This window comes from Canis lupus, chromosome 5 (assembly GCF_048164855.1).
Source record: "Canis lupus baileyi chromosome 5, mCanLup2.hap1, whole genome shotgun sequence".
NCBI classification, from domain to species: Eukaryota; Metazoa; Chordata; class Mammalia; order Carnivora; family Canidae; genus Canis; species Canis lupus.
In genome coordinates, this window is record NC_132842.1 from 6,238,815 (window position 1) to 6,808,178 (window position 569,364).

Consider the following 569,364-nt stretch of genomic DNA (forward strand, 5'->3'; position numbering starts at 1 on the left):
TTTCTTTTTTTAAAAAAGATTTTTATTTATTTATTTGACAGAAAGAGAGAGAGTACCCACACACAAGCAGGGGGAGCGGCAGGCAGAGTGAGAGGCCGAAGCAGGCTCCCTGCTGAACAGGGAGCTGAGAGGGGATTCAATCCCAGAACCCTGAGATCATGACCTGAAGGTAGGTGTTTAACCACCCGAGCCACCCAGGTGCCTGGAAAAGTTTGTTTGTTTATTTATTTATTTATTTATTTATTTATTTTTAAGCAGGCAACAAATTACAGTAACCAAGTCCCAGGTTGAACCCCATCCTGACTTGCAAATCTTTATTTTAAACCTTTTTTTAAAGAATTGATTTTTTAAAGATTTTATTTATTTATTCATGACAGAGAGAGAGAGGCAGAGACACACGCAGAGGGAGAAGCAGGTTCCCTGAGGGGAGCCCGATGTGGGACTCGATCCCAGGATCCCGGGATCACGCCCTGGGCCAAAGGTAGATGCTCAACCACTGAGCCACCCATGTGCCCCATGACTTGTAAATCTTGGTTAAGGAGCATTTTCATCATCTGGTCCATGAGAGGCCCTTGTGGGTCACTGCCATCTCCCAGAGGCACTCTGGATAACTTCAGAGAAAGCTCTAACGTCTTCTCTGGTCACTTCTCTTGGGCCCAAGGCCATCAGCAATAAGATGCACAAGTAGGGAAGCCCGCCCTTTGCGCAAGCCCGGAGTGGAGTGCCAGCCGCAGAGCATTCGCAGCCCCTCCCCGCCAAGGAAGAGCACAGCACACATCTGGCTACAGCTCAGCAGGGCTGCGTACTGAAATGCTGTCCCCTCTGGCCCTGTTTTCATCCACCTTCTTGCTGCTTCTCTGCTCTCTTTATTTCATCTTCCATTGGAATCGAAGCAGCGTCGGAGCTTTACCAGAACCAGCTTGGAGCTGCTGTGCTGTGCTTGGTGTCCTGCCAGGTGGATGGAAACCCACCTGGGGCTGATTTACATAACCTTCCACTGAAGCCCCTCACTGAAAGGTGTTAGAAATATCTGGACCAAGGAGGAATTTTGTCCTTTTATCATACAGCACAGCCTCTTTAACTTTGTGAAGAAAACTCCCCCCTGGAACGAAAATACTCGAATTCTACACCAAACCAAGAAGGGCAAGGAGGGAAGCAGGGATGGAGCTGGGGTGTGTGTGTGTGTGTGGGGGGGGTGGTGGCAGAGGGTGGAGGAATGTGTGCGTGGGGGAAGGAAAAGAGTTGGATAAAATATTATGTCTAAAGTTAGGCTCCCTTCCTAAGTCTGAGGGAAGAAAGAATTTTTGCCAAGCCTGAGTCTGTGTGTCGGGTGCCAAGCTCTGGGATGCACAGGAAAGGGTCTTTGTGGGGTGTTTTCCACCTCATTAACCCTGTTCGTGCATGGCCTCCTGGGGATGATTCCCCCTGCAGTCCATCAAAGTCAAAGACCAACTATTTAGAGTCTGTAGAGAAACACTGGACACCCTAATATTTTAAGTTCTTCATTTAAATGACTTTCACCCCCTCGTCCCAGAGTTCCGGTGCCGCAGGGCACTTGCCCAACCACACCTGTGTGGTTCCTAATCCTTCCTAAACCCCTGTCTGTCATATCCGTATGCATGTGGATGAAAATACGAGTTTTCTCTGACAGCAAGATAAGGATGCTGCAGACATGCAAAACTCGAGCTCACCTGCATGTAAACAAAGTCACTCTAAGTTCTTTTTGAGTAAAAGAGTGGATACAGGTGATGAACACCCAAGGTTAGAGACCAGGATGTAGCTAGGGAAAGTTCTGCCTCTACTTGGTGCTCAAAACTGAGCGGTGGTGGAGGGTAAGCCTGTGACACAGCACAGAACGTTCCAGGGAGGGTGCGGTGCTCTTGCCTCTGACCATGCCAGGGCCCCACGAGCAGCCACATGGACCCCTCTCCCTTTTCGTGCTCTGGGTTGTTGGTTTTACTTCCAACAGCTGGCGCCAGCCCCTCTTGGTCCTAAGTGCTGATTTGAGGCCCTCGCTGACCTGTGTTTGGGTTGTCAGAGCCTGCCTCCCCCGCACATGGGGGCAGCCCTGACCTGACCACTGCAGGTGCAGGAGTGTAAGTAGTAGGATAGTTTGATGTGGGAACTACACTGAGTCCAGAACTCTCCTGGGGCATTGAACCCAACTCACCTGCCTGGGGTTTTGCTCGATAACTCCTGTTTGCCTAGCTTATTCCACTTGCATTCTTTAATTTTTTTTTTTAATTTTTAAGTAATCTCTCCATCCAGCATGAGTCTCAAACTCACAACCCCGAGATCAAGAGTCACCTACACTGCCAACTGAGCCAACCAGGCTCCCCTCACTGGCATTCTTGTCCCACTTCCCCACTCACCTACTAGTTTTTCCTGGAAGCACATTCTAAACATCACTCTCACATACATTTTTGTCTCAGTGTCTGTCTGCTTCTGGGGAGCCCAGCCCAAGGCGCCAGGCATCGCAGAGCATTTGGCAGGCTGCGCCCAGTCGGGATGGGGAGCCAGGTTATGACGGCACAGTTTATTAGCCATTCAGATGATTCCCTTTCCTCTCCTGTCTCCACACTTTGATTCCATGATCACCAAACCATCTTCCAACTAGAACTCGCCTTCCTATGTGCCTTTTCTATAAGGACAGAAGGTGTTTATTAGCAAGAAAGAACATTTCAGATTCATTTGACAATCTCATTTCTCACTGTTTATTTGGAATTTTGGATTATAGATCAGAGTCCCCAGTGTCACTAATATAAGTCTGTCCCTGAGAGTGAGACCAGTCCCGGAAAACTGACAAATTGGATTTCAAAACTGGTGAGGCTGGGACATTTGGAACCAAGCACATCGGGTGTCAGCTTGAGAGGCCTTGTTTTGAAAGCCAGTTGGCTGGTCTTGGCACCTTCTCTATCAGGCTCCCTTTTAACCTCCAAAAGCTTCAACACTTTGATCTTCTGACTGGGCAAAGTGGAGGGCAAAGATTTTAAATGTTTCCTTCACTTCCTTGAGAGGAACCCTTTCCCCTTATTCCTCTGAGAGGCAGATAAATTCTTTGGTTAGAATCTTTAGAGATAGATCCAGATTTGGACTTAAATGACTTTACGACTCATAAAATCCCTTGCTTACATTATGTGGCAATATCACTTTATTTCTCCTCTTAATATACAAATGATAAGAGGAGAAATAAAGTGATATTCTTGTGGATGCATCAAAGCTATGGAGTGAAAGTATGAACACAGATCATCTTTCTAAAGATTTTATTTATATATTCATGAGAGACATACAGAGAGGGAATGAGAAGCAGAGACTAGGCAGAGGGAGAGGCAGGCTCCCCGGGGAGCCTGATGTGGGACTCGATCCCAGGATCAGGCCCCAAGCCAAAGGCAGATGCTCAACCGCTGAGCCACCCAGGCGCCCGGACACAGATCATCTTGAGCACTTTTATCTCTCTGTGCCACAACAGGCAGACTCACAATCTACTCTTTTGCTTCTGTGAGGTCAGATTTGTAAATAGGAGGGTTTTGGTGGGAAGGGCAGCTGGGTGGTTCAGACAGTCAAGCTCTGACTCTTGATTTCAGCTCAGGTCATTTTCTCATGGTCGTGAGATCAAGTGCCATGTCGAGCTGTGTGTTGAGCTTGGAGTCTTCTTGGGATCCTCTCTGTCCCTCGCTCTCTGGCCACTCTCCCCCGACTCACACACTCTCTCTCTCAAAAAAAGGAGGGTCCCCCCCCCCCCAGAAGACAAGAAGGCTTGAATTTTGATTAATGAGCTTACTCTAAGACCTTGAGTGATTGATTACAATGATTAGTGTTTGTAGGTAGAATCACACACTGTGAGCACAAATAATCACGCTAATATATTTTCCTAAACCGATTCCGCTTCACAAAGAATCTTACTTGAGCGGAGGGTAATACCATTGTCATTCTGTTTCTCTGTTTCTGGACAGAAGTTCCAAAGTCAGGTGCAGCATTTAATTCTCTCACCTTCCTCCTATACGCCTGTTACAAACCTGCCCCTGGATCGTAGGCCGTAAACATCTGGGCTTAGAGAGAAGCACAGAAGGAGAAGCTAGTGCCAGCTCGCCCAACGAGAGAGAAGTCTTAGCTTTTTTGATTCGGGTCCCTTGTTTGGCCTCCCTGACCTCTGCTTCCTGGACCTGGTCGCCGGCTCCCGGGCGGGCCGCCCGCTCCCCTGCAGTTCTGGGCTGCGGCCACCGGGGGGCGCTGGTGCATTGGGTTCCGCCGCGGGGGACGCAAAAACCGAAAGTTGCCAAAATCCCTGACGATGAGATCACTTCCTCTGTGTGTCTTTCCATTTCGGAGAATGTTTTTCAATTAAAACTCCAGATACAGACAATCATCATTCATGGCCTGCCTCCTTCAGAGCTCGGTTGGAGGCCAGGGCAGGCAGGAGCAAGGCTCTTTATTTTGAGGAGCTGCTGGTGCTGTAGAAAGAGAAGCCAGGAATAGACCTGGAAAAAAGAAAGAGAATGGGGACTTAGCAGATGCTCGGAGCTGGTTTTCCTCTATAAATCTCTCTGTCCACTTCCCACTCTCTTCCGTGCCACTCAAGGCCATGGCCATTAGCACTCTATTTTTGTCTGTGCGCAGGCTCTGGGCCTGGCCCACCCCTTTCTCCCCCCTGCAGATTATCTCATGAGGGCAGGACTCCTGGGCTTAGGGTTTGACATCATGAGTTATTTTTATCCTAGTAGATTGCAATATCATAACAGCATATATCTTGTGCCAAAGAACGGCCCCAAAGCTGACAAAGAGGGGAAGTTATCTCCAAGGTAAACTCCTTGATGTCAAAATGCCTGTTAAGGTACACTATTTAAAGCCATTGCAAATGAGGAACAAAAATAGACACCTCTTGAGTGTGGCCTGGAAAACAATGTGCTGTTTTCTCCGGCTTCAGTGTCACCCAAAGAAATCTTTATGAAAAGGCTGTCCTACATCTAGATGAGGTTGACGGCCACCTGGCTGTGATTAGAATTGGGGTCTCAGAAAGATGCCCCTGTCACCCCAGATCTACCCAAACGTCTCCCCTTTGCTCTAATAAAAAATTCTACTCCAGTTAAAATTCTTTTATTGTGAATCCCATTGGGTTAAATTATGGTCAGGGGGTGGGAGCTGCGTAATGCCTGAAGACGGAGCCATACCTAAGGATGATCCCTAACTGGAGAACCCTGGGGTTCCAACCAGGGAAAGGAAATAGATCTCAAGATAATGCAAAATTGAGGCTCCAGCAAGAGGCCACACAACTGCTTGGCCTGTGGAGAGGTTTGGGTGTCAGAGTGGAATTATCTGGGATACTGAGGGGAACCAAAGACAAACCACAGACAGCAGAGCTTAGTCTTAAGTCGGACCATGTGAAATGGGCAGGATTTTTGGCCAGAAATCCTCGAAAATCAGCTCTGGGGCCAAGAAATGTTGCATACAATGGGGCCTGCCAGCACTGGGGAGCAGCCCCACTCCAATGCAGGCTGCCTTCCCCTGAGCCTGCATCAATTGCCCCTCCCCAGACTTCATGTCACTGCCCTTCTCCTAAACTCAGTGGGTTTTGGTGTCAATTATCCTTAAATCACTCTTCTATTTTAACATGCTCAACAGATAACATCTCTATGGAAGACACTCCATTAAGAAGTGCGGCCACAGTGCTGGTTGTTTTACAATAAATGAGGCGATGGTCTAGGCATATTGCCTGGCCCGCTCTCTCTTATTCCCGCCTTTCTTGTTTCCAATGATCAGATGACCCTGTAGTGTGGAGACAGGCCATTTAAGAACTGCTGGTCTATCAGATGAGGAATGCAAGAGAATCTACAGGAGCACTATTTTATCAGGAACATTAATCAGCCCCTCCACTCCAGATCAGAAAAACCCCACCTGTCATATAAAGTCTAATTGAATTAGGCTTAATTTGAGAGTACCTAGAAGATGGAATCACGACATTTACCCGACATTCCCATGGAGATTGGCTAAAATAGGTGGTTGTGGATAAGGAACACCCCGAAAAAGAGCCAACTCCTGTGAATGACACTGTATCCCTGAGTCAAATGCTAATTTCGCAGGAAGCATCCAAGACTCCATGTCAAGTGCAACTGTTGTTGGGAGGCTGTGAACTGTACTTTTGGCAACTCATTGAGAGTAGAACTTTAACACATGGGCTGAACTAGGTGCTATAACTTCCTGAAAGGATAGGAAATAAAGAAGGGTCCATCTTCTCTCTCTCTCTCAACATTATCTCCTATTAGCAAGAAAGCAGATTAGAGCAAACAGATATGCTACTGTGTGGGTCCCTCTGGAAGAGCACGACGTGAACACCCCCAGGCATGTAAAGTCCACACACAGAAGCTCATATAGGACTTATCTGACAGATCAAAGATACTTTCTTTCACTCTCACATGTTCAAGTTTTAGAGAATTTCCGTAAAATCATAAAGCAGAATTTGAGAATTTCTGAGAAAATAGAGTGGAATAGACACCGACTGCCCAAATCCAATCCATTCACAATGATTTTTTTTTCATGCTTATTCCATTCTGCTTTCCATTTACTGGCGAATATTTGCAACCATAATTGTCCTGCTAAACTAGTCTGTAAACATTCCTGGGATTCATCCCAGAGTTGTTTAACTCTGCAAAGCTTTCCTTTAAACTGTGACCATGTCGTTGTACCTCTTGGGTTTTTTTTTTTTTCACTATTATTAAAACATAACGAGCATGTGATGTATTCAGTTCTGGCCTCTCATTCACCTACCTCAAGGTAAACAGATCTGTGAGGTGTGAATATAGCAAGGATGCTATTTATAAACCCTTTCTCAGGGTGATACCAACAGTGGTACCAACTACATTTTAAAACAATAACTTCATCTTGGAAATAAGCATATAGGTTCCCACAGAGACTATTTTTTTCTCAGAAACTATTTTGAAGGAAAAAAAAAAAACACCTATTTGGCTTAGCTGTGTATGTGGTCTGTGCGTTCATATACGGGTTTTGTTTTTCTAAATTTTTTCTAAATTCACCAGCTCTGGACCTTGATAGGCATAGATCGCTTCTGGAAAATGAGATTTTCCATTTGAAAGACCTTAAAAGTTAGCATTCAACTTCTCTTTGCAGAAGTTTCTCAAGTAACTAGTTTAGCACATGTGATTTTTTTAGCCCAGGGTTTTAGAGATACTACATTTACGAGGGTGGTAAATGCAAGTATAACATTCAAAGAGTTTAGGAGCTGGCTTTGGAGCCAGATAATGCTGGATTGGAGTAGAGCCACTCACCAGCACTGGCAGGGCCAACCTGCATTCAGGATTACTTGGCTCCAGAGCTGAATTTCGACCATTTCTGGTTTCCAAAAATGGCAATTTCATATGATTCTATTCAATTTTAAGTTCTACTGCCTTAGGCTTGTGCCTGTAATTATAGTCACAAACCAATATTTAATTTTCTAGGCAGGTTACTGTAGTTAGTATAGGACCATAGAGCAGAAGATACATAGCCATTTATAAGGTCAGGAGTGCAGCACATGCTTTTGCCTTCTTAGCAAATGTCAGAAAATACAAATACCAAAGCTCAGATCCAAAGATATGAGATGCTCCCTAGAGGTCCGAGCATTATGTGTCTCTGATACTTTCTCTATCATAAGACCCTAAAAGAATTATTGTCTCTGACTCCTTCCCTAACACAATGTGATAGAGAAGGCTGATGTTTATTTGACAATGAGCATCTATTAGGGACGGAGTCAGTAGGAGGACTCTGATATAATTACAGAGAGTTATACACAGCACAGTAAATGCCCTTCTGTGCACACTTGGTCTGCAGAAATTCTATTCAGCCTGCAATAGGCACCAATCACACCAATGTTTATCTGTTGTCTGTTTAACTCTTCTGTACCCCACACATTTTCTTTTGTTGAGTCATCTCCCAAAGCTAAGAGGAAACCAACTTCAGCCCACAGAAAATACATTCAGATCTCTCATTAAGCAGCTTAATTATAAAAGCATCTTAAGGACAAACCAAAAGGGAAAGCCAGTTGCATTTGGGCCCAGGTTGAGTAACTGGCTTTCATTTTATTTTATGCTCCAAGGAAGCAATGGAGTCTAAAAAAAACATGGGATCTTTTTTTCTTTTTAAGATTATTTATTTATTTATTCAGAGAGAGAGAGGCAGAGACACAGGCAGAGGGAGAAGCAGGCTCCATGCAAGTAGCCCGAGGCAGGACTCAATCCCAGGTCCCCAGGATCATACCCTGGGCTGCAGGCGGCGCTAATCCGCTGCGCCACCTGGGGCTGCCCCAAAATATGGGATCTTTTTGATTGCACACTACACGGCCATATTCTACTTTTAGTAAGATGACCTTTTTCCCCAACTTAAAAAGATGATTGCTTACTTTTGTTGTTGATCCTTACGCATGTCAATTTAGTACCTTGACAGAAGGAATCTCAAATCTTAAAACTTATTCTCATGATCTCCAAACTTTTAAACTGAGCCAGCAACATCCTTTAATATATCAAGGCGTAATACATACTTGGGGTGAAATAATCAGTAATGAGAGCAGAAGTAATTAATATTTCAAGCAGCTTCTTGATAAATGTACTTTTGGGGGCCTCTTTTTTTTGTTAGATTGTATGAAGACTGCTTTTACTGGAGATGTGATTGGCATAGAAATTGTACAAAAACTAAGGCAAATGGTGACTGCCATTTTTCTTATTCTTCACTTTTGCTGAAATTGTTAGCATTATCATTGATAGATAACTTCTTAGCACAAATCTTTTTGTCAGTTGCTCATTTTATAAGGTTGCATTTATTTTAAAGCTAAGAAACGTAAACTACAAAGTCATTTCATCCAGTGTGAAAATCAATTGCAGTGCAGCACATTGCACTGCAAGCAAGCCATCAGGGAGGGCCTGCCATTAGCTCTTACCTTGTGGAACTCCAATCCCCTCAAGGGATTCCTTGAGCCCCATATATGGCATCTGAACCATATAAGACCAATGAAATCCTCAATATCAACTAGTATGTTATTTTTCTTTTATTTTTTCCTTTTAAAAATGTTTATAATTTCTTTCTTTCTTTCTTTCTTTCTTTCTTTCTTTCTTTCTTTCTTTCTTTCTTTCTTTCTCTTTTTTCTGTATATTTTTTATTGGAGCTCAATTTGCCAACATATAGTATAATACCCGGTGCTCATCCCATCAAGTGCCCCCCTCAGTGCCAGTCACCCAGTCACCCAGGCCCCCCTCCCACCTCCCTTTCCACCATCCCTTGTTCGTTTCCCAGAGTTAGGTGTCTCTCATGTGCTGTCACCCTCACTGATATTTCCCACTCATTTTCTCTCCTTTCCCCTTTAATCTTTTTCACTATTTTTTATATCATCTGTATAAGTTAAACTATATAATGTTTTTTCCTTTTCCAATTGACTTATTTCACTCAGCATAATACCCTCCGGTTCCATCCACGTTGAAGCAAATGGTGGGTATTTGTCATTTCTAATGGCTGAGGAATATTCCATTGTATACATAGACCACATCTTCTTTATCCATTCATCTTTTGATGGACACCGAGGCTCCTTCCACAGTTTGGCTATTGTGTACATTGCTGCTATAAACGTCGGGGTGCAGGTGTCCCGGTGTTTCACTGCATCTGTATCTTTGGGGTAAGTCCCCAGCAGTAAAATTGCTAGGTCATAAGGTAGCACTATTTTTAACTCTTTGAGGAACATCAAAAACAGTTTTCCAGAGTGGCAGTAGCAGTTCACATTCCCACCAATGCAAGAAGGTCCCCTTTTCTCCACATCCTCTCCAACATTTGTAGTTTCCTGTCTTGTTAATTTTCCCCATTCCCACTGGTGTGAGGTGGTATCTCATTGTGGTTCTTTTTTATATATAAAATTATTATAGTTTTTAGAAACTTGTGTTGGAGGGCTGACTTTCATTGGCTCACGGTGAGGGAGGTGCTATGATATGAATGGAACCATATCCAGAAACAAAAATAGTTTAGCACCAGGTTCCCCACAAATGCTTGTTACCATTGTTGAGAAGTGGGTGGTCCCCCTTCTGGCCAGCCCCATTTCCAGGAGGAGGGGCTCTCCATTCTGGACCCTGGTCTTGGGGCACAGTGGCTGGTGGGGGTGGGGATTGGCTAACCCAAGCCAACTGAATCTCCATGGCACTGCCTGGGTGGATTCAATTTGGAGGCCTTCCATTAAAATCCCACAGGTGGTAGATTAACTAGTATTTTAAACAGTGTTAAAGGAATGTCTTATTTTTAGATAAAGAAGGCAATGGAAATAGAATACCAACATTTCCTCCTAAAGCCCAAGGAATCTCTTTTTTTATCTACTTGTCCACCCCTCTTACGAGCACTGGTGTAGATCGCTGCCTCTTAAACTGGTCCATGAGACACTGGCATCAGAGTTACTAGAAATAATTATTTAAAATGCAGATTTCCAAATTCTGCTTTAGATGAAATTTTCCAAGTGTTTGAAAATATGGTCCAGTATACTGTATTGAATAATAATACATATCGAGTGTATGTTGTTTGACAGATACTTTCTTAAAACTTTATATCTATCTACCTATCATCTATCATCTATCTACCTATCATCTGTCTATCTAATTCTTAGATTGACATTATGACATACATACTATTATTCTGCCCACTTTACAAATGGACAAATTGAGACACAGAAAGATTAAATAACTTGCCCAAGGCTATGTACTAACAACTGACACAATTAGGATTCAAAACAAGAACTGGAATTCCACATATTCCTAGACACTGATATACTTGTTCTCTAGATGATTTTTACATATACATTAGATTTGGAATCATTGATTTACATGATTTTTCTGAACATCCTGACATTGAATATATATGAAGATCATACTTGGCGTGTTGTTTCTAGGTCTGATTATTTATAAGATCAACAAGAAATTCATTTCTATTCATGATTAAAATCTGAATATAGTTTAGTAAACTATATATCCCAGGAAAAAGAGAAAACCAAACATGCCAAAATATACACAGTAATTGGTAATTTCCTTAATTAATTTACAGGTAACATCAATGGGTGTGATTAAAATTGCAGTTCTGTTTTTTTCCCTCGCTGAGTCATTTAACAAACAAGAGGCCACACACATTCCCATGTGTCATTTCCTAGCAAGAATAATTGAGAACACATGTTTCTAGAGCAATGCCCCTGGATCACAGCATCACAAAAAAGGAAGTAGCTCCATTTGGGATGTTTTGTGCAGGTAGGATCTATTTTTAGTCTTTCCTGCTATACCTGTGAGGTGGGAGTACACAGGACAATAGAATCTCCTAGTGGTGCACAAAGACAAAATGCCCTATTAAAAAGTAAAAACTCTGAAAGTACAGAGTCCTTGTCATTGGGTTCCCAGTGTAGCCAGGCTTTCTGGTTGGGTCTCATCCGAAGGCAATTGGAGGTGGGGTATGAGTGATACATAGTGATGTTGGAGCTTTGATGTAAAAAGTCTAGGTCAGTGGCCCAAAGATGCCACAGCATAACCAAAGGAGTGTGTTAAAAATACAAACCCTTTGGACTTCCTTTCAGAGATTTTGTTCATTGGGACCCAGGATTCAGCATTTCATGGATCCCGTGATTCCAGCGCAGGTGGTCTGATCACCATCTTTTGAGAAACAAAGTTAGAGAAAATGGTTTTTATCACTAGGATGGATTTAATGGAGCAGAAATTAATAGCTTTAATGATGAGAAAAACCAATCACATACAGCAGCACAGAGATGGGACTCAAAACTGGAGGGAGAGAAGAACGAAGGCTGAGGAGATTGATGAGTGTGGAAGGCAAGCTGAGAGATGAGGTTAATTCATAAAGATCCTTCCTCTGCTGCCTCTTTCTTCAGTTGAGAAGACCAAAGAGAACAAGGACAGAAGGGCCATTGGCTATCACCCTGGTCAGGATGACTTCCATGGCGAACGAGGTGACCAGGCTGTTTCAATGTACTTGAGGGTATAACTTTAAGGCCATGTTTTGATGGCCACGCAGGGCCACTGGAAGATTGCTCTTGGGAATCAGAGTGAATAGTGGGGGTGGGGGGGTGGTGGCTGGGAGGATGGTTTGTAGCACCGAAGGGTGTGTGCCTTCTGGTTTCTATGGGAGGAAGTGATTGGGTAGCTTGAATAATTATCATGGGATGGCAGGGATTAGCAGGGATGTTTTTAGGCCTCTTGGTAAGGAGAATTGTCTGGCTAATGAGCCTTATTCACAGGAGCAGAGTATGGAGTAGATCTTGCAGTTAGGCCATTTAAGGCTCTCCCAATTTCTGATGTCAAGGTAGCATGTAATATTTGCGATAATGTGATTTATATGAAGAAATATATATTTGGTCTTCATCCTGTTCCTGGCATAGATGGCCTAAAGCCCTCGGAATTTTCTAAGTGTTGAGAGCAATGAAATGGTGTCTTTTGTTATGTTGATAAGGTGACTCTAGGAAAGTTCCTAAATCACAGAAGGATGGGGGCTGGTTGTTGGGGGAACCAACCAGGTAATTAGAAGGCTGGAACTTTTAGTTCCCCCTCTCAGACCTTTGGGGAGGATGGAGGAGCTGAAGATAGGGTTTAATGGCCAATGGCCGATGATTTAATCAATTGTGCCTCTGTAATGGTGCCTCCCTAAAAATGCTAAAGGACTGGATACAGAGAGCTTCCAGGGTGGTGAACACATGGAGATTTGGGGAGATTGGGTTCTTTAGAAAGACCACGAAAGCTCCATGCGCTTTCCCCATACCTTGCCCTATGCATCTCTTCCATCTGGCTGTCCCTGAGTTGTATCTTTTTATAATAAACTAATCATCTAGTAAGTAGAATGTTTCCCTAAGTTCTGTGAGCTGCTCTAGCAAATGAAGGAAACCCAAGAAAGGTGGGGGGTGTTGTGGGAACCTCTAGTCTCTAGCCACTGAGTCACACGCACAGGTGACAACATGAGCTTTTGGTTGGCATCTGAAGGGGAGGAGCAGCTTTAGGGGACTGAGCCCTTCATTTGTGGAACTTGATGCTATCTGTAGGAAGATGTTGTCAGAATTGAACTGGATCCAACAGCAGCTGGTGTTGGGAGAATTTCCTTGGTGGTGGTCGGGGGGCACACACATGGGAATTGGTGTCAGAATCATAATATTAATCTTAGGCTTCAGCACAGGCTCGTGGTGTTTATGTTCTAAGCACAAAATGTAGTGGAGAGATGGGATGAATGCCTGTCCCTTCAGCTGAGAGTCCCGATTAAGTGCCTTCGTTTTTATAAACTGTCCTTTTATCAGACAAACTATGCTCTCTCACACACACCTGCACTCCAGAGGAAAGTAACCTTGGCCTGTCAGCAGCTCAACTCTTCATCAAAAGTCTCCAGAGAGGGGGATACCTTGGTGGTGCAGTCAGTTAAGCATCAACTCTAGGTTTCAGTTCAGGTGCTGATCTCAGGGTCATGAGATCACGCCCCGGGGTGTGGAGTCTGCTTGAAAATCTCTCTCCCCCTCCTTCTGTTCCTCCCCACCTCTCTCTCTCATAAATAGATTTTTTTTAAAGTCTCCAAAGAGGGATCTAATACGTATTTAAAATTGAAAAATAGGATAGAACGACTAGAATTTCCCCCTAGATAAAGCTGTGATTAAGAGTGCAGACTGAAACTATATCGTTTTAACATCCTGCAAACTTTATGTTGGCAGTGAGCCTCCTAGCTGACTTTCAGGGATGGCAGAAGAAAGAGCCCCACACAGGATTCTGCTGCATTTATGAAAGGAAGTGATTAAGAATGTCATCCACTTCTCCACTCAGTGTTCTTTATTTTCAGTTTCATGTAAGAAATTTATTTCAAGCTTAAGTGTAAGGGCAAGATTTCCTTTTGCTGATAAGCTGGCATAACTTTTCCACATGCTCTAAATATCTGGGTATCTGTTCCAATCTTTATCTGACTTTCTCTTTTATCCAGAGTTCCTCTAACTCAATTGGCTTATATTTTTCTATTGAATCTAATTCTATTTCAATTTAATTTCTAGAAATATTTCTATTCTATTTAAACTGTTATTTATATTATTTTATGTTGCTTCAAATCTCTCTCTTTTTTAAAGATTTTATTTATTCATCTGAGAGAGAGTGACAGAGCACAAACAGGTGGAGGGGCAGAGGAAGAGGGGGAAGTAGAATCTCTGCTGAGCAGGGAGCCCGACTCAGACATGGGGCTTGATCCCAGGACCCTGAGATCATGACCTGAGCCAAAGGCAGACATTTAAGTGACTGAGTCACCCAGGTGCCCTGTTGCTTCAAACCTTTTGTGAAATTAGGTAGGTAGGTACATAGATAGATAGATGACAGATAAAATAGCAGATCATTTTTTAAAACAAGGAAGATTGGTTTCTTTGCCTTATCATTTGCTTCATTCCTGAAACTATCCTGGTGAAGGAAACTCCAGGCTGTGCACATTTAGTTACCCATGGTGCTACACTGTTCTTTTTTCTTTTTTAAATTTTTTATTTAAATTCAAGTAATTAACATATAATGTCTTACTGGTTTCAGAGGTAAAGCTCAATGATTCATCAGTCTTATATAATACCCAGTGCTCACTATATCACATGCCCATTTTAAATGTCCATTACCCAGTTACGCCATCCCCCTCCGGTGACCCTTAGTTTGTTTCCTATGATTGAGTCTCTTATGGTTTGTCTCCCTCTCTGATTTTGTCTTGTTTTATTTTTTCCTCTCTTCCCCAATTATCCTCTGTTTTATTTCTCAAATTCTACACTTGAGTGAGATCATATGATCATTGTCTTTCTCTGATTGACTTAAGTCTGATTGACTTAGCATAATATCCTCTAGTTCTATCCACATCATTGCAAATAGCAAGATTTCATTTTTTCATGACTGAATAGTATTCCGTGTGTGTGTGTGTGTGTGTGTGTGTGTATACATGGTATATATATATATATATATATATCATGTCTTCTTTATCCATTCATCGTTATGGACATCTGGGCTCTTTCCATAGGGCTATTGTGGATATTGCTGCTATAAACACTGGGGTGCAGGTGCCCCTTTGGATCACTACATTTATCTCCTTGGGGAAAATACCCAGTTAGTGCAATTGCTAAGTCATAGGATAGCTCTATTTTTAACTTTTTGAGGAACCTCCATATTGTTTTCCAGAGTGGTTACACAAGCTTGCATTCTCACCAACAATGTAAGTGTTCTCCTTTCTCCACATCATCACCAACATCTGTCATTTCATGACTTATTAAATTTAGCCATTCTGACTGTTGTGAGGGGGTATCTCATTGTGGTTTTGATTTGTATTTTCCTAATGCCAAGTGTTATTGAACATTTTTTCATGTTGTCTGTTGGCCATCTTTGGAAAAATGTCTGTTTATGTCTTTTGCCAATTTCTTGATTGGATTATTTGGTCTTTGGATGTTAGGTTTGATAAGTTCTTTATAGATTGATTACTAGTCCTTTATCTGATGAGACATTTTCAAATACCTTCTCCCATTCTGTTGGTTGTTTTTTGGTTTTGCTGAATGTTTACTTTGCTGTGCAAAAGCTTTTTTATCTTGATGCCACACTGTTCTTATTTTCTGTATTTCTCTGTCTCTTGACTTCATTTACATGCATACCATCTATTTTTACTGCTCAGTGTTTAAATGACTGCTCCATTATTTTATTTTGTTTTATTTTTTATTTTATTTTTTTGCTCCATTATTTTAATCTTTGGTTCAGTGGTGACCATGAGCAAGAGCTTCCATCCTTAGGTTATGGAAGTGAAAAGATTTCGTAAGCACGAAAACACTTCACAAATTTCTTCACCATGGAAATTTGCAGTAGTGCTCAACAGTTGTACCTAAACTCAAATTACAAACCTTGGTATTACAATGGAAAATAGCAGATTGTTCCCCTGTCGATGGATGATGTCCTATGACCGTAGCATGTACCCTTCCAAGATTCCATTTTGAGTTGAGGATTTTCTGAGCAGGAGCCCCTCCAAACGGCAGCTTTAATTAGTTCAAACTTGGTGCAATAGCTCTCCTTTCTCCTTGGGGATTAATTTATTGGTAATAGCACACATACACTTTGGGATGTGTGAGGGGAGATAGGAATTAATTTTGAAATTTTAAGAATCTTCCTTACTGACTCCTGCATGATAATTCTCAAGTAGTACATATTTACTCAGGCATTTATTCAATCATACGGTTCATCTGTCATCATGTCTCTGGGGCTGGATTGGAAATATCGATGATTAAATAAATGAATGAATTACTTTAGAGCTAGAGCCTGTCTTCATTTTAATTTTTACTTTTTTGGATTCTAACTGAATGAACAACTTTAGTTTGTTGTCTGTTTTATGTTGTTTTCTTTAATGCTGCTGCTCAGGGGTATAAACCAATGTGAGTTTATACCAATTGGGTTTATACCAACTTAATAAATAAAATGTTTTACAAGCCAATTGAACACCAAAACCTTGGTAGCTTAGAAATAGGTATTTAAAGATAGCAAGTAGATCCTTTAATGGAGACAAAGGATGCAAAATTTGTCAAAGATCAGATAATTGATGTCTACAGTTCAAGAATGTTAAAGCACACAGTACGCTTTCCAGTATGTGTGAGAGTAAAATAAATGATAGTGTGGCAGGCTGTCTTAGCTGAGCACAAACTGAGTCAGTTTGCTATTTGGGAAACAAGTGGATTTTGAGCACAGGTACCACTGTCGGGTCCTACTGCAGATTTCTATGGTGGAATTTGTACTAACTTCCATATTAAAAGAAAACCAAGGGCTGTAAGTTGGAAACCAGTGACAATGCGTAGATAGTCAGTGGACTGCAAAGATTCCTGAAGTGGACCACAGTGTGAAAAAAAAAATGCTTAAAAATACAAACATGCAAAGGAAGTGATAACCTTGGGTTTGTAGAAAACATGAGCCTTTCTCCAGGGAGAAAGCAGTCTAATTAAGGAAACAAATGATGGACAAGTAAATCATTGGATACATTAAAGAATAAATATAAGAAGTTCCAGGCTAGAAAGTTGTGGGAGCCACTAATGCATGAGCTCTCTTAGGGGAAATTTCAAACTTCAGGGCCCTCCATAGAACTCTTCCTTGGCTTCAAGTGTCCTGACTCATGAGTGTAAGAGAAAAGAAACAGCTTTCTGCATATGTTACTTTAGACCTTATATATCTTCACATGTGCTAAATGGCACAGTTGAGCTGCAAATTCAAAGAAATGAATTTTGCCTTATTCAAAGAAATAGCTTTCATTGTGGTGCCTTCTGGACAACTATCTTTTGTTTTGATCTTTCCTTGACCTGAATTAATAAATTCATTGAATTTTAGAGCTTTAGCTAACCTGAAAGATAAGCTAGTCCAATCTCCCCATTTGGTTAAGAGCAATGATTTTAACCAAATAAAGCAGATTTGGATTAAAAACACTGCAGCAGTGCTCAGAAACTTTGGACAATTTACTTAAGTTCTTTTAGCCTTGACTGTAAAACGAAATACGAAAATGAATGCATCGTGCTTGGTACAGGAATTTCTTACAAGTGCTAGTTGTGAGTGGTATTTTTAGGCCCAGGCAGACTATGTGACTAGTTTAAGTCCCCACAGCTCATGTGGAAGCATCCAGGTTAGCAAGGAGGTATCCAGGCAGCTGTTCTTACCATTATGTAATATGAGTTTGTATATCCCCCCAAATAATTTTCCATTCCTCAAAAAAATGTACTCCTTCTTCTGATTGCATTGCTGTCTGAAATGTTCTTTCAGAGTTGAGTTGATGATTGTTATTTATGGAACGCTGGACATGAACTTCAAGGAATGAGCTGCTTCTCCAGAAAGGGAATGTATACTTTTTATTGGTTCCACAATGTAAGTAGACAACAAACACGCTGGGTTGCTATGTGGGGAAACAGAATAAAATGTAGATCAGTATGTCTTAAATATGCATTTGCTATTGTTGAGCATTCCACAGAAAGGGGAACAGTGAGGGACGCCTGAGTGGCTCAGTGTTTGAGCATCTGCCGTCAGCTCAAGGTGTGATCAGAGGGTCCTGGGATCGAGTCCTGCATCGGGCTCTCTGTGGGGAGTCTGTTTCTCCCTCTGCCTATGTCTCTGCCTGTCTCTCTATGCCTCTCGCAAATAAATAAAATCATAAAAAAAAAAAAGGAGAACAGTGAGAGAGGGAGCAAGAGAGAACAAAATGAACACACACACACACACACACACACACACACACAGAAATACATATGTTATATCCCTAATTTATTTGGCTCCAACTATGTACTCAGTTACTCTATTAGATGTTTATAAATGTTACCTTACTTAGTCTTTATCATAAATCCGAAAGCTGGATATTGTTACACTTCATAGCAAACCGAGGCCCAGAGAATTTAAGTGACTCACCCAAAGTTACAAAGCTTGGAAATGACAAAACCAAGATTTGAACTAGTCTGTCTGTCCCACAGACCTATAGGAATGATGAATGAGTAAGTCCCGAGAGCTTGGCCTTCCGCCTGGGGGCATTTTCTGGGCAGGAGAAACATGAACAGATTATGGTCACACCGAGTGGAGAAATAGAGGAGACAGAGACCAGAGTCTGTGCGAGTTGAGGTGACTCAGATTTGAGAGTGGAGTACCCAAGAGATGGGTATGCCAGCGAAGAGATCCAAATCCACGCATGGAGGTCACCTTGGTGCTGTAGAATACCAAATTGCACATGGAAAGGGTAAAATTCTATGAGGCCAAGAGAAAGAATGGCGTAGGATTTGTGTGCTAGCAATTCCCACGGTTCACTGGAGGATGTTCAACTTTCTGTGAGGCTTGGAGGAGTTAACACCTAGAGTTCCCTGAAAGGTCGCGGGTTAGATTGAAACCATCCCTAAAGTAAAGGCAACACTAGCCTCACCCTAGCATGTCCCTAAAAACAAGCTTTAATGAAATTAAATTGATCCTCAAGTAGTTGTAGTACATTTGAGAACAAAGTTCAATACTCTTTAAAGACAACAAAATCTAGTACTCAGCATCACACTAATCAGAAAGCCTAGCTTCCAATAAACAAATAAATAGGCATATGAAAAAATAATAAAAAGTCATTCATACTCTGGATAAAAATGTATTAAAGATTGAGAAAAAACAGAGATGATAAAATTAGCAGAGACTTAAATATTTACTACATATGCATTTACTTGTATTTACTTATATAGTCTTGGGAGGGTACATGCAAATATTTACTATACATACATAAGAGAAAAATATAATCATGAGGTACAATGTGGAAAATATATTTTAAAGGATCCTAATGGAACTTACAGAGTTGAAAATGCAATATATAAATGACATTTTTGCTGAATGCAATAAACAGTAGATATTAAGAGCTATGAAAGAAAACAATGAACTTGAGTGCACACTATCCAAATGGAGAAGACAGAAAGAAAAAAATTAAGGCTTTCAGTGACCTGTGAGAGGATATCAAGCAGTCAAACATGTGCCATTTCATTCTCATAAAAATGAAGGTTAGAAAAAATATTTTTAAAAACCTATAGCTCATTGGAGCCTGCATGGTTTAGTCAATTAGGCAACCAATTTGGCTCAGGTCATGATCTCAGGGTCCTGGGATGGTGGCCTGTGGCAGGCTCTGCACTCTGTAGGGAGTCTGCTTGAGGACTATCTCTCTCTCTCTCTCTCAAATAAATAAATAAATCTTTAAAACAACAACAAAAAACTCTAGCTCAAAAATATGCAAATTAGGATATTTTGGCAAAGTCATAGGGTTCAAGATCAATATAAAAATTCAATTATACTTCCATATACTAAAATAACAATTGGAAAATAAAATTTTATAAAATTACACCATTTAATGTCATCTAAAAACATGAGCTACTTAGGAACAAATTTAACAAAATATGTGAAAGAGCTGGACTCTAAAACATAAAAAAATGAGAGACATTAAAGATGATATAAATACAGAGATATAGCATGTAAAGGATTGAACTGAAATCAACGTGTGAAGGTATCAATTCTTGTGCTAATTAATCAATTTATCAATTATTGTGTCTAGAGTTAACAGTACTGAATAGTATATTTAAAATTTTGTGAAGAGAGTAGATTTCATGTTAAGAATTCATACCACAGGGATCCCTGGGTGGCGCAGCGGTTTAGCGCCTGTCTTTGGCCCAGGGCGCGATCCTGGAGATCCGGGATCGAATCCCGCGTCGGGCTCCCGGTGCATGGAGCCTGCTTCTCCCTCTGCCTGTGTCTCTGCCTCTCTCTCTCTCTCTGTGACTATCATAAATAAATTTTAAAAAATTAAAAAAAAAAAGAATTCTTACCACAATAAAATAAAATACAGTAAAATGAAAGAAAATACAATGTTGTCAATTGTACCCAAATTGTTCTATAAACTGAATGCTATGATAATCAAAATCTCAACAGAATTTCTTTGTAGAAATTGGCAAGTTGATTCTAAAATTTATATGGAATCCAATGCTAAAGACATAGAACAGTCAGAATAATTTTAAGGGGAAGAAAAGAACCAAGTTGCAGGACTTAGAACTACCTGATTTCAAGACTTTCTAATAGATAACTAATCAAGATATGTAGTATTTGCTTACAAATAGACATATGGATCGATGGATAGAATAGAATCCAGATATAGACCAAACGTATATGGTCAGTTGATTGTTTATACAGATGGTAAGTAGTTCCATTAGGATAGTTTTTTCAACAAACAGGACTTGACCATCTGAATAGATATAAAGATAAAAAAGAACCTCAAATTTTGTTTGTCATGTCATCTGCAAAAATTTACTCAAGATGGAGGATAGATCAGAAGAAGAGGTGAGAGCACCTCCTGGACTGGCTGCTTACCCGTGCCCAGCACCCATGTCCCAGCACTGTGGCCAACATGCCCAAGAGAAAGGCTGAAGGGGAAGCTAAGAAGATAAAGCCAAGGTGAAGGATGAGCCACAGAAATCTGCAAAGGTATCTGCTAAACCTGCTTCTTTGAAGCCAGAGCCCAAGCCTAAAGAGGACCCTGCAAAAAAGTGAGAAATGCCATGATTGTTTAGGAAAAGTATCTTTAATAAAGCTGGATACAGTTTGGCTTGGGAAGAAGAGAAGATGGCAGATAGATCTAAGTTTAAAATCTGAAGCTATAAAATGTCTAGTGACAAACAGTAGAAAAACCTGGCAAATATGGAGAAACATAGAACACAAACTATGAAAACTGGAGAAACTGAATTTCATCAAAATTTAAAATTCAGTTGCTTGAAAGATACCTTGAAGAAAATGAGGGATCCCCGGGTGGCTCAGAAGTTTAGCACCTGCCTTTGGCCCAGGGCGCGATCCTGGAGTCCCGGGATTGAGTCATGCATTGGGATCCCGGCATGGAGCCTGCTTCTCCCTCCTCCTGTGTCTCTGCCTCTCTCTCTGTGTGTGTCTATTATAAATGAATAGATAAATAAATAAATAAATAAATAAATAAATAAATAAATAAATAATCTTTTAAAAGGAAATGAAAAGACAAGTCATAGACTGAAGGACAATATTCACAATACATATATCTGACAAGGAACTTGTGTTAAAATACTTAAAGAATTCTTACAAGTCAATAAGATAATATTTTTAAAAAATGGGTGAAGGATTTTAAACATGTCTCAAGAGAACTTAATCAATAATATTCAACATTACTAGTCATCAGGAAAGTGTAATTAAAACCATTATGAGATATAACTTGATACCCATTTCACTGGCTCTGGTTTGGAGCAACTGGAAATCTTATGCATTATTGATGGCAATATGAAGAGTGGTACAGCTAGCTTGTAAAACAGTTGGCAGTTTCTTTTAAGTTAAAAAATACATTTACTATATGAGATGGCAGTTTCATTCCTAAGTACTTACCCAAGAAAAATGAGAACATATGTCCACAAAAATTTTTGGATGCTAATATTCATGTTAGCTTTTATTCATAATAGTCTAAAACAGAAAAGAATCTAAATGTCCACAGGTAAACACACTGAGGTATATTCGTATAATAGAACACAATGAAGTAATGAAAAGGAACAGACTGTTGGACACCTGGGTGGCTGAGTGGTTGGACATCCTCAGGTCATGATTCTGAGGTCCTGGGATTGAGTCCTGCATTGGGCTCCCCACAGGGAGCCTGCTTCTCCTTTGGCCTATGTCTCTGCCTCTCTCGGTCTCTCATGAATAAATGGATAAAATCTTAAAAAAAGAATAAAAGTAAAAATGCTTATATATAAAAAAGGAATAGACTATTGATGTCCATGCAGTGTGCATTGAATTTCAAAAACATTAAGCTGAGGGGCACCTGGTTGGCTCAGTTGGTTAAGCATCCAACTATTGGTTTCAACTCAAGTGGTTATCTCAGGGTCCTGGGATCAGGCCCTGCATCAGTCTCCATGCTCAGTGGGGAGTCTGCTTGAGGATTCTCTCTCTCTCTGCCTCTCTTTCTCTCTCTCTCTCATCTGTCTCTCTCTCATGAGTGCATTCTCTCTCTAAAATAAATAAATAAATCTTTAAAAAAACACCATTAAGCTGAGCTTTTAAAAAGTCATAATATTACTTCATTTATATAGAATTCTAGAAAAGGCAACTCTAATCTACAGTGACAGAAGACAAGTCGGTGGTTGTCTAACACCAGGAATTTTTGGAGTGATGTAGATGTTCCATATCTCCATGTGGTTGTGGTTATTTGGGAATATATATGTGTCACATTCATTAAACTGTAAAATAGATGAAGTTGATAATTTCTTAAAAGGAGGGATGGTTCTCCCCTCTGTTTTATCCACGCTTCCTTGCTTTTCAGAATAAGATGCACCTGACAGAGTTGCCTGGTTACTTTCAATCAGAAACTCCTTGAAAAGTCTGTTGATGAAGGGAGGATCACAATTAGGCCATTAGAACAACTTGATTTGACATCTAAACGTAGAAATTCTTAGAGAAAAAAAATTACATTTGAATTGTTGTCATGTAAAGAATGGCCTGGAGAGAGGATGTCATGCTAGCTTTACGGTGGGGCTTCCTTTTCTAGGAAAGTGAAGGGGCACAGGATATTATGAGCTCATCATTGACAAGGATTCTGAAGCTTCATTTCATTTTTATTAATACACTGTTGTTTGTGTGGCAGATGAGTTGCTAGTCTGGAAACTCTTTCCTGCACTGAAGAAACTGCACCAATTAACAATATTCATCTGCCAATTCAACTCTGCAGGTTAAGGCTCATTTAACTTGACAAAAATAGCTCTTTTTTCATGAGTAGGGAAAGTTTTCCTCTGTCTCCAGCCCTAGTTATGGGCAGAGATGGTGGAGGAGTCCTATTACAGCTTGGTCACCTTCCTGTTGCGTGCTCCTAACCCAGCCACGGTGTCACACGGGGCTGGCTTTCAAGGGTACCCATCTCAGGACCTTCCCTGGTTTCTTTCTTTTTTTTTTTTTTTTCTGGTTTCTTTATCAGTAAAGTCACACTATGTATGTTAGCCGAAGGCCCCACTGCCATTTTACTGCTTCTTTTTTTCCCCTTGCTCTTAATGTCTTATTACTCTCCTCCCTTCCAGTCTCTCTTCCTTTTTGTCCTCTGTTCTTCCTTTCTTTTCTTTTATTGAGGACTTCACTAGTTTCTGGCATGTTTTAAACAATATGCTCCTTTTATGGAACGATGGTGGACTGGCCCCGCCACAGCAGATCAGATCGGGCTGTTTCTTCCTTATGCCACTTCCTCATACTGAAGTGATGCCAGTCTCCCCCAACCCCCGCACCACCTCCTCTTCATTTTGGGTGTTCTATTCCTGTCCAGAGACAGTGACTGGCCAGTTCTTCCTGGTATCTTACCCTACTTAAATACATAGAAGCTAATTCACTTATAGAGCTTAAGTTTTCTGTGTAAGACGAAATGCTTTTCGTGATACCTGGAAAAGTGACAATCATCGATTGTGTTTAAAAGAGCAGATGACAAGTATCCATTGCTTCACGATGAAATGGTTAGAACCTAAAGAAAGTAAATTCTTTGCCATATAGTGGAAACAGGCAGATACAAAACAATGATAACAAAAGTGTGAAAGTCATGAACAAAACTTTCAAGGGTGATTGACAGGTTCATTACCTTGACTGTAGTGATAGTTTCTTGGGAGTTGATTATGTCAAAACTCATCAGACAGTACAGTTTCAGTATGGACAGTTTATTTACATCAGTTATACCTCATCATGGTTGTAGAGCAAGCAAATGGTCAAAAAACATCTACGACTTAAAAATAACCAGCTAGGCTATCGTTACTTGCAGACAAGTGTACATGGAACTATAGCTGTGTTATTAACCAGTTGCAACCCTATTATATTAAAGGCTCACTTTACCTTACAAATTATGGTGTGAAGATATGTCTAATGAATGTTGAGGGCTTCTTGGGTACTCTCATGCAAGCTTATCTCACTGTGAGCCGATGAATCAGCATAAAAACTGCACCATACCTCCCAATCATACTTCTACAAATAAGATTGTTTTAGCTCATTGTTCCTGTATTTTGAAGGTCACTATGGAAATACACGAATCAGAGATGTTATCCACCCTGAACCCAGTAACTTCATTTCCAGTCCTACATTGTCATACTTACTACTGGCGCTAATGTCCTGAGGTCATCTAAGGAGGGCTTATCAGTGTGTGCACATTGACCAATGCTATTGACCACATTGATTTGCAAAGAAAATTTTCCTTTACCCACCTTCTAGCAGAAAAAGATATGAATAATCAAATATGAATGAGAGAAAGATAATCTTATTCCCTAAAGTCTTTTTATTTGTCTTTTCTTTTAAAAGAAAAGTATTATGCTTAAAAGTAGAATGTTTTGGCAGAAATGAACATAGATTACATGGGTCATCGATATTCTATGTGTTAGACTCATTATCCTTAACCATCCACGATTATGTTTTGTTCTGAGTATGGACTTCTGTTCAGCAAACCTATTGTTTGATAATATTAGAAAAAATGGTCAAGTGTGGTTATGTTTGTTTTCAATAGCTTTATTAAGGTATAATCCATATACAAGAACTGCACGTATCTAATATATACAATTTGATGAGTTTGGATGTATGTAAACACCTGCGATTTCTTCACCATAATCAAGATAATAGACATATCCAACATCTCCCAAAGTTTCCTGTGTCCCCCTTTTTTTGGTGGTAAGAATACAACCTGAGATCTACTCTCAAATTTTGAAGTGCACTGCTAACTATGGGCAGTACGTTGACAGCAGATCTCTAGAACTCATTCATCTGGTGTAACTGGAACCCTAACCCCATTAAACAACAACTGTGTGTTTTTCCGTCCCCCAACCCCTGGCAACCACTGTTGTATTTTCTGCTTCTGTGAATCTATTTTAGATACCTCATATAAATGGAATCACGCAGTATTTGGTCCTTCTGGGACTGGCTTATTTCACTCAGCAGAGTATCTTCCAGGTTCATCCATGTTGTTGCAAATAAAGAATTTCCTTTCTTTTTAAGGCTGAGTAATATTCTATTATGTGTATATATATCTTATTTTCCTTACCCGTTCATCCACTCATGGACACTTTTTAAACACTTCCACAGAGTAACTGTAAAGAATATATGTTAGTGATCATAATTACTTCTCTATGCTTGCTATGGAGGTTGGGGAAGCTATAAATCAAATGTACAGCTCAGTTTTTTAAGGATGTTAAAAATGCATTATGGGTGTTATCCTTACCCTAGCAGCAACTTATTTTCTATTGTTTTCTCTTCATCCTCATTTCTTTCTTCAAATCTGTTGTATTATCCCAAGCTTCCACTGCTCCTTTTTCAAACAAGGTGGGTGGAAGAAAAGAAATCACAAACTTCCCTTAGATATGAGACATGTGAGTCTTTTTTAAGTATTATTTTCAAGAGCCTCAAGGCAACACTAGGATAACAAGGTAACATGAAAACTGTAGAGATAAATTGTGAATCTATGTGAGCCTCAGGGTGCCTTTTACTTACAAATCATACTTCTCAGAGGGCCGGACAGACACAAGCCAGGGATTCAGAATCAGAGCTCGGAGGCCAGAAGTTCTCTCTGTCTAACAATGGCATGTTTGCAGCAGAACAAAGATACACCGGGGAGGGCAATGGAATGGAAGGAAGTCTATTTCAGAGGGAGATCATTACAACATCATTTCCAAGGTACAACAAGAGGTCCTTATTATTATTGGTGAGCTTAGAGAAAAAAAACATCAGTCATAAGAAATCATGTATGCTAACCACAAAGGACTGATTATTGACATTTTCCAATTGGGTATTAATGCATCATTGACATGCAGTCTTAAGAGTTTTTTGGTTTCTATTTCCAGGGATTTTTGTATCGTTGTAAAGGAAAGGCATGGACACTGCTGTAGGTGCCAGCCTTGCACTTAGCCTTGATTGTCTTTGCAACGTGTCGCTCCACTTTATTAGAGGACCCACAGCTCAGATGATTTGGAGGAATAAGCAGTGTAGCCTCAGCTGGGGCCAAGCTTCTGTGCTCCTTTATAACCCACACAAAATGCACAGAAGTGGAAGACTGGAGCATAGCCTCTCTCTCTCTCTCTCTCTCTCTCTGTTACGCTCAACAAGAAGACTGTTGGGAGGATGTGGCTCTACTGCCATGGTGACCAAGGTAAGGAAACCCAAAATCTGAGCCTGCAAATGTCTCAGGAGGTTACAAAATGGAAACACTAAGGACACCCAAGCGTAGCAACCAACGAGACTAAGCCATCGCCAATCAAATCATTTCCTTTCTTGGATTCTGTCCTTTCTCGAAGTCTGGCTCCATTTCCTATTTGGCTTTGCTGGATTCAAATTGATAAATGCTCACACAAACTCTTAAACATTTTTTTTAAAGATTTTATTTATTTATTCATGAGAGACACACACACACAAAGAGAGAGAGAGAGGCAAGGACACAGGCAGAGGGAGAAGCAGGCTCCATGCACTGGGAGCCCAACGTGGGACTCGATCCCGGGTCTCTAGGATCACGCCCTGCCGAAGGCAGGTGCCAAACTGCTGAGCCATCCAGGGATCCCCCCCTACTCTTAAAAATTTTAATGTGACTCAGTTTATCTGTTAATAATTCTATCTAAGTCCAGTTTTGATAGTTGGCCTTACCAATATGGACATTTCCTTTTTATGTTACTGACATCAAATAATCATAAAGCTTAACTCATTTTCTATCAGAAGCACTATTCATACTGTTATGTCATCTTTATAACTCTAAATTTTAAAAGGTTTTCTATTAGATTAAGTGGATGGACCATAAATGAGTTAATCATTTCCCTGTTGTGAGATATATGGGTTTTTTTTCCTATTTTTTCCTATTAAATAGTTTTTCCCCAATTTTTTTTTTACTATTAATGATCTGAAACGCTTCTTTGTGCCTATGTTATTTCCCCATACTTTGGAATGTTTTATTAAGCTACAATTTCATAAGTTGTAATATGTGTAAGAGGTGAACATCTTTTTATTGTTTTTGATTCAGATTGCTTAATTACTCTCAGAAAGAAGTAGAACAATTGCAAGTGCTGTTAGCAACTGATAACATCCTTACTAGCTTTGAGTGATATCATTTAAAACAGTCTTGTTTTATTTAACAAAGAAAAAGGTAGCCATGTCATTTCAAAAGGACTCCATGTTGGCCACTGTATACTGATGTCTGTTTTCTGCTTTGCAATACCTAGAAAACAAATACTGATCCCAAGGGGACTGGAAATACTTCCTAAAGACATTGCCTAGGCCACAGTTGTGAATTTCTGACTTGTGAATGCAAGCTGCTCAAAATATTGGGATGGGACCATATACTTTCTAATTCAACTCAAATCTTTATTTGGATCATTTTGTGTTTGGAGAGGTTAAGAGAAATCATCAGTGGAGACAGTGTGGAGGCAATAGAAACACTGTGCAATTAATGTTCTTATCTTTTTTATTTTAGGCAATAGCACTTCTATTTTTCAGAATAACATCTTCAGGGAAAGCATATTGAATTCAATCTGTTGTGTGAATATTTTCAGTTAGAGAAGGTACAGTATGTATGTATAAATGAATGTACAGACTGCTGATGATTTATTTTGGATCTATAGCAGCCTTGGAAATAGAACAGGTTTTGTTTTGTTTTTTTTTTTATATAGCATCTTCCAGAATCAGGGTAGCCCTAAGCTCTTTATGGAGCGGTGATTTGGGCTATGTCTAAATACGGCTCATCCTTTTAGTCAAAGATAAAAAGTTCAGATAATAAACCACTTCATTTTTCTATATAACATCATGTAAATGGTTTTATTTGGAGCTTCCAAAATTGCATGGCTATTTTTGCCCTTGCGGGTGCATCTTTTACAAATCCCAATGTCCTGTAAAATTAGTAGGTTGTCAAGGCTGTCCTAGGTGACTCCATGAGTAGGGGTTGGGAATGCCCCTCTTGGAAAACAGTCATGGAACCAGTCCTGGGATCCACATGGAACTAGTGACTTAAAGATGTTGCCCAGGTATGCAAGGATAGACCTATCCTGAAAGGAGCAGCTCTAACTTGTCCATCATGGGGGAATTATAGTGGGAAATAATTAGAATAGTAATTATGGTTGATAATTTTTTTGCCCTGCCTACTGAAAGAACCCATCAGAGCTCTTCAGTTGCCTGGTGGGTAAATGTATATATGCAACTCTTTCCTCCTTATGCTCAGAAATAAATTTAGCAACCATGTTTACCAAGAGTAGCCTTTTATAGCCTGAACCACACATTTTGGTCTGTGTTGTCATATTAATAGCAATGCTTTGCATTTGTACATTCAGACTTTTAAAAACCTACTTATGCTTCATTGGATTATCCATACAATAACATCTCAGTTATCAGCTGCAAGTCTTGTCAGTTCTACCTCTTAACTGTATCTTAATTTCCACTTCTCCTCCTACACTTCTTTTTAAAACTTTTATTATTCTTGCTTTCACAACTTTAGTTGCTGCCAAGCTGGTCTTCCTACTTATTACACTCTTGATGCTGTTGCAACCTATTCTCCACAGAAGAGCTTGAGCAAGCTTTGAGCATTGTAATTCAAGACCTGTCTTTGCCCTGCTTAAAATCCTTTATTGTTTTCCACAATGCGTACAAAAAACAAAACAAAACAAACAAACAAACAAACAAAACAACCAAAAAAACCTTACACGCAAAAAGGCCCTACATGATCTGGCTTCTCTGAACACCTCCAACCCATACAACTCTACACCACCCATACCCCCCACCCTTGCCCGCCTCACAGCCACACCAACCCCTGTAAGTTCCTCAAATACAACCCCAAATTGCCTCTCCTGAGGACCCTTACACCTGATGCATCTGCCTGAAACTCTCTTCATGTGGCTGTATTCTTCTCATCCTTTGGAATTTAGCTAGACTATCTCATCTCCAAGAATCCTTCCCTCTAAATGAGGATTTATGGAGAATGTGAGACCCCGATGAGGGTCCATAGCGATGGAAGCATGGAGCCTGGAATGAGCCTAGTTTTTCCACTCTTTGTCTACCACCCCTGCCATAACTTCTGCCAACCTGTGATTTATATACATTTCTCTGTCACTAACTAGGGAGATCTTAAACTATAGGGACATTTCATCTATTTGTGTTTGCTTGCATTATTTTGACTCCAATGTTTAAGAAAATGGGGAGGATGTTGCTGATGTTAAGTAATTTCCTAATGGTTGATACTGATTCTGGCAGGATGGGTTTTGACTATTTGAGAACTGACAAGGATGCATGCTTATCAGCCTCCATGGAACCATGCACCCTTGGGTTCCTTTTCAAAAGCGAGAGTTCCCTTCTATGAATGAGAGCTCCTCTTGCTACATATTTGTCTGAAAGCACCATGGATACTGTCATTTAAAAATGATTATAAAACACATCATGATGAGTTCTCTGATTTGATATAGAAACATATGTTAGGCTCAGTTTCTGCCCTTGAGTAATATTTCATCCACATTAGGGTATTATAGAGGTAAACAGATAATTTTTACTCTGGGAAATCTTTTCCATTCAAACATTGTGTTGCAATTATGATTTTTTACATCCATTTATGACTCAGTCTCACTCTCTTAACCTAGAGACTCCCCATTGTCAGTTGGTCTCCTCTGAGTTATTCATCCAGGTCTTGAGCATATTGAGTACATATGGCATGTGTCACCTTGGACCGGCAAAAACCAAAAGAGGGTAATAAAAAAGAAACAAACACTACTTTCCCTAACCATTAATAAGTGGTACACATTTGCATTTCAGATATTTTCATGGACCTTTATTTTAGAATAACTGAACCACAAAATGGAAAGAAATCTTAAAGATATTTAGGCCCACAGCCTCATAGGTGCATTACATCCTCTCGGGTGTGTCCCCACTAAGGCTTCATCCAGCCTCTATTTTACCACCTCTGGTAACTTACTCTCTCCCAGGGCTGCACCATTTTTGCATAGAATTGTTAGAAAGTAAAGTTAAGCCTAAATTTTTAGCTATTAACTTAATAAGTAACATATGCTTTCATCCAGGTCATCAATTATACCCTAAAGAGTCAAGAACAGAGGTAAGAGAGCTCTAGAATCATCGATCAACATGGACGGTGGCCTAAAATCTGGTTGAAATGTTTGATGAGGAGACCATGGAAGTCTCTGGCAGTTAAAGTACACTATATACCTATTAACATTCCTGGGTGAGCCTCTCTAGTCTAGGAGACTTTGGTAACCTCATGTTGCCCTCTGACATTCTGGTAGTGAGCACTGTTGTTAAGTAAATTAAGTCCAAGGTAGGGATTTGACAAAGATTTATGCAGATTAACCTCTTCTCTCATTGCAAATTTTTCAAAATCCCCTCAAAATTCCCCTACCTCTTTTCTCCATAATAACCCATGCCACAGTGATCTGTGGGAGAGCCTGATAATCTGATATCACCACAAACTGAAAGATGTTCATCTCAACATGTATCTCCCAGAAATGGTATCTTCCTTCCTTCCTGGGGCTCTTGGCATTTGGGGATGCATAGTACATGCCCAGTCCAGAAAAATCACCAGGTGAATCTCAAACTCCCAATGTCTTCCTGCACTAAGGATGTTATGTTTATGTGTCTTCTCCCTAATATTTACCATTCACACACACAAAAAACTAATTCTACAATGATATGAATCCTTTATCTCTAATTTGGACAAGATAAAGGATCCCAGCTGTACAAAGGTTACTAAAGAAGGCATGTAGATTCTCACCGGTTGGCTCCAGTCTTAGGCAGAGAAATGGAGGATTACTGAGTTCTGAAAAAAAAAAAAAAAAAAAACAACAACAACAAAAAACAAAAAACAAACAAACAAAAAAAACAGAGGTCAGAGAAACAAGAAGAGGAAAAATATAGACCAAGACCAAGATAGGCTGGCTATAGCCTTAAGCTGGGTAAATAGAGCTCACCTCAATTCTGCTGGAGTGTCCCCCCATTTTAGCTTACCACAATAATGTGTACATTTGTTTGTAACTGCATCAAAAAGGAAATGAGGTTAGCCTGGCATGACTTACTGTTCTAACTGAACCCATGCTGGCTGCTAATGACTGCTTTCTTTTTTAAATGCTCCCAAGCCATCTGTTTAATAATCAATTCTAGAATTTTGCCTGAGAAGAATCTCAATGCTAGTGAAGCAGAAAGATCCCCAAGCAAAGACCAAGGGTCCCAGGTTCTAGCCCAGCCTCTGCCACTAACTAGTTGAGTGTTGCTAGGCAAACACCTTATTCTGTCCTGTCCTGTTTCATCTCTAAGGTGAGCAGGTCGGAAGAGATGATTTCTGTGGTTCCTTTTGGCTACGAATTTATGATTCCTCCATCACATTAGGTTCTTGGGACCTGCTCTTTCCCCTGTTGAAAACCAAGACTTTATTTACAGTATTTGTGCATTTCTGCTCTGTGTGCTCTAGATCCTGCTCTTCCACTAACTTGTTAACTTGCCCAGGCAAGTTGTTTACATTCTATAGGCATCAGGTACCTCACTTTAAAAATGGAGGTGCTTAAACCAGATCACATCTAAATTTCTGAGTATGGGTCCACAATGGCGAGACAATATGGAAGACTATTTTTGTGTTCACATCTTGCACATTCTTTTTTTTTTTTTTTTTTTACATCTTGCACATTCTTAAAGTAACCAAATATTATGTGTTTGACCCTGGAAAAGGGAAACAGACTCCAGGTTGGGCAGCAAGCTTAAACATTATCAGTCAAACAATTTATTGAATAATATTTAGAGTGATGTCCAGTTGCTTTCTTCCTTGCCTTAGATTTAAATAATCTTGCCTTTGTAAATCACACTGAACTTTTAATTTAATTTTTCTCTTTCCCATTGAATTTAATAATTCTGCTGCTTGGTCCATTTGCACTGAGGGTAACCATGTTTATCTCAGAGAATGGCACAGAAGCTCTAAGGTTACAGGGGGAGGGATCTGTAAAACTGCTTCTGTTTCTTTATTTCATAGGTAATGAATGCTTTGGGTTATTGAGCTATTTTATTCTGGCCTGATGGTGTTGCATGACTCAGTGTAGATGATTCCCACAGGAAGGTCTGATTTTTATCCTTTGACTAAAAACTAAAAATAGAGCTTTCAACGCATCCTGGACTCTCAGCTGTCATATGCCGTAGAAACCTGGATACTTGGCACAGTTGCTTGCAGCTTTAAAAAAAATCACTGCTTTCTTTAGGTTAAAATAAAGAACAAACAAATACAAGTGTGTGAATCTGGGATGTTTCATTTCCTATTGTCTGTATTCTGGGTGAATTGAATTATGCAGCTGAAGGTGATTTTCCTTTCAAATTTATTTAAATGCATTTTTTTTCAAAGGTGACTGTAAGCAGGTATGGCCAGGAAAAGAGCTATTCTGATTAACCATGGAATCTTGTTAAGTACGCCTTCTCAAGAATAATAAATGCTGATGGAACTTTACTGTTTACATAGTCTCATTGTGGGTGGGCAAATCAACTGTTAACATTTTCCCTTCAGGAATAAGCCGATTGAGGTTTAGTGAGTACTTTGCCTCAAGTCACAGAACTAGTGAGTAGATGAGCTAGAACTGGGACCCAGGATTTATATCATTAACCATTTAAATTTTTCCACTATTAGTACCCCAGGTGCCTCTCCACCACAACAAAGTGTCAGGTGAAGCTGGTGCTGTCTTCAAGAGCCCTGCCTGGGGAATTCCTGCACACGCAACTTGTCTCCATCTCCGAGTATCTCTTGTAGTTAATGTTTGTGCCACACGGTTGAGGTCCTTTCTTGTTCCTTTGTCAAAAGAACTAAGGCTTCTCATAGTTATATACCCTGGCTAGACTATCTATTTCGTCTCCAGAAATCTCCCTGAACACTGAGCGCAGAGCCAAGTCCACAATTGGCTAAATAGCTCAGTTCAGGAAAAGTGAGCTTTGAGGCCAGAAAAGAAAACTAACCCAGACCTGGAAGTAACGAATGGCAACTCTCCAGTGCTTAGCCTAGTTCAAGGCTTGTTCTGGTCATGTGGGTGGATTGCCGTGTGGAGCTTCAATTAGTCACAGACTTGCCATATTTTAGCAGTAGAAAGAGAAAAAAAGAGCAATTATACCTAAATTAAGTCCTCTGAGACCCTGGCTGATAAAATTCTATTCTTAAAAGTTTCCCTGGAAAAGACTTTCCAGTGTCTCTCAATGAATCCATTACATCCTTAGGAAGCTAAATTGAATTGCAGGAGCAACCAGCTTGACTCTTTTGACTAAATTAGTTGGTGAATTCATTTTATTCATAGTAATTCATAGTAACAATTAAATTTTAAGATATTCAAATTGGATTTATATGCTTCCGTAGCAAATGTTTACTCCAATCTCCTTTTGTTCAGTTCCAGCTTACACTGTGGGAAGTTACTAGCAATGGGCACGCAGCCCTAACACTGAGCATGCTGCAGACATCCATCTCATTAGGTCTTAGACCAAGCTGCTGAGAGGAAAAGGGAACTGGTGTGTATACATTTCTTTCAAGAACTGGGTTGGGGAGGGCAGACTTGCGGACTTGTGATAAAATAGTTAGGAGTATATTAATTGTGAGAGCCATTATGTCTACCATGTTCTACTAGTTCGTCCCAGTTCATCCCAGTATCCTCTTGTCAGAGATAATGAACATGACATTGAAAATCACTTTCATGGACTGAGGACATTCTCTAAACCTGTACTTCCATTTTGCCTACTTTGAAACCATGCCAGTTATTAATGTTTCAGTTCCAAATCTGCTCTTCTTTGCTCTGCTTTGTGCTACTGGAGATGGACCCTAGAACATTTCTCCTTTGTCAGCCGGTACAATATTAGGACTTGACATTAGCACAGGAGAGACACTGCAAGAGGAAGGAGCTTTTCTTTCTCTTTCTGGTGCTGTATTTTTCTTGTTTTAGTACATGGCAGTGGCTCTCCTGCCAGTGGGGTATTGAAGACCCAGTGGTGCACAGTGATTTCCATCACTACCCCAGTAGGAGATTTTCCAATAAATTCTACCAGCATAGGCCCTACCCCCATGGGAGTTTTCCTCCCACCATTTGCTGTGCAGCATCCTTGTGTCTTCAGGGCTTGCTTGAGCCTGATGTCATCTAAACCATTTCTATTTGATAAGGAATGCCGCTAATTCCCCCTTGCTCTGGCTTGCTGGGTCAGATAATGCCCAGTTCATGATGGGCAACTCAGGTCACATGGCAACTTGGTGGCCCATTGTTAAGCATTTAGTCTCTACCAAGACCCAACAGCAAGCCAGAAGTTGTTTCTCAAATGGAGAGTAATTGTCTGCAGAGGATGGTACGTTTTTGTTCTAAAGTCCTAAAGTTCTGAGTTGTGTTTGGCCTATTGAGCCTGCCAGAGGCTCCAAGCAGTATCTTTATCTGCCACTGACAATCCAAGCACCACTGGATCTGCTAGATCCATTCTCCCAAGTGGCAGAGCAGCTTGCAAACAGTGTAGGCTTGTTGAAGAACCTTCTCTTGTTCTAGGCTCCACTCAAAACTGGCAGCTTTTCTAGTTACTCGGTAAAGGAGCACACCCAAATTAGGAATATGTTGCCTCCAGGGACCCCTGGATGGCTCAGCGGTTAAGCTCTGCTTTTGGCTCACACCGATCCTGGAGTTCAGGGATGGAATCCCACATCGGGCTCCCTAAGGGGAGCCTGCTTCTCTCTCTGCCTATGACTCTGCCTCTCTCTTTCTCTGTATCTCTCATGAATAAATAAATAAAATCTTAAAAAAAAAAAAAAGGAATACGTTGCCTCCAAACTACAGAAAGCCATTAGGCATTGTGCCTCTTTTCTGGTTATGGAAGGGGTTAGATGTAACGATTTATCCTACATCTTAAAAGTGGTATCTGGAAATGCCCCTCATCACTGGACTCCCAGAAATGTCACTGAAGTGGAAGACCTTTGAATTTTGGTCAGATTTCTCTCCCACCCTGTGGCATGTCAATGCCTTACCAGTAAGTCTAGAGTTTTTGCTTAGTAGTTCCAATCAGCATAATATCATCATTGTAATGTATCATTGTGATGTCTTGTGGAAAAGAGAAGCAATCAAGGTCCTTGCTGAGTAAATTATGACATAGGGCTGGGGAATTGCTAAACCCCTGAAGTAAGTCAGTGAAGGTGTATTTCTGGTTTTGCAGCAAAAAGCAAACTGCTTCCAATGGTCTTTACTAATAGGTCTGGAGAAAAAAAGCTTTTTCCAGATCAATGACTACACACCAGTTACCAGGGGATGTGTTAATTTGCTCAAGCGAGGAAACCACAGTTGGAATAGCAGCTGCAGTTGGAGTCACCACCTGGTAAAGTTTATGATAATCCACTGTTATTCTCTAAGAACTATCTGTTTTCTTCACAGGCTGAATAAGTGAGTTGAATGGGGATGTGGTGGAAATCATTGTTCCTGCATTCTTCAAGTCTTTGACGATGCTGCTCATCTCTGCAATACCTCTGGAAATGCAGTTTTGATTTTCTATATTTCTATGTAGATCCAATTCTAGTGGCTTCCACTTGGCCTTTCTTACTATGCTTTACAGGTCATAAAAACACTGTGGTGACTCTGTCAGTTGCTGAATATTTATATCCTAATCATGCATTTTGGAAAAGCAGAAATATCCACAGGATGAGCTCAGAGACTCACCACAAGACAGCCCTGAGCTAAGACTTCGTTGATCACTTGACTTCCATAGGCCCCTATTCTTTTAGACCACAGTGACATTTAATATTTCCTGGAATTTATGTCAGTTCAGAACTAGTGTCCAGTCATCCCCTGAAAAGCTTATTTCTTTTTTCTCAGTGCATAGTCAACCTTGTGAAAGGCTGCAGATTTTGGGGGGGAAAGCTGGGAGAACGATTAACAGTATAAATTTTTGGCAGTATAGTAGAGTCCTTCTCCAGTGACCTGATCTCATCTTCATTCAAAGGGTTCTGGGTATGTGAACTGGTTCAAGTCTGGGAACTGGCTCAGGGGCCATGACTCCCTGTTTTGGTGATTTGTGTTAGATTTCTATCACTTGACCTAAAACTTTCCAACATATGCAAATCAAGGAAGAATTTAGTAGACTGCTCGCCTATTTTTCTCCTGGGGAAACTATGATCAAGTAGCTAATAACATAGGTCTCTGTGAGTCAGGCTGTTCTGATTGCTGCTTTGCCTTTTACATTTACTATTGTAACTGCTGCTAAGTTGTTTTGGTGATTAAGTGCCACCAGTGGCTCTTGCCATCTTGGATCCAATTATCTCTATGACATTTAAGGGTCCTAGGTCAGAGGCAGTAGTTCACCTTAGAGTTTTGACCTATAGGAAAAGTGACTACAGAGTTCTTCTAGGATGCTGAGGCTCCCCTCACACCCATAGTCATTGTGAAAGTTAAGTCCTCTGGCTCCTTGGGCAGGGGGGTGAGTAGATAAATCAATCCAAACATTCGAATCTCCCTAAGCTTTTGGATATAATTCTTTTAAAAAAATTATTTATTTGTTTGAGAGAGAAAGAGACAGAGCATGAGCAGAGGAAGGGGCAGAAGGAGAAGCAGGCTTGAGCAGGGAGCCTGACATGGGGCTTGATCCCAGGATCCTGGGATTGTGACCCGAGCCGAAGGCAGACACTTAACCGATTGAGCTACGCAGGTGCCCCTAGGTTAGGTTTTTATAATTCTCAGGGGATAAGGATTTCTTTCAAGCTTTTGGGTGACTGTGTGGTGCTAGAGGTGGAAACTGGAATCCCAGAACTCATCTTTTTCTTTCCCCATAGTGTCAAGAGCAGTTAGGAACAAACAGCCAATCTTATTATACTTGTCATTTTGGCAACATGTTCTAACATATCAAATATATGGTTATCTAGAAACTTGCTTTTGTGAGTATTTGATTAGGAATGTCCAATGGTGAAATTTTATACCTATTTTATGGAAAAATAAGAAAAGTATTAAGTGGGTTAGAAAGAAATAATCATCTGGATACTCAAAGAAATAGTCGAGGGAATCTCTAGCAGGGAGAGAAGAGGAAACTAGACACCCAGAGAGCATGGCATGGGAAGAGCCTGAAATTAAGTGCAGTGGGCCGATCATCCAGAGCATTTTCAAACTCCCCTGCTCAAGAACACCTTTCCCCTTTGGTATTACCCAAACACTATTGCTAATTCCTAGCTCTGAAACTGAACTCAAAAGTTCTTTAATTCTTTTTAACTTTCATTTTTGCAGTATACTTTCAATGTTTAGGTATCTTTTCTCCCAAATTAATGTATTTTTCTGTTTTGTATTTCTGTGAAAATTACCATCTCCCCTACAAGTCTGATAGAGATTTGTGCCTAAACTGGGGATCTGGATGAGGATTATACAGCAGGAACCCAAAAAGAAATAGTTAATATTAAACTTCTGCTATTCTAAGTAGGACTTTGCAACAAAACGATAGGCTTGCATGCCTGAGTTGATATAGGGAGAGAGGATTTTTTAAACTACTTTAATCCTGGATGGCTTTGGTCATGGAATTTATTCCTTAAAGATAGAGAAGATAACCATCCTACTCATGAGGGAGTGGGAAGAAAATATGATGAAGGAAAAACCTGAAGCCTACCCCTTCTAGTCTGGTGGGATTGTGGGGTAGAGAAAGGGGAAAGAGGAGAGCAGGAAGGTCAAATACTAGGTTCTCTTCCCTCCACCAAATACAACTTCTGGGCTGAAGTGTCTGGGGTGGAGGAGTGGCTTCAGGAAACACAGAGAGGCATGGGTATCTAGGTTATGGCATACTCCCCCGTCCTAGGGGCCAAGGGGAAGCTGCAAAGCCTCAGGAGAAACTAGTCTATACAGGCAGTTCCGACAGGGTGATGGTGTGAAGGTGGTAGCAGATGACAGATGGTTGAGAACAGCAGCGATTCTGAGCCCCATGGCCTATACTTGGTGTGTGAAAAATCTAGATGGCTTTGTGCCCCAGTTATGAGATGTGGAGGTGCTAAGAGTCCCTATCAGTGGACTGCAGTGCCCTGGGGTAAAACATTGCCAACGGCTGAAGAGAGGGATTTCTAGACCTGGGCCAAGTCTCTGGGAGTACAGGCCCCAGCGTGGCAGCAGTGCAGATTATAAAAGACCAGATGGAGGTGGCTCCTCCATCACCTGCCCAGTGAATATTAACTGTTCAGAACCAGGGACCATGTTTCCCTTTCACTATGAGGACCCAGCAAGACCCTTCTCACACCCGGATGCACTGGAGAGAAGAAGGGGAGGGGCAAAATATATCATTATTTACACGGAAGTTCATCATACCAGAGCTGGACATTATGCTAAGTGAAATAAGCCAGTCACAGGAGGACAAATAGTGTGTGCTTCCACTGCATGAGGCATGTAAAACAGTAAAAGCCACAGATACAAGGAATAAAATGGTGGGTGCAGGGGGCTGAGGGAGGGGGAAATGGGGGGTTGCTAAACAACGTGTATAAAATTTCAGTCGGTGGACACACAAGATGGCAGAAGAGTAGGGTCCCCAAGTCACCTGTCCCCACCAAATTACCTAGATAACCTTCAAGTCATCCTGAAAATCTACGAATTCGGCCTGAGATTTAAAGAGAGACCAGCTGGAACGCTACAGTGAGAAGAGTTCGCGCTTCTATCAAGGTAGGAAGACGGGGAAAAAGAAATAAAGAAACAAAGGCCTCCGAGGGGGAGGGGCCCGCGAGGAGCCGGGCTGAGGCCGGGGCGAGTGTCCCCAGGACAGGAGAGCCCCGTCCCGGAGGAGCAGGAGCTGCACCGACCTTCCCGGGCGGAAAGGGGCTCCAGGGAGGTGGAGCAGGACCCAGGAGGGCGGGGATGCCCTCGGGCTCCCTGGGACACTAACAGGCACCTACGCCCCGGGAGAGTGCGCCGAGCTCCCTAAGGGCTGCAGCGCGCAGGCGGGACCCGGAGCAGCTCGGAGGGGCTCGGGCAGAGGAAGAGGCTCCGCTGGGAGGGCTGCGCGGCCGGGAGCGGGAACCCAACAGCGCAGGTCGGGGAGCACAGGGCGCCGGGACACAGCCCAGGATCCGGCCTCCCCCGGGACAGGCAGAGGCCGGGAGGGCCCAGGACAGCGAGGACGCTCCTGCCGGGAGCTGAGCAGATCAGCGGCCCCGCCCCGGAGCCTCCAGGCCCCTGCAGACCCAGAGCTCCGGAGTTACTGCGGGAGCTGACTCCAGGGCTCCAGAGCTGCCCCGCCACTGGGGCTGTTCCTCCTGGGGCCTCACGGGGTAAACAACCCCCACTGAGCCCTGCACCAGGCAGGGGTCAGAGCAGCTCCCCAAGTGCTAACACCTGAAAATCAGCACAGCAGGCCCCTCCCCCAGAAGACCAGCTAGACGGACAAGTTCCAGGGGAAGCCAAGGGACTTAAAGTACACAGAATCAGAAGATACTCCCCCGTGTTTTTTTTTTTTTTTGCTTTTGATTTCTGTTTGTTTCCCCCACCCCTTTTTTCTTTCCCCCTTTTTTTTCTTTTTTTCTTCCTTTTTTCTTTTTCTCTTTTCTTTCCCTCCTCTCTTTTTCTACTTTTCCCAATACAACTTGTTTTTGGGCACTCTGCACTGAGCAAAATGACTAGAAGGAAAACCTCACCTCAAAAGAAAGAATCAGAAACAGTCCTCTCTCCCACAGAGTTACAAAATCTGGATTACAATTCAATGTCAGAAAGCCAATTCAGAAGCACTATTATACAGCTACTGGTGGCTCTAGAAAAAAGCATAAAGGACTCAAGAGACTTCATGACTGCAGAATTTAGAGCTAATCAGGCAGAAATTAAAAATCAATTGAATGAGATGCAATCCAAACTAGAAGTCCTAATGACGCGGGTTAACGAGGTGGAAGAACGAGTGAGTGACATAGAAGACAAGTTGATGGCAAAGAGGGAAACTGAGGAAAAAAGAGACAAACAATTAAAAGACCATGAAGATAGATTAAGGGAAATAAACAACACCCTGAGGAAGAAAAACCTACGTTTAATTGGGGTTCCCGAGGGCGCGGAAAGGGCCAGAGGGCCAGAATATGTACTGGAACAAATCCTAGCTGAAAACTTTCCTAATCTGGGAAGGGAAATAGGCATTCAGATCCAGGAAATAGAGAGATTCCCCCCTAAAATCAATAAAAACCGTTCAATACCTCAACATTTAATAGTGAAACTTGCAAATTCCAAAGATAAAGAGAAGATCCTTAAAGCAGCAAGAGACAAGAAATCCCTGACTTTTATGGGGAGGAGTATTAGGGTAACAGCAGACCTCTCCACAGAGACCTGGCAGGCCAGAAAGGGCTGGCAGGATATATTCAGGGTCCTAAATGAGAAAAACATGCAGCCAAGAATACTTTATCCAGCAAGGCTCTCATTCAGAATGGAAGGAGAGATAAAGAGCTTCCAAGACAGGCAGGAACTGAAAGAATATGTGACCTCCAAACCAGCTCTGCAAGAAATTTTAAGGGGGACTCTTAAAATTCCCCTTTAAGAAGTCCAGTGGAACAATCCACAAAAACAAGGACCGAATAGATATCATGATGACACTAAACTCATACCTTTCAATAGTAACTCTAAATGTGAATGGGCTTAATGACCCCATCAAAAGGCACAGGGTTTCAGACTGGATAAAAAAGCAGGACCCATCTATTTGCTGTCTACAAGAGACTCATTTTAGACAGAAGGACACCTACAACCTGAAAATAAAAGGTTGGAGAACCATTTACCATTCAAATGGTCCTCAAAAGAAAGCAGGAGCAGCCATCCTTATATCAGATAAACTAAAATTTACCCCGAAGACTGTAGTGAGAGATGAAGAGGGACACTATATCATACTTAAGGATCTATCCAACAAGAGGACTTAACAATCCTCAGTATATGTGCCCCGAATATGGGAGCTGCCAAATATATCAATCAATTAATAACCAAAGTTAAGACATACTTAGATAATAATACACTTATACTTGGTGACTTCAATCTAGCGCTTTCTACACTCGATAGGTCTCCTAAACACAACATCTCCAAAGAAATGAGAGCTTTAAATGATACACTGGACCAGATGGATTTCACAGATATCTACAGATCTTTACATCCAAACGCAACTGAATACACATTCTTCTCAAGTGCACATGGACCTTTTTCCAGAATAGACCACATATTGGGTCACAAATCGGGTCTGAACCAATACCAAAAGATTGGGATCGTCCCCTGCATATTCTCAGACCATAATGCCTTGAAATTAGAACTAAATCACAACAAGAAGTTTGGAAGGACCTCAAACACGTGGAGGTTAAGGACCATCCTGCTAAAAGATGAAAGGGTCAACCAGGAAATTAAAGAAAAATTAAAAAGATTCATGGAAACTAATGAGAATGAAGATACTACCATTTAAAACCTTTGGGATACAGCAAAAGCAGTCCTGAGGGGGAAATACATCGCAATACTAGCAGCCATCCAGAAACTGGAAAGAACTCAAATACAAAAGCTAACCTTACACCTAAAGGAGCTAGAGAAAAAAGAAAAAAAAAAAAACATGAAATAGATCCTACACCCAGCAGAAGAAGAGAGTTAATAAAGATTCAAGCAGAACTCAACGAAATCGAGACCAGAAGAACTGTGGAACAGATCAACAAAACCAGGAGTTGGTTCTTTGAAAGAATTAATAAGATAGATAAACCATTAGCCAGCCTTATTCAAAAGAAGAGAGAGAAGACTCAAATTAATAAAATCATGAATGAGAAAGGAGAGATCAACCAACACCAAGGAAATACAAACAATTTTAAAAACATATTATGAACAGCTATATGCCAATAAATTAGGCAATCTGGAAGAAATGGATGTATTTCTGGAAAGCCACAAACTACCAAAACTGGAACAGGAAGAAATAGCAAACCTGAACAGGCCAATAACCAGGGAGGAAATTGAAGCAGTCATCAAAACCCTCCCAAGACACAAAAGTCCAGGGCCAGATGGCTTCCCAGGGGAATTCTATCAAACGTTTAAAGAAGAAACCATACCTATTCTCCTAAAGCTGTTTGGAAAGATAGAAAGAGATGGAGTACTTCCAAATTCGTTCTACAAGGCCAGCATCACCTTAATTCCAAAACCAGACAAAGACCCCACCAAAAAGGAGAATTACAGACCAATATCCCTGATGAACATGGATGCAAAAATTCTCAAAAAGATACTAGCCAATAGGATCCAACAGTACATTAAGAAAATCATTCACCATGACCAAGTAGGATTTATTCCCGGGACACAAGGCTGGTTCAACACTCGTAAAACAATCAATGTGATTCATCATATCAGCAAGAGAAAAAACAAGAACTATATGATCCTCTCATTGGATGCAGAGAAAGCATTTGACAAAATACAGCATCCATTCCTGATCAAAACTCTTCAGAGTGTAGGGATAGAGGGAACATTCCTCAATGTCTTAAAAGCCATCTATGAAAAGCCCACAGCAAATATCATTCTCAATGGGGAAGCACTGGGAGCCTTTCCCCTAAGATCAGGAACAAGACAGGGATGTCCACTCTCACCACTGCTATTCAACATAGTACTGGAAGTCCTAGCCTCAGCAATCAGACAACAAAAAGACATTAAAGGCATTCAAATTGGCAAAGAAGAAGTCAAACTCTCCCTTTTCACTGATGAAATGATACTCTACGTAGAAAACCCAAAAGCCTCCACCCCAAGATTGCTAGAACTCATACAGCAATTTGGTAGCGTGGCAGGATACAAAAGCAATGCCCAAAATCAGTGGCATTTCTATACACTAACAATGAGACTGAAGAAAGAGAAATTAAGGAGTCAATCCCATTTACAATTGCACCCAAAAGCCTAAGATACCTAGGAATAAACCTAACCAAAGAGGTAAAGGATCTATACCTTAAAAACTATAGAACACTTCTGAAAGAAATTGAGGAAGACACAAAGAGATGGAAAAATATTCCATGCTCATGGATTGGCAGAAATAATACTGTGAAAATGTCAATGTTACCCAGGGCAATTTACACGTTTAATGCAATCCCTATCAAAATACCATGGACTTTCTTCAGAGAGTTAGAACAAATTTTTTTAAGATTTGTGTGGAATCAGAAAAGACCCCGAATAGCCAGGGGAACTTTAAAAAAGAAAACCATAGCTGGGGGCATCACAATGCCAGATTTCAGGTTGTACTACAAAGCTGTGGTCATCAAGATAGTGTGGTACTGGCACAAAAACAGACACATAGATCAATGGAACAGAATAGAGAACCCAGAAGTGGACCCTCAACTTTATGGTCAACTAATATTCGATAAAGGAGGAAAGACTACCCCCTGGAAGAAAGTCTCTTCAGTAAATGGTGCTGGGAAAATTGGACATCCACATGCAGAAGAATGAAACTAGACCACTCTCTTGCACCATACACAAAGATAAACTCAAAATGGATGAAAGATCTAAATGTGAGACAAGATTCCATCAAAATCCTAGAGGAGAACACAGGCAACACCCTTTTTGAACTCGGCCACAGTAACTTCTTGCAAGATACATCCACGAAGGCAAAAGAAACAAAAGCAAAAATGAACTATTGGGACTTCATCAAGATAAGAAGCTTTTGCACAGCAAAGGATGCACAGCAAATATACAGTCAATAAAACTAAAAGACAACCTACAGAATGGGAGAAGATATTTGCAAATGACATATCGGATAAAGGGCTAGTTTCCAAGATTTATAAAGAACTTATTAAACTCAAAACCAAAGAAACAAAAAATCCAATCATGAAATGGGCAAAAGACATGAAGAGAAATCTCACAGAGGAAGACATAGACATGGCCAACACGCACATGAGAAAATGCTCTGCATCACTTGCCATCAGGGAAATACAAATCAAAACCACAATGAGATACCACCTCACACCAGTGAGAATGGGGAAAATTAACAAGGCAGGAAACCACAAATGTTGGAGAGGATTGGGAGGAAAGGGAACCCTCTTACACTGTTGGTGGGAATGTGAACTGGTGCAGCCACTCTGGAAAACTGTGTGGAGGTTCCTCAAAGAGTTAAAAATAGACCTGCCCTACGACCCAGCAATTGCACTGTTGGGGATTTACCCCAAAGATACAGATGCAATGAAACGCCGGGACACCTGCACCCCGATGTTTCTAGCAGCAATGTCCACAATAGCCAAACTGTGGAAGGAGCCTCGGTGTCCCACGAAAGATGAATGGATAAAGAAGATGTGGTTTATGTATACAATGGAATATTACTCAGCTATTAGAAATGACAAATACCCACCATTTGCTTCAACGTGGATGGAACTGGAGGGTATTATGCTGAGTGAAGTAAGTCAATCGGAGAAGGACAAACAATATATGTTCTCATTCATTTGGGGAATATAAATAATAGTGAAAGGGAATAGAGGGGAAGGGAGAAGAAATGGGTAGGAAATATCAGAAAGGGAGACAGAACATGAAGACTCCTAACTGTGGGAAACGAACTAGGGGTGGTGGAAGGGGAGGTGGGCGGGGGTGGGGGTGACTGGGTGACAGGCACTGAGGGGGGCACTTGACGGGATGAGTACTGGGTGTTATTCTGTATGTTGGCAAATTGAACACCAATAAAAAATAGATTTATTATTAAAAAAAATAAAATAAGATTTCAGTCATGCAACATGAATAAATTCCAGACATCTGTTGTAGAAAGTTGTGCCTACAGATAACAATACTGTGTTATATGCATTTAAAAGCTTAAGAGGGTAGACCTCCTGTTAAGTGTTTTTACTGCAGTAAAAAAGAAAAGAGAGAAAAGAATGCTTACAAAGAAAAAGGAAAGTGTTTTGTTTAGAAGGAACTGAAATACTAATAATTTTCCAACCAAAGTTGTCCCTGTCCCCCAGAAGGGTGAAGCTGGGAAGAAGAGCAGAATAGGGGAAACTGCATTTTCTCTATGTACTTAAGTGTAGGGCAATTCTGCTTCAGATTGTACAGTAGTTTATTCTTGATTATATGGTGATCTGAGATCCCTTTAAGCAAATCGAATATTCTAAATGAAAATTAAAAAGCTAAGTTGATATTAGGGATAGTTGCTGGATATTTTTTTCTTTTAAAAGTAATTTTCTAGAAAACTGCTTTAATTATTTCAGAATTACTTGTCATGGATTTGATTCACAAAAAATTAAAACTTTTTTAATACAGCTTTTTACCAACCATAAATTTCTGTTAGATTCCTTTCATAGTTGCTGGACTGTAAACTCCTAAGGAAAGAGGGTACATTTTCTTCCAGTGAGCGTGACACATTTTACGCTGATCGCAATGTAAATTTGGTGATTGGAGGCCTCTTTGATTCTGTGGGGATGCTAGTGGTATATGTTTTGTATAAAGGTGTGAAGGAGAGCAAAGCAACTGTGCTGAGTATTTGGTTATATGTATAATTATTGTGCAATAGCATCTTAATTTTCAGAGTTTGTTCAAGTTTCCGTTTTGTTTGTTTTTTGTCTCTACATTTCAGGACCCCAGGTGGCCCTGGTTGTTGAGGGCACTTGGGGCGAAAAGTCTGTCTGCGTTTTGTTGAGCCTGTCACTATTCACCCCTGCTATTATTCCTTGCTGCCTATTTCTCCTCCCTCCCTCCTCCTTTTCTGATACTTGTCAGTTTGATACTCCTGGCACTAGGTTTTAACAACCTCATCTATTGACATCAGGCTCTTCTTTCCCACTGGACCTTCTGTACTTTACCTGTTTTCTCTACATGCAGCATTTCTTGGCTATTTCGGCTGCCAGTCATTGTCAACCACTAGCTCACATCCAAGTTTGGGGCTGCTCCTGAACCCTGAGGCTGTTAGACTTCCCACACATAGAAAACACAGGTATTATAATGCAAATAAAACAAAAACTGAAATAAAAAGTCAAGATGATGGAATCAAAATATCTGTCAGATGAAGCTTAAAAGGAGAATTTTAAAAACCAAGGAAGTATGGCTACTAAGCAGTGAGTAGATACTGAACAATTTACTTCTGTTTATGTTTGAGATGCAAATGAAGCAAACAGATTACTAGAATTGCATTATTTTATTTATTTTATAATTTTTTTAAAAGATTTTATTTATTTGAGAGAAAGCACAGCATGGGTGCTGTGGTAAGGAAGAGGGTAAGGAAGAAGCAGAGGGTAATGAAGAAGCAGATTCCCTGCTGAGCAGGGAGCCTGACTGGGGACTCCAGTCAGGAGTCTCCCTGAGACCATGACCTGAGCTGAAGGCAGATGCTGAACTGACTCAGCCACCCAGGCACCCCTAGAATTGTGTTATTTTATTTTATTTTTTATTTTTTATTTTTTTTGAATTGTGTTAATTTAAATGAAGGTGGAAAGAAGCACATAAATACTTCCTTGATAAACTGAAAGATGAGAGTGAGTATGATTGGTCATAGAATGGGATGTGCCTTTTGGAGGACACACAGATGAGTATACAGCTATGGGAATTCCTAGAGCAATGAGCTTCTTGAGCTGAGGAAAGAGGTGCTACGTGAATGCCAGGTTATTTTTTATATCCTTGTTACTTAAGATGCTCCAAAAAGGTCAAGCGTTAGCCAAAGAGAATAGAATCTTGAGGACACAAATGTTTTCAGCTTTTAATGGACTAGACCCCACTCATTTGGAGGAAGCTTACCAGGGGTCTCACAGATAAGGTAGATAAACAAGGTTATAGATTTTTATCAAATATTAATATCTTAACTATAAATTGATCTCAAAAGGATTTGTGTGTGTGTGTTTTTAAAAAGATTTTATTTATTTATGAGATATGGAAAGAGAGAGTATCAAAGGCAGAGGGATAAGCAGGCTCTCTACAGGGAGCCTGATGCAGGACTTGATTCCTGGACCCAGGAATCACACCCTGAGCCAAAGGCAGATGCTCAATCACTGAGAACCACCCAGGTGCCCCAAACTCAAAAGGATTTGAATCCTAATCCATAAACAACTTTCTGTTTATTTTGGTATTTGTTATTAGGATTTGAATCCTAATCCATAAACAACTGTTTATTTGAATACTAATCCATAAACAACTTTCTGTTTATTTGGGGGGACTGAATGGACTCAGAAAGAATATCAAATATCTTAAAGATAGGGACCGTGATCTTCAAGGCTCAGCTCTCAATTCATATAAAGTGTTCAATAAAAACTCACTGAATTGATTTGGTTGGAAAGGAATGTTAGCCCATTGTGGAGAGCTGGGCTCAGTGAACCAACAACCAGTGAAATAGACTATCATTTCATGATCTTCTGGCTTGAATTTAATATTGGAAAGAGTCTCTCTCAGACAAACTGGAATTGTCTAATTCAAATATTACTTTTAAATGATCATTTCTAGGGGTGCCTGGGTGGCTCAATCATTTAAGTGTCCACCTTTGGCTTAGGTGATGATCCTAGGTCCTGGGATTGAGTTTCATGTTGGGTTCCCTACTCAGTGGGGTGTCTGCTTCTCCCTCTCCATGTACCCTCCTCCTTAGCTTGTGCTTTCTCTCTCTCTCTTGCTCTCAAATAAATAAAAATTTAAAAATTGTCATTTCTAGGAAAAAGTAGGATTATATCCTCATGATGGTATTATTCTCAGTTTCCTTTGGATTTTGTCTTAGACTCTTGATTGCAAAATGTATAAAAGGAATAGTCTTGAGAAAATTTTGGGCTTTCACAAATTGCTTTGTTAAAACTACCACTTAGAACCACTCATTATGCTTTATCATCTCTCTCTAGCTGTTCAGGGTCAAATGTATATTCTCAACATCAAACAAGCAAATTATATTAATGTTATATCATAGGAAAGCCTAAAAAATGCAGTGACAATCTCAGACCAAGGGGATAAAATATACAGAAACAGAAATCCAGACTACAAAATCCAGGCTACTTGCTGTTATGTCTCAGAGCATCACCTTCTGCAATGTCAGTTTTAAGAAGGGTGACCACACAGGTAAATTGGTTGAAAGTAACCAGAAAATTGAACTCTGTCCCTCAATGTGCACTCCCCAAGGTGGATATCATAGTATCATATACTTCATCATGAGAGGCAGATTACTTCACTTTGTAATTTCTCTTTTCCTGCAGTGCCATTATAAATTTAAAAATTTCTGTGTACCCAAAGCCCACTATGAAGAGGTTTATACCAAAACAAGTTCAGACCTGTAGTATCACTGGCTCTATAGTATTTATAAAGCTTGTCCATTCCAAGAGTAGACTTAGAATCTGTATTTAAAATGGACCTTCTACTCATTCGTCACCTCAAGCAATAGGTAGAGTGGAATTATGATACAGACCCTTCAAAGAATGGATTCCTTATTAATAGGATGGTTTCCTACTCTATCAAAGGCCATTTTTCTCCTCAATAATTATTCTATTTGTGGCATTGCCTCCTCCTCACATACCTCCATGGTTGACAGGTCCAAAGCAAGGACTATAATGATAGAGTTTAGCTACAGTTTGGTCAATCAATTGAAAAGACTTTCAGTATCAGTCAGCTTTGACTGGGTTAAACTGTGGTAACAACTCTAAATTCTGAGTAGCTCACAAAAACAAAGTTTCATATTTTGCTTATATTATGTGTTGGCTATGGAACTACTGTGATTTTGCTGGGCTCTGTGTGGCTCTGCTCCACATGCCTTTTTTATTCTGAGATCTAGGCCAGAGGAGAAGTATCAATTTAGGGCATGCTGTTCTTGAGGCAGAGAGAAAACAGCTGAGCCAGAACCACATGAAAATTCTGAAAGTTCTGCTTGAATGTGTCCAAGCCTGAAGTCAGTGGGGGAAAGGGAGTACCTTCCTCCCCAGGAAGGCCTGGCAAGTCACATGCCAGTGGGCAAGGATGTACGTAGAATAACTCTCATAGGGAAAGCTGTATAGGCGTGGGAACAATCACACATTCTAAAACAGTCCATATTCTTGTTCTCTTCCTTCATCAAGAAAAATACTCATGTACCCCTTTTTTTTTCCAAGGAAAACACAGTAAATTTCTATTTAGTCACTCTGTGGATCTCAGTGTTCATCTCATGACAGTCCCTCTGTCAGATAAAGCTTTCCTTGATTTAGAGTCCTGGGAACTAAAAAAACAAGTTACTGCTCCACCCCCACCTCATCTCATACATCCAAGAAATTACAGTTTGCTATTGATTCTTTTGAAAGAACTAGTACAGAAACCTATGACTTTTACATGCACTATCAAAATTAAAATGAAAGATTTCTTTAGTCATATAGAAGATATTGAGAGCCAACATAGCTTACATTATATTTGATGACATCTATATCATTGAGATAAACCAAATACTGGCCTCCTACACCATATCACAGAGTATTAAGCTGGGTCTGTTCATATTTTTGTCAATATCAAAGTTTTGCCTAGTGTTAGCCCTGCCCTCCTTTTGTTCTTGCTATTAGCTATACTTCTACTGTCTGTTCTACTATCTTTAGATATTCATTTCTTTCTCTCTGTTTTTTTAGAGAGGGAGAGAGATGGGAGCAAGTTGGGACAGAGGGAGAGGGAGAGGGAGAATCTTAGGGAAGCTCCATATTCCGCACAGATGCTGAGATTATGACCTGAGCCAAAATCAAGAGTCAGACGCTTAACTGACTGACCTACCCAGGCGCCCCATAGATATACATCTCTTTAAAAAAATGCTGAGCCACCTGGACATAATCCTGTTCCTTCCAATTGTATACTGGAAGGCTTCATCAGGACCAACCCGAGATATCTTAGAATCTCTACCATTCATGCTGATGCTATGGCTACTGTGTTCTGTGTTCTGGTCCCAGGCCAAATGGGAAGCTTGAGTTTCATTAATTTCAATTGGAACTAGGAAGGGATTTCAGAAAAAAAAATTATTCTAAATTTAACTTTCTTATATCAGCTGCCTGCTACAAATATTTTCTTATCCCTTATAGGGAACCAAACTCCTTTGCTTATACAACACAGGCTTTCAATGGAGCTCTCTTTGCTCCATTCCCAGTATTTCACCTACCCCTTGAGATCAAAGCTAATAAAAATTTCTTAAGTTAAACACAGCTTTATGAAACAACAGGGGATAATTACCAGAGAAATAAAATGCAAAGAAACCATGATGCATTTGTGCAATATTTGGACTTGGGAGAAGATCCGCTCTTTCAATGTATAGTGAAGTAATAGGATATAATGCCTGTTTGAAAAATGAGCCAGATCTCAGGAAAACTGAATCAATTTTAAATTGATGCTATCCAAAAATAAATAAATAAATTGATGCTATCCTTTTTATGTTTAAATAAAGTGAGAAAGTTGTAAACATTAAAGTGGAGAAAGCAATAGTATATAATTTGTGTTACTCATGCTATTTCTTTTCTGAATAGTAGTAATTGTCTACTCTCCAAACTGACATTCACTGCAACATCAAGGGAGAATATGGTTTGTCATACTCCGTGGATCATTCTGGAAGGGTAGGCATTTGTCATTCAAAATTGACTCTGGATTAATTGTCCCCTGATCTTACTACATAATTGGACTTTACATTTATTATGTTTGATCCCATTAGTCTTTAGGATTATAAAGTTCATTTAAAACTTGGTCTCCCCAAGATATTTTGACTAGTCTTTAATGCTATATGGACATTAAGAGCTACTTCTTCTTAAAGAAGCAGAGCCACTCATTCCCAGCAAGGAGTGATAATGAGATATTGAGCAAGGAACAAGATCCAGAAAGCAAACTGCTTTCCAACTTCTGATTCAGGACATGACTCTAGCTTCATTTTGCTTTTTGAAGTACATTTTCTGTGACTTTTTTTTTTCTGCCAGAACTTGAGAACTCCATAATTTTATCTTAGGACAAAACATACAAAAAATCAAGGGAATGGGGCTTAGTCATCACACTGTTATTCCCTTTCATTTGTGTGTCTTCTTCCTCTAGATAATTTTAAATTTGCCAATAGTTTGCTTAGTTGTATACATTCTAGCAAAAATAGTTTAACACATTCAAACTCAGGGTGAAATTTTACACACACACACACACACATACACACACACCCCTTAGTCCTAGAACTGGAGCGGTCCTGGGATACTATCTCCCCTAAACCTCTCATTGTTCAGGTTGAGAAATGTAAACACAGGAAGTTGAAGAGACTTTCCCAAACCAAACATACTTGTGACAGAACCAGGTTTCAGAAACAGTCTTGAACTCCCGAGTTTTTTTCATTCTACTTTAACGTATCAGCAATATTTACCGCTATCTGTACATATTTCCCAACTTACAGAAAAATTTTTAATGGGTTTTTAAAAATGTTTGTTTTTGTATGTTTTTAAATTACATTTTGAATGTTTTTAAGCTTGAAGATACAGAAATATAATTAAAGCAAATTGGTTTAGGGTAACTGGGTGATAGGCTTTAAGGAGGGCACATGATGAGATGAGCACTGGGTGTTATACTATATGTTGGCAAATTGAATTTAAATAAAATAAAAAAAATAGAGCAAACAGGTACAGAGAGCGAGGGGAGGGGTGTTTTGCTTTTAGCTTTTTCATGGGTTCTGAGTCTTTAACCACTGAGGAAGGTTTACAGCTCTGTATGGTGACTCTCTGCACAGGGAGATACTGTCAGAATTGGGCAGAGAGATGATTCTTATGCATCTTTGCTGGAGGATGTAAAAAAAGAACAGTTCTTATGTATATTTGGATAACAGCCTTTCCAGCTTTCCAGCAGGTGATTCCAGGATAGTCAATCTGCTGTCTCTTTTATTCAAGTGGTTATGAAACTGAGTTTGTACCTGAGTATTCTTAAACAACCCTCCTTACAGTTTTCTCATGCCAGAAAGTAATTTGCCTACAAGCCATCCCTTTACTCTGGTTCAGTACTGATTTGCATGATTCTGACACTGAATTTGGCCTGAGAACTGCAGCAATAAATTCAAGTTTCTCAGTTACTTTACATATGGAGTATTGTAAGAAGCAGAGGGACACATTCCTAAGCTACATTAGTCACCATTTGTGTTCATAGTTATTGGTCTTTAAGATGCAAGAGAAGGAGGGTGCCTGGGTGGCTCAGTAGTTAAGCATCTGTCTGCCTTTGGCTTGGGTCCTGGGATCAGAGCTCCACATAGGGCTCTCTGCTCAGTGGGGAATCTGCTTCTCTTCCTCTGCAGCTCCCCCCCACCCCCACTGCTTGTGCTCTCTCTAATAAATAAATATTTTAAAAAAGATGTAAGAGAAGAAATATCTTTCATGATCTTTAGTATCTTCATTCTTTGGCAACTTTAGATAACTTTTTAATATTCTGATTTACAAGCAAGTTGTTTATGTGTATCTACATTTTTCTTTCACATATAGCACCTTTATAGTTATTGTATGTATATTAGGACTACTTCTACATAACATGAAATATATGGATAAGAAATCCTACAGTCATTCAAATATCCAAACAGTGTGTTCAAACTATCTCATTTCTCAGAAACATCTGAAAGTTTAATGTCAGGATCTATTTATATGTGGGTGTCTTATGTAGATCCTGACATGCTTTATTTTTCGGAAAGAGTTCAAATAACTAATAGCATGTTTCTACAGCCAAATATTTACTTTTTGTGAAATATGGAAATATGTTTTATAACTCTAGCAAACTAGGCCATGTCCCAAACTTTAGGTTTCTCCCTCTTTATGGTGACAGATGAATACTTACCTTATAATGCTAGAGACTTAGAGTTAATGCGATTCAGTATTAATCTGTGACTTTCCCAGGAACTGTCAGGGTGTAGAGGGAAGACTGGTTAGTATTCAATATTTGAGAAATTTTGCAGCATGTTGTCATCCAACTCCTGAAATTTTCTTGCTTTCCAAGTGTATTTTGGACAACGATTAGTAATCAAAATTTCAATTTTGCAAATATTTATTGAGTTCAGAGAAAAATACACTGCTTGAATTGGGGACATATAAATGAATAAAAAAATTCCTTGCTCTCAAAGAGCTCTTAATTTAGCAGACAATTCAGAGCAATGTATAACTAGCTAAATTATGAGTCAATGCAATCACAGACTTAAGCAAATTCCTAAGGTGAGCATAGAGGAAGGAGGAATTCATTCTGATTTGGGGCATTAGGAAAGGCTCTGCACACAGGGAGTGGGGTGTTTGTGCTGCTTCTTGAACAGGGTAAACACTGGAACACACCCTGGGTTTCCTGGGTCAGTTCTAGTTTATATCATTATCCACACACAATTATATCACCCTTTCATGCTTAAAGGTTTTCTTTGGACAATAAATTATATGATTGCACTAGTATTGAAGCATACATAAGGTTGACAGGAAAAAGAAGGAGGGAAAAAATTTCAGATGGACCAAATAGCAAGTCAAAAGGCACAGAAGAATAAAATCCCATGGTATGTTTGAGGAAAAACTATGCATATTTCTCTTATGTGCTCAAAAGAGGGCATTTTCCTGCTTTTCTTACTGCTGTTTGAATTGAAATGGGAGTATGTTCTAGAAGACCTGTCACGAACTTTTCTGTTTGCATATTTAATTTATTTTTCTTTCCAGGAATGTGACCTCTTATGCAAAGAACTTTTTCTATATTTATCCCTCATTTTCCATTTTCATTTGATCAGTTTTATTTCTGACAAAGTACTATTTTCACATCACAGAGGAAGAGAAGGAAGTTAAAAACCAATTCATACATTTCATCATCTGCCTTCTAACCAGTTAATATTGAAGTAATACAATGTGCTTGGACTTTGTGTCCTTTCCAAGAAATAAGTACTTAAATAGAAAGTAACCAATACTAGAAATATATTATTTCTGTATTTGTAACTATTCAGGGGAAAAAGAATGGAATCTGTTGAAATAATAAAGGAAATCTTAACCAACTTGCATTGTTTTAGAACATCAGTCTTACGTTATTACTTGTGTGATAAAAGCCATTTCTGATGGAAATATTTCCCTTAGGTATTTTTTAACCAAAAGTTCTAAATTTAGAACAAAGAAACGTTGCCTAGCACTATGCATATGTATGAAAATAATATAGCCATTGGCTAAACAATTTCCACACTGAGCCTTATCACAGGACAAAGAACGTAGACTTGACCTTCATGGCCTATTAATCGTCAGCTGCTTTTGTCTTAGCCCTTTGGGGTCAAAGGACTCAGACCACTGATTTTATGTGTAAGTACCAAGAGAATGGAGGATATAGGACACACATGGTGTGAAGAGACGGGGAAGGGCATTCCCAGCGACTTGGTTCCAGGCAAGGTGAACGCAGGGAGAAGGTGCAGCCAGCTCCCTCTTCTGCCCCCTTGTGTCATCTGCTGCTCTGCTTCAGAGAGCTGCCCACACACTCCCACAGGGGAAGTTAAGACCATACTATAGCAGGTCCTTTGCTCTTTTCCCAGCCTGGTTTAATATCAAGGTTTCTCATAGCATGGCTTTGGTATTCTTTTCCATAGCTTTTTTCATGAACGGGTGACCTCCTGATCTACAGATTTTCAGAAGGGGCTTTTAAAATTTTTGAAACTATTCAAAATGTCCATAAACTCAGAAGGAACATTTATAGTTGATATAGTTATCTGTGACTGATTTTCTGACCTTGTATAATAGGAACACCAAACCAATCTGAAGATGCTAGTTTGATAAAATAACCAATAATCGGGGTCCCTGTGTGACTCAGTGGTTGAGTGTCTACCTTTGGCTCAGGTCATGATCCTGGGTTCCTGGGATGGAGTCCTGCAATTGGGGTTTTTGCAGGGAGCCTGCTTTTCCCTCTGCCTATGTCTCTGCCTCTCTCCCTGTGTCTCTTATGAATACATAAAATCTTAAAAAAAAAACCAAAAAAACAAAAAATCCCTACAATAGGGCAGCCCGGGTGGCTCAGCGGTTTAGCACTGCCTTCAGCCCAGGGCGTGATCCTGGAGACTCGGGATCAAGTCCCATGTCAGGCTCCCTGCATGGAGCCTGCTTCTCCCTCTGCCTGTGTCTCTGCCTCTCTCTCTATATATCTCTCTCTCTCTCTCATGGATAAATGAATAAAAAAAAAATCTAAAAAAAACAAAAACAAAAACAATAATCTCTCCCTCTCCTTTTTAGGCCCTCACCCTTCCCTTGAGTCTTGTGCTGGCTAGCTAATCCAGCTGCCTGCAGTCTCCTCCCACCTCAGTCCATTCCTGGGCTACTCCTCAAATGATCCTTCTATTCCATGACTTGATTATGATCCAGTTTACTGCTTTTTGATAGTTCCCAGTACTGCAGGAGAAGGCTGTAGCTAATCTGAAGCATGGCATGCAAGGCTGGGCACAATTACCTTTCCAGCCTTACACCTTTTCCTGTTCATAACTGATGCCTTGCAGAATTTCAGCCTTGGGAGCTTGCCTTCACTCTTAAGCCTCTCCTGACTCCATGAATTAGTGGGGCTCCCCTCTGTATTACTATAGCAGTGACTAGATAGTGCATATTGGATATTGGAGCTCTTGTTTATCTAAAGATCAGCATCATTGCTTAGCAAATTGCCTATGTATGTTCAGTAAATTAAAAAAGGTAACTGAATTACTTCCTATTTTGACAGAGCTTTCTTTTTTTTTTTTTAAGATTTTATTTATTTATTCATGAGAGGCACAGAGAGAGAAAGAAAGAGAGACAGAGACATAGTCAGAGGGAGAAGCAGGCTCCATTCAGGAAGCCCAATGTGGGACTTGATCCCAGGTCTCCAGGATCACACTACAGGCTGAAGGTGGCGCTAAACCGCTGAGCCAGCGGAGCTGCCCTGGACAGAGCTTTCTTAAATCAAAATCACTAGTCCTAACAGGTTTTACTGGCTCCAAATGATGACCTGTATGTTTGAGGCCACATTCGGCTAATCACATATTTCTGTAGACAGGCATATGAGGTCAAAGATACATGGGATTCCCTCTGAAGTTGGCTTAGGTGAAATAAATTTATACACAAAACACCATAATAGATACACAAAACACCATAGATAGATACACAAAACACCATAAATCACTTTCATATAAATATGTTTTATTGCAGATAAGTTATAATTATTTACATGCTGTAACACATCACAACATAAATTTACCAAATATTTTTCATGGTGGGATGCTGTAGGTTTCAGATAATAGTTTCAGAAGAACCACAGATTAAGTGAAGAGACTTACAGCTTTATTGACTCTACAACTCTCGGTTGCTAAATGCTAGAAGTCAAAAGGCAGTGTTTCTCAGTCCTACCTGTCACCACTTGCATGCAGAAACCTAGGAAGCAAATACAAGAGAACTGTCGTGTTTCAAATCCATATTGCCACCAAAGTTTACAATGGGCTGAGTTATAATTCATGTTGTAAAGCATTTAATTCTTGCATAAAATATACAGTTCTATTAAGATTGGTATAAATCTACTTATTTATAAACCCTGGCTTAAAAACAAGGACAGGATGCAGCCTGCACATGCATTGAGAAGGACAACCTAGCAAATGTTTGTGACCTTAACAGTGTTTATTCACTTTCTTATTGTTATTGATCTAGGAAAAAAAAAAACCTCAAAAATTGTAGATTTAAACTTCTCTTGGTGATAACTAATGGCAATGAAACTCTAGGAAAGACCCGAGGCACTCTCACTGATTTATGCTGGTGGAGAAAAATCTATGGACTGTAGAATGTCACTAAGGTATAATTTGGCAAGTCTTCTTTAAGCCACATCTCTAGCAGGATCATCCTGAAGTGCAATAAAAAGTCACCGAGGCTTGACTGCTTATTTCTCAAAAAGTGAATAAAGTGCTAACAGACCTTGAACAAAAATGAAACAAGTAGGTGGGCCTGGAAATTCCAAACCAAGTTCACAAATATACCTTAAAGTTATGTTCCAAGGTACCAAATAGAGAGGCCTTGACTAAAAAGGAAGAGAAGAAGGAAATAAATTAAGGAAAGACAGAAAAATAGAATTTTTCCATCTCTTCACACCTACCCCACCAACCTGAGTAATATGCACAAAGCAAACGAATGGGTGAGGAAGATGAATGCACAGCTTTGCAAAATGGTGATGTGCTCACTTATTCCTGAATAAAAATTGTCGAGAAAATTTTGATGATGAATAAGGAGAAGTCCTAGTTTATACCTTCCACTGAGAATGATACTCTCTTAGAACAGGCCTGTATCTACCTTCTGATTATCTTTTTTCATCTTTTATCTTTCTGGCATGTTCTCCTTGCTGCACATGAAATGAAGAGCAGTTAGGCTGGAAATGTCCTGGCCAAATAAGCCATTGATACTTCAGCATTTAGCATGAGAGAAAGGGAAGTCTGCATTCTATTTTTAAGTGATTCATCTTTAAATAAAATGAGACTGAGCTTTGGAATGGAATCTCTTTGCATGATCACTTCAGTAGGGCTAAGTCAGCAGCTTTGGATTCTCATGCCAAGTGATCAGTGTGGAAGGCAGTACATTTTACAAATTTTGCTTTGGGGGCTGTTTTGGTTTGCAAAGAAACCCTGCATTTCTGAATTTTGAGCCAGGTGGCTCAAAATGGCAATTTGCAGGACCTGTAAATTTTCCAGTGCTTGGGAGAATGGAGAGCCCATACCACCTTATAGGCTTTGAAAAAATCAGGTTATAAAGCTCTTTGGGATTTAGGCCCAGCAAGTGTTACCACTAGCTGAAGCAATGAATAAGAGTTTATGAGAATAAGTAGTTTAAGGTAATTTAAAATATATATTCAGTATGCATAATAAAAATATATCCATACAATGATCTTGATGCTATCATAATTTTTCTCTAAAAAAATACTCCCTTGAAAGTGCTATCAGTAGCTCCCTTTCTGTCTGTTTTGAAAGGCAAATTCCCTGGCTCTGCAGTACTGTAGTTAATTCTCATGTCATTCCTAGAGTCTTCCCTTTTCAGTGGTAATAATAATGTGCAGTATATTTTTCTCACTCTTAGCTTCTTCCTTGCGAAATGCTAAGTATGAAATACTGAGAGTTAAAAGGGACAATAAATTGGAATGAAGGTGTTACCTGTCTCTGACTCTGAACAAACAATAGGTAAGTTGTCCTTTATTGAGACATGACTAAGTAGGACCACTTGCTCTCGGAGTCCTAACAAGAAGTGCAAAACAAGTAACTCAACTTGTATAAAAAACCCTGATTAAGACAGTATAACAAACCATGATGTGAAACAATAGAATCAAATCCAAATTCACAATATATAAACCACAGCCAAAACTAAAAGATTTTATCATAACGGTTATGGCTTCCCAAGCCAGAGAAAGCTTACTGTACTTCAAGAATCAACTAAAGTTGATAGATAGCAGGTAATCTGTAACTTGCAATAACAATTGAGTAGCTGCGGGATTGCATAAATGTGTTGTGTCATATAATATCAAAGTTATTTGCAAAAATTATACAATCTGGAATGCTTGAATACGAGACACAACAATGTACTGAAACATACATTTATAAGAAAATGAGAGCAATCATTAATATAAAAGGTATTTTTGGGATGCATTAAATTAGCGGTGCTATCAAGGTTAAATAGGTAAAGTAAGTTCAGTTAGCTACTTAGAATTTCGGTCATCTATGTCCATACCTTCTTTGCAAAATGTTGTACCTCTTCCATGTCTTCTGGTCTGCCTTGTTTAGGGTCTTCAAAATGCCATGGGTCAATACTGATCAGGGGCAGACAGTGAGGGCTACTCCCCCTAAACATACATAAATGTAAGGACTCCCCTGGTGTCCCCAGGGGAAAGATTTCTCTTGGCCAGTCTGTCTTCCATTGTGGTGTCCCTCTGCCCTCCCGGTCTTCTTCAACCTGGGCCTTTCACGTTTCCTGACAAACACTCCTTGGGAATCTTTGATCCTCTTATTTTTGTCGAATTCAGGGTTTCTTCCTTCTCCTTTTCTTTCTGGGGATGGTACACTTTAAATGGACCCCAGACTTCTCATTTCCGAGGCCCCGCTATTTTATTTGCACTTAAAGTGGAAGAGGCAGGTAAAGCTACACTTCTTTCAGCATTTGGTTGATTTGGGGTCTCAAACTCCCAAGGACACACCTCAGCTCGTGATGTCAAAGGCTGCCGAAAGTTATTACTTGAGTTATAGGAGCCAGGCACATTTTCCTCAGGGGAGGATGTCTTTTTCTCCTGGTCTCCTGTTTGGTTGAGACTTTCATTCTCGACTTTTGATGCTATAGCTTTGGGGGGCAGTTCTTCATACTGCCCGGCACACACATTGGCTGCATAATGCTGATTGCCATTCTCCTCTCTGGCTCTCCCTGCGGGAACTTGAGTCTTGGGAATCAGATGCTTCTCATCTTCAAAACCAGGCTGGCCTTGGCTCTTCCAAGAGCACACCTCAGCCTTGTCTATGCTCTTCTGATTGGTTTGCTGACACAGTTCAGCTGCCTTGGGCTTCTGATGAGACTTCTCCTTTAAGGAAAAAGTTGGGTTTTTCTCCATTTCAGAAGCTGCAATAGATACGTGTTTTTGAACTTTTGATTCTGAAGGCACAGGACCGGGGGCCAGGTCATAAATCTCCCAAGGGCACACTTCCCCAATGTCAAAGTTGTTCTTCGTCTGGGGGGTGCCTGGGCTCATGTCAGAATTGGCAGTGGCCGGGTTGACCCGTTGTTGCTTCATAATCCCAGATTTCTGAGGTTTTCTTGGCTCCTCCAAATGATTGGAGTTTTGGGGGGCAGAATCATTAGTCTCTGCATTATCTGAATTTGAGTATTTTCTATTTGTTTCTTTATCTTTTGGTTTCTGGGCTTTAGCACGTTCTTCCATGCCTGATGTTTGAGTTTTCCCAGCTAATCCAAGAGTCTTCTCCTTGGCGCTTGCGATGACACTGAGAGACTTTTGCAACATCGATGTTCGGGGGTGGCCTGGCTTCTTCTCTGAGCTGAGATTGTGTGCACTTGCTGACTTACACACCAAAGGCACGGACTCTGTGGACTCGGCCTCACTGTTTTCTTTCAGTTTTTGTGTTAGTTTTTTACTTGACAGAGACTCTAGTGTGGAATGTTCTGTAGCCTCCTCATCTTGGCTTTCCACTGGTAAACTGTTGGACTCTTCCGTGTGCTCCCTCACATGATCATAAGTGCTGTGTGATTTCTTTAGCGAGAAGACTCGGTTTTTCAGGGACTCTTCTTTGGGCTTCCCGGTGTTACCTGAAGATTCTTGTGGGTTCTTCCTGGCCAGGGCAGTGCTTTTGGCTGTGCTGTGGTCTGTGACTTCCTTGTCCTCTTTGGAACACTGCCTGCTAACCGTCTCTGGGATCTCGGTTATACGCCTCATGATGGAACGGCCTAAGCCCTTCTTGGAGCACCGCTTTTTCTGGAGGTGAGGGTTATTTGTAATCATCTTCTTCCTTTTATATATTTCCAACTGGGCATAGAGTTTCTTTAGCTCATCCTGCCAGAACAAGAGCAAATTCACAGAGATGTGGAACTTAGCGGTTCAGCCAGATAGTATTACTAAATGTAGTTTGAAGTTACTGAGCTTGAGCTCTTTAGGGAAACTGCTCTACAGCTTTTCATACTATGTGTACTCACTCACTTTCTCCTCATTCTTACTTTCTGATTAATTTGTGTTCTGTTTCACATAGAGTCTGAAATTTAAGACATGAACACATGCATTCTACCCTTGTTTTATGGAACAAGCCCTTTGGACTTAACAAACTGTGTGCACCAGACTTGACCAAGACCATGACAAAACACAGCATATCGTCTACTGACAAATCATATCCCTAAACAATACTGGAAGCATCATGTAGCCATTGACAAAATTACCTCTAATGTTGGATTAGGTTTGGGGGACAATAGACTGTCAATTACTAAAAGCAGCTTCTTACTCCAAATGCTGATATACTGTCTCAGATTTCTTTCAGTACTCTGGGCTCTCTACTCACAGATCTATCCTACCTTCTCATCAGCAAAATGTCATAAACTGTAGTAGGGAACATGTATCACCACTCTGTCATTATGACTACTAATAAGTCAGTTGAGACTATCAAGATCAGCTTGTGTAATTTCTACCATGCCGTATGTTTTAGAACTGGGTTAACTCTAAATTAGATGTCTTCAGTTCTTATACACACACACACACACACACACATATACACACCCCCTCTCTTTTTCTCTCTGGCTCATGTGTGCACAAAGGTGAGCATATGTTTGCATCAGACCACACGTGCTTGCCCATGTATATGGAGTGAGCCTGAAGTAGGAAAGCTGAAATACTGGTGTTACCCGAATGTCCTCTGGGTCCAAGCTGTGCTCACTCCATGCAGAGTTGATGCTGCTGTTCAGGTAGGACCCAGACCTACCCAGGTCTAGCTCATCTTCATATGCTTCTGTAGCAATGTCATCTCGGGGGTTATTGCTTGAATGTGAAAACTGCAACAGAGACAAAATATGAGCTGCGGACATTAACCCACTAGCAGACACAGCTGAATCATTTTCTAAAGGTTCTCATGTTAATATCATTTCTTCAGCTTCAATGAACTCATTTACTGAACTCTTTATAAAAGATCTGATGCTATATTTGGTTTTGCTTTTCATGTTACATCTAGAGCTCTGGGGCAATATTAATACGTGGTTGCTTCTCTGACTTCTATTTTCATCCTTGTCTTTTCTCTAGGCTTCCAGTGTTCACTGACATTACTTTTCTTCAGTGATACTTGCATTTTGAAAGTGAAATAAGTAGAAAAATCCAAACAAATGTTGTCCAAGACCCACTGACAGCTGGATGGAAATATATTTTTGAGCAGTGGGGTCTACCTTGTGTTGATCATTTTGCTTCACATGGATGAGGCTATATTTCATCCAGGGGTACGACTAGCCCTGATCACAGACAGTGCTTTTCAGTCTTCTACACACAGCTCAAAAAAAGTTGCTTCTAAGACTCAGGGGACAGATCTGAATTCCAGCATCAACTGCGTTGACAGTCAGATATGAAACAAATCCCTGAAGCTCTCTGGAGCACAGTGCTCTCTCAGTCTAAAGTGATGATATCGAAGTTTAAAATTCAAAGGTTCACCAAAATTACAGTATTTTTTCTCAAACTCAGTATTCTCAAGTTCCTCCTTCATCATATTTTGAGATATTTTTATGATTTTCACATGGTCTTTTGATATCTTTCAGTTTCATGTACTCTTGCTATCTCTATTCTTCATCAAATGGAGACATGAAGAATGAATTAGATAAATGATGGAAAGCAGGGAGAATAAAAACAATTCAGCCCCTTCACACAATATATAAACCGAGTGACTATCCTATGAAAATTGAGAGAATGGCTTAGGGAACATGGGTTCTCTTCTCTCAGCTTGTCATCAGGTCAAATATTCCTTTAAAAAACTAACAGATCACTTTCATGATACAAAGCTATTTTAATGTCAGTGTTTGTTAAAATACTTAGGTGGGCAGGTGAACATTAATACAGCATGTGAAACAGCAATTCCCTATGTAAGGAATCACGAATGTTTTGTAATTGGGACTGACTGAGAAACGACAGAAACGGATGAATCTGTCCTTCATTCTTCCACATACATATGTGGATCTGACATGCATCAGGAATTTAAGGCTATAAATATGAATAAACAGTGTCCCTGCCCTCCAAATTCTCACATGCTACTAGGAAACCACCCAGAAGTTATTTGTAAGAGTGGAATTGGAATTGGTTTTCTTGAGCACAGTCTTAGAGATGATCATGAGTTTAAGAAACACTGCTTTGTCAGATATTGTCCATTTTCTGCTTTACTATTTGTCCTCAGTAGTTATATCTAAAATAGCATTTTAAATATTTATCTTATTTATTTATTTATTTATTTTGTCCTGTTTCCCCCTTCTCCACAATAGAAGCACCATGAAAGCACATTACCTGTTTACTATTCTTATTCCAGGATATAGAACAGTGCTTAGCAAAGCCCCTCAGTGGTTTTGTTAAATTATCTGAAGTTGAGATATAATTCACATACCATAAAATTCTCAAATTTCAATTGTACAATTGAGTGCTTTTTTTCTATATTCACAGTGCTGTGTAAGCATCACTACTATCTAATTCCAGCATATTTTCATCACCCCCAAAAGAACCTTAAATCCATGAAGCAGTCACTTCTGTTTCTCCTCTTGGCTAGTGGCAACCATTAATCTACCTTCTGTCTCAACAGAGTTGCCTGTTCTGGACGTTTCATATCAATAGAATCACAAAAGATGTAGCCTTTTGTGTCTACCTTCTCTCACTTGGCATAATGATTCTGAGGTCTGTACAAGTTTGTAGTGTGTATCAGTGCTTTATTCCTTCTTATTACTGGATAGAGTTACAATGTCGAGATACACCACATTGTGTTTCTACAGTAATCAGTTGATGGACATTTAGGTTGCTTCCACTTTTTAGCTATTATGAGTAGTGTTGCTAGGAACATTCATGTACAAACCCTTTTTGTATAAATGTGTTTTCAGTTCTTAGAATTGAATGAACAGTGTGAGTGAGTACACAGTACAGCCATCTAATAAAAATGTAACCATGTAATGCAAAGTATGAAAATGGATAAGATAAACTGCAGTAACAGACTAATCCATGAAGACTGTGGCTATCTGGTGTAATTCAAGTAAGGAAGAAAGCAGGCATTTTGCTCTGATTACATTTGTTTGCCCTTTCAATCAGGCTGAATTTCTATGTTTTGCTTGTGAGAGAAGGTAAAGCCAGAAGTGAATTAAAAGCAATTACAATTATTGCCTCAGCTGTGCTAATATTATATCGTGTGGTACTAATACAGATACATGATGTCCTAACACTTTTTTTCTATATGTAAAAGAGAAAAATAATAATAATGCTATAACTTGTATGCTTTTCCCCCCATACTCTGATATATATTATTTCATTGGAAGCAGCTCTATTGCTATCATGTAATAGGTGAAGAAACTGAAACTTAGAGAGATGAAAAGTCTTAGCTAACATCATACCGCATAGCTATTGTAGGCGGGGCACATACTCATAATCCCTGTATTCTGAGTGCCGGCCCATTCCCCCCCGCACTGGTATGCTGTCTAGATAAGTCTTTGTCAGAATCCATCATTATAAAGCAAGATTCTTCTGTACACAATATAATTATTATTTATATAAAAATTCTCTGAATGTTTACAACACAATGCTTCCTGAATGTAAATCTAAACAAGAAGATTCTTAGAATAGGATAATTCTCTTTAATAATAATTTTGATGTTACAGCTACAATAAAAGTTACCTTGAACCTATAATTAAAATATAACTGGATATAAAAATATTTGAGAAAGAACTGAATCAGATGATGAGTTTTGCACAAACAGAAGTATTTAAAAATTATATGGGATGTTCAATAAATCCCAAAAGAGACATCTAGTTCCCTGAAGAGCGAGCTTTAAAAACATTTTAGAGTGTCAAGCAAATCTCCACAGCCTCCTTTCCCTATATTGACAGGTATTTTTTAAAGGAGAAACAACTCCATGATTATATAAAAAAGCTGTCTTGCAAGAGAAAAGTAATTTTAAAGGAATACCTTTGGAATCAAAAGCAACCCAATGGTGACTGTCACAGTCAAATGAGTATGTGCAAAATACAGCATTAGCATCCAGTCAGACTGAAGTCTTGAGGCAAGAACGAATCTGAAATGAGAATTCACCACATTAGTAATCCAACAAGACTTCTATTTAAACCACTAGGATAATCGGGACCTTTTTTCCTCAGTGTATTAAAAAAACAAGCAAGCATGGAAAATGTTGTAATGCTGTTTCTGTGGCATACATTTTCATCACAGAAGAATAAAGCTTTAAGTAACCCTATTTGGATACATAAGATATGAACTCTTTGTTATTTATTACTCTAAGTTATAAGTAGTGAGAAAGACAGCATATAGATATATAATGTGCTAACCATTTCCTGGAATAGTTATTTTGTATATAAAGTGAATGTCTAAAGTAAAAGCAGTGAAAACATGTGAATTCAAAAGAACAGATTCACAAACTGGTGGTTTCAGGCAAATTTGGGTTATAAGACACAGCCACATAACTCTTGATTCCAATCTTTTTCATTTGAAAACATTAATGAAGAAAAAAATCTAAGAAAAAAAGGAGTGGGTAATTATTTGCTTTGTGAACGACCTCAGAGGCTTAAATGATAATGCAATGGGTAAAATGAATATACTAATGGTTTGTAAAACACATCTTTTAAAATAAAAATTTTAGCTGTTGTGAAGTATCAAATTGTTTTAAAATAATTTAAAGTCTTATCCTGCTGAGGAATTTATAAAGTTGTGTTCTAGGACAGTCCTGCAGGAAATATGTATAGGAAAAATTCAGTACTGGTATCTACCTTGGTGATTTTGGAATATTTTCATAAATCAATAGGTATATGTAAAAACTAAAACTCAGGTTTTAAGGACTCATTATTTTCCAGAAACTATCCAGTGATGCTTTTATTAAGGTCATTTTGCAACCATATTCTTTTAATTTTTTCCCATTCACTGTTTATCCACAAAAGCTAAATATGAGATTTTATTGTGTTTGGAATTAGAGAATTAGCATTTTTTAAAAAGATTTAATTATTTATTTGAGAAAAAGAGAGAATGGGAGCAGTAGGAGGGGCAGATGGAGAGGGAAAGAGAGAGAAGTAGATTCCCCACTGAGTGCAGAGCTGGGCTCATCCCACCACCCTGAGATCATGACCTGAGGTGAAATCAAAAGTCAGATGCTCAACCAACTGAGCCACTCAGGTGTGCCTAGAGAATTAGCATTTTGATTCAGTGATATACATCATCATATTTGAAAAGCTAACATCTTAAGAAAATGCTGATGATATAATCATAAAACAAACATATGAGTCTAAAAGTAGGAGAAACTGGGCAGCCCGGGGGGCTGAGCTGTTTAGCACCACCTTCAGCCCAGGGCACAATCCTGGAGACCTGGGATGGAGTCCCACGTCAGGCTCCCTGCATGGAGCCTGTCTCTCCCTCTGCCTGTGTCTCTGCCTCTCTCCCTCTCTCTCTCTGTGTCTCTCATGAATAATAAATAAAATCTTTAAAAAAAATAAAAGTAGGAGAAACTAATTTTATACCTGCATTATGCCATATTCATGACAAATTTACTAAGTAAATTAGTATTATTAATACTTAAAATTTTCATCAAGGGGCTTTCTTCCTCATTTTCCCGTCCTGTCTTCTTATCCCTAACCCCAAAACAAGCTAAAATGGAAGCTCAAGATTGTTCAAAATAGAGAGATAGTTTCCCCTGTGTTTGGAGACATAAAAAGGATAAAATATATACATAGAAATACAGAAAGCTCATGATAGTTCACCTATGACTAAATAGAATTTTATGAATTAACAACTTCTCTCACTTCTTGGTGAGAAAAAGTGGCTTTATACTGCCTTGAATATGACTAAATGAATATTCACTCTGTTCAGGGATGACACACTTTTGACAGAGTCTGTGCTATGTCAGTTGAGATTTTTTTTTTTTAAGTACTGAAATAGGATCATCATACTCAGTAACAAGTAACAGTACCTCAGACATAGTACTGAGGCATAGAAGCAATATAAAATGTGACCTGGAAAATTATACAATCCCAATCTGCTGAGGCCATTTCCAGTACTGGAGCAGACAGTTATATCAAAGGAGATGGATTTACATTCTTTTTTTTTTTTTTTTTTTGGATTTACATTCTAAAAGTGTTCTCATGCACTGGGAATTTCTATCTCAAATGCCAACACAAGTGAACTTTAAACCAGCCTGACAATATCTGGAAGGAACAATGGTTACATATATTTTAAATTAAAATGATGAGTCTTCCAAAAAGTAATTTTGAACTACTATATACCAACACCAATTGCCCTGAAATTAATCAGCTTTTAAATACTGCTAGAGTTTGTTAGGTTGCAGTTCTGAGTGGAAATATCTTAAGAAAAAAATTGGGTTTTGCAGTCATTTTAAAGATTTTTCTTTAGAAGATTGTTTCAACTTCTAAAAAATAGATCTAACAAGAACACAGAAATACTTAAAAATTGGGTTTAAGAATAAAAGCAAACTTTTTAAAAGTCTTGCACTTTCCCAAAGCTTTGCTCTGTGCTTAGTAAAGGATTATAGAACAGATTAGGTAAAATGCCTTCTGCATTATTAGACTTTTAGACTTAATCCTTTTAGTTTATTTTTGTTCAATCTGGCAATTTGGTGAGAATAAAAGTAAATCTGTATATAAACATGTAGTCATAGCTTCAAGTTTATATATTTATGTATGTATATGTGTATACACAATATGTATATAATTTTATATTTTATGCAAACAAGAATAAATATATATACTTATTGATAGAGAATACTTTTCCTGATGTTGGATGTCTTATTTAATATTATTTCATCCTACTAAAAAATGACAAAGATGGACCCAGTTGGTTTATATTATTATGTTATTGCTTCTTATTCCTGGACTTTATCAACATTGAAACCATAGCACATATTAATTCAGTCCATATGTAAATAAAAATTATATATACTTGATTTCTTTAATTATTACTGCCTATTACTCCCTGCTCATCTCCCTAAAATAAGTGCTCTGGAGATTACTGTGTTTAATTGTAATTCCATCCCTGGTCCTTTATGGCCATACAATTGTATTTCTAAGACAGAGTAGCTTATATATACTATAATTCTTTGAAGCCAACATGGCACAATCAAATTGGGTCTGGTCTATGTAGGGAGGTAGGTCAAATTTAGAACCTAAAATATAGGGCTTCCCCTTTCTTAGGGCAAGCCTAAGAAAACACCAAAGCCTACCAAGGCTGGTCACCCTGCTACCATTGGAAGTCCTGCCTGCTTAAAACTTATAGGAATGTACATAGTTGTCTTGAGGAAAACTGATCTTGTGAGTAGTGCATGTCTACTAACACAAAGTCTTCTAGGTTCAACATGAACAATTCAGTCAGAGCTTGTGTCTATGTGAATCCAGCTAGGCTCTGATGGGTTATCTAGGGCTCTGTAGCAAAGACCTACACAAGTTAAGAAAGCTATTTTTTTTTAAAGCAACCTCTGTGCCCAGTGTGGGGCCTGAACTCATGACCTTGAGATCAAGAGTCACACACTGCCTGACTGAGCCAGCCAGGTGCCTCAAGAAAGCTATTCTGAATGAATATTTAGCATATGTTTCTTCACCTTGCCCCAGTATTAAAAGAGAATTTTCCGAAGAGTGGCTGCTATTATCAGATGTCAACTGACGGCTGGGAGGATACTATGGTGAATAGTTTGGAAAGTGATGGTTAAACAAAGTTGACTAGGTTTCCTTAAAGCAGGACTTCTTAGTATGTCACTCTGTGCTGTGACATTCCTAAAAAGGAGCTATCAACACAGTGTGTCATAAATATAAAAAGCATATAAAAACATCTAAAAGTGATATCCTAATATGTTAAGAGTATTTATCATCTTTGGGTAGTTGGATTAGGGAGTTTATTTTTTATCATTTTATGATTTATCTATAATAACCACCTATTGCCTTATTGGGAATTTTTAAAAGTTTATTTAAAAATACTTTACCTTGCCTATTTGGGCAAGTTGAGAGTTTAAGGTTCATTGAAAAAACATACTTTTTTTTTAAAAAAAAGATTATTTTTCATGAGACATAGAGAAAGAGAGGCAGAGACACAGGCAGACGGAGAAGCAGGCTCTTCGCAGGAGCCTGATGCAAGGACTCAATCCCAAGTCCTGGGATCACAACCTGAGGCAAAGGCAGCTGCCCAACTGCCCAACCACCCACGGACACCTGAACAAACATACTTAATGATAAAAATGGAACAGAGTAAATCTTAAAGTAGAAGAGGATAAAGATCAATTTAGATAAATACTTTGAATGATTTAATTTCTTGGGCAATTAATTTGGTTCTAAGAAATATAGCAGCTGATTGTAGGGCAAAAGTAGGAAACCCTCTCCATGACATGGTCACATTCTGACAACAGAAGACATTTAAACTTATCTGTAATAAGTCTTCTGGCAAGCTTGTAACTTTTTAATTGGTTTGTTAATACAGCATTTCACTTATAAGTGGTTCTAGAGAAGCATGTTTGTTATATTTTGAAACATATGTGTTTGATATTCGGGAAACAACAAAAATGCAACTCTCCTTGGGAGGTGATTTGGGAGAATTGTAAAGTCTGTGGAGCTCCGTCTGTGACAGAGTATTCTCTGTTGCTTACTACCTTGAGGACCGAGGGCATCCCCTCTCACATTCTTTGGCTCTAGTCTGAGTAGAATTGAGAGTCTTCTTTTTGCGTATTTATAACATATTTTACTTCTCATCTTTCCTTCCTCTTTTTTTTCTTTTCTCTCTCTATTGAGAGGGGGCAAGACAAAGCAATGAGGCAATTTCTTTTGATTCCTGGCCCTTTGATGGAATTTCCAGAGTTGTCAAATCATAAATACTTCTTTCCTTACTTAAAAGTTAAAAAAAGTGTAGGTATGCCTAAGGTTCAACTGCTCTCTGGCATCATCTATTCCTACAAGGGCAAGATATAATTGTAATTATTGACTAAAGTGAGAAATATAAATATCTTCTAAAACTTCCATAGATCCACACCTTTGCACTCTGACTCCCACTATTATTAATCTCTGTTTTTCTACTGAGGGAAAAGACAAATATTGAAAATGTCTGATTACATTCTTAAGTATGTCCTAACTTTTCATATATGTCAAGTAACAGAATAACATCTTTTTGTTGCTTTTCAAATTATAGGATTCCTTTTTTTGTTCTTACAGGTTTTCACTTCATTTTCAGATTTCAATAGATGTAAATTCTCAGAAGGTAAGTCATACACATTTCATTTTGTTCACTTATCATAAGCTACTTTCTTCTTCCTTTGTACTTACTAACTACAGGAATATATGGGCTATCAAAAAATGGAGGGCCAGGCTGTACATCCTTACAATAGAAAGTCAGTGTTAAAATGTGACAGTGATAAAACTTTACTGCACACAAAAATCTAGTCATCTGGTTGGAGTGGATTTTTAGTTTTGAATTTAGCAGAATTAATACACATAAGTTGACTATGAAGATTTTAAAAGTATAAACTAGCATATTAACATGAATGAAAACATAGATAATTTATCTACATCTACTTTATAATGTAAGAATGTGTTGCTTTATATCTTCAGAACAGATTATATGTCATAATAGTATTCAATGCCATTCCCATAAATGGTTTAATGTAATACATTGAGTTAATTTTCAAATAAATAAAGGTGATTAACGAAACATCAGAAGAAGCTAAGAATAGCACTTTAAAACAAAACAAAACAAAACAAAACAAAACAAAAAACTATAGGAATGCCTGAGTAGCACAGTCACTTAGGTGTCTGACTCCTGGTTTCAGCTCAGGCCATGATCTTAGGGTTGTGAGATCAAGCCGCATGTTGGGCTCCATGCTCAGCGCTGAGTCTGCTTGGGTTTCTCTTTCCTTCTCCTTTTGCTCCTTACCTCCCCATCCTGTGCACACACTCTCTTTCTAAGTAAATCAATCTTTGAAAAAAAAAAAAACTATATTCATTTGTCATTTCTGTGACAAAGAAATCAACTTAAAAACACAAAAACACTATCCTTCCTAAATCTTTCCATTATGTATTTTATCCAATTTTGCTATTTAAATTAAACTGCAACACATCAGAAAAATAAAACAGTTATTTTCTAGCTCTACAGAGCACTTGCCTAATTGTATGGAATATAGCAGAGATAATGAGCTCATTGTGAACTGCAACAGCCATATATCGTGGCTCATGAAATGCTGATGGGACGGTCCGCACTGCATAGCAGAGATAAACACCCCACAAGAGGAATAAAAATTCAGCTGTGAGAAGGACAAAAGAAAAAGAAAAACAATTTTCCATTAGTTTTATAGGTGAATAAAAATGTTAATTTTAAGTTCTTTAGCATGCATTTTGTGTCTATTATAGAAACATTAGTTTAGTTAGAAATAGGTGCATACAAAATGTCATTCACATATGAAAACATATGATATATTTATTTTAAGAGATTTTATTCAGTGTAATAGAATATATATATATATATATATATATATATATATATATATATATATATATAAGAGTGGTTGCTGTCTCAGATTTTTCTTTTGCTAATACCTGGCTTTTTCCTAAAACAACTGTAAAATAATTTTCCACATCCCCAACCTAAGTTTCAGATATTCACAGAGCATCTGGGTCATAATGAAGTCAGCAAAGCAACAAAAGCAATGTGTTTATATGCAGCTTCTAGAAATTTAAGCTCTTACTACACTGAATCTGGTTCTACAATATAAAGATATCCATCACCAGAAATGTGAGAAAATAGGTTGTTAAACATTCAGTGGCATATTTTATAAATGAACCATTATTTCTTCACACATGACAGAAATCATATCTTTTGTGGGTGGAGTGCTGAAGGCTTAGTAAAATTCATAATCACCTTGTTTGCAGGCTCAAGCCAGAAGAGACAAGCATAGGATAGCACTTAAGGATAAAGGGCTTCAGAATCACACTAGACCTGACTAGAAATCCTGGCTCTATCTCTAATTAATTTTGCATAATCTGAGGTAACTTAACCTCTCTGGACAGTTTTCTTATCTGGAAAATGAAAATAGCAAAAGTATGTATTTCATGAGATTATTTGCTACTGAAATCAAATAATGGATATAAAGCACTTAACAAAGTTTCTGACAGTAGATATTAGATAAATAAAGTAATAAATAAAAACACACATTAAAGGGCTCTTATTGTTAAACATCTCATTTGATCCCCCCATTTTTGTCAGACTGAACATTGCTATTTTAACTCATTCTGATCAATAATTGCTACAACTCATTTATCTTAGTGACAGTGTGTTCATTGGATGACAGCATCTAAAGAAGATAATATCTAAATAATAAAAAAGAAGAAAGCTTTAATTTGGAGAAAACCTTTTATCAAATGCATCACTTCAAGGTAACCTACTTACTTATCTACTGAAACACTGACTTCCATTCCCATATACCAAGATGTTTACCTGCCAATATTTCAATATATTTCTGTCAGTATTTAAACAACAGGTAGTGCCCTAATTATTGAAAATCCCATAAGTAAACACATTTTTCAAGAGTTACTCTAAAACCCTGATGTGGTTAGAAGCCAAATAAAAAATAAGCCACACTCATAAGACCTCCATGAGATTTATTCGGTCCCAATTATTCAGTATGTTGGCCACTGGCCATGTGCTATAAATGTTCTTTCCAGTTGAGTTCTACTGGATCAGGAAATGCTGAGGTCTTCCTGTAGAACTTTCCTTCCTAATTCTTGTATTTCTGTTCATGGTACAACTATTGCCTGTTTACCCAGGTTTGAAATCTCAGAGCCACCTTTCATTGGTACCTTTCTACTTAAAGCTGTTTTTCATATGGATCATTCCTCTCCACACCCACAATGACTATCCTTTAAGCACCTTTAAGGTCACTCCTTATTTGTTACAATTATTTTTCAACTGTCCCATCTAAATCTGGCTTTACTCTGGGTTCATTCATTCTTCATTTACTGAATCTCCACTTTGCTCACATCAGGATTTGTCCAAATCCCTGGTATTCCATTTGGGTTAGCTGATTCACATTTCCATTATAAGATTCACTTATATTCACCTAGGACCCTGGAAATAATTCCTGCCCCAAAAGGAAGACTATAAGAGATTCATGCCTTAGTAGACGAGTCCTCATTTTTAGGACTTTCTTGTCACCCAGGCTTCATGTTAGCTGCCCACTTTTTTTGGCCGTATTCTTTTGTGCTTGTGTATGTTTCTTAGCCCCTGACTTCTTACTTGAGTTGCTGACCCTCGGGTCAGGCTTTTGTGAAGTACTGCATGCATCTTCATTCAGAAATCTTCAGTAATTTCTTCAGAAATTACTTTACAAATGCTTGGTCCTGGCACTCCTTGACCCCTATGACTTCATGTTGTATATCCAACATGATCTTCCAATGCTTCCCAGCACAAACTCTGAGCTGACCCAGCCAGGCTCATCCTCTGAACACTTTAAAGATTCTTCTTACTCTTGAGTCTTTGTTTATGCTGTTGCTCACACAAGAAATCTCTCACTCACATTTTTAAATCTTTCGCAGTTTTTCCATGTCTAATTCAAGTCCCACCTCCATTGCAGGGACACCTAAATCGATTTAACTTTGCAATGCATTTTACTTCCTCTAATCTCTTATGGTTTTTAATTATTGATATTACACAATGCAGAGAGTAATGCCACACAACATATAATTGAGAGAAAATCATTTGTGGAGTCTTGTCAATCACTCCATTCCTTAGCCCCAAGTAGTTAAGACCTTCATGGCAAGAAGTCAGTATTATTTATTTACTTATTTTTTAATTCAAGTATATAATTAACAGTCAAGTGTTATATTCATTTCAGGTAGACAATACAATGATTCAACAAGGAATTGAGTCTTTCAATTATTTTTTCTGCCTTTGCCCACTTAGATAGCAACAGTACTGAGCATACATAGATAAGATTCCATAAATATTTGTTAGTTTGAAAGAATGTAAGTGATACCAGTTTCAGGTTATTAGAGATGTAGACTTTCTGTTAACCTTGCCACTCCATCGAATACTGCAGGGTCTAGACATGATCTAACGGTCATATTGGCATTATTATTAGCAGTCACAACCACTGTTTACTAATGGGCCACTATGTGTTTGGTAATGTGCTTGGCTCTTAAGAATAGAGAATGCAAAAATATTATTAAACAACACCAGCACAAAAATATGTTGAAACTGAAGGATTCACATGTAATTAACACTATATCCTTTTAAATACATTATTTCCTGCCACTTTTTGTAGTGTTTTTATATAATGTTATCCTGAAGATTGAAAAAAAAAAAGGAAAATAGCTAGGTTAATTGGGATGCTACAATGTAGAAGCATATTTAAAAATACGCGATGAGAGAAGATTCCTCCTAATAGCTAAGCTTAACATTAAAATCATTTCATTAGCAATATCAAACAATATGCTCTAGCTGAAAAACAATTTATTATTCAAAGTACCAATTAAACTAAATGTGATATATGAAAGTTGTGCTTGGAAAAAAAATCAATTTCATATAATTAACTTCAAACTAACATCGCAATTAGGAAAGAAAATATGCAGATGTTACCAAATTTTGCAGTGTTATTACGTGGGAGTTGAAATATGTGTTGTGCTTCTGCTTTAGAAAATTTCTGCTGTTAAATGGTTTTGATGGGAGGCATGAGTATAGTAAAAAAGGGAATTGCATTTATAGTTAAAGATCCAAATAGGGCTTTCAGAAAACAGGTATTTTACTTTTAATCTATAAGGGATAACACTTTGAAAGTTAACTACCATAGCCTTTTAAAGATTAATAGGCCATAATGAAAGTGATTTCACATTATCTTTCCAAAGGGCTGGGTCAAGCAAAGAAGTAAGAATTAGTACCAGCTTTTGGACACTGAAGATGTCTCAGCTTTGTGATCTTAAAACAGCCACAAGGGCTGAGAGAAAAACAAAGTACAAATGTCTCTCAAGCTGTGGTACCCTGGTTTGCCATGTTGCAAAGGCATTTTTTTCTTAATAAATAACATTTTGTGCTTCTTAGCCCTTTTAAAAATATGTGGCACAAATAAATATACAGATGAAGAATTTAGGGTTAATTTCTTTTAATGTCCAAGTATTTATTTAATGTCCTCCTCTATCTTTCTCTAAGTCTCCCACTTCAATGTTTCCTGTTTTCATGCTAATAACATGGTAGGTGGTACAGAAGTTATCATGAAGTATTAAATCAAACAGCTTTTTTAAAAGATTATTTATTTATTTATTTATTCATGAGAGACACAGAAAGAGAGGCAGAGACTTAGGCAGAGGGAGAAGCAGGCTTCCTGTGGGAGCCTGATGTGGGACTCGATCCCAGGACCCTGGGATCACGACCTGAGCCAAAGGCAGAGATGCTCAACCACTGAGCCACCCAGACGCCCCTAAATCAAACAACTTCAATGATGCTTGAGAGTAGCTCAAGTTCCAGTGCTATCTGGTTCAACTGGCATATGGGAGCCTTGATATTCTGGAGGCTTGACTGCCTTTTCTTTGGTTAAAATAAGGACAGTTATGAGAGTAACAATACTTACAACAATGAGAATGATACTTTTTTTTTTTTTTTAATCTTTATTTATTTATGATAGTCACACAGAGAGAGAGAGAGGCAGAGACACAGGCAGAGGGAGAAGCAGGCTCCATGCACCGGGAGCCCGACGTGGGATTCGATCCCGGGTCTCCAGGATCGCGCCCTGGGCCAAAGGCAGGCGCCAAACCGCTGCGCCACCCAGGGATCCCGAGAATGATACTTTTGATAAAATTTAAAACTAGAAATGACTTTATTAGACCACGTGGTCTGGGGGCGTACTTTTTTGAGTGTGTATGTGGCTGCCAACAGTGGGTGGTTGGTGAATTGCAGTGATTGTGCTTGCCTAAAGTCAATTTGTTCAGCTTTGGGATAGAGAATGATGGAGTAGAGGGTGGATGTTGTAGTATGTTTCACAAGTAGGACAGTGGAGGCAAGAATGACTGTTCCTTCCTCAGCTCTCTGGAAGCATAGGAGCCAAGGGATGGGCAGTGTTGGGGTACAGAATATGCCTGTGGAGGATCTTGTTGTACCTCTGTTGCCCTCTCTGTTCACAGCAGAGCAGAGCCTGGAGCATAGGCTCCTTAGTTCCTGACCAGTGTTTTCTGAATTACATCTTCTGCCTGAGGGTTTCTTTTGCTCTATTACTAACAGGCATAGAGAAAACCCAAGGAAATATTTTTTAAATTCTATTGAAGAAAACAAGTATTTTTCCAAGCAGTAATTGTTTGTATTCTAAGTAATTCATATGCTAATTATTATTCCATTTGGAATGACTTTTTGTCCTCTCAATCTGACTTTGTAGCTAACATCTGTTGAATGTGCCAGGCACTGTGCTTAATGCAGTTTGTACATTATCTACATGTATGAAGGCTTTATCGTAGGCTGTGGCAAAATTCTGAATGCCCTAATTTTAAGCCTGTGTCTGAGATACTGTGTAGGTCATATAGTGACTTGATGATTCTATTCTCTTTCCTACTGCTGTGAATGGTCACACACTTGCATGTTGGCTTTTCTTAATTGCTTCCTTTCACACATTTCTAGAACTTGGGTCAAGTTTTTCACAATCTCCATTGCATCTTGAGAGGGAAAGTTAGGGAAGGTATATTTTTTTCCCTCTGTTTCTGGTATGGACACTTAAGATTTTTAAAGTTTGATATGGGGCAACATTAATTTAGTGAAATTCAGATACTTCATAGGTTATGGACACACATTAAAGATCATGAATATAAGAAGAGTCACAAAGACAGAATAAGATTGGGGACCTCTCAGGGCACAAGGTCAATGTCAGGGCAGCAAGTTCTAAATTCTGTCTTCTAGAATATCATTTTGTTTTCCTCTTCCTGTCTTTTGCCTGTGTGTCCTTTAAAGAGGGATGTGGAATTGGGATTATTTGTTACCATTTAAAAATATATTTTAAATTGTATCTTTTTTAAAGACTCACAGCATTGACAATTTTTTTGCCTTTGCTTGGGCTATCTCACTAGATTTACACATACTTTTTGAAGGGCTAGCTTGAGTGGTTTTATGACGATTATAGGGGTTTATATTTGCTTGTTTATATTCTACCCTTGTGGAAAATTATTTTACTTCTTTGAGATGTAGTTACTCGTGTTAAAGGGCAAGAAGAGAATAAAATGACATTTTATTATTAATTGTATACTTACAGTGTCATTTTCTCTTTTGGAAGCTAAAAAAATTTTACTTCCTTGTTCAATTTCTACTTTGTAGAATCCTTGAGACAATTTTGCTGAATTAGGCTTGGCTCAGGAGGACATTGTTTGACTACTGAGTGGGAGATTCACATGGTCTTTACAAATTTTCTACCATTTTCTTGGCCAAATGGTCTCTTTCTTATTTAATTTATCCCAGAGTGTTGACTACCTTGGGGAGTGGGTCTCAGTGAGTTGAAACTGAAAATCCACACACTTTCCTACTCCTATGTAATGTAATCTAATCTCAGAGGAAATGGTAGCACCAGGCTCTCTGTGATTACTGCAGGAATTGGAATGGGTGGAGCTGTGAGAACATACTGAAACTTGCAGTCCATATGGATCAGCAGCTTGTTATTTAAGCTATGATAGTCCTTTTCATTCAAGGAAAAGATCTGCCAAAATTTTCTTGACAACTGAGTTAATCTATAGGCCATTTCTCTTCAAGCAACAAAACATAGGCTTTTTTGTTTTCCTTCTTAATGTTGCTGCCTCCCTTTAAAATGCCAGGGTTCCACTGTGGAGCTGAAACTCCTTAGAAGAAACCATGACCACCATGGATACCCTAGTTATTCTTGCTCTATGTCCTTTGGGAGCTGTTGCAAGATAATTACCAGCCCTATCACAAAATCTTTAACTTCTGAAAAGAAAAGTGGCACTGTAAGGATAAAAATTAAGATACAAAATAATTTGTCCTTTCAGCCCTGTAGCATCATAAATACTCCTCAAAGACACAAAATATTTTTCTGAAGAGGTGGTATATAAGTACACAAGAAAATAAGCCCACTTCACTCTTTCTAAAAACACTCAAGCAAGACCTTCCAAAAGTATGTGTGAGTTTCTAGAAATGTAAGCCCAAACAAACCAAGGCAAATAAACCATCTACATGGTTAGGCTTTTATCCTTTGACTGACATTAAAAGTACTTTTTAAAAGTAGTAATAAGTGATACAGTGTGGATTAAGACATACAGTAGTACAGGGCAGCCCTGGTGGCTCAGCAGTTTAGCTCCGCCTTCAGCCCAGGGTGTGATCCTGGAGTCCTGAGATCCAGTCCCAGGTCAGGTTCCCTGCATGGAGCCTGCTTCTCCCTCTGCCTGTGTCTCTGCCTCTCTCTCTCTCTCTGTGTCTCTCGTGAATAAATAAATAAAATCTTAGAAAAAAAGACATATAGTACCTTGGAATAAAAGAAGATGTATGTAAATGAAGCTACATCATGAGCATTAATCTAAGTCAGATGAAGAGGAAGTCTAATCTACTTTCCCCTACGCTCATTAAATGGTGCTTATATCACATTTCACCTGTCATACGATAGCCTAATCTTCTACAGTAATTAAGCATTTAAATCCTTAGAAACAACTGCTATTTTAGAATTTTCCTATCTAACTCAGGAAGACAGTTACTGTGGTCTTGGTCTCTTCTAAACATCGGCATATGACTAATTAAATTACTGAACATATTGTCTTGTGTGTTTAAAGTACTATACCAGGAAGGAAGAGAGCAAAGAAGAGCATGCCAATGAAGAAGAGGATAGCAAAGATTACATATATTTTTTTTTTTTTTAGACTATTGCCCATGGGCCAAATTTTCATCTATTGCAAACCTCTGGATAGTTTGTTTATCCCTTATCTTTTTTTTTTTCTGCTTTATTTATTTTTTATGATAGTCACATCAGAGAGAGAGAGGCAGAGACATAGGCAGAGGGAGAAGCAGGCTCCATGCACCGGGAGCCCGACATGGGACTCGATCCCGGGTCTCCAGGATCGCGCCCTGGGCCAAAGGCAGGCACCAAACCGCTGCGCCACCCAGGGATCCCACATTTTATTTTTTTAAAGATTTTATTTATTTATTCATGAGAGACACAGAGAGAGAGGCAGAGACATAGGCAGGGGGAGAAGCAGGCTCCCTGCAGGGAGCCCAATGTGGGACTTGATCCTGGAACTCTGGGATCACACTCTGAGGCCAAGGCAAATGCTCAACCACTGAGCTACCCAGGCATCCCAAAGATTACATTTTCTACAGCGAAAACATCCCATGTGAAATTCATGGAAATGAATTAGAACTTTAGAACAGTGGGGGAATCCATATTGGTATTATCTTAAACAACCAAATATTAAAAAATTCCCAAATGGAATGTGAACCCAAGCTTATAATACCTGTTTGCTAGATTTTTCTCTATGTCTTTCTTTCAAAGTTGGTGAATAAAATATATAGCAAGGGATGTCAAGCTCTAAGAAGTTTCCAAAACCATAAGATACTTCATATACTGGTGGACTTTTCACAACTATGAAGACATGGGCAAAGATCTTGATTTATAAGAGTCCTTGTCAAGGAATAGTCATTAAATCACGTCAGTGTGATTGAGAATTAGGCCACAACAGCGATATAGAAAGATATGTAGAATAAGAGAAGGTAAATAGAAAGATGGATAGAACTTTTTGTGTATATTCTTGTGCTCAGTTAAGGAAGGCAGCAAACTAGCCTTAGTCTCAATTATGTCCCCGACCCCCTAATTTTAAAGATTTTATTTATCTATTCATGGGAGACACACACACACACACACACACACACACACACACACACAGAGGCAGAGACACAGGCAGAGGGAGAGACAGGCTCCATGCAGGGAGCCCGACATGGGACTCGATCCTAGGACTCCAGGATCATGCCCTGGGCCAAAGGCAGGCACTTAAACCTCTGAGCCACCCAGGCTACCCAATTATGTCCCTTTTAAATCACATTAGATTATCATTATCTAGAAGTAACCAAACAGAAATGTGCTTGCCTAAGTCTGAACTAAAGTCTGATTTAGCCGTGGAATAGAAGTTCCACATATCCTTGACATTATGATCTATCTATTAGTCATCCTTTTGCTACCTTATTGTTTCTTATAGATAAGGTAAGAATCTGCTCACTTATTCCAACTTATCTTAGTCATCCTACTGTTTCCCCATCTTCAGTTTATGCTGTGAATGTGTAGTTAGAAACTGACTGCTAACCAACTAACTAAGCATTGTATCACCACCTTTATTAAATTTATGTATTCCAAACCTGGAAGCCCCATACTGGAGGACTCTACCCACAAGCACTAAATCCAGGTGTAAAAGATGTAGTCTTCCTTATCCTAGCGATGACATTATGAAGGTAATTCAGGTATAAGAAGTTAATTCTACTCAATTGTCAGTTTTTACCAATAAATTAGGAAACCCCTAGGGTAAGAGTCTTAACTTTTAGCCATGAAAAATTTTATTGCTATTGTGCAAAATCCTGAACATGCACAACTGATTACCAACTTACTAAATAGGGTAAATAGATTTAGAAAAAAATTGGAGATTCCTACTCCCAAGCATGTTTATTTGCTTTCTCCCTTTATTCAGAAGAATGTTTCTAGTCTCAACCCCCTTATCCTTTACATAGCTCCAAAAGGATGGTCAAATAATACAATAATCAAGAGCGTATCAGTTTCATTCCAGTTCAATATTTATAAATGCATCATGTGATATTTTGAAAATTATAATTCTGATTTGCTAGCCAGCTTTATGCCATTCACTTATTTTGACTATTGGACAAGTCAGGGATAGAATTCATAAAAAGGCTAAGGATTGCCAATTTAGTTTCTGTAACTTGCTCAAAAATACCTCTCAAAATCTGAACATACACTTTACCATTAAAATGAATGTGGGGACAATTGTGTAACCCCTAGAATTTTAGCTTTAAATGTTTCGTCAACTGGTGTAATTCTGACCATAGAAAATATTATAAGATAAAGGGAGCTGAGCTCATCCTTTATTCTTTCAGCAAATATTTATCAAGAGCTGACAGATACTTTGTTAGGTGTCAGGGATATACTGAGAACAAGCTAAGTAATGGTGTTGAGGAGTGTTAGAACTACCAGGTTGGGAGAGAAAGGAGGGATGAGGAGATAGAAGAATATGAATGGCAGATAATATATTTAAACATACTCAGAAAAATTCAAAGTGCTGAGCCACGTGATAAATGAATAGTATAAGTACTACAGTATTATCTTTCTAATAGATGATTTTCAAAGCAGTATAGCACTTTAAGTCTTTATAGGAATTTAGTCTGATCCAGAAATATTCTGAAACGTCCACAATTTGAAGTTCATTTCTCACCAGATTTTAAAAAATCATTAAAAAACTCCCAAACTATTGGGCCTATAAAACACTTTTCACATTGCCTGTTCATCTGTCTTTTATAGTTGCAATGTTTACACCTTTATTTGTTTTCCATTTAAAGGTGACCTCACAATTTTTTATACAGGGCAAACATGATAATTGAAAATTATAAACATATTTAAATAACAATGGGATTCTGAAAGTCATCTTTTCTCCCTTTCTATGTTTTCACATATTTCCTCAAAGTAGAAACTGAGTCTCATAGAGGTTTGGAGATTTTTCCAAGCAGTTTCTAAACCTGGTCTGAAACATTTGTGGCAGGCAAATCACCTGTCTGAGCAGTTTTGGAGGTGCCCTGCACAGTGAGCAAAAACAGAATAGACCCATTCTTTACACTTATGACCCACATTTCTAAATAGAGTTCTACTTCAGTGGGAAGACAAGTATTGCACTCTTTCAAGTGACTCTTTAATTTGTATTTTTAAAAAATAGATCCTTTTTTGATAGGTAAAGCTAATCCAGAATGCATGTTTATAAATGTATTAACCACCACTTTCTCTTTTTTTTTCTAAATTGACTCCTGACCTAATCTAAGTGTACAGAGCTTCCTGACAATGATTTTCACAGCCTCAAGGTAAAACCTATCTATTGCTTCTCTGCAGCCTGTCCCCTATATAGAAACATTTCCACTTAGGAAATGGAATAATTTAGCTTTTAGTACAGGTTTCTTCTTGGCTGACTGAAGATACAAGAATTTATTCTTGAATAACAGTCTGAGTATAAAAAAATCTAAGGGCAAACATGCTACTTATAGAAATATATAAAGAGAACTGAAAAGAAGCATCTGCCGCACATTAGAAAACATTAAATTAAGAGAGGTTAAATACAGAATATCTAGTGCTACACGCACTAGAAAGAAAAATGTAAGATATGTGAAAGATAAATAAATGGAATTGCTGTAGGGTAGTGTGAAAAAAAATCATAGCAACCACATGTCTCTGATTCTTTTAAGAGAGTCCTAATTTCAAATATTTGTTCCTATTTGTTAAACCATGTGTCTCGACTTTTCTTTAGAGAAATGTGTCACTGCAGGAAAAGTGTTGAAACGAAGGTGTTCTAGTAGTTTATAGGATGGAAACAGAGCCTGGAGCTAACAAAACCACCGCCACCATCACCACCTTTCAACTTTTTCTCGCCTCTTGAGTCTCTGCACCCTGTCACTTGTCTTTTATTTTCTGAGACCCTAATATTATCATTTAACACCTGTGGGAGTATTATTTTAATGCCTGCCTCTCAAGTTTTACTACTTTTAACTCAGTCCTAGAGCCATGACCTAGATCTTCCCACCATAACAATCTCTTCTCTTAGCTTCTCTCTCTCTTCTTACTGTAACTGAGACCTGCTTAGTGTCCAAGGAACTGCATTCTGTAGCCCTCCCAAGCTCTGGATCTCAAGCTATTCTCTCTTATACCACCTACCTCAGGCTCTCCAGGAAGGTGAGCTCATAGTCCTCCCTGCTCTCTGTGCATCCCCTTCTCTGGTATTATCCAGAATTACTATATTTAAAGAATGCCTACTTTTTTCATGTGTTTTCATCTTTGCTAGTAGAAAAATTTGCTACCTGGTAAGCTGTATCTTTGGAGGAAAGCAGAATTTAATGGCAGTAAAACACAATAAAAATAGCCCATGAATATAAAGAGCTATTGCAGCCAAAGTAGTTAAACAAATAACATAAGACAGAAAGTTGTGGTCAGAATGGAATTCTTTAATGAGAGATTTGGGAGGTAGGGGAGTTTCAGATGACAGGAAAGTCATAGAAAGTGAGACAGGTCACTGGAGATAAGGGGGTTAATGTTGAATGAGCATGGCACAAGAGTTAGTTTAGGTCATGGGGGGTGGATAAGAATGGGAAGGAATATAGGAAGATTTACAGATATGTTGACAAGAATTGGAAGACAACTGATGTCTGATTGCTATCTTACTTTTTTAAGAGAAAAAAAGAATATTAGTTAGTTTGGAGGTGTAAAAGGGGAGGCAATACAAGACTTGAAATAATCATTGTGAAGAATATTCTAGTGATTGATCAGGGAAACAGAGTATCATGGAATGCCCAGAGCAAAGTTAGGATAAGTGATATATATTCTAGTAAGTTCATCTGATTATTTCCTTCAAGTCAGTAGTTCTACCTTTAGAGTAGCATCAGAATTACCTAGAGGGCTTGTTAAACACAAACTGTGGGGCCCCACGATTCCAGTGTCTGACCTATAAAGTCTGTAGGTGGGCCGCTGAATGCACATTTCTAACAAGTTGCCAGGTGTGCTGCTGCCATCGATTCTGGGACCACTTTTGAGAACCACTGCTCTTTCTCCCTTCTAATGATTCTCCCTCCTAAACCCATGAATTTAATTGGTCGGTCTATTCTCTCTTTCTCTCTCCCTCCTTCCCTCTCTCTCTCCTAAAGGCAATCTATATTGACTTTACTGATTTATCATATCACATTTCTGGTTCTCCAAATTCCTTAACAGGTTTTCAAGACCCACAATAAACCTAACTATCCAGAATTAATCACAATGTATTCCAACATAATCTTTCTTAGATGGACATTTCCTTCTAAGGAAATATAATTTCCATCCACCTCTACCACTATTCCTATCAAAGGGAATGTTTTCTGTACCACTTTACAATAACCTGTGTTATCCATGGCTCAAAGAACTTCCCTTTAAAGATTCCTGGGTTCTGGTCCAAACTGTTGTCTTCCTTTATTGAACTATTGTACCAAGAGTCTTTACCACATAATTTTGTTTTTTTAAAATAACTTTTAACAATTCCCATTTATTTATATAAACCAATGGTAAGCTACTTGATAAGAGGAACAGAAATTTCATACATTTTATGTCTCCTGCAAAGTGTTCAACATAGCATTAAAGAAATTTACTCAGTGGGTCTTGTTTACTGTATGAAACTTTTACTTATATATAAAGTTTTTAATGAATAAATTGCAGGTTACTGTCAGCTATATTTTCCTATTTATTTCTACATAGAGACAGGAGACCATAAATGTCATTTTCTTCAGAATGTAAAAGAACATTTTAAAAGGCCTTCAATATATCTCAAAACCAAGGTATACAAAATACAGATAATGCTAGGTAAATAGGCCATGGTTTCTGCTTGTTTATTCCCTACCCATGATGAAGCATGTATTTTGAGTATTATAAAACAGAAAAGAAATATAGCGGGCTTTTCTTCACAGTAATGTGGGAAAATGATTTTTCCTAGTTTGGTTAACTTGGATTGAAGAATGTAAAACAACTTTAGAGGTTTCTATTGAGTAGAAATTTTATACCTATACAATTTATTTATATCTATACTTAAGTCAGAATCAGATAACTTCTAAGTTTTATCTTCAATATTGATATCTACTGATACATATCTATTGATAATTTCTGGTATGTTTTTGATATTGATCAAAATAATGAAGGTTGGCTTTACAAATTATCATTATAACCATTCTTTTTATATACTCACAATTGCTTCATTATTATGGATATCAGGCCTATAAAATTCCTGAAATATCTTGCCCAGGAAAAATATCATTACATTTAAATTGTAAACTAAATATATCTGTTATTAACTTCTAGCAAAACACTAAATGTGAATATTCAACCAACAAATTGCCAAATATGGGGGGGGGGCAGAAAATAGGAATTAGACTCACTGCCAAATAAAAATAAGATTTGTCCTGTGGTTTGCTGAGGGGAATGACAACAAAATAATAAAAATTTGTTTTCATTATTTTTTGTATCTTTAGAGGCTTGGCTTAAGCTAGCCTAATGTTAACAACAGAAAAATTTCTATTGATTTCTCCTCCTCATTTTTCAAAAAATCAAGGTGCCAGAAAAACCTATGCTTCTGGCCTAAGATGTCATGTGGTTCTTCCAAGTTCTCCAGTTTCTCAGGCATGGAACAGTCTCTCACCAACCCCAAGGAGCATGGCTTCATTTTTGTGGAATACTGGACCTCCAGAGAAGTCCTAATAAATTATCTTTAGAAGAGCCATAGATTAAGTAAAATTTTTGCAGGGAAGATCTCTACTCAAAATGTGCCCTGCATCCCTAGTCTGAAATATCACAGGACCTAAACTATATAAAAAATACTAGTATGTTTCCCTTTTTTCCCCTCCCAATTAAAGAAATAAATCAAGAAAACAGCTATTGTTAATACAATGGGAATACACTGATAAGGTGGAAAACAGAAATTTTCTTTGTAAGAAGTAGTTGTTTTTATTTGCTGCATTTCTCCTTCCTAATTTACTTGACCACATTTTCTCAACAAAGCTACATACCTTTGAAAAAGAATGGAAACTCAGAAAAAGTCTGCATTTCACATGTCATTGTCCTTTTCATGATATTGTTTTACCCAAACCATATTAGGTGAAATCCCTTTCAGTTTTGTAAAAGGGTATGGTAAGGCTTCTAAAGAAGTCTATTTTAGGAAATAGGACCAGACAACGCACAAAATAAGTGACCACATACCAACTGCTGTCATGTAATCCCAGCGCTCAATGAGGCACATATTGAAGATGAGGTGATCAGATGTTTGCCCTTGGCCAATAAGTGAAATCTGCCTCTCCAAATTCTGGCAAACAGACGAAGTCCAGCCAACAAGAAACCAAAATACTACCAGGAGCATTACTGCCAGCATCCTCATGACCCGTCCACCAGTCATATATGGAATCCGCTGGGCTGTTCGTGAAAGAAACACCTTCAAAACCCTGGAAAAGCAAAACATCAAAATGTGAAGGCAAACTTAGCACTCAGAAAAACTCCATATTATTTGATTCTTCTAGGTGAAGTTTAAGCCCACCAAAAACCTACTTATGCAGAGTTTTAACATGAAAAAAAAAAAAACCTAGAAACAGTATTGCTTTTATTTTCACTTAATTTCATTCTAGTTTTTATCTTCCAATAGCAAAACAGATATTCTACTTTAGATGGCAGTGAGTCAACAGATTTGTACAGGATGAAATTATTTTGAGTGTGTCTTAATATTTTAGGGAACATACTCAAGATCTTAAAAAAAAAGGATCCAGAGGCAAACTGGCTCAAACAAGATTTCCAAGGGATCAAAACTAGTCTTGAAAATAAGTAGCTAGATTTCACACTATTATACTAAGCCAAAAACTTCCCTGAACCAGTTAATTTTTTACAATAGAATAACATGAAAGGCATTTTCTGAAAATTATTTTTTTTAAAGATTTTATTTATTTATTCATGAGATACACAGAGAGAAGAGAGACAAAGGCAGAGACATAGGCAGAGGGAGAAGCAGGCTCCATGCAGGGAGCCTGATGTGGGACTCGATCCCCAGACTCCAGGATCACAGTCTGGGTCGAAGGCTGAGCCACCCAGGCATCCCGTGAAAATTATACAAATTGATTTCCCTTTGTAATTATTTTATCACATTACCAAAAAAAATAATGAAATAAACATGAAAACAATGAGAGAGGTATTTAAATACTAGGGTAACTGAATTAAGATCACTATATTAAGGAAGAAGATCGGGATGAAATTGGAAATGAAACATGCATACTTGAAATAGCCTAGATGTATTATACTTTTTTTTTCTCTCTATAGACCTTTGGTAGCTCTTCCTGAATCAACACAATACATCCAACAAAGAAAGTTATTTTACAGCAGACTTTTATTTATCCTTCTTCCCTATACCTTTAACTCCATTGTCCTTCAGCTAACACAAAGGGTGAAGTTATTTAATTCTGAATAAAATACCTACACTTAACTTTTCTGTGGAACAATGTCAGAAAGATATTAGTATAAAATAAGAGGATAGTAGCTCTTTTTACTCTAGTACCATTTTACTAGTTCACCAGATTAACGGCTATTCTCCATTCCCTAGGTAAAACATATTGAGTACTGCCCATGCCATGTAAATGCTAGTACTGGCAGCTAACTTGCTAGCTCTGTCTAGTGTGCCTCAAACGCTTTTGCTCCAACCAGGGGAATTGCTACTTGTTAAGAAATCAGTTGTATTTGTCCCCAAATCGTGCCCATTGTTATCACCTTATATAATTTAACTAAATTACGAATAAAATAATTACTCATGATGTAAAAAAAAGACTTATTTGTATAAAATAAGGAGAGAAAATGAGTGGAAATATCAGTGAGGGAGAAAGAACAAGAGAGACTCCTAACTCTGGGAAACAAACAAGTGGTAGTGGAAAGGGAGGTGGGCGAGGGTTTGGGGTGACTGGGTGATGGGCACTGAAGGGGGCACTTGACAGGATGAGCACTGGGTGATATGCTATATGTTGGCAAATTGAACTCCAATAAAAATAAAACAAAACAAAATAAAATAAAATAAAATAAAATAATCTATCTCGAATGCTTTGGAAAGACTCCATGTCGGCAAGTCATTAAATAGGCTTTTAACTGAGGGGAAAATGAGGAAATTTTAGTTTATTGGAGTGGTCAATAAACAAGAATCTAGAAAGTCTATACTCAGATTACTTTAAAAATATTTAGATTTACACTTTTATCTAAAGAACCAACACTGAACAGTAAATAATGATTATAGTAATTTATGTTAGAAAGAGAATAATGCACTCCAAATACCTGACCCATAGTCAAAGAAGTTTTTCCTCAAAAGTATTGGTAAGTGAGGAGCACGTGGGTGACTCAGTCAGTTAAGCATCTGACTCCTGATTTTGATTCACGTCATGATGTCAGAGTTCTGGGATTGAACCTCGTGTGGGTCTCTGTGCTCAGTTCAGAGTCAGTGTGAGAATTTCTCTTCCTTTCCTTTGGCCCCTGACCTTACTCATGTTCTCTCTCCCTCCCCCTCTCCCTGAAATAAATAAATCTTTTAAAAAGTTGGTAAATGATTATTTGTGTGTTTTAAGTCACAGCCTCTTATACACTTCTTTAATGCTTTTTTGCTTTAAACAAGTTAATCAACTTATTGGTCAATGATTAACCCTATAAGAAGCCTTCTATTATAATTAGCAGATCAAAAAATTCAGAGAACTCTTAGAAATAAGAGACATTTAAAAAATTGTCGTTATTATCATTATTATTATTTTTTGCCAGTGTCAATTTTATTTTCTGCAGGAGAAACTTGCAGCCACTATGTACACATAATTGTCTCTGGGTATACCTGAATGAATTCTAAATTTTGAATGACTAGGAACTCAAAAGAGGAAATCTGGCCCATTTTTATGGTCTTCTATATTTTGGCTAGGCAGAAAAAGGAGAATTCTTTAGTACTAGACACTGAATACATAAGCATAATGAATGACTTTTTATATAGTGACAATCATATATAAATAACTGAAATATAAGTATAACGAGCAAATATTTATATAGTGATAATCATATGCTGGGCATTATGCGGGGCAACATGGAAGAATAAGATATAGTCCTAGAAGTTTACAGTCTAACTAGAAATAAATATGCAAATAACTGCTTGATGCCACCTGGGACAAGGGATCATGGTTAAGACAAACAACAGACTAAATAAAAAAGGAATAGCATATGTTCTATGTTTTATGTACATAGTCAGTGTAGTAATCTAATAAAATAGGTGGTATTTGACCTGGACTTTGATGGATACCAATAGAAATTGAGGAAAGTGGAAAAGATATAAGGAGATATTCCAGCTGAAGGAAATCACATAACAAAATACAGAGCAGGAAATACACATTGCATTTTCAGAAGAAATCTGTATGATCCCAGTTGGATAATCTTTTAGTCAATAAATCCCAATTCTAAATTATCATAAATTTTCATGTTTTCCAGGTGACCCTTTGGGTATTTACTGCATGGTCTGAGAATTCAAGATCATCACAGGTCCCATAATCTCATTTCCAGGGATGAAAAACCAAAGCAAAAGCTGTCATGAGTCTTGTGTTAGTGATTTTACTGGTTTTTGAATTCTGGGAAATATACTAAAGCGATTCTGTACCTTTGCCTAAGCATTTCAGGATATTGGTTTTGGTAAAATGGAATAAGTTGAATTTTTCTAGCATTGCCTTAAAATAAAATGAGAAAATTCTACCATATATTTAAAAAACAAGCTCTTGTTAGTTTATATGGGTTCATTCCCTGGAAACCAACTTCTGAAAACAAAATCCTTAGATATGCATTTATATGAAATACAACTGTAGGAAAAAAATACAATCATTAAAATTCTTAATTACTTTTTCTACTGTTATTTCAAAGATAAATCTTCAGTCTACCTATCTGTTCAGAAAATTTCACTATTTCTGAAGGAAAGCAGTAATATATACAAGAAGACAGCAAGAAATTCCCAGAATTTAACATAAAAAAGTATATTTAAAAATACATTCTGTTCTCATTATTAATAGCAGATAAAGTCATACAAATCATGTTGAAACAATGAAAAGGGCAACACACGAACTGGCTGTCACTATATTATCTGCTTCTACTTTTTCACTTCCTATATATTTCTGGTTTGAATTCATGAAACTTTACTGTCAGGAGTTATACTTAGGTTATTAATTACCTTCTTCAAATATCTAATTGATATTGTTACTCCTTATTTTACTTGATCTCTTTCCAGCTTTCAGCATGGCTAAAGCACTGGCTTCCATTCTGTCATGTTCTCCTGATTTTCTTCCCGTTTCTCTGTTAGCAACTTTGTAGTCTCTAACACAGACTCCTCTTCCCCAGGTTTGCCCTTAAGTGGCGGTGTTTCTCCACAATCTCCTAAATGTAGCCATCTAGATCTATTTCTTGCTGTACCTGTTGTACCCAGGGAATTCCGTCTATTTCTCTGTTTCAGTTATCTATGTATTGGCAAGTCCCAAATCTGTGCCTTAGTTTAGATGTCTCTCCTGAGCTCAAAATCCCTCTACTCAGTGACTCACTAGACCTCAACAGGTCCCCAGATTAAATCATCCCTCTCTCCATTCCTCGTTCCTCTAGCCTTCCTTGCTCCCGTGACTATTACACTTAATGGATCAAAGCAGAAACCTACCAATAAACTTTATTTTTTTCCCTCGCCTACATTCCAGACATGAAATGAGTGTTCAAGAATTTAATTTCTACCTCTTAAATATCTTTCAAATCTTTTTTTTTTTCTCCATCTTCATTGCTACTCTATAGCTCCTGGTCATCAACCTGCTCCTACAGTAGCTAATTACAGTCTACTTATTGGTCTTGCCCACCTTCAGTCCACACCCTACACTGAAGCCACAATGATCACTTCTGATCATGTTGCTCCCTTTTTATAGTCCTTCAGTGGCTCTCCACCCAAAACCTAGCTCTTTAGTATGGTCAAAGGCCTCTGAATGCCTTTGAATATCGCTTCTTCCTGCCTTGGCAGCCTCATCTCTCATCACTCTCCTTTTCCTACAGACTTGCAGGTCCCTGTGCACTACATCCAAGTCTCCTCTGTCTGAACCTTTGCCTTCAGCTTTCCTCACTGCTCTTCCCCCCACAATACTACCCCTAATTTAGCTAATTCCTACTTATTCTTTCATGGCTCAGTTTATAGATATTGCTTGCTTTAGGCCAGTGGTTCCAAACCATCATCATCTACATCATCTGTAAACTTATTAGAAATGCAAACGCGGTATCTACCTGGTCTCAGCCTCATCATAATTTAGTAAACATAAATGAAAAGGCAATTAAAATATAATGGTTTTGGGAAATGGTATTAGCAAAAGTAGAGGCATAAAGAACCCTGCAACTCCATCCATCCATAAAAACAATGAATAAGGTGGCAAAAACTATTAGAATCAACTTTTTTGGAATCCTGGAAGAGAATCAAAAGCTTATAGCAACCAGGGGGATGCTTAACCAAAAGAAGAGCTGAATCTGAGTAAAAGAGTTTTCTAACATTTTAAAACACTGTTCTATCCAGTGTCCGATCTCCCATTACCCAGTTCAGTAGTGAACTTAGAGATAACAGACTGCATTCCCAGGACAGGGGAATACGCGAACACAATGGGCTTTATTCTTAAAAAAATTGTGGTTGTTCATTTTGACCTTTCTGGAGGCTCCCTGGAAGACTAGTTCAAAGGGCCTGCCTTTATTTTTAATTCCAGTACAGTTAACGTGCAGTGTTATATTAGTTTCAGGTGTACAATATAGTGATTCAACAAGTCTATACATTACTCAGTGCTCATCATGTTAAGTGTATTCTTTAATCCCATCTCCCCTCTGGTGACCATTTTGTTCTCTAGAGTCGAGTCTTTTTCTTGATTTCTCTCTCTCTCTTTTTTCCTTTAGTCATTTATTTTGTTTCTTAAATTCCACATATGAGTGAAATCATGTTATTTTTGTCTCTGATTCATTTATTTTGCTTAGCATTATGCTCTCTAGCTCCATCTATATAATTGCAAATGATAAGATTTTATTCTTTTTATGGCCAAATAATATTCCATTACATATAATACCACATCTTCTGTATCTAGTCATTTATTGATGAACATTGGATTGCTTTCATAATTTGTCTATTGTAAGTAATGCTGCAATAAATATAGGGGTGTGTGTATCCCTTTGAATTTGTGTTTTTGTATTTTTTTGGGTAAGTACCCAATAGTGTGATTACTAGATCATAGGGTAGTTCTATTTTCAACTTTTTGAGGAGCCTCCATTCTATTTACTATGGTGGCTGTACCAGTTTGCAAGATTGTTCCTTTTACCTCACATCCTTGCCAACAATTGTTTCCTGTGTTTTTAATTTTAGCCATTCTGAAGATGTGTTGTGATATCTCATTGTACCTTTCATTTGCATTTCAAAGGGCCTGCTTTATTTCTCCTGTGGGAACCCTCCCATGGCTGAGGTAGTAACCTGAGGGTCATTTGACTAAGATATTTAAAGGAAAATGGATTGCTTGATGCCACCTGGGACAAGGGATCATGGTTAAGACAAACAACAGACTAAATAAAAAAGGAAGAAAGGCTGGGGAATGAGATCTGCTGGGCAAAATAGGCTTTGAAAAGCTTCTCTTTATTCCCAGGCATCTAGAAAGCTGAAAAATGCTCAGAATATATATAAGGCCTTAAATTTTCATATCTTGCTGACCTAAGGCTCTGCACAAGAGGAAATAAAGTCTAAGGCAAAGTTGTAAAGTGCCTGAGTGTTGAAAGCATGTGCCAACATATACATATACACACAAAGTCATGTGCAAAAAATAAGAAATTTTAAAAAGTTTTATTTGTTCAAGGCTGTAAGGAAATCTCTGTTAAATCATTAGCTCATTATTAAATCAACAGAACAGACTTCAATTGGTATATATAACAAAAGATACAGATATTACAAAATTAGTTCAGAAAAGCCAGTAAACAAACAACAGCAACCACAACAAGGAACAAAAATAAATGCTAGGGGGGGATGAAGAGTTTGATTCCAGATTATATTATAATATTCAAAAAGTCCAGTTTTCAAAAAAAAAATGCAAAGAAATGAGTGTGTGGTCCATATGAAAAAAAAGAATATGGAAACTGTTTCTGAGGAAACCCAGGCATTGTACTTTATTTTTTTTTTTAAGATTTTATTTATTTATTCACGAGAGACACAGAGAGAGAGAGGCAGAGACACAGGCAGAGGGAGAAGCAGGCTCCATGCAGGGAGCCTGATGTGGTACTCCATCCTGGGACTCCAGGATCACACCCCGGGGCCAAAGGCAAGTGCTAAATCGCTGAGCCACCCAGGGATCCCCCAGGCATTGTACTTACTAGACAATGACTTCAACTGTATTACATATGGTCAAAAAGCTAAAGAAAATCATGCACAAAGAACTAAAGAAAGAATGATATTTCACTAAATAAAAAATATCAATAAGTGGATAGAAATTATAAAAAGGAAACAAATAGAAATTCTGGAGTTAAAAAGTACAATAACTGAAATGAAAAATTCACTAAAAGGATTTAACTGAAGATTTGACCATGTAGAATAAAGAGTTAGTATATTCGAATATAGGTCAATTGAGATTATACAGTGTGAGGAGCAGAAATGAAAATAAAATGAAGAGTAATGAACATAGCCTAAGAGACCTGTGACACACTATTAAGAATATCAATATTTATAAACTGGGAGTTCCAGAAAGACAAGAGAAAAAAGCCAAAAGGAACATTTGAAGAGATAATGACTGAAATCTCTCAAATTTAATTACGGACTTAAATCTACATATTCAAGAAGCTCAAGTAATCAAAGTAGGATGAACTCAAAGAGACTCACCCTTCAGATACATTATAATCAAACTGTTGAAAGCTAACATGAAGAGAAAATATTGAAAGCAATCTGAGAAAAGACCCATTACATACAAGGGATTCTTAGTAAGATTAAAATCTACTCTCTTATCAGAAACCATGGAGGCCAGAGGGCTGTGGGCTAACATATTCAAAATACTAAAATGAAAAAAAAAAAAAAAATCTTGTCAACAAAGTATTCTATGTCTGACAAAACTGTCTTTCAAAAATGAAGGAAAAATTAAGATATTCCCAGATAAAATTGAGAGAGTTCATCACTAGGAGATAGGCTCTAAAGAAATACTAAAGGAAGTCCTTTAGCTGAAATAGAAGACACTAGACTGAAATTCACGTGAAATAATGAAGAACATTGGTAAAGGTAACCAAAGAAATAAATATAAAAGTCCGTATTAATGTAGTTTCAGTTTGTAATGTTCTTTTTAATTTTTTAAAAGATTTTATTTATTTATGAGAGACACACAGAGAGAGGCATAGACATAGGCAGAGGGAGAAGCAGGTCCCCCATGGGGGACCAGGACCCTGAGCCAAAGGCAGATACTCAACCTTTGAGCCACCCAGGCATTCCTGGTTTATTATGCTCTTATTTTCTTACATAACTTAAAAGACAATAATAAGTATAAATCTATGTTGATGGGTACACAATGTTGCAAGATTATATTTTTGACACTAACAGTGTAAAAGAAGAGGGAGGGCAGAGTGATATATAGCCAGGTTTTTGTACTATTAAAAGCAAGTTGGTATTAATTTAAACCAGGTTATTATATTTTTCGAATGTTAATTGTAATCACTAGGGCAATCATTAAGAAAATAAATATATAGGGGCACCTGAGTGGCTCAGTGGTTGAGCGTCTGCCTTAAGCTCAGGTGTGATCCTTCGGTCCTGGAATGGAGTCCTGCATGAGGCTCCCCACAAAGAGCCTGCTTTTCCCTCTGCCTGTGTCTCTGCCTCTCTCTATGTATCTCTCATGAATAAATAAATAAAATCTTTTAAAAAAGAGAAAATAACCAATACAGGAAAAAATGAAAGAATAAAAATGGGGGATTAGAAAACACTGATTTATCATAAGAGCAGACAGTAATGGAGGAATTGAGGAATAAAAATGATAAAAGATATATAAAAACAAATGTCAAAATCATAGAAGTATGTCCTTCCTTACAATTACATTAAATGTAAATTGGTTAAGTTCTCCAACCAAAAGACAGATGGCAGGATAGATTTTTAACGAGATCCAACTGTATGTTGTCTGCAAGAGATTCATTTTAGACCCAAAGAAACAAATAGGTTAAACTAAAATAATGGAAAAAGATATCTCATTCAAATAGTGACCAAAAGAGAGCTGGAATGGATATGTTAATATCAGATAAAAAATACTTTAAGACAAAATTTGTTAAAAGAGACAAAGAAAGACATTATGGAATTATAAAACTGTCAATTCATCAAAATACTGATATTTGTAAATACATATGCACCAAAAAACAGAGCCTCAAAATGTATGAAGCAAATATTAACAAAATTGAGAAGAGAAACAGAGTTAGTTCTACAATAATGGTTGGAGACTTCAACACCCTGATTTTAAAAATGGATCAACTATCTAGACAGGCAATAATACAATTAAGGGCTTTAAGAACATCATGAGTCACCTAGATCTAACAGACATATAGAGAACACTCCACCAACAATAGCAGATTATACATTCTTCTCAAGTGCACAGAGAACATTCTTCAGGATAGACACAAATCAGGCCAAAAAGTCATAATAAATTAAAAAAGATTAAAATCATACAAAGTATCTTCTCTGACCACAGTAGGTTGGCATTAGAAATTAATAACAAGGAAATCTGAAAAATTAACAAATATGTGGAAATTAAATGGCACATTCTTAAACAACCAATGAGTTAAGGAGGAAATCACATAAGAAATTAGAAAATAATCCGAGATAAATTTAAATGAAAATACAACATACCAAAGCTTACGAGTTTTAGCAAATGTGATGTTTTGAGAGAAATTTATAACTGCTAATGCCTTTATTCAAAAGAGAATAAATATATCAAATCAATAACTTCCCAATGTAAGAAACTAGAAAATTAAAAAAAAAAAAGAAACTAGAAAATAAAAAGCAAACTAAATCCAAAGAAAGCTGAAGGAAGGAAATAATAAATTTTAGAGAGGAATAAGATGAAATGAATAATAGAGAAACAATAGAGACAATAGGCAAACCACAGTTGGTTCTTTGAAAGGATAAACAAAATTGACAAACTTTTATTTACTCTGATAAAGAAATAGGAAGAAAACTCATATTAATTACTGAATCAGGAATGCAAAGACATTACTAGCAACTTTACAAAATAAAAAAGATTATAAGAGAATTCTATGAACAACTCTATGACAAAACAATTAGATAACCTAAATGGAATGGACTAATTCCTAGAAATACACAAATTACCTACATTGACTCAAGAAGTAGACAGTAGACATCTCCAAAGACTTATAATAAACAAAAAGATTGAATCAGTAATTGAAAGCTTTCCGGTGGAAAAAAAAAAGTCAGGATCAGATGGTTTCACCAGTGTATTTTACCAAACACTTAAAGAAGAATTAACACCAATTCTTCTGAAACTCTTCTAAAAGTAGAAGAGGAAAAAGCACATTCTAAATTATTTCATGAGGCCAGCATTACTTAGACTCCAAAGCCAGATAAATACCTCACACAAGAGGGGCACCTGGGTGGTTCAGTCGGTTAAGTGTCTGACTCTGGATTTTGGCTCAGGTCATGATTTCAGGGTTGTGAGATCAGGCTCCACATGGGGGGGGGGGGGGGAGTGCTCTCTCCTTCTCCCTCTGCTCCCCCTGCCCCCCACCACTTGCATGCTTTCTCTTTCTAATAAATAAAATCTTAAAAGACATCACAAGAAAAAAATTACAAACCAATATCCCTTATAAATATACATGCAAAATTCCTAAGGAAAATACTAGCAAACCAAATTCAAAAGCATATTAAAAGGTTGATATACAATGACCAAGTGGGATTTATCCTTGGAGTGCAAGGTGGTTCAACATAAAAAAATCAATCAATATATTATACCAAGTAATAAAGAAAAATCATACCATAGTAATAGAATGAAGAAAATATGATCATCTTAATTTATACAGAAAAGAGCATTTGACAAAAATCCAACACTCTTTCATGATAAAAACATCAATAGCTATAGAAGGTAACTTCTTCAACTTGATTCTTATTGAGTTTCAGTGAAAAACTTACAGCTAATATCATACTCTATGGTGAAAAACTGAAATATTTCCCTCTAATATCATAAACAAAAATGTCATTCTCACCACTTCTACATATCACTGTACCAAAAATTCTAGCCATGACAATTAGTTGAGGAAAAAAAAGGCATTCATATTGGAACAGGAGAAGTAGAACTATCCCTATTAGTACATGACATTATCTTAAATATAACAATCCCTAAAGAATACACACACATAGATAATGTGAGCTAAAAAATAATTTAGTAAAATCACAAGATATAAATTCAACATACAAAAAATCACTTTTATTTCTGTATACTAGAGATCCAAAAATGAAATTGAGTAAACAATTCCATTTACTATAGCACTGAAATGAGTAAAATACCTAGTGGTGAATTTAACCAAGGAGGTAAAAGATGTGTATGTTGAAATCTGTAAGACATCACTGAAAGAAATTAAAGAAGACCTGAGAAAATGGAAAGACCTTCTGTGTTCATGGATCAGAAGACATAATATTGCTGAGATGGCAATACTTCCTAAATTGATCTGTAGATTCAAGTCAATCCAGAGATTGCAATGCATTCCCTATTAAAATTTCAACTGACTTATTTTCAGGAGTGGACAAACTGATACTAAAATTCATATGAAATTGCAAAACATTTCAAATGGCCAAATAATGTAGGAAAAAAACTAAGTAGGAAGGAAGACTCACACTTTCTGATTTCAAATGTTGCTATAAAGCTACACTTATTCCATAATATAGATCAATAGAATAAAATCGATCATCCAGAAGTAAAACCTTTATTACATCCATGTTCAACTGAGTTTTGATAATGATGTCAAGACCATTCAATAAGGAATAGTTTTGGGGTGCCTGGGTGGCTCAGTTGATTAAGTGTTCCACTCTTGTTTCTGGCTCAGGTCATGATCTGAGGTGGTAGGATCAGGCTCTATGCTGAGTGTGGAGCCTGCTGTGATTCTCTCTCTCTTTCTCTCTCCCTCTGCCTCCCCCTTATAATTCTCACATGTGTGCACACACATTCTCTCTCTCTTTCAAAAAAAAAAAAAAAAAAGGAATAGTCTTTTTAATAGATGGTCCTGGGACAAATGGATATCAGATGCAAAAGAAATTTAGACCTCTACCTTACATGATATACAAAAATTAATTTCAAAGGAATCAAAGACCCAAATATAAGAGCTAATGCTATGAAATGCTTGCAAGAAGTAAAAACGTTGATCTGGGATTAGGCAATGGTTTCTTAAATATGATACCAAAAGTGCATGTAACAAAAGAAAAAATTAATTGAACTTCATCAAGATAAATTTTTTTTGTATATAAAGGCATACTATCAAGAAAGGGAAAAAGAAAATCCACAGAATTGGAAGAAAATATTTTCAAATAATTTATCTAATAAGGGTCCATATTCAGAATAAATAAAGAACTCATAAAATGCAACAACAAAAAGGCAAACAGTCTAATTAAAAAAATAAAGGACTTGAATAGACATTTCTTCACAGAGATAAAAACACATGAAATTAACCTCAACATCATTAGTCACTGGAGTAATGTATATCAAAAGCACACAGACTGGGATAGTTATAATAAAAATAGGTAGAAAATAACTGTTGATGAAGATGTGGAGAGGCTGGAAGGCTCATACATTGCTGGTGGGAAGAGGAAATGATACAGCCTCCATGGAGAGCAATTTTGTGGTTCCTCAAAATGTTAAACATAGATTTAACATGTGACCAAACAATTCCACTCCTGCTATTACATACCTATGAGAACCCAAACACAGATTCATACAAAAAAACCTGTATATGAGTGTTTATAGTAACATTATCTATAATAGTGAAGACTGGAAACAACTCATCCATCAAATGATGAATGGATAAACCAAGTGCAGCATATACATGCAATGGGATATTATTTATTAATAAAAAGCCATGAAGTACTGATACATATTATGACTTGGACAAACCTTGAAAATATTATGTGATGGGAAAGAAGCCAGACACAAAGAGCCACATATTGTATGATTCCATTTCTATGAATCTGGAATAGCTAAATCTGTAGGGACAGGAAGCAGATTTGTGGTTGTCAGGATCTGGGGGCACGGGGCTAGGGTGGTCTGCTCAATGGGCATCAAGTTTATTTTTGGGGTGATGAAAAGTATTCTGGAATTAGATAATGGTAACGGTCATAGAACATCATGCATGTACTAAAAGCCAGAACTGTACATTTTAAAATGGTTAAAACGATGGATTTGATGTTGTATGAATTTTACCTCAATAAAAAAATATACAATTGTTCTTATTCCAGCAGAAAAGGAAAAAATTCTTCTGTGCCTTCCTGAACATTGCAGCCCCTGTCTATTGCAGTCCCAGGGTGTCCTTAGTCATTTGGTTGTACTTTCTCTCCACCCCCCTTCCCAGGGAACTGAGGTAAGATGCACTAGCATTAAAACTTGGGCTTTGCACTAGTGTATCTGCAGTGTGACCATTCCTTTCTCACAGGAGTTCATTCTGTCATCTTAGGCCTATAAAAAAATGGAAGAAATCTGATACTCAAAAGCATGCTTGATTCCCTAAAATAGAGGTCAATAATACTAATTGGTCTAAATTCAGACCTTCTTTGTTTTAACTTGGCAAAAACACCTGTTTCCTAAACCACATTCCTTTGGAATTGTTTGAAGCGAAACAATATTGCAAGTAAAGAACTTTTCATAGCAATTGAGTGCTTGTGCTCCAAAGATGCTTAATTTTGAAAAGTTTTGGATAAAATCTTGCAGAGAAAGATTTAAATATAGACACTATTGCTCCTTCTCCACTGTTCTCCCACCCTCAACTTACTACACAAAGATATTTCACACAATAAGCAGATAATTAATTAATCATTCTGAAGATGAAGGAGAAGAAATTAGATTATTAAAAGTTAAGAATTACATGTGCCTGTTCCTTTCCTTACATCCAGGGTAAATATAAAATCTATGGCCAAGTATAAAAATAGGTTTTGTCCTTATATTTCAATTATTTAGCACTGATAAAATAATTTTTTAAAGATTTATTCATTTTAGAGAGAGAGAGTGCACATGAGCAGAGGGAAGGGGAGAGGGAGAGAGAATCTTCATGCTGACTCCCCTTTGAGTGCACAGCTTGAATGGGGGCTCCATCCCAGGACGCTGAGATCATGACCTGAGCTGAAATCAAGAGTTGGCTGCTTAACCAAAAGAGCAATCCAGGTACCCCAGCAGAAATAATTTTAAATTAAAATTTCATTCCAGGTTTTGGTGTTTTAAGAATTTAACGTTTTACTATTTAATATGACATTTTGGTATTCAAAAATATGATTTAAGACAAAATATAAAAACAAATTTATTACAGATGGTTGCCTAATAGCATTATTAGTTAAATGAGCAATTATATTGCAATCTCAAAAGGGAAACATATCACTATTTGTATGGTTTTGTAGTTAGAAAATTTCTAAAATGACACCATTTAATGTTACTATTTAAATTTTGATCTGTTCTTCTTTTTTTTTTTTTTTGTTCTTACTTCTAAACCATGATTTAGTTTTGCTATATGAATAAAGCAAAGCAAAACCCGTTTCCTCTGAAATAGGTTAATCACAGAGAAGTATTTCTCCAGGGATATCCTAAGGCAAAGTTTTTTGAGGCTGTTTTCTCTTCAATCATGATTGTTCAAATTGGAATGTGGTTGAAATAGAAAACTTGTTTTGCTTTCTACGGAGAATTTAAAAATTTTTATAAAGTCCTTTTTTAAAAAGATTTTATTTTTTTATTCATGAGAGACACACAGATGGAGAGAGGCAGAGACACAGGCAGAGGGAGAAGCAGGGTTCCATGCAGGAAGCCCGGTGTGGGACTTGATTCCTGGATTGGGATCATGTCCTGAGCCAAAGGCAGATGCTCAACCACTGTGCCACCCAGGCATCCCAAGTTTTATAAGATCTAATACTGTAGGTCTTTCAGTCTCTTCAGCATGCATTTATAGATAAAGAATAGTGCCAGACTATAAGGAACCACAAAAAAGATGACGAAATTCTTTGCAAATATACAGTTACTCTTTTGTATGTGTTATTACTTATAAAAATAAGAAAAAATTCTTAATGAATAGCTGCACATTAATATATTTAGCCCAATTTTAGGTGTTGGTCTCATATAAGAGAAATACTAAACAATATAAATAATAAAATAATGAAATATATTAAAAACTCTATAAATAATAAAATAATGAAATATATTAAAAACTCTAAAATTACTGTTGCATTCACCTTTACCTTAACACACAGTAAAATACACAAACAAAATATATTAGGTAGCAAGTAGAAGATGCCACCACAAAAGAAATTCAGGAGATTTGCTGTATGAGGATGTAAATACCGGTCAGTTTGACTGGTAATATTATTAACTCTTCAGATGATATTAATAAATCTTGAAATAGAAGAACTTTTGGTCATGTCCATGTCAATGAAACTTTGGAAATTAATTATGAAGTATTATTGTGATTGCTCTTTGGTTCTCATGCTTTTTAACTATTTATACTTTGTCTAATCGCTAGATTTAAAACTCTTTGACTTAAATTTTGTAGGTCCCGAAGTGCCTACGACATCACTTTGCCTATTACAGACCATAAGTGTTATACAGTATCACAAAGACTCAGCTATTTTTACATGCAATTTGATTCTCTCATTAAAACTATAATATTTGACAAAGTAAAAAGAAATAGAAAACTATAAACAAAAAGAAAAAAATGAACACTAAAATAGAACTTAGCTGTATATAAATACTGTTAGCATTTAGATGAATTTTATTCTCTAGTATTTTCTAATGTATATAAAATATAATATTGGGATTATAATATATAGTTTATATGATTTTTAAAATATAACATGGAATTCTGAGCATTGTCATACAACATTTTATATTTGTAAATAGCATGATATATATGATAGCATGTAATCTTTTATGCAAATCATTAATTTTTTTATTATAACCTACACACCAGTGAACATTTTTTTTCTCATTCCTCCAAAGCCACCAAAAGTCTAAGAATGGAAAATGGAAACTTACTGGATTAATTCATAAACATATCAGCTATTACTAACCATATTGGGAAACACTGTCTCATCTCTTTTGTCAAATTTAGAATGGATTGAAAATTAATTGAACAAGTAATTGAGAAGAAAGATGGTTAGTACAAGCTTAACAGATTTTAAAGATATAAAGTTTCATATTTTTATATTGGAACAGATGCCAACTTAGGAAAAATTTTCTAGTGACTAAACAATATAGGAAAAGTCTTATCTATGTAAAACCTGGGTATAATTAATAGAAAAAATTAAGGAATCTGCATAGGTACTATTCTTTCAAGGCTCCTTTTATATGAGTTTGATCTGTTTTTTTTTTTTTTTTTTTTTAAGTGCCTTTCATAACATTCTTTGCTTACAGACTAGGGCCTATTGTAATGTGTTTTTCTACCACATTCTAAAATCCTCCACAACCACTGACAAACCTCTCTTCTGCATGTCATCTTCCCAGACTGCCTGACTGGACATTCTATTTTCTTCTTTCTTTCTTTCTTTCTTTCTTTCTTTCTTTCTTTCTTTCTTTCTTTCTTTCTTTCTTTCTTTCTTCTTTCTTTCTTTCTTTCTTTCTTTCTTTCTTTCTTTCTTTTCTTCCTTTCTTCCTTTCTTTCTTTTTCTTTCTTTCTTTCTTTCTTTCTTTCTTTCTTTCTTTCTTTCTTTCTTTCTTTTCTTTCTTTCTTTCTTTCTTCTTTCTTTCTTCTTTCTTTCTTTCTTTCATCTTTCTTCTTTCTTTCTTCTTTCTTTCTTTCTTTCTTTCTTTCTTTCTTTCTTTCTTTCTTTCTTTCTTTCTTTCTTTCTTCTTTCTTTCTTTCTTTTCTTTCTCTCTTCATGAGAGACAGAGAGAGAGAGAGAGAGAGAGAGGCAGAGACACAGGCAGAGGGAGAAGCAGGCTCCATGCAAGGAGCCCAATGTGGGACTCGATCCTGTGATCTCCAGGATCACACCCAGGTCCGAAGGCAGGCACTAGACCATTGAGCCATCCAGGGATCCCACATTCTATTTTCTTGCTGTGACCTAGAGCATAATCTGTGTTTCTGCCTATGTGCGCTCCAGTCGTTCACCATATTTTCAGAATATGAACAGTCTTGCAGATAGATTTTTGTGCACACCCTTAATTTTTTCTTTAGATTTCAAAAAATAACTCACTTTTAAAAAACTCTGGATACATTTTACCAAATATTTCTAGTAGATTATACCATTTCATTTATACTCTGTTCTGCAAAGTATGAGGCTATCTTACCCCTCGGATATTTAATATTATTGACTACAACTGTCAAGTTATAATGAAAAATGATGTTCTCTTTTGAAACAAATGAAATATTAATCCATAATTTCTCATTGTTTTATTCAATTTTTTTGCATTGAGTTTTATAATTTGTTGAAATTCTTGTAAGTTGCGATGAGACTGTGAGCTAAATTTTCTAGACAAAGCTAATTTTCAAATACTTGTTTGTTGAATTGGCCTTTCTCATTCTATTGTTTTGGGGGGTTTTCTCTCTAAAAGTTTTGTGGTGCTTTCATCTTGGTAACATATATCAATCAACTCTTAGGATTATTCCTATGTATTTCAGGTTTACATTTCAGATTGTAAATAGGAAATTGCCATCATTGTCATCTCCAATTTAAAGGTAAATAGAAAGTTATTGTTTTTCATACAAACCGACATACCTTGTTTACCTTTTCTTGATTGAACCTTTATAATTATTTGAGTAATTCTTTTTCAAAGACGGCATTCACATATCATAAAATTCACCATCTTATGGTATATTTTTAAAATTCAGTGGTTTTAGTATATTCCTAAAACTCTATCATAATCCTGATCTAATTCCAGAACATTTTCATCATCCCAAAAAGAAACTTCATACCCACTATTACTCCCCATTCCTCCTTTTCCCCCAGACCCTGGTAACCACTAATCTACTTTCTGTCTCCATAAATTTGTCTATTATGAATATCTCATAAATGAAATCATAGACTATATAGCATCACTTCATTACTTTTCCTGATGAATAATACTCCATTGTATGGATATACCACAGATTGTTTATCCATTCATCAGTTGGTATATGGGTATATATCTAGGAGTGGAACTGTTGGGTGATAAGGTACTTTATGTTTAATATTTTAAGGAACCAAACTATTTCAGAAAATGTACCATTTTACAATCCTACCAGCAATGTATGAGGTTTTTATTTTTTCCACATCCTGTTATTTTATGACTTTTTGACTACAACCAAACTTGTAGGTTTGAAGTGCTATCTCACTGTGGTTTGATTTTCATATCTCTAGTGACTAATGAAAAGTTACGCATCTTTTCATGTACATATAGGCCATTTGGGTATCTTCTTTGGAAAACTGTCTATTCAATTCAATTCTCATGTTTAAAGTTGGATTGTTTGTCCTTTACTTGTTGAGTTGTAATACTTCTTTACATATTCTGGATACCAGACCCTTATCGGATAAATAATTTGCAAATATTTTCTCCTGTATTGTGGGTTTTCACTTTCTTTTTTTTGCCATATAGTTCTTTTATTAAAGTTAAATTTATTTATGGAGAAAGACAAATACCATATGATTTTGCTCATATGTGCAATTTAAGAAACAAAACAGATAAACATAGGTGAAGGCAAGAAAAATAAAATAAGATTGTAACAGAGAGGAAGCAAATCATAAGAGACCCTTAACTATAGGAAACAAACTGAGGATTGCTGGAAAGGAGAGGAAGGTGGGGATGGGGTACCTGGGGGATGGGCATTAAGAGGGCACCTGAAGTAATGAGCACTGGCTCATTATATGCAGCTGATGAATCACTAAATTCTACCTCTGATACTAACCCACACTTTTGTCAGTTCAGGAAATTCCGTGCACTTGTTTCAGCCAGTCTCCACTGGCATTTGGCAAGATACAACTACCTTTCTAATTTCTTTCCATATAGATTAGTTTTAGCTGATTTACAGATAAATAGAATTACATAGAACTTTTCTTGTTTTGCTTAACACATCTTTGAGATTTTTCCATATTATTGTGGATAATTAGAGTCTTTTTTATTACTCAGTAATAATATGCCTTTGTATGAATTATTATAACTTGTTTATCCATTTTTCTGTTGAACACTGGGTCGGTTCAATTTTGGGGCTATTATAAAGAAAGCCACTGTGATCATTCTTGTACAAGGGTATGGGTATGTTATTATTTATCTTGGGTAAATGTCCAGGAATAGAATTTCTTGGTCATATAGAATTGCATATTTAACTTTGTATGAAAATATCAAAGAGTTTTCTAAAGTAGCTATGCCATTTTTCAATTTCACTAACAATGTATGAGTGTCTCATCTGTTCCACATTCTCACTAACATTGGTGGTGTTAATCTTTTTAATTGTAGCCACTCTAGTGGTTATAAAATGATATCTCACCATGATTTTAATTTTAATCTCTCCAATCAGTAATAACAATTGCACATTTTTATGTGCTATTGGCTATTTGTATGTCTTCTTTTATGAAGTATCTCTTCAATTTCCCATTTTTTATTGTATTGTTTGATTTTTCATAATTTGTAGAACTTTATATGTTATGAATAAAGTATTTTGAATATTTATATATATATAATGAATATTTCCTCCCAGTCTGTAATTTGCCTTCTTTTTCCTTTTTAAAAAATAATTGAGGTATAATTGACAAATAACATATTACTTTCAGGTATACAACATAATGATTGATCCAATATTTGTATATTATGAAATGATCAACACAATAAGTCTAGTTAACATCTGTCACCATACATAGATACCAAGTTTTTTCTTATAATAAAGATTTTTAAGATCTACTTTCTTAGTAACTTTCAAATATGCAATATAATACTATTAACCATATTCACATGCTCTACTTATTTTATACTATTTGACTCCTTTCACCCAATTTGCTCATCCCCATACCTACCCTCTAGCAACCACCAGTCCGTTCTCTGTATCTGTGAGCTTGGTTTTTTTGTTTGTTTTTCAGATTCTACATATAAAAGTAAGATCATATAGTATTGGTATTTCTCTAATTTGACTTAACATAATATCCTCCAGGTCCATTCATTTTATCTCAATGGCAATATTTCATTCTTTTTTATGGCTGAGTAGTATTCCATTGTATATATCTACCACATCTTTTCATCCATTCATCCATTAGTGGACACTTAGGTTGTTTCCATATTTTGGCTATTGTAAATAATGATGCAATGAACATGGGGTACATATATCTTTTCAAGTTTGTGTTTTGTTTTCTTCAGATAAATACCCAGAAGTGGAATTGCTGGACAATATGGTAGTTCTATTTTTAATGTTTTGAGGAACCGCTACACTGTTTTCCATAATGATTGCACCAATTTACATTCCCAACAACAGTGTAAGAGGGTTCCCTTTTCTCTATATCCTTGCCAACACTTGTTATTTCTTGTTCTTTTGATAATAGCCATTCTGACAGGTGGGAGATGATATCTCATTGTGGTTTTGATTTGAATTTCACTGATAAATAGTGATGTTGAGCATCTTTTCATGTGCCTGTTGACTATTTGCATGTCTTCTTTAGAAATTGTCTATTCTACCCATCTTAAAATCAGAATTTTTTTTTTTGTTATTTAAAGTTTTATGAGATCTTTATATATTTTGGATATTAACTCCTTATCAGATATATGAATTGCAAATATTTTCTCCCATTTGGTAGGTTGCCTTTTCATTTTTTTGGTGGTTTCCTTTTTGAGCACAAGCTTTTTATTTTGATGTAGTCTCACTTCTTTATTTTTGCTTCTGTTGCCTTTGCTTTTGGGATCAGATTCAAAACCAAGACTGATATTAAGGAACTGCCTATATTTTCTTCTAGGAATTTCATGGTTTCAGGTCTTATATTCAAATCCTTAATCCATTTTGAGCTAATTTTTGTATATAGTGTAAGACAGTGCTCCAGTTTCATTCTTATGCATGCGGCTGTCCAATTTTCCCAGCACCATTTGTTGAAGAGACTATCCTTTTCCCATTGTATATTCTTGCTTCCTTTGTTGTAAATTAATTCACCATATATGAATGTGTTTACTTCTCGATAGCCTTCTGTTCCACTGATCTGTGTGTGTGTGTGTGTGTGTGTGTGTGTGTGTGTGTGCATGGAGCCCAATGCAGGGACTGAATTATAACCCTAAGATTAAGACCTGAGCTGAGACCAAGAGTCAACCTACCGAGCCACCTAGGCATTCCTTTGTGTCTGTTTTATATATGGATGCCATACTGTTTTGATTGCTATAACTCTGTACTATCATTTGAAATCAGGGAGCATGAATCCTCCAGCTTTGTTCTTTCCATTTGTGTTTTCTTCAATTTTTCTCATCAATGTATTATAGCTTTCAGTATACAGGTCTCTTGGTTACATTTATTCCTAGGTATTTTATTCTTTCTGATGCAAGTTTGTCTTTTAAAAAAGATTTATTTATTTATTTATTCATGAGAGATACAGAGAGAGAGAGAGAGAGAGGCAGAGACACAGGCAGAGGGAGAAGCAGGCTTCTCACAGGGAGCCCGATATGGGACTCAATCCCGGATCCTGAGCCAAAGGCAGATGCTCAACTGCTGAGCCACCCAGGCATCCCCATTTTGAAGCAACTTTAAATAGAAGTGTTTTCTTAATTTTTCTTTATGATAGTTTGTTATTAGTGTATAGGAACACAATAGATTTTTGTATATTGATTTTATATCCTACAACTTTACTGAATTCATTTATTAGTTCTAATAGATTTTTGGTAGTGTCTTTAGGATTTTCTGTATATATTATATCATCTGCAAGTTGTGACAGTTTTACTTCTTCCTTTCCAATTTGGATACCTTTTATTTTTCTTGCCTAATTGTTGTAGCTAGGACTTGTAACACCATGTTAAATAAAAGTGGGCACCCTTGTCTTGTTCCTGATGCTAGAGAAAAAGCTTTCAGCTTTTTACCAGTAAGTACAATGTTAGCTGTGGCCTTGAGACCACGTGTGGCCTTTATTATGCTGAGGTACATTCCCTCTGTATCTACTTAATGTCGAGAGTTATTAGCATAAATGGGTGTTGAATTTGTCAAATGCTGCTTCTGCACCAGTTGAGAGGATAGGATTTTTACCTTCATTCTGTCATTTTATTTTTTATTGAAGAATAGTTGACACACAGTGTTATATTACTTTCAGGTGTACAACATAGTAATTTGAGAAGTTCACACATTATGCTATGATTCCTGCAAGTGTAGCTACCATCTGTCAGTATAGAATGCCATTATGGTATCATTGATACATTCCCTATGCTGTAACTTTTATTCCTGTAACTTATTCATTGAATAACTGGAAGCCTGTATTTCCCATTACCCTGTGCTCACTTGGCCCATCCTCCTATCCACATTATTTTATTACTTTCTTGATCATATCCTTTGGTGTACAAAAGTTTTTCATTTTGATAAAGTCCAGTGTATCTATTTTTTTCTTTTTCTTTTTGCTTGTGCTTTGGGTTTTTTCTCCAAGACTATGGATATTTATGTATCCTTCTAAGAGTTTTACAGTTTTAGCTCTTACATTTAGGTCTTTGACATATTCGGAATTAATTTTTGTATATGGTGTAGAATTAGAGGTCCAACCTCATTCTTTTGCCTAAAGAAACCTGCATTGATCTGTATGTCTCTTCCTATGCTAGTCTCACACTGTTTTGTTTGCTGTAGCTTTGAAGTAAGTTTTAAAATCAGAAAGTGTGAGTCTTCCAACTATCTTCTTTTTTAAGATTGTTTTGACTATCCTGGCCTTTGCATTGCCAAAGGAATTTTAGAACCAGTTTGTCAATTTCTACAAAAAAATCAGCTAGGATTTTAATAGGAATTAGGCTGATTCAATTTAGGAAATATATCAATCTGAAATCACTAAGTTTTCCAAAGCACAAACAAGGGATCTTTCTTTTTTCTTTCTTTCTCTATCTTTCTTTCTCTTTCTTTCTTTCTTTCTTTCTTTCTTTCTTTCTTTCTTTCTTCTTTCTTTTTTTTTTTTCTTCTTTAATTTCATTCCACCGTGTTTTGCAGTCTTCAGGGCACCTTTCTAGTAGTTCTGTTGTTAAATTTATTCCTACGTATTTTTATTTCCATGTTATTGTAAGTGAAAATATCCTCTTTATTTCAGCTTTAGCTTGTTGCCAGTGTATAAACTACAACTGAGTTTTGCATATTGATTTTGTATACTGTAATATTATTGCTAAACCTGTTTATTACTTAGAGTGGTTTGGTGGCTTCCTTAGAATGTTCTCTACAGAAGAGCATGATGTCATCAGCAAATAGTTTTACTTCTTTCTTCCATCGGGATATCTTTTATTTCTTTTTAGAGCTTAATTGTTCAGGTGAGAACTTCTAGGACAATGTATAGTAGCAAGAGCAAACATTCTTATCTTGTTCCTAATTTTAGGGGGAAAGACTTCAGTCCTTCGTTATTAAGTATGATGTCAGCTGTGGATTTTTCATAGATAACTTTTATCAAATGAGCAAGTTTTATTCCATTCCTTCCATTCCATGCTGGTTTTTTTTTTTTTAATCATGAGAGCATATTAGATTTTTGTCAATGGTTTTTCTGCATTTGTTGAGATGATCATGTGATTTTGTCCTTTATTATGTTAAAATACTCTACTACATTGATTGTTTTTTGTATTTATAGGCTAAATCCCACCTGGTCATGATGTATAAGCCTTTTTGGAGGTTACTGGATTCTGTCTGGATTAAGATTTTTATGTCTATATTCATAAGAGATATTAGTCTGCAGTTTTCTTTTCTTGTGATATATTATCTATTTTTGGTATCAGGGTAATACTAGTCTCTTAGAATGAATAGGAAGTGTTGTCTTTTCTATTTTTCACAATGGTGTGCAAATAATTAATTTAATTCTTTAAATCAGTGGTATAATTCATCAGTGAAACCATTGCATGTGAAGGGGAGAGGGAGTTTTTTTGATTACTAATGTCTTTATTTGTTTCACAGTAAATAACACTTCTAAATAATCTGCAGGTCAAAGAATAACTCAAATTAGAAATCATTTTAAACTCAATGAAAATGTAAATCCAACTCCGGTATTTTGGACTGGATACATGCAAATGCTAGGTGACTGGTAGCAGGGTAACCAGAGGCCAGGGGAACTGGTGCAACAAAAGGACACAGGTGTGTCCATACAACACTGGAAGCCAAGTGCCTCCCTCTAGGCCCTGATAACAGAAGGTGATAGCAGTCAAGGGCTTGCAGGAGCAAACTGCCTCACCATGGCATTTATATCTTTCTTTATTTTTTATGTTTAAGTTAAAATATTTATTACAGCAGGTCTTTAGTAAAAAGTATGGAATGCTTCAGGAATCTGTGTCATTCTTGTGCAGGGGCCATGCTCATCTTTTCTCTGTTCTAATTTTAGTATATGCACTGCTGAAGTGAGCACTTACTGGGGCATTTATTTATTTATTTTTCACCGGGGCCTTTAAAATCTGGCTGCCTTTCTTTCTGCTACAGAATGAATTAATCTCATTTCCCACTTCTTTTCTTTTTTTAAAAGATTTTATTTACTTATTCATGAGAGACAGAGAGGAGAGAGAGAAAGAGAGAGAGAGAGAGAGGCAAAGACACAGGTAGAGAGAGAAGCAGGCTCCATGCAGGGAACCCGACGTGGGACTCAATCCCAGGTCCCCAGGATCATGCCCTGGGCTGAAGGCGGCACTAAATCGCTGAGTCACTCAGGCTGCCCTCCCACTTATTTTCTTATGTCTACTTGAGGAAAAGAAACATTTCCACTATAAGATTTGTTAGTTTCTAACAAAGAACAGTAGGATAAAATATTTATTAACTATAGTTTGAAAAGTACTAATTCTGAATTACTAGATGGGTTTTTATTCATAATTTTAAAGTTGATTAACACACACACAATTGCATACATACATATATAAGTTGAAACCATATAAGCCAGGCAATTAAAAAAAAATCCCATGTTTCTGATGGGCCACACAGCCCCTAAACTATATATTCTAATTCATACCTATTTCTAGAAATCTTGACATAAAATGTTGATGCTGTGATTAGAAACTAGAGCATGTATATATATGTACACCAAAAAACTAAAAGAGAAGTTTAATATTGAAAAACTTTGATGTAGATGTTATAAAATAAAGTATATTTCAAAAGTATGTGTCACAAAACAGTCAAGTAGGACATCCAACGTCAGACAAAATAAGCTTTAAGTCTCTTTAGTTTTCTGAGTGAGATATATTCCCATTTTATTCATGTCTAACATTTAATACATTCTGAAAAGTCGAACAATTAAAAAATGAGTTTTGATTTTATTTTTAATTGTATTAAAAAGCTAGTCATTGATGTTTTAAAGGTCCTGCATGAGTACAGATCTCTAGTTAATAAAAGACATCTTTTATCAATATGCTTATATTTCCCAAAATCTTTTACTTCCTATAAGTAGATTAAACTGAACATATTAATTCATAAATGAAGTTATTCAAGCCAGCAACACTTAATTAGCTTCTGAAAGTGATAAGTATGCCAACATAATTAACAATATTTAGGGTCATTGAGCTGACATCCTATAGGAAGCTAGACAAGGCAGTGTGAAGTCATGAAAAGGGGCAGGGTGGGGATGAATGAGCAGAGGGAATTGTTTTATGCTCTAGTTAGAGATTTTATAATCAAAGAATAATTCATTGGAACTTAGGAGATTCTGTTTTCATGATTTCTGGGGAGCCATTAATAAGGACTAGTCCTTATGCAAAGTCCCATGGACTTAGGGATTTAGGCATGTTGGGATGGATTATGAGAATGCCAACAAAGGGGAGATGCACACAGGAAGGAGAAGTGGCAGGGCACAATTTGTTTATTTCTCAGGTTTTCAAGGGCCTCTCTTCCTTTAGGCCCTTCCAAGCATATGAGTGATCAGAATGACAGAAATGTGTGCCTGCAAAACTAAGGTGTGTAACTACACACTTTCTGAAAGTTAATTAGAGTCAGGATAGCACATAAATAGTTTTGTATTAGCACGAGTCACTATGGTGCATTCCATGCCAATGCTTCTTGAATTGATGAAATTATGAAGTAAATTTCTATTGTTACAAGCCAAATGGCTTTTGATTTTCCTGTTTCATTGCAAATAATTTAAAATCGTAAAAATATCTTCAGGGAAATTATTTAAATCTTGATAACCCAAATGAGCTAAGAAACTGGAAAACAAAGTCAAATTATGTACAAATCTAAGTTTTTCCCCAAATCTCTTAAAATGCCAGCATCATAGTTCCAAAACACGAATTTGAAACCTTTATTTTATAAATTGTCCCAGTATGTCATTTTTCTATAGGGCATCTAGGTATTTTCTAGTATATGCAAAGTGTGGGTGTGTGAGGTAAGACTGATATTTTGTAATTTGCCTCTGAAGCTAAGTAACTTTCTTTGGCTTTGGAACTTATTTAGCTTCCTATTGACAAAGATTCTCTCCTTAATCACATGCTAGCCAGGCTCCTCTGAGCCTCCTGCTCCACTGGGCCCAACCTTTGGACTTCCCTTGTGTTCACATTGCCCAATTGTAGCAAGAATCTTACTTAGTCAGCTTAGTGAGAATCTCCCACCCTTGATATCTGAGACCACCTTGGCCTGTCTTTTGTAAGATTCCTGTCAAGTGGGTTTAGCCAGAAATTCTCCTTTGCCTCTGGTGCTTTCTCTTAGCAGTTTTTCATCCATGAACCACACCCTGCTCCTTCACTGTAAATCCCGTTTCCTTGTATTCTGAATTGAACCCAATCTCTCTCCCCAGCTGAAAAATCTCATGTTGTTGTGCCCCTGAATAAAGTCTGTCTTACCATTCTTTAACAAGTGTCAGAATAATTTTTTTTTTTTGTTAACAATGTCCAAATAGTACCCTGACAGGGAAAGAGAGCTTCCTTAGAAACGTATGAATGCGTCCCATTTCTCTGGGACAATATGGTTCTTAAGAAATGTCACTGCGAGTAATTTTCCACTTGACGGTATTCTACATCCAGAGGCGGCAACCAGAAAAGATGATAAATCACAGTGAGCTTAGCAGAAAGAAGAACCTGAAGTCTCCATCATTACCAGGATCCATATGGCAAACTCTTCCCATTTCCTAGTCAAAATGTAATGTCCAAGGCTACATGTTCAAAGGACATGTTATTGATATGTTCTTTTGGCTGTGGTGGGCAGCTGGCTAAAACCATTTTGAAACTATTCCATGTTCAGACCCTTTGGGTCATGATTTGGGACATTAAGTATCATTCAATTGTGAGTTAGGGTAAATTCAAGATTTTTGGAAGAATTTCATGTACACCCATAGGCATTTTGCTCAGCCACCTAAGAACAAAGGTTGTTGTTTTTCTGGCTTTCATAAATTAAGACTAACCAACACTTTGCTCAATGGTCTGTTAAGGCAGATGGTTCTGTAGCTAATAGTCTAATTTGCCTCAGTCTCTATCTCAAATTACCTGCCAGCCAGTGGTTGTCATAAGTTAAGCTAAAGAAGGCAACCTTCATTTTTAGGAGCTCTTAGCTTCTCTACACAGTCCTAACTTGCTTATCTTTCAGTCTTTCAAAAATTTAAGATATCTTACTGTATTTTATGTATCCCTATAAAGAATATATAAGTAAACAAATATAGGTAACTTCCAGTCACTTTTGAAATTTACTAGGAACAACAACAAAAAATTAAGTTAAAAAAATACAAAACCTTCTCACAAAGTGTAAATATTTGGTGCTAAGGAGAACAGTAGAGAAAACTGCTACGTATTGTGTTGTATCTAGAGCAAGGAGTACTGAATAATGTATGAAATGAAAATCCCTAGTCCAGAGACAGAAGAAGGCTTTTTCACAGCTTGCTTTAATATTCATTTTAAATATAGTACAAAAGTCTTTTGTTTATTTTTCTTGATTAGCCTCAGAAAAAGGAGAAAGGCAATTTGTTTTCAGAAACCATATTACAAGGAATAGGAAAATGTTCTTTCAGCATTGTTTCTTTTTTTTTTCAGCATTAAGTTTCTTAATCTCTCTTTACCTCCTTGCATTTAAAACATTTCTTTATTTTGCCTCCTAAAAACATAGCTTTTCTGAACCTAGAGATATTGCCTTTCCAATTTCCTTAAAACAAACAAACCTAGCTTAGCAAGTATTCTGTGAACCCACACAACCATGGAGGTACTAGATGTTCTTTTAGATCTGTCCTGTATCATTCATGTCCCAAGTCAAACATATGTACAGTTACTGAAGGAAATTCCTCTTTATAAATGAATCTTCATTTTTTCCTACTTCAGCTTTATTTTCCCTTTGGTCCATATTAAGAAGCTAAAGCCTATACCATTCTTCTTTCTTTCTCCAAAAAGGAACAAAACAGTTTCAGGTTCAAATAAATTGCACTGCACGAATGGCTGTCAGTGAGGTGGGGCAATGGGACTGGCTTGATCTAGGTATCAAAGGGACCCATTTGCCTGTAGAGATCTTAGGGTAATAATAAAGACAACTGAAAGTTGGTCTGCTTTTTATCACCATCACACGATAGTGATTCTAAATGTCGGTGGTAAAAGACTCCTCCATGAAGAGGCAAACCACTCTCTCCTTGACTCCAACTTGTTACACCCCTATATTGCACTGTTAATCATTAATTGATTAGACTCTTTTGCAATTTCCCTTGGGATTGGCATGGCAGTCTCTGACTGTATGATTCTCAAATGTAGGGCAAGACTGCTAAATTGAAAAGTGGAAAATTTGATAAAAGTGAATGAAACCTTTAAGTTCCCTCCCAGGCTAATAGTATCATTTCTGTGACAGTGTGAGATTCTATTCCTTTTTCATACTTGCTCCAAGTTTTCAAGGCTCCTGGAATTCTGTAAATACTACAATCAATCAGTGAGAAACCAGGGGATGGAGAAAGAAATGTTCCATAATTTTACTAAACCTTGAGGAAAGTGACTGAAATAAAGCAAAAACTCAGGTCTTTCTCGCCTATCCTAGTCTCAAGGGACTTTAATAGTCACTTTATGTATCTGTACCGATAATTTCCTTAGAATTTTCTGCCTGGAGAGGTAGGATTTAAATTTTGAAAAAAATATTGAAATAAAAAAAATGAAGTATCTATGGAAATGATATATGGCATTCACCATGCTATCTTGATCCCTCAGGTTCTCTAGAGCCTAGTTCTGTGCCTTTCTCCATATCCTCCCAATGAATTTCCTTATTGCTTAATTCAGCCATAGTAGCCATATCCCCTTGATATATTTACATATATTCCAGTCCTGTTTAGCTTTATAACAGCTTTATAGGTCTGGTGAGAAAATTGATTTTCAGGTGTTAAAATGATTTATTCTTGGTTGTATAAATAGTTAATAGCAGAACTAAAATTTTGAATTTGGATTTGTTGGATTTATGTCTTTCCTCTTTAAAATAGAGGTATTTTAATTTTTAAAATATTATTTATTTGTTTATTTATTTGAGATAGAGAGGGAGTGAGTGAGAGTGCATGAGCTCAGGGGAAGAGGCAGCAGAGGAAGAGGGAGAGGGAGCAACAGACTTTCCATGGAGCAGAGAGCACCACGTCGGGCTTGATCCTATGACCCTGAGATCATGACCTGAGCCAAAGGCAGATACTTAACCAACTGAGCCACCCAGGCACCCCTTTCTGTCTTTCCGCTTTATTATGTTATGATAAAATCTTGAAAGTCTTTTCGTCAGGGCCACATGTTGCTTGAATCTAAAAATATCAACCAAGACACCCTTGGCAGCTTACATTCACTATAACCATCCATCCATTCATTCACTTATCTAAATGTATAAATATGGGCAAGATGCACAACGAAGAATGAGGAATATAAAACTGGTTCAGCCAGTCACTTCCACTGAGTTATTCACATTTCTCTGGGATGCTAATTGTTCAGTTTTATAGACTTAAGCAATATTGGAATTGTTTAAATTTGAGCAATTTGAAAAAAAAACAGAATATAGTATAAAGCTATATGGTTCAGAAGAGTAATTCAGCTCATTACGTTAGCAACAGTTTCTACTTGATTTAAGCCTTCAGTGTTTAACTCTTCACTACAATGACTTCTAAAGACACATAAACAGAAGTAGCTTTAAGTCCAGTCTTTACAATAAAGAGAAGAATGATGGACTAATCTAATTTCTCAAATTCCAATCGTTTGCATACCATAGTCAAGATTTCTTCCTAGGTCTGTGTAGTAGCTATATATTCTTAAATCAATTTCTATTTATTGCTAAATAATTTATTGCTAAACATATTTTAAAGGAAACTTTACATTGCTACTTTAAATGAAAAACTGATAATCCAGAAATAGAAAGTAACTATAGAAATACAGTGAGATGGTCAATAAGTTATATCTAAGTAGCATTGCAGTGGAAAGCCTGCAGCTTGATCTGCTCTTTGTTGCAAAGGAAGATTAACAAGTGTTTGGCGAGTGTTAGAGACCTACTAGTTCCACATTGATTTTTCTCTTGGAAATAATCAGAAGGATGTAAAGAGCATCTGAATGGAAGTAATTTTCTCATTACATGATTCAGTGCTATTTAATACTGTGTTTGCATTCCCCACCAAACAGTCTCTTGCAGACCACAGAGTTATATGTTCTAGACATGTGGGGACATGTAGTAAGTCAGGGGACTGTAAATGCATTATGTGTGGAGAGAACTGTTGGAAGCAGCTTCCAAGTCTGCATCTGACATTTTTATTCATTAAATCATTGACTAATATGTACTAAACACCTCCTGTGTATCAGCCATTGTGCTAAGAGCTGGGGATTCAATGGTAAGATCCTCACTTCAAAGAGAAAGTAAATTAGGTAAAAATGAAGAAGGTAATTAAATAAACAAACAATATTATATAATAGAGGCCCTAAGAGATGTTAAGTGCTAGACTCATAGGAAAAGAGATCATTTTTAAATCTCAAGAGGTCACCCATTCTCTCAGGATTTCTAGAAGGCTTATTGTCTCTTATAGGTTGCCAAAGATTATTCATTTCCTTTTGGTGAGCATCAGTTGAAAATAGCTATCATATAAGGAATGGAAACCGGAAGATACTCGAAGACTACAAGGACAGAATAGCAAAGTGTGCTGTGATATGGAATAAAAAGAATGTCAGAAAGAATATTAGAGATTAGCCTAATCCTTTCCTTTTGTAGGAAGTAGAAGCCTAGGATTTCCTAGAGTCAGAGGCTAAAATGAGATTTAAGCTGGATCTCCTGAAATCCAGTCCAATGTTCTTTGTACTATAGGACATATTTAAGAAAGGAATCTTGAGAGTTAAGGTTATTTACATTTATTTAAGAACATACTCTGGAGCATTTCCAGTAAATAAGTACCAATGAAACAAAAAAACAAAACAAGAACTTGAAAATAAATGGAGATTCTTATGTAGTAGATAGCACAATGATCACATTTTAAGGAAGATTGAAAGGGGAATATTTAAAGACAAATATAACACATATTATGGCTCTAAGATAAACTGTGTCTGAGCCATATTAAAATACTTTTATTGAGAAGCACTTATGATCACATTAGCATGGAAATATGAATGGCTTACTATGGTTAGGAAAACAGCTTTAAAGCTAATCAGCATAAAGGGTTTCCTTTACAGAGATGCAGTTTTATCGTCAGGGAGAAATTATGCTCTCTTTCCAGTGGTCTTTGGCACCACTGTATTGAGAGAGCTTGGAAAGAGGAGACAAGGGAAAGCCCTTTATGGATAAGTAATGTACTATATGACTCTTTCTTCTTTATATTTATCATATACATTAAGAAAAGTAGGGAGTTTTGAAAGTATAAGGGGACTTACTCATCCTCTAATTTATAAGGTTGATAATCATTAAAGCACATTGGTTAAAGCAAGAGGACAGTCAAAAACACTGTTTTTTGAACTTCACCCATTGAACATCAGCAGGATTATCCTGGGGCATGTAATTTATGAATGAAGAACAGTAGCTTCTGTCAAGTCAACATATGGCTAAATTCTACTATATAAGGATTCTTTGGGAGCTCTGGACTTGGATTATTATTTCAACGGTGTTCCTGTTCTTAGCTAGTCAGTATTGTCTTGCATTTATTCTAGACTATTTTTTATTCAGAATTAAATTTTCCATACCCAATGGCACATTTTATTAAAGCATAGTGTTCAAATTCAGGTGTATTAAAGATTTTTCTAGATAATCCTAATGATATTGCCTTGAAAATGAAAAAGAATACGTATTGTCTTGCTGTCTAAATTCGTGAAATTAAACCATTTAAGTGGCTGACCCAGCTTGTAATTATATGCTAAGCCAAACACTTTGATGTTCCCCTGGGAATGAAAACTAATGAAATACAATATACCTGTGAAGCTTGAGAGTGACAGTTCCGTAAACAGTAGCAAAACCGAGAAGACGGACCCATCTTAGGAGAATACAGCGAAATGTGCTTGGCTCAAAATACAAAATAACAACCTGTAGGATGAGAACAGAAAGAAAGAGACCTTCAGGATCAGCTGATGACCCACAGACTAAAATCAAAATTTCACATAGGAATTTTGACATAGCACACATCCTTTTGAATAAAACTTTAAAATATATTTTTGATCATTCATTGTCTAAATCAAAAGACTAGAGTCTATTGCTTTCAAATCAAACCTAAGTTCTTTACTTCTAACTTTCAGGAGTTTCTATGAATTGTCTCTTAGCCTTTGGCACTCTCTTTATCTTCCCAGATGGGCCGGCCAGGCAGCCCTCCATTGTCATACTCACTGGTGCCTTGCTGATTCCTACCTCCACATTTCTAGTAGTATCTTTCCCCTGTCTGAACCAGTCCTCGGAATATTATCCTGCATTGTACTCCCCAGTCAATCTACTTAGTACCTGCTCAACTGCTTCACTAATTCTTCTCACTCCAGAGTTATCACGAAGCAAATATTAATGAAGCATTTACCATGAGCCAGATACTATACTACATGCTGTAGATACAAAGGCCAATAAGAAAGAGAAGAGAGACCTGTAAACAAGGAACTGCATTAAAATAGCACAAGTGCTGTGATAACTTCTGTGCAAGTTCAGTGGGCACAAAGGAACAAGTGATCAATTCTGGAGTGGGTTATGTGTGTGGGGGGCAGGTGGAGGGCAGTCAAAAGGCATGTGGAATGAACTGTATGTATTACCTTTCACATGCTACTGGTGGTTTTGAACAAGCCCTCATAGAATAGGAATTGGTTTGGCCCTGCTTAAGAAATCTAAATAAATGCTGTTCAAGAATGTAGACTTATATACTCTTATGCTAGAGCAGCAGGCCTGAACTGATTTTGCTGAAAACAAGGTCTTCATAACAAAAAATATACTCACTCCTAAAATCCTGAGTGTTATTTTAGTTTTTTTAAAATCTCAAAGATATAAATATTAGTAAACATAAAGCACAGCTGGGGGAAATGGGATGGGTGCTGACGTTTTCTTGCTGGTAACTTACAAATGGAGCCCCACCCTCCAAAAGTGCCAAGAACAACATTACCTATAGCTCTCTGATGGTATTTCTCAAATAGTTCTACTTAAGCTAAGTACTTCCAATACCATTAGAATTAAATTCTCAAGGAGTGGGAAAAAGGCTGGTATTAAGAAGAAACCAAAGGAAGGTTTTTACCTTATATGTGTGGCCAAGAGATAATGTTGCTTTGTGTATATGTGGTATTTGTCCTTAGTTTTCTAATTCTCTAGATCTATGCTGAAGATGCAGATAAAGATGTGATTTTAAAGTTCAATCTATCAGGAAAGTGCTTGGAGTCATCCAAAAATTGATATAAAAACCATTTCCTTTATTTGCTATTTTCACAAAACAAGCTGAAATTCTGTAAATGTGTGTTTTAAGTTTTAGCTCATATATTTTGGAAATAGTTCCTTTACATGAGGGTCTGGCGGTAATTAAAAGCTCTAAAAAATAAGCTGTATTGTTTAGTAAGGAATCTGAGCTGAGGGAAGAAGGGTAAGTTTAGAGGGGAAAAAGAACAAATGAAGAAAACTTGGTAGAAGATTAAAGGATCAGGGGATATGTGTTTCTTCTCATGGCAGAGAGAAATGACAGATTAGAAACTAGTACAAGAGGGACCTAAAGTGTAGAATATACAAAATCTCATGTATTTCCACTAGAAATGGATTTAGAGATTATTCTAGCACAGTGGATTCCTGGAAGCTACAAAATCCTGTGACTTATTGCAAAGTTTTCCATTGCACACTGAGCAATGATTAAGGGCATGAATAAGCAAAGGTGAACAATGTAAGATAGAAGTCTGCATATTTTTTTTATTTTGGAGGAAATAATTGCTCTTGAAGGAACTACTGTTATAGCTTCAAGCTTATATTTCACAGATGAAGAATTTGAAGACTTGTTACTGTAAATGAAAGATTGAGGCAGTCAGAAATAAATGAAAGAATAATAGTCAATTTCTTTTAACATCCATGGACGAGGTATAGCTTAAAAAATAATTGAAAATGAAATTCCAGTGAACTTAATAAAATATATTATTAGAAAGAGTTCAGCAAATAGTGAAGTAGAACTCCTAATTTTGGAGTGTGGTGATGGGAGAATCCAGGTTCTGCATCCAGTCTCTCTGGGTTCCAATCTTAGGTCTGTTCTTTACTAACATTGACGAATTACTTAACATTGCCTGCTCTTCCTCAGTTTTCCCATCTTTACAATGAACACAATCCTAACACTTCCAGATGAGACTGTTTTGAAGTTTGAATTGGTAAATATAGTGCCTGGTACATTGGGCATCCAATAAATTTTGTCTAACATATTAGGAGAGTTGATTTATATATACTTTGTTCTAAAAGTTACCATTCTCACTATTAGTATAATTATATCTTATCTCAGTGAATTCTTTTCTGATTGTTCCAGCTCCTACCTTTGAATTCCCATAATCACTTTTTGACTATGCACTTTTTAACTTTATCTTATACCATACTTAACTGTATGGGTATCCCCCCTGAATCAATGTAAAACCAAAGAAGGCATGCTTCTCCATATATTCCGTGTGCTCCACACACAAAAAATGTAAATATATTAAATCTTTGATCAATGATCTATTTTAGCTAATTTAACAAAGAAAATGTTACCTTCAAAATAAACTGTGAAAAGTCTAATTACTGATTCACTCATTCACTATTTAGTTAGTCTGCAATTTAGAAGTCATTAAAATAAATCAGCTGTGGACTAGGTCCTCAAGTTATAGTTTAGAAGAGTGGATGCTCCACGTACATGATAAAAATAATGGCATGATCATACCAAATATTTATATTATACTATTGCTAAATACAAAATTAAGCATTTTTACAGTATTTACTTGCTTAATCCCCACAGTGCCTTACACAGTAGGAATGTTTATTTTGCAAAGGAGGAATGACACACAGAAAATTTAAGAAATGCGCTTAACATCACACAGCCAGGAAATGTCAGGGCTAGGATCTGAATCCAGACAGTTGAATTCCAGAGTTCATGTCTTGCTTCTCTAAACAGGTCTACCACATGGAGGAGGTGACAAATACTATTATAATGTGAACTGAATCATATTGAAGATTCAGAGAAAAGAGGAATTGCTCTCAGTGGAAACAAGTAAAGCTATCGTAGGAGGGTTCACATTTGAGTAGGAACCTGAAGGAGGACAAGGTTTTAGTATGTAAGCAAACAGGAAAGGAGGAGGGAACCTAAGATAAAGGCATGCTTGTGGGAAAGCTTCAAGAGTGTGGAGTGTATGGTTATGGACAGGAAGACATAAAGGGGAGTGCTAAAAATTAAGCTTTAAAACAGAGATGGGACCAGTTCATTGTAAGCTTTGAAAAAGGGTGAGGAATTCCGATTTTATTTCATGATCAGACATGTCATTAAACTTCTTTAAATTGTGATCAGAAGTGTATTCCAGGGAGTTAGTCTGGCAGCATCATGCAAGAGCACTGGATGCTAATGGAAGGGGAAGATATTGAAAGTGAGAAGGCCAGTTGGGGGAAATCAAGTCAAAATAAAACAAAACAAAACGAATTCATCTTCTTTTTTTTTTTTTAATTTTTTTATTTTTATTTATGATAGGCACACAGTGAGAGAGAGAGGCAGAGACACAGGCAGAGGGAGAAGCAGGCTCCATGCACCGGGAGCCCGACGTGGGATTCGATCCAGGGTCTCCCGGATCGCGCCCTGGGCCAAAGGCAGGCGCCAAACCGCTGCGCCACCCAGGGATCCCCGAATTCATCTTCTTTATCAAACTTTTCCCTTTTCTTAGGTCTTATTTCAGCATCCCTCCTTTACTCTAGGCCCCAAATGCTTCTGCTATATTAACTCTCCTTGTAGAACCTTTCAGTGGCCCCCAGGGCTCTTATGCAAAAATCTAAATTATTATTTTTTAAAAAATATTTTATTTTGAGAGAGAGTGTGCAAGCATGCACATGTGCACAAACGTGCTCAAACAAGCAGGGGGAGGAGTAGAGGGAAGGGAGAGGGAGAAGAGAGAATCCCCAGCAGACTCCACACTGAGTGCAGAGCCCAACTTTGGGCTTGATCTTCAGGGCCCAGAGATCAGGGCCAAAATCAAGAGTTGGACACTTAACCAACTGAGCCATCCAGCTGCCCCAAAAGTCTAAATTATTTACGATGCTAGATACCAGCTTAGTTCTATCATCTCATTACTTTCCACCTACCCAAATCTTCCAATCCTTGCATATGCTGTCCCTTCTAACTGCATGTTCCTTATACAATCCAACTGTCTCATCTGTAGTTGGTGTACTTCTATTCGCTTTTCAGGCTTCAGTCTAAATCTCTCTTCCTCTAGGAGGAGGAAGCCTTCACTGTGGCTTAGCACACTGTCCCTACTTGATTACAGCATTGAATCTACAGCATTGTATTAGATTTGTAGGCTTTGTGACAGCCATGTTTATTGTGTTCAATTCTGTAATACTGGCACTAACAATCCAGGTACACAGGAAGTGCTTCTAAATATGTGTTGAGTGAAAGAAAAAAATGCAGCTGTAGGAAAATGGTAAAAAAGGATATAACTACTGTCGTGAGAATAGGAATTTAGGCATTCATGTGAACAGAGGAAAGAACATGCTGAATCAAGACAGTTGGGCAGCTGATTATTTGTTGAAGCAAAAGTGAATAAAATGTCAAAAATAATGTGAAGATTTTAAGCTTGGGTGACTAGGAGGATGATTGTGTTTGGAAAGAAACAGATTTTTTAAAAAAAGATGCATTAGTCTGGGCATAACTATGCTAGCTCTACTCAGAAAACTCCTCACCCCACTTCACCCTTCCCAGACTGTGAGTTGGCACTCCTCAGACTGAGTCAGGTTTCCATCTTATCTGCACATTATTTATTTATAATGAATTCTGAGCTTTCTTTCATCACACTTATCAGCTCTATTTTGATAAAATTATTTCTGTAATTCATTTGTTAAATTATAAACTATCTAATAGCTAGTTTGTAAGTTGCACGAGGCTAAGTATTATAACTATCTTACTCATGATTGCATACCAATTCCCTAGTATTGTACCTGGCAATAGTAGGTAACCACAGAAAGAGAGTAATAAAAGGAAGGGAAGAAGGGAAGGAGAGGGGAAAGAAGGAAGGAGAAAAGAGGGTAAGTTTATTTTTTGATATCTTGATATTTTTGATATCTTATAATCTGTCTGTACAACATCTAACCCAGATCTAACTTTTTAGTAGTTAATACATGCCATAATGACAAAGGGGGCGGGGGGAAGACAAGGAAGTTTCAATGTTTTTCAAATCCCAGTATTTTACCTTTTCTTGTTAAATATAATGTATATAAATGTATCGATTAACAATTTTTATAAAGATTTTATTTATTTATTCATGAGAGAAAGAGAAAAAGAGAGAGAGAGAGAGAGACACGGAGACACAGGCAGAGGGAGAAGCAGGTGCCATGCAGGGAGCCTGACGTGGGACTTGATCTCGGGACTCCAGGATCACACCCTGAGCTGAAGGCAGACGCTTAACTGCTCAGCCACCCAGGTGTCCTGATTAACAAATTATTGTAAAGCTCTTCCCAAATTCCAAATTAATGATATATTTTATAACAAACCCTCATAAAGGAAGAAATGGAGAAAACTTAAACCACTGAACTGTAGAATTTATGAATGATGATGATAATATGAATAGCTGCCATTTTAGGTAGCATTCATAATAGCTGCCTGTGCCTCCACACACTGATCACTGTGATAGACATCTTCCTTACATTTAGGGTCCAGGTATACTTTATTATTCCCATCCTAAAGATAAAGAGACTGAACTTTAATGGGGTTACCTAATTTTCCCCTAGTTATAAAAGAGTATGTTTTTCAACCAGAACTCATAAAAACTTCCTTTTCCAGAAGAACTACCTGACGTATATTTTCATAGTACATATTTCAAGAGAAAACTTTCGCTGTTCTCTTTCCAGTACTAGAGACTAATGATAAGCATAAAGATATTTAGTGTGTGAGAAATAGGACATGGGGTACCACTTAGGTCACTGAGTACCCTAAGGACGCAAGAGCATGCATAATCACTGGATGCATGAGCACAGAGTACAAATTGTAACCAGGTTTAGGAGGGTACAGTGAGAGAAGAAGAGACCCTCTGTATTTTTAAGGACTTTGTTCTTCAACACTGGAGGTTTTTTCAGATGCTTACAAAATTCAATCAGCTAATCTTAGTGGTGGGATACTCTTAGGCATTGTGTTTTTAAAAAGCACTGCTGTTTTTTAAATGGCCTTCCAAGTCTTCCCCTCATTATAAACAAATCTGCACAGATTTTCCAACCATTTCATCAAATACGGATTTTTTTTTTAGCTAGTTTTGAAGTCAGCTTGATTGCCTATACTCTTTGGATACTGAACACAGCTAATGGGGAAGAAAAGAGAACTACAAGAGAAAAGAATATTAGGCTTTCCAGATATGCAGAAAATAGAAGAACATTTTTAAATAGAATAAATTTCTTTTGCAAATATAGACACAACACCAGAGATAGAAAATTAACCTCTGCTGTGTTGGTTCAGTAGATGAAAGGCCCGGTGCTTTCAGAAGAGGAATGCTGGAAAGGTAAAATGGTCAGAAGCTAGCACTGGCTAGAGCAGGCCAATGCTCTTCCCAGAACTCAGAGTATAAAAGGTGTGAAGCTCTGGCTTTAGGCTTGATATTTTAAGGATCTGAGCAACAAGCAACAGTTTCCTAATAGTGTGGGACACAGCAGTTCTACTCTCTTAACTGACTTGTCAAGTGTTATTTGCTTCAGTTCAGTGAAATTGGCTGGGAATTAAACCACTTGTATAGGTGAGTGAGGTGCAACATGCTTTAGTGTTTGTGTTAGTGGGCATGTGTGTACAGTTTTATTTACAAAAAAGAAGATTACTGGGTAATGGGAGCACAGTGAGAGATGCCCATGACAAGACTTTTGTTGATGAAGTTGTCCTTTGATAAGGACGTGAAGGACTTCTAAAGCTTTAAGGACTCTCTCTGCCACATCTACAATTTCCTTCTGCTTCGCACAGAGAAGAGTCTTGCTAGTCAAATATTTTCCGGGGCCACTTAACTTTCTCCAGTTTACCATGCTCCCAATAATCCTTCCTGAACAAGTGAAGAATGAAGCTGATATCGTGATTGGAGGACAGTCCACACTTGGAAATCTCTGATATTAAAACCTACTACTTAACCCAACCAGGTCTGCTATTTTTTTGCAGTAGGAGGCTGGAAATGAATCACGTAGGTGGAACTATGTATATTAAGAGACTTATAAAGGATTTGCTTGATAGAATAAGTAGATTCAAAGTTCCTTAAGTGTGTTGGGAAATTATTTTTATATATTTGGCAAGAAATATGATTTTGTACAAAGGAAACATTCAGGATGAAAATATGTCCTATAAATGTTTAATTATATAAAGTTATATCCAAATGACAAAAAATAAAAACTATCTAATACAACCTTAAACCTATGCAATTATCACACAAATGAAAGGGGTTATGATTGGGATTATGCCTTTATGCAACTATGGTCTAAAATATATTACTTTGCACTTGGCTCCTATTATGCAAAGCACCAAAAGAAGGATAAATTAATAGACTAAAATACAAAATATATACATAACTTCTATACATTTATAATATATAAGTAACATTTTGGGGTCACTGTGACAGCAGATGAGATATGCCTGACATAGCCCCTCTAACTATAATATCCCTGAAAAGATAAAAAAGAATTTAAAAGGGTCACAGCTCTAAAAACTAAAAGCAAACATGACAAGATCCCAAAGTCTCCCTGGTGATTCTACTCACTGCTTGGTAGATGGTATTGAATTAACAAGCAACTTCTAAATAAAACATCACATGCCTCGTTCTCTAAGCCAGAATAAGATCTGAAAGCCCAAAGATAACAGAGAAAGATTTTCATTCCTATTCCTTGTCAGGGTCTAATTCTGAGACCCACAGGCTTTTTACTGAAATGAAACAAACAAACTGAAAAATCTTTGGTCATGCCCTGACTGTACAGGGACTATTTCTGCCTCAGCCAGTCCTGGAGACTTCTAGTCCATGGCCTTCTCTCCTGATCAGTTCCCCTCTTCTTCATCCATTCAGGGATTAGAATTTCCAGGATGTAGCATTCAGAAATGTGATACTTAGCAGCCTAAGGGAAAGCACAGCAAGGTGGAGGGAAGAGCAGTATGCTGTTAAAGAGTACAGAGAACCTCTCTAGTCTGTTTTCCTATCTCTCCACAAGAAAAGACACTTTGCAGAAATAACCCATCCCAACAAACATAATAAACATAGAAACAAATGACTATTTTTGTCTCAAACTTTTATAACCTCAGTTTATGTGTTCAAAAGGGATAATTTTTTGGTCAAGAGTAAATTATGGTGCATGACTTAGGATAGAAGATTATACCATCCTTAGCAGTTATGTTCTCAAAAATATTAATGAATATGGTAAAGTTCTTGGGATTTATGTTAGGTGAAAAAACAAGCAGCACATAAAATATATAGAAAGAGGGCATATAGTCTAATATTGAGTATGCTTAAAATTTATTTGTATGTATGAATATATATATGTACATACACATTTATATACATAAGTGAGAGCATATCTATTCTCTGCTTATTAGCCTTAATTTAACACCCATAATTTGTTCCAGAAAGAAGATCATGAAGGGACCACCCAAAAAAGCCAATGGGGAAAATGTATTATATTGTTTATTCCTATTAAGAAGTTCATCCCAAAATTATGTTTTCTATAATTACCAAAAAAGCAAAAACAAAGAAACAAAAAATCTAAAGCTATGGTTCTGCTTCCTATTTTCTCTCTTGGTGCTCTTAGAATGAACCACACATTCCTCTGAGAAAAACACAACAGTGGAGAAGAGTGGTGAGATTATGACCAAAGTATTACAGTTAAGATATTTTTGGCTTTGTTTTGTTACTATGAAAAAATTTATATTCTCCGAAATGGTCATAAACTCTTTAGGGTTCAAGTCTTGCAAATCTTATCACAAATTTTTATTAGGTAAGGATTGGTTTTGAGAATATATATATATATATATATATATATATATATATACACATATATATGTCAATATATCTCTCTCACAAACTTAACAGTATTGCCAGTGATTCTCTGGTTTTACTATTAAGTATGCACATCTTAGTATTTAAAAATTTTTCTATAATCACAAAAAAGTTAATTTAAGTAAAAAATGGTTCCAGTATCTCTTCCAGGAGTGTAGTAAATGGTAAGACAACATAGGATAACTGAGTCTTTTAGTTTAATCCAATGCAGATAATGAGAGCATAAAGTTAAGCCTTCCGGGTCCTCTCCTAAAATTCGAGAATAATAAAGGTATAGTTTATCTGTGAGCTAATAAATTGGCAGAGAGGTAAAAATATATCTCTTGAGAATGAACAGGTTCAGGAACAAATGAGCTCTAAATACGATCTAAATATGATCAATGACTTACAGATTCAATTTCTTAAAAAATAAGGGACAAAAAGTTGTACAAGAGTTGGTAAAAAAATGTGGTAATGTAAGGCCGTTAGACACTGGAGGGCTCTACTTGATTCAGAACATAAAATATCTGTAACATGTATCTTAGAAATATTTGTTGTGATTGTTGGTAGAATGATATACTTGGTTTAGAGTTAAATGAAAATACACACCTGTATGCATGCACACACACATACACACAGAATGAATTAATTAGCTTATGGAAAATATATATGAAGCGGGAGAAGAGATCTGGTAAGACAAAAAAATTTTAAAAGATGAAAATTTTCATTTGTAAAATAGTCCAAATATATGAGTTGCCTACCAATCAGCTAGAAGAGGTTCTGCAGCCTAGTATAATGGATAAAAAAAGGCATTTGAGTTAGTTGTCACAAATGCCAGTCTGAGCTCTACCACTAATTAAATATGCAACCTACAAATCCCTTATGTTCTGTGAGATTCATTTTCCTCAACAGTTTAATGAAGATAATGCAAAATCTTATAGTATAGAATCATTTAATAAACCACAGATAAATAGCAAATGCCAGTTTTATTAACATGAAAATTACTTTTGATATTTGTCATATTTGAATCAAAAATCTGTTCAGTTCTCTTGAACATGTATTTTTGAAAATTGACAGAAAGAAGCTTCTGAATACTGTGGAGTTGAGAATGGAATATAGAGGGAATGGGAAAGAAACAGACAAGGCAAACTAGGTCCTTAAAGCAGTAGGAGAGCTGTCATTATGATGGATAAAGGTAGGAAAAGCCAGATGTATTCATTATATATTGATATATAACAAATTATACAAACTTAGCAGCTTAAAACAACACATATTTATTATCTCATAGTATCTGTGGGTTAGCAATCTAAACATTGCTAGTCTTAGGGTCTCTCATAAGACTACAATGAAAGCATTAATCAGGGCCATCAGTTGGGAAAAGATACATTTGTAAGCTCAGGTGGTTGTTGACAGGATTTGGTTCCTTGAGAGCTAAGGGAAGTGGAGCCCTGAGCTGGCTGTTAGTAGGAGGCCTCTCTGAGTTCCTTGCCATATGGACCTCACCACCATAGTAACTTGCTTCACTGAAGCCATCAAGAGAGAGTCCGTTGGAGATGGAAGTAATAATCTCTTGTAACCTCATCATGAAAGTGACATTCTTTCATTTTACATTGATGTGTTTTATTGATTATAAACAGGTTTGTCAAGGGGAGGGAACTGTGCAGGTCACGAATACCAGGAAGCAGGAATCATTGGGGCCATCTTAGAAGCTATCTATCACAAAAGGCAACTCTACTTTTAAATAATCAGAAATGCTGTTATGTTCAAAATGAATGATGTAATAAGAGTATAGAATTAAAAGATTCTAAATATCTAGGTCATGCATTTAGAGAAAGGATAATGTAAAAAATAATCTTTTTCTTTATTCATTTGAGATATATATCTATATCTATATCTATATCTATATCTATATCTATGTAGAGAGAGAGAGAGAGAGAGACCATGAACAATGGAGAGAGGCAGAGGGAGAGGGAGAAGCAGATCTCCACTGAGCAGAGTGCCCAATGCAGGGCTTGGTCATAGGACCTGAAGATCATGATCTGAGCCAAAGATAAATACTTAACCATCTGAGCCACCCAGGCACCCCTACAAGAGAAATCATTAAAAGATGAAAAGGAATCTACCAAGGCTGCCTCTCCATGGAGTCCAATTCATCATGAAGTTCATAATTCTGGGATTGTTGCACATAGCTCATGACTAGGAACTGCTGAGAAATGACTTTTTTGGTTTTAATGTTTTTAAACAATGAGATAAATATGTTATGGTCATGGTGGGTTGGGAGAAATAATTTGGATCTTTTCAAGTATTTATGTCTATGTTTAAATTGTGACTACGAAAGAATGAAGACTTCAAGTTAAACCTGGCAAATTGTACATGTGTATGTCTGCTACTTCTGGAAACTCTAGTTAATGATGGTTAAACACTCAAGACCAGAGACAGGGGATCCCTGGGTGGCGCAGCGGTTTGGCACCTGCCTTTGGCCCAGGCGCGATCCTGGAGACCCAGGATCGAATCCCACGTCCGGCTCCCGGTGCATGGAGCCTGCTTCTCCTTCTGCCTGTGTCTCTGCCTCTCTGTCTCTCTCTGTGTGACTATCATGAATAAATAAATAAAATCTTAAAAAAAAAAAGACCAGAGACAGTATGAGTAGAAATGCCAACCGATGATAGATATCAACAAAATTCTGCAAGACATAAAACAGATGGCAATGTACAACCAGATGAAGTCAAAGAAAGTGGAATCTTATACCTGGAGAGAGAGAGAAGCCCCTCAGGGGTCTGTCTCACAATCTTTTTGGGAAGAGTTGGGTAATAAAAATAATTACATCTAATGAGTATTTGCTATATTCCAATTACTTTTAAGGGACCCTACATGAAACAATGTACTTGTTGCTTACAAAAATCCTTTAAGGTAGGCATTACTAATATTCTTCATTTTACGTATGGGGAACCCAAGGCACTGAAAAGTTGAGGAATTTGTCCAAGGTCATGCAGCTAGTAAGTGGCAGGGCTGGGGTTTAAACCTGAGTCTAGAGCACAAGCCACTATCATGATGATTCACTGCTAGGCATTATGTAGGAAAAACAGAGTAATAACGTAAAGATAGGGGGTTCTGATGGAGACTGGATGTTGTAGAATGCTTGGTCACTGAGAACTGTACCAATCTGTTCAGTGTCATAAATATGGAGGGTTTAAACTGAATAATGTTTATAGGGTAAAAATAATTTTCAAGTAAAAAGAAATGAAAAATATAATTAAAAATGCAGCTAACAAATTGGAAAATGAATGCTAAAAAAACAAAACTCTAATAATTCGTGAAGAAAATTATGAAAGAGAAGAGTGACATCCCAAAGTCAGAGAAAAGAGGCAGCTATAATCGTGGGAAAATTTGGAGGTTAGGAACCAAGTCCATGGTCTTCAAGTGTGACTCAATACTAGAAGCACCCTTTGTGTTAAAATATGTGAAAGCCCTCATTTCCCTTGTAGAAACTTTGAGTCAGTAGTTTCAGGGCACAGTCTGATTAATCTGCCTTTTAAAAAATGCTCTACAGATAGTTTTAACCTAACAAGGGTTAAGAGCTGCTGCTACTACTTTACAGTCCAGAAGCAAGTCAACGTGGAGCTAGTGTATCCAAAACTCAGACTGAGACTAGGGAAGGTTGAAGAAAGTGTCTAAAAACTAATAAAATGGACTAAGAATTCTATTTCCAGAAAAATGCCCTACAGATAAATGCATACAAAATATGCAAATATTTATGTCCAATATTCACTCAAGCATTATTTGTAACAGCAAAACATTGAAAACATTGTCAAAAAAAAAAAAAAAAAAGAAAAACATTGTCTACCCAGAGGGGACAGCTTCAATCTATAATTCATGTTACATCCATACAAAATGGAAAACCAGGAAATTTAAAATAATTAAGTGGGTCTGACTTTGTTTATTTAAAAACATCCATAAGCAAAATTGTTTAAATGAAAACAAAGTTGAAGAACAGTAATAAAAATATGATTTTGTTTGTATATATGTAAAAAGGAATGTATAATGACACACAATAAACTATCAAGACTATCTCTGGGGTAGGTGGACTGGAAGTGGAGGAGGCACAGAGGGATAGGGTAAATTTTACTATTTAATTTATTATCTTTTGGTACTAGTTGACTTTTTTTAAGTGAAAATATAATAATAACATATAGTATATAATAAAAGAATGAAAATACACACAAAAAAATTCGGACTGATCTTGTTGTAGTCTTTATTTACATAATAAGTTATTTATTATTTATTATTTATTATTTACATAATAAGTCTTTATTTACATAGTCATCCTGACAACTTTACCAGTCTTGGCCACCCAGCAAACTACACACACCACTGGGTACTTAGAAGGACACTGTGCAGCTCTTTCACTGATGGAGTACCAGTAAAGTGGCCACTCTCACCACAGTCAGACTCTGAGTTTGTCTTCCACAAGGATGCCTTACTTGAAACAGGCTTTGGGGAGCCGGCAGATGAACCTTGCCTCCGGGCCATGGGAGGCTATTCCTATCAGGATGAGACAGCCCATATGTAGTATCTATACATTGTGACATTAAATGATGGTGGGGAGATATAGTAAAGAGAAACTGGAGGAACTTTAAAAACCCAGACCTCAATAAAAAAAAAAAAAAAACCAAAGTGCAAAATAGTTCATGCACACACGTGCGCATGCGCACACACACAAACTACAGTATTTGGAGAAGAAAAGAAAAAAAAATGATAAGGAGATACAATATAGAGTAAGATGTTTAATGACCAAAAGGCTTTCTAGAGCTAAGAAAAGAATACATGAAACACCTGATCAGTATGCCATTTGCTGGTCCTTAGGTGCCTCGGCCATGGCCCATCTATTTACCTCAGCTTTGTGGGTCAAACCTTTCATTGACGGTCATAGACCATTCATTGGAAAAACTGTCTTTCTGCTCATGGTCCAAAGATCCCTCTGAATTGGTTGAAGAAATTGTGCAGAATATACACAACATTAGGTTCTATGAACCACAACTTACACTAAAAGTCTGGAAAAGTAATTATTCAAGCTGCAGTCACAACCCAGGCTCAGAACTGGCCTGTCAGGAATATGTGCACCTTTATGGAGAAATCACCACTGCCAGTACCAACTCTCAATGCTCTCGGCAGAAATAAGCATGTATTTCTTGAGAAGTAGAGGCATGAGGTGGAAAGATTATAATATTTGAAGATACAAGGGACTGCTCTGCCTCTTACTCACTGCATAACCTTGAGCACATCGTTCTGGTCACCTCCTTCCTCATCTAGAAAGTTGAGTTAATAATTTCCTTTTTCTCTCCACCACAGGATGGGAAAATTGTCTGGGAAAGCCTTGGGTCAACTAGAGTAGTGTAATTGTTTCTCCTATATATTTTCTTTAAATATTGATGCAAAATTCTTTTTATTTCTGTTTAAAGTGAGCATTAAGTGATTCTATCTGATTCTTATAAAGTTGCATAAATAATATGAGATCCTTACAGTGAGGGAACTGCTTAGCCAGCCTGGTTCAGTCTGAGTCATTCACTGCCTCACTCCTTTTGGAGAGGACACATTCTTATAACTCAGCTCCAAATAAAGGTGCTGAAAATAAAAATCTAAGTTTAACTGTAGAATACCATAAAAGCTCTTCAGAATTTCTCAGTAAGCAATAACAAATGGGTTTTCTCAATATATTTTCAGTCCTCCTTCGATTCACTTCCCTGTCTTGGAGTACTGTTTAACATATAGTCATTACCAATAATAAAAACCAATCTGCACATGGGATTTTTACTGTTTATTACATACTTGCTTATTTCTTTCCCCGAACTGAGATACTTAGGAGGTTGAATGATTCGCCCAAGAGGACAGTAATTTAGACATGTCAAAGGTGGAATTACTCTAAATTGTCAACATTTCAAAGAATGTTCCCTCTCCTTTTTAATGAAAGGTTGTTTGGTCTTCAAAAGTTTCATTTCCTTGTCAGTAAAAAGTCAAACGACTAACTTCCCCACAACCTAAGTATTTCAAAGTCAGTGTTCTTCAGATGAGAGTTCTGTATTTAGAAATAGACCTTCTCCTTTCGAAGTTCTTACAGTAACTGCCCTCCTCTTCTACTCTTGTCTCTACAAGAACTGAACTCCAAGCTATTTTATCCACACAGAACTTTCTCCCACAACTCCTGTCCTATCCTCTGTACTTCTGCACACCCAAACTTCACAGTTCCTCTACTTCTCTACTCCATTGTCCTTCACCTCTAATTGTTCTCAGACCAGAGGAAGTATACATGGCCATGTCCTGGATTACCTGGAAAGATGGCACTTGGAAGAGTTGTCTTTGGTACCAAATGCCACAGGCTCAAGGCCACAGAAATAAAGATGTTTTTAAGAATACCACTTGCTTGCTGTCTTGAAAACGTCTTTATATCCGTGAATGGCACTTATACTCCATATCCTGTTAGAGGTTTTCTAGCCATATGCAACTTTGCAGACCTAAATGAGCACAGACTTTCATAACTCTGTGCCTATATTTGTGTCATGGATCCTAAAACATTATTTTCCCCTTTTTGCCCAGCCACTTCTGTATTCTTTATCTTCATTTACTTCTCTTTGTAGCCTTGCCTGTATTTCATAGGTAGTAGCCCCTTTCTCATGCTCACAGAGTCTTTTGCTCATATCTTTATTATGGAACATATTACATTGCTTAAAAATACCACCTTTATCTCTCCTCCACTGAGCAGTATGTTCAATTTTACTTATTAAGTAAATGAATGAATGAGAGTGTTTTTCATTTAGGACAGCTCTAAATTAATGTGCCTTCTTGGGTTTAACAAACTAAGTACACTAAGACTCAGAGGCATGACAATATGTCCAAGTCACAAAGAAAAGGTAGAGCTCTTGGAATAACCTTTGGTAAGATTTCCTACTATGTTTTCATAGGGATATGTTATAAATCACATAATTTTAAAGCCTTCAATGAAAAGATAAATTCAAAAAAATATATTTTTTTCTTGCAGGTGGTCACAATGCTTAAAATACCTACCATTGGAATCATTTTTGAGATCTTCAAAAGATTTCTATTAGAATTTATCTGAAAGGATTAGAGTGATGACAACTCACTGAAAGCCACTTTGGACAGAATCAGTTCTTAAAGGAAGAGGTGCAGGATGGGGAGTTTTGATGGAAAGTAGGAGGGAAGAAACTATTCAGGACACAGTCTACTGCTCAGATTGGAAGAGCCCAGGGAGGCAGGCCTTGGGGTGCCATGGAGAGCTGGCATGGAGACTGAAGAGACACTAAAAGGAGAGACAGAGAAAGAATGAGAAGGAGAGCAGATCCCTGGCCTGTTGCCTACTGCTTCATGTGAAGATGTCTTATCTCTCCACATCAAGATGCTTAATTTAAGCATGACCTTAAACAGAATTTCAGTACGTATTTTTTTCTCTGCTACGTGTTTAGTTATCTGAATATCTGAGGAGTACTGTTTATGTATTTTTAACCTTTCCTGCTTGTTGCTGACTCACTAGCAATAGAGCACTCTGGCAGCAAGCTGTCTGCAGGGGGTGGGGGTGGGGAGGTGAGGGGGCAAGGACATTTAGCCATAAAAGCTTCAAAGGACTGTCAGATGGGCCTCCTACCTTTCCACAGTGTCTCTTCAGGTGCTAAATTCTGTGGATTCTGCATCTGTAATAATATTTCATGACTATGGGTCAGTTTGGGCTGTTCTTTTTTTTTTTTTTTAAGATTTATTTATTTATTTATTTATTTATTTGAGAGAGACAACATATGCCAGTGACTGGGGGTGGGGGCAGGGCAGGCAAAGGGAGAGAAAGAATCCTCAAGGAGACTCCTTGCTAAGCATGCCAGCCTTATGGGGCCTGATCCTGAGATGATGACCTGAGCCAAACAAAATTAAGAGCCGACTGCTTAACTGACCCACCACCCAGGCACCCCAGGGCTGTTCTAAAACTTCAAATCAAAACTCTGATTATTAAGTTTAATCTCTGATTATTAAGTGTGGATTCTTTTGTGAGACTGAACGACTACCACATTTTTGGTGCAATAACTACCTTCACACTGGCATTTTAAACTCCTATGTATTGGGAAAGCCTTTAGAGTTTAAAGAAATTTTTTCGTATGTATTATCTTATTTTAGAAACTACAGTTTCCCTCTGGCTCATCACAGAGGTATGAGGAGATAATGTGTACACAGATCTCTGGTTGTCTCCTAATCTCCTGACTCCCACTACAACCTAAAAGGACAAAGACTGAGGAGGCAAAAGGCACAAGACAAAAGTCTTGTCTGAGTGAATGAAACTAGAACTTTTTCTGGTACATACTAAAGCAGTTAGATAAAAAGGATCAGTAGGGTTTGTTTGTTTTTCTTCTTCTTCTTCTTCTTCTTCTTCTTCTTCTTCTTCTTCTTCTTCTTCTTCTTCTTCTTCTTCTTCTTCTTCTTCTTCTTCTTCCTCTGATTTGTTTTTGTTTACTTGGTTTAACTCAAAGTGATGGGAAAGTAAGACAAAAATGTATGAAAACTACTTTTGGTCACTTGCAAATTATTAGGAAGAGAAGATCCAGAAAAACAAACAAACAAAGAAGGGGAAAACAGGGCAGATCTGGGAGGTAGAACACAAAACAGAGAGGGAAACCAATGAAAGTGAAAGATCAGACCCGGCCTCCACTGGCCAGGAATAAAGGATGTTTCAACCATGGTTATTCCCCATTAGAGCAATCACTAGGCCAATGGATGATAATCTTCCTGTGCTCTGTTAAATCCTATCACAACCTCCACAACATAGCTAGGATAGTGTTAATGTGTTCCAGCACACATTTTTGGCATTTTTTTTTATCAGTCATCCTTCCATTAGCTTTCACTTTCTACTTGGGTGAGCTAGTATAACAAGTTACCAGTGAAGGCAATGAATGCCTCAGTAGCCATGGCAACTTCCAGTGCAGCTAGACACCATCCCCTCCCAGCAACTGAAGGCTTACTAAAGATGCCTTCTGGGGAGCAGAAGTTTTAAACTTTCATAAGTTCCTAATTATGCTTTCTTGTTATGTTCAGTGATTTGTGTGTTCCTCCCAAAGAAATTGTTAATCTACCCTAACACTCATTATTTCCCCCTGCATATTTATCCAGTTCAGCCACGTTAACCATGTGTTGAAGAGACTTTACTTTCACATGGAATTACCTTGACAACTTTGTAAAGAAATCAATAGACTTTATATGGGATCTATTTCTGGCTACTTTGTCTGCTGATCTATTTTTCACCCTTAGTCCAATTAACACTGTCTTGAGTCCTATAGCTTTAGACTAACTCTTGAAATTTGATAGTTGAAGCTTTATTCTTTCTACATACTGATTTGGCTAGTCTACACTCTACTTTTCCATATAAGTTTTAGAATCAACTTGTTAGTTTCTATAAGAAAAGCCTATTGGAATTCTGATTACAATTGCAATGGTTCAACAAAGCAATTGGAAGAAAATTGATACTATTTAATGTATGAACATCATACATTCCTCCACTTACTAGGTATTCTTTATTTTCTTTTGTTAAAATTTTGTGGTTTCCAGTGTAGATGTCTTGCACATTTTGGACATACTACTTTCTAAGTACTGGGTGCTTTTAGATGCTATAGTAAATGGAATTTAAAATTCTTCATTTTCTAGTTGTTTGCTATTATGTATAGAAACAACTGAGTTTTGTGTATTAACTTTGTATCCTATAGCCTTGCCAAATTCACTTAGTAATTCTAGTGCTGTAGATATCTTCATATTTCTTGTACAAATAAGTATGTTACCTATGAATAAAAACCATTATTTCTTCTTTTCTGATTTATAGGCTTTAATTTCTTTTTCTTGACTTGTTTCAAGTAGCCAGGACTTCCAGTATGATGTTGAATGGTAGTAGTTTGAAAAAATATCCATGCCTGGTCCCTAATTTTAAAGAAAAGGTGTATATGTCACTATTAGATAGATGGCCTTTACTGTAATTGAGGAAGAACTGTTTTTTTTTTTTTCTGAGAGTTATAATTATAGATGGGTATTGATTTTTGTCAAATGCTTTTTTTCTGCATCAGTTGGGGTAATCAAATCATAAAGTTTTATCCTTTATCTTATTAATGGTGAATTATAATTTTTAAAAGCATCTTAACCTGACCTTGAATTGTTAAGATAAACACCACCTGGCATGAGGTATTATCACTTTTATCTATTTCTCGATCTAATTAGTTAATATTTTGTTACAGAATTTTGAATCTGCATTCTTGGAGGCTATTGTTGGTTTGCTTTTCTTACAATATCTTGGTTAGGTTTTGGTATCAGGAGTGATAGTCTCATAATATGAATTCAGAATTATTCTCTCTTCCATTTTCCGGAAGAGTTGTATAAGACTGACAGTATTTCTTTCTTTAACTTGTGATAGAAATGGCTAATAGAGACAACTTGGCCTATTGTTTTCTTTTTGAGAAGTTTTTTTTTTTAAAAGATTTTATTTATTTATTCATGAGAGACACAGAGAGAGAGAGAGAGGCAGAGACACAGGCAGAGGGAGAAGCAGGCTCCATGTAGGGAGCAGGATGTGGGACTCAACCCTGGGTCTCCAGGATAACACCCTGGACTGAAGGCAGTGCTAAACCGCTGAGCCACCTGGGCTACCTTGAGAAGTTTTTTATTGCAAATTTATTTACTATAAAAATGCCTATTCAGATTTTCAATTTCATCTTTTGTCAGTTTTTTTTTGTGTGTTTTTCAAAGAAATTATCCATTTCACCTGTCTTGAAATTTGTTAGCATACAGTTTTATTGTAATATTGTCTTGTTACCCTTTTAATGTCTGTAGAATCTTCAGTGATATTTCCTTTTTCATTTCTAATACTGGTAGTTTGTGCATTTTTTTTTTCTTGATCAGTCTTGCTAGGGGTTTGTCAACTTATTACTTTTTATTTTTTAAAGATTTTATTTATTTAATCATGAAAGACAGAGAGAGAGAGAGAAAGAGAAGGAGAGAGGCACAGGCACAGGCACAGGCAGAGGGAGAAGCAGGCTCCATGCAGGGCGCCCGACGTGGGACTCGATTTTGGGACCCCAGGATCACGCCCCAGGCTGAGGGCGGTGCTAAACTGCTGAGCCACTGGGGTTGCCCAACTTATTACTTTTTAAATAAAATATCAGCTTTATATGTTTGTTGGGTTTAATTTGTTCCTTCTCTAGATTTGTAAAATGAAAGCATGATTCATATTTTGTTTCTAATATTAATATACTCCTATAATTTCCTTATAAGCATGTTTTGGTTATGTGTGATTTTGATATCTTATATTTTCCTTATCATTCAGTTTGAAATATTTTCTCATTTCCATTGTAATTTTCTTATCTTACAAACTGTTTTTTTTAGATAATGTTTAAGCTTCAACTATTTGAGGCCTTCTAATAGGTTACTCTATTATTGATTACTAATTTCACTCAATTTAAGTCCTAGAATGTATATCACGTGATCCCCATTCTTAAAAAAAAATATTGAGACTTACTGTTTGGCATAGCATTTGACTATCTTGATGAATATTTCACATACTTTAAAAGGATTTGTATTCTTCCATTGTTTAGAGTAGTGATCTATAAACAGCAATTATGCCAAGTGTCTTAAAATCTTACAATCTTAACTGGTTTTTGTGTAGTTGAATTGTATCTCATCAAGACAGGAGTGAAAAATCTGACTTGATTGTGAATTTATTTAGCTTTTACCTTTTTTTAACTTTATATATCTTAAAGTTTTGTTATTTATGTGCATACATGTTTAGGACTGCCACATCTTCCTAAGGTATTGACAGTTTTATCATTACGATAAAATGTACTTCTTTATTTCTGTAAATATCACTTTATTTGAAATCTATTTTGTCTGTTATTAACAAAGCCATCCTAATTTTCTTTGTGGATTATAATTTTCTTATCTGATTATATAAAAATCCAGAGTTTCCATCAAGACAGTGTGGTACTGGCACAAAAACAGACACATAGATCAATGGAACAGAATAGAGAATCCAGAAGCGGACCCTCAACTTTATGGTCAACTAATGTCCGATAAAGGAGGAAAGATTACCCACTGGAAGAAAGACAGTCTCTTCAATAAATGGTGCTGGGAAAATTGGACATCCACATGCAGAAGAATGAAACTAGACCACTCTCTTTCACCTTACACAAAGATAAACTCAAAATGGATGAAAGATCTAAATGTGAGACAAGATTCCATCAAAATCCTAGAGGAGAACACAGGCAACACCCTTTTTGAACTCGGCCACAGTAACTTCTTGCAAGATACATCCACGAAGGCAAAAGAAACAAAAGCAAAAATGAACTATTGGGACTTCATCAAGATAAGAAGCTTTTGCACAGCAAAGGATACAGTCAACAAAACTAAAAGACAACCTACAGAATGGGAGAAGATATTTGCAAATGACATATCAGATAAAGGGCTAGTTTCCAAGATCTATAAAGAACTTATTAAACTCAGCACCAAAGAAACAAACAATCCAATCATGAAATGGGCAAAAGACATGAAGAGAAATCTCACAGAGGAAGACATAGACATGGCCAACACGCACATGAGAAAATGCTCGGCATCACTTGCCATCAGGGAAATACAAATCAAAACTACAATGAGATACCACCTCACACCAGTGAGAATGGGGAAAATTAACAAGGCAGGAAACCACAAATGTTGGAGAGGATGCGGAGAAAAGGGAACCTTCTTACACTGTTGGTGGGAATGTGAACTGGTGCAGCCACTCTGGAAAACTGTGTGGAGGTTCCTCAAAGAGTTAGTTAAAAATAGACCTGCCCTACGACCCAGCAATTGCACTGTTGGGGATTTACCCCAAAGATACAGATGCAATGAAACGCCGGGACACCTGCACCCCGATGTTTCTAGCAGCAATGTCCACAATAGCCAAACTGTGGAAGGAGCCTCAGTGTCCATTGAAAGATGAATGGATAAAGAAGATGTGGTTTGTGTATACAATGGAAAATTACTCAGCCATTAGAAATGACAAATACCCACCATTTGCTTCGACGTGGATAGAACTGGAGGGTATTATGCTGAGTGAAACAAGGCAATCGGAGAAGGACAAACATTATATGTTCTCATTTATTTGGGGAATATAAATAATAGTGAAAGAGAATAGAAGGGAAGGGAGAAGAAATGGGTAGGAAATATCAGAAAGGGAGACAAAACATAAAGACTCCTAACTCTGGGAAGCGAACTAGGGGTGGTGGAAGGGGAGGAGAGCGGGGGGTGGGGGTGAATGGTTGAATTGCACTGAAGGAGGCACTTGATGGGATGAGCACTGGGTGTTATTCTGTATGTTGACAAATTGAACACCAATAAAAAATAAATTTATTATTAAAAAAAAAGAAAAAGAAAAAAAATCCAGAGTTTCTAATATATATATATATGTGTGTGTGTGTGTGTGTGTGTGCATACACACACACATATACCTTAAATAGTATATATATATATATATATATATATATACACACACACACATATATATATATAGTCTAGGGTTTCTTTTTGTTTGTTTTTTAATTTTTTATTTATTTATGATAGTCACAGAGAGAGAGAGAGAGAGAGAGGCAGAGACATAGGCAGAGGGAGAAGCAGGCTCCATGCACCGGAAGCCCGACGTGGGATTCGATCCCTGGTCTCCAGGATCGCGCCCTGGGCCAAAGGCAGGCGCTAAACCGCTGTGCCACCCAGGGATCCCTAGTCTAGGGTTTCTAATTATTATGTGTGGTAAGGTAAGTTCAACCTAAGCCACACTATTATTCAAACAAGAACTACTGTGAGTTTTGTAAACAACTTTAATGCAATATGATTTACATATCAAAACATTCATTTAAATAAGTGTCCAATTTAATGTTTTTTTACTCTATTCACAGAGTTGTACAACCATTATCAGAATCAATTTTTTTAAGGTTTATTTATATTTAGAGAGAGAAAGAGACAGAGACAAGAGAAGAGAGAGAGATAACACAAGCAGGAAGGGCAGAGGGAGAGGGGGAATCCAAAGTAGACTCCCTGCTGAGTGCATAGCCTGATGCAGGCTAGAGCATACAGCCCTGAGATCTCTACCTCAGCCAAAACCAACCAATTGGCCAGCAAGGTGCCACTATCACAGCTGATTTTTGAACATTTTTACCACCCCCAAAAGAAACCCTGTGTCAATTAGCCATCACTGTCCATTTGTCCTCTGTTTCGGCCAATCTACTTTCTTTCTTTATAAATTTGCCCATTCTGAAAAATTCCTAGAGTGGATTCATGCAATATGTGGTCTTTTTAAACTGCCTTATTTGATATGGCATAATCTTCCCAAGGTTGATTCATGCTGTAGCATCTATCAGTACTTCATTCCTTTTTATTCATGAATAATATTCCATTGTATGGATATAGTACACTTTGTTTATCCATTTATCAGATGATAAACTTTTGAGTTGTTCCCACTTTTTGGCTATTGTGAAAAATGCTGTGAACATTTACAAACAAGTTTTAGTGCGAACATGTTTTCATTTCTCTTAGTTATATACATAGGAGTGAAATTGTTGTCATATGGTAGTTCTGTGTTTAACATTTTGAGGAAATTCCAAACTGTTTTTAGAACATGGCTTGCATTATTTTAGATATGTGAGGTTTCCAATTTCTTCACATCTTTGCCAACACTTGTTATTGCCTGTCTTTTTTATTACATCCATCTTAGTGTGTATGAAGTGGTATCCTACAGTTTTTGATTTGCATTTCCCTATGATTAATGATGTTGGGCTTCTTTTTATGTTCTTATTGCCCACTTGTATATACTTTCTGGAAAAAATCTACTCAGATACTCTGCTCATTTTTAAATTGAGTCATCTGTCTTTATTATTGAGTTACAGGAGTTCTTTATATATTCTGGATACAAGTCCCTTATTAGATGCATGATTTGTTTTTTTTTTTGATTTTTTAATTTTTTAATTTTTTAATTTTTATTTATTTATTTTGAGAAGATATGCTACCTTTATTTTTCAAAGATTTTGTTTATTTATTCATGAGAGACACTAGAGAGAGAGAGAGAGAGAGGCAGAGACACAGGCAGAGGGAGAAGCAGGCTCCATGCAGGAAGCCCGATGTGGGATTGATCCAGGGTCTCCAGGATCATGCCCTGGACTGAAGGCGGTGCTAAACCGCTGAGTCACTGGGGCTGCCCTTTAAAAAATTTTTTAATTTATTTATTCATGATAGACATATATATATATATAGAGAGAGAGAGAGAGAGAGAGACAGAGACAGAGACAGAGAGAGACAGAGAGAGAGACACAGGAGGAGGGAGAAGCAGGCTCCATGCCCGGAGTCTGAGGTGGGACTCGATCCCGGGACTCCAGGATCGTGCCCTGGGCCAAAGGCAGGCGCTAAACAGCTGAGCCACCCAGGGATCCTCTAGATGCATGATTTGTAAACATTTTTCCCATTCTATTTTTTTTCATCATTTTTTTCTTTTTTAAAAAAGATTTTACTTATTTATTCATGAGAGACACAGAGAGAATGCAGAGACATAGGCAGAGGGAGAAGCAGGCTCCCCTCAGGGTGCCTGATGTGGGACTGGATCCCAGAACTCCAGGATCACACCCTGAGCAGAAGGGAGACACTTAACTGCTGAGCCACCCAGGCGTCCCTCTTTCACTTTCTTGATGGTCTCATTTGCAATACAAAGTTTTTTATTTTGATGAAATCTAACATCTATTTTATTTTATGGTTTTGGTATCATCTCTGAGAACCTACTGTCTAACCTAAAGTCATGAAAATTTATATGTGTTTCCTTCCAAGAGTTTTATAGTTTTAATTATTCCATTGAGGTCTTTGATTCATTTTAAGTTAATTTTTGTATATAGTATGAGATAGGGATCCAACTTCATTATTCTGCATGTGGATATCTATGTCTTCCAGCATCATTTGTTGAAAAGACTTTCTTTTCCCCACTGAATTGTCTTCACACCCTTATAAAAAATCAGCTGGATATAAATGTAAGGATTTATATTTAGACTTTCAATTTATTCCACTGATTTATATTCCATTGATCTATCCTTATGCCAGTAACTTATGTAGTAACTCTTGATTATTGCAGCTTTCTAGTAAGTGTGGAAATTAGAAAGTATGATTCCTCAAACTTTGTTCTTTTTGAATTTGTTTTGAATATTCTAGCCTCTTGTACTGCCATATGAATTACAGGATCAGTATGGGAAAGTCAGCAACAAGATAACTGGGGTTTTTATAGGGATTGCATTGAATCGGTTGATCAATGTGGAGAGTACTGACATCTTAAAAACTGTGGAAGGAGCCTCGGTCCATCGAAAGATGAATGGATAAAGAAGATGTGGTCTATGTATACAATGGAATATTCCTCAGCCATTAGAAACGACAAATACCCACCATTTGCTTCAACGTGGATGGAACTGGAGGGTATTATGCTGAGTGGGGTGAGTCAATTGGAGAAGGACATACATTGTGTGTCTCATTCATTTGGGGAATGGAGATGGTGGTGAGGGGGAGTGGAGGGGAGGGGAGAAGAGGTGGGTGAGAAGTATCAGAAAGGGAGACAGAACATAAGGACTCCTAACTCTTGGAAACGAACTGGGGGTGGTGGAGGGGGAGGGGGGCGGGGGGTAGGGGTGAATGGGTGGCTGGCACTGAGGGGGGCACTTGGCGGGATGAGCACTGGGTGTTATTCTGTATGTTGGCAAATTGAACACCAATAAAAATAAATTTATTATTAAAATAAAAAATAAGCTCTCTAATTACTGAAGTCCATATATGTAGGTCTTTTTTTAATTGTTAAATGATGTTTTATAGTTTTCACTTTACAAGTCTTGCACTTTTTAAAGTTCATTCATTAATATTTTACTCTTTTTGATAGTATTTTAAATGAAATTATCTTATTAATTTCATTTTAGGATTGTCCGTTGTAAATAAGGGAATAAAGTTGATTTATTATTGATCTTTTACCTTGTAACCCTGCTGAACTTATTTATTAATAGTGTTGTTGTGTATTCCTTAAAATTTTCTCTATATAGGATCATGCCATCTGCAAAGAGAAACAGTTTTACTTCTTCTTTTCCAAATCACATCCCTTTTATTTCATTTTCTCCCCTAGTTGCTCTGGTTAGAGCCTCTGGTACAATGTTGACTAGAATTGCTAATGTAGACATTACTATTTTCTTCCTGATCTTAGGGGAATATCCTATCGTTGTCTCTGGGCCCAGCTCATTTATATTATTTTCTTGCTGACCTTTTGTTTAGATGTGCTTTTGTTTATTGAAAGCAGGGTACTACAGTCTCAAATTATCGTTATTAAATTTCCTATTTAATAGAAATTTCCATTTCTCACCTACATGACTTTTTCAAAGTGGGGAGACTCATTCATTTTGAGTCAACTCAAAAACTCATTAATTTTGAGTCTTGAGTCCAACTTCTTGCCAAAAACGTCTGTATCATTTTTCAGGACAGCTATGGACAATTACAAGGGCTTTACCTGACAGGCCTCATGAGGAAAAGCTGCCTTCTCCACACCAGGCCTGACACACAATCTTGATGCACTACCATCTCTGTAGGGATTGACAGGCTAGGACTCTGGCCCTCTGGCCAGCCACGGTCTACTCATATATGCGTTCTCAGTATATGTGCCTTCATCCTGCGATCTCCTAACTGAAGGACCCAGAAGACATTTTTCTCCACTATAACTCAGTACTGTTCGATTCTCAGCCCTTCCCCAGCCAGCTCCCAGATCCACAAAACTTCAGGAGCCTTTTACTCAGGGCTCCCTCAGCAGTGAGAAGATTCCCCATGCCTATGCCGATTCATTTGACCTCCACCTGATGCTGTTACATGGGGAAAAAAAGAAAAAATGGGGAAGCCAGCACTTTCTCTTGCTTTTAGCCTCTTGCTTATACTATTCCCTTAAGTGATTAAAGGCTTGTCTGTTACTTTCATTTTGACTTGTTGCCTTAATCAGCTATTCTGACACCTGACAGCTCAGCTCTTTTTTTGTTTGTTTTTTAATATTTTATTTATTTATTCATGAGAGACACACAGAGAGGGGCAGAGACATAGGTAGAGGGAGAAGCAGGCTCACTACGGGAAGCCTGATGTGGGATTCGATCCCAGGACCCCAGGATCACAACCTAAGCCAAAGGCAGACGCTCAACCACTGAGCCACCCAGGCACCTCTCCAGCTCAGCTCCTGACATGACTCTTAATACAATTTTATCTTTTTGTTTTGTGAAGCTTTTTTTTTTAAATGTGGAAACTGAGAATAATATAACCTTGTCATTTGCACACCACATAAATGAATAAATGTGTATAGTTTTGTTATTAATTGCTTTGGGTTTTTATTTTTTATTTTTATTTTTTTATTTTTTAAAATACTTTATTTATTTATTATGAGAGACACACAGAGAGAGAGAGAGGCAGGCAGAGACATAGACAGAGGGAGAAGCAGGCTCCATGCAGGAAGCCAGATATGGGACCTGATCCTGGGACTCCAGGATCACACCCCGGGCCAGAAGGCAGACACTTAACCGCTGAGCCAACCAGGCATCCCTGCTTTGGGTTTTTAAATAAAATTTAAAACTTTATCATTTCTAGTAGATGCTTCCTAATTCCCTTCCAATCTCGTTGTCTCCTGCCTTTTCCAGAGAAAAGCACTGAAGTGAATTTGATGTAAAAAGCATCCAGAATATGTTTTTCTGCTTCTGTTCCACTTATATGTATTCATAAATAATATATAACCTTATTTTGTGAGTTTTAAAATTCATATGTAAGTAGCAAATTGTGGATCAGCCTTTTGCAATTCACAGGTCTGCCTTCATTCGGTTACTCTTCCAGCTTCCCACAACTACAGTTTGTGTAGGACACAATGACTCCTTAAATGCATGGTGACACAGTTCTCATATGCGCCATTATTTGTGTGATGTTTTCTGCTGTTGCTTTCATATCATCAGCAAACTGCCATTACTTTTGCTAAATTCATTTGATGGAATCTCAAAAATTCATCTATACACTTAGATTTTACTGAGCCAGGTTATCAAGTTATATTATTATCACCTTTGTATTTATTTACATATTGTGCTAAAATAAGTAAAATGGAGGGATTTACAATGTCGCTGTTTTAGTTTAGACAAAATGTAAAGTTCTACATAATATCATCTTTAGAATTTATTAACTATTTGGGATATTTTTTCTTCTTTGGACTATTTTATCATATAATGATACATTAGTAAACACTGTTGGTTGTCTATCCAAATAGAATTCCCTTCTTCATTACTAACAGAACTCAGATATCATCAAAGGGCTATCCATCTCTGTGGCATATTATTTTTTCCAAAGATGAGTAAGTACATCGATCTCTGTCCTAACCCATATGCTCTTCTTGAGCCTTGTAACTGCCTTGTCCAACAGAGTATGCTAGAAATGATGTTATGGGACTTCGGAGTTACATCATAAGAAGCAATACAATTGGCTCTCTTTTCCTTAGGATGTTTGTCCTTGGAACACTGACACCATTTTGTAAGGAAACCAGGAATCCACATGGAAAGGCCAGGTGTAAATGTTCCAGCCACACCTCCAGTTACTATAGTCTTCCAGCCAACAGTGAGCATCATGTTAAATGTATGAGTGAGAAGCCTTCAGAAGATTTCACCCTAACCCTCTATGTTTTCCAGCTAAGGCTTTAGACATTGTAGAATAAAGACCATTCCTGCTGTACCCTGTCAAAGTTCTTGACCCACAGATTCCATGAGCATAGTAAGTGACTGTTTTATGCCACTAAGTTTTGAGGTAAATTGTTATGCAGTCATAGTAACTAGAACAACAATGCACAGTCAAGTCCATGATACTCAGGGGATGCTGACTTTATATCCACCCTCCAGTGATGGGCTCTAATTCAATTAAGCCAGTGGTTCTCATTTAGGGGAAATCATCTGCCATGTGACATTCAGAAATGTCTGGAGACATTATTAGATGTCATGATGGAGAAAATGGTGCTTTTGGCATCTAGGAGTAGAGGTCAAAAATACTGTTAACCATCCTACAATATACAATATACAATATACAATATACTCCTTCTCACCCCTCAAAAAGAATTATCTAGCCCAAACTGTCCATATTGCTAAAGTAGAGAATCTCTGGGCTAAGCCAACAATACCCTTATTCATATAGATCTTAGCAATTAGCAGCTATTTGTGAAAGAGATTCTTGATAAGTGGAAGAAAAAAAAGATGCTAAGACATTTTATCAAAAGGAGATAATATTCCAAGTATCTAATTCTAAACATTAAGAAGTTGGTAAAAAAAAAAAGTTTGCAAAAATACCAACTATACTTTATCTGATATGGGGATTCATGTAAAAATTTGTAATTGTAATCATCCTTTCTGTTTCTGCTTTCTGTTCCCTAAAAATACGTCCTTATAAAGTTTCTGTAATGAAGAAGACTAGTTTAAAGAAACATGCAGGGATCCCTGGGTGGCGCAGCGGTTTGGCGCCTGCCTTTGGCCCAGGGCGCGATCCTGGAGACCCGGGATTGAATCCCACGTCGGGCTCCTGGTGCATGGAGCGTGCTTCTCCCTCTGCCTGTGTCTCTGCCTCTCTCTCTCTCTCTCTCTCTCTCTGTGTGTGTGACTATCATAAAAAAAAATAAATAAAAAAAAATAAAGAAACATGCACATCAGAAATTATGGCCACATTCTATGGACATAACTTTAGTATATCCATATACTAAAGGGGATCTTCTTTTCTGAGTATTTAAATCAAGTGCCCTGGTAATAATATTCAGATTGGAATCCCAGATTTCTGAAGAGTGTAAATATTTGAATATTTTTGTTAGTCAAAGAAACTTTGAAATTTCCTTCTTCCTCCTCTGGCATAAGGAGAAATGAATGGATAACTCTGGCAGTTTTGTTTTAAATAAATGAATTCAACTGGTTACTGTCATGTTGGATAATTGTTGCAGTGTCATTAGAGTTTGAAAGATTTTCCCATATAGAGTGTATCTTTTCCTTATTTGTGATATATAACTTACCTTGAAGAATGCTATAAACATATTCTATAGCCAGATTGATTACTTTTTTGTAGTAGAATCTGTAAAGTATGACATGAATTTCTTTAATTGTATAAACTACAACATGAAAATTACTGTTTTGTAGCATAAATAGTAGAATCTCACTCATATTCTTTTTAAAATTTTAAAAAGTTTAATTTTTCATTTTAATTCCATCATAATTAACATTCAGTGTTAGTTTTAGGTGTATGATATAGTGATTCTTTTTTTTTTTAAAAGATTTTATTTATTTACTCATGAGAGAGAGAGAGAGAGAGAGAGAGAGAGGCAGAAGCAGGTTCCGTGCAGGGAGCCCGACACAGGACTCCAGGATCACGCCCTGGGCCGAAGGCAGATGCTAAACCACTGAGCCACCCAGGGATCCTCACCCAATATAGTGATTCTACAGAGTATTTGGTGCTCATCATAAGTGTTCTCTTAATCCCCATCACCTATTTCACCCATCCACCAACCCACTTCCTCTCTGGTACCCATAAATTTATTTTTTATATTTAAAAATCCTATTTTTTTTTGTCTGTCTCTTTTGTTTGTTTGCTTTGCTTCTTAAATTCTACTAATGAGTGAAATCATATGGTATTTGTCTTTCTATGACTGGCTTACTTCATTTAGCATTACACCCTCTAGATCCATCCATGTTGTTGCAAATGGCAAGATTTCATTCTTTTTTATGGCCAAATAATATTCCATTAGATATACACCACATCTTCTGTATCCATTCAACTATTAATGGACACTTGAGTTGCTTCCATAATTTGGCTATTATAAATAATGCTGCAAGAAACATAGGGATATATCTTCTCAAATTCATGTTTTCATTTTCCTTGGGTAAATACCCAGTGGTGGAATTACTGGATCATATGATAATTCTATTTTTTATTTTTTAAGGATCCTTGATGCTGTTTTCCACAGTGGCTTTATTAGTGTGCATTTCTACCAATAGTGCACAGATGTTCCTTTTTCTTCACATTCTTGCCAACACTTGTTTTTTGTGTGTGTGTTTTTGATTTCAGCCATTCTGACAGGTGCGAGGTGATATCTCATTGTGGTTTTGATTTGCATTTTGCTGATGATAAATGATGTTGAGCATCTTTTCATGTGTCTGTTTGCCATCTGTATGTCTTCTTTGGAGAAATACCTGTTCATGTCTTCTGCCCATTCATAATTGGATTATTTGTTTTTTGGGTGTTAAGTTGTATAAGTTCTTTATATATTTTGGATACTAGCACTTTATCAGATATGTAGTTTTCAAATATCTTTTCCTATTCGGTAGGTTTTCCTTTTGTTTTGTTGATTGTTTCCTTTGCTGTGAAGCAATTTTTTTATTTTGATGTAGTCCCAATAGTTTATTTTTGCTTTTATTTCCTTTGCCTCAGGAGACATATGAATGTTGCTATGTCTGATGTCAAAGAAGTTACTGTCCATGTTCTCTTCAAAGAATTTTCTGGTTTCACATTTTACATTTAGGTCTTTAAATCTATTTTGAGTTTATTTTGCTGTAAGAAAGTGGTCCAGTTTCATTCTTTGCATGTAGCTGTGTAGCTTTCCCAACACCAGTTATTGAAGGAAGTACCTTTTTCCCATTGTAGCTTTATGCCTCCTTTGTCAAAGATTAATTGACCATACAGTTGTGGGTTTATTTCTGGGCTCTCTATTCTGTTTCATTGATCTGTGTCTGGTGTTGTCCCAGTACCATGCTGTTCTGATTAGTATGGCTTTGTAGCATATCTTGAAATCTAGGATTGTGATACCTCCAGTTTTGCTCTTTTTTTTTTTTTTTTAAGACTGCTTTAGCTATTTGGGAATTTTTGGTGCTTCCATACAGATTTTAGGATTATCTGTTCTAGTTCTGTGAAAAACGCTGTTGGTATGACAGAGATTGCATTGATACTGTAGATTGTTTTGGATAGTATGGACATTTTAACAATATTGTTTCTCTCAGTCCACAAGTATGGGATATCTTTTCATTTGTTTTTGTCATCTTCAATTTCTTTCATCAGCGTTTAATAGTTTTTAGAGTATAGATCTTCACCTCCTTGGTTAAGTTTATTTCAAAGTATTTTATTATTTTGGGTGCAATTGTAAATGGGATTGTTTTCTTTTTTTAAGATTTTATTTATTTATTTATTCATGAGAGACACAGAGAGAGAAGGCAGAGACACAGGCAGAGAGAGAAGCAAGCTCGATGCAGGGAGCCTGATGTGGGACTCGAGCCCGAGACTCCAAGATCACACCCCAGGCCAAAGGCAGGTGCTAAACCACTAAGCCACCCAGGGATCCCCTGGGACTGTTTTCTCTTTTGCTACTTCATTATTATTGTATAGAAATGCAATGGATTTCTGTATACTGATTTTTATACTGCAACCTTACTGAATTCATTTTCAGTTCTAGTAGGTTTTTGGTTTAAGTGCCCATATTCTTTTTTTTTTTTTTTTAGATTTTATTTATTTATTTGATAGCACCAGAGAGCACAAGTGAGAATGGAAGAGGGAGAAGAAGAAGCAGGTTCCCCACTGATCAGGGAACCCCATTTGGGGCTTGATTCCAGGACCCTTGGGACCATAATCTGAGCTGAAGGTAGATCCTTAACCAATTGAGCCACTCAGGTGCCCCTAAGTGCCCAATTCTATAGAAAATATTAATTTTTTTTTATTTTTATTTATGATAGGCACACAGTGAGAGAGAGAGAGAGAGAGGCAGAGACACAGGCAGAGGGAGAAGCAGGCTCCATGCACTGGGAGCCCGACGTGGGAATCGATCCCGGGTCTCCAGGATCGCGCCCTGGGCCAAAGGCAGGCGCCAAACCGCTGCGCCACCCAGGGATCCCCCAATTCTATAGAAAATATTAGATCTAATACCGTTTCAAAGAGGAATATTAGCTCTGGGTGTGTTACCTTCTGATTCCATATTTTCTGAAGAGAAACTTTTCAACCTGGCTCCTCAGCATTGTTTAGTAATTAATGCTGATCACAAATTTCCCCCTCTCTCCTTCCACACAGTGGTAAGATTACATTTCCACTCTTTCTTAAAATTAGGAATGGATATGACTTTTGGTCAGGAGCTGTAATGCGACAGCAATGCTACATATCATTGCCTGAGTCCCAGAATGAGAATAGCAAAAAGGCATGTGGACTAGAGAGCCTCTGGCTGATCCATGACAGATGCACAGCATGAACCAAAAATAGATATTTTTGTTTTAAACTACTGACAGTTTGGGATTGTTCATTACCACAGCATAGCCTAATTTATTTTGTATGATAGGCTTTGGTAAAATGGATATTGGTCAATCATCCTTTGTGATAATAAGACTCTCAAATAATAAAATATAACACTGCACACTGAGTGTCAGAGTACAAACTTTTAAATTCTGTGCTAACCAATGTGGCAAAAGCTAAGTTGCCAAGAAAGGATAATAATAAGAATAAGAATAATTACTCTTCCAAATACCTTTAAGTATATGAATTATAACATACTGTCCCAGTACTGCATTCTGATGCCATGTTGGTTGGTCCTTTACAGATTTTGCTGAACTGCACTTTAGAGTCATGCGAGCAGTCTCACTGAAGACTGTCTCAGCAAATACTTCTAATTCTTTATTGCTTTTTGTCAGAGAAACATGAAAGTACAACAGAGCTGTCTATGAGAATCTTTGTTACTCAATGTACTAAAAGTAGTTTGCTTTTTTATTTCAGAGAGGCTCAAATCATGTAACTATGTTTCCCCTTTTGTGCTAGCTGTTAGCAAGTTCCACATCAAATTGGTGGTCCATTTCTCATTATGAAACTGCAAAGCATATGGAATTTATCTAGAGGATCACAAATAATAATCATTTTTCCTACCAAACTTCCTTTTCCTTTTGATTTCTGCATTAAGCTGCTGTTTTCTTTTTTTGCTTTGTTTTAATTTCTGAGCTCTCTTTATTATTTTGTTGTTCTGTAGGTATCTCTATAAAGTTTTCAAAAATCCTTTGTTCGTTTCGGAATTTCTGAATTATTTTGTTACTTTTTTTTGGAGACATTTCTGTCAACTTTTCCAAATATTTGTTTTCCATCTATCACAAAATAAAAGTTGGGGCAGCCCGGGTGGTTTGGCGGTTTAATGCCGCCTTCAGCCCAGGGCGTGATCCTGGAGACTTGGGATCGAGTCCCACGTCAGGCTCCCCGCATGGAGCCTGCTTCTCCCTCTACCTGTGTCTCTACCTCTCTCTGTCTCTGTCTCTGTCTCTCTGTGTCTTGTGAATAAATAAATAAAATCTTAAAAAATAATAAAAATAATAAAAGTTAAGTCAATCAGTTATCAATGTAGCTCTTCAGTCTACAGCCATATCATCCTGAATGGACCCAATCTCCTTTGATCTCAGAAGCTAAGCAAGGTTGGGATGGTTAGGATTTGGATGAGAATGACACACTTACATTTTGAATGACATAATTCTGTCTCTATTGTAAGACTGCACAGCAATAAATAGTATTTTTAAAGGGTCCTACAATATATAGAGAGACTAATATAACTTCTTGCTTCACCAAAATTGGATGCTTCAAAAATTGTCTTCTTCTTTTATATTTTTATATGTTAATTTTGCTGTCCTGCTGTTGGGTTAAATTAGGAATATTCCAATGTATATCCACTCCTTCAGCATGAGTTGAGGTCTACTTTTAGAGTGTTTGGTTTTTTTCTTTTTTAAAGATTTTACTTATTTATTCATGAGACACACACACACACACACACACAGAGGCAGAGACATAGGCAAAGGGAGAAGCAGGCTCCTTTCAGAGAGCTTGATGTGGGATTTGACCCCAGAACTCTGGGATCACAACCTGAGCCAAAGGCAGATGCTCAACCACTGAGCCATCCAGGTGCCCAGGAGTAGAGTTTTTAAATGACTGCTGTAGGGCTATAACTTAATTAGGCTTAATAGAATATACCTTTCAAAGTAAAATTTAGGGAAGAAATAGCCTATTCTCTTAATGCTATTATTGTCTTAAATATTTTCTGCAATTCCTCCATGATGGTTACTCTTAGAAGCATATAAACCACATAAAAGAAGTTGTCCTGCGACTGGTTGGCTATGGTAGGCCTACAGCATTTCAAGACAAATCACACAATTTTGTGATAGATACCAAAAATGACATACAAAGGCATGAAGGCATGGGGTAGTATTATGATTGTAGGGAAGTACAAGCACTCTCTTTATTTGCTGATGCACAAAGTGTGGAGCGGTGTTAAGAGGGAGGTTGGATCTGTAGACAAGGCCAAGTCACTGAGGGTCTGTATGCCATATCAAGCAACGGAAATTTCATCCTAAAGTTAATCAGAAATCACTGAGGAGTTTTACATAGTGACATAGTTGAATTTGTTTTTTAAAAATCCTGGCATTCTTTGGAAGATGTATGGAACTGGGGTAAGAGTTGCAAAAGAAACCCAGAGATACAAGAAAGCAAAGTGATTTGGAGGGTCAGAAGATGAATTCACAAGGTGTATCTTGAAGCTTAGAACCTTTGTAGGAGAGCAGAGAACCTCTATTCAGGGCAGTTTTATTTAAAGCCTGGGGCAAGTATAAAAATGGCTTGTTTTTCCAGAAAGAAACTGTCTTGAATTTGCATTCAGTTCATGTTAAGGAGATATTATACCTTTGAGAATTCGGTGCTTAGAAATAGTGCATAAACTCTTGGATCTGGATGGATCTGGAAAAGACCTTAGAGCTTATCTCACATAGCAACTTTGTTTTAATAATGAGAAACAGGACAGAAAATATAGAGACAGGCTTTAGTAGATAACATTATCATCAAAATAAGAGCTAATATTTATATAATGTTTCATGTATTAGACCCTATTCTAAGCTTTACATGTATTATCTCATTTAACTTGCAAAAACAGCCCTATGAGGCAGGTACTATTTTTTAAAAGAATTTATTTACTTATTATTTATTCATTTATTTAATGCAAATGAGGGGAGTGTGTGAAGGAGAGACAAGATCCCAAGCAGACTCCTCACTGAGTGTGGAGCCTGACATGGGGCTCAATCTCATGACCCTGAGATCATGACCTGAACTGAAATCAAGAGTCAGATGCTTAACTGACTGAGTCACCCAGGCACCCCAAGGCAGGTACTATTATTATTTACATTTTACAGATGAGGAAACTGAGGCATATAAAAATTAAATCATTTCCCTAAGATTGTACAGCTAGTCAATGGTAGAAATGGGATTGATTCCAGGTAGTATTACTTTAGAGCTCATGAGCTCAATTCTACATTTAATTGCATGGAAGCCACATAGGAAATGATTTATCCAGAATTAATGTTCATGTTTCTAATCCAGTGCACATTACAACATGCAACAGAATAAGAGATAAAACATTATTATATGAATTTAGAATTAGAATATTCAGCCACGATAAAAAGGTTGAATCAGTAGAGAAAAGCCACATTCTTGCATATAGGAGATGATATGTCATGTAAAAAGCTAGGTCCTCAATAACGTCAGTCATTCTGGAAAGAAGACCTGTCCCACAGAGAGCAGAACTCAGTAAAAATAGGAATGCTGAGGACTGCAACAGAGTTGAAATCTGCCTTTGTAGGTCTTGACTCTGAACGTGATAAGGATTTAAAAGTATTTTCTGTATAATGGACTGTACAGTGATGTTTACCATGTAGAAGCTGGCCAGGGTTCAGGAAGTAAGGAACCAGGCAAGGTTGAGCATGGAGGTCTGTTCCTGGGCCACAGGACTAAAGCAACAAATTTCTCAGAGCTAATGAAAATAAAAGCAAGTTAAATTGAGGACTCAACATGTTTAGAAAAAGGCAGAAGTACTCAGTTGGCCATCCTGTCACTCTGGTTTCTTTATTCTGTCATTCATTTAGTCATTTATTCAACAAATATTTTAGTTTATGTGACAGGCACTGTGCTAGGCAAGGACAATATATTTGTAAACAAAAAATGTAGTCCCTGAACTATTGGAGTTGAAACCAAATGAAGGAACTACCCATTAATAAATAAACAAAACAGTATTAATTATAAATTATTATAAATGTTGCTGAAGAGGGCAGCCCCGGTGGCGCAGCGGTTTAGCGCCGCCTGCAGCCCGGGGTGTGATCCTGGAGACCCCGGATCGAGTCCCACGTAGGGCTCCCTGGGTAAAGCCTGCTTCTCCCTCTGACTGTGTCTCTGCCTCTCTCTGTGTGTCTCTCATAAATAAATAAATAAAATCTTAAAAAAAAAATGTTGCTGAAGAGACCAACAGCATGCAAAGATAGAAAACAACAGTGAGGGAGGTTACCATGGATAAAGGAGACCAGAAGGCCTCTCTGGAGAGGTGACATTTAAGGCATGACAGGAAATCAATCTTTAGTCATGTGAGAAGGAGTAGACAATAATTCCAGGCAGAGATCATAGCCTGTCTATTTGTATAGAGTTTGGTGTGCTCTGAGGAACTGGGAAGGAATGGAATTAGCTACATAGTTTCCTCCTAATGCTATATATTGGAGATTTTGCTTTAGTAAGGGAGCTAAATTCCTTTGCCTGCATTAATTGCCAGGGCACTGACCCTACTTCCAGTTTTCTTCACTCTCCATGATGTTGTAAAATCAGTTACAAGGAAAAAGAACCACATGTCCATAGATACCTTAGCTTTCTATGGTAAAGGTTGGGTTTTTAAATGAATGTTAAAATAGGACTGAATTAAATTTTTTTTATCATATATAATCCTAGATTTTTCCAAAACTGTGAAGTTACACTCATGATTTCAGATCAAGTATTTTAAAATTCCTGTCCCTGAAACTTTTTAATCAAGGAAGAGAAGCTTTGCTCTTTGAATAGCACTATGTACAGCTAAAAAAGCAGAAAGGTGGCTTCAGAATTTTCTCTAGAAGTTTTGGATAATTCTATAGATTAGGTAAATAATAATAATATAATAAATATATAATAATGAACAATATAAAGGTATCAACAACCTTACTACCTATGTTTACTATTTATGCCGTACCAGCGTCTATAGGAAGGAATGTTTTAAATATAAGGATTTTATAGGAAGGAACGTTAATAAATACCATAGCACCTTTAACATGTGAAGGGGCACACGGAGGCAAAAGTGTCTATTAAAAGATATAAATTTAACTCCAAATCTTTCCTTGCTTGAGATTTACTCACAGTCCATTTCCTTGGCAACAGAGGTAGCACAGCCTGTAGACAGAGTACTTGGGTGTTCCCTTCCCTTACTCTCCTAATCTGCACTTCGCACTTTTTGCAGGATAGTCCCCCAATACTGGAATAGGGCATCACTGCCCAGCAGAGGCAGGGAAAGCAAGCCAGCTGATTTTCAGTGTTTGGCAGAGTACCAGACTACCAAGTAGTTCCATCTTGACTCGTAGCCACTGGGCAATCCTATAAATGTGGTTCTAAATTAGAGCATCACTCAGAGCTTTGGTTAGATAATGTCACACTTAACCTTCGGTCATTTGTATACAATAATCTCTGTTAAGTGCCTGACACACAGCAGGTGATCAGAAAGTGGTAGCATTTTCTTCTGCCGAAGGCCCTGGGAGGACAGTTTATTGTGGAAATACCCTGGCTATATCTAACTTTAATCTGCTCTGCAGTTAGCTTTGAACATCATGACTGCTCTGAGATTATATAAGCCTATCTCTGTTTTAGGGGAAGCCTAAAATAGTCTTAGATTCAGGCATTTCTTCTTTGGGACCAGCCCTAGGCTCAACTGTTTCATTGCAAGAAGCAGTAATCAGAGCTGGTAATCTTCCCAGGCAAAAGGTGCTTGCTGGATGCAGCAGCACTCGGAGGGGGAGACTTAGCAGACTGGTTTAGGAGGCTGAAGCTTTACAGAACTGAGGGACGAGTCCCTGGTGTTGGCTGGGGGAAAGACCATAATTTGCAACTTCTGGGACTGCTAAGCATACAGAGTGGCAGAAGAGGAAATTGAAGGGAACGCAGGGTCTGATCTTAGAGTTCAAATCCTGGCTCTGCTATTTATAAGCTATGCAAGTCGGGCAGTTTCTTTATCCATACTAACATGGAAACTGTGATTTTCCCCAGCCTATTTCACAGGATGTTAGGAGTATTTATGAGGCAGTGTCAGGCACCCCCACCAACCTGATTTGCATGTTGAAGTGTCATCTCCTCAGGCTTACCTGAGTATGGAATTTCCAATCTGTGTGAGTATACCCTAACCACAGCTGCATTCCCTATGCTCTTGTACCAGGGATACAGCCTAATTCCAATCCATAGCAGTTTGCAGATTGATTCCTCTGGGTCCTATGTGTTCCTTCAACAAATATTTCCTACCTGCCTACCATCTGTCACGGAGAGTTAAGTGCTGAATTAATGGCTGGGGATACACTGACAATTTGTATCTAGTACAAATTGTGAATAATTTAGAAAGGAAGAGAGACAATAAATACATAAACACATAAATGAATATACAATTTGAAATGATCATGGAGGAGGAAAAAGCTAGGTTCAGTGATAGGAAATAACAGAAAGAGAAGTTTTGGTAAGATGGTTAGGAAAGACCCCTCTGAAGAAGTGGCATTAAGGGTGAGATCCAGGAGATGAGAGAGGAGAAGGGTGCTGCGCCCCTCTAGTGGGGATATGCAGCTCAGCTTTCCAATGAGTAATCCCTACGTTGGTGCTAATTATCCTTCTCTTCTCCTCAAGTAGCCCTGTCTCTGTTCTGAGCCATGGCCTGTGGGATTTCTCCTGCCCTGTTTGTCCAAAGCAGGTCTGTGTCCCACTCTTTTCTCTGTCCTTTCTAGCTTTCACCTCCTACCAGGAATTATTTCCATAAAGCATCTATCTATTTATGAGCATAACAGACGAAACCACTGTGTGCTGTATAACTTCAAGTCTTAAAGCACGTTTTCCTTCAGTATGAATATGGCCTGATGCCAAACACAGCTGGAGACCTCTAAGCAAACTATTTTCAGAGGAATAAAATGTCCAAATGATTCCTGAATTAATTTGATCTCACACAGCAACCTAATTTTTTTCCTCCATTCTTCTACCTTGCAGCAGTTTAATTTATATGCCAATAAGCTGCCATGTGTAATAACTTTGCAATTGTAAGCCCTGTTCATCTACGAGTCACTTCATCCCGTGTACATCTCTCTAAGATTTAAATGCATGCATCCACCCAACCAGTTCTATGTGTCAGCAAAGGAAACATCCAAAGAAAATCCATCAGCATTTATTTATGCTTTAATTCCAAAAAAATAAATAAAAACTTGATCACTTTAGTTAAGGTTGGTCATTTAAATAAATCACTGTGTGAAGGTTATATATGTCGCATTCTAGACTAACTTAATAAGGGTCCTGTCTGACTTTCTTTCAGGATTTAAAAGTGATAGGAATTCAATCTATGCTTTCATTTCTTCCTTTTTTCTGCCAAAAGGCATGGAGTGATCCCCAGGTGTTTTGAAAAAAAAATAGGCCATCAAATTAAAAGCAAATATCATTCTAAAATCTGATGAAGGTCTCACACTGGTGTTTCCTTCCATATTTACCTTCACTACATAGAAAATGTAATTTTATAAAATACAGGTTTTTAAAGAAATCTGTAGCTCTCAGCAAGCCAAATTCAATTAACAATGACCACAGACCACAGTTGAATCATTAATAGGGTAAAGGGCAAGAATCTAAACATACATCTCCCTCATATCTTCCTTTGAGATTATGGTACTAATCCTCCAGATTTTAACATGAAGCTGGAAGAAAATTCATACATGTTTCATATTCTGAGAAAGAAAATGGATTCATTCTGCTTTTTAAAAATCTGGTTAATTGTATGCTAAAATAAAAATAAATTGAAGGCAATCAACCTGTTGGACACAAACGACTTCCCACTGAACTCAGAATAAAATCCAAACTCCTTCTAGTACCAACGCCCTCTATAACACCCTTGCCTACCTCGTTGAGCTTTCCCTCTTGCTCACTGTGCTCCAGGCACTCTGGGCTTCTTGATTTTGATTCTCAAGCCTGTCAAAGCCTATGTCAGCCTCAAGCCTTTTCTACTTGCCGTTCTTGCCTGGAATGCTATTGCTCCAGGGGTTCACTAAAATGCTCCTTCTCTTCATCTGCATCTCACCTCACAAGCCACCTACTCAGAGTGGTCTTCAAATGCTGCCTCTTCTGTTTTGTATTTTCCATACCATTCATCATTATCTGAAATTCTTATTTATTAGCTAATTTTATCTTTATCTTCTACTAGATTATATGCTCCCTGAGAGCAAGGGTCTTATCTCTTACTAACTGCTATATCTTTAAAACACAAACATAATTCAGACCATAGGAAATACAAAAAGGCAAGAAACAAACACATGTTCTTCAGAGAACAGGAAGGAACATCTCAGGCTCTTGAATGGCTGAGATTCAACATATCACCATAGATAGTATGAAGGCATCCCAGAGTGGCACAGCGCAAGCTCTTCTGAACAGTGGGGAGAAGCATTCTTTAGGAGACTTTGCCAAATGGAGCCTCTGAGTATGGAACCACAGACTCCATTGTATTTCAGGGAAGGTAAATTGTCCTTCAGCTAATCCTAATGAACCTCTTCCAGACTCTTGAAATTACAATTTATCACATGCAAAATAAAAGTCTTTCAAAAATTTACTAACAGGAGAAAACTTCTGAGAAAAGATGAAAAATAAATGAAATGTATCTACTTTTATTAGCTTGCTACTAAATCAATCCTCAAGCTAAATCATTTAGAAAATCATTTCATAGAATTCAGATGCTTCTATATTTTCCACTTTTCTAGATTCCTGAGAGCTCAACTCTGTATCCTTCTAAGTCTGAACTACCTTAGTTACCCTGAAGGCTTCCTTGGGCCCTGAGAAGAAAACTATACCCAGTCCCCAGGGCCATCCCTAACCCCTGCAGGCTTAAGGGGTTCCTAAAGCTCTCAAGCAAATGATTCACTGCTCTTCCGTCCCAGGTTCTGGCAGGTAATGCCTTTTGACACAAATTTGACAGTTCTGCAATCCAGTAGGTGATAACATTCCAATGTCTTATAAGCAGAGGCTGCTCTAAAACAAGGCAACTGTATTTACCTCCCACAGAATACTGAATTTAAAAAAATGGTTTGCTGCCCAGGTGACAGATCGTGGGAGGGTTATTAGTCATGTATAATATCTATTTTTTCTGCCAACCTAAAATCTAGATACAGAAAGACTAGGTTTATAAATATTAGTCAGACAGTTGGGCATAAAGCTGACTCCAATATTATGTAAACATCTACAGATTTACTTTCAACACATTACAGTAGTGTGTTTCAACCTGAGAATTATCTGGAGAGCTTTTAAAATGCAGTTGCCCAGGTCTCACCGTTTATCAACTATATTAAGTATCTATTTGGGTAGAATTTGGATGTGAGCAACTTTTAAAAGCTTCTAATATGTGACCAATTTGGAGAACCACTGAATTATAGAATATTTAGAACTAAATATGCCTTCTTGTCTTCCTTTAAAACTCTATGTAATGGATGACCATATTTCTGCATTTATATACACACACACACAAAAAAAATACAATCTGTGATGAAACAATTAGAGATAGGGGTTACTCTGATGGGCAGAGAAGGTCATAATTGGAAGGAAAATGAGGGGTGTTTCCAGGGGCTGATAACATTATGTTTTGTTTTAGTTACATAGGTATGTTCAGTTTGTGAAATTAATTAAGTTGTACATTCATTATATGAGCACTTTTCTGCATATATGTCAAACAAAAGTAAAAATATTACAAATAAAAACTCCTCTCTCTCTTCTTATATTTCCTTCTGTTCTCCAAATTGATATTTTAAAATGTTATTTTCAAAATGTTAAGCTGGTTCAAGATTAAATAAAGCTACACTTAAACCCTGAAACCATCGATGTTAAATTATTTTAACAAGATTTAGTGACATATTTAGGGGAAGTGAAATGGTCTCTTTCAGCATTATTGTTCAACAAGAAAGTTAGAAGGGTCATCTCTCTGTTCTTTCTTCATTTTTTTTTAAAAAAGATTTTATTTATTTATTCATGAGAGACAGAGAGACAGAGAGAGAGAGAGAAAGAGAAAGAGAGAGGCAGAGACATAGGCAGAGGGAGAAGCAGGCTCCATGTTGGAAGCCTGATATGGGACTTGATCCCAGGACTCCAGGATCACACCCTGAGCCAAATGCAGATACTTAACTGCTGAGCCACCCAGGTGTCCCTCTTTCTTCATTTTTAACAGTATCTATAAAAATTTAAATCAACATTTATCTTCTTTCTATAGATTCTAAACTCCATGATGGGAAAGACCATTTCTCCTTTCTTCACCATTTTATTTACCTTGCTTAGCACCCAACATATAGTATTTGCTTAATAAACATCTCTGGAGGCATAAAAGAATGAAAAACCAAATCAATGAAAACCTGGAACAGAACCTTTCTCCATAAGGGTCCTTTCAAATATTTTATGTATATTTTTTTCTAATCTGTCTACAAGCTGATGCTTGATATCTCTTTGATAATATCAAATATCTCTTTGATAATACCACCTCCTGTTTCAAAAACATGGTCAAAGCCTCCCTACTATCCAATTGCAAATTCTAGGTTGTTTCACTGTTGATAGGTACTTTATGTTCTTATTCCTCATAACCCTCCCCCATATGTACCTTGTGATCAAATGCGCTTGTAAATGCTGGCTTAAATGAAGCTAATCATAGCCTTTAAATACCAATATGCATCTTAAGTCACCAGGAGGGCATACACACTTAGCATGCAACACTTTCCAAGTTTACTTAGCCATAGAACACTTTATTCAAAAGGCATCTGCTGGCATTACTGTTTCATAGAACCAGTGTGGGAAACATTAACTTCCATTATTTAATCAAAATTCCTCAGCCTGAAAATCAAGCCCTCAAGGATCTGGCTTCAGCCTCTCCTTCTGGCTTTTTTCTCTCTCTCCTTTTTTTTCTTCCCAGTTCTACACACCAAATATGCTTTGAGCTCTCTTATATCAGTCTCTTAACACATGCCAACCTCCTTTACTGAGATTCTCTTTACCTCCTCTGCCTATTTCCTTTCCAAACTCAGATACTAGCTTTTCCAATCCATTTCTGACCTCTCCAGTCTGCAGAATTCTGTCGTCTAAACTCCTGCTGTTACTGTCTGCACAGCCCATTTGGCAACTGATGAAACACTGCCAATCGATGAAGTAACTGTTTTTCACTGATAGTAAAGTTATCCAACTGTAAAAATGGTTATGTACAACTTTCCCCAATACTGTAAGCTCCATGAGGACAACTCTGTTCTCTTATGGCTTCTCCCCCAGATCATTACTTTAGGACAGTAACTGTTGAACATGGGTTAATAATTGTTCTAAGGTATACACCAGCTTCCCTTTTGGAAGATAATCTTTATCTTTATCCACTGTTAAAATTCTCTTCTTCCTTCTCAAATGCCTCTGATTTTTCCAAGCACTCTTTCTCACTAATTGGAAAAGCACAAATGATTTCCACTAACTTGAAGATTCCCCAGAGTCCTTTACTTTTAACCTTGTTAAACTTACCTGCTTATAAGTAGAAGAAAATCAAGTCTGCTTAATTTGTTTTGAATAAAATCTAGCCGCCATGTGTAGTTAAACACCAACTGCAAAGTTGTAAGGAGAACTGTGGTCATATCTGTAAAGCATGTCTCCATTTTTCATAGTCCAAGACAGTGGCATTCCAAAGGGTGCCTTTATTTGGTTGATGTTCAGGAGTAACTGGGGTATATATGGACATAGGACAGCCAAGGCCTCTCAAAGTTTTACCTCATTATTCTAAAATCATAGCAGAACACAAAAGCTGAAGCCTAATGATCAGAAGAATATTAAGTGACCATGAGGGAGATAATATGTAATTAAGGAATATTAATAATACCATAAAGTGCTGCATTATCTTTAAGTCAGGGCTCTCAACTAGGAGTGAATTTGCCTCCTGAAGGACACTTGGCAACGTCTGGAGACATTTTGGTTTGTCACAACTCAGGCTGAGATGTTACTGGCATCAAGGAGGTTGTGGGGGGATATGGCTAACCATCCCACAATGCACAGGAGTACTCCCTCTCCCCCAACAACATGGTGGTGGTGTGGTATCAATGTTGAGGAGCCTTAAGAACACTACATTAGTTTTAAGATATTTACATTTTTAAACATAAATGAGTTCATACTCTTTTTTTCTTAATTATTTATTTATTCACGAGAGACAGAAAGAGAGAGGCAGAGACATAGGCAGAGGGAGAAGCAGGCTCCCTGTGGGAAGCCTGATGCAGCACTCTATCCCAGAGGCTCAACCACTGTGTCACCCAGGTGCCCCGAGTTCACATTCATTAACCCACTCAGAGTGATGCACTTTACAGAAACACCTGAAGATTTATATAAGTAGTCACAAAGAAATTTACTGTGGACTGGTTTAAAATAGCATCAAACACTAGAAAAAGAAAAAGAAAAGAAAAAGAAAGAGGTCTTTTTTAGAGGTTTCCTAAAGGTTCAGGAAGAACTAAATACATTTTGGTACTATATTACATCCACATACTGAACTATTATGTGACTATTATAAATGATAATATTGGTGAAAACTTAATGATATAGGTAAATAAAATTAAAAAGAGATAAAACAGTATCTAAAGTAGAATTTCAATTTTTCCACTTAGATAAAAGTAGTATTGACTAAAATGCATGATTATACTATAAGTTATCTCTGAGTAATTGGATGCGGGTGATCTTTACTTTTTTTCATACAGCTTTTACATTTAATAAATTTCTAAATGAAGCATAATAATATATTATTAGAAAAAATACAAAAAGTTAAAATCTATTGATATATTAATGAACAAGTATTTGAATTAAAACTAATTTGTAAAAGAGATAAGTGAGTTCTATGTATTGGTGTATGCTGTACAAAATAGGTATTATTGAGCAATATCACTACACATACCAAAGATTCCTCTTCCTACTCTACAAGATTTTATTCTTGGTTTCTTTCTCCCTTCCCTTTCCTTCAAATTAGTATCCAGGTAACTGAGGACCCACGATATAGAAGTCAACCTTCCTTTCTAGTGTGCAAAATTTTTGTGACTTTATTATGGATAAATCTGTTTTAACTCTAAACCATTCTAGATGTTAAATAACATTTGTTTTTGTGTAACATTTTAAAAATGATTTAAAAATTAAAGGCAGTCATTTAGAATGATTTAAACTACCATAGGCACCCCTTTATGAACTTCCAAGGTAAACCTTTAACACAATACACAAATAAGTACAAAATCATCTCATATACTTTTTCATAAATAAAGAAGCTCTCAGAGATCATCTGTATTATAAATTCTGACTAAATAGTCTAAATCTGGCCAAACTATTACAAAATATACATCTTTACGGCTTTGATATTTCAATTATAAGTTATATTATAGATGTTTAATTCTCTAGTCTAAATGAATAATTTAGAATAATTTTCCAATACAGACATTAAAATCTGTGACAGATGAGGTCACTAAGAAATCTATATGCAGGAGCATCTAATTCAAACCTATTCTTTCACTCTGTGTTTATCCACCTAACAAGTCCAGAGTTTTCTGAGTCAATAATGGGCTGCCTGCTCTGTCTTCATATGCTCTCCTGGAAGGTTAAAAAAAAAAAAAAAGCCCCCACCCCAAACTATCCTTCAGAGTGAATTCAGTCCACAAACACTTTAAAAAATAATTCTTTCAGAAAAAACCCTAAGACTATCCTCTTCTAAGAGTGACATTTACAAAGAGCAGCATGGGGCTTATCTGAGTGGTGCAGAGATAAACTTGGCTAGAATAGAATGGTGCTGGGTTATATAAAAGGGAGAGGAATTGAGTGAGTAATGCTGAAGTCAGACCAGGGAAGACAAAAGCAAAGCACAGGACTTTTACCGTAATTTATTAGGCCCCATACGAGGAGATCTCTCAAGTGTAGCTCTTCAGTGCTCCTTGAACAAAGGTATCCATGATTCAACAATAAACACATCCCAAACTTCTCTTTCTGTGAAACGGCTAAATGTCAATAAAATTTTTAAAATCTACTAAGAAGTATGTTCTTTTAAGTTGCATTTCTGTACATAAAGATTTTTGTAGTCATAGTGATTTCACTCTTTGTGAATGCTAATTTTTACTCAAATCCAATAAGTAAATTTCAAATATTAAAAAAATAAAACAGAAAGGATTATTTAAGGAAATAAATCTTTTAAACACAAATTTACTATACTGGATAATAAATACCATTACTATCAAAGTAGAAAGAGCTCATTTCTCATTGATTGGATAAGAGGACTGCCTATCATAAAGCTCAGTATGATGAATATTTTCATTTTTACTCTTTCATATGAGATGTCTTGGCTTTTGCTATAGTATCTTTCCGTGTATGGATAGTCTTCCCACTGCATGTTTGAAGAGAGTTGGCCATTGGAAGATAAAGCATAGTCAAAAAGACTGTAATGTTTTGGATTAAAGCATAAGAAAAGAGCTTAAGTTCAATATTTTTCTTTTCCAGGCAGTGTTTTATCTAATACTAAAGGATGAAAACAAGTAGACTAAGAATATTAACTCTTTCACTACAACACATTCACAGTAGACCATGAGCAGTGTACTTTGACAGTTGTATCTCCTAAGCAGTATGTGACAGAATCAAAAAAAAAAAAAAAAAAAAGTGTCACTGAACAAGCTAGAGGTGGTGGAGGGAAGTCTGTAAGCAACAGATAGTGTTTTATAGAGGAAATTCATCATCTTCTTTTCTGTTTAAGTAGTGTTTTTAGTTCAAGAATGTTCTTCATAGCACTAGTTGCAATGACAAGTATAGGAAACCACAGTGACCACATGAATGTCCACGCGGGGGGTATCAACAAGTTGCCTTTGTTTTAAGATTTTATTTTTAAGTAATCTCTATACTCAACATGGTGCTCAAACTCACAACCATAAGATGAAGAGTTGCATGCTCTTTCAACTAAGCCAGTGCAGTGACTCTCAATAAGTTATCTCTGTAGTAGAATTATGGGTAATTTTTGTTAGCTTTATACCTCAATCCCTAACTTTTCTAAAAATAAACATTTTTATAATAAAAAATTAAAATTATGTTTAAAAATTTGAGAATAAATTTGAGTTATTTAGGGACATAGGGAGAAACCAGGTTTCTGAGCCATACATGATAATTTATCTCAACAATTTTGAGAAATGTATATTTTTTTTGGAGACAGTTATTAGTCAATGTTCAACAAGGCTAAGCTTTAGGAACAAATGGCTTGGATATCCCAGTTATTTAAACAAAGAATATATTTCACTCATACAAAATCCAATGTGTTTTAGGCAATCCTCCTTCATCTTGCAGCTCCCCCATGTAGAAAACATGTCCTCCAAAATTGCCACAGCAAGGGGAAGGTCCAAGATGGTGGCATGGGAAGATCCTGAACTCACCTCCTTCCAGGGACACACCAAAACTACAAAAACTTATGGAATGATTCCTGATGAAAAAGAACTGGGGACCTGCACCAGAGAGAGAGGGGACGTTTCCAAAAATGTCTGGCTTTGGAAACCAATGGGGCTTACATCCAGGGTATCTAGGGAGTTGTGGAGAGCTGAGATTTTACTTTTGAGGGACTCATGTGCATACTCACTTGTCCCAGGAAGCAGTGTAAAGATGGCAATTTGATAGATGACTAGATTATAGGGGATGGTCATTTAGCTGCTAATCTTAAAGCAAATGCCAGAGGGACAGAGATTTACTGGGATATTCCTTAGGGACAGAGGCAACTAGAAAGTCTCATTTTTTTGTACTCTGTCTCTGCCTTGCTAGCGCAGGTGGGCATACTCAGATACAATCTTGCTAGGGTATGCCCTGCCCCAGAGCTCACATGAGGGCTTACTAAGGCTATAGGTGTGCCCTGTCCCCAATACTCTCCTACAGCCTTGCTAAAGCATAGTCCGTAAAGGCGATGCCTCTTGATTGTCTGGTTTTGGTGACCAGAGGGGCTTGTGCCCCTAGGCCCCACAAGACAGTAACAAATCAGAAAAGACAGTCTGGGCAGGGTATTATACCCAGGGCACTACACAGAGAGCGGACTAAAACACACGTGAAAGAAGCCAATTTAATTGCCCTGGAGCTTCAACCGAGGGACAGGTTTCAGGTTTAGTACACATCCAAAGTTTACAGAGGTGTTCACAGGGAACACAGGCAGGGAAACATCATGTGTGCATCCTCCCTTGGCCTTGCCAAAGCTTGCTGTTACCTTCCAGAAAAGTTTATACATTGCCTAAAGCCCCAATTCTTGCAACTGTTGCCTAGGGGACACCTTCAGATATCCTGGTCTAGAAGTCAACAGCGTCCAGGATTGTGGTCCCATGGGACTATGTATATATATTTGTATACTTTAAAAGCTGCTATATGTGGATCTGGCTTCCATGTAGCATGAATCTAGTTGCTGATGAGATCACTCCCTTTGGAACATGAACAGATCCTGCCATTCCTGAAACAACTGGGATCTATTAAGAATAAATCAGGCCACTTAGACAATCACAGAGGTCTAAGAGACAACTGAGAGCTAGGATACGGTGGAACAATAAGGTTACCTTCTACATGAGAATACACCTTCAAGAATGGGAGAGGTAGCTATTTTACCTAATACATAGAAAGAAATAGAGACACAAGCAAAATAAGGAAACAGGAATATGTTCCAAAGGAAACAATAAGGCAAAAGACTTAATGAAATGGACTAATCTGCCTGATGGAGTTAAAAGTAATGGTCCTAACGATGTTCATCAAATTTAGGACAAACACAGTAAGAACTTCAACAATGAGATGGAAAATATAGGAAAGTAATAAAGAGAACTCACAGAGCTGAAGAATGCAACTACTGCACCAAAAAATACACTAAAAGGGTTCAATGGTGGGCTGGTTGAAGTAGTAGAACAAATCAGAGGCCTCTAAGATAGGACAGTGGAACTCACCCAAAGACAGCAACAAAAAGAATGAAAAAAAAAAAGTAAAGACAGTGTAAGAGACCTAATGTACAACATCAAGCAGAATAATATTTGCATTATTATAGGAGTCTGAGAATGAGAAAAGAGAGAAAAGAGGGGCAGGAACCTTACTTGAAAGACTGAACTAACTTCGAAAGGAAACAGACATGCAGGTCCAGGAAGCAGAGATTTCTAAATAAGATGAACCCAAAGAGATCCACACCAAGACACATTATAATTAAAATGTCACATGCTAAAGAGAATCTCAAAAGCCATAGAAGAGAAAAAACATATAATATACAAGGAAAACCCCATAAGACTATGAGATTTCTCACCAGAAATTTGGTAGGCCTGAAGAAAGTGGCATGATATATTCAAAGTGTTGAAAGGAAAGACCTGCCAACCAAGAATACCCTACCTGTCCAGGCTTATGATTCAGAAATGAAAGATAAATTAAAAATTTTCTAGGCAACTAAGATAAAAAAGTTAATCACTACTATACTAGCCTTATATGAGATGTTAAAGGGTTTCTTTAAGCTGAAAAGAAAAGGCACTAACAACAAGAAAACATATGAAGTCAGAAACTCACTGGTAAAGGTGAATATATGTATATACGGGTAGTGGATGAACCACTTTTAAAGCTAGTGTGAAGGTTAAAAGACAAAAGTAGTAAAATTAACTACAATAATTAGTTAAGGGATACACAAATTTTTAAAAGATAAAACATGACATAAAAAACAAAAGTGTGGGAGGATAAAAATGTAGAGACTTTAGAATGTCTTAAAATTTCAGTTGCTATAAAGTTAAAATATGCTTGTATGTATATAAACTGTTATATGTAAAGATCATGGTAACCACAAAGCAAAAACCTATAGTAGATACACAAAAGATAATGGGAAAAGAATCTAAACATAATACTAAAGAAATTTACCAAACCACAAGAGAGCAAGAGAAGAAAAAAAGGAACAAAGAAACTACAAAACATAAGCCAAAAACAACAGAATGGCAATAATTACTTATATATCAATTATTACTTTAAGTGGACTAAATTCAACCAAAAGACATACAGTAACTTAATGGATTAAAAAAATAAGACTCATCTATATGTTGCTTATAAGAGACTCACCTCAAATTTAAGGACACTCATAGACTGTATAAAGAGATGGGAAAAGATTTTCCAAGCAAATGGAAATAAAAGAAACCTGGTATAGCTATATTTTTATCAGATAAAATAGACTTTAAAACAAAGACACTGTGGGGCACCTGGGTGCTCAGTGGTTGAGTGTCTCCCTTTGGTTCAGGTTGTGATTCTGGGGTCCTGGGATCAAGTCTCTTATCAGGCTCCCTGCAGGGAGCCTGCTTCTCCCTCTGCCTATGTCTCTGCCTCTCTCTCATGAATAAATGTGTCTCTCATGTGTCTCTCATGAATAAATAAATAAAATCTTTTAAAATAAATAAATAAAACAAAGACACTATAATGAAAAAGAAAGAAGAGCATGGCATAGTGATAAAGGAGGGGGGGTGGGTCAATACAATAAGAGGATATAACATTTTTAAATATATACACCTAACATAGGCACACCTAAACATATAAAGGAAATATTAACATACCTAAAAAAAGAAATTGACAGTAATATAATAGTAGTAGGAGATTTTCATATTCCATTTACACTGGTGGACAGACCATCCAGATAGAAAATCAATAAGGAAACATTAGCCTTAAATGACACATTATACCACATGGACTTAATATATATATAAAATATTCTATCCACAGGGCAGCAGAAAAGACATTCTTCTCAAATACACATGAAATGTACTCCAGGATAGATCATATTTTAAGCCCCAAAACAAGTTTCAATAAATTTAATAAGATTGAAATCATATCAAGCATCTTTTCTGACCACATGGTATCAAACTAGCAATCAATTACAAGAAAAAGAAAACCAGAAAAATCACAAGATTGACACATTACTAACTAACCAATGGTCAATGAAGATATCAAAAGGGAAGTAAAAAATACCCTGAGACAAATAAAAATGGAAATACAACAACCCAGAATCTATGAGATGCTGCAAAAGCAGTTCTAAGAGGAATATACATAGCAATACAGGTCTACTTCAAGGAACACACACACACAAAAATCTCAAATAAATAATTTAACTTTATACTTAAAGGAAATGGAAAAAGAAGAGCAAACACAGCCTGAAGTTAGTAGAAGAAAGGACATAATAACGATCAAATTGGAAATAAATGAAATAGAAACTAAAATTTAAAAAAAGAAAAAGAAAAAAAAGAGAACGATCAATGAAACTGAGAGCTAGTTCTTTGTAAAGATAAACAAAATTGACAAAAGTTTATTTAGCATTTAGCTAGACTCATCAAGCAAAAAGAGAGGAGACACAAATGAATAGAATTAATAATGAGAAATTATAACTGGTATGACAAAAATCAAAAGCTCATGAGACTACTAGGAATAGTTATACACCAAAAGCTGGAAAACCTACAAGAAATAAATAAAGTCCTAGAAAAATATCACTTTCTAAGACTGAATCTTGAAGAAACAGAAAATCTGAATTGCCTGATTAGTAGGAGACTGGATCAGTAATCAAAAACCTCTCCTCAAAAAAAAGTTTAGGCCCAGATGGCATCACTGGTAAATTCTACTAAACATTCAAAGAATAACTGATCTCAAACTTTCCATAAAATTGAAGAGGAGGAGGGCATCATTGTGGCTGAGTCAGTTAAGTGGCTGCCTTTGGCTTGGGTCATGATCTTGGGGTCTGGGATTGAGCCCTGCATTGGGCTTCCTGCGCAGCAGGAAGAGGGAGTCTGCTTCTCCCTCTGCCTCTCACCCCACTCATTCTCTCTCTTTCTCTCTCTCTCTCTCCCACTCTCTCAAAAAAATAAAATAATAAAAAAATCTAAAAAAAAAAAAAATTGAAGAGGAGGTAATGCTCTTAAACTCATTTTATGAGGCCAGCATTACCCTGATACCAAAACTAGACAAGGACATCACCAAAAAAGAAAATTATAAGCCAACATCCTTGATGAACATAGATGCAAAAATCCTCAACAAAATATTAGCAAATGTAATTTAAAAGTACATTAAAAGGATCACACACCGTGATCAAGGGGGATTTATTCCACAGATGAAGTCAGGATGGTTCAACATCAGCATTTCAATGTGATATACTACATTAACAAAATGAAGAATAAAAATCATAAGATCATCTCAATGGATGCATAAAAAACATCTGACAAAATCCAACATCCATTCATGATAAAAAATCTCAACAAAGTGAGGATAGAAGAAACATACCTCAACATAATAAAGGCCATATATGACAAACCCATAGCTAATATTAAACTCAATGATGAAAAGTTGAAACTCTAAGGTTAGGAACAAGGCAAGGATGCTCACTCTCACCACTTTTATTCAACACAATATTGGAAACCCTAGCCAGAGCAATTAGGTAAGAAAAAGAAATAAAAGTTATCTAAGGAAAGGAAAAAATAAAACTGTCATAATTCACAGATGACATGATTTACATAGAGAAAGCCCTAAAGACTCCACTGAAATCTATCAGAAACAATAAATGAGTAAAGTAAAGTTGCAGGATACAAAATCAAAATACAGAAATTGATTGTGTTTCTATATGCTAATAATGAACTATCATAAAGAGAACTAAGAAAACAATATCATTTACAGTAGCATCGAAAAGAATAAAATACCTAAAAATAAATTTAACCAAGGAGGTGAGAGACTTGTACACAGAAAACTATGACACTGATAAAATAAATTGAAGTCACAAATAAATTCTGTGCTCATGGACTAGAGAATTACTACTGTGAAAATGTTCATACTACACAAAGCAATCTACAGATTCAATGCAATCTCTATAAAAATCCCAATGGCATTTTAATACAACTAGAATAAATAATTCTAAAATTTGTTGGATTCAAAAAATACACTGAATAGCAATCTGAGAAAGAAGAACAAAGCTAGAGGTATCATGCTGTCTAATTTCAAACTATACTATACGGTGATAATAACCAAAACAGTATGATACTGGAACAAAAATAGACACACAGATCAATGGGAAAGAATAAAGAGCCCAGAAGTAAATCTATGCATATGTGGTCAATTAATTATGACAAAGGAGGCAAGAATATACAATGGGGAAAGGATAGTTTCTTCAATAAGTGGTGCTGGGCAGCTCCATGCAAACTAGTGAAACTGAACCTCTATCTCATACTATGTACAAAAATTAACTCAAAATGGGTTAAAAAGTTAAATATCAGACCAAAAATCATAAAACTCCTAGAAGAAAACATAGGTAGTAATAAGCCCCTTGACATCACTGTTGGCTATATTTTTTTGGATCTGACTCTAAAGCCAACTGCAACAAAACCAAAACTAAAAGACTGGGATTACAGCAAACTAAAATACCTTTTCACAGTGAAGGAAACCATTAACAAAATAAAAAGGCAATGTTTTGAATGGGAAAGGATATTTGCTTATCATGTATCCTATAAGCGGCTAATTACCAAAGTATATAAAGAACTCATACAACTTAATAATAAAAAATAATCTTGCCAAAAAATGGGCAGAGGATCTGAATAGACATATTTCCAGAGAAGACGGGCAACAGGCATATGAAAAGACTCTCAACATCACCAATCATCAGAGAAATGCAAATGAAAAGCACAATGAGATATCAAATCACATCTGTCAAATGGCTATTATCAAAAAGACAAGAAATAACACGTATTGGAGAAGTTGTGGAGACAATGGAACATACACTGTTGGTGGAAAAACAAATGTAAAATTGGCATAGCCATTATGGAAAATAATACTGAGGTTCCTGAAAAAATTAATAATAGAATTACCATATGATTTAGCAATTCCACTTCTGCGTATTCATCAAAGAGATGAAAGCACTGATTAAAAATATACGTGCACCCCCCCCCCCATTTTTATTGCACCATTACTTACAATAGCCAAGATATGGAAACAATCTATGTGCCCATGGATGGATGAATGGCTATGATGAAGTATACATACACAACGTAATATTACTCCAACTATAAAAAAAAAAGAAATCTTGCCATTTGAGACAGCATGGGTAGACATGGATAGAGAGCATTATACTAGGTGAAATAGGGCAGAGAAAGACAAATAAGATTTCACTTACATGTAGAACCTAAAGCACAAATGAAATAAACTAACAAACCAAAAAACAGGCTCAAATATAGAGGACAAATGGTGGTTGCCAGAGGGAAGGTGGTTTGAGGGATGGATAGAATAGATAAAGGGAATTAAGAGGTACAAACTTCTGTTTGTAGGGAGATGAAAAATATAGCATTGGGAATACAGTCAATAATATTATAATAACATTATTATGGCAACTATATTTATCATGATGAATAGTGACTAATGCACAGAACTGTTGAATCAGTATTTTGTATACCTGAAACTAATATAACATTGTATGCTAATTATACTTCAATAAAAAGAAGAGAAAGGATCATTAAAAAACTTTGTACCTTATTCAGTGCCCTACAATATCTAGGAATTCAGTTTGTAAACAGCTTCCTAGAAGATGTCTTCCCAGTACTTAAAAATTCCCATCACTCCATACAGCATGAGACCTTATCACTGCCATCTACCTAGTGATTGAGGAAAACTTAGAAAAATAGAATATAAACAGAAATAGAGGCAAAGGCTAAACATATATGATGACAACCAACAGTTGCCAAAAATTGGTCCTAGCCCTAGTCCAGATAAAATTTTTGGGCTCTTAAATGTGAAGCTTCCTTAAACAAACTAGCAACTGTTCCTATTTGAGACATCTCTGACTTCAAATAAATGTGAAGCATTTTGTAAAATATCAAAATTAGTAATCTGTAGCAATATATGCTCTTAAAAAAACCCTCATAACAAAAGGAATGAAGCTTAGAGTAAAAACCTTAGCTTTCCCCCCAGTTTTAGCACCCTATACTTAGTGTGCCTACACTATAGCTTAAAATAACTTTCAAAAGGTCTTTAAGCCTTGAAATTAGTGCACCCTAAAATGAGTTGAACTGTCACCAGAAAACCCCTTTTAAGAAAATCCATCTTAGGTGAGTCCCTCTTTTAGTAGTTATCTAATAGCCCCATAGATTAAATAAGGACTTTCTTTCCTGTCTGAATCACGTCTGTTATATAATTACTTTTTTTTTTCCAAGCAAGTGAAAGAAATAAGAGGAGCTATATAAGATTACAATTAATAATGATCGGCAGTTTTCCACAAATGAAGTCTGCATCGTGAGTTGCATAATCAGTATCTCAGTAATCTTAGTTCTTTCTTCAAAAGTCATGGCTAGGCAGAGTCAGGGACAGGACCCTTTTTTAAATTTCTTTTTTAAAAAATATTTATTTATTTATTCATGAGAGACAGAGAGAAAGAGGCAGAGACATAGGCAGAGAGAGAAGCAGGCTCCCTACAGGGACCCTGATGAGGGACGTCATCCTGGAACCCCGGGATCAGGCTCTGAGCTGAAGGCAGACACTCAATCACTGGGCCACCCAGACATCCCTTAAATTTCCTTTTTTTTTTTTTTTTTTTAAATTTCCTTTTTATATTGATAATATATACTCACTAAAGAAATACAGAAATTGCAAAGCAGCGACTAGAAGAAAATAACAATTACATGCATGGTAGAGATGAGATCTCACAATATGCAGAAATTCCCTTCTCCCAGTTTTTTTCAGTTGCACACTTAGTCCCCTAGATAAAAAACAAAACAAAACAGAACTATTTCCCAGCCTCTTTTGCAGCTAAGAATGACCATGTAATGAAATTCTGACAAATGAGACTAAATGCAAGTGAAGTATAGTATTCCCTCCCCCTTCACAGTTGCTTCCCACCGGCTTCCTTGGATGAAGATAAAATGGTTAGAAGGCATAGAGGGAATGGGTCACGCAGGATCCTTGTAATTGTGAAATACAATTAGCTTTGGACTATTCACTTCCATACTCCTTTTTATGGGAGAAAGAGAAGTCAACATTTTAAAAGCTTCTGTTCTTATGTTCCTTGGTACTTGTAGCTAATCCTGACCCTGACACCTGTATCTGATCCTAATACGACCATATTTTTTGTTATCTACCTTCTGAATTTTTAAATAATCATGATTTTATACTACCTCTTTAAAATTTTATTTTTAGTTACTTAGTTTACTTGTTTATTTTACATGGGAACTCATAGAGCATATAGGAGCCTTCCTTAATTTAAATACAGTGTTTTTCTTTGGAATTGGAGTTTTAAGTAGGTGTCAAAAGAAAGATGCTTTTCTTTTTCTTGTCTTTCCATTTTAAGGGCAGCAACATCAGCATCTCTTTGGAACTTATTTGAAATGCAAATTCCCTGACCCTACCCTACATTTAGTCAATCAGAAATTTAGTGTTGGCATCAAGATAAGCTTTTTCACAGCAAAAGAAACAGTCAACAAAACTAAAAGACAACCTACAGAATGGGAGAAGATATTTGCAAATAACCTATCAGATAAAGGGCTAGTATCCAAGACATATAAAGAACTTATTAAACTCAACAGCAAAGAAACAATCCAATCATGAAATGGGCAAAAGACATGAACAGAAATCTCACAGAGGAAGACATAGACATGGCCAACAAGCACATGAGAAAATGCTCTGCATCACTTGCCATCAGGGAAATACAAATCAAAACCACAATGAGATACCATCTCACACCAGTGAGAATGGGGAAAATTAATAAGACCGGAAACAACAAATGTTGGAGAGGATGCGGAGAAAGCACTGCACTGTTGGTGGGAATGTGAACTGGTGCAGCCACTCTGGAAAACTGTGTGGAGGTTCCTCAAAGAGTTAAAAATAGAACTGCCCTATGACCAGCAATCGCACTGTTGGGGATTTACCCCAAAGATACAGATGCAGTGAAACACCGGGACACCTGCACCCCAATGTTTATAGCAGCAATGTCCAAAATAGCCAAACTGTGGAAGGAGCCTCAGTGTCCATTGAAAGATGAATGGATAAAGAAGATGTGGTTTATGTATACAATGGAATATTACTCAGCCATTAGAAACGACAAATATCCACCATTTGATTCGATGTGGATGGAACTGGAGGGTATTATGCTGAGTGAAATAAGTCAATTGGAGAAGGACAAACATTATATGGTCTCATTCATTTGGGGAATATAAAAAATAGTGAAAGGGAATAAAGGGGAAAGGAGAGAAAATGAGTGGGAAATATCAGAGAGGGAGACAGAACATTGAGAGACTCATAGCTCTGGGAAACGAACAAGGGGTGGTGGAAAGGGAGGGGGGCTGGGGGTGGGGTAACTGGGTGACCGGCACTACTGAGGGGGGCACTTAATGGGATGAGCACTGGGTGTTATGCTATATGTTGGCAAATTGAACTCCACAAAAAAAAAAAAAAAAAAAAAAAAAAAAAAAAGAAAAGAAAGAAATTTAGTGATTTAGTGTTGGGGCTCAGCAAAGTGGAATTTAACAAGTCCTAGATAATTCTGATACTGGTAAAGTCAGAGAACCCCACTACTTTAGGATATGCTCCTTTGTAAACTAATACTTACACACCTCATAATATGTTCCAGGCACTATTCTAAGCATTTGCATGCATAAAATCATCCAATGGTACATATATAATCCCGATTTTACAGATAAGGCAAAGGATGGCCAGAGAGGTTAAATGGCTACCCCAGGGTCACACAACTACTGTCAGTTACAGTGGCTTCACGTGAAGTCTATGCTCTTAATCACTATACTATAAAGCTTAAGATTGATCAGATAAGTAAATAAGAGATAGGGTGTTTACCAGCTAGTACATTAACTTTTTCAGGAAACAACTGCTTTAACCTAATTTGATCATGAGTTTCTAGAAAGTTAACAATTCTAATTTTGTTAGTATGTCAACCATGAAGACAGGGTCTGTAATAGGGTTTTGTCAGAGCCTTTTTAGATCATATTATCAGGTAGCAACCTTTTATCATGCAAAAGCTCTGCATTGTTTCTGGCACATCTAATTCCTTGTTTACTGGTAACTGGAAAAATATTTATTGGATTCTTACTATATGCCAGGCATTAGCTACATATTGTGGAATGTAAGGATGTACAAGACATAAGATAACTTATATAAAGCACTTAAGCTATATGATATGGAAAATCACACAATAAATGTCAGCTCTAATTGTTAAGGAGATCCTTTTGTTGCTGTTTACAATGGAGAGAGAAACACAGGAACTTAACTATAAAACCAAACATAATACAGAAATACTGCCGTAGAGAAATGACAGTTGTAATACTTTTTAGGAGACTGCCGAATTTCTCATTTGCTTTATGATGGCAGTTGTTCTGTAATACTATTAGTTTTCCCCTAAATTCATTAACAATGTTAATAAGAGATAATCTCCTTCTTCCCTCCCTTTTTCTTCTTGTTCCTTCTTCCTGAAGTCCAGGACTCTGAAGGCAGGACTTTATTTCTCAATGTTTTTAGAACGTTACTATAAGACTTTTTTTTTCCCCCCCAGAACAGAATCATGGATTCATTTCTCTCAAAAACAAAGGGGCAGAAACAGAATATATTTTTCTAAAGAAGAACTGAGAAGACACTGAAGGACAAATGTGAGACTTCCTTAAAGCCAAGATTTCCAAGGTGAAAATAATGCTGCTTAGACATTACTTAAAAACTGTACGATTTGCTAACATTCAGCATTCAGCTTTTACTTTCTATATTCTACACTCTACATTACTTTTTACATTCTATTTAAAAGGAATGGGACAAGAAGGTGAAATAAAATGGCAAAACACTAACCAAGTGAAAGAAAATTCATTCTATACTACTCAATGTCAATAGCTGCCAAAAAGTCTGGGTTTTAAGTGTTTAATACGTTTTTGTAGCTTAAAAATTTTTAAGAGATTTTATTTATTTGAGAGAAAGAAAAAGAGAGCACAAATGGGGGGAGGAACAGAGGGAGAGGAAGAAGCAGGCTCTTCCCTGAGGAGGCAGCCCAATGTGATGTGGGGTTTGACCCCAGGACCCTGAGATCATGACCTGATCTGAAAGCAGATGCTTAACTGACTGAACTACCCAGGTGCCCTGTAGCTTATATTCTTTAATTAAAATTCTATCTGAGCTTATATCACAGATGAGTTTAGAGTTAGTCCTAAAGATCTGTACTGTCTGTCCAGAGCAGGTAACTGCTGAATTTTTCATTTGTTTTATGATGGCAGAAATAGCCTAAGTATAGTGACAGCCTCTGAAGAGTGCACAGATACAGACATGAGTGAATCTGGACTGAATAGTACCATCATCTTGTCACTATTCTATCAGAGACAGTCATTTTGCCATAGAATGTACAATTGTTTGGAGGAGATAACATGAAGCCAGATCACCACAGACTGTGGAACAATTATCCCCAAATCTCAAAAGTCACCATCAATTATTAGAAAGTTGCAGTTTCTTCATAAGGGCTCCCAATCAACTGCACCAAGATACTGCCTGAATCTAGTGTGAAGCCCTGAACAGAAAAATGAGAGAAACAGACAAAATTTACACCTTCTCAGAGATAACCCCAGTTTGAATTTTTGCCCTGATCCCAGGTTTTCATTTGCTATTTATGAAAGAGAAGGCCTAGTACCTCCTTTTTTTTTAGTGAACTGGATGTGTTGTGATCTTAGATCAACCCTCCACTTATTGGATCCCATCCACTGACGGGCTTCCCTTATGACAATATTCACTCTGTCTTGCACCATCATTTTCCATCCCTATGGGATCATTTCACAGCCATACGAACATGTAATTTCCTTTATGTCCCACTTCCTCTTTGATCCCATGCCCCTGCCCTCTGTCCCAGGCAAGTATCATTCTCAATTTTGCGTTTGCCATTTTCCTGCTTTCTTAACGTTTACCTCATATGCTCATATTATACACAAAGACACACACACACACACACACACACACACACAATTTCAATCTATATAAATGGAATCATATAACATTATGGGATTTTGGCATATATTCTTTAAGGCAAACATCATAGGATTTATATCATTAGTTATAAATACTTTAATTGGTATTATGTGGAAGAGGGTATAATAAAATCAAGCAAAATAGAGAAATGCTCTGTTTTAAATGCATTCCTTTCCTGCAGATCTCAAAACCTTTAACAAGAAGTATTTGCTGTGGCTCCCTGAGTAGGAGCATTTGCCAAATACACTTGACCTCTTCTTTTTTTAGAACATCTTTTATTTTAGAGCATCTGATGAACTGCTGTGCTTTATATCAGAAGAAAAAATGTGAAACTGTTCTGAGAGAAACCCATATAATCAGCAAAGCTTCTCATATTATCCTCACAATGAACAAAAGCACTTATATGTGGGCTGCATTAGGTCACATCCAGACTCCAACGGCATGACTGATGTGTGAAGTGGACAAGACCACAAAGCAGGAAAAGTACTTTTTCCCACATTTCAATAAGCATGATGAAAAGTAGATACTTTCTGGATGCCTGAGTGGCTCAGTGGTTGAGCATCTGCCTTTAGCTCAGGGCATGATCCTGGGGTCCTGGGATTCAGGCCTGCATCAGGCTCCCCATAGGGAGCCTGCTTCTCCCTCTGCCTATGTCTCGGCCTCACTCTCTGTGTGTCTCATGAATAAATGAATGAAATCTTAAAAAAAAAAAAAAAGAAGGAAAGTATCTACTTTTCTTGCATGAAGAGTATGAGTATCTACTCTCATACAGAAATGGAAGCCTGAAGAATGGAGAAAGTCAAAGTTAAATTAAAAGTAAGTTTTGGATTAAAATGTTATCTGAACATGTCTATATTTCAATTAATCATATATATATTATTGCTAAAGCCTAGAAATGGCATTCACAATAAACCTCATTTTGAATACCCAAGAACAGATGAATCATGGAGATTCATACACATCTAATTATAAACTACATTTCCTTTACATTTCTTTTACATAATTTATATTATTTCTAAAGGTCCATAAATAATGATATTTTCACAAAGTATAACTATTTTCTTCATGCTACAGAAATTAAAACATTAAGAGATCTTTGTACACAATAATCACAGCTTTTAGGTAAATGTATAACTAAAATAAACATATAAATTAACATACTTTTCTGATATATTTTAGGAAAGCAATCTGTTTTTTAACCCAGAAGCTTACACTGACCTTTCTAATTTAAGCAATAGGTCCAAATGCTTTCTTCAATCACACTTATACCAGGCTCAGGATACTCTAAGGATGGGTTTTTGTTAATATGATTCTGTGTAAGTACTATGTCTTTATACCTTTCCTCTTTTGTTATTTTCTTGAAGTAACAAATCTGCTTTATTGAATTGCGACTTTTTAGTTACATTGTATTGTCCCTGACATTTGCTATGATTTGCCTTGTCAAAAGGTCATCTTCTTGTCCTTTTTAAAAGAATACTTCCTATCCTTTTACATAGTGTTACCAAGTCTTCTCAATTTTTTCCTCTAATAGCTTTGAAGAGGGAACTATTTTTAAAGATACATTGCTAATTTCAACTCTTCAATTATTTTTCTGTTTGTAACTATTTTCTGAATTATCTCTTAAACATCTTTAAATGTATTTTTTACTTTCTTATGTCAAATTCTTCATGTATAATACCATAGAGATAAACCTGGACATCATGGCATTGGTAGTTTGTTAATATAAATGTCTAACAATTCTGAGGATGTTTTCCAAAGACCATTTAAGGTATCTAAAATCACATGTTCGCATATACCTAAAACCTAAAGTATAAATTTGTTGGTCTTTTTATTAATTGAAAATAAACCACCAAACTTCAGAAATAGTTAATGACTTACCTGTCTTGGGTATGCACAGGAAAATTTAAGATGCATTTTGTAAACATTTTGTAAATAGAGGAGAAATAGAAATAGCATCTATTGAAAAAGAGACAGAATGAGTGCCTGATGTGTTTTCTTTTTCCCCATGGGCAAAGACATTATCCCACCAGCTCTAGCAAGGGAGTTAGGATGAAATGAGACTTTACCCTTTTTATAATCTTTTTTTTTTTTTTTTTTTTTTTACTAGAAAGCTGTAATATGCTAGCTAGGACATTGCTGCAAAGGTACACTTTCTTATCTTTTGACTGAAACCATCTGACTGTCAAATTCCCTCTCATTGCCAAAGCCAGCATCTCCTTATTTGCTGCTATAAAGGCATTCTCAGGAAAATTTATTATGTTCTTAGTCTACTGCCAAACTGTGACATTTCTGCCTCCACATCATCACCGAATCTGTCTCCATTTGGTCCCATTAGAAATTCTCTGTAATTGTGGTGGTTTATTCTCACTTTAATGTTCTAATTTTTAAATTAACCTCTACCTGTTTATTATAAAATAATGAGCTCCTTAACTTCTTTTCACTGAAGAGTTGACATTGGCAAAGATTGAAAGAATATGGGAAGCTGGTCATGGAGATATGTGGGTTAAGACTGCTCCAGAAAATAGCCAAGGTCAAGGCTGTGGGGTGGGTGCATGCCAAGCCTGCTCAAAGAAGAATATCAATACCAGTATTGTTGCAACGAAGTGAGAGAGGCAGAGAGCAGGGGAGTACTAGGTCAAAGAGGTAAAAGCGAGCCAAGTCAAGTATGACTGTGTAGACTAGAATTAGTCTTTATTTATTGGTCAAGATTCTCTTCTACCTCTCCATAGGGAACTGAGAAATAAAGAAAGAGATATCCAGCTATGCAATTACATAGATGTACATACATCTACAGATTAGAAACTTGACAAATTTTTAAGGTGCTATACTGGAAGTAGATGCAGCAGACATGGTCCTGCTCTTCATAGGCTTATTATAATTAAAAAGTATGACTCTAACACATCTATTTATTGGAGAGTGAATATTTGGCATAGGAGAACTGAAAGGGAACTATAGAAACACAGTATCATAACAGATTGGAGAGAGAGATCTGGAGATAACTCATGTTTGTTGGTGTACCTAAGTACTAAGCAGCACACTAGCCCAGGAAGGTCGCCAGAGTGAAAGTGTGGTAAAAAAGGAAGGAGAAACCTCATATTATAATATAACTTAAATTTGTAGCTTCACATGACCTCAAAATACAGAAGCAGACTGCGTCATCTATTCTTCTTACTGCTCTCCACTTAATTCTTCATAAAATAGCTGCCTGTAAAAATTGCTTTCTTCAAAAATGAAAAGTAGCAAGTCAAAACCACAATGAGATATCACTCACACCCATTAGGATGGCTATTAATTTTTTAAAAAAAATACCTAAAATAGGGCAGCCCCTATTTTAGACCTGGGATCAAGTTTCACATCAGGCTCCCTGCATGGAGCCTGCTTCTCCCTCTGCCTGTGTCTCTGCCTCTCTCTCTCTCTCTCTCTGTGTGTGTATGTGTGTGTCTCATGAATAAATAAATAAAATCTTAAAAAAAAACCTAGAACAAGTGTTGGTAAGGATGTGGAGAAATTGGAATCCTCGTGCATTGCTAGTGGGAATGTAAATTGCTACAACTATCTTAGAAAACTGTTAGCTTCTTTAGAGTTAAATTACCATATGATCTAGCATTTCACTCCAAAGTATATATATATATATATATATATATATATATATATATATATACACCTGAAAAGCTGAAAGATGGGACTTAGACACTTATATACCAATGTTCATAGCAGCATTATTTACAATAGCCAAAAGGTGTTAACAACCCAAATGTCTATCACAGATAAACAGTAAAGAGAATGTGGTATTATACATACAATAAAATATTATTCAGCTATGAAAAGAAATGAAATTTTGACATATGCTACAATATGGATGAACCCTGAGAACAAACAGTAAGTTAGTGAAATAAGCCAGGAATAAAAGGAAAAATACTGTATGGTTCCACTCATATGAACTATCTGACAATAGGCAAATTAAAGACAGAAAGTAGAATAGAGGTTACCAACAACTGGGGGTAAAGGAAGAATGGGAAGTTATTATTCAATGAACAGAGTTTTAATTTGGGATGATGGAAAAGTTCTAGAAATAGACAGTGGTGATGACTGCACAACATTAGGAATGTACTTAATGCCCCTAAATTATATGTTAAAAATTATTAAAATGTAAGTTTATATTTTTGTATATTTTACTGCAATGAAAAGGAATAATCACAAAAAAGAAATTGGAAAGGAATCAGTACAGACTCTTTGTTTAAATACCAGAGGAAAAAGGCACACAAAGAATGGACAACATAAGAGAGTTACCCAAGAAAATGGCACAGTTTCAAATAAATAATTCTCACAGCCTCAAAGAAATTACAAATAAATGTGTCCTCTGATAAAGAAGCTCAAAGAAAAAGATATTAGAATCAAAGAAGAGATAAGAAAAACAGAGAGAGTTAAAATTGTCCCAAGAAAGCTGGAGAAGATGGGAGAAAGTGAAAATAAAACTAAAAACAGTAGAGAAGCTAAAGGAATTTTAGAATCAATTCAGGCAGAATAAACACACTTGAGAATAGTGTAATGGTCACAGAATAAAGGCTTGATGGAAATACACAAAACAAAATAGAAAAGAACAAAGATATAAAAATGACATTATAGATATAGAAGGAAAAGAAAATCCTGTGTATACAAAATTTGTGTTCCTAAAGAAGAAACAAAAAATTAAACCAATATATTTTTTTAAATTCCAGGAATAGAAGAGGTCTTATATCTACATGTTGAAAAGAAATACCATGATCTAAGAAAAAAATAATACAGAATAATAAATTTCAAGGTAATTCCCAATTTATTTAGTCACAAGACTGAAGAATGAAGTCAGGCTATCTCAAGAGCTGAACATATTCAGATAATGTATATAAAGTTCTGAGTAATAGAAAGTGTGTCTTGAAATTTTTATACTCAACTAAATTATTCTTCACATATAAAGACAATGGATAGAGATTCTCGAGCATATAGGAACTCAAGAACTATGAAACTCATTCTCTCCTTCATGAAAAATCTATTAATGAAAACCAAAGGACAAATCAAAATATAGAACTGAGGAATGGAGAAGCTAAGTTACAACAATTAGTGGAAAATAATAAATCTATTTAGTATATACCGTAAGTTAAATAACTATGTAAATACTAGTTTTGTGATTTCATATTATATGCATGTTATAAACATTAACAATTCAAAAATTATTAACAAAAATCAAAAAGTAGAGGGAAGGCACAACACAGATGTCTCATTTGAGACATCTCAAAAGACTACTTTTTAGCTGACGTAGGTTCTGAGCCACTGAAACCAATTTGACATGGCCTATGGGATTATTTATTAGGTTAAAATATAAAACAGCCATTTTTGTAAGTAAATGGTTCAGTATCAGAAACTTCATAGGGGGCGGGGCAAGATGGCAGAGGAGTAGGGTCCTCACCTCACCCAGCCCCACCAACTTACCTAGATAACTTTCAAATCATCCTGAAAACCTATGAATTCGACCTGAGATTTAAAGAAAGAATAGTCGGACACTACAGAGTGAAGAATTTGCACTTCTAACAAGGTAGGAAGACGGAAAAAATAAATAAATAAATAGATAGATAGATAGATAGATAGATAGATAAATAAATAAGAATCAAGTCGGGGAGAGGCCCCCACGAGTAGCAGGGCTAAGGGGGGCTGCGAAAGCCTCCAGGACGGGAAAGCCCAGCCCCGGAGAAGCGGGAGCTTTACAATCCGCCCTGGATTCCTCCGGGATGGAAAGGCGCTCAGCAGGGAACTCGGGTGGGATCCCGGGGGGGCGGGGAACCTCCAGTCTCTGGGGTCACTGACAGAGGAAGTGCGCAGGGTCGAGCGCCCCCCACATGGGCCGAGCTGCGTAAAGGGCTGGAGCGCGCTGCGCGGGGCCTCGGGGAGAAGCCGGTGTGTCGGGAGGGGCTCCGGGAGCCAGACTCCAGCAGCACAGGCCCCGGACCTCAGGGGACACAGCCGGGATCCTGCTCCCCCCGGGACAGGCCGAGGCGGGGAGGGCCCAGGACAGCGAGGACGCTCCTGCCCCTCCTGCCCCTCCTGCCCCGGGAGCATCCAGGCCCCTGTGGACTGGGAGATGGCGGGAGTCACTGCGGGGGGCGCCCTCCAGGGCCAGGGAGACCTGGCCGCCGCCGGTGTGGTTGTCCCTCCTGGTGTCACCCTGTGCCTGGGAGAGGCGGGGCCGCCAGGGGACACGGGCCTCACGGGATGGTCGGCTCCCCCGAACCCGCCCCCTTCTGGGTGCACACACCTGAGAATCGGCACAGTCCGCCCCTCCCCCAGAAGACCAGCTGGAAGGACAGGGGAAGAGCAAGTTCCCGACCCTGCAGTGCTGGAAAGCTCCAGGGGAAGTCGAGGGATTTACAGTATATAGAACCAGAGGATACCCATCCTTGTTTTTTTGTTTGTTTTTTCTTCCTTTTTCCAGTACAACTTGTTTTTAGCCACTCTGCACTGAGCAAAATGACTAGAACTCACTACAAAAGAAAGAATCAGAAACAGTACTCTCTGCCACAGAGTTACAGAATTTGGATTACAATTTGATTTCAGAAAACCTATTCAGAAGCACAATTATAAAGCTACTGGTGGCTCTGGCAAAAAACATAAAGGATTTAAGAGACTTCATGACTGCAGAATTTAGATCTCATCAGGCCGAAATTAAAAATGAATTAAATGGGATGCAAGCCAAACTAGAGGTCCTAACGAGGGTTAATGAGGTAGAAGAAAGACTAAGTGACATAGAAGACAAGTTGATGGCAAGGAAGGAAGCTGAGAACAAAAGAGGCAAACAATTAAAAGACCATGAGGATAGGTTAAGGGAAATAAATGACAGCCTCAGAAGGAAAAATCTGTTTAATTGGGGTTCCAGAGGGCACTGAAAGGGACAGAGGACCAGAGGACCAGAAAGCCTATTTGAACAAATCATAGCTGAGAACTTCCCTAGCTTGGGGAGGGAAACAGGCATTCAGATCCAGGGGATAGAGAGGTCCCCCCCTAAAATCAATAAAAATCATTCAACACCTTGACATATTTAATAGTGAAACTTGCAAATTCCAAAGATAAAGAGAAAATCTTTAAAGCAGCAAGAGACAAGAGATCCCTAACTTATACGGGGATAAATATTAGATTAACAGCAGACCTCTCCACAGAGACCTGGCAGGCCAGAAAGGGCTGGCAGGATATATTATGGGTCCTAAATGAGAAGAACATGCAGCCAAGAATACTCTGTCCAGCAAGGCTCTCATTCAGAATAGGAGAGATAAAGAGCTTCCAAGATAGGCAGAAACTGAAAGAATATGTGACCACCAAGCCAACTCTGCAAGAAATATTAAAGAGGACTCTGTAAAAGAAAGAGGATGCCCAAAGAAATAAGCCACAAAAACAGGGGCTGAATAGGTACTATGATGACACTAAATTCATATCTTCCTATAGTAACTCTGAACGTGAATGGGCTTAATGATCCTATCAAAAGGCGCAGGGTTTCAGACTGGATAAAAAAGCAAGACCCATCTATTTGCTGTCTACAAGAGACTCATGTTAGACCTAAGGACACCTACAGCCTGAAAATGAAAAGTTGGAGAACCATTTACCATTCAAAATGGTCCTCAAAAGAAATCAGGGGTAGCCATCCTCATATCAGATAATTTAAAGTTTATCCTGAAGACTGTAGTAAGAGATGAAGAGGGACACTGTATCAAACTTAAAGGATCTATCCAACAAGAGGACTTAACAATCCTCAATATATATGCCCCGAATGTGGGAGCTACCAAGTATATCACTCAGTGAAATAGAGACCAGAAGAACTGTAGAACAGATCAACAAAACCAGGAGTTGGTTCTTTGAAAGAATTAATAAGATAGATAAACCATTAGCCAGCCTTATTAAAAACAAAAGAGAAAAGACTAGTAAAATCACAAATGAAGGAGAGATCACAACCAATACCATGGAAATACAAATGATTTTAAAAACATATTATGAGCAGCTATACGGCAACAAATTAGGCAATCTAGAAGAAATGAATGTATTTCTGGAAAACCACAAACTACCAAAACTGGAACAGGAAGAAGTAGAAAACCTGAACAGGCCAATAACCAGGGAGGAAATTGAAGCAGTCATCAAAACCCTCCCAAGACACAAAAGTCCAGGGCCAGATGGCTTCCCAAGGGAATTCTATCAAATGTTTAAAGAAGAAACCATACTTATTCTACTAAAGCTGTTCTGATAGAAAGGGATGGAATACTTCCAAACTCAGTCTATGAGGCCAGCATCACCTTAATTCCAAAACCAGACAAAGACCCCATCAAAAAGGAGAATTATAGACCAATATCCCTGATGAACACAGATGCAAAAATTCTCAACAAGATACTAGCCAATAGGATCCAACAGTACAGTAAGAAGATTATTCACCATGACCAAGTGGGATTTATTCCCAGGATGCAAGGCTGGTTCAACACTCGTAAAGCAATGAATGTGATAGATCATATCAACAAGAGAAAAACCAAGAACCATATGATCCTCTCCATATATGCAGAGAAAGCATTTGACAAAATACAGCATCCATTCCTGATCAAAACTCTTCAGAGTGTAGGGATAGAGGGAACCTTCCTCAACATCTTAAAAGCCATCTATGAAAAGCCCACAGGGGGATCCCTGGGTGGCACAGCAGTTTAGCTCCTGCCTTTGGCCCAGGGTGCGGTCCTGGAGACCCGGGATCAAGTCCCACGTTGGGCTCCCGGTGCATGGAGCCTGCTTCTCCCTCTGCCTGTGTCTCTGCCTCTCTCTCTCTCTCTCTCTCTCTGAGACTATCATAAATTAAAAAAAACAAACAAACAAACAAACAAACAAAAAAAGCCCACAGGAAATATCATTCTCAATGGGGCAAAACTGGGAGCTTCCCCCTAAGATCGGGAACACGTCAGGGATGTCCACTCTCACCATTTCTATTCAACATAGTACTAGAAGTCCTAGCCTCAGCAATCAGGCAACAAAAAGAAATAAAAGGCATTCAAATTGGCAAAGAAGTCAAACTCTCCCTCTTCCCAGATGACATGATACTGTACATAGAAAACCCAAAACACTCCACCCCAAGATTGCTAGAACTCATATAGCAATTCGGCAGTATGGCAGGATATAAAATCAATGCCCAGAAATCAGTGGCATTTCTATACACCAACAATCAGACTGAAGAAAGAGAAATTAAGGAGTCAATCTCATTTACAGTTGCACCCAAAAGCATAAGATACCTAGGAATAAACCTAACCAAAGAGGTAAAGGTTCTATACCCTAAAAACTACAGAACACTTCTGAAAGAAATTGAGGAAGACACAAAGAGATGGAAAAATATCCATGCTCATGGATTGGAAGAATATTGTGAAAATGTTTTCAATGCTACCCAGGGCAATTTACACATTTAATACAATCCCTATCAAAATACCATGGACTTTATTCAAAGAGTTGGAACAAATCATCTTAAGATTTGTGTGGAATCAGAAAAGACCTTTCATAGCCAGGGGAATATTGAAAAAGAAAACCAGAGCCAGGGACATCGCAATGCCAGATTTCAGGTTGTACTACAAAGCTGTGACCATCAAGACAGTGTGGTACTGGCACAAAAACAGACACATAGATCAATGGAACAGAATAGAGAACCCAGAAGTGGGCTTCAACTCTATGGTCAACTAATATTCGACAAAACAGGAAAGACTATCCACTGGGAAAAGTACAGTCTCTTCAATAAATGGTGTGGACAAAATTGGACAGCCATGTGCAGAAGAATGAAACTAGATCATTCTCTTACACCATACACAAAGATAAACTCAAAACGGATGAAAGATCTAAATGTGAGACAAGAATCTATCAAAGTCCTAGAGAAGAACACAGGTAACACCCTTTTTGAACTTGGCCACAACAACTTCTTGCAAGATACATCCATAAAGGCAAGGGAAACAAAAGCAAAAATGAATTATTGGGGCTAAATCAAGATAAAAAGCTTCTGCACAGCAAAGGATACAGTCAACAAAACTAAAAGACAACCTACAGAATGGGAGAAGGTATTTGCAAATGACCTATCAGATAAAGGGCTAGTATCCAAGACATATAAAGAACTTATTAAACTCAACAGCAAAGAAACAAACAATCCAATCATGAAATGGGCAAAAGACATGAACAGAAATCTCACCGAGGAAGACATAGACATGGCCAACACGCACATGAGAAAATGCTCGGCATCACTTGCCATCAGGGAAATACAAATCAAAACCACAATGAGATACCATCTCACACCAGTGAGAATGGAGAAAATTAATAAGACAGGAAACCACAAATGTTGGAGAGGATGTGGAGAAAGGGGAACCCTCTTACACTGTTGGTGGGAATGTGAACTGGTGCAGCCACTCTGGAAAACTGTGTGGAGGTTCCTCAAAGAGTTAAAAACACACCTGCCCTATGACCAGCAATTGTACTGCTGGGGATTTACCCCAAAGATACAGATGCAGTGAAATTCCAGGATACCTGCACCCCAATGTTTATAGCAGCAATGTCCACAATAGCCAAACTGTGGAAGGAGCCTCGGTGTCCATTGAAAGATGAATGGATAAAGAAGATGTGGTTTATGCATACAATGGAATATTCCTCAGCCATTAGAAATGACAAATACCCACCATTTGCTTCAACGTGGATGGAACTGGAGTATTGTGCTGAGTGAAGTAAGTCAATCGGAGAAGGACAAACATTATATGGTCTCATTCATTTGGGGAATATAAAAAAATAGTGAAAGGGAATAAAGGGGAAAGGAGAGAAAATGAGTGGGAAATATCATAGAGGGAGACAGAACATGAGAGACACCTAACTCTGGGAAATGAACAAGGGGTGATGGAAGGGGAGGTGGGTGGGTGGGGTTGGGGTGACTGGGTGACGGACACTGAGGGGGGCACTTGACGGGATGAGCACTGGGTGTTATGCTCTATGTTGGCTAATTGAACTCCAATAAAAAAATATACCAAAAAAAATTTCATATGGTTTAATAACATGGGCCATCCAAGCCTGAGGAGTTTTACATTAGGTCTTAGAGCCAAACCTTAAGCTATTTTAAATTGATTCCCTGTTTTATCCTCTTGTCTTTTATTTCCTTGGAGACCTAATGAGGAAAGGTGCTTGATCAAGGGGGTAGAACTTAGGCATCCCTGATTACCCTATCTAATGCTATCTCAATCACACATTCATCCCTCTATCACAAGTCCCTATCATCTAGACACTACTCTGTCATAGAATGAAAGCAGTGTGAGACCAGGAGTCAAGAGACTAGATTCTAGTCTTGGCTTTCTCACTACTTAGCTGAGAAAAGTTGGATAAATTAGAGTTTCTCTCGACTTTCGTTTCATTTGTAAAATAGAGGTTAAATAAAGACTAAGTTGTGTCTGACGTTCCTTCCAGTTCTAATATTTTCCAGTTCTGTATTATAGGGCCTGGGATGGAGTAGGGAAAGAACATGAAAATTAGTATTTATTTATACATGTGTGGTATCCTTTACAGAAAGGCACTGCAGTCAACCAAATAGCTAATCAAGGTTAGAGGGGAAAAATTCACCTTATTAGCTGAAACTGGTAATTTAGTCAAGTCAAAAACAAACTTCTGGACTCCATATCACTTGAAATGCTTTACTAACCCATAAAATATCATTTTTATGAAATTTATTAGGTAAAGTATACTCAGTTGATTTTTTAAAGTTCTTTTTTTCTTCTATAAATTGTATTAAGGTTTTTAGATGATTATGAAGATTAATCATTTGTTCATAAATGTATGGACTTTAAATTGTGAGTCTCTTTTGAGAATCTGTAAGAAAATGTTTTAAATGCTTTCACTCTCTGCTATCCAATTATAACAAAGCTAAATTTAGTCAGATTTTGGTTTGTCCTCATCTGCACAATGATGATAATCTCTAATTTGGACTTTCCAATATAAGCATTGTTATGAAATCGTCTGTAGTCTAAGATTGCTTAGAAAAGGCAAAAATAACCTTAATTCTTGCAAATCTGAACAACAATATGCAGCATAGAAAGAAGAAAAGGCTCATTGCATAACAACTCAGCAGAACAGTGAATACCCAAAGGCTCCTTCCATGGAGTTACCCAGCCCTAAAAACAATTCTCCTTTATTCAAGCACACTTAAAAAACAAAATCCAGAAAACTGTAACCCATATTAAAACTTTCATAAGCGATTCTGGTATAGACCACACCAGGAACAGAGAAAGTTGGTATCTGTATTTAACAAATAAGAAAAGTATAGGTCACACTTATATCATCAAATGATTAGACTTTTTGACTATATTAGGTTTACTGAATCACCTTTATCACTTAATACAGAGATCTTCCTTGCAACATAAAGTCTTGCTAAAAGTTATAAAGTTCATTTCTGTAAAACCCAAGGAAGTCAATGAGCCCTGGTCCAATAACCAAGTTACCTCTCTTGTCAAGAATGCTTTATGCACATGTACTCATGTACATATACCCACCCTATGTAGGTAGTTTTACTATCAATTTCTGATACATCATCTTCCATTCTCTCACCTAAAATAAAATTACTTTCCTTACCTGACTCAATCAATAGTGTATTTTAATCTCCTTTCTTCCCTTGTGTCTTTTTTTTTTTAAATGTAATCAAGGTTTTTATTTTATTTTTTTTAATTGTTATTTATTTATGACAGTCACACACACACACAGAGAGAGAGAGAGAGAAAGAGAGAGAGAGAGAGAGGCAGAGACTGAAGCAGGCTCCATGCACCGGGAGCCCGATGTGGGATTCGATCCAGGGTCTCCAGGATCGCGCCCTGGGCCAAAGGTAGGCGCCAAACCGCTGCGCCACCCAGGGATCCCCTTCCCTTGTGTCTTATGCTCCATCTAAACCTTCATTAAGTAACCTGACCCTTTCTGTCTTCAGAGTATTGAACACTAACTTATTTGAAACCACAGTACACAGTATAAATTTGGGAACTATACTTTAATACCTCAAGCAGTTACAGAAAAATATATATTATAAAAGATGAAATAGCTAATTTAGCATGAAGTCAATATAATGAGGTATTGTAATGTTTCTATTGGACAGAATTTGTTTGGTAAGTCTTCTTTTCTGTTTTCTTTTTTCCCCTCTCAAGCAGAATTATTAAGCAGAAATAGTCTTTATATTCCTCTTAAATTTCCATTTCTTGGGATCCCTGGGTGGCGCAGCGGTTTAGCGCCTGCCTTTGGCCCAGGGCGCGATCCTGGAGACCCAGGATCAAATTCCACGTCAGGCTCCCGGTGCATGGAGCCTGCTTCTCCCTCTGCCTGTGTCTCTGCCTCTCTCTCTCTCACTGTGTGCCTATCATAAATAAATAAAAATTAAAAAAAAAATGCTTCATCAACTTTTAAAAAAAAAATTTCCATTTCTTGCCCCCTTTTTTCTCTGTTTGATATCATCATAGGTATATCTATCAGATATTCATCAGATATCTTCCAAAATTGTATCCCAGTCAATGAAAGATTCTTGCAAAGAAAGGGTTTTTAACAACTGCTCTGCTGCACTTAGCAGCATAACATTTATTATTCTTTCAAATATTCTTGTTTTCTAGAGAACTTCATCCATTTAAGAGGCTTTAAAATTTTCTTATAGACTTTAAGCCCATGCTCACTATGTAACCACTTGATTTGAATAAATATGAACCTTAAAATTAAAAATAAAATGAAGTTTTGCTAACATCTCAAAATAACATTAATAAGTTTTTTTATTGCCTGTTAGCTCTAAGTAAAGTAGTATTATTAATAAGGATCATCATTCTTAGTCTTCCATAGCCAAGCGGATTCTTTGGAAGATACTTCAATAGGACAACAGCCATGAGTTTAGGATACAGGTCTGAATTTACCCAAGTATAACCTCATCTGTTCACTCATTGCATATTTACTGTACCTCAACTATGGTGACAGGTATGGGGCTGTGAGCAAAATAGAATGTATCATCTCCCTATTCACAAAGAACCAGAGTTAGTGCAGGAAATGACATTAAGCAAATAATTGCTCTTATGAACGTACACTTATAAACTGAGATGGGAGTGTCAAGAAAGACAGTGGAATTCTGTGAGAAACTATTATAATGAATTTGACTCCAATTGGGGGTCAAGGAAAGCTCAAAAGTGATATTTAAGTAGAAATCTGAAGGATGACTAGGGCTAGCTGTTAATTAGGCAAAAGAAGTGGTGAGATGGTGTGGTGGGGAGGGCAGGAGGACTCTTCCAAATTGAAGGAAAAGCATGTGAAAATGTCCTGTGACAAGAGGTGTATTAGTTTCTTATTGCTGCTATAATATATTACCAAAAACTTAGTGGCTTAATACAGATTTACTATCTTATAGTTTTGGAAGTCAGAAGTTCAAAATGGATCTTATAGAGCTGAAATTAAGGTGTTTTTTGGAGGCTTTCATGAGGAATCTGTTTCTTTGCCTTTTCCTGCTTCTAGAGACTGCCTGCATCCCTTGGCTTCTGGCCTCTTTCATCCACATTCAAAGCCAGTGATAGCCAGTCCAGTCTTTCTCATGATACCTTTTCTTTGGTTCTCTCTTTTCTGCTTCTCATTTTCACTTAGGACCCTTGAGCCATCTATATAATCCAGGATAATCTCATCTCAAAGTTCTTTATTTAATCACATCGGCAAAGTCCCATTTTCCATGTAAGGTAACATATTTATAGGTTCCATGGATTAGGACAGTGAACATTTGGGGAGAGCCATTATTATAGCTACCATGAGAGAGATTATGTATCATTTATGAACTGAAAGAAGGTCAGAGTAGCTGGGTGCAGAAAGGGAGAAGAAAAGTGGTACTGAATGACGCTGGGGAGGTGGGCAAGGACCACACTATATGTAACATCACATACCATATCAAGGGTTTTGATCTTTATTCTAAGAACACTGGGAAGCTATCTATAGAAGTAGTCACAGATTAGATCTTCTATTTTAAAATATTCTCTGGCTACTGAATAGAAAATGTATTTTAAAACAGCAGAGGTTCAGGAAAAAGATGATGGTGACTGCAACAATAGATATTCATATGATTATTTTTTGGATTAATGAAGTCATTTGGGTCTTTTACTTCCTAACTGGGTGATTCTATAACTTTGGCTAAACATCTTTCTGGTAGTTCTATGGGAAAGATGAAATGTTATGATGCACTTGCCATTTATACAGAAACAGTCTCAGGCATGATAAGACTCTTTGTATTTTATTGCTTATATTATTAATTATTGGGTATAACTCCATGCTAGGAAATTAGACAACTTCAGTAATTTTATGATTTACTGATGATTTTATGGAAACATTAAAATGATTACAGCCAAAAAATTTTCTGTCTTAAGAAGAAATAAAATTCAAGAAGTAGAAAACCTGAATAGATATTAAGAACTCTTATAAACACTGCAAGGGGGAAGAGGATTAGAAAATGAGGCAATAGAATGGGCAGGATTTAAATCATGTTAGATCTTGGAGCTTATGCTAAGAATTCTACTATAAATAAAATTGTGAACCTTTGGAGAGTTTTGCAGGGCTCTGTAGTCTAACTTGGGCATTACAACTAGCCGATATTTTGAAAATAGACAGATCATAGGGGGGTTAATGTGGAGGGATAGAGGCCCAGGAAAGACTATGACAATAACCCAGAAAAGGCTGATTCTAGTTTAGACCAGGATGGTAGCCTGAATGAGGCGGGGGAAGTGGTTGGGTTTTTGTTATGTTTTGAGGGATTTCTGATGGATGTGAGAGAAATAAAGTTGTCAAGAATGACTCCCAAGTTTTAGCCTGAGTAACTAGAAAGACGGAGTTGTCATCAGTGGAGATAAGGAAACTGATTGGGGATGCAGGAGATCAAGTATCTCAGTTAAGAACATAGAGAATTCTGGTAGACCCTCAAATTGGAGTTGTTCAGTAAGCAATTGAATATGAGTTTAGAGTTTAGGGAAAAGGTCTGAGCTGGAGATACAAATTTGGGAGTTATTGTATATAAATAGATTTAAAGCTTTGAGCCTAGATGAGATCACCAATGGAGAATGGAGAATATGAAAAGCTCCACAAGGACTGACGCCTGAGACACTTAAGCATTAAGAAGTAGGAAAGAAGATTAAGAATCAGCAAAGATGGCTGAAATGGAGCAGCTAGTTAGGTTAGGAGGCAAACCAAAAAAAACCATGGTGCCATGGAAGACCTACCTTTTTCTTCTCTAACATCTACTGATCTTTCAGATCTCAGTCGAGTGATATTTTATACCCTTGACTTGGTTATACACTTGTCTCCTAAGTGTCTCCATAGCATCCTGCCTCCACAACATCTTAGTTTTTTTCAATTATATTATAATTGCCTGTAATTACTCATCTCATTCTGTAAATTGTAAGCGACTTGAAGAAATCAGTGTCTTTCACTCACAAAAAAGTTTAGCACAGTACTTGACAAACAATGACTACTAAATATAAGTTGGTTGAATTGAATTACTAAGGTTAGTACATACCTTCTGGTTACAGACAGATTGCTAGTGTGATAAGAACAGTCTCTACTAGGATTATCTATGCCACTAATACCACACATATATGTATTTTGTTTACTTTTCTATGTAACCACCTGGAATTTTTCAGCACAAACTTGTTGGTGTGTCTCATGGTCTTGATTTAAGTAGAGAGGGAAGAAGGAAACCAATATTTATATGTATATGTATATGGCAAGCATACATATCAAGCATGCCTTTTTTATGTGAGCTCATTTAAGCCGTTAGTCCTCCTCACAAATTTGGGAAGAAAGTATGGTTACCTCCACTTTACTTTTTTACTTTATATGTCTATTACATGTAGATACAGGTATACAAACTTGTATATAGATATATAAAGTAATATACATATACAATTATATATATTATAATTATACACACATATATATACACACGTATATATAAAAATTACTGCCTGAGCAAAATAAAACAAAAGGCTATTTTTAAAAGACAATTATGTTACTTACAGGAAAGTATAGAAGCAGAGACCCAAAAAGAATTGTTTCCAACAGGATAAGGCCTGATGCCCTGATGCTCTAAAAAAAAAAAAAAAAAAAAAAAAGAGAGAGAGAGAGAGAGAGAGAAAGAAGTCATTGTTTATTTACATTTCTAGAAATGGAAGAACTTATGCTATCATGACAACACCTCCACTAGTAAATGAACATTGGCTAGTATTTCAAAAGTGAACTTAAAAGTGAACTTAAACATGCAAAAAGATCTACTATAAAAGTGGTAGTGTACTTCATGATACTGACAGTGGCTTCATGGAAAACTTCTTCAAAATTTGAATCTGTGAATAATCTTAGCAGCTGGCAACACTTTTTAGAAGATCCTTTCAATCTAAGAAGTTCACAGATACAAAATATCTTGCTTGTATTTCTGAAACATCAGCCACAAGTACATATTGAATGCTAACCCTCAACCATTTCACAAACACCTGCAAAATGGCTTCAGTGGATAAAACAGACATACACATAAGGTCTTGGCATTTCAGTAATATATATCCCACTATGTCAAAATATATCACCCACGCTCACCTAACAGAGCTCCACTATGTGGATAATATAAATCACATTAAATAACAAAGACATTTCACCTTGTGAACATGTTTAAATTATTCTTAACTGAAAATTCAAAAGAATAAGTTGATTTTTGAATAATTTCCTAATTACTTACAGTTTACTACATTTAAATATGCTTGATAATCTTAAGATATTTTGTTAGACTCAAATAGCCTTATCTTTCCTAAGCAAAATGCCTGAAATTGTGAACAAAAATTAAAAGACCAAATAATTTTGTATTCTAATAAAAATTTTGCTTCAGTGAGTTCAAGTGTCAATATCAAGTAAGTATATTAAGAATACAAACATAAAAATAGATTATTCTAGAGTACCCATGTTTTCACTAAATGCAACGTGTAATATACACAAAAATTACACATGATGCAAATATATTATCCTCACAGGAAAATAATTTGAAGTAGTACCAACTGATTTTGCAACAACAGAAAGATGCTTAAGCTGAAAACCCAAGCCACAAGAGTCCACTGCATTAAAACAAGTCAGATAAAAACAAAACAAAAAAACCTGCACACAATGTCAGATAAATGACAGAGAAAGAAAATTATAATCTCTTCAAAACACTGCTAGGACATTGTTAGAGGAATACTTTATGTAATCCCTCAAAAGAACTCGTGGCTTTTATTAATCTAAGAATTTGCAATGGAGAAATAAATTTAGTCAGTGAACAGACTTGATTATTCAAGTGGCATCTCACTATTGGTCTTTATTTTAGCTAGCAGATGCTTTTAGTGAAAAGAAAATTTCTATCAGCAAGCCTTTAGATGGGTTTTGGCTGGTAAAATTTCTAAAATGGCAAATTATATTCATACCTAATTATGAATATCAATTTTTCTAAACTTTATGAAAATATGACACTAAGAGTGAGAGTTCAAAATGTTAATACAAGACTTCTTATAAAACAATCTATGCAATATTGTTTAAAGAATCTATGCAATATTGTTTAAAGATTTATTTATTTATTTGAGAGAGAGAGAGAGAGAGAAAGAGAGAGAGAGAGCAAGCACACAAATGCATGAGCAAGAGGAGGGGCTAGAAGGAGAGGGATGAAGAAAATATTTAGCAAATCTCCACTGAGTGCAGAACCCCACACTGGGCTTGATCCCTGACCCTGAGTTCATGATCTGAGCAGAAATAAGAGTTGGACACTTAACTGACTGAGCCACCAGGTGCCTCTCTAGGCAAAATTATGAAAAAACAAACAAACAAACAAACAAACAAACAAACAAAAAACGGGATATGAAAAGAAGCTGTGAGGCTTAGTGGAACAGACAGACTTTGGAGTTCTCTTCATCTCAGTTTGAATTATGAAATAATCACTGAGTAGGCCACCTTGAACTTCAATGTCTTCATCCATAAAATGGGTATTTTAATGTTTACCTGATTAAATCTGAGAGGTTTAATAAAATATGAAGTATACAAAATGGCTAATATTATGCTTGATTCTTGGCAAGTAGGTATGCATTCTTCAAAGTAAAAAACATTAAGGAGGGCACATGATGAGATGAGTATTGGGTATTATACTACATGTTGGCAAATTGAATTTAAATAAAAATAAAATCTTCAAAACAAAAACAAACTAAAAAACAGCACCAGCATAATGAATTTGAAATCCACAGACGTATATATCAGTAGCAGTCAAATTTATTTTTAATTCTTGGGATCCAAATGACCTCAGAAGAGTCAAAAGTAGGGGTAGAGAACCCAAGAGGCTTTTTGTTGTTCCTTTTTTTTAGGACCAGTAGTTTCTTAGCTGCTTTACAACTATCGCTATCACATACCAGTGGTAGTGTTGCATATATTCTCAGAATAAATCACTTATTTTCTTTCATTTGGTAATGTTGAACAATCTTCTCCATTATGTTGTTCCTGACTAAGCAGAGAGGCCCATAATTTCAAATTATTAATTGGAATTCCAACAAGTGGCTCCATAATCAAATGGAAGGCCTATTTAAAATGTGCACTTTTCCAAATATCCTTGGGCTGAGTTGGCTTCATGGCCTCACAGAGTGAGTATGTATCTGGTAGGTGGGACTTCAGGGACAAAAAAGAAACCTCATGCTCCCTAAAACATTTCCCCATCATCTTATTGGTACTGGAAGTTCTCTGAACTAGAAAGAAGCTTTTTATTTTGTACTTGGTGCCAAGGATTCATACACAAGTGCTGTAAGTAAGAGGCTGACTTAGTTTCAACGTGTAGAACAGAAATCTATTCCTTGTAGTCTAAGTGATAGGATGAGGAAGGAAAGAGGAAGGATTGATAAATGAAGATGATGCAGCTACTATGGAAAACAGTATGGTGGTTCCTCAAAAAGTTAAAAATAGAACTACCCTATGATCTAGCAATTGCACTACTAGGTATTTACCAAAAAAAATACAAAATTACAAATTCAAAGGGATAAACACACCTTTATGTTTACATGCATTATCTACAATAGCCAAACTTTGGAAACAGCCCAAGTGTCCATCAACTGATGAAAGGATAAAGATGTGGTATATATAACAGAATATTATTTAGCCATAAGAAAGAATGAAATCTTGCCATTTGTAATCATGTGGATGGGGCTAGAGAGTATTGCTAAGTGAAATAAGTCAGCTGGATAAAGACAAATACTATATGATTACACTCATACATAGAATATAAGAAATGAAACAAGAAAAGGGTGGGGGGAAGAGAAAGAGGCAAACCACAAAACAGACTGATAGTTACCAGAGGGGAGAGGGTGAGTGAGATGAGTAAAACAGGTAATGGGGATTAATAAGTACTCTTGTGATGAGTACACGATGATGTATGGAAGTGTTAAGTCACTATATTGTATACCTGAAACTAATATTACACTGTATGTTAACTAACTGGAATTAATATAAAAGCTTTAAAAAAAGAAAAATGAAGATGAGCAAGGGATATAATGAGCAAAATAACAGAGCCCAAGGAAGAATGAATCTCCTTCACAGTTGTACTTAAGATAGAAATCGTGGTATAGAACCCTTTTAACTAGAATTGCTGAGAAACTCTGAGAAAACCTTATTGAAAAGATATATAATATAGCATTTAGTTAAAACACATACATACAAATCAACACCATATATTTTCTAGATATATATAAATATACCAAATACATACATGGAAAATATATACCAAGCTGATAACAATGATTTTGTTTTTCTGGAGAAGTGCATAGATTTAGGGATAGATCAAAAATATTAAAAAATATTTTAACTTCTCTAGAGATGCAGTCATGCATCATGTAATATGCATTTTAATAATTAAATCAAGTAAAATTAAAGAAAAGTAACTTAAAATGTGCCAATTCAACTATTAGAAAATTCCACCACTAGGCATCATCATAATATGTCAAGAAGTCTAAATGAAGACTTTCTCAACTAATATATACTTAATAAGTTTTTATTCATTACTAACTTCATGCATAAAATTAACAAACCGTAGTTTTATGATCCTTACAGGTAATAGGGCTGGGGGAGTTATTATTGAGCCTAACTCTCTTGTTTAGAATTTATAAAGCCTAGTAAATATAATTTCAGATTTTACAATAGAGGTCTGCAGATTTTACCTCACTCCACTCCATCCCTCCTGTCCCATTTGTTAAACTTTCTGAACTGACTTATGAAGGTTTGTAACAAGTACCAAGCCTGCATGCTAAAGAAAAGAGCTAAGCCTATTATACCAATTTTATTAAATTATATCAGTCAACTTCTAAATTCCATAATCCTTGGATGCAAAATAGAGAGGCATAGGATGAAGCATACTTGCAGTTGTCACAAGATTTGCTCATGATACAGGCATGGAAGCTAAGTCACTGGAAATAATAAGGTGATGAGAATAATGCTGAAGTCTGATTTTTTGAAAAAAACAAAATGGTTTGTCATTTTTTCCTTGATTCTATAAGGACTAACTACTTCATTTATATTTTAAAAACATTTTTAGCCACTGGGGAAATCAATGTATATCTTGCTAAAACAGTGCAGCTATTCTGAATTATAGCTGATTTCTTTAGTCTCATAGCAATTAAAATTTCTATTACAAAAGGAATCTCTGAACATGAAGGTATTTTTACACAGCTGTATCTCAGAATGAATGATGAAAATATAATAAAGCAATAGAATTAGAATCTGAAAAGAATGAACTGGCATAAGTTTGGATCACAAACCAAGACTATAAATCTGTATCATTTACAAAAAGAATTAGCCATGCAAGCAGATTGACTTCTTCCATTTCTTCAGATAAATCCATGGACAGGGAGATTACAAATAAACAACTGATGTAGCAGTTATACAATAACAAATTGGAAGCAAGATGTAAAAGTGGCCTTAAAGAGAATCCTAACATTGAGAATAGGAGGACTCTATTTTTCAATAATTTTATTTACAGTTATACAAATAAATGAGAACAGATCACATTTGGTTTGATAGACTACATGCAATTACTTTGTCTTAAGAAGATCTGTGATGAAATATTGAAAAGCCATTCAGATTTAGAAAAATTTGTCAGGGGAACAATTGCCCAAAATGTGGGCAGTTAAAATTAGTACTGTTTTTTTCCAAAAAAGTATCAGCAATAAAAAAGGTACAAAGAAAGCAGAAGAATATGTTTAGGATAGAGATTGCTAAAGTGAAATAAAAACAATTCAGAGAGTTATATATTTTGTTTTTAATTTTTATCTAAGTATAATTAGCATGCAGCATTATACTAGTTTCATGTATATGATATAATGATTCAACACTTCTATACATTACTAAGTGTTCTCATCATGATAAATGTATTCTTAATCCCCCTCACCTATATCACTAACCACCCCCCACCTCCTTTTTGGGTCCAATAGTTCTCTATATTTAAGAGTCTGGTTTATTGTCTTTCTCCTTTTTCTTTTTTGTTTCTTAAATTCCACATATCAATGAAATCATAGAGTATGTGTCTTTCACTGTTTTTACTTTGCATTTAACCCTCTAGATCCATCCATGTTGCTGGAAATGGAAAGAATTCATTCTTTTTGTCTGAGTAATATTCCATTGTGTTTATGTATAACTTCTTATCCCTTCATCTTTCAAGGGACATTTGGGTTGCTTCTGTATCTTGGCTATTTTATATAGTACTGCAAGAAACACAGGGGTGATATACATTTTCAAATACATGTTTTCATTTTCTTTGGGTAAATACTCAGTAGTGGAATTACTGGATCATATGATAATCCTGTTTTTAATTGAGGAACTCCCATACTGTTTTCCACAGTGGCTGCACCAATTTACATTCTACCAACAGTGCACAAGGGTTCCTTTTTCTCTACATCTTCACCAACATCTGTCATTTCTTGCGTTTTTTTTTTTTTTTAGTTTAGCCATCCTGAAAGGTGTAAGGTAATATCTCATTGTGCTTTTCATTTGCATTTCCCAGATATTGAGTGATGTTGAGCATCTTTTCATGTGTCTGTTTGGGACAACTGTATGTCTTCTTTGGAAAAATTCTGTTCAGGTCCCTGTTCATTTTTTATTGGATTATTTAATTTTTGGTGTTGAGTTGTATAAATTCTTTATATATTTAGGATATTAACCCATTATCAGATTATTATTTTTTTTTTATGATAGTCACACACACAGAGAGAGAGAGGCAGAGACACAGGCAGAGGGAGAAGCAGGCTCCATGCACCGGGAGCCCGACGTGGGAATCGATCTCGAGTCTCCAGGATCGCGCCCTGGGCCAAAGGCAGGCACTAAACTGCTGCGCCACCCAGGGATCCCCCCATTATCAGATTATTATTTGCAAGTATCTTCTCCCATTTGGTAGGTTGTCTTTTTGTTTTGTTGATGGTTTCCTTCAGTGTATAAAATCTTTTTATTTTGGTATCCCAGTAGCTTAATTTTGCTTTTGTTTCCCTTGCCAAAGAAGACATTTAGAGGAAAATGTTAAAGAGATTAGTGCCTATGCTTTCTTCTACCAATTTTATGCTTTCAGGTCTCAGATTTAGATCTATCATCCATTTCGAGTTTATTTTTGGATATGGTGTAAGAAAGTCGTTCAGTTTCATTCTTAGTTTCCCAACATTTGTTGAGGAGACTGCATTTTTCTCATTGTATATACTTGCCCACTTTGTTATAGTGTCACAAAAATGTGGGTTTATTTCTGGTCTCTATTCTGTTCCATTGATCTGTGTGTCTTTTTTTTTTTTTTTGCCTGTATCATACTGTTTTGATAACTATAGCTGTGTAGTGTGTCTTGAAATTTGGGACTGTGGTACCGGTTTTGTTCTTTCTCAAGTTTGCTTTGGATATTTGGGGTGTTCTGTGGTTCCACACAAATTTAGGATTATTTGTTCCAGTTCTGTGCAAAATACTGTTGGTATTTTGGCAGAGATTGCATTGAATTTGAAGATTGCTTTGGACAGTATGGACATTATAACAATATTGATTCTCCTAAACCATGAGCTTGGGATATCTTTCCATTTGTATATGTCATTTTCAATTTCTTTCATCAGTGTTTTATAGTTTTTAAAGTACAGGTCTTTCATCTCCTTAGTTAATTCCTAATTATTTTATTATTTTTGGAGTAATTGTAATGGGATTGTCTTAATTTCTCCTTCTGCTACTTCATTATTAGTGTATAGAAATGCAACAGATTTCTGTATATTCATCATGCATCTTGTGATTTTACTGAATTCACTTATCAGTTCTAGTATTTTTTGGTGGAACTTTTGAAGTTTTCTCTATATAGTATCATGTCACCTGCAAATAGTGAAAGTTTTACTTCTTCCTTACAAATTGGGATGTCTGATGTCTTTTATTTCTTTTTGTTGTGTGAATGCTGTGGCTAGGACTTCTAGTACTATGTTGAATAAAAGTGGTAAGAATAGACAGCCTTGTCTTTCTCTGTTATCACTACTTTTGCCATTTTAATTGTTATGTGTCTTGGTGTGGACCTCCTTGGATTGGTACTGTTGGGGGCTCTCTGTGCCTCCTATATAAGAATGTCTGTTTCCCTCCCCAGATGATACAAGTTTTCAGGTATTATTTCTTCAAATAAAATTTTGCCCCCTCTTCTCTCTCTTCGCCTTCTATGATCCCTATAATGTGAATATTATTTTGTTAGATGTGTCACTGAGTTCTTTTACCTTTTCTAATTTTTTATTATTCTTTTCTGTTTTTGCTGTTTAGCTTGGTTGCTTTCCATTACTCTTTCAGCTTGCTGATCCATTCTTCTGCTTCCTCTAGTTTACTACATATTCCCTCTAGTGCATTTTTAATTTCAGTTAATGAGTTCTTCATCTCTGATTGGTTCTTTCTATATTTTCTTCTTTTTGTTGAATGTCTCACTGAGATCTTCACTCTTTTCTCAAACCCAGTAAGTATCTTTATCACTGGTACTTTGAATTTTCTATCAGTTATATTGCTTATCCCCATTTTTAAAGTTCTTTTGCTGTGATTTTGTCCTGTTCTTTCATATGGGATATATTCCTCTGACTCCTCACTTTGTCTAACCCTCTGTGCTTGTTTCTGTGTATTAGCAAAGTCAGCTACTTCTCCTGATCTTATGAAGAAGATATTCCATGGTGCTTTGTAGCATATTGTCCCCTGTTCACCAGAACCTGGCATTTCAGGAGTGTATCCTAAGTGTGTTACATGAACCCTACTGTTGTGGTTGAGCCATGTTTGCCTTCAGTCTTGTCATTTACAATGGCACTCTGACTACTTTGGGAAGAGTTTGGTCCCTGTGCTGTTAAGTGGACAGTTTGTGGCCATCTTGGGCTTATAGTTGAGTCAGACCAGATGCCCGCCCTCAATCCAGTATTGGGGTCACAGGGAACTGTAGGATGTTCTTTCTGCATGTCTTCTGAGACACTTTTACTGGTAGGCAGGGCCAGCAATCAGATCATTTGTCTGCCCCCAGCCCATTGCTGGTATGTGGTTATCTCCCACAGGGCAAAAGTCCCTTGGGAGTAATGCTGGTCACTGTCAGGGCTGCTTGGAGGGACCCCTACACAGTGGCATGGGTTGGATGTGGGAAGTCCACATTAGGATACGGGAGCAAGGCATACTGTGTTAACAAGCTAAGTGGTGAGTGTTCTTACTGGTTTCTGCAGGTATCCTGTATCTAGACTGGGCAGGGGGAAGAGAAATGGCCCCTACTAGTTTTTTTTTTTTTCTTCTTGGAGAAGTCTCCTAAAGATCCCTGCCCTTCCCATGCATGGTCTAAAACTAATAAATAAATCTTCTTCCTATATACCTCAGGTACTTTCAAAATGTTCCTTCTATGCTGTATTTTATTTATTTATTCATGACACACACACACACACACACACACACACACACACACAGAGGGAGAGAGAGAGAGAGAGGCAGAGACACAAGGCAGAGGGAGAAGCAGGCCCCATGCAGGGAGCCTGATGTGGGACTGGATCCCGGGTCCCCAGGATCACGCTCTGAGCTGAAGGTGGAGCTAAGCCGCTGAGCCACCCAGGCTGCCCTGTTATGCTGGCTCTAATGGTGTGGTCTTGATTTCCTATTGCCCTCCAGCTCTCTCAGCTGATTTTTAAAGTTCCTGGTGTTAAATCCCACTGACTGTAAAAACTTGTGAAGTTAAGCCATTCTGGTTCTTAAGGCCAGATGTTTTAGGGACCTATTTTCCCAGTGTAGGCCCCCCATATCTGGGGTGTCTGGTGTAGGGTATGTTCCTCTCCCTTTTCCATTCTTCTGGTGTCCCCCATTGTGGGGACACAGTCTCTTGAGTCAGTTTGGTTTTTGACTGATACCTTCCTACCATTTTCAATATGGCCTCCTCCCTACAATTAACTGTGGATAGTCTATTTTGCAAGTGTTCAGTTAATTTTCTGGGTTAGTTCCACTAATGTGTTATCCACTAATGTCCATGGGATGAAGTGAGCTTAGGATCCTCTTATACTGCCATCTTCTCAAATGGTGCCACAGAGTTTTAAATTCATGTAATAAAATACATGAGCTTTATATCCAGATTGTTTGGAATCTCATCATTGCCAGCTTCTTAGCTGTGTCCTCTTGGGCAAATTCCTGAACCTTCTGAGTTTCTTCATTTATAAAATGGGTGCAATGATGCTCTTCCTTGCAATTCTGTTGTAAAAACTGGCAATAATGCTGCCCAGGATGGAGCAGGCACTCTGTCAATGGCAGTTCATCATCAGTCTTTCATGGAGAGATAAAATGAAGTCAAAAGTGTACCTACACTCACTCGGCTGATGAGTGACAGAATAAGGCCCCATCATCTACCACTGTTGATTCCCAAAGTGAGTGTGATTTCTTCTGTACATCCAGTCTGACCCTCAGCCATTTTCTTATCCAAAGGAACGGAATTACATGTAATATAAAAATAAAAACATGTAGCACTACTAGAGCACTTTAAAATAAATTACAAGTAAGGATTTTGATTTAAATGTTATTTAAAAAGTTACTATTCAATTTAAAATCCTTGATATTTAATGCAAAACATCAAAGGAAATACATTGCCTTAACTAGGAATTCTGTCTAATTTCTAAAAGTTCATTTTTCACATGATTTGATAATTTGTAATTGAACTGTTTAAGACTTTTTGGAAAAATTAATTTATCCAAAGATAAAGTCCAGAGTAATATATACATAGTTTCATATTCCTTAAAACAGCATAGCACACTAAATTTAAAAATCAATGATATTTTTATACTTGTGATTTTAGAAATAACAAGTCATTCATTATTAATTATGATTCACCATTTACTGTGGCACAGAAACATCAAATAGTTGCTTTTGCAGGATTTACATGAAATATTTGCCCATTTGCTTAACTTTGTTTCAGACAATGTGAACACAGACAGGTGTATTCCCCCTCTTACCCCTGAAATAGCTCATCTTTCAGAAGTCAGCACCTGATATCATGTCTCAAAGTTGCTGACTATGACAGCAAGTACAGAAATGCAGAAAAACAGATACAGGAAAGGGAACATTTTGGATAAACTTTACTCAGCTAAGCTCATCCCTCATGCTTATGTCCTAAACAACTTAATACCCAAACTCTTCCTATCAGACATCTTTCCACTCTCAGCACCTCTCCTCTGCTGAGATGCCACTAGATTGCATTCCTAAAATGTAGATAATCATGTCCTTATTTGTCCTCATTATTCCCATAGTTCCTTACAAAAAATAGCTTTTACTTCTCTGTAATCTATTTGCAAATTTCAGTTCTCTTTTTCTTTCAATACTAATAAGCAAAGCAAAACATATTTCATATAATGGAGATAAATTCTCTAAGTGTCAAAAAAGCATACACAAATGAAGTACACAAACTAAGGAATCTTACCTTCAGAAGTGTTATTGTACATCCTCAAATAAAATTATCAAAATTATCGAAACAAAGTATGCCATTTGCTTAGATTTCTATTCTTGATTAAAAGCTATTGAGATTGATATATTTTCAATTAATATTTCAATAAATATTTCAGTTGATTTGATTTTCAATAAAAACTTATTAATTGAAAGAACAACAAATTCCTCCTCATGAAGAATCCTAATGGAATGATAATAAAATATAAAATATTAAGTATTTTTAAAGATATTAATAAGATGAAGCACTTTGCTTCCTTGAATAATCAATCCCTGTTACGGAGATGAACTCAAATATCATTTAGTTTGACATCAATCATTTTTTTAAACACAAATGTACTTTATACTTGTAGAAATTCAAGAAACGTCACAAATCATTGCTCAGTTTCACCTAATTGCTAAGTAGCAACAGATCTCAGCAACCCTTCCTCATCATTTGAACACTGTCTAATATCAGATTTTTTTTCTTTTTCAATGATTAATATGTTGAAAACTGTGATCTGCAAGGTAACTAAAATACTACTGTTCACCCATGGGGGCGCTTGGATGGCTCAGTCAGTAGAGTGGGCAACTCTTGATTTTGGCTCAGGTCACGATCTTGGGGTCCTGGGATGGAGCCCTGCATCAAGCTCTGTGCTGAGTAGGGAGTCTGCTTGAGGATTAATTCTCTCTCTCTCTCTCTCTCTTTTTCCCTCTATCCCTCCTCCAACTCATGTTCTCTCTCTCTCTCTCTTAAATAGATGGCTAAATCTTTAAACAAAAAAAACAAAATACTATTATTGTTCACATATAGGAACAGAACCCATCAAATGATAGCCAGACATCAGCATCTCTTTGTCTCCTTGTTCAAGAAAAAAAACGTGGGAACAGGAACAGAATTTCTCAGAACTGTTAAATTTGTCTTTGACACACTGTCTCTATAGCATGTTAGACAAAGTGTAAAACAAGAAGACATTTCATACTTTGATATTTGAAAATAGTCTAAACATGCTAAGACTTGTTTATGTTCCTTATACTCACATTAACACAAAAGTTTCAATTCTGAGAAGATACTTACAAATATACAGAGAAATATGAGTATTTCAGTGAATAAATCAATAGATGATTTAATGAGCTATATGATATGCTCCTTATTTTGCTAGGTTTAGCAGTTCAAAAATTTAAGATAGCAGCATTATATCTGACAGGCAAAAAGCAAAGACAGATTACAAAGTATAGTGGGAAAACAACTGCTACTTAGATGTAAGGATAATGGAGACAGGAATTCAAAACTCAACCTCTACAATATATTATATGGAGTAAATTGGATTTTTTATTTTCTCCAAATTTGTGAGCATTAAGAAGAATAAAAAATGTGCATTATGGAATTTAGTCCACATGTAGTGCATCATTCCTAAACTTGTTTGCCTGATGACAAAGTGATAAAAAAAAGAAGGATATATTGATTAACTAATCCTGCTTACATTTATACTGTCCACTCTAACCATTTGTTTCACTAATTCTGCTGTCTCAGTTAGTCTTAATGTTTATTAACAAATCATAACATGTTTCCCATTAGACAATTTTCTTGGTATTTTGGAATTTTACATCTTATATTATAAACATGGTTCTGAGAAGATTTTCAAGTGATAAATTCATAAGTTTTAATTAGATAATAAATGCTAACCCTTCCAAACAGAATTCAAAAAGGTCACAATAACTGTGGGATGTTTTAATTAGTCTTTCTCTCTGTTTGGATCCTGCTTAGTTGCTCTTTGCTCTAAAATATATTTAAAAGTGCATTAGGATTAGGCTATCAACTCTAAAAGACACAAGAGAGATAATTAAGTATATTTAGAAATTTGACAGTAGAGAATTATTGAAAAGGTAAAATAATGTTATAAGAAAAGGAGAAAAAAGTTTTACAATGTCATAAATTCTTAAAAAACAGTTGTGTTTAATCTCTTCAAAAACTGAACTATTATTAAGGCAGTTTCCTAGAAATAATCAAATTTTGGAGTTTTTAAAACTAATGATCCCAAGTCTTTATCTTCAGCCTATACCTCTTTCTGGAACTCTACACCCATATTTTTACTTTCCTATAAGAACGTTCTACCTGAATGACCAAGAGGCACCTAAAACTCAAGAATTCAAAAATTAAAATTTTCCAGTGATTAATGGTAATCGATACTATTTTGTAATCAAACAATCTCTGAAATATACATCTATACATCTATACATCCATAGGCTAGAAATAAATGAAGTGGGTTTTATGACATACTTATGGCTTTACTTTGGTATTTTCCAGAACTCCCCAAATTTCGTTGACTGTCTTGCTAAATAACAAATAAGTAACCAAATAAATGAATAAACTGAGAAGCACCATGCATGCTGATCCATCCATATTCAAGTGGAGAGGAAATTCTTCACTTTTAACTTACAGGTGCTTCTATGATTTAGAGAATAAATTAAACAATCAAAATCTTAATAAAAGGAGGGAAAAGAAAAGGAAGAGAAGGAAGAGAGGAAGGAAGTAGAAGAAACCATCTGTTTATGTTAGGTTTAGCAAATTCGGGGTTCTTGGTTTCACAGGGATTAAATGGGGAGGCAGATGGGTGGGTGGAGGCAGAACTAGATTGAAGCATATATGAAGTCACTGTATCTGAGTTTTCTCACAGATGCCTTCTGCTGTCTTTATTGTACTCTCTTGCCCTTAGGCCTCCCACCTCAGGCAGCCAGTACTTGCAGGGTATCCTCTCATCCAGGCCTGCCCTCTTCAAGTAAGGCACATATTTCAAAGTAATTCCCTTATCTCTCTTGATCTCCAACTTCTAATTTCTTCCATGCTTAAACTTACTTGCTAGTTGTAAACAAAAGGGATATGATAAATGGCAATAAGAATGTTGGTGACTAATAATTTAATGTTTCCTCCTCCCGGTAGGACTTGGAAGATCAAATAGATAGTGAATACTTAAAACCTAAAAGCAGAGATCATGAATTTTCAAAGTTAAGAGAGCAAAGTTATTAACACAGTGGGCTTTCTGGTGTCCCCAAAGAGTCTACGACTTTTTCCACTAAGATTCCTCTTTTCCTCTAATTTTGTTTCTTTTATGGAAGCAAACCACTCAGAGGATGGAGAGATTCCTTTTAGAAATGAAGATTTCTTTTGTTGAAGACTTTTCTTTTAAGAAGCAATTCATATTTCAAAAAAGCCTTTATTTCCAGTTATGAATTTAAATCCATCACGAATAAGTCTATCTAACTACAATTACCACAAATCTGTGCCTGAGTTAACCCCAAGGCCTCTGTTAAGTGCAGGCTAAAGGAGTAGGTTTATTTCCCTTTATTCATTCTTTCTTTGAAGAAGAATTTTGTATAATATGGAAGGTGCCTTTAAAATACAGCTTTTGTTATGTGGTAGGATCTGGACATGCTGCGTAGGTATTGACTCCAAGGTCTAGGACAGCAGCTTTCTTCCACCCCCATGAACACATTCCATTTACTATAGTTTTCTCTTTGTTTCTTTTTTTAGCTACACTTTTAAGCCCATGAAAGAGATATAAATGCATAAATTCTGAGGAAAAGGAGAATAAATCCAGAACCACTGTATCTGGAAAACAGGGATCTAAAAGTATATTTAGCATTGCTAGTTTGCTCATTTGATGACATTTTTCCCAGTGGAAGACATCCTTTGATTTTAATAAAATGCTGATAATAAAAGTGGTCATAATGACCACAATAACAATAATGACAACAGAATTTTTGTACCAGCTGTTATCCTAGGCACTTTATGTTAATTAACCCACACAAAAACAGTTAACCCTCACCACAAACAGTAGGTTCTGTTACGATCCCCATTTTGTAAATTAGGACCCTGAGATTTAGAGAGGTTAAAAAACTTCCCCCAGGAAATTGACAGAACTGATATTACATGGTCTTAGCACTCAACTTTGCCCCTATCACTTTCAGAATCCAACTCTGTAAAGCTGTCATTAAAATAACATCTGGATGGAGGCTCCTGAAGCAACCTTCCCTCACCTCACACTAAAATATAAAGACACATGTGAAATAGCAAATCACAACCCTGCTGTGAACAGAGAATTCAAAGCAGAAATACAAGGAGAAATAAAAATGTGAAAAAGTACTCATCCTCACAAGTAATCAGGAAATGTAAATAAAAATTATATTATTTCATTTTGAACCCACTGGGTTGGAAAAGTCAAAAAGACTGATAATATAAATCACTGATTAGAAAGCTAGAAAATGGGCACTTCCATAATGATAGAAATACAAACTGATGAAGCCTTTGAGTAAGCAGTGTTGAAGAGTCTATCAAAAATTTTAAGTGTCTGTACTTGATTTTTCCAGCAACTTCACCTCCAGGGAATTTATTCCTGATAACTATTTGGATGTTTTCACAAAAATATATGCACAAGAATGTTTACCAAAGCACTATTGGTAAAATACTTGGTGAAAAAGTTGGAACATGGAACGGTTGGAATATCCTTCAATAGAAGAGAATGTAAACCATGATTCATCCATATGAAAGTTGCCATTATGCAACTATTTAAAAAATGAAAAAGGTATGTACAAGCAGGGCAAGGGCTCTGATAGAAATAATATTGAAATTTAAAAAAAAACTTTATTAGCAAAAGCATGGTATGCATGTACACGCATGTATCAAATCCTTGATGGTCAAAAAAACAAAAACAAAAACCCTTAATGGTCTGTCTGTATCTTCTGGAAGAAAATAGAAGTGGGAGGGAACAGGGGGCTTTTCACTTACTGCTTTATATTATTCACTATGTGTTAATTTTTTATAACAGCAACAATGTCACTTATTATCCAGGTAATAGTCAACTAAAAATCCTAAGTGCTAACCAAGGAAGGGGAAAAGACGAAAGGGAGAGATGTGGAAGGAGATAGGCAGATATTCAGAGTACTTAAACAAAACAATGAAATAAAGTTAAATTAGAGTTTATTTACAAGAGACTTAACTACAATCCTCAAGAGGAGGGGTATTCAAACATCCTCTCCAGGATCTAGCACATAATAAGCATTTATATATATGGAGAAAGGAAGTAAGATAAATGAAGGTTTGGGATGATGGAAAAAGTAAAGTTCAAAGAAAAAAGGGATAAATAAAAATTTACCATGTAAAAGCAAAAAAAATAAATAATTATAATGCCAGTATCTGTTGTAATGAAATGTATGGTAGCATGTAAAAGGAAAAAAGGATATTTAATATCAGTCAATGTTATCATTTTGTGGAAGCTACAGTAGTCAAGAACCTGAACACACTGAGGGTGCTGTACCACCCAGCGTCCTCCTCAGCCTCATCTGCAGTCAGCTCCCCATTTGCTGACTATGCTTCAGCCAACCTGGCTACTTTTCAGTTCTACAAATGCAGCTGCTCCCCCACCTTACGTTTGATAGAGCTCATTCTGTTCCTTCACCTTCGCCTATTTCCACTTTCCTCTCTAAGTCACTTGAATTCATTCCTTAGGTCTTAATTTCACTTAATTTCACCAACTTTTCATACAATAAAATTTTTTGTTTGTTTGTTTAGTGCTTTCTCTGTATCAGATAAGGAGTTTCAAAGACTTTTCTGAACTACCCAAACTGGGTAAAGTTTCCTGTGTTTTATGACCATTACACACAGTACGTCCATGAGTGGCACTCTTAACACAACTGAAATTAATGTTGAAAGCAACATTAATAAGGATTACTTCCCAACAAAAAATATCTACCATAAATAAACTGCCAAGTCTTAGTGGTGAGGCAGGCACTGTTCCTGAAACTAGGCACAAAATAAGGATACCTGATATTAACATTGGGATTTCACATTTTTTCTAGAATTCCTATTAAATACAATGAGATGAGAAAAAGAAGTAAGGGCTACAAAGACTAGAAATGATACATTACGATCTTGTAGGAAGTTGTCCTAAAGAAATAATACACATGATGTAGTTATAAGAATGTTTAATTCACAGTATTCATATTGAGAGAAAATTAGGAATAATCCATATCCCAAGAGACAAACAGTAAAATAAATTATGATATACTCTATGTAATAAAATGTCATAAAATTCAAGGTTTTAGGATACATATAACAAAAGACTATATGATTATAATTTTATATATAGAAATATTTTCTATTAAATATTAAATGTTTTAAAATCAAATTGTGGACTTATAGGTGATTTTTAACTTAAAATTTTCAGCATTTTTCAAATTGTAAAATACACTTGTATTGCTTTTACAATATGGAACATTTTTAGCATTCTAATTTTACAAAAGGATTGAAAGGATTAAAGTCATAAAGATATACCTTCTAAAACTGTTAAAATTAAAGAGACTGACAATACCAAATGTAGAGAAGATTTAGAGCAAGTGGAATTTCTGTATGTTGATAATGGGAATATAAAGTGGGAATTTAAAACTGTACAACTACTTTGGAAAGTGGTTTGGCAGCCTCTTATAAAGTTAAAAATACATCTGCTCTGTGATCAAGCAGTTCTGCTCATAGACATTTATCTAAAAGAAAGAAAAACATTTGATCACAAAAAGACTTGACAAGAATATTCACAGCAACTTTATTTATAATAATCAAAAAGCAGAACAACCCAAATATCCACCCAATAGGAAAATGGATAAAAAATTATATAAAACTCGACCATGAAATACCACTTAGTAAGGAGAAGGGCCAATCCACATGATAAAGATAAATCTCAAAAATTACATATGCTAAAGAAGCCAGACCCAATAGAGAACATATTGCATAATCTTATTCATATAAAGTTCTAGAACAGGTACAGCTGATCTATGATAATAGAAATCTGAACAGTGGTCATCTCTGGTTGGCTGGGGGAGAAAGGCATGGGGATTGACTGAGAAAGGGCACGAGAGAACTTTCTGGAGTGAATGGAAATTTCTACATCTTTACAGAGGTGTGAATTACATGGGTGCAAGCATTTGTTAAACTCACTGCACTATACAACTGAGATCAATCCATTTCACTCCATGAAATACACTTTCACAAAAAATAAAAACAAAGGAACTAAAACTTGCATGAAGATGGTTAAAGATAAAAATCAAGAGTTTTTATTATTCCTCAAATCTCATGAAGACTTCCCATAGGAATTGTAAGACTTCCCTTAGAGAGGGTTTGCAAGACTTCTCATAGGAGGGGTAAAGTAGCAAACAAACTTAGACTCAATAATTTTCTGGTATTTTTACCATTTGTACCTTCAATATGTATATTCTATTAGCTTACATTTAAGCACATAACATTTCCAAACTTCTTACTTTACTTCTATCTGATCATCTTTCAAAGATGGAAGAAAGCCCTACAAAAAAGGGTGCAAGAAATTGACAAAAAGAAGCTCATAGTTTACCCACACTCTATCAAACACTAGGAACATTCGCATAGAGTAGTAATTAAATATACAAGCTCTGCAGATTTTATGACCTGAGTTTTGCATAATGGTTCTGCCATTTACTGGCTCTGTGTCTTTGAGCAAATTTTATTATATAATTATTAATTTTAGTTTATTTTAAAAACCATCAAAATTCAAATTAAATACAATTTTTTGAGAATAAACTACTTATAGTCAAATGTACCCTAACTATATAAAACATATATATGCCTGCTTCTTTCTCGGTGCACATAAAAATTGTTTTGAAAAATAGTCTCTAGAAATCTATTGTCAGATTCTGATTCTGTTCTCCTTAGGTATAAACAATTTTACCTTTCAATGAGTTCTTAAATTTAGTTCTGGTATGAGTAAATTTTTGCTAATATGTTACAATTGTGTTTAATTTGCAATAACATTTTTATGACCTTTCGGCTGGTTAGTCACTCTTTTATCTGGCCTCAGATGATACCTTTTTCCAAAGGGCATCATAAAAATAATAAAGCAACAAAATACTCATTTACTCTTCTTAAAACTGACAGAAAATTTTGTTGGATTATCTTCCCTATCTTATCTACAAATTAAAAATATCACTACAAATATAAAAAAGTTGCTGATTTTGTCCTATGGCTAACATAGAAAAGACATTCTATCCATTTGCTGGTAACATTCAGATCAATTCATATCAGAATCTCTTTACAGTACCTAGTTGTTTACAACTAGTTTTGGCAGACATAATTTTTTGGTAATCCAATGTAACAAGAAAATAGGCTAGAATACACACAATATTGTATTACAATGATCAAACCTGCTAAAGAACTGGAACTTAATTATTCTAACCACTAAAAAGAAATGATAATGTAATGTGAATAGAGGTGCTAATTACCTCTACAATGGCAATCATTTTACAATATATAAATACATCAAATTAATATGCTGTACATCTTAAATTTACATAATATTGTATGTCAAATATAGTTCAATAAAAATCAGCTGGAACTTGATTTGGGCATGTCAATTATAAAATAATTAAAGACAATGTTTGGGTTGACATAATTAAAATGGCCATAATCACATGTCTGGTCATTAACATGAATGCCAGATAAAATACAAAAAGTTCTGAAACTGTAGATACATATGGAAATCCATGGATAAAGTATGCTCCGAAGTGAATACAATTAAGGTAGTATTAAGGTAGTCATTAAAAAGGAATGGGTCCATTAGTGCTAAATCAGTTAAAAAACTATCTACACCATACCCAAACTCCCTTATTTTTTAATCACTACTTTTGGAAGGCAAGAACTCTCTTACCATATGCCTATGGTCGGAAAGCACATATCTGGAAGGCTGTTCTTGAAGACTTGCAAAATTTACAAAGATTTTGTGACTTCCTGACTCACAGAGAGCTGTAAATAGAACTTATTTTAAGGCATTTCAACACTAGTTCTCCTGATACCAGCAGAATAAATAAATCAGTGTAAATGGACATGAAAGTAATTTGATTACTTTCTGTTCCCGAATCTTAAAATGCAAATCCTTCAGGTGATTCAAGTTTTGGATACAAACTTAGAACAAGCATTTTCTTTTCTAAGCCCTTCCTAGGTAATACACAATAGCAACCTGCCTCTCTTCATACCCTTTTTCTGGGGTACAACCTTCATTCCCATAGCATCAGTTATCACCTCATCATGGTATCTCAAAACTATCCCTAGTTCTACTCTCTCTTCTAAGCATCAGTCCTCGCTATTCCACTAGAGGTTCATGGATGAATTACTCTCAGCATATCCCAAACCAAACACCCTTTGTCCACTCAAATCTGTTCCTTTGAAATCCCCTTTGTTAAGGGCTTCACAGTGCATGCCAAAATCAAATTAGAAACCAGAGAGTCACCCTAGACCCCTCTCTGTCTCATCATCACTGCCAATACTAAGTTGTTTCTACTTGCTAATTATCTGAAAAATCACTCCCTTTTTCTCACCCCTAGTGTCACTGCCTTGAATCACATTTTTCTTCATTTCTCAGGAAACTATTATAATGGATCCCTAATTGGTCTCTACACTTCCCTGTTCTCAGATTCTAGGTTACCTTCCACATTCAGCCAGGGAGATTTCTGTAAAATATAAATGTACTATGTCATTTCTCTCTTAAATCCTTGTGATGGTTTGCTATATATAAATCCAAATTCCTTATCTCAGCATTTAAATCCCTTCATGTTCTAGTCCCTTCCAACCTTTCCAGCTTGATCTCAACTACTCCATAGACCACATGCTGTGTTCCACTGTGCTCTTTTTAATCCCAAGAACTTTGCAGATTTTGTTCTTTTACCCAGAAAATCCCTACTCATCTTTCAAAGCAGTTCAAGTATTGCCTTTTCTGGAAAGAAGTTCCTGATATTTCTATTTAGAGTCAAGTGTTACTTACATCCTCTGTATACCCCCTTTCATATACCTTTCCACTTATTATTAATGTGTTTGTCTTTTTCACCAGTTACTTAGAGCTTCTAGAAAACATCTCACAGAAGACACAGAATTCATTCCTGTAACATCTAAAAGAGGCTTTGTACTCCATCTCCAATTCAAGCTTAAACATTAGCTATACTGCAGGAACAGTTTTCCCCCAAATAGCTAATAATACCAAATTGCCACATAACTACACGAGGGATGTGTGTGATTTTTAGGATGCTTATTTAGATATAGAGGAGTTGAGCCTCCTCCTCGGGGAACATAATCCGGAACCTCAGGGAGCATAATCTAGAGATTTCAACTAGCATACCAGAAGCATATATGTCATGACTAATGTTCTCCATGACACTACCTCAAGATTGTGCTAATTTTAAATTCAGTAGTATCATAGAATTCTCAAATTTCCTTCTGAAGAAGAAAGAAAGAATAAACTTTAGAGTTGAGAACTAGTGACATTATTTCTTGCTGGTGTTTTAGTTTTTACCCCCAATTTTTTTAAAGATTTTATTTATTTATTTATTCATGAGAGAGACAAAGAGAAAGGCAGAGATATAGGCAGAGGGAGAAGCAGGCTCCCCACAGGATCATGACCTGAGCCAAAGGTAGATGCTTAACCAGGGTGCCACCCAGGCGTCCCATTTTTCCCCATTCTTTCATTCGAAACGTATACACACAGTTCCTGCTCTCATGGAATATTCAGTTTTTTTTTTTAGAAAAAACATACATCACAGACTGAGGTAGAGGTAGTTGCTTTAAAGCTATAGTTCTCAGTGGGGCAGTAAATATTTGACAATGTCTGGAGACCGTTTTAAGTATCATGAATTACATCTAGTGGGTAGAGATCTGGGATGTTACTTACTGTGAACAGGACAGCTCCCACAACAAAGAATTATCTAATCCAGAATGTGATTAGTGTTTGATTTTGAAGTGTGATTAGATGTGATTTTGATTCTGTCCTACCTCAACACAGAAAAGAAATCAGAACAGGAATGAGAGCCTAGAAGAGACTATTGAGAGTGATGGATGAGTTGAGATCTGAAAGACTAGAAGGAGAAAAAGGAGCTAATCAGGTAGAACCGTGATAGTGTTCCAAATGGAGGAGCCACAGGTGTTATGAAGTCCCTGGTGTGCATGGTTTATCAAGTGGGTAGGGTATGGCTTAAGTGCCAAAAGGAAGGGGAGAAAAGTCAGGATTGAAGTTGTAAAGACAGCCAGTGCCAGTCATGCTCAGAGTTATAAGTATGGGTTAGGATTTTGATCTCTAGCCTATAGCACTAGAAAGCCATCAAAGGATTTCTGGGGAAAGGTATAGGCTTTAAAATGAAAAAACTGAATTTAGAAAAGATCTCTCTGGCTGCAAGGTAGAGAAGATACTGAAGGAGAACTCAGATAGATGCAGGAGGACACTGTAACAGAGGGGGAGGCAGTGAAGATGGAGAAAAGTGAATCCATTTGAGGGTGCCAACTTGATAGGGATTCGTGACAGATTGGCTATGGAAGATGAGGGAAAGAGAAGTGTCAAAGATGATGCTGTGGTTCTTACTCTCTGATGCATGGTGGTGGCATTCCCTGAGACAGGAAAGAGTGGAAGATAAGATCTGGCAGAGGAAGATCCAGGTGTTGGTTTTAAACATACTGCTGTATTGAGATACAAGCAAAAATATCAATTAGGCAGTTGGGACCATGGCTCTGGAGAGCGGAGGAAATGTCTGTCATTGTTTAGGCAGAGATAATAGGAGGAGAGGTCTAGGGTTCAGCTGAATTCCAGCTGCCTCTATTATTTATATGTGATTCTTATCTGCTGTCTGTGTTTGTTACATCTGTCTTATGCAGTCATGTCTTTTAGCTTATTTCCTATATTTATCTCATGGGTGTTTGCCTTCTGCATTGCTGGTTCATTTGCCTAACTGCTCATTTACTTTCATACAAGGATTTCTGTTTGCTTATTTGTGTCAAAGGCAAAAACAAAAACAAAAAACAAACCTCAACTTCCTCTCTTGTTTGTGTAGCCTCTATTGTCTCTGTTATCATTTCATGCTTGCCCAAAGTAGACTAATCAGGGGCTTTCCTCCATATTTGATTTCTTTTAGAATCAGATTTCATGTTTGTGTCGTCTTTACAGTCATAGTTATTTTAAAATAAATTTTCCTTTTTAATTGTTTGACGGTCTGGAGTAAAGACCTCGTGAATTTAATTTCACTGAGTGAATCTTGATCAGTTTGAAATGGCCCCCTTTCTCTCCTGCACTCTCCATTGTTTCTGAAATTCACTGCCCTGAGGGGATACACATTCCTTTTTTAAAAATTTCTCCCTGACCAAGGAAAGCCAAAGAGGTAGGTTAACTATGATTTCTAAGAGATTTAGTGTTCATGTGATTGTGAAAAGCACAAATTAGTAAGGAAAACTCTCATTTCTGCTTCCCCAGATGAGAAGTGTTTTTAGGTTTTACCCACAGCCATTGAAGAGGATACAAAGAATAATTTTCAAGGTTCTCAACTTTGAAGGTATATTAGAAACACCTACAACAATTTTAAAAACTATATGTGCTTGGAGACCTCTTTCCAAGAAACTTATTCACAAGATCTGAGGAGTCTGGCCATACAAATTTTACAGAGGAACTGGAATTGACTGCCTAATAGATTTAAGTGACAATGATCTCACTCAAGCATGTAAGACTTTACTGGAAATGGTAGTCATCCACCAGCACTGAGTGACTAATAACAGAGTCTAAATAGGCCAGCCAGGGTCCTGCAGTCAGGAGGGTCAGAATTGTGGAATATATTTCAAAGTAAAAAGGGTAAACCCCAAGTCACAAAAGCCAGAAGTAGGTAAACTGGTTACCTTGGCATTGACAGCAAACGCTATTCTACTTGCTAACTGAATCAGGGATAGTCAGAGCAAAGTAGCAGAACCATGGCACTAGAGAAGGATTTGTGTATGTGAGTTAAGGAGGCAGAGTTGAATAGAAAGAAAAAATTCTAGACATAAAAGTGCTGAAGCTCAGAGTCAAGTTGAGCAAACAGTAAATATGGATGACGGTAGCTCCCATAATAATTATGTATTAAATTTCTACTGCCATAAGCCAACAAAGGTTATGGCCTTTTTTATTTGTTTTAAGTTTCTCTGCTATTATTATTCACCTTGCTTCCCTAATGTTTTCTATTTTTCATAGTGAAAATGAGGCCACATGTTTTAGAAATGAGACTATGAGTCCTACCTCTAATCTGTTTTAAATTTGGATCCTAGAGCTAAAAATTGATTGTATTACTGAAATGTCAAAGATGATCCTATCTGAGTATTATATTCTGAAATAGAAAATAACATATACCCTTCAGAGCCCTCAGCAGTATTATAAAACAGTATTACCCTTAAATTTAGTAATATTTTATAAAGAAGTGATAAACTGGGAATTCACAAGAATGGGTAAATAAGCTTTAAAGAATTTAATTTCTCAAAATTTCTACACATTTCTAGGATATGTGATAAGTAGAAATCATCATTTTGCTAATTAGCATTATAAAGATAATTTAAGTCTCACAGACTTTGCAAAGCAAAAGAAGGAAGAGAAAAAAGGTCAGTGAGAATCCTACTTCTCTTGAACTTAAACTTTTCTCTCAACTGGGCTTTTTCCAAATGAAATAAATGTCTCCCTATCAGATGTATTTCTTAGGTCCTATTAGCGGGCTGCTACTATAAATAATTAAAAGGGAAAACAGAAATCTATGTTTTGCTTCTATAAACACCAACTAGTGAACAGTCAATTAAAGGAGGTGTTTCAAGAGGCCTTTTTTCTCTTACTGGCTACTGTAAAGGAACCCAGCTACAGGCATACCTAATAAAGTCTTTTCTTAAAATAGCCTGACCCTTCCTCCTCTCAGGTTAAGCACCAGTCTGAAGAGGGTGGCTAAGGCTCACGTCCTCAGCGAGCACTCAAGTTCATTTCTCTCCTTTGATGTGTGGTACAGAGAGACAATGTGGGTAATCTGAAGGAAGATTCACTATTGAAGTGAAACCCCAGAGAAACTTAGCACTTTGAAATATTGCAGAGAAGAAAACATACCAAGAACAGGTTCACCTTTTGCCCTCAGGAAGCCAGATTATATATTTATAGGTATGTGGAGGAGAGTACGATTTTTATAGCTGTGGAAGACAGAGATAAAACAGAACCTTGGTTCCATGACAGCTCATCTCTAAAAATCCCCACTGGAAAGAAAAAACATATAACTCCTTGTCAGGGTTACCCTTCCTGTTGCTTTGTAGCCCTGTGATTCTAACTAGGTGAACAAAGAGTACCAAAGGACAGAAAGAACTATAGATACAAATACAAGGAAGGAAGAGTGTAAATGAGCTCTGACATCTCATCAAGGGATAGCTTTTGGCCTCTAGCTTGAGAAATACTGATAGAGACAAATTATGAGTCTCAAAATGTACAAAAGACACACACTGCACTCTAGCTGAGAAAGATCAACTTTTTTAGTGTTGATAAGGCTAATATGAATTAGCAGTGATCCAAGAGCTCAGAGCTCAAATGAAATTTTGTTTAGTAAAGTAAAAATGTTAACAAAATGTAAAATTATGACCAAGGCAGCTAAGCTATGCCTTTTGAGGCCAGCAGAACTTAGAACCAGGCAATGGACTTGGCCCTTGTAGCTATGTGTGAAATACAGTTTGCAGCCTAGCTGGCCTGCCTCCTTGCTCTAGTATTTTGCCTATAGAAATTGTTTTGAAATTTTATGTTCAGGAATTGAAGGGCCTGATATGTCAAAAGAGAGCAGCAGTTTAAGAAACTAGTGAATGCTCCAAATTACAGTCACCTTTGTAGCTGATAGAAGCATGGTGGAATTACAGGATGCCAAGATGATCTTTTAACCCAAATGTATCCAGGCATCCTGACCTGAACCTGAAATTCCAGCACTGAGCATTTATTCATTTGGGTCTAGGATTCCTATATAAAGAATTCCTATATAAAGAGCCAAATACCTCTGGAATGTGTAGCACCAATAAGGAAGGCACTGAGAGATGGGGAGATGGGGATGGACACTGGATCTGGCAGGTGCTGTATTTTAAGTGACAGCCAACTTTTTTAGCAAAAAAGCAAATATTTTAGAATTTCTAAACCATACTATCTCCATCATAGCTAACTCACTTTTACCACTGTAGTGTGAAGTCAGCCAGCGACAACACGTAGATACATGAGTGTGGTTGTATTCCAATAAAACTATGGACACTGAAGTTTGAATTCCATATAATTTCCACATGTCATGAAATATTCTTCTTCTTTTGATTTTTCTTCAAAATAAGCAACAGGTCACAGTTTGCTGATCCCTGCTGTATCAGTGAAAGAAAGTTTTTAAAACCTAAAAAAACAGTCTCCCTGTTTCAGTTTTAACTTTAACAGGCCTCAACTATATACTGAGCTCCTATGACAGGCTAAGGATGACATGTAACCATAATACTCCCACTAAAGTCTTATAACATTGCTCTTTTCTTGAATTTGGAGGATGTTGTTCATTTAATTATGAGTACACAGTGGTTTGCATCATGACCTCAGGAGTATCCTTAAAGGCATCATTTTCTCCATTTGTAACTGAAGATGCTAATTACTGTTATTCCTCTCCCTCCTGGGCATTTCTCTAAAATTAATTAATGGTCACACATGTTAGTGCTGCAAATGCACTAAGAAATTTGAAGAATGAATATTTTGTAAATCTATTTAAGATAGAACAAATGGACACAAAGTAAAATGCTTCTTGGAAAATAACTGTGCTGTGGAGAATGATAACCATTCAGTTAGCATAACTTCCAATGCTGATACTTTCTATCTTTTCAACTCTCTGTCTTTTCTTCCTTTCAATAGAACTTAAGAAAAACATCTGTGCTTTCCAATTTGATCTCAGCTCTCAGCAATCCTTTTATGTGCACCTGGAACCCACTTCCTTTCCCTACAGTGGCTATACCAAATATTTGACAGTCTTCTCAAGTCTCCAACTCACTCCACTCAAGAATGCTCTGTAAATGATCTTATTCCAAAGTTCAGACAGAAAGTTCAAGAATTTCTTAAACTTTCTGGCTTCAACCCCAAATTATTGATATCTGCTTCACTGGCATCACTGTTTCTCTATTTTATTTTATTTTATTTTTTTTGTTTATTTTAGATATAATTCAGATCTTCTCTTGTTCAAAGTGAGTATCTCCACCTCTACTTAGGATCCTATTGCCTTCTGTTGCTCATGGGGCCATGTTCCAACAATTATTCCATGTTTTGCTGTATTTTTCAACCTGTTCTCTCTCTTTTCTAATGGTTTATAAATGTGTTCTGATATTTCAAGATGAAACTCCCTCAACCCAGAGGCTCCTCTTTGGTCATTTGTCATAGTGTGTTTCTGTTTACCTTACAGCCAAGCTCCTTGAAAGAATGCTATGTATTTATTCTCTATTTTTCTAATTCCAAATCACCTTTGATTCCACTACAATTTGACTTCTGTGCCTAGCACTGCTCACAAACTACTCAGGCAAAATTTTCAGTACCTTCATAATCATCAAACACATAGATTTATTTTCATCTGGGATTTATTGTAAAAGGTGTTAGGGAATGATATAACACTTTATTTTTCTATATAATTAGACAACTTCTATTAAGTGCAATCCCAATCAAGTTCTCAGTAGGATTTTGCATTCGGTTTGATGAGCTTTTCCTTAATATTAAATATGGAAGAGTAAAGACTAACAATATCCAAAATGTTTTAAAGACTGGGACTACTAGAATGCCTGGGTGGCTCAGCAGTTGAGTACCTGCCTTTGGCTCAGGGCATGATCACGGAGTACCGGGATCGAGCCCCGCATCGGGCTCCCTGCATGGAGCCTGCTTCTCCCTCTGCCTCTCTCTGTGTGTCTCTCATGAATAAATAAATAAAATATTTTTTTAAAATAAAGATTGGGACTACCAGCTACCAAACACTTAAGTCCCAGTAAAATAAAACTAAACAGTGTGAAATGGGGACAACAATAAATTGTTTTAAGACTCATTTTTCTTCATTGCTCTGTGTTATTTGTGACTGCTAATTACTCCTCTTTTGAGCCTATCTTTGTTTCTGTAAAATTCCTTTGTTGGCTCATACCTCCCACTCCTCTGTTCCCCTTCCTCCTTCTTTTTCTTTCTTTCTTTCTTTCTTTCTTTCTTTCTTTCTTTCTTTCTTTCTTTCTTTCTTTCTTTCTTTTTTTTTTTTTATGATAGGCACACAGTGAGAGAGAGAGAGAGAGGCAGAGACACAGGCAGAGGGAGAAGCAGGCTCCATGCACTGGGAGCCCGATGTGGGATTCGATCCCGGGTCTCCAGGATCGTGCCCTGGGCCAAAGGCAGGCGCCAAACCGCTGCGCCACCCAGGGATCCCTCTTTCTTTCTTTCTTTCTTTCTTTCTTTCTTTCTTTCTTTCTTTCTTTCTTTCTTTCTTTCTTTCTTTTTCTTTCTTTCTTTCTTTCTTTCTTTCTTTCTTTCTTTCTTTCTTCTCTTTTCTTTCTTTCTTTCTTTCTTTCTTTCTTTCTTTCTTCTTTCTTGTTTTTTTCTTTCTTTTTTCTTTTTTCTTTCTTCTTTCTTTCTCTTTCTCTCTCTCTTTTTTTCTTTCTTCTTTCTTTCTTTTCTTTTTTCTTTCTTTCTTTCTTCTTTCTTTTCTTTCTTTTTTCTTTCTTTTTTCTTTTTTCTTTCTTCTTTCTTTCTCTTTCTTTCTCTCTCTTTTTTCTTTCTTCTTTCTTTTTCTTTCTTTCTTTCTTTCTTTCTTTCTTTCTTTCTTTCTTTCTTTCTTTCTTTCTTTTCTTTCTTTCTTCCTTCCTTCCTTCCTTCCTTCCTTCCTTCCTTCCTTCCTTCCTTCCTTCCTTCTTTCTTTCTTTCTTTCTTTCTTTCTTTCTTTCTTTCTTTCTTTCTTTCTTTCCCTAAGATTTTGTTTCAAATTCTTTTCTTACTCTGAACACTCCCTAGGGAAAGCTCAGAATTTTTCATGGTTTTAACTATCACCATCCAGTCCACTCTATTTCTCTACTCTCTTCCCAAATAAAATTCTTAGAAGTTTTGGATGCACATGCTTTCTCTAATTCCTCAAACATTCCATAAAAGTACACTAAGGTTGCCAGTGACCTCTGTATTGCCAAATCCACTGCATACTTTTCTCCCCTTATTTTATTTTCTCACTCTGTAGTATTCCCCATGGTTGGCCACTCTCTCCTTCTTTTATGTATTTTTTTCCTTCTTTTAAATACTACCATCTTTTGGATTCTGTAATATGACACTAATCTGGCTTCCCTCTACTCTCTTTGGCCCCTCATCAATTATTCAAAAAGGGTTCTTGGCATTTTACTTTACTTCAAATTGTTAAAGAGCTCAGTGCTGAGCATTCACTTCTTTTTTTTCTTTGTACATTTCCTATGTGGGTAATCTCATTTATTCTCACAGCTTTAAATTCCTGTCTTAATGTTCATGACTCCTAATTCATGGCTGTAGCATAAACTCTGGCACTCAGCTTTCAGCTCATATATCTAACTGCCCACCTGACAACTCAGCTTGGGTTTTCATAGGTGGGTTGCCAGGTAATATAAAGTGCAGATATAATGCATTTAAACAACATATAATGTTTTCGTATTAGTACACAATATTTGTCATAGACTTATACTAAAACATTATTAATTGCTTATCTAAAATACAAAGTTAATTGGGCATCCTGTTTTTTTTTTTTTATGTGCTAAATTTGGCAACCTTAGGCAAACTTATGTTCAAAATGGAACTCTTGATTTTTCCTTCCCCCACCCTTAAATCATTCTTTTCCCAGCATTTCACATTTTCTTAATTTTAGTAGATGGTGCACTCTTAGCTCACTTCCTCAAGCTATAAAACTGAGGAAATCAAACGATTTGTCTTTTTTCTCCACCTCTCACATCAAATTCATCAAGTCCTGTCAGTTCTATCTTTAAATGTATCTCAAATTTAGCCACTCTTCTCCAATTCCCACTGCCACCATTATCTCTTATGTAAACCAATTCAATAGACTTCTTATCAAATGCTTAGGAAATATCAGAAAGGGAGACAGAATATAAAGACTCCTAACTCTGGGAAACGAACTAGGGGTGGTGGAAGGGGAGGACGGGGGGGGGGGTGGGGGTGAATGGGTGACGGGCACTGAGGGGGGCACTTGACGGGATGAGTACTGGGTGTTATTCTGTATGTTGGCAAATTGAACACCAATAAAAAATACATTTATTATAAAAAATAAAAAAATAGACTTCTTATCATGTCCCTCCACTTTCACATTTGTCTGTTACTAACCTATTCTCCACAGAAAAACTAGAGAAATTAGTTTAATACCTAAATGGAATCATTTATTCCCTTGCTTTGAATCTTTCAGTGGCTTCTAATTGCACTTCAAATAAAATAAAACTCTCTACTCGGGCCTAAAGAACTCTGAATGGGTGGCACATGACTATCTCTCTGACTACATCTCTCTCCACTCTCCCACTCTGCTACTACTCATTATCCTTGCTGGCTTCCTTCAGTTTCTAAAACACTGCAAGCTTCTTCACATGTTGGCACCTTCATAGATGTGACTTTCTCTTCCTGGAACACTCTCTTGTCTCTATTCTTCCCCCTCTATCTGCCCCTCCCGCTTATCCTTAGGACCTCAGATTCAATGACACTACCTCGAGAAGTCCTGCAAAATAACCCATCTAAATAGATTTTCCCCAGCCCCATTCTTCTTTCCAGTCCTATTATACTCTTTCACTTTACCCTGCTACTTTTCTTCATAGCACCTATTGTTACTGGTATTTATTAATTTATAAATAAACAAATATTATAAATATTTATAAGTAAACAATAATTTATTTACTAATAAATTAACATTTACCTCCACAAGTTTATGAACTCCATTCATATATCACAGACCATGCCTGCTTCTTTACTATCCATGAAGAAGGCCCAGAAACTCAGTACACCCTCACAAAACACTGAATGACAAACCTACTTCTGTGATGCCACACCCATATGTCTAACATCTTTAGCCAGATCAACAATTCATCTCAATAGCCTATAATATAAAATCCAAAACATTTAGCCATATTTTTCTGATCCATACTGAAATATTTGAATTTCTATAAATGTGTCATGTGCTTTCCAGTATCTTTGCATATATCTCTCTGCCTAGCCTGCCCCTCTTATTTCCTATTAGTCTGACCAGTGAATTTCATTTTTAAGATTCTTCTCAAGTGTCACTTATTCTTTGAAGTCTTCTCAGACCAGCCCTTAACTACTCTTGTTTTTAAGCCACTGTAATATTCTATACATACTCCTATTAATAGCTAACATTTATTGAACACTTTCCATAAGTCATTAATTTAAAAAGAACTTTATAAACATCCGACACATTTTGATCTTCACCACAACCTTATGAGATTACACTTATTTTTACTCCCCTATTATAGAGGAGGAAACTGAGATAAAGAGAGGCTCGTAACCTAAGGTTTAAGAGCTCTTATGTGACAGAGAGGTCAAGAGAAGGACGTACACAGATTTTAGAGCCTGTGACCTTAATCACTATTCCTTATTGCTTGCCAAATACTCAACACACTATAATACCTGTTTTCATATATCTCATACTTTCTTATATTCGTTCCCTCACTAGATTGTGAGCCTTCATAGCCAATCAGTATCAAAATCACCTTTGTAAACCTAGCTAAATATTCATGAATAGGTAAGGGAAGCATTAATTTATAATTTTGTAAAATCATTCCCTGACATAATATATGAATGACTTTAAAAATGAAGATCCAAAGAATTCAGAAAAAAGATAATGGTCTTCACAATATTTTTCAAATAGCAAGCAATTCAGTTTATTTATATCATCAATTTTTAATGAGTTATTTTTAGCATATTTAACATGTAACTGACTTTATCATTCAAATAGGCATAAGTAAATGTAAGTGCCTCAAAAGAGGAATGGAACTTCAGCAATCATTAGGCATTTTGCGTCTCCTAAGGCACATACAAATATGTTATAATCACTCTAGTTCTTCATAACTTATAATTAGTATTGCTGCCACCAGATGGAGTAGGAGATTATTTAAATGGTATTTCTTAAGAAGCACAGAAAGAAAAGAGATTCCCTTCGGGTTAACTATTTTTCTCCACTCTTATTTCTCCTCACACTTACACTTACAACTAGCCACCCTGATATTTTACATACATACATTCACACACACACATGCACGCACGCACGCACACACACACACACGAACACATGCATGCACATCCCTAAACCCTTTCATATGAGTTGTTCCTTGGATTAAAGTACTAAGTGACGGGCACTGGGGGTTATTCTGTATGTTAGTAAATTGAACACCAATAAAAAAAAATAAATTAAAAAAAAAAAGTACTAAGTGATGCCATTATGATGTAAGACTATGTAGTAACTGAAATGAGCACAACCAAGGAACACAGAAAACCATTAAAATGGTGTCCTGCAAGAACTTTATTCAGTTAACTAGTAGGCAGTTGGCAAGAAGGAAGCATGGGACATGTAACCTTTGATGGGGCATAAGGGAATGAGGAAAAATGAATGTGTGCAGCCCTAGAATTTGGATTACTACAATGGGGCCAGGCTTGGCTGGGTCTACTTTTTAGATTTTAAGAAAAAATTGTATTGTAAACATATGACAGATAGTGTAGCACTTAACAGTAGTTAAGCACTGTAATGAGTTATAAAATTAAACAGACCTGAATATTAATCTTACCTTCCCCATGTGGCATTAGACTGGTCTCTTAAATTCTTTATGATTTGCTTCACTCAAATATAAAATGAGGATATCAACTTACATGATGGCTGGGAGAATCCTGTAACTGCAAATACATATACCCAATGATGTTACACTATTTTGTTTTGATCATAGCACTTACTACCTACGACCTAATACATTCTTCTTTATTTTTTGTATTGCCTATCTCCACCAGCCCCACATCTGAATATCAACTCCTTAAAGGTAGATCTTATTTGTCCTGTTCATCATTATATTCCCAGGATAGATAATGGTTCCAAGCATTCAGTAGATGCTTGGCAGATGGATGATGAATGGAAAATGGGACTGAGGGAAGGAGGCTAAAGGGATGGCATAAGAAGAAAATATGAGAGGGAAAAATAAAAAATGGAAAATGCTACAATAAAATTTCAATAAATGGTGGAAATGTGGTGTTGAGGGTTATGACTAACCATATTAAAATTTATTCTCAAAAAAAATTTAAAAAAAATAAAAAAATAAAAATTATTCTCTCACATCAGTGTTCTAAAAGATCACTTTTATGGGACATATATTTAAATGTACGGATGTCCTAGTCCAATACACGTAATTTTTGAACACATAATTATTTCCCATTTGTGTGTATTATAGTGCTATGATAAACATATATACACATATTAATATATTTGTAAATTCTTGTGTGCACATATATGATTTTTTTAGTACAGACTTCTGAAAGTAAAATCACTTTGAATTTTTAAGTTTATTCCACATAACTCCAAATTTTATCTCAGAGTCTCTACCAATTTATACAACCCATCCACCAGCAATGGATGGGAATACCTAGATCCTAACATCTTCACCAATACAGAGAAATATTATTGTTATAAAAGTACATATCATTGTTTTAATTTGCATTTGTAATTATTCATGAATATAGAGTGCATTTTCATATTATTGTTGTTTTTACAAATTGCTGATGTGTATTCTTTGCTATTTTTCTATAGGATATTCTTCTATTTCTTATTGATTGCTAAATGTTTTGTTTGTTTGTTTTTTAATTTTCATTTATTTATGGTAGTCACAGAGAGAGAGAGAGAGGCAGAGACACAGGCAGAGGGAGAAGCAGGCTCCATGCACCGGGAGCCCGACGTGGGATTCGATCCCAGGTCTCCAAATCGCGCCCTGGGCCAAAGGCAGGCGCCAAACCGCTGCGCCACCCAGGGATCCCGTTTTGTTTGTTTTTATGTTAAAAATGTTAATCCTTTGCTATCATAGTATATCAAAAACAACCTTTTTTGAATTTGCCTTTTAATTTTTTAAATGTTATACTTAGCTCTAAAGTTCACTCTTAAAAAAAAAAAAAAAAAAAAAAAAAAAAAAAAATAAAGTTCACTCTTTACAAGGTGAAAGCAGAAAAAGTAGATATTCTTGATCACTAATAAAAGTGGCTTTAAGGAAAAATAACGTACAAGTGAGCTAAATAATTTCCATAGTAACAGAGGAAGAAAAGTAATGAAATTCTACATTTGAGCTGGAGGACTAAGCTCTACTCAGAGCTCATAAAATATTTTTGTGTTGACAAAATACATTAGGGGATACATATTGTGTGCTGGGATGGAGACTGTAATTTTTTAAGATCAAATTTCTCCTGGCACTTTTATTAAAATATACCATGGATATTTGTCAGAAGAAAAGTAAAAATGGATAAGAATGGAAAGCATTCCATTTTATTTGAAATACACTTAACTTTAAATATTTAGGGAAAAGCACTGTCAAAATACATTTCAGACTGCATCAAGTTCAAAATACCTGAGACTAGGCTAGTAAATTATGAAATGGGATAACTGCTGGCAAATCTATTATACCTTGGATAAATGTAGTTCGTCAAGCATTCCATTTTATTTGAAATACACTTAACTTTAAATATTTAGGGAAAAGCATCTGTCAAAATACATTTCAGACTGCATCAAGTTCAAAATACCTGAGACTAGGCTAGTAAATTATGAAATGGGATAACTGTTGGCAAATCTATTATACCTTGGATAAATGTAGTTCGTCATCTGTAGAAATCCTGAATTTTGATAAAATTATTCAAGAAGTGGGCTATCTCTAGACAAAATGGTTTCAGGGCCATTGTTTTCACAAAGGCCCTTTTACATCCTAAATCGATAGTATTTCTTCTGTCATTATTTCCTCTGAGCCTGACACTCCCAGAGAGGGAGGGGCAAATCTGTGGTCACACATTAGTTTCCCTGTTAACACCTGTGGCTCCTAAAGTTAACCAGCAACAATAACCTTGCAGAAGAGATCCATTTACTGCCTCTGAATCCTTCTTAACACAATGCTCCAATAAACGATAAATGGAAGGGAGGTGGCAACCATGTTTTTAGCTCAAGTTCCACTCCTCATTAGCATAACAACTAATCTGATTTAGATAGTATCTGTATTTTAAATAGGATGGAAAGACTCAAAGACTGGAAATTTTCTTTAAAAAAATATATTTTTATTTTATTTTTTCATGAGAGACACACAGAGAGAGGCAGAGAGACATAGGCAGAGGAGAAGCAGGCTCCATTCAGGGCGCCCAATGCGAGACTTGATCCCAGAACTCCAAGATCATGCCCTGGGCCAAAGGCAGGCGCTAAACCTCTGAGCCACCCAGGTGTCCCTGGAAATCTTTCAAAGCAAAATACTTAGAGCTCTAACACTCTGGGGACAGTGACACTGATCTTTGGAACAGGGATGCTGAGTCCACACTTCCTTGATGATACTCTGCCCCGCGCCTAACTGTAATGTTGAGGCTGGCCTCACTTGGACTTCTTATAACTTAAAGAAGACCATTTGAAAGTTAATTCAGAAAACATGCTTATATTTCTCTAGTTTTCAAGCCTAGCACTTCAGGTTTCTTCATGTAGATTTTTAAATATATTTCATGGAAGGAAAATATTATACAAATGATATCACACATCATGTTACAAAATCAAATATTTTATTTTAAATGATATAACTTTGCTTGGTTCTTGTTTTTTTCACCCCCATAAGAACAAAAGTATGGAATTAAAAGTTGTAATACTTTTAATTAAAAAAAAAGAATTAAAAGTTTTAATATTTTCTCCTTTGGTAACTCTTGGAATGTTCCAGAAATTCCTTCAATGAATGAATCTGCATAAATTCCTTCAATGAATGAATCATTAAAAAATTAATCTTACATTAGCTGGTATGAAATGATTCCTAGATTTGTAGATTCAATACTCCCCCGAACTGCTTACTACATTAGTCAGGTTTGATTTTAGAGTTCATATATTGTTGTTGTTGTTGTCCAAACTCTTGGACTCATTAAAAGACTCTTCTGGATCCAGTGACAATGACACTTATGTTCAATCTGTTAGCTAGAGAAATGATGGCCTTAGCAGTGCTAACTAACTATTCCACACAATTAGTATATCAGATTAAGAATATGAATCTCTCAGGTTCAAAGAATCATAGAATCTTAGTGCTTGGAAGTTACCTCAACAAATCCACCATTTTACAAAGAAAGGATAAAATAAGGCTAACTAGTTAGCAGCAGAATAGTGTCTTTAACTCCCAGGTAACAAATACATATATATATATATATATATATATTATATGACTTGATTTTGAATATAATCAGAGTGCTTTTCAATTGGAAAGTAAGTAAATATTTTATAAAGACTGTTTTGATTACTATAGTTTGTACTAACTTTGTAGTAACTTTTAAAATTACAAAATCTTTATGAAGCCTCCAACTTTTTTTTCTTTTCAAGATTGTTTTGGCTATTTGGAACCAAGTTCTCCACCATCCCCTCAGCAGTGAGAGGGCTCAGGGTGAGTTGTAGTATAAAAATGAGTGCACAGAGAACAAAATAAACTTGAAAATAGTGTAGGGAGAGGTGGGAAAGGCAGCAGTAGATATGTGAGTTTCCCTCCACAGTGATTGTTCCTCAGCAGCAGCCCAAAAAGTAAATGCTCCAAATTTCACTAATGGAATGTTTCAGCCTTCTTCTGGCACCTCAACTCCCATTGCTGTATCTCTAACTAATAACTGTCTATTTTCTTTTAACTTAAATCTGGGCTTTTAAGTTACTTTGCTCTTCTTCCTTTTAAAGACTATAGTCTAATACCAGAGAAGATGAAAATAAATAATCCAAATTAGTGCAACTGAAAAGAATGAATCCATCACTTTTGAGGAAATGCCTCTGAAATAGATTGATAGCAAAAAAGAAACAGAAAAAAGTATAGAAATATCTTATTTAAATTTTTGGTGATCTTCAAGAGAACTTTGCACTGTTTCAAACTATAGCAAGCAAGACTAGTAATAGTAGCAGCAATAATACTGAGCATGTATCAGGCACTACATTAAGTAATTCATATATATTATCGCATTAATTTTTCACAAAAACCCTTAGATACATATCACAACTGTCCCCATTTTACATATGATAAAGGTAACTTAGAGAGCTTAAGTGGTCTACTTATTAATTAAGTACCTAACTAGATAACCTTAGGGTCACACATCTCAAATTAAGTACCTAACTAGGTAACCTTAAGGTCACACATCTAAAAAAAAATGGAAGAAATAGGATTTTAACTTTTAACTTTGGGGCTGCTTGACCCCAAAGCCTTTGCAAGGAAAGAAAAAAAAACACATAAGGATCAATAGTACAGAGATCAAAAACAGTTGCTGAATTTTAAAATATACTGCAGATAGGGGACCTCAGCTTCAATGCTGATGAAAATGGAAAAGAATGACATAGGAGACAAATAGCTTCTCACAACAGAGAAAACTCTTCAAACATTATACAGTGAGAATATTAAAAAAAGAAAGCCTTGAGACTCAATATATACTTAATAGGAGATCTTAAAGCAGAAGCCTAGACCTAGAGAAGAGATAATGTAAGAACTAACACACTGGAGACTTCTCAGTATCAAAAAAAGTTCTGTCTGAAGTTTGAGAGCATAGATTGTATCTTCTGCAGCTTCAATGAAACAAGAACCATATCACGAAAGTAAAAGTAAATAAAGAAGTTAATAAGTGTTCAGATGAGAAATTTTGCTCCATAAAGGACAAAAACTGGGCCATCCTGGAAACTGTCCACATTGCTCATTTTTGAAATATGAATGAAGTAGCAATAATAGAACTTTGAAAGAAAAATAAAGTAACCTCCCATTTCTGCCCTAGCCAACGTGCTGTCACATGAAAGCCACAGTTGGTGGGAGGTCAGATATGACATAAATATAAAATTACCCCTTTCAAAGCAAACTACTTGAAGATATGTATGTTTCATAATAAAAAAAAATATTGGCCAAAATTCAGAACTCAAAGGCAAGAAATCAGAGATGTATTAAAGAATTGTTTCTCCTTTGAAATTCATGATGGTTCTTATTGAAAGCCGATGGAAACAAACCATAGATTACATGTTAATAAAATGGGAAGGAGGAGATGAGGAAAAATAAAAGTGCCAAATTTCTTATATATATTTAATAATGAGGAGTGAAAATATGTTGTGATTTTGTGTGATACTTTATTAGCTCAATAGAATTAAAATATTTAATGATTTTAGATCAATACTGTCATCCTTAGGGAAACAGAAATTAAGGGAAATATCATATATCATTAATGTACAGAAATAAATAACATCATCCTGTATTAAGTGTAGTAGTTGGCTAGTTCTTGAAAGAGGTTTAAGAAAAAATTTTGGAGGCACCTGGGTGGTGCAGTCAGTTAAGCTAGTCTGACTCTTGGTTTTGGCTCAGGTGGTGATCTCAGGGTCATGATCTCAGAATTGTGCGATCATGCCCCATGTCGGGCTCCTTGCTCAGTGTGGAGTTGTTAAGACTGTCTCTCTCTCTTTCCCTTTGCCCTCCCCCAAAATAAATAAATAAATCCTTATAAAGAAAAATCTTTTGTAAATCAGTATGCAACTTCTACAGTACCTCTACAGCTGCATTGAAGGTACTAGTTCTTGGTTTTTAACCATTTTACTCCTTTTCATGTATTATACTGCACCTCTCTTCCATAAATGGCAAAGAAAACAAAAAGCATGAAAAAGGAATATCAATTACTAATTATAAAAGGAAAGCTATAGGCATGATTGATTGGCTTATGAAAGATAATACTGAAAGTGTCCACTTAATTGAAGGACAAGACAAATCACAAAGTTTATCTGTAAAAAGTGATATAACACAATAATCAGAGATAAATTTAGCCAAGTAGACAAAAGACTTGTATACTCAACACTACAAAACACTGCTGAAAGAAATGCAAAAAAGACATAAATAGGTAGAAAGGTAGTCTGTGTTCACAGATCAGAAGACTTAATATTGTTAAGATTAAGGGATCTACAGATTCAACACAGTTCCTATTCAAATTTTGATGGTGTTTTGGGAAAAATAGAAATTCATATGAAATTTCAAAGGGCTCCAAATAGCCAAAACAATCTTGAAAAGAAGAATAAGTTGGAGGCCTCCCACTTTGTAATTTTAAAAGTTACTGCAAAGTTACTACAAAGCTGCGGCAATCCAAACAGTGTTGTATTGGCATAAATAATAGGATAGAGAGCCCAGAAATAGAACCTCATGTCTACTGTCAAATGATCTTTGATAAAGGTGCTAAGATCATGCAATGGGAAAATGACAGTCTCCTCAATAGATGGTGCTGGGAAAAACTAGATATTCTCAGGCAAAATAATGGAGCTGAATCCTTACTCTACAGTACACACAAAAATTAACTCAAAATGGATTGAAGATCTAAACATAAGGCCTAAAATTATAAGACTCCTAGAGGAAATCATAGAAGAAAAGCTTCATGACATTGGCTTTGGGAATGATTTCTCACATAAGAGATGAAAAGCACAGGAAACAAAAGAAAGCATAGATAAACTGAGCTTTAACAAAATTAAAAACTTTTGGGTATCAAAGAATACTTCCAAGAGAGTGAAAAGACAAGCCACGGAATGGGATAAAATGTTTATAAATCATACATCTGTTAAATGATTAATATTTGGAACATATAAAGAACTCTTACAACAATGAAAGAAACAAACAACTTAATTCAAAAGTGAGCAAAAGATTTGAACAAACATTTCTGCAAAGAAGATATATAGTCAATAAGCACATGAAAAGATGCTCAGCTGTCACTAATCTCTAGGAAAATGCAAATCAAACCACAATAAGATATCACTTTCATTCATAAGATGGCCATTATTAAAAACAAACAAGCAGAAAATAACAAATGATGGTGAAGATGTGAAGGAACTGGAACCCTCATGAATTAATGGTAAAAATAACAAATGGTCCACCTCTGTGGAAAAGTTCGTTTGGTGATTCCTCTAAAAGGTAAACACAGAATGATCATATGATTCAGCAATTCTATTGCTAGGTTATATCCAAAAACTGAAATCAGACTCAAACAGATACTTGTACACAAATGTTCATGGTAATACTATTTATAATAGTCAAAAGATGAAAAAAAATAATGTCCTCCAACAAACAAACCAATTAAACAAAATGAAGTAAATACATACAATGGAATATTATTTGCAATTAGAAGGGATAAAACTCTGATAAATGCTACATGGATGGGCCTTTAAAACATTATGCTAAGTGAAACAAGCCAGATAGGAAAGCACAAATAGTGTATGATTTATATGACACATTCTTTTTTTTTTTCTCTCATATAATTTTTTATTGGTGTTCAATTTGCCAACATATAGAATAACACCCAGTGCTCATCCCATCAAGTGCCCACCTCAGTATATGACACATTCTAAAGATAAATTTATAGAGACAGAAAGTTAGAAGAGAGTTTCCTAGGAGGTATAGAGTTCAGTTTGGAATGATGAAAAAGTTCTGCAACTTTTAAGGGAAGTGATGATGGCTGCCCAATGGTGTGAATGTACTTAGTATCACTGGATTGTAAGCTTAAAAATGGTAAATTACACATTATGTATATTTACTACAGTAAGAAAGTTATATATCTCCCTTTGTTTTACCAAATAGTTATTAGAACATCATAATCAGCCTAGTAGAATTTTATTAACAAATCAGTCACACCTTATATTAAAAGCATCTAATTTTGCAAACCAAAAATGTGCAGCTATAAAATCCCTTGTCAATTAATTTCTAATTTTAAAAAAAGAACTACTACAAGAATGTAAGGGAAAACACAAATCATAGTATGTTCATGTTTAAAAAATGACTCTCACTTTTATTTTCCAAACTACTAAGCTCAAACAAAACATGCTAACATCTACTAAGAATAAATCAAGCAAATGATTATTTTCAGGACTAGAATTTGCTGTTGTTCCTTCTGGTGTATCTTTTCTCTTTCAAGTTTTTCATTTGGAAATAAATTATTAAGCTATAACAAACCATACTCTCTCTTCAGAATAGCTAATAGAAAAAAAATATGCATTTGTCATATTATTTGTTTAAAAATGTAGAAATAATTTCAAAATATATAATATCAGCATTTTAAAATACTGCTTTAAAATTGCTATTTTAGAAGATGTCACTGGGATCAAAATCATTCGTTTGTTGACAGATTTAATCTTTAACCAAGGGCACAAGAACAAATGTATATAATTAATTTCTAAATGTTTGTGCAGAGTAAAATTTAATTTGCTCTTTGCAGTATCACACTACAAACCTCACCTAAAAATATAATGGAATCTAGTTTGTGTTGTTTAAAATGATAAAATGTCAAACTAACCTCCGACCAATGATTTAACTGCAGAGCTGATATTTTTGGCATGGGTAAACCTCATTTAACTAAATGTACTTATAATTAGGCTTCCCTGGAGAAATAGTGCAACTGAAAGACAAATTTCTATAACATCTTTATGTCTCTTAATATTTCATGTTAGAACAGAGAGCTTTTTCTCTCTTACCATTATGGCATATTTGCATGCTGTCTCCATGTACAGGATCAGCTGTTAGGTTTGACATTGTCATCACTTTTCCTATTTTTGATCTGTGAATGTGGTTATTTCTGGCAATTCAGAGAAAAGTCTAATAAATAAAAAATGCCTAAGTTTCCAAGTGCTCTATTTCTAATAGGCACTAAATGAAATATAACTTATATACTAAAGCATTTAAGATGTTACATACTGTAAATTCTGGCATAAGTGGATGAAAGAATATGGCCACATGCTGGAGAAAGGAAAGTGGATGTAAGAATCAGATTCTAACTTCTTTTTAGATGCATGCCTGACTAGATGCCTCAGCCATCATTAGTGCCTATGAGTTCTGTCACCAGTCTGACCAGCCCCAGCACACAACTTCACATTCAATAGAAATGTGGAGAAGGGACACCTTAGGGGCTCAGTGGTTGAATGTCTGCCTTTAGCTCAGGTCATGATCCTGGGGTCCTGGGATTGAGCCCTGAATCAGGCTCCCTGTGGGGAGCCTGCTTCTCCCTTTGTCTGTCTTTGCCTCTCTGTGTCTCTCATGAATAAATAAATAAAATCTTTTTTTTTTTTTAATTTATTTATGATAGTCACAGAGAGAGAGAGAGAGAGGCAGAGACACAGGCAGAGGGAGAAGCAGGCTCCATGCACTGGGAGCCCGACGTGGGATTCGATCCAGGGTCTCCCGGATCGCGCCCTGGGCCAAAGGCAGGCGCCAAACCGCTGCGCCACCCAGGGATCCCAATAAATAAAATCTTTTAAAAAAAGGAATATGGAAAAGCTGCCATCCAATCTTGACAGGGATTAGAACCTCAAATTTGTTGCCAGATGGTGAAGATGGTGAATACTTTTTGAAAACTCAGGAAAGAACAACAATATTTAAGATAGTTTATATGATGAATTTACAGTCCTCCCATTTTTCTAGATCCAGGATGGTAACCAGACTTCATGCATAGAACCTGCAGGAGTTCAGCTTGATGAGAGGGGTTCTTCCATTGATTCTGAATCAAATGGTAAAGAGGACCAAATGTGTTTATCACTGTGCTGTACTGGTGGCATGTGTGATGCACACTGGCCAACTCAAATCTAGGTATTCTAGAAGTATCCTTGCATTAACATTAAATAGCAAAGAAAACTGTATCAGAACCACATTTGTGATGCTTCTACAGAATTGATTTGCCTAAGCTATATTTAAGTATTAAAACTTTAGCACACATTCAGGAAAATTAACAAATAAAGCTATGAAAACTATTCTTTTTCCTGTAAGAATGTTTATCATTCAGTACACTTAACAATAGTCTCAAAAAAAAAAAATAGTCTCCATGTAAGAATCCACAGGAAAAATTTCTCTCAAGATTTAATGATAGATGGGGTGCCTGGGTGGCTCAGTTGGTTAAGCATCTGCTTTTGGCTCAGGTTTTAATCCGGGGACAATGGGGGATCCTACTTGGGTGGGAGTCTGCTTCTCCATCTTGGTTTGCCCCTCCCCCTACTCGTGCTCTCTCTTGCTGTCAAATAAATACATAAAAATCTTAAAAAGAAAATCTTAAGGATAGGCATATTCAAGTTTTACCTGAGTGACTGGTCAGTTTTTATCTTATGAACACAGACTCACTTTTTTTCCCTCCTCTTCGCACTGCTACTAGAAAACAACAGAATTTCTTTCTAGCAACTAGCTAAAGCAATATACCCGCACTCATGGAATCCATTCCATATCTTAACCTCACCCTTGATTTCAACTTTTTTTTCCTACTTTTTTTTCACTGAGCCCTAATTTATTCAGTTAATACCTTTAATCTTCTAGAAATGTTTATTCTGTGTGCTGGAGTAAGACAAAATATAAATATATAAATATTCCAGTTACTTTGGGCAACTGACGATCTCTCAGGGGCTGGATTTTCTTTTCTATGAAAAGGGTTGCTTCAGGTCTCTAGTTCTCATATTTTGGTCCCTTGTTTTGATAAATAAAAACTAGGAAATTAGTAACAAATGTATTTACATTATCAACTTTTAGACTGTTACCATTGGGGGCAGCCTGGGTGGCTCAGTGGTTTAGCGCCGCCTTCAGCCCAGGGCGTGATCCTGGAGTCACGGGATCGAGTCCCATGTCAGGCTCCCTGCATGGAGCTTGCTTCTCCCTCTGCCTGTGTCTCTGTCTCTCTGTCTCTCTGTCTCTCTCTCTCTCTGTGTCTCTCGTGAATAAATAAAATCTTAAAAAAAACCTTTAAAAAAATAAACTGTTACCATTGTAATAACACAAGAAGCATGTGTTCCATGACTTCATAATTGATAATCACTCAAGATTTCTTTAACTCCCTCATTTTGAAGGTAGAGGGTAAAACCTTCCTAGAAAGGCCAATGATATAGGTAAATATAAATAGTGAATAACTATAGTTGTACACTTAATCATTCTTATAGGAACAAGAAGCTACATATAAATAAATGCTTTTAAAAGATGGTTATCAGTATAGAAATGTTTGTGTAATAGCACATGAGTAAGTGAATAAGTACTGTGGAGCTTGGGTATTTAAAATGTTTGTTTTTCTTTTAACTGAGACCAATTAAATGAAACTATCCTGGTTATATTTTAGCATTCTTTCCATTCTTTCATGATGAAGATATAGCCAAAATAGAAGACTCTGTACCACAGGTGTTTTGTTCATTTTAGCTATCTGGACAGTCTATTAGGATTAGTATAGGACAACTGTTTTCAATTATAAAGACAATTTAAATGAATTTATTGCCTAGAATTCCACTGCTGGGAATCCCACTGGCTATATTTTTTCAACACCTTATCTTTTACACTATTTTAAATTTCATACTTAGCCTGTAACATGGGAAGCAAACAGATTATCAATTTCACAATTTGGTCTAAAATAATATAGTAACAATAGGCAAATGTCTAGTAAGGTACTTTATATGCACTATCTCACTATATCTTCAAAAGGATCCTGTGAGGTAAGTAATAAACTTTTTAAAAAATCTTATAATACCTTTATTGAGATATAATTAATATACCTTAAATGCTTTTAAAGTGTATAAACCAGTGGTTTTAGTATATTGACACATTTGTGAAACATATTGGCCTAATCCAATTTTAGAAAATTTTCTTCCCCCAACAAAAAAAAACCCTGAACCCACTGGCAGTCACACCCCATTCTTCCCTTCTTGTATCTCCTAACAACCACTAATCTACTTGTCTTTGCTGATTTCCCTATTCTGGACATTTCATATAAATGTAATCTTCATATACATGATCTTTCATGGCTGTTTTCTTTCACTTAGCATGTTTTCAAGATTCATCCATGCTGTCGCATGCATCAGCATTTATTCCTTTTTATTAACAAAAAGATATTCCATTTAAGGGACATACCACATTTTACTTATCCATTCATCAGCTGATGAACAGTTAGATGGTCTCCATATTTTGGCTATTATAATTATGCTGCAATGAACATTTGTGTGAACAATTTTTGCATAGACAAATATTTCCTCCTTTTTATTAATTTCAGGTGTACACTATAATGATTCAATAGTTTTATACATTTCTCAATGCACGTGAAGGTAAATATACTCTTAATCTGCTTTATCTATTCTACTCACCCACCTCCCCTCTGGCAACCATGAGCTTATTCTTTGTATTTAAGAGTCTGTTTTCTGTTTGTCTTTTTTTTCTCTCTTTGTTCATTTGTTCTGTTTCTTAAATTCAACATGAGTAAAATATGATACTTGTCTTTCTCTGACTTATTTTACTTAGCAATATATCCTGTAGATCCACCCACAATGGCAAGAGCTCATCCTTTTTTTATGGGTGATAATCCATTAAATACACACACATGCACGAACCCCGTATCTTCTTTATCGGTTCATCTATGGATGGACACCTGGGTTCTTTCCACATATTTTTTCAAATTAGTGTTTTTGGTTTTTGGGGAGTAAATACCCGGAGTAAATACCCAGTAGTGAAATGACTAGGTCGTATGATAATTCTATTTTTAACTTTTTGAGGAACTTCCATACTGTTTTCCACCATGGCTATACACAGGTTTGTATTTTTTTCTCCACGTCTTTTTAAAGATTTATTTATTATTTATTCAGAGAGAGAGAGAAAGAGGCAGAGACACAGGCAGAGGGAGAAGCAGGCTCCATGCAGGGACTCGATTCCGGATCTCCAGGACCACACCCTGGGCTGCAGGCGGCGTTAAACCGCTGCGCCACCAGGGCTGCCCTAGACCTATGTTTTCAATTCTCCTAGGTATACACTTAGAAGTGGAATTATTGGGTCATATCATAATTCTACGTTTAATTTTTTAAGGTATTGCTAAACTATTTTCCAAAGTGGCTGCACCATTTTACATTCCCAGTAGCAATGAATGAGCATTTCAATTTTTTCACATCCTCAACAACACCTGTAATTGTATTTTTGGCTCTGCTAGTGTGTGCTGTGGGCATGTGCTTGATTTGAATTTTCCTAGTAACGAATATTACTGAGCATTTTTTCATATGCATATTGGCCATTTGTGTATCTTCCAGGAGAAACGTCTATTCAGCTATCTTGTCCATTTCTGAGTTGGGTTATCTTTTTATTCTTTATATTTTCTGGATTCTAGTATAATTTGCAAATAATTCCTACTATTATATAGGTTGTCTTTTTACATTTTTGATGATGTCCTTTGAGGCACAAAAGTTTTGAAGTTTGATAAAGTCCAATTTATTTATTTATTTTTCTTGTCAGTTAGGCTTTTCATGCTGTATCTAGCATTGCCTAACCCAAAATTTATGCCTATGTTTTCTTCTAAAAATATCTCTTAGTTTTGGGCCTTATATTTAGATATATAACCCATTTTAAATTAATTTCTGTATAGGGTATGTTAAATCTCACTTTATAGAGGAAAAAACTTGGCAAAGTGTGGCTGAACAATATTCCCAAAGTATAATAGCGTTCAAGGGCTGAGACAGGATTCAAACAAGCTAATTCTAGAGTCTGCACACTTACCCACAATATTATGCTACTTCTATATTGCAACTAAGGTCTTTCTCTTTTGTCAAAATAGATGTAAATTGATAGATTATAGGTTTTTGTTCCTTTAATTATTGGTGGGTAGGCAATGCAATGGAAAACTCGTAAGAAAGACCTCAATATTACTTCAAAAGGGATCATTAGTTTTCTGTTTTATGCAAAGGACTGCTGCAAGAATATGTAAAAAGCAGAGCCCATGTCTATATGCTATAAACATGCAATCTCTACAATGAAAATGGTTTACTGCTTTTACAATTAATCATTCTTTTTGGTAACTGAAATCAGAAAAGTTTACCAAATGTTTCCTTTAATATACTAGATCCACATTCACTGACTTTCTTAACCTGTATTATTTTCTAAAAATAATCCCCCCTATATTATATCACATTCTGTGAAAACTGATTCTTCAAAAGGTGATCATCTTAAAACCAGATAATGTCTAATTTATCTATTCCAACTAGTTTGTTTCTATAGAAATGTCAGTAAATGATATGTAAAGATACCAATTCTCATGCTAACCCTATAAAATAGCATTTCATATGAAGGTCCAGAGAAATTTGAAAAGTTAATAACTTTGGAAAGGTAAATAACATTAACATAGATTAAGACATTGGTCTAGCAAGAGCTATTTCAGTTTTTTCTTATCATCCAATGTAATAGTCTACCCATCATATATCATAACTATATTTAGCACAGCAATCATTAATGTTTATCATCAATTAAAATTCATACAGAACTATCTCTTATCCCCTTTGTGAATGAATGACATTATATAGAGATTTCAGACCAATTTATTAAATAGACCTTTCAATTCTACCTGCTGTGCCAGTGACAGGTTATTAAAAAGACTAATTTTATCTTGGTAACAGAAGTTAGATATTTCTCAACTCTACTTTCCTACTACTTTATTATATATACAACTTAACACATATTTTGTTTCAAAGAAAGACATGTATTGGTTAAATGAAGAGCAATTTGCCTGTTTGCAGTTTCTTGCTGACTTAAAGCTTGATTTTAATTTGTGTTGTATGCTTCTGTTAATGAAATCTGTCTATTCAAAATAACTATTAAGGTCTATAACATAATGGATACATTCTCCTAGAATTGCAATAGAGGGTTTTTTTTTTTAATGTTAACTTCAGGCATTGTACTAGATGCCATTCAGAGAGTTGTTTTATTTTTTTGATTTCTAATGGGAACACTTTATGCTTCCAATGAGCTCTGTTACCAAAATCAATCTACAACTTTGCTAACATAAAGGGGCCATTTGAATTCAGAAAAGGTGGAAACTTAAGGCTTTGTGTTTTTTCCCCCAATGGCACAAATACATTTCTGAAAGCAACAGAACCAAAAATTCTGACAACACTGGCTACATATAATTAATTGAATGACCAACTGAAGACAACTCCTCCAGAAAGCTTTGCCCTGAAAATTTTAGTATTTCATCCACTCCTGACTGAGAAGCATACAAATGTTTATATTACTCTTTGACTTCTCAGAACGGAACCAAAGGACAGGCTTTCCCAAAAGCCATATAAGCTCTGTGTAGGATCGCTATTATCCTGGGATACTAATGCAAGACCAAATATAAGTTTATGAATAAATTTATTCTTCAAAGTATAATGTGTTCAAAAATAGTCAAGTCCATTTGTCAACTTCAAATATGGCTAAGAGAAATAAAAATTAAATATAACCAATATAAAAAAGCTTTCTAGATATGAAAAAAAAACCTAACAATGCATTGGGTACCAGCAGAATAAGTTCTTCTAGAAGAAGCCAAAGAGATGTAAAAGAGAGTCCTTTAAGGCAATAAAGTACTCAAACTCCATGCTAAATGGGGGAAACATTTTATAGAAGAAAATGTTATAAGATTCCATATTTCTAATCCCTATTTCTCCTGGGAAGCTAAAGAATATAATGTTCATACTCTAGGCTGATTATATTATAGGAAGACTTCTGCTAAACAGAGAGGCAACTGGGACTTGGAAAAACTCTATTTGCTTGAAAAAAAGAGGTCACTTCATAATAAAAAGGAAGGTCATAACCAGGGTACCTGGGTTTACCTTTGCTTTGCGAAAGTGGTAGACCACCAGCATGCTAACGAAGTCAAGCAGCATACACAGGGCTTGGAAGGAGATGATAGCAAGTCGCAAATACTTATCCTCCTGGACAAAGCAGGGGCTGTCATCAGCACAGTAGGGGCAGCCCTCCCTGCAGGGTAGGCAGACATGGACTTCTTCTGACACATCTTTTGCACTTCCTGAAATTTCCAAATAAAACCAGTGTCATTGCACCTCTGAGATAGGTGAGATCAAGTACACAAAACACATCCTCACCTCTTCATTACTTATCCCTTTTATTAAAGACCTTTTATCAACCTTCTTGCTAGGGTAGAGAGCTACTTTGCTTTTAGACTCAAACAAAATTCCTTTTGCCTTTTTGATTAAAAAAATGTCATTCAGAGTAATAAAAAATAGCAAAAAAAGAAATAAAACTCCTTAAAGATATAGAATACTTTTCCAATTCTGTCACCTCATTATCTACCAATTACCAAATGATACTTTCTTTGCCATAAATCATATTCCATAAATATGTGTTAAAGAATTAGCCAGAAAGAAGGTAAGAAAGTTATCTCTTTTCTGTACCAAGTAATACTCAACACTTTTGGAATGTCTTGACCTAGATGGCACAGAATCCAAAATGAGGCTTTGATTGCTCCTTAATTCAGCAGGGATCTCATCTACTAAGTTCATTAGGTCTAAATTGGATAAAATGGTACTTAGCCGACAGTTGTTCAGTGTGCAATTGCCTAATGATGGTGCATCCTTTGCCCAGAGTATAATCCATACTTACAGGCTATCATGTAATTTCCCACTTTGCCTACTCAGAGGACATTTCCTCACCATTAACTACCCACTGCTATTGATCCTCCCTTTACTTTTAGATTCTTCTCTCTCAGCTATCAAACTTAACTTAAATCTGAAGCCCAATAGACAAATATTTTCATTTATTGCTGAGTCGAGTCTAACACTGGCAAATATCCAATTAATGACATATACTTTAAAAAAACTATTTCCAACTCTGAACTCAATATGAAAGACATTAGTGAATGTATATCCAATTTTGTATATAATAAAACCACCCAGTTTAGTATATAACTCAAACCACCCTGTTCAATATGTAACATAACCTTGATTGACTGACAAATCTGGGAAAGAGGTTGTTCTGGTTAATAGCATTTTAATAATACAAAGTTTAACAGAAAGTTTTTATTACTTTTAACTCTTGTTGGAGGTTCAAAATCTTTCTAAAATGTATTTCTCTGCTTTCTCTCCTTAATAAATACAATAGCAAAAACATAATGGAGTATTTCTTTGATGATTCAGGATACAATGTTGTTTAAGAGTACTTATTCTCTTATACAGTGAAAAGTATATGAATTTTAGTATCCAGCAGATATTGTTTCCATTCCTAGATAGCTCAGTGATATGAGGCAGCTCATTTGATCACCTTGGGTCTTAGTTTACTTACATATGAAATTTAAATTGTAGATATTAACCAAGTTAACATGTATAAGTCAAAGCGCCTGGTTTTCCCTCCTTCAAATATTGAGGATGCAAAGAGAAAGCTGAAATCCATTGGTGCCTTAAAGAAAGGTATTACTGTTCAAAATCAATAAGTTGGGAGAAATAGGTGAGGTAAGGAGGAAGTGAGTGAGAATGATAAGCTTCATTTTAGAGAAGCTAACTTTGAAGTCCAACTCCTTGTCCAGCAGTAATATACATTAAAAAATGGGCAATAATACAAGACTGGGGCATGGGAGAAGGATCAGAGAAAGAACCTACAGAAAGCTCGGGGAGTAGATAAGGCAATGATTAGGGAATGCAAAGAGTAAGAAGTACATAAGGCAATGATTAGGGAATGCAAAGAGTAAGAAGCTAGACAGGTAGAAATTTTTGCAATGTCATAAAAGAAAACAGATTTATTGGACATGCAGAAATGTGATCAAAGGTGATGACTGAGGAAAAGCTAGGAGGTATAATTATTGTTTTATCTTTCACTGACCTTTTAGATAGTAGTTTTCAAGGAGTGATAGAGATTGAAACTTGTTTGTCAGGGCTTAAGGAATAAATAGGTGACAAAGTAGAGTATTATCTCAAAAAACATTCCATTGAATGAAAAAAGCCAGACAATCTCATGGTTAATAGGAATAATGATGAAGTAAAAAAATTACTTTGTGTTTTGTATTCTACTACAGGTAAGATATAAGCATTGCTGCAGTCAGCAAAAGGAAGTATTAGAAATTAAGGAAGGATATGGGAAGACTGGTAAGTAAAGGATGGCAGAAGTAAGGATTGGAAATAATTAAAAGCTCAGTTGGAGAAATTAACTCTAAGAATAATTGATGCCTCTTCTCACACTGGAAAGAAGTAGAGCTAGATTAAAGATTTTTTTACATGGATGGAACTAGAGGATATTATGCTAAGTGAAATAAATCAATCAGATAAGGATAATTAACATGTGATTTCACTCATATGTGAAATTTATATTTGTGAAGCAAAAGTATCTATGGAAAGTCTTTTTTGTGTGAAATAGTCCTTTTTTAACCCAATCTTTGCTTTTTTGCTTCAGCTAAATACACAGATATTTTCTCATAAGAAGCTCTTTAAGAAGCTCCTAGCTGCCTATGAGCCAGGCAGTACATACTATTTACTTTCAATTCAATTAAACTTAAAACTTCATTCATATCTAATGGTATAATTCTCCCAGATGGTATGAGCTATTTAGTACTCTGAATCACTCAAGCCTGAAAAATACAATTGACCCTGAACAACATCGGTTTGAACCACATGGTCCACTTATACATAGATTTTTTTCCAATAAATATATTGGGAAATTTTTGGAGAATTTTGACAATTTGAGACAACTCAGATAAACTATGTAGCCTAGAAATATTGAAAAAATAAAGAAAAAGTTGCATATGTAATAAAAGCATAAAATATATGTACATATCAGTCTATTTTAACATTTATAATAATAAAACATATACAAATATATTATAAGAACTTAACATTTATCAAAATGTGTGCACACTTACAGATTACATATGGCACCATTCCACAGCTGAGAGAAATGTAAGCAAATGTAAAGATACAGTATTAAATCATAACTGCATAAAGTTAAATGCAGTAATACTGAACTATTGTAATAATTTTGTAGTCACCTTCTGTTGCTATTGTGGGAGCTTGAGCATTACCAGTATCTGCCTAAAATCCTATCTGATACTAATCATCTCTGCCTGAGCATTTTGTCTCTCCAGTAAATTTTGTATTGCATAAAAAGCAATCTTTCAGGATTCTCATGTATTTTTTATTGTGTTTACTGCAATACTGTAAACCTTGAACAACACCATGAGACCCACACAAAGTACCGCTTCTAGTGATGCTAGAAGTACTTCCAAGAGTGAAATCATGACATTACAAGATAATGGTGAACTGCTTCATAGTTACCATAGATTGAGATCTGCAGCTAGGTGCCTGCCATTTTAAGATAAAAGAAACCAGTATAAGGACTAGTGTTTAGGAAAAAAAAAAAAGGAAATTTGTGAAGATGTTACTGTAACTATGCCAACAGGCACAAAAACCTTGCACTTTTTATGAAATACCTTTTTATCTCATATTGAAAATGCAGCTGTGGGATCTGGATGCTATAAGAAAAGCATACTTCTGGACTCTAATACGATTTTGAAAAAAATGAAGTCACTATAAGAAAAACTTAAAGCAAAAGGAAGGTAAAGGTCTAACGCTGGAGAATTTAATGCCAGCAAAGGATGGTTTGATAATTTTAGAAACAGGTTTGGCTTTAAAAAAATGTCAAGATAATAGGAGAAGCAGCGCTTGCCAATAAGAATCAGCAGATGAGTTCTCAGACACCTTTAAGAAAATCATTGAGGAGAAAGGATATCTCCCTTTTAATGCAGAAGAAAATGTGCTCTTCTGGGGGGTGGGGGTATTGCCACAAAGAACATTTATTAATAAGGAAGAGAAGTGAGTCCAGGATTTAAGGCAGAAAAGGATAGGCTAATTCTGCTGTTTTGTGTGAATGCAGTCAAGTTTATGATCAGGACTTATCTATACAGCTGCTTGTAGGGAAGAGATAAACACCAGCTGACAGTCTTTTGGTTGTACAACAAGAAGATGTGGACCACAAGAACCCTTTTTCTAGATTGGTTCCACTGATGCTGTGTTTCTGAAGTCAAGAAGTACTTTTACAGTGAGGCACTGCCTTTTAAATTTCTTTTGTTATTGGACAATGCCCCTGGCCACCCAGAACTCCATGAGTTCAACCCTGAAGGCATGAAGAGGATCTACCTGCCCCCAAACACAACTTCTCTAATTCAGCCTCTAGATCAGGATGTCATAATGACCTTTAAGGCTCATTATATGTTACTCTATGGAAGTGACTGTCAAGGCTATGAAAGAGAATAGAGAGAACATCATAAAAGCCTAGAAGGATTACACCATTGAGGATGCCATCATTGTTACAGAAAAGGCCATAAAAGTCATTAAGGCCAAAACTAAATTCTTGCTGGAAAAACTGACAAATATGCATAACTTCATAGGATTTACAACAGAGCCATGGCAAAAAAAGGTCGGGGGTAAAAGGTGATATGGATCTTGGAGAAATTTAAGAGTTAATAGATACCATAGCAGAGGAATTAATAGAAGACCACTTGTTGGAGATGAGTGCTTCCAAACCAGTGCCAGACGATGAGGAAGAAGAGGTAGAAGTAGTAGTATCAGAAAACAAATTTACATTAGACAATCTGGCGGAAGGGTTCTGATTATTCAAGACTGCTTTTAACTTCTTTTACAGCATGGGCCATTTCAAGATACAGGCACTATAACTAAAGAAAAATTGGTATAAGGATTGGTACCATAAAGAAACATTTTCAGAGAAATGAAAACAAAAATATATTTCCATAAAGTTACAGCAAGTGTGCCTGCTTCTCCTGCCTGCTCTTCTACCTCTAACACCCCTAAGACACAAGACCTCTTCCTCCACCTCCTCCTTCATAGCCTATTCAACACAGCCTATTTAACATCCAGTGTGAAGACTTTTATGATGATCTATCTACTTTCACTTAATGAATAATAATAATCACGCCATACAGTTAATAAGCTTATTTGTTGTGCATATATGAGTCTTCATGTGAAAATCTAACAGCTTTTAAGCAATAACTGTATGAGACATTTGTATAATCATCATCATCCTCACTTAAATATTCATTGTGTAGAACATCGTGTGCAAGACTTGTATGCTAATAGATAATCTATCCTTCCAAAGATATGTGTTAGTTTTCTCACTGTTTTATAACTTCGCTTTCAAAGAATTATATTACCATATACTATGTCTCTCTCTTTCTCTCATAATTGGGGAGAAACTATGTATTGGCCAATCATCACAGGCTAAGTGTTTTTCTAAAAATGTAACAGTGTTTCCAATATTATTTTAAGAATATGACTATAATACTGTATGCTGCTTTTTACTTAACAATTTATTTATTTATTTTAGAAAGAGAGCACAAGTGGGAGGAGCAGAGAGAGAGAGAGAGAGAGAAAGAATCTCCATCATACTCTGCCCTGAACATGGAGCCTGACACCAGGCTTGATCCCACATCCCTGAGATTACAACCAGAGTCAGATGTCTAACTGACTGCACCACTCAGGCACCTCTCTATGCCACAAGAATTTTATAATGGTTCGTTCATTAGCATATTGAATAGGCTAGCATGAAGCAACTATTGATTACACCAGGTTACTATAAAGCAATCTTATTGCTGCTTCTTTATCAATGCATGAATTAGAATACTTGTAAATAAGTATGAATTTCTTTTCCACATTCTTTACATCTTTTATGTCTACTGTTAGTGAAACATATAACATCTACAGTATTTTGTAGCATAAAAGACAATATTGATGTAGGTAATGACAAGTGATTCATCTTGAAAACAGAGGATATAAACTTAATGGCACTGATAATTATAACAATACTGTAAATTTATTTTCTCTTCCCTATGGTTTTCTTAATAACATTTTTTTCTTCAGCTTGCTTTATTATAATAATAACTTACAGTATATAATACACATACAAAACATGTGATAATCAACTCTATACTACTGGTAGGACTTACATTCAACAGTAGGCTATTAGTAGTTAAGTTCTGGGGGAGTTGGGAGTCATATGTGGATTTTTCACTGTGCAGGGGTTTGGCACTCCAAACCCCCATGTTGTTCAAGGGTCAACTGCATTGCAGAATGCTAAGTACTTTGTATATATGAGCTTGTCAGTTTTTGTAAGATGACCATGGTAAGCAGTTGTAGTCACATTTTAACTATATTTGACAAGTCTTCCAGCTTTGTTAAATTTTCCATCATTTTTAACCAAACTTAATTTGAAAGTCTCTTTTGGGTTAGAGCCAAATCTATGGTCCACTTCTTGTAAATGTTCAAAACTTAACCTTACCCTTGATTTCTTTCATGACCAATATTTTACTTTTGTCCAATTTCCTCATCACTAATTGTTATTCTATTGCATAGTATACATTTCTGTAAGGTATTCTAAATAAGTTTTGTAATGAGGTAGGAGATAGAAAGCACTGATAAAATAATACCTCAAGCTTTACAGAATTTGACAGAAACAAACTATTATTCAATTCAGCAACTATTTTCTGAGTGTCAAATTATGTGTCAAGAACTATTTTACTGGAATAAATCAGTGAACAAAACAAAGATCTCTGTGCCTGTGGAATTTATGCTCTACTGAATAAAACAGACAACCAACCAACATAGTAGGTAAATAACCTGGATAAGGAAGAGCAACCTTAGAGGGCTTCAAAGAAAGCCCTGAGGCAAAAAAACAATAATAATAAGGGAAGAAATTCTATGGGCATTTGAAGTAAGATACTGGCAGCATGTCCCATAACTATCATAACTACTACAATATGATGTGGGTCAAGAATATGTAATACAGGGCATCAAACACCCCTCCCCAAAACTATGATAGCCTCTAGGTTCAAGTCAGTTGTTTCTGGTGCTACTCATATAGAGTACAATTTGAATGGTGTCCTCTAGATCTAAACAACATGTTTAGCCATAAGCTGGACATAAAGAGGTGAATAAGTTTGGGACCTGACAGGTTACACAAATAATTTTAATTATGCTATTAAATACTTCCCTACATATTCACAAAATAATTTACTTTGTAGAAATAGTTTATCTTTGTGTTCTTTTCCTTTGCTTTGTACTATACTATGTCTCTATCAATTTGTTAAAGATTATAGAGAATATAATTAATTACTCCCACTTGAAATTATTTTATTTAAAGAGCAGAACCCTCTCCAGTTCACTTTTTGTTAAGTAGATTGTAGCTGAATTGCAGTACAGTACACTCTAATAAAGTGTGTTGGTCAAACTACCCAAATCAGATTTTCAAGACCTGGAGGCCCAATAAACTTAAATCATCACCAAAGGAACAACCTGACTTTTACATTAGCAAAAATAAAAAATAAAAAATAAAGGAAAAACAGATCTCTTCTCAGATTTTGTGAAATTCAACAACTTAGATCAGTAGAATATTGTCATAGGCTCAATATGATATTTTGCAACATTCTAAACATTTGGTTAGGATCAGTTATTTCCTCTCTGTAAGATATATCCAATGATTAAGGGAAAAGAATAAATTCTCTTCTGCAATTAAAAATGGAGTACGTTTGTTTTGGAAGCTGGGGAAGATGGCAAAGCAGGAGGATCCTGAACTCTCCCTTTCCTACATTTACTAGATATTATCTACATCCAAGTCAATAAATTGGAGAGTGACTTGAAGACTGGCAGAACAAATTCACAAATAAATACAGAGAGAAGCTGCATCTGAAAGGTTAAGAAAGTCAGAAAGGCAGAGGGAGGCTGCCAGCAGGAGGAAAAGAGCTGCATGCATAGAGAGGGCAGAGAGACAGGCCCTTGTACCAAGGAGTTTCTGGGGAAGGTTAATCCCTGTAAACCAGCAGGACTTGCAGCCTAGAGCTTTAAAAGTCAGAGGACTCAGCAGTGAGCAAACAAGGAGGGTAAGTGATAGCTAGGTCTCTGCCCTGAAAGAGAAAACATCCTGAGCAGAAAGACAGCACAGAAACAGTAGTTTACACAACAGGGTGGGGGAGAGGGGTGTTGGTGAATGGGAGACAGATTTGTCTAGAATGACTTCAGAGCACGTTGGGGGACTTCTCCAAAAATGAGGGACCTGGCAGTTGTCATTTTCCTTCCCTGCTTCCCAGCATAAACACAGAGCCACCTGTAAGAAGTGGAGTTCAAGATACTTGCTATCTCTCCTGTTAGCAGTGCACCTGAAGATTCATATACTCCAAGCCTGCTAGCTTCAACCCTGGGATCAGGGCAAATTTTGTTAGCATACACACCCCACCCAGCTGCTGGGTGCACAGCTGCCACCACATGACAAGCCTAGTCAAACCTAGTCAATGCAATGCACACTAGCCACCCTGGCCCACATCCTCCAACAGGTGTATTGTTTTAGGGGATCTAACATAAGACTAGTGGCCCAGTGCAAATTCTGCTAACACTGCTGCCCCACTCCCAAGTTCCCTGGCAGTCATGGGACAGTCATGGGGCAGTCCCACCAACCCCCCAGAGCTGGCCTGCCTGGGTCCCACTAACACCACAAAGATAAGTACAGCCCATAACAGGAAGAGTCAGTGTACATAACTGCACTGAAAGAAAAAGTGACTCAGATACAATAGCAGGTTGTAAGCAACACACATAGGATTCTCTCCTGAAGTGCCAAGTTCTGGTGAACAGCAGACACTGCACTCCAGGGCACTCCAGGACCTCTTCCTCATAAATTCACTACTTTCAAGAGCAGAAGACATAGCTGACCTTCTTAACATACAGAAACAGACACAAGAGGCAGACAAAATAAGGATACAGAAAAATTTATCCCCAGTGAAAGAAAACAAGTTCATGGCCACTGATCTAAGTGAAACAGATATAAGAAGTATATCTGATAGAGAAATTAAAGCAATGACTATAAGGATACTTACTGGACTTGAGAAAAGACTGGAATATATGAGTGAGACCCTTAAAAGAGATAAGGAATAACATAGCAGAGATAAAGGACTCAATAAATGAAATGAGAAACACACTTGATGGAATGAATATCACAATGGAAGAAGCAGGGGAATGAATTAGTGACCTAGAAATAGAGTAATGGAAAGTAATCAAGCTGAAATAGAAAAAAAAGGGATTATATAAATGGAAAATATATTCCATTAAACATAATAACATTTGTGTGATAAGAGTCACAGAATAACAGAAAGAAAAGGAGGCAGAAAATTTATTTGAAGAAATAATCGCTGAAAACTTCCCTAATCTGGGGAAGGAAACAGACATCCAGATCGAAGAGAACTGCCATAAAAATCAACAAAAGCAGACCCACACTAGGACACATTGCAATTAATTTGCAAAACATAATAAAGAAAAAAAATGTAAAAGCAGTAAGACAAAAGAGGTGGATAATTTATCAGAGAAAACCCATAAGGATAGCTGGGAATTTCTCAACAGAAAGTTGGCAAGCCAGAAGAGAGGGGCATGATCTATTCAAAGTACTCAATGAGAAAAATCTGCAGCCAAGAATATTCTATCCAGCAAGGATATCATTCAGAATAGAAAGAGAGATAAAGAGTTTCGCAAACAAAAACTAAAGGAGTTAATGACCACTAAATCAGCCATGCAAGAAATATTAAAGGGGACTCTGAGTGGAAAGGAAAAACCAAAAGTGACATAATGAAGTTAGGAAACACAAAGCAGTAAAAATGAATATTTCTGTAAAGAAACCAGTCAAAGTACTCACCAAAAAAAGGATACAAAAATATAATAACACCTAAAATGTGGAAAGGAGAGAAGATAAGAATAGGCTCAAACTTAAAAGGCCATCAACTTAACATAAACTGCTATATGTAGAATATACATATAAAACTAATGGCAACCATTTATCAAAACCACTAATAAACATGCAAAGAATAAAGAGAAAGAAATAGATTTAAAACAAAGACTATAACAAGAGACAAAGGAGGACACTATATAATAATAAAGGGAACAATCTATTAAGAAGATATAACAATTGTAATTATTTATGCATCTAACATAAGAGCACCCAAATATAAAAAAACAGTTAACAAACCTAAAGAAACTAACCAATAACATTACAATGACAGTGGGGGAGTTTAACATCCCACTTACATCAATGGACAGATCACCTTAACAGAAGATAACAAGGAAACCATGGCTTTGAATGACACACTGAACCAGATGGATTTAACAGATATATTCAGAACATTCCATTCTAATAAAGCAGAATACCACATTCTTTTCAAGTGCACATGTAACATTCTCCAGGATAGATCATATTATTAGTTCACAAAACAATCCTCAACAGGGACACCTGGGTGGCTCAGCAGTTGAGTGCCTGCCTTCAGCTCAGGGCATGATCAAGTCCCACACTGGGGTCCCTGCATGGAGCCTGCTTCTCCCTCTGCCTATGTCTTTGCATCTCTCTGTGTCTCTCAGGAATAAATAAATAAAATCTTTAAAAAAAAAATCCTCAACAAATTCAAGAAAATAGAAGTGATACCACACATCTTTTCTGGCCATAATGCTGTGAAACTAGAAATCAACCACAAGAAAAATTTGGAAAGACCACAAAAACCTGGAGATTAAATAACATGCTACTAAGCAATGAATGAGTCAACTAGAAAATAAAAGGAGAAATTTAAAAGTACATGGAAAAAAATGAAAATGAAAACACAAGTTCCAAACATATGGGATGCAACAAAAGTAGTTTTAAGAGGGTTGTTTACAGCAATACAGACCTGCCTCAAAAAGCCAGAAAAATCTCAAATAAACAACCTCATCTTACACCTAAAGGAACTAAACAAAAATCACAAACAAAAGCTAAAATCAGAAGTATGAAAGAAAGAATAAAAACTAGAGAAGAAATAAAAACTAAAAAACCATTAGAACCAATTAATGAAGCCAGGAGCTGGTTCCTTGAAAAGACCAATAAAACTGATAAACCTCTAGCCAGACTTGCCAAGATAAAAAGAGAAAGGACTCAAAGAAATAAAATCACAAATGAGAAAGAAGAAATAATCAACACAGTAGAAATACAATTATGAGATAATATCATGAAAAATTATGTCAAAAAGTTAAACAACCTAAAAGAAATGGATAAAGTCCTAGAAACATATAAACACCAAACTTGAAACAGGAAGAAATAGAAAATTTGAACAGACCAGTAACCAGTAAAGAGATTGAATGAATTAAAAAAAAAAAAAAAACTCTCAACAAACAAAAGTCCAGGACCAGATGGCCTCCCAGGCAAATTCTACCAAATATTTAAAGAAGCATTAATACCTATTCTTCTCAAAATATTCCAAGAACAGAAAAGAAAGAAAACTTCCAAATTCATTCTATGAAACCAGCATTATCCTGATACCAAAATCAGACACTACTAATAAAGAAAACTACAGGCTGATATCTCTGATGAGCACAGATACAAAAGTCCTCATTAATATTAGCAAACCAAATTCAAAAATACATTAAAAACTTCATTTACCATGATCATGTGGGATTTATTCCTGGGTTGTAAGGGTGGTTCAATATTCACAGATCAATCAATGTGATATATTACATCAAGAAGAGAAAGGAGAAGAACCATAGAATCATTTCAGTAGATGTAGAAAAAGCATCTGACAAACAACATCCATTCATAATAAAAATCCTCAACAAAGTAGGTATAGAAGGAACATACCTCAAATTAATAAAGGCCTCAAATGAAAAACCCACAGCTAACATCATCCTTAATGCAGAAAAACTGAGAGCTTTTCCCCTAAGACAAGGAACAAGAGAGGGATGGCTACTTTCACCACTTTTATTCAACATAGTACAGGAAGTTCTAGCCACAGTAATCACACAACAAAAAGATATAAAAAGCATCCAGGGCATTTGGGTGGCTCAGTTGGTTAAGGGTCCAACTCTTTGTTTCGGCTCAGGTCATGATCTCACAGCCATGGGATCAAGCCCCACATCAGGCTCTACACTCAGCATGGAGTCTACTTGAGATTCTCATTCCCTTCCCCTCTGCTCCTCTCCCAACCTCTGTAAAATAAATAAATAAATAAAATTATTTTAAAAAAAGAAATAAAAGTCATCCAAATCAGCAAGGAAGAAATAAAATTTTCACTATTTGCAGATGACATGATGCTCTACATAGAAAACCCAAAGACTCCACCAAAAAACTGCTAAAACTGATGCACAAATTCAGCAAAGCCACAGGATACAAAATCGATGTATAGAAATCTGCTGCATTTCTATACACTAATAAAGAAGTAGGAGAAAGAAATTAAGAAAAAAAATCCCATTTACAATTGCACCAAAAATACCTAGGAATAAACCTAACTAAAGAGATGAAAGACTTGTACTCCGCAAACTATAAAACACTGATGAAAGGGCACAAAGAAATGGAAAGACATTCCATGCTCATGAATTGGAAGAACAAATATTTTTTTAAATGTCCATGCTACCCAAAGCAATTTATACAGTTGATCTAATTCCCATTTTTCACAGAGCTAGAATAAACAACCCTAAAATTTGTATGGAACCATAAAAGACCCTGAACAGCCAAAGCAATCTTGAAAAAGAAAACCAAAGCTGGAGGCATCACAATTCCAAACTTCAAGTTATATTACAAAGTTGTAGTAATCAAAACCATATAGTATCACACAAAAATAGACTCAGAGATCAATGAAACAGAATACAAAACTCAGAAATAAATCCTCAACTACATGGTCAATCTTTGACAAAGCAGAAAAATAATGCCCAATAAGAATAGATAGTCTCTTCTACAATGGTGTTAGGGAAAAAAACTGGACAGTCACATGTGAAACAGGAAACCATAAAAATCCTAGACGAGAACACAGATAGTAACCTCTTTGACATCGGCCACAGCAACTTCTTTCTAGATATGCCTCCTGTGGTAAAGGAAACAAAAGCAAAAAAAAAGCTTTTGCACAGTGTAAAAAAAAAAAATCAACAAAACTAAAAGGCAACCTATAGAAAGGGAGAAGATATTTGTAAATGACGTATCCAATAAATATATGAAGAACTTAAAAAACTCAACACCCAAAAAACAAATAATCCAATTTAAAAATGGGCAGAAGAGATAATCAGACATTTTTCCAAAGAAGACATACAGATGGTCAACAGACATGAAATGATGCTCAACATCAGTAATCATCAGGGAATAGCAAATCAAAATTATAATGAGATTCACCTCACACCCGTGAGAATGGTTAACATCAAAAACACAAGAAACCACAAGTGTGGAGGATGTGGAAAAAAAGGAACACTCCTGCATTGTTGGTGGGAATGTAAACTGGCAATAGCTACTCTGGGAAACAGTATGGAGGTTCCTCAAAAAGTTAAAAATAGGGGCACCTGGGTGGCCCAGTTGATTAAACATTGGACTCTTGATTTGGGTTCAGGTCGTGATCTCAGTCTTGTGAGATTGAGTCCCATGTTGGGCTCTGCACTGGGCATGGAGTCTCCTTTTCCTCTCCCTATCACTCACCCTCCCCCTCTTAAAAAAAGGTTAAAGACAGAACTACCATATTGCAATCCAGCAATTGCACTACCAGGTATTTACCCAAAGAATATAAAAACATGAATTCAAAGGGATACGTGCACCAGCATTATTTACAATAGCTAAATTATGGAAACAGCCCAAGTGTCCATGGACTGATGAATGGATAAGGAAGACGTGAGATAATATGTATCACTCAGCCATGAAAAAGGATAAAATCTTATCATTTGCATTGACATGGATGGATCTAGAGAGTATAAGGCTAAGCGAAATAAGTCCGAGACAAATGCCGTCTGACTTCACTCATATGTGGAATTTAAGCAAAACAAAGGAAACAAAGGAAAAACAGAGAGAGAGAGACAGACAGACAGACATAGACAAACCAAGAAACACTCTTAATTACAGAGAACAAACTGATGTTTACTGGAGGGGAGATGGGTGAGTGATGGGTTAAATAGGGGATTAAGTAGGGCACTTGCTGTGATGAGCACCAGGTGATGTATGGAAGTGTTGAATCACTATAGTGTATACCTGAAAGTAATATAATGCTGCATATTAACTAACCAGAATTAAAGAACTTAAAAAAGGGAATACATTCTTTTTGAAATTTATTGTATATATTAAATTTATATAATTAACAAAAATTAGCTTTTCTTCCTTCCTTCTTTCTCTAACCAGACAAGCTTATTCCTAAATGAGACTTAGATATCATTTCTGCCTAATGGTAGAAATACATTTCTTTTATTACTCCAATTTTGTTGCTCATCTATATTTCCTAATTATGGTCCCCTCTACATTGATATATTGTTGTTATTCACATAAATCAAGGTTCTTTCACAGGGCTCACAATGTCCCCCAATTCTGATTTACTGGTTTACTGAAGAGACTGAGTTATTTGTCTATATTCAAACTATTAAAACAGAAAATGCAGGTAGCATTGAGGAACACAATAATCTCAGTCCTGTTGAATAGTGGATTCCTGCTGTCCAAAGCTGAACTTAAACATAGCTACCCTCTCTTATTATTCTCTTCACCAACTATTATCCAGATCTACACCAACACAGAGGACTTTACATGCCTAATGCGTTCTCTCTGTTCACTTCTCTTCCTGGTGCTCCAAGTCCTTATGACTATCTCTATCTGCCTGCATTCTTCCACTCTGCCTATAGCTAACATTCCACAGATGTATGTGCTGTACCCAAATAAGATGTGAACTCTCTAAGAATAAGACAATGGCTTTTGTATTTTCCAACACAGATTAATATTACAAAAGATCCAGTATACTGGGTCACAAAAATACAATCATGAGTGTAGGACATACAACAGAAAAAGCTTGTATACTGCATTATCTTCCTTAGGTAAGGCTGAAATAACAATGGACAGGTATTATGTCTACTAAAATAGTAGCAGCCAAATGTAAGTTTGGAAATTGACAAGTCCAAACCATTCTATAGTTCTTCATACAGGTAATATGTAATTATGTTGGTTAGACAAATGCTTCAATATTTGTGGGTAAAAACAATGTGCTAGAAAATAAACTATGATCACATTTTATTCTTTGTGTTCTAAAGTATCACAAGATCAACTCACAAATGTTGAGTAGTGAAGTGCTCTCATGAGAAACTTCCTCTTTATTAATTGCCTGAACTTTATTTGAGTATGAAAAATCATAAGGTTCCATAGGGGACACAAAGTGGTAAAATGGAGAGAAAGAAAAACCACAAGTCAGAGACCTGATTTCTAAAGTTCAGAAAACTAAAATTACAGATAGAGCTTTCTACATTATTTTCAGGTAGGACTCAAAGCATCATTAAATGATCTTCTGGTTCCAAAAACATTTTATCAATTTGTACTTAAGTTCTTTATCTAGGACAAGGGTATATATGCAGCTAGTAGAAAACATAATACTACTAAATAATAATAATAGGCTTTTTGTTAATCTACTAAATGGTACCTAATTTATTAAGTTCCTAGAGGGCAGGGGCCATGATTTATATATCTTTTTATGTATGCAGCATTGAATACAGTATTTTATACATACTCAGCAAATACTCAGCAAATAATTGTTGATGATGAAAGTGCTCTTCCAAAAGAATAAATGTAATATAAATGTACAGTTGAAAATATTCAACCTAACTAATCTTCAGGCTCTCAAATCATTTGTGCTTAAGAATTCATTCAAAATGCTATTTTTCAAGATGCTAGACACAAATTAGAAAAATATGTTAGGAATAGGAGTTACTACAGTTGTCTTTGGCACCTATGGGAAAGCGTGTTTAGAAAACATCTTGAAGGGTGTACATGGGTGGCTCAGTTGGTTAAGGGTCTGCCTTCAGCTCAGGTCATGAACCCAGGGTCTTGGGATCAAGCCTCACATCAGGCTCCCTACTCAGGGGAGCCTGCTTCTCCTTCTCCCTCTGCCCGCTGTTCCTCCTTGCTTGTGCTCTCTCTCTCTATCATATAAATACAATCTTTAAAGAAGACAGAAATCATCTTGGAGGATAATTTGATTTGTGAGTCTCCATTCTGAGCAACTTGAAAACATCTTCTGTGAATAGAATTCCAATCTGCTTTGCTAAAGTTTAAAAATGAAGATAATACTTGGAACTTTCAGATTAAAAAAAAAAAAAAAAAAAAAACGCTCCCTGAAGACAAATTACAAATATGAAGAGCTATGAGTTTTGGCAATCGATAGCAGCTTTCAGCTCATTATATGGATGATCAAGTATGCTGCCTTGAGCAGAAATATAAAAAAGGACATTGGGAGGTTATACTAGTACCATAGGATATGTGAAGAATCAAATATTCACCTGTAAACATGAGCCTGCTGAGATAAATTGTGAAATTTGTGAACAGTATGTTAAATCTTTTTGCTTACTTTAATTTTTCTATACTAACATCAGAAAAACTCAAAACTTAGAGGCATTTTTATTTAAGTATAGTTTTACATAAACTAGTAAAAATAGAAACTTTATTTTATTTTATTTAAAATAGAAAATTTAGAATGGGTAAATAAACCATTGTACATTTACTCAATGGAATTATATGGAGCTGTTAAAATTATGTTCAGGAAAATTATGTATTAAAATGAATATACCAAGTTTTCAGAAAGATCCTATGTATAGACATTTGTATAAAAATTATAAACTTAAAGAATTAAATTATCAACAGATTTCAAATAGCTTTTGGGATTCTATTTTTCTATACACTCCAAATGTTCTTTAATGAGATGTAATCTTTTTATAATAAAAACATTAATATTTTAAAACTATGACCCTCTAGATAGCAGTGAATAACAAAGTGAATTTTTGCTCCACATCCCTAATTAACCTACAGGTATTGAAAAACTTCAGACTTCTGAATTAAAACATAATGTTCTAAAAATCAGATTTTCTTAGCTTTTAATTTTGATATAATTTGAAACGTACAGGAAAGATGCAAAAATGGTATAAATAAATTCCATATTTGTGCAAAAAATGTGGTATATATACACAATGGAATTATTCAGCCCTGAGAAAGGAGAATATCCTGACATTTCAGACACCACTGATAGATCTTGAGTATATTATTCTATGAGAGATAAATCAGAGAAAGACAAGTACTGTATATCAATTATATGTGGAATCTAAAAAAGTCAAAACTGTAAAAAACAGAGATCAAAGTGGCAGTTACCAGGAGATATGGGTGAGGAGGAGAAGACTGATGGTGTTCAAGGTTATAAACTTGGAAGAAGTAGCATATAAGCTATAGAGATCTAGTATACAATATAATGATACAGACAATGATATTGTTCTGTAATGATGAATGTGATGAATACTGCCTCAATGGCAATCATATTAAAATATATAAATGTATTGGAGTAATATACTATACATCTTAAATTTATAAAATATAACAAAACTGGGGGAAATTCCATATATTCTTTACCCAGATCCACTATCTACATTCTATATCATTTATCTTATCTTATAGTCCCTGAAAAGATTGACAGAGGTTTATAAACTTATACGCATACTATTTTTTTCTGAACCATGTGAGAGTAAATTAGAAATTTTGTGTTCCTTTACCTATAAATATTTCAGTTTGCACATCCTAAGAAAAGAGCATTCTCATGCAAAACCACATTATGATTATGAAAGTTGGGAAATTTAATACTGATACAATATACAACATTTTTTCATGAATAGTCCATATTAAAATTCCATCAATTTTCAGTTATATCTATTGTAGTTATTTTCATCCAACCAGGATAAAATCTACATGATGCATTACACTTAGGTGCCATGTCTCTAGTCTCTGATTTGGAACATTATTAATAAAGTAATTTTTCTAGTCTTCCAAAATAGTTTGCGGATCAGTTTGTAAGTTTTGATGTTTCATAACACTTTTGTTTTACAAAGTATGAATCAGTAAAATTTTAAGACTGTATCATACAGCAAACATACAACTAAAGTCCGTTTTGCCATGTGAGGTAATACACTCACCGATTGTAAAAATGAGAATATGCACATCTTTGAGGGGTAGGAAGGGACATCATTCTGCCTATTAAAATGAGCTAGTATGTGAATGGCTGACAGTCCAATTTCCCTGCCAGGGTTTTTTTTGTTGTTGTTATAATTAATATTTTGAGGAAGATGATTATTTACAAAAGCAAATCTCAAATTAGTAGTCCAATAAAGTAAAATAATGTAACTAAATAAAAGTAGTAATAAAAATATTTTTTTAATCTAATGAAGTAAGTTTGGGGGTAGTAGAAAGAAGGAAGATTTTTTGGTTTTGGTTTTGGTGTTTGTTTGTTTTAAGGTGTTTTTTTTTTAAATTTATTCATGAAAGACACACAGAGAGAGACAGAGAGAGAGAGAGAGGCAGAGACACAGGCAGAGGGAGAAGCAGGCTCCATATAGGGAACCTGATGTGGGACTCGATCCTGGGACTCCAGGATCACGCCCTGGGCCAAAGACAGGCACTAAACTGCTGAACCACCCAGGGATGCCCAAGAAGGAAGATTTTTGGATGACTGAATATTATATATGAGAGAAGGATCCATTTTAGACAAACTGAACAGAAAAAATCTGGGACATGGGAATATGATCCTCTGCTGGGTAGTGGAACAGATACTAGATGAAGGGAATAAAATTGGGGAGATTCTTGGGGAAAGAGGAAAGAAGAATAGATGCAAACTTCCAAATAATAATCATAAAACAACAATATTTTTGAGCATTTAAAATGTGCCAACTGCTATGATTAGAACTTTGAATTTATTATTTAATCCTTATAATAATTTTCTAAAGCATATAATATTATTCCAATTTTACATATGTCATAAGTGAAGGTTCAGAAAGTTAAAACATACAGCAGAGTCCAAGTAAGTAGTAGAGCCAGGATTCAAAACCAAGTTAGTCTTATTCCAAAAACTATACTCTTAATTACTGTGCTAAACTATGATAGAAATTCAGCTCTGGTAGAAATTTAAGAGCCAGGGTATCCAACATGGTATGGAGTATGTCCCAACAGTTGGAAAGAACATAGTCAAAGATTAACAGATAAATGCAACAGTTGAGAGTCCAAGAACACGGACACTGGCATTGGCAACTCACCCCATCTTCCAGACACACTGAGGTACTGGACTCCATTTACTAAGAGCAGGACTAACGAAGGAAGACATGAACACTGTAAACTAGGCAAATGGATGAGGCAAAAACAAAAGTACAAATACATTGGAAACTGTGCTACCGAAACTGGAATAACACTGATCAGGACTAACTGTAATACAGCAAAAGTAAATCAGACCACAAGGCTGGAGTCAGACCAATAGTGAAAGTGAGAATGCCGATAATGAGACTGTGATGCTCAAGCTCTATTAATCTGTCCTAAAATTGGAGGTGGTATTAGAGACTGATACAGGACCTCATCTGCAGAAAGCCAAGTATCTCCAGCTCTCCAGCCATAAAAAGAGGAGGGATAAACTTATTCCAGAAAGGTTAGCCTTGCTTAACAGTTTGCTTTGAGCTCAGTATCCCTATATTGTACCTGTGTTCAAAGGGCCTCTTTCTTTTCTCCCAAGATTGAGAAAATCTCTACATTCTTGCCTCTGCCCCGTCCACCACCATCATCATTGGCATCAGAGTTGCCAAAATAGGGACTGTGATTTTTAGGTAAAGGTCATTTGTAAGTTGGGTTTTTCTGGAAAGACACATGAGCTGAAGTTGATCCAAAAGAAGAAAAGTAAGACTGGAAGGCTGGTAATGTATCTATAGAAAACAGGAAAGAGGTTTCACTGAAGACAGAATTCTTACTAAGACAGATGGATTTGAGAGAGATGAGCATGTCATAAGCTTCTTTTTCATCAACCTGCAAGTGAACAGCCTGGATTTGGAGAGACAGTTATACATCAGTACTTGGTTACTCTGAAATCCTGCTACTATCCAGATGTCAGATCCTATTAGTTCACATATGACCATCAATTTCAAGAGAGATGCCAGGAACACAGTCTCTGGGCTGTCAGCACAATTTTAAATCATGTCATTTAAGCATATCCTTGTTGGTCTTTACAAGCCCTTTGTTTACTGTGGGTCTTAGTCTGAATAAAGATTTTAAATCACTTCATATTTTAACAGGATTTTTAAGTCACCTGTGCATTTTGTCTAAGACGTCAGCATTACATCTCAGCTCTTCTCTCCAAATACGATAACATGACAATAATAGATGTGGGGATTACAGATCTTATTTTAGATTTACAACTGTAAATTAAGTGACTTTAATCTTTGAGGTAAATTCTGTTTTCTGTATCCTATTCTCCTAATCAGGCAACTAACTTCGTCCCGCTGTCTCTAACTCCCAAGCCTTCTCCCTACTGCCCTATTGAATGCAGCACCGGTTGTTATACTGTCCCATCCATGTCAAATTCATTCTCCAAAAGTTCCAGTTTTAAAAAGTTGGTTATTATAATATGATAAAATGTGAGGCTAATGACCAATGATGTTTAAGGATTCTCTCTTTACATACATCACTGATGTTTATCACTTATTTAACTATACCTACAAACATTTATCATATGCCATTGTATTATGCTAGCAGGTTTACATATGTTATCTCATTTTGGGGGTTTCTAATGCCTTCTTTACCCTTGACAAAGGGTACAGAGCTATATGCAGTCATTCCTTAAGTCATGGGTAGCTCTTTAAGAACATAAGGAGATGAGCAGAATAGATACCAACTTCCAAATAACAATCAATATACAACAATATTTTTGAGCATTTAATATGTGCCATGAACACCTGAATACTATGATTAAAATACTGACTATATTAAAATATAGTATATGTTTAATATTTTAATACAGTACATGTTTTTATAATAACCAGGAATACAAAAGAAAGTTTGGATAGTCCTTAGTCATTGACTAATCCTGACAATGAAAAGGATTCCTGTTCAGATCCCTGTTCATCTCTTTAGGACAAGGAAGGAATAATAATGGATTTTCCTGCAATCTGACAGGCCATCAGGAAAGACAGCTTTGGTCAAAGAACACTTTACTGACTTCAAATTATAACATATAGCTAGCCTTCTGCTCTGTCATTGGGGAAGGTCAAGTCTGATTAAGTAAGTGCTAAGGTCAAACCTGAATCACAGCTAAATGTCTAAATATAGATCGTCTTTCTAAAAACTGTGGCCTCTTTTCCATGACTGCAGTGTGTACAACACAGGAGTTAGATTTACGCAGAGAAGCCGCCTTTTCTTAGAAAAAGTAGGTCCAGTGAAAAACATTGGCTTTTAAAATAAGGAAGAAAGTAGGAGTGTGCAAATTAAATAAAGATAAGTTGTTAAAGGTTAACTAGTTTCTCCTGGTGGTGTTATAAGCAAATGGCATAGTCATTCTCTGGTTCTAAAATATTTAGATGTTTTATTTCAGTCACATAGTGGGAGCTGAGAACAAATGTGGGTAAACCAGATACAAAATACCTTCACAGAACATAAGCTAAAACCTATTCCCTTAATTCTTCAGTGTTGAATCATCTGTTATGTCTGGACCGTAAATGTGAAGAATGCCAAAGTAGCTCTGGTATTGCCATGGTTTGGTACACACAGATACAAGGAAAAGCATGTCTACTCTGAAAATATGTTATCGTCACTACTATTGTATTAGTTTTCTACTGCTACATAACAAATTACTGGAAATTTGGGAGCTTAACATACCTATTCATTATTTCCCAGTTTCTGTTGATCAGAAGTGTGGGCACAGTGTAGCGAGCTCTCCGCTCGGGGTCTTACTAGACTGAAATCAAGGTTTTGGCCTGCTGTCTTCTCATGTGGAGCTCAGGATCTCCTTCCATGTGTATTCAGGCTTTTAGAAAAATTTAGTTGCTTGAGTTATAGAACTGAGGTCCATGTTTTCTTGGTTGCTGCCTGTGAGATCTGCTCTCAGCTCTCAGAGGGCTCACTCAGTTTTTAGCCACAGCCCTCACACAACAAGGTAGTTTATTTCTTCAAGGCCAGCACTAGAATTTCCCTTCGGTCAGCTACGATGGGAAGGAATTTTCTTTAATGCAACATAATCACATAGGTGACTAAACTATCACCTTTGCTATATAATACAGCCTAAACAGGGGGTGACCACCTCCCTGCATTCACGGGTCCCACCCTCAAGTAAGAGGAAAGTGTTGGGCAGGGCCTGTGCGAACAGAAGCCTGAAGGCCATTTGAGAATTATACCTGTAATTATTCATAGAACAAGGGCTGACCTCTGAACTATATGACTGAGGACAGAGCGAAATGTTACTCATCTCCAGAGCTTATAACTTAAATGTAAACAGATTCAGTTCCAAGAATGTTTTCCAGGAGAAAACAAAACAAAACAAAAATCTACAAATTTTACCAAAATTCCTAGAGGAAGAAACTCAGATTTCAATCTCAATGTACCCTTTGAACTGTGCCTAGTAAAAATGCAAATTCCTATAAAGACCAGTAAGGCTTGCAAAGATTTGTGAATGACTATCTAAAAGATACCCGTACCTCAGTTTCAGTAAACCTCAAGCCCTAACTTCCTATGAAACCAACTTTTTTACCACTATACTCCTTCTTAGCTATTATATCCATTGGCTGACTACAAGCTAGTGTGGCAACATTGCATTCTCTAGAGATAAAGTAAAAAAGTCAATATTCAAATTGTAACACTGACATTTTCTGAAGTAGGAATATAATAGCAGATGACCAAGTTTTGATTCTAGAGTATATACCTTGTATAATCACTTCCCCTGGAATGTGAGTGGATCTGTAAATATGATGAGATGGTCTCTATTTTGATTAGGTTACATTATCAGGTAAAGTGGTGGGATACTTACTCTCATTATACTATGTTATATATGGTTCAATCTGACCAGATTGAGGAAATTGTTTTGCTAGCTTTGAAGAGGTGAGCTGCAATGCAGTAAGAGGGTCACATGAATAGGCCTTAAGGCAACTCAGAGGAGCTCAGAGTAAGCCTCAGCTGACTAACATCTAGAAAAAAAAAAAAAAAAAAACCCAGGAGCCTGTGAGATACTGACATGAATGAGCTTGGAAGAAGACCCCAGGCCTAGGATCACACTGCATCACAGATGTCACCTGGTGAGACAGAGGGCCAACCTCACCTCTGACTGGAAAGGTAACAAACGAAAACTGTGATAATAAATGTATGGTCTTTAAAATGTTAAATTTATGATAGTTCTTTATGCAGTGTAGAAAATTAATATATAAATTAATAAATAGGGCAGCTCCAGTGGCTCAGCGGTTTAGCGCCGCCTTCAGCTCAGACTGTGATCCTGGGGACCCTGGATGGAGTCTCACATCAGGCTCCCTGCATGGAGCCTGCTTCTCCCTCTGCCTGTGTCTCTGCCTCTGTGTGTGTGTGTGTCTCTCATGAATAAATAAATAAAATCATTTTTTTGTAAATTAATTAATTAATTAATTAATAAACAAACTAGCAAAATTAGGTTTAGTAAATTTCTGTAGCAACAGCTCTCAATAACTGAATCCCAATTGATTTTACTACACAGCTAACATTATTTTAGGAAAAGTATTGAAAACTAAAACATACTTAAAATAAACACATTATTTTGTGGTACTCCAGGGCACGAAAGATGACAAACCAAAGCAAAAACTCTAAGGGATGAAATACTACCAAACCAGTGGAGATTGAAACAAATAACTCCAACAATGTAAAATGAAAATCTGAATAATTAATAATCATATATATTATGTGTATTCATATGTATGTAGAGAAGCGAAGGACACTTACTCTGAAAGCTGTTCACTGAGAAGTCTTGAGGATGATAGAATCCTGCTTTGCAAATGCACTGGTAGGCTCCAAGCACGAATCCTAGGCCTTTAATTGGCATACACTATGAAAAAGAAAAGATAGCAGTAGAGTTGATCACAGTTTATTTCACAGTATAAAGACCCACAGATATCCATCACTGCAAATGGTAACAGAACTATCACATTTTCCAGAAATAAAGTATCTCTTTTTTGAACTCTTATTTTATATTTGTTTGTCAACAGATACTTTTTTAGAAGCTACAGTTTCCTTTCTAAATATACGCCATCATGGATGTAGGCGCCACACAACTTTATTCATTTATTCATTCAGTTGCCATAGGGACTAAATTTCTAAGCATGGCTTTTGGGTTTGATGCTTCAAATATCATCTTATTGCTTTAAGAAGTATTTCCAAAGCCTATAAGAATGTCTTTAAAAAGATTCCATGCTAAATATTTCTATCACAGCAAAAGTAGGTAGAAAAGTATATAGATGGACAGAATTTGGGATGTGAAACTTGCTTCTCTGAATTAAATATTCATCAAATTTTCATCCTTGGAACAAAATAACACAAATTGGTGAAATAAAACAAGTAAACTTTAAGGTGAAAATTTAGAAGAGAAAAAAAAAAGATAAAAATAATGATCCTGGGATCCCTGGGTGGCGCAGCGGTTTAGTGCCTGCCTTTGGCCCAGGGCGCGATCCTGGAGATCCGGGATTGAATCCCACGTTGGGCTCCCAGTGCATGGAGCCTGCTTCTCCCTCTGCCTGTGTCTCTGCCTCTCTCTCTCACTGTGTGCCTATCATAAGTAAATAAAAATTTAAAAAAATAATAATGATCCTGAGGGTTCTTCATCTAAAATCTGTTGCATAGATAAGTGTTCTACCTGTACATAAATTTTAAAAATTATCAGCTTTCTAAATATGTCACATAAATAGATATAACAGATATCTCTCAAAAGTTTAATCTTGGCTTCTTTCAAAGATACCACTTGAGTCTCATAAAATTTGGCTTAACATACTTCATTTCTGCTACATTAAATGATATAAGCATGGAATAAATTCTATTAAAATACAAACAGTACATCAATGAAACAGGAGTATGTCAAGACAATAGACAGCACTGAAACTTTTCTGCTATTTCTCTACCAAGATGCTAATCCTTTGACTTTTTCCATTATAATCAACTAGAAAATCTTACAATCTAATGGATTTTAGTTATAAAATGTCTCCTTAAAACAGAAGCCCTTAAGAGAAGACTCTAAATAATTTAAATAATAATTCCACAATCTAAACTTTAATGATTGGTATCAAGATCAATATTACATACCATGAAAACTCTAAGAAATAGAAAAGCATTTATATATAAGGTAGCAAGAGCTAATATATGTCCTAAATTCATACAGATATAATAAGAACATGTCTAACCTCTTTCGAAGAGACCTCCTTGAATATTTTATTTCATTAATTCCACCCTTACCCCCCAGCCTTTTTTTTTTTTTACCTAATACACAATTTATATCTAATTATACCTTGAAATTGAAAACACAGTTCCTGATCTAGAGCAATATACAAGAAGAGAGAAGTACCAATCAATTTAACTGAGTTGGCAAGTATTTATGAAATAACTGCTCTGGGCTTAGAAAATTCCTAGAAAACCGAACTGAAATAACACATACTATTTATAAAGATCCATTTACACAATAGGTCAGATCGTATTTCTAAGCTATATAAATTATAAACAATTATAACATTTGCTTTGCAGAAGCACTAGTATTATGAATAGAGCATATTATTTGTGGTCAGTCAGAAAATAAGGATTTGAATTATCACTTTATCACTAACTAGCTATGTGAACTTGGGATGTTCTCTTAACTTCTCTGAGCCTTAGTTTTTTAATTTGTATGAACAATCATTCAGTCAAATTCATGTACAGTTTGAAGACAACTGAAACACCAAGATATCCTAATAGGTTAAATATGGGATATAAGAGGAAGTGAAGGATGATATTATTCTGTTTTTTTTTTTGGCCTGAGCAACCTTAAGACTAGAGCTGCCATCATTGACCTAGGAAAAGTTCCTGGTAGAGAAGACTTGGACGAAAGAGCAGTTCAGTTTTGCAAGTGTTAAGTGTGAAGTGCTATTTAACACTTAATTGTAGATATCAAATAGGCAGGCTGATAAAACAGTACAGAGTTTAGAAGAGATGTCTGGGCTATGTAATTTGGGACTGATTTGCACAAAGATGATAGGTAAAGCCATGAAATCCGGTAAGACCAGATTGCTAAGGGAATGCCTACAGGCTGTAAAGGACAGAGGTCCAAAGTGGTGAGACTCAGGACACTCTAGAGCTAAAAGGTCAGGCAGAAAGGAAGAAACAAAGGATACTCAGAAGAGTAATAAAGTGTGGTATCATTAACCCATTAACTAGATTGTAATACTATGGACATTGCATGTGAAATTTCTTGTGAGTTATATTTAGTAAACATTCACACAGCATAGGTTTATCCAGGTAAACTAAGTCTCTCTTAGATACTAAGAATAAATAGTGTGCTCTAAATATTCTGCCTCACTGGAATTTGGAGGTTAATGCTATTTCTTAAAACAGCATTAAATTACCTGATAATACGACAGTACTACAACAGTAATTCAGTTGAAAATTCTAAATGTTTAAGAGAGATCTGAAAGTTTACTGGAATAAGAATACCTCTTTACAAGCTAACTCTAAATTTGAAATAAAAATGAAAGTTAAGAAAAACCTATCAGATAAATGTGACCAAATATAAAGTCCCTTGAGAATAAAAAAAAGTTTCCTAATTTTATTTTGGAAAAAGTAATATAACTTATTAGTCACCTCAAATTCTTTTTTTTATCCTTAAATTATATTTTCAAAGAAAAGAAAAAAACATTGTCAGTTAATATCAATGAAAGAATAGCATCTTGCTATACTTCGAAACGGTAGGATCTACATAGAACTCAATGTGCTATTGCTTATATGTTTGCCTTAGAGTATAAAAGTGATCCTGGCTTATTTTTCTATTAATTATCATAAATTTGCAATGAACTTGCCATGCTTTCTTGCTCCATCTGCCATCACCATTCTGTAGCTACTCTAACTCTGCCACCTCAGAATCAAACTTATACATTTTCAAGATTAGGCAACTAGTTTAGTATCCAAACTAGTTTTTAAAAATCTATATAAATATGATTACTACTCAACTAAGGTGGATCATATTTGGATTGAGGAGCTGCTTTCTATAGTTTTTCTCTTTAGAGATTTAGAATTTTGAAAAGATCCTCATGTAATACAAGAAAAAATCTTCAGAATCTTACCCTAATTTAACATTCATTTAAAATATTCACTTAAAATACTCATTTGGGGTATTCAAAACATTCATTCATTTTAGATATTCAAGCCTACATCTTTCTACTTTATCTTTATAGAAGTCCCAAAAGGTAGAAATGGAAAGAGCAACCTCCATGGAGGTATCTGTTCCATGATGGCCTTTGATAAACATTAAGCTTCTTATGTCAAGATTTAGTATTCCTCTGAATGAGGTAGCTACTCACAAGACTGGATACCCTCTTTAATGAAACTACAATGCCCATACTTACTAAGCCATCAGCAGAGATATACTAAGGATAGTCTTGACAACCTACAATCAAAGTCGTGTTCCTGGGAGTAATCCAGGTCCACATGGAAAGAGATGGTGGTCAAGAGTTTAAAGCAAAATAGATTCCTAAAGGGATGCTTGAATGGCTCAGTTATTTGGGTGTCTGCCTTCAGCTCAGGTCATGATCCCAGGGTCCAGGGACTGAGGTCCACATTAGGCTCCCTGCTAAGTGAGGAGTCTGCTTCTCCCTCTGCTGCTCCTCTGCTGCTCTCCTTGCTTGTGCTCTTTTCCTGTCAAATAAATGAATAAAATCTTTAAAAAAATTCCTAAAAATCTACAGCCTATCAAGTCTGAGTCATACAGAAATAAAAATTCTGAATAGATTTATAACTAGTAAGAAGACTGAATCAAAAACCTCCCAATGGAGAAAAAAGCACAGGACCAGAAAGCCTCAATGGGCAATTCTACCAAAGAGCCAAAGGAAAATTAACACCAAACTTTTCCTCAAACTCTTATAAAAATTGAAATGAAAATACTTCCTAACTCATTTTATGAAGCCAACATTTTCCTGATACCAAATCAGACAAAGATACTATAAGAAAAGAAAACTATGTATCAATATTCCTGATTAATATTGACGTGAAAATCTTCAACAAAATCTTCAACAAAATTGCAAGCCAAATTCAGTTAAAAGGACTACACGCCATAACCAAGTGGAACTTATTCTTGGAATGCAATGATAATTCAACTTATAAATCATTCAATACAATACAACATATTGACAAAATGAAGGACAAAAACTACATGACCATTTCAAGTAATTTAGAAAAAGCACTTGACAAAATTCAACACCCTTTCATAATAAAAACACTCAACAAACTAGGAACAGAAAGAAACTATCTCAACATAATAAAGGCCATATATAAAAAGCCTATGGCTAACATCATGCCCAATGGTGAAATGTGGAATGATTTTCCTCTAAGATAAGAAACAAGGCAAAGCCTCTGTCACTTCCATTCAGGATTACTGGAAGTCCTTGGCAGAGTAATTAGAAAATAAATAAAAGGCATTCAAAAAGAAAGGAAGAAGTATAATTATCTGTTTGCAGAAGACATGATCTTACATGTAGAAAACCCTAAAGATTTTGCCAAAAATAAAAGAATAAAGAAACCCTGTTAGAATTAATAACCATATTAATCTAAGTTCTAGGATATAGAAGCAACATAAAAAAATTGATTGAGTTTCTATACACAATCACAATCCAGAAATGACATTTAAAAAACAATTCCACTTATAATAGCTTCAGAAAGAATAAAATACTTAGGAGTAACCTAACCAAACTGAAAACTACAAAACTTGCTGAAAAAATTAAATATACCAATACATGAACTGACAGCCATGTACATGGATTAGAAGACAACACTGTTAGAATTCTCATGCTACCCAACGCTATCTCTATTAAAATCCTGATGGTATTTTTATCAGAAACAGAAAAACCATCCTAAAAATCATATGGAATCTCTAGAACCCTAAATAGTCAAAGCAATCTTGCAAATGAAGATAAATTTGCAGGTCTCACACTTTGTAATTTCAAAAACATTTACAAAACTACAGTAATCAAAACAATGTGGTATTGGCATAACAGCAAAGCGAAGTGGTACACAGACACAGAGTAGAGGGCCCAGAAATAAGCCCTCAAATATAATGATCAAATAACATTTGCAAGGATTCCAGTACCATGCAATGGGGGTAAAAAAAAAAAAAAAAAAAAAAAAAAAAAGCAATCTCTTCAACAAATGATGCTGGGAAAATTGAATATCCACATGCAAAAGAATTAAGTTGAACACTGACCTTAGAGTACACACAAGAATTAACTCAAAATAGATTAAAGACCTAAATTCAGGCCTAAACCCATAAACTTCCAGAAGGAAATGGGAAAAACTTCATGACATTGGATTCGGGAATGATTTCTTGGATATGTCATCAAAAGCACAGGCAACAAAAGCAAAAAATAGGCAAATGGGATTACATCAAATTTAAAAACATCTATGCATTAAAGGAAACAATCAAGTTTGAAGAGCAACCTATAAAATGAGAGGAAATATTTGTAAACAACATACCTGATAGGGGGTTAATACCTAGAATATATAAAAACTGCAATTCAACAATAACAACAATAAATTACCTGGTTTAAAAATCAGCAAAAAATTTGAACAGACACTTCTCCAAAGAAGATAGACAAATGACCAAGACACATATGAAAAAATGCTTGACTTCACTAACCATTAGAGAAAGCAAATCAAAACTACAATGAGGTATTAGCCTATAACCATTATTATGGACACATTATGGACACTATCAAATATTGGCAAGGATGTAGAGAAATTAGAGTCCTTATGCACTGTTGGTGGGAATATAAAATAGTGCAGCCACTATGGAAACAATATGGAGGTTTCTCAAAAAATTAAAAACAGAACTTCCGTATAATCCAGGAACCCACTTGCAGCTATATATCCAAAATAACTGAAAGCAAGTCTTAAAGAAATATTTGATACCCAGTTCACTGCAGCATTATTCACCATAGCCAAGAGGTAAAAGCAATTCAAATGTTCATTAATGGATAAAGGAAATGTACTATATACACACAATGGAATTTTTTTTTTTTACACAATGGAATTATTATTAAGTATTTAAAAAGAAGGAAATCCTGTCACATGCTAAAACATAGATGAACCTTGAGGACAGGATCCTACGTGAAATAAGCCAGTCACAAAAAGACAAATACCATATAAAGTCACTTGTATGTGATTCTAAAGTAATTAAATTCATAGCAAAAAAGAAAGTAGAATGGTAATTGCCAGAGACTGAAAGGGGAACTGAGGACTTATTTAGTGAGCATATAGCATTTCAGTTTTGCAAGATGACAGAGTTCTATATCTGTTATGCGACAATGTGAATAGAGCTAATCTACTGAACTTAAAATTAAAAAATGGTTAAGATGGTAAATTTAATGTCACATGTTTTATATCAAAATCAAACATTTTTAAAAAGACTTTAGAGCAAAATGGTCTTTCCTTCCTCAACAATGTATATGTAAACACTACAGAAGACACTGCAACACATAATTGGTAAGACATATAATTCATCTCAATTCCTGGTGAACATAATTGCAAAACAAAACCTGGCCAGCTTGACAGTCATGAAGATTTTGTATGAAGGTACTACTGAGCAATGCAATGGCTAAAACAAAGGCTAAACTTGAGTATGTTTGGTCTTTAATGGAAACAATGCTTGTGTCTAAGGATCATATTTACATATAATTCTGAAAACTAGTCACATTTACATATAATTCATAAAAACTAATTTTGCTCCACCTGAAGGAAGAGGCAAAAAGAAAATGCAAATATGATAAAACTGATATAATTCAAAATCCTCCAGAAATGGGTCTTTAAATACTTTTCTAAAAACTTTGTTTTAAAATCTTCTTATAAGGCAGAACACTTTCAGGCTTCTCTGAACTGAACACCATGGACAGAATTTAACATTTTCTCCCTGAGTCAGAGTTGTTACTTTGAACACTAAGTACGAGATGATTCTGAAAAACACTGATGCCCTTTGGAGCTATTGAAGGTTTATGGCTATTTTCTCTTATACTAAACACCAAGACTGCTAAACCTTTTGAGTTCTTAGGCTTTTTTAATGTGTTTTTCTTTTTGCTTCTTTGTTTTGAACTAACAGTTGTCATATTTTAAGTATAAAACATAAACATACTGTTAAAATTGTCTATTTCCTTTTCATTTATAGTTATAATTACCTATATACATGTAAACTAGATCACCAAGCATGAGAAGAGTATATGTAATAATAAATAACAAGGTAAGAGTAAATAAGATAATAGTTAATATTTTCTGACTATTTACTGATGTAGTTTATGAACACATGTGAGGTTCTGTGAGGTCTGGAGCCGACTGCCAAGAAAGAATTCTTGAGACATCTTCAGCGTAAAATGATGGTTTTATTAAAGTATGGAGACAGGCCCATAGGCAGAAAGAGCTGCTACTCCCTGGTGCCTTCTGCTGCCTCCTGCCTCAGGATTTTGAGGAGCAATTATGTATGTTGGAAGAAGTAAAGATAAAGGAAGCTTCAAAAGGATCTACACATACTAAAGAAGATGCAGGTTACCAGACTCCTTACTATTGTTAAACCAAGGTTGTTTTTACCTCTAGCAAGGCATTAACATGAAATAGGAGTTTCCTGGAAGAACATTATATTCTGCTTTCCTCAAGTATTTGTCAATGGGCTGCAGGTTATAAGGACATTTAATTTTATCTATATTTTCCTCTGCCTTTGTTTCCCACATCATTTCCCTTATGCCAGGCACTGTTCTAATGCCTGCACTAGTATTAACACATATAATCCTATATCAATTCTATTATCATCTCTATATGAAAGATGAAAAATACTGAGACACAGACTACTAAAGTAGCATGCCCAAAGCCACCCAGCTAGTAAGTGACAGAGCCTGGATTCAACCCCAGGAGTGTGGCTTCAGAGTAATGACTACTCTCCACAAAATATGGGCACATAATAGCATTCTATAAACAAGAATAGATGTTACCACCTGGTCACTTTGGAATCTATCTTGATTGTTCTAAGACATTTATTTTTCCATTTCTCTTGGTTTGGGACAATATTGAAATGGATCAGTTTGCTGGATCATTTAGCTTCAAGTTAAGTGAAAATTATTAATTTTAAAATATATGTGTATAAAATATATTTAAGACATGCAGTTAATTCTTATACCTGTTACAAATTTTAAAAATAAGCCTCTGTCTTACCAATGTAGAGCTCCTTTGAATGAATCTTCAATTCAGGGTAGGTAAGTGAAGTATCTCTTCTCAACCTGAATTCCTGAAACAGAAGCCCTTCTAGGTCTCAAGAGAATCATGAGACCAGTTCACAGATGCTTAATCCCAAACTAAACTCAGCAAGCATAGCAATGAAAACCAAGGACATTCATGGCCATCTAGACTGTCACTTCTTTATAGGCAAAAACATGACTCTGCTCTGCTTGGACAGAAGACTTACCTAACTCCAGTAAGGATTTCCTGTTGTATTAACTTTCCTGAACCTTATTCAAAAAGCAGATGACAACACAGAGGCACAAGAAAAGAGGCCTGATGCCGGCAAGATGCAGGAGTAACTGAGGCTTCTAGACTATGTTTAAAAGACAGCAGCTCCCCCCCCACCCCGCTTTTACTCGTTCTATGTATTTTGTGAGGATATACTGTAAAATGTTGATTGTTAATTTGGGAGTGGGTCTGGGGAGACATGGTACTAAAACAGCTTAGTTATACTATCATCCAGTGGCTCTTCTCTACAATTATTTGAAAGTTTATTAAAAACAAAAGGAAAATACCCTAACTGAGGAAATCTAAAAGGCCTCCAGGCAATGAGAGGGTACACATCACCCACATATTTCATCAAACAATATTCCAAGAAAACAAGAACTCATGAATAACAAATAATGCAGTATTTCACCAGGGTGAAAAAAAAACTACATTTTGTCTCTATTACTCATTAGCTACCAGAATCTAGTTTAAAAAGTATAATGGACTGGGGCAGGGGAGGGGTGAGGAATGAGGGGATATTTCACATTATGATACAGTTAAAATTTAAAAAGAAATTGTTTTCTATTATTAATTTTTGACATACCTATTGTATTTGGTAGAGCCAGCTCTCACAAAAGAAGGCTAAAAGATGACAGTGAAGCATCTGGCACAGACACATTACAAATTTACAAAACTTCACACTGACACACGGTGAGACGCTTTGTGGGGGTTGAAACTGACTCAGGGAAATGTCAGGATTACATCTCATTGAGTGAGCAAGCCCAGTTTTCCAGACCCTCCTAACAGAAATTGCCCCAAAGGCTCGAGCAAGCCAAGTTCTTAATATGCTCAAGACTAAAAAGATTAAACATTGCCCTCCCCTAAATCCCAAACTTACTATGAAGCACCTATGTTCTACCTTTGACATCCTGTGTCTCCTGTGGCCACTGCTCATAACCACTGGGGATTTTCTTTTCATTCTTGACTTATTTTAGCTCTTGCTTACTGAACTTCATTGTATGCTATTTGCTTCAGTAACAAAGAGGAACAAAGTCATGGTCTAGTTCTCAGAGCACAAACCATAAGCACAAAAGCAAAATCAAAGTTTCTATATGGTGCTGTGTCCTATTTATGGCTAAAGGGCTTTATCTATGTTTGTTTGTGGTAGTCCATCTTTAGATATTTTTTTAGTATCGTTTGTTAAAATATTAATTGCTGTACTAAGAATAAAAATTAATGAAAGAATATATGTTATATGATTTCGGTTTTATAAAATTCAAAAACATCTAAAACTTTTATAAAGTACTGTTTAAGGATACATGCATATGTGAAACTAAAGAATAGAGTGGTAACATAAAATTCAGGACAATGGTTACCTTTTGGTGGGACAGGATGAGGGACAGTATAGAGGGAGTTCTGTGGTACAGTAACAATCTATTTTTTTAACCTGGATACTGGGTACAATCTTTATGCAATTTCCCCAGCTCTTAACATAGTGCTTGACAAATAGTAGGTACCAATAAATATTACTAAAATGAGGGAAGGAGGGAACTGACTTTAATTTCTAGCTATGACATATTATCTTGAAATAGGCTGAAGTTCCTGCCAAAAAATAAATAAATAAATAAAACATCTGGATAAAATGAAAGAAAAAAGAGGAAAGGAGGGAGAAAAGAATGGAGGGAGGGAGGAAGAGAGGAGAGAAAGAAACCAACTAACCTATCTACCTATGTGGAGACATCCGAAAACAGCCAATGGAGCTAAAATTGAGGGGCCACATCACAGAAAGAAGGGAAATGTATAACTGTTCTATATTCTGCATTTCTGAATCAAACCTAATATTTGATAATATGTGGCATTGGGGAAAGACTAAGAATCTGACAGATGGAAGCTAGTAAGATGTAGAAAGCCAGGAAAATTAGGTAATCTCACCAGCCCAAAGAGAAAAAAATTATCAATCTGGGGGCTGCAAAAAAAAACTCAAGCCTCAACACAAAAATCCCAGAGAGAATGAAAGTCAAGGAAAGAAGACCGAGCCTCAAAAATTTTTAATGAATTTTTAAGTCACCCAAGGTGAAAGTCAAAGAAGCAAAGTAGAAACACTAAAGAGAAACAGAGTTGAATTTTAGGCAGCATTAAAATGTTAAACTTTTTATTTATTTATTTATTTATTTATTTATTTATTTATTTATTTATTTACTTAAATGTTAAACTTTTAAACTGGAGTTTAGGAACTTCCAAGGACAAAAGTCTCTAATAACCATCCATGGTTCTCAGATAGCCCTCTGGAGTGTTTTACCCTGGAAGTAAGAGTGAATAAATAAACTGAGCTTTTCATAGACTTCTGTTCATTTTGGTACTGATCAAGCAGTACTTAGTCTATCTAGTAAAAGATCACAGATAAGATAGAACCTCTCTGGAAGAAGGCAATGCATATAGAACCACTGTAACAACACACTGTCCAGAGTTAACTCTCAAATTACCAAACATATGCCCCCCAAAATATAAACAGATCGACAAGTGCTCCAGTACTCAAGTTACTGACAGATTTTTAAATACCTATAGTCAATATTTCCAACAGAGAAGACAATAATACAAAATTTCACCAGAGGATTATCTTGATGAGCACTCAGTAATATATGGAATTGTTCAATTACTATACTGTACACCTGAAACTAATATCACATTATACATTAACTTCTCTAGAATTAAAATAAAATAAAATATAAAATTTCTCCAGAGAACTGGAATCTATTTTTTTCAGGAAAAGAGTAAAATATATATTTTAGAACTAAAACTAAGTTCTAAGCCAAGGATAAGTTTATCATTTCCTTATCCAGAAAAATAGATTAGCAGAAATTATCTAGTCTGAAGTTTGAAAAACAAATTAAATAACAGAAAACACAAAGAATATACAGTGCATAGTAAACAGATCTGACATTACATGCATTTGGAGTCACAGAAATAGAGAACAAAAGTGGAATTTTTGCTAGCAATCTATTTTTATATCTAAGTGCTTGTTTAAAAGGTGTGGTCATTTTGTATACTAGTCTGTATAAATTTGGTACATCAATAAAAGTTTTTAAAAATAACCAAGTACCACTATGAGGAACCCCTTCACACATACTAGGATGGTTAACATAAAAAAGGCAAACAATAACAAGTACTGGTGAGGATGCCGCCATCACAGTGGGCCTAAAGGGCGGAGCATCAAACCATTCTTCACCTTCAAATCTAATGAAATTTGTCTTGTGAAGTTTGAACTTGCCTGAGATTTGTCATTCCTTTCCTCCTGATTTTTCCCTTTTGAAAGGAATGAATGTCTATCCTGTCTCTTTTCATAGTAGGAAGTCTTCAGAAAAGAAGACTGAAGAATATTTTGATTAACACAAAAGAGGACACATAAATAAGAAACAAATGCTAAAACAGGTAGTAGCTTTAAATCCTAACTATAACAATAATTCTTATATACACATACTTGAAAATATACTTCATTTTTTCAAGTTTTTATTTAAATTACAGCTAGTTAACATACAATGTAATATTAGTTTCAGGTGTACAATATAGTGATTCAACACTTCCATAAAACACCTGGTGCTCATCACAAGTATACTTCTTAATCCCCATCACCTATTTCACTCATCCTCCCCAATTCACCTCCCCTCTGGTAACCATCAATTTGTTCTCTATAGTTAAGAACCTGTTTCTTGGTTTGCCTATCTCTCTCTCTCACTTTCTTTCTTTTGTTTTTATTTTGTTGTTGTTGTTATGGAGAAAGCAAAACCCTCTAGCACTGCTGGTGGGAATGCAAACTGGTGCAACCACTCCAGAAAACAGTATGGAGGTTCCTTAAATAGTTAAAAATAGAACTACCCTATGATCTAGCAATTACTCTACTAAGTATTTACCAAAAAAAATATAAAAATACTAATCGAAAGGGATACATCCACCCTGATGTTTATAGGAGCATTTTTACAATAGCCAAACCATGGAAAGAGCCCAAGTGGACACTAACAGGTGAATGGATAATGATGTGGTGTCTATATATAAATCAATGGAATGTAATATTCCATTACACAATATACACAATGTGTATATGGAATATACACAATGGAATATTACTCAGCCATAAAAAAACAATGAAATCTTGCCATTTGCAACAACATAGATGAAGCTAGAGGGTATCATGCTAAGTAAAATAAGTCAGTCAGAAAAAGACAAATACCAATGACCTCACATACATGTGTAATTTAAGAAAAAAAAATGAGCAAAGGGAAAAAAGAAATACATACTTCAAATAAAACATTAAAATTGTCAAATTAATTAAGCAAACTCAAAAGCTGCTGAGATACATTTTAAATAAAGTCAGAAATAAAGAGATGGAAAATATCTTGTTTGAACATCCACAAATCCTGAAACAAAGATTTGAATAAAATACTTTATTTCATAAGTAATTGCATGAAATTGAAGAAAGGGAGTAATGGAGTCAGGAAAAGGAAAAGGAAGACAAAAAAAAAATCATTCCAGAAAACTGCTATTCTGATAACTGGGACTTAATTCCTCTAGAAAATTCTGGAAACCACCTTAGAATAAGAGCTAAGCTACCTAAACTGAGCTAAAAGCTACCCTACCTGCATTTGGTTTAAGGATATCAAGGATATTAATTCTCTAGTACTTTAATTTTTCATAGTCCAGCCAATACAGTCCCCAGGCAATTGGAAATCCAGCCTGTGACTAGAATCAGTGGTGAGACCTCAAAGAATATGGGTGGGACACTGGCACATATGCAAAGAATATACCATGAAAATATATAGCAAAGAAAAAAAAATATATATATAGCAAAGAAAACTGTCAGACAAAGTAAGATTTTTAAGTCAAGAAGTATTACCAGAGATAAATGGTATCAAGTTCCCAGGAATCTATCACAATCCCAATTTATCTGCATCTAAAAATGTAGCTTCAAAATATATATAATAATAAACGAAAGATGTCAGAGTAGCTTCTTCATACAAAAAGACCTACCTTATTGCAAGAAATTAAAGACAATATAAATAAATGAAAGGATATACCAATGTTCATGGATTAAAGGGCTAATTATTGTCTTGACTTCCAATCTCCACATTTAATCTATGGATATAACACACTTCCAACAATCTGATTCTAAATTTCATATGGAAACTTACAAGAAAATGCAAAGGGGGGATCCCTGGGTGGCGCAGCGGTTTGGCGCCTGCCTTTGGCCCAGGGCGCGATCCTGGAGACCCGGGATCGAATCCCACATCAGGCTCCCGGTGCATGGAGCCTGCTTCTCCCTCTGCCTATGTCTCTGCGCCTCTCTCTGTGACTATCATAAATAAATAAAAATTAAAAAAAAAAAAAAGAAAATGCAAAGGGCCAAGAATACCAATGAGAACTTAACAACAAGAGAAAACCTTCAAAGAATGGCCCATAGATTATCAAGACTTTTTACAAGTAACAGTAATTGTAATAATGTGGTACTGCACAAGTCAAGAAAAATTATACAAAGCTCCAAATTAGAAAGTCTAGGGGTCTCCAAACTCATTAATCTTTAGAGAAAACAAATGTAAAATAATCAGTACATACCAAACAGGCTAAAACTTAAAAAACTAACAATCTAAGTATTAGTAGGGATATGAAATAAGTAGAACCTCTATATAGTGCCAGCAGACATAAACATTGATACAGCTTTTTTGGAAATTGAATTTGGCATTATCTACTAAATTTGAAAATAATATATCTCATTATCCAGCTATTTCAATCTTAAGTATATACTCAACTGAAAGGTATGCAAACACTCTCCAACAGATATGCAAAAAAAAAGCTGCACTGTTTCCAAGTGTCTGAAACTGATAAAAAGCTAAATGTTCATTTAAAGTAGAGTGGAGGAATAAATTGTGTTCTATTTACATAACAGAATACTTTTCAACATTGATAATAAACAAATGCTATATGTAACAGCATGGATGAATCTCTCAAACTCTCAAACAATGTTAAGTAAAATAAGCCCTATATGCTACATTATTCTATTTACATAATGCTTAAAAACAGGGAAACCAATGTATAGTGATTTAAAATACAGGACGCTTGCTAATTTGGGGAATAGTGAGGAGGAGATGATGGGTAGGGGCACAAGAAGCCCTTCTGGGACTGGTAATGCTTTTTTCTCTTGAAATGAGTGGTACTTATAAAAATGTGTTCCCTTTGTGACAATTCATTGTGCTGTATGCTTATGATTCTGTACTTTTATGCAATGCTTTTTATTTAAATAAAAATTATTAAATTAATATTATGCCACACTTCTGCCTCCTCCCAGAAATATTTTAATTCTCCTTCACCTTTCATAGAAATTCTATTTTTTATTATTTTGATTTATTTGAAAGACTCAGATCATTCTGTTCATTCCATTTTTTGCTAAAAGAAAAGGGATCTATACACTGATATTGAAGAAGGAAGCCTCTGGACATTAAAAGTAATTATATAAAAAATTATGTAAAATTCAGAATGTTTGCATGCACTCAGTACTTGGCTGCCTCTCAAGTATTTAGAATCTGAATGTACTTTTGCATTTCCCCAGCGAAATTTTAGAGGCCTTTTCAATAGTAATTAGCAAATCAGCTAAAGAATAAAGGGCATAGGGCTAAACCAAAAGCCAGGAACCATACTGCCTATTAAATGCTAAATCAAAACTAAATGCTATATTCTCAAGTGGCAGTGAGCTTTTCTTTTATGAGGAGGAAAAAATAAAATATTATTTATCATTTACAAAGAAAATCATTTTAATTGGTATAATTGCTATTATTCTCAGATGAAAAACATGCAAGATTCTTTAAACAATTTATCTTATTCTAGAAAAAAATTCAAGATGCATGAATGTCCTTAGTTCATCATTGGACCACGAAAAAATAAGTTGGGTTTTTTTCCTAAATAGAACAACTTTTAAGTAAATATTTAACATATACAAATGCTTTTATGTACTTTAGGAATATATATATTTTTAAAGATTTTATTTATTCATGAGAGACACAGAAAGAGAGGCAGAGACACAGGCAGAGAGAGGAGAAGCAGGCTCCATGCAAGTAGCCCGATATGGGACTTGATCCCAGGAATCTGGGATCACACCCTGAGCCAAAGGCAGATGTTCAACTGCTGAGCCACCCAGGCATCCCAGGAATATAAATTTTTACACAGACAATTAAAATATTAATTATAACCCTTCTTTACTTTATAATTTTTAAAAAAGCCTCTCTAAATAATCTCTATGTTATAATATTCAAAACCCTGAACACACTCTAAAATCATAGAACATTAGTATGTTTTTGCCTGACCTGCTGCTCTAAGCCTAATTCTAACCAATAAGAAATATTTGGATGGAAATATAAAGTAGCTACATCATCACAGTGTTCCTAGCAACTGTGAGTGGAAATGTCAACTATAATTGACATGTACCCTAGCCTTTAAGAAGACAGACTTTTTAAAATAGAAGGCCTTGTAAAAGAAAAAGCAAAGCTGAAGGCATCAGAATTCTGAACTTCAAGTTATATTTCTAAGCTGTAGTGATCAAAACAGTATGATACTGGCACAAAATTAGACACCATAGATCAACAGAATAGAAACCCCAGGAAGGAACCCACAACCAAATGGTCATTTAATCTTCCACAAAGCAGGAAAGAATATCCAATGGGAAAAAGATAGTCTCTTCAACAAATGGTGTCTGGAAAACTGGACAGCAAAAGGGTGAAACTGGACCACTTTCTTGTACCACACACACAAAAATAAATTAAAAATGAATTAAAGACCTACATGTGAGACATGAAACCATAAAAATCCAGGCAGTAATCTCTTTAACATCAACCCTAGAAACTTCTTTCTAAATACGTTTCCCAGGGTAAGGAAAACAAAAGCAAAACTAAACTGTCAGAACTTCATCAAGCATCAAAAGCTACACAGTGAAGTAAATAATCAACAAAACTAAAAGGCAAATCACAGGATGGGAGAAGATATTCTACAAATGACATATGTGAAAAAGAGTTAATATCCAAAATATATAAAGAAATTCTAAAACCCAACATCCAAAAAATGTATCATCCAGTTAAAAATGTACCAAAGACTTTCATAGACATTTTTCCAAAGAAGACATACAGATGGCCAACACTGATGAAAAGATGCCAACTACTGATGAATGGATAAAGACGATGTGGGACACACACACACACACACACACACACACACACACACTGGAATATTCTTAGCCATAAAGAATGAAATCTTGTGATTTGCAATAACATGGATGGAGCTAGAGAGTATTATGCTAAGTGAAATAAGTCAGTCAGAGAAAGACAAATAATTTCACTCATGTAGAATTAAGAAACAAAACAAATGAAAATGGGGAGAAAAAGAGAGGAACACCATGAAACAGACTCTTAACTATAGAGCACTGACACCAGAGGGGAAGTGGGGGGGGGGTGTGAAATAGGTGATGGAGATGAAAGAGTGCATTGGCTGTGCTGAGCACCAAGGTGTTGTGCGGAAGTGTTGAATCACTCTAATGTATATCTGAAACTAATATTACATTGTTTGTTAACTAGAATTTAATAAAGATTCTAAAAAATGGAAAAACATAATCAAGAAGGAAAAATTATTCAATAAAACATACATAAAATTCAGAAAAGGAAGATATTCAAGACACTGAGAAATTCTAAAAAGTACCAATTTGACAAAAGAATCAGAAAAAAAGAGAAAAAATCCCTTTAAGGAATACAATGATTAATAAGCATTAGCACTAAGAGTTCAAAATTTTACAGTACTCTCATTTCCTTTTTGAGAATGTCAGTAATGGCCAATCAGGCAATACAGAGTAGGCATATGTATCATTTTCACCAAAGCATTTTTTCACTATTTTTATTTAGTTTTTTCAATTCATGGAGAAATATGAAAAGGTTTGAAGACACTATAGAATGATCATTAAAAGGGGCTCTGATTAATGAAAGGAAATTTATGGCAATTCATTTTATGGCCTCTTGGCACTATTTTCTTTAATGTGCTTAACAATTGTTTGGATGAAACATTAAGAGGATAATATTGGAGAATTGGTGGTCAAGAACATGGACTTTGGAGTGAGGTACTTTAGTTCAAGTCCCAGAGTCACTATTTAATAGCAATGGAACCTTGGGTAAATTACTTAATCTCTTTAAATCCTATTTTCCTTACCCATAAAATAGGAATAATAATGTCTTCTCTATTTCATAGAAGACATTTACAAATACTTCCATGGTGTTCAATATGTTAGGCATTCTAAATACCTTATAAATATTATTTTATTTAATCCTCATATCAACCCAGTAAGCTTAGATATGATTGATTACTATCATGCTCATTTTATTTTTTTATTTTTCTTTTTTTTTAAGATTTTATGTATTTATTCATGACAGACACAGAGAAAGAGAGAGGCAGAGACACAGCAGAGGGAGAAGCAGACTCCATGCAGGGAGCCCGACGTGGGGCTTGATCCCAGGTGTCCAGGATCACATCCCAGGCCAAAGGCAGCGCTAAACCTCTGGGCCACCGGTGTTGCCCTATCATGCTCATTTTAGATGAGGAGAGTGTGGTAGAGGATTTAAGTAACTTGCCTCAGGTGACCTATCTACCACATGGCAGTTTAGATAAGATATAGAGAATGTCCATTCATATTCATTAAATGTTAGAACTCATCATAATCAACATTGGAGTGATACTGACTTTACTAGATGAAGTTGTAAGATTAAATTTACTAAAAGCAGAGATTGAAAAGACAGTAAGTTAAATAAAATAAAACAAAATTTAACAAAGAAATATAGGGTCCTTTGATTAGATTTATAAAAACCAGCCATGTAAGTTGCCAAACTGTGATGTAGCTACAAAAAAAAAAAAAGAAAGAAAGAAAAAAAAAAAGAAAAAAGAAAACCTGTGATTGCATTAATAATAATAAAATAATCTAGAATCAATAATCATTCATGTATGGATTACTGATATCAATATTTAAAATGTCAATTTATGGGATCTTTGGGTGGCTCAGTGGTTTAGCACCTGCCCTCAGCCCAGGGCATGATCCCAGAGTCCCGGGATCAAGTCCCACAACAGGCCAACTGTGAGGAGTCTGCTTCTCCCTCTGCCTGTATCTCTGCCTCTCTCTCTCTGCATGTCTCATGAATAAATAAATAAAATCTTAAAAAAAAATAAAATAAATAAAATGTCAGTTTAAAGAAAGGTTGTATAGTCAAACTGAAGAGGTATAAAAAGGAATTATTTCCTTCCTCTACAAAAAAAAATCCATGCTTCAACTATATGGTGTACATAATAGGCACACAAGAGGTACTCCTATGTTTACTGCAGCATTATTTATAATAGTCAAGATATAGAAGCAACCTAAGTATCCATCAACAGATGAATGGATAAGGAAAATGTGGCATATAGATGTGATGGAATATTCTGCAGCCATAAAAAAGATGAGATCATGCCATTTGAAACAACATGGATGGACCCGGAGGCCATTATGCTAGGTGAGATAAGTCAGACTGAGAAAGACAAATATCATATGATTCTACTCATAAGTGGAATTTTTAAAATGAATAAACAAATAGCAGAATCAGATCTATAAATACAGAGAACAAATTGACAGTTGCCAGAGGGGAGGGTGATGGGGGTGGGAAAAATGGATGACAGGGAGGGAGGATTTCAGGCTTCCAGTTACATAATGAATAAATCATAAGATTAAAAAATACAGCATAAAGAATATGGTGAAAGGTTTTTATAATAGTGATATAGCTGGACAGATGAAACAATAACATTGTAAAATACAGTCAAATAATTTTTTTAAAGAGGCACACTTTAGATTCAGACATAAACATGGTGAAAAGAAAATGACAGAAAAAATATACCATTAAATCAGTAAGAAGAGAACTTCTGTAACTATATTAATATCGAATACTATACAATTTAAAATAAAAGCAGGTATTGGAAAAAAGGACAGTTTATAAGGCTAAAAAATCAATACCTTAAGAAAATGTACATTGTTGACAGGTATGCACCTAAAAATACAATCCCAAAATACATGAAGCAACAACTGACAAAATTGAAAGAAGAAACAGAAAATTCAATAATAGTAACAGACTTCAATGATCCACTTTCAATAGTAAATAGAACAACTAGATAGAAGACCAATAGGAAAATAAATGACTTGAACAACACTATAAATCAACCATACCTAACAGTCTTCTGGAAAACAGTCCATCCAACAACTGTAGAATACACTCTTTTCAAGTGCACATGGGACATTCTCCATGATAAACCATATTAGGCCATGAAACAAATCTCAATAAACGTAAAATAATTTAAATTATACAAAATATGTTCTCTGACCAAAACAAAATAAACAATCAGTAACAAAAAATTTGGAAATTCACAAGTAAGTGGAAGTTTAAAAACACTCTTAATTAGCCAAATAAAATATCATAAAGTAGATACATTGAGATAAATAAAAATGAAAATATAGAATACTAAATTATAGAGGATATACCTAGGATGGTGCATTAAGGAAAATTTATAGCTATAAATGCTTATATTAAAAATAAAGATAGGAAAGTAATAACATAAATGTCTAACTTAAACTATAAGAAGTGAAGAAATTAAGACACAAAATAGAAGACAGAAAACAACAGATATTAGAGTAGAAATGAAACAAAATTTTTTTAAAAAATAGAAAAAAGTCAATAAAACCTAAAGTTGTTTTTTTTAAAAGATCAACAAAATCAGCAAATCATTAGTGAGATAGACAAAAAAAAAAAAAGAAGAAAAAGAAAAAGAGAGAGACAGAAGATTGAAACTAGTAAAATCAAGAATAAAGAGGAAACATTACTACCAACCTTACAGAAATAAAAAAGGATTATAAATATTCTGAACAAGTGTATGCCAGCAAATTAGAAAGCCTAGATGAAATAGAATAATTCCTAGAAAAGTAATAACTACAAAATTGACTTAAAAAGAAACAAAAAATTGGGCAGCCCAGGTGGCTCAGCGGTTTAGCACCGTCTTCAGCCCAGGGTGTGATCCTGGAGACCAGGGATCAAGTACCATATCAGGCTCCCTGCATGGAGCCTGCTTCTCCCTCTGCCTGTGTCTGTGCCTCTGTCTCTCTCTGTCTGTGTCTCTCATAAATAACTAAATAAAATCTTAAAAAAAAAAAACAAAAAAATCTAAATACAAGAGATTTAATCCATGATTCAAAATATTACCCACAATAAAAATCACAAGCCAACACGTATGTACTGGCAAATTTTACCAAACCTTTAGAGAATAATTACCAGTAATCCTTCCCAAACTTCTCTAACCACAGAAGAGGACAAAATACATCCAAATTCATTTTGGGAGGCCAATATTATCATGATAGCTAAAATCAAAGGTAACACAAGAAAAGAAAAACACAGATCAGTATCTCTCAGTACACAGACACAATAATCCTCAAGAAAATGCTACCAAATTAGATCCAGTGAATATTAAAAGGATTTCTAAATTTCCCTAAGAATTTTAAGATCAATTTGTCAGTTTTGAAAAAAAAAGGTACCTGGTAGGCATTGCCTTGACTCTGTAGATCAATTTGAGTAGTATTGTAGTTTTAACAATACTAGGTATTCCAAACATGAATATGGATGCCTTTCCATTTATTTGGGTCTTCTTTAATTTTTTTTTCAACAATGGTTTCTGCTTTCCAGAATATAAGTTTTATGCTTATTTTGTTAAATTTATTCCTAAGTATTTTATTCTTTTTCATCTCATTACAAATCCATTCTTCTTATAATTTTGTGTCATTGCTGAATTTATTAGTTTGTTAGTCCTAATATTTTGTTGTTGCGTGCTTTGCATATCTGCTCAACTGCATTCAACACCCACTAGTCACAGTTTAGACAAACACTGATGTTATTTCAAAGATCCCAAGCCTCTACTGCCCTTTGGAACTCTCTCACCCAGAGACTTCCCATCTTGGAACTGAGCAACACCACCTACACACATTAAGTCCCCTTTCTCCCGGGGTTCTCTTGACTTCTCCTTTTGAGTGATGACCCTGCCCTGCTGACTCTGGAAAGTCTACTGTGAGGGATTTCTCTCATGCGACTGTCTAAGAGACACCCAAATATAGCACATTCTGTGCTCCTTTCACCTCATGCTTATGTTTTTTCTTTGATCTGTCTCCAAATCCTTCAACTCACCACAAAGTGGTTACTTCTACTGACTGAACCTGTATTTTGGCTTGATATAAAAGAACATCTATTAGTAAAAGGTGGTCAAATACAAATATGTGGTGAGTCCTCTGTCCTTACAAGTTAGTGGTAAGCACTTATTAAAGATATTCTGAAAAAGAAACAAAAACTAGATAAATGGTTTGAACTAGAAGAATGTTGGTATGGCCCCCAACCTAATCCATGACCAAAATATTTTACCAGGCTGGTAAAGACTGGTTATTTTACCAGTTATTTCCCTAGTACAACTAAGTAATTCAACTGTTTTCCCACCTGAAGATGAAGATCAGATATCTAAAAAATTGCAATGATCTCTTGATTTTTATCACAGAAATGAAGTTATGATTCACCAATTACTGAAGTTGTTGTAAATAATGCTAAACTTTTTTTTTTTTTAATAATGCTAAACTTCATGAAGAAAATATAATGACTTCTAACAATTTGTTAACACAACACTTGTACTAAAGTTCCAATGATAACAGGTAAGAAGTGCATTTGGTAAGTGTAAATAAAAATGTGACCATATTAAATGAACCTATGATCAGTCACAAATGGTAATTAAATCAATTTTTTCTTATATAAGAAAATTTAAAAAAATTTATACTTGGGAATTAGGAAAATGAAGCAAATATGATGATGATCACTTTTTAACAAAATGACTGTGTTTCTACTCATATTTTAACATGAGAATAACTAGATTAAGATAACACTCCGTTATTCCATAAAAATACATACTTAGTTTCCTATCTAGAGCCTAAATCATTGTGGCAATTGAAGGGATATTTAGGGAAAATATTTAGGGATTTTCACAAATGAAAGCACTTTACTGTTGAATTAAAACTTGTTACTTTGTAGACTTGAAAGGATTAATTGGACATTAGTAGGTCACCATTTTAACATTTTAAGCCTTCCATCAGAGGAAAATTCTGTTATTTCATAGTCATCTTCTTTCAATCCCACAATAAGATACAGCAAGTATAAAGGTAAGGAGGCAGTTGCTGAAAACTATAAATTTTATATTCCATTTTAAGACTATGATGCCAATTTTTATTATAAAAAATCAGTAACAGAACTTCTAGTGATTTAAGAGAAAACTTGGCCTCCGTTTTGTGCTATATTCAACGGTTCTAATCAGGCTAATTCTACCTTACAAAGTAAGGTATAGGAAGTAATTAAACATTGTACTAAGTAGTTTTTAAATACCAACTGTACATAAATGTACTGTACATAAATGTCAAATAATAAGCTTAAATACTACAAAAATTAGCTATTTAATAAAAAATTGGATTTTCTTGAAGAACAAAGTACTCAACAGAAGAAATCTATTTCCCTTAAATTGTACATAGTTGTAATCATCATTGATCTTGCAGGATTTTAACAAGGTAGTTTAACTGAAGAAGTATTATAGCAACTCTGTAATACTAAAGACATGAAAATATACAAGAAAGCCACAAAAAATTAGTTTACAATCACTTCAGATTACCTCTTATTATCTCCTTTCTAGCACTGTACATGTCATATGTTTTATATTTTTATCTATTTATTTGAGCATATATCCTCTTAGAAATAGGAGAAATCTCCAGAACCTGTGCTTTTAGGACAGGAACAAGCATCTCTAATGGCAGGATAGGTTTTTAAGAATGGCTAATTTGAGTCTTCAATTTTGTGGTAGGCTCAGATAGTTGAAAAGCCAGAAAAAACCAAACAGCAAAGCCATATTTGCCTTTTATGCTTAATACTATACACTTATTAAAACTATGTTAATATAAACATATAAACTTATACTCTAAAAAGGTTCTGGAAACTGAAATACCATTTTAAAGTAAGGGTGAATGCCAAGAAAGATATAAGAACTTTCCCATACATTTTTTTTTTTTGGTTTTTAATTGCTATCTCAAAGATTCACATTTTTCTCTAACACAATTCAAAGACTGCCCTATTCAGTTGTAGACATTGCTTAGCTTGCTGTAAAGCTGGCAATGTAATTTATTAAGTAAATTGAAGGTCTTAACTTTAAGTTTCACTGGATTCAAATTAAAAATATTTAATGCTCAGTATGGCATGAATACCGAATCATCAGAACAAATGCCAGCCACAGTACTAGAGCATAGGGCTAGAGGTGCCCTGCAGATCCAGAGGTCTTCTTTTAGTTAAAGAGCTCCAGAGGTTTCTGAGGGAAGTCTGATGACTTAGTATCTGAGTGGTTTTGGGCAGTGACTATCCTCCCAATATTAAAAAAGAAATGTATTGGTGGCTTTAATGCACCAGGCCAGGGTATCACCCTTCACAGAAACAAGTCCTCATCTGATTCAAATAAAAAATGGGAATTCAAGGGGTGCATGGGTGGCTCGATCCATTGAGCCTCCAACTCTGATTTCGGCTCAGGTCATGATCTGGGGTTCTGGGATCAAGCCCAGCATCTGGCTCTGTGCTCAGCAGGGAGTCTGCATCTCTCTCTCTCTCTCTCTCTCTCTCCCCCCCCTCGTTCTTCCCCCTTCTCTCTCTCTCTCTCTCAAATAAATAAATCTTTTTTAAAAAATTAATTTTTTCTTTAAAAATGGGAATTAAAATTCCAGGAGACAGTAGCTAACTTTTTCCTTTTTCCCTTGACCTTTTTTTATAATGACATTGTTTGGTCCAATTCAGGAAACCCGAAATCCCATCAGACCTTCATTATATCCTGTATTGGATACATTTGGTGTTTTACTATTTGCCCCAGCTCAGGCATTGCTACTCTCCACCTCAGCTCCCCAGGACAATATAACATGAAAATAAAGTTATTTACTTGCTACCACTGCCACCCACTTGCCTTCTGCTGAAGCTATCACACAGACTGGCTTAACTCTCCCTCCCTAGGTCCCTCTTAGTTGGAGACTTCTTAAAGAGGTCACATTTTTATTTCAAATGTTAGAAAGCTTATTTGAAACAAAGAAAAAGTTTTTAACAGAATCCTGAGAACAGCTTCTCTTCACAGGCATACCTTGTGCCTAGGAGAGATTTAGAGTGAGCACACATTTAGAATGTCAGCCTTTCTCTGTAAGCAAAGACTTGTTCAGTCTCCAGACTGTGCACAGATGTTGCCTCTTCTGTAAAATATTCTCTACCTCACCTGGGGAAAGTGGACTATTTTCTCTTGTATTTTGGTCACATTTTTCTATTATACATCTTGTAATACTCTGGCAACCAAATATTTGTTGAGTGAATTAGTGAATGAATCAATTAATGAATGAAAGACACCGAAGTCCAGGGGGAAAAAAGACTAGGATGAGTACAGGTATATAAAAACATGTAGTCTTGTCTTTTTTTTTTAAGATTTTATTTATTTATTCATGAGAAACAAAGAGAGAAACAGACAGAGACATAGGCAGAGCCCTGGACCAGGATCACACACTGGGCTGAAGGCAGCCCCTGAGCTGCTGAGCCACCCAGGCATCCTTTTAGTCAGTCTTGTTTTATACAGGAAGACAAGAAGAGAAAGATGGTTGAATCCTAGCAAAGGTAGAGGAAATGTAATCAACAGGCACTCAGATTCAGATCTAATCCTAAAACTACTGCCCTGTCTCCAAGGCAACCAATTCTTAGAAAACCTTTAGGAAATAAGGAAGTTTGACTTCCCTATCAATATACCCTGCAGTATGAACATGAAAAAGCTTCCATTCCCTCACCTTCTCTATCATGCCCACTTCTGATCCTGGCCCTAATCCTTTTAAAAATAGTATACATAACTGGCCAGTGGGGTACGTCAAGAAAATGGTGTTGTTGCTGTGGAGGCCGAGAAAATTAAGGCCATTCCACCTTAAGTTCAGCGTTAGCACAAGTACAGCCATCCCAGGCCCCTGTGAATAAGAGCTGAAATTTACATTACTTCAGTTACAGGAAAAAACAAAAAAACAAACAAACAAACAAAAAAAACAGCTTACAGCTTAACGCCCTAGAAAGCCCCATATTAGAATGAGAACAGAGCTCAATGCCCTTGAAAGCCCCATATCAGAATGTAAACATAACTTGAGAAATTCCTCCACCCCTTCTGTTGGTCCCAGACCAGCCCATAAAACTAAGCTGGAACCCTCCTCGGGGTCCAAGTCCCTGTTCCGCTTTGTCAGGTATACTTAGTCCCAAGCTCCAGCTTGTAAATAAACCCCTCGTGTGTTTGCATCGGTGTGGGCTCCTTGGTGGTTTCTCCGATACATAATCTTGGGCACAACAGTTGCTCTACAAATAGCACCTTCAATACTACACTCACATGTAAAAGGGCAGGTTAAAGAGAAATGAAAAAGAGATAGCAATTCAGAGGAATTTTGACAGATTCAGATAAGGAATATTGTCAATGTACTGTTAGCTAGAGAGGAGGGATCCAAGGGTGCTTTTAATTCATTTCTCCAGTTGTCTTCTACTGAGTAACCCTGCCAACAAAATTTTATGGCCACTACTACTCCATCTTATTAAAAAATACTGAATTTTGCTAAAAGTTATTAATTTCTGGATATTCACAATACATAGTTATTAATGAAAGAGATCATCCTCCATGTCCCACTGCTTTTTCCAACTCAGGGTCAACCCAGTTAAGATAAAGCCTATTATAATTCATCTTCCTGTCAGCTAGGCCTGGATGGAGTTCATTAGCTACACATGAAAATTCAGCTCCTATCGCCTTATAGTTCAAATTTATTCAGCTTTTATTGTCACCAGGATCATTTCTGCAAGAAGTCAAACTGCTTTCACAAAGCAGGCAAGACAGATTTCCATGGTATTATTCCACTGGCAAAATTTCCAGATGAAGTTGGCAAGCACAGCTTTCCTTTAGTCTTGCCAGAAAACGTCACCAGTTTGATTTCACTGGACCCTGGGGTAGCTGTAACTTCTGTGGACTGATAATGCTCCTTCCCAAGGATGTCTCTATCCTAACCACCAAACCTGTGTCTATGTTACTTTATATAGCACGGCAATTTTACAGATGTGGTTAAGGATATTGAAATGGGGAGTTTAGCCTAGATTATCCAGGTGGGCCCAATATAATCCATGGTCCTTATAAGAGAGAGGCAGAAGGGTTAAAATTGAAGTAAATGTGACGATAGAAGTGGGGGTTGGTGTAATGACAAACATGGTCAACGAGAAAGGAGTGTAGGAAGCCTACAGAAGCTGGAAAATGCAAGTGAAAAGATTCTTTCCTAGCATCTCCAGAAGGAACCAGTCCTGCTAATATCTTGACTTTAGACCAGTGAGACTGATTTCAGAATTTTGACCGCCAGAATGGTAAAACAATAAATTTGTGTTAAGTTACTTAGCAATAGGAATTAATTAATCTTTTCACAGATGTTTAGACTTCGGATGTCAATGGTGAAATAATGAGAAACATCAGGATTCGGCTTGATTGGTTTTCTTTAGGCTCCAACCTAGAATTTAACATTGTATAAGGTAAATAGCTGCCTTCACTAGAGTGAATCTGCCTGAAGAACCCTCTAACTAAAGCTTCTTTTACATAACACATCCTAGTCCCCCAGATCTGTAACTTGAAGTATAGGGTTTTCTGGTCAATGATTGTGAGGAGATCACGTATACTGAATTAAAGAAGAGAGCTTTTGGAGGATATTATGGATTCATTATTTGTGCACTCCAATAACAATCTGCTTTTGGCTTCACCAGGAAAGATAAGACTACACTTCTCACAATGGCACCCTCTAACAAACTGTATGACTATAGTCAGGTGATTAAGCTTGCTTATTCTTCTGCTTTCCCATCCATAAAATTATAACTGGTCCATATAATCACCAACATCATTTTTTTAAGATTTTATTATTCATTCATAAGAGATGCACAGAGAGATGCAGAGACACAGGCAGAGGGAGAAGCAGGCTCCCCATGGGGAACCCGAAGCAGGACTCGATCCTGGAACTCCAGGATCACACCCTGAGCTGAAGGGAGATGCTCAACCCCTGAGCCACCCAGACATCCCACCAACATTACTTTCAATTTCAAAATGCTGTAATTGTTCTGAAAAGTTCAAAATACTATGTAAAAATACATTGAAATATTGGGAAAATATAACACATGAATGAATTATTAACATACGTCACCTATGCCATTATCTGTACTCCATAAAGAATGTCTTCCAACGTTCTAAACAGTCCTTTATTTAAAAAAATAAAAGATACAAGTATTTTTAAACTCTTAACAGATACCAAATGCAAAATGATCAAGACAGAAATGATGGCTTTCACAATGATGATGATAGGATTTACTATTACCAATAATGCATTAGGTACTGTGGTAGGAACCCCCAAACACACTCACAGCTTAATTCCTGCAACCTATCAATGTTATATGGTAAAAGGAACTCAGCACATATTATTAAATTAAGGGCTTTGAAATGGGGAGATTATCCTGGATTACCAGAATGGGTCTAATCTAACCATACAGATTCTTAAAAGTGGAGAACCTTTTCTGGTTCCAGTCAGAGGGAAATGTGATAATGAAAGAAGGGTCAAAGAGAAGCTACACTCTTGCTCTGAAGATGAAGGAAGGGGACCATGAACCAAGAAATGTGAAAGGTCTCTAGGAGCTAGAAGAGACAAGGAAACAGTCTCTCCTAGAGCCTTCAAAAAAGAATGCACCTAGACCGTGAGACCTGTAGTAGCCTTCTAACCTACAGAATCAGAAGATTATAATTGGTGTTGTTTTAAGCCACTAACTTTATCATAATTTATTATAACACCAATAGAAAACTAATATAGGGACCAGAAATGTTAAATACTTTACAAGGATCTCAGTTAATCCTCAACATAACTCTATGACATAGGAATTATAATCATTATTAATTTAATGATGAGACGGCTGGGTCTTATTTAGGTTATGTAACTTTTCTAAGTTTTCTAAGGTTCCACAAGTTATGAAAATCAAGCCACGACACAATTCTTTCAGACATACAAAAGAAGAAAGTTTGCTCATAATGAACACATAATTTTAAAGTGTTAGGAATGATTTCTAAATCTATGTTAAAGTGGTTTGCCTTTTTCAAGGAGTGTAGGTTGGTGGCTTTTACTTTGTCAGGTGATTTTATGAGCATTAAAGCTAAAATTGAATAAAATCATATCCAGTTGTTTGTCTTCCCAGAACAGTATTTCTTTGTTCATACTAAAATAATTATGAGAGCACCCAGAAACATGAGAGCTTTGTAAGAACTTAAAATATGGCTATTGAAACTCTTAGGGGTAATTTGGTAAAAATGCAACTCTCATCATACATTGCATATATAAACACAGCCTTGCTAAATCCATTTAGGAGTGATCTGGGTCAGCAGCTCTGCTCCAGGATTGAGACTTTAGATATGCTACATTTAAACTCCACTTTCCTCATTATCTCATTATGCCTTCTGCTCAGTATGCTCTAGAAGCAGCACAAATTGCTCATAGGGTTTTAATCCAGCACTTTTCTAGACACCATATCATTGTCCCTCTACCCTCCACCAGCCCTACACACATACTCCATCCTGCAAATGCCTTGCTGCCCAATGTTAAAATGGATTGTGATACCCTCTGGGGGTTTTCTGGAATAGAATCAGTTATTTTGGGCTATATCTGCTTTGGTTTCCCTATCTCTAAAACAAAGAAAGCTCTTCTTAAGACATCTTATATAGCTGAAGTACAAACTATGGTGAAAACCAATAGAATCCTGCAAATTTGATTTTTCCAAGATAAATATAGCTAATACTAATGACTTCCCAAAAAAGAAACAAAAGAAAAACAAGCAGATTTATAACACTATTTAGTATATTTGAATTATTAATGATCATAAATTATAACAATTATGAAACTGGAGATAATATTGCTTCATGTTTAAATAGCAGATCTTTTCTTTCCTTTGCAATTTTAAAATCTGGCTTATGTTTAAATTTATGATTCATAAAAATACAAATGGCTACATTATAGGATTATGAGAAATATGAATTTTTTCCAGACTTAAGGCTTTGGAGTCACAAAGGGTACTCTTTCTGCCTGCACAAGAGATCAAAGTCCTAAAAGACATCTTTAACTTTTGTTCTATGACCAAAGTCAGAAAGCTTGTCAAGAGACTTGCCACACAGTAAGATGGGCAAGAAAAAGGCTTCCATCAGAGAGAGGCTTAGTAGAGTTCCTACTGGTCAGCCAGCAGGAGGGTCCTTTTTGTCTCTGTTTGCAAAATGTTCCCTGACAGGACCTCTGAAGGATAGGTTAGATGGTCTGCTGTGGCAATACAGGACAGATGGAGTCTGTCCTTATTTACCTGGCAAAAACGAACACTGGCTTCCATCTCAAGACAGGGTTAAATACAGCAAATGGCATTCATTTCGAAGAATGCAGCTGCATTACTTGAATATAGTAACAATGAAAAGAATTAGCATTTATAGTCATGATGGTGTAAATGCTTCATGTTTAGACATTTATTTTCTAATATAAGGCATTTGTAATGTTTTAATCTTGAATGGATCAAACCATAAAACAGGTGGAGAATGAGATTCTGCAACCTTTTTAAAAAATCAAGATAATTAGTTCTTAATTTGATCTCCCACCTCAACAAAATAACATGAGAAATACTACCAGTGAATTCTCTGTGTTTTCAAATTTTGTGATCTATTTTAAATTTAATACTGCACAATATGATGGCTGTTTCCAACTGCTTGAACCTTCAAAGCAATGAGTTCTGATGAATGTTTCTTTTGAGAAGAATGCCAAGCGCAGAGCAATAATGGAAATTCAGATACCAATGAAGGCAAATGTGACCCAGTAGCTTCAGATTAGTGTAGGAGGTTATATTCCAGCTTCTGTTACTAGATATGTATAATGATCTTAAGTAAAACACATAATTTAATAGCACTTCCCTCTTCTGTGAAATGAGAATAATATATTTTTTCTATTTCTTAGGAACTTGCTGACAATTTTCAATGATCCTAAGTCCACAGAGCTTATGCAAGATAATTATGTGCTATGAGTAAAAGTTAATTTTTTTAAGATTTTATTTTATTTATTCATGAAAGACACAGAGAGAGAGGCAGAGACATAGGCAGAGGGAGAAGCAGGCTTCCTGCAGGGAGCCCTATCCAGAATTCGGTCCCAGGACCCTCAGGATCATGACCTGAGCTGAAGGCAGATGCTCAACCACTGAGCCACCCAGGTGCCCTTAAAAAATGTTTTTTTAAAAACAGTCCATAAAACACCTGCCTAAGAATTGCCATGGGTGCTTGTCAAGCTTTCTGGGACACATTTAGATCTACTTAATTCAAAATATCTTGGGAATTAAGTCCAGGGATATGAACTATTCAAAATCCCCTTAGATGATCTTCATGCATTCTTTTTTTTTTTTCATTTTATTTATTCATTCATTCATGAGAGACACACAGAGGCAGAGACACAGGCAGAGGGAGAAGCAGGCTCCCTATGGGGAGCCTAATGTGGGGCTCAATTCCAGGTCCTGGGATCATGACCTGAGCCAAAGGGAGAAGCTTAACCACTGAGCCATCCAGGTGCCTCAATCATTATGCATTCTAAGTTTCAGAAACTGCTAAAGAAGATTTTGATAAATCAGGGATGACTTGTAAGATCACCAACTCTAAGATTCTATGATCAAACCCTAACGATAAAATAAGTAAGTTATATGTATAAAATTTGTAGTATCATCTCCGTAAGCAGAATAACTGAATTATGCTAACAGATTTAGGCAATTTAGTATCTTCATAAGAACATATAGATAGTAACAGATGTAGTCAAAACAGGTCTCATATTCAATTTTAAGTGAGTTGAACAAAATTAAATGAATCAGGAATCTTCTCAGGTTTTAGTCATCTGCTTACTCTCCTCCTCCAATGAAGCCAAAATTATATGCAAGAGTCAAAATTTCCTTTATGTCTTAAAATGTCTGAACATTAAATGTTAGAAGTTCTGGATAGGTTGCTTAAAGACACAATGTTCATTTCTAATACCTGAGCAGATTAAAAGGGGGCTAACAAGGCAAAATAAACTCATCCCATGTGACCAAGATCTAAATCTTACTCTCCTATGAAACAGAAATTTGCTAGTTACCTAAACAGTCTCATTTTGCTCAAATCAGAGACTTCCATGGCTGCTTTCCCTGACTTGATGAATAGTCTATGAGAAGCCCATGAAAATGCAATCTGGTCTGTAGATGAAGAAAGCTCAAGACCTACTTACTCTTAGCACTGAGTTTCTGTGAGTGCATTAAAACCAAGTAGGAGCACCTGGGTGGCTCAGTGGTTGAGTGTCTGCCTTTGGCTCAGGTTGTGATCCTGGGGTCTTGGGATTGAGTCCCACATCAGGCTCCGCATGGGGAGCGTGCTTCTTCCTCTGCCTATGATTCTGTCTCTCTCTCTCTCTCTGTCTCTCATGAATAAATAAATAAAATCTTTAAAATAAAAAAAAAGCAAGAAGTGTGAAAAATCATGAGCCCCACAACACATAATATGAATTATTTGGAAAAATTAAAGAACTTAGTCCTCATTCTTTTTTAAAAATATTTAATTTATTTATTCATGAGAGAGAGAGAGAGGCAGAGGGAGACACAGACTCCATGCAGGGAGCCCAACGTGGGACCTGATCCTGGGTCTCCAGGATCAGGCCTTGGGCTGAAGGCACCGCTAAACCACTGAGCCACCCAGGATGCCCAGTCCTCATTCTTACACTACAACTTATATAAAACAAAGCTGTGGGAAACAAGTAACTAATCTCTATCACTATAAAACCATCAGCCAAGAAAGGATAGATTCCAAAGACAGAATAATTGTATGAAACAACAGGAAAATTACATCTTATTCCCTAAGAACATACACTAAAATTTTAATAGTGATTCTCTTAGGATGGTAACATTCAAGTGCTTTTATTTTTTTTTTTTTAAGATTTATTTATTTATTCGGGATAGACAGAGAGAGAGAGAGAGAGAGAGAGAGAGGCAGAGACACAGGAGGAGGGAAAAGCAGGCTCCATGCCGGGAGCCCAACGTGGGACTCGATCCAGGACTCCAGGATCACGCCCTAGGCCAAAGGCAGGAGCTAAACCTCTGAGCCACCCAGGGATCCCCTCAAGTGCTTTTTATTCATTTTTGTTGCGGCAATTTTCTGTGCCTTCCAAAATTTTACAAAAAAACTAAATGACTTTTCTTATTAAAAATAGAGTTGTAAAAAGTGAGAGTTGCAAAGATGGTCAGTTATTTAGAAAAACACATCTCTGGGAGTTATTAAAGAAAGAGTATCAGATCCAAAGAAGGCAAGATACTACACAGGTGAAGAAACAATAAGGAACAGGAGAGAGAAAGATGTAAGGAAGTGGAGGATAATAGCAAGCATGCTGGCCTTTAGGCTTTTAAGTGCTCCCTTTCAGTATTTAAATGGCTAGAGACAAGGTACACACTTCAGATCTTAATAACAAAAGTGAAGAAATAAGAACCTATAAGTAATTTAAAATGCTATTACAGAGAACTAATACCCAAAGAATAAAATAAATTATGGTCAGACGGAAGTGTATCTAGATTTTTGCATGTTTCGGGAAGATATGGAGGTACAGTATATTTGTATCATTAAAGATGATGCTAGAGAAGAAAATCATTCAAAAGCACTAGGTAGCAGGAGCTCTATCAATTAAATCACAGCTGATTATGAAACGAAAAGTAGAGACATTTAAAGGAAGGGGGGGTCAGAAAACAGATCCTACATATGCTTAGATTTTCATTTTTTTGTGTTTACTTTTTTTCAGAAGACATATTAAGGATGGACTGAATTATGGATAAATGCTACAAAAGATTAGCGCAAATCTATAAGGTGTCAGGCCAAAATCTAGAGCAAATGTTACTTGTTAGAAAAATACTAAAAATACTGGTTTTTGAGGGCTTCCTGGGTGGCTCAGTCAGTTAAGCATCTACTTTCAGCTCAGGTCATGATCCCAGGGTCCTAGGATTAAGCCGCAAATCAGGCTCCCCTACTCCCTCCCCAGTAAGCTTGCTTCTCTCTCTTCCTCTGCCTCTTGCCCCACCTGTGTGTACATGCTCTCACTCCCTCACTGAAGTAAATAAATAGATAACTAACTAAATAATCTTTTTTAAAAATACTGATTTATGAAAGGGGGAAAATTACTGGTTTGCTTATATCAAAAAGAACAAAGGAGTTTCCATTGTTAGTAATACGTTGGCTGAGATATTCCAATGGGCACTCCCACCTCAAGTGAATCCTCTAAAGATATACTGATGTTCTTTCATCTTTTTTTGATTCCTTTCTTTTGGATTCATTTTTATGATTTCAGTGTTTCTATATGTTATCTTCATAGTTATTTATCCTCTTACTATTACTTTAGATGTTTCCCTAGAGATTACAATACCCATTCTTGACTTATCAAAATCTAATATAAAATTTCTTCCCAGATAATGCATGAACATTAAAATAGGCAAGTAACTTCTCTTTCAATTTATATTCTAGCATATTTCTACAGAACATTATTACTGTTGGTTAGTACAGTCAATATTCATTTATATCTCCATGCTCAATCTTTCTCTGCTTCAATCTTTCCTATTATGTTCAGACTTCCATTTGGGATCATTTTCCTTCTGCCTGAAGATTACTTGTTAATATTTTCTTTGGTGCTGTTCTGATGATTAATTTAGTGATTGCTGGTCTGAGAATGTGTTTATTTCACTTCACTTATGAAAGATGTAACATTCTAAATCAGCACTTACTTTCTTCCAGCATTCTGAAGATGTCATTACATTGACTCTTGGCTTCCACCTTATATGATAAGAAGCCTATTGTTAGTCTTCCAGTAGCTACTTTGATAATTTATCTGGTTACTTATCTGGATGTTTTTAAGACTTTGTCTTTGCATTTGGTCTCCCCCATTACACTAGTTATAGTTCTATCTTACTTAAGGTTGACTTCCACAATCTATGGCTTGATGTTTCTCATCAGTATTCTCACAGTCACTATTCTTCAAAGATTGTTTTGGTTCATTGTTTCTTTCTTCTTCCTTTAGGACTTCAATTTTACCTGTGTTGTACATTTTAATTATACTCTCTGTTTCTTAACTTCTTTTCTACATAGTTCATCTTCTGTCTCTCTACTTTATAAATGGATCTATATAAATCCACCTGATTTGCAAAACACAGGGATCAACTGAATATACATATAGATACAAGGTACTTTTATCCCAACTTACACCTACATAATAATCAATTCCAGATGGATGAAAGAATAAATAAATCTTCTAAGGACAACAGAGAAGAATGTCTTCATAACCTTAGATCTTAGGCAAAGATTTCTTCGTCACAACACAAAAACAGTAACTACAAAGAAAAAGTGATACACTGTACTTTATTAAAACTAAAACCTTATTCTCTCCACAAAGATATCATTAACAGAGTGAAAGGACAAGGTATACAGGCAAAAAAAATATTTTAATACTTGAATTTGACAAAGAACATGTATCCAGAATATAAAACTAATTTCTGTAAGTCAATAATAATAAAAAAAACACATTTTGGAAAAAATATTAAAAGACTTAAAGATGAACTTCAAAAAAGAGGATATCCAAATGTTCAGTGAACATATAAAAAGGCACTCAACTTCATTAGTTATCAGAGAACTGATAATTAAAATGAAAATTAAGTGGCACCCAGGTGGCTCAGTTGATTAAGTATTTGACTCTTGATTTTTGGCTCAGGTCATGATCTCAGGGTTGTGAGATAGAGTCCCAGGTCAGGCTCCATACAGGAGGTGGAGCCTGCTTAAGATTCTGTCCCTCTCTCTCTCTGCCCCTCCCCACTTCTCTAAAAAATAAAAATGAATATGAAAAAATAATTAAAAACATGAAAATTAATACTACAAGAGACACACTACATAATATCAGGTAGCCTAAAATTAAAATTGATATCATACGTTGGCAAGCATGTAAGGCAAATTTTATATTCATATATGGCTGGTAGAAGGGTACACTGATCAAATCACTTTAGAAAACTCTTTGACAATATCTACTACAGAGGGATATTTACTTAACCTTAGGACCCAGCAATTCCACATCTAATTATATACTCAATAGAAATGTATGAATATATATACACTGAGAGATGTATATGAGAACGTTCATAGCTACATTATTCATAGTAGCCAAAAATCCAATGTCCTTCATATTAGAATGGATAGATTATGGTATATTCATCCAATAGAGCACTAAATAAAATTAAAATAAACATATGCTATTGCTATGTTTGCAATAGCAATGCTATGCATAACATGGATCCATGTAACATTCTAAACTGTTACACAAAAGAAGTCAGACACAAAAGCATGCAAAGTACATGACTCAAATATATAACATTCAAAAACAGGAAAATGTACCTATGGTGTTATAAAAGTGGTTACTCTTGCAATGAGGGCATGGTGTTGACTGGAAGATTCTGGGAAGCTAGTAATGTTCTCTATATCTTGATCTAGGTGGTAATTTACATGAGTATTCATTTTATAAAAACTGCTAAAAACTTTTAAAAACATTTTTAGTGTCAAATATGATTTGTGCAGTTTATTGTATATATGGTATATTTATAGTAAAAGAATTTTGAAAGTTAATAAATTTTAAAAGTTAAAAATTTTAATACATTTTAATTTAACAAATATTGTCAAGTATTGCCAATATATAATTTTGGGAAATTGTCCTACTTCTATTTGAGAAAGACATCAAAGCCTGCTATATTTTCAGAAAATATTCTATATAAGAATTTATGCAGCCATGGAATCCTCATAGTTATAAATTACTTATATTTTCCATGTACACAAGTTTTAACATGCTATTATATGAAAAAAGATACAATAAGTAACATTTTTAGGATGCTTTTAGCTAATATTTAGAATGCTTTTATTATTCAGGATGTTTTTAGCTATATCAGAAAATTCTAACTCAAATAAATGACCCCACTAAGGAATTTATTACAAAAGAAGCCAAGAGGTTGGCAATTCCAATGTTGGTTAATTCAATGCCTTAACATGTCTTCAAAGACCCAAGTTTGCTGCATCTTATTGCTTTGCCATCTTCATGTATCGATTTTGTCTTGAAGCTTAGGACTTCATAATTACAAGATGGCTACAACAGTTCCAAACATCATAGTGTTCAGAAGCAAAAAGAAGACCTTTTCTGTTTTAGAACAAGTAAAACATTTTTCAGAATCCCATCAGCAGACTTTCCTTTGTGTCTCATTAGCTACTGCTTTAGTATGTGCCTTTACTTAAACCAATTACTGGCAAGAGGAATAGATCAGTGCACCAAATTTAGTAAGATTTACCCTTGGTCTCTAAGGGTAAGCAGATACCTGAATAGAATCAGAATTCTGTTAAAAAGGAAGAGAAAGAGAGGTAGGGGGTGGTGGTTGCTGAGGCAACAAGAAGTATCTACTGTAACAGCTGACTGAATCACAATAAAGGACACAACATAAATGGATTTTTTATGCACAACAGGTATCATTCAAAATATCTGCAATGCTGTTAGATTTTAAATACTTTCTAGTTCTATTCTCTATGTACTTTTTATCTTGAAAAATCATAATGAATTCAAATGTCAAAGTTCAAGTAAATAGATTAGCTATCCACTTTTTTGTCTTGTATAGAATAAACAAGCTAAATACAAGGATTATTTTTTTTATTTTTGCCTGTTCAATTACTTGAGTAAACATATATATAGCTACATGACCCAAATCCTTTGCAATAACAGTTATGACAATTACCCATGTTCACATTTAATAATAATAGTCCCGACAGCTAATTTTTATCAGATGTTTACTGTGTGCAGGTACTAAGTTCACCACTTAAAATGTAAGGAACTCTTATTGAATCGTTATAGCAAATATTTAAGGTACCACTGTTATCCCCCCTTTTTGTCAACAATGGAACAGAATCACAGAAAATTCTTTTTTTTTTTAGAAAATTCTTTAAATTTCCCAACATCACACAACTACTAAATGGTGGAATCATTTAGCCATACTGATGACTGGCAATTTTAAAAGATTATTAAGAATTATAAAAAATTATAAAAAATTAATTCCTGATACATACCAAGTTTCATTTTAACAGTATAATGACTTTGTCTCAGAGAAGCTAAACATTACACAACCAAGGTACTAGGTTGTCAATAAACTAAACAAAATGGTAACAATTGTTCTAGAAGCTTCAAGAAAATAACAGTAGACCTTATTAGAATAGCCTTCATTCAGACTCTGCAACTCCCTGGACAGTGTGGGGAAGTAATTATCTAGAGAGAAGGGCTTAGTTACTGGACAAAACACCAACAATGTTAAACTCCCGTGTTTAAAAAAATTCCATAGGACCTTAACAGGTGGAAGTTTTTACATTGGAAGATTTTTTTCTATAACAGTGGAAGATTTTATTGTAATAGATAATCTAGGAAATATTCCAGTTACCGTGTTAAGATATTTTAGGTCAGATTCATGAGTAACATTAAAAAGTCAACAGTTATTTATAAAAACAATATTCCATCATTTATAACATCCACAAGAGGGACTGTTATTATATTGCCTTGTAACCCCAGCAATTTCTATTCCTATGCAAAAAGCTATTAGTGAGTAATGAAATATTAATAGCAAAATGTAGTTGTATCTTTGGCATTGAACCAAATTTTAGCCATTAGTAAATCATATATTTATGCCAAAGATATCCAAGTAGAGCACTAATTTGCTTTCTCTCTGTTCAATACTAACTTAAAAGTTTGTGTTGGATTATTCTAGAAACATAACATTGCAAAAAATCCGTAGACTGCACTTATAGTCTGAATAAGTGAATTATTTGTAACAGTTGAGGTCTTCCAGTATCCTAGAGGTTTGTGCAATATTCTAAAAATAATGTGGAGAAAAATGATTTAAAAATAAAAGATTTCATATAACTTTTCTAACTAGCCAGCTGTTCACCATCAGATAGATCCTTTTTGTTCTGACTTCTCCTAAACCTCACATTGATTCTTGCCCATTCCCTGACTTGCACATCAGTAATGAAGGTACATTTGATTTTGGCTTTTTAAAAAATTTGAAAAAAAAAACTTAGGATGGAAAAATCAGATATATAAAAACAGTTGATCAAGAATCTCATTTTACATATATTTGTCTTGTACTGCCCTTCTCACATCTAGTATCCATTTTATTCTCACAAGAACTTTATGTAGTAGTAAAGGAGGTGATATTTATGCCACTTTATTAGGAGAACTGGGTCACACAGAAGTTGAATATCTAAGATGATCCAGCTATTCAGAAACAAATATGCCTGATACCTAGGTCTAACCTAAGGTTCAAGTCCTTCCTATTCAGACCTCGTTTCCTTCAGATACATTTTTTGCATAGTATGAAAGAAATTGAACTGCTTATTTAAAACTGAAATGGACCTGGCACCACAGCTCTGGACTTCTCACAACTTTTGACGTCAATTCTGTTGTCATACGCATCAAAGCTTCACAATGACAGAAGACTGAGCAAAGTAGGGAAGAATATGTTTCCAGTAAGAAAAAATTGATAATTATAGATTTTGAGTAAATGGCAATAATAGAATAAGCTGACAATGAGTTCTATTTCAGACTCTTATTTTAATATTTCTTTCAAATTCTTCTCATAATACACTTTCTAATTAAATTCACAAATATATTTTGCTAGCCACAAAATGATTAGTTTAATACCTAAACATTTATCATTATGATGATTAGCCAAAACTTGAAATAAATCTACTTCTAGCTGTCATTTTATACAAGTAGCCTATTTTGGCTTTCAATAATTCCATTTTAACTTTTTATAGATAAAACACTCCCTTTTGATTTCTAGTAGGAAACCACTCTCCTTAAAATGTTTTTATAAATGGAGCTAATGCATTTCCTCCACAGGAACCATATTATGTTTGAACTACAATGTATAGGTTTAAAAAAAAAAAAAAAAAGCAACACTTGAGAAACCCTGCCAAGAGTAGAGGGAGAAGGCTGTGTCTGGGCTGTCTGTACTTGGCCCAGGACACTTGAAATTAAACCCAAATGACATCAAATAAGAAGCATTCCCAATCATTTTCTTTCTGTTAAAGCTCCAGGAAATCACCCCACAATTAGAGAGTGGTACTATCTTCTCTTACTAAAAACGAACAGCCATTATGTACTTTGAGAGTACAATGTTTTGATGTATAACTTCTGCTTATATGCTTAGTTAACATGTCTCTGGCCAATTCTCATTTTGGAGGGAATTTAGAAAGTGATAAATAATTATTCCTTTTTATTAAGTAAAAATCAATTTACAGTCATTTATTCTCCTTCTTTGTTATATCATTCCCAATCACCTAGTTATAGAGGGACAGGTACCTCACTACAGCACTCACATCCTACACATCGGGGATTAAGCTCTAAAATGACCTGCAGTCAGTCAAATGTTACATAATAAAATTAAGAAACTATGCCTTAAAACACAGTATATCAATATGTATATACACCTATATACAGTAATTCTTTTACATATGAAACTTGAGAACCACTGGGATACCTAAAAAAGAACCAAGAGAAAGGTTCTTTGCAGAAGTGTGTCCATTCAAACCACTCTGCATTTAAGACAATTACTGACTCCCTAGCTAATATGCAATGGGTAGAAAATTCTAATGTGTTCCTGCTTACCCACAGTTTCTACTCCATTTTCTTTAGACATTGAATATCTCTTTTGTTGTTACAAGGATCAGAGAAAATGGAAAAGTCACATGGGGAAGAGTTATGTTCTAACTGTGGGACCCAGGAAATTGAACAAAATCCCCTACCCCTGGACAAGCAGAGCAGGACTGACTCTATTTTGGGCTGCACCCTCCTTGTGCTGACCTGCTTATTGCTTAGGGCACTGCCCGCCCTAGTCAATGACCAGGGCACACCCTAACCGGAAATCCCGCTCAGTGGACCAGCTTGTCTGTGCAACTTTCTGCGATCCCATTGGCCACGGGCCCCTATAAAGTTGCTAAGCCTCTTAGTCTCGGGGTCCAAGTCCCTGCTCCCCCGCGGCGGGTATACTTGGTCCCAGGCTCGAGCTTGTAAATAAGCCCTCGTGTGATTGCATCGGTGTCGGCTCCTTGGCGGTTTCTCGGATTCGCGATCTTGGGCACAACAGTAACACTAACTTTAAATTAAAAAATACAACCAACTGAACATCAATACTCCTTGAATGCCATTCATCAAGAAGGTCCTAGGACCCTACAGACCCTAAGAAAGTGAAGTTACCTTCTGCCAGGTTTCTCTAAACTTGCTCTTAAATGCCCAGTTCATTCTCAAGAGCCCAGTTAATGTCAGGCAAGGATTAATAACTCAGGCATACCGGGGATCCCTGGGTGGCGCAGTGGTTTGGCGCCTGCCTTTGGCCCAGGGCGCGATCCTGGAGACCCGGGATCGAATCCCACGTTGGGCTCCTGGTGCATGGAGCCTGCTTCTCCCTCTGCCTGTGTCTCTGCCTCTCTCTCTCTCTCTCTCTCTGTGACTATCATAAAAAAAAAAAAAAAGAAAGAAAAGAAAAATAACTCAGGCATACCATCTTTCCCCTGTGGTTCCAAGCCATCTTTAGAAGCTGATGCTGTGGGAACCCTAAAATGTATGAGAACAATTCTTAACATGGAGAGTAGCTACCGTTCCTTAGTGGTAAACAGATGTTATTTCTATGATTAGCAGTGGTTTGTTTTTTTTTTTAAATATATAAGGAGAAATACTAACTAATGAAAATTAACTTTATTTACTTAAAGATTTTTACTAATTGATTATTTGAGAGAGAGAGAGAGAGAGCAAAGGGGGAGGGATAGAGAGAGAATCCCAAGCAGACTGTGCACTGAGCACAGAGCCTGACATAGGGCTCAATCTCATGACCCTGAGATCATGACCTGAGCTAAAATGCAGAGTCTGACACTTAACTGACTGACCCAGGTGCCCCTAGAATTAATTTTAAATTTAAATGTTCTCTTTGAAGCTAAATAGACTTACATAGTTAGAAGAAAGATGTGAAGAGAGGCAACATGGTATGATAGAATAATGAAATGAAAGTAAAAAAATAGAGCCTAGTTTTTCCAGGTCAGAAGCTATAACTTTTAGTAATTTCTGTGTTCCAAGTACCTACCCAAACATAATGCCTAGTTCCTTACAGGTCTTAAATAAATATTTGCTAAACTTAACAGTTGAGTTTTAGGTCTATAAAACAGACCCTGGACAAGGGATGTCTAAGTAAATTCCAGCTATAACATTCCTGCCAGGTCTCATACCAAGGAAACCAACATCATAGAGTACAAATTACAATAAAGTGTTATAGTTCTACTTTAAGAAACACTGTCAATGAATTTCATCAATTTTATCATTTTCTTTTATCTTTACTGAAGTGTGTTTTTGCCAAAATGAATTTCATGACATAATCCAGCCAGTTAACAGTGGCAATGGTTCACAAACCTGTGAGCACATGAGAATCACTGGCAATCTGATTCCCTCTACAGATCTACTAAATTGGAATCTCCAATGATAGGACCCCAGAAATACATTTGCCAAAAGGTTGCCTATGTGATTTCGATAAATACATTCTACACATCTCTTAAGTTTAAAACAACAGAACTATATGTATATACACTTTCTTCTTGGATGCCATATGTTAACAAAGGACTTTTTCCTTTTTTATCTATCCTTTGACTCCATTTTTTGTTTTTATATTGTTTTTTAACCTTTTATTAAAAATACTTCAAACGTACAAAAGCAGGGCAAAAAGAAAATTGCCATGAACTTCTCAACAATTATAGATTCATTGCTAGTCTTCATCTATACTGCCACTCTCACATGTGATTTTGAATCAAATCCTGCAGAGAACAAAGGATCTTTTTTGAACCATGATAAAATGGGTTCTTCTCAAAGTAATGTCACACCTCAACTGTAGAACTTGCATGACCAAAGTCTCTACCTTGGAGTGCAGAGTCTAGGATGAAATAGGCCAGATACACTGATGAAAGCTACAGGCAGTGATGGCAATTACTCTTCAAAGCCATTGCTTTCAGCCTTTCTTACAGCTTATTTTATTCCCTACACATTTTAATGTGCTACCACATCTCATGAAGTCATGTTCAAGTCAGTCTGTTTTTCTGCTATGGGTTCATCAATAGAATTCTCTTGTTCATCTTTACTTCTAATAATAATAAAGCTTAGATAGATCTGAATCAGTAGATCACACCAAAACAAACCTAATTGGTAGAAAAGTGTGACATTTGTCTAACTTGAGTGCTACAATTAAGTCAACAAAGAAAAAAATACTGGAAGTATGACTAAGTGTGTCATACCACATTCTAAGAAAAGATGGGCCTGTCTTTTCTTCTCCTTTCTTTTCTTTTCTTTTCTTTTCCTTCCTTCCTTCCTCCCTCCCTCCCTCCCTCATTCTTCTCTTTTTTCATTTTTTCTTTTCTTTTCTTCCCTTCCCTTTCCTTTCATAGATCTGAAAGCAGTATTAACCCAGTAGAAAGAAGGTACCATTAAAAAAATAAACATAGACATTTACTGTTACAGTACTATTTATTGTAATTTGAGTATTCAGTACGGGGCCAAATGTGGTATGTTACAGTATATTGTCCTTTCAATAGGGAGTATTCCAGTCTATTGTACTTGATTCTCTTTGGTAGTTAAAAGAATGGTATCTTTCCAAAAGCTAAGGTCTTAACCATTCATATGTTAATTAGTCAAAGTGCAACAACTTATCCTTGAGTCAACCTAGTTTCATCTATGTAGGAAAGGTTTTCTTAATGAAGTATATCAGAAAATAAAATTCAACCCCAACAAAGACCATAAATGGTTCCTAAATATTCCCAGGTTCTAATTTCTAAATATCATTCATATCAAAGATACAATAGGATGAATCTCAGGAGACTAAAAATCCTATATGGTATCCCTAGGGTAGCCTGGTATTCCTCAATTTTGGTCTATCTGTATTGTACAGCTACTCATTAAACGATCCAAGGATCGGAAAGGAACACTGAAATACCTCACTAAACTGGAGTTCCCTCCTGCTAAATTTCAGTGTATGTGACTTTGCTTCTGTGCTTTTTTCAGCAATATAAAAATTCTGTTTCAATAAATGTGAGCCATTACTGTAGGGAACAATTATAAAAAGTAGGGGAAGTATGTGGAATAGAAAAGTAAAAGGTACCTTAGCTAGAAGAAAAATGTTTTAAAAAGCTAAAAGGAATAAACACAGATGTTATATAATCTTATATCTGTTTGAAAATGGGGCTGAGTAATATATGTAAAAGGTAACAGACTATCCTCTGAGGCTGCATTTTGGGAGAGACACAGTGGGGATCCAAGAGCTAGATTAACAAACCAAAACATAAAATCTGAAAACTAATGAATATTTTGGACAGCAGGCTAGGTAATGGAAATAAAACACATCTTAGTATGCACTAAGTTTTGCAACAAAGCAAAACAAATTTATAAGCTTTCAACAAAACCTCCAGGTACATTGATCCTAGAACATTTCCAGTGAGCTAGAAAAGGTAAATAGAAAGCAATCACACGTGGAATTATTATTAAAGTAAGATGTAGAAAATGTCATTCACATTTTTTCCTTAATATGCTATACTAATTATTTCATTTCTGTGGACAAAAAGAAAAATTTATAATAACTTTTATTGGTTTATTGGACACATTGGCTTCTAACTTGACACTATTTTATGAATGTGTTCTTCAAGGTTTCCAAGGACTAAAGAAATGTTCCAACAAAATAAACTCATAAGGAACCAAATATTTACATTGTGGAATATATATTTAATAAGGTACTATTCTTGACATTTATAAACAATTTCCAACTGACATAAATAAAGTCATCAACAGGCTTCAGTCTTCCTGAATCTGACACATCCTCTTCAATCATAGTTCCAAACATGGGTTCCAGGAACAAAAATTGTGAGAATTCCTCAGTATCTAACACCACGTACTGCCTGCATATATTTTTATTTCTTTTATATCAAGACAGAAATCAGTGCTTTCTTATTCTGGAACATTTCAAGTGAATTAACTCTCAGACCAGTGGACTAGCCAAATCGTAGGAACAAATTGTATATATATTTTGGTATTATGTATGGGACACACTGTTGACAACTTCCACTTTTTAGATCTTTGTCTTCAGTTTCAGAAAATGGCTTATCTAGCAACCAAACTATGTTACAGTAGAGCAGCACATTCAACATGAAAGCCCACTAATAGAGTTACTGTAATAATATATACAAACTTCCCAAAAATGGAAATTTTAAAAAGGTTCTAAAAAATAAATAAATAAAATAAAAAAAATAAAAAGGTTCTGATCATTCTACCAAATAAAGTAATGATAAAAAGACTTGGTATTTCTTGCCAAACCATTCTGAATTCCAATCTCTTTTCTTCATTGTTTTCTTCTGTTCTCCTCTAACCTTTTTGTAATTTTGTCAACTTTTCAGTTTTGAGTTAAGCTCAATAGTTAAAAATGAAGTACACAGGCAATTAACTCCTCCATCAATAGTAACAGTTACAAAAGCCATTGTGGCAATTTACATTTTGTTAGTGCTTCATTGCTCCTGCCTTCCATCTCTAAGAATCATAAATCCCCAAACTCCTTCAGAATACAAGTCTAGCACAGATGGAAGAAGTTTTATTTCACTTGGGAACTGAGAAGGTGAAGTCATTCCAAAGTGGAAGAGAACATAACCAGTCCACTGTGCACCATTTAATTCAATGATTCCCTTGTGAGGTGCTTCATTTTCTGGTGCACCGCTGACAGCAGAAATGCTGCTTAGCACAGCAATATATTAGCCATTTGTGAGGCATTAGGTTAGCAAATACCTAAGGCCATGGAAAAACGGAAGAAGTCGATGGAATCAGGTTGTCTGAATGACCGAATCAAGGCTTCAGAATACTCCTTTTTAAAATGTGCCCAGGTGTATAAGGTAGAAAGGCATTTCAGGTACTGAGGGAGGTATTGCTTCATTCCACTCTTTTGACTGAATAAAACAAAAGTTAAATGCCAATCACAGTTTTTATACTTTCATTCTTTCCCTTTCTCTCCATCTCTTCCCTTTTTGCCTTTTTCTATGCTGTGTAGACTTATCTCCAGAAATTGTAAACAAGTGTGAAAGCAAGTGTATAAAACTTAACCTCACCCTCAGCCCTATACTTTTTATCTCCTGCTTTACTTTCTTTATTGTGTTATTGTGCTTATGATCATCTGACATATTTTATTTATATTATTACCTATGCATAGTAGGCATTTAATAGAAAACAGATCTGTGGATAAACAAACATGTTTGCTCAAAGTGATGCCGTAGTGTAGGAGGAAATTTAAGATTTTAAGTGTGTAAAAATAATAAAGAGTGGGAAGCTATGGCCACAATTAGCCACAGGGAAGACTGCGAAAACTATTTAAAATTTACCTACAGTGCTCTTCCAGTCTCCTTTTTATAGCTTACCACACCCTCTTCAGCTCCACCTCTTCCCTACCTACGCATCCCTGGCAGCCAGGATCTTCATGATGTGGATGATAACGGTGATGATAACGGTGATGTACTAAGTGCTCAATCTGTCTCAGGCACTGTACAAAAATTTTGTACATTTTATCTAATTACCACAACAATCCTGTATGGTCAGAATTTTATATAGAAATAAGAAAAGATTAAGTGATATTTTGGTGAGGATCAAATCATTTAATATATATTAAGTGATTAGAATAGTACCTAGCTGTGTTACCCACGTATCTGCTTCGAAAACTACTGTTATTATCATTCTTGATTCATCTCCATTTTGGCAATGAAGAAATTGAGACTCAGAGTGGTAACTGAGCTGACCAACAATACAGAATATGGAATTGAAAGAATCTGGATGTAACCCAAATCAATGTGGTTCCCAGTCTGTGTTTTTTCCACCATGTGACACTGATACCCTTTGGCTGATCAAACTTTGGACTCAGTGTTACTGTAGAGTCTGTCCTCCCACTAAAATAAGCCATGGCCTGAGATTTTGAGAGTAGAGCTACTGCCAACTTTTAGGGTAGTACTCCAGGACTATTTTCTGATACAAAATAATATTCTGAGCTAATATTTTACATATAAAATTGATTCATTTATATTCTCTAATGATGCACTTTGTGTTCACCTAGCCCTTCCCAAAATATTTTCCATAAAACAATACTTCCATTAGGTGCTCTTCAAAGAGTTTCCTGGAAAACGAAGTATGACAATAAATGAATTGTATATTTCTCTTATAGAATCAGAAAGCATTTTGGCATTTTAAAGTTTTGAAAAGTTGGGTAAAGCAATCAGTTTTACCCAGAGTTTTCTTATGTATTTCACAAGATCCTTAAAAAAAACCACTACTTTATAAAGGACACTTTAAGAAATCTTAACCTGATGTAATAGATATAATATAAGTAATTTCTTTTTTTTTTTTTTTTTAATTTTTATTTATTTATGATAGTCACAGAGAGAGAGAGAGGCAGAGACACAGGCAGAGGGAGAAGCAGGCTCCATGCACTGGGAGCCCGATGTGGGATTCGATCCCGGGTCTCCAGGATCGCGCCCTAGGCCGAAGGCAGGCGCCAAACCGCTGCGCCACCTAGGGATCCCTAATATAAGTAATTTCAAACCACAAGGAAGACATTTTATTGTTAAGGAGTTTTCCTTAGAGTGACAATCATACCAGACTCCAGTAGTTCTATACATGAACCCTTAAGAGATAGTACAATCTATTGTCATGGAGCTGGAGAATACTTTAACCCTCTCATTTATAAACAAGAAATACAGGACCAGAACTGTTAAGGTATTTGGGCATAATTTTAACTACTTTAAGTTATAAAATACTTTTAGGAATTGGATTGGAAATAAGGAAGCCAATATTTTACTGTAACAATTATTTAAAGCAGAGAAAATCAATTAAACTCCCTATCCTTCCATTTTCTTTCACCATAAAAAAGTTTTCACTCTCTTTTCATACCAGAGAGGCTATTATCATAAATAGCCCAGATAGTTCAAGGCTACTTAAAGCTTTTAAGAAAAAATTCATTACATTCCTTAGAATAATGTTAAAATTAGCCAATAACACAACTCAGAGTAGATTACAACTCTGACACATTTTGAAACTTATTTTTATTTGAAAACTGGAAATTTTGAGTTAGCCATTCCATAAACTTAAAGAAAAACTGCAAGTACAATATAAGACAGTTTTTTATCATGAGCCATTAAGAAAAGATTGCCAATGGGATACTCTCATGATACCTGAATATTTTAGTGTGTATCGCCTACAAAGATGAACATTCTCCCACATAATTTCAACACAACCATCAAAATCAGAAACTTAATATTGTTACCATCTAATGCAGAGACCCTGTTAGTTTCATTTGTCCTGATAATATTCACTATAAGCAAAAAGAAAAAAAAAAAGACTTTAGAATCATATATTATCATGTCTTATAATTCCACTTCATTCTGTAAGTTTCTCAGTATTTCTTCAACTCTTATAAGACTTGATCATTTCTGAAGAGGACAGGTTATTTTATGGAATGTTAATTCAGTTTGCAATTTATTTGATGTTTTCCCATTAAGAGATTAAGTTTATGCATATTTGACAGGAATATCACAGAAGCGATACTGTGTTCTTTTTGTATCCCAACTGGTGGCACACAGGTTCAAACTGTCCCATTATTATGAATATTTAATTATGGTGGCATTCTCCAGACTTTTCCACTATAAAATAGCTTTTCCTCCTTTGCAATTAATAAACATTTTATGGAAAAGTATTGTAGAATTTTATTAGTATACCATTCCTCATCAAACCTTTATGTATTATGTATGTATGTATGTATTACTCATTTAACTCCTGGTTTACTGTATTATTCAATTGGTTAAAATCCATAATTATCATTATATAATCCAACAGAAATGTGAACCAGATTTGGAGAGTGACAGGCTGAATTCTATAAATTTTGGACACACCTCCTCATTCTCTGAGAACCTCCTTACTGATACAAGATATTCCAGGCTCATCTTTATACTCGAGTTTCTCCATCCCAGAATCAGCCATTTCACTAAGAAGTCCCAGTTCCTTTTAGTAGAAAATGATGTATGTTATGTATCGGTTGCTACTGGTATGTTGTTATTCCCAGACTCTCTTGGTGAATAGAACTAGGGGATATAAGTATTCATGACACACATAAACACAAACACTCAAAAACACAGACATATGGACATTTATATTTATCTCTAAAACCATGAATTCATTAATAGATTCATGAATTTCTGATATTTGTAATTCTAATCCAACATCACCCATATATTCTGGTTGTCTTTCTTTCCAAATTTGTGTGTCTTTCTCAGACAGTGAGAAACCTAGTACTGTTATCCTTAACTAACTTGCTTGATCAATCCTCCTCTATATAAACTATCTCCTGTCTTTGCTGCCACTTTTTCCCATGCAAATGTCCTCCTCTCCCCCATATGAGTTAGACTAATATCAGATAGAGTAGTTTTGTTTAAAAAAAGTCATTTCATAATGATAAAGGAGTCAATTCATCAGGAGGATATCAATTTCCTAAATATCCTAACCTAATAATACTTTTTTAAAAGATAGATTTATTTATTTATTTATTTACTTATTTACTTATTTATTTATTTATTTATGATAGACATAGAGAGAGAAAGAGAGAGAGAGGCAGAGACGCAGGAGGAGGGAGAAGCAGGCTCCATGCCGGGAGCCCGAAGCGGGACTCCATCCCGCGACTCCAGGATCGCGCCCTGGGCCAAAGGCCGGCGCCAAACCGCTGATCCACCCAGAGTTCCCCCCTAATAATACTTTAAAGTAAATGAAGCATATATGTCAATTATATTTCAATTAAAAGAATAAATGAAGCAGAAGTTGATAAAACTGCAAAGAAAAGAGATAAATCCACAATCACAGTTGCTTATTTCTGTACCTCTCGCAACAACTGATAGAACAAATAGACAGGAGATCATCAAGAATGTAAAAGATTTGAATACTATCAACTAAACTGACCCAACTGACACTTAAGTACACTCTACCCAGTAATAATACACATTCTCTATGAGGGAATACAGAACATTTCCTAAGATAAACTATATTGTGGGCCACAAAGTATCTCATTAAATTCAAAAGGATTAAATACAAATACAAAGTGGACAACAATGAACAACAATGGAATTTAGAAATCAATAAAAGAAAGATCTCTGAAAAATCTGCAAATACTTAAAAACTTAACAAAGACAATTCTAAATAACAATCTGTAGGTCAAAAAAAGATGATTAAGAATATTAGAGAACATTATTATCAAACAGAAATGAAAGCCAATGTATCAAAATGTGTGGAGTGTCAATAAAGCAAAACTTTGGAGGAATATATAGCACCTAACATCTATATCAGAAAATAAAGGATGTCTGAAACCAGAGAATTCTGCTTCTACCTAAGGAAACTGGAAATAAAGATCAAGTGAAACCCAAAGAAAGCAAGAAAAGAAGATAATAAATATGAGTGGAAAAGTGAAACACAAAATAAAATAGAATAAAATCAATAATACCAAAAGACAGATATTTGAGAAAAATCTATAAAGTCTAAACCTCTAGTCTGAGTGATCAGAAAAAAAAAACACTGATAATGCAAATTACCAATATAAGGAAGGAAATAGAGGATGTCAATACAGATTCTACAGATTTTTGCTTGTATGTTAAGTTTTTATTTTAATTCCAATTTGTTACCATAAAGCGTAATATTAGTTTCAGGTGTATACTGTGGTGATTTAACACTTCCATTCATCACCTGGTGCTCATTACAAGTGCCCTCTTTAATACCCATCACCTATTTAACCCATCCCCTGCCCACTTCCCCTGTAGTAGCCATCCGTTTGTTCTCTATAGTTAAGAGTCTATTTCTTGGTTTGCCTCTTTCTGTCTTACTTTTTCCCTTTGTTCATTTGTTTTGTTTCTTATAAGTAAAATCATAAGGTATTTATTTGTCTTTACCTGACTTATTTCACTTAGCACTATGCTCTCCAGCTCCATACATGTCATTGCAAATGACAAGATTTCATTCTTTTTAGGGCTGAATAATATACCACATTTTCTTTATCCATTCATCAGTCAATGCACACTTGAGCTGCTTCCATATTTTGGCTATCACAAATAGTACTACTATAAATATAGGAGTACATATATCTCTTTGAATTTTTGTATTCTTTGGGTAAACACCCAGGAGTGTGATTGGTAGATCATGAGGTAATTCTATTTTCAACTTTTTGAGGAACCACCACACTGTTTTCCATAGCAGCTGCACCACTTTACATTCTCACCAACAGTGCACGAGTGTTCCTTTTTTTTCCATATCCTTGCCAACACTTATTGTTTCTCATGTTGTTGATTTTAGCCATTCTGGCAGTTGTGACATGATGTCTCATTGTAGTTTTATTTGCATTTCCTATTTTGATTGCACTCCCCTTGCAATAAGACAAGTAAAATAAATAAAAGGCACCCAGATTGAAAGAACAAAATCATGCTTATTCACAAAATGACATGATCATCTATTTAGAAAACCCCATAAATTTAAAATAAGGTAGTAAGAGTAAATCTAGCAAAGTTTTAGGATATAAGATCATTATGCAGAAAATTACAATAAATAACCAAAAATTGAAAGTAAAAATCAGTGTCTTTTAAAATAACATTAAAATGTGAAATACTTAGGAATGAGCTTGATGCAGATATGTAAGGCTTATACACTGAAAACCACAAAGCTTTTCCAAAAGAAATTAAGAAATACCTAAATTAAAGAAAGATATGTATTATGTGCATGAGTCAAGTGACTCAATATTGTTAAGTTGCCAATTCTCCCTAAACTGAGCTAGAGATGTGATGCAATCCTAATCAATATCCAAAGAAATTTTTTTAAAGAAATTGACAAGCTTATTCTGCAATTCATATAAAAATGCAAAGGACCTAGAGTAATAAAAACAAGTTTGAAAAAAATGACTAACATCACCTAATTTCAAAACTTATTACCAAAAATGCTGCAGTCAATAATACAGTATGGTACTGGCCGAAAGATAAATAGATCCAAAAATAGAGCTGAAGAGATAATCCACCCAAGAAGATAAACAGACAGTAAATAAGCACAATGAAAGATTCTCAACATCACTATTAAGAAAGGCAAATTAAAACCACAATAAGACACCACTAAACATCTTTTAGAATGCTTAAAATTTAAAAGATTGACCATACCAAGTGTTACTAAGGATTTGAAGGCACCGTACCTCTCTTATACTATTAAAATACTAAACAGTACAACTGCTTCAGAAAAGTTTCACAATTTCTTAAAAAGTGAAGCATAGCTACCATAAGATCTAACTGTTTCTTTCATACTTTTATAAGAGAAATAAAAGAGTATTTCCATACAAAGACTTTTACACAAGTATTTAAAGTAGCTTTATTTATAATAATAACAAGAAGAAACAACCCAAATGTTCATCAACAGCTGAATGGATAATATACTGTGTTACTCATACAATGGAATACTACTCAACTAGATTTATTCATAATTAACATAAATACAGAGGATAAGAATAATTTTTCATGGGGAAAAAATTAAAATTTGTTTGATGTGATTCTACAAGGCACTAACAAAAAAATACTCAAGTAACATCATGCTTCTAAACCCAAAGATGATTGGCAAGTTTCTTACCAACATAGTAGAAAAAGCTTTTACCCCTCTCATTTCTTCTCCAAATTATTTTACTAAAGAAAATTAGACCATTCATAAGCCATTTTCATTTCTCCTCCAGCTCTCTTAGGACATTTTGTATAATTACTGATAAACAATCATTCTTAACTTTTTAGATAATAAGACATACAAACAGAATATTTCAGGCAAATAAAAAAGAATAGTCTTTTCTATCTAAAGAAAGATCTTTTGATGTAGACCAATCTCCCCTAAAGGATAGGTCCACAAAGGTCTCTGTTTTTCTAAGAAATTTCCAATAATTATATAGCTACTAAATGTGTCAGAATATAACTGAATTTTAACAATGCATTAAAAGATCATTTCAGTCATTTTTAGTCTCAGTCTTCAAGAAGAAAGAATAATATTATCTAAACTTTATCACTTCCTCACTTTCTGATGGAGGTCTTAGCAGCTGAAGCAAGACAATGGCAAACACAAAGCAGGAACAAAGAAGAAAGATAATGCTGTCTTAGCAATAACTTGTCACTGGGAATAGGACCTGCAGAAAGTCAGCCCAGTCTGAATGCTCTATTCATCACATTTTTAAGTATTCACAAGATTGTGATGTGCCACATTTAAAACCACGAAGATCTAAAATAGTTTGAAAAGGCTATGTTTCTCTAAAACCTGATCTATGATTTATAAATACAAAGCCTTTATAAATATCTCTCATTATAAGTAAAATCAAAATATGAAATATTACAACTAAAGACATGTAAGATAAAGAACAAATTCAATAAATATAAGCCAAATTCTCATTATTTTAACATTTCAAGGATCTACAAAGCAGCCTGGTTTTTGAAACACCTATCTACAACTCAGTTCTAGGCAGCATTAGTGGGGAAAAAATGATAGCCAAAGGGTATTTAAAGATTCTCTATTAAAAAGCTTCTTTGTAAAAAGTCTAAGGGGGTACCAATCATCCCCATACCCTCTCCAAACTACCCAAAATAATACAAAAGAACATATATAAGTAAAAACAGTGTAATTTCTATAAAAACATAACTGCAAGACAAATTCCTAGTATCATTCCAAAAGGCATCCCTTCCTTAATTTCTTCCTATGTAGACAGATTGAATCTAAAACTATCCCAGGTGTGTATATAAAAAAGACATGACTTATTAATTGAAATACTCATTTATTTTTTTAAGATTTTATTAATTTATTCATGAGAAACAGAGACAGAGAGGAAGAGACACAGGCAGAGGGAGAAGCAAGCTCCAGGCAGGGAGCCCGATGTGGGACTCGATCCAGGTCTCCAGGATCATTCCCTGGGCCAAAGGGGGCACTAAACCGCTGAGCTACCCAGGCTGCCTGAAATACTCAAGTTTAAATGTTTCTAAGGTATTACAATTCCCTGGAAGTATAAATCTCAATATATCTGGAGATGTTTTCCTATTATAATGTTCAGTTTCCTATCAAAAACATTTAATTCGGTACACTCCAGTTTCACATCAATAGAAATACATGTTTTAGCTTTAAATTGTGTATCTGACTCACAGGGCAGGAGAATATTGTCTATAAATTGTCTTCTGAAACTTTCTCATTTTACAGTTGAGGTAATCTTTCTGATACCTAGAGATTAAGTGTTCTGAACAGGCTTAAACAGTTAATCAATGACAAGCAAAGATTAAAAATAAATCTACATATACTGTCCAAATGCCTATTACTCTATTACTCTGTGCTATGTAAATTTCTAAGTAATCCACTTATGTATGAGTTACAAATAGATGCCAGTGTGTTAATTATTCATATATATTCAGAATTTTTTTCCAAATTAGATATAGTAAGGGAAGGCTGGATAAAATTCACTTACTTCCACCTGAGATCTTGAAAATAGTATATACTTATATTTCTTACACATCATGTTACTTTATCAGAATGAAAAATCCTGCTGGTGTGACTTTTTTTTCAGAACTGTCATTTTAGTTTGGGTCCAAAATGCCTATGTATCCTAGGAATGATATCTAAATGATGATTTCAATATTAAAAATTAGTGTGTATGCAAGCAGCAAGGATTCTATGATTTACAATTTTTGGAACAGTTAAGGCCATATTCACACACTAAGTATCCCATAGCAGGTTGCCAATTTATAAACAAGGAGCTATCTCTGTACTGGGCATAGCAATTGTCAAAACTATTATTACCACTAGAAAGATAATCTCAATGTGGTTTCACATGCTATTTCTAACAAGTGAACAGCTCAGCTGGCTAGAATACCATGGTAGTGTGAGGACCGGACTCACAGATGGTCCAAGTAGCTCCTCTCTCTTTTATGTTCACAGTCTGTAAGTACCTGGACTCTGTAATGAATAAGATTTAACACTTAAGTAAGGGTTCTCAATGTTTTACATACAAGATGGTATCATCACTGTAATAAACCTAGCTAGAAAAAAAGTCAATCAGCAACTGTTTATTATCATTATAACACTTTTTTATTTTAAATAAAATTGATCCATTTGGCAGAAAATAGGATTCATTAACCAAAAAGTATAATCTGGCATTTTACTTATTCTAAAATTTTATTTACTCACATTAGGTTTCATTCTAGAGACCACAGTGTACCAAGTATGAAACATTGTCTTTGCACTTCTGAGCCTTTATTTTTGGTATTCTGTTTGACAAATTCTTATTGAAAATCAATTATGTCCCAGGTGTCATACTTGATAGGAATAAAAAAAGTGAATAAAGCAAGACTCCTCCCCTTAAAATATTCAATCAAGTGGGTCAGGCTATTATGTACATAGTAACTTCAGTATACTGTGAAAAGTGTGATGATGGAGGCGCTGACAGGATCACATTCCAAGGATGCACATTCCAAGTTACCTACTCTGAAGGTCACTCAGGAAAGAATCCTGATGGATGTAGCACCCAAGAAGAGTCTTGAAAAATGACTCTACATTAACCAAGAAAATACGGAAGGCAAAGGCTATTTGAGCCAAGAAATGCAGGCATTCCTTATTTCATTGTGGTTGACCTTTCTTGTATTTCACAAATATTGAATTTTTTTTACAAATTGAAGGTCTGTACAACCTTGTGTCAAAAAAGTCTATCCACCATTTTTCTAATAGCATTTGCTCACTTCAAGACTCTGTGTCACATTTTGGTAATTGTCATAATATTTTAAACTTTTTCATTATTATTGTATTTGTTATGATGATGTATGATCAGTAATTATGACTTGCTGAAAGCTTAGATGATGGTTAGCATATTTTAGCCATAAAGTATTTTTAATAAAGTATGTACACTATTTTTAGACATGATGCTATTTTATTTCATACTTGGTAAGCTATAGTATAAACATAATATTTATACATACTAGGAAACCAAAAAAACCATCTAACTTACTTTATTACAATATTTGTTTTATTGTGATAGTCTAGAACCAAACTGACTGCATCTCTGAGGTATGTCAATAGGCTAACAGACCCTAGTACATGTAGAGAATTATGTACAGTTCAGTTCCATTGGAGCTATAAATCTGGCAGGATCAATTTAAAAAAAATATTCCAAACCATATTAAAAGAATTTAGAGCTTAACTTTTAGTGCAAGACTGTAAATTGTGTAGAAAACCTAAAATCTGACGGCCCAGAATTGTTTTGTTTCATCATGACATCGCTTAAAACTTTTACATTTGAGTACTTCAAGGCATGGAATATAATTTCCAGTGTTCCATAAAAACAACATTGTTTATTTGAGCCATTTTTATAGATTATAGTAAATGATTAGAGCTTAAAGGCAATGTGAAGTACAAATGAAACGTGTTAAATTTTCATTTTTTAATAAAGTACAGTGAATATAGCTAAATAGTGATCATATGAATAAAATATTACAAAATAATCTTCCAAAAATGACACAGATCAACAGTAAGAATAATATAAAAAAATGAGACCAATAAGAATAAACATATACATTAAAAATAAGAATAAATAAAATAAGAATAAATAAACATATATTTACATTATAACCAGAATACAAGGAACACTACAGAAATCAAATTAGCTTTATGTAGAAAAATCAGACACCACTTTTCAGTGGAGGTATTTCTTAATATTCTAACCCAAATCTTTAAGACAGTAAGTCGGAATCCAGGGAACACACTGTACAGAAGAGAGAAGAATGAAATGGAAAGTCTATGATTATACTCAATTATCCTTGAAAAGGGAAAGTCTACTCTAGATGTGAAAATACTGGGAACAGAAGTCCAAATAAATCAAAGTGTTAATTATAGGTAAGGGACATCAAAATGAATAGGATTACAACAGACAGTCTTGAAAAGGCAATGCTGAGAAAGAGAGGGAGAGAAAGGCACCCACTGGAAATTACACCATAAAGGGAGAAAAAAGCCAGAAAGGCAAATTCAGGATACTGTAGGACACACTGAAGAAAAAAAAAAAAAAAGAATGGCACACATACCCTCCACACACAGACCCCTCACTACTTTCCAAAGAAGCCATCTATAAATAAACTATGTATAACTGTGAGTGGCAAAAATGAGAGGTTTTTGAACTAGAAACCTCACAACACACATCAATATTACCAGCCCTATTCAAGATAGTTGAGTCACAGAACTACTAGAAGTAGAAAATACCAGCTGAGAATCAAAATAATTCAACTGATGAAAACCCAAATATAAAGCAAAAGAAGACTATACTACAATATTTTCAATGGTATTGAATATTCTCCAGTAAGTATTTGGGGAATATGAAACATTGAGACAGAAATTCAAAAACTAAGAAGCAAAATGACCAAAAAGAAGAGAGAAATGATGGAACTCAGATTTTTTTAATTCAGAAAAAAAAAATAGAAGACAGAAATCAAATCAGAAATAATGATGAAATTACAAATGCTCTCCAAATAAATTGAATAAAAACAAGTATTGAAAAAAAAAAGAAAAATGAAAGTGAGTTTTAAAAGACAACCACTAAGACAACCACTAGATCAAAGAAGAAATTAAATGGGAACCAAAATTTCTTGAAGCAAACAAAAATGTAAATATAACACCCCAGAACTTGTAGGATGCAGCAAGAGCAGTTCTAAAAGGAAAGTTTATAACAATAAACCCATATATTAAGAAGCAAGAAAGATCCCAAACACAACCTAACTCTATACCTAAGGACTGGAAAAAGGAGAACAAACTAAGCCCAAAGTCAGCAGAAAAAAAAAACAAAAGGAAATAAAAGAGTAAAGCAAAAATAAATGAAATACAGAACAGAAAAAAATAGCACAGAAAATAACCAAATCAAGAGTTCATTCTTTGACAAGATAAACAGAAATTAAAACCCTTATCTAAACAAGTGAAGGGGAAAAAAAGAATCTAAATCAACATAATTATGAACAAAAAAAAGGAGACATAATAATGAATACCACAGAAATTGAAAGAATCATGAGATTAGTATGAACTAAACACCAAAAAATCAACCTAGAAGAAATGAAAAACTTCTAAAAACATACAACTTAAAAAAAAAGACTAAATAAAGAAGAAATACAAAATCTGAATAAACTTTTTGCTAACAAGAAGATTGAATCAGTAATAAAAAAAATCCAACTAGGGGGCCCCTGTTGGCTCAGTCTGTTAAGCATCTGATTCTTGGTTTCACCTCAGGTCGTGATTTCCGGGTTGTGAGATCAAGCCTTGTGTCAGCCTCCTTGCCCAGTGTAGGGTCTCCCTCTCCCTCTACCCCTTCACTCTCTCTCCCTCTCTCTCAAGTAGATAAATAAATTAAAAAAAAAAATCTTCCAACTAAGAAAACCCCAGGACTAAACAAGTTCACTGGTGAATTTTGCCAAACATTTAAGGAAGAATTAAAACAATTCTTATTAAACATTTCCAAAAACTTCAAAAGAAGAGACCACTTCCAAACTCACTTTATAAGGCCAGCGTTATCCTGATATCAACACCTGAAAAGGATGTTACTAAAATGGGAAACTACAGGTTAACTATAGGCTGTATCTCTGATGAATATAGATACAAAAATTCTCAATAAAATACTAGCAAACCAAATTCAGCAGCACATTAAAAAGATCATTCACCATAATCAAGTGGGATTCACCCAAGAGGCAAGGATGGCCCCCCATATGTAAACCAATCAATGTGACACATCACAGTAACAGAATAAAAGAAAAGATCATATTATTATCTCAATAGATGCAGAAAAAGCATTTAACAAAATTCAACATTTATTTATGGTAAAAACTCTTGATAAATTAGGCATAGAAAAAACACATCCCAACATAATAAAGGCCATATATGACAGGCTAACATCATACCCAATGATAAAAAAGTTGAAACTTTCCTCTGATATCAGCAACAAGAGTGCCCACTCTCACCACTCCTAATCAACATAACATTAGAAACGCTAACTAAAGCAATCAGGCAAAAAAGCCAGAAAACAGAAAAGAAAGGATAAGGAAAATGAAAGGAAAGGAGAAAGGACAAGCAAAAGGAAAGAAAAGGAAAGGAATCAACTTGGAAAGGAAGAAGTAAATTTGTCGCTATTTATAGATGGCATGATTTTTACATGTAGAAAAATCCTAGAGACTCAACCAAAAAATACATGAATTCAGGAAAGGTGCAGGCTACAAAACTAACACACAAGAATCAGTAGCATTTCTATACATAAAAACAAATTTTCTGAAAAAGAAATAAAAATATCAATATCATTTATAATAGCATGAAAAACAATAAATACTAAGGAATAAATTTAAGGATGTTAAAGACCTCTACTCTGAACACAAGACACTGAGGACAGAAATTGAAGATGGCACAGATAAATGAAAAGGTATCCTATGTTTATGGACTGAACAATAATGTTAAAATCAAAAGTTATCTATAAATTCAATGCAACCCCTATCAAGAGACCAATGATATTTTTTACAGATGTAGGAAAAAAAAGACCACTCCTAAAAATTATATGGAACCACAAAAGACCTCAAAAATAGCCTAGACAATTCCGAGAAAGAAAAACAAAATAGAAGGCACTATACTGCTTGACTTCTAACTATACTAATTAAGCTAGTCATCAAAACAGTATAGTGCTTGCATTAAAATAGACAAACTGACTAAAAGAACAGAATTAAGACCTCAGAAATAAACCCAAGCAGATATAGTCAATTAATATTTAACAAGGGAGCCAAGAATGGAGAACAGACACCATTTTCAACAAATAACTCTAGGATAATTGAATATTCACAAGTGAAAGAATTAAACTGGACCTTTATCTTATACCACTCACAAAAATTAACTCAAAATAGATTAAAGACTTAAATTTAAGTCCCGAATCATTAAACTCCCAGAAAAAACAGGAATAAAGGACATGGGTCTTGGTCATGATTTTGTGGATATGATACTAAAGCACAGCAACAAAATAAAGAAAAAACAAGTAGGCTCATATCAAACCACAAATCTGTCCAGCAAAAGAAACTCATCAAAATGAAAAGAAAACCTACTTAATAGAAAAAAAATATTTGCAAACCATATATCTGATATAGGATTAATATCCAAAATATATAAAGAACTCATACAGATTAATAGTGAAAACCAAATAACATAGTTTAAAAATGAGCAAAGAGGGTCCCCCCTGGCTGGCTCAGTCAACAAAAGGTCAACAAGTATATGAAAAAAGATGGTCAATGTAACTAGTCATTAGAAAAATACAAATTAAATCCACAATGAGTTATCGTCTCATGACTTAAAATGGCCATCATAAAAAAATAAGAGATAATAAAAGCTGTGTGGATGTAGAAAAAAGGGAACCCTAGTATACTGCTGATTTGATTGTAAATTGATAACAGTCACTATGGAAAATAGCATGGAGAATATTTTTAATTAAAAACAGAACTACCATATGACCCAGTAATTCTACTTCTAGAAATATATCCAAAGGAAGTGAAAATACTTACCTGAAAAAGATAACTGCAAACCCATGCTATACTCCAAATCTGCAGCATTATTTACAATAGTGAAAATATGGTGAGAAGGAAAAAACCCTAAGTGTCTATCAATGGATGAATGATAAATGGCATATTATTTAGCCATAAAATAACAAAAATTTTTTTCTTTCATTTCTTTTTATTGTACCCACATAAGAAGATACCCATCTTAAATAAACCTATTGTAATATTTCACAACCTATGTAAATCAAACCATTATGCCGTATGCATTAAGTTTATACAATAATGTATGTTAATTATTTCTTGATCAAACTAGGGGGGAAGACATGAAAAAGTAAAAAAGAAGGTAGTTAAGATAGTGAAAGAATGCATAACAAATATAAGTTGGAGTTCCTGAAATAGGAAAATACTACAAAGAAAAAGAACTAATATTTAAAATTTTGCAACAAATGGGATGAGCACTGGGTGTTATACTATATGCTAGCAAATTTAATTTAAGTAAAATATTAAAAAATAAATGTTAAAACATAAACTCCAAAAAATAAAAAATAAAAATAAATTAATACAACAAAAGAACTTTCTAAAAGTAAAAGAAGAGTTCTAATCAATGTTTCCCAAATGGTATGCTGAGGCATACCAGTATGCAGAGTGGACTCATAGACATAACACAGAATATTTTTAACTTGTAAGGAAAATACAGTAATATCTGACATCTGCTGAAATTCACACAAACTAGTTCAAAATAGCTCACAGATTCAAAGGACTTCACAGATTCAACATTAGATAGTACTACATTTCTTTTCATGGCATGAAATCTTTGCAAAGTTGAATTGTCAATAGTTGTTACAATAAAAGCAAATATAATATAAGAACCAATGTGGAACAGGCAGTATCCAATTTGATTCTAAGGTCTGAGAAACTGTACAGTGTTCAATAGCCTCATCCCCTAAAGGAGGTGACTTGAGTCAGGAGAAAAATTTTTTTCTCTCAAGTACTTTTAAATGGCCACCAAGTTCTTAGGACATAAATACTTAAGTTGTTTAGATCAGAGTACTTAGTAAACTATGATACATTTTGTGTGTGTGTGTGGGGGGGGGGTGATAGGGGCTCCATGAAAATATTTCTGAGACTCTATGGGTACTATATAACTTTCTTAGTTAAAAACTTCTGCTATAGTCCACATATGGAAAGAGCTTACCAGATATCCTAGAAAACCGATCCTCAATGATCAGGTCTGAGACATAGCCTATTAAAAAAATTTTAGATTATAAAAATAAAGAAAAAACAGAGTCTAAGGGGAAAAAATCAAATTCATAAGAGCAAGAAAATTGTATGGATATCAGACTTCTCAAAAGTAAATTACACTAGGCAACAACAGAACAGTATTTTCAAAAACTAAAGGAAATATGAAACATGATTTTTATATGCAGCCAAGCTGTCCTTCAAATAGCAAGGCTATAAGAAAACTGGTTTTTTGTTTTTGTTTTTGTTTGTTTAAGAAAACAGTTTTAAACATGGAATAACTCATGGAATACAGTACACGTAAGCCCTTCTTATGCATTCTACAAGCAAATGAGTATCATCTAACCATTTCTGGAGAAATGTCAATGTGGATATAAGCCAAAAAATAAATATGAAGACAAAAACAAAGTATGCTCTGAAAATGTATAAATAGTCCAAGTAAAACATAACACAGAAAAGAGAAAAATAAAGTAGAATAAGCTCATACATTTTTTGTTTTTTTTTTAATTTATGAGAGTCACACACAGAGAGAGAGGCAGAGGGAGAAGCAGGCTCCATGCACCGGGAGCCTGGGGATTCGATCCCGGGTCTCCAGGATAGCACCCTGGGCCAAAGGGCAGGCGCTAAACCACTGCGCCACACAGGGATCCCAAATAAGCTCATAGTTTTATAGGCAATAGGTCAAAGGTACAATTTAAAAGCTGACAAATTAGAAAACAAAACATGAAATAAATGACTCTAAAAATACATTACAAAATGTATTTTAAGTGTAAAAGAAGCCACTAGAAAAAAAATACAAATCTTCCTAAATATCAAAGAAAATTTTAGAAATTAAAGAACAGGGGATCCCTGGGTGGCGCAGCGGTTTGGCGCCTGCCTTTGGCCCAGGGCGCGATCCTGGAGACCCGGGATCGAATCCCACATCGGGCTCCCAGTGCATGAAGCCTGCTTCTCCCTCTGCCTGTGTCTCCGCCTCTCTCTCTCTCTCTGTGTGACTATCATAAATAAATAAAATAAAATAAAAAAAGAAATTAAAGAACAAAGCAAACAAATCACAGAGGGAAAATCCAGCAAATAAAGCATTGCAATATTACGAAGTTGAAATACAACAGCCATATGAATACATGTGGATTGGCTTAACAAACCAATTACAAGACACAACTTCAATGTGGTTCGCAAATAAAATCCAACTACATGCTACATAATTAAAGACACACCTAAAACAAAGTGATTCAGAAAAGGTGAGGCATCTAAAGCAAACTGAACCAATAATGAAGAAGGAGTTGTGAGTTTTATATCAAATGAAGTACAATCTAATCAAAAGAATGTTTAGCGCTGCCTTCTGCCGGGGGTGTGATCCTGGAGACCCAGGATCGAGTCCTGAGTTGGGCTCCCTGCATGGAACCTGCTTCTCCCTCTGCCTGTGTCTTTCCTCTCTCTCTCTGTCTGTCTGTCATGAATAAATAAATAAAATCTTTAAAAAAAAGAATTAAACATAACAAAAACTATTTTTAATGCTCAATGCCAAAATTTATAATAAATATATTCATGAATATTCATGCACCACTTAGTACAGCAACCACCTTTATAAAGCAGAAATGAAGAGACATGAAGAAGAGATAGAAACATAACTTAAAAATACTTTAACACACCATTGTCAGTACAAGGATTAAACTGACAAAAGCCAGGTAAAGATATAGCAGACCGAAACTGTATAAACCGTAAGTTGCATATTATAGATACATATCAAACTTTTATCCTCATGAGTTAGTAATATACCTTCACCTTAAGAACATATGAAATATTAACAAAAGTTTACCATATATTAGTCATACTGAAAGCATAAGTTTCTTTTTCTTTTTTTTTACTTAATTTTCACTAACCTCTTTTTTTATTATTGTATTTATTTATGAGAGACACACACAGAGAGAGAGACAGAGACAGAGACATAGGCAGAAGGAGAAGCAGGTTCCATGCAGGAAGCCCTATGTGGGACTTGATCCTGGGACTCCGGGATCATACCCTGAGCCTAAGGCAGACGCTCAACCAGTGAGCCACCCAGGTGTCCCAAAAGTGTAAGCTTCATAAAAATATAAGTATGAAAGACATAGTAATCTGACAAAAATTCAGTAAGCCTAGAAATTTTTTAATAAAATAAAATACAAAAAGGCCTTTCCTATGGAATATTAAGTGGAGAAGCCCCTTTCTACTAAACAGCTCTTAGTTGAAAGGGAAAAAACAAATAGCAATTTGAGAATTTCTAAAAACAATGATAATGAAAGACTGCAAATTATTATGGCACACATTTAAAATAAGAGAAAAATTTATAGTCTTGAACACTTTTGTTAATAAAAACAAAAGGATAAAAATAAATGTGCTAGAGAAGCTAGCTATAAGCTAAAGAGAAAAACAACAAAGTAGACCATAAGAAATAAAGCGAGGGGAATAATAAAGATAAGGACAAAATCAATGAAGTAGTAAAAAGAAAGACATTGATCTAATTAAAAATCAAATTCTTGGGTTTCTCAAAAAAGTGAAAAAATACTTTAAAAGGGGGAGGAAAAGGAAGCAAAAATGTAACACAAGAAATAGTGAGAAACCAACCATTGAAAATTTAAAAATAAAAATGATGCAAATCTTTATGTTAATAACTTTGAAGACCCTATATAGAATGAAAAACTTCCAAAGAAAATACAGTTTACAAAGTTTACTTGATGAGAGATAGAATGCTTAAAAAGACAGATTTTTTACTCATAAGCAGAGAAAATGTAGAAAAAATTCTCAACTAAAAAGCTCCATGCTTTGATGGGCTCACTGGAGAATTCTACCAAATCTTTAGTGATCAGACTATTCTAATGCTACATACATTATTCTAGAACACAGAAAAGAAAAGTAAGTCTTCCAAATTATTTTTTTTAAGATTTTACTTATTTATTCATGAAGGACACAGAGAAAGGCAGAGACAGAGGCAGAGGGACGAGCAGGCTCCCACAGGGAACCCGATGTGGGACTTGATCCCAGGACCCTGGGATCACTACCTGAGCAAAAAGCAGATACTCAACCACTGAGCCACCCAGGTGCCCTTCCAAATTCTTTATATAAAGCAAGTGTAAAATTAAAATCCAAATCTGTAAAGGCAATAGAAAATAAAATTACAAATCAATCTCACTTATCATTCCAAAAATAAAAATATTAACAAACTAATTCTAAAAATCCATTCTATATTAAGATATATACATATATATGTGTGTGTATGTGTGTGTATATACATGAATTATTATATACTGTTTTTTAAAGATATATTCATCTGAGAGACTGAGACAGAGCACAAGTGAGGCGTGGGTGCAAAGGGAGAAGCAGACTCCCCACTGAGCAGAGTACCCCACGTGGGACCAGGACCCTGATATCATGACCTGAGCCAAAGGCAGATACTTAACTAAGCCACCCAGTGCCCCTATACTTTTTAAACATAATAAAATATATACAACTTGGTCTTAAAACCAGTATCTTAATGGAGAATCACAAGAGATTAAATATCCTTAAGATTAGGAGTAAGATAAAGATATCCACTTTTTCCACTACTGTATAACATTGCATTGGAGGCATTTAGTAAATGCAATTAGAAAAGAAAAACCTATTAGATTCATCGTTCTTAAAATGTAGTCTCTAAACCCCAGGTAATTCCAAGATTCTTTTAAGGAGTTCAAAATGTCAAGAGTTTTCCCCAAATTATACTAAGATATTACTTACTTTTTTCTATTGTATCAATACTAGTATGCAGGTTAAAAGTACTGGCATCTTTGCATGAATCATGATAATGACATCAAATTTTACTAGTAACTATTATATTCTTTACTATCAGGAACTAAAAAAAATCAAATACCACTTACAAAATGTTGTTAGTAGTAAAAATTATTAATATTATTAAATCTCAAGCCTTGAGTACATTTCTTTTTAATATTCAATGTGATAAAGGGGAAAGTATGCAAAAAAGACTTATGTTGCATACCAAATTATACTGTTTGTCTCAAGGAAAATCACTTGTCCAATCCTTTCGGTTTTGAGCTGAATTAGCACTTATTTCATGGAACACTACTTTCATGACAAAAATTGACAGATAAATTATAGTTATTTACACTGGCTATCTGGCAGACATTTTCTAGAAAATGCACAAAGTGAACTTCAAGAAAAACAACTGGCAAGATTTGCTGCCAATGACAAAATTCAAGTTTTAGAAATCTTGTATCTACCACTATAAGCTTGACAGCTTCCCAATAAAGTCTTTTCTGATGAGATCAGTAGAAATCTTAACAAATGAGGGATTTTTTCTATTTTCTAATGAAATGTGTTAATATTTGGAATATTTGCATAACTCAGTGAAATAATGATCTCCAATACATATGTAACAAAGTCATATATGAGTAAAAGACCCATTCAAACTGCAAGATAAACTAATGAGTTGTAATGTAACATCATACAAAAATACATTAAATTTGTTTCAGGCTTCCAGATGGGGAATGAGTAAATCACTCAGATGATATGTACAGCATAAGGAATATAGGCAATGGTATTGTAATATAGGATTGCATGCTGACAGCTACACTTGTAGTGAGGATAGCATAATGTATAGACTTGTTTGATCACTATGTTGTATACCTGAAACTAACAGAATATTGTGTGTCAACTATGCTTCAATTAAAAAAATTCAGATTCCATATTACATAGAATATTTAAAAAGTCAAAGTTTGGAGTATTAATCAGAATGTTTGGATTCTCTGAAAATGTTATTAAAATATCCCTTTACTTTTTAGCTACATACTTGTATGAGGCCAGATAATCTTCAAATAGTTCAGCCGGAAAAAATAATGTAAAAGATTCAATGCATTAACATATATATTCACCTATCTTCTAACCCAGAAGTCAAGAGATTTTAAAAAGTGCACAATAATGTCAATCTTGTCATTAACTTAACAAAATACCTCATTAAAAAAATAATCTGCTAGCCTAAACTGGATTTACCATTGTTATTTTTTTATAACACATAATTTTCAGAATCTTAATTCTAATGAGGTAAATATTAATAGATAACTTACATAACCAAAATGTCTTGGGAGTAACTCCAAAAAATTTAAGAGTGTAAAGGGGTCTTGAGACCAAAAAGCTTGAAAATTGCTAACTTACAGCATTAGAATGGAAAAGTAAAACTACCTCTTTTTGCAGAGATTTTGAAAAACCATAGAGCATCAATGATAAAACTACAATAAGCAATGCAAGAATCCAATAAACTATTACACAGAATTAACATACAAAAATCAGTATCCTTTGAGGTGTCTGGGTGGTTGAGTCAGTTGAGTGCTCGGAATCTTGATATCGGCTGATGTCATGGTCTTCAGGTCATGAGATCAAACCCCAAGTCAGGTTCTCGCCCTTTCTCTGTCCCTCCCCTCATTGCCTCTCTCTCTCTTTCAAATAAATAGATAGATAGATAGATAGATAGATAGATAGATAGATAGATGATAGATAGATGATAGATAGATAGATAGATAGATAGATAGATAGATAGATAGATAGATGATAAATAGATAGATAGGATCAATCTTTAAAAAACCAATACCCTTTCAATATACAAGCAATAACCCAACAGAATGGCTATAAGGGAAAAACAGGAGAATTTATCATAACAAAGCAGCAAATAAAGTAACTTTGAATAAACCTAACAAAAAAGGCAAAGCCTACATGAGAAAAACTTTAAAACACTTCTAAAAGACACAAAAATAGTTCTGAACAAATAAGAAGATGTTCCTTTGTCTTGGGTAGGATGGCTCACAATCATAAAGATATCGTGTCTCTTCAAGTTAATTTATGTATTTAAACCTTTATTCCAGTATAGATACTAAAAAGTTTTTTTATGAAGCTACTAAGATTTATGTGGTAAATAAGCATGTAAGCAAAATTATGAAAAACTAAAAAGGAAATAGTACTAATGGGAAGCTAGCCTAACAAAATATTAAAACTTTAAATTCTCTATAATTCAAACAGTGATATATGAATAGGCAGACTAAGAACTATAATAGAAGTAAACTCAACATAGATTTTTAGTAAATTAAGGTGTCACCTTAGATTACTAGAGCCAAAAGAAGGTATGTATTATTAAATGATGCTAGGACAACTGGATATATGTTTGGAGGAAAGACCAAATAAAATCTATACCTCATAACATATACAATCTATGTATATCAGTGATCCCAAGCAAATGAAATCATACAAGTTCTGTAAAAATATATTAGTAAATTCTAGCATAAACTGGTTATAGCAGAGGCCTTAAAATCCAGAAGAATGAAAAGAAGATAAAATTGATTACAAAAAATAAAAATTTTCCATGGCAAAAAAAAATTACAATAAGCAAAGTTAAACCCTGAGAGAAAAGATTTTTAACATCTCTCACAGATGAAGTACTAATATCTCTGATAAAGAAATAATTCTTAAAAACTTAAGGAAGGAACAATAAAAACTACAAAATACTGCTTCAAAAATTAAATAAGGCATACATCATGGAAAGACATTTCATGTCCATAGATTGGAAGGCTTTTAGTATCATTAAAATGCTGATACTACCCAAAATAATCCATAAATTCAATATAATCCCTATCAAATCCCAACAATACTTTCTGCAAAAAGAGAAAACCCCATCCTAAAATTCCTATGGAATTCAAAGGACCTCAAATAGCCATAAAATCTTTAATGAAGAAGAATAAAACTAGAGGGCTTACACCTCTTGACTTCAAAACCCATTGCACAGCTACAATAATCTGTACTGTGTGGCAATGGCATAAAAGCAGACCTATAGGTTAATGGAATAGAATAGAAAGTCTAGAAATAAACCCTATCATATACTCTTAAATGATTTTAAAAAGGGTATTAAGACCATTCAATGAGAAAAGGACAGTTTTTCAACAAATAGTGCTAGAAAAACTGGATATCCACATGTAAAAGAATAAGTTGGACCTTTACATAACATCATACACAAAAATTAACTCAAAATGGCTCAAAAACCTAAACATAAGAACTAAAACCAAAAAAGTCTTAAACGAAAACATAAGTCAAGCCTTCACAACATTAGATTTGGGAATGATTTCTTGCATTGGACACCAAAGGCACAGGTGACAAAAGAAAAAATAAATTAGGCTTCATAAAAATTCAAAATTTGGGGCTCAAAGGAAACAATCAACCACATGAAAGGCAATCTATGGAATGACAGAAAAGATGTGCAAACTTTATTTGATAAGGGATTCATATTCACAGAAATTCATATTTATAATAATATGAATGTATTTAACACTGCTGAACAGTATGCTTAAAAATGGTTAGAACAGTAAATTTTATGTGTACTTTATAATAAAAATATTTAAAAGAAATTAAAAGGATGAATACCAAAAAACAAAACAAAAAAAACCTGGAAAACAAACAGGTAATTCAAATGTAGCTCATAACCACATGAATATATTTTCACCTTCACTAAAAATAAAAGAAATATACATAATACTAGACTGAGATATTCTTCACCTATCATACTGGCCAAATTAAGAACTTGACAACACGTGATGTTAGTGAGGTTGTAAAAAAATATGCAAATAAACCTTGCTAGTATGAATGCACAATGGCACAATCCATGTGGAAGGGAATTTAACAATATTTAACTAAATATGTATTTATTTTTGGATTCAGTAATTCCATTTTGGGAAATGTTTCCTAAAGATACATCTCCAACAATATGAATATATATACACATATGTACAGTTGACAATGCAGTGGGGCATTAGGAGCATCAAAGCCCTATACAGTCTAAAATCCACATATAACTTTCAACACCCCCCCAAAACTTAACTATTAATAGCCAACTGTTGACTGCAAGCCTTACCAATACCACAAATAGCTGATAAACACACATTTTGTATATTATATATTGTATTCCTACAACAAAATAAGCTAGAGAAAAGAAAATATTAGTAAGAAAGTATAAGAGAAAATAAATTTACAGTACTATAATTTACTGAAAAAGATCCATGGTATAAGTGGACCTACACAGTTGAAGCTTGTGTCGTTCAAGAGTCAATATATATATATATGTACAAAGTTATTTATGAGAGCACTGTAAAAAAATGCAAAATATTGTAAAAAATATAAAAGCTAAAACACTGAAGTCAGTTAAATAAACTATAGAACATCCATGCAATGGAGCACTATACAGCTGTGGGAAAGTATGAAGAAGAATTCTAAGAATTAATATGGAATTATTGTCAGAATATACTAAGTGAAAAATCAAAATGCAGAAGAACCTTCAGAGTATAGTATCTTTTGGGTAAGAAAAAAGGTGGACTAAAAGCGTGTGCATGTGTGTGTTTGTGTGTGTATTAACTTATTTGTGGGAAAAAATACATGACAAATCAACCAAATGAAGTCAAACCATATCAATCGAACTAATGAAATTACCTATAGATGTAAGAGGAAACAGGGTAGGAAAGGGTTGTAAGAGATGGAATTTCCTCAGAATTTCTTCTTGAAATTTTTTCTTTTGAATTTTATTAACATTTTAACCTTTAAAAACAAAAATGTCAACAAGAATGGTGATTTAAAAATCAGTGAAATGGAATAGCAACAAGCAAACTTTCAAATGAACAACATAACCTCACAATATTTGGACTATTTATCTTTAGATTAAAGACAAAAAGAATGATAAGCAAATACTGAACTTCAATTAGTAGGTTTGTTTATCACAGTGATGGTTTAGTGATTATGAAACTACTTTCAGTATATTCTAGGATTGAGGATGAGGAGAGTTAGGTGTCTTATTGTCAGAGAAGAGAGTCAGAAACTGTGCATTGTGGTGTTAATTTGAAAGTAGAGTTAAAAATACGTACTCATAATATGCATGTAGACACAGAGACAAAGAGAGGGGGTGGGAAGATAAGTATACACAGATTCCCGAGATCCCAGAATCTATACTAACCTTACACAATGAGCATACCAGCATCCAAACTGTGTTTTCTACATACTATTCTCCACTAAAAGGAATTAGGGCTCCATGGATGAATGCCTGATCTAGGAGCACAGTTAAAGTACAATATGAGACTGCAACATCTTGTGCCAAGAAGTAAGAAGATGCTTATGAAATAATGGGGATAGGTCAAAAGGACAAAAGAAGCCGGTGGAAGGACCTCCTACTGGCCAAACATGGGACAATTTGAGTATCAAAATATATAATTATAATAATAGATTATGTATTAATTTTCAAGAGCTGCCATACAAAGACCACAAACTGGTGGCTTAAACAACAGAAACTGATTTCCTCACAACTCTGGCCTAAAAGTCTGAGATCAAGATGTCAGCAGTATTCATTTCTTCTGAGGCCACTCTCCTTGGCTTTTAGATGGCCATTTTTTCCCTGTTTTCATCATAGAGTCTTCCCTTTGTGCATGTCTGTGTCCTAATGTCGTCTTGTTTTTTGTTTTTTTAAAGATTTTATTTATTTATTCATGAGAGACACACAGAGAAAGGCAGAGACATAGGCAGAGGGAGAAGCAAGCTCCCCCTTGGGAAGCCCGATGTGGGACTTAATCTTGGGACTCCGGGATCATGCCCTGAGCCAAAAGCAGATGCTCAAACCCTGAGCCACCCAGGTGTCCCTAATCTCATCTTGTTATAAAGATAGCAGTCATACTGGATGAAGGCCCACTCTATTAACCTCATTTTACCTAATTACCAATTTAAAGACTATCTCCAAATAAAAAATTCTGAAGTACTAAGATAGCACTTCTACATATGAATAATGGGAGGGACAAAATTCAGTCCATAATAGATTAAAACCAATTGGATAAAATAAAAACCATGAGTCTGAACTTACATAAATAAATGAATTATTTGATTAATGGGGCAAAAACAGAAGTTCTCATTACAGAATTCCAAGAGGATATCTATAAAATCTCAAATAATTAAAAATAACAGAGAAAAATAGTAACTCTACACTAGAGAAAACCAGCTAGGTCTCTAACCAAGGCCACAAAATTAACATAAAAGTAATGGGACAAATAGATTGTATGTATGTATGCATGTATGCGTGTATGCATGTATGCATGTATGTAGACTCCACACCCAGCATGGAGCCAAACACAGAGCTTGAATTCACAACCCTGAGATCAAGACTTGAGCTAAAATCAAGAGTCCATGCTTAGACTGAGTCAGTCACCCTTTATGTATTTTATACCTATTATCATGCACTACACACAGATTCTGTGATATTCTTGACAAAAATGTATCACTTAATCTAATCATAAGGAAACATCAGATAAACCCAAATTGAGTATCATTCCGCAAATCAACTGGCCAAATGCTTTAAAAAAGTCAAAATCATGAAAGACAAAACAGATTGAAAAATTGTTTCCAATGAGGAAACTAAAGAGATATAAAACTTAAATGATAGGTGTGATCTTGTTTTGGCTTCTGGCCCAGAAATTTTGTTAAGCTATGGAAAATATTATTAGGACAAATTGTGAAATATAAGGTGTTAAGATTAGATAATAGTATTGGATTAGTTTTAATTTCCTAATTCTGATGATTGCAATATAACAGATGGTCCTTATTCTTAGGAAATACATACAGAAGTATTTAGTGGTAAAGGTGGCAAGATAACTACAATTTACTCTTCAGAAAAAATATATATTTATTCCTTACCATTCATATATTCCATATTTGTGAATTTACCTACTCACTAAAATTTACTTGCAACCCCAAATCAACTGCAGCAATTTCACAGTGATTTGTGGGTATGCACAGAGTAGCAAAATATTTGAGTCATTCACCACACACATTCCAAGTTGAAGTCAAACAAGGTGACTCTATCTTCTTGTTTCAGCTGTCATATCATAAACTGTCCTTTTTGTGGTCTATTTAGTGTCACATTTTTCACAGTTGAGCTTTTTGTTGGTAATTTTGCTGTTTAAAATGGTCTCTAAGTGTAGTGCTGAAGCGTTGCCTAGTATGCCTAAGTGCAAGATGATTGTGATGGGCCTAATGTAAGAAATATATGTGTCACATAAGCATCATCCAGGCAGAGTTGTACTGTTGTTGGCCATGAGTTCAACATTACTAAATCAATTATATATACAGAATAATAAAATACGGTGTCTTTAAACATAAAAACACATAGAACAGGATTATGTATTGATTGGTTAATAAAATGCTACACCAGAGGCTCGTAAGAAGCTAAACCTGTTATTTTCTCTAGGACCAATGGTCCTACAGTCACTAAATTCAGTATTTTCAGTGACTTTTCAGATAATTATCATAGACGAGAATAAACATTGTTTATGTGTGTGTATCACTATTTCTTGAAAAACCATGAGATGAAGTAGCTTAGCTGCATTTTAGGATCTTACCATTAAAAAACACACTTTAAACACTAAAATTACTTATATTGCCTAGATGATAATGTTGTAAGACTATCTGAAAGAATGAGATCAAACATTCATCATCTTAAATTAACTTCAGGGCAGACATTATTGAATAAATGGCGAGTAAAATCATCAGTAATCTTTAAACTGTTCTCCCTCTCTCTCCTTTCCCTCAAAAACAATGTTTTTGGATTTATAAATTTAACATATTTAACTTAACATTTAAGTTCTGAACCATACCCACTGGAATTGGCGATGATTTTTCAGCTTTGGGGCAATTTTTGACTAAATAAGAAAGGGCAATGGGGGAAAAGACTGAAAACACTTTCACAAGTCACCTGGATGGGGAAAATAAAAGACAGGAACATAGAAAAGAACTTATAGGTAGGCAATGATGTTTAGTTGGTTTTGGGGTTGGATAGTACTCTCTTAAAGAAGTAGAAGTACCAGTGGGAAAAAAAAATTTAAAAAGAAAGGACATGTAATGGAGCAAGGACCAGTTGGAGATAAGAGGATTTATCCTTTAGTGGGTAAAATATCTGATCCTTTGCAATCCCCAAGGAAAGATAACATGCATTCATATCTATGAAAATGGCTTCAATCTGAGAGGACATGAAAGAAAATAAAATGAACCTGTGAGAGTGAAAAAAGTTAGGTTGGGTTAATGGTCAGAAAAGAAAAAGTTTGACATGAATGTTGAGACATCAAGTAAGTTAATGCATATTTACTTAAGATAATGAAAATACTACTAAGATTAGAATTAGAAATACTACTAGATTAGAATTCATAAATTTACATTCCCATTATTACATTATTTTCTCCAGCATCATGAAACCTTCCAAATATGTAGGCTGAGAAGTCTACTTACATGATTGATATGTGAGAGCATAGAGGGTCAGTTCAAAGGTCAGCAAGACAAGAAAACTGAGGGTATCATGAAAATACAGTTCATATAATCAGTTCTGCAGATCAGTATGGGTAGGGAAGAAAGAAGTTTCACTAGGGGGATAATAATACTGGGAGAGAATGAAAATCTTCAGGAAACAGATGGCCAAGACAGGAAGTGGTAGAGTGGGAAACTGGGAGAGAGGGAAGGGTGAGGGAGGGACAAGGAGAAACAGAGGTGGGGGGGGCAGAGAGAGAGAGAGAAAGAGAGAGAGGGAGAGAGAAAGAAAGGTTGTAGGAGGGATAGAAGTGGTTTACACAAGAGTTTTACTGTATATTCAGACTCAGGTTTAAATGCTAGTTAAAGCACGGTTGCTGGTTTCCTTTAAGAGAAGAACAATGGTTAGCCTGCATCTCAAATGCCTTTAGGTATCAACTAAAGGTCACCCTAAAGAAACCATTGTTGTAACTCTCCACAGCAGCCTCTCTGACATCAACAACCCTGGACTGTACATAAATTCATATTTTTTTTCAAATATTGCCATCTTCAAATTATAAAAAGCTTTCCTGCAGTTTCAAAGTGAAATTGTCAAAAAGAATGTAAGTGCCTTTTATTTAACTTCAACTGGTATCATTCCAAAATACATATTTGAAACCTCTCCCAAGTAAGCAGTGATAAAAAATTTTATATCATATGCCCACATATTTTATTTTCATAAATAAAGGATGGTACAAAATACTTCTAACTTGTCCATCATTATCAAAACTGGTTATATTAGTTGAGCATTGCTATTTGTGATTCAATTTACATTTAAATTTTAGCCTTTTGGAAAGTACATCTGAATCCTTATTGAACAGGTTTTCCAAAATCTTGTTTTACATACAGACCAATGAAGTATTTAGGCTCAGCCTGAGTTTAACTAAGGATGCACAATCAAATATAGTTCTAAAACACTTGCAGAATATTTACAGATGTAGAAAAGAAATAATTCTAAGTAATAGGTACATCATAAATACATGAAGATATAAAAACAAAAGAATATGTGTGTGCATGCGCACACACTGAAAAACTAGAAAAAAGACTAATTTGTGTCCTTGTATTTTTCTTAATTATTCTATTGATATTTACAGTCTTCATTCTATGCATCATAATAACAGAGGCCATGTCTCTTTTGTTCTCAGTTGGATCCACAATGCTTCAACAAGTAATTATGGTACAATAACTAATAATATGAAGGGCAGTTTGACTATAGCTGAAACTCACTGAGAGATATGTAGCACTATGTGAAAGTAAGGTTGGAGTGACCCAGTATGGCCAAATTATGGAGGGTCTTAAAAGCCAACTAAAACACCAAATTAAAGTGATATATAAAGTGGACAATAGAGATTCATTGTACGTGAGGGAAATAACATCACAAAAATAGCATTTAAGGGAAATGATAGAGATGTATTAACAAGAGGGTAGAAAATCAGAGAATAAGAAAACAAGTTGGGAGGCAATTATTATAGTCAAAGTGTCAAGTGTTAAGTCTAAGTGTCATAATAATGGGAATAGAGAAGAAAGAGAAACCCAAAAATGTATTAATAACAAATGAAAATAACATTCACCATTAATGCCATTTTTTAAAAAATCACTTTTTTAGGAGACTTCTACCCCATTGATTAATTTGCCTCCCCTTCTCCTCTGATGTATTTACATGTAAAGAGGCTTGTGCCACCCAAAATCATATTTCTAATTTAATTCCATGACGTGTCAAGGCACCTTATAAATTGTTGCCAGTTTGTCTGCTCCTTAATCCTGCTCTGTACACAATCAATCAGCTAAAGTAAAGACCATGGCCAAGAAAGACTCCAGATAGGCATATACTTTCCCACTGTCCAGAGTACCCTTCTCATCTTTATTACTTCCAATCTATTCTTAGCACACAAAGGCATCTCCTTCACTACGACACATTTTCTGATACAACCAAACTAATATAAAACCCTTGTTTCTGTTACCATAGATCATGGACTCATTTGTACCAATGCAATGCTTGATATCTGGGAAGGCATTCTTTAGGAAAAGAGATTACATAACCCACCAAACTGGGACAGATTTGCCATCACACTACTTCTGAAGTACAACAGACTAATTTCTATTAACCAGTTCTCTCCATCTTAGCTGACCTAACCAAATTCTATATGGAGATAAAATCTAGGAAGCAACAAAGAATAAGACAATTATTTTCTTTTTTTGTTTTTTAAAATTTTTTTAAAGATGTTATTTATTTATTCATGAGAGACACAGAGATAGGCAGAGCACAGGCAGAGGGAGAAGCAGGTTCCGTGCAGGGAGCCCGATGTGGACCTTGATCCCAGATCACGCCCTGAGCCAAAGGTAGACGTTCACTTACAAAGCCACCCAGGCATCCTGACAATTATTTTCAAATGGAGCTTCAAGAACTGTTTTTAGAAGTCTCCACCAAGGATGTAAGATGTTCTGAACAGTAAAGACCTTAAAAGTCCTTAGAATAACTTTCTAAAATAGAATGTGTCATTCTGAAAGGGTGAGTTCTTTAGACACAGATTAACTGCTTGCTAAATTGCTACAAAGTATATGCAGAAATCAGAGGGCATCTGGATTATATTAAGCAGTGGTGTGCTTTATGTGCTTGAGGTTTATCAGATTATTCATAGTCCTTTGATTTTCTCATATTCTCTATTCTAGGCAATGTCAGAGAAGAGTAACTCTAAAATCCACTTTATAATTTATTACCAATTAGCCAGTGTGACTTTTGGCAAACTCAAGTTCCTTGATCTTCATTTGCAGAGTTGTTCTGAAGATTTATAAAAATATATGGAGGAAAAACCACTGAGCTGCAGATACACACACATGCAGACAATAAATAAATTCTAGCAAGTATCATCAAGTGTTATTTATTCTTTCTCTCATTTGTATGTGCACTTAACTTCTCCATAAAAGCAAAAGTATTGAGTCTTAAGACAAACGTAAACCGACAGGGATAAACAATAAATGGCATAGCGTCCATACACACGCATACATACACACACACACATACACATGATTATTCTGAAACAGAAATAACATGATATAGTAAAAATCACACTGAAAACTTCTAATCCCTCCCCGCCCCCAATCGACAGTCATTTGGAAAATTTCAAAAAGTTCTATGGTTTCAACCAATTTTGTCTTATTTACAGCCTTGGGTAAATGATGTTTTTCTGGGCACCTGGGTGGCTCAGTGGTTGGGCATCTGCCTTTGGCTCAGGTCGCGATCCCGGGCTCCTGGGATCAAGCCCCACATCGGGCTCAAGGAGCCTGCTTCTCCCTCTGCCTGTGTCTCTGCTTCTCTCTGTGTGTCTCATGAATAAATAAGTAAAATCTTTTAAAAAATGTTTTTCTGACATCAAGAATATGGTTTCATTCACCCTTGTTATTGCTTATTTATTATGTATTCATTCTAGATATTACCACAAACTTTCCAATTAAAGACTAGACACATTTTTTCTCTAAATAACTAAGATAATAGTATTATCAGCAATATGGTTAATATAGAGGAAAATTATTTTAAGTCAATAAATTTTGTTAAGTCTATCTCTAGCTTAGAGGAAAGATACATATTTTTGGTTGAAAGAAATTGGAATAACAGAGTATTAATAATTGGAGGACATAAAGATGAACATGGGGCAAGACTATGCTTCAGTAATTGAAATAACAGAATATCAATAACTGGAAGCCATAAAGATGAACATGAGGCAAGGCTATGCCTCAGTTACATTGAAATAACAGCAGCTATAAAGGCTCCTGAGCACTAGCCCTGCACCAAGCCCTATGCAATGTCACATGCCAGTTAAGTCAGCTTAGCTCTCAAAACTACTATGTGAAACAAGTTCTACTATGATCCCTCTCTCACAAATGTAAAACCCAGGGCACAGAGAGGGAAAGGTCCTAGAGATGGTAAGAGTGGGATATGAACATGGCCCTCTTCTACTGGAGCCAGCCGTCTAAAATACCGGGTTAGGCAAAGGGTGCAAGACCTCACCTCACCCCACCTGGCTACCTCAGTTGTGTAGGGGAAGAAATATTCATGTGTCAGAGAACCCCTTCAGCAATCCTGAATGTAGGTATCCATGAGGATGCTTATGTATGACAGTATCTAGTATTATTATCTAACCTTATCATAGTTTAAAAAAACGGAGACTTACATAGCCAGGACACTTGCCAAGGTAGATAATTCTAGTAAACTATGAATTTGAGATTTTAAGCCAGATATTTCCAAACCCAAGTTCTGTCTGCTATACCCCTTTTTTAAATGCAAACTCCCAAAAAATGTCCACCACAAGGAATAAACATGAACCTCTTAGACAAACACAGAATTCACAACTGAATTAAATAACAATCATTTCTTTATGTATAGCATTACAGGTGCATGAGTATAGCCTAAATCACAATAACTTCTTACCAGAAAAGCACAGACGAGTGAGTTATATGACTGACTCTACTAAGCCTGTAACTGGCTAAAATCCTGAAGCCCTTTACACACACACTGCTTTTAGGCCAGGTCTCACTCATTCCTGTATTTGTGCAAGCAATATGGAGACCAAAAAGGCAGGGTTTCTCTTTTATCTTTATTAAAACCTATCTTGTTTGATCTAACCCAACCGTCTAGGTTAATAAACAAAATAAAACATACTGACTTAATCTAGGATTTCTCAGAGCCTTCAATAAGCTGAGATGCATTTTTGACTCACAAAGAAAGGACAATTTACTAAATTTTTTCAGCCAAGAAAGAGATTTTTCATATGACATGCATTAACTAATTAACAGGTTAGGGTACCATTATTTCAAAGATGCTGTCAAAACCTTTTAGGAAGCTATGTCAGTCATTTAACACACTATTTATATTCCTTCCCATATTTATCTATAAATTTATAAACTGATTATCACGTTTTCTTTATTTGTGCAATCTTTATCTAAATTATGATAAAAATGTGGGCCAACATAATGAAAGAAGAGTTCTTTTTCATGTCCTGAGAAACCTCTACCTGGCAGAGTTTCCAATGAAACTTTGTTATAATAGAAATGTTCTAAGACTTTGTTATCCAAGACAGCAGCCACAAACTACATACAGTTATTGAGCATTTAAAATGGGGCTAGTGCAGCTGAGGAGCATAATTTTTAAAATTAATTTTAATTAATCTACATGTATATTTATATTGCTGCATGTGGCTAATGCTCACTAATTGGACAGCATAACAACTAACAATATACCATGAATTGGCATTCACGATACAAAAGCTTTGATGTAATTGCTACAACCAATTACCAGTTAAGATCCTTAACTGCCCTCACATCTAATTTTCTCATTTTATCATGAGGTTATTATAAGTGGCTTTGTCAAATGTAATGTATTGTGATTACTACATTTTATTCACCTACCAAACTCATAACTGAGCCAAAGAAATAATTTATAGTAGCCTATATATTGTTTTCAAAACTTACTTTGACATCTGATTGTTGCTTCCTCTTCAGGTTGTATACAAGTTTTTAAAGTCTATTCTAAATTTCTGTGCTCAATATGTGGCCAGTGGCTACCATAATGCACAGCTCACTTATAAGTATCACATAAAGTTGTATTGGTCAGCACTGACCTGGAGCAGGAACTGGCCAACTACAGTCTGCAGGCCATATCCTACCTGCAGCTCATTTCTGCATGGCTAATGAACTAGGACGTGCTTTTACATATTTGAAGGATTGTATTTAAAAAAATCTGACACAGATTGTGTGTGGCTAACAAAGTCTAAAATATTTACTACCTGGACATTTCAGGAGAAAGCTTGCTGACCCCTGTCCAAGAGTAAAATGTATTCTAACCCCATCTAGAAAAGCCTAAAAAGCAAGCTCCCAAGATCCATAGGAAAGAGTTTTGTGGTTAAATCCTGCCAAATTAGAGTAGCTAAGGAAATATTCTTGACTGTCCAATGGAATACTGCTCAGGAATAAACAGTAACAAGTGACTGACAAGCAGATCAATCTCAAAGATGTTACACTTAACAAAAAGCCTGGACACAAAAGAACACATATTGTATGATTCAGTTTATATAAAATCCTATAGTAATAAAATTAGAAGAGTAGTTGCCTGGCACAGGAGATGGGGAGAGACTTATTGCAAAGAAATACTAGAAAACTCTCAAGAGAGATGAAAACCCTATACATCTTGACTTAGGTAGTGGTTACACAGGTTACATAGCTTTGTCAAAAGTAGATGACCTTGTATGTCAACTACATGTCAAAAAAAGTAGATGACTGTAAAATGTATTTTAATGTACATAAATTATATGTCAATAAAGCTGATTTTAAAAAATCTATTCTAGATTCTCATTTTAAAAATCAATGTCAAAGGTATGGATTTGTAATACACAATACTGGATTACTCACCCTTTCTAAAAATCAGGAATTGTATCCTCCAGTCTTTCAACATCTTCCAATTCATCAAAAAAAATCTCTTAATGTAAGATATGATGTATGTAGGGCAGGAAATAATTTAAAGCAAGTAAATGTTCACTTATAAACTCTTCACTCATTCTGGATAGGTTTTCCTTACTAATATTCATTTTTACTTTTAGCCTAAAGGTTTTTACTTTGGGAAGGAATACTGAATCAAGACATAATTTGAGGAATTTGACTAATTAAGTCAATATTTCTTTTTTTAAGATTTTTTTTATTTGAGAGAAAGAACACGAGCAGAGGGAGGGCAGCAGGAGAGGGATAAGCAGTCCCCTCACTGAGCAGGGAGCCTGACTTGGGCTCCATCCCAGGACCCTGAGATCATGACCTGAGCCAAAGGTAGATGCTTAACCAACTGAGCCACCACCCCTAACTTAATATTTCTAATGGTTGGACCCAAATATCAACATTTTCTATTTCATTTCCAATGAATAGTGAGGGTAACTTGGAGGATCTGACTTTAAAAACTACAAGCTAGCAGGTAATGATCTCTGGGTCCTGAGATGAGCCCCTCAGCAAGGAGTCTGCTTCTGTCCCTCTTCTCCCTCTGCTCTTCCCCCTGCTTGTGCATGCTCTTTCACTCTCTCTAAAATAAATAAGTAAATCTAAATGAAACAAAACTAGAAGCTAGGATCTTAAAAGGTCATCTAGTAAGACCATCACATTTGCATTTAATTTTTTACATTTTTTATTCAAGTACAATTAACATATAGTATTATATTAGTTTCTGGTATACAATATATAATGATTCAACAATTCTATACATTTCTAAGGGCTTGTCACAATAAGTGTACTCTTAATTCTCTTCATCTATTTCACCCATCCTCCTATTGACTTTTTCTTTGGCAACTACCAGTTTTCTGTATTTTTATTTGTCTCTTTTTGTTTGTTTGTTTCTTAAATTCCATATAAGTGAAACTGTATGGCATGTGTGTCTCTCTGTTTTCATTTAGCATTGTAACTTCTAGATCTATCCATATCGCAAATAACAAGATTTCATGTGGTTTTTTTATGGCTCAATAATATTCCATTGTGTGTGTGTGTATACATATATATAGACATATATATCAAGAGAGATGAAAACTCTCTATATATATCACACCTTCTTTATCCTTATCCTTTCATCTATCAATGGGCACTTGGGTAGCTTTCATATTTTGGATATAATAAATAATGCTGCAATAAACACAGGGGTACATATATTTTCAAATTCATGTTTTCATTCTCTACCAGATCATATGGTAATACTATTTAAAATTTTTTAAGGAACCTCCATACTGTTTTCTACAATGGCTGCACCAAATTGCATTCCCACCAACAGTGCATAAGGGTTCTTTCTTTTTTTTTTTTTTAATTTTTTTATTTATTTATGATAGTCACAGAGAGAGAGAGAGAGAGGCAGAGACATAGGCAGAGGGAGAAGCAGGCTCCATGCACCAGGAGCCCGACATGGGATTCGATCCCAGGTCTCCAGGATCGCGCCCTGGGCCAAAGGCAGGCGCCAAACCGCTGCGCCACCCAGGGATCCCATAAGGGTTCTTTCTTTCTCCACATCTTCACCAACACTTGCTATTTCTGATGCTTTTCATTATAGCCATTCTGTCTGGTATGAGATGATACCTCACTGTGGCTTTGATTTGCATTTACATGATGATTAGTAATGTTGAGCATCTTTTCATGTCCCTGTTGGCCACCTGAATATCTTTTTTAAAATGTCTATTCAGGTCCTTTGCCCATTTTTAATTGGATTACTTGTGTGTGTTGTATAAGTACTTTACATATCTGAATATTAACCTCTTGTCAAGTATATCATTTGCAAATATCTTCTCCCAATCAGTAGTTGGTCTTTTTTGTTTTGTTAATGGTTTCCTCTGTTGTATAAAAGCTATTTATTTTGGTCTAGTCTCAATAGTTTAATTTTGCTTTTATTTTCCTTGCCAGAAGAGACTATCTAGAAAAATGTTGTTATGATTGATGTCAAGAGATTACTGCCTACATTTTCTTCTAGGAGTTTTATGGTTTCAGGGCTCACATTTAGGTCTTTCATTCACTTTTTTAGTTCATTTTTTGTGAATGCTATAAGAAAGTAGTCCCATTTCATTTTTTTGCATATAATTGTGTAATTTTCTCAATACCATTTGTTGAAGAGATGGTCTTCTTCCCATTGTATATTCTTGCTTCCTTTGTTATAGATTAATTGGGTTTATTTCTGGACTTTCTATCCTGTACCACTGATCTATGTGTCTATTTTTATGCCAGTACCACACTGTTTTTGATTAGTACAGCTTTGTAGCATAACTATTCCTTCCTGATTCAGAGTTGGGAGGTTATATGTTTCTAAAAATTTATCCATGTCTTTTTAGGTTGTTCAAATTTTGGCATATAATTTTTCATAAGGCTCTCATAATTCTTTGTATTTCTATGATACCAGTTGTTATTGCTCCTTTATTTCTGATTTTGTTTGAGTTTTCCCTTTCTTTCTTTCTTTCTTTCTTTTTTTTTTTCTTTTTGGATAGGTCTGGCTAAAGGCTTACTAATTACATTGACCCTTTCAAAGGACCAGTTCCTAGTTTCCTTGAACTTTTCTATCATTTTTTTTTAGTCTATTTCATCTATTTCTACTCTAATCTTTATTATTTCTATCCTTCTACTAGCTTTGGGCTTTGTTCTTTTTTTCTAGCACTGTTAGTTCTGAGGTTAGGTTGTTTGATATCTTTCTTGCTTCTTGAGGTAGGCCTGTATTGCTATGATAGCCTTTGTGGCATTCCAAAGGTTTTGGATTTTTGTGTTCATTTTCATTCATCTCCTTGTATTTTTTTTTTTATCTTTTCTTTGATTTCTTGGTTGTTCCATTCATTGCTTAGTAACATGTTATTTATCCCATGTATTTATGTTCTTTCCAGATTTTTTTCTTATGATTGATTTCTAGTTTCATGCCATTGAGGTCAGAAAAGATGCATGATATGATTTCAATCCTTTTGGATTTGTTGAGACTTGTTTTGTGGCCTAACATGCGATCTCTTCTGGAGAATGTTCCATGTACACTTGAAAAAAAAGTGTATTCCTCTGTTCAGGGATGTAATGCTCTGAATCTGTTAGATCCATCTGATCTAATGTGTCATTCAAAGCTACTGTTTGTTTCCTTGTTGATTTTCTATCTAGATTATCCATCCATTGGTGTAAGTGGGATGTTAAAGCCTCCTACTATTATTGCATTACTCTAGATTTCTTCCTTTATGTCTATTAATACTTGCTTTATGTATTTGGGTGTTCCCATGTTGGGTACATAAACATTTACAATTGTATCTTCTTGTTGGATTGTTTACTTTATGGTCCTGTAAGTGTCCTTCTTTGTGTCTTGTTATAGTCTTTGTTTTTAAAGTCTATTCTATTTAAGTAGGGCTACCCTAGCTTTCTTTTTGCTTCCATTTGTATGATAAATGTTTTTCTATTTATTCACTTTGAATCTGCATGTATCTTGAGGTCTGAAATGAGTCTCTTGTAAGAAGCATATAGATGGGTTTTGCTTTTTTGTCTCCTATATCACCCTATTTTTTAAATTGTTTTGTGATTGTTTCTATAGTTTTCCTGTTTCTTTCTTCTATTGCTCTCTTTCCATATGGCTTGATGGCCTTCTTAATGATATACTCGGATTCTTTTCTCTTTATCTTTTGCATTATACAACAGATTTTTGATTTGTTGTTACCATTAGATTTATATACATCATTCTATGCACTTCAGTCTATGTTAAGTTGAATGTCACTTAAGTTTGAAGCTATTCTAAGAGCACTAAATTTATATCCCCCCTCCTCGCCATGTTTTAAGTATATGGTGTCATACTTTACATCCTTTTTTTGTGAATCCCTTGACTGATTTTTATGGATATAATTTATTTTATTGCATATGTGGTTTAACCTCCATACTTGCTTTGTGATCTACTACATTTGTTTGCATGTACTTCTGAAATTTTTTCCTTTCCTAATTTTTTTCCTTTCTTTTACCTGTGATTATGGCCTTTTCTTTCCATACACAGTGTTCTCTTTAATATTCTTGTAAGGCTAGTTTAGTGGTTATAGACTCTTTTAACCTTTGTTATCTGCGAAATTCTTTATCTCTTCTTCTAAGACTTTGAATGATAGCCTTGCTGGATAGCATGCTCTTCACTGCAGGGTTTTGGTTTTTTTTTTAGGATTTTGAGTATATCATGACACTCCCATGGCCTGCAAAGTTTCAGCTGAAAAACCACCTGACAGCCTTATGGGTTTTCCCTTGTATGTAACTGTTTTCTTTTCTCTTGCTGCTCTTTTCTCTTGCAGTTTTTAAAATTCTCTGTTTATCACTACACGTTGTGCCTTTTTAATTATTATGTGTCTTGATGTAGATCCTTTGTTTGATTTTGTTGGTGTCTCCTACATCTGGATATCTATTTCCTTCCTCATGTTAGGGAAGTTTTTGGTTATTCTTTAAATAAATTTTTACCCCCTTTTCTCTCTTCACCTTGGGAATCCCATAATGCAAAAGTTATTACACTGGATGATGTCACCAAATTCCCTTAATCTATTCTCATTTTTTATTATTCTTTTTTCTTTGTGCTGTTCAGCTTGGTTGCTTTCTATTACTCTGTATTCCAGCTTGCCAATCTATTCTTCTGCCTCTTCTCATCTACTATTCATTCTGTCTAGTGTAATTTTTATTTCAGTTACTGAGACTTCATCTCAGATTGGTTCTTTTCTATATTATCTCTATGCTGAATGTCTCACTGAGATCATTTATTTCTCAAGTTCATTAAGTATCTTTATGACCATTACTTTGAATTTTCTATCAGGCATATTGCTTATCTCCATTTCATTTAACTCTTTTGCTGTGATTTTGTCCTGTTCTTTCATTTGAAACATATGTGTCACCTCATTCTAACTCCCTGTGTCCATTTCTATGTATTAGGAAAGTCAGCTATGTCTCATGATCTTGAAAATGGTCTTTTTATAACTAAGAGGACTTATAGTACTCTAGTGCAATGTTCCCTGTTCACCAAAACCAGGCACTTACAAGTGTTTCCTATGTCTGTTGCATACACCCTACTATTGTGGTTTAGCAAGTTTACCTTGCAACCAGTTGGCTGCACTGGCCCTCTTTGTCTGTTGTGGGCAAGGTTTGGTCTCTGTACTGTTAAGGAACCAGTCTGAGGCTGCCTTGGGCCTGTAGTTGGGTCAGACCAGGGGCTTACCACTCCACATGTTTGTTGGCATTCTGGCTGCACCAAATTACAGGACAGTTTCCCTGTGTTGTCCCTTGAGAGCCTTTTGTCCCTGCAGTCAAACTAGATATCTGCCCCCTGACTGTCTGTTAAGGTTCAGACACCCGGATCTATAGAGCTCTCTTCTTGTGTTGCCCCTTGGGAGGTTTCTGTCTAGGGTGGCACTGGCAGTCAGGTTAGATGTCTACACCCAGCTCATTGCTTGGGCTGCAGTTGAACTAGTATGTATAGTTATCTTCCCCTTTCCCTGGTGCAAGGGTCACTTTGGAGTGGTGCTGGTCACTGTTGGGGCTGCTTGCAAAATGAAATAGATAAGTCATTTGCCACTTTGGAAAGCTCCTGCCAAGTGGGATGGGTTGGATGGGGTAAATCTCCAGGTGAACATGTGATGGGGCATGCAGCGTTAGCAAGCTATGTAGAGAGCGTTCATGCTAGTTCCTCCAGGTGTCCAGGTATTTACACTGGTGAGGAGAGAAATGGCACCCACCAGCTCTTTTGCTGTTGAAGAAATCTCCTAAAGATCCTGCCCCTCCAACTCCAGTATACATTCTGAGATTAGTAAATAAATCTCCTTCCTGTATACTCCAGATTCTTTTCAAACTGCTGCTTCTATGCTGTATCTTGGTAGGCTTGTTTGTTATGCTACAGGCCATCTTATTTTAAAGATGGAGAAACTAAGGTATGTGACAGTTTTTATTAATTGAAAATTTTTCTTGAGGAATACTATTTTCAGAACAATTCCTCCCCTTGCCAATTCTCCCATTAATAGATACATATATTCACATTATATTTTGAGGGGATTAAACAATTCCAAGTATAACCATAAGTATATATCATAGAAAGCTTATGTTGATAGCACACAAATAGCTGGAATCAGAAAAGAACAGCTGAAAAAGTTAAGTTCAGCAGCCACTAACTCACCACATGAGTCTTAGCCTCTATCCAAGAAGTGCCAATCAATGAAGCAGTGATGTTTCCACTCTGATCAAACAGTGTTTCATTTAGAAAAAGTCAAATGAATTAAACTGGTTTTATTTCTGTTATTTGATCCATCCTTATGTAATACTTTCTCCTTCTCTCTCTCTCTCTCTCTCTCTCTCTCTCTCTCTTGTATCTGTTTCTCTCCCTTGGAGTTTCTTTTATTTCCATGTTTCTCTTTCTTTAGATCAGAAGAGGTAACCTGGGAATTAAAACAATTTAAGAAAAACAAACTGGTTTCTTTTATCCTCAATCAAGCCAAAGGATACACTGGCACATAAACATTCATTAGTATCATTCATTAGATAGTAACATCGTTACTATCTATGAAGTAAAGCAAGTTTTGTAAAAACTTTTACCAGGAAAAATTTCCTTATAGTTATTTATACTCAAATAAAACAAAGAAAATTTTATTTTAAGATGTGTGGTAGGCAGAATAATCCCTCCCCCAAATGCCCACATCTTAATTCACAGAACCTATGAATGCTACTTTACATTGCAAAGGAGTAGGATGGAATTGTAGATGGAATTGAGGTTGCTCCTCAGCTAAGGCTGTTTACCTTAAAATAGATTAATTTGGATAACCCAGATGCTTACCTGGCAAGCTAGACATCCCAAGATTTTGACATTATATGAATAATAGATAGGTCCAACATTTTGCCCTGTAAACTTATGTTTTAAGAAGGCAAAGAGAATGCCACTGCCTATAGAAAAATTTTGCTTCCATGTTCTTAGGAGGCAAAGAAGAAAGTTCTTGGCAATATTAGAACATCTGCTAGAGTAGCATCTCCTTTACTATTCAGTTACACCCAAATCACAGACAATAGATTTTCTTTCCATATTTACCTAGTTATCTACCCTGTCACCTGCCATGGTACACTTTCTCAACTGATTGCCAAAGATAAAGTGATGATAGTCAGGTAGCTTTATTCCCAGAAAATATGAAATGACTCACCGTCATCAAAGCCAGCCCCAAGAATCACAAGCATGACTCAGAGAATTCAGCAAGAGGATACCTTATGAACTGAAATTATCTTGCTGAGCAAACTACATTGATTTAGAGAAGGATTTCCACACCTATTTTTAATTACAAGAAAGTATTAAGACATGATTTTAATATTGATCAAAATTTTTGTTAAATGATGATGACTCATGAAAAGTTTCTTCCACTGTCTTCCCACTAAAGATGCTGTGCTTGCTTACTTTAGTCGGCAGTCTTTCCCTTGTTTCAAATAACTGGAATCTTATTCATCTTTTATTAGTTGATTGATTATACAACAGCAGTATAATGTACCTGGTGCAATAATGACAGGACAAAAGAAGATTTGTTTGTAAGCAAACCTATATTGTTTAAAATATGAGAGGTTATAAATTTAAAGAGCTTTAATTAAAATCTCCAAATCAGGGTTAGGGAGACAAGATGATGCAAAGAAGCAAAAATACACTCTTAGCCTTAGCTCCATCTTCTTGGATACCTCTGCACCATGAGAGCTAAGTAGAGGAAGAAGCAAACGTGCAGGCTGAGGTGTAAAAGAAGAAAGATGAGGCAGAGGTCTAAGTAAACTGTGCTACCCATGGCACCACAGGAGCATAAATAGGAAAGGCAGAGGCCAGGGATGCTGGTACCAATTGCTGGACTATATGCCTACTTTCTAGAGCTTGATTCAATGGATCTAGAATGCCCATTGCCATTTGATCACAACAAATACCTACGAGAGATCCACCTTGCTCATACCAAAACAGTCCCTTTTGGCCCTCTGCCCTGCTCCTGTGACTTTCAGGATTAATTCTGTTTCATTTGTGACTGAATATAATATGTGTACAATAAATCATCTCTTCTGCTCTCTTCGCTGAAGGAAAAAAGAATATAACTTGCTATGAAGAAGTATGTCTAAATTCTCTCTCTCAAATCATAAACACTTGTCCAGAAAAAGTATGGTATCTATAAGAACCTTGCAAGAAATCTGGACACTATTCTTGCCAATTTGCTTCAGAAAAAAATAACACGATCAGCAATAATAATATGGCTCCCATTTCTGAGAGACTAATATTAGTCACTGTATTAGATACATAATATAACATTTTATCTTTTAAACAAGGATTAACCTCATTGTGAAGAATATTCCCCATTTATTTAAAACCTACAGAGCCCAGGCAGACTGAATCTACTACATAAGTAAGAGAGTCTGGAGCCAGGCTCAGTTTCATGGTCAGATAGCTCTCTTGACTCCACATAGCGGTCATGTAATAATGTAGGTTTCTCTTCATAAAACAAAAAAGATAAAAGTAGAGAGTAAATTACTTTGTAAAAATTCCCGTGTGCTCTAGTAGAAAAGAAATACTCATGAAGCAGCAGTGTATGAAGGATTGCATCTTTTACAGTTAATCCACAAAGGAAAAACTACAAAATTTCAAAGGGTCATTTAGAAATCAATGAGCTTATATCACTGGTCAGGAACAGTAGAAGAGAGATAATCTTTTACAAATAGAAAAAAAAAAAAAACCTTTTGCATACTGTCTTTGTAATTAATCAAACTTCTCATCCACTTCCTGATGGGAAAAATCCATATCTAACTTAATGTAACTGATTTCTCCTTCTGTCATCTTATAACCCTTGTATTTTATCATCATCTAGGATTGTTTACTTCCTTAATAAATCACGTGGACAAATATGTGTCTTTTGCAGCAAATAATTTTTGGAGAAAATAAATCAATTTAACTAAGAAAATGTTGCATTTTGTCCAACAAACAAATTTCTTCCCTTTCGCATACATATGTGTACGTGTGTATGTGTGTATATGTATGTGTATGAAATCTGGCTCACATTTATAGAATTTAGATTAATACCTTAAAAATTCATTCATTCATTTATTGGCCTCAAATTTTGTGTTTTTTCCACAAGTCATAGTAAACTTAGCTCTATTTCTGGTTGTCAAATCCTTTATTCCCTCATTCAATGATTCTGTTATATAAAGCTAATAAACTAACAATGATAAGGATATTCAGGAAGCTTCCACTGAAAAGCATAACTATAAGCCCAATGAAATGCTTTAAACTGTCTTCTCATCATGGGGAAATTTATCTAAAAGGCAAAAAAGTGTCCATTCAAATTTACCTTGAAAAAAAAATTTAGGGATCCCTGGGTGGCGCAGCGGTTTAGCGTCTGCCTTTGGCCCAGGGCGTGATCCTGGAGATCCGGGATCGAGTCCCACGTCAGGCTCCCGGTGCATGGAGCCTGCTTCTCCCTCTGCCTGTGTCTCTGCCTCTCTCTCTCTCACTGTGTGCCTATCATAAATAAATAAAAAATTTAAAAAAAAAATAAATCCTTAAAAAAAAAAATTAAAAAAAAAAGAAAAAAAAATTTAATACAAAGGAATAATCAGCTTATCCAAAATAGACTTTCTAAATGTTAAACAAAATTATTAAAGGTTTCCTGAAAATGCATTATGGTATGTTAGCTTTGGTTCTATAGTATTTACCAACACCAAATACATAAAAAAATGTATGTTATAAAAAGCAGCTCTATGAAACTCATGAGTATATTTGATAAGAATGATGCTGGAAACCACTATATCCTCTTTATGATGACAAAAGAAATTTCTCTATGGTCTCAGGATTAAGAATACTTGTTGCTTCTCTCACTAAACAATTGGTCTTTTAACCTACTATACACTATAAATCAGGAATTGATCCCATTTCTCCCTTTGTGTGGATGCTCAAAGATAAATCTGTGGCCTATACTTAGAATCTAATGGATATGTTTTATATATTACCTCATACATTTCTTTTCCTACCCTCCCATCTCTTTATCCTGAATTCTTTCTTTTCCTATTGATTTTTATTCATTGCTACCTTGCTCTATTCAATGTTAATGTGCATATCTTGGAACACCAACTTAAATCGTTTTTTCAGCAAGATAGATTCACAACACAAAATACAATACACAGTACAAAACTTACAATATGAAATACATATTACGGCTGTAATTATGTTAAAAGTATGGCTGCATGCAGAGGATGGTGTGAAAATATTAAGATAATTGTATGTAAGTGCTGGTACTATAAACATTTTACTTTTTCTAATTATGCCATATTTTTCCATTATTTTTTAATATTTTGGTTAAATTTTTATTATAGTAGAATTTTATTTTTAATGTGCAGTACTTTGGTGCTCCTGTACAACTAAAGAAATATAGTACATTTGGTTCAGTTAAGATTGGGCTTTTTTTTTTTTTAAGATTGGGTTTTAATGAAACATTTCAAAGCACAATTTTATTCACATAACATATTTTTTTAGAAGAACTGAAATAAACAAAAATTATCCTACTTACGTTCAAAGTGAGAGAATAACAGAAAGACGAATGAAAAAAAAGAAAATACTGCATGAAATACGTTGCTTTATACATATGAACACTTCTCTGTTACAAAGTCATTTACCCCCTGATTATCTAGTATATTTCTATTGCTATGACAAAAAAGCCATTTTTATTATTTTTCTGAGTTTTGATCTATATCTTCCTTGGATGTTTTCTATTGCCTTTCCCTTTCCTTTTGAAATCACAAATTCTTTTCTTTTTTTTTAATAATTTATTTATTCATGAGAGACACAGAGAAATAGAGAGAGACATAGGCAGAGGGAGAAGCAGGCTCCCTGCAGGGAGCCCAATTCAGAACTCAATCCCAGGATCCTGGGACCACGACCTGAGCCAAAGGCAGATGCTCAACCACTGAGCCATCCAGGTGTTCCACAATTTCTTTTTCTTGCGCTTATAAATTACCTTAAGATTTTACCATCTTATAAATTGTACTCTTTTGCTTTTATGCTTTATCAATGGATTCTGTAGATTGTTAGTACATCTTTAAACATTGGATTTCAAATGTCAGTAACCATCTTGCCTTATACTTTTCTTCTTTAATTCTAACTTCTAAAGACAAAATTTCCAAATGACATTACACAAGAGGAGAGTAGAAATAGGAATTGTCATGCTTGAAAATTCGGAAGAAAAAAAAAAAAAAGAAAATTCGGAAGAAAGTATAATCCTTTTCTAAACGTCAGTGTTATGAAATGTCTTTGATATATTGGATAAAAAGAGCTATTCTGAATCTAAGTAAGTTTTCCTACCTCTTGGTCTTTCTTTGTTGTATGAGTTTTGAGTAAAATGACAGCCAATCCTACTTTCAATTATTTAACCGTGACATTCTAAGCAGTGATACTTTGTGTTTATTATGCTTTTGTGACCTCACAGGGTCACCAATTGTGTGATTATTTTACTGTCAAGGTAATTAATGATAATGTTAATTAACATGGCTCATGATAATGAAGACTTAAAGAATCCAATTTCTTATAATTAATTAGCCTTGATTTGTCATCCTATCTCCATATCTTATTTGCAAATTTAAAACTAGCATTCCTCTAAGGTTATTATCAACAACCATAACAAGATAGTCTTCATAATTTAAATTACATTTTTCATAATCATTTAAAATATAGTTTTTTTAAAAAAAATAACAATAATCCCTCACATTTGTGGGTCTATGCCAGTTCTTGATGTACACATAGAAAATATTTTAAATGTTCTTTCCTTTGCCTAAAACACTTTGTCCTTACCTGCTTAGTGGACCTTTGTTCATATTTTAAATCTACCTCCTATGACTCTTTTGACACTCTCAGATCTGCTTCTCCTACATTAAACTCATACATTTATTTGCATGACATAATTATTGACACATCAATCACTGTACTAGCTTGAACTCACTGGGAAGCAGCAACTATCTCCTGTCTACTTTTTGTCCTCAGAGCCCATCATTGTATCTTGCACATAACAGAAGGTCAATAAATACTTGGGGCTGAATAAATGATCTAATTTAGTCCTCATATATCATAAGGTTAAGGTGAGAAAACAGAGGCTCAAAAAAGTTAAAATATTTGCCAGAGGTCAAATTGCTAGCAAGTCACAGAACACAATGAGTAAGTTTCTCACTTCTGTCCCATTTGCACTCTTCAGTGTATATATAACCAACATAGAAAGTTAAAGGAGTGAGAGAAAGAAGAATATAAGGTGGAAACTCTGCCCTTAAATGGTATATGAAATGGTATATGGAAATATGCACTACGTTAAGTAGAAGGGAAGAATTAGAAGTAGGGCTACACTAATGAATGAACTGTACATTTAAGATTTATCCATTCAGCGGACTAACAAGAGTTAGTCAGTTATTATGGAAAAAGTCTAAGTGGAACAAATGGCTTCTATAATAAAATTTAATAGTTTACAAACACCTATAGAGATAGAGCCTTTTGATAGAAAATTTAATCAGTGAGCATTTTTTCCCTGTCTGAATAACGATGGATATTTTAACTTTGGATGTGTTCTGTTCTCAGGTATATATATATATAAGTACATTTGATATAATGAATGTGTTCTGTTTTCAGGTATATATATAAGTACATGTGATATAATGAAATGGCAATCTGAAAATTACTCTCACCTCCACCATTTGGGATGAACCTATAAATAAATTCTGGTCCAAACAAAGAACAGTTTAAAAAAATGAATCTCTAGGTCTTGAAAATCTACAAAAGTTGAGTTTTTATATTTGAGTAAATTTCCTCCTGGTAACACAATTAAAGGAAAATCAAGTGATCACATTTCTTCCCCATAAAATAAATTGAAAGAAAATTCAAATGCATGACTTAAATGCATGCCAGGAACACTGGAACTATACTCGTATTTGTAATTAAACATTATTATAAAGTAAAATTGGATGGGAAACTGACGATCTATATTCTATACTGAATCAGCCACAAATGATGTGTCTAGCCCTGGAAAAGTCCTTTAATTCAACTATTAAGATTTCTTGTTCATAAAATTAAAAATTAGGACTAAATGCTCTTCAAAATTCTAAATTATCTAGATCTGTCATCCTTTTGTACTTTTTTTTTCCTTGAAAAGCAATAAAGCTTAGTGATTGAAAGCACAAATTCAAAACCCAAACCTACTATTTAGAAAGCATGTTATCTTGAGCAAGTGACTTAACCTCACTGTGCCTCAATTTCTTTATCTGTAAAATATAAGTTGTGGTGAGGATTCAATGAGTTAATATGTGGAACATGCTTAAAACAGTGTTTGGCACATAATATACACTACAAAGATGTTAGCTATTATTATCTTAACACTCCAACTTTGAACAATAGTGAAAAGGTGGATATAGGAATATTAAAAATTATATTATAGTAGGATTTCTGCTTGAGCTAATTCAAACCAATTTGTTAAATATATTTCACTAATATAAATTCCACATTTTCATATTTTCCTATTAAATATAATGGATGGGGACTGTCAGCTTCTATAGGAGATGTAAAAAGTTGGAAAGAACATTGCTCCTACCCTTAATAAAATAAAAAATAATCAATAAAGTTCTGGACAATCTGAAAATTCCCAACTTTTCTTGAACTCCTTAAAAAGCTGAGATAGTAGGACAATAAACTCTAACCTAAAATCTAAAAAACACCTGCAAAAAAAGAAAGAAAAAAAAAGAGCAGAATGTGAGCACTTGCTTACCTGGCACAGACACTATTAGACACAGTAGGAATTCAGCTAAAAGTTTTAGTAGATTGGCAAAAGTTAAATGTGGGCTAGCAAGAGGGTAAAAATCTTGGGGAGCCACATACATAAGAATAATTCACAGAATTTTAAGGCTCTTCACAATCCTGACCTGCTGCTCTTTAAAAAAAAAAAAAATGGTGAGAGTCTTGAGAACACATTCTTCATGGTACAGGCATGGAGGAAGGTAACAGTAGACACTTCAGAAAAGGCATGAAAGCCCACCCATATCTATTTTCTCTTTTTTCCAGCTAAAGCAATGCTTAGGGGGAAATTAATAACATTAAATGCTTCAGTCTTAACTTGGTAATCTAGTCTCTGAAAAAAGAAATGAAAAAATAAGATCAAATTAAATCCCAAACAAGAAAGAATAAAAATATAAGCAGAAATCAATGATATTGAAAAGACAAAAATAATGCAGTAAATCAATTAAATCAAAAGTAGGTTCATTAAAAAATTCATAAAATTGATGAATTTCTAGTCAAATAAAAATAGACATGAATTATCAACATCAGGAATAAAAAGGAGACATTACTAAACACCTCACAGATACGAAAAGTGTAATAAAAGAATACTAGCAACAATTTTATGACCCTAAATTTGAAAACTTAGATAAAATTATCAATTCCTTGAAAGACACAAACTATTCAAGTAGAAATAGATAATCTTAAGAGTTCTATATCTAGTAAGGAATTTGAATTTTAGTTTAAAATCTTTCAACAAAGAAACTCCACTCTTCAATGAATGGTGTTGGAGAAACTGGATAAACATATGCAAAACAATGAAATTAGTGCTGTAAGGTATTACACCATAAAAATTAGCTCAAAATGGATCAAAGACTTAAACACAAGATCCAATACCATAAAACTCCTAGAAGAAAATGTAAGGCAGAAGTTTCTTAACATTGATTTTAGCCATGGTTTCCTGGATATGACACCAAAAGTACACACAACAAAAGCAAAAATCAACAAATGGGGCTAGACCAAATTTAAAAGCTTCTGCACAGGAAAAAAATATTTAAGAAAATGAAAAACAGCCTATTGAATGGGAGAAAATTTTTGCTAATTATATGTTGTATAAAAGGGATATATAAAGAACACATACAACTAAATAACAACAACAAAACAATCTCATTTAAAAACAAAGAAACTAGACATTTTTCCAAAGAACCCACTCAAATGTTCAGTTAGTACATGAAAAGATGCTCAATACCACCAATCACCAGGGAAATGCAAATCAAAACCATAAATGACATACCACCTTACATATGTTAAAACAGATATCCTCATGAACACAAGAATGTTGGTGAGAATGTGGAAAAAAAGGGAGAATGTTGCTGAGAAATGGGGAAAAGGGTAATCCTTGTACAGTAATGTAGGAATTAAATTGGTTCAAGCACTGTGAAAAACAATACACAAGTTCCTCAAAAAATTAAAAGCAGATCTACCATATGATCCAACAATTCTACTTTGGGGTATATACCCAAAGAAAATGAAAACAGGATCCTTAAAATATAAATGCACTCTCATGTTTTTGCAGCATTGTTCACAAGTCAATATGTAGAAACAACCTAAGTGCTCACTAACAGATTAATGGATAAAGCAGATGTGACATGCATACACACACACACACACACACACACACACACACACACTGGATGGATATTTACCTATAGACACACACACAGTGTGATACACACACATACACACACACACTAGAATGCTACTCAGCTATAAGAAAGTAGGATATTCTGCCATTTCCAAGAACATGGATGGACCTTGAGCATATTATGTTACGTGAGATAAGCCATACAAAGTACTATATATGATATAACTTATATGTAGAATCTAAAAAAGGGAAACTCATTAAAACAGAAAGTAAAATAGTGGTTACTAGGAAATGGGAATTTGGGGGATAGGACACATATTTTTTAAGTGTACACACTTGCAGGAGGCAGTATATAAGCCCTAGAGACCTAATGTACAGTATAGTAAATATAGACAATATTGTATAATAATCATCAAACTTACTAAGAGACTAAAAGTGCTTATAATCACTAAAAAAGGATAATTATGTAATGTTGATAAAAGTGCTAATTATCACTATATGGCAATCATATTATAATATGTAAATGTAACACACATTGTATACCTTAAATACACATATTATATGTCAAATATATTTTAATAAAAATTTTTTTAAAGAACATGGAGGGAAAAAAAGAAAACTCCAATCTCTGATAGTTTTACTAGTGAATTCTATGGAACATTTAAGGAAGAAATAATACCAACTCTATACAAACTGCTCCAGAATATAGAAGAGAATGAAACACTTCCCAAATTATTGTTATGACAGCATTCCTCTGATGCCCAAATCAGACAATCACAAGGAAACTAGAGACTGATACTCTCATTATCATAAGCACAAAAATTATCAACAGAATATCAGAAAACAAATTTGAGTGTTATACCATAAGGATGATCCATCAAAAATAAGAATATCTAAAATATATAAAGGACTCAGAAAATTAAAAATAAGAAAATAACAACCCAGTTAGAAAATGAGACCAAAAAACTCTGTATAGGAACTTACCTATGAAGATATATGAATGGTAAAAAAGCACATAAAGATATGTTTAATATCATTAGTCCTTAGGGAAATGCAAATAAAAAACCAAAGTACATACCACCACACACCTATCAGACTAGCAAACATTTTTTAAAACTACAAACTGCAACTGCTAGTGAAGATCAAAACAAACAGAATTATCAGCTATTTCTAATAGGAATGCAAAATGATAGAGATATACTGGAAAGCATATCATTTTTTTTAAATGGGTGAAATTAGTTTATCATATGCCAATGCCATTCCTAGTACTTGGCAAGAGAAATAACTATGTTCATACAAAAACTTGTATATGAATATTTACAGCAGCTTTATGTATAATTGTTAAAAACTGGAAACAACCCAAATATCCTTCAACTAGTGAATTGATACACAAACTGGTATAATCATTCAGTTACTTAGCAATAAAAAGAAACAAACTATTAACATATACAATATGAATGAATATCAAATGCATTAAGTCAAATAAAAAAGGCCAGCCACAAAGGGCTAAATACTGTATACTTTCATTTACATGACTTTCCAGAAAAGAAATTTTAGAGAGAGCAGAATCACTGGTTGCCAGTAGTTTTGGGGAGTGGGGAGTAGTTGATTAAAAAGGGCCAACACAAAAAAAATAAAATAAAATAAAGGGCCAACACAATAAAATTTGGGGGAGTGATTGGGCTTTTTTACAACATGATTATGATAGTGGATACTCCATGAATTTATAAAAACTCATAGATATGTATACAAAAAGTTAATTTTGAATGTGTAGAAGAAAAAAATCAGGTACAATTACTCTTACTTGGGCTATATTTCTATATCTACACTAGTATTCTGTGATGAGTATCTTCACAGTTTATACTAAGACTAAAAATGTCACTGGGTATATTGATTAACCTAACTTTAGGTTTTATTTTTCATACTGTCTTCTATTTGATTAATTTTTGCTCATAACTATTTTCTTCCTTCCACCTTCTTTGAGTTTATTCTACTCTTTTCCTAACTTATGCTGGACACTTACCTCATTAATTCTTAGCTTTTTTTTTTTTCTATTATAAGCATTTAAGGCTATCAAGTCATTTCCAAGTGCCACTTTCACTATATCTCAAAATGATGATATGTATTATTTTCACTATTATTTAGTCCTAAGTATATTTTATTTCCATTTTGATTTCTTCTTTTACCCATGAGTTATTTAGAAGTGATTCAACCTATAAAAATACAGAGAGGGGACTGGTTTTGTTTCACTTTGTTTACAGATGACTAACTTAACTGTATGGTCAGTGTATGTGGTATGGACAGTGTAACAGGAATTTTTCAAAATTGGTTAATATGTGATTTATGAATTCATAGCTAACTTTTTAAATGTTTTGTCTGTGACTGAGAAAAATAGTTGCTAGTTTGGAGGTGCAGCATTTGGCATATGTATGTACATTGAGTCAAAGTTCTCAGCTATGTGGTGAATCTTCTATTTTCTTATTAACTATCTGCTTGAACTATTTCCCACCTCTATAGTGGGTTTGTCCATTTCTCCAAGCAGTTCTATTTTTACTTTATATAGTTTAAAACTATTTTATTAGGTACATACAAGTTTAAACTTTTATCTCTTCCTTGATGTAGTGAACCTTTTCTTCTTATATAGTGACTTTCTTTGTAACCAATAGTTTTGGGGGATTGTTTGTTTGGTTGGGTTTTTTTTGCCTTCAAATCTATTTTATCCTACATTAGCTCAGCTTTCTTCTAGTTAGTGTTTGCCTGGAATATCTTTTTCATCCTTATTCTGTCAAACTATCTATGTCCTTGTGTTTTGACTGTGTTTTATCTAAAAAAGAATATAGCTAGACTTTCTATTTTTAATTCAATCTGTCAATCTCTTCTAACATGCAAGTTTGATTTACATTTATATGACTGAAATCTTTTGTCTACGATCTTACTTGCTTTTTTTTTTTACCTAGTTTTTCTATGCTACTGTGGAATTCCTAATGATTTTTCTCCCTTATTCCATTTTTCTCCTGTAATGTATTGGTAGTTGCTTATCAATTTTCTTTTAGTAATTTACATTTTACCATGCATAAAAGACTGAAATTAATCAGTAGTATGACCATCTTGTGGTTAAAATCATGAACCCAGATCAGATCACACGGATTCACATCCTTTCTTACTTCTGTGGCTTCAGGTTGTCAGATCTATCATCTAAAATGGAGATAATATCACTGATTTCATAGGGTTATTAAGGGCCCTAATGTAGGTTAATATGCATATAGCAATCAGAACATGCCTAGTGTATCACAAGCACTAAATTCATGTAAACTAATAGTAGTAGTGGTAGTAAGAGTGGGGGTGTTTTTACCCCTCTCCAAAATCATACAAGCTCAGACCTGACCAATTCTTTTCTAGCGTACATATTTTCATCCAGTATTTGAATTATATAATTTTTTCTAATATCATGAACTATATATTAATATTTTGTACATAAAGCTTAATAATTTCCTAAATATGTACTATTTTCTTTGCTCACCATTTTCCCTTTTCTTTTTTTTCTTCTTTTCTTATCTTTTTCCCTTAAGCATATGCTTCAGAAGTTCCTTTAGTGAAGGTCTACTAATGGCAAATGTTCTCAGCTTGTTATGTGGTTAGCTCTCATTCTTGAAATACAGATTTGCTGGGCACTCAATTACACTTCTTCTCTTTCATTTTGAAGATACTAATTTTCTAGTTATTATTCCTTAGTGTTAGTCATTTTTCACTCAAGGCTACTTATAATATTTTTTTCTTTTTTATTTGATAGTTTTACCATGATATGTCTCAGAGTTTCTTTTTATTTATTTTAAGTGAGATGCTCTCTGTTTTCCTTGATAAAAGAATTTATCTTTTTTCAGTTCTGGAAATTTCTAAGGCATTATTTCTTCAAATATTACCTCCTATTCCGATTTTTTTCAATCTACTAATCTGTAAAACTGTATGTTAATACTTCTAATGTAATTCTCTGTATGTGTGGTTGTCATTTTTACTGTATACTATTTCTCTAAACATAGCCTTTAGGAATTCTGAGGCCTTGGGTGGCAGGTGGTTCTTTAGGAAAGATTTTTACTTGATTCTGCTAAGCACCATATGGGGGCCTCCAAACAAGAATTACTTTAAAACAATGTCTTGGCTTGGATTTTTCCTACTAAGCGGATTACTTAATTAAAGCTCCAGATCCAAATGAGGGAAAACCCAAGGCACGAAGTTGCAAATTCTCAGGAAAGCTTACCTCCCACACCAAATCAAAATTACTAAGGTGTTAGACAGGTTACTTTTACAATGTGCCAGCCAAGTGGAATTTTTTCTAGGCCACTTTCTCTTAAGGGTGCTATCCCTTGGAAGGTCCAATAAATTTAGCCACTTTTTGATGGCCTCAGGTCTAGTTTCCACAGAATTTTCCAGCAGAAAGCTATTAATCCCCAAGACAAATTTCCTGAACCCGGCATTTATTTCCACAGTGATCCGTTTCCAAAATTGCTTACCTTACTGGATTCATTGATTTGGTTTTGTTTATTGTTTATTTTTTACACTTAGAGATTTCCCTTACTTTTTTAGAAAGTCAGCTATTCAATTCAAATTGTTTTTTTAATTTTTTCAGAATATCATATCTATCATTCTTCCAAAGGCAAAAAAGCTTTTTATTTCCTGCAGGAGCTGATAGTGCTATCCTACTCATTACAACTCTGTTCAAAAACTCCCCGTTATTTTTTTTTGAAAAGCTTCAATTAAAATTAATAGGTGGGTGGTGCTTGTTAATACACTGGAGTGGAGTAAAAACTCTCTAGAATATGTGCTTCACCGTTCTTAGCGATTCTATGACAAATATGTTCAAAAATCATTCTACATATCTTCGCTTTTCTTGATTCAAGATCTGGAATTTATTCAGATGAGTTTCTTATTTAAGTTTGTTATAGAGAAAGCATCTCTCTTGATTCAAAATGGTTTCTGTGGTTGGCAGATTCTGTTCTTTGAGACTATCATTTTTCATGCACAGAATGTGACACTTGTCTCATTCATATATTCCTCTTGCTTTATCTCTTTACAGACAAGGTCTAATTATAAGGATTTCTAATTATCTGTTTAGATTAGTGCTCTGAATTTCTTAGCCTCTGTCTAGGTTTTTAGAGTAGTATGATTTTATCACCTTTGCATTTTATACAAAACGGCCTATATCCAAATTTAAACAACTACTCAGGGATCCCTGGGTGGCGCAGTGGTTTGGCGCCTGCCTTTGGCCCAGGGCGCGATCCTGGAGACCCGGGATCGAATCCCACGTCGGGCTCCCTGCATGGAGCCTGCTTCTCCCTCTGCCTGTGTCTCTGCCTCTCTCTCTCTCTCTCACTATCATAAATAAATAAAAATTAAAAAAAAAAAAAGCTTTTAAAAAAAAATAAATAAATAAACAACTACTCAATTGAATTGTCACACAGGAAGGGAAAAGACCTCATTATTGTACCCATTCCACTAGGTACTTTGAATATATCCAACAACTATCAGACAAATATTCTGGAGGAAGAAACAGAAACCAGTTTTACCTTTTTTGTTTGGCTTTTATGTTTGTGTGTGAGCTTTTGCTAAACAAAAACTGAGCAAGACAGAGAAGCATCCAGTATTAATAGCATGTGAGTAGATTCTGCTCAAAGTACAGTAATACTACCATCCACATTTTAATCAACAGTATTCACAATGATCAGTGTTATTATAGTGAATGCTAATTACATGCACCATGCCTTGACACCTATAATAAAGTGTTACCAAATTCAACCTCAAGCAACAGAGATCCAATTCCTCTGAAAGCTACAATTTGCACAAAAGCTCACTCAGTAACAAATGCATTTCTTTAGCTGTTTTCCCAAAAATATACAGTAAATTGAAACAGACTCAGAAAAGCAGTTAGACTATTTAGAACAACAAATGTCCAAGCTACAAAACAATCTGCTGTTCAAAAAAAATTGCAATATACATTTTTATAATAATATGCCCTAAAACGATCAATGGTCTGGAAGTCAGGGTATCTGGATCCCTATTCTAGCTCTACCAACAATTAGGCAGGCGATCTTGAACAAATCACATAGCTTCTCTAAGGCATCCTTTTCTTCACTCATAAAATGACAGAATTGAGCAAAATGATCTAGTTTTCCTTCTAGGTACAAGTTATATGAATTTTTAAAAAAATGTTTGTTTTTTTAAATGCCATTAGCCCTCTAATCATGGTCATTCTTTGAGGACATGTGTGAGCTGAGGCAATGAAAGATGGATAAAAAAAAAAAGCCTGGCAGCATTTAAGTATCAACCATCCACTTCTCAATTTCCCAGTGAAAACCTCTCCAATCTCTCTTTTCCTGGCAGCTTGTGAAAAAAGGGTGTTGAAAAAACTGTTCTTGTTTATCTCTTCCGCTATTGTTGTAGTTGTTAATGAGAGGCTAAAGTGGAAGACGGATGTTTCAAAAGTTCAGTGGGAAAAGGTGTATAAAAGGATAACCATTTAATAAGGTAATGGTTTTCAATGTTTAGTGTTTATTTGAATCACCTGGGATTCTTATTAAATCAGGAATTTAGTAGGTTTGGGAGGGGCCTCAAAATTTGTTTTTGGCACTCCAAATAATTCTCATGAAGGCAGTACTGAACTTTATTTTAGAAACACAAAGCTCAAAATGATGAGAGCTTAACAAAGTTCAAATTATGAAATTTGTCATGAAACTGTGGAACGGTGCCTATAAAACTAGACATTATGAAAATTTTTTAAGATGATTTAAACAAAATCCCAGCACACAATCCTTTAAATACCAAGAAACCATAAGCAAGATTCTAGAACTGAAAATGTTTTTGAATTAGCATAATTTAGTATAATTTTTCCTAAACAAATGGCCCCTAACCACTTTCTCAAACAAGGATAACTTTATATAATTCTTGTAGTATTATTTTCCAGACAATGAAGTTCCTTCTTCTTTGTCACCATAATTCAGCTTTTCTAAAGTTTCACTTCTCAGCACAAGCAAAAGTCAGGGTTTAGAATATAGAATATGAAGAAACTATATTTGCAATTTGGGATTTACTTAATTGACTATAATACATCAAAGAACACAATAAAGGTAGTTTAGTTCATTTCTGTGACACCTGGTAGAACTGAAATACTTCATATCTCTTCAGTGCCTATCTAACCAGTTATATGGTTTTGCTGGCTTGCTAACATCCAAACAAAATTAATTTTTAAAATATGTGCATTAATGGGTTTTTAGATGAATCAAAAAGGTGGGTCATATTCTGACTTCAGAAACGTATTCATCTACTATGGAATTTGATATTTTGCTTTCAGCTGTCACCAACTTCCTTATGATAGTCTTTACCTAGTGAAGACTGAGAAGCTGTTTTACATATCAGACACAATCACCTATGTTGCTAACTAATACAAATTGATTGGAGTATGCATATAAGTTAATCTTTACATAAAATTATCTCTTCAATAAAGTTTTTATGCCCTCTTTATTTCACTACTATTTGGAGACACAGTGAATAATTTACTTTAGAAGAAAGCTATTTTATTATTCACATGTTACAAAGGACTTGGTTGATCATGTGTATGTTTTCTGGATATATGGGGAAATGAGTATCTCCTAAAGAAAAAAGGTTTAGAAAGAGTTGAACAATGAAATCAAAATGATCTTAGGTGTTATGTAAATAACTTTTTTTTTAAGATTTATTTATTTATTTATTCATGATAGACAGAGAGAGAGAGAGAGGCAGAGATACAGGAGGAGGGAGAAGCAGGCTCCATGCCGGGAGCCCGACGTGGGACTCGATCCAGGGACTCCGGGATCGCGCCCTGGGCCAAAGGCAGGCGCTAAACCGCTGAGCCACCCAGGGATCCCCTGTAAATAACTTTAATACAAATGTTGACTTCAATAGCAGAATAATGGCTAGTAGGAGAAAAAAAACATCTCAAGTTTAAATGAACAATCACAAAGGAAGTGGAGCACTACCAACTTGATTCTCTTTCTAAACCACATAAAACAGAAAAATCACATTGCCCAAAAATCATTTTCTTCAATGCACAAAGAAGGTACAGAGGAGGTATAGTGGACTGGAAAGCAAATAAATGCTTTCTCCCTAGTAAGTTCAAGTCCATAGTAGACCTACTTACCCAGACTTCTTGAAGTACTTAAATTGTAGTAGTTAAGTATGAATTATCTCATTTTTCTTATCCCCAAACTATGTTTAAAGTAAGGGAAATGTTATTTTCTACATATAATGGGAAAATAAAACCCAAAAATCATTACTTCATGTTATATATGTAAAAATAGCTAAGATATCAATTTCCTTAAGAAAGTCCTTGAATGTTTTTAGGATAGATTTTTCAACTGTAGCCCATTTATCAAACACACTACTTCTCTCTGTTTAAGAATGAGGATACTGTAGGTACACTGCATAGTCCACTTTCATTCTCCTTTAAGTTAAGAAACATTGCCACTGACAATGAGGTTGCCAGGGCTGGAGGTGTGACTAAAATGGTCTGATGATCACATCCCATGAAGCAAACTAGAAAGCAAAGAGAAGTATATAGGTGACACAGGAGGTGCGCCTCCAAGGAACCAGAAAACAACTACAGTGCTTATAAATAGTGACATAAAAAAATAACTCGGGAATCAGGATATCTGAATTCTAGTCCCAGTTAAGACATATTGTGTGACCTTGGGTAATATACAGCCTTTCCATCTTAAGGAGTTTGCCAGCTCCTATGTCCTCAAACCCCATGAAATTATAATGCTGACATAGGCACGGATCTTATATATAATTCTAGGAGCTCAGTCCTTATTCAAAGCAGTTCTGGATAAAATTTTTAAAGTCTACTACATCCCTGGATAACTCTACTCTCATGCTGCAATTTGAAGGAACATTTGCTGCTCTATTTCTTTGCCTCACAAAGCAGCCAACATTTTTCCTCCAAATTAGGCTTCCCCTCCCCATTCAATCTCTGATTGCTGTGTTTATCCTACTATATTTTGACTGTTTCTATTTCCATTCCATTTTGTACAGGAGGACCAACTTCTGTCTTGATGAATGAATCTCCTGAGAGAAGTAATCCATTTTTATAAACATTCTGGGAAGGTAATTTCCACTCAAAATAGAAAGCTGACATTTGTACATCTTTTTGTCTATATTTATGGATTGACTTAACCATAAAAGCATATAAATGGGAGATGGGGTCTTAAGACAGGATGAAGGCTCAAGAGAAATGGGCAAAGAAAATAAAAACAAAGAAGAGGAAATACGAAATAAATCTTTTGCTAAAGCAGTGAGACACTATACCATCTCTATTATTCAAATATGCACCAAATCAAAAATCTCCTCAGTTAAGAAAATGTGATAGAGAATCAAAACGGCAAATAAGCAAACATTACTAAAAACGATACTTCAGGGCGCCCCAGTGGCTTAGAGGTTTAGCACCGCCTTCAGCCCAGGGCGTGATCCTGGAGACCCAGGATCGAGTCCCACGTCAGCACCCTGCGTGGAGCCTGCTTCTCCCTCTGCCTGTGTTGCCTATCTCTCTCTCTCTCTCTCTCTCTCTCTCTAATAAATAAATAAAATCTTTAAAAAAATACTTCAGAAGTTTAACACGAATTTAGAAAACTCAACCTTAAGTGATTTTAGCTGATTGGAACAGTGCTAAATTACATTAATACAATTGGACTAAGTTATTATATTATCCTGTAGTTCAGAAATGATTCTTTGCCCTCTAATCTATAGGTGCCTTCACTAGCTGGTTCAGACAGCTGCCCTGTGAGCTTTCTTATGGCAAGAAGTATGCAAGCTGGTTTGCTTAAGGTGACTTAAAAGGTATTTGTTATCACCACAGAACAAACTGAGGTAGTGCACTACTGGGTATTTTTGCCCAGGAGAAATGTATCATGATAATGTGATATCCTGATTCTAACTTAAATATTCTGGAGTAGAACCTTGTATAGGCAGCATTCAAAAGTCCTTAGTTTCTATAGCCACATAATAAACCCTTAACTTTACCTGCCATATGACAAATGTGTGGTCAGGGTGAATGGAACATCACACTCCAAGGAACACCACTTAAAACAGACAACTCTCTGAAAATTGGACTGTATGTAAATAAGATACCTTCCTATGATATTTCTTTCATTCAATATTTGAGTGGCTATTATGCTAAGCATTGTGCTAAAAACTGAAGATAAAATTAGGGGCAGAACAGACACATATGGCTGGGAGTTTAATGGAAAAAACAGACACAAGTAAAATCATCACATAAATATGTAGTTTAAAATTATCATAATACTATGAAGAAACATTTGCCATGAGAGCAAATAACAGGAAAATCAAACCTAATATGAAGTCAGAAACTTCTGGAAAGAAATGTTGGCTTGAACAGATTACTGAAGGAGAAAGTGTACTAACTAGATAAGAAACAGGAGAAAGACATCCAAGAAGAGTTAACTGGGCATATAAGTCTCCTGTGGTGTGAATGAGTGTGGAACACTGGAGGAGCTAAAAGAAAACCGAGTCACTCTCGGTAGGGCAAGAGTAAGAGCAATGAGATTAACACACAGCAGTGGACAGGGCCAGATCATGGAGGAACTTCATACATCATGATGAGGATTTTGAACTTCATCCTAACAGTAGTGATGGCATCAAAAACTAAGCAGAGGAATGGTATATCAACCTCCTAACTCTCTTAAGTGCTGGGAAAAGAACAGAGCAGAGGGAACAGCAATGCATATAAAGAAATCCATTAGAAAATTTGAGCTTGGGGTAATTTGAATAGAGGTGCTGCTGAGTAGATATTAAGAAAAGTAGATAAAAATATTTATTAGATAAAATCAACAGGACGGACAAGCTGATGAGGAAGAGGGAGAGATTTGTAGCTTTCCGGCTTGTCCAAGCTGACAGATAGTGGAATCATTCCTTTGCACAGAAAGCATGCAAGAGGACTAGACTAGAACAGAGTGACATTTTGAAGTCAATTTGGGATGTGTTGGGTCTGAGGTGGCTATGGTACATCCAAAAGTAAATGGTTTGTCCACACAAACTTCTGGCTTATTGCCTAGCCTTTCTTGTCTTTCCCCCACCCCTATGTACTAAGTATGCCTTCCACTTTCTATTTTATAGAAAAATTCAACTGTACCAATTCTACTTCCAAACTTAGCTCCAAGTCTCCTCCTACAAATAGGAAAAAAATCAAGGTGTGTAGACACAACAGAAGACCATTTATTCTTCAGAAACACAAAGAACCAATAGAGTTCTTCTGGCAAAACCACTTTCTTTGGAAGGCTCATAGGATTTTGAGGGTTTTTTCCAGTTTTATTAAGATATCATTAACATACATCCCTGTTTAAGGTGTATAGCATAATGATCTGACTTACATATTATCATGAAATGATGACTGCAATAAATTTAGTTAACATCTATTATCTCATATACACACACACAAAAGAAAAAAATAATTTCTCCTTGTGATAAGAAATCTCCTTGTGATCTCCTTATGATATCTTTGTGGTATACTCTCTTAACAGTTTCCCTATATATTATATGGAAGTGTTATTTATAGTCATTATTTTGTACATTACATGTCTAGTGCTTATTTATCTTATACCTGGAAATTTGTACCTTTTACCATCTTACTCCAAGTCCTCCCCCCCACCCCCACGATAACATAAATCTGATCTCTTCTCCTATGAGTCTGGGGATTTTTTTGTTTGTTTAAATTATACATATAAATAAAAATCATCTGGTATTTGTCTTTCTCTAACTTATTTCACTTAGCACAATGTCCTGTAGGTCCAACCATGTTGCAAAGAATTTCCTCATTTTTTATGACTGAAAAATATTCCATTGTGTATCTATACTGTATTTTCTTTATCCATTCATCTGTTGATGGAGATTAGGTTGTTTCCATTTCTTGGCTATTATAAATAATGTTATGAACTTGGGGGTACAGATATCTCTTTGACAGTGTTTCATTTCCTTCAGATATATTCCCAGAAGCAGAATTGCTAGATCATACAGTAATTATATTTTTAATTTTCTGGAGACCTTCCATACAGTTTTTCATACTGGCTGTACTAATTTACAATCCTACTAACAGGGCACAATGGCTCCCTTTTCTTCACATCTTTGCTAACACCTGTTATCTCTTGTCCTTTGATGATGGCCATTCTAATAAGTATGAAGGGATATCTCACTATGGTTTCAACTGTATTACCCAGATGATTAAGGCTTAATGTTATTAATCATCTTCTCATGTACCTGTTGGCCATTCATAATGTCTTCTTTTGAAAAGTGCCTATTCAAGTCCTTTGCCCATTTTCAATTTTGATTATTTTTTTGCTATTGAGTTGTATGAGTTCTTTATATATTTTGGATATTAACCCCTTATGAGATATATGATTTGCAAATATTTTTCCCATTCCATAGGTTGTCTTTTCACTTTGTTCATATAGTCTTTTCATATAGTTTTAAATAGCAATCTTATCTTTTTACTCTGTGTAACAATGTGCAAATTAATTAGCTTTTCCGAGGCTACAATGGAGTGTACCTATCTTTTTACACCTTGATGAACATATGTTTAAAATCTAAAATGTCTAGAATCCACTTCAAATTCCTCTATTTTCCTACATGAGCCATCTGTTCTATTCAGAATAAAATGAATCTTCTAATTAATTAACTAATGTTAAATATCATAAGACATTCATTGATTTGTTTAAAAAAAATGAAATGTCAATGATGTGCCAGATCCTATGTCCAAATATTGAGATCTTAAGGTATACAGTGAAAGTTACATAATCTCCATTTTATAGGTGAAGAAAATGAGACAAGAAAAAATTTTAATGTGCTTAAAATCACAAGTAATTTTTTAAGCAAATTATTGGCAAAAGACCAAAGTCCAGGTTTCTTGGCTCTCACCTTACAGATCATCAGAAACTAAGTAACAAAAGGACATATCAACTTAAATTACTCAGGAATTTCCTACCACAGCTCACAGATTTTTATAAAGTTTCAGTTTACTTGAAAATAATTTACTGAATACCAATGACATTTTATTGACCTTATTTGATCTTCATTGTCAAGGCAAAGGTTGGCAACATGGTTACCTCATGACTAACTTTATTCTTCTATATCCTACTCTAGGTTCTGCCTCCATTTCCAATGTGAACTATAGAAGTATGCATGTAAAAATAGAAATTATGTTGGTGGCCTTCTAGAAGAAAGGGCAGAACTGAAGGAAAAGGTTCTACCTAGAACATACTTCCAGGTGTCATGCTGTCTGCTACTAGCAGATTTTTAATGTCTTTCATTGGGAATACTGATTCATAGCTTTTGGGTGGTTAGCTTAACTGAGGTACAATTTATACACAAAAAAATCACCAACTTTAAGTATATAATTCAATGAATCTTAACAAATATAAATTTGTAAGCTCTTAGGATTACAGATCTCATTTATGAATCTGATTTAATCCACGAAGACTCTCCTTTGAAAAATGCACACATATCTAATATGTTATATAAAATTGCAAACAATTTCACATATATTCTAAAGCTTATCCATGCAACCTCATATATAGATCCTGAGTTAAGAACCTTTGGTCATAGATTAAGTATTCCCTTCTGAGAATTACATTCAAGTAAACATTCTTTTCAGGTTGAACAATTTTTTCTTTATCCTATTCATAAGATAAAGAGTATTCTTTTATCTCACTTGATTAAGTATTCACTTAATCTCATATATAAAGTATTCAGAAAGTTCTGATGTGTAATACAGAAATGTATATTCAGGTTACATTTTTTTTATAAAGGACACTTTCTGCATTTAGTCCATTTGAAAATACGTTTACAAAAACATACTTATGCTTCGGTAGCATAAGGATGGGTCAGTACTCCCCACAATTCTAGTTTGTACAATTTTAAATTATTCTAGTAAATATTTCTAATTGTAGTGGATGACATGATAATAAATGAGGCTAAGTTAAGAAAAACTAACTTTTGTAAAACCTCTCCCTATTTGGGTATTCTGCAATTCAGTTAATTCAAATAATATTTAGATAGCACTTTCTATGTGCAAAGCTAGATTTAGGGGAGGACACACACAAAAGGAATAATTCCCTACTTACCTATTTTCATAAACTATAACCACAAATTTGGGCTCTATCATTAAATATGTAAAAATAACATTACTCTTATTTAGAACAACATGAGGTTCAACCACAAATCTCAAATGAAGAATAGTTTCATCAAGAAAAGCTTGTCAAATTAAAAGACATTTGTAGCAGTGAAATTATGGTGAAGTTATGAACTTCTTTCTTACATACTATTCCAAAACAATCCCATGACAGTGATAACATACAAATCTTCATAAACATTATAAATATCTTTTATATATGATGCTTTTTAAACACCGATTATTTCATTTTAATCACCTTTGCTTTCATACTACAATGCTATAGAAAAGAGGCTTAATTCACATTTGACTGAGATTTAAGGAGGACTAGAGGTTAGAAAGATGAAACAGAAGGGAAGCACTATCTCCCTTAAGCATATTTTCTTAAATGGCCAAATGAAAGGTACTGCTAATTACAGTTTAATCCAAATAAATTAATTAGTCTAGTGTCACAATTAAGATAAGATCATCACTGAATGCAAATTAAACACTTTGAAGTAGATGCCAGATTAAAATCTTTACTTCCATTATCAGGGACAAAAAGGAATTCTCTATGTGATTCTTTCTAGAATCATTCTCACACTCATCATGAAAAAAGTATTTATTAGGGGATCCCTGGGTAGTTCAGCAGTTTAGTGCCTGCCTTTGGTCCAGGATGCGATCCTGGAGTCCCAGGATCGAGTCCCGCGTCGGTTCCCGGCATGAAGCCTGCTTCTCCCTCTGCCTGTGTCTCTGCCTCTCTCTCTCTCTCTGTCTCTCTCTCTCTCTGTGTGTGTGTGTGTGTCTATCACGAATAAATAAATAAATAAATCTTTTTTAAAAAGTATTTATTAGGTTATGAATTGCTCATAGCATTTTAGAAAACATTCTCATTCTGTCATTCAACACATATTTATTGAAGGCAGCTTCTATTTATAGAGTTTATTTGCCAGTCTATGTGCTAAGCTTGTGTTTTATCTCCATAACAAGAAAAAGAAACAAGTTTTTCAGGACGCTTTACACATAAATAGACAATTGAAATTACATTGTATTTGTGTGTAATAGTGGATCCTACTTTGTTTAATTGCATTAAAATCCAGTGATCCAAAGGTTGCCTGGGTGACACAGTTGGTTAAATGGCTGCCTTTGGCTCAGGTCATGATCCAGGATCCTGCTCAACAGGGAATCTGCTTGTCCACCTCCCTCTCCCTCTGCCCCACCCTCACTCTTATTCATGCTCTCTCAAATAAATAAATAAAATCTTTAAAAAAAATCCAGTGATCTATGATATGGCCAATAATATACTACAAATCAATTCTTCTCTCCTGCTCTTCAGATCCATTTGGACTTTTTGTTCCTTCATAGCAAAGGCCTACAAAGGCATTCATTTTACCTTCTATGACACATTGATTATTTCCTGGACACTGGGCATAAAATGCTGAGGAAACATAAACAAGCTTCTACCATCATGCAGTGATCTATAAATGTCCTTAACAAAAGTCCTTAATGATCAGAGCAAAGTTCCTGAATGTGAAGACTGAGCTGAGATCTGAAGGCTGAGTAGGATTACCTAGGAAAAGAGTAGGAGGCTGGAAGGATGGGAAGTGAAGAAAAGATATCAGATATCAGAAAGAATGTGCCCTTAAAAACCCAGTATGGCTGCAACAGAAAAAAAAAAAAAATGAAGAGTGTGGTAAATCACACCAATCTAAGAATATTAATTTTTATTCAAATAATAACGTAGAGCCAATATATGTTTTAAGCAGATTATCATTTTGAAAATATCACTCTGGTAGCAACATAAGGACTGGATTGTTGTGGGGGCAGGAATCAGGAATAGTTCTAAACAAAACCAAAATGAAAATTTTGTTTTCAGAGGCCCCCACTATTCTAGTTCTTCTTTCAAAAAATTCTATCTAGGATCAGCCTGTCTGTAGAATCTGTTTTCCTACCTGTTGTCTTCTCCTTTATAATCAGTTGAAAGGTCTTTCATTCTTTCACTCCTTACTATGAGCTTTCCACAATTAACTAATCAGAGCTCAGTGCTTATAGATCATGAAGCACATCATCTCTCCCAATTCTTGCTGTAAGTCATTATTTTAAGAGAGAATAATATTCTAACTTATTGTATTAAGATAGGTTAGCTTATAATAACCCATTTAAAAAATTAATTTACATTTTAAATTTAATCCTGAAATTCCAGTGGATTTACACAACAAATTTATTTCTCATCCATATTACATGCCCAATTCAAGTCTGTTAAAGACTGCCCTACATGGCCACTTAGGGATCCAAGATATTAGACATTTCTCTACTTTGAAAATGCACTGTTTGGAACACATGTTCTTGTTGACTATAGCAGGAGAAGAGAGAGCATGATATATTTTATGCCAGCAATAAATGCTTCAGCTCAGAAATAGCACACATCATTTCTGTTCACAGCCCATTTTCTATTGACCAGCCCAATACACAGCTCAACTGTAGAGGGGTTGGAAGATACAGTCTTCTATAGGCTTAGAAGAAACGAACTAGATATTAGGAAACATTAACAAAGCTTAATATGTATCAAAACAAAACAAAACCTTTTTAGTCTCCTCAAAAGAATCCCATATTTTAAGACATTCTATCTAGAAGAACAAACACCACCACCACAAACACTGCATTTAAGTATAATTCATTTAAATGAGATACACTGAAAGATTGATAAACACAGACAAAAACAATGTATTGTTTTAAAGCTCTTATCTTGGGTAAATATACTATCTTGGGTAGGCTTCTTGGAATATTAAAAATAGGTCACAGGGTCAATTCTACTTTCAAGCAAGCATAAACCCCATAGATAGCACTACAGATTAGAAAAGGTAGTCTTTTAGATATAACTGTGACAAATTTCAAGAACATTATCTTGGCATATGAAGGATCTGCCTAATACTATTGGCAAAAGTAATCAAAATGAAAAAAACAAGAAAAAAACCCCACTGTGATACTAGTGTAGCAACCCATGTCAAACTCTTCATAGTCCCTTAGTCCCTTCATAGTCCTGGTTTTCTCTGCTAGTAACAAACACCCCAAAGCTTAGGGGCTTCAAACAAGAATATTTTGTTCCCACTCATAGTTCTGCGTGTGGATTGGGATCCCTTAGGTGGCTCTTAGGTAGGTTCTTTTATATAGTTGGCAACCAGATTAACAGTTGGGCCTGGAGTCATGTGAGGGCTTCACTGGTCTAAACACCCTAGATGCTTCCATACTCACATATCTGGTATTTCATCTGGGATAGCTCCAACAGCTGTGAACTGGCCAAATATATATATACATACACACACATATCTATCTTCCCAAATGATTCCTTCAAATGCCTCCCTTGAGCGGCCCTGCAGAATGCAAGTCTCAGGATGAGCTGGACTTCTCACATGGTGCTGGTTTCCCCCAGAGTAAGCGTCCCAAGAAATTAGAAGCTGCAAGGCTTCTTACAACCTGGATTTAAAATATGTACATTATCAGTCTGGTTACAAAGAGCCAGCCCAGATTGAATGTGTAAAAAACTATACAGGGTATAAATACTGGACAGTATGATTCATTGGAAGGGAAGGACTTTTGAAAACTAATTACCACATAACTGGTTTGGGAAATAACAAGTATAGTCAAAAACACCTGATATGTGACAATTAGGGATGGCTTTCTTGAAAATAAACCAGAAATATGTTCAATAAGGTGAAAATTCAGGTCTCCAAATACCCAAAGATAATATTAACCAACAGACAACATTTAAAGATTTTATTTATTTATTTTATTTGAGAGAATGAGTGTGTGTATGTTGTGCACACATGCAGGAGGAGGGGCAGAGGGAGAGAGAGAATTCCAAGCAGACTCTGTGCTGGGCACAGAGCCAGACATGGGGCTCTGTCTCAAAACCCTAAGATCATGACCTGAGCCAAAACCAAGAGTCAGAGGCTTAACTGACTGAGTCAACCAGGTGGTCTTTTCTTTTTATAAGGATTTTATTTGTTTTCTTTTAGAAAGCCAACAGATAATATTTATATAAAATGTATCACGCCATGTATTGGAACTTACAGCGATTTATAGGCACACAGGATCATTGCACAGCAGCAGAACTTTTGAAAAACAGTAAAAAAGGTTCTTTAAACATGAAACAAAATTATAACAGCATCTTTGAAAAGGAGCTATATCTATTAACAACATGTCAGGAAAATAATTTCACAAGATCTGGAAATAAGAGCTTTCTCCTGGTTTCTTTTATCCATACTCCCTTTCTCCTGAAACTCGAACGTAAAATACTGAATAGTGACTCAGAAAGCCTTCCAAAGTGCACTGCAATCATTAATTAGTTATTCCACACAATGTTCCCCTAAGGAGAATAATGATAATTGTCCATTATTATGGAAAGCAATAGCAGGCTTCTAAAGACCAACTTGCTCAAAGAATGTGATTTTTCTCTAAAGCTTTCTAGACCACAACTCTCACCATTAAATCATGAGGAATCTGCCATTCCTAGTTAAGCCATCTGTTCACTCGGGGAGATATCTTCTATCTTGTAGACACTAAAATTAATGTGTTAAACTAATCATTTGCTAATATTGTAGTTAGATTTCTGTTTACTCTACTTGGTTCCAAGCCCTAAAAGATACATAAGAAAGCTCCAGAAAGTGAAACAACTTGTTTTACTTACAGGAAATGTCATGATTACTTCCCCTGAAGAAATAATTATAAATTTATAATTCTGTCACATTTTCAGATCCTCTAAACATTACATTAAAGCTATAAAACATAGTGTTTTAATAACATGCTATGGTTAATTAACATACTCTGACCTAAAATAAAATCTGGTGACAATCCTACCTTTCTGTTTCGCTACATCTGGCCTAGCTGTTCTTGTTATTTATTTTCTCCTTTTTTATTACCTCCAAAGGGAAAAGAGTGGTGGCAGTCATAGTGGTTAAAAGCATGGATCACTTTACAAATAAAACAGAGTGCTTTTCTGAACAAATCTGCATTATTCAAAAAGATAACTGACTCTGCCATGTTAATTGACTCTAATTTATTCCATTGAAATTGCATCATTTTCTGTGCTAAACTATTCATAATCTAAGCATATCACACACTGATTTGCTGAGATTCTGAAACTAGTCTATCAGAATTAATTAGCAAATTAAGAGACTTTGCACTAAAAATTTCTCAGCAGAGGCAAACAAAATTGCATCAGCATACTGTGAAAGATATAAAAGAGAAAACCAGAATGTTAAAGAAAAATAAAACAAGCTGAACATTTTCTTATTCAGTTGACCACAGGTAGAGTAGATTTAGTTACACAAAAAGCATATTAGTTTGAAGAGGACCAAGAGCACTGGAAAACTGTTTTCTGTGAATGTGGTCACCTGGCCTCAGAAATAAAATGTCTGGCTGAGAAAAGTGAAAGGCAGGTGAATAGGAATAGACATGAATCAAAATGGGCAGCCAGGTTTTAAGGAGTTGTTCTTAACCTTGACTTTACAGTGGAATCCTGTGGGAGCTTTAACCATTACTAATGTCTCAGATACTCTAATGTAATTTATCTGGAGTGTGGCCTGAGCATCAGGATTTTTAAAAAGCTTCCCAGGTGGTTTCAATATGCAGCAAAGTTTGAGAGCTACTGATTCAAAGGTTAGCCATGGTCAGGTAGGATACAGCTCAGGACAGGAGGCTATTATCATAAGTAAAATCAAAGGGGAAATACTGGTTTTTGTACAGCAGAATTGATGTTCACAGAATATCCTCTTGGTATAGCCCACCTAAAAATGTTAAATAAAAGATATTAAAATTTTTTCTAATGCATTGCCCATCTGACAAGAAATTAAGAGAATTCCTCAAAGGCCAGAATAAGAATTCACAAATCCTCAGAAATAAATAGCATGGGAACTGGCAGTTGCTTTGAAGTATATGGCAATTCTGGCTAACCCAGACCCTGAGTTCTAATCAGCTACATATAAAAAACAGAAGACAAAGCCAAAGGCCCTTTTAGAGTGATAGGTCAGACTAGAGAAGTCTCGTAAACCTGATGCTTTCAAAGGATGACAGTCTCAGAACATGAGAGTGGGGGGAGAAGAGAAACCCAAAAACTATCCCACCAAAAGAATAATACAAGTCATTGTTAGCCTTAATTCTGGATTCTCTGGGAAAAAAGGGAAAAAAATCTACCCTGCATAGGAATTCATAATAACTGAGTGGCCTAAAAAGTCTTAGGCCAAAAGTTAGTTTGAAGAGCTCCTGAGATGATGGTGACCACACTAGCAAAAGCAAACACAATTCTCTTGAAAGAACACACTTTGATCAAGGCTTAAAAGATATCTACAGATAATATTCTGAGAGAGATGGCCCCACAAGATAAGAAAAAATAAGCTTCTGTGTGAGAGAGTCATAAGGAAAAAAGATAAAGAATCAAACCTAAAACTCTATCAGAAAGCAAATTCCTTGACCTAATAAAGTATATCTTCAAAACAAAAAAATCCCACAAATATCATGCAAAGTAGTGAAAAAGTTGAATCATTCTTTAAAAAGCAAGGAAAATAAAAGGATTCCTATTCTCATTACTCTATTCAATATTGTACTAAAGGCTAGAATAAAATAAAAAATATGAGGAGTGGAAAGAAAACTATAATTGTACAAAGACAATAAACCCCAAAGAAAAGTGTAAGAATTATTGAGAGGGTTGAGTTGGTAAATCAGCATGTAAAATCTGACTGAAATTCTATACATCAACAGTTGTTAGAAAATGCAACTTCTAGATATCATTTACCATAGTAACACCAAAGATAGGTAACGGTAACTAGGAATAAATCTAAAAAGTGATATGCAAGATCTAAGAGAGTATCATAAACCTTAGTGTAAGACTTTAAAGATGACCCTAATAAAAGGAGAGATGAATAGGAATAGGAATACAGTATTCTAATCTTAGTTCTCCCCAAATGGATGTAATACAATTGAATCAAATTCTAAATGGAGTTTTTATAGAACTCAAGTTGATTTTTAAAATTCATGTAGAAAAGAGATAGCCAAAAAAAGCCAAGACACATCTAAAGAAGATCAGGAAGGAGTTTTTGCCCTGCCAGATATCAAACTTTATAATAAAGCTATAATAATTAGGAAGTGGGATTACAGAACAGTAATGAACAACTAAAACAATAAAAAAATATAGAGCCCAGAAGCAGACTCACACATATATGGAAATATTATACAACAGAGCAGACACTGAACATCAGTGGGAAAAAAAAATTTATCTGAGACAATTAGTTACCCATTATCGGGGACTAACACATTACAGTCCATAGACCAAATCCAATAAAGCCTCCTGCTTTTGTAAAAAATTTCATTAAAACACATCCATGCCCATTCATTCAAGTTTTGTCCTTGGCTGCTTTGGGGCTACAACAGGGACTGTATGACCTGAAAAGCCTTAAATATTTACTATTTTGTCCTGTACAGAAAGTTTGCTGACTCCTGATTGATATTAAAAAAAAAAGTTAGAGTGACTATCATAAAAAAAAAAAAAAAAAAGGGATCCCTGGGTGGCGCAGCGGTTTGGCGCCTGCCTTTGGCCCAGGGCGCGATCCTGGAGACCCAGGATCGAATCCCACGTCGGGCTCCCAGTGCGTGGAGCCTGCTTCTCCCTCTGCCTATGTCTCTGCCTCTCTCTCTCTCTCTGTGACTATCATAAAAAAAAAAAAGTTAGAATGAATTCCTACCTCCTGCCATAACAAAAATCACATCCAAGTAGACAACTTAAATAGGAAAGGCAAAATTTTAAAACTCATAGAAGAAACTACAGAAAAATATTTCTATGATTTTGGGGTAAGAAAGGATTTGTTTTAAAAAATGCAAAAAGCACAAATCATAAAAACTTAAAGTTTTTAAATAGTTAATAAAATTAACTTTGATTCCTCAAAGACACTATCAAGACAATTTTTAAAATACAACCCACAATCAGACATAAGATAATCACATTAAGCCACCAAAGGATTTATATATATGATATATAATTAAATCCTACAAATCAATAATATGAGTAACATGAAAGGCAAGTAGAAAAAACAAAATAGTCATTTTACCATGTGGTAGAAACATAAATGATCAATTAACATAAGAATAAAAAGTTTATCTCATTAGTAGGCAGGGAAATGAAAGTTGAAACCACAATGAGATGCCATTTCACATCCTCCATATAAATCAAAATTAAAGAATTAGACAATACCAAAGGCTGTGGATGAGGCAGAGAGCTAGAACTCTCACAACACTGGTGAGAATACAAATTGGTAGAGCCACTTCAGGAAACACTCTGGCACTACAGATAAAAAGGAGAATCTGTCTAGTGTGTGACCCAGCAATTCCTTTACTTAGAGGAATTCTTGCACACATGCACTAGGATATATGTCTAAGAATGTGCTGAAGCACTGTTCTTGATAGACCAAAAAAAAAAAAAAGTAGGAGGAAGGACTGAAAGCAATATAAATGTTCGATGACTACAAAATTGATAAAATATGGTATATATGTACAGTAGAATAGTATGCAACATCAAAATTGAATGAATGAATATATCTATATACATCCATAAGGATAAATATAAAAAACTTTAAAAAATAAATTGAAAAAAATATAAGTATAAATTACAAAAATCAAAACTAAAAATGTTATTGTTCAAAGATATACATATATAATAAACTGTGGAGAACAGCAAAGAAACATTCAAAGGTTTTCTTAAAAATCTCTCTTAGAAAAGAGAATAGGAAGCAGCAAGAAGATGCATTTGGGGAGAAACCAGTATCGAACATTTATTTTAGAAGCTGAATGGTATTTACATGGATCTTTGTATTATTATTGTTGTTGATATTATTGCTAACTCTGTTAAGATACATTCATTTATATGCATACCAGGTTTCATAATAAAAAAGGAAGAGAGGGAGGAAGGGAGAAAGGGAGGGAGAAAGGGAGGAGGTCAGTCAGTCTAGCAGCCATGTTAAAGGCTAAAAGAGGCCTCAGGTCCAATAGACATCTTGTACTGAAGCATTTTTATTTTTTAAACTAGAAAATTAAGATATAGGGATTATTACAGTGCTTATAGTTCAACTAAGTTTTATATTAAGTATATTTTGAATGCAGAAATAAATGAATAGGGATGCCTGAGTGGCTGGCTCAGTGGTTGAGCATCTGCCTTTAGCTCAGGTTGTTGATCCTAGGATCCTGGGATCAAGTCCCACATCAGGCTCCCCACACGGAGCCTGCTTCTCCCTCTGTCTATGTCACTGCCTGTCTCTGTGTGTCTCTTATGAAAAAATAAATAAAATCTTAAAAAAAGAGAAATGAATAAATGAATGAGCAAATTCATGCCTGCACGCTTTATGTAGAGATGATCTAGTAGCCTAAAAGAGAAGTTTCTTATGCCTAGTTTAAGAATCGGCTTAAAGTTTTTTGTCTTAAATGTTTTAGATTTCTCCATTTGGCTCTGGGTACCAAGTGAAATTCTCCGGTAGCTAAAATTTGCTGGAATTAGCTCACTAGACACTAGATTATTTTTATTTCTCAAGTATATAGCCTTGGAATCAACTGGTAAAACCACGTTTTATTTCTATTTTGTAGAATAAGGCATTTACACAACCCTAAAATCCAGAGGCACTAGGAGAGCAAGAGGGGAGAATTTTTCATACTGTTCATTTTCCCTAATCCTGTTGCACAGAAGACAAGGCTTGGTTGAAAGACAAAAAACTTGGGAAACAGTACTAATTGTATGATACACCCATATGAAAATGGACCTACATCATTTGCAAACTGTAGCTAAAAATTAAGGGCCTTCAAAATAAACATTGGTAAAAACTGATGACATAATATGAATACAAAGTGATTTATATTTAATAAGCAGAACAGAAAAATGTTAATACATAAGTATAAAAGATGCTTTCAAAACTTGAGAAATTATTTTGGATAAGTCAGAAAAGGAAAGGAGATAGCAGAGGCAGTTTACTCACTCTATTGATTAAAAAGATAGGATCTCCTATACTTTTAAATGCCCCATCAGCTTTTTCTGGCAACCATGGAATTCTGTTAACCACTGTTAACCACAATTCCTAAGTCTTTTTTTCACACTTATTAAGACATATGCTAAGCCATCTCTATTCACCAATCTGCACCTGAGACAGTGTTTTTCCCTTAGGAAAAACAGCAATGTAGAGCTTTGTATTTATCCCTATCAAACATTATCTCATTAACTTCAGCCAATTGCTTTTATTCTGCTAGAATATTTTTTGGATCTCATTTCTGTAACTATAATACATTTACCAATGCTATTATCTTTGCTTCATCTGTAGATTTGCTGAGCATACGTATATGTTTAACTAAGGCATGGAATAGGATGACCAAGGATGACAACTAAAGCACTCTACTTTTATTTTATTTTATTTTATTTTTATTTTTTTTTAAAGCACTCTACTTTTAAAGATCAGATTCTCCATATGGAATACATGATAAGGTATGCTAAATTCAAACAGATTCCTGGACATTATCTCTAAATAAACACAGATCTTTTTCTAAATATCTTCATATTATTTTCAGGTCATAATAGCAATTTTCTTTTAAAGATTTATTTATTTTATGGGGTGATGGGTGGCTCAGTTGGTCAAGTGTCTGCCTTCAGCTCAGGTCATGATCCCAGGTCAAGCCCCATGTCAGGCTCATTGCTCGATGAAGAGTCGGCTTTTCCCTCTCCCATTCCCCCTCCTTGTGCCTGCTCTCTCTCCGTCAAATAAATAAATAAATATTTTTTTTAAATTATTTATTTTAGAGAGAGCATAGGGGAGGGGCAGAGGGAGAAGGAGACGGGAATTTCAGAAAACTCCATGCTGAACATGGAACCAGATGCAGGGCTCACTCTCACGACCTTGAGTTCATGACTTGGGCCAAGGCTAAGACTTTGAGATACACTGAAGCTATAAGAGGACCTAGGAATAAAACAAAATTCAGCTATCACTTAAAAATTATCTACTGGAAGTAGTACTGCATTAGAGTTGCTCTCAAAGAGCTATTTGCACAGAGAGAGAGATAAAGAGACAGTGACACAGAGAGACAGAGGGGAAGAAAGAATGAATATGAATCATTCAAACAACTGGAGAGGTTGATGAATATAGCATCCAGGAATAGCAGGAGTCCAGACCCATAGAACACTTGATGTCATTACAAAATCTGCAGCAAGAATTTTCAGGAAGTAACAGACTCAGCAGGACTACACCTCAGACTTTCTATGTTGATTTCAAGAACAGCATTAAAGTAGTTGTGCCTCCAAATTTGCTAACTCTCTCGAAAAAGTAGGTTTATAATTTATCTAGTAGTTAGATATTTTTAAAAGAGGAGAAAGTCAGTTTGCTAACACCTTTAGAAATAATCTGTAATCAAACACATTATGCCAATACACTTTCAAAAGCATTTTTAGTCTCTAGACAATCACATACTCAATTGCTTTCTAACAAAAATAACAAGGTATTCTGAATCTAGATCTTTAAAATATGTTGCCTTTCCCACTGCCCTTCTTGAAATTCCTTGTTTTATTGTATGTAATGTAATAATATCAATGCAATAATAGTATTAGAAGTAGAATTTATTTTTTCACATCTAAATTATTTGTTATTTTATAATTTATTGAACTCCTATAGCCTTGTTCTTTTATGAGGCTTTCAGAATTTTCTGATTCAGTGCCTGGCAAAATATCTAAAGAAACTTATACCAACTATTTAAAAAAAAATAAGCAAACCAAAATTCTTTAGTAACAATACTATTTTAAACTAAAACAGTTATGTTTTTGTCGTGCAATAAGAAGCTTTGCTCTTCAGGATCTGCTACATTTTACGTATTTTTAAAAACCTATTTTTAGAGTCAATATTGGCTCATATGGTTTTGCAAATCAATTCATTGTGTTTCATCATAAAAAAATGCTTTTGTCAAGGAATCTTTGTGGGTGTTTCAACAGAATAAAATAACTAACTTACATAAGCAGCCTTGGTTTTCTTAGATAGTATTTTACAAATATAATAAAGAGCCAAAGCCCAAAGTACAGGTGGCAGCATAAATCTTTAAAAACACCATGTTCTTTAGTACTTAGCCACAGAAGTTTTTCATAATCCATAAGTGAATGGCATACAGTAGTCAAAGCTCTTGGATTCATACATTCTTTAACCTTCTGTTGGAAAAAGCAAGCTACATGCTAGTTAGATGAGAGACAATCATTTGGAAATATCAAGAACAGAACTTTGTTTATGGTTTCTACAATTTTACCATTCTGATGTACTAGGTGTGTTGTTGTTGCTGTTGCTGTTGTTTTGAGATCAGAAAGCATTTTACTGACCTGATGGAAAGAGGATATTCACCTAGCAGACCTGGGCAGAGGACCTGCCCTTCCTCCTCACAGATACATTCCTGCAGGCAGTATTTTCAGGGGCCAAATGGGGCCGGGGGAGAAAGCTGCTTTTTCTCCTGCTCCTCTTCCTAGAGGATTGCCTCATTCTTCTGCAATTTTTTACATAATTACTAAATTGGCAAAAAGTAATGGGCAATATTCAGTTTGCTCATTTTGTCCCAAGGCAAATTTCATAATTTCCTATCAAAAGGAAAACTTCTCTTTCTCAGATAGTTATCCTATCAACAAATCAGAGCCACTCTATACATCATTAATGGCAGCACAGCCCAAAAACTATAAACTATAACTGTATATATACAGTTTCATCATGGCTTCATCATGGCTCATATGCTTAGAGCTTCATTCATTGGAAAAATTTATCACATTTTACCAATATCTTCTTCACAGCAGGCTTGTGAAAATTAACATACTTTCTATAATTACCGCTGCTGTTATCAAATAAGATTCTGAGTGACATTACTCATAATAATCAACCTCTTTCCAATCTCCTTAAAGTTGAAAGTAGAACTGTAGATTTAGGATTCCTCTTATTTAAGCTTTCAATGAATGTGAGGATGATTTTTCATAGATCTTTCAAGCATGCAAGCAATATCTCTCAGTATTAGCTTCAATAAGTAATCTTCCCAAGGAGGAACCCCCTGTCCAATTATTCTAATGAAGAAATTAAATTTTAAATTTAGTATAGATTGTTGAAGAAATTATTTTGTGCAAGACTAAGTTTAGGGTTCAAAGGTATTTTAAGGTAATAGTTTGGTGATATATTTGATGAAATAATTTAAAAATCACTAAATAACATGTTGTCATCTTAAGGAAAAGTCACTGTATAGATGACCTTTCCAGGAAGAAGAGAATGGTTCCAGTTAGTACTAGAATGGCGGAAAAAGCAAATCAGATCTTCTAGTACCATTTTTGTTATACATTCTCCAAAATTTCCAAGTTGCCTAAAAGACATCATTGACCCACGCTGAAATATCTCAGGCTTCTGAAGGAATGTTTTCAAAGTTATCAGTTAATGTGGAGACCATTCTTCAATATCTATTAATGGACACATGAATTTCCTCATTAATTGAGCAGAAGACACTGCAGAAAGTATCCTATGTTTGCTAAAGTGCCATATCTAAAAATCCTTAATTATAAGGCAGTTGCATAAAACAGTAACTTTAAATGTATAAAAAGAATTTTATTTCTCTGAAGAAGTCACTAGAAATTAAATGCCAGGTCTCCTAGTATGCAAAAGTTTCTTTACTGAACATTAATTGCTTATGCACTATTTGTTTCACGTATGCTCCTTATCCCCAGTCACAGAGAAACCTCAAGCTCCTAAAAACCAGGTGCTATGTCTTTATCCTTCTATCTCCCATAATGCTTAGTTCACAGCCTTTGAACATGAATATTAAGTTTTAATTTTAAATACTTTTAAATGTTTAGCTTTTTATTGATAGTGTCTCAATCAGAAGTTCAGAAAAATCATTTCTGAAATTAAACTTGAGTCAAATTTTTAGAAAAAGTCCTTGTAGTCATTTAAGAAATCACTATAAATGAGTTTTTCACAAGGAGAGTAGGCCACAGGCTTTACATGAGGTTTAGGGGGCTCATTCACCATCTTTATTAAAGAATTGATCCTCAAAAAATCGATCACTTTAGATTACATTTGTCATCAGGAGAGACATGGCTGTGTACCAAGGGTAGCCCTGCCTGCTAATTTTACTTATTTATTTATTTTTAAGATTTTATTTATTTATTCATGAGAGAGAAAGAGGGGAGAGAGAGAGAGAGAGAGAGAGAGGAAGAAGCAGGCTCTGTGCAGGGAGCACGACGCAGGACTCGATCCTAGATCTCCAGGATCAGGCCCTGGCCGAAGGCAGCGCTAAAACCCCTGGGCCACCAGGGCTGCCCCTGCTTGCTAATTTTAATGGGAAAAACTAAATAAAATTTTTTAAAAACCTGTATTTTACAACAAAAGTTCAAAATAATTTAGTGTATCTTTCAATAGTAACAAATAATGCATAACTTAATGTCAAAATAGCTACTGTAAACACTTCATAACTTTCATAGATATCTGATATAGTTCTTCAATGTTTTTAAGATTTAGAATTGATTTCACAATCAGCATCATTTCCCACTCTTCCAATAGTCCTTAAAAATTATAAAAGTTACACCTGCTATTTACATTTCAAATATAATTTCCAAAATCTCAGAAGAGAGGACAGTCAAAGTTGGAACTGATAAAACTGCACTTTTGTCTACTCTTTAAAAAGTTTCATGACAGGAGTTTAGTAAGCAATTTTTTTAAACATACAAGATTTTTCTTTTTCTAAAGAACTTTACCACAACCTTGGAGATTGTCAATGCTGTCACAAACCAAGATTGAGTATTACACCCACCCACCCCACAGGAGCATTCATACACACAATGGAACTAGAATTCAATTTCAGTTGAAGAATAGGTCATATTCCAGAAATAGATCAATAGTTTCTAGGTTTTCTTTTGTTGTTGTTGTTTTTAATCTTTTCTGCCTCCTCTCTGAATACTCTACCTTAAGTGTAGAGTGAGTGAGCACTCACTCAACTTATAAGGCAGTTGCATAAAACAGTCACTGAATCCCATAGGTGATTATAGCCTATGATTCACTCAGAGGACTCACTCACAGGAGTCATAACCTGAGCCAGGGGCCACCCATAAAGACCTGACCTAGGACAAGCCTTTTCAGTGTGTCAACTGTACCAATTGCTCTCTTGGATTCCTCTTCTACTTCCCCTTCCATTCAACTGGCATTCCTTTTAGATATCTTGATGAACAAAGATGCTTTTAAAGACATTTCCATGTCATTCTCCAACAATAATTGGAACTAGTAGTTGAGAGAAAGTCTAGTTTAGAAATAAAAATTCTAAAGCAATGACTAAGAGGTAATGCCCAAGGAGCCAGTAAGTATGAAATGTCATTTCAAAGTTTGCTGAGAATGATAGCACTAATGAATCAAAGTGACCACAGCAGGCCCAAACTCATTTGTGGTGCCAAAATAAACACGCATCTCTGGATAAGCAAACCAAAAACCCATGAGAAAGAAGGTTAAATATAGAAGTTATTGGTTTCAAGAATCAAAAACATCGGGGGGCGGGGCAAGATGGCAGAAAAGTAGGTTCCCCAAGTCACCTGTCCCCACCAAATTACCTAGATAACCTTCAAATCATCCTGAAAATCTACGAATTTGGCCTGATATTTAAAGAGAGAACAGCTGGAATGCTACAGTGAGAAGAGTTCACGCTTCTATCAAGGTAGGAAGACGGGGAAAAGAGAAATAAAGAAACAAAAGGCATCCAAGGGGGAGGGGCCCCGCGAGGACCCAGGCTGAGGCCGGGCCGAGTGTCCCCAGGGCAGGAAAGCTCCGTCTGGAGAAGCAGGAGCTGCACCAATCTTCCTGGCTCGCAGGGAGTTAGAGCAGGACCCCAGGAGGGCGGGGGTGCCCTCAGGCTCCCTGGGACACTAACAGAGCACCTGCGCCCCGGGGAGAGTGCGCCAAGCTCCCTAAAGGACTGCAGCACACGCCCCACGGCCTGGGAGCAGCTCGGGGGCGGCTCTGACAGAGGCTCTGCGGGGAGGGGGCTGCCCGACCGGGAGCGCAAATCCAACAGCGCAGACCTGGGAGCACAGGGCGCCGGGGACACAGCCCAGGATCCGGCCTCCCACGGAGACAGGCAGAGGCCAGGAGGGCCCAGGACAGCAAGGACGCTCCTGCCCCAAGCTGAGCAGATCAGCGGTCCCGCCCCCGGAGCATCCAGGCCCCTGCAGGCTGAGAGCTCCATAGTTACTGCGGGAGCTGACTCCAGGGCTCCAGAGCTGGCCGCTACCACTGGGGTTGTTCCTCCTGGGGCCTCACGGGGTAAACAGCCCCCACTGAGCCTCACAGTGGCCTTAAACATCTAAACACAGCTTAAACATCTTTCCCTGAGCCCTGGACCAGGCAGGGGGCCGAGCAGCCCCCCAAGTGCTAACACCTGAAAATCAGCACAGCAGGACCCTCCCCCAGAAGACCAGCTAGACGGATAGGGGAAAAACAAATTATTATCTAGACCAAGTTATTGATCATTATTATCTAGACCAAGCAGCACTGGAAAGTTCCAGGGGAAGTCGAGGGATTTACAATATACAGAATCAGAGGATACTCCCCCTTATTTTTTTGTTTTTTGATTTCTGTTTTCATCCCTCCCCCTTTTTTTTCTTTTCTTCTCTTTATTTTTTTTTTCTCTTTCTTTTCTTTTTCTTTCCTTCTTTCTCTCCTCTCTTTTTCTCCTTTTCCCAATACGACTTGTTTTTGGCCACTCTGCACTGAGCAAAATGACTAGAAGGAAAACCTCACCTCAAAAGAAAGAATCAGAAACAGTCCTCTCTCCCACAGAGTTACAAAATCTGGATTACAATTCAATGTCAGAAAGCCAATTCAGAAGCACTATTATACAGCTACTGGTGGCTCTAGAAAAAAGCATAAAGGACTCAAGAGACTTCATGACTGCAGAATTTAGATCTAATCAGGCAGAAATTAAAAATCAATTGAATGAGATGCAATCCAAACTAGAGGACCTAACAACGAGGGTTAACGAAGTGGAAGAATGAGTGAGTGACAGAGAAGACAAGTTGATGGCAAAGAGGGAAACTGAGGAAAAAAGAGACAAACAATTAAAGGATCATGAGGATGGATTAAGGGAAATAAGTGACAGCCTGAGGAAGAAAAATCTATGTTTAATTGGGGTTCCCAAGGGCGCCGAAAGGGCCAGAGGGCCAGAATATGTATTTGAACAAATCATAGCTGAAAACTTTCCTAATCTGGGAAGGGAAACAGGCATTCAGATCCAGAAAATAGAGAGATCCCCAGCTAAAATCAATAAAAACTGTTCAATACCTCGACATTTAATAGTTAAACTTGCAAATTCCAAAGATAAAGAGAAGATCCTTAAAGCAGCAAGAGACAAGAAATCCCTAACTTATATGGGGAGGAATATTAGGGTAACAGCAGACCTCTCCACAGAGACCTGGCAGGCCAGAAAGGGCTGGCAGGATATATTCAGGGTCCTAAATGATAAAAACATACAGCCAAGAATACTTTATCCAGCAAGGCTCTCATTCAGAATAGAAGGAGAGATAAAGAGCTTCCAAGACAGGCAGGAACTGAGAGAATATGTGACCACCAAATCAGCTCTGCAAGAAATTTTAAGGGGGACTCTTAAAATTCCCCTTTAGGAAGAAGTCCAATGGAACAATCCACAAAAACAGGGACTGAATAGGTATCATGATGACACTAAACTCATATCTTTTAATAGTAACTCTGAACGTGAATGAGCTTAATGACCCCATCAAAAGGCGAAGGGTTTCAGACTGGATAAGAAAACAGGACCCATCTATTTGCTATCTACAAGAGATGCATTTTAGACATAAGGACACCTACAGCCTGAAAATAAAAGGTTGGAGAACCATTTACCATTCAAATGGTCCTCAAAAGAAAGCTGGGGTAGCCATCCTTATATCAGATAAACTAAAATTTATCCCAAAGACTGTAGTGATTGATGAAGAGGGACACTATATTATACTTAAAGGATCTATCCAACAAGAGGACTTAACAATCATCAATATATATGCCCCGAATGTAGGAGCTGCCAAATATATCACTTAATAACCAAAGTTAAGACATACTTAGATAATAATACACTTATACTTGGTGACTTCAATCTAGCGCTTTCTATACTCGATAGGTCTTCTAAGCACAACATCTCCAAAGAAACAAGAGCTTTAAACGATACACTGAACCAGATGGATTTCACAGATACCTACAGAACTTTACATCCAAACGCAACTGAATACACATTCTTCTCAAGTGTACATGGAACTTTCTCCAGAATAGACCACATACTGGGTCACAAATCAGGTCTGAACCGATACCAAAAGACTGGGATCGTCCCCTGCGTATTCTCAGACCATAATGCCTTGAAATTAGAACTAAATCACAACAAGAAGTTTGGAAGGACCTCAAACACATGGAGGTTAAGGACCATCCTGCTAAAAGATGAAAGGGTCAACCAGGAAATTAAGGAAGAATTAAAAAGATTCATGGAAACTAATGAGAATGAAGATACAACTGTTCAAAATCTTTGGGATGCAGCAAAAGCAGTCCTGAGAGGGAAATACATTGCAATACAAGCATCCATCCAAAAACTGGAAAGAACTCAAATACAAAAGCTAACCTTACACCTAAAGGAGCTAGAGAAAAAACAGCAAATAGATCCTACACCCAGCAGAAGAAGAGAGTTAATAAAGATTCGAGCAGAACTCAATGAAATCGAGACCAGAAGAACTGTGGAACAGATCAACAAAACCAGGAGTTGGTTCTCTGAAAGAATTAACAAGATAGATAAACCATTAGCCAGCCTTATTAAAAAGAAGAGAGAGAAGACTCAAATTAATAAAATCATGAATGAGAAAGGAGAGATCACTACCAACACCAAGGAAATACAAACGATTTTAAAAAACATATTATGAACAGCTATACGCCAATAAATTAGGCAATCTAGAAGAAATGGACGCATTTCTGGAAAACCACAAACTACCAAAACTGGAACTGGAAGAAATAGAAAACCTGAACAGGCCAATAACCAGGGAGGAAATTGAAGCAGTCATCAAAAACCTCCCAAGACACAAAAGTCCAGGGCCAGATGGCTTCCCAGGGGAATTCTATCAAACGTTTAAACAAGAAACCATACCTATTCTCCTAAAGCTGTTTGGAAAGATAGAAAGAGATGGAGTACTTCCAAATTCGTTCTCTGAGGCCAGCATCACTTTAGTTCCAAAACCAGACAAAGACCCCACCAAAAAGGAGAATTATAGACCAATATCCCTCATGAACATGGATGCAAAAATTCTCAACAAGATACTAGCCAATAGGATCCAATCTTAAGAAGATTATTCACCATGACCAAGTAGGATTTATCCCCGGGATGCAAGGCTGGTTCAACACTCATAAAACAATCAATGTGTTTCATCATATCAGAAAAAAAAAAAAAAACCAAGAACCATATGATCCTTTCAACAGATGCAGAGAAAGCATTTGACAAAATACAGCATCCATTCCTGATCAAAACTCTTCAGAGTTTAAGGATAGAGGGAACATTCCTCAACATCTTAAAAGCCATCTATGAAAAGCCCACAGCAAATATCATTCTCAATGGGGAAGCACAGGGAGCTCTGGTCAACTAAATATTAAGTAATATTAATTTGTTGGAACAAATTATTTTAAGATTTGTGTGGAATCAGAAAAGACCCCGAATAGTCAGGGGAATTTTAAAAAGGAAAACCATAGCTGGGGGCATCACAATGCCAGATTTCAGGTTGTACTACAAAGCTGTGGTCATCAAGACAGTGTGGTACTGGCACAAAAACAGACACATAGATCAATGGAACAGAATAGAGAATCCAGAAGTGGACCCTCAACTTTATGGTCCTAGAGGAGAACACAGGCAACACCTTTTTTGAACTCGGCTACAGTAACTTCTTGCAAGATACAGCCACTAAGGCAAAAGAAACAAAAGCTAAAATGAACTATTGGGACTTCATCAAGATAAGAAGCTTTTGCACAGCAAAAGATACCGTCAACAAAACTCAAAGACAACCTACAGAATGGGAGAAGATACTTGCAAATGACGTATCAGATAAAGGGCTAGTTTAAGATTTTTTTTTCCATTCCTGTAAAATGTGCCATTGGAATTTTAATAGAGATTGCACTGAATCTGTACATCACTTTGGGTAGTATGGACATTTTCACAAAACTAATTCTTCCAAACCAAGAACAAGGATATTTTTCTAACTATTTGTGTTTCCTTCAATTTCATTCACTGTCTTATAGTTTTCCATTTACAGGCCTTTCACCTATTGGATAAATGTATTCATAGGCATTTTATTATTTTTGATGCTATTGTTAATGAGTAAGTTTCTTAATTTCTCTTCAGATGGTTCATTGTTAGTGTATAGACATGCAACTACTTTTTTATGTTGATTATGTTTCCTGAAATTCTACTGAATTCATTTATTAGTTCTAACAGTTTTTTTATGGAATATTTAAGATTTCCTCTACATAAGATCATGTCATATGCAAACAAACAATTTTACTTCTCCCTTTCCAATTTAGATGTCTTTTATTTTCTTGGCTAATCACATAGCTAGGCCTTCTAGCACTATGTTGAATAAAAGTGGCAAGAGTGGGCATCCCTGTCTTATTCCTGATCTTAAAGAAAAGGCTTTTAACTCTGTAACACTGAGTATGGTTTTAGTTTTGGGGTTGCCTTTATTATATTGAGGTGCATTTATTATATTGAGGTGCATTCCTTCCACACCTAATTTTTTAAAAAAAATTTTATCATGAGAGGATGTTAAATTTTAACAAATGCCTTTTCTGCATTATTGGATGATAATACGATTGTTATCCTTCATTCTGTTAATGTAGCATATCACATTTATTAATTTTTATATGTTGAATCATCTTTGCATCACAGAGATGAATCCCACTTGACTATGGAGTATGATCCTTGAATTTGGCTATTATACCATTGAGGATCTTAGACCTATGTTCATCAGAGATATTAGCTTATCACTTTCATTGCTTTTAGTGTCCTTATCCAGCTTCAGTATCAGGATAACTCTGACGTCATAAAGTAAGTTTGGATATGTTCCCTCCTCTTAAATTTCTTGGAAGAGTTGGAGAAGGAGTGGTGTTAATTCTTTTAATTGTTTGGTAGAATTCATCTGGAAAGCGATCTGGTCCTGAAGTTTTATTTGTTAGAAGGTTTTTGATTATTGATTAAATCTCCTTACTAGTGATCAATGAGTTCAGATTTTCTATTTCTTCATGTTTCAGTCATGATAGGTCATATGTTTCCTTTAGGTTGCCCAATTTGTTGGCATATAACTGCTCATAATGGTCTCTTATAATCCTTTGTATTTCTTTTTTATCAGTTGTAATGTCCCCTCTTTCATATTTTATTTTATTTATTTGAATCCTGTCTCCTAAATCCTGTTTTCCTTGGTGAGTTTGGCTAAAGATTTGTCAATTTTGTTTGTCTTTTCAAAGAAACATTTCTAGTTTCATCTAGGTTTTTTTTTATTGAAGCATAATTAATATACAATGTTACATCACTTCCAGGTGTGATTCAACAAGTTTATCATTGATTTTTTCTAGTACCTTTATAATCTCTACTTCTCTACTTCATTTACTTCTGCTCTAATCTTTATTTTTTCCTTCTGCCAACTTTAGGTTTAGTTTGTTCTTCCTTTTAGAGTTCCTCAAGGTATAAAATTAGATTGTTTATTTAAGATCTTTCTTTTTTCTTAATACAGGTGTTTATTACTATAAACTTTCCTCTTCAAACTGCTTTTCTTGCATCCCCTAAGTATTGGTATGTTATGCTTCCATCTTCATTTATCTTGAGATTTTTCTACTTTCCTTTTGATTTCTTTTGATTCCTTATTTGACCTATTGTTCAGAAATGTGTCCTTTAATTTCCACATATTTGTGAATTTTCCAGGTTTCCTCTTGTTGTCAGAAAAGATACTTGATATAATTTTGATCTTCTTAAATTTATCTGTTTGTGACCTAATATGTAATCTATCCTACAAAACATTCCATGCATGCTTGAGAGGAATGTGTGTACTACTACTGGACAAAATGTTCTATAAACATCTGTTAGGTTCACTTGGTCTAAAGTATAATCCAACTCCAGTGTTTCCTTACTGATTTTCTGTCTGGAATATCTATCCATTGTTTAAAGTGGTGTATCAAAGTTCCCTACTATTATTGCATTGCTGTCTATTTTTGCCTTAAATATATTAATAATTGTTTAATATATTTAGGTACTCCAATACTGGATGTGTATATATTTATAGTTATAGCCTCTTGGTAAACTAACTCCTTTATCGTTGTATAAGGGCTTTCTTTGTCTCTTGTTATAGCTTTTGAGTTAAAGTCTATTTTATCTGATATAATATAGCTAACCCTGCACTTTTGGTTTTCATTTGAATGGAGTATCTTCTTCCTATCTATTTTCAGCCTATAAGTATCCTTAAAGCTTAACTGAGTCTCTTGTAGGCAGCATATAGTTAGGGGGTTTTGTTTTGTTTTGTTTTAATCCATTCAGCTACTCTATGTCTTCTAATTAGAGAATTTAAAGCACTTATATTAAGAGTAATTAATGATAGATAAGGTACAATCACCGTTTTGTTAATTGCTCTCTGGTTGTTTTACAATTCTTTTGTTCCTTTTTTCTCCTCTCTCATTGACTTTCTTACGAATTGATGTTTTGTAGTGGTATACTTTTATTCTATTCTTTTCATCATTTATGTGTCTATAGGATTTAGCTTTGTGATTTGAGACTTTCATAATACATCATGTAGTTACAATAGTCTATTTTAAGCTTATACTAACGTCAATCACATAATAGAAGTTCTACACTTTTACTCGCCCCCTTTTCACATTTTGTTGTTGATGTCCCAATTTACATCTCCTTATATTGTGTATGAATTAATAAAATATTGTAGCACTGATTATTTTTAACAGTTTTATCTTTTAACCTATAAGCTAGGATATGTGATTTATATACCACCACTGCAATATTATTTTGAATTTGACTATATATTTACCTTTACTAGTGAATTTTCTACTTTCATATGTTTTCATGTTTACCAATTAGTGTCCCTTCATTTCAGCTTGAAAACTTCCTTTACCATTTCTTGTAAGACAGTCTAGTGGTAATAAATTTCATTAGCTTTTGTGTGGAAAAGTCTATGTCTCCCTCATTTCTGAAGGACAACTTTGCTAGTGATGTATTCTTGGTTTGCAGCTTTTTCTTTGACCATTTTGAATATCTTATCCCATCCTCTCCTGGCCCGGAAAGGTTGGGCTGAGAAATCTGCAGATAGCATTACCGGGATTCCCTTTTATGTGCCAAGCTATTCTTGCTGCTTTAAAAATTCTGTAATTGATTTTTCAGACTTTTATTATAATGCATCTCAATGAAAATCTCTTTGGGTTGAATCTAATTTGGACATCTTTGAGCTTGTCCTTGGATGGCCTTATCTCTCCCCAGATTTGGGACATTTTCAGCCATTATTTCTTTAAGTAAATTTTCTGTCCCTTTCTCTCTCTCTTCTCTTTCTGGGACTACCATAACATGAATGTTGTTTTGCTATATTATGAAGATGATAAAAGAATGATGATAAAATACAAATAAATGATGATAAAACAAAAATATTTAAATATAAGAATAGAGTTCACTACCAAGTTCACTACCAAGAGACATCAGTAAGCGAACCTCCAAAGATTGTACTCCAGGAAAAATAAAAAGGATTCTAGAAGGACGACCTAATATGCAGCAAACACAATGATAAGTCTGCATTTTTTAATGTAAGCAATTTTTAAAATATTAATTATCATAATACTTTCTAATTTGTAGAATTTATTTTTTTTAATTTGTAGAATTTAAAAGAAGTAGACTTCCTCTCCAAACATAATGGAGGAACAAGGACCAGATTTACCTTGCTGTCTCAACCAAATAAAAAACTGGAAAAAAAATAAATAAAACGTCATTTCACAACAACCAAAGCAGAATATTCCCTGGGAGGGAGAGAAAAATGAGGTAATCCCTATGACTGTCCTACTTTACTGCAGAGACTTTTCAGGCTGCAACACAGAAAGAGGCAAATTAAGCAGTATCCCTAAATTGAAAAGACAGGGATGGTAGTCCAGGAAGGCCAAAGTGGCTAGAATTCCAAGAAATCATAGAGTTGATAGAATTTGTAGAAGGTGTTATTAAACAGCTATTACAAATAAAACATCATATGTTCAAGAAGATAGAAGATGCTGCAAAGAGTATAAGAATGCCTCCTGAAAGGGGCATGTGGGTGGGTGTTGAGAGGGTGTTAACGCAACTCACTGGAACACTGGAAGATGTGTCCTACTGGCTGTCCCCAGCTGACTGTGAGTACCATCAAAACTCAAGGGAGAGAAAGTGTGGGACACTGGGTATCTGGCATGCCACTGGCTTCAGCTCACTATTGGAGCAGGAATAAAAAGGCATTTTGGAACCAGGAAGAAAAGCCTCTTCTTCATTCAGTGTCTCTCCAACGCCATCTACTGAAAAGCTTAGCATTGTCCAACCTGGCAAAACAGAAATGCTCATAGGGCTCAGCTCCAATATCACAAAGCAGGGCAAAGAAGGGTGGATATGGAGCAAAGAGATAAATTGACAACCGGTACAAAAAGTATACAAAACATTTAAATATCTAGATTTCCGCCTCTGTCAGGGAAGATTCAACTTGAAGTTTCACTAATAAAAAAAAAAGAATTCTCTTTTAGCTTCAGATAAAAGGATAATGAAAATATAACTAATGAATAGAAGCTTAACTTGAGATTTTACTAATAAAATGTCACATCTCCATTTCTCTGTTTTTAGACTTAATTTGTAGGCTTAGAGATAGCATAATTGAGAAATCATAGTAAAATATATATTATCTAGTCAAAACTATCCAGATATATATATAATTATATTCATAAAATTGCTTATTTACAAGTATGCATATGCACACACACATGCACACACACTTATTAGTTATCAAAGAAACACAAATTGAAGGAAAAATTAAGCACAAATTTTTTACCCATCAAATTGACAAAAAATAATTAATGTCCAATACTGGAGAGAGTACAGGAAAAGAGAAGGCTAAAAATTGTTGAAGATAAGCTTCTCCAATTATACATTTATATACACTGCAAAACTTGCTGTCAAGAAAATTATCTAATTTTTAATTTGGTGGATTGGTTGTGGAGGAAAATTCAGCTGAATAGTATTTGCAAAGCTCTCTATTTTTATGTCAAAAGAAAGAGTAATTCAGTTTTTAAAAGCATCATGTGTTTGTTCATTCTTTCAAATCTAGATAAGTGACAAAAACACTTGACAATAGCAAATTGAGAATAATCACTAGTCAATTTGTGGAGCCACCTACTCTGAATTCTTTACACCCATTTTACAAAATGCATCTATCACAAATGGAAAACAATAGAAACTAAAGCACATAACTAAGTCATTATGGCATTCACAGTTTTTATTTGATTTTAAAAATAATAGTTGATTATCACATTTGTAATAATAGAAGTTCCCTAATAAGAATTAAAACCATCAATTTTAATTGAACCTCTATTCATTTTCAATTAGAACTGCTTACAATGAGTAAATGAAATCAATGAAGTAAATTTAAGCGAAGTGAAATATAAAACAAATTAAAGTTATACCTATAATATATGTATCCAGGAAGGTTTTCAGATACAAGGAAGAGTACCATGAATAACTACTCTCTGCCTTAAATTTTCCATTCCTGAAGTAAGATGGAACACCTGGCAAGCAATGGTAGAATTCATCTAACTCTTTCTTATAGGTGTGATATAGTGTTGACACCAGGGACCATAACAGCTACTCTACTGAATATGGTACTACACATGAATTCAAACTACAAGAACAGCCTTACCATTAGATGTATGAATAGGTCACAGCCTTTGCCTCAAGATACTCTTGCATCAGCTACTGATTGGCCCAAATTCTTAGTTGAGATGTAATCTAAATTAATTTTTAAGAATATATGAGCTTCAGTTTCCTCATCTATAAAATTAAAATAAAGAAGTATCTTCTGGGACTGTTTTGAGGATTAACTATACCTTTATACATATTTATACATGAACATATGTATACACACATACACACATGATACAGTGAAAGGGCATGCATCCAATAAATGTAGTTACTGCAATTGACAGTAATCAACTAATTTTAATACAGCATTAAAGGTGACACATAGGAGAGAACCTGCTCTGCCATGTGGCTTCTTGCCTTCATGGTACTTATAGTAGTCTACCAGAGAAGACAGATATAAATATATAATTATAAATAACTAATAATTTCAATCATACACAGTGCTATGGAAAATAGCTAATATTTATAGAGAATGTACTGAGCAATGCACTTCACATACATCATAGTATTATTTCCGTTTAAAGAAATGTGCGCATAGGTTAGGAAACACAGGCAGTCTGAATCCAAAGCTAGCACTTTTAACCAGTATCCAACACTATCTCAAGAAAAAAAGTACTATACAATACTGTACATACATTTTATATGATGTTATCATCATATCATTTTTTAATCACCCTAGCAGCAGTGCAGATGATGAATTGGAGAGAAATAAAACTGCACACAGGAGAGTACTGAAGTGTCCAAGCAAGAAATGATTAGTACTAGAACAAAGTCAGTTGCAGGAAGAATGAGAGAAGAAAACAAACATGAGCTACTGAGACAGAATTGATAACACTTTGCAAGTGACTGGATGTGAGAGAGAGGAAAAGAGAAAGCTCAACACACTGCCACCAGAGAGACATGGCTACCGAGCACTTTTATAACTGAAGACTTAATCAATCCTGACCCAGGAGAAAAGGATTTCATTTCCACTCATCCACATTCATTACCCCACCCTTAGCTGCAACACACACATCACTGCTGTGGAGGTAACTAAATATCTTTGTACAGCTACCAATCAAATATTTAACCTATTTAAAGAAAAATCTAAGAAGTCTTTCACTAAAAAACAAAAAAATAATCTGGAATCTCTATTTCAACAAAGAAATAAAATACTAAATTGACTTTTCACTTTATACATATACATGGTACTCATTTGATCTTAAGAATGTCTTGATTGAACACACAAAAAATGATATTTACTGAATTCACAATCTATTAATTAAAAATAAAAGTTAAGGAGCTTACCCAATGATATAAGTAAAATTTCAGACAAATCTTCAAAGGAAAATTTTCAGGTATACTTGATTATGCTATTTTTTAATAAACAGCATTAGCTAGACAGACACGTTGGTCTTTTATTGGTCTTTAGGGCTACAGAATTCTATCCATACAGTTCTGCAAGCTTTAGTGTATGTAAATGATTCAACTTACAATTAAAATCCTAATATGAGGGGAGTTGGGGTGGTGGCTCCATCAGTTAAATGTACGACGTTTTATTTTGGTTCAGGTAATATCTCTAAGTCATGAGATCTAGCCCTGAGTTGCACTCTGTGCTCAACAGGGAGGTCTGCTTGAGATTCTCTCACCCTATCCTTAGACCCTCTCCCTCTGCCCGTCCCCCTGGCATGCTCTCTCTCTCTAAAATAAATAAATAAATCTTTTTTTTTTAATTCTGATATGAAAATTGGAAGGGTAAAATATAATATATCCCACCTTTTGACATTTTGGTAAAATTTGCTATAAAATTAAATCAAATGAAAAGTTTGAAAGTTTATTTTTTATTCAAATCATCTAATAAGTGAAATAACATGTGATGATTTTTACCTGAAATGCAGTCAATATAGTTAGAAAGGCAAATGAAACTTAATATTTTATTTAAGACAAATTGCTATATTAACTGTTATTACTGTCTTTCTGTCATCTGCCAATGTTGAGGATGCTAGGCTGAGCTCAGTGGGGTATAAGGCTAAATTATCAAGAGGTAAGATTGAGGGGAAAGATGGAGTATAGAAATCTGTCAGTAGAACTATCAAATAAGGAAGAGAAAGAAAGAGAAACAAGGAAATAGAGTCAAAGTCAGAATCATACAGTAGTTTATAAACACACTAGATTAGACCTCTCAAACATTTTGGTCTTGGAATTTCTTTGCACTCTTGAAAATTATTGAGAATCCCAAAGAGCTTTTATTTAAGTATCCACTGATACTTACTATCTTGGATATCAAAACTGAGAAATTTTGAAAATACTTATTAATTCATTTAAAAATAACAATAAGCCCATAACATGTTAACAGAAATAATGTATTTATGAAATATAATTATAGGGCAGCCCCAGTGACCCAGTGGTTTAGCACCACCTTCAGCCCAGGGCCTAATCCTGGAGACCCGGGATCGAGTCTCATGTCAGTTTCCCTGCATGGAGCCTGCTTATCCTTCTACCTGTGTCTCTGCCTCTGTGTGTGTGTGTGTGTGTCTCATGAATAAATAAATAAGATCTTTAAAAAAAAAAAAAAGAAAAGAAAAGAAAAATAACTATTTTCCCAAACAAAAAAATCATTGGTTTACATTTCTGCAAATCTCTTAAAGTCTGGCTTATCTAGCCAACTAGATTCTCATATTTCTTCTTGCATTTAATCTGTTTCTATATCACATCTTATGAGGCCTCTGTATACTCATAAAAGAATGGATAGTTCAAAAAGCAAGTAATGTCTTTGAATTATTACAAAAATAGTTTCAACTTCACAAATTGCCTTGATAGGGTCTTGAGGATCCCAGGGGTCATAGGACTACACTTTGAAAATGACTGGATTAGACAAACATATTTTAAAAGGAGGAAAATGAACATGATTTGCAGACCAACATCAAAATGAAACGCATAAGCACAGTACCTCACCTTATAGTTTTATGAATTTAGGGCTTCAATAGAACTAGAATTTCAATGGAGCCAAGCCTGGAGAGACCACTATACATTATCCTATCTCCAAATGTAAATACAGAATCAACTCTATAGAACTCCCTTCAGGTAATCGTGGAATTGTAAGCACCAGCAGGAAAAACTGCTTATGAATGAATAAAACAGACATTGTACTGACAAGCCAATAGTAAAATCTACTGAAATAATTTTATAATAAAGATTAGGTCATGGCTTTACTTCAATACAATAATTATGGCAAGATAATAGAAAGCACTTCTTAGGGACAGTTCTGTTTCCTGAAGAACTATGACATGGATATCCACACATTTAAAATAGTATAAAGATACTACTTTCTGGAAACAGAACATGAAACAAAAGCTTCTTAATATCTCCCCCACACTGATGAATCCTTGAGTATTTTTATCCCATTGAAATGGATTCTGATACATCAGACATTTCCCCCTTCACACACTTTTTTTTTAATTTTTTTTAATTTTTTTATTTATTTATGGTAGTCACACACAGAGAGAGAGAGAGAGAGAGAGAGAGGCAGAGACATAGGCAGAGGGAGAAGCATGCTCCATGCACCGGGAGCCTGACATGGGATTCGATCCCGGGTCTCCAGGATCACGCCCTGGGCCAAAGGCAGGCGCTAAACCGCTGCGCCACCCAGGGATCCCCCTCACACACTTTTCTAATTGATGTACAATAATAACTGCTGTAAACATCCATTTATAGTTTTTTCTCATTTTTTCATCTTAATTCTTCTGTTTTCAGTGTTTGGGAACCAATCCCAGCCTCTACTCTTATTCCTGTTTCATCAGGTTACATTCAGTGTTCCCTACATCCCTCCATACACCTATATGTGACTTTACATTTTGAAATACAAAAATATAATTCTATATCATATATTCTTGTGCATTTTAAAGACAATAGCAACTCAATCTATGAATAAGCCTAAAGAGAGGGAAAACACAAAGACTTCAAAAGAAACAATTTTGAAATAGACACTTGCACATTACTTTGAGGGCAAAAGCACTTAAGTTATTTCAATACTTTATGTTCTGCTTGTATCATCAACCACCCACTTGATCTCTCTCAATCTATAAACCCTGGGGAGGGAAAAATAATGATAAATTGAAACTTCCCTTGGGTAAATACACATAAATTACTTGGTAAAGACACCGAAAAAAAATTAAGAAGGTGGTAAATAAGGCTTTTTCATTTAGGGGGAAAAAAGATATCAAGGAATAGAGTTTAACTCTTGTATAATAGTTAAAGCTTTATAAATCAGCCAAGGGCTGTAACTAGGCAACGTGATTCTTCACTGTGCTCAAAAAGGGGGCTGCCAAGCATCAGTAGCCTCATTTCTCGCTGAAAGCTTTGACAAGTTTCCACCATATTTTATATAATTGTAGCAGAGGGAATGCCAGATTAGATCTGATTTGCTGTCATAATGGGATTTTTTCCCACATAAGCTAATGATGCAAAGCTATATTTAACCCCCAAAAAGTCACCCTCAAGCACTTACTGTATATTCTGATTGCTTCTCATATCTAGAATTGGACAAGTAGCAATTTTTCTGCTACTGAATATGACAAAAGCAAAGGTTTAATAGGTAGGTTTTTTTCCTCCTGATTGGCTCCATTATATCTTAGCTACATATTCCAAATATGTTCACTAGCTTCTCTCACCAAATTGAGAAGATCAAGAAAGTCCGTTGCTTTGAGTTCATATCCATGGTGTATGCAAGTCAATTCTGTTGCCCCAGACTACTCTAGTTGGCTGAATATGCTGTTAATTTCCCACCTTTAATCTGGGCCCCACTCTAATCCTAGGTCACAGAGAAGTTTGGGAGCACTTAAGGCATTTGTCTTCAGCAATAGTGTCTAAATGTATTTATATATGATCATAAACATAGTGGATCCTTTTGTCATCTCTGTACCCAGAGAGCTGCAATCCTCCATATTCACCTTTGTTTTATTTCTACATTCTGATTTGTATTCTAATTTCCTGCTGGAAGTAGGTCCCTTCCCTTAATACCTGCCCTCTTAGCTGATGCCCAGACAGTATGTACAGCCCTCACCAACCTCTAATGAGATGGATCATATCCTTTAAATCTTGTTTCAAACTGGACATTTCTACCATCCCAAGTCATGCCATACACTGAAACGAAAGTATCACCACTAGCAAGAAACTTCTGCTGTAGCCACTCACAAACCTACAAGATGGAACCCTCTGTCTATTGACCCTAATCCAAATTTGTATGTAAGCTTGCCACATCTTTCAGAAATTTGTTTTGGCCACCCAAAAATTATATTAGTTCTATACCTAATTTCCCATACACATAAGATTCCAGCATGCCTCCCAGCTGAGCTCCCATGGGTAAAACTACAACACTAATAGTACTAGCCCAGGGTCACTACCAGTCAGTAACTCTCTTTCCAAACAGCAAATTGTCAGCTATACAGCAGTCCCTCCTTACCTGCAGGGCATACATTACAAGAACCCCAGTGGATGCTTAAAACTGCAAATAGTACCAAGCTCTATATATATCATGTTTTGTTATTTTACTATACATATATGCCTACAGCAAAGCTTTTTTTTTTTTTTTTTATGATAGTCACAGAGAGAGAGAGAGAGAGAGAGAGGCAGAGACATAGGCAGAGGGAGAAGCAGGCTCCATGCACCAGGAGCCTGATGTGGGATTCGATCCCAGGTCTCCAGGATCGCGCCCTGGGCCAAAGGCAGGCGCCAAACCGCTGCGCCACCCAGGGATCCCACAAAGCTTAATTTATAAATTAGGCATAGCAAAATATTAACAGTAATAACTAATAATAAAACAAAACAATTATAACCATATACTGCAATAAAAGTTATGTGAACATGTGTCTCTCTCGCAAAATATGCTGTTGTATTTCACTCACCCTCCTTCTTATGATGATATGAGATGATAAAATGTCTACGTGATGAGATGAAGTGAGGTGAGTGACATAAGCATTGGGGCATAGCATCAGGCTGCCACTCACCTTCTGACAATAGGTCAGAAGGAGGGCCATCTGCTTCTAGGCCACAGTTGAATACAGGAAACTGAAACTGTGGAAAAGTGAAACACAGATAAGGGAGGTCGACCATACTACCTTCCTATAGTTTAAATTACTGACCTATCATTTCCTGGTCTTATGATCTTAGTCATGTTACTTAAAACCACTGTAAGACTTCATTTCCTCACCTAGAAAATAGAAACAAGCATACCTAGTTTGCAGCATAATCATTAAATAAACATGTCCTATTATTATTAAATAATTATTTTCTTATACAGAGACTGAAAAACAAACGTATCAACAGGACACTTCCTTTTTGGGGATCTGATAGAGTCTTCAGGCTTGGGCTAAAGAAAACTTAGTTACCAACAAATATTATCAAGTGATTGTACCTACAGCATTCATAAATAAGATCTTGTAAGAATTTGTTTTTTTTTTAGAGAAACATTTTATGTAGTCCATAAAGTTCATAAAACAGAAACCTAAAATCAAGTCTTAATGATTGCATATCTCAGATAAATAGAGAGATGATATAGATACATGGACAGATATAAATAGATCCATCTATCCAGAGAGTCTATTCACATTGAATAGATAGGGAGCACTCCCCTTTGTACATTATAATTCATATACTCCAAAGGTCCCAACCTTAGGTCAACAACTTCAAGGTTAGTGATACAATCCAGTGATAAGGTATATATACAAAGGAGTGTTATTGAAGAACAGATACCAAATATCATGAACTTGTCATAGCTGAAAAATGGGTTTATCTCCTACTCTAAGGTATCTGAGTCTTTCATAAGCAAAGGAAGCAGATTAGCTTAAAGAAAAATTAATGGCATTCCCCCATATTGCCTCCTTTCTGGCTCAGATTGTCCCAGATTGACAGTCAACTAAACATCTTTTGGCTTTTCCTTTTCACTTCCATCAAAATTTGTGTCTTGCATCATGAGACTCAAATTGCTTAATGAGTAATTGTGAATAGAATCATATAAGCTAGCACAAATGAAGGTGGCAATGATGAATAACAGTTTGCTTTGCCATCATCAGAGAGAAAAAAACAGAAAATCTCAGGTTTGAGAAATCTCAGGCACAGGCAGTGTGAGCATTCAGGGTATTATGAATGCAAGGAAAATCTGAGTGTTGTTTTTGGATGGAAGAACCTGTTAGTGTTTTCCTTTATAGTATCCTAGGAGTACAAAATGTTAGGATCGCAGAGAAGCTTTAAGAGGCAACAAATCCAATGATACAGCCATGTTGCATTAAGTTTTTATGAGCCTTGCAAAATTCTGTCAAGTGGTATCTTTCACTATTGAAAATACTAAAATCTATAGCTTCCTCATCAGGTGGTCACCTGTGATTAAACAACTCCAAATTCACATTTACAGTTTCATGTTTAAAAAATACATATTCTCAATTTTTGAAGAATTACGATTGTTAAAATGTTCCACTTACACTGAACTAAAGAAAGCCTTCTGTTGTTCCTACTAGCTTGCTGATAAGTCACAGCCTAGCCCCTGAGTCCTTTCAGAAAAAAAAAAAAAACATAAATAGTCATATAATAGCTACTTTCATGTTTGAAAACAGTTGTCAGATCATCTCTGGGTCTTCTCTTCCCTGGCAAAACATCTTTAATTTGAGTCTCCAAAAAACAATGTTTCAAAGCCCTTACTAATATTATATATTCAATTTCTATATTCCTTGGCACACTATTTGAGGTATTTTTTCTGTTAAGTTTAGAATACATGAGATGTGAATCTCCCAATACCTAGAGAACAACCAAAGACTAAGCCTGGCTTTTGCTATAGGTATTTTGCAGCCACACCATACCACTGACTCAGGCTGAACTTTCAACTGTTCTCCCAAATATTATTTTTTACATGTGTTACAACTAAACCATTTCATTCTTACTATGTTCAAAAAGAGTTTTGTACTCATATTCAGGATCTCACCTTTGTTCCCATTAACTTTCACCTTGATAAAGATGTCCATTTCTCCAACTCAGCAAAATCTCAGTCTCTGACTTTTAACTTCTGATGAATTTGTTATTCTTAATTATTTGTCCCCTGTATCATTTTTCAAAGAATTGATGAATTTGCTGACCAGCACAAGGCCCCAAATAAAATCCTGCAATAAACTGCTACAACTTTCACTGCAAGTTAATGTCATTCTATTCAATGACTTCCTCCATACAGCTTCAGACTTAAACACAAATCCAAAGCCTAAGCTTAATTCCTCTCTTCAGTGAGATAGACACTGGATTCTCACAGCTGTTACTTAATGCAATGCTTATGTATTATGTCTAAAAGTGACACCGACATAGGACAATATCCCATAATCTCATATCCAATCCCCGAAGTTAAACGTAGTTTATAACCTAAAACTCCCCATACATGCTTACTCCTAATCCAAAATAGAATTATCCTGTTATGTATTTCCTAGAAAATAACAAGAAGTATAAGATAGTCATATAAAAAATGTATTCTGGGGTGCCTGGGTGACTCAGTCAGTTAAGCATCCGATTCTTGATTTTGGCTCAGGTCGTGATCTCAGGGTCATGGCATTGAGCCACTTTGGGCTCTGCTCACACAGGGTCGGCTTGAGATTCTCTCCCTCTCCCTCTACCCTGTACTCTCTCTCTAAAATAAGTAAATGGGACCAAAAAAGAATGCAATTCCTAATGGGGATACATTTTTACCATATTTCCAGAAAATTTGAGAACAATTTGCATCTCTATCAATAATGTATGAGAATGTCCATTTTGTATAAAACCTAACCAACACTGAGCATTATAATTTTTTTTTTTACTGTTTGCCAATTCAATAGGTAAATTCTTGTACTTTTGGAAGATGTGCAAAGACTTGTCTTTTATGATAAGGATTATTCATTCCTGTGTCTCAAAAATTAATGTATGGTATTTCAGTCCCTTAGCAAAGTTGGTGTTTTAAAAAGTTAACATCAATTGATATATTTTTAAGCTGTCTGGTTCCCTCTAGAATGAAAGGATTTCTTTTAAATTATGGATTTCCTTTGTTTTGTTCACCGCAGTATATCTCAAGACACTACAACAGTACCTGGAATATAGCAGTTGCTAATAAATATACATTGAATGAATAATGAAAACAATGAACTTGATCTATTAGAAAATGTGTCCCATGGAAAAGAAAACAACTATCTTGTTAATCATAATAATAAGTATTAATAAGAACAACTGTTCAGCAAACTTACAATGAGTCTTAAACAGAGAAGCCTAAGATACCTAATTAGAGGTGAACAAACTAAAGTCAGAACTGGGTAGCACAAGACAATATTAGAAACAGTGGTCCAAGATTTGACCAGAATCTAACATACAAACCAGCTTTCAACTAGGCATATGGAAATATGTACAGTATTCCAACAGTGATTTTAGATTTACCCCTCAGAGATTGCCTTCCTCCCCTACTCCCTTCAAGTCCCATCCCTGCCTCTCTCTTTCCCCCAACCACAAGGTGGCGATAGCCACTGTTGAACTCTTGGCTCAGTTGCTGAAAACCTCTCTGTAAGCAGAAAAGCCAGCTTTCCCTTAGACTTTTCAGGTGCCCCAGTACTGTTATTTTGGAATAGTAACCCTACTTTGAGAACAATTCCAGAGTATCTAGGCTAAATAAATCTCAGGAGCATATTGAAAAACTCTGGAAAATACAATAAGTTTCTAATAATTTAAGTAAGGAGGACTATGTAACAAAATCACACAAGTTAGGGCTTTATGAACTTCAGAAACAAATGAGGATCCATACAGTAGTGGTATTGCCTTTTTAAATTAAGCCTAGTAAAGCAAGGATACTTGACTGAAATAGTGGATACTGAGCCTAGAAGAAAGAAGACTTAGAAGCAGACTGAGAGAATTCTTCAAATAGCTCAATGAAGGACTACTAGGAAGAAAAAAATGTTTAACTATTTTTGGGCAATTCCAGTGGGAGAAAGCAAAAGCAGTGGCTGTACATTACAGGGAGGCCATCTAGCAAGAGAGTGGGCTGCCTCCATTAATTCAACAAATGTGTCAGGTACTGCTAAGCACCAGTGAACAAATACCTGATCATTGCCCTATATCCTAGCAGGAGAGTATAACTTCACGTTAACCACATTTTGTATTAGTAATGAAGGGAAAGAAAAGTTTTACTACAAATACAGAAGAAATTTAGACATCTAAAAGGCTGTCAATATTTATTTTTCTCCATTTACTGAAGATTTTTACCATTTTCAGTGTAAAATGATGGCATTAAAAATAGTTTGCAAGTTTCTCAATATTTATTTTGAACTGAAATAATAAAATAGATCATAAGAATGCCTGCATAGGCCAAAATTCATTTCAAGTTTGTCCTTTAATGTCCCCTGGTGGATTTAAAAGCAGTGTTACTATAAGAGGAAATTCAGAGATCTGAAGGGTTTCAATAATCTGTGTGTTTCGACTATACTACAAGCTAGACCATATTCTAGAGCACAGCTGTGCACTACACTGTTCAATATGGTAGCCTTAGTTACATGTGGCTATCATGCATTTAAAATCAGTCTAGGAAAGACCTGAATTTTTAATTTTGTTTAATTTTAACTGATTTACATTTCAATAGCCATAATGTAGCTAGTAACCATTGGATAAAACAACAGAGTTCTAGAGATAGGTGAACAATAATATTTCTAAGCAGAAACTTTCTAGAGGAAAGAAGAGCTTAAAGAGAAAAGAAGAGGCAGTCGATTGCAGCCACAAGATGAGAACAACATACAGCTATTTCTATGCAATTTCACTCAGTCAAATTGAATTCAATAAGACATCTCTGGAAAAGTACTCTAAATCCTATTGTAGCCAAATGAGTAAGCTATATTTTGTTTATAAGACGGCTTCCAAAACAGAATGATTAACTCCTGCTTTCCTTAGATTTTTGCATTAAGCTTCTTTTCTTGCATACTAAAGGACATCCTTTCTGACATTTTCAACTTGCAAAAAATGTATCTTTAGAAATTAATTAACTTAGATCTAATGGAGTAGTAAAGAGTTACAAGTGGATTCCCATTTAATACATTCAGTATAAAAAAGAGGTATCAGAAAACTATCTCAGAGCTTTATAAAACCATTGGCTTAGCTGACAACACAACCATTCTGGTGATTCTAGATGGAATTGTAAATCTAATAACCTCAAGGAGTAGTCTCTAAAGAGAAGGACACAAGAGGTTAACTGACATGTGAAAAGAAAATAGTAGAATTTCTATTTTATGTTTAACCTTTTTATTTAAAAAAATCAAGCTTTACTAATTTAAGGCTTCAATAGATATTAATGCTCTTACTCGGTCCACATGCCATATGACAATACTGGTAAGTCATGTGAGGTATCCTGAAGGAAATCTAGGTGTTCCCGGGCATCAACAGTGGTTAACTGGTTCCTTCATCTGTTTTCAAATTTCCATGTATGAGCATTTACATTTGACTGTCTAAGTGGATTCACAGAGTATATTATTTTAAATCATAAAATATTTACAATTCTTCAAAATGAGATGGTGCATAACCTGGAAGACCTTCTCCCACACAAAAATTTTCTGATTATATCAAAGGGAGCTACTTGTTTTTAAACTCAAAGACTATGCATTACTCTTTTAAAGAAAGAAAATGGGGACACCTGGGTGGCTCAGTGGTTGAGTGTCTACCTTCGGCTCAGGACAGGATCCCAGGGTCCTGGGATTTAGTTCTACATAGTGCTCCCAGCAGGGAGCCTGCTTTTTCCTCTGCCTATGTCTCTGCCTCTCTCTGTGTGTCTCTCATGAATAAATAAAATCTTTTTAAAAAATAAAAATAAAGAAAACAAATGCTCCAAATTTGCTGACCTGCTCTACAATAACAAGTGGTTGTCACTAGTGCCTATGTAGCAGGTATTTTCAAAAACACATGTAAGCTGTTCCTTCAAAGTAAAAGTGACAGTTTAATAATCCATGAGGAAGCCTTCTGAAGTGAGCATTTTGAAAATGCATATTTGGAAACGTTTTCAGTGTTATGTGGCTTTTGTTGCCAAAAAAACTATAAGTACTCAATAACTATATAGTTTAGAGTTGAAAATAAAATTTCCTAATCTGTTTGAAAATATTCCTCATAAAAGTGTGAGTGGACTTTTTAACCTATTCCCCTAAAATATTAAAATGCCCAGCTTTCCAAATAATTTGTAAGGACCAACTGACATCAGGTTAGATGAAAAACTGCCAGCTGAATTTTCCAAAATCTTTGCAAAATTGGTACATGGGACTGAAAAATGAACAGTGTCATTTAGCAAACACAGTCAACAAATTATTTCTACAATTTGGAATGACATATCCTTGCAAGTCATATTTTCAACCATGACAGACATAAAAATAAATTGAACTTAGAGACCTCTGAATCATTGCATTACTAAGTTTTTTTTTTTAAGATTTTATTTATTTATTTGAGAAAGGCAGAGAGAATAGAGGGAGAGGGAGAAGTACACTCCCCACTGAGCAGGAAGCCGGATGCAAGGGGCTGAAGTCATCCCAGGACCTGAGCTGAAGTCAGACACTTAATCAACTGAGCCACCCAGGGACCCCTGCATTACCAAGTATTAAACTAAGATTTAAAACATTGTGAATCAGTTAATTTATTATCATTAAAGATAAAATTTTTATAATATATGACCTATATTAAAATATTAGTTTATCTTTATCTCACTCTAAGTTTTCTAATTTATAATATACAGAATTTATAAATAAAAGAAAAAAATCATACCTTTTAGATTAAAAATACACATACTATGGATGGATACTTAGACCACTTTTATTAATAGAATATAATCAAAAAGTTTCAGGGCCACATCCTACTCTGAAGAGTGATTTTAAAAAGTTCTTATAATGGAAACAAAGCAAAAGAAACATCTAAAACAAAAATGAATATCCATTTATTTTAATGTTTTTAATAAACCATTCTGCAAGAGGATTTTGTGTACTCAACACAAACAATGATATGAAAATAGGCCAAGAATTATTTAAATGAATACTGACAACATGATCAAGTCCCTGTTGCAATGATCTGGATCCCTTACAAAAACAGCCAGAATAATCCTGTAATCCAGTTCAGGATGTCGGTCCAGATCCTGTTTTACTATGCCCTTCAAAAAATGCTTGGTGGCCTCCTAGTCTCTGAGGACTCAAACCCATTGAGAAATTATTTTCCTGGGCAGCCCAGGTGGCTCAGCAGTTTAGCGCCGCCTTCAGCCCAGGGTGTGATCCTGGAGACCTGGAATTGAGTCCCGTGTTGGGCTCCCTGCATGAAGCCTGCTTCTTCCTCTCCCTCTGCCTGTGTCTCTGCCTCTCTCTGTGTCTCTCATGAATAAATAAATAAAATCTTTTAAAAATATTATTTTCCTCACAAACCATTCTATGCCTTTTTAAAATGCTATGAGGCTTTTGTCATTGGTCACATGCCACTTACCTGTTTCCAACAGACTCAGTATTCTGGTTTAAGATACCCGGAAGGCTAAATATTGAATACATCAGAAACATTTTAAAAGTAAAAAGTTTGCCTCAATATAACTAAAATGTGTGACTTCCACTACTATTTATAAGAGAAGAATGTTAAACATTAGCTAAAACCCACAATAAACATGGTGAGTATCTGTTTCTAATGACATGGATATTCATAAAGATAGGCCCCTATACCCTACAAATATGAATCATGTTAACTATCTCCCAAAATAAGCCAGTTTAATAGTGATCCTTGGGGTCCACTACAGAAGGTATGTGACAAAGAATGAAGGAGACACTGTAGATGAAAAATACCCTGAACATGTGATTTTTCTTCCTGCTTTCAAGATCAAGAGAAGCCAGTTCCTCGTCTCTAACTCACATCAGCCCAGGGAAGGACTGAAAGACCACTGCTAGTCCACAGACTGAAGATGTGGTATGGATATGGAATTGCTGCAGGTGCCTAGAGTGACCAGCACCCATGAAAGGACCTCAGAGAAGCCCAACAAAATGGTGTGAAGAGCTCCAAGGAAGCCCTGTGTGAGTCAGACTACCCATCAAGGGCCTCATGGGCCTAACCCAGAACACTGTCTCCCACTCCCAATTCTAGCACCTGGCAAGGGAAGGTAGATAGAGAGAGCCAGAGTCTAAGTCAAAATATGCATTTTGTACATTCACTGTTTATTGATGTTATTTTTTATCACTGAGCCATATTTTTTAAGATTTTATTTATTTATGTAAGACAGAGAGTGCACAAGGGGAAGGTGCATACAGAGAGGGAAAAGCAGGCTCCCTGTTCAACAGGAAGCCTGATGTGGGGCTCCATCCCAGGACCCTGGGATCATGACCTGAGCCCAAGGTAGACACTTAACCAACTGAGCCACCCAGGCACCCCATCATTGAGCCTCTTTTGACAACATTTTCAAATGAAATTCACTGAACTGTCAGTAGTCTTGTAGGATATATTTTCCTAGTTTTCCTTATAGGGATTTAATAAATATAATGCTCCCATATAATGCAAAAAGTCACACATTTCAACATAATCTTTCTTAACCAGAACAGAGGATAGTATTTTATCTTGAAATAACTTAGTTTATTTGAAAGCTTTAAAAAAAAAAAAAGATAATTAACAATCCTGGTACAATGAAAGTAAATCAATCTTCCAGAAGAGAAAGAGATTCTTGCAATGTAACCAGCTAGTCAAATAGATGTACTATAAGGGGGGGGGGGGGAATACCACTATACCAAGATTATCAGAGCCAAGCAGCCATTGTCTCAAACTGAAAAGTAAATGCCTCCTTGTTTGTAGACAGACTGCTTATTTCAACCAACCAGGAGCACCACTAAAACAAGGCTATACAGAAATGAGCACCTACAGATCAATATCCACACTATAACACCCAGGCAGAAAAAATTTCACCCTGGCTAAAAGACAAACCTAAATGGGTATACGCTATTGGCATAGAGATAATAATCAGACTAAAGATGTTCGCTAGATCAGTGATTGAAATTTGTATCTTTAGAAATGCCAGCATCATCCAAAGGGGAGTAGAAACTCAGAAAAGTTCAAAATCATAAGAACAAAAAGTGAAAGGAAGCAAAAAGAGGACTTAACTTACAAAATTGATAATACTGAAACATTTCACTTACATAATCTGAATCCAAATTTTGGGGGGGAGGTGAAGGAATTGAGGGCTTTGTGAAGGGTTGACTATGCGGAGATGTACAGAAATGTGGGAGGGGGTAGGGGATGTGTGGTAACCTAGAGGGGGCATTAAGGAAGTGGAAGTCAGGGGGTATGGTAAGGATGTGTGATGATTAGAGGGATATGTGGAGTTATGAGGGCTTTTAGGGAGTAAGAGAGTTAAGAGATATTGTGGTGGTGCACTACGTATTGAATCATTATACTGCACACATGAAACTAATACAACACTGTAATATTAACTATACTGAAATTAAAATTTAAAAATAAATAAAAAATAAAGAGCATCATATCCGACAGTAAGAAAAATGCACTGTATAAAACCATCTTTCACAGGAACAAGAATTAAAAATGAAGATTTAAATTACTACATTTAAGGCAATATTGCCTGTATTTAAAATAAATTTTTTAAGCTGATCTTCCTCACTAATTCATGGACTCAAAGTTGGGATAATATAAGTATTTAAGATCAAGATTGTTATTATACAGTTGTTTCAGAGCATTTGGGGATCTGAGAGATAGATTACTGGAAATAAAATCAGGATGTAATCACATTTCCTCTCTGAAACTACAAAAGACAAGTAGCAGTCTTATTTCCAAAAGTATGATCTCTATGCCCGCTTTTTTACCAACCAGAGTCCCATGAAATAAGGCACAGACAAGGGCTGAAAACTGGAAAACATACACAAATATATATATTTCTTATCCAGGACCCTGAATAGTTTTCCTTGTTTTCCAAATTGCCCTGCCACACTTTATTGCTTTTCTAGCAGATGGCAGCATGTCTGAATGTATAGCATCAGTGTTCCAACAAGAATCATACTGCATAAATATGTGCATAAATATGCATTGGTTGACCCCTCCTGGATTTCTCACTTCATGGCTATTTTAATTTCTAGCCCATTTTGAAGAATAGGGTCAGCCTTTGACTAAATACAAACTTCAGGCGTATTTTTAGTTTCAGTTTTCTCTTACTCCCCAAATAAACAGTTATTGTGCATAAAATTTTCTACCCCTCTTTCAGTTCACATTTCAACATTCAGAACTGCACAGGATACTTTTCTTTCTCAGTAAGATACCTCTTGTTCACTTACCCACACAAATACAATAGAATTCTAAAGTGATACATTTCTGAGCTTCTGATTTCAGAGGACTTTATCTTCACATTCTTACCTCTGAATTGTTAAGGTGACATTTGTGAGTTCCTGAAAACCAGCCATCACTTGAACATTGGTCAATGTCCACTTTCTGAAGATTTATGTCAACTTTCATAACACCCCTTAAAAACAGAGAAAGATAAGAACAAATTAATCTGAGCCTTTACAATTTCTAACTTTGTATTCCATCCCAGAAATCAGACAAATCAATATAAAGAGTGCACTAAAAATGTTCACATTGCCCACGCATATTTAACTAAAGTGTACCAAGCAAAGAGAGGGACACAATACAACAGAATCAACAAGTATTAGTTTTACCTAAGTCCCAAAGACATGGATGGACCCTGTATTGTTCCCTGTCTTCAGCCCCCTACATAATGCCAAGCACATAGAGGTGCTCAATGAATATCTGTGGATTGACTGAACTCCAGATAGTATTTCTCTGGCCACGGCAGCAAAGTCGACTCTAAAATACAGCTGCTCTCAGTACCCCTTCTAGTAAAGTAAACAAAACAGAGCCCTCAACTCCTTTCTTTCTATTCCTATTTCCCAGTGCAGGACCAGGGACGGGGTGAGGGGAGGGGGAGCAGATAGTAACTCCTTCCTCTGTCTATCACAATGACTTTAAACAGCTCTTTAGGTCTCCCAGTGTTCCACACCAGAGATTTGCACTATCTACAAAGTGCTGATTAGCATTTTTCTTCTCTTAAATCTGGAAACAAAAACACTTCATTTCACTTAGCCATTTGAGAAAAATCACTAAGAAAGAGAATCACAAATTCAGAGCCAAAAGCAAAACTGCAAAGAAAGCTCCAATTTTATCTCAAATTTCTCCAACCAATCTTTCTACATTTCCCTAAGATCCCTCTCTTTTATTTCTCACAGCACAAGCACTACTAGCAGCAGAAACATCTTTCCTTCAGAGAACTGTCACACCTGTAATTCATTAAAGTCAATATTCTGTGTCCTGGGCCCTAAAGCTCAAAACTCTGTAATGTCATTTTTCACAAACTTGAGTAAAGTAACACCTCATTAAAATCCATTACAAGTAAAAACACATTTTTAAGGTATCCTGTTCCTAATTTAAACATTTTCATTATGATATTATTAAATATGTACAAATATAAACTTAAGCTCAAATTCTTTGTATTATAGTTTTTGTCACTACAAAAAAACACCCACAAAATCATAAGTGCATAAAACCTATAAATTCAACAAAATTTAAATTTAAAATATTAATTTAAAAACACCAATGATTATGCTTGGCCGAACTAAATCACCTCTCAGAATAGAATATGGTACTGACATTAGCAATCCTATTTTACCAGATACTATGACTCATTCTTCTCTTTTCTCCTTTTAAACTACTGTGAAATCTTCTGATAGAGTAGTTCACTGTCATTTAGGCTTCATTTAAGGTGAATAAATCTTTTACGGTTTTTAAAGGCTCCTTCTGGTTTTTATTTTATTAACCTGCAACAAAATACTACACTAATTAGTGCTAATATGCTCAAAAGACACTGAAACCTCCTGTTAGTATTTGGTTATCCAGATAGCCTAGAATATATAAGTTAAATTTTTGAAGGACCACTGGAATGAAAACCTAAAAGTTATCATAGAAGAAACCTAAAAATCCTTCAGAAAAAGACGTTGATTTATAAAATACTACCGTTGTGGGCCATAATTCTATAAAACAAGTGTCTGTTCATGTGATAAATAAATGAATTCCCAGGTAACCTAATGCCTTAATCCAGTTCACTCCCTCGCTCTTTCAACAAATATTTATCTGATATGAGACTACCACTGTAAAAGATGTGATGAAGGTGAACCACACAGGCCCAAATATAAAATGTCAGAATGTTTCATGAAGAAAAGCTGATAAATTGTGGGAAATTTGGCCAGTTATCATTTGGGGCATACCAGGTATTCCACAAACATTCGTTCATTTTTTGAACAAAACTATGTTCCACATAGATCATGCCAATCATGCAAGCCCACTCTAGGCTCTACTTCATGCTCTTTGAAAAATAACATATTCTTTTTCTTTTCTCATCTATTCAATGAGTGTATGTTGAGTGCTTACTTTGGGCCAATGCTGTTCTTGGCCTTTGAAATACAACAGTAAGAAGGAAAAAAAAAGTTCCTGCCTTCATGGAGCTTAAGTCTCATGTGGTCCAAATAATAAATGATACCTATCACAAGTAAATAAATTATGCTATATATTACAAAGTAAAAAGTGCAATGGAGAAAAAACTTCAGGCAGATGAGCAGAATGGTTAAGGTTTTTGTTTTTTTAGTTTTTTGTGTTTTTTTTGAGTGGACAGATTTCTTTCTTTCTTTTTTTTTTTTTTTTTTTTGAGTGGACAGATTTCTAATTCAACCCATGGCTCAAGATATAATTATTGCAAGTTGCTATCACACCATAAGTTACCAGTCATCTTACATAACACAAAATTTCCCCTGGACCACTACTGTCTACCACATTTTGCCAACCTGCCATGAATGGCTTATTTAGAATGTATTTGTAAGTAATAAATATACATGTAAATATATAAATAAATAAACATACATTAAAATACATCTTTATCTGTTTCACATCAGTTATTAAGAACAAGGTCAAGGGGCATCTGGTTGGTTCAGTGGTTGAGTGTCTGCCTTTCGCTCAGGTCTTGACCCAGGGATCCCAGGATCGAGTTCCACATGGGGCTCCCCAGAGGGAACCTGCTTCTCCCTCCGTGTCTCTGCCTCTCTCTCTATCTCATCAATAAATAAATAAAATTAAAAAAAAAAAAAAAAAAAAAAAAACGAGGTCAGGTTTTCTTCAACTGTCCTGCTACACTTAAAGTTTTGAGTCACAGGAGAGTGCCAATCTTCCAGCTGGCTCAGGAGCCTGAGCCACTTTGGGATTCCAGGAGGCTGAAATGATTCTGGCCCCTTTCCCAAGGAAACTAGCTTAAGAAATAGGGATCTTGGGCAGCCCAGGTGGCTCAGCGGTTTAGCGCCACCTGTGGCCCAGGGCCTGATCCTGGAGACCCGGAATCGAGTCCCACGTTGGGCTCCCTGAGTGGAGCCTGCTTCTCCCTCTGCCTATGTCTGCGTGTGTGTCTATCATGAATGAATGAATGAATGAATGAATGAATGAATGAATGAATGAATGAATGAATGAATGAATGAATGAATGAATGAATAAAAGAAATAGGGATCTTACTGACAATTTTCCCTCTTAATTCTTCTTAATATAGAAGAACCAAAAGACACCCCAGACCTGTAAGCTCAGCTCACGAAACTTTCTGGGCTTTGTGCAAAACCACCAAAGGTAATGAGTCGTGAGTTTACCAGCTGGGAAATCTGCGCTGACTCATCTTCATTAGCGTCGCTTGCCTCGTGCCTGGAGACCTACAAAGCCCTCAGGGAGGTGCCGATGACTTCCGGAGGGGGAAGTGGCGCTTGGGGGAGGGGGGTTAACTAGGAAGAGAATGCTCTCTCTGTGCGGAAAGGTATCCTGCGAAAAACCACGCAGACGCGAAACCACTGAAGAGCCTCCCCGAGCCCCCAGAGTCGGCCGGGCTAAGAGCGCCAGGGCGCCTGCGCAGTGCGTCCGCTGGGCGCGTGCCTCTGGGGGCGGAAGTGCTGCTCGCACAGCCCGTGAGCCGGCCCCTCTGGGAAGCTCCGGGGGAGTGGAAGCGGCTGCGGCTTCCTGCGCTGAGGACTAGAGAGCAACGGCCAACAAAACAAAACAAAACAAAAACCCGGTAAGTGGCTTCCGGAGAAGAAAATAATAAGTTATATCCCCCAATACCTGGGTGCTTCGCTGGGCCGCAGACCTGCATTTTTGTGTACCCGTCTGACACCTGAAATGCAACAGCCCCACATGGGATTCATCCTCCACCCAAATTTACGGTTCCCTTAACTTTCTTTGTCCATGACTGGGCCTCCTCCAGCCTTTCAGCTATTCACGCCGATAACCTATTGCAAAGCTAAACCCCCAAATCAAAACAGGTGCCAAGTTCCCTAGATTGTACTCCCTGATTGCTTCTTGCATTTTTAACCTTTCCCTTCCATTTCTACCATCACCTCCTTGGTTCAGGTCTTCCTGTCTCGTGAGGCTGAAAAAAAAGTCTACAATAATTTACTGAGTTAGTCCTGTCTCATATTGCTCCAGGTAAAGACCCTGGTCTGTAGGTCCTGAAATGTATGTGGTTTAGTGTCCTTCTTTAAAAAAGATACAAAATAATGAGTATATATACATATACATATTATGGTATGTATATGTATATCATAATATGACGCCTGGCCCTTATCTTTGCGTTTTAACCGCTGGGAAGATCATTACCAAACGCTATGTCTATACCAGGATGGCTAGCAATAACTTAGTTTTGCACAGATGTAATTACAAACTACTTTAAAATTTATTGCTAGGGGCGCCTGGGTGGTGCAGTAGGTTAAGGATCTGATGCTTGGTTTCAGCGAAGGTCATGATCTCAGGATCCTGGGATCCAGCCCAGGCTCAGGCTTCACTCTCAGCAGGGAATGTGCTAGAGATTCTCTCTCCTTATGCCTCTGCCCCTCCTGCTCTTGCTATCTGTGACGTCCCTCTAAAATAAATAATAATTTTTTAAAAAAATCTTTAAAAAATCTTTAGAGACCCCTAGGTGGCTCAGTGGTTGAGCGTCTGCCTTCAACTCAGGGTCCTGGGATCAAGTCCCATAGCAGGCTCCCCACAGAGAGGCTGCTTCTCCCTCTCTCTGTGTCTCTGCTTCTCTCTGTGTGTCTCTCACGAATAAAATAATAAAATCTTTACAACGTATATAATTCTTTTTTAAAAAATTTCTAAATAATCCTAAACTTCACCTTAGCTGGTTTCCAAAGTGCCTACACCCTAGGGGAAAATGTAAAGAAGTGAGTTACAGTAGAAATAGACCATTGCAGTTAAAATATACTCCTATTTCAGAAAACAGTTGACCATAAAACTCATTGCTAGTGCTTATTCCAGGACTTTCGAGGGTTTCCACATAAGCAAGGGACACTGGAGCTTAAGTATCACATTCTGCTGTCTACGTACTCTTTGAAATATGTCAATCTTATCCTAACTATTCCCTGCTTAAAATCAGTACTTCCCACTGTCCTAAAGAATAAACTACCAAGCTCTTTGGTATAACATTATATTCAGGCCCCTCCTATATCTCCAACCACTCTTCTGCATACATTCTTTGTTCCAAACAATTCACAAGTACATGTGGTATCCAAAAACTCATGCTATCTCAGAAAACCATTCTTTTATATATGCCTTTATAACTGAAGTCCCTTTGCCTAAGCTCTGCTATAACAATCATACCTCCTACCTGACTCCTTTCTGAAGCCTTCCATAAACTCTGATTTAAAATCTCCTATATTCTCACCATAATACACTATATTCTTCATACCTTCTTCATATTTTAATATCTATTTTTCTCACTAGACTAAAATTTCTATAGCCCATGTCTTTGTAATTTCTCCTAGTTCCTTTGTGTGTGTGTGTATACACCATGTCTTCTTTATCCACTCATCAGGCAGTGGACATATGGGCTCTTCCCATAATTTAGCTATTGTTGATAATGCTGTAAACATCAGGGTGCATGTATCCCTTTGAATTAGTATTTTTTTTTATTCCTTGGGTAAATACGTAAGAAAGAATGAAGTCTTGTCATTTGCAATGGCATGGATGGAGCTAGACAGTATTATGCTAAGCAAAATAAGTCAGTCATAGAAAAACTAATACTGTATGCTTTCACTCATATGTGTAATTTAAAAAAAACAACATAAACAAACATGGAGGTAGAGGAAAATTAAGAAACAGACTTTTAACTATAGAAAACAAACTGGTGGAGGAGGGGCAAGATAGCGGAAGAGTAGGGTCTCCAAATCACCTGTCCCCACCAAATTACCTAGAAAACCTTCAAATCATCCTGAAAATCTATGAATTCGGCCTGAGATTTAAAGAGACAACAACTGGAATGCTACAGTGAGGACAGTTCGCACTTCTATCAAGGTAGGAAGACGGGAAAAAAGAAATAAAGAAACAAAATACATCCAAGGGGGAGGGGCCCCACGAGGAGCCGGGCTGAGGCCGGGCGAGTGTCCCCAGGACAGGAGAGCCCCGTCCCGGAGAAGCAGGAGCTGCACCAATCTTCCCCGGTGGAAAGGGCTCCCAGGGAGTTGGAGCAGGACCCCAGGAGGGTGGGAATGCCCTCAGGCTCCCTGGGACACTGACACCTGCGCCTTGGGGGAGAGTGCGCCGAGCTCCCTGAAGGGCTACAGCGCACGGGGCTGGACCCGGGAGCACCTCGGAGGAGCTCGGGCAGAGGAAGAGGCTCCGTGCGGAGGGGGCTGCGCGGCTGCGGGAGCAGCCCGGCCAGGAGCGCTAATCCAACAGCGCAGGCCGGGAGCACTGGGCGCCGGGGACACAGCCCAGGATCCGGCCTCCCCCTGGGACAGGCAGAGGCCAGGAGGGCCCAGGACAGCAAGGACACTCCTGCCCCGAGCTGAGCAGATCAGCAGCCCCACCCCAGAGCCTCCAGGCCCCTGCAGAGGGAGAGCTCTGGGGTTACTGCGGGAGCTGACTCCAGGGCTGCAGAGCTGGCCCCGCCACTGCGGTTGTTACTCCTGGGGCCTCACGGGGTAAACAACCCCACTGAGCCCTGCACCAGGCAGGGGGCAGAGAAGCTCCCCCAAGTGCCAACACCTGAAAATCAGCACAACAGGCCCCTCCCCCAGAAGACCAGCTAGGCGGACAAGTTCCAGGGGAAGTAAAGGGACTTAAAGTATACAGAATCAGAAGATACTCCCCCGTGGTTTTTTTGTTTTGTTTTGTTTTGTTTTTGTTTTTGTTTTTGTTTTTTTTTTGCTCTTGATTTCTGTTTGCTTCCCCCATCCCTTTTTTCTTTCTCTCTTTTTCTTTTTTTTCTTCCTTTTTTCTTTTTCTCTTTTCTTTCCTTCTTTCTCTCCTCTCTTTTTCTCCTTTTCCCAATACAACTTGCTTTTGGCCACTCTGCACTGAGCAAAATGACTAGAAGGAAAACCTCACCTCAAAAGAAAGAATCAGAAACAGTCCTCTCTCCCACAGAGTTACAAAATCTGGATTACAATTCAATGTCAGAAAGCCAATTCAGAAGCACTATTATACAGCTACTGGTGGCTCTAGAAAAAAGCATAAAGGACTCAAGAGACTTCATGACTGCAGAATTTATATCCAATCAGGCAGAAATTAAAAATCAATTGAGATGCAACCCAAACTAGAAGTCCTAATGACGAGGGTTAATGAAGTGGAAGAACGAGTGAGTAACATAGAAGACAAGTTGATGGCAAAGAGGGAAACTGAGGAAAAAAGAGACAAACAATTAAAAGACCATGAAGATAGATTAAGGGAAATAAACGACAGCCTGGGGAAGAAAAACCTACATTTAATTGGGGTTCCCAAGTGTGCCGAAAGGGCCAGAGGGCCAGAATATGTATTTGAACAAATCCTAGCTGAAAACGTTCCTAATCTGGGAAGGGAAACAGGCATTCAGATCCAGGAAATAGAGAGATTCCCCCCCTAAAATCAATAAAAACCGTTCAACACCTTGACATTTAATAGTTAAGCTTGCAAATTCCAAAGATAAAGAGAAGATCCTTAAAGCAGCAAGAGACAAGAAATCCCTGACTTTTATGGGGAGGAGTATTAGGGTAACAGCAGACCTCTCCACAGAGACCTGGCAGGCCAGAAAGGGCTGGCAGGATATATTCAGGGTCCTAAATGACAAGAACATGCAACCAAGAATACTTTATCCAGCAAGGCTCTCATTCAAAATGGAAGGAGAGATAAAGAGCTTCCAAGACAGGCAGGAACTGAAAGAATATGTGACCTCCAAAGCAGCTCTACAAGAAATTTTAAGGGGGACTCTTAAAATTCCCTTTTAAGAAGAAGTTCGGTGGAACAATCCACAAAAACAAGGACTGAATAGATATCATGGTGACACTAAACTCATATCTCTCAATAGTAACTCTGAACGTGAACGGGCTTAATGACCCCATCAAAAGGCACAGGGTTTCAGACTGGATAAAAAAGCAGGACCCATCTATTTGCTGTCTACAAGAGACTCATTTTAGACAGAAGGACACCTACAGCCTGAAAATAAAAGGTTGGAGAACCATTTACCATTCGAGTGGTCCTCAAAAGAAAGCAGGGGTAGCCATCCTTATATAAGATAAACTAAAATTTACCCCGAAGACTGTAGTGAGAGATGAAGAGGGACACTATATCATACTTAAAGGATCTATCCAACAAGAGGACTTAACAATCATCAATATATATGCCCCGAATGTGGGAGCTGCCAAATATATCAATCAATTAATAACCAAAGTGAAGAAATACTTAGATAATAATACACTTATACTTGGTGACTTCAATCTAGCTCTTTCTATACTCAATAGGTCTTCTAAGCACAACATCTCCAAAGAAACGAGAGCTTTAAATAATACACTGGACCAGATGGATTTCACAGATATCTACAGAACTTTACATCCGAACTCAACTGAATACACATTCTTCTCAAGTGTACATGGAACTTTCTCCAGAATAGACCACATACTGGGTCACAAATCAGGTCTGAACCGATACCAAAAGATTGGGATCGTCCCCTGCATATTCTCAGACCATAATGCCTTGAAATTAGAACTAAATCACAACAAGAAGTTTGGAAGGACCTCAAACACATGGAGGTTAAGGACCATCCTGCTAAAAGATGAAAGGGTCAACCAGGAAATTAAGGAAGAATTAAAAAGATTCATGGAAACTAATGAGAATGAAGATACAACTGTTCAAAATCTTTGGGATGCAGCAAAAGCAGTCCTAAGGGAGAAATACATCGCAATACAAGCATCCATTCAAAAACTGGAAAGAACTCAAATACAAAAGCTAACCTTACACATAAAGGAGCTAAAGAAAAAACAGCAAATAGATCCTACACCCAGGAGAAGAAGAGAGTTAATAAAGATTCGAGCAGAACTCAACGAAATCAAGACCAGAAGGACTGTGGAATAGATCAACAAAACCAGGAGTTGGTTCTTTGAAAGAATTAACAAGATAGACAAACCATTAGCCAGCCTTACTAAAAAGAAGAGAGAGAAGACTCAAATTAATAAAATCATGAATGAGAAAGGAGAGATCACTACCAACACCAAGGAAATACAAACGATTTTAAACACATATTATGAACAGCTATACGCTAATAAATTAGGCAATCTAGAAGAAATGGACGCATTCTGGAAAGCCACAAACTACCAAAACTGGAACAGGAAGAAATAGAAAACCTGAACAGGCCAATAACCAGGGAGGAAATTGAAGCAGTCATCAAAAACCTCCCAAGACACAAAAGTCGAGGGCCAGATGGCTTCCCAGGGGAATTCTATCAAACGTTTAAAGAAGAAACCATACCTATTCTCCTAAAGCTGTTTGGAAAGATAGAAAGAGATGGAGTACTTCCAAATTCGTTCTATGAGGCCAGCATCACCTTAATTCCAAAACCAGACAAAGACCCCACCAAAAAGAATAACAGACCAATATCCCTGATGAACATGGATGCAAAAATTCTCAACAAGATACTAGCCAATAGGATCCAACAGTACATTAATAAAATTATTCACCATGACCAAGTAGGATTTATCCCCGGGACACAAGGCTGGTTCAACACTCGTAAAACAATCAATGTGATTCATCATATCAGCAAGAGAAAAAGCAAGAACCATATGATCCTCTCATTAGATGCAGAGAAAGCATTTGACAAAATACAGCATCCATTCCTGATCAAAACTCTTCAGAGTTTAAGGATAGAGGGAACATTCCTCAACATCTTAAAAGCCATCTACGAAAAGCCCACAGCAAATATCATTCTCAATGGGGAAGCACTGGGAGCCTTTCCCCTAAGATCAGGAACAAGACAGGGATGTCCACTCTCACCACTGCTATTCAACATAGTACTGGAAGTCCTAGCCTCAGCAATCAGACAACAAAAAGACATTAAAGGCATTCAAATTGGCAAAGAAGAAGTCAAACTCTCCCTCTTCGCCGATGACATGATACTCTGCATAGAAAACCCTAAAGCCTCCACCCCAAGATTGCTAGAACTCATTCAGCAATTTGGTAGCGTGGCAGGATACAAAATCAATGCCCAAAATCAGTGGCATTTCTATACACTAACAATAAGGCTGATGAAAGAGCAATTAAGGAATCAATCCCATTTACAATTGCACCCAAAAGCCTAAGATACCTAGGAATAAACCTAACCAAAGAGGTAAAGGATCTATACCTTAAAAACTATAGAACACTTCTGAAAGAAATTGAGGAAGACACAAAGAGATGGAAAAATATTCCATGCTCATGGATTGGCAGAATTAATATTGTGAAAATGTCAATGTTACCCAGGGCAAATACACGTTTAATGCAATCCCTATCAAAATACCATGGACTTTCTTCAGAGAGTTAGAACAAATTTTTTTAAGATTTGTGTGAAATCAGAAAAGACCCCAAATAGCCAGGGGAATTTTAAAAAAGAAAACCATATCTGGGGGCATCACAATGCCAGATTTCAGGATGTACTACAAAGCTGTGGTCATCAAGACAGTGTGGTACTGGCACAAACACAGACACATAGATCAGTGGAACAGAATAGAGAACCCAGAAGTGGACCCTCAACTTTATGGTCAACTAATATTCGATAAAGGAGGAAAGTCTATCCCCTGGAAGAAAGACAGTCTCTTCAATAAATGGTGCTGGGAAAATTGGACATCCACATGCAGAAGAATGAAAGTAGACCACTCTCTTGCACCAGACACAAAGATAAACTCAAAATGGATGAAAGATCTAATGTGAGACAAGATGCCATCAAAATCCTAGAGGAGAACACAGGCAACACCCTTTTTGAACTCGGCCACAATAACTTCTTGCAAGATACATCCACGAAGGCAAAAGAAACAAAAGCAAAAATGAACTATTGGGACTTCATCAAGATAAGAAGCTTTTGCACAGCAAAGGATACAGTCAATAAAACTAAAAGACAACCTACAGAATGGGAGAAGATATTTGCAAATGACATATTAGATAAAGGGCTAGTTTCCAAGATCTATAAAGAACTTGTTAAACTCAACACCAAAGAAACAAACAATCCAATCATGAAATGGGCAAAAGACATGAAAGAAATCTCACAGAGGAAGACATAGACATGGCCAACATGCACATGAGAAAATGCTCTGCATCACTTGCCATCAGGGAAATACAAATCAAAACCACAATGAGATACCTCACACCAGTGAGAATGGGGAAAATTAACAAGGCAGGAAACCACAAATGTTGGAGAGGATGCGGAGAAAAGGGAACCCTCTTGCACTGTTGGTGGGAATGTGAACTGGTGCAGCCACTCTGGAAAACTGTGTGGAGGTTCCTCCCAGTTAAAATAGACCTGCCCTACGACCCAGCAATTGCACTGTTGGGGATTTACCCCAAAGATACAGATGCAATGAAATGCCGGGACACCTGCACCCCGATGTTTATAGCAGCAATGTCCACAATAGCCAAACTGTGGAAGGAGCCTCGGTGTCCATCGAAAGATGAGTGGATAAAGAAGATGTGGTTTATGTATACAATGGAATATTCCGCAGCCATTAGAAATGACAAATACCCACCATTTGCTTCAACGTGGATGGAACTGGCGGGTATTATGCTGAGTGAAGTAAGTCAATCGGAGAAGGACAAACATTGTATGTTCTCATTCATTTGGGGAATATAAATAATAGTGAAAGGGAATATAAGGGAAGGGAGAAGAAATGTGTGGGAAATATCAGAAAGGGAGACAGAACATAAAGACTCCTAACTCTGGGAAACGAACTAGGGGTGGTAGAAGGGGAGGAGGGCGAGGGGTGGGAGTGAATGGGTGACGGGCACTGGGGGTTATTCTGTATGTTGGTAAATTGAACACCAATAAAAAATAAATTAAAAAAAAAAACTGGTGGTTACGGGGGGATAGGATTTGTGGGGAGGGGCGTTAAATAGGTGATAGGGATTAAGGAGGGCATTTGTGATGAGCACCAGGGGTTATTAAGTGTTGAATCACTAAATTATATACCTGAAACTAATATTATACTGTATGTTAACTGGAATTTATTTAATTATTTGAGAGAGAGAAAGAGAGCAAGAGTGCACATGAGCAGGGTGGGGGAGAAGCAGAGGAAAGGGAGAGAATCTTAAACAGGTTCCTTGCCCAGTGTGGAGCTCGACCTCACAACCCTGAGATCATGTCATAAGCCAAAATCAAGAGTGAAATGCTTAACCAGGGCAGCCCAAGTGGCTCAGCGGTTTAGCACCACCTTCAGCCCAGGGCATGATCCTGGAGACCCGGAATCCAGTCCCACATCAGGCTCCCTGCATGGAGCCTGCTTCTCCCTCTGCCTGTGTCTCTGCCTCTCTCTCTCTCTCTGTCTCTCATGAATAAATAAAATCTTTAAAAAAAAATGCTTAACCAACTGAGCAGCCAGTGCCCTACTAACTGAAATTTTTTTAAAGACTTAAAATAAAATTTCCCCTATCCCCTAAATCTGTCCACCCCAAAAACTAACCTTCAAGAAACTGCAGATACGGGTAGCTTGGGTAACTCAGCAGTTTAGCGCCGCCTTCAGCCCAAGGCATGATCCTGGAGTCTCAGGATTGAGTCCCATGTCAGGCTCCCTGCATGGAGCCTGCTTCTCCCTCTGCCTGTGTCTCTGCCTCTCTCTCTCTCTCTTTCTCTCTCTCCCCCGTCTCTCATGAATAAATAAATAAAATCTTTAGAAAAAAAAAAAAAAGAAGCGCCAGATGCTACAAAGAAGAAAGAAGTAGCTAAAATAACAATGACACTCTCCATATCAAGAAGAGGAGGAAAAAAAAAAAAAGAAGAGGAGGAATACTCAAACTGAAAACTTTAATGAATTACTATGGGTGAGTAGATGGAAAGAAAAACTGGACAGGTTGAAGGAAAGTTTTTTAATTCAGTTTTTGCTTCTTCCTCTTTTACCTTGAACAATAATTTCCTGCTCCACTACTACAAAAAAAATTGACATTAACAACCCATATAATCAATATTGATGGTGTACAAGGGAAGAAGTTCTGCCAAAAAAGTTGATAAAAGCAGATACTGGTAGACCAGCTGCCACCAGTCATCTGCTCCTAACAATAGCAAACCAGAACAGAATCTGGTGCCTAGAAATGAATGGCTGACATAACAAAAAACTAAAACATGTGGCACCAGGCAGAGGCAGAAGTTGGAAGGGCCTCAAAGAGATCATTAATAAATGTGAGAATATGTTGGTGAGTCTTAAAGGACACTGAGGAAAATGGTATTAGAGGAAAAAGAAAAGGAAACTTTAGTACATAATATATGGAAAGTTTGGCACCACTGTCACCTGTGAACAATTGAACTTGTGGATCAAGCAAAGGAAGTTTCTATGCCAAATGTGAAAAGTACTACCTGGTCTTTCCTGGCTATGATAGAATATGAAAGACATGGACAAGAAAAGAAAGACATGAACGAAAGAAGGACCTGCTTAGTTTTGTTTTTGGATTTTAAAATTTTTTATTGTGGTAAAATATACACAAAATCTTAACCATTTTAACATCTTAAAAGTGTGCAGTTCAGTAGTGCTAAATACATTCATATTGTGCAACCAAGCTCCAAAACTCTTTTCATCTTGCAAAATTACAACTCTCTACCCATTAAACAATAATTTTCATTTCCTACCCTGCCTAACCCGTGGAGTGGAACTATTATTCTAATTTATATCTCTAAAAAAAAATTTATATCTCTAAGAATTTGACAACTCTGGGTGCCTCATACAGGTGGAATCATACAGTTATGGGTCTTTTTGTGGCTGGTTTATTTCACTCAGTTTAATGTACTTAGGGCTCATCCACATTGTAGCAGGAGTCAATTTCCTTCCTTAATGGAAAAGTATTACAGTGTATTTATAAACCATATTTTGTTTAATCATTCCTTTGTTGATAGACACTGAGTTGCTTCCACCTTTTGGTCATTATGAATAATGCCACTCTGGAGCTGCTTAGGTTTTGAGTAAACTTTAGACAAAATATTAAGGAGCCAGAATTGAGGAGGGAAACTATTGCATATCTCCGGTCTCTTCTAGAAAAAGACTCTAGGAATATGAAAGAACTTAGGGCAAAGAACCACTTCAGAGTAGATCTGTAAAATCCTTTATTAAAACCTCAGAAAGATGTAAGGCAGTGTTTCTAGAACTTCTCAGCTAGACTAAAGGACTCCTAATGGTATTATGGATAGGCCTTATAGACCCTTTGTGTTAAACAATAGGGATTCTGAGATTCTTAAGGCTTTATTGCCTTAAGGGCCCAAGACTGAAAATTACCTATCTTAAAGAGATTTTAAAATCTGGCTTCTGCCTAAGAGAATGAAACCCAATAAGATTCATAGAAAACCCAGAATATTTTTCAATGAATAGCATGAGTAAGATCACTGTCAAAAGGAAAAGAAACAGTATAAAACAAAAAAGGAACTTCCTCCTCACCACACTTCTGTGAGCTTCTGAAGCAAGGTAAGAAGGCCAGTCAGTTGCAAACATAATTTTTTAGAGAAAAGGAAGGATGAGGACAGAATCAAGAGCTGAGAGGGTAAAGCCAGAACCTTCAGAGAATTATTCCCAGGGAGCAGGACTGGTTCATAATCAAGGAATTGGTGATATGCATTGAAGTGGATTTCAAATTTGCCGTGATCTAGTAGCTCTATGTGTTTCCTATTCCCCTTTTTTAATTGCTGTGTTATTGTAGTTGTACTCTCCCTTTATCACAATCATATATTGAGGGGGGATAACAGGCAAAGGGACAGATAATGTTTCTTTACAGGTCTTCAGCCACCTCTCAAGATATTAAACCCACAAACATAACACTCTTGTTCATCTAGACTTCATTCAAATGGCTGAATCCTGACTTTAAGACAGTGCCACAATGAAGTGAGACTTTGGGGGTGAGCAGTGTGAGGCAGGTAAGTGTATTGTGCATGTAAGAATTCCAACTACTGGGACGCCTGGCTGGCTAAGCGGTTTGGTGCCTGCCTTCAGCCCAAGGCGTGATCCTGGAGACCCAGGATTGAGTCCCATGTCAGGCTCCCTGCATGGAGCCTGCTTCTCTCTCTCTGCCTGTGTCTCTGCCTCTCTCTCTGAATCTCGCATTAATAAAAAATAAATTAAAAAATCTTAAAAAAAAAAAAAAAAGAATTCCAACCAACCTGAGAGAATCATTTGCTCTGAGGAAATAAAAGACACCAGGTGGAACGAATGTGGAAAGAGAGTTTACCAAAAAGTTACTGTACCTGCCCCAGCTACTTGAGACCTCCCAGCCCAGTTGCCAGACACATGAGTGAAGAAGCCATCTTAAAGTGGATCTTCCAGTCCCAGCCACCCCAACTGACACCATGTGCATCAGAAACAACCCACCAAGTACCCAGCCACGTACTTCCCAAATTTGTGACCCACAGAATTGTGAAAAAAATAAAACATTTGTCTTATGCTCCTAGGTTGTACCATAAATTTGTTATGCAGAAATAGGTTACTGGGACATCTAACCAATATGGATATCCTATACTGGTAAAAAGAACAGTAGAAGAAGAAGATACAGCCATCAGAAACGTATATGCACCAAAGTGTGTGCCCACATGTGTATATGTGTTTATCAACAATTTGTGTAACTTAAGAGAGAAATAAATTGTTCAACAATTATAGTTGGAAATTCTGACATAACCTCTCTGAGAAACTGGTAGCTCAAATAAAAAGAAGCAATGTTAGCAAGTATCTAAATATTATAATTAGTAGACATATATAGAACTCTTCACATAACTTTCTGTTTTGGTTTTTTTTTTTTTCTTTATTTATTCATGAGAGAGAGAGAGAGAGAGGCAGAGACACAGGTGGAGGGAGAAGCAGGCTCCACTCAGGGAGCCTGTTGTGGGACTCAATCCCAGGACTCCAGGACCACGCCCTGGGCCGAAGGCAGGCTCTAAACTGCTGAGCCACCCAGGGATCCCCACTTTCTGTTTTTACATTCAAGAATACTTAGCAAATATTTATCCAAAATAAACCAGAGATTATATCTCAAAGGGAACCTCAAATTCCCAAGGACCAATGTCATATACACTATATCCTTTAATCATAATCCATTAAGTTATAAATTAAGTTTCCTAAAAGGATACCTTAAATATCTCTCCTGTTTGGAAAATAAAAGCAAATTACTAAATAACCCTTAGGTTGAAAAAATAAATTAATGACTACTCAGAATTGAATGTCAATGAAAATTTTACAAAGAAACTATGAAACATACATATAACTGGAAGGAAATTTTGTTGCTTTAAATACTATACATTTATAAGGAAACAAGATATTTTAAAAATCTAAATACTTATTCCAAGAAGGTGGAAGTGAGGAACCACCAGTGGAAATACAAAGATTCAGAACAAATGAATAACAAAGATAGAACAGAAGTCAATGAAATGAAGAATAACAAAGTGATGAAGGAAAAAACAAAACCACAAATTAGTTCTTTGGCACCCATATCCTGGTTTCTAAATACCATTTTCTAATAATGAATAAGGATCCTCAGAGTAATGACTGATTATAGGCTTGGAAAGGGAAAACAAAGCATCATCCTCAGAAAATAAGGACAAGAGCATGTCAAAAAGGACATATGAGCCAACTTAAGAGAGTTCCCAGTTACCAAAGTTGAAGCAATTTGAGCAAGAAAATAAATAATGAGGGACATCTGGGTGGCTCAGCAGTTGAGCGTCTGCCTTTGGCTCAGGGCGTGATCCCAGAGTCCCAGGATTGAGTCCCACATCACGCTTCCTGAATGGAGCCTGCTTCTCCCTCTACCTGTGTCTCTGCCTCTCTCTTTCTGTGTGTGTTTCTCATGAATAAATAAAATCTTAAGAAAAGAAATAATGATAATATTGGATTCAACCCCAAAAATCAGTATCTATAAATCCATACTGAAAAAGTGATTAAATAAGAGGGAAAAGGGACAACTCAGTTACAAAAGAATTCCAATTGATGAATTTAGAAAGAGATAGGGAAATAGAAAATCATCATTGGAATACCGCATTAATAATTGTTACAGGCAAGACCCGCTGATAAATCCTAGAATTTGTGTGAAAAACTTTAAAAATAAACAATATTTGAATGATTTCAAAGCATCTCCCCCAACCATTTACTTATTCATTATTATGTTAATATTAAGGTATATCCAAAGTTATTAGACAATACTCTCTCCATAGAGAGGAAGTTATTCCACCTCCCCTTGGTGGACTTAATTTGGTAATTCACATAAGAAAAAGAGAAAAATGGTAACTTTAGCATAGAGAAACATGGCAAACCATGTGTCTTCACATGGTCTTCACATTAGCCAAGTGATCAAGGTCAACCTCACTTGCAGTAAAACATACTGATACTATGTATTATTCTGTGATAGGATACAATGAGAAAGGCAGTTCCTCTCTATTCTTCCCCAAAGTCCATGTCCTCAGTCCAATCATGAGAAACCATCTGACACATCCAAACTAAAGGACATTCAACAGAATACCATGCCAGCATTCAAAAGTGTCAACTAATGGTTGATAACACCTTTAAAGGACAAGGAAGGACTGAGAAACTATCACAGATTAGAGAAAACTAGAGAAACATGACAACTAAATGATAATGTTAGTTTTGTTAAGGCTGCCATAACAAAGTACCATAGACTGGATGGTAACAAAGGAAATCTGTTCTCTCATAATTCTGAAGTCTAGAATTCTGAATCAAGGTGTCAGCAGGATCGGTTTCTTCTGAGGCCTCTCTCTTTTTCTTGTAGATGGCCATCTTCTCCCTGTCTTCACATGGTCTTCCCTTTGTACATGCCTGCACCCTCATTTTCTTATAAGCAGACCAGTCATATTGGATTAAGCCCCATCCTAATGACCTTATTTTACTTAATTACCTCTTTAAAGATCTTGTTTCCAAATACATTGTCTGTGAGGTACTGGGGGCATTAGAACTTCAACAAATGAATTTTGGGGAAACAATTCAGATACCATAACATATGGTATCCTGTTTTGGATCCTGGAAGAGAAATAGGACATTAGTGGAAAAACTGAGGAAATCTGATTAAGATCTGTAGTTTATTTTTTTAAGATTTATTTTATTTATTTGACAGAGAAAGAGAACACAAGTGAGGGAAATAGAAAAGGGAGAGAGAGAGAAGCAGGCTCCCCAAGGAGCAGGAAGCCCAACTCGGAGCTCGATCCCAGGACCCTGGGATCATGCCCTGAGCCAAAGGCAGCCACTTAACTGACTGAGCCACCCAGACGCCCAAAGATCTGTAGTTTAATTAATAGTGTTGTAATAACACTTTCTTAGTTTTGATAATTTTATCATGGTTACATAAGATGTTAACGTTACTGGAAGTTGAGTGAAGGTATGTGGAAACTTTCTATACTATCTTTGCTAATCTTCTTAAAATCTAAAATTATTTCAAAATAGTTAAAACTTTTCATTTATAAAAACTAAAGTTCTTGAAAAGGTAAATAAGAGAGACTTAAGTATTAAAAAGAAAACATGCAAATAAAATAGGCAAATAAATACACAGAATGAAAAATACAAAGGAATGCTTTTTAAAAAGTATTAAGATTAATGATTCTCTAATAAACTTTTAAAAACTAAAGTTAATGGATAAAGGATAAATTGGTAGAAAATATAAAATGTCAAACTTGCCCAAGAAGAAATATAAAACTTGAGTAGGTCAATAAGCATAAAATATTTAAAGCCTTCACTTCCTAGAAAAACTTCAGACTTACATATTTTACCTACGAATTCTATCAAACTTTTAAGTAATAGTTCTTATATTTTTACAAGTTTTTAAAATAAAAATATAACCAAAACAGTGAATTTTATGTGACTTTGATTCCAAACCATATGAGAACAATACCTAAAATAAATGTAGCCCCCTCTTAACTACATGTAGATCCAAGAGTCCTAAAGGAAATATTGGATAAATAAATGTTAAAATATCTTAAAATAATTGTTTATCATGATCCACTGGAGTAGATCTCAAGAATGAAAGGATGTTTTAATATAAGAAAATATATCAATAAGGAAAGATGGTGGTAGAATAGGAGGATGACAGGCTTGCCTCATCCTATAAATATAACCAAATAATTATCAAATCACCCTAAATATCCCAGAGATTGACCTTAAGACTGGCAGAGCAGGGGCAGCCTGGGTGGCTCAGTGGTTTAGCACCACCTTCGGTCCGGGGCGACTCCCAGGTTGGGCTCCCTGATGGAGCCTGCTTCTCCCTCTGCCTGTGTCTCTGCCTCTCTGTCTCTGTCTCTCATGAATAAATAAATAAAATCTTAAAAAAAAAAAAAAAGACTGGCAGAACAAATTTCACAACCAAAGGTTGAGAAGAGGTCACATTGAAGAAGGAAGTATGGATACAGAGTTTGGAAGAGAAGCAGATTATGGCTTCTGTAGCGGGAATGGAGTGGTTTTGGAGAAGAATGAGAGACAGACTAGCACACAAGGGAATTAATGGAAAAGTGAAACCCCAAAGCAATTGTCTTGGAAGGTGAGAGGGCCCAAATTTCATGACTTCTGGCAACAACTGGGGCTTAAAGCCTGGAACTATAAAGATCAGCAGGCTTGGCTGTGATAGACCCCCAGGGCACTGCACTGCTCTTGAAGAGAAGGCAGGCAAACAACCCATAGACACACAGCATGGAAACAGCAATCTGAAGAGCACCTGGGGCACAGAGTGGGAAGATTATTTGCTCATCTCAGAGCACATCCTAGAGAGACAGTGTTCATGGAAAGACCCTTCAAGGAGCAAAGGAACTGGCTAGTGCTATTTTTCTCCCCTGCTCCTCTGCATAAGCAGAGGGCCACCTGTGGGAACTAGTGCAGCTCTGACATTCACCACCTAAATCGCTTACACCAAACTCTCCCCCACCATGTCCTGTGAAACTACCCTTCCCAGTCACGCTTCAACCCCATTATAGCAGAACCTCTCCTCCAGAAGACCAACTCAAAACCCTGGAAACACCACATCTCCCAATGTGTAGGAGTTTTGTGGAGCCTCAGTTCCCGCAGTGGTGGGGACCGGTCTCATTTCACAAACATATGAGAACATACCTAGTTAAAAAGTGCCATGTTCAGGCTAGGGACCAAACATTGCCAATAACAGGCAAAGAGAACCTCTTCAGACAACTGGACTGAAATATAAAAGTAGGAAAGGTAGGAAACACAAAAGTAAAAATGAATTTTTCTGTAAAAAAAATCAAGGAACTCACAAAATAAAAGGATATAAGATATTTTTTAAATGCCTAAAAAAATAAAAATGAATAAAATAAATAAATGAAATAAAATGCCTAAAATGTGGGGAGGGGATGAGAAAATTATGGGTTCAATTAAATGAACATCAACTTAATATATATTGCTATGTGCAGAAGTTATACAAACCCATTTGTACTAATATATCAGAAACCAGTAATAAACATGCAAAAAATAAAGAGAAATCCAGATATATCACTAGTGGAAATCAGCAAACCATAAAGAAAGACAAGAAAGGATCAGAGATAATCTTCAGAAACAACCACAAAACACATAATAAAATTATAATAAATATATATCAGTAACTACTTTGAATATAAATGGGCTAAACACTCCAATCAAAAGATATAGAACAAGAGAATGGGTAAAATAACAAGACCTATGTAAATACTGCCTATAAGAAATTCAGTTTAGACCTAAAGCCACCTGCAGGTTGAAAGTGAGTGGATGGAAAAACAAATGTCATGCAAATGTATATCAAAAGAAAGCTGGAGTAGCAATATTTATATTGGACAAATAGTTTTAAAATGAATACTGTAACAAGAGGCAAAGGAGGACATTAATAATAATGGGGACAAGTCAACAAGAAAATATATTTATGCACCCAACATAGGAGCACCCAAATACATAAAACAATTAATAACAAACATAAAGGAATTAATCGATAATATAATGATAGTAGGAGACTTTAACCCCCACTTACATCAATGAACAGATAATCTTAACAAAAAATCAACAAGGAAACAATGGCTTTGAATGACATAAGAGAACAAGTGGATTTAACAGAAATATTCAGAATATTCCATTCTAAGACAACAAAAAATACACATCCTTTTCAAATGCACATAGAACATTCTCCAGAATAGATCACATACAGCCTCAACAAATTCAAGAACATAAAAATATTACCATGCAACTTTCTGACCGCAATGTATGAAACTAGAAGCCAACCATAAGAAAAATCTTGGAAAGACCACAAATACATGAGGTTAAAGAATATGCTGCTCAACAATGATTGGGTCAACTAGGAAATAAGACATTAAAAAGTACATGGGAAAAAAATGGAAATGAAAACACAATGATCCAGAATCTTTGGGATGCAGCAAAAGTAATTCTAAGAGGGAAGTTCATAGCGATACAGGCCTACCTCAAAAGCAAAAAAAAAAAAAAAAAAAACCTCAAATAAACAATCTAACCTTACACCAAAAGGAGCTAGAAAAAAGAAGAATAAATAAAACCTAAAACCATCAGAAGGAAGGAAATAAAGATTAGAGCAGAAATAAATGATATAAAAACAAAAGAGTAAAACAGATCAATGAAACCAGGAGCTGGTTCTTTGAAAAAACAAATTAATAACTCTAGCCACTTATCAAGAAAAAAAGAGAAATGGCTCAAACAATCACAAATGAGAAGAAATAACAACCAACACAAATACAAATAACTATAAGAGAATATTATGAAAAACTATATGCCAACAAATTGGACAATCTAGAAGAAATGGATAAATTCCTATAAATATATAAATTCCCAAAACTGAAACAGGAAGAAATAGAAAATTTGAACAGACTGATAACCAACAAAGAAATTGAATCAGTGATCAAAAAAAAATTCCCGAATAAAAGTCCAGGGACAGATGGCTTCACAGGTGGATTCTATCGTACATTTAAAAAAGATTAATACCTACTCTTCTCAAACTATTCCAAAAAATAGAAAAGGAAGGAAAACTTTCAGATTCATTCTATGATACCAAAACCAGATAAAGACACTACTAAAAAACAGAACTGTAGGCCAATATCTTTAATAAACATAGATGCAAAAATCCTCAACAAAATACTAGCAAACTGAAACCAACAATACATTTTTTAAAAATTATTCACCACAATTGACTGGAATTATTCCTAGATAGCAAGGGTGGTTCAATATTCACAAATAAACCAACATCACATCACAAAGAGAAACAATAAGAACCATATGATCATTTCAATAGACACAGAAAAAGCATTTGACAAACTATAGCATCCATTCATGATAAAAACTCTCAACAAAGTAGGTTTAGAGAGAACATACCTCAAAATAATAAATGCCATATATGAAAAACCCACAGTAACATTATCCTCAATACAGAAAACTGAGAGCTTTTCCCTTAAGGTCAGGAAAAAGACAAGGATGTCCACTCTCACCACTTTTATTCAACATAAAACTGGAAGTCCTAGCCTCAGCAATCAGACAACAAAAAATAAATAAATGGCATCGAAATTGGTAAAGAAGTAAAACTTCCACTATTTGCAGATGACCCAAACACTCTACTAAAAACCTGCTAGACCTGATAATTCAATAAAGTCTCAGGATACAAAATCAATGGACAGAAATCTGTTGCACTTCTATACACCAATAATGACAGAGCAGAAAGAGAAAATTAAGTAAACAATCCCATTTATAATTGCATCAAAAATAGTAAGATACCTAGGAATAAACCTAGCCGAAGAGATAAGACTTATACTCTAAAAACTATAAAACACAGATGAAAGAAATTGAAAACACAAAAAAATGCAGACATTCCATGCCTATGGATTAGAATAACAAATACTGTTAAAATGTCTATACTACCCAAAGCAATCTACACATTTAATGCAACCCCTATCAAAATAATGGCAGCATCTTACACATAGCTAGAACAAACAATTCTAAAATTTATATAGAACCACAAAGACCCTGATTAGCCAAAGCAATCTTGATAAAGAAAACTATGAAGCTGGAAGTATCACAATTACAGACTTCAAGCTATATTACAAAGCTGTGGTGATCAAGACAGTATGGTAGTGACACAAAAAATAGATACATCAATAGAACAGAATAGAAAATCCAGAAATAAACCCACAATTATATGGTCAATCTTCAACAAAGCAGGAAAGAATATCAATGGGGAAAGCCTCTTCAGCAAGTAGTGTTGGGAAAACTGAACAGCAACATGCAAAAGAATGAAACTGGACCACTTTTTTACACCATACACAAAAATAAATGCAAAATGAAATAAAGAACTAATTGTGAGACCTGGAAGTATAAAATTCCTAGAAGAGAAAACAGTCAGTAACCTCTTTAACTTTGGCCATAGCAACTTTTTTCTATATGTCTCCTGAGGCAAGGGAAACAAAAGCAAAAATATACTATAGGGACTATATCAAAATAAAAAGCTTTTGCACAATGAAGGGAACAATCAACAAAACCAAAATGCAACCTTCTAACTAGGAGAAGGTATTTGCAAATGACCTGATAAAGGGTTAGTATCCAAAATACATAATAACTTATACAACTCAACACCAAAAACAAACAAATAATCTAATTAAAATTGGCAGAAGACCTGAACACACATTTCTCCAAAGAAGACATACAGATTACCAACAGACACATGAAAAGATGTTCATTATCATTTACCATTAATGCAAATCAAATCTACAATGAGATATCACCTCCCACTTGTCAGAATGGCCAAAATCAACAACACAAGAAACAACAGATATTGGTGATAATATAGAGGAAAAGGAACCCTCATGCACTGTCAATGGGAATGCAAACTGGTGCAGCCACTGTGCAAAACAGTATGGAGGTTCCTCAAAAAGTTAATCACACTACTACAATAGACAAGATAGTGAAGAAGCTCAAGTGCCCATCAACTGATGAATGGATAAAGAAAAAGTGATATATATATATATATATATATAGTCACACAATGGAATATTAGCCATAAAAAAATGAAATCTTGTCACTTGCAACAACATGGGTGAAACTGGAGATATAATAATAATAATACGCTACTCAGAGAAAGACCAAGACCATATGATTTCACTCATATGTGAAATTTAAGAACAAAACAAATGAGCAGAGGAAAAAGAAGAGACAAATCAAGAAATAGATTCTTAACTATAGACAACAAACTGATGGGGTGTGGGCTATGGGTTAAATAGGTGATGGGGATTAAGGAGTACACTTGTAATGAGCACTGGGTATTGTATGGAATTGTAGAATCACTATGTTGTACACCTGAAATTAATAGAACACTATGTTAACTAATTAGAATTAAAATAAAAACTTAAAACCAAAAAAAAAAAAGAAAATACATAGTCACAGCGTTAATAGAAGAAATGAGAAAAATAATCTGATTGTGTTAATCAAGATAAAAACATTTTACAAAATTCTACTACCTAATTTTCTTTAATGATAAACTAAATAAAAGAGAATATTCTTAACCTGATAAAGCTTGCTTCTTCAACAATATATTTAAAGGAGAAACTTTTTAAGATGTTCCCTTTAAGTCAAGAGTGCTTACTATCTCTGATGATGTTTAATATGGTACTGAAAATCACAACTAATTCTCTGAAGAAAAAAATGATATGTAAAGTTCAGGAGAGACTAAACCATCATTATTTGTATATGATCATTTTTCTGACAATAAAATCAACAAATACGAGAATACTAAGAAAGTTCAGCAAGTTTGATAGACACTAGATCAATGTACAAAAATCGATAGCATTTATCTATATCAACAATCTCCAATAAAAAATTATAACTAAAAGATGCCATATAAAATAGCAACAAAACCCATAAATTCTGTAGTAGTTAACTTAAGAATACACAAAATCTCTATGGAAAAATTTTGAAACTAATGAAGGACAAAATGGATGACCTGAATAATATGGAGAGATATCCCATGCTCTAAGAAGGAATAATTTACTGTGTTAAAAATGCAAATTCTGATTAAATGCAGCTATAAATTTAATGCAGAACCAACCAAAATTCCATATGGATTTTGAGAAACTTACAGCTTGCTATAAGTAGAATAATAAAAGTAAGTTGTGAAACGAGGTAGGTTTTGCCCAAGCAATTATTAAAACACTGCCCAATCATGGAAACAAAACATAACATTGACAGAAAAACAGACATGGAAAGCAGTGGAACAAAATAGAGAACTCAGAAACATACATGTGCATATAAGGCACTTAACTGTATGGTAAAGATGATAGTGTTGGGAATCTGGCTCACTAAGTGAACAAAAATAATACCTTGATCCATACCTAATACCATGTACAAGGGTAACTCCAAATGTTAAAAACCTGACTGGGAAAGGTAAAACTTTAAAGTTAGTTGTTGGTAACATAAGAGAACATTTTTGTGGCGAAGTATTGAAAGATTTCTTGAACCCTCAAGCATGAACTGTAAGGCAAAATTTTAAGTAACATAATAAATTTTTGAAAATTCTCTTCAAGGTTAAAGATTATGAACAAAGTTAACTAAAAGGTAACAAATTGGGTGATATTACAATGTCTAAAATTGACACAGTAGTATCTATACACCAGGATCTCTTGTGATTCAATGAAAATATGGGAACCATAATAGGAAACAGGAAAAACATAAACAAGCATTTTACAGAAAAGTAAACACAACAGGCTTACAAGCACATGAAGAGATACGTAAGCAAATTAAAACAATAATGAGATATCACTTTGCATTCATTAAACTGGCAAAAAAAAAATAGCCATATAATTCCAAGTGTTGGCAATAATGTAAATCTATAGGATCCTTTACACCCTACTGGTGAATATGTAGATTGGTACAGCCTATCGAGAGAGCAATCTTGCAATATTTTGTAAAATACATTTGCCCTTCTCTATAACCCAGAAATCCTGCTCTTGTGTATAACTTTCAAAGATATTCTCATTCGAGTCTATAAAGGGCATATAAACTTACAACAGTGTTATTGTAATGGCAGAGAATTGAAGACATTCTGGGTACCCATCCCTGGGACTGGACAGTTTCTACACACAATGCAGCAGTAGAGTACTATATTGCAATAGAGAAATGGACTGATTGTATATGTGGCAACATGAAGAGATTTTTAAAAAGAGTGGTGTGAAATAAAAGCAAAATAATCAGCTATATAGCAAGTATTTAATTAAAATTATTTGTACACAAACAGCATATGAACAGAAGAGCACACTTCGCAGGTGAGTTGCAAATGGGGTCTGATCAAGGAAAAGTGAAAAGACTTTTTTTAAAAGGGAAGATGAGCTATTTACTTTCTGTTCCCATCTAACTATAAAAGAATCTAGATTCATGTTTCAGTGACTCAAGTAATCTTTGTATAGTTTCCTCACTTGGGGCATCTCATCCTCAGAAAGCATTCTCACAAAAGCACCCAGAATCTATATCATTAAACTCTAGCATATAACTACAAGAAATACAGAATAACATAAGAACATAACAACAACAAAAAAAGAACATAAGAACATAAGAACATAGTCTGATGCCCTCTAGAACATCTAGAAGAATTTGTCTTGTCTTGTCTTGTCTTAAAGCAAGAAAATGTTCTCCTCCCCCACACTACTTTGCAGCAGACATGTCCAGAGAAAGCTTGCCAACCAAAACTTTACATAGTGACAAACGTCTTCCATCTGTCTGGCTTCTTGTTCTTGGAAGGTTTTTGGCAATCAAGTCACACCTTCCTTAGTAAGATCTGTACACTTTGTATGCGAAAAAAATAAATAACTCAAGTTTTGTTTTTAAAAAAGAACTGATAAATATAAAATGAAGTAAGTTCAATCGGGAGCAACATCTCTTTTCTATCCACATATACAATCATTGTATTTGAGGGATCCTCAAGGTGATACTTTTTTCAGAATTAAGTGCAGCACATCTCTTAAAATTTGATAATATACGACTGTCCCTCTGAAAAATATATTTTAAGTCTGCTACTTTTATAGAGATAGCTGACTGATGTTTCATTTTGTGGCTTTCCTTCACTGGGATAGTTTTGAGCTTCATTTTATCTAAATTTTAAACAACAAGAGGACAGCTTTTTTTTTTTTTTTTTTATCAAACTCATCCCCAGTGTTGCTTATATCACCTCTATCCTTTCTGAATGGGGTAGGACAATCCCTTGTCAGGGAACTCAGTACAAAGAGATCACCTATATTGATTGATTCATTCATTTTTTTCAAATAATAATCTTATAAAAGAGGAAATACTTTCTTCATTTTAGAATAAGAAAAATTAGGTTCATGTAAGTTCTATAATATGTCCAAAGTCACACTTTTTTAATGTCCAGGGAGGAAAAAAAAGACAAAATATATCTGTCAGGGAATATAAATGTTTAATGTGAATATTGCAGTCTCTCTTAAAACATAAAATAATGATCTCATGCCTTCAGTTTCCTGTTGATTAATTAAAATGCCATTTATGTTAGTGTTTGGCTACAATATCCAAATGAAAATACCTTTTGTGTCAATCATTTCTTAAATTATTAAACTTCTCATTTTTTTTTCTGTTGACTCTTCTTAATATAGATTTTTAAGTCAAACTACCAGCTGACAATCTGCCCGGATTTTTTCACTCTAAATGACTTTTTTCTAGACCCTAATATTTTATACAATAAAAACAAGTCAGCTGTTAATATAGTAATTTTTCACAGAAAGAGATACAGCTTGTGGCAATGGCCACTTCTGATCCAAAAATAACAACAGTAAATAAGGCCATAAAGTAAGTAAAAAAAAAAAAATGTTGCTATTGAAATTAAGATAAATAGCCTTGGGTTAGGTACCCAAGGTGTAAACTAAATATAGGTTTTACTTGTATGCTCTGAACCCTATGTAGACACACACCTAATAAGGAAAAGAGCTGATATGATGTCCAGATCCTTGGTAAGAGTAAGAAGAATGGTCAGAAGACCTAAGTGAGTTCTTGTTCAAGTTGCTGAGTTGAGCATATATTTCTCTACCTCATCCCTTCCCATCCACCTGTAATGGCAGTAAATAAGTATAAAAAGGGAATGAGGCAAAATAGCTGATCAGAGACTTGACACAATTATCTGGGATCATACTGATAATAAGCCAGAGTGGTAAGAGCTCAGTCCAGGACATGATCAGGAAAGGGCTATAAGGTGAACACTGCTCTTCCAGCAGACTTTTCAGAAAGATTTTAAGCTCAAAGTCAATTGCAAGTAGAAGTAGAAAATGCAGCAGACATCAAGGTGATGAACTGAAGGACTTCCATCAATTACACAAGTTGTCACAACCTCTCCTTGTGTGCAGCAAGGGTATTTATCCCCAAACTGAAAACCAAGAATCATTCTGTAAATAGATAAAAAGAAATACCTGAGAAGAGCTAAAACTTCTAAAATTGGTTGTTAGTTATCCCAGAATAGAAGTCTAGGGTGGTCCAGAGACTGCCAACTTCCTTCTCCAGTATCCTAAAGTGAATGAAGCCTGACAATCAAGGGAGAAGTCTACTGAGGAACTAGGCCTACATGTCTGACACAAGGCTCCATGTCCTCTAGCTATGTAAATTAACCTAGCCCTTTAATCAGAAAATTGATGACTAAGGATCACATTTGAGATGAACTGGTAGCATAAAGGAGAAGAGCTGGTATGAAAAAGCAAAACAACTAAACCAGGAACAAACAGCAATAATTCAGGCAACAGAAGACAATTTAATAAGTATTTTAAGTTTCTCAAAGAGATTTAAGAAAATGAACATACAATTATGATAAAAAATCAGAGCAAGAGTTTGTAGAAATTAAAAGAGATTGCCAGATGAAAACTAATTCACTAAAAAGGAAAAAATAAGAAAATCCCCTAGAAGGGAAAGTAAAAAGAAAAAGATGAAAAAATGAGAGAAAAGTTAAGAAATATGGAGATCAATCCAGAAAGTCAAATATCTAAATGTTTCTGGAGTTCCAGAAAGAGAAATGGGTATGAGAGAGTAATTTTAAGCACTCATAAAAGAAAATTTCTGAGTGGAAAAATCTAAAACAGCCAACTAAGTGGTAAGGTTGATGAATAAAAAGAATCACATCTAAGCACATCATCATGAATATTCAGAACCCCAAGGAAAAAGAAAAGATCTTAAAGTTTCTATGAGAAGAAAAGAAACAATTACCTACAAAAGTGTAATAAATCAGGTTAATATCAATTTTTTTTTACCAGCACCAATGAATGCTGAAAACAATGTCTTTAAAATTCTGAGGGCAAAATGACTTTGAACCTATAACTCTATATTCTGACAATCAATCATACAAAAAGACATGTTTTCAGACATGGGAAGACTTAGAAATTTTACTTAGAAGGTACCTGAGATGCTTAGAAAGTATTTGAAATGTACTCCATGGGATGAAAAAATAAGAATTCTAGAACTAAGAGAACCTGAATCCAACACACAGTTGGATTCAAAATTTCAGTAATTTGAGGAAATTTCCATGATGGTTATTCTGCAGAAGTCCTAAAGCAATTTTGGGACTCCAATAAGAATGCCTTCATCAAAAATGTGAAATTTTCTTTAACCAATATCATGATTGATTAAAAAGTCAAATGATCTTAGAAATAATAATATGGTTCCTTTTTATTTCTTTAACATGAAAAAGGAAAGCAGATGGCAATTCCAAAGGCAGGGAGCAATATGTGAAAAGTCTCCATGCAGATATATGCAAACTAAACCATGGTCTTGAGCAACTGGTCTAGAGAGAGATAATCCATTGGCACTTGAAATTTGGAACATTCTGAAAATGACAGATTCAGTTATTCAAGTTTCAATTCTTAGAGGCAATGAATAGACAAAGCACAGCTTTTTTTTTTGCTTGTTTTGGTTTTGGTTTTGGTTTTTGGTTTTTGGTTTTTGCTTCTTTACTGCAGTGACAGGTTATAAATGCCACCATCTTTAATTATCTAAAATACTGGAATAGCAAGAGAAGTAGGAAGACAATGAAAAGTAAAAAAAAAGAAGATACTATTTAAAATTTATGGGTGCAAAAATTGAGGTAACCAGTAGAAAAATTAAAAATACAATTAATGAAACAAGAGAGGAGGGTAAGGAAAAATGAAATATAAAGATGCTAAATCCCACATTTGTCACATTGGAGGAGCTAATGATGATTATTTTATTTCCTAAAACCCATAATCCTGATTTTCCATTTTTAATGTACCTCATTAGAGATACATTCCTACCTATACTTCCTATCATGGAAACTCTACCTCCAAATTCACATCCAAATGTTAGTGGTCTTTCTTCTGGCTCTTCCAATCTCATGTCTATGCTTTATGCCTCTCACTGGCAGTTTTTCAGGCAGCCCTTGACCTCTACATCTTAGACCTGAGCACAAAGGACAACAGAGAGTGTCAGAAAATGCCAAATGACAAGACCTGCCAGCTACCAGCTTGAGAGAAGTCAGGGACCCACAGGATGTCATTCCAGGAATGCTGGTAAAGAAAAAGAATGCTTTGCCCATAAGTTAACCTGCTGTGCCTCTGTCCTTATTCTCCTGTCTGCATCTGAAAAATACTTCCCTTACAGGTTTGAGCCAGGGGGGAAGAAAAGCACCCAACTTATTTTTGCAAGAAATTTTGGATTTTTTATTTCTACCTCCCTTGCTGCTCAAATTCCAATTTATTCATTCACATTTGAGAATGGAGCAACTGTGGGATGCCTGGGTGGCTCAGCAGTTGAGCATCTACCTTTGGCCCAGAGCATGATCCTGGATTCCCAGGATCTAGTCCCACATCCGGCTCCCTGCATGGAGCCTGCTTCCCTCTCTGCCTACGTCTCTGCCCCCCCACCCCACCCCTGTCTCTCATGAATAAATAAAGTATTTTTTTTTTTAAAAAAAGAGAGAGACTGGAGCAACTAAAAATACCTCATTCTTTGACTGAAATCTCATCAGAGAGACTGGAAAACTCAAGCTCTCAGAGAGCTATGTGAGGAAGTAGCAAGAAGGCCAACACTAAAATGAAGAAAGAAAAATCTGCCAAAATAAAATTAGAACACTACAATAAAACCATCCAAAGAAAAACAATGAAAATGCATCCATAATTTACAGATTGCTATGGGTTAAAACTTTTTAAAGCACTTAATATGTTTCTATATTACCACAATATTTTAACCCACTTATTAAACATCTCCTCTGTGTCTTCCTCTCATTTTTTATGTCATTACCTACCTCTCAATACATTCCGGTAAGACATTCTTTCTATTCTTAAAGCATTTGAAGCTCAATCCTGCCTCAAGGCCTTTGCTCTTACTCTTTCCTATTTAAAACATGATTACCTCAACTTGTTCCATGGCAGTCTCTTTCTCATCCTTCATTTCTTAACTCAAAGATCTTTCCTGACCACCCCATTTAATGCAACCCAACCTACCACTCACCTATTTTTTTAATCTCACTATCCTATTTATATCCTTATAGCACTTGTTTCTATCAAGAATTATTCTACTAATTTTGCTTGCTGATTATCTATCTCCCCCTACCTCCACACACACACACACACAAAAAAAAAATCCATGAGGGCAGGGATTTCTGTCATATCTGTTACATCCCCAGTATCTATAGCCCTACCAAAGTACACATTATAGACTCTATAGTGCTTCTTAAAAGAATACATTACATACCTTATGCTAAACTCTTTATACATATATATGACTGTTCACTCTTTACAACAATGAGAGGTACTCTATACCCTTTCAAGATGAAGACATAGAAAGTTAAGTAATTTGCCCAGTGTCACACAGCAAAAGTGAAAGTTCATGGATTCAAGTGTAGGTTTATAATCCCAAAACCCTTCCTCTTAGACACTGTTCCATGCTGCCTCCCTGAAATATGCAAGGCAATTTTCTTGAGGCACTGAATATGGGAAGTCATAAAATGTGGTCCTTGGCATTTGAAGGCCATGTAGAACTAGTTGGGGAAATTGGACTTTTACATACAGAAATAAATAAGTAATAATACCAAGCAGCTGCTTTCATGATAGCCCCTATTTTAAAGGTGAGAAAACAACCTGAAATAAAGAAAGGGAGATATAGCATAATACTTAGTGGCCTACCATTCCAAGCCTCAGTACCTGTGATCTCTCTGCCTTCCTAAAAAACCTGCTATTCATTCTACCCCTACCAGTACGATCATTCACAATATTGGATTGCCAGATTTTTTTGATGACTAAAGCTGAAAATACTAAGCATTTACAATTTTTAATTTTTATTCTTTAAATCTTGAGAAATGGAATGTGTGGGTTATAACCTTATCAAACACTGCTTGCTTTTCCCAAGTTTGGGCTTAAGGACGAATTGCTTCTGAAATACAAAGACTTTTTACTTATTATAATCTTCTGAATCTATCCTCAAACTATCTCATTCACATGGTCTGGAGAGGGCCTAGGAATGTATTATGAGGCTTTTCAGTTGATCCTGATGCTCAGCAAGGTTCAAGATCAGTGAATAATGAATATAAATTAACTTTCATTTGATGACGTGGGGTGTTTTTATTTGTACCTATGATTAAACTGCAAGTTCACCGCAGCCATAGCTAGTGCAAGTGGTGGTCACTTCCCTGGGCCTCAATTTCCTTCCCTTTAAAAGTAACAATAAATTAGATTATATGATCTCTAAAATCCTTTTGACTTCTAATATTCTAATTCTTCAAAAATGAGCTTTCCCAGGACATTGACTAAAACTTGCTTTTTTAAATAATGCCCCCACCACCCCACACGCACATACTTTCTTTTTCAAAATGCATCCTTTATTGAAAAACCTTAAATATAAAACATTTAACCATAGAAATAGTAAAAACATTTAAACCATTAGTAACAAATTCTGCAAATAGTTTGCCAAGTTTTTCTTTTTGAGCCCTGATGACATATTAATGTAGATTAATATTCCATTGATCCATCAAAATTTTCCAGTTCTCGCTCATATCAGGTTCTATATGTGAAATGATCTTATGTTCCAAATAAATAAATACGTGATCTGATAGACTTATACACACACACACACACACACACACACATATACACATGCATACAGAACCCTTGAAATAGCCCCAGAATAGTATATTTATATGAATTCTCTCCCCACCAGCAGCTTTCAACCATAGGCAGTTTTGCCCTCAAGAAGATATTTGGCAATGTTTGTAGACATTTTTGATTATCATAGTGGGCAAGGAGGTTGCTACAAGCATCATAGGAGGCAGCCAGAAGTGCTGCTAAACATCTAAAAACAAACAAGACTGGAATGAAATGTCAATAAAGCCTAGGTGAAGAAACCCTGCTCTATGCAGTGGTCTGACATATCAAGTAAGGGAAAGTCCAACTTCACTCAGGCAGCTGACTAGAAAAAAAAGGAAAAACATTCACTTCCACAATTCCATTTGAATCTCTTTAACCAAAACTAATTACATGACTACACCATGAAGTTTTTATTTCCACCCTGAAACCTCTAAGCCCTTTAGAAAAGAAAGATATATTTCTTCCTGTTTTTGGTCTATAAGTGGTCTTTTATTCTCATTATCTTAGGCATTTTCCCACAGAGTGAGTGAAATTCTTCACCAGATAGTGTGGGAAAGATTTTGATAATCCTTACCGGACCTAATCTGAAAACAAAAGTTTCTACAACTACTGGCCCAATATTTTGTATATTTCACACAAATTGAAAGAAATGTGGGAGCACCTGGCTGGCACAGCTGGTAAAGCATGCAACTCTTGATCTCTAGGTTGTGAGTTTGAGTCCCACATTAGGTAGAGAGATTCCTTAGAAATAAAATCTTAGGGGAATCTGGGTTGCTCAGTGGTTGAACATCTGCCTTTGGCTCAGGTCATGATCTCGGAGACCTGGGATTGAGTCCCATATCAAGTTCCCAGCAGGAAGCCTCTTCTCCCTCTGCCTATGTCTCTATGTGTCTCTCATAAATAAATAAATAAATAAATAAATAAATAAATAAATAAATAAATAAATAAATAAATTCTTTAAAAAAATAAAATCTTAAAAAAAAAGAAATTGTAGCTCCATGTTTTAGGATAGCTTGCCTTTTTTAAACAAATTATGAAGGCAAATAGCAATCTAATTTATATGTACCAGTGATGTCTAGATTTTGTGTTTCCATATATGTACATTTTGCTGCATCTTGATAACTTAAAGATGATAATAGAACTGTATAGTTGGAGATATCTTGGAATTTATTTTCTCATTTCCTAATATTATAATTCATCAAATATAAGATACCATTAATCGAAAGATACATTATATTGTGTGCCATTAAAAGAAAATGTATGCTAATTGAAAATGACATGCTCTCAATCATAAGACAGATCTCAAGTTAAAAGACATCAAAATGGGGGGAAATGCATCTCAGAATTGATAAAATACATTATTCTATACTATATCATCTTTCCTCTTTCTCAGATAAAAGCCATGTGTCAAATTATTCTATAAAAGTTTTTCCGTACTCTGGTTTCTCTTTGGATCACTGAATAAATCTTTCACCTTTTACTATGAAAGTTCTTCCATAATAATGTAAAAAGGCATACCCATGGGACAAAACACATAAATAGTAAGAAAACAAGGTTAAGGAAATAAACCAAAATCTTATGTAACTCTAAGTTTCCTTTTAAGTTCTAGGTGCACTGGGTACTTTGCTAACTGGACAGAATTATTTTTTAAAAATTCCACATTGTCTTGTTGTGGTTATAGTTTTTAACTAGGGGGATGCTACAACAAATATTATAATGGATAAAAATTAACTGGATTCAATTAATTAGAATTAATAGTTAACCACATAATAGAGAGACTGCCTTCTATGACAGAAAGGTAGGTAATAGGATTTTTGTTTGGGAAAAATGATCTTGGGGTCAGACCACTTAAGCTAATTCTGTGTTTTCTATAAATTCTACCTATAACGAAGATAACGAAACTAGACATATTTGCTCTGAGACATAATTGTAATTGCTTTGAGACACTACAATATCCTTAAATACAAAAAAAGAAAGTTCATCATAGCTCCTATACTAAGCTTGGCATTGTAGAATAAGATAGGAGGGAACCTGAGAAAGACAATTCACTGAAGAAGTATTTCATAGAACAACCTATCCACCTAAATAATTTTAATAGTTTTTTTTCCTAAAGAAAAAAAGATTTGTTGGATGAGTAAATGCCCAGAGAAAATAGAAATTTACACAGAGAAATGGGTTTTTTGTGTGTGTGTGTGTTTTTTTTACTAAAAGCTAAAAAGCAAATAAGGGTAAAAGACCAACAGAAAGAGCTCCCCCCTCCCTAGTGCATATGCCAAAGCTGTGGACAAGAGCTTAATAACACCATTGGCTGCAAACTCTCCAAGCATAGCCCCAGTATCAGTGTGTGGCCTATTTGTGAATAGCAGCCATTAAGCTTCCAAAGTTATTAAAATCCCAATGTACTATTTTAGTAATTCGGCTAAAATAACCCTGTAAATACCAATCCAGATCTGAAGAGAGAAAATAAACAAGGCTGAAGATCTGAAGAGAGAAAATAAACAAGAGAGAAAATAAACAAAACAATGTTTTGGTACCAACCAAATGCAAACTAACAACAACATACTTCTTGGCATCCTGTTATGTTACAATATAATCATAAAACATAATGCATATTGGAAAAGGGTAGCCATAAAACCCTGAACAGTGAACAACAAACTGCTGTCTTTCTGCAATTAAAAGTAAAATTTGACTTATCTAGCATTTGAAGACATAAAACCAGTCTAGCGAGGGCATCAGTTCCCTCTCCAGAGGGCAGGCATATACTTTTGTTATTTATTTAGCAATCTCAGAAATCTCATTTCTGCTTTCAAATGTATATTCTACAAAATGGCAAGTAATGCTGTGCCACTGCTGCACCACAATAAATAGGCCTTTTTGAAATTTTAAAATTAGCCAACTACAGAAATAAACTGAAAATGGGTTGTCATTAAGAGGTAAGGAGCTTCAAAATGCCTAAACATTGGTTATCTTGAGGGAAGTTACATGAGTATACTGATGCACCTGATTTAGAAATCTGCAAAATAGCTTCATATTGCCTTTAAGTAAAACCAGGGGATCTTTCAAGATCTAGAATATCAGATCATGCTTATTCTTATTTTTAAGTGGCATTCAAAGAAAAAAAAAAGAAAAAGAAAGGAAGAAAGGAAGAAAAGAAAGAAAGAGAAAAAGAAAGAAAGAAAAAGAAAAGAAAAGAAAGAAAAAAAGACAATAAAAAGAAAAGAAATAGTGGTCTCAATTCCACTAGCATATATACTTAGTCTGTATCAAGGAGGTTTTCTCTATTCTGTGAATAAATGACTATGATAACATACATTGAACATACATGAACATGATCTCCATTTAAGTGAAAATATATTAACTGTTTTCAGCATTATAATCAAAGTCCAAAAGTTAAAGTAAAAGGTTTAATTAGGTACATAATCATAGGCTTTTAGGGTTATAAGGAACCCTACAGGTCACCTAGACCAACCCCCTCAATTTACAGATAGGGAAACTGAGGACTAGAAAGGCAACCACTGTCCATGGTGATACCATGAGTCAAAGATGTGGTCCAGGCTGGTGACAACATCTTCTATCTCCAAGACCCATGTTTCCACCCTGATCCACTGTCTTTACAAGACTTCACAATAATTAAGGATGAAACAAAACCATCATATAAATTATAAATGACTACTAATCACATGACTTTAGTTCAGCTAAACTAAGAAAGTTTATGTCTGAGGAGTGTATTTGGGAAGCCGGAAGCTACAATACAAAATACTTACTAAACTTCCTGTGTGATCACAATTCTTCATTTAGTCATTAAAGAATCCCAAAGGAGATGTACTTTACTATTCACAGCTTACAGATGAGATAACTGAGACAAAAACCTCAGTAACAGAGGTTGATCTAAAAACTCTTTGCTCAATAACCTAGGTAAGCATCTCTGTGCTGTTTCTATAGACAACCTCTCCACCACTATCATTACCCCACAAGAGAGACGTAGGATATGTTTAGCTTGGATCAAGATGGTCATTTCCCTTATACTTTAAGTGAAGTGCCCTCTTCTGTGGAAATCAGATATCTGTAGCAGAATTATTGGTGGAGGTGTACAGGTGCAGTATGCTGAGAATGAAGTGACCCCTCAAGAGTCAGCGAATCAGTGACTTCGATATTTCTTCTGTTAGGTTCTAAGAAGGGGTTTCCACACCATTTGATCTTTCCTTCATAGCCCTATTGCTGTTTTTTACCAACACCAGGTCTGACATCCACATGGTTTCCTCTTTCTCTGTGTGTTACTTTCCCAACAATACTATTTCCACAAGCTACTGCACTTGTGTGTATCCACCCTATTTCCAAAGCCTACTTGTTGACAATTTGAATAGACCAATCAAGAACGTATAGAACAAAGGGTTAGAAAGGTATTTAGATAGCATCAAGTCCATTCTCACATATTAATTCTGCAGAAGCTGACTTCCAGACGGGTAATACAGCCAGTCAGAGACAAAACTGGAACTTGAGGCAAAGTTCTGTCAAGTCTAATATTCTTCCTACTACACAACATACTTGGTTGTATGATTGGCCTAAAAATAATAAGTGTATATGACTTATTTGGACCAAATATATTATTTCAAATCATTGCTGTGTTGTATTTTTTAATAACAAGGTGAAAACAAAGTTGGTAATCAAGAAATAGCAGCATAGGACCGTAGAAAGACCTACCTAAGCTTCACAGCTAGATAGATCTAAATTTTATTTTTGCTGCCTAACATACTAGCTATGTACCTTAGGCAAGCTACTTAACTTTTCTGAAGTTGTCACTATGGTGGATTACAAAGAATTAGATGCAGTGGTGTATATGAAGTATCTGACATCTAGTAGGTGCTCAAAATATATTGGTTTCCACTAATTCTAAGCTGCCACAAAAGAGCTGTGCCATTCTAGCAAGTTCCTTTAGCCCTTTGGGTCTGTTTCCTCCATTGCAAGTTCGGAAGATGAAAGAAGCCAAATGAATTCCTAAGTCCCTTTTGGCTTGTCAAAAAATAATTAGTTCCCAAAGGTTCCTTTACCTTAATTTAAATTCAACGCATAGGTATCTTATATCCATCCTAAGCATTGAATAGTACCAACTACCACCAATGAGATATCTATGATTTCAGCAGAATGGGATCCAACTCCATATCACTTTAAGTTCCACAAAGAAAAATTACTATGCAAAACCAAGGATTTGACTTTACAAGGACATCACAAATCTAATGTAATAAATATAAACAACTGAGGGTATAACTTAAATTATTACTCTCTCTTTTGCTGAGTTGGAAGATGAGAACTAAAATGTTTATACTATATAACAAAAGACCCAGGAGACATTTGGGTCATTAGACATTATTAGAACAGCTAATGCCATTTGGGGGGGGGTAGAAATAAAGAAATGAATAATAAATATTTACCTTCCTATGTGAGCCTTAAAAAAAAAAAGATATATTTATTTAAGGGGAAGGGCAGAGGGGGAGAAAGAATCTCAATCAGACTCCTTGCTGAGCATGGAGCCCAACACAAGGTTCGATGTCAAGACCCTGGGATCATGACCTGAGCTGAAATCAAGAGTGGAGAGACTCAACAGACGGAGCCACCCAGGCTCGCCTCTTCCCAATGTGAGTCTTAAACTAGGCTTTGAAATTTAAGATACTTCTGTTATTCTGAAACAGAAGGGAATAAAATTTACTCTGAGAGGTATTTGATAGTGATAAACATTAACAGAAAAAGATGGTTAGCCATGTTCTCACATTACTTTTAAATTTCATATTTGGGATTTACATTATCTAAAAATGAAATATAACTTAAATGCTTGAATCTTATAAGCAAGACCTGAGAAAATACTAACTGATCTTTTTTTTTTTTTTACTAACTGATCTTAAATGAAAATTTTAACTACAAAATTTTTCCTCCTTTTTCTCTTCCATAAGAAAAGTATTATCAATGGATTTTTCATTATAGATAAGGCTTTTTGCAGATATTATGGAGGTTCAAAATACATTTAAAATAATGTATAGAATTCTTTTTTTTTTAAGATTTTATTTATTTATTCATGAGAGATACAGAGAGAGGCAGAGGGAGAAGCAGGCTCCATGCAGGGAGCCTGACATGGGACTCGATCCCAGGTCTCCAGGATCACGCCCTGGACTGAAGGTGGCACTAAACCGCTGAGCCACCAGGGCTGCCTCATGTATAGGACTCTTAATTATGGTTTCCCAAAAATTTATTTGAGGTTTTCCCTGTACCATGCCTGTATAGTATTATTCACCTATAGAATAGAATTTTAGAATGTATATCTTAGATCATAAAACACCACCACTAACAACAACAGAAAGGATTGCGTTATATGAGTGTGAAGAGACAAGAAAGACCCTTTTAAATATTATCTCATATGTGTGTAAGAAACAATGTATATATTTTTTAATTCAGCAGCCGGTTCTATGAGCTGATTTTTTTGTCCTAAAAGGTGATGAAGGGTAAACTCTGTTCCCCAGGATGCATTGTATGCAAAGGTTAAGAGAGACGCAGAAATATGATTTAGCTCTATACATATTAAGCATAGTGTGAACCAGAGATAGAAGGCCTGGATCCCACTTCTTCCAGTACTATAAAATTGATTTGTGATTTTTGGACAAGTAACTTCACCTTTTTAGTTCTCTTTATCTATTAAACAATAGGAGGAACCATCTGATCTCTTTAAGTTTTCTTCTAGTTCCTATAATTAACATCTGTGCAAATCCTCAATACAGCATTTGAGAGGCACAAGACATGGGCAAAGGCACTCACAGGAGTGCAGTTATTCTGTTCTCCATACATACTGCCAGGAGGAACCAGCTTTGCAGAGAGCCAAACACTAAATGGCCTGGCTTCATGCCTTGGCGAAAGAACACCATTGATGACTACGAAAGCACTTAAAGAAACTCAGCCAGAGGAAACAAACTACTTTCTGTATGTAGTCCAAAAAAACAGGTAGGGGGCGTGTGAGCCCTTGCAACCTCAGATCCTTTGTGTTCTTGGCCTTTCATCCTGGGTGGCAGAAGGCACTGAGTGTATTTAGGTGACTCATGTTTTCTTAGCCTTAAGAGAAATTATTCTGAAATGAATGCTTCTCCTCCTTAGTCCCACATCTGACCCTGGAAAATACATATATTTTTATGCAGCAGCAATACTCTCTGCAGCATTCTTAGAACACCTTCATAAGACAGAGTTTAGCATAGCGGTTAAAAGTATGAAATGGGCTCCAATTCTGGCTCTACTACTCACCTGCTATAGGATCTCAGGAAAAAAGCTTAACCTCTCCCTGCTTCAGGTTCCTTTTCTGTAAAATAGGGAAACTAATAAAACCTAACTCATAGAGTTGTGAAAATTAAGCAAGATATTGCATGCAAAGTGGTTACCACAGAATCTGACAGAATGTAAATGTTATGGATATGTAAAGAGAGAGAGAGAGAGATGCAGACAGACAGATAACAGATGATAGATTGATCCTGGGAACTGGGTCTCCCTAAAAAGACTTATCTGAAGGCCACAAACAATTTGCTGGCAGTGAATGGCATCTGCCGATCTTTCTTCTCCTGAGCAAACAATATGGCAAAGACTCAAAGCTGGGCTCAGCTCTTACTAATAGGATCCTGCAGAAATCAGGAGGAAATGAGATTGATTACCCTGAAAGTAGGAAAGAGTTACTCTGGTTTAAGACAAGGTCTTTAAAAGAGATAGAAATACATGCACACGCACACATACACATACATACATACATACATACACACACACATTTAATATAGTCACACAGAATCAAAGAAGGGGGTTGTTTTTTTTATCTGCCTTCTCAAGTGTTGCTGGCATTAAAAGGTACAGAATTTTATAACTAGATGGCTCCCTGGAGATCATCTAGTTCAAATCCCTCACTTGGTAGATAATAAGTAGCTGAGGCCCAGAGAGGTTAAGCAACTTATTGGAGGGTCATGCAGATGTAAATGACACTGCTAAGACAAACCAGCTTTCTGATTTCCCCTTTTGCCCACCCAGTACTCAGCCTGTTATCTTTCACCAGCTTGGCACCCTGTCCTTGTGCCAAACAGAGCATTAACACACACACACACACACACACACACACACACACACAGGTTTCTTACGTTTGCCTAAGTTCCCAAAAAGTACAGATGCACACCTCAACCCCCAAGACTTGCTGCCAGAGCCTCCCATCATGGAAATTGAGAGGATCCCAGTCAATCTGTGGCCCTCTCCCAGGCTTTAGGAGTTTCTACTCTTGTGTTTCTGTTCCTTCCTCACATCCACTCTTAAGTGCTATTTTCTTAAAAGTTCTTCACCAAAAAGGTAAGGCATTTCCCAGGGCAGAAGTTACCGCTGCTAATTTGCAAATGCTCATCTCCCCACAAATGCTGTACTTTTAGACAGGAAATACAGAAGAACTGTGATTAAATTTCCAACAAGCTCCCTGAGTGAATTCAATCAGAACTAATCCCTTCTTCCCTAAGATAACTCAATCAGATTCATTTATAAAGTGTGTGAGTAGATGAAAGACTGGAAGACACTCAGGTATGCCTGACACAGAGAAGAGGAGGAAGAGGGGAAGAAAAGAGGACTGGGGGATGAGGGAGATGGGTAGCAGAAGCACACTGCCCAAACTGCAAAGTCTGGATCCTGGAGGCAGCTATGCTGCTGAGACTGACTCACCGCTCAGGGGATAGGACTGCAGAGGGGATGCACGGTTTTAATCCTACCCCCTCCAGTAACTAACAGCAGGCTGGTATCTAAAACTACACAAATAGGAAGCAGGTGCAGGCTACCCCTAAGTGGCAGAAATGGGGAATTCTGTCTTCCTCCTGTTCCCTTTTCTCTCTCATCCAATGCTGGCCACTCTGTGCCTGGTGGGCACACCCGGAGCTCTCCAGCTGCCCTCAGATCACCCCCAGAGGGGGAACTCCCCCTCCCTGCTCTCCTGAGGGTTGAAAAGAAGCATAGGCCATCAGAGATGTCTCTCAACTCTGTCAAATGCTCCCCAATCTCTTGCCCCTTGCAGGGAAACTGGTCCGAGAGAAGCCTTCACTGAGCTAACAAACGTAGGGCGCTTCTTGTCCCTAAGCACAGGCGCCCGCCAAACACGGCCCTCAGCCTGCGATCGGCTGAGAGGGTGAGAAGCGTTAAGTGTCACAGCCAAGTGTTCCTTCCCCAACGCGAAACCGGAAGGAAGGCTTCGCTTTTGCCTTTTTTTCCACTCCCTACCTGAATTCGGGGACCAGGTTAGGCTGCAACCCGTAGAAAGCAGCGGAGAGAGTGACCAGCCACCCAGGCTTGTAACTCCCGTTCTCGCACTCCAAATAAGGCGGGGACCACTTGACATGGCTCTTGTCCCCGCCAAGCCCGTCCCGGCGCCGCCAGCTATGGCCCAGGCTCCGGGGCCCCTGGTTAGAGCCGCGGCGGTGTAAGTGGGTCCGCCACTTGCGCCGCAGGCCGTGGAACCACTCGGTCTCCAGCGTGGCGTTGGCCAGGTGGTGTGCCGAGGAGGACAGGTCCTGGAGCAGGATGCGACTCTCCTCGCGGGTGGCCTGGAGGAAAACCTGCGGGGCGGGCGCGGACAGCGACTCGGTGCTGAAGGTGATGGCTGCCCGGGAAATGCTGGGCTCGCCCTCCAGCAGACTCCGCACCAGTGCCTGGTACCACTCCAGGTCGTCCTGCAAGTTCTGCTCCCGCGACTTATTGCTCTGCAGCATCATGTTGAGGAAGTTAGTGGCGTGTGTCAGCGTGTCCAGCGCCCCGTGCAAGGAGGGGTGGGAGCTGGCCAGGGCCGACGACTTCCCCGGCAGGCCCGCCAACTCGTAGCGGCCGGAGCAGTTGGCTCGCTTCAGCTGGTGGGAGTCCCCGGTGTAGAGGTAAGAGGCCACGTCCATGGGCACCTCCTCGGCGAGTTTCTGCGCCAAGATGGTGCCGTCGGTGGAGCGGCTCCAGGGAGCCGAGGGGTCCGAGGCAGCGGCTCGCGCGGGCTGCTGGGCGTGCTGCTTCAGCCTCAGGCTTCTCTCTCGAGGGGAATCCAGCCGTCCCGGAGGGTCGCGGCTGGTGCTAACAGTTCCCAAACCCAGATGAGCGAGCAGGAGGCAGAAGAGTAAGGGATAAGCCATGGCTCCCATCTGCTTCGCAGAGACGAGAGGAGGTAACGGGAGACACTTTGTAAAATTTGGTCGCCAATTTATCAACAGTAAGACTTTTTACTCGGAGTCGTCCCCTTCTCCAGATGGCGGCACCCAGTCGAAAAGGACTTTAAAATAAGAATGTTTCGGAATTGGCCCGGCTGGCTAAGCTACCGTCACAGGAAATCAAATCACCTGTGGCAACGCTGGCTGCACCCGCTCCATAATGGGTCGGCTCGGGATTACGCACCTCACAGCCTTGAGCCGAACAGGTTACATCCCCTCTCGCAGCCGGCGGCTACAGTTAGCCTGCTTACGTCTTCCTGCTCAGCAGCTTCCACCGTCGCTCTCATTGAGGTGTGTTCGAGAGCTGCTGCTGCTGCTGCTGCTGCTGCTGCTGCTGCCGCCGCGGCCGCCAAAGACGCCGCTCCATCATCTCACCCGTGGCAGGTCGTTCCCGCCTCCCGGCTCTGGCTCCTCCTCGCTGCTCCGCGGGGAGGCGCCGAGTGCGCGCACACGGATCCCCACGGCGAGCGCACGACTCGGTCCCAAAGAGCGAAGGTGTCTTTGAAGACGATTGTCTTTCTGGAGTTTATAGGACCAGGCAACTGGTTAACCGGAGTCCTCAGGTTTGGCCACAAACCACACTCCTGTCTCCCCCTTCTCGGGAGGAAAGCCGGTTTAAAGAGGCAGCTTGGCCGCAACCAAACCCATGAAGGGCGGGCGGCTTCAAGCCGTCTGGTTCCCTGTTTGGTCGGCTCCTCTGTCAATCAGCCGACTGCCATTTGTTGGGCTGGGGCGGGAGCTGTCCAGTGCTGAACCCGAGGCGGCACGGAGGAGGCGCAGGAGGAGGCGGCGGCTCGGGATGCAGCAGCTCCGAGTCCTTTCACCCACTCGCGTTCCCTGATGACTCGGAAACCTGCGGGGGCGGGGGTGAGGTGGGCGAGAGCGAAGGGAGAAGCAGAGCGTTTGTGGCTCAGAGCAAAGGAAACTTGGACGTACTGAGGAGGAGGAGGGTGTTGGCGTCTTGCATGCTTAGTTATATCAGCCTTTTCTTTTGCCTGGAAAAGAGGGAGAAAGGGGTTTTCATTTCTGACTTAAATCGAAGAGGAGGGACGTAGGATGGGGACGTGTCCTCCCGAGCATCTGCTCATTTTAGGCAAATTATCAAATCCTCCTCCTTATTGTCGGTTAAAGAAATGATTAAAACCTACTTGCCAAGGTCTTAGCTATGAGGGAGTAATGGAGACATCTACCGGCTGAGCTTCAAGGGGAAAATATGCTATGTTTAAGGAACCTCTGCCTGAAAGGGGTCCAGGATGAAGGAGAACCTGTGAAAGTGTATACAAGTGAATATGTGGAAGGGAGAGACATATGCAAGGGGTAGGACTCAGAAGTGAGAGAATGAGAATGAGTGAGTCTTGAGCACCTGGGTGGCTCAGTGGTTGAGTGTCTGTCTTTGGTTCAGGTCATGATCCCGGGGTCCTGGGACCAAGTCCCACATCAGGCTCCCCGCAGGGAGTCTGACTCTCCCTCTGCCTATGTCTCTGCCTCTCTCTGTGTGTCTCTCGTGAATAAATAAATAAAATCTCTTTTAAAAAATGAGTGAGTCTGTGTTGAGTGAAGAGGGAAGTCATTCTGACTACGAGTTTCTAGAATTAATGGATTTAAGAACTAAGACATCCAGTTTTAACTATAGGTTGGGATATCCAAGCAGAAGAAACAAGGGATACAGCATAATAATATGTATGATAATAATAAGCTGAATAATATGCCAAGAACCTCCTCTCCCAATTATTGGGAAATCCCTTGACAGAGTCTAATTGTTTTATTTGAAACTTTAAGGATGTCTTCTATCCATAGGCACCTCTGGAAAGATACAAATAGATAACTCCAAATTCACTTTAGTTCCCAACCAACAAAAATGTCACTGGTGGCATTACGAAATAGCACTGCTTAGATTTACTTTACCATCTCATTTCATTATCCCTATTGAGAAAATACCTGAGCACTGAAATGTAAGTAAAAGGTTGTCTGTATTGGTCACGGTAGTATCTTTAGCACCTAGAACACACAGACTTGTCTGGTACAGAGCATGTTCTCACTAAATATTTACTAAATTAATGAACCAGAAGATCATGATGATGAAGCTACTTATTCAAAAATCCATATCTTTACCTAAGAAGAAACGTTTGCCTGATATGTCAATGACAAGGACTTTTGGAATGGGATTTGGTAATGAGTTTTCCAAAATACAGCACATGGTCTCCAAGTGAGTTTTTATACCTATGCAAAGAATAGTTACTAGATTTATACTTATTTACAAGTAGATTTCATGTTCATATCCGCCTTTTTGTTTAAATTTTGCTTTGCAGTGTATGCTCCTTTGCTAAATAAATGTCATCCCAGTTTAATGCTCTACTATAGCATATGTGGCAATAATAACAGAAAGAGTTTCTGTTTGTTTAATTTATCAGAGTATACAATATGATCTTCCATCTATATAACCAGCTAAGGACTGAAATGTAATTTCCTCATTAATTGACAGAGAACATACATAATTTATTAACAGTTCTTTAAAATTGTCCAGTATGGCATTTTAAAAAAGAAGATGTAATTTTATTAGTAGATTCCTCTATAAGTAATTCAACTACTGAGCATAATTAAAAGATTTGGGTTCTCATACCAGCATTCTTCTAAGCAAGATTTATGATCGCTGGCAAGACATTTAAACTTTCTGTGTCTTAGTACACAAATTGTACCCAGGCTTCATGACTTAACACTGAAGTAGTACTGAAATGGTACTGAAGCCACTCTCCCGAGGTTCCAGCCCTCCGTTAGCTAATATCTATCAAGAAAAGAGCACACTATGAGAGGCTTCTGCAATTTTAGCATTCCCTTCAGTGGCTCACCTTTGGTCTATACTGCCAAATAACGAAGGTAGACTAGTTGGGTTTAGAATAGCACTGCCAAAAATAGAAATATGTGAGCCACAAATGTGATTCATATATATAGTCTTAAATGTTCTAGTAGCACATTTAAAAAGTTAAAAAAGAAAAAGTCAAATTAATTTTAATAATATATTTTAACCCAGTATATCCAAAATATTATTTCAATAAGTAGACAATATAACAATTATTAGTAAGATATTTTACATTTTTATGCTGAATATTCAAAATCCAATGTATGTTTTACACTCACAGCAGATGGCGTTTCATACTAGCCATATTTCTATTGCTCAATAGCCACCAGTGACCAGAGGCTACCATAGAATGCAACCTCAAGAAGATAGTGCATTGTGGTCTTGAATGTTCTAGAAAGCCTAGATACACACAAGATAAGGCACCATGGTCCAATGCTCTAGGAGGCCTAGTCCATTTAATAGGTCTGGAGTCAAGGTAACTGAGTAGTAGACAACCCCTTGTCAATGTCAGTGTCCATCAATGAAGGAAATAATCCAAAATAGGCTTTTATAAGAAACCAAGATTTAACACATACTCAAACGTCTCTAAACAAATTACAAAATTCCACACCAACTCACAAAGACATAGCATTCATTTACAAATGTTGATTGAACCTCTACTATGTATCAAGCATTAGGCTTGCTACTGGCACAAAATAAACACACCTTCTGAACAATAGATACATGGACCCAATGATCAAGTGCGTTGAAAGAGATAATAAAAAAGCAAACAAACTAAAAAACGCACACATAGTGGTAAGTGCCACGAAGAAATAAGTGCTTAAAGTGATAAAAAAAAAAAACTTGGGGGACAGGGAGCTGCTTATATAGAGACAATAAAATAAAAACCTCTATGAGAAGGTAACAATTGAGCTGAGACCTCAAGCATGAAGAGCAGTTAACTAGGTAGCAGATAGTAGTGAACTAGCTAAAAGTAAAATGGAAGAGGGATCCCTGGGTGGCGCAGCGATTTGGTGCCTGCCTTTGGCCCAGGGTGTGATCCTGGAGACCCGGGATCGAATCCCACGTCGGGCTCCCGGTGCATGGAGCCTGCTTCTCCCTCTGCCTGTGTCTCTGCCTCTCTCTCATCTCTCTCTGTGTGACTATCATAAATAAATAAAATTTTAAAAAAAAAGTAAAATGGAAGAAACTCTCGGTAGAGGGAGTAATATAAGAGCACACTAAGACTACAAATATTCCATTCTTAACAAGAAAGAAGACTGGAAGAAAAGAACTTCAATAACCTGAAGTTCATATATAATATAACAAGTACAAACAATTGAGACAAAAAGAAAATCATTTTTTTAAAATAATCAAGTGATTCTGGCGTGAAAAGCACCCACATTTCCACTGCCCCTGCCACCAATTAAGTGAACATAATTTGCACATATAGATAAATACCCCTCTGTGGCCTCAAAATTAAGAATGAAGTTGTCTAAATACATATTGATACCATGGAGGAGCTTGACTGTAATAGAAAAATGCATACAAGACCCATCATCCCTCTGCAAAAAGGCCCAAAGCTTTTTCATCACAGCCTGATAAGCCAATCTAATTGCCTGAGAATGGTGAAATATGCACTGGTGAAAAAGCAGGATGCAATGGAGCCATGAGTTATTAGTTGTCATATGACTATCAATATCATAAAAGATGTGATGTCTGCATATCTTTTGTGTGTGTGTGTGATGCTTGCATATCTTTAAGAAAAAAATTAAAAGAGGTCAAAACCTGCTGAGACCAGATTTTATGTGAGCAGGATAGGTAGGGTTATTTTTAAAATTTAAGTGCTGCTTTAAATGATTTTAATCAGCAAAAAAAAATAGGACAGTGGGATATGGTGAAAGGACCTTGGCAGTTGAGAGACCAGAATCTACTCTTGGTTCTGCCATCATCCAGTCACATGATTTTTGACAATTTCCTCAACCTCTCTGAGCTCTTCTCCTTCATCTGTGCCATAATAGTGATGTATTAGATACATCGCAACTGGAACAGTTACAGCTAAGTAACAGGTAATAATAGTCCAGCTGTATTTTCCAAGAACTCATCGTTCTTAATAGTTCTAGATTTACAAGATAAATGTTATTTTTAGATTAAATAATGATGGATCTTAGTAAACAAAGGGCACAACCAAATTCCTGATAAAGCAAATAAGACTACAAAGGGATAACATAGTGGGTTGATATGACACGACATCAGAAATCCAGCTCTTATTCCTGGTCCTACTGAGATTCTGGATTTCCCTAAGCATATGCTATCCCCGTGCCTCACGTGCACGTTTACAAAATGAAGGTCATAGTCTTTGTTATCTAAGAGCAGTAGTTTTGAAATTTCTGGGTGTAGAAGTATAACTAGAGAATTCGGAATATCACTGTGTGTCTGGGTAGAACTTGAGAATCTGCATTTTAATAAGCACTACAGGTGATTTTGTTGCAAATGGTCTGCAGAGCACATGCTGAGAAATACTGCCTGGAGCTATGGAAAATAACTCTAAGACATTAGGAATGATCTCCCGCTAAACATGAAGCCTTATTATAAATTGCAAAATGTAGCCTACAGATAACAATGAAAATAACACCTATGAAGAATATTATTTTTATTAATATTCATATCATCATCATTATCACTTAAACATTTAGATACCACTTGCAATAGCCAGGCTTTGTCCTAAGGATTTGGACACAAGTTAGCTTTTAGTCTTCCTTACCACACTGTGTTTGGTACTGTTACCATTTTACAAATGGGAAACAAACAAAAAATGACTTGCCCCAAGAAATGCAGTCATCTGGCTCCAACTATCATGCTTTCAATCACTGTATCTGTGGTTCTCAAACACTGATATCCATTAGATTCACCTGGAGAACTTCTGTCAAAGCACAAATTAGTGGCCTTACCCCCACAAAATTGCAATTCAGTAGGTCTGGAATAGGGCCTGAGAATTTGTATTCCTAACAAGTTCCCAGGTGATGCTGATGCCACTGGTCCAGGAGCAACAGCTTGAGAACCACAGCTCTGTGCTGTACTTTTCATCATTATAATCTGTCACCTCTATATACTTATACTCTTCTATGTATTTCACGTGGAAAAAGAAGAAAGTCAACATCAGTGTATGAAAAGACGCCTGAAATCTGCTTAGGGGAAGAAACTCTCTGGTTTTCTATTTCCAGCTTAGAAAGTTTACCCAAGATGTTTATGTTTTTACTTCACAGTTTATTCTCATCTGCCTCCAGCTTACCCTTAAAACTCTTACTCCCTGTCAGCATCACTTCTAAAAACACTCCTGCTCTTTTGAGACTCATATCCTCTGCTTTTCACTATAAAGTCATGACTTGGGCTGTTCTTGTCTTCCCAATAAAGTACATCTTTTTTTTTTTAAAGGAATTAAAAAAAATTTTTTTTTATTTATTTATGATAGTCACACAGAGAGAGAGAGAGAGAGAGGCAGAGACATAGGCAGAGGGAGAAGCAGGCTCCATGCACCGGGAGCCCGACGTGGGATTCGATCCGGGGTCTCCAGGATCGCGCCCTGGGCCAAAGGCAGGCGCCAAACCGCTGCACCACCCAGGGATCCCCTAAAGTACATCTTTTTAAAGTACAGTATCATCTACAGAGTCACTCAGGCTTTGACCCAGACTGCTAACTTCCCCTAATCCTCCATGCCTCTACACACACAAAATGGTTATGTAAACCTAAAGACACCTGAAAAACTTTCTGACCAAAGGGAAGAAAACCCTAAGAAATGGCATTTATGTAGGAAAATCCTGAGTGTGCTAAAGTAAAGCAAAGTATTTCCTTTAATGGCTTTCCATGTTCCTGACCTAACATCCAGCAGTGCTAGAAAGGACTAATACAGCAGGTACAGAAAAGCACACCGAATTATTGAACACCCAACTCTATTTAATGCAACTGGGTCCCTTTCTCATTAAGAAATAACAACCCAAGAAATTGAAACAAAATTTACTGAAAAAGGAGCTTTGTGACTAGGAAGACATGGGAAATGAATTATTTTATCTTTGTTCAGTTTTGTCCGCTTCCCTTCTTAGAGGGAAGCTCCTCATGCCATATGTATGTTGTGTTGTTAGAGTTTATACTGTTGTTTTCATCAGAACATTGGGAATAGTGAAGGTTTACTTCATGACCAGTTTAGGATTTGGCTCTCCATTTTAATACAGAAGCTTTTCAAAGTTGGGAACTTCAAGTGCCCAAAACCGGTCTGCAATGCACGTTGTGTACACATAAGAGACACTAATTAATGGCAATCCCCACTGAAGAGTAGAAGCTTGTAAACCAGAATAAACTTATGAAGAACAGGTTTATCAAAAAGCAGAATCATACTGTAAACATAGAGAACAAACTGATGGTTGCCAGAGGGAAGAGGTTGGGGATTGGGCAAATGAATGAAGAGGAGTGGGAGATCCAGGGTCCCAGTCACAGAATGAATAAGTCACAGGAATAAAAAGCATAGCATGAGGAATATAATCAATTATATTGTAATAGTATGGTATGGTGACAGATAGTAGCCACGCTTGTGGTGGTCATGGAGCATAACGTATAAAGAAATCGAATCATGTTGTACACCTGAAACTAATGTAACACTGTGTGTCAACTACACTCAAATAAAAAATTTAATGAAAAAAAAAAACAAGTTTATAATAATATTATGTCACTTGATAAAGTTTTACTATTTTAAAAAAGTTGGGGGAGATTAATCCAGTAATGTTGATATTGTTGAAATTTCAGATATTTCCTTATCATCAGGACTGTATGGAAAAAATAAAATAAGGAGACATAATACAGAAATACATTCCAACAAAATGTAGTGAAAGAAGGAAATCACTACAAATATTCTGATGGAACTACCTTTAGGCTAAGAATATGACAACCCTAAGTGTGAGTCCAGGTGCAAAACAGTTTTGCAGTTGTAATAAATAGGTGGTATGATGCAGAAGTCTGAATCCTGTGGCCTATATAAATTGTTTCTATTTGTCATTTTGATGTACTCTTTGGAATAAACAGTTTCAAGAAAAATTTTGCCTGGTTTATACCAACAGCTCCCTATTCAGACATGGAAGAATTTTAGAGAAACTTTGGCCCAAGAAGCATTCGGCTTCTTTTGTTCACTGTGTCAATAAATGTTCTTCAGTAATGGTCCTGACTTCAAGTATACATGATCATCACGTATCACAGTGTCTGGGGAGAAATGGGTTCTTCATGAGCACTCTGCAGAAATAAGTTCTTATATATTGCATAGCAAAAAAGCAGACTAGAGAACAGAAGGCTAAAAAGAGAAACAATTTTCAAGAATCTGCTGTATCATGAGTACCAAATGTGATGAAAAGGAGCTGTTTCAACTGTTTTTATATCCCAAATCGGATACTCCAGAGAAAAAAAGTTAAAATTTAATTAAAATTCAAGAAAGAAATAAGAATATAACAAAGTTTTTCTGAATGTTGAGGTTATTCTTAATTGAGATGGATTAACCAAGAACTGAAGAGAATCTCTTTCTTTGAAGAATAATTTGTGATATTTGTTAGAAACGATATCTGTGTAGCAGAAAGTCTGCCTGAATAGACATACGAACCAAATAGTCATTGGGATCTATTTCTTTCCTACAGTTCTTTGATAGACTGAGATCACTGATACACTTAAATAACTGAGACTGTTAGTTTGCCACAAACAGGAAAACTAGGGCATATATATTTAAATCAAATACTTCTCTTAGGCATCAAAATACTGCTACCATTTCTACTACCATTTATCTTGTCCTGCATGACTCAACTTGACATTCAAGACCACATACTAAATTTTTCTCCTCCATCCCACCAGCCCTCCACTTCCTTTTGGAGTTCCTCAATTCTGACAAAGCCATGTCCTTTACACTCTTCCTTTATAAGTAATTTGCACACTCCAGTCCTATGCCTGACTTTGTAAAAGCTAACTCTGTTTATTGAGAAAACTTCTATAAATATGTTTCCTTTAAAATCTTTTAATACTACCAATCTCTGAGACATCTCTCCTAGAAGATATATGAATAGCTAATGAGTAAAGGAAAAGATGCTCAACATCATTATCAGAGAGATGAAAATTTAAACCACAATACATCATTACATACCCACTAAAAGGACTGTAATAAATAAGGCACACAATAATAACTGTTGATGAGAATGTGAAAAAAAATAGGAGGCTTCCTATACTGATGGTGGGAATGAAAAGTGGCATAGTCACATTGGAAAACAGATTAGCAGTGTCTCAAAAAAGTTCAGTATAAACCACCATATGACCCAGCAATTTTACTCATAGGTATTTATTCAAAAGACATGAAAGCATACGTCTACATAAAGACATGTGCGTGAATGTTAGTTCACAGCAGCATTATTCATAATAGCCAAAATCTAGAAACGACCTAAAGGTATATCAACTGGCAAACAGATAGACACAATGTGGTACAACCATATACTAGAATACTATTCAGCTATAAAAATGAGCAAACCACTGACACATGCTATGTCATGCATAAAGCTCAAAACATTACACTAAGCGAAAGCAACTAGACCCAAGAGACCACATATTGTGTTTATATGAAATGTCTAGAAAAGATTTATAGAGACAAAAAGTCTATTCTTGGTTACTTGGGCCTAAAAATGGGAGCAAGAACTAACTGTAAATGGGCATGAGGGATTTCACCAAGAGGATGAAAATGCTCTAAAACTGGTGCTAATAGCTGTATCACTCAGTATATTACTTGAAATCATTGAATTGTGCACTTAAATGGGTGATATGTAAAATGTATTTCAGTAAAGTTTGCTTGAAAAAAAACTACCAGCTCTACATATTCTCTGTAATTCACTTAATTTTCTAGAATCATCCTTTGAGTCGCTCTAGTATCATCATAGTTCATAGGAACCCATTTTGTATTATATGATTTACATTTGATGATTTAATGCTATTTCTGAACATTTATATGGACAATTGAAGAAATTTGAGGTAGCTACCTCATCTTCATTATTAATTATTTTTATTTTATTCAACAACAACAAAAATACCTATAGGGTACTGGGGAAGATGGAGCACTGTGCCAGATACCATTCTAGGTAAAAGTAATATTGCAATAAATAAATCAAGTCTCTGCCATCATGGTGCCTACATTCCACAGAGGAGACCAATAATAAACAAGTAAAAACTAATATAACGTAATTTTCAGATGTAAGAAGTATTATGAGGAAAAATAAAGTAGGATAAGAAGACATAAATTGTTGGGCAGGGAAAGCACCTGATTAAGTGGCATTAAGTAGAAATGTGGGGATCCCTGGGTGGCACAGCGGTTTGGCGCCTGCCTTTGGCCCAGGGCGTGATCCTGGAGACCCGGGATCGAATCCCGCATCGGGCTCCCGGTGCATGGAGCCTGCTTCTCCCTCTGCCTGTGTCTCTGCCTCTCTCTCTCTCTGTGACTATCATGAATAAATAAAATCTTTAAAAAAAAAAAAAAAAGAAATGTGAATGATGGGAAAGAGTGATACATGGGAAGACTCGGGAGAACAACTTTCCCAGCAGAACATAATGATCACAAAAGCCCTAAAAGAGGATCAAATCTGTTCTTCCCAGAAACAGCAAAAATGACTTTCAGTTAGAGGCTAAAAAAAGGGGTGGGGGGGAAGGAAAGGGGAGGCAAAGATCAAATCACATAGTGATTTTGGGGCTACGGCAATGATTTTAAGTTTTATTGCAAGGGCATTGGGAAGTTGTGGGAGGATTTGAAGGAGTGACAATATCATGGGGACAGCTATACAGACTGAAGCAGGAGGGCATGACCAGAAGCACAGAGACCAGGTAGGAAGATATTGCAGTAGTCAAAATAAGAAGGTATGGTGGTTTGAATTGGATGTGAACTGGATGTGGAAAGCAGAATGACAATGGTCAAGATGGTTAATAAGTGTTGAATTCAAAATTGTCATTTTCCGAAGGTCAGAATGTTACCCATTAACACCCTATGTTAGATGCAAATAAGATTTTCTTTTTTTTTTCAAATAAGATTTTTTTAATGTAGGAATGCTAACACAGAAAATCTTTTTGTGCCAACTCCATTTGGTAGTTGAATCCTAAATTTAGATTAAAAAGTATTATTTAGGAGCACCTGGGTGACTCAGTGGTTGAACATCTGCCTTTGGCTCAGGTTGTGATCGTGGGGTCCTGGGATCGAGTTCCACATCAGTCTCCCCACAGGGAGCCTCCTTCTCCCTCTGCCTATGTCTCTCCCTTTTAATCTGTGTCTCTCATGAATAAATAAATAAAATCTTTTTTTAAAGTATTTTTTATTTTTTTGAAAAATCAGTTTCTACTTATTCATAAAAAAGTACTTTTATCTCAATTGAAAAAAAAAGCAGAAGATATGATCAGAGGTTTCAAAGGAAAAGAAATATATATGGGCCAGTGAACATATGAATCCTATTAGCAGGTGTGGAAATGCAAATCAAAACACAGTGAGATGTAAGTTAAATCTGTATGATTGGCAAAAATTTTAAAGTCCAATAAGGCCAAGTTATTGGCTCTGGATGTGGAAAGGATGAAAGAGATGTGAATTCACAAGATCTCTTATGCAATGCTGTTGGAAATGTAAATTAGTATAATTGTTTTTGGAAAATAATTTAGCATTTTCTTATAATGTCAAGCATTCACCTACTCTATGATCTAGCACTTTCACTCCTGATATATACACAAAAGAAATTCTGGCACATGTATGCCCTGTGATATGCACAGGAATGTTAATGACATTACTGTTTACATGGCAAAAACCTTGAAAAGCCTAAATGTTCATTAACAGGAGGACAGGTGAATAAACTGTGGTATGCTCACACATAGGAAATGAAAACAAGGACATGTGAACACAGGATTCAGGGAGATGGCTGAGCTCTGAGTGAGGTGAAGTATGAGAATGGGATAGGGTATGAAGTGGAAGAACTAGAGGGCTTATCTAAAATAATTAAATAAAAAATCACATCACATATTAACCAATGTTGAAAGTATACTGAACAAAGGATTACATGAAATCCAAGGTCCTGAAGTCAATTAAAGGAGCAAAAGAAAGAAAATGGAAGGAAACAGAAAGGAGAGACATCATATTAACTGTCCTTGCTTCTATAGGCTGGTCCCCAAGTGAATGACCCTCATGAGCTATATGACCCTCCTCACCCTTTGCAATTAATTCGGCTGACAAATCCAACAAAGCAACGGTGTGAATGTTTCAGTTGGTGCCAACATTTTGCTCCTGACTAACACAGTCCATTTTTTTTCCCAGTGCCAAAAATGCACTGGTGGAAAGTTTCAGTGGTCAAACAGACCTCCCAATTAGAAATCAGGCAGGGTTTTCAGTGCCTGCCTTCAACTAGACCTTCTTATTAATAATGATTGCTATTCACATTCTACTGAGCCACGATCTTTGATGGCAGTCCACTTCAGGATGAAGTTTGATTTCACTTGCCAAGGATCAAGTCCTTTCTTCCCTTCCCTATCAGTTTCTAAGCTTATTGAGTCTGTATCTAGAGCACTATTTCTAGGCCTCCAACATGTCTCCTCAAAGACTGGCTGACCCACTTTTCAGATGGAGCCAACATCATCCTCTATCTGATCCATAAATCATGAACAGAAGGCCGAGGAAATGAGAAGCTGTGTACTCACTGGGAGGGGAGCGAAGCTTCCAGCATGGGGTGTATGGCAAGATCACAGACATACAACCTACTTCTCCAGAAAGCCAATTTTGATCAATGACAGAACAACCTGGTTCCAGGTGAAATGATCCTGGATTTTTAAACACAAATAAACAGTTCTATTGAAGGTAGGTAAGATTTAGCACTAATTTAATCTGACATATTTAATGGTTTCTAGTACGATAATTCTGGCACGTGAAGGCTAGGTAGCAATAGTAAAACATTCATATTTTTGACAATAATAGCTATTTCTGGGATTCCCTCAGACAAAAGATAGGAAAGAGAAAAAATAAAGTTAATGAGCTCCTCTCCTGCCAGAAGAGCACAAGGCAGTGTTCTAATCCTCCTTCTCTAAAAGGAATTTAAGATGTGAACTCAGGAAATAAGTACCTGGAACCAGGAATAAGTACTTCCCCTAGTACCTGGGCTCTGAGTACCTTGTTTTAGTCCACTTGGAAGAAGAAAATAGCTAGAAACCCCTAGAGAGGCTGATTTCAATGTTCATTTAGAAGTCAAAGTATCATGAAAAAAAAAAAAAGAAGTCAAAGTATCAGATCAGATCTGTCTCTGATAATAGTTAAATGGAGAGAAGCCCTGCTTGAAGAGCTTTTTGTAAATTAAAAAAAAAAAAATCAGGAAATTTTGGGAAGCCAGCTGCTTTCTAGTGAGAGATAAGCAAGGACAGCTAGATCCATAAGCATGCTAGAAAAGTAGCCATATTTTCAGTACAACATAATGATAACATTGAGTCAAGATAATTTCCGAAAACTACACGTTTTGCTACTTAACTCATTCCCAAGTAAGTTAGGAACAGAAGTGAGAAAGAGCACTTAAATATGGGCAGAGTAATTTTAAGCTTCACACAACAATTCCTTGATCATCAATACATTCGTCTCTAAAATTGACCTGGAAGTCATGCAAAGGGTTAGTTCTCAGAAAAAGATGGTCAAGACCTAGAGCTCTACATTGCCAAATGACTTCTGAATTGGTGAATTTCTAAAAACCAGGACAGAGCTTTCTGCAAATTATGATGAAGTTGTTTTTGCCTCCAGTTTACTGGTTTTGTTATTACAGCATCTATCCCAGGAAGCTGGGTTTCCCCATCCTCACACCCACTCCCTCCCAGGATGAGGGCAGATTTGGAACGAGGATCAGGAGAGAACTGGGCTGCTATGCTAAGGGGTAGATTTTTTTAAGCATGAAGAGTGAAGAGGATTTTTAAAAATTCTTGTCTCTGCATAATGTACCCACCTGAATTTCTTTTTTAAAGGATTCTTTTTCTTTATTTAAACTTGTCATTTGAGCAGCTGAAGAAAAAAAATGGGTCCAGGATCTCCCTCTTAGTGAGAGAAGCACCTCCTCCCCCACAACATCCTCGCCAAAACAATCAATTAAAACAGCTTCTAACCAAAAACAAGAAGAAATCAGAGTGAAGATGGAAGGGAAGTAACATTGACTAAGCAGGCCACTCTAGATCTTTCTAAGATCTCTGAGTTATCTCTCATTAGCTCTCTTTTCCTGGTTGTGCTGGAATCCTATGGAGTTTTTTTCCCCTTACTATAGGGCTGGTAAAGCATTTAAGTTTAGTGTATGAGCCAAAAGGAAAATGGCTAAAAAAAAACAACCTGGCAGTCTCCAGACTAGGTTCTAAGTCATGAGGATGAAAGAAGTCCTTGCATGAGGTCAGAAGAGCCACATGTGTGTTAGAGTCAAAGTTCTGTAGTTAACAAACAGACCTGGGGATTTTTACTTCCTACATACATAGTCCCCTGGGGAACCTCATTCATTTGGGTTGAATTTACAGATCCTGGCCATAGTCACATTCTTTGTGACCAAAACTGACTAATACCTCACTGCCATCAGACAGCACTGAGGTGGCAGACAAGAATACCATCTGTGACTAAGCCAGGTGCATGCTCTGTGGGTCTGAGCTGGGCAAATCTCTCAGTATATACTATGTGCTCTGCAACTCAGAAATGCCTCAGGTGAAACAGAAGAACTCTACGAGGACACAGGAGTAGGTCACCATCCCTCCATCTTGAATCCTTAGTTCTGCTCCCGTCCTACACAAACAGAGCCTTTTCTTGAGATGTGGCCATTGGGAAACAAGAGTCAAGCTGCTAATCACCCAGACTTTGAAACTCCAAACCTTTTTTGTTTTTTTATCATCTCAAGAAAGAATCTTTATATAAACTCAGATGTAAAAGGAATGTGGCTTTTCAACATTCTAGGAAACAAATTAATCTTTACTCTAACATTTCACCTCAATGAACAAATCAGAAATTCAGCCCAAGACATCTGGGAAAGATCTACCAGTCTCCCACACCAGACTGGACCTGGATTCCAAGGCTTCACACAGTGACAGGGTATGGGGGCTTAGTCTTTAATCATCTCTTCATTCAACCTACCATCAAGGTATCCACTGTCCTTGATTGTGTGACCCAGATCCATTGGCTCTCAGGTGCCTTCCAGAGCATACATGGGTCACAGGAATCTCTGCACCTTGCAGAGCTGAGCTCTGAGGTGTCCGTGATCTAGGATGCCAGATTTAGCAAAACAAAACAAAATAAAAAACAGGCAGACAAAAAAAATAGGACATCCAGTTAAATTTGAATTTCAGATAAACAATACATAATTTTTTTTAGTGTAAGTATGCTCCATGTGATATTTAGGACATACTCATACTAAAAAAATTATTAATTGTCTATGTGAACTTCAAATATAACTGGATGTTCTATATTTTATGTGGCAACCCTACTATATGATCCCCCCTAATAATATTCCTCTTTGAGATCTCACTGTCTCCCTAGGGCATTTCCAGTGAACAGGACATGGTTCTCTATTGCTATGGGCTTATGAACTTCTTCTAATACTAGACCAGGGGAATATTTTCTTCTGGGGAATTATTATTCTCATTGGGATTAAATTTTTTGAAACAAAGACAAGAACATTCTGCAGATGGTTCTGCTTTCTACCTGTCACATACCTCCCTGAGGCATTGAATTACAGGCTACTATCTTGAAATGAAAATGGGGGAGAGGATTAAGTTCTCAAATTGCTTATCTGTGCATCTTTATTTTCTTTTAGTTTTCTCTCTCCACATCTTTCTCTTCCTTTTCTCTCTGCTTTCTTTTTGCAATATCAAAAGAAACTGTTCAAAAAAATGCATTTTTATTTAGGTCAAGAGATCACGCAATTCTTACACTGTGAAAGTGATTTATAGAAACACAATGAGACTTATAGAATCCCAGAAAGTTCAAGTACCTTAAAGTACAAATATAAAGGAGTAGGTAGGCTTACATTTTCCAAAAATCTTTTTTCTAAATTTACATTTCAAGACTGTAGACTTGGGACGCCTGGGTGGCTCAGTTGTTGAGCATCTGCCTTTGGCTCAGGACGTGATCCCAGGGTCCAGGGCCAAGTTCCACATAGGGCTCCTTGAAGGGAGCCTGCTTCTCTCTCTGCTTATGTCTCTGCCTCTCTCTCTGTGTCTCTCATGAATAAGTAAATAAAATCTTCAAAAAAAAAAAAAAGACTGTAAACTCTTTCAGTAGAAGTATGATCCCATTGTAACTCAAAAGATAAGTTACTAAGAAAATGCATTGCCACCTGACAGCTATATAAACTTTTTTAAAAAAATTTTTAAATTTGCTTTATATGCATTTAATTGTTAATTGGATTATTTCAAGAAATCCTAGAATACATGCTAAGAATGAATGAACAAGATGACTGCACAAAATGTTTGTAAAAGATGCTCATTGCAGCATTATTTATGAAAAAGAGAGGACCAATATAAGTGCCCTACAATCAAATATTGATTAAATAAATTGTGCTATAATTACCTGCTATAGCTATTAAACCTGATATTTTATCCATCATTATATCAGAGTTCCTAAATTAAGGAAAATAAGTTAAAAGATATCGAGAGTGGAAAAGAAGACATAAAACTGTAATTTTTCAATGACACCATAAGTATGTATGATAAAATTAAAAATAATCTACAGTTCAATTATTTAAATTAATAAATTAAGTTTGACAAGGTTGTCAGATACAAGGGCAATATGCAAAAATCACTTGTATTCTGTAAATAGATTGAAAATGAATTTTTTTGAATGTATAGCATCATCAGAAAAAAAGGAGGGATAGTTTTCAAGGACTCCACACAGTAAAAAGTAAAATACTATTTATTAAATTAGCCAAGACAATCTTGAAAAACAGAATGTCCCTGATATCAACACTTAGGATAAAGCTATAGTAAATAAGATGCTGCAGCATCTGGTATTGGCCTGGTATTGGCTCAGGGATTAACAAAGAGACCCCTGGAATAGGATAGAGTTCACAATGAGACATGCATATGGTTTCCTGATCTATGACAAAGGTGGCACTGCAGCAATCTTTTTGAGAATAAAACAATCTTTTCAAAATACGATGCTGAGTCAACTGGTTTACTCAGATCTATCTTCAGGACCGAGGCACTCATCTTCCTCTAGTTACTGGGAAAGTTGGTTGCTGATGGCTCACAGCTGCATCTGTCTCTCTGGGAATTTCCCTTAGTCAAAGAAAGCTGCAATATCCAAGATTACACTCTATCCCAAAGGGTATCCCCCATCCAATAACTGGTGAATGCAAATGTCCAAAGTCCCAGCCCTTTTCTAGATTGATCCCTGAAGGATCATTCCAATTCAAGAGCTCCCCTTGGGGATAGCTTAGGTCTCTAACACAACTGTATCACCACAGCTTAACATCTCTATCCATCCAACCCTGCTTCCTCTGCTCCCTCTCAGGTTATATCTGAGAGCTTTATACCAGTAAAGCTCCTTCACAATGTTCCAGATTCAATATCCAAGGAATCTGACCTGGAACACACTGGAAAAAATTAACATTGACCCTACCTCATACTTTACATGCAATCAATTTCAGGTGAGAGTATAAATCAATGTGAGTAGTAAACATAAAATTTCTAAGAGAATTCCTAACATAACAAAGCCTCCACTACTTTGGAGAGAAAGTTTTCTTAAGCAGGACACAAAAGCACTAATTATAAAGAAAAAGACTGATAAATTGGACTATATTAAAATTAAAACCTTCTGTTTATCAAATGATACTATTAAGAGTAAAAAGGCAAGCCATAGAGTAGAAGATATACACAATATCTATCATCTATAAAGGACTTGTATACAAAATATATAAAGAAAGGCCAAAAAATTAGCATGCAGACAGATAACCCAATAGAAAAAAGGGAAAGAAACAGGAACAGGTACTTCCTCCAAAAAAGATATCAAAATGGCCAGCAAACACATGACAGGGAATTCAAACTCATTAGTACTCAGGAAAATGCAAATTAAAACCACAATAAAATACTCACCCCAAAACCATTGAAATGGCAAAACTGAGAGTACCAGATGTTGGTGAGGATGTAGACACCTGGAATTCTCAGACATAACTTAAAGAAATTTGTATAATGTAATCTAATAAAATTGAACATATGCATATATATCATTTTTAGTAATATCCGCAACAGAAATGAGTGTACATACATACTGACATACCTGCACATAAATGTTCATAGCAATAACAAAAAATTAATAATAGTCCAAATACCTGTTAATTTTTATAGACAACAAAGAAAAAAAGTAGTGAAAATATAGTCAAGATAAATGAAAAGTAATATAGAAATGGCTGAATAGCAATAAGATTATGCTGATGCAGAGCATCTAGAAATTGGGACAGTCTTGAGTAAGAGAATTGTAGGAGGAAATAAATTTAAGATTTTAGAAACAGTGTCTCAGACAGTTAAGGAATAATTAGTACTTGATTTATTTGTAGAAATTCATACAATTCCTTTCCTCTAACTAGAATATTACACACACACTTAGCTTATAAATAGAAGTGAGCAGAACACAAATGAGGTAGTAGATCCCTTTTGTGAGGAGCTCCCTGTCAGATCTCCTCCTCTCGGTTGTCTGATGTAGTAGCAACATACTACACTGGCACTACTACCACCAGTGGTAGCAAGCAATTTACCAGGTGTAGGCCTATGAGAGTTAATTTTTTTCTAAAGATTTTGTGTATTTGAGAGAGAGAGAGCACAAGCCGGGGGAGGGACAGGGGCAGAGGGAGAAGCAGACTCCCCATTGAGCAGGGACCCCAATGTGGGGCTCAATCCCAGTACTCCAAGATCATGACCTGAGCTGAAGGCAGATGCTTAAATAAACCACCCGGGTATCCCATGACAGTTAATTTTATATGTCAACTTGGCTGGGCCATGGTATCCAGATATTTGGTCAAACATTGCTTAGGATGTTTCTGTGAGGGTGTTCTTTGGATGAGATTAATATTCAAATTGGTCTGCTCTGAGTAAAGCAGGTTGCCCTTCATAAGATGAGTAGGCTACATCCAAGCACTTGAAGGTCTTAATAGAACAAAGACCGACCTCTCCCAAGAGAAAGGAATTCTATCAGCAGACTGCCTTTGGAGTCAAGCTACAACACCTCCTTGAGTCTCCAGCCTGCTGACCTATTCCATCAAATTCCATCACCAAACTCCTACAATTATGTGAGCCAATGCCTTAAAATAAATCTCTCTCTCTCAAACTGTCTCTCTCTCTCTCTCTTCATAAAACTTTATATATATTTATAAATAAAACATATATTTATATATAGAACATATATATATGATGTTTACACACACACTTGTTCTTGGTTTTATTCTTCCGAAAAAGACTAATACAAGGTCTAATACTGGAAAAAATCAATTCCCTGATACTGGCATGAGTATTACTGGCTTAACTGCTTCTCTGGCCCTAACAGATGCATACCTGCTGTGTTAAGTTTATCTGCTTTTTCTGAAACTCACAGTCTTCAGCACATCCTCTCCGTCCAGTCTCTCAAACTCCACCATTTCTTCTGTGTCTTTACAGAGACCAAACTGAAGACTATCTGCATTTTTTTTTTTTTGCAAGAGTTTTGTATCTGTGCCAAGTTCTGGTCCCCTGCTGTGCTTTTGTGTCTGCTCTGACATCTGGATGTCCTCTGAGCAGGCTTGTCTCATCTTGAGAGTCCCCTGACACGCCAGTTTCCTCAGGATCCTTGACATTCCTTCAGTTTTTATTCAACAGTTTGAAACTCCCTAAAAACTAAACCCTTCTCTTTAACACCTAAACCATCTCAGATTTCACTTTTCTTGTTGTTTAATAAAACCACATTCACCAAGGTCAGTCTCACTCAGCTCTGCTAGTAAACAAGACTCACATACTAAGGTTACAGTTTCTTCCCTCTGGCTAGGTTCAAGAAATCCTTTCTAGTCGTTGGGTTGATTCACTACCTGATCATTCTCTGGCTCAGAATCACCCAAAGGCTTATAAAAACATAGTCTACGGTTCCCACTCCCAAAGTTTTTGATTCAGTAGGTCTCGGGTGGGGCCTGGGAATTTGAATTCCTAACAAGTCCTCAGGTGAAGCTGATGCTATGGAACCTGGAGCCACTTTGGGAACCACCGCTCTAGCTCTGGTTTCTGAATTGCTGCCTCCTCTCTCTGTTGATTTAAAAGTTCCTAAATCTTTTATAAATATCATCTCTGCTGGCCTAGGGTAAAACTCAGAGTGGGGAACTATACACAGTCTTCTTCTATAGGGACAAGCCAAGGACAGAGGGAATTCAATTCAACATCACAACCTTTTTTTTTTTTTTTAATTTTTTTGAGTGACTGATGTGTTGTTATAAAGCACTGGTGGGGAGGAGTTAGAATGATTAGTTTTTATTCTCAAGAAATGTAACACCTAAAAATTAATATCTGAAAAGGGTAAAGCCCAGGACATTCTGGTACCCCCAAGCATATTCCCCACAATAACCCTATTGTGACCCCAGGCCAAGACTCACCCCTGGGGTCATACAAGTGCAGTGTGTCCCCTAGTCTCAGCCCTGCTAAAAGTCACAACAGAGAGTTCCAGTACCCTAGGTGAATTCCAGCCTCTCCCTGCGTAAGTATATTCTCCACCAGAGAAATCTGCTTGTCCTGCATGCCAGGTAGACCTGAGCCAGACATACAGTGCTCAACCACACATAAAGCTGGTAATGGAGCCAAAAGCTCATGAAATCTCCATGCAAAATTTATGAAGTAAGAAGAGCAGAAATAACTAAGGCTGATAGTTGAGGCATGCAAACATTTAAGAGATGGGATTTGGAAGGAGAGTCTTTTTTTAAATTTTTTTTTATTGGAGTTCAATTTGCCAACATATAGCATAACACCCAGTGCTCATCCTGCCAAGTGCCCCCCTCAGTGACCATCACCCAGTCACTCTAACCCGGCGCCCACCTCCCTTTCCACTACCCCTTGTTCGTTTCCCAGAGTTGTCTCTCATGTTTTGTCACCCCCACTGATATTTTCACTAATTTTCTCTCCTTTCCCTTTATTCCCTTTCATTAATTTTTATTTTCCCCAAATGAATGAGACCATATGTTTGTCCTTCTCCGATTGACTTATTTCACTCAGCATAATACCCTCCAGTTCCATCCACGTGGAAGCAAATGGTGGGTATTTGTCGTTTCTAATGGCTGAGGAATATTCCATTGTATACATAAACCACATCTTCTTTATCCATTCATCTTTCGATGGACACCGAGGCTCCCTCCACAGTTTGGCTACTGTGGACATTGCTGCTAGAAACATCGAGGTGGACATTGCTGCTATAAACATCAGGGTGCAGGTGTCCCGGCATTTCACTGCATCTGTAACTTTGAGGTAAATCCCCAGCAGTGCAATTGCTGGGTCGTAGGGCAGATCTATTTTTTTTCTTTTTTTTTTTTCTTTCTTTTTTTTTTCAGATCTATTTTTAACTCTTTGAGGAACCTCCACACAGTTTTCCAGAGTGGCTGCACCAGTTCCCATTCCCACCAACAGTACAAGAAGGTTCCCCTTTCTCCACACCCTCTCCAACAGTTGTTTTTCCTGCCTTGTTAATTCTCCCTATTCTCACTGGTGTGAGGTGGTATCTCATTGTGGTTTCGAGTTGTATTTCCCTGATGGCCAGTGATGCAGAGCATTTTCTCATGTGCTTGTTGGCTACGTCTATGTCTGAAAGGAGAGCCTTGAAAGTTGTTGAGAAATGGGTAAGTGGAAAGAATTAATATAGTTTGAGATCTTCTTTGATGTCTGAATGAACTGTGCAAGACACAGGACTTCCTTCAAGAAGCTTCCCGGTTAATAGGGAAAACAGGAACCTCACTTGAAAGAATAAATATTCTTGTATGAAGCACCAAATCAGTGTTGAGGATAAAATGTAGCAAAGAGGAATAAGCTAATACTTGCCCTAACTTGAGCAATACAATCTTTAGTCTTTCCATGTAAAAAAATGGTGAGGGTGATATTGACTGCATAGGGTTTTATGAAAATTTAGTAAGATAACTAAAGTTCTAAGTACAATTCCTGGCCAATAGTAACTACTAAGCACATTGTTATTTATACTGTAATTCCTGTTATGTTGCTGTTGTTGCTGATGATGAGTGAAGTTTAGGAAACAGGAGGGAGATGTGGGATGCATTGGGAATGATGGACAATGAGGAGCTGGAATGGTCAGACTGTAGAGCAGGATTCACCTGCATCCTGAGGCAAGATGCCTGAGCAAGGAGAAAGTCAGTATTTGCTAAAGTATAGATATGAGTCAGAAGATCACTTTGTTTAGACTGTGTGTAGCTTGAGGAGAGAGGCATGAAGAGTTAATAGTGGCCAGATTGGAGTCTTGTAAGAAGTTTGTGCTTTTCCTCTGAGGATTTATGACCAAAAAAATAACATAAATGAAAACAATCTTTGGATTAGATTAATTTATAAATCTAAAGTAGTAATATAGAAAATGATGTCAGGTAGTTCAGTATCTTTTTTTTTTAATGTATTTATTTGGGAGAGAGAGAGAAAGTGACTGCAAGTGTGGAGGACAGGCAGAGGGAGAGGGAAAGAGAGAGAATCTCAAGAAGACTCCCCACTGAGCACAGAGCCCAATGTGGGGCTCAATCTCCTGACCCTCACATCATGACCTGAGCCAAAATCAAGAGTTGGACACCTAACCAACTGAGCCACCAGGTGTCCTAGGTACTTCAGTGTCTTAAATATGAGATGATGCTAGGTTGATAGTGAAAACAAAAAGGAAGAACATTCAAGGTATAGTTGACCCTTGAACAATGTGAGGATTAGGGGATTAGAGGATTAGGATTAGACACCGCTGAGCCACCCAGGTGTCCCAAGAAAATAAAATATTATTAAGAAAATCATAAGGTATGCTTGGGTGGCTCAGTGGTTGAGCGTCTGCCTTCAGCTCAGGGCATGATCCTAGAGTCCCAGGATCAAGTCCCACATTGGGCTCCCTGCATGGAGCCTGCTTCTCCCTCTGCCTATGTCTCTGTCTCTCTGTGTCTCTCATGAATAAATAAATTAAATATTTAATAAAAAAAAGAAAATCATAAGAAAGAGAAATACATTTATAGTACTGTACTATATTTATCAAAAAAAATTCCTTGTATAAGTGGACCTGTGCAGTTCAAACTTGCATTGTTCAAGGGTCACTTGTATATGGAAAAGAGAAGATCAAATTCAAAAGAGAGGAAAATGTCTTAGGTTCAGGTATGAAAGCATGGATGGGAGTGGTGGCTGCTTTCTTACTGAGTCCTCATATGGTCTTTGCCTTGTCACGGGCAGGAAAAAAGAGATCTCTGGTGTCTCTTCCTCTTCTTACAGGGACAACTGCTCTATCATATTAGGATCCTATCCTTATGACATCATTTAACCCTAATTACCTCCCTAAAGTCGCTGTCTCTAAATACAGTCACACTAAGGGTCTTGAAAATACAAATTTGGGTTGGGGGGGGGATACAATCCAGTCCTTGACGATGATGAAGTATGAAGTTGAGGTAATCAAGGAGAAGGTAATTTTGGATCTAGATGTGGATAGTTGGTTAATCTACAGCACTATCCAATAAAACATTCAGTACTGATGAAAATGTTCCATATTAGCATTGTGCATCATGGTAGCCACTAGTCACAAGTGGCCACTGAGCATTCATATTTGGCTAATGAGATTGATGAAATATTTTGCTCACATATCATATATACATATGATATACATACACACACACACACATATATATATATATATATATATACTTTTAATTAAATTTAAAATTGTATTGTACAGCACAAGTTACAACTACAGGAACCTTCGGCAGAGTCCTGTCAATAATTCAATACATAAGGCCCTTCCTAGGCCTTAAAGTCTTGCACTGTGGATCCTCAATGAGGTTTAAATACTTTCATGGCAGCAGCCATGCAATTAGGGATGTTTAAAAGGCAGCTAAAGATCTGCAACTATTTGTCAATCCCTGAGATTGAGGCTTTGGAGCCGCCCCATGGATGTTATGGTTGCAGCCATCAAAGTGGATACAATCAAGAGAGGGAAGAGAATGGGATTCCATGTCATACCTTATAAATACACCTAAATAGAAGGAAAATAAAAGCAAATCAGAAAAAGAACTAGATTTTCATCTGCCAAATTTACATCAATAATTAGTCAGTCCCAGACTGCTACCACCTGGATATATTCAATCTTCATCTCCCAAGAAGTGGGCACAATGATAAGAATGGGAATCGTTGCTACTTTCACATTCCATCCCCACCATGTATTAGCTAGGTGGCCAGAGCAAGGCATTTAACCCCTCCATGCTTCAGTTTCCTACTTTGCAAAATAGGGATAATAACAAGAACTCTTTTCAAAGTCTACTGAGAGGAACAGGTAAGATTATAGAAAGTGCCAGCAAAGCCCTGGCACATAATATATGTTCTTTAAATTTTACATAAAAAAAAAAAAATAAAACTGATCTTGTCCCCAGTCTCATTCCTCTTTCTGTGTTCCCGATCTGGGCTAACAGCATTGCCCTTCTTCTTAGTCAGTCTTTCTGGGAACCTGAATCATCTTTTATTCCTTCTTCATTCCCCACATCCCGTAATTCATCAAGTGCTATTGATTCTAGTTGCACAATATCTTTCAAATATAGCCCCTTCTCTCTGTGACCTCCACCTCTGCTCTCACTCAGATCCTTAGCACCTTCACTGGGACCACAGTCTTGTCGTACTTACTGTCAAAAGGATCTCTGTTTCCAATGTGTTCGCTACACCCACCCACTCTCTCCATCATCTCCAGAGTGGTATTTGTAAGCCCCGAGTCATTTTGCATCCTTCCCCTGACAGTTTCTTTGTGCAGACAGGACTAAGTTGATGTTCCTCAGCACGGCATTCAACCCCTTTACAACTTGCCCCCAAACTACCTGTCCATTTAGAGTAAAAGCATTTCACCTTTTACTCTAAACCAAGAATATGGAAATACAAATCAATACATTTTTTAAAATTTTTTAAATTAAAAAATTGTCTTGTGACTGTGTATGGACCGAGGAGGAAGAAGCAGGGTGTTTTTGTTTTTGTTTTTTGACTCCTAGGGACAGAATGCAAAGTTCTTTATTATACCTTTCAGGGAAATTCCTCCCCCACACCTCCTATAACTAAAGGGATAATATGTCCTTGTTTGCCCAGGACAATCATCCTTGTTTATAACTGTTGATCCTATATAATTTTTAAAAGTTCCCCTATTTCATTCTCAAAAGTGCCCTTGTTAGGGCCATAAATTATGTGGTCACCCAGAACTCACCTTGCCAAAATAAGGCAGTCTGAAGAGATGAAGGGTAGCAACAGAATGACTGCCCTTCATTCTTCCTGCCTATCTTATTAAGTGGTTGGCTTGGGAGTCACTCTTCCCTTCTGTCAGCATCTCCTACTTCCTTTGGAACCCCTTCAGGGCTGCTTAGTTTTTGTGGAAGCATCTCTTCCAAGGCATTGCTTCATACTTCTTCAAATGCTTTATTAAAAATCACCTCATGGCCCTGTTCTCCGAACCCAGTTGATGATAAAAACTAATAGCTAAAAAATGGCTAGATGTGCCACCTTCTCAGAGAGAATTTATGAATTTTAAAAGGACCTTAAGAGCCCTGACCAAAGAAATGACTAATGGAGGAATGTTAGAAGAACTGTGTAGGTGTCAGCAGTGTCATTAAAGTGATGCATCAGAGGCCAGGAATGGCATGAGGGACCAGGGATGACGTGGGCTATTGCTCACACCCCTAATCGACAGAATAGAGGAGAAGGAGGGGTGTGTGGACATAAGTAAATGAATGATCCTGGAAACCAAGAGAAATGTGAAAATTAAGGAAAGGAACAATTCAGGGAAATTAGAGCTAGGAACTCTCTGGGCATGTATTTGGAAACTGAACATGAGCAAAAAATGTCATAAGTAGAAAATATATAAACTCTTACAAAGAACCAGCAGTATTCCAGCCAAACCAACTAAAAGATGCCTTCTTCATAGAAGCCTTTTCTAACACCTGGACCTGGTCAGGTTCCTGTTATGTGCTCTCTGGGACTAGTTTCCTCTTCAGAGCAACACCCCAATTAGTAGTAATTCATATGTTCATTTAGTGTAACTATATGTCAATGCCCATTATTCCCACTTGAAAGTAAGCTACGCCAGTACTTAAACCTTATTTCTTTTGTTCTCTATCATAATTTCATACTTAGCAGGGGCCTGACACATATTTTGTATTTAACATATAGTTTTTAAATGAATGAATATTTATATTTAAATAAAATAAATGTATATAAATAAATGAGCATTAAGGTTCTTCCTAATTGATCTTCTAGAAATGCTCCAGATTAAATAATGCTCAAAATTGGTAAAAATCAATAGGGATTTTCCAGGTCTGTTATGGTCTGGAGTCAAATAACCTTCACTACCCAAAAGCATAGATAGGTACCTTATATTCAACATACATTTATTCATCACCTATTATGTAGTTTAGTGGTTGAGATCAGTTTCTAGGGCAAATGGCCTGGTCAAATACTTGCTTATGTGATTGCTGGGAAGCTAATTAATAATTCTATGCCTTAATTCATTCATAAGATAACAGGAATTTTAATAATACATATTTCAAGAGATTGTTGGGAAAATTTAAGTTACTACAAACCACAGAGTCTGGCACATAAGCACAGCACATAGGCACAATAAATGTTCATTATTATCATCATTACTATCAATTTTTGTATCTGAAAGCCCAGTACCATAGTCTATGGAGGATGCAGTGATAAATCAAGCAAGGTGAACCCTGCAAGAGCTTGTTGTGAAGGAGATAAGATAAAGAATGTAACAGAGAAATGAACAATAAGAAAATTCAGAGAAGGGAGTCAAGTGTATCCAGGGCACCAGATCAAAGACAAATTCTGATACTGTTTAAACAGCAAGATCTATCTTGTTTATATTTTAATGATCTCAAATAGCTCATTTGAGATCAAGTCACAGCAAAGGACAACCATTTTTGTACACACTTTGAAGGGATTCACACAAAGACATCTCCATGCAAGTTCTCCCAAAGACCAGCTGGCCAATTAACATAAACATCAGAGTCAGAACACACTTCCAGATAGCCAACCATAGTTCACTCATCTACAGAAAATACTCTCCTTGTTTTTGCAAAATGTCTTAAACAAAGAGCCTTGCCTGAACCCTTGTTTTTCAGCCGTTCAGCCTGATATAAATGAGTGACCACTCCTCCTCTTGCTTAGCAATGGCAGTTCTCTGCCAGAGATAATTATTATCTAATAAACAGCTTGTCTAATTCAATATTAATCATGAATGAGTTATTATGTGAACTGCTTAGAAAACTATCACCTTCTACATCCAGTAGAAGCCCTTGTATACATTTTCTTTTTCAGAACAAGAATCAATAATCAACAAAGAGTTACTTCCATGGCATATTGCTTAAAAACGAATAGTCCCACTAAACCCTTCTCTGAATATTCCCCACTACCACCATCACTCACTCTTACCCCACCTCTCACACTAGAAAGGCCTATTTATCATTCTAGACAGGCCTATTTATCAGCTTCTCCATAAGTTTACTCAGCCTCAGTCTTCAAAGTAAAATGGCAGAGCAAATTTAGTCAAATCCAAACATGGCAAAATTAGACTGCAAATAGACCTAATCCATAGTAAAAAATCCTAATCCATATAAAATAAAGAAAAATAAGCAATCTTTGAGATCAACATTACTAATAGGCTGATTAACCACATTAAAAGATAAGAATACTTTTCCATTGTTCTAAGGCTAAGCAGAAGGCATATTTTTAAAAAACTGAGAATTCTTAGCTAAGGACTAGTTAATTTCCCATTCATTCAATGGTTTATTCTTGTATGTAGTCATTCATTTATTAAAACTGTATAAGAACTTACTGTGTGCCAGTAGTGTTTAGTGCAGGGGGTATAGCTGTAATCCAGGCAGATCCTCCACAGGAAAGGAGATGAAAAAGAAACAAACTAACTAACTAACTAACTAACTAACTAAATAAATAAATAAATAAATAAATAAACAAACAGAGCACTTACAGATTTTCTAAGTGTTATAAAGCAAATAAATGGGGTGGAATAAAAAGAATAACCTGGAAAGAGCAGAAAGACAAATGGGAAGAAGAAGTAGAAAAGAAAGAGTTGATAAAGCCTCTGGAGGAACATGATGTTTGAGCTGTAACCTGAAAGGTGAGCATGAACCAGCCATGCAAAAAGTCATCTAGACAGAGGAAACAAGTATAACTCTCAGATATGGACAAGAGCTTAGTGTGTTAAAAATATGTGAGGGGATGGAGGTGTTAGTTAATGCTATGGGGGTAATTATTTAGCAATAAATAAATGTATCAAGTCAACCTGTTATACCTCAAATTTACACAATTTTATATATCATTATGTCTCAATAAAACTGGGGCAAAAATAGAGAAAGGAAACCACCTATCATGGGTGGAGTAGAGTGAAATGGGGAGGTTGGAGTGCTGAGATAAAGTTGGAGAGATATGCCAGATCCAATTTGGCTTTTTTTTTTTTTAAGATTTTATTTATTTACTCATGAGAGACACCCACAGAGAGAGAGAGAGAGAGAGAGAGAGAGAGAGAGAGAGAGGCAGAGACACAGGCAGAGGGAGAAACAGGTTCCATGCAAGGAGCCCGACGTGGGACTCCATCCCGGGTCTTCAGGATCACACCCCAGGCTGAAGGCAACGCTAAACCTCTGAGCCACCGGGACTGCCCCTGGCTTTTATTTTAAAAGCTAATGGAAGACCAGATACAAAAATTAATTCAAAATGAATCAAAGACCTACACATAGGAACTAAAATTATAAAACTCTTTGAAAAAAAATCATTGGAAAAAAACTCCTTGACATTGGATTTCACAATAATTTCTTGGATATAACACCACAAGCACAAGCAACAATAACAAAAATAAATAAATTAGACTTCAGCAAAATTGTGAATTTTGTGCATCAAATGACACCATTAAGAGAGTAAAAAGCTACCCTATAGACTGGAAAAAAACACTTTCAAGTTATATATCTGATAAGAGATTAATATTTAGAATATATAAAGAACTTCTACAACTCAATGACAAAAACCAGACAACTCAATTCAAAACCGGCCAAAGCACTTAAAAAGACCTCGCCTCAAAGAAGATATATAAATGGCCAATAAGCACATGAAAAGATGCTCAAAATCACCAATCATTATGAAAATTCAAATGAAACTACAATGAGATATCACTTTACATTTATTAGGATGGTTATTATTTTACAAAGAAAACGAAAGAGAAGAAATTGGAACCCATATGAGCATTACTGATGGGAATATAAAATGATGCAGCCATGGTGGAAAACTATATGGTGTTTCCTCAAAAAAATTATACATGGAATTACCATATGATCCAGAATAACTTCTAGGTATATACCCAAAAGAACTGACAGCAAGGACCTGAATTGATATTTGTACACCAATATTCTAACAGTATCATTCACAATAGCCAAACAGTAGGAACAGTCGAAATGTCCAACAGAAAAATGGATGAACAAAATGTGTTATAAACATACAATGGAATATATTATTCAGCTTTTAAAAAGTGAAATTCCGATATATGCTACAACATGAATATTATACCAACTGAAATAAACCAGACACATATTATATGATTTCATTTTTTTTTAGGTACCGAGAATAATCAAATTCATAGGCACAGAAAGTAGAACAGTGGTTATCAGGAACTGGGTGGAGGGGAGGATTTGGATTTATTTAATGCATACAGTTTCAGGTTGGGATTATTAAAAGGTTCTGGAAATGGATTGTGTGATGGTTACACAAAATGTGAATGTACTTAATGCCACTGAATTGCACACTTAAAAATGTTTAAAATGGTAAATTTTATGTTACATGTGTTTTACTACAGTTTAAAAAAATATTGGAAGGTATTGAAGAGTATTAAACAGTAATTCTTGTGATCTGACTATATTTTTAGAAACCATCTTGTCTGTTTTATGAATGACAGATTTTTGAAGGGTGGAGTAACAAGATAGGAACAGATGTAGGATATGAAAGGTTAGTGATGGTGGCAATGTAGTAAAATGGACAGATTTGAGATTCTGAAGATAGAGCCATGAAGCTAGATGATGAGCTAGATATGGGGTGTAAGGAAAAAGATAAATCAAGAATGACACCCAGATTCTTGGCTTGAGCAACTCAGTGGTACCATTAATAAGATACTGGAAACTTCAGAAAGTACATGTTGGGAATGTGTGAAATCAAGAGTGTTGTTTTTACATGTTAATTTCAAGATGCTTATTTTGTCCTCAAAATGGAGCTGTTGAGGAGGATGCTAAATATATGAGTCTGAGGCTAAGAGAAGTCAATGCTGTCCAATCTCAGTGACCATGTTGATGATATTTAAAGCCATGGTACTGGATAAAACAAGAGAGAAAGGAGAGACTGAGAGAGACACAGAGAAAGAGAAGAAAGAGGAGGAGAGAAGATACAGGAAAGAAAGAGAAAGTAGAGAAAGAACAGATCTAAGGAATAAGTTCTGGTATACTCTGACATTAAAAGGTTCAGGGAAAGAGGGGTGCCTGGGTGGCTCAGTAGGTTAAGCCTCCAACTCTTGATTTCAGCTCAGGTCATGATCTCAGGGCCATGGGATCAGCCCCAGGTCAGGCTCCATGCTCAGCAGGGAGTAGGCTTGAGATCCTCTCTCTCCTTCTCCCTTTGCCCCTCCCCCCATTATGCGTGCCTGCTCTCACTCGGCTCTCTAAAATAAATAAATCTTTTTTAAAAAAGTTCAGTGAAAGAGGCAAAGAAGACTGAGATTGAGAGGTCCTGAGGCAAGAGGGGAAGCAGGCAGCCATTGGTATCACAGATACGCAACAGAAGAAAATGTTTCAAGTGAGGGGGAATCTTCCATTTTCCTGTGAAGGGAAAGCAGAAATGGTCCTTAGCCCTGTATGACCCACACTTCTTCAGTCCATGGACCTCATCTTCTACCCCTCCTCTCACCCTACACTCCAGTCTTCTTGCTCTTCCTACACCAAACCACATTTGTTCCATCTCAGAGTTTATATTTGCTATTCCATCTGCCAGGTCATTCTTATAAATCTTAATATGGCTTTCCCTTATCATTCAAATCCCTGATTAAATATTATTTCTTCAAAGAGGCTTTTCTTGACTCACTGGGATAATTCCATCCCACCCCACTTACCCCAAGTCCCTGTCTGTACTCTGATATATTTTCCTCATAGTACATAATCACTATTTGAAAGTATACTGTTTGTCTTATTTGATTATTTGTATGCACTCTCTCCCCTAGAATATACAAGGAAGAGATTTAATCTATATTTTTGTCTTTGTAGGACCTCGTTGTAGTGAATGTTCAACAAGTATCTGTTACATGAACAAATAAATGTGTGCAGGTAGAGGGAGATGTAAGGATTTACTGGTGAAAATGCAAAGGATGTCCACTCTTTTCTTGGTCACATTTAACCCAAGGTTATTGAATGAGAATTAGTTTGTATGGGAGGTTATGTTATGGGAAAGGAAGGTTAAGGAGAACAGAAAAGTAGAATTGCTCAGAATTGTTAAGTGAAAGTGAACAAATGAGTTGTGTGGTTACAAATTAAAAGTGAATTTATTCAACAAATGACTACCTAACTCTGGACCAGACCCTGTACCAGTTGCTTGTAATTCAACAGGGAAAGAGTTTGGCCAAGGCAGTTTACTTTATATCCCAGACTTGACAGTGGTGTGGGGAATATCCTTTCTCCCTAGCTTCTAGAAGATGTGCTAATGGCAGTGACAGGCCTTGAATTTACTTGAGTTCAACTTCAATTTTCTGAGCACTTACATGGTGCAAAAGCATTTTATTTAGCACTGTAGGATTATATTCAAGTCATATGATATACTGCTCCTACCCTCATGGATACTGTACACTACTTAGGGAAGCCCATCATTTGGATAGGCCAAGATACAGTGACCTACAACTTGAGACCCTGAGCACCAGAGTGAGACAAAATTATTGGATAAATCCATCAATGGATGCTCTTTGTACTAGTCTTTTGGCTTCCTCTTGGCAAGAGTTCTATTTCCATTTTAAAATTGTTCATTGCTAGGAAGGACCAGATTAGGACTGCATAGGAAAGAGGTCTGTGTAGAGAAAGCAGTCTCTACAGGAAGCGTTCAAGCAGCATGTATTTGGTTGCAGGAAATAGAAAACCCTACTGGAACTATACAGGATATTAATATATTGCATGCATCACTGAAAAATCCAAAGATAGAGTCAGGTTCAGATGCTGTTTTGACCAAGACTCCAATACAGTCTTGGTTATTGACTCTGCTCTACCCTTCTCTGTGTGTTAGCTTCATCTTCTGGCTAAACTCCTCTAAGATAAAGTGGATTGATGGTCGCATCAGTCCCAAATCTCCAATTTCTACATCCTCCCATCTTAGAGGAGATGGAATTTTTATTTCTCTAACCATCAAAAGTCTTCTACTCTGACTCAACTTAGTTCTCATACCCCTCAGAACTAATCACTGAGACAATGTCAGGGGTTGACCAATATAGGTTTAGAAATAGTAAGGTAATCTCTGAGCCAGTTACTATAGCAATGGGGACAAGATGCTGCTGATTGGTTTAGGCCAGTCAGGACCTCCTCCACCTTTGGCTGAGGGCTGGGGTGGTCAGGAATCAATCCCACCCACATTGTGTTAAGAAGCCATGGAGGGAGAAGGGGAGAGGTTGACAGAAAGGAAAGCAACAGTGTACAGGAAAAGTAGACCTTCCCAAACTGGAAAGATTCAGACTCATTCACTAAAAGAAGACAATAATATGGTAAGTGATATCTGGGGAAAATGAATCAGTGCCTGTGAAGTATTTTGTAAGAATGATCCAGTAAACAATAAGAGTGTAATCATCGGAATGCTTTGTACACGTACTAACTCTGCAGATTGCCTGGGCTCAGGATCCTTTTACTGCTGTTACTCTGGCAGCAGCCCTTCTTGCCAAGATTGTTATTGTGAGACCAGCTGAGCTAGAGAAGCCTGGAGGGTTCTTTAGCTCCTCATTCATCTCTGCGACATTTATTACCTATTTCATAACATAGCCCCCTCAGCATCCAAAGGAAAAAACTGAAGGAAGGTCATCAGCAATGGAATCAGAACACCTCCTCACAGCCCCTTTTCAACACAAAGCTGAATAGGAATGCAGTGGGCCCTTCATTGGTTCAGTATCTCTTTCTCATCATTCTTTTCTCTGAAGGGAGCAACTCATTACCACCTGCTTATCAGCTGTTGCTTCCCACCATGGCAATGTCAGGGCAGCCACATAATGTGGGTAAAAACCCCACTTCAGGAGTCATGACAACTGAGTTCCAGCACTGGCCTTCATTTGGTATCTACTGTGTGACCTTGGACCTTTAGTCTCTCTGGTCTCAGCTCTTCCTCTAAAAGATTAGCTAATATTGCCCTATTGAGTTTTAAGATCCTAGGTTTTTAACCATCTGAGAACTTCCCTGGTAGAAAAGTCTCAATCCTCATTCAAAACTTAAAAGATGCTCTATCTTAGTTCAGATGCCCCCAAGGAAACAGACTCTGAGATGAAGCTGTGGGAGGGAGTTTGTAGGAAGTGCTCTTGGTATCAACACTCATGGGAGAGAAGGAAGTAGGACAGGGAAAGGGACAGGTTGAACTGTGGTGCAGTCTTCATGCAGACTTCAGCATCATCACACAAGAACAATAGAGCTGATGACCCCTAAGAGCCCAAATCGAGGCAAGGGGGCTGAGTTTTTATTAACAGTGCATTGGATACAGCTCCCCTAGAGAGAGGGCCTGACGTTGGTCAAGGCAGTTCTGTTAAACTATTGACAATAGAAAGAACTCAGTAGTGAACTAACAACAGCCAATACTCCTGGTAACCAGGGGACTTAATGCTTCAGTCCTCAAAGGGAATTTGAGGATCTTAATGAAAGACCGCAGCACCAATGACATGTCCTACTCCCATATCCTCCAAATATGGGGACCAAGGTAACCAGGAACCATGTCTCTTCCCTTCCCAGTCTCTGTCCCCATATGACAACCCAAGGTACCCAACTTTTCCTCTGGCCATTTCCTGAAGGAAAACTAATCCTGAAGTCCTTCTTACCTCACTTTCATCTGGTGGTGTGACTGAGCATAACTCAATTATGCAAACAGCCATCAGAAGAAAGCCAGGCTCCTTGTCATTACAGAGGATGTTACTTTGACCCTTGTGAACTAATGCACTGCCTTTTAAAGGGCATTTTAATTTATCCCCCAGAAAAAAAGAACTTGATGCATTGACTGCTACCTTTGAGAACAACTCTACCCTTATATATCCTTGTGACAGTTGATAACATCTTGTATGATATTAACATTTCTTTATACCTGGAGGAACTGGAGACCAACAGTCTTTCTGGAGGGGCTCTATGTCTGAGAAACTCTCTCCTTCCCATTGCTAAGAGTGAGGGGAAAAAAAAAACTTTCTTTACAAACTGAGATAACTTAGCTAATTTTAACATTTATTTTTCCTTTATCTGCTATTTTTTTCTAATTTAACTATTTTAGAGTGTGCTCTTCTTATATCTCTGTCCTTTGGTTTTGAGCAAAAGGCACATCTTAAAAATATCTAATCAATAAGGAAGATGCAATTCCATTATGCATCACTTCCCATAAGAGGACCTATTTTAAACTTGGACTTCCTGGAATGAAGATATCTAGTGGTTTATCAGAAATAATTAGATAGTTTAGAATAGGTATATTGCAAGTCCACAATTGCTTCTTTGGATACAAATTTATAAAGAAATCTCTTGAAGCTACACCACTTGAAATGACATCCTCATTTAAATAAAATCATCCTAGTGTGGTTGTTTAGGAAGGATACAGAGACAGAACCCCTAAAATAGTTGTTTTTAGAATCAATCAGGAATTTATGATAACTCAGTTTTCCAAATGTAACTCAAGGTGTTAGAAGCCATTTTCCTGGCTGAGTGAATTCTCACCATTAGAAAACAATTGTAAATTTTTTACTGAGAATCTACTTTATGCCCAACACTGCTGGTCAGAGTAGGATATACCAAGAAGAATTAAAAAAAAAAAAAATTCCTACCCTTGAGAAATTTACAATCTCACTGGAGAGAAAAGACTAGTACATGAAATAATCAAAGCACAATTAAATCTAAAATGCCCTAAGCTTAGTAGTAGTTCAGGGAGAAAAAGCAGGCTAAGTCACTGCAGGCTGATGTAGCTATGAAAGCTTTTACAAAGGGGTTAGGAGTGAAGCCTTTGAAAGCCCCACTTGAACTGCAAAATTATTTTCTGGGAGGGGCAGTGTTTTAAGTGTTCATTATTTTTTAATGTCTTATCTATAAATTATTGATTAGACTGCTGAACACTGAGTTATACTTGAAAGGAATAGCCAACAGTGGGTTAGGTGAGCTTGGAAGAAGGGAGGACCCTCAGAGAAGGCCTGAGAGCTGATATGAGGGAAGGCAGGCCTGAGTGAGAGTCCCAATGGTGTCAGCAAGAGGGTATTGACCCTTGGCCCATGGGGACAGAAAGGGCCAAGGCAGGGAGGAAGAGGCAACCACGGAGAAGTTTCCCCAGAGAAACCTGTGCCTCCTCCAAGAGTTAGGGCCAAATTTGCTGACCCTGCACTGACTGTAAAGAGATTTGAAAAGTATTATGGTCTCCTCTATCATTTCAAATAACCCCTGATCGTGGTGACAGTCTCTACTTGGCCCCATCCTTCTTTGTTAATTCTCAGCCTTTAAAAGTGCTAAAGAGAATAATGAGGAAGACCTGAGTCACAGCAGCATGACTCAAGACTTTTAAGGAGAAACCTAAAAGAATTTACAGTAGATAATCGATAACAACAATTACCATTAATTGAGTAGGTACTCTGCCTGGCACTGGCATATATATTTATAAGTCAGTACTTCATTAATCTTCAAAATCATACTTTGAGATTGTGGTTAGCCCACTGTACAGCTGAGAAAAGTGACCCTCCTGGAGGTTATGTAACCTGCCTGAAAGGAAGTATTAGAATGAGCTCCCTCATTCATTCAAATGAATAATTGAATGAACCAATCAATTAAGAATGCTCCATGAGAATGAAAATTATGAAAATAATCAAGATTTGTAAAGTGCCTGAATACTGGCAAAGTACTTTCATGTATATTACATCTCTTGATTCTCACCACAGTATGTGAGGAACGTTTTAATTTTGCTTTCTACAGATAAGAAAATAGACACCCAGAAAGGAATATGACTTGCCTGTGATTTCTCAGCTAGTAGGAATAGCTTGAAACAGGATTCAACCCCAAGTGTTTGAGTATCAAAGCCACCATTGTTCCCATCAAAGGTTCCAAGACTAGGAATGAGAAGATCATCTGAGGCCTGAAGGGAAAGGATGCCCTCACATGGATGAACACGGTTATAACTTACAGAATTGGTTGGACTCTCCTGTGATCATTATTTTTGTTATTCTCCTCTATCCCCATTGTCTTGCACACAAAACCTATCTTTTTTTCAAGGGGAATTTTTTTTTTTTTTTTTTTGCCTGTGGAATTATGAACAGCAGAGAAGGTGAAGACAGACAATGATAGATAGCAGCCTACCTGAAACTAGTCCTGAGCAAGGGAAAAGCATAGTCACAGTGATCGCAAGAATTAGGAGGGGTGTAGCCAACAGAATCCCTGGGGTTTGTGAAAATGAAGAAAGGCAGCAGAGAGGAACAAGAACAGACATGAAAGGTGGCATCAGGGCTTAGCTGGTTAGAAGCCTGCCCTGTTCCTGCCACTGGGGATGTTACCATGGCAGTGAGGTCCCTGGGAACAGACCTCTTCAGCCAAACTCCTTGCCCATCCCCCAGCAGCCACCCTACAAAGCCAACCCTTCTCTTGGAAAGATCTTGTGGAAACTATTAAGATAATGCAGTTCCTTGCTGACTTTGCCATTGGGAGCACCAGGAAGATCCCTTGAGCCAGACTTTCTTCAAGTGGAAGAACTAGAGGAGTTGCTGCCATGACAACTCAGTTCCCCTGCCCATTTATGATATCTGTGAGCTGGGGGAGATCCCTAGAGGAAGTGGTTCCCCACCTACTTCACCAAGGCAGGGAGATTGCCAAGGACACACAGATGGAGAAGAGCCTTAGGGAATGTTCTATCTAGCCTGAAATGGCTGCTGGAAGTTGCCATGGCAACTGGATTTCTTGCCCACCAAACCATGAAGGAAGGAGATCAGCCCAAGGTGAAGGGTTGCAGAGGAGCCTACCTATGCCAGTGTAGCTCCTGGATCCCACTTGGGTTCTGTGGGGAAGGGCCTCTCTTAGGTTGGAGGCATGCCTTAGGAGTCCAGATTTTTCCTGTGGTATCTGGAAGGGCTGACTGGTTATTAGCTCTTTTGCATGAAAGGACTATTGCTAATGATGTAGAAGGACAAAAAGGAGAGGCTAAAGAAAACAAATGGATGGTAGCTGTCAGTCACAACAGGGACTTTTGTCATTGGGAAGCACTTGAGGTGCATGTGTCACACCTAACATCTCTTATCTTTGCCTCTGTTGTTGAGTTCCCCTGGGTACATCCCTTAACCAATAGTTAATATCTAATATTTTAATAGGTGGGTTTGCCTCCTGGGGGCAAAAAGGAGTGGAAAGCAGCACTGGGAGTAGATGTAGGAGAAAACAGATTCTAATAGGTTCAAATTTTAATATTCAGGTTATACATTTGTGTGATGCATGTGATTAAAAGTTGTTCTGGAGGCAATGAGGTGGCTCAGATGGTTGGGCATCTGTCTTCGGCTCAGGTCATGATTGAGGCCTGCATGGGGCTCCCTGATCAGTGGAGAGCCGCTTCTCCCTCTCCCTCTGCCCCTCCCCCTGCTTGTGCTCTCTTGCTCTCTGTCAAAATAAATAAAATCAAATCTTTAAAAAATAAAAAAAATAAAAGTTAGTCCTAACCATGAAATAAATGAAAAGAAATGAATAGAAATAGAACTGCTTTAGGAGCCAAAAGACATGAGTTCAAGAGTCTCAACATTTCAATTACAAGAGGTATGTGACTCAATCAAAACACAGCCTTTGAGGGCACCTGGGTGGCTCAGTGGTTAAGCATCTGCCTTCACCTTAGATCATGATCCCAGGGTCCTGGGATTGAGTCCCGCATCGGCTTCCCCATGGGGAGCCTGCTTCTGCCTCTGCTGTGTCTCTGCCTTTCTCTGTGTGTCTGTCATGAATTAATAAATAAATAAAATCTTTAAAAAAAGAAAAACAGCCTTTGAAGTTAGAGACCTCTGGGTCTGCATCCCTGTTCATTATCATACCTATTAGTCAAATCCATAGTCTAATATGAATGAGTGTTGAAACTCACTGATATATAATTGATTGGTCTTTTCTTAGGCACCATTATCAAGGGGTAATGAACATACAATCATTGAAGCATATATAAAGTGTATCATTTGATAAGTTTTGATATAGGATACCCCCTTGAAACCATCAGTAGGCCAAATGACTATATCCATCAGCCTCAAGTCTCTTCACACCCCTTTGTAATTTCTTCCTCCCATCTCTCTCTGACACCCAACCTCTGATCTGCTTTCTGTCAGTTTCTAAAATTTCATATAAATGAAGTCAGATAGTATGTACTATTTAGTGTGTGTGGTTTCTTTCACTCAGTATAATCATCTTGACATTCATCCATGTTGCTCTGTGTACCAATACTTTATTCCTTTTTATTGCTGAATGTTTTCCATTATATGAGTGTGCCATAATTTGTTTATCCACTTAATTGTTGATGAACATTTGGGTCGTGTCGAGTTTGGGGCTATTACCAATAAAGCATTGATGAATATTTGTGAACAAGTCTTTGTATGAACACATATTTGGTTTTCTTTCTTGGGTACAAATCTAGAAGTAGAATGGTTGGATCATATGGTCTGTGTATGTTTAACTTTTTAGAAAGTGCTAAATTGTTTTCCTGAGTAATTGTACCATTTTACATTCCCGACAGGAGTAGACATGAGTTTCACTTTCTATATATCCTCATCAACACTTGATATAGTCAGTCTTTTAAGATTTGGGTCATTTTAAAAAGCATGAGGTGGTGTCTAGCTGTATAAACAGCATCACTTGCAACAGAGGTGGGGATGGTGAATTTAACTGGATAACAGGCCACGTGGCTAAATCTGCATTAATGAAAAGAAGGAATTAGACTTATTTCCCCATCATTTTACTGCCCAACAATGCCATGGAGAAAGGCACACTGCCTTCAGTACAAGATACTGGTGGCAGATGACATACCCATAGATGACCACAGTTACTGCCACCATGTATCAGGCTCCTATCGTGTATCAGACACAGTGCTGAGGGCTTATATAAATTTTTCCTTTTCACTTTCACAACACAGAAAAGTAGGCATTATCATCCCCATACTGCAGTTAATGGAATTGAGGATAAGAGAGGTTAGGTAAGATTCGCTCAAGGTCACTTGGGGATAAGCAGAAAATACCTGGCCCAAAGCCAGTCCTGGGTACAAAGACAGTGCCCCTAATTACTGTGTTCCAAGCTTCCCAGGTGGTGATGTATACAGAAGCTGCCTACCTCATGGATGGCATCTAGATTCATTGGAATAAAATATAAAAATGAAATTGGGGGACTATTACTCATTTCCTTCTCACATTTGTCATTTACCAACAGTATCATTATTTCCTTACCAGCTTTAGGCCATCCCTCTCATGCTTCTCCTACTGCTGCCATGTGTCTCTTTATATGATCTGATTCATTCTTAAATCCGACAATGATTCTGTGATTTACATTTCATCTCATATATATATAATATATACACACAAATCTTGTTTTAACATCCATATAAATCCTCTGGGAAAATGAATATAATTCAAGTCAATAGCTGATCATTTGATCTATCCAAATGTCTATGTAAAAGTACTCAATCTCACTAGTTATAAAACATGCAAGTTAAAATATACACCATCGTGTCAATTACATGTCAATTATATGTCATTAAACCTGGAGAAAACATTTTTAATTTTTAAAAAGTCAGACACCAGGGATGCCTTGGTGTCTCAGTGGTTGAGCATCTGCCTTCAGCTCAGCGTGTGATCCTGGAGTTCCAGGATCCAGTCCCACATCGAGCTCCCTGCATGGAGCCTGCTTCTTCCTCTGCCTGTGTCTCTGCCTTTCTCTTTCTCTCTCTGTCTCTCATGAATAAATAAATAAATAAATAAATAAATAAATAAATCTTTAAAAAAATTCAGATACCATATCTTTTTATCTGTCTCATTTCACTTACTTGTGGAGGTATGTTTATCCACACACAAACATACACATGCACAGTCCTAATGAAGTTCCAGTGGGGCCGGACCTCTCAGATGCTATGGGTGGGAATTTTAAATTGCAATGGACTTTCTCAAAGGAAACTGGGAAGGAGATATATATGTATATATATATATATATATATATATATATATATATATATCCAGAAGTGTTCCTCCTCAGCACAATATTATTCTTCTAAAAATCTACCCTAAGGAATGAAACTGAGAGGCTATAAATTTACCAAAGGCTATTCACCATTGTTTTATCATAGTAAAAACTATAAAAGGAACTGAAATGTTGACCACTAGGAGACCTGTTAAATAAATCTTGATATAATCATGTATGATAAGCTACATGCAACTATTAAAAATTACATTTTCGAATGATGATTATAACTAACACCACTGCACAATATACGGGGAACTTATTAAAAGAGTAAGTACTAGGGGTCTCATCACAAAGAAAATAATGTTTTTCCTTTTATCCATTTTTCTTCCTTTTATTATATCTATATGAGAAGATGGATGTTAGCTGAACCTATTGTGGTAATCATTACAATGATTTGTAAATCAAACCATCATACTGCATGCCTTAAACATACACAGTGATGCATGTCAATTATTTCTCAATGAAACTGGGGAAAAATTTTTAATGATTTTTTTAAGACGTATTTAAAAATATCAGGAAATACTACCCTCTCTAAGTGAAAACAAGCAGGACACAAAATTCTAGGTAGACCATGACTCCAGTCATGCGACAGAAATCATATATAGATATATAAACTTTGTCAAGTGTTTATATTTTTGTTTTCAGAAAACAAGATATGAAAGGTAAGATCCCAAAATTTGTAGTAGTATTTTGTGAAATTGTTATTTTATTCTTTATGTTTCACTTGTATTTTCTACAGTCAAGTTACCACTTTTCCAGCTAGGAAAAAACACAGGTTGTTTTTTTTGTTTTGTTTTGTTTTTTGTTTTTGTTTTTGTTTTTTCAGAAACATAAAGCAAAATAATAAGTGAGCTGATGAGTACAATTCAACATCTTAACTCCTTTCATCCACATAGATGGAACTAACTGAGGCTTGGGACTGCTATCCAGAGTGGGGGCGCCATTATGCAGAAGATGCATCATATCTTACCATGTGAGATGCAAAGGAGTCTTAGGAAAAGGCCCCACCAAGAAGGGGTCAGAGTCATGGGAAAGGGTCAGAGGAAGAAACATCAAGGACTCTGTGTGGGAGGGACACCATGAACATACAGAACAGCAAAAACACCAACTAATGAGCGGCATTTCCTTTTCCTTCATTTGTCAATGTTAGCAGTGTCAATGTAAACCTTCATGAAATAGAAACTGGCAAGTTTCTTAAAACACTTTTTGATGAGTGATCCTCCCCACTTTCCCTTTCCTATTATTTTCCAAGCCTTGCACCAAAAAAAATTAATTAATTGAAATTCTTTTTTGATCAATTATGTTTTGGTTTGTGTCGGGTGGGGGGGTGTTAAGCTACCTTCCCCAATTGGGGTAAGTTCCAAAGAAGCCAAAAATAACTGTATTGCTTATATTAAAAACGTGGATAGAAATATGCCCAATCCCTTTTAGTAATCTATTCGTGGGCATAAATACCATTCAAAGAGGTTAATCATCATCATGAGGAGATCAGAAAAACCATCCGTTTCAAATGCAGTATTTAGTAAATGTTTCCATTCGTTTAACCATCCCTCCAGTATTCCTGTTGGCCAGATTCAATTTAGCCAGTGGAAACATTCGTGGAGCACCACAAGCAAAGCCTCTAAGAAACACACTGGGTGGGGGGTGGGGAGCACCAGCCTTGTATGACGTGCCAGCCCAGGCCTGCCAGTGGAAAGCTTGCAAACAGACATAGGGTAAAATTCCCAAGTCCTCAGATTCCAGTGCAAGTAAAGAGAGGTTGCATAGGCTGCAGTGCAGGTACACAAGAAAGATTACATAAGGATGACACAGAAGAAATTTCAGGACTCATGCCCTCAAAACTAGGCCTCGAGACCATGCCTTTGCTGAGTAGCAGAATTGGTGCTTTACAAGGTAGGGTGAAGTAGTTCCAGATGCTGATGGAGCCTTTTAAGATGTAGATAAATTCCTGGGGTCCCTTTTAGGGAGACTCTCCCTTGGGGCAGCCTTCTGACCAAGACAGCTTACCTGAGCACAACTGTATACAGAAGGAGGACACCAGCAAGTCTAGGCTTGTATCTTTGGAAAGATAAACATCACACACAGTCTGGGGAGCTTTTCCTAAGCAACAGATTCACAAATGTCACTATGATATGAAAGCCAAACTTCATTTAAACTCTACAAACTGTAGGAAGCCTTACCTGTGACTTGTCTCTCCTGAACAACTGTATCTCTGAGAACTCATAAACGCAATGCCATTTATTTCAGAAAAGATTCTAAAGATATTCCAGTTCTTTGGAAGAAGTCTGGAAAAAGTCCTTAATTAAATGTTGGGACTTAGATGGTGACGGGATGCAGAATAAAGAAAGACTCAGAGATCCTCAGGGTTAATCAGATGCGGCCATATGGAGAAAGTGATTTTAGGAATTTTATTTTGGGTGTGTTGCAAACTTACTGGCAGGGAGAGATGAAGACAGTGTGGTTGTCCATAGCAGGCATGGGCTGGAATGCTCAAGCAGCAGGCAAATCCACTTCACTCACAAATCTGGAAGGAAGCAGTTCTGTTTAGAATCAGCCCTGGTCTGGAGAACCTTGAATGCTCTGGATCGGATCAAGGGTCTCAGATTGTTCCGTGTAAAAGCTAATTTCCTTCCCAAAGCAGTCTGCTCTATTTTAGAAATCTAGCATCTCTCAGAGATTGTTTAGGAAAGACAATTGCCTTCTAGAGATTCCTGAGATTAGAGCACTTGGCTAATGAGCCTCAATCTTTCCCTTCAGATTTGGATGAGAATTAGGTTTGTCAGGAAGTATAATGCCTAAAACTACAGGCTCTGAGGCAAAGACTTCCTGGACTCAAATTGTGGCTCTACCATGTACTAACTGTGTGGCCTTGGGCAAGCTTCTTAAACTCTCTGTGCCTTGGTTACCTAATTAGTAAAGTAGATGCCTTCAGTACGATGTCATTGAGAGAATTAAGTGAGCCAGTAGCTACAGAGCCTTTGGAAGAGTGGCTGGCACTTGGTCAACACTGAAAAGGAAAAAAAAAAAAAAAGGTTAGCTACTTTTATTCTAGAAGCCTGATTAGGAAGTCCTTATTAATCATTATCCAACAATACCCTAACAGGACTGGACAAGAAGAGCTAGAGGTTTAGGAGGGTAGGAGTGGAAGAAAGTGGAGTGAAGGGTTTAAAAGGGTAAGAGAAGACAAACAGCTCGCTGCCCAGTGCTGCCAGGGTACCTCTCATAGGGGCCATTCTGGGCTGAGATGATGCAGGAGACAAGAACACTGCCTGGACCACAAAATGAAAGGAGACACTTGCTCTCAGGAACTGCAAGCAAGAGACTGTCTAGATGCCTCTCCTGCCCCACCCTAGTTCTGGATCTGCTTACCATTCCTACTGCTGTCTCCCTAGGGCCACTTCCTTGGGTTTACCTGTCATCATCTTTGATGGAACAGGAAAAGACATGGACAAATATGTGACAGAAATAAAGAACAGGGGATCCCTGGGTGGCTCAGCGGTTTAGCGCCTGCCTTTGGCCCAGGGTGCGATCCTGGAGACCCGGGATCGAATCCCACGTCAGGCTCCCGGTGCATGGAGCCTGCTTCTCCCTCTGCTTGTGTCTCTACCTCTCTCTCTCTCTCTATGTCTATCATGAATAAATAAATAAAATCTTAAAAAAAAAAAAATAAAGAACAGTTAGCCAGCCAGGTATTTGCCAAACATTCTGGAAAACCACATCCAATAAGAAACCCAAGGGTGATGCCCATCCCTGTCACAGCTGTTCCCACCAGTGACCCAGTCCCCAAGCAGGCCCGAGCCAGATGCCCTTCCCCACCTGCCCCACTCCCTGCTGAGAGAGCAAGGGGAGGGGAGGGTGGGGGTTGAGAGGGACCCCTAGGCTGGCAGCAGAGGCAAGAAGCAGCTGCGTCTCTGGGGATGGTTCAAGCTGACCTTACTTAATCCGGAAGAAGCATTTTCCCCATGTTTATGCTTAGAATAGCTAGAACAATAACTTCAAGCTTATAAACAAGAATCCATCCTATCAGAGAACACTGCCCAGGTGCTGGGAAGGCCGCTGGCCGGGACGCTCTCCGAAATGCCTAGGCACCCCCTAGTGGTGATGGTCTGCGCCCTGACTGCGGAGAGAAGTCGCCACCTGCAACTGCCAGATCCTGAGAGAGAATGAGAAAGTTTAGAAACGCACTTCCCCCCTCTCCCCAGTGAGACCGGGCATGCCGACCGCCTGCTGTCCCAAGGGACACACTGCCTCATCTCCACCAGACAGTCCGGGCCGAGATGCTTGGCAGGCAGAGAGACCATGCTGAATTTTCTGCTTGCTTTCTCCCCGTCAAGCCTCCTTAAGCAGTTTCTGGGTCAGGGTAATGGGCACAACCTCAACGGATGCGGAGATTTTGATTTCTTGCTTGTTTGGCAATGGACTGGAACCTCTCTGAAGATAGAACAAAGCTTCCTTTGCCTCTCTCCTGGTCCACATGTTAGTGAAGGGATTGGAGGGAAAGCCCCAGGACCGGCTCAGACCTTTAAGGCTGACCCCAAGCAGGCTTCTTTGTGGATTGGCCCTTGGCCCTTTGCTTCCATGCTGAGAATGAGTCACAGATTTTACTCATATTTATACATAATCATAATTAACTCCTTGATCACTTTAAGGAGTTTGCATGGTGGTTAAACACACGGACTCTGGAGCCGGAATGTCCAGAATCAAATCCCATCTTTATCAGTTACCATCTTTATGACCTTGGGAAAAGTACTTAACCCCTCTGGCTTCCATTTTCTAATCTGTAAATAGGAATGATAACAGGAACTACCTAATGGGGTTACCCAGAAAATTAAATGAGTTAACACATGTAAAGCCCTTAGAATAGAACCTGACACAGTATAAGTGCTAAGTGTCAGTTATTATTATTGTTTTTGTTATTGTGTTATATACTAGGCATATAAATTATTACTATGCATTATTACAGATATCACCTTCTTTCATCTCCTCCATAATCCTATTATTATCTCCATTCACAGTCGAAAAAAACTGAGGCAGGAAAATGTCATGTTATGAGGCTTTGCCAAAAAGTGACCCTAGCACCAGGACCCTTGTATATGTAATCACAGGAGCTCAGACATTCATAATGAATTATTTAAACAAAAATGTAGGGCAGCTCAGGTGGCTCAGAGGTTTAGTGCCAACTTCAGCCCAGGGCTTGATTCTGGGGACCCGGGATCAAGTCCCACGTCAGGCTCCCTGCGTGAAACCCTTCTTCTCCCTCTGCCTGTGTCTCTGCCTCTCGTTCTCTCTGTGTCTCTCATGATGAATAAATAAAACAAAATCTTTAAAAAATGTATAAGAAAGTGATATCAAGGGTATGTGAGTGGCTCAGTCAGTTAAGCATCTGACTCTTGGTTTCAGCCCAGATCATGATCGCATTGGTTGTGAGATCAAGCCCCACATCGGGCTCCTTGCTAGGTGGGCTGTCTGCTAGAAGAGCGTCTCCCTATGCATGTGTGCAGGCTTTCTCTCTCTCTCTCTCTCTCTCTGTCTCTCAAATAATTAAGTAAATATTTGTTTTAAAAAAAGTACTCAGCCACATATCTAAAAGTACTCAGTACTCAGCCACATATCTAAATAGGGTATTGTGTGGTGAATTAAAAAAAATTCAGGTCAGTCTGGGAAAGAGGTGTCAGGAAACACCTCATGGAGGAGGACAGGCTAGAGCTGGGTCACAAAAGATAGAAAGGATAAGAGAAGTGCAAACAGAAGGAACATCTTCATCAAAGGCAGAGATACATGAGGCAGCAAGGTATGTTCTGGAACCATGGCTAGTGGTTGGGATGAGGAGCACACTGATGTGGGGCTTGGAGAAGAAAGGAGTCAGATGGTGGAGGGCCTTGTGTGCCAGGCTCTACACTCAGATGGATGGGCCACAAGGCAGTTGGGCAACCATCAGAAGATCTTGAACAGGGGAGTGTCATGAGAGAACCAGAAAATCCATTTGTCTGCTCTCTTTTACAGTAAGTTATAAGAATCCTGAGGCGGATGAATAGTTTGGATTCCTTTTTGCACTAAACTGGTCCTGAAGTTCAGGCGGATATGGGTGTTCAGCATCTCTGCACCACAGGCCCTTTTTCTAGTTAGTTCTGACCAATTCTAGGCTGGCTGGAGATGAAAATAGAAATAAAATAGAGGAGCAAAGAAATTACTAGCCTCTTTTATTCCTCCCCGCACCTGCCTGAATGCAAGCCACATGATGCATAATTTCCCCTTACTAAGGGTCTGAGTTAATAATGGCTCCTGGCTTCTGTTGTGTTTTCTGTTCTACACTATCACTACCTAACCTACTCACTGGTATACTTGGAAAGGACAATTCTAGAGTCAAAGAATCTGTCCTTATCAGTCAAGGTCAAAACTGGAAACAGAAGAGACTGGGAAACTCAGCATACCATCACCCTAGAGAAGAGAGCTTTCCCCTTAGTTACTTTCAAGAGATCTGGGCATCAGTTAGACTTTCCTCAGCTGAGCACAGGGGTCACCTGCAAAATAATGGAATTATAGGCAATGGAGGCACTTAGTGTTCCAGACTGAGCCCAACACACCTCATCCTCTACCAAAGCCGATGAACAGCCAGGGAAGGTGACAGATTCAGGCATCATTACATTTCTCCACAAAATGAAGATCACAGTTAGATAAGTATAAATGCAAAAGGAATCATGGTGACAGTGTGAAGTGCTGGAAAAAAGCTAACCCTTTTCTTGACCTGTTTCAAATGAGTACGATTGATAAAAGTAGTAGGCATGGAAATGTAGAACATCACAACCTGGAAATCCATGATCAGTTGCAATTTCATGGTAGTCACTGGCAATGAGATTCTCTAATTCTGTCCAGAATTAGATATTCTGTCTCTAATACTCTATAGTACCCTAGCTGAACTTTAGAATTATTTGGAGAGCTTTAAAAAACTTGCCCTGTAAACCATTCCATAGCAATTAAACCAAAATATCTGCAGGAGGGCTCTTATGTATTTTTAGACGAAATTCTTGCTACAAAAGATCCCTCTATAAATTGACATCACATACGTGATAAGATTTCTAGGCCATCCTGATAGTGAGTGACAGTATCATTCCTGTCAGGGCAGAAGTGAAATGTGATGGGGGAAAATAACTGGTAAAGCCATGGACTTCCAAAGTAGAAGAGCAGAATACATGACCCCGAAATATGTCACTTTGGCACGTGGATTATTTGAGTTGAAGGCAATCAGGACTCAGCAGACTCAGCAAAAACGTTTACCTCTCCCTTAACAACCTATAAGAATTTAGATAGTGGGCCTAGTCCAAATAGAGAGCTATTACCAAAGATAACTTTTATCTGAATGACCTATCTGTAAGGCAGGGCAAACGTCTAACAATCTGCTCCTTTTATAAAAAAAAAAATTTTTATTTATTTATTCATGAGAGATACACAGAGAGAGGCAGAGACATAGGCAGAGAGAGAAACAGGCTCCCTGTGGGGAACCTTATGCAGGACTTGATCCCAGGACCCCAGGATCATGGCTTGAGCCAAAGGCAGATGCTCAACCACTGAGCCACCCAGGTGCCCCCTATCTGCTCTCCTTGTTGTCCTGTGAATCATCCTCCTCCCCTTTGAAATCCTGGGTCCCTATCTCATTCCTTAGCTCAGGATGTATAAGGCTCAACTGCACAACTTGCTTTTGCGTCTCATTTTTATGGGTCTCCTGTACTTATGAAATTCATTTTTCTCCTGTTAGTGTCTATGTCAATTTTATTATGAGACCAGTCAAAGAACATAGAGGGATGGAAGGAAAATTTTTCCTCCCTGACATGAGCCTGCTCTGTAAACTAAAGTCCCTAGTCTTTCACTTAACAATTCCCCAGACAAGTTACTCAACCTCATCTAGTTTTAGCTCCTTCATTTGCAAACTTAGGATAAGTGACTCATTTTGAGGATTGTGATAGGGACTAAATGCATGTGAGGCACTTGACAAATAGCAAGTACTCAAGCAAAATTAGCTATAATAGTAATCACAACTAGATAACAAAGATAAAGAATCATTACGTGTATAGCATCCCAAACACTGATGCTAAATAGATATGAGAGTTGTAGCCTTGCCAGGCAAAATTGCTTAAACCCTGTGGGTCTAATTCCTCATAAAATTTCCGCCAATTGAAAAGTTTAAGCTGGTTGTTTTCAGAGGTAACTTTTATCTTCAACATTCTGTCGTATGAAAGAACAGCACCAGAAAGGATAAAACTCTCATCAGAAACAGTTAATACTGTTATCCAGTTCCTGACAAAAAGAAGGAACTAGAAGAAAGGGTAGCAGACAGTTCCACAAGGCATAGCTCCCCGGCAGAGCAGAGACTGACCCTTCCCTGGCCACATCCAAAATAGATGTCTACCAGTGTAGATATCTTCAACCAGTGACTCCACCTATATGCCTCAATTTCAGCAGGTCTAATGAGACACTTAATCAGGCATCACTAAGTAGTGTTGTAGGGAGGGGAACACAAAAGTGCATTAACTAGAAATCAGAGAAGCAAATTCTATCTGTTGCCCCAATACCAAGTGGGTAGAGGTCTCAGCTTCACTGTACCTCAAATCTCCCTCTACACAATGGGAATGGCAATCCTTCAACATACTCCCCAGCATCTTGAGAAGGTAAATGATTTTGACCTAATAAAATGAACTCTGGGAACTTTGGAATATCTGAGGAAAACAAAATGGAGATTCTGAATCCACTTCAGGGAGATTTTAAAGACCAGAAATGTACGCTATTCCATTTAAATGAGATTTTCAACTAAAAAAAAGATGCCATTGCAAACTGGAAGTGGCCTCAGAAAGTTGATGGTGGCCACACCAATTAATAGAACTGAAAAACAGCATGAATAATGTACAAAAAAAACACATTCATGTGTAAGCCTCATGTATGATCCCTCAAAGAGCTACACATTCTACTTCCTACCCTCCCCCTCCAGTTCTCCAGGTTCCCTTGTAGACACAATCAGCCCTACTGTCCACAGCACTTTAAGAAATGTATTACTGGTAAATTTGCATACATTAGCATTATCTAGAATACAAAATGGTTCTATTATTATGTAAGCAGGCTCAGTTTAAACAGGCTGTCAGTTAACTGCCTCCAGGCTTGGCAGCATCTAGTTTGTTGGCAGATAAAACATTCCAACCTGCTTTTTCCTGTCATGTTTTTGACAAACATTATCATAAACCAGGTGCCTTTTTGAGCTGTCACCTCATCTTGGGCATCTGTCTTATCCATCAAGTGGAGCACCCATTAAAAATTGGGGACATTATTTCAGCAGCTAATTAACCAAGCTAAATGAACATATAAATTCATTTTCAATTCAACTTTCCATTCCTTTTTCCAGCTGCTAATAGAGGGAGCAGAGTCAGTAATGTGTTATGAATGGATGATGTGTGAGCTTATGTCTTAATAAAAAACACATGTCCATGCAGATTTTTACAGCCAACAATTACGAAAACTCTGACAATTTTAAAACACCCACAACACATCCAGAACGCACTATATTGCATTTAATAATTTTGAGAAATTGACTATAAATATGAGAGGTTGTTTCATATATGTATGGAAAAGGCATTTGCCATCTGAGCCGAAAACACTAGAGTCCCAGGATGTCTCCCCGAGCAGCCCCATGTGAACCTCAGCACCTGACCATGACCTCATCTCTCTTGAATGCCCCAAAGAGGACATTCTGCAGAAGGATGAACTGAGTGTCCTGTGTAAACACTTCTTAACGTGTTATTTCAAAATGAATGGCAATGAGAACAATGTCTTTAAGTAGATGTATTTGATTTTTAAAGAAGAGTAACTTTGGATTTGCAGTCTACTCAGTTCCTCCCTCCCCTTAAGTGTGATCCAAATGTTAATCATGAGAACTATAGCACTACACTTAAGACAGTGACTTTGCACTCAGAGCAAAAGGTGCTCTGTGAAACTAAGAATAACTCCTCAGAAAGAATGAGAGAGAGGAATCAAGGTGCTCAGGCCAGCCTGAGGTGAAGCCCCAGTGTCTATCTACTCTATTATAGGGACAAATCAGCTTTCTGTAAGTAGAGACTCCAATGATCTTGGGGAAGAGAGGTCTGTTAAATAGTTGGTAGTTAACACTCCTCCCATCCTAGTGCCAGGGCTGAGTGTGATGGGACCCTGCTTCAAAAGATAACTGTTCTCCCACATGACAAGTTGGTTCGAGTATACAAACTGGCCCTGAACTTTGGAAAAAGACAAAAAAGCAAACTCCACGATGGGGAAAAAAAGCAAAGGTGGAGACATTCCTGTCAACTCAGAAGCCAAGCGTCATTTCTTTGGCAGCACGGCTGGATAGCCAGCATTCACACGCTGAACATTATGCCAACTAGGTACAAGATGGACAGTTTGGCAGCTATTCAAAGTGCTCTGATTCTGCAGGTCCCTGCCAACTTATGTGCTAAGGAAGAATTGTGTTAATTAATAGGGAATGTGTGTGAAGGAACTGAATATCACACAGCAAATGCCACTCTGCTCAAAGCTTGTGGATTTTGGTCTTCTGTAGGGCTGGGAGGGAGACAGAGCATTTAGGAATAAAACACAGCCCCCTCCCCCCGCCAGTCTCTGTGCTGACTTCCTTGCCCTCTTTACTTGCCAAATGAGCCTAAAGAAACCATTCATTCACAGCCTCTATGTATAAAAGTCTACTGAATATCTAAAACGTTCCATGTCTCATGTTACAAGCCTGGTCCTCTAGCCTAGGGATGCAGAAATGACTCTAGGACCCCATTCTTGGTCTCTGGAATTCATTGATCATATTTTAGCAGGACAAAATACTCTACCTGTGAGTAATTAAGATGCTGTTCTGATAGCAGCAGGAATGTCGCAGAGACATTTCGGAGAAAAGGCTCTGTCCACACTCCCTTCTTTGACAACTAGCCATTCCCACAGATTCTGGGGAAGGGATAGGGCATTCTCTGGCCACAGTGATGAGATCTGGTCTAGAGATGGGACCCCAGATGACCTAAGAGATTCTTTGTCTTGAGAATGAGAATTGCAATCTGGAAAGCATTTTCCCAGGCCTGGCAGCTGAGTGATTCAAGAGAGCTGGGGCTCGGGACAGCCATTTCCTATCACATGAACCCTGATAAGCAGGCAGAGAATTTCCAGCTATGGAAAACAACCAGAACGAAGCAGATATCCAGAGGGAATCAGAGATCAGAGATTACCTCAGTGTCCCCTCAAGAGATGGGGAGCAACTTCAGATTCCGACTTGCCGGCACCTGGTTCAGCCCCAGTGGCACCTACCTGTACTTCCTGCAACAGGCTCCTGTGACTAGGGCTGGCCTGAGGGAGCCAAGGATGCTGACAGCACGGCGGGGAGTGAGAAGAGGAGGGCTGGTTCTGTGAGCAGGTGTGGGGGGGCTGGGAGGACTGGCACTGATATGGCAACATGTGCAATCTCATGCCCTTCATCGAAACAGACAGTCCTGGAGGGCCTGCCACATGGGCCTCCTGCCATTCAGTCACCCCTGTCCTGGGGACTGAAGCCCTCTCACAGCCAACAGAGGGCACAGGGTGGGACCAAGGAACATTTTTTTTAATCCTTGTTATGAGACATGGCTCCTATGACCTTGGCCTCATTCATTCCACTTCTACTTTCCCAAAAAGGGCTCTAGAAATGTTACCTGATGGCTGCTTCCTGAGCAATGAATCAGCACACTGTAATTAGTCCCTCGGCGGCGGCGAAGTGTAAGAACCTGTTCTTTTGAGCACTCAGCTAGCAAGCACTCCTTCCTATGATGCTTCCTGAGGAGGGCTCAGAGCTGCCCTTTAATCCTGAATGGCTTTCCTTTCGTCTATATGTATGTCTTGTTTTCACGGTTAGGCACTGCTTGAGAGTAAGGACCATGTCTTGTTCTCCTTTCCTTTTTTTTTCAAATTCTTTTTTTTTTAAAGATTTTATTTATTTATTCATGAGAGACACAGAGGGGAGGGGGCGCAGAGACACAGGCAGAGGGAGAAGCAGGCTCCATGCAGGGAGCCCAACATGGGACTCCATCCCGGGTCTCCAGGATCATGCCCTGGGCCAAAGGCAGCCACTAAACCGCTGAGCCACCCAGGGATCCCTTGTTCCCCTTTTCAAAGCCCTAATATGTGATCACCCTAATGTGAGAATAAGATCTTTATGAACAAATGACAACTGTGTCCCTGCAGCGCTCCTCAGCTTGTCGGAACACCTACAGATGATACCTCTGAACTTCAGCTGGCCCAGTCTTTCACCCATGAGACCCCCCTGCCCTCCACCCCAGAGCAGGCCCGACTTTAAGGCCAGCTTCTCAGAATGGGAAGGAAGCCCACAGGGATCAAAAAGACCAATCCCTGTTCCAGAAGCGAAAACCAAGGCCCAGAAAGTGTTACCCTCCCCACATCATCTAGCTAGTGAGTGGCATTACCCCCCTTACCCCTGGCCCATGAGGCCTTTATCAAATAGATGTCTCCTTTTCGTTTTTTGAGGAGGAGGGGGTGGAAGCAAGTCTGACAGTTATCCTTCCTCTACTTCCTTTCTCCAGCCGCTAGGAGCTGTGGAGAGGCAGGCTTCTATATTTCCTGCCCGGCTTTCAGATGCTAACTAGCCTGGCACACTCAGTCTTGGCCAAACTCCTGGTCACAGAGTCTAGCCCAGCACCCGTCTGAAATGCCTGTGCAGAGGACTTCTCAAGACTTTCTGGGTTTAAACTCCTTTCTTCTCTATCTCCACCCACCCACCCCCACCCCCTACTCCAGGGAAAACAGCTCCAGGATTCAGAAACCAAGGCAAACTCCCTTCACGCCAGCTCCCAACCTGACATTCTAAGAATTTGTTCTGGTTCTCTGACAACCGCAGGGGTCCCCCTTGTCTGTAGGGGATTCCTGCCAAGCCCCCCAGTGGATGTGTGAAACCACGGATAGTGCTGAACCCTATGTCTGTTATGGTTCCTCCTGTCCATATAGGCCTGTGATCAATTTAATTTAGACATTAAGCACAGTGAGAGAGTCACATCAATAACTAATAATAAACAACAACAATTATAGTGCTGTGCTGTAACAAAAGTCATGTGAATGTGGTCTCTTTCTCTGTCTCTCTCAAAATATCTCACTGTACCTTACTCACCCTTCTTGTGAGGTGGGATGAGAAAATGCCTACGTGATCAGAGGAGAGAAGGTGAGTGATGTAGCCCCGCGGCGGTGACACAGAGTCCGCAACTCCGGCCCCGCTGTTGATTCGTCAGAGGGCGGGTGATCTGCTTGCAGCCCCTGGAGCTCCAGACCTGGAAGCTGCGGGTGCAGAGGGCCTGTGCGCCCAGACACCGTGGCTGGAAGTCATCTGCTGTGGGGAAGGGGTCGCGCCCGCGGCTCTGCCCAAGTCCAACCTCAGACCAGGCACGGTTTTGCAAAGGGGACACAGGATGGACAGCTCTTGGTTGGGGGGGGTGGGGCTCTGGCAGAGGAAGGAGTGTGCTAATTAATGGGAAATTCATGGGAAGGGGATCCGGGCCACTTTCCCATCAAAGACCCTCTCGGGACCGGGACGGAGGCTCCGCGGAGAGTCCCGAGGCGCCTGGGAAGGCCGAGGCGGCCCTGCGTCTCCCCTGCGTCTCCCCTGCGTCTCCCCTGCGTCTCCCCTGCGTCTCGAGCTCCCCTGGGGCCCGAGCTCGGGCAGGTCCCCACAGGCTTCCCCGTCGTTGTCTCCCACAGTAGCCGAAACGAGGCTCTCAGGGCCCTGGGCGCTCAGCGCCCTCCTCTGCGGAGATGCCCCGCCGGCGGTCCGGGCGCCTTTGGGTGCCGGCTCCAGGGGTGCTGATCAGAGCCCCGCTTCCCCCTGCGGGTGCCGCCTTCCTCCCAGCGCCCCCTCCGTCGGCGGCTCCGAGCCGGGCCCCCAGCCCCAGCGCTGGCCTGTCCCTGCCGCGAGACCGCGCGCCCCCTTAGGACATCACCCGGCAGTCCCGGGCCCACACTGCGGGACGATTAAACACGTTGAATAAACCAACAGGAGAATGAGTGACTAAGCTCCAGGAACAGGCTCTGATAAACTCAGATTGAAGTGAAAATCACCACGAGGGCAAAGCGAGCCTGCACCGAGTGTTTGCATTATTTGCATTCGTAAGGCCCCTCACTCTCTGGGGAAAGGAGCTAGAGTTGAAGCCACAGGTAGTCCCGGGACGGGAGTTTGGGGAAAAGGCGCCTCAAGGGCAGATGAGCAACTGGGAGCCCTCAAGCCCCGGGTACAGCTCGAAAGGCAGCACATGGGCTGTAGAGAATTCACCAATTTGAAACAGGGTCAGTGATATTATTCCTCTCCTCCCCCTCCCCCCAAATCTTTAGCTGATCTAAGTTTCAAGTAATTGCTGCAGTTTTTTGAGTATTAATAATATATGTATATGTCAGATGATCACATTTTTATAATTTATCCTTTAACATACGCTGTATTATATATAGAATTTAATGGATTTAGGAGAAACCCATTCTAATATTGGCCGCCAGCACATGCCCACTCAGTTGTACAGGTTCCTTTGGAGAGTAAGTTTTTCCCAGTTCAGAATCTTCCTGCTTGGGGGTATAGCTCAGGGGTAGAGCATTTGACTGCAGAATCTTCCTGCTTGCTCTGGAGTTCACGTCTGCAATCTCTGTGGTGCTACAAGTCCTTCCACCTAGACGATCAGGTTCTTTTTTTTCAAAGATTTTATTTATTTATTCATGAGAAAGAGAGAGAGGCAGAGACACAGGCAGAGGGAGAAGCAGAGGGAGAAGCAGGCTCCACGCAGGGAGCCCGACGTGGGACTCGATCCCATGTCTCCAGGACCACGCCCTGGGCTGAAGGCGGCGCTAAACCACTGAGCCACCTGGGCTGCTCGACAGATTCTAAGTAACAGTGACAGCAGAGAGATTGTAAAGGAAGACTTGAATTCCAATCCTGTCACTCAGGGTGACCACTTGGAAGGATTTTTGAAATTTAATATTTAAATTTTTTTTTCAAAGATTTTATTTATTTGTGAGAAAGAGAAAGAGAGAACATGAGGGTGGGGAGGGGCAGAGGGAGAAGCAGGCTCCCCACTGAGCAGGACTCCATCCCAGGACCCTGGGCCATGACCTGAGCCACAGGCAGATACTTAACTGACTGAGCCATCCAAGAGCCTCTAATATTTAAATTTTAAAACAGTGAAGCACTGACAACCATGAGGTGTAATTGTGGGGGGCTGAGGTGCAAATTTTAATTCCTATTTTATGGAATTTTAATCTTTGTAAAATGCATTCATTTTAATTGATGGTTGTTTTGAAACTAAGTCATGAACTCGGAAAACGACTTCCTATTGGTGACATGATTTCATAGTTGCCTAAATTATACTTTTTCCATTTTATTAGTTTTCATTTACTCATTACTGAAAAGTTATTTACCTAGAATGTTATTATATCAATTTGCAACCAAAGAATTGAACTTCCAACTGCTAGGTAGTTATAAAATCTATTGAATAGTTGTGCTTTCTTTTTCTTTATTATACTGTAATACTTATTTTAGGCTTTAAAACCTTTTTTATTGAGGGATCCCTGGGTGGCTCAGTGGTTTAGAGCCTGCCTTTGGCCCAGCGCGTGATCCTAGAGTCCTAGGATCGGATCCCACATCCGGCTCCCTGCAGGCTCCATGATATAATAACATTCTAGGTAAGTAACTTTTCAGTAATGAGTAAATGAAAACTAATAAAATGGAAAAAGTATAATTTAGGCAACTATGAAATCATGTCACCAATAGGAAGTCGTTTTCTGAGTTCATGACTTAGTTTCAAAACAACCATCAATTAAAATGAATGCATTTTACAAAGATTAAAATTCCATAAAATAGGAATTAAAATTTGCACCTCAGCCCCCCACAATTACACCTCAGCCCCCCACAATTACACCTCATGTCAGTGCTTCACTGTTTTAAAATTTAAATATTAGAGGCTCTTGGATGGCTCAGTCAGTTAAGTATCTGCCTGTGGCTCAGGTCATGGCCCAGGGTCCTGGGATGGAGTCCTGCTCAGTGGGGAGCCTGCTTCTCCCTCTGCCTGTGTGTTTGCCTCTCTCTGTGTGTCTCTCATGAAAGAATAAAATCTTTAAAAAACAAACAAACAAACAAACAAACAAACCTTTTTGTTGACCAGAATATATTACAAAGTTCAAGAAAAGAGAAATTTTACTATGTTTCTTTTTGACATTATTAATTTTACAATTTTTAGTGAAAATAGCTTTGGTGTCTAGAGGAGGTGGTGGTTAAAATATGATCCACTCCAGATGTCAAATATGTCAGTACCACCGCTGGAAAAGATCTAGGGCAATGAAACGGTACCACACATGTAAGCCATGCTCCCACTCCAGATCATCTCTGCCTCTACTAGTCTGTCACTAGTCCTTCTTATTTTATTTTCTTCATAGCATTTCTCATTATCTGAAATTCTTCCCTTTACCTCTTCTTGCTCCTGCTCCTTTCTTTCTCTCTCTCTCTGTCCTCCAACTAGCATATGAGCTCTCAGGAGAACAGAGACTGTGTCCTTGTTTGTATTGTACATAGAAGATGCTTACAGAACATTTATTGGATTAATTAATTAAACAAGCTACACCTAAGGCAAATTTCTATTCCAGACTGGAAATGAAGACCATCTTTATGATACTTGGAGCCAGAGTGAGTGGACTTTCCCCTGCAGGCTAGCAGTGCTCCCCAGTGCCACATCCTTTAATTACGTAGCTATTTTTGCTCAGTGGTGCTATGATAGTTGAAGTCGAGTTGCCAAGGGCAACATACCTTTGCTTTTCCATCTTCATCTACTCCCCTCAAAAAAAGCACAAAAAAAAGATCTTTTAAAAGATTCAGGCGTGAAAAGTCCCAGAGAAAGAAAAATGCCCCCAAACTATGCTCTTATGTAATGCAATCATAATTATAAAAATCTCAGTTCAACAATTTGAATAATTTTTTTCACCTGCCATATTAGCACATTTTAAAGGTTTTTGCTTCCTAGTTATTTTTACATTATATTATGGAGTTCTCGGTGGGGTGGGATAAGAATCTTCAAGACATGAAAACATAAAAAGATCAATTTCCAGGCACTGTGATTTGAATCCATGTTATTCAGGGCACTAGGAAGGACAGCACAGTTTATCACAGTGCTCCTAAGGTGAGGCTGATAGTAGGACCCTAGGTTAGATCATCAACTTTCCCTTCTCCCATGCTCACATTCAATCAATCTCCAAATCTCATAGGTCATAACTTCCAGCTATTTCTTACATCTAACCCTTTCTGTCCATTTGCTGGCCAACAGTCTTGGTTTCCTTGCCTTCCAATATTGCCTCAATCACCCAATCTATTCTTCACAAAGCCAACAATCAGACTATACCCCTCACTGTATAAAATGTTCCAATGGCTCTTCTTTGCCTGAAAAGCAAGGTTCAAGTTCTTTAATGAGCTATCTTCTCCAGAATAGCATCACGTCTCTCTTGTCCCCCATCTTGCACTTCATGATCTCATAAACTTAGCTCTTATAGTTCTCCGAACACCCTATGAGGCTTCTCACATGGGCTCTGTGTCTGTGTCTAGGTTGACCTTATGCCCATAATGTCCTTACCCAACCCTCTATATGGTGGCTGAATCCTACTCACCTTGTAAGACTCAACTAAGTACTACCTCCTCCAGGAAGCCTTCTTGGAAACACTCCTCCACTCAGTCAGAATTAGGTCCACCCCGTCTATGTTCCCAAAGACCCTTCTGTCATTCTCCGAATATTGTCAAATTGTAATTGTGTGCATATGGATCCATTAACCTTATTAGACCGTGGAATTTCTAAGGTCAGAGACCATATCTTATTCATCTTTATTTTAATGCCTAGGACAGCATCTGCACAAAATTGGCACTTAATGAGTACTTGTTAAATTATATAAGTAAGTAAATAAATGTACAAATGGCAAAATAGATTTTTCAACTTAAATATATATTCTCAGGAAGGGTTAAAATTTCACTTTATTATACATTTGAAGAATTGCTTTAATGTAAAACCAAAGTCATGTGAACACGAGATCACCCCGGTCATTCTGGGAACAATTTTCCCAACAGCCAGTTCAGACCCTCCTTGCCAGGCTTCCTTAAGTCCCATGAAGGGACTCATTGCCCCAGTTCGTGAGTGGAGTATATTATCCTCCAGGGTTGCTTACTTAGCTCTTCTCACGGGTGCTGAAATAACTTACTATCACCTGGTCTAGTTGCACCTCAGGTCAGAGCAGAAATAGAGACACAAGGAGCTGAGACAGGATATGCTTGTTTTAGAATTTACTGAAATCATAGTTGTGGTGGTAAACTTCTAGGGACATCTCCTTAGTTCCCTGAAGGTAAGTCTGTGTTTCTGGAGAAAGCTTTCTTGACCTGCATGCATGCCAGGTCTTCCTTCAGTCCCATTAGCTACTGATGCCCCAACCCTGCATTTACTAGACTCTGACAGGCTCTTAGGGGGAAGAATATCTATTTTGATAAATCTTCCCAGTTATGTCCTCAGCCTCACGCTGCTAAACACAGCCTCTCTGGACAGCTATCAGACTGTTCCCCTACTCATTAAGTGCTAGGGTCAGAGCAGTGGCAGCAAGTCTCTTCTGGGACTGCACACTTCAATTTTCCTCTTCTCGTACACAGTTCAGCCCCAGCATTTCTGTTGTGTTCCCCTAAGAGGACCATAAGAAGTAGGAAGAAGTAACATTGTGGGGCATTGGAAAGGACATAATCAGATGCTGGGGAAAAAAAATGTAAAGTAGAGAAAGATTTCCAGGGAAATGAATACAGACTGGTCTTCTGAGGTTGCACAACCCAAAATATAGTCCTTCCTGGCCAGGAATGAATATGCAAAAAATATGCCTTTGTAGTCACCAAGCCTGCCACCCTGTGGTAAAGGCATACTTTTAATCTTCAGTGAAAGTCCGCAAAGGCAGAGAGGAAAAAAATAACAAATAACAGAACAATGATAGCAACTGCCACCTGTACTCCTTTAATAAAATTGGAATTAGAGGAAGATTTTGCAAACTTTATGATAGAACAAGCCTACTGTAGGCAGGTGTTGTCAACACTCCAAGCACCTCTAAATGTCCAGAAAGTCAGATAGCAAGATGGTCCAGGAATTTCTCAGGTGTCTTGTGAAAACAAAACACAAACCAAGCAGAACCTATGAAAGAAAAGTATTTTTATTTGGTAGTCATTCATTTATTTGACAAATATTTATTAAGTTCCCTCCACACACCAAGCACCTGGCTAGATCACAATCTATAAGACTACATCCCTTTCGTTTGCTGTTATGTTCCCAACACTTGTATAGTACCTGGCATATAGTAGGTGCTCAATAGAATATCCAATAAATTCAAATAAAGATCAATTTCTGGCATGACAGCATGAGGAGCTCTGTAAACCTGTTTCCCAGTGAAATTGGTGAAAAGTATTTTTTAAAACTGCATTTACTATATGGCCTAAGGTCCCAAGGGCATACAGTAAATGAAGAAACATCTATGCAAGAAAATCTAGGAAAACTGAGTTAAGATAGGGAGTCTGTGGTATTTGAGCAAGGACCACTCCCTCCTGCCCGCCCCCTCCCCCCTCCCCTGCCCAGTTCAGTGAGGCAAAGACACCATTCTAGACTGGTGGAGCCAAGGACGCAGGGCTTCCTCTCTCTCAGCTCCCAACTGGAGTGCTTTCTTCCTTGGAGGAACAGGATATCAGCATTCTGCTCAACTCCCCAGTGCTGAGGCCAAGGTGTGAGCGGGTGTGTAATAGGGAGGTGAGGGTTCCCTGAGCCCTGCTGATGGAAGGTAGGTTTTACTCTGGGTATAGTATTGCTAAGAATACTGGGGCCTCCATCATTCCTGGTCTGGCTTGTAAGGCAGTGAGTGGTTCCATGCTAGGAGAGGCAAGAAGTTCTCAGGCTACTGCTCTCCCATGTTCATCAAATGCTGGACTCCTTTTTTTCTTTTTAAGATTTATTTATTTATTCATGAGAGACACACACACAGAGAGAGAGAGAGAGAGAGAGAGAAGCAGAGACACAGGCAGAGGGAGAAGCAGGCTCCTCACAGGGAGTCCAATATAAAACTCAATCCCGGGTGCCAGGATCATGACCTGAGCTGAAGGCAGGTGCCCAACTGCTGAGCTACCAAAGCGTCCCAAGTGCTGGGCTCCTAAAGCAGAGGTGTTACTCAGAGAAAAAGGTGTTATGGTCCCCACTCCCACCTACAGAGCCCTGGCTCAGAAATTCTTTTTTTTTAATATTTGATTTATTCATAAGAGACACAGATATTGGCAGAGATGTAGGCAGAGGGAGAGGCAGGCTCCCTGCAGGAACCCAATGTGGATCCCAGGACCCCATAATCACTACCTGAGCCACAGGCGGATGCTCAACCACTGAGCCACCCAGGTGTCCTGCGGCTCAGAATTTTTTTATAAAGATTTTATTTATTTATTTATTTATTTATTTATTTATTTATTTATTCATTCATGAGAGTCAGAGAGAGAGAGAGAGAGAGAGAAAGAGAGAGAGGCAGACACACAGGCAGAAGGAGAAGGAGGCTCCATGCAGGGAGCCCGATATGGGACTTGATCCCAGGTCTCCAGGATCAGGCCCTGGGCTGAAAGTGGCGCCAAACCGCTGAGCCACCTGGGCTGCCCTGGCTCGGAAATTCTGATTGGGGGGGAAACACCCCATAAAACAGATAGCTTCTACTCTCCCCAAAGGAACTGGTTTCATTTGCAACCAACAGGTAGAGAACTTGAAGCCTAGGGAGGTCTCAATAACAGCAGATATGGTGATGGGAGTGGGGAGGGTGAATTGGGAGAGGTTTGTGGGATTGGTGAAGATAGAGATTAAACTGTTGGCTGGCTGATTTTCAGAAGAAATGGCATGCAGGAAGGACATGGCTGGGCGGACTCCTTCTGGGGTCAGAACATATACCAAACAGTGAACTGGGGAACTCATCCTTCAAGGGAACCTGCGTGTGATTGGATGGGTCTGTAGAGCAATTTATGTCTCTAAGGTACTGCGAAAAAACAATAAAGCAATTAATCAGCCTGCCATAGCGCATCCTAATAGCTGGGAGTGGTCAGGCCCGGAGAAGACGGACGCCCTACCCAGCCAGTGCCATCCCCGGGGGACTGTGGGCATACCCCAAACTGTACTTCCCTGAGGAGAGACCCAGAGTCCTAATACTGGGGGGAGCGGGGGTGGGGCCAGTGAAACCCCTGAAATGATCCAGGCCCATCACTAAACAAGCTAGACAAGGACAGAACGCTAACAACACCCGGGGCGGGAGAGGCGGGCAGTACTAGAGCTGCCACAATATGTTCAGTTCCCAACGAAAAAATTACCAGACATGCAAAGAAACAGGAAAGTGTGACCCATATACTAGGCAGGCAAAAGAAACAGCTGGTGAAAGCAAACAGATGGTAAAATTCTCAGGAAAAAGACTTCCAAGTAGCTGTTAAAAATCCGTTCAAAGAATGAAAGGAAACCATGATTTAAAAAGCAAAGAAAGGTATGATGATAATGTCACATCAAAGAGGGAATCTCAAGAAAGAGGTAGACCTGAATTCATATACAGGAGTGAATGAATAAACTGAGAAATAAAAGAATAGAGACTTCGAGCTGCAGGACCACCCCTAACATTTGCAGAGACCAGGATGGGTGTAGAATTGGAGGCCTGTCTACCATATGTCTAAATATTTAAAAGTTATAACTCAAACTAACAGACTGTTAAATAAATTATGTTTTAGCTTCATACTCTGAAAAATGTACTTTCTTTTTTTTTTTTTTTTAGATTTTATTTATTTATTCATGAGAGACACAGAGAGAGAGAGAGAGAGAGAGAGAGAGGCAGAGACACAGCCAGAGGGAGAAGCAGGCTCCATGCAGGGAGCCCAGTGTGGGACTCGATCCCAGGACTCCAGGATCAGGCCCTGGGCCAAAGGCAGGAGCTCAACCGCTGAGCCACCCAGGGATCCCCTGAAAAATGTACTTTCATAGTGACTTCGATACTTAACAGATGATTGTGAACAGCCCAGACCCCACATGCAAGCTCTTGTCCCCGTAGCGTGTTCTGAGGGCTGCTTTGGGCCATAGGAGGTTCATCTGTCTTTGGACCCAGGAAGAGGCCTGTGCAGACCTGAAGGTGGATCCGGAGCCTTTGAGCAGCAAACCTCTGAATCCCAGGCCCCCCAGAGCATAGTCCAGATTAGAACATCAGTTCTCAAATTTGAGCAGGCATCAGAATCACCAAGAGGGCTGTTGAAACACTGACCTCTGGTCCCATCCCTCAGAGTCTCTGATGCAGTTGTTCTGTATGGGGTCGAAGAATCTACATTTCTTTTTCTTTTTCTTTCTTTTTTTTTTTTTTTTTAGAATCTACATTTCTAACAAGTTCCTAGGTGATGTGATGCTACTGTTTTGGGAACCACATTCGGAGAACCATTGGTCTAGAAAGGCTCCCAGTGGGTATCGCTTCATTGCTTTTTGGGGAGAGCCCTTTGGCAGAGAGGCAGAGCGCGGTTTTAAGCACAGGGCTTAGCACAGGCCCTCCTGTCCAGTGCTACTTGGCAGCAGCAGAATGTATAGTAGGTGGCCCAGGAGATCACAGGGGATGATGCATAATGGGGTGCCTGCACCTCTGAATGCAGCCGTTCTTCAACCCTAGGGTCCAATCACTTGATCAGAGACACATGCTCCCTAGCAACAGAGCAGCTACTTTACTCCGACCAAGTCCAAGTGCCAGGGGGCACAAGGATGCTCTCATGCCTCCTATCACCAGTCATGGGATGACACAGCACCAGGGGCAACTGAGGTTCCAGTGAGAACAGGAATTGCTTTGTTCCCTCAGAGAAATGCTAACTAAATCATCTGAGCACAAAACCTTTTTCTGGAGTATCATCTATTAACATCACGTGCAAGTATTTTGGGAGCTGCGGGGTATGGCCCTGTTCTAACGGGGGCTTCAACTGCCTCCCTTAAAAGCAAACTTTTAAAAGGGTAACCAAGTGATCCAATAAAAGGTTTTTTTGTTTTTTTGTTTTTTTTTTTTTTACTTTCTCTAACCCAACATTAAGAGTTGTCAAATGACTGAGCTGTGAGCAGCAGAGGAACTAAACCAAAACCAAAATGACATGGTTACCCCACACTGTCCATTGCCTGTACCCAAAGAGGCAGAGCCAGGCTTCCGCGGGCATTCTGCCGTAACTCCACCCTGGCTAACTGCACTTTTGTCCAACAAATTGATTTTATGAGGAAATCTACACTTGCCTGGGGCACACCAAACAAGGAATAGGCCACTTTATTTAAAAAAAAAAAAAAAAAAAAACAGTTCATGCATTCTTTCAATACAATTGCCGTGACTAAGGTCTGAAGACACCAGGTAATGAATGAGCTGTAAAGATAATAGAGTCCGCCTCAGTGCGCCCTCCCTCACCCACAAAACCCTTTTGCGTCTGGAACTTCTTTTCCTTTCCCCGTTCATCAAGACGTCACTATCTTCCAAAGCCAGGGCCAGCACTTGGAGGAAATGACTGTCCCAAGGCCGCACCGGGAGCCCTCCCCCAGTGGAGGCGCCGGCCCCCCATCACTCCCAGGCTTGGGGGGGGGGGGAGCAGCCGGAGGGGGTGACGTGTCCCAGAAGATGAAGGGTTAACATGCGGTTTAGCCTCTTGAAATAAAACCCCCTGAATTTGCTCAAGGACATCCTTTAAATTCCTTTCCTCCAGCACTTTGTTTGCAAGCCCATAAATAGCTCCTCTTCAAACACGTACTGAAAGCCCAACCTAATAAAAGAGGTGAAACTGTTTCTGGGCTGAAGTGCTTATTGTATTTGCGCAGGTCAGAGCTATAGTGTTCACTCTGATCTCGTTTCAATAAAAGGCGAAGAATTTGAGTGCAGCATTCTCATTCCTGAGATTCCCGTGAAATGGGGACGTTTTCCTGCACCGAGTGCAAATGCGCATTAGGGATTGGAAGGCTGCCTGGCCTTCCGCAGAGCCCGGGCTGCTCAGAAGCCCCAGCATAACTGCGAAGGAGTGGGTAGGGGATGCCCAAGCCAGGAGTCAGAAAAAGGAAGTGCTTCCTACTTGTGGCTGGAACTTGCCTTGGATCATAAATTAGTAAACATTGATAGCGGTGGACAGCAGAGCAAAGGAATCTTCCCAGAGGCTGCTCTCTACAGAGAGGCCAAGTGCTGTTTTTCCCATGCTGACTTACAACCGAAAGAGCTGTTCCTAGCTCATGTAAGTCAATCCTCTAATTTTGCAAATAAATTCTAGCCTCAGAACTTGAAAGTCCTAAGACTTTCAAAGCTTATGGCCATTCGCCTTAGGTAGTAGGCAGGTAAGTAGGTAGGAGGTAGGTGGGTAGGAAGTAGGTAGATGCATAAGCAGGTAGGTAGATTGGTAGGAAGTGGGTAGGTACATAGGTAAGTGGATAAGTAAGTACAAGGTAGATAGGTAGGTAAAAAGTAGGTAGGTCGATGTCAGGAACAAGATCTCATCTGTCTATAGCAGGACTTCTTTATAAACATAAGAAGAGATCAATAAAGGGATTTAGACAGTTCATGTATGGAAACTTCTCGACTCTTTCTTGAAATAGCAACGTGGCTCTCTGAGATGCTTGGCTCGGCTGTGAAAAATGAATCCCATGGAGACTTCAGACAGAGCCCTAAATGTGTCTTGTCATTCACTCTTGTGATATTCTCTTCTGTTTTTCTCCAACGTTCCTAAAATTTTACATTTACAGAAAGCCAAACAAAAGTGATTGGATGACTTTTTGCAATACTTTATATGAGGATTCTCAGGTTCTCAGCTGCTTTATCCGAGACCCTGTTTATATTAGCAATGCCTTTTGCCAGTGACACAGCAGAAAGTGACTCTGGCCATCACAAGTCACTACCACTGGTGACAAAGAAACACAACTCAGTAGATTAAAGAATTGATGAAAACGAAAAAAAAAAAAGAAGAAGAAGAAGCAGCTAGGATCCTGCCCTGAAGGAAAAAAACATCCCCTCCTGTCTCGTCTTGTGGCAGCAGTAGCCACAGATGGCCTGTTAAAGACAAAACCTTCTATGGAGTAAGAAGAGTCTCCTTGAGAAACACGGCTCCCATTGTTTTGGGAGGGCATTCGAGGACAGCAGTTCTTGGCTTCTGGACCTCACAGGGCAGAATTAGCAGGTTTGCCTGGTGCGTCCTCCACTAGAGGGAGTGAGGGTCCTTCTGTGGATATCTGTGGGGAAGAACTTGCAAAAACTGCAGTCATCTGAAATACAAACAGAACGAGGGAAGCTGGGAGAGAGGAGGCCCTTCTACTTTAGACCCATCTCTCTTTGGCTTTAGGTGTCTTCAACAAGCAACCACTGCCAGACCACACAGTGTGTGTGTAAATAGACGGTGGGCACACGGGGTGTCAACATGCCAAGAAGGGCCAGCCTTACTTCCATTTTGGAATGATGTGAAGCTAGGGAGCTTAGGACCTCGATTTACTGGCTAAAAACTACTCAACTTTCACCTCACCTTCACTGGTGGCCTATACGATAACCCACGCTTGTGTCACAAACAAGTCAAGGGCATTTGTTCATCTACCTCTGACTTTGGCCACACCCAAAGATAGTTAACCTTTTTTGGCAAACAAACAAAGCAAGAACCTCTTTTCTTTTCAAAATCAGAGGTCCATCCTGGAACCGATTACTGCAGTTTGGTGTTAAAGAGTCCTTTCTGGGGTCTTCAGGAATCCCCTGCTAACACAGGACAGACATGTGGGGGGAAGAATTTGTTATATTATTTACCAGAGCAAAGTCAGAAAGAGACTACTTGCTCATAGCACAGGAATAGCAGAATAAATTATGAAGAAGCCACAGGATGTAATATGATGAATCCTTCAAAATCATGTTCTACTAATAATTTTATTTTTTTTTTAGGATTTTATTTATTTATTCATGAGAGACACACACAGAGAGAGAGAGAGAGAGAGAGAGAGAGAGGCAGAGACACAGGGAGAGGGAGAAGCAGGCTCCATGCAGGAAGCCGGACATGGGACTCGATCCCCAGTCTCCAGGATCACGCCCTGGGCTGAAGGCAGGCGCCAAACCGCTGAGCCACCCAGGGATCCCCTCTACTAATAATTTTAATGACATGAGAGATGATTGATGTTAAGTAAAAAGTAGCATATTGGAGAACTGATACATAGAGTAATCTCAACTAGTGTAATTTAATATTTTTTAAAGATTTTTTATTTGTTTATTCACAAGAGACACAGAGAGAGGCAGAGACATGGGCAGGGGGAGAAGCAGGCTCCCGCGGAGAGCCCGATACTGGACTGGATCCCAGGACCCCGGGATCATGACCTGAGCCAAAGGCAAATACTCAACCACTGAACCACCCAGGTGCCCCATCAATTGTGTAATTAAAACAAAACAAAAAAACAAAACAAAAAAAACACAAAGGCACCAAAATGTCAATATCTCTGAAAGTGTTACAAATGGGCTTGTATTTTCACTTTTTTTTTTTTTGCATTTTCAAAAGAAACCACCCCATTAAAATGAAATTATTGATTTTATAATCAGAAAGAATGTATTTTTTATACCATTATGACTGAGAGATTACTTTTTGTAACTGTCAAAAAAAAAAAAAAAAAAAAGAAAAGAAAAAAAAAAAAGGAGACTTAAACCACCAGGCAAGAACAAGGGCTGATTCTTAGGAGGACCACCATCCCCCCACCCCAGGGCATGCAGAGGTGGAGAGGGGGAGAGGGAGAGGACGCAAAGAAGGACAGGGAATCGGTAATGGGAGGATGCTAAGGGATTTCACTTTCCTTCCTGGTCAGAGGACAGTAATGTGTGTCCTGCCAATCACTGTTTCCCTGAGATCAAAAATCGGGAGAAAAAAAAAAGAGTGACAGCATTATTGGAGACACTGTCTCCTGAAAATGAGCTCTTTCAGTCAGAGACAAATTAACGTATGGACTTTGAGATCTCTTTGATGACTTCAAAAGGCAGAGAAAACAGAAAAATTAGTTACCATTTGAAGTTTTATTTTTATTCCACTTAGCTCAATTCACACCGATTATGAATAACTCAAATACCACTTAATCCATTTTAAACGGTTTTCTGTACTTTGTAGAATCAACCAATTTGGTCATTTGCAGGTGTCTGTGAATGGGTGTGTTTTGTATTTTGAAAGACATTCCATTGTATACCATGGAGTGAATATATTTGGCTCGGAGGAAAAAGAACATTACTTGGAAAAGTGATGTTAGCAGAAAATTACTACCTGGATGAGGGGATATTTCATGCCAGTGTCTCGAAAGAAAGCTTAGAGTTGTCTTTTCCAGGTGCAGGAAGTCTTTCTATGAAGTGATTTTTTTTCTTAAGACCTTTGCTGGGCCATCCAGAGAGGCAGAGTCTGGAAGAAGAATGGTCTGGGAAGAAAGCGGCAAGAAACAATATCTGTAAAAATTCCTAAGATTATGCTCTTGAACTATGGGAGTCTAAATAACAATCACACCAGCTACTTTAAACAGTTGCATTGTATCTCACCTGGAGGAATGCTCAATGGAACAAGGAAGGGTTGGTTGGCTCTGAAATTAGGTGAACAGGGAAAAGAAGATTATGGAAATTTGGGGAGTGAATAAAGGATTTTTTAAACTAAAGAGATTAAATAATCAAAAATTATAAGTAATGAGGAAAAAGCCAAGGAGAAATTTGTAGAAGACAAAGAGCACTATCATAAGTGTCAGAAGTCCTGGCAGCTTAGCAAGAGCTGAGTACCATCCAGGAGGAAGCTTCAGGTCTTTCTGCTGTCCTCACATTGTCTTCAAGCCTCGGCCCTCAATCTGGGGGAAATGGAAACCTTGAAATTGAGCACACTGGCTACATAGACTGATCTCTAGACTTTGAACTTGTAAATATTCCTATGATGCTCTCCAGCCTCTTTATCTCTTTGTGGTGGAACTTGTTTATCTGCCTAGACTTGAAATTGTAAATGATTAACTGGTAGAAACTAAAGGTCTAATTCTTTTGACAGTGTCCCCAAACAGATACCTCACCCCATAGCCAATATCCTGCTGATTTTCAGAAACTGTCCTTTCAGATTGTAAGATCAGTCCCTTTGGAAAGGGCATTTTTATTCTTTTTATTTCTTTGGCTCAAAGAAGCACTGTGCTGTTGCTTCAGGGTGACACATAACAGCCTGGTCATAGTGTCTCAGTGTGATGATCACAATCTCTGGAGCCTCACTGAGAACCAGCATGCAGCCAAGGCAAAAAGAAAGCCACTGAGAAGGTGCTTTCCCCTGAGGGAAGGAAAAAGATGACATTTCAGGCACTGCGAGAGGGAAAAAGACAATTATCCTTCAAATGTCTGGCAACCTCAGGTAATTAGAGTTTTAGTGATTACAGTACACCAGATAAGAACTGTATGCTACGTTCTCTGCATCTCACCATTTTTGTAAGTGTATGACAAGAATCAGGGACCAAATAGTATTATGCCTTTTTTCTGTGTCAATTGTTAGTCCACTCAAAAAATAATCTGTCCTGAGACAACTGGGTGGCTCTGTAGTTGAACGTCTGCCTTTGGCTCAGGTTGTGATCTCAGAGTCCTGGGATCGAGTCCTGATCAGGCTCCCCACAGGGGGTCTGCTTCTCCCTCTATGTCTCTGCCTCTCTCTGTGTGTCTCTCATGAATAAATAAAATCTTAAAAAATAATAATAAACTGTGCCCCTTCCCCCCTCCAGAAAAGGAAGAAACAAGGATTATTTCCAAACAACAAATGAAAAAAATAACATAAACAGTTCAGGGAGAAAATGTATTTATATGAAAACTTAAAAGGCATGGAATCCTTTGAATCAGAGGTAAGGATAATATAGAAAAACTCAGCAACTACCAACTGTCTTAGCTCAAGTTTCTAAAAAGCAGTGGCTAAAACAGGGATTCTTCTTCCAGTGGTTTATTGGCTTATGCTCTCAGGGCAGGGTGGTAAAGGAGAAGAGAAGGTCTGGGAGGGTTTTCGAAAAGCCAAGCAAGAATCCAGTCTTAGCTGGAGACCACTTAGTATGGCAATCCCTGGGACACCCCAGAGCACAAACTGCACTGGTGCCAGGCACTTCACATCAAGGTGGGATCTTCACCTCAAGGTGCAGTGGGTAGGCGGGCTACACAAGGATCCCAGGTTGTCTGGGGGCAGGGCGCGCAGGGGATTCTCAGAATGGAAGCAGCTGTGAGCTGTTGGCAGCTAGAGAATGGGTTCGAGGTAAGGCACCAATGGCATCAATTCTACCAAACATGTGTTAGAAGAACAGCATCAGGCCAGGACCTGGTGCGTAGAGCAGGAAACTGGCTGTGCAGAGCAGTGGCTGGATGTAATGGGAAGCTGTGATGGATGAAATCCATTCTCATCTCAGAATGAAAATCCCTCCTCTTGGGGAATGCAGAAGATCTAGCTAAAGCAACAGTAGAATTCTCAGATAATGAATCAGACCAATGTGGGCCAGAGGCCTACCAGCTCTTCCAAACTTTGTTAACATGGAGCAAGTCACCCACTTTGTCTACATCTCAGTTTTCTCATTTATAAATTAACAATAAATATAAATAAGCTTATTATTGGAGATAATGATACTGTCTTGGTTATGAGGTGAGGACTAAATAAGATCTTGTATTTTCATGAGCTGAGCCCAGTACCTGGCACATAGTAAAGGCTCTATAATTGGGAGTTAATAATTATTAATTTGATCAGAATTGTAAAATGATGCCACATCAGTGGGAAATCCAATAATTGTACCAAAACCTAACAGCATGTCTCTGGTACTTTGCAAGTTACCAAGTGCTTTCATATGGGTAGCTTCACTGACCCTGTTTTACAGGACAAGAAACGAAGACTGAACTCAGAGAGTACATCAAGAAAAGCCTCCGAAACCTTTGCCACAAGCTGGAGGTCTCCCGTAGATCTGGCTTTCTGGGTTGTCACAAAGTTTCACCAACTCCTGGGGGGGGGGGGCAGATTTGTCAGCTTTGCCAATGGGTTGGGTGACATCCAAATTTCATGTCGGGAAGTAGTACTACTTAGTGTTTTATCCATCCTGGAAGGAAAGAATCATTAAATCAGCAAGGGAGCATCACATATTTAATGGCTTCCCAAAGGTTTAAATTGATTTTCTGTGTTGCTGGCAGAGCCAGGCTCATTGTTGATCCTTACTCACATAGGCTTAGCCCATGGACTGGAGAGAATTATACCTTTTAGTCTGAGAAGCAGGATCCTTAAGCCAAAAGCAGCAAGAGACAGCAGGAGACTCAACTCAAATGACCTCTACTTAGTCTTCCAGCTCAGAAATTAGCCAACAGAAGTGAAAAAACCTAAAATGTGAATACACGTTGCTTTGCAAAATGCCATTGATGTCACAGCACAGACATTTGGAAAAAGTGATCTAGGTCCTAATTTTCTCTTCCAACAGTTCACACACACACACACACACACACACACACACACATCATTTTAAAACTACATGGTAGTAAGCAACAATTTAGCTAATTTCTTTCCCTACTGAATGTTTTTGAGTGTCATATGGTAATTCCTGTCGTAAAAATACAACTTAGTCCATAGAGGTGAGTAATTTTTTTTTTAAGTCACAACTTTCCTTGGTAATCTAATTCCTAAGTTTTATAATGTTCTCTTCCAGGAATGTATTGTTCATATTGAACCTGGACCATTCCTCTCAAAATTATCTCTTTATTTTGTTTTCAGAAAAAATAAAGGACATGGTATTACTAAATACACTTGAATAGTACACCTTTGTCTACGTGAAATATTGGTCTACTCCCATAAATGTCTCTTACACAATTCAAATAGTCACACATTCCTAATTTCTTCATCTCCTTCTTATGCATTGTTTTTTTTTAATGATTTTATTTATTTACTCATAAGAGACAGAGAGAGATTGAGAGAGGCAGAGACACAGACAGGGGGAGGAGCAGGCTCCATGCAGGGAGCCAGACGTGGGACTCAATCCTGGGTCTCCAGGAAGAATCACACCCTGGGCTGAAGGCGGTGCTAAACCACTGAGCCACCTGGGCTGCCTATGCATTATTGTTTATATACATAGGTGATAGCCACTGTTTCCAAAGTTCTAAATAATTAGGAGATTGTGTGATGCAAGACTGGTTCTATCATTTCAAGTTCTTGGTCAAAGATCCTCTGCAAAGAGCCTGATTCAGGGCCACCTGGGCAACAGTCATCCAAAATATTTGGAAGGCTCCAATCTTCTCCGAACATAGTGGTTAAGACTGTGGGAATGGAAGTAGACAGATATAAGCCTGAGTTCCAGATTACTCATTACTTACTAATAATCATCAGTATTACTTAGATGACTGATTGTTCACACTTGGGTAGTAACTGACACCTCTGTGCTTAAGAAATGAGGCTAATCATTTTACCCATTTCATAAAATTTTTATGAAAATGGAATGAGACAAAATTACAAAATAATAGACACCCCAAGAATAGTAGTGATTGTTAAAGTGAATTTAAATTTTTCTTGCCATTATGTAGTCATCTGCCACTTGCCTGAGTTCTAGTGGTGAAGGAAACAATACAAGATTTTGAGCTTTACCCATATCCCTTTCTAATTTTTACTTTTCTCTTATGAATGTGGTAATGCCAGGAATATTATTGACATTCCTGAGCCAAAAATATATCTTGTCTCCCTTGAGTCATTCAGAGAAACTTCTGGTTAGTCACATTCAGTCTGAAGCACATCAGTCATCTGAGTGCACACTCAAGGCTTTGGTACATGCAGGAGAAAAAGTAAGTTCTTCTAGGAAACCACTCTTGTAATAACCACATAATTGGTTCCTGGCCTAGGTTCTAAAACAAATTAGTTCAGAGAGGAATCCACCAGAGAGCAAACATTATTTAGATTTAGAATAATAGAAACCTCCGTCATAGTGGGAAGAAATCTTAGAGGTCACCCCGACCGGATGCATAATTCTTTTCACAGTGTCCTTGAAAAGTAACCATTCAATTCAATAAGGTTCAGTCGGGCAGCTTGACTTGGTAGAAAGTTTTTCCATATTTTGAGCTAAAATATTCTCCATTATGACAATGTTTACTCACTGGCTTTCACTTTTCTCTTAACACTGCTATGTCCCTGAAGAATAGTCAAAGTCCTCTGCCATTGGACTGATCTTTCCTTTTGAAAATATCCATCTGGTCCTTCCTATTCCCTCATTATCATCTTCAGAACTTGATCTTTTTAAAAGTAAATACCTCTAATATCATTAAAATGAAAAAAAAAATGCTCTTAAAGTAATCACCATGAGTACTGCTATAAAAAAGGATTATTTAAGAGCCCATTACAAACACACCCACACACACCCACACACACACACACACACACATTTTTTAGCTTTACCCTCAACCGTCGTTTTGCAGCCTTGAACCTATAATGGCTTTTCTCCATCTTCCTTTTGCTTTTTTACTCAGCAGGACTAAAAGAATTTAGATATCTGGGACCAGAAAACATCATAGAATGCACTAACTATTGCCATTCTGTAGGAAACTTCGTATGCATTGTGTCTTACACGGAACAGTTGCCTGCTTTGGCACGCCCAGGTCCTAGAATCAATGGAGGTCCACGTGCCATTTTCAAAGAGTGCCCATTCCAACTTCCTCCTTCCCAGCCCAACTTGAAGCCTATAACCACATAGGTAATTGAGGAGAACACTGTGGTTTTCTAAGATCACAGAGAGACATTTTGGCTTGTGCTTTCCTTAGTTTGACAAATGTTTCCAGTTTTAGGGGGATAATTATTCCATGGAAAGAAATTGCTAAGGTTTGCCTTTATACTTTATGACACTGCATCAATATAGATAAACACATCTAAGAAAAAAAACAAAAAACAAAGAGAATACTAATACTGCCATAGTGGATGTTGGTAGTTAGGACATAAAGAGCCACCACAGAGTGAAGTGTTTTTCAGCAGCTGGGCGAGGTTCCTTATTTAGTATTGAAGTTAGGATATTTTTGAGAAATGGTAAACAAAATGGGAGAGCCTAGATGGCATGTATAATCACTACTCCGGTGACCTAAATGGGTGGAACATTAAATTCATACCCTATAGAATGGTGCCCAAACATTGCTGACTCATTTTGGAGAGGTCTCTGCTTAAAGATACACTGATATGTATCACCGAAATGTTGTATTATGTAGAATATCTTCTTAAAACTCAAGGCTACTTTGATTTCTATTTAGAAGAAGTGGTAATTCAGTTATATGACTTTCTCACAGACTGCGAATATTTTCAAATTCTCAGGGTGACTTAATCTAAGAAAATTCTAGCTTCTTGAGCATTACCTCCAGAAAAGTTGTCACAAATTCAAAGGCATAATATTGTTTCTTATATAGAGTTATAAGATTTTAAGTAAAACTTTTAGCCAGACTTTGACTATTGGGATTCTCCTCCTCCAACTTCTTTAGAAATAAGGAGTCTTCTAAACAAGAAATAAAATTCTACATCTATCCAGTGCCAAAAATGCAAGAATTAATACAATACAGTTGTATTATTGTTTTATTTTTTAAAAGTCCATGCTACTTCCCTGGTAAAAAATATTGTGAGCCTAATATTCTCCTAGCATTCCTTAAAATTATTCCATTACAAAATCATAATGAATCATAAGTGCAAATGAGGAACTATTATAAGATTAATTGCACTATTCCAGCTGTTGAGATGTTTGATGTCATTTTACTCACTGTATTCTTGACATGGCATATTAGAAAAGTAAAAAAAAAAAAAAAAAGGAATCTCAGTATAATGAGATTGAGAATGTTACCTTATCAACTTCATGGAACATGAAATCTTTTAAGAAATTTAGCAGAGTTTATTGTGAGTCTGTCCTCGACACCATATGGTGCATATTTTCAAATAATGAAATAACCTGCAGAAATGCCATAATGGCATGTTTTTGTCAGTGGCTATGAGGCCTCTTACTTATTCATAGGCTTTTGCCAGGAATTTGAGTTTTCCTAGTGTGATCCACAAGGTGTGACCAGTTGTCACATTCATCATGAAGAACATTAGCAAACTTATATTTTGTTCAAGCCAAGGAAAATTCTCAGAGATGAATGTCAATAAACCCTGTCTACATGACCACAGGTGGAGTCAAGATGTAACTAATGTTATATTTATTTGACCAAGACAGGGAGCCAAACTGGATAATTCTCAAATCTAATCAAATCTTTTTTACTGAAAGTATCACATTTTAGCTGCTCATCTTGGTCTTCATTCTACTTGACATTGAAAAGAGATGCCTTGTCTTAAGGCATAGCTTTCAACCTCTCCTAGATGCTTGCCCAGTTGATGTGGAGAGAGATAATCAAAGAGTAATAGAGAAAAAAAATGCTTATAAGATACAAATACTTGTAGTGATCTGGTTCATTCATTCCTTCCTGGTGTCTCTGCTTTTCCAAAGAAGCTTCAGGAAAAAATTGCTAAATGTTTAATCCAGTGCTACTGACTAATAAAAATGACAAGATCATTCTTGATGAGTAGGTTAGATCTATTTTTTTTTTTAATGTATTCACATAATATCCACTTAATGGAAAGCCCCCTCCTGTGTTCCTCAGTGATTAAAGAGACTTGCCCTAGAGGTAACATGGGAACTTCCTGGATGCATGAAGTTTGTACACAAGTCATAATTTGGAATATTCCCCATCCTATGACTAATTGGCTGCCATAAATTGGAAAAAGTAGCTTGGACCTTGGATTTATTCTGAATTTGACTTTTTTCTAGAAGTTTTCAAAATTTTTAAGCATCCACTGACACTGTGAAGTTGAGGGTTTGGGTCAACTCAAGATTTACCTGTTTTTGTTTGTTTGTTTGTTTTAATTTTAAAACCATTTAAAATCATTCTGGTTTCAAAGCCAAAATGGTCTCTTCAGCCATTCTTGTGTTTTCAGTAAGTGGACCTAAACCCCAATAATTTGATACAACTAATTTACAATTCTACCTCCATTTTCCAGCAGCCAAGCAAAAGTCTCACAGAATATATTATCAAGAAAACTATCTTTGATACTAATAACTACATATAGGATAAGTACATATGCAAATAATAAAATTGATCAAAAAGACAGACATTTGAAAATTAAAAAGCATACTTAGGAGAAAAGTTAAGGATATTAAAATAGAGAAGCAATGTATAATAAAGCTCAAATATTTATTTCAGAATGTCTCATGAAACTATTTCTCATATGGCATTGTCATAGAATGTCAAAAAATGGGAGATGGTATCTTATAGAAATCTCTTACGCCATGGGTAAATCCAATCTACTGTGTTTCTGGCCTCTGCTGAAGTGAGTTTGGGGAAGGAAATATCACTGAGGTAGCTCATTCCAGTTTTCAAATCAACTTCCTTTACTCCTTTTCCAGATCACTACCATTCCACCATTGGATGGTAATTCTCAAAGCCTCTTCCCAAGTGTCTTTTTAAGGAGCCATGCATCCCTAATTAGCTCATGTATTTGTTTATTAATTTATTAAATATGTATTATCTACTATATACTTGGCACTAGGGAGTTTTTTTTTTTGTTTGTTTGTTTGTTTGTTTGTTTTAAGGTATAGTTCCTGCCCTTGGGGAGCTAATGGTTTTTAGGTGGAGATAAATACACAAAAAGAAAATCGATTGTAGAATGTGATACACACTTAGAAGTTGGCTAGACTTCGTGAGAGCCTGGAGCAGGGACATATTATCTTGGTTTGTGTGTGGATGGTTACCAGAGAAACCTTCTAGAAAAAAAGACACTTGAGATAAGTTTTGGTGATCAAGTTGGAGTTACGTAGGTGACTAATAACGAAAACAATGATCACATTTCTGGGTGCCAGGCACCAAGCTAAACCCCTTACAGAATCTCCTTACTCCTTAATAATGTAGTAGAGAGTGATTTTTTTTTTTTCTCATTTCATAGGTGAGAAAATGAAGGTTTAGAAATGGTTAGTGCCTTCAGCAAGGTACACAGAGCTCTATGTAGGAGAGTGTTTCAGGCCAAGAAAACAGCATATGAGCAGGTCTTGCAAAGGGTAACAACAGTCTGACCTGCTTAAGCCAGGAAGGTGGGACTGTGTATCTAAAACGAAACCAGCTTGTGGGGAAGTGAGGGTTGCTGATGGGCATGAAGAGGCTCCTGCCCAGCAAAGTAGAATTGCTAAATTAAATACTATGGATTTAACTCCACAGCTTTGATAAACTCTTGAAGGATCTTACAGGGGACAAGAAAGACTTAAGCATATTTGTCTGTGAAGGCTTTAATGCATCTCTTAATTCATTTGAGACCTGGTGTGACCAATTTGCATGACTTGAATACCACCTATTCCTCCAGTGGAAATTTTACTTCCAATATCCCCTATGCTAACTGACACAGCCTTTGTAGTGTAGATTTCAGTAATAATATTTGAAGTGCTATGGTATCCTCTCTGAAGTGTTGATCCCTCATTAGGGTTTTTCAGATGCTAACTGCCTTTGGAAAATTACTACCTGATTAGGGCACTTCAGATGCCTCCTTACTGTTCACTGTAGATTATATCAAATAATCTATATTTAAGCAAATCAACATAGAGATGGTGAAGCCGCCAGATAGGGTTTACTACTAAAAACAAGAGAGGAAATTGTTCCTTTGTGTGTGTGTGTGTGTGTGTGTTTGAGACAGTCTGGCCAAGGACAAGCAGAGACATGCTGGGAGTGATGTGGCCCATCATTTCTTTTTCCTGAATGGGTGTACAGATGATGAAGTTAGGAATGTGGAGGCCTCTGGATCCCTTTGTCTGCAAAGCCTTGTGACACACTCTGTCTCTATAAACAATCCCTATCCTTCATGCCTTTTCCATAGTTGGGCAGTTCTGATGTAGAGAAGTCAAGGCACAGACAGGCTGACACATCTGAGAAATGAGAGCAATATCTGAAACAAAGGCCCCGGTTGCCATCATGTTTCCATGTGGCTGGCCTCAAGACACACTGCACATTCGATGGCCTCTGCTTGGGAAAAGGGGACTTATCTGGGCTAAAGGCACAGCCCTGACACCCCTGTGACAAGCTGATGGGCAGGGATGTCACTGTACCTGTCGCTGAGCAAGATCTGAATAAGATCTAGTCTGTAGTCCTTTTGAGTGATACACCCTCAACTCAACACAGCACTTCAGGGGTGGCACAGGACCATGTGGGTGGGACTTCTAGGTTTACAGAATCTCATAAAAGCTTTGGCTCCAATTCCCCCTCATATGAGGATCATGGCCCTTCCCTTTCCCAAGAAACTAGAGTCTTTCAGGGCAGCCTAAAATGACTGATCTCTGAGGGCAAAAATATCACAATAAAGTAAATAGCTTTCCATCATTTAACCTCTTTTCAAATCAGATTTTAGCTGAAAATCAAAACAGAATTGTCAGGCCTTTGGGGCATCCGAAAGTGACATACACAGCCCTGATTTCTTTATTCTAGTGATGTTTGGCTGAGGTTGGGGGCTACCTGGCAGGAATGCTAGGGGGGCAATTCCTATACTGGATGGGAGATTGAACACAATGCCACACATGGGCCTCTCAACACAAGCCAGGTATCCACGCAATTTCACAATCAACAAACTCAATTTTGCCTAGGGGAGTCTAAACACAGTCTGAGCACATTACATTTTGAAATACAATGGCAGCCTCTGTGATAGAAAACTCCTTCTTGATTTGGGATTCCATTCCTTTGGATACCCTCTCTTCTTCCTAGCACAGTTTCAGACTTCCCCTTCCCCTTCAAGAGCTGTACGTACTCTCAGGAGAGGTTGGGAACAGGGATGTTGGCCTCTCCTTTCTATTTTTATTCTCCTTGTGGCAGCCTAGCCTGGTGTCTCTGACCTTCTGCCTGAACTACTCCAAGAATCCCTAAATGTTCTCTGCCTCTGTTTCATCCTTCCCACGCTGCCAAAACCAGGTTTCGGTCATGGGATGCCACCTTGCCCGGTGAATCAACACCTCCATCTGAAATTCAAGAGCAGTTGCTCTTTACCGCAAGCACTGATTTTTAGTCAAGCTGTTTCTAACATGAGTAACCTTATATAGAAAGATCCAGGGAAATTAGACGCAGGAATTTCTTTAAAAAAAAAAAAAAGATTTTATTTATTTATTCATGAGAGACACACAGAGAGAGGCAGAGACACAGGCAGAGGGAGAAGCAGGCTCCATGCTGGGAGCCCCATGTAGGACTCGATCCCGGGATTCCAGGATCACGCCCTGAGCCAAAGGCAGACGCTTGACTGCTAAGCCACCCAGTGTCCCAGAAGCAGGCATTTCTTTATTTAAAAATATGCAATGATTCTCCCAAGCAACTGCAGATGGGTTGATCTTGGTTTACATGGTCTCATTGATGAACAAGGGAGAGCCCCTGCCCTCAGGCAGCCCAAATCTACTGGAAATTAAGCTACATAAGACACAGAATAAGTGACACAGAATAATAAGCACCTTACCAATTGTGGATTTGCACACAGTGCTCCCGAATTGCAAAGGGGACCGGGGAAAGTTGCAAAGGACAGAGAAACATTTGAATTGGGCTTTGAAGCACAAGGGGAGACCAAACCAATACAGACTGGAGGAAAGAGCGTTGGAGGCAGAGGGAACGACATGTGAGAGCACGGAGGAGTGAGAAACAGGTTACATGCAGAGAAGCACATTTCTTGTGGGGCTGGAGCTCGTGATGAGGTGGGAGGAGGGGAGCTGGCTTGGGTGGGGGAGAGGGCATGGCAGCAGGTGGGCTGGGGTGGGGAGGAGGGTGGAGATGATGGGAGCTGGGGAGCGTTAGGAGAAGAGGGGGCTTCCTCTCTTGGTTTCTCCTTTCACGTCATTTTCCTGTAGCCTGGGTGACCGGGGGCTCTCCTGCCGTGATGTGAGTCACAGCCTGTCTTCTCTGCCCAGACCTGAGAGCGGCCTGATGGAGGTGAGCACTGTTACTAACATGTTCCTTCGGATGCAAATTTCAACAATTCGTACTAGATGAGGTCAGGCCCACTGTGTCACCAGCTGCCATGAAGCTGGCTTCAGAAGTGCCACCAACTCTCTGACCTTGCCCGCAGACAGGTTCCTGCCTCAGGAAACAGGACAATGCACTCAGAAGGGGCACATTAAGAGGAAAAATGGGAGGAAAAAAATTGTAAGAGGTTGACCTGAGACTTCCCAGACAGGGAGTGGCTGTGTAAAGCCCAAGATTTTCCTCAAACATTCCAGAACAGTCGAAAGAAAGAAAGAAAGAAAGAAAGAAAGAAAGAAAGAAAGAAAGAAAGAAAGAAAAAAGAAAGAAAGAAAGGAAGAAAGAAAGAAAGAAAGAAAGAAAGAAAGAAAGAAAGAAAGAAAAGAAAAAATAGAAAAGAAAAGGGGCTTAGTTACTTTTTCTGTCCATCATAAGAACCTCAGTGGGGGGACAGCCCCGGTGGCTCAGCGGTTTAGCGCCGCCTGCAGCCCAGGCCGCGATCCTGGAGACCCGGAATCGAGTCCCACATCGGGCTCCCTGCATGGAGCCTGCTTCTCCCTCTGCCTGTGTGTCTGCCTCTCTCTCTCTCTCTCTCTCTCTCATGAATAAATAGATAAAATCTTAAATAATAATAAAAAAAAAAAAAGAACCTCAGTGGGAATGTGAAGAACAGAAAGGCCTATTTGCAGAGAGAATGATCGGGGATGCAGGACTAGGCCCATGGAAGCCAGGAAAGGGTTCTCCCAACGGTGTCATTTGTCAGGTTTCTTCTGTAGGATAGACCACGGAGCTGTTGGAAATGCACAGCTCCTGTCCTTTGAGTGTGTAAAAGCAACGTGTGAGCTGCGGCTAACTGGTGGCAGCAGCGTTACCTGCTTCTTCGGTGCAAATGCCCCAGGGCGCGGAGGCATCTCTTGGAATTTCACACTTTTTCAGTCTTGTACGCGCAGATATTTGTCGAGTGGCTACCACGTGCCTGTCACTACTCGAGATCCCGGGGACGTCGCGGTGAAGACCCGTGTGCAGTCCGGCGGCCTGGAGCCGTTTGGCCGCGTCTTACCGCGACGTCTCCGGTGCAGAGACGGGGAGGAAGGGAGCGGGCGCGGGCGGCGGTGCTGGCTGTCCGAGGGCCCGGGACCCGCCGGGGGCAGGGAAGCGCAGGCAGGGAGAGGAGGGGAAAGGCTGCGGGAGCCTGAGCAGGGGCCCGTCGGCTTGACCAGTTAGTGTGGCCCTCAGCTATAGCCTGCAGCCGGGACGGGGCTCCAGAGCTAGCGGCTCACCTGAAGGCCTTTCGTCGGCCTCTCTAAGGCGTCGGGCAGGGCTCTGCCGGGCGGCCTGCTGCCCGGCCTCCTCCCGCAGAGCCCGGCGCGCAGCAAGCAAGTGAGAGGCGCTGGGGAGGCGCGGGCCGGGCGCCCCGGGGTGCTCTGGGGGCAGGCCGCGACGAGCTTGATTTCCCTTACCTGGGTGCACCTGGCAGCTGGCAGCCACACAGCTGCAAACAAGGGCTGGCCTCAGAGCACATCTCGGGCACCTGGAAGCTTCCATGGGCGCTTGGTTGCCAGGAGCTGGAAACCGAGCAGGTGGCTGGAGGGGGCTCCCCGGGTCCTGCTGACGTTCTCGAGCTCAGAGGTTTTGCCTCCCGGGGCCCCTGAGACACTGTCTTGCCTCATCCAGAGACACCTGAGGGTTTGACATCATCACTGCGTTGTGTCCCCCGCTCGGCCGGACGCCGTTCACTCTGGCCGCGGAACGAACCACCTACCATTCAGTTCAGGTCCCGCCGCCCCAAGCTTCACGACCTAGGACCACGAACACTGGAAGGTTAAATTGCCTTTGGGGAGAGGGCCCGATCGTGGCGTGGTGACTGTGCACGTGCGGAGAATACGTGGGGGGGGGGGCGGCATTTCTTCATTGGGTGCCTGGCAGGGCTCGTTTTCCTCACTAGGCCTTAGTTGTTGAGGAGGAGAAGTGTGTTTCTGAGGACGATCCAGTTGAGAAATTGGAGCAGCCTTCACCGGTTTCTGGCCGCGGTTATACTTTGGCTCCTTGTTGGAGCATGTGTTGCGAATGGAGCCCTGCATTCCTCATCCAGAGCCTTTTCCAGCGCAGCCAAATTACCCGGGAGCCTGGCACCCGGTCTATTTGCACAATGCATTTTTAGACTCTGAATCATTCCAGGTTCTCTCCTTAGTATCACTTTGGATTACATTCAACAGCATTCTAGCACCTTGGCTTCTCCTTGTACAGACAGGTTGGTTTCCCAGACTTCCCGGGCATCCCGCCTTCAGGAAGCAGAGAGGCCCCGCAGATTAAAGGGTTGCATACATTAGGCGCCCACTCAGCCGGGACAACCAGGTATTGGTAATAGGCTTTTTATGGCTTCCAGCCTTACACAAGGCTGCCCTAGGCAAAGTGATGAAACAGGCCCAATTCATCTGAATTTGTTCTGTCTCTCCTTATGTCAACACCAGCTAGCATTTCCTTCTATTTACACTGAAATGTAGCTTCATGCAGCAAGCATTCATTGACATTTATTTTGCCAAGTGATGTGTGCCAAGCCCTGGTCTGGGCGATGGGGATGAGGCAGTGAACAAAATGAATGAGGCTCCTACCTCATGGAGGGGTTAAAAGCTGCCATGACATTTGCTATGTAAATGTTTCTTTATACTGTGTACAGATACATGTACCTAGTATCAAACTATACTGAGAAAATAAGTATTAAGTGGTTAATATAAATGTGCCTTAGAGATACACACCATGTAGTGAAAATAAAAAGGAATGCAGAAGAATGACACACACCCACATGAGGAGGTCAACACCAGAATAGGAAAGGGGACGGGGTCCAGAAGAATGCAAAGGGGTTCAAATTCTGTTGGTAATTTCTATCTCTCTCTCTCTTAAAAGATTTTATTTATTTATTCATGAGAGAGAGAGAGAGAGAGAGAGAGAGGCAGAGACACAGGCAGAGGGAGAAGCAGGCTCCTCACAGGGAGCCCAATGCAGGACTCAATCCCTGGATGGGATCACGCCCTTAGCCAAAAGTAGATGCTCAACTGCTGAGCCATCCAGGCACCCCTCTATTGGTAATTTCTCAAACTGAGCAGTGGGTATACAAGTATTCTTAAATTACGATTTGTGCTCTTCTGTGTGTCTTACATATTTCATTATAATATTTTAAACAATATATCCATGCTGGATACAAAGGTATATGTGCAAAGATGCTCATTTCAGAGCTATTTGCTGCAAAGTATTTTAAACAAAGTGTCTAACAAGAGAAAATTGGTTAAGTGAGTTATGGCACAGTAAAAAACAAAACAAAACAACGATGATGCTGTTAATATTCCTCTGATTGAGGAACATAAGTCACCTAGTTTAATTAAGCTGGCTGCTGCATCTAACAGTGTAGAGTGGAAGACGACAGAAACTTGGTGCCTTATTGGAAATTTGATTCCTCATATTTTACTTTCCCCAGTACTTTGCTAAGTCCATGTTCAGTATAAATGCGTTCACTAGGTGAGTATTCCTGAGGGTTCAGAAATGTTGCATCAGCACTGTACATGATCTTCCCGTAACAGATAAGAGTATTTAATGCTTGAACAAGAAGGTATGAAGAAGGAAAAATTTGAAAGACTGCAATAATCTACAAAGCAGGCTCACAGGGAGCCTGATGTGGGACTTGATCCCAGGACCCCAGGATCACGCCCTGAGCCAAAGACAGATGCTCAACCAACCGCTGACCCACCCCTGTGTCCCAATAAGCTTTTAGCATACTCGCTTCTTGACTTTCCAGAAGAGGAGGCTTGGTTCTGGTGGAATTTTTTCTTTCCTTTCTCTTATCAGATTGTTCAAATCAGGGGACAGTTTCTCACTTGTTTCATTAGGCTCTACAATGTATATTATGTAAGAATGGACCTTGCCAGGGATTTGATTATTTCTGTCCATCCCCACCCGAGAATTATAAGGAATGTAGCTTTCAGATCAATGCTAAAAGACAACTGGCTTTCTGCTCTGTTCTCCCCTGATTAAACTGTGATTTGGCAGCTGAGTGACAATTTGTTTCCATTTAAAACAATCAAATGTAACATTGTTTTATAAATGTATATGATGCAGATATTAGCTACCAACCACTAGGTGTCACTACAGAGAATTACAGAATCCTTTGTGAGCATCACAGGACTGGTTTCAAGCAGAAGGGTGAGCTGGGTTTGTGTTCAAGCCCCGCCAGACCCCTGCTTCTGCTCTGTTCACTTCAACAGTTTGGTGATCTCTCCTGAATTTCCAAGAAAGCTTCCTAACAGAGCTTCATGGGAATATGAGCATATGTAAGTCTTCTACTCTAGAATATTTGCATTTCAAATTTTATCTCAAATTGTTGAAAGGTTGGTTCTCTGTTAATAAACCAAAAGCAAGAGGAGTGTATTCAGAAGAGAGAAGAACTAGGAAATATTTCAATCACTCATCCTCCAGGCAAGACTTGCGACTACATTCATTTTTATACTTTTATTTATGTAGCCTTTGTATACTATTGTAGTACAGAAGCTAGTAAGTAAGCTTGTAAATTCAACTTATAAATAAAATGTCTAGTTTCCAAAGTCTGTACCTAAAAGGCACATATGGGAATGTAAATCATCAGTAAAGAGTAAGTATGAAATTTGAGCCGAATTAGAAACGATTTAATTATACCATGATTCACCACTTATCTTAATTTTAATAAAGCATCCCTGTTTTATCATAAAATGCCCTTTGTCCTTTTTGAAAGTTAAGTAAGATACATATATATAGTTTGATCATTTGACTCAACTCGACTTACAAGCTTTATTCTGCAATATATGTCTACGTTATTTGTCTTACCTGCTGAAAAAAGAAGTAAAAGTAGGAGAGCTCCGAAGCTGTATAGCACAGCCAATCTTTAGCCCTGAGCACCCGGACACAAATATAGCCCTCACCAGGCCCTCACTTCCCCATAGTTTACATGCTGTCGGTGCAGCAATAAGCTAATAGAACTGCCAACTGATCTAATTTCAAAACCAGATGAGCATCACCTCTATTTTACAAAGTTATGAATTTAAAGTTAAATCATATAAGATTAAGGTTTTTAATCTTATATGATTTTTTAAATCCTAACTATAAATTTCATGTTGATCCTTCTATAGTTAGAGATGTGAGTGAGGGTATAGATGTAGATGATACTGATTCAATTAGGTACAATTTCCTCAAAAAAAACAAAGATGGGCAGCCCGGGTGGCTCAGGGGTTTAGCGCCGCCTTTAGCCCAGGGTGTGATCCTGGTGACTGGGGACCAAGTCCCACGTCAGGCTCCCTGCATGGAGCCTGCTTCTCTCTCTGCCTGTGTCTCTGCCCCGCCCCCCTCTCTCTGTCTCTTGTGAATAAATAAGTAAAATCTTTAGAAAAGAAAAAAAGAAAGATGATTTGTAAGAGGAAAAAATGAATCAGAGAAAAATGGAATTTAGTGGTTTCATTATATTATACAGTCCAGTCAGGTCAACCAGCCCTTTCACAGAGATTGCAAGAATGTAAAGTCTGAGGCTGGATCATGAAACAATGCTCTTCACTAATTACCACCCAGGACTTTAAAAAGGCCACCCACACTTGAAAAAGGTGTTTGCTACTTATGATCCAACTTTGAGACCTCTATTAAAACTCAGTATCCATATAAAGAAAAAGAAATTGTGATTGGAATTACCCATTAGTATTGGAGGTCCTTGCCAACATTACAAAGAAACAAAGAGAAATAGAGACGAAGGATAAAAAAAAGTCATCGTTTACAGCTAATATGATCACCTACCTGGGGAAAAAAAATCGACAAAATAAGAAAATTTGGCAAGGTTGCTGGATAGAAGATCAAAGAACAAAAATCCATGCTATTTCTCTGTCAGTCCTATCCAACTATATAACTAATTATATCCAAGTTACCATTCACAATGACAACAAAAATTACACATATCTAGAGATTAATTTATCCAATAGTATGTAATTTATTAAACTCCAGGACATAAAAGATGATCTGAATAAACGGAAACACATTCCATGTTCTAAGGAAGGGCAACTTATTATTATAAAAATATTTATTCATCCACAAAGAATGGGGAAGATGGAATTCTATTTGATGGAATACAAATTCTGATGGAACTTTTTTTTAAGGAATTCAACAGACTGACTGAAATTTCTATAGAGGAACTAAGGCTGTGAATAGCTAAATCTACTTTGAGAGTCCCAGTGAAAATTGGAGCTATTTATGGGATGCCTGAGTGGCTCAGTGGCTGAGCATCTGACTTAGGCTCAGGTCATGATTCTGGAGTCCTGAGTCCCCCTTTGGGCTCCCCGCATGGAGCCTGCTTCTCCATCTGCCTATGTCTCTCTCTCTCTCTCTCTTGCTCTCTTGCTCTTGTTCTAGCTCTCGCTCTCTCGCTCTTGGTCTCTCTTATGAATAAATAAGTAAAATATTTTTTAAAAAGTTGGGGGTATTTACCAGAGATTCTCCCCTTGCGGCCCTAAACTTTACCCCATGCATTTGTTTTTTCCCATTTTTATTTTCTCCACCCCATGAATCCAACAAAAGCTTTGCTCAGTTTTTCTAGCCTCTCAGCTCTGTTTTCCACAGTCAGTGAAGCCAGGAAGGAGAACTATGGCACAAGTGATTTTGGTTCTATGGGGGCTCCTTCTCTCTTGGATCTTGGCTCAGCAAATCCTCACCATCGTGATAGCTCTCCAGTCAAGCAGATCTGTAATGCTTAATCCAGTTCTCAGAGACAGGGTTGGTTTCATATACCAAATTCCTTTGCTCATTTTGACACATTTACCTCATTTCAAGAAATTTTCCACAAACCCCAAGTATGTAGCCCTGGTTTTACTGTGCACTCTGCACACTCTGATCACCACCTGCTCCTTGTCATTACTGTAACATGGTTCTCATGATGACACAGATTCCCTGACTGGTCTCTCCAAGATACTCATACTCTTTGCTATTTCCACAGTTTAATTAGTGGAAAAACTATCTCTTGACATCTCATGTCACTCAAATCAAACTTTTTTTACTTTCCATAGTGTTTTATTTACAGACCCATACCTAGATTTCCAAATTCTGTTCACTTATTACTTCCTAAGATCATGAGAATTATGTGTATTGTTTAGCACAGTTTTCCTAACACCTGGCAAGGTGCCTAGATGATCAATTATAGATAATCAACAACTATCTGCTGAGAATATATTTAAGAACAACACAACAGCTAAAATATATTGAGACCAGGGCATCTGGGTGGCTTAGTGGTTGAGCATCTGCCTTTGGCTCAGGTCATGATCTCGGGACCCTGGGATCAAGTCCCATATCAGGCTATTCACGGAGAGCCTACTTCTTCCTCTGCCTATGTCTCTGCCTCTCTCTGTGTGTCTCTCATGAATAAATAAAATATTTAATATATATATATTTTTTTTTAAAGAGAGAGAGAGACCCCTACTTTGTGCAAGGAACTCTTCTAAGCAATAATTAATTAATATATAATTAATCCTTCCAATAACCTTATGAAGAAGGAGACTTTAGTATCCTCACTTTATAGGTGGGACATAAAGATGTTCAACAACTTGCCCTGGTTACTCAGCTAGCAAATGGCAGAGATAAGATTTCCATATAGGTATTGTGACTCCAAAACTGGACTTCTCTTTTTTTTTTTTCCAACTTTACTGAGATATAATTGACACTTAACATTGTATAAGTTTTTTTTTTTTAAGATTTTTATTTTATTCAATCATGAGAGATACAGAGCAGGAGAGAGAGAGGCAGAGACACAGGCAGAGGGAGAAGCAGGCTGCCTGCCGGGAGCCCGACGTGGGACTCTATCTCGGATCTCCAGGATCACGCCCTGGGCTGCAGGCGGCGCTAAACCGCTGCGCCACCCGGGCTGCCCACATTGTATAAGTTTTAAGCGTACAACATAACAACTTGATTTATGTACATACTGCAAACTGATCACCACAGCTAACACATCCATCAGCTGGGGAAGCTGGCCTTCTTGACTCCCTTTCTCTATATACAGCCTCTCAGAAAGCACTGGACGCCTTCTTTCTCCTCCTCCCTCCCTACACCGATTTCCACTTCCTTCCTCACTCATAGAACACTGGGAATTTGCAAGTCAATATGTATCTGCCTTTAGGATAAAACCTTGAAATTTTACCCTTACCCAAGTCACAGGGGTGAGCAAGACCACAGGCAGTCCAACGCCTGAGAATGGCTTTGTGACAATCCCTTGCCTCTCCCAGGTCCCCAGCATGTCACACAAGCCTGGCCTGCTCACACCCCTTGATGAATTATAAACACAGGGCAGAGCATAGCAGAGCAGCTGTCTCAGACCTTCACTCCTGGATTTGAGTTTGCTGCTGATCTGGGCCATTGTCTGTGCAGGACTCTACTTATCAGCATCTTCAGCTTGCTGTGAATCCCCTGACTGGGTCCTGGGCTTGATTTTCCTTCTGCTTGATTATTCTTCCTCCTACAGAGCTTATCCTGGTGACCTGTTGCTTGTCATCTCATGCCTTGGAATGCTTGGATTCAGAACTTGGCCTTGCTTTTTATAATAAGACTATGTGGCCTGTTTACATTTGGGAACACTCTGGCGTTGAACCCATATGTCATCTCCAGGCCAAGAGGAAAAGTTAGACTCCCAGTTATGGTCAATTAATATACCTCTTTGAGGCTAACGTGGACACCCTAGGTTTTTCTCATTCTCCACTTATCAATGAAAGGCCCTTAGGATATCCCCTTAACTCTTTCCTTTCTTCCTTTTCATGCTGATATTCCTCAGCTGACCTCTAGCCCTGTGACCTCTGGTTTCACGAGAGAACCACATGCAGATGTGGGAAACCTGCCTCATTTTTCCCAAAGAACTTCTGCAGGGGAGCTGTGGCAAATCCATGTATGCTAACAGTATGAGACTGTGAGGATATGAGAACAGCACTGTTCTCTGTGGTGCAGAGGTGGTGAAAACAGAGGTACAGGGTCTGACCTTGAAGAACAGTCCAGAAACTGTATGTAAGGGACCACAGAGATAAAAGGCAGAAACAAGCAAATTGTGACTAGAAATTATTCTGTGGGAAATAACATAAATTATAATAAGATCTAATCGACTCCATTATGTATGCTTCCGTTTTGTACTGTGTGTGTGTGCATGTGTGTGGATGCGTGTGTATATGAGACTGCTGGGACCATCTGTTAAATGTTTATTTCCATTGTTACTTCAGAGGTGCCAGAAAAGCCTGTAATGGGAAGAGGAAAATAGCTTTTTAAGTTCATTGGAAAATGATCAAGAAAAGGAAAAGCCAGGAGCCAAATTCAGTTCCAGTTCTTTCTTTCTTTTTATAACCAGAAAGTTCTAGAATAGGCAAGTCTACCTTTTCAGGGAATTATTACCTAGATCTCTGCTTGTTTCCTCATTGTTGATACTGCTTCTTTCTGGCAGAGGAAATAGGGTCCTTAGGAGGGAGACATTTTGTCATTTGTCAGTACTTCTCTGAAAGGATGAAGGAAATAGAGCAAAGACAAGAAACAAACCATTTTACTCTACTTGTTAGCTCTTCTGGAAAATAGTTTAAGAATAAGAGTCTTCAGCCAAAATAAGGTACAAGAGCTTGTCTGTGCAATTTAATTATTCATGCTTTCCCTTCCTACAATTAGTCTGGATAATCAAATACTGAGTGACCCAGAAAGACAGAAAGACAATGACGCATTTCCCAGTGGCCTCACATGCTCCTGAGGTTTAATCCTGCTTGCTGACATCCAAGAAAGCTTCATCCGGGAAATATTGAAGAAGAAAGTAATTAGCATCCCTGAACAAACCTTAAAAGTTTAGTGTTTACATTGAATTAAATTCGGAAGAGGGAAGATTGTTTTTTTCTGTTCTCTAAACTATAAAAATTTGGTTAGACAATACTTAAAGCACCAGCAGCTTCATAGTCAATTACCTCGAATCTTGTTGCCAAAAACTAATTTTATTTGGTGAAAAGCAAAGTGAAGGCCTACTAGTTTGGCCCAAATATCAAATTAGCTTGCAAATGACAAATTCTCAGTTTTTCCATCTAAATAAAATAGCTCTACTTAAGCATTGTTTATTTCTAAAAGATTGAAACTAACATATAGAACTTATTTTTAAGTACAGTAATTACTCAACAAAGACCTATAGGCACTCCAGTAAATAAATATTTTGGCTAGATTACAACGGAACAGAGCTTCGTAAAAAGTCTATCTGTTTAAGAAAAGTTATAGTGAGATTTCAGTATTTTATGGAACAAATTACGCTAATCCTACAGAAGTCTGATGAAAGTAAAGGATTGTATGCTTTAGATGAACTATCTTGTTTCATCCTCACAGCCCAGTAAGGCAGGTATTTTTATCCATACATTTTAGAAGGTATAATAACTTTCCCAGCATCTTGAAGCTGGTGTTGCACCAGGAGCTGCCTAGGGGTGACCTAACCCCAGAATGGTCTCTATAAAGCAACGGGGAACTTTTTCACCTATGCTATATTATAGAGATTACAAGATACAGAAAAAAAAAAGAACATTTAAATTATGGAACTAGAGGGGCACCTGAGTGGCACAGGTGGTTAAGCATCTGACTCTTGATTTTGGCTCAAGTTATGATTTCAGGGTTGTGAGATCAAGCCCCACCTCAGGCTCTACATTCCATGTGGAGTCAGCTTGAGATTCTCTCTCCTTCTCCCTCTGCATCTTCCACTTGCGCTGGCTCACGTCCTCTCTCTCTAAAGTAAGTAACACTTTTAAAAAATTATAGAGTTAGAGCTTGCCACCCACATAAGAAAATGAAGGTGATATTTCTAATGATTAACATAATGCTCTCATCAAAAGCTCATAGATAGTACTGATCATTAATTCTTCTTTTTCATTTTTTAATCAGAGAGATTAATTCTAGACTTGATAGATGGACTTAAAATTTCTGTAGACCATTTTGGCTTTGCAAAGACATAGCTTATAGTATCATTTTAATTGTTTGCCTAGGAGATACTCCATTTCCTGGTGAAGAAGAGGAAATAGATTGAATTGTAATAATTAATTAAAACTCCTTCCATAGCATTTGTTAAGCACTACTCTACATTCTCTTATAGTTTTTTCCTCCAACCCTTTTGTTGTTCACACACACACACACACACACACACACACACAAAAAGACTGAGAAAATGACTGAGGCTTTAATCAATGCTAAATCAAACCAAAGACTGATTTAAATAATATCTGGAAATAAGGTTTGATTTATAAAATCGTGTTCATTGATAAGAGTCCTATTAGTGATATGTTTACAATTTGTATGCTCCTATATTATATTTTAGAAATATTTTGAGCTGTTTGATTACTGAACAAGACATGTATTATTTTCCTCATTACTACAACTTCTAAACATCATTATGCTAATACCATATTCTCATCTTATTTTCCCATGAAGTAGTAAGGAATAGAAATCTGGCCCTCAAAAGCAAAGCTTCAGGAGCCCCTGGCTGCCTCAGTTGGAGGAGGAACAGGGTGGGACTCTTGATCTTGGAGTCATGGTTTCAAGTCCCATGTTGGGTGTTTTAGAGATTACTAAAAAGTAAATCAACTTAAAAAAAAAAAAAAAAAAAGGAAAGAAAAGCTCCAGGGCAGGATAGATCATGTAGTAAAAATACACTGCAGGAGACCAACAGGTCCTAGACTCATCCTGCTCATTCCACCATCTACTGATATGGCCAAATGGCTAATATCAGACCCACTCACATAAGAATATGAATTATCAAGCTAGACAACATACAAACAAAACAGACATTTAAAGACAATGGAGGGTGAATAAATGGAAGCAGAAACTCGAAGGTATTAAATACTTGAAATAAGGAAACTATACTGGATAAAATCCATATTTATTCAACTTTTCCTTGAGAGTATTCTTCAGACTGCAAGGCATGAATGGACACAGTTCAATCAAGAAGTAGCCATTTTATTAGCCTTAGAGGTCAGAGATGGAATTAGGAGCTACTAGAGTGGTTGAAAATTGAGGAGGCAAATTCCTGGGCAAAGGGGAACCTGTGGTAGAGATAAGCACTCAAATCTGAGCATAAGCTACTTTTAAGTACTTGGTTTATCTGGAATGGAGCACATGTAAGACATGACTTAAAGGATGCCCCTGGTAAAACAGGAGCTGGACGCTGAAAAGAGCAGAGATTTTTAACAGCTGTCTACTGCAGAGAAGACAAAGGGAATTAAAGACCATAAAACTTAGAGGAGTTTGATAAACACTTAAATTTTTCATTGAAAACCCAGAAGGGCAACACTTTCAAATTGAAGTTCAAATCCCAGATATAAAGGATTTGCCTGGGAACTCAGAGAAATACTAAAATAGACTTACACTAGTGACATCTAAAACCAAACTTCTACAAGTTCAAAATGACTGTCAAGTGGGATGCCTGGGTGGCTCAGCAGTTGAGCATCTGCCCTCTGCTCAGGGTGTGATCCGGGAGTCTCAGGATTGAGAGTCCCACATCGGGCTCCCTGCAGGAAGCCTGCTTCTCCTCCCTCTGTCTATGTCTCTGCCTCTGTCTCTTTGTCTCTTGTAAATAAATAAATAAATAAATAAATAAATAAATAAATAAATAAATAAGTAAGTAAGTAAATAAATAAATAAATAAAATCTTTTAAAGAATTATTGGAAGCAATTAACCTGCCTGCTACAACAAAACTTGACATTCTTAAAGGCAGAGATCGTAGAATTCAGGATCTTTACATTGATCTCTCCACCATGTCTGGTATATAATAAAAAAGTACTAGACATGAGAAGAAACAGGAAAATGTGACCTAGATTTAAGAGAAGTATCAGTCAATACAAACAGTCCCACAGATGACCCAGATGTTGAAATTAACGAAGACTTTAAAATGACTCTAATAAATGTCTTAACATTTATTGGAAAATATAACTATAATGCATAAAGAGATGAGAATTTTTAGGAGAAATATGGGAAGTATCAAAAAGGATCAAATGGAAATTCTAGGACCAAAAAGATACAACATCTGAATTTAAAAATGTATTAGACATAGTTAATAGCAGATTGGACACAATGGAAGTAAAGGATTGATCACCTTAAAAAACCAACTAGATAAAGATTCTTGAAAGCAGCCAATGGAAAAAGATATTGTGTACAGGGAAAAAGATGTTACATACAGAGGAACAAGGATGGGAAAATGTATGAATAATGACTGATGTTTAATTAGAAGTTGAGGGGTGCCCAGTTAAGCATCTGCCTTCAGCTCAGGTCATGATCCCAGGGTCCTGGGATCAAGCCCCATGTTGGGCTCCCTGCTCATAGAGATCCTGCTTTTCCCTCTCCTCCCCACTTGTGCTCTCCCTCTCTCTTTCAAATAGATACGTGGAATATTTTAAAAAAAAAAGATAAAAAAATTATAAATTGAACAAATTAAAAAAATATCAAAATTAGAGCATAAATAGCCTTTAATATAGCTAATGAGATTTTAAACTAATTCTACTACATTCATTATTATCTCATTTCAGTGGTTTTAAGAAATTCTGGAGCAAAAAGTTTTATAATTAAAATTAACTAAAAAGAAGTGCTGTTTCTTTTTTTATATCAAAAAGGAACAATCAAAATGAGATAAAAAATTGAGTAAAAAAAGGTTATTATATGTAACATATAAACTATTTTAAAATATACAGAAAAATAAAGATAGTAATAATTATCAAAGTGGTGATTGGGGGGCACTTGAGTAGCTCATTCACTTTTAAGCATCTGCCTTTGGCTCAGGTCATGATCCTAGGGTCCTGAGATACAGTCTCAAGTTGGGCTCCCGGTGGATTCTGATTCTCCCTCCCTCTCTGGCCCTTCCCACTGCCCCTGCCACATGCTCATGCTCTCTTTCTCTCACTCTCATGAATAAATAAAATCATAAGTAAGTAAATAAGTAAATAAATACAGTGGTGGTATTATGAGTGATTATTTTTCCCTTCTCAAATTTCCAGATTTTGTATTAGTGGCCTATTACTCCTTAATATTTCAGTATATATTTCTGAAAAACAATGACCGTCTCATGTATAACAATTGCATAACTCTCAAAATCAGGACCTTAATACTGATATGCCACCATGGTGTCATCCAAACATTTCTCTCAGATTTTGCTGATTGTCCTAATAATGTCATTTATAGATCTACCATTAAGTCCAGATCATGCATTACATTTTTATCTCTTTTGTACTCTTCAATCTTGAACATGTTTTATAGATCATTCCTTAATTTTCATGACCTTGAAGTTTTTTGTACTTTGTATTCTGAACTAATTTCAGAATAACAAAATTTTCAGAGTACAGGAATTCCTATATGTTTTGTATTCAGATTCTCCACATCTTAACAATTTTAACATGCTTTTCTTCTTTCTTTTTTCCAAAGCATTTCAGAGAAAAACGCAGCTGTGATGCCTCTTTACTTCTGAAAACTTGTGTGAATTTTCTTTTTTTTTTTTTTTAAGATTTTATGTATTTATTCATGAGAGACACAGAAAGAGAGGCAGAGACACAGGAAGAGGGAGGAAGAGGGAGAAGCATGCTCCCTACAGGGAGCCCGATGTGGGACTTGATCCCAGGACCCAGGAATTATGACCTGAGCCAAAGGCAGACACTCAACCACTAAGACACCCAGGTGCCCCTTCAATGTGAATTTTCTATTAATAAGGTTTTTTTCTTATATTACCACAATGCAATTATTAAACTCAGAAAATTAACATTAATATAATGCTCTTATCTAATCTACAGACATTTTGTCAATCAACTCACTAATGTTCTTTTTCTCAAAAGAAAAAATAATATCTGCTCTAGGATCCAATCCAGGATCACAGGTTGCATTTTGTTGTCACAACTGTTTTGTGTTCTTTAATCTGGGAGAGTTGTATAGTCTTTTATATCTTTTGTGATCTTGGAATTTTTAACAGTATAGGACAGTTATAACTTCCCTCAAAAAATGGGAAATATCAGAAGATAGATGAAAACAGTGAAAAGAACCAAATGGAACACTTAGAATACAATAACTAATCTAAGAAAATCACTGGATGAGCTCATAAAAATAATGGAGGTGCAGAGGGAAATGCCAGTAACTTGATGACAGATCAAAATGATCAAATGTAAAGAACAGAGAGAAAAAACATTGAGGAAAAGAACAGAAAAAACAAAACAAAACAGTAACAGAGCTTCAGGAACCTGTCTGACATCATGAAAAGGTCTGGAGTCCTAAACAAAGAGGGAGATCCGGACAGAAGAAAATATTTGAAGAAATAATGACCAAACACTTCCCTTATTTGGTGAAAGGCAAAAGTTTACAGACTCAAGAAGTTCAACTCTAAATGGAATAAATTCAAAGAAAGTAGTGGCTAGATACACCATAATCTGCTAGAAATAAAAGATACAGAGAAAAGCCCTGGAAACAGCTGGAGGAAATGATAGATTACATTGGGAGAAACAATGATCCAGATTACTGCAGTTTCTCATCAAAACCCTGGAAATCATAAGACAGTGGAATGCATAACTTCTTACTGAAGAACAGCATCAAATTTTTCAATGTTTATACCCCTCATCTCAATTTACACTTCTAGGAATTTGGTATAAATAAATGATCAAAAAGTACCTAAAATGCTCATCCCAGTGTTGCTTAAAACACCAAAAAATATAAATAAATAAATAAATAAATAAATAAATAAATAAATAAATATCAGCAGAAAAGAGATTAAATATATTATTGTGCATCTGTATAAATTTCATTTTTTAAGGATTTATTTATTTGTGAGAGTGTGTATGTGTCAGCAGGGGGAGGGACATAGGGAGAGGGAGAGGGAGAGAGTGAATCTTAAGATTACTCTCTCCTGAGTGTGGAGCCCAATGTGGGGCTTGATCTCAGGACCCTGAGACCATGTCCTAAGCCAAAATTAAGATTTGGATGCTTAACTGACTGAGCCACCCAGGTGCTATAGAAATTTCTATCTAGTATTAATCAAGTATTAATATACTTATCGACACAGGAAAATACCCCCAATCTTGTCAAATTTGGAAAGCAAGCTTTTAAAAAGGCATGAATGGCATATTTTCTGAATTTATGAAGACAAATTCTCACCAAATCAAGGAAGACAATATCACAGCTTTGTCTAAGGAAGAAAGACTAAATGTTTAACTACCCTTAGCTTCAAATATTATTATTATTTTCAACATTATTTTATCTGTGTGTTAAGATTCCCAAATCATGACCAAGAAGCTCTGTCTTGTGGATTTAAGTGAGTTCCTCTTAAAAAGAGGAACTTCAATTTAATTTTAAGAGGAACATTTAAATATAACCATGGTAAATTGTTTAAAATGGTCCTCAATGAACTATGCCTCTCTGAGTCCACATCCCTTTGCCATGTCACTTTTCTACTCTTCCTGATTAGAAGTAGAGTGTATTTCTCCTGAATGTGGGATTCTGGGATTATCTAGCCCATGTCTTATGTAGCCTGCTAGTTTCTGCTTCTGCTTTTGGAGCACAGCAACTATGTAAAGGCTATCCTACTGGGAAGAGAAGTCACATGAGGAGTGAGCCCCAGAAGGATGGGAGATTGTGGAAAGAGAGAGGATACACAGAGGAGAATGAAGGCACCATTGCCAACAGCCAACACCAAGGCCCAGACTTGGGAGTGTAGTTTTTTGGGATCCTTCAAGTCTAGTGACATTGTTCCAGCTAATACCACGTGGAAAAAGGATGAGCCATTTCCACTGAGTGCTGCCTGAGTTCCTAATCCACGGAGTCAGAGTAAATGATGGTTCTTGTAAGCTACTGAGTATTGTAGTAGTTTGTCATGCATAGGTAATGGAAACATTACCATTCAGTTAGAAATCATTACACCAACATAAATACTGTGTACAGCTAGAGAGTAAGAAAATGTCCAGAACATAATATGGTGACCATTTTGAGTGAGCATGCAAGAGCAAAACTGTTTTTATTAAAAAGACCAAATTTAGGTATTCAGGCAAAGCTTGATGAATTTTCTTTCCAGGAAAGCATCACATTTTTTAAGCTTTATGATTCTGGCACTTAGAATTGTAATATAGCATTAAATTCATTTCACCAAGGTATATTTGAAAATTCACAGTAACAGAATAAATCATTTAAAGCAATGTTCTGCTAAAGTGACTATCAAAATTCATGGAAGAGAAAATTTTGAATTCATTGTAGAGACATCTGCTATGCAAACAAATTGCCAAAGTGATCTCAGTGACTCTCAGTATATACATCCCTATTTAAATAAGTCATACTACCTTTGACAACTATTGAATCTTTCTCATTCCAAGTCCTAAGCAAGTAATGTAGGTCCATCATTCCATAGAGTTGACATGTGAGAAATAGCTACTACTCAAAAGCTATTTTTTAAAAAACACAATTTGGGGGATCCCTGGGTGGTTCAGCGGTTTAGCGCCTGCCTTTGACCCAGGGTGTGATCCTGGAGTCCGAGGATCGAGTCCCACATCGGGCTCCCTGCATGGAGCCTGCTTCTCCCTCTGCCTGTGTGTCTGCCTCTCTCTCTCTCTCTCTCTCTCTCTGTGTGTGTGTCTCTCATGAATAAATAGACAAAATATTTTTTAAAAAACACAATTTGAAACAAAAGTGCGCATTTGAAATCATATTTATCCATTCTATTGCAGTGTCAATAATTGTCATTCCTTTAAGAAACCTGCCTAATATAGTAGTACAAGGATTCTTCATGAATATGTTAAAATCATTCCGAATAGGAAGCTGCTACTAAAGACACTGCTCAAAAAATAAAAATAAAAAAAATAAAGACATTGCTCTTTTTCTAAGTTCTTTCAAAATTTAAGACAGTAATAGTAACAGCACCCATAATAATAATGTCATGTAGTCTTTCAAAAATCTACTCACATGCATGATTTTATTAGATACCCCTAATAGGGAAATATCAGTTCTATAGATTAAGAAACAGGGACCTGTATAGATGAGAAAGGTGCTTACTGTCACTGTCATAAGAGTATCTTTTAAGCTGTAAACCCAAGTTCCCTAAGAGTTAAATGTCTAATGCTTAATTCACATATTATTGTCACTTGGAGATCATGACATTCGGTGCAGTCAGCACGATAATGTAGATGGGGAAATGGGGACATAACCTGTTCCCTGTCTATTTAAAGCATAAATTTCATGGGAATCTTTCAGACAACTATCAAACTTCTGTCATGTTTCCTGATAACCAAAAGAGTAAAACAATAGCTCCTTTTAAAGGGAAACTATCATCTCCTGTGATACTTTACCCCATATGTATTTAAAAAATAATGATAATAAATGAGTAGATATTGAACAAAATGACACCCAGAGAGAATCTGAAATATCCTATAATATTCTGTACCTTGGAAAATGACTTCAAGTTAAAATGTTCCATTATACAGAGAAGGCTGCCCAACAAGCTTCAAATACAGTAATTGAGTTATCAGAATTGTCACTTATCAGAATGACATATACTAAGAAGTCACTTAACTAAGAATTTATCCTTTAAACAATAATATACTGTTACCCTTGGCAGGTACCAAAGGATTTAGACTACTAAAGAGAGTTGTAGGGCATCCCCGGGTGGCTCAGCGGTTTAGCGCCGCCTTCAACCCAGGGCCTGATCCTGGAGTCCTGGGATCGAGTCCCACATCGGGCTCCCTGCATGGAGCCTGCTTCTCCCTCTGCCTCTCTCTCTGTCTCTATGTCTCTCATTAATAAATAAATAAAAATCTTAAAAAAAAAATAAAGAGAGTTGTAATTAAATTGTCAAAATGTGGGACACCGGGGGCTCAGCGGTTGAGCAGCTGCCTTCAGCCCAGGGTGTGATCCCGGAGTCCCGGAATCGAGTCCCACATCGGGCTCCCTGTATGGAGCCTGCTTCTCCCTCTGCCTGTCTCTGCCTCTCTCTCTTTGTCGCTCATGAATAAATAAAATATTTTTAAAAATAAAAAAAATAAGTTGTCAAATTGATAAATATTTAGCAGGAAGAAATCTAGGATTTTAACAAATTAACTCTAGAAATTATTATAAAGCATATAAATACTAAAGCTAAAAAGACCAAGTATGGTGGTGGCTCAGGGAAGAATGATACAAAGTAAAACCCTGAGTTGCAGCATAAAAATGTTGGCAAATAGATGGCTAGGATTAATGAAGTCATTTTAGTAAACAAGATAAGGAGGAAAAAAGAGCAAGAAAGACTTGGAAGTTAGGGAAAAAGTAGAAATGCATTTATTTGGAGGTAAAACTTCGAAAATCCCCAGAGGCTTTCATTAGTGATTGAGGTATTTTCCTTTTTCTTCTCTAAAGAGAGATTGGAGACTATTTTAAGATGTGGTGGAAAATAAAAGTGCAAATTAAGTGTTCAGTGAGTTGGGTGTGCAAAACAATCAATGCCCCCCCTCCAATTCGTCACCAAATCTGCACATTCTTCTATATTCATGATCTTTGTGAATGATAAAACCATCCATCTAATTTATAAATCAGAATCTCTCTCCAGGCCCTTCTCATTGACTCTGTCACCAAATTCTATAAAGCAACTTCCCAGTTTTTCTTGAAACTGCTCACTCCTAACACTTCTTTAGTCCATGCTTTGGACTCCTAATTGGTCTCAGGCCCGAGGTCATTCCCTACACCCCTCCTGTCCCCTGTCTCCAGCATTGCCAGCATAATCTTTCTAAAACAAAATGTTGATTATGGTATTCTACTTAAAATCCCTCAGTAACACCTCCTAGCTTTCAGAAAATGTAAATTCATAGATTCTGATTTTCTAGCTTTCTTTTTCTTCTTTTTTCTTTTCTTTCTTTCTTTCTTTCTTTCTTTCTTTCTTTCTTTCTTTCTTTTTTCTTTCTTTCTTTCTTTCTTTCTTTCTTTCTTTCTTTCTTTCTTTCTTTCTTTCTTTCCTTTCTTCTTAAAGATTTTATTTATTTATTCATGAGAGACACACAGAGAGACGCAGAGACATAGTCGGAGGGGGAAGCAGGCTCCCTGAGGGGTGCCCAATTCAGGACTTAATCCCAGGACTCCAGGATCACCACCTAAGCAGAAGGCAGACACTCAACCACCGAGCCTCCCAGGTGTCCCTCTAGCTTCATCTTTATAACCCCACGTTCACACATTTTGTTCCAGGCAAACTCAACTATACATACTGTACTCCATGCCATGTTGTTTTCCCTCCATCCACCAATTTACCTATGTAACTGTCACTTGACTTTTAAAGTTTGACTCATATGATCATCTCCTCCAGAACACCTTCTTGAATCCCTCACTTGGATGTCTGTCTCTCTTCTTGGCTCTCTTCCAATAGCCTTAGGTCTAGAACGTGATCATCGCCTGAAGTGGAGGAGGGAAGGGTCAGCCAGGTACTTGTCCAGGGCACCAATCTTCAGGAAGACTAAGTCTTCAGTAGGAACATTGCAGAGAGAACATTGTATTTATCAATACTCTATGTGGTTAAAAGAACTACTTTGATATGCTTCTAAGGATCAGAAGTCTGAGAAGACCCAAGACTATGCTTGAGTAGCAATAAATGTTTTCTAAACTGCTTTCCTTCCAAAGAAGGTACATTTGGTTAGTTCCCATGTTTTTGTTTTGCTGGTTAGGAATTTCCAGTTAGGAGTCAGAGCTAAACTGTTTGGAACAATATAGGACAGGGTATCCTCTGCAGAGGTCCCTCTCCATCCTTCCTTGTACCATGCTTGCAGCATATGGGTCTGTACAAAACTGTGGTCTCTCTCCAAAAGAAAAGTGGGTCAGATACTTGAATAACATCAGTCTGAAGGGAAAACAAAGATCTAATTAGCTTTCTCAGTAAACACCGTGTTTCTATCTGGTCCTGATCTTGCAATAACTTAAATGACTTATCAAAGTTCTCCATAAGTTTCCCAAGTGCTGAGACTATGACTTTTTGTTTTGTAACAAGCCCAAAAGAGGAACATATTCACCCAAATGTGTGATCTTGAAATACAATGAACTGACACCCAAAGATCAAAATTTAGCAGTGTGTCCAGACAGCAGCATTGCCCAGAGGAGAATGACCTTGAGTCAAACAGATAAGAATAATATGCTCACTAAAGAGACAGTCTTTATTATGGGATAAGCACAGAAAATTGTGAGTGAAATATCCCTTAAAACTGTCCTTTCTTTGACTTGCCCTCATGCTTATCAAGTATAATACTGATTGCCCATTTTCTACTTTCATATAAGGAATGGAGAGTCCTCGATGGAGAAGATTAAGTCTATAGTTCCTAGAAAAATATATCTATCATTATAAATCAGTAAATTTGCATTCTAGTCTATACATTGTCCTCCTGAAAGTGGAGTAGAAGATATCTCAAAATCTGATCAACTGTGTGTATGTGGACAAATCATAATTTCTGGACCTTTCATTCTGGTGAACACAACAACCTATTTGAGGTTTTGGGAAAATCAAATCAAATAACATATGTGTAATCACTTTCAAAATTATAAAATCCCCACATGTATTTTCTCCTCTTTGACAAGAATGGTCTGCATATTTCAAAGGATATTTTAGTTTTGATTATTTTTGTCCTAAAATTTTATTTCATTTTGGTACTACTTTTGACCAGTAGAAATTTTATGCTCTTGACCTGATTTAAACTAATATTTTCCTTCTTTCTGTTGCCAGTAAAATATTGTTCTATTCAACTTTTCTCAAGAGAAAGATGATCTGTATTTCTTCATAGTAGGCTACAAGAAAAGAAAAAAAGGGGGTACCCCATGACCGGATGACTGTTCTTCTGGAAAATATACAGAATACTGTGAAAAAATAAGCTATTAGGATCTTTTAGGATTAAGTTACATTGCTTTACTAAAGAAAAAATTACACAGATGTGGAATTTACAAGAAATGATGTATTTTCTGGTAACGACTCATATTGATTTGGCAGTTGTTTAAATATTATGTCAACCAATTATATTTAAAATCTCAAACAGATTGGAGAAATAATCTGCTTGGAGGTTGGAGAGAAAAAATACTATTGAGGGTGAGTAAAATTATTTTTTGAAAACTGTTACTTGACTTGAGCCTTGTAAAATTCAAAATAAGGATTAATAGTCCTCAATTTTGTCAAACCAGGATCATAAATCATTTAATTACATCACTTGACCCAGTAGAAATGCTATTTTCTTGCACATATTTTCTGTTCTATTAGAAAACCCTGTTGTGCTAAAATGAATGGCTTCATAATCCCTTATCTAAAACCCATAGGGTATATATTTTAGAATTAAAAGGTTTTCAGGGGGGGAGGAGCAAGATGGCGGAAGAGTAGGGTCTCCTAAAAGGTTTTCAGATTTTAGAAAAGTAATATTTTGTGTTTGCCAGATATTCAGTGCAGTGGTAGTAAAAGCCTCTCTGAAAAAAAAAAGTGTGTGTATACATTTATTATGACTTTTACTGATTAAACAGTGTATAGCAAAATTATGAATAATAAAATATACTTTTCTGTAATTCTATATAGCCAACTGATTTTCACATAATTCTTTAGTTAATTTTTGTCTAACCTTTACATCCATAGCCAACCTATGGTTATGATTAATGTAGGCATGTAATTCAGTCACGAGTGTTCATTGATATTTTCCTCAATTCTTAAATCTTTGGGGGGCTTATTAGGTTTTTTCTAGCTTATACACACACACACACACACACACATATGTACATATATATTAAAAGCATTGCAGACCTTACATGTCTAACTTCCACTGTAGCTGCACCCTATAGATTTTATGTTGTACTTTCATTATTGTCTAGTTTTTATTTCATTCTCAAATAGGTTGGATTAAATTGCTTCCTCTTTTTAAAAAAATGGTGTAGAGGCACTACTTTATGACCATGAAACCTCTTCAAAGTCCTCAGCCTATATTCACCTATTCTGACATTTTTTGAAGTGCGTCCTGCAAAATATTTACAAATTTTCTTTTGATCGACAAATAAATTTGGGGAGAAAGGGTTAAATGAAGTTGAAACAAGTTTCCTGAAAGCAAGATTAATATGCTATTATGTGTATTAGGGAAAAACGTGTCTGACTCCATGTTGCTTCTATTTCCCTAGCTGCTGTGACCTATACCTTAGAAACTCCTGCTTAGCCCTACATGTATGCATGTTATAGCTAAGATTTGCAAAAAGTGCTTTTTTACCCAAAATCTGCCTCACCTGTGGAGATAAGGAAGCATGTACAGAAATGACTGTGCTATGTTTAAGATTTACAGGAACAACATGACCAGATTCCTGTACGCAAAGACCAACTGACCAAGGACAGAGAAGTTACTCAACCTTCTTCGATGTCTACAGACATGAGTCATCTTTTGACTCCGACTTCCTCCCACTTCCTCCCTTCCTGACATAGAAGCAGCTCAAATCTCATGCACCAAGAGATGGTTCTTTGGAACGATAGTTGCCATCTCCTCAGTTTTACAAAATTGACTTTTAAAATTAAGTATATGTATAACTTTGTCTTTAAAAACACAATTTAAAAATAATACAAGCCCCTCACTGGTTGGAATAGGAAATGGTGCAGCATCTGTGTTACACAGTATGGCAGTTCCTCAAAAAATTATAGTAGAATTATATGATCTAGCAACTCCACTTCTGGAAATATATTCAAGAGAATTGGAAGTGGTACTTGGAAAGATATTTGTATGCCCATTTTTATAGCAGCCACATCTATAATAGCCAAAATGTGCAGGCAATGCTAGTGGCCTTCGGTAAATGAACGGATAAACAAAATGTGGTACAATGAGGATGGAAACCTGAGGGCATTGCGCGAAGTGAAATAAGCCAGTCACAAAAAACAAATACCATATGATTCCACTTATAGGAGACACCTAGATTAGTCAAACCCACAGGAAGAGAAAGTAGAATGGTGGTTGCCAGGGCCTGGCAGGTGGGGGAAATGGGGAGTTTTTTATTGTGTATAGAGTTTCAGTTTTGCAAGCTGCAAGGAGTTCTGGAGATTGGTTGCACAAGTGAATATACCTTGTGAATAGCAGTACTGAACTGTACACCTAAAAATGACTAACATGATAAATTTATGTTATGTGCATCTTCCCATAATTATAAATAATTAAAAACAATACAAGTTTTTAGGTACCACTTCTGACTTAA

The 569,364-nt window shown here is 36.8% G+C and overlaps 1 protein-coding gene, 1 long non-coding RNA gene and 1 other non-coding gene across 5 annotated transcripts; 1 reads left to right on the forward strand and 2 right to left on the reverse strand.

The window, feature by feature from the left end:
• Window positions 1–56,442: 56,442 nt before the first annotated feature.
• GPR158 (G protein-coupled receptor 158) lies at window positions 56,443–466,580 on the reverse strand. 2 transcript variants are annotated; one of them, XM_072825311.1, is made up of 11 exons: window positions 464,623–466,580; window positions 422,139–422,244; window positions 269,361–269,463; window positions 245,441–245,637; window positions 196,856–196,924; window positions 118,432–118,541; window positions 85,971–86,209; window positions 71,147–71,285; window positions 64,964–65,069; window positions 61,678–61,824; window positions 56,443–60,841 (listed from the first exon to the last, which is right to left on the reverse strand). In XM_072825311.1, exons 1-11 carry the CDS (start codon window positions 465,522–465,524, stop codon window positions 59,372–59,374), a joined length of 3,588 nt encoding a protein of 1,195 aa, XP_072681412.1. In that variant the 5' UTR covers window positions 465,525–466,580; the 3' UTR covers window positions 56,443–59,371. The 2 variants fall into 2 exon arrangements, with proteins under 2 accessions (XP_072681412.1, XP_072681413.1); XM_072825312.1 differs by lacking the exon at window positions 196,856–196,924 and having other exon boundaries at window positions 464,623–466,305.
• On the reverse strand, window positions 110,398–110,499 carry LOC140634517 (U6 spliceosomal RNA). The gene has a single exon (XR_012031962.1). It is a non-coding gene; the product is annotated as a U6 spliceosomal RNA (small nuclear RNA).
• Window positions 306,588–390,269, forward strand: LOC140632862 (uncharacterized). 2 transcript variants are annotated; one of them, XR_012030522.1, is made up of 5 exons: window positions 306,588–306,866; window positions 374,645–374,716; window positions 375,356–375,445; window positions 378,761–378,884; window positions 390,116–390,269. It is a non-coding gene; the product is annotated as an uncharacterized lncRNA (long non-coding RNA). The 2 variants fall into 2 exon arrangements; XR_012030521.1 differs by lacking the exon at window positions 390,116–390,269 and having other exon boundaries at window positions 378,761–379,236.
• Window positions 466,581–569,364: the final 102,784 nt, after the last annotated feature.

Excerpts from the sequence above, each read along its gene's own strand:
- GPR158 (XM_072825311.1), bottom strand. The coding sequence starts at position 465,524 with ATGGGAGCCATGGCTTATCCCTTACTCTTCTGCCTCCTGCTCGCTCAT. Across the intron at positions 65,070-71,146 it reads GCTATATTCCATACAATTAG|ATTCGTTCTTGCCTCAAGAC; the intron begins GCAAGTGCTCTG and ends TTCTCATTTCAG. Across the intron at positions 61,825-64,963 it reads GGTTGCTTTTGATTCCAAAG|TTTTCACATTCAAGCAATAA; the intron begins GTATTCCTTTAA and ends TCTCTGTTGCAG.